Genomic DNA, 576,716 nt, shown 5'->3' with positions numbered 1-576,716 from the left:
AGTGTGTTGTGCCGCGTTTTCATTCATGAACTTCGTACAGAGGCGTACTTAGTAAAAGCATAAATAATAACTCAATTCATAGCTAGCTCCACTGAAAATTTTGCTCGACGATGTTTATCGGAAACATATCTTTCTTCTTTTTTTTTAATTCAGCGCAGCACCTTAAGCCTTGGTTGCCGTGCGCTGCCACTGCACTGCAGAACACGGCCGTGTCGCGCTTCACGATTCTGTGTTGGGTTTACACGACCATCGTGTGGAAGAGATCATCAAATGATTCGTGGGGTCCAACTTCGTGGTTTGCTTTCTACCGCCTCTCCTCCTTCAGCCGGAACCAATGAAATTCGCGTCATTCCCATAAAAAAATGTTGTCCCTCCCTCTCCCCCTTAATGCTTCGTGCAATCTTCTCCCTGCTTCGTGCCGCAATATGACCGAAATTGAAGCAAGGGTGGAATAGCAACTCATTGCTTTTGCGGTTCTCAAAGCGGGTGATGCCGGTTTCATTGATGATGGGAAGAAAGCTATGATGGTTGCACTTCGTTTAAATGAAGGGGAAATGAGGGTGCTCGTTATAATACATGAAGAAAAGAAGCCAACAGTCGGCGAGGCCAAGGAAAGCATTGGGAAAAAAAAAGTACAATACCCAATGCTTTCCTTGGCCTCGCCGACTGTTGGCTTCTTTTCTTCTTGCACTTCGTTTGTTAGTGAAAAATAATTTGTAGCTGAGTAAGCTGAAAATCTATCGAGAACAGGGGTGAGTAAATCTGTTTTGCAATGAAGCAACGCACGTGGGCCTTTCACAGGTATAGACATTGCAAACGTCTGATTAAGTTGGCCTTCTCTTTCTTCAACAGCGCCTTCGGAAAGCCAAAGCACCTCAGTACTCTCTGTGTTAGTTTTTGTCCATATGAACAGCTGGTGGGGTGTCATTATGTGGGCTTGATGAGGAATTTGAAGACTCGCCCTTGCTACATGGCTCTTTACGGTCCCTTCATTTCCGTCACAAACGCTGTTGCCATGGGAGGTGTCGAAAAAGTTCCACTCAGCTGCGAGATGAGAATCCTCTTTATGGTGGCAAAAGTTAATGAAGTTGTTTCGTAGTCAAAGCTTCACTACTGTAGATTTTCAAGCCGTTGGCGTGGCACCGTGGCACCGGGGCAGGAGCTGCCAATTTGGGTCTCTCGCTTCACGTGGGACGGTTATGTTAGAATCAGCCTACCAGGACCCTGGTATTCAAGTACCCCTATAGGCCATTAAAGCACGTTCATACGGCTTGGTTACAGCGGGGCCTTATATGTGGGCTGGTAGCCTACGCTATCGCGTCATACCCTTATAGGCGGAGCTTACGTGTCCCCCATATTTAGATGCAATAACAGCCTTTACCACCACCACCACCACCTAAAAGGCCAGTGAAATTTGATGCGTTCAACGGAACGTTGGTTGTGTTCGATGCAACGCTCGGTCGCCCGCAGCCAAAGCATTCGCTCAACACTCGGTTCAGCAGCGTTGAACCTGTGTAATTTTTTTATTGTTATATTGGACCTATGAGAGAAGCAGTGATTTTTTTTTTTTTCAGTGTTGAACGATACGTCTTTAATTCTCTTTCCCTCCGTAATGCGTGCTCAAGGCCAGTGCGATTGAGCCGTCGCGACAGTAGCCGTGGTGCTGTAGACCGAATTTGATTTTCCAGTCGGCCAGCGCACATGCTTCGTTGATGACACGGAGCCTCCTGGAACATTCCTGTTCCTCAATGTTTGCTTAATTCTTATTCCTTTAATGTTTGGTTACGAGGGCTATAGCTAGGTGCGGCAAAAAATTCCTTTTGCGAACAGGAGGAAACGGGCATGGTACAAAAGTTAACCACCGCCAGCTGGCGAAGTCACCATGGCCGGCGTCAATCCTCGGGATCACCAAGGCAATAAATATCCTGCTTCAAAGACCTCAGACGTCGACGTAGCTCTGGGAGGCAAGGCGTTGGATTCTTGACTATAGTAATTGTTTTGCGCACAGTAAAAATGACGAGCGTCGCACAACGTTCAAAGGCTCTGCCACCAAAAAAAAAAAAAAAAAAAAAAGCGTCGTTGCCGGCTTTGTGAGCCGTGAGGGTTGCGCGACATCACGAGAACGCAAGCCCCCCGGTACCCTTGAATTCCGATTCAGACATGACACATAGGCGGCGCAGACACTTTCGTACGGCTTTGCTCAAGTGGGACTGCATATCTATGTCGAGTAGCCTTTCACACAATGTGGTATCTTACGACTGTATGCTAATGGGGAATTGCGGGATAATGGAAGCACATATTAACGAATTACTGATTGAGTGAGCATCAAGGTGCTTGTGAGCGAATAAGGATTCGCAGGAAGAGCAGTAGACGTAGCCAATAACGTTGTATTTGCCCATCAATTCCTGTTTAGTTCTGTTGAGGTTGCTCTATCTTTGTCGTGATCCGTGTTATAAGGAGAGAGGGATGAGAGGGATAGTTGGCTGGGACGCACTCTGGTGGGAAAGCCAAACAATGAGTGCGCTGCGCCTCATGAAAGATTGCCGCAAGTACAGCTTTCTTGGACTTCGCGGCTAACTATGAAGTTTCTGTGGAATATTGTATACGATAGTGTTATGAACACACTGTTGGGAATGGCCTGTGCTTCTCAGACGTGTAGAAAAGAATATTTCTGTTAAGTATGTACCGCTTGTATCGAGTAGTTAGGATTGGTAGAGAAAACCAATCAGGTGCGTTGTTGAAATTGAATAGAAGGAAATTACATACTTCCAGAGAATGATCTGCGGGTATGCACTAATTGTGGTTGAATATTCCGATATGCGAGAACTTGAGTGTCCAAACAACTTCCTGTTGAAAGATGCGCTCGTCCATGTATTATGTTCTCTTACTAAGTTTTTACTTGGCTTTTACACACTAAATTTAAAAAAAAAGTAAATAGTAATTTCATTATCTCAATTACTTGCAATAATATGAAATCAACTTTTTTGTGTGGCAATGTAATTTAATTTTGAATTGTAATTTTGACGTGAATGCCGTATTTCTACGGTCTCCCGAGGTGGTGGTGGTGGTGAAAAACGTTTAATGAGTCAAAAGGTGTGGATGTTCATGAGCCGGATCTTGGAAGATCCGGCCCTTACAAATATTCGGTGGGGTCCCTAATACGACACTCCAGTGGCGTCGGCCGCTGCCCGGGCGCACTCGACCAAGGCGTTTTGGGTCTGCAGGTCATAGCAGCTGAACAGGGTCGCCTCCCAGTCCTTTCGAGTGGGGTTGGGGTGAGGAGGAATAGCTGGGTTTGATGGGCAAGCCCACACCATGTGGTAGATGTCCGAAGACTTCTCCGCACAGTGCGGACAACTGCCCGTGAAGAAAGGATTAAAATGTTTGAGTGCTGCCGGGCACAGCAGAGTGTTGGTATAGAGACGGAGTAGATCGAAGCCGCTTCTCCGTCATAGATATTCCTTTACTCGGGCGAGGGTAGAACCGTATGAACCGGTACCGATTTGTGTAGTAAGCAATATGCGGGGGAGCTGCTATCGCCGATGGGTATAAAAGCTTTCTCTGCGTCCCGTAGGAATAAATGCAAACAAAAAAATTTAAAGCTGCTCTCTGGTCTCAAACTGCACCTATGTGATCGCCTCTTGGTGAAAAAAAAAAAAAAAGCGCTGCGTACGTATTAGAACAGATTGTCGCGGTATAAAATGTAAATTCAAAATGTTATAATAATATAGACACCGTGGTATGTCCACATCCTAGTCACCCGGCTTTTGCTGGTGTTATTAGGCGGGAGCCCGATCCACAGAAGCTTACCAAGATACTTTGTTGGGCGAGTTGGTAAACATCCATTATTAATTTAAACAGCGCAATCAAGAAGACACAGGACAAGATAAAAGGAAGCCACAGTAGAAGCGCTGACTCACAACTCAGCCTAAGCCTTTACTCCAAGGCCCAGATAAAAACAAATATGACGAAAACGAAACAATTACGTGAAACAACACCTGGGTTCACCTGCGGCACAAAAAGTCACTCAAAAAATACATTTAAAGAAAATCAACTATACTTGAACCAGGTTTCACTAGCGTTAGACACTGGCGCCGCAGCCATTTTAATCTTGGCTCGATTCCGCGCGTGGCAAGCATCTCGGCAAGCGACTCTAGTCTGGCTTCTTGCTGTTCGATGTGTCTCGGCAGCCTCTCTGGAGCGGCTGTGGTCTCTGTGAGCGAGAGTGGCCTCTGCTATGCCACGCCGTCTCTTTTTATTGCGATAGCAATACTGCGCCAGGTTTCGAGCTGTCGCGTATCCCCGGCGGACGCCACGCTTGACCTTGAACAGCCCAGGAGGAGGAGGAGGAGGAGGAGGAGGAGGAGGAGGAGGAGGAGGAGGAGGAGGAGGAGGAGGAGGAGGAGGAGAAGAGTGGTAACTTACGCTCTCGCGTCATACTCTTGAAGGATGAGCTTAAGTATCCCCAGTAATGTAGCCCCATACACTGATAGGGCGTGATAGGTGAATAATGTAGCAGGCAAAAGAAGCTTCCGCCGTTGCTATCGCAATTCAGCTAGGGTTAAATAGAGTTAAACCACAACTAATTTTTGTCATTTCACCTGGTGGATTCGCCTGACACTACGCTCGTGGAGTTAGTCCCCGCTTTTCCAAATGGCGTATGTGAGATATTCTACGTTAAATGCAGCGCCGATGAAACCCCGTGAAAACGACGATACTCACTGCACAGCGCGACATTGTTTTGCAGTGGGAACTTGATGAAAACGACGATATTTGCTTCACGGCGCGAGTGTTCAATGCCAAATGTTCGGAACCAGATAACCTTGAGATTTGGCGTGGGAGCAGTGGAGCTTACTCTCTAAGAATTCCAAAAAACGTTTCTCGTGTCACCGTGTACTCATGAAGGCGGACTTTCGTTAACACTTGCCGAGTGTTTTGAAAATAGTGTAAAAGAGCTTGCAACGCCGTTTCAAAACTTTCATTACAAAAAGTCAAGATGAAAGCGTTGCGTAGCAGAACAGGCTACCTACCAAAAGTCGCTCAATTGATCAGCTCGCAGCTCCTCCGAATAGCCCAGTATCGTCGTAGAGTCCGACCCACTGACGTATGAGAGCCTCTGTTTGCTAATACTAGATAGCCCAGCAGTTCTCAAACGGCATTATAACTAAATGAAATTGAGCAGTGGGCCGTAGCTGAAAAAAAAAAAAAAAAAGAAAAAAAAGAACAGACGACATTTCAAGCCGCCTCCGGCGTCCGCGACCGGCTACTGTGTTGGTAAAGGCGGTATTCGTCTATACTCCTATAAAACCCAAGGTCTCAGCTGCAACTTTTCTTCACCGAGGTCATTAGTATGCGCATGCAACAGACGCAGAGCCAAATTAGCTCATGAGAGGCGGTTTACCGCGACGTCATAACAGTAGAGCAAGGCCATTAATTACTTTTTTTTTAACTTGTGTTTCATTTTTTACAGCATTATTGAGTAGTATAAAACTACCTTTAGTTTTATAATTTTATATGACCACCTTGGCCAGAAGCAAGGGGCTGATAGATCTTGTGCCCCCCGTGGGAAGTCAAGCCACTAATATCTTTGTTGGCGCATTCTCTTGCGCCGCTGCTACGTCACAAGCAACAATGGAAAGTGTAGTAGAAGGTTCCGGGTTTGCTTCGATAAGCTTGGGTGTTCCAGGACTTGCGGCCAAATTCGTTAGTCTGGTGCTAGTTTGCCCTGGCTCGTTAAGTTTAGATATGAAAAATTGTTTCGAGGCAGTTTGCCAGAAGGCCGGCAATAGATCGGAAATATTAAAGTTTTGGTTATCTCTTCCTGCTCCGTTCACCAGGAGGTACCAGGAGGAAACCTGAAACATGATTCGGTTGGCTGCCAAGATTTTTATTATCGTTTTATACTGCACATGAATGCACTTGGCCGTCACTGCAATATAATTACAGAGGTCATATTTTGCACTTGGCGTAACGCTGAGCAATAATGTAAACAGGCACTTTAATCCCGCACAGTGGAGTAGAGGTGTTTCAATTTTCAGGCGCAGAGCATGTGAGAAAACAAAAATTGGCTGAACACGGTTTCGTGGAATCGGGGTATAGTCAACGTTCACGATGTAGCCTTTGATAATGCATCGTACACAATCACATACAGTCTGTGATTGCATCTGCGAGCGTTTATAATTTCGCGGTACGCTCACTGCATCAATGATAACATGAAAATGTGACCGATGTGACGATTAATGACTGCAATTATTGTTGTGAACCAGTATAGTGAATTCATGTTTATACTGCTGTTTAGTGAGGACGCAAAGGAACCTGAAATGGATCTGGGAAACAGACACGAGTTCTTGATGTCTGCCGAGAATAATAATTCTGGACAGCACGGTGAACACGGCGTCGTGCCTCGACAAGTTATTTTTATTGTCATGCCACAGTACAACAAGGAAATTATAAAACATTACGTTCAACCTCTTAAGAATACAGGGATGTGAAACTTTATATGAGGCGAAGTTTCCTCATGCCTAAGGTCAAACCCACATTCACAAACATTTTTTGTTGAGGAAGTTTGTTTCATCGTACTTATATTTCCTTCAAGGTCTATAACGAAAACATTAAAACCACCGTGGTCCACTTGAGTTGCTTACATCCTTACAAGGGTAAAAACATTGCCTGTTCAAAATTCCAGCCAATGTAACATTCTTCCCGGCACACACATAAAAATTGTTGATGATATGTTCTTCATTTTTTGAATTCTGCGCGGGTACTGTGAAGGCCGTCCTCGGCTGTGAAGCTTGTATTGTGCCAGTTCCATGCATTCAGTACTAAGGTTGGCACGCAATCGGCATATCTCTTATGTAGGCTCGTGGTGAAACTCAAATTAACGGGCTCGAGACAAGGAGGGGGGGGGGGGGGAGGGAGAGAGGGGCTTCAGAGGTACTATGTATAAATATTTTTAAAAGCTACTGCATGGAACCCTCTTTCTAAAGTAATATGTTTTCTTTCCACTGTTGTCCAAAGTTCTGGCCTTGGTGTTCTGAACATTGTCTCTTAAAAAACTGGTCAACTGGTCTTATACTCTTTAGTACACTGAGTTCAAAAGTGCGCACATGCATGATTGCTTATTACTGCTTAAACTTTGCGATATACGAAAAAGAGGCAGAATGTCAGAGCTCGCTTGGAACAAACGTGGTAGGGCCGCGGCTGAAATTGCACCAATGCTAAATGTAACATAATGGTATGATGTTACCCGTTCAGAAAAACTGTTGAGAGATCATAGCAGTCAACTGCACCTTGAGGATAGTCAAGTACTTGATGAAAAAACGCGCGAAAAAGCGCAGCCATCCGTACTGATTTGGCACGAGCATGCCGATGCACTCTTGACGATCCCGCTCTTAATACTTGGGACGTTCATTAAATAGTAGTGCGCAAGACTATGCTACACTTTACTTATAAGAAGAGGAGTTGTGTTTTGCAAGATACAAAGGCATAGAACAAAACTGCGTCAGAAAGTTTCGATGGCATCGCATAGGGCGACGCATAGCAGCTCGCACCCGTACATTTCTAAAGCCATTCCGTGCTCCCTAGAACGGGAGTAGGCAAATCATATGACTTTCTAGTCTCTCCTCTTCGTCCTCGTCCCTGATTTGTACATTGTCTTCGTCTTCTCTTCGGATAATCGTGAATGTCCCGCTACACGAAATCAGCACATTGTCCATCAATAATGAGTCAGTGTATGAGAAGATTAGCGGCGCGCGTTCAATGCCCGCCGACATCCATTGTCCCATTCAGCATGGCCAGTAGCGTTTCGTTGCCGTCCATGTCTTCAGCCCAGGTGGGAAAGCTGTTGAGATCGAAGATGACTACGCCGATTGTGTTGATGCTGATCAACATTATGCAGATGCAGATGCACTTGACCACCAGGCCTGGAAGAATCTGTGACGAAGGTTTGCAGAGCGCGTGTAAGTGGCAGCAACTTGATAATTGAAACGCACCGAAATTTAGATCAAATGCTTCGCTCTTTGGTTCATTGCTAAAGTACAAAGAGGTTAGCTCATGTTTCAGTTTGGTTTCGCTCAAACCAGTTCTCTCTATTCTCCATCTTTACAAGGCTGAAATTCTAAGACGGTTACTTGTCGAGATAATTAGTAACGAAGGTTAGACAACAGGCTTCTGAAGCAGATGTGGAACTGTTCAAGGCAGGCCCGTATCCTTTGAGCAGAACGTCCCCACATCGCCACATCCTTGTCATTACTGTCACGGGAAGCAGTCAACGCGGTTTCAGTGCTCCTACTGACAGAAAGAGCGGTCGGTTTTCTACTACGAGACAAGATTGTAGAATGTTCCCTATAACATAACAATTTGTGCGCCTCACCATTTCAGCCGGAAAGATGTTGGCGTGGCTAGAGACAATGGCGTTGGCAGGTGTACCCACAGGCAGCATGAAGGCAAATGAGCATGACAGCGCCACAGGCACGATGATCATCAGCGGGTTCATGTGGAGGTCGGTTGCCTGCGTGGCGCGACGACCGAAGTTCAGAAGAATGCATGTGACGAATCCGTACACAATGTACAGACGCTGCTCTGTACCTATGGAACATGACAGCCACTATACACGGACGACGCGAGAAATGTTTCCTGTGCCTATTATAATTTACATGTCAAGTCCAGGTTCCTTGGACTTCAATTTTAATTCCGATGTAACTGCGGGATATTGAAAATGCAATTATGAAAATATTTAAAACAATGGTCTAGCCCTGAGATGCACAGAGAACATTTCTTTATTTGTATTTTGCTCGCATTGAGTAGTTAAGCTAGCCATAGAAAATTAACAGGAATGTTTTATACGACAGCAAGACCGTTAACAGGAAGAGGTTACATACACACAAAAAAAAAAGGTGTTTTAAACAACTCTTTGTTGAAAATGCGGTTTTACAGAATTTCTGGCTATGGGTGAAAGAGCTTCCTGTTAACAAAGGTTAACTAAATATGGGCAACATTATAACCTACAATTGCGCACGTCATAGTAAATTGTTGCACTGTCACCTTTCCGCATTCTTGACTATGATTTTCTTTCCTTCCCTTATTGCTACAACCAGGCCTCTCCTAAACTGATTGTTACGTTTAATGTTTGTTTTGTTTTCGATGAAAAGACTCAAGAAAACGTGCAAGATGTGCACATTCACAAAAATTAGCACTGTTTTTTCCTTCAAATCGAAGCCATTAGCGCTTACCGCGAACGTACAATTGGAAGAAAACAAATAACATAAAAATAGACCCAAAACATTCGATTGATAGCTACGTGTTTCTGCGCAGAGATGAAATGTTACTGGCATAGCTGAAGTCGTTCACCCCGGCCAAAAGTTACGAGAGCGGCCTGTGTAAGCAGTACCAGCTGTGCCATGATGGGTAGGAAGATGGTAGCTGTAGCTGAGTTGGAGACCACTTCGGTGATGAAAGCCACGATGACGGACACGACGAATATAATGCACTGTGGTGACATGAAGCCGAACGAAGAGAGCTGGTGGCCCATCCATCGTGAAAGACCAGATACCTGCGATAGACAGCGAGAAATTAGGCAATTCAGTCATGGCAACGCCAGAAAGAATATTGTTTGGTCTTATGTTCAACACAGGATAGCAAGTGCTGAAATTATAGTTGAGTTGAACGCTCCGAAGGCGTCACGAGAACACTTAAAAAAAAAAAAAAGTATCGCAGCATGCACCTCGGCACAATTATAAGCGGCCATTTATTCAACTCTCTTTATTATTCAAATTTATTCAAGATTTTAGGAAATCCTTACGTACAGTTTCCCTTTCTATGACTGCACGTGCTCATATAGGCGGCAATGAGTAATTACTTTAAAAAAATTGCTGCTTCACTCTTTATCAGCTCACATTATTCAATGCATCGCAGACATCATGACTTGCCCGCTGAGAGCATGACACGAAGGCCTGAATTAGTCATTTTTTAGAAAGCAAGCATCGTACTACAAGAACGAAAAGCTCCACCCCGAGGATAATAATAAAGCGCAGTGAAATTTAATTAAATCGCTAGAGTTCAGTGTGTTTCAGAGAATTCCTAAATGTTGAATACAAAATTTATCAAAGCTGAACCCACTCACATGGCTGCAGCGGAAATTTGCACAGCTTTTTCGAAAATTGTATGATGTTGTTTTAACTGTTTCACTGAATATTTCAGCCTTGTAAAGTTGTCGCTATAGTGCCAACTGCACAAGTCTGGAGACTAGAAAAGAATGAAGCGAAATTTCGCGATGAATTTCGCGATGCAGGATGAATTTTTCAACTGCCAAGTTTCTTGTAATAGAGTTAAGCTGAGTTAGGCTTTTTATCAGCTTTACGACTGTGATTAGGCGGATGCTAATCAGTATTCCCTCCTTAAGTTTGAATTAGCAATAGGCACCAAGAACGCAAAACCCAGTGCACAAATCTGCTTGAAAGTATATGGCAAGTTTTTAAATGTGAACGAATGATTTAATGAGCATGGCCTAATAATGAGCACTACAGAAAACCTAAAAAAGAAAAGAATCCTTGAGGTGGTCATGAAGGATCTTTCTATTGCATAGTTCCTCTCGACAAATAATTCACTCTTGCTAACTTTTCAGCTGTCAGTTTGAAGACCACATCACAGAAGCTGTGTATACAACGCATTACCTTGGCCGAACTGAAGATCACAGTTACAGAGGAATCACAGATCACCCCGAAGTAGTGCTCAAATGCAGCGCACATTCATCGAGCGGATCGTGTGCTCACGTTAGTGGCTTCGGCCATGGCGAATCCTCCACCGCGAAGCAGGATGACTCCCCACGGCAGCCTCTTCTGGACGACATCCCAGGTGAGTAGCGTCGGGCTAGAGCCGACATTGCGCAGGTCCGACGGGATCACGAACAGGAAGAACACCACGAACAGCGCCGCGGTGGCGTCCTTGGGCTTACTGGGAGCGCGAAACCACCGCGTTCAAAGGCGTAAAAAAATTACTGTATACAGGACAAACAACACTAGCAGTTTGTCATAATACAGGAATTAGAGTCATGCTGGCATAAGGTTTCATGAATTCGGCCAGTATTCCTCTTGCAGAATCCAATATTTTCGTGTTCATTCGTTCACGTTTCCAAACTAATGACAGTGCTTTTTGACGTTGATGGTACAACCCAGCAGAGCACTGGCTATTGAGTCGTTGGACATAGTCAGCTTATGGTCACTGGTCGATAACGATTCTTTACATGCGACCAACCTGAGATTTATCTGCTTATTAGCTCACTAGTAACAGTTCCTAAACGCTGATTGATTGAGCCGTATAATGAGAGAGCAAATTAAAAGTAAATGTGAGGAGATGGGTAGCTTGAAGTGTGCAAGAAGCGAGAGCGAAATAGGAAGGGTTAATGAGGCACAATATATTAAACATAAGGTGCGGGAGGGGGAAACTAAATAGAGTAAACTTACTTATGACGCAGAACGGTTTCTTTTATGAGGTAGGTGACAGCAGAGTTTATTAGCGTGACCGAAACGTATGAAATTACTTTTCACAAAAATTACAAACAACTCACAAAGTCATAGTTATTTGATTGGAGCATAATTACTTCAGCATATTATTAGGTTTCTGCTTTACACTATCATTTTCATCCCCAGGGCCAGATACCTTCATTGATGATTTAGGAAGTAAGTAAAAAGCTGTGCACTTAACACGAGGCTTCAACTCACACGTCTCCGAAGAAAGTGGCCCAACCCCTCGCGAAGTGTGGGTCCCGGAACATCCACATGAGGACCAGCGTCGCCAGCATCACCAGCACTGCAAACTCGTGGAAGCTGCGAGTGGAATCCAGAAAATAATGCATACGGAGAGACTTCGCTGCGAGGATGATACAGAAGAATGTGATTGCGGTCAGTGGCATACTTGAGAAACAAGTAGAAGATGCACAGATAAAAACTGTTTGGTATGAAGCCAGCATCATTTCACTTCAGGCACTTCCACAATGTAGCTGTAGTGCCAGTTCACTAATATGCGACCCTATATCCTGAAAACAGGTGTTAGGGTGGTCCCATGTATTGAATAGCAAATCCCAATCAGCGATCCGGAGCATCTCCGAATCCGCGAAAAAGCAAGCCGCACATGGAGTCTAGCGGCGATATTGTCGCGGTCCAATCAGAACCCAGGAGCTAAATCAATATCGCCCATTGAAACTTGTCGTTTTGTTTACCGAAGCTAGAAACTTTGTTCCGAAGCGCCGATTAGAATTCACTGTAAGGCAATTAAGTGCATAACTTGCTTAGTTTTGTCGATCGACAAAACCTCCTGGCCATTTTCCCACCAGCGGTTATGCGTTTACGTTTCAGCAGCCCAGGAACTTACCTCATAGGGCCCAGTTCGTCGTATTTCTTGTTTATGACTTTTTTTGCTGCATGTCCTTTCCTGTCGAGACCAATATCCCTGTAGGAGAGAGACATATTTTAAGCTTCCTCTTGGCACTCCTGAGCTTCAATATTTAAAACAAAATCCATCAATTATTGCGATACGTTCCGGGCCTGTTATGACATATATACGACCTTTCTCGGGAGCACATGTACATTTAGTAGACAGGAGTGAGTTAATAACAAACGCTTACCCCGTGTTTCGGTAGAGAAGCTGGAAGGCGGCCCAGACAACGAAGATGCTTATGACCACGCCGGGCGTTGAGAACACGAGCCAGCTCGCATAGTCGATGGGCGGAAGCCCTCCGTAAAACCTAACATTTTCAGCAAAAATAGAGTAACCAGAAAGCATTTATGTACACCACTGCGCAAGAGTGGAGAACGGTAACCGCTACAATTATTATTTTCCTGTTTAAAAAATGCACCTGAATAATTTGCTTGTGAAAGATGATAAGCATATCAGTGAGGGTACCCTATGTATAATTCAGAAGTAACGCTTCCCCGTCAGACAAAGCTGGCGTGCAGTTTTGTCAAAACGCGTGGTCTCTCCACTTTTGCACTAGGGTGTACAAGTAACATTTCCGGTAGCAAAGCTGCCTAGTCTCAGCTTGTATTTATTGTTTATAATTTATTTTTGTTTTCATGAGTGCTTAAATCTGCTGTAGAAGGGGCGCCAGGCATCCAGCAAGAATATACATACATTTAAATTAGCCTAATCACTTTCACTTTGAGCTTGCTATTTTATCGTTCTCATCAGCCACTGAAACGCCTCCGTGGACCACTGGACAGAGCAAGGCCTTCTTTCCACTGCTACAGTGATTACGGTACAAATGCATGCCAAGGTTGCACTCGAGAAACACGTCTTGTCGTCCATAAACAGAAATGGCCCTCATTACATTTGATTGCGGCACTATTCGCTGTTCCGCCATGCGTTCCAGTTCTTTTGTCAGTCCATGAACAAAGCACCTCAAAGCTCAAGGTAACCCTTTGTCACTTGCACTAACTATCCAGATATGTTACTCTTGTTGCAAGGAAAATACGGCTGAATATGTTAACGGCGTGCCTTGACTGCCGTCAACTTTGCTGGTCCAGCATTGGTCGTGTGTCCTCTCACCCGCGCAATCTGTCCATTACACTAAATAATGCTTAATAATGAATCATGACCAACTGTATCTCCGCTTTACGCTAGTATAGCTTGCTCGTTAATACGTCTATTTCTGACACGAGGCAGCAGCCGTGCCTTGAAGTTCTGATCAATTCAGTCACTCAAGCAAAGCCTGCAATCCTTGGCCCCAATCCATCTACAGATCCCTTATAATATGGCTAGTCCGCTGACTTGTAGATGCCAAGAAACAACCTTGTCGAACATTTCATTAAGTGTACTTTCACCTAAGACTATCTATTCCAACAGTCCCAGGTTTGGTTTTGCCTATATTAAAAGAGTCAGCGGTAGCCTTAATCTTCGTCATGCTGTTTTATAGGTAACATACTGCATTATTTATGTAAAAAAAATCTGGTAAAAAAATGAAATATTGGTAAGACTCAATAAACAATGAAGTTTGTAGTTTGTTATAGCACTTACTCTTCGACAACGAACTTGAGAATAAGGTTGGGCCCGGCACTGGTGAGCGTCGCGGTGCCGCCGATATTGGCCGCAAAGGCCACACTCAGGTAGAGGCTCTTGCTGAGCGTCCTCTGAGCCTTCTGCTTGGCGACGTCTTCGCTGCGAACACTGCACGAGCGGCTGGGTGGCGCCACTGACCTGCGTGTTTCCGCGACACGCTTGACAGCCTGCCTCTCGTGCGCCATCCTGTGACTAAATAAGTCCTTTAGGCCAAGACTATGGCGTAGAGAACGCCAAACTGTGCTATTGAACGTGGAATTGGAGTAAAAAAGCGAGGCTCGCGGAATATATTCCTCTGTAACTGACGGTAAGGAGAAGCGGCTTTCAAGACTGCCAAGGAGAGCATCGTGGCCTCTCTTGATAATGTCAAGCAAAGTCAAAGCCATATGGGCTTACAAATTCATTAGTGACGGCTGTGCCGATGATCTGAAGAGCAGTGTTAAAATAAATAATTACAGAACACAGACATAAAGGCAGAAAAATTTTAGACCACAAGTAATCAGAAAACAAAAATGGCCTCCAGTGTTAATTTCCTCCTGTGGCCGAAAATAATATTGTCGAAACGTATTGCACAGAAGTTTGGCCAGCGACACTGAAGCAGACTCTGTAGTGATGTGGGTGCGGACTCAGTGGCTGCTCGATAAAGTGATATATAATCGAGGAAACTAAATAAAAAATGAGCAAAAGCATTCCAGCTCTAACACTTAGTGGAAATAAATAGCAGCAGCTAATAAGAGCCAAGGGTGTTGCTCGTAATCACTGAAGACTTCATTGCGAGTGTAACCATACGACGGGCCTAAAAATTGAGTGGAATATTATGTATGTGGTATTTTTATCCTTTAATTCATTGGCGATCACTCTGAACATAAGCGCGATAAATAGGTGTTCTTACTTCTCTTTCTTTCCCGAACTTTCTGTGCTCGTAGTCCGACTGACTGGTTTGGGAGCGTCTGGAAAAGCAAACGCACGAACACAGAAGACATCACAACACTCTATAACGACGAGTAGCGGTGTTGAAGTAAAAAGACGTCCTCAGACATGCATTTTATTTACCCACGTCATTTAGGCACGCTGAAACGATCTGGTAATCGATAACTTTAGTTTTCTGAAGCACACGGGCAATCCGCGCGTGGGCAGCTTATAAGTTAAGAAATGTGCTTAGATTCAAATCAGACAGTTAGTACAAGCTCAACGGGGCCTCCCCGAGGCTACATGACTGTTCGATTTCTTAAAGAACAGTAACCAGATTCTAGAACAAATATTTTGTTTACCGAAGACCAGCTGAAAACCTGGTACTGTTTCAATCCTTTTTTTTTTTTTCCTAGCAAGTGTCAAGATGATATTGTCGCAATTCATTGGCTACCTTTACATGACCCACATGGTTTCCTTGCGTCAACGAGGATTGTTTTATCGTTTAACATTGAGTTAGCGTCATTAGTTGTCAGATCAGACTATCAGCTCCTGTGCAGATCGCTTTCGCTGCAGAATCAAATAGCTTAAAGAAGATATAGTGCACAGGACTCATATAAAGCAACAACAATTAGAGCATCTCAAATCAAAGCTTATTGAAGATAAAAAAAAAATGTAACCAATTACAGGTGGCTCTCCGGAGAAATGCAGTCAGAATGAGCCGCAATGGTCAAAAAATTGTTCGCTGAACAAAGCCAGTGACCAACGAAGCCCATTCAAAGTCTGGAGAAGCAACACCAGGTGGAAGAAAGTGCTTTTCGAACGCACCGTATGATGCAAGAGCGGCGCTTTGTTCGCAACGGCGGCAGTCTCCAGATTGCTCGGGCGTCTTTATCGACTGGTGAACAAAACGACGTGCCTCGTAGTTTTTGTTCATCGGTCGGCAAAGACGGCGTAGCATTCTGCACTGCTCCAGCCGCGCTGCTGCGATACTAGGGCCGCTGGCATCGCGTGCTTCGGCTCTGAAATTAGAGATGGAACAAAAGTAAGCTCACTCTCACCCAGACATCAGGGCGTCGCCCAGCACGGCGCTCTTGATTTTTCATAAAAGAATGCAGTTTATGGACTGTATATATAGACTGCAACTCATAGACACAAGCCCAGCTAAGCAAACTCTAAGTTGTCTAAATTTGATAGCCATCATTATAAGAGTAGGTTTAGGTTGGAACCATCCTCATTAAGGAACAGGCAGCTTTCTGTCCAGGCATGCCTACATTGTCGACACATCAAGAATGAAGAAAAGAACGCTAAAGCTCCACATGTTTCTTATAGTTACCAAAAATCTTTTGGACTACTTTCACCAGACGGCCAGTTACCTCATCCTCTGATATATAAAACGCATCGTGAATTCGGTACCACTGCCGTACATACACTTTAATCTTCCATGTCTCACACGCAGACACGAAGCGCGCAGATCACCTTTTTCTACGTCGTAGGCACCTCCGACTTCAGCGAGCATGAGTGGATCGTATTCAGTTTCGATGACTTCAGCGAGGACGGCATCCACAATCGGCATCATCATGGCGGTCGTGGCCGTGTTGCAAATCCACGTCGACATGAACATGGTGGTCAGCATGAAACCCAACATGATCCTGCAGCAATTGCACGCGTGACCCTGACTGCACCTTATGGGCGCAGCGATGCGAGTCAACCTGAAAAATCCCCTTGTACACCCTTCCATGGAATAGCAAGGGCACGCAAAACAAGCCAACGGCAAGATGAAAAAAGTTGTGTTGAGTACTTTTTTAGAGGTGTATCCGTACTGAACAGGCGTATCGTATCCGTACGTTATCAGTAGAGTGAACAGCTCACGCTGTTATGGAAGACAACTGCTGTGGATTGGGGGTCTGACAGAAGTCGATGGGAGCAAAATATTTAGATAGTTTACAGGTAGCTTTAGCTACACATCCATCGTCTTCAACTTCCAAACAAAAAGCAAAATCATGAGCTGACAAGGATAAACATGATTTTTCACGGCAACATGGTTTGGTACGTTACAATGCTACCACACTTTCTAAAACTGAAAAATTCTCATTAGTTTAAAGCCACTTCAAGGTGTCAGGAAAAAATGATAGATTTACTTCAGCTCATAATTAAAGCATATAGTAATGCTTCGAGATAATGTTCGAAGAAACCCTCAGGTGAACTTACCAGCGTGGATTGGTTCCTACGCATAGCATCACCCTCAGGGCTATCCTCTTGTGGACGTTGCAGTGTTCTATAGCCATAGCCATGATAAGGCTACCGATGAACAGCATATTTGTTTCCTGTAGGGAACGCGCAACGGAATTTATCAGTATTCGTATTTAATTATGGACGTAAGGTCTATATATATATATATATATATATATATATAGAAAACTGTACGTTCATCCAGCAGTGATGCGACTTTCCGTAGCACCTTGTAGGTAAGTAAATGCTTCTAAAGATAGACTTTAGGTCTTACAAATTATTGTAACTTGATATAGCAAATTATATGCATCTAAAACTATTGGCCAGGCTGTTTCATATAGCGGCCTATATAGAGGCTAATGTCTAAAAAGCTGTACAGAACTCAAACCATACAGATGGCTTCAGCTTGCTACAGCGCAGTAGGGTCTAGAAATAGAGCTTAGCATGCATACAGTTCCCTGCATAGAGGATTATAGAGAGGTGAATGCATCAGCATCTTTAGACTTCAAACTGTAAAAATGGTTTTAACCAAATATAAAAAAGAGCTTATGCATCTAAAAGAATATGCCAGCAACTACACAACTGTCTGCAGCAGCGTATACGAACGTGAATTTCTCTGACGATACAGCCTCCGAAACCATACATTTGAGTTCAGGCAGCTATAAGAAAGAGATACGCCTATAAACACACAAAGCAAATAAAGCGTCTTTGAGTCGCAATCGCTAAAACGTTGGTTCAAAGGCATTCGAAAAGGCAAGGTTCGAATCCCCGTCACAAGTTAGCCTGCAACTGGCATATAGAATAGATTTCTTAGCCGACTATATAAATGACGTAACACCGCCCTGAAGGATATAATTTAGTTGTCAATTTACTTGCCAAAATTTACTTGTCAGTCTTCGCAATTTAAAGTCGACTTCTTGACACAACGGTGTCGGTGGAAAATGGAAAACTTAAAACGTCCTTGTACAGAAAGCCAACGGATAAGCGAAAATACATAGATTTCATCAGTCATCATCCAAGACATTGTAAGCAAGGAATATTTGTAGAGCAGGCGGCACGACCTAGAAAAATATGTAGCGATGATAATTGTTAGTTAAACTAACTACATTAATTCAAATCAATACTAACTGAAAGAAACTATCCTGGTACCTACATTACTATGGCCCCTGAAAAAGCAACCACATTAAACCGCAACGATGTGCTCACGAAACAATCATTGTCATATCACTAGAAGTCTTCTACACCCGAGTGAGAATGGTTAACGACGAGAGCCAAGTGAAGTGATTCGGCTATGGAATAAATAAAGCTGGAAACATGTGGTAAACTACTACGTGCAAAAGCCATGTTTTTACTTTGAAGCCGAGCCTAAAGTCATGCAGATTGCTTTCGCGTAAATCCAGGTTCAACCACAAGCTAAACCACAGCTATTTTTTTTATTCCTTGACCTATTTATTTCTCCCCCAACCTCCCCTCTCCCGCCCTCCCTAGTTTTTTTTTTTTTTTTTCGGAAACAAAAGCGTATATAAACCCCCGCCAGTGATGATCGTGCTGCCTAGGCGAAGACAAGTTCACTTGTCGAAACTTTGGCTCAGCTGGCGAACTGAATCTCCCCCTCTAGCCTTGTTCAGTGCTATTTCATGTTGAGTAGCCATCTTCCTTCTTTCGTTCTACCCTCAACGCTGTACGACAAACGGTTGTGCCACAATTTTAATACGAATGTCGGGAAAAGTGTCGACACATACAAATCCGCCTTTAGTCAGTACCTCTGACCCACAGGCGTCGTCTTCGTCGCTTGACTGATACGATAGAAGTATGAGTCAACATGCATGCAATAGTAATAAAACCCATACAATACTTAACAATTCATACGAGCTGCTAAATCAGCGAAAATTCGAGCTTTAATAATCATGTGAAGTAGTGGGTTTGAAGTAGGAAACCATATGGTTAGCATGGTTAGTGCAAAAAAGTTCCAAAGTCACGTGACCAAATTAAGAGGGAGAAAGAAAAAGAGGGCCAACAGGGATAAAGAGGGACAAAGAGACAAATGAGGCACCTAGAGTTGCACAAAGAGGAAAGCAGCACATGCTTTCGCATTTGCCCAGTGCAGCAAACTGCAGTAATCAAAAAGTTCATTTTTTACATTGAGTGGTAAATTATAATGTGTCCCAAAACCGCTTGCCATCACATGAACGTACTTTCTTGGTTAATCCTGCACAACCTTCATCTCTCTTTCTTTTTTTTTTTTTTTGGGAGAGGAAGGGGGGAGGGTGCCCATTTACACCGTAGATTATTGTTTGTATATTAGTTTAGCAAGAGCTTCTTGCACCCTGGGATTGAAACTGCCAGCCTGTGCTCAAGGAACAGTGAATTGTGAGGACAGAGTTACGATTTTTGTATAGCTGACCACAGGACACTGTACTGCAATTCTTTTTATTGACAGCTAAGTTCACTTTCATGGTGACGGAAGCATAAGCGTCCCATCTTGGAAGCTGACGGGAAAACAGACATTTTGTGAAGACACCACGCACGCGCAGTCTCCTCCGGTGTTACTCTCATACTAAAACTGCACTACTCAAGTTGCAGTCCTATAGCTTGCTTCAACCAAGCTCAACAATAATAATAATAATAATAATAATAATAATAATAATAATAATAATAATAATAATAATAATAATAATAATAATAATAATAATAATAATAATAATAATAATAATAATAATAATAATAATAATTGGTTCACAGGAAGGGAAAGGCGCAGTATCTGTCACACTTGCTATGTGGACACCTGAACCGCGCCGTAAGGGAAGGGAGGAAGGTGGGAGTGAAAGCTGGAAGCAGAGAAAGGGGAGCCGTAGTGGAGGGCTACGGAGTTATTTCGACCACCTTGGGATCTTTAACGTGCGCTGACATCTCACAGCACACGGACACCACTTTATTTCGCCTCCATGAAATGCAGCTGCCGTGGTCGGGTTCGAACTCGGGAACTCCAGACAGTAGCTGCCCCGCCGGGGTTGTGGAGTGGTAAGACTAAGCTCAAGGCAGAAGTCATACTTCGAACATATAGCGTGCTGTTAATCGCAAATAGCGGCGATATATAATCGGGCGATGCATTGACGAAATAAATAATCACAGATTTAGGTAAACAATTCATGAAACGGGAAGAAGGGCTACGTACTACCAGTATAATAGGTCCGGAAAGAACAAATAAAGGTGCCATAAGCGAGATAGAACACAACAAAGTAAATTTGATAGATTCAAGTGTTTAAATAACAAAAGGAGAAAATAAACACGAATTCAAATTTGTCATGATTAGTTAAGAGAGCAGTGCAACTACCTGTTTATAAGCGCCATGATGCGCTCATCAAATCCCCCGTATGTCCCATCAGTTTCCAAAATTCGTCTCAACGTTTGGAAGACTTCCGTCATTGTGGGTTTGCGAGTGAAGGTTATTTGTTTGTACCAACAGGATGGCAGACTGCTTGCTATGGACAAAAGCAAAAAGAGAGTCTTTAAAATGGTCTTCAGCATAGCGTTCTCACCTGTAGATACGGGTAGCATGCTTCGTCCGTGGGCAGGACGCCAAGTAACGGGAACAGAACGACCGGAAGGAGCGCGGTGACTGGCAGCGGAACCGCGTTGGTCATCCAGAATGAAGACATGAGACACACGACGTAGGCACATCTTGATTCCTGCGTCAGAACAAAAAACGTGCAGATTTAGATACAGTGCTCCTGCGTCAGAACAAAAAACGTGCTGATTTAGATACAGTTCTCACCTATCAGCAAAGACGTGTTTATTTTTTTTTCCACCTTATGATTTTGTCGCATGTTTAATTTTGATTGAACTGCGTGCTCAGAAGAAGGCATAAAGATACGACAGCGCTCTTCAGAAATTTTCCGTTATGTTCGACAGGAATACGGACAGCCTTCTTTCAGCTCACGTTGAAAACATTCGTATCTTACTTTACCGCGGCAACGTTAAGGCTGCCGTTCAGCCGACAACCCGACACCGTCCAGGCGGCGTCGTTGTTGTTCCAGAAAAGCCCATGCCACGCATGACGTCACGCGTGGACCTCTGGAAGGAAAATGACAGGAATACGGACAGCCTTTCCTCTAAGCTTGTGTTGTCAACATTGTATTTCACTTTCACCGCAGCAGCGTTAAGGCTCGGGCCCGTTCAGCGAGATACCCGACATTGTTCCGGCGGCAGTGTTGTGTCAGAAAAACCCACGTCACTTATGACGTCACGCGTGGATCTGGGGAAGGAAAATGACAGGAATGTGAACAACCTCTCATTTAGACTCTTGTTGTCTACATTGCATTTCACTTTTACCGCGGCAGCGTTAAGGCTCCCATTCACCGGAAAACCTTGCGTCGGTGTGGCGGCGGCTGTCAGAATGCCCACGTAAAGCGTGGATCTCTGGAATGAAAATAATTGAAAAAAAGAGAGAGAGAGAGCGCGTAATGTGCTTTAAAGGTCGGCGCAATTAATCTTTGCACACAGAACAATTTCCATATTCTAGTCGGGATTCGAAAACACCGTCTTTGGATCGCGAGCCAGGCCACGTATAGCCACGTGCCGAGTATGCCACGTGGTGTACGTGTACGTACTTGGCTTGGTACAAGGAGGAGGGGGAGGAGGTACTTGTGTGCTGTCTTGGCTTGATTGAAGCTTAGTAAGGGGCAATGAGGACCATTCACAGTGACTATGTGTGAAGAGAAACTGCAGAAGGGAGCCATTAACGATATCGCTGAAATATCCCCTTTTGCCAGGGGGTATCTGTGTTATATGCAATCAACGTGGTTAAAAAAAAAAGTGCTTTAAAATTTGTCAATTAGTACCATGTATTCTAACTCAGAAGTATATATGCCAGTGTCCGGTGACTGTGCCCTTCTCGAGATTTCAATCGAACATAAACCGCGCCTTTAAGAATATAGCTAAATTGATGATATAGCTGAAAGAATATAGCTGAATATAGCCCTTTGATGTATGTTCATAAACCGACTTTAATAGTTTACGACCGCAACCAAACAGAAGCGCCGTATCGATGAGACGTAAATGGAAAAGGGAGGAAGAGGGGCGGGGGGGGGGGGGGGGGGGGGGGCAGCTCTGCGCCAGACATCAGGTTTTCACAAAAAAGCCTCTAAGATAAGACGTAAGGGGGGAAATTGACGCAGGAATGATCACTTTCTCTAATGTCGTAACAAACACTAACAAATTTCTCCTTCATCTTAGCGGAAGTTTGCCTCAGCGCGGGGTAAAGCGAACGGAGATAAGGCACGCGTTACAAAAGCATCGTTTACTGCAAAGCCACTGAACCGGAGAGAGAAAGCACCAGTGGGGGAGCATGCACACAATGACCTCGTTTATGACCTGGAAATGCTGCTTGCGCTGCCGAAAAATTTCCACCTCGAAAACAACCTCGCAGAGATAAAGCTATCTTCGCATAGTGGCTATCTTTCTTTTTTGGCAACCTGTCGCAAGCGGCAAGCAGCTGTTCGTATATTTTTCTCGCATCCTAGTCCAATTGTCATGACAACTCAAACGCCACTGCAAGAAGGTCAGAGATGAGGTCACTGACCAAAACGCCTTGCATGGCTGGAGACGCACATAATACTCTAGATTTCTTTCTTGAAAGCCTGAAAACATACTTTGAACATAACGTATCTATATAAAAGTTGTCCCTCTGCATAATCGCTTTCCTTTTTTTTTTTCTTGCTGTATTGTTTTGATTTTCTGCTTTACTTCCACTGTATTTGCTTGTATTTTTGTGTCGGACTTTTGTAGTTGTTGAAATGGGCTCTTTTTTTCGTGAATTTTGTTTATTCTTCACTTCTGTAATAGCCTGCATAGGCTGACAGTATTATTAAATGAAATATATAAATGAAACGTTTTTACAATGTCCGCTGTACCTGAAAGGAAGTGTCTAATGTGGTGTCGCGGTAATGTCTTTGTACCTGTTGATCAAAGTTAAATAAAAAAAGGGCTTTGACAATGTTAACCTACCTCAAATAGAGAGAGAGAGAGAAGATACTTTATTTGCAGCTGTTTTCAGCCGATGAATTAGAGTTTATTAGTATAATTGGGGTGTTTGTTGTGCTCTGCCGGAATGGAGGGTTTCGATGTTGCCCGCTACGAGCGGCACGTGATGGCGTTGCGTGAAAGAGTAGTCGCTATAGCAAGTATGAATGTTGAGTATGTTGGAAAATTGCTTGTGGTAGAGCATCCGCCTCGCATTCGGGAGGCTCCAGGTACGAAGTGGTTGGTTGGTTGGTTGGTTGGTTGGTTCATAGGAAGGGAAAGGCGCAGTATCTGTCACACTTGCTCTGTGGACACCTGAACCGCGCCGTAAGGGAAGGGATGAAGGTGGGAGTGAAAGTGGATAGAGAGAAAGGGGGGCCGTAGTGGAGGGCTACGGAGTAATTTCGACCACCTGGGGATCTTTAACGTGCGCTGACATCGCACAGCACACGGACGCCACTTCGTTTCGCCTCCATCGAAACGCAGCCGCCGAGGCCGGGATTCGATCCCGGGAACTCCGGCACAGTAGTCGGGCGTCTTACCACTGCACCACCCCGGCGGGGCCGAAGTGGATGCCGCAGTTGTAATTTTACATTATAGGCGCGCCCGCAGTGAGAGCGGCGCAAATGGAACGATCTTTCCCAAAAGAAGCGCAGCTTATTAAGCACCCCAAGCCGCAGCACCACGCCTCCTCGCCGATGGGGGAGGTGGTGAAGGGTGGCTGATCCTGGCCCTGATGGGGCTAGGACAGGTAGGTCACCGGCGCTTGCGGCGGGGGCTAGCCTGCCACATAATTTTATCTGTTGTAGGCCGTCATTGCACCCGCCACTGCTTCGGTGGTGGACGACGGCTGTTGCTGCGGCGCGCGTCTTTCTCTCCCTCTTTTTTTCTTTCTTCTCTACTTTCTCTCTTCTGCCCGCACGAGGCAGCGGAGGCGAAACGAAAAGGCGTCCGCGTGCTGTGCGATGTCAGCGCACGTTAAATATTCCCAGGTGGTCGAAATTTCTCCGTAGCCCTCCACTACGGCTCCTCTTTCTCTCTTTCTACTTTCACTCCCACCTTCCTCCCTTCCCTTACGGCGCGGTTTCGGTGTCCACAGAAAACAATTGAGACAGTTACCGCGCCTTTCCTTTCCTATAAATTAATCAATAAATCAGGCAGCGGAGGCCCCGCCGGGGTGGTGCAGTGGTAAGACGCCCGACTACTGTGCCGGAGCACCCGGGTTCGAACCTGACCTCGGCGGCTGCATTTCGATGGAGGCGAAACGAAGAGGCGTCCGTGTGATGTGCGATGTCAGCGCACGTTAAAGATCCCCAGGTTGTCGAAATTGCTCCTAAGCCCTCCACTACGGCTCCTCTTTCTCTCTTTCCACTTTCACTCCCACCTTCCTCCCTTCCCTTACGGCGCGGTTGCGGTGTCCACAGAAAACAAGTGAGACAGTTACCGCGCCTTTCTCTTTCTATAAATAAAATCAGAAAAAAATCAGGCAGCGGAGGTGGCTCAGCTAAAGAGCCAGTAGCAGGCCCATGCATTTTATTTTCCTTCTTCCTAAAGCCACAACAACAACGACACGCCTCCTCACCCTCATCGACACAGGCGCCAATACCTCTAGCAACAGACTACGGTGGACTACGGTGGAAATCGCGAGGACCTCTTAGAAGAAAGGGATGGTACAGCCGCCAGCGTCTGCACCTCACCGCAAGTCCTGTCCTGGAAGGTTAGAGTAGACACTGGCAGACCTAGAAGAAGGAGCATAACTTTGCGACTGCTGCGGCGTTCGCGTTCCTTCTATGCGCCATGTTTCCCTTTTATAAAATTCGGGCGTGGTTATTTAAGAGCGCGCCGCGCTTTAACCGCCGGTTCACGACGAGGCTCCGACAGCGATAGCAGGCAGGCTCCGTCTTTAGAACAAGCCGTGGTATAGAAGCAATGAGCTCAAGCGCAGTTTCGAATGCCAGCTCATCGAGCTGCGCTTAGCGTTAGCCAGTCTTTGCTGTAGAAAAGCAGTGGCCTCTCTGTTTGGAAATACGTCTTTGTATTATTTTGTTGTTCTGTTATATAAAGTAGTTTCGTCGGTTGATACCAGTTCGTCGTCCTTCCTCTCTCCGTGTCAGCTTCACGTCACCAAGCCGACGCCCACCTCGAAGAGTCGCGGTGCAGAAAAAAAGAAGAAAGAAATAACGCGGTAGCGTTAAGGAGCTCGTGTCGCAGAAAAGCCGGTGTCGTCGGCGGCGTTGGCCGTGAGCGATAAATCCCGGCATGTACTTCATAAATAAAAAGCAACTTCCAAGATGGGCTGGGTGGGAATCGAACCAGGGTCTTCGGAGTGTGAGACGGAGACGCTACCACTCAGCCACGAGTTTTCATTTTTTTTTATTGCACTCAGCCACGAGTTCGATGCTTGAAAGCAGTACAAAAGCGCTTCTAGTGAATGCCGTGTTGCCTTAGAAACGTGACGTAGAACGTTATACTGCGGTGTATATCGGTAATTAGGAGCATGTTACTTACAGAAGTCGCAGTCACACGAGTAGCGAAGTACGTTTCCGCTACATTTCTTCTGCGCTCTGCGCACATGCAGAGGCATCTTGCGGCAAACACAGAAGAACCCCTCCTCGCAATGTGCGGCGCTGCCCCGACACGTGGCGCGCCACTCGCCCCTGACGTAAACCCTGACGTTTCGCCGTGCACCCTCACAGGTTGTAGAATCAAGCGTCTTTCCTTTCTTTAGATCACCTTCTCCCCTTCGGGCCGCGCGGGTACCGGTGCGAGGATGCCGCAATACCCTTGCGTTTAATAAGTTTTCTCGATGAGGTGCAATAACGCTATCGCGTTTCACTCTTGAAGGCGAAGCTTAAGCGTCCTCCAAAATTTTATTGTCAGTTTCTTACTAACCACACTGTTTCTTTCTTCTTTTTTTTTTTGCGAGGGGGGGGGGGGATTTTACTGCACTACTAAATGTACGGTTTCGTCAAAAATGTAGAGGCCAGGGGGTCTGCTTATCAGCAGTGTCAATGGCGCTGATTTAGCATTAGTAGAGGTCCTTCCCATTGGAGAAAGTAGGAGCAAAATCTTACCATCAAGAGACTCGGAACACTGGAAATGCATTATGAGTCGCACGAAGTGGCTCAGAAGCAGACCACCTGGGCGCTACAGTTTTGACAAAAAACTGTAGATATGTCTAAGTAAAAGAGAGACCGCTACAACTTTCTAGTTTAAGGCGCTTGCGCCTATATGTGCGACTGTTTTGCGTTTTATGCGCATTTTTTTCAGTTATCTATAGATGCCTCGGTAAGAGAACGGTTTTGTCTGGCGGCGTAGTAGTTTACGCCGTGTGTGGAGAAGTAGCAGTGGTTGTACCCACATTTCAGTTCGAGCAAATATGCGTACACGTAATCATACGCAAGCTCACCTGACGAAGTTGTCAGACCTGCGGATACGACGTTTAGCGCGAGCGAAGTCGGAGCTTTGAACTTTACGTCACCGTCGTAGTCGCGTTACTGCGTAAGCTCATAGCGAGTGCCGTGAAACATGCATTGAGCTCAAGGAGGAAGATGGGGAAGCATTAAGGCAGCGTTGGTGCTTATCTTTAGGGGCACGGAGAAAAAAATCCTTGTTGTTCTCAATACCAATTTTCCTTCTTGCTCTTTGTCGCTACATACTTTGAGTCTCTTCTGGCAGAAAAAGAATAACTTATCACCGAGGGAATTAGATTTAAGAACATTCCAGCAATCGGCTCAAACTCGACGTTTTAAAACGAAAACTTCACTGCGCTAGGTAGAGCCGCGCTTTGCGACTCTGGCAATTTGACCTTCAAGTACCTTGACAGGTACGGCGCCTTTCCTTTCCCATAAACTAATTTACAATTGAAGCGAACGCTTCACTACGCTTGGTAGCGCCGGTCTTAGCATGGCACTAAATTTAACCTTCAAGTGGCATTGACCTAATTAAGTTGGGTGTCCAGGATTCGGTTGTGTCCACCCAAAAATTCAAGGGGCACTACTAAAGTGCTCCATGGCGGACGCCTTCCCCGCCGCGGTGCTTAGGCATCGACTGCGAGACCGTTTGTGATTGAATACTGCGCCTTTTCTTTGCTGTCAACCAATTTTAAACACTGCTGATGCCTGCTGTGCTGCTTCTATTTCCATATATATGCTCTATGGTGCAGCGCTCGATCAAGCGACAAATGAAAGGCGCCGCACGGACGCATGGACGCACAATCCTACGTGTCCTCAGTGAACGAAAGAAGAACGTTTCAGAAAGGTCCCCTTGGTAAGGGGTATTTAAGAATTTGTCGCAGAAAGGCAGCCAGCTCTCAAAGCATCCTCACTTAAGCAAGGGGCGCGCTAAAACATGGCGCTTAATGACATGGCAAGATCTGCTTCAGAGATTTTTTCTAGTTTGACCTGATAAAATTATAGCACTCTAAAATTCAACGGGAAGCGGGCCACCGGGAGAAGACCAATATGCTGACAGCGAACTATTCGGTTGGGAGCCTAGGGTAAGACAACTGACACATGTAGTGTTTGTTACCAGTGCGGCGGTGCCTATATGAACGCTGGAGAAAGTTGATTTCCTTCGGGCTCAAAATAACGAACCTTGAGACTATGATGGTATGATGGATTCTACTATTTTAAAATGTCTTTTATTTTTCTTCATACGTATTAGCGCCAACAATTATGTGTATGTGCGCGAGCATGAGGATGCAGATTGAATGATATAATCGGTTTCGTTGCTTCTGGGAATAAAATAAATTGCACAGGTTCAACTTTTATGAAAACAAATGCCGAATAAAGGATTTGGATTTAGATTTGAACCAAGTTTCACGATCGTTAGACATCGGCCGCAGCAGCAGAGTGCGGCCACTCCCTGCCAACATGTCACGAGAAGACTACAATGGGCGGCGTCTGGCGCGGGTGGAAGCCTTGGCCCGCCATTGTGGCAACAAATAAGGTGTGTTCTACGTGGATGCCACGGGCCCCCATCCGGGGGGCTGGTATACGGTCGCAGTCGTTCACAACGGGAACACAGTCGACGGTCTTACATTCAAGACCAAATCTATAACACACGCTGAAGAGGTAGCCATTGCACTCGCCGCCTCAGACCACACTTCTAGATATATCATCACCGACTCACGAGGGGCTTGTCGGAACGTCGCCCAAGGGTGGATCACCCCCTTAGCCTATAGAATATATCAAAATTGCAGTCGGGACACGGACCCCGCGTGTCGATATCTCATCTGGGCTCCTAGCCATTAGAGTCTAGCAGGGAACGAGGCAGCTAACGCAGCCGCCCGCGCGCTTTCTCTCCGGGCAGTTTCCTCGGGACTCGAATCGGCTGAGGACATCGATTCCAATCTGGCCTAAACATTGAAAGATATTGTAATTTTTTTATCAAAACTCGCATCGCAAATACTCTAACCCCTGCAAAGGGTTAGGAAAAGCGAACGAGAGGCTGCTCCTGCGCCTCTTAACTAACACGATGCGGTGGTGCCCGGCAGTATTTCAACATTTTGACTCCCAATTCACTGGCCAGTGCCAGTATACTGTGGGGAGGTGGCTGACACCTACCACCTGGTATGGGCCTGCCAACGAAACCCATCCCTTCCCCCCATCCCTAACCCTTCCCAGGAGGACTGGGAGGCGACACTGCTCGGCTACTGCGACTATACAGGCCCAAAGGACCTTAACGCGGTGTGCGCGGGAGGCGGCAACCGCCGATGGGGTCCATGACTAGGGTCTCCATCCAGTATTGTAAACCCGAGGCTCGTACGGCTCCGCGTCAAACAAACCTCCAAATATACAATAAACGTTTTCACCACCACCACCACCACAACCAGTCGCTGCTGTCACTTCGATCTTGGCTCGCTTCCGCGCTTGGTTAAATTTCTCGGCAACGGACTAGTATGGCTCATTGTTAATCGATGGTCTCGACAGCCTGTCGTGCGCGGCTCCGGTCTCTGTCTTTAGCGAGATGGCGTATGTGCGTGACGTGTATACCTAGGTAAAATGAAGGAGGGGTGCATATGGAACTTCGGGAAGATAACTCATTCAATGCACAGTGCGAGAGTGTTGAGCAGTTGAAACGATGAAGACAGCAATGGTTACTACACAACGCGAGAGTGTCTTACACAAGGCGTGGTTGGCTGCTTTGATAGCATAGTGCTCTCGTATCTGGGCACGACGATAAACACGACGATGTTCGCTGCACAGCGCGAGAAGAGACATCTTGCGGTTCACGAATACGTAGCTCCATCTGTGGAATACACGGGGTATTGGGTGCAGGAATGAGGCTTTATTCCTTCGACATGAAGATAGTATAGCTATCGTTGTAAAAAGCGGTGGGTCGTGAGAAGGAGCATTCCCTTCTGCCGTTTAACTTCGGCCTGGGAACACAGCCCTGGCTCCTTTTTTTTCTTTTTTTCTCGACGAGAAAACACAAATAACAGCAGCTCCTCCTCCCTTCTCAAACAGCTTCTCCAAGATCACGGTGGGAACGGTGCTAACACAGGACGGCGCTGACTAGAAACTGGAGTTCATTTCAGAAATATATATATATATATATATATATATATATATATATATATATATATATATATATATATATATATATATATATATATATATATATATGTATATATTTGTGTGTGTGTGTGTGTGTGTGTGTGTGTGTGTGTGTGTGTGTGTGTGTGTGTGTGTGTGTGTGTGTGTGTGTGTGTGTGTGTGTGTGTGTGTGTGTGTGTGTGTGTGTGTGTGTGTGTGTGTGTGTGTGTGTGTGTGTGTGTGTGTGTGTGTGTGTGTGTGTGTGTGTGTGTGTGTGTGTGTGTGTGTGTGTGTGTGTGTGTGTGTGTGTGTGTGTGTGTGTGTGTGTGTGTGTGTGTGTGTGTGTGTGTGTGTGTGTTCTCGCTCAGTCCTGTGTTAGCGCTGTTCCCACCATGATTGTAAACCAACGAGCCCAACTCTCCACTCTACTTCTGCAAGTTCCCCGTAATACTGGCCTCTAGCTGCCATGACCGATGTTCGCTTTATAGCACCCTCTCGCCACATCCCAGAAGGCCATAATCACAGAGGATTAAAAGCATTCGCTTCAGCATTTGATAGTGACCGTCGAGTTTCGCAACTCCTCGGTGATGCCCGCTGTTCCACGAATGTAGATGACGGCATCACATGCATCCACGCTAATTGCACGACAGAAAAACAGTCTCCCTCAGATAAAGGCAGCATAACGGTGCCCCCCCCCCAGCACTCGCACTCAGCCAGTTTCCGCGTTTATGCCAAGACCACGCTGCAAGCATCCTTATCTCTGACACCATCAACAGTGGTTGTGTCATATTCCGTGAACATCCAATCAGTCGCCGCTATGGCGCCTGATGTCACTATCTTGTCATCTGGCAGCATGGACAAATACTAATTTGTGTTTACTTAAGCGGAGGACATGGACAAGGTTGTTTGTATACGTATATTGCTGTGGCACGCGCCAGGTGTGAAGGTGTAGACAGTGTGGACGGTGTAGACGGAGACAATAAAATAACTAGGAGGCTCTAAACCACGGTTGCGTTTCATATGTACGTTATAATTGCTAAACTTCACCTACGAATGAACCCTAAGCAAATCATTGTGAACGTTGTATGTTTGTCTGGAAACATCGCCTTTTGTGGGCGTTGCGTTGCTTACAATTGTATTTCACAGTATACACGCTGCTTTAAGTTCAAAACAAGGATGCAAACTGTAGTGGACAAAGATATATGATGGTTTAATTGTCTCGTATAATTCCGACTAATTGTATAAAATAAATTATTAAATAGATACATTCGAATCTAAAATGCCAATCAGTTAATTTTGGCTATATTTTTGTGCCGAAATGCCCGTTTTTTCAGCCAGATGCTGGGGACGTAATTGTCTTGTTTCAATTCTTTCTTCATCTTTGCACTTTCATTGGAGCTTCCCATTGTGTTCTATTTCCGTTTGCTCTAATTTATTGTTAACTTGCTGTCCCTTGAAAGAGACGTGTTAGGCGGGTATATACATTACTGCTCGTTTTTGTATGCAATTACGGGCCCGGATAGGGGCTCATATGGCGATTATCGCGTGGCCATAGCTCCGCGATAAATACAATCGTCTTTCAGCGTATTTTCGAGTAACGCAGTAGGAGGCTTTAGTGGTTTTGAAAGCATATAGGTTCAGAGAAAGTCTATATTTTCGATCTTCGAAGGTACATACAATATCGACAAGACAAGTTGTTGGAAAAGACGTTGTTCGCGCGGGTCGAGAGAATTCCCGACACTGTCACTGATATTAACCGAGATTTCTTCGTGATATCTAGTTATAAAGTGGTCCCATGGACGGCGAAACGCCATGTGCCATGTTCTAAGCTAAACAACTGGTGCGCAGCTGAATGCCTGATCAGCCGTCTAAACAGTCTGTCTCCCAGTATAAGACAGGCAAATGAACATGGTTGTGGATAGATGAGGAATAAGAAGCAGTTATCTTGTTAGATGAATCGAAGTTCCTGCTAGGTGTAAATGATGAGACGCGTTGTGCAATTCACTGTAGCGCACTTTATATGAACCTCGTTAACAGCTTTGCGCGTTTAAACCTCTGATCAGGCAAGGATATGGCAGGGCTCTGACTCTCCTCTCGTGCCGTTGGCTACATTTGAGATATAATTATTAACCAGAGCCATCCTATGGCTGTTGGAAAAGTTATGCTTTCGTAGACACGCGAGACTCTCGGCTTTTGTCATAAGATGAAACAGAATGAGAGTGCGAAGAGTTTCTTTTACGCTTGCGCGTGAACTGCGAGAACGGATATTCTTGCTGTGGAAAACAACTGTGGCTTAAATCGTGATAAATGCTGTTTGTTATTGAGTAAACACTAAAACATAGTCCTTCAATCTAACTGGTACGCAACATTTAGTGCGGTAAAAAAAAAAAAAAAAAAAAAAAGTTGAAATTAGAGATCCTAAATATATATTTTTGTTTACTAGTATATATATCAGTCTTATATTAAATTGTCATTAAATATCTTTCTTTCTGCGTCGTACGTGATAGCTTTTCTTTTTTTCATTTGACAGAGGAAAATAAACCACTTATCTGATGACAATGCGTATCCATTGTGTATGTGACCGTCCTCTCCAAAAGTTAAATTTGTAGAAATCTTGCCCACGCATGTAATGTACTGAAGGCATATGCGACCCCCCCTCCTCCCCTCCCCTCCCCTCTTCCCATATTTTCATGTGAAATTTTTTAGAATTTCTTAATTTTGACTTTTAAGGCTGTTCTCACCTCTTCCTTAGATGATGCTTGTACAGTGTTCTCAGCGGTGAACTTGTTTTAAAGTGTAGCTGTTAGTTGAATTAATGGCTTTCCCCGCTACACTGAACTGCCAAAGCTGTCAAAATGTGGAAAAAGGACGGGCTTCCTGCGATGCGTTAGAACGAGCCAAACGTACTCAACGAGTGCTAGTATTTTCACTTGCCGTTTGTATTTTGTTGAGCCAATGCTATATAAAAGTGAAATGCCTTTGAATATATTCGACACCACTCTAGTTCATATTTTTCGTATTTCATAACAAATTTTGCGTTGAGCTACTTGTTTATTCCACTGATTAACAGTAGACTAGTAGAGCTGTGGAGTAAGCGATGAACGCATGAATTACGTCGTGCTAATTTACATTTCATAAGTGACATAATGAGTAGACCCACACTTTTTCATTGCTCCCCATGAAATTTAAATAAATAGGAAAAGAGTGAACAATTTTTACATGTGGCACAATACCGCAATATCGCAAGAGATCACTGTAATTGGCACCAAACTGCTAATATCTGCTCTACAGGAGCCTTTAAAAACACCGAGTGAGTGCAAATACCATAAAAATAAATGTGAATATGAGCAGTAATTGTTGCGCCAAATTTCTTCTTTTATGCATATATATATATATATATATATATATATATATATATATATATATATATATATATAGAGAGAGAGAGAGAGAGAGAGAGAGAGAGAGAGAGAGAAAGAGAGAGAGAGAGAGAGAACCGTTCTGTGTGGTCTACGCCAATCTGGAGTATTTTTGAATGCACCAAATTAATTAATTTGTAAAGACTAATTATATTTTAATTACTGCCTTGGTTGGTTTGTTGGGTTAACGTCTCAAAGCGACTCAGGCTATGAGAGACGCCGTAGTGGAGGACTCCGGAAACTTCGACCACCTGGGGTTCTTTAACGTGCACTGACATCGTACAGCACACGGACGCCACTCCGTTTCGCCTCCAACGAAACGCAGCCGCCGAGGCCGGCATTCGATCCCGCTTCCTTGGGCACTGTAGTCGAGCGCCGTAACCACTACGCCACCCCGGCGAGGACACAAGTGTCAATATAAAAGCTTTAGATCGCCTTGGAGGGCTAGCTACGTTGTTTCCATCGCGTTACGACTTACTCAGCTTTATTTATAGGCCTTCAAAAATGCCGTCACGTGACCAGCCATTATTTTAAATCACTCACCAAGTGCGTACACCATGCTTCATCGCACTGAGCATTGAGATAAAAGCAGATTTTGTTATCTGGAACGCGTCTCGCGACATTAAAATGGTGCAGCACCAGTCCAGCAGGTGTTTCAAGTCGCTGATTGCTGCGCCAGGCTGGGTGACGAATGCCTGGGAGAATAAACTTGAAGCGTCGAAGTGACGGAACAGATGTTTTGTCTGGGAGTCTCCAACTACTGCCTATGTTGGCGGATGGAGGGGATATTTCCAGTTAACGGTAGAAGCGTTGCTAGCAGCTATTGAAGAAGCTTAGCATAAGTAAATAGACGTACTTGGTTTAGAGGTTATAGACGAGTGAAAAATAGCTTCATACTGTTTCCAAGTTTATTTGGAGTCGACGTTTCGGCAGGCGCCATGCCTTTCTCAAGACTGGTTTGGAGTCGACGTTTGGACGTTTGGAGACGACGCGGCTCACTCCCTTCGAGCTTGTCTTCGGCCGTCGAGTGACCAATCCCCTGGATACAATGCTGCCCGTATACCCCGACGACGAACATGAGCTTGACCTGGACGTCTCTACTTTTACTCAGCGTGCGGAAGAAGCGTGGCAGCTGGCAAGGCAGCGCATATACCTACAACAGCAACTAGACGCTGACCGCTACAAGGGACGGCGCTTCGCTTCCTACGAGCCTGGAGACTATGGGCTTGGACGCCCGTTTGTCATCGCGGGCTGTCTGAAAAATTGCTGCGCTGGTACTTCGGCCCATACCGTGTCCTCCGCTGCATCAGTGACGTTATTTACGAAGTTGAATCCACGATCCAAGACCCCTCAAGCCGCAGACGGCGCAAGTTCACTGATGTTGTACACGTCATCCGGATGAAACCCTACGACGACCGCCCCGCTGACTGATCTTGAGACTAATGGCGCCCCGTTTTTGTCTTGTGGTCTTCGCATATCCACCTATCATACTATCTGGCAGCTCATCACATCGAGCAGCATCGCATCCGCAGCATCGAGGCGGTGCTGCCAAGAAGGGGGGGGGGGGGGGGGGCAATGACACATACCATTCATAGACGACGACAAAGAATTGAACGGGCGATTGGGAAAAGACGACGAAGTGAAACAGTGCTCCGTTTCGTGCTGACCTGACTGGTTGTCGGTGTTCCTCGGTGTCAGAGTGCCTTCTGTGTAACGGTACGTTACAATATATATATATATATATATATATATATATATATATATATATATATATATATATATATATATATATATATATATATATATATTGTCGGGCGATCATTGTTTTATATTGTCAGCACACGAGGGCGTGCCACAATCTGTGGCGACGAACAAGCTGAGCTCTCACTTTCTTGAAACTATGTCCTCCCTTTACGCGGTTCCTTTATATGCGAGATGAGGTGCATGCACCCTATTATACAAACGTGAGGTTGCGGCTGTTGAGCTGGAGAGCAACCCACTATACTTTCGGCGAGAAGATTGTCACGTGAGTCATCACGCCACAAAGTTATTCTGCGCGGACGGAAACCTTGAACCCAGTGCAGCATCAAATTGAGCTACAGATACACATCACTCAAATATGCAGATAATAGGCTGCCTTCTCATTACGCAGCCAGATTCCCATGGTGCTTTACGCGCTCTGAAGCGGTATGCATTGTGGTAGACAGCGTTTCTTACTGAAGCCTTGAAATCGAGCCGAGTTTGTTATGGCTTGGTTTGAAAATACAGTCACATTGACAGCCTCCTTGCATCTTGTAGAAACAAAGAGGAGCGTTTTGGAAAGCACAACTGCAACTTGCAGCTCATCTGACTAAGTGGATGCCAAGATCATTATATTCGGGACCACTAGCGCTGACCTTAATTTTTGTTACTGTCGTGAAGTAGCCATGAATGACCAGCCTTGCAAAAAAATAATTAATATATTTCTGGGTGGCATGACCTAGAAGAGTCTTAGTCGTGCATTTGGTGAGAATGTTGAGGATTACTTAAAAAGAGCTCTCGTTGAATGTTGGGTATGAAGTGGAGGATCGCGCCAGCAAAACTTGTGGATTCCCGAGCTGCAGCGCCCGCACTTCTGCGCCTCTATTAACATCAGATTAGCACGTGAATTTCACTGAAAACCACTCAGGAAAATACAGATCTGTTGTACGTTGCTCGGCAGACAGTATCCAGCACTGTTGTAAAGAAGGAATGTGCCTTGTTACCAACCGCTGCCGGAGCGTGTCGTATATTAATTGACCTCAGCTCACCATGATAAGCATGGAGGGGAGGTCACTCGGCGTCCCTACTCTGCGCGCCGGATCAGGCCTCGCAGAGAAAACGCGAATAATAAGCAAAGCGACTGGGACACGTGCAGAATGACACGCATGCACTCTCAGCAGCCATCAGTATACGGCCTGCATTCTCTTTGCCTTGCTCTGTCGTCCTTGTCAAGTTGCGCTCGCTCTACACTATAGCGAAGAAGGAGAGATGCTCTACTATAGCTCCCCTTATTCATCTGTCAACTCAACTTAGCGCTTGCCTCTGCGCCCCCTCAAAATTATTAGCTGATCAATCAATCAGCTAAGAACGACCAGCGCCGCTGCGTTGGCTATAGTACGTAAGCGATAGCTTACTCACACGAAAAAATATACGGACAAAGAAACAAAGCGAACTAGAAAAAAACCTTGGCGTAATGTCATAAGAAGAGTATTAGGAGACGAATTCACTTGGTGATTTTCAAAAATTACAGACCGTTCCACGATCCTTGGACCTGCTGTCTATTTCACTGTGGGGAGATCATGCGGTAAATTTGTACCGCAACTGCTTCCTCTGCAACGAGCAGACGCTAGCAGATGTCTCCCATAGTCCGGTGTTAATATCATGAAGAATAATTGTATACTATGTAAGAAAATTATAATTGTTGCAGCACCAGCGGTACCTGATAGTTAGAAACATCTTATCACGCGAAGTCATTGATAGAAGCCCCGTTCGATATTACAACCTTGATGCCACACTACCAGTAGAACGAACCATTCTGACTCTAATAGTATGTACAATTAATGGCTCACCAATGCCCATCAAGACCACGACAGCACTCTCAAGCTTCAAAAAGCTATGCAGGATGTTTATTTTGCAAAAACAAACATATTGATCCATGTTTATAAAACCCATACTCATTTGTTTTTGTTGTTTTTTTTTTGCCCTCATTTGTACTGTGACTTGTTATATTGTGTATACTGCTCATATGTCACTTCATTTGACGTGCTGATTCAGTACAGCATGCCGTTCAGTTGGTTTGACAGGTAGCTGCTATATCATGCATTTATACTCTTCAATAAAGCATTTCTACGTTATCATAGCCTGAGTCGCTTTGGGACGTTGAACCCCGAAACCAAACCAAGCCATTTCTACATTAGTTTTGGCGCATTTTTCGAATTACACTGTAGATAATTATTGCTACATTTATTGCTGAAATTTGGGCTATCTTTTCAGTGCAGTGCACTATGTTTTTTTATCTGGTGAATAGACTGGCGTTCAAAATGTTCGAACAATTGTCATAGAATTTAATAAAACGATTAGAATGCCGCCAAAATTGCGTTCATAGAAACATTGCTTTTGTACTGGTTCTGTCGCAGTGGAGAAATCTTTTTTCATGGGAGATACCGTTCTCTGTGGTTACAAGCAAGAAATATAGCATGAAATTCTCATATTGCATACTTTACCTACACGTTTCTGGAAAAAATAACACGGGGAAGACACAACTTGGTCTTCCCACACTTTTGCAGGTAAACTACACCGAAACATTCCAGCTGTACGGTTGACTGAATTGTGACATCTTGAACCTAACGTTAATACTTTTTACTTCTACGGTAGAAACATTAGGGCGCCGTTTTAACTGAGCCTATCCGAGTCCGGAATACCGATGACTGTGCAAGGGTTCACGGCGTTGTGCTCAAGCCAGCGCAACAGGCAAGCCAATGAAAGATGACGTCATACCGGCAGGAACACATGCTAACCTTTGAGTCGATGTAGAGCACCAGAGGCAAGAAGAACAAGGGGACGAGAATGAGCACCGCCAACTTCCAGAAGCTGGACACGGCTCTGACGATCCTGGACACTAGGATGTGTGACATGGCTCTAGAGTCACTCCGGGCTATCCTGAGGGTGCAATGTGCACAGCTGCTGCTGCTGCTGGTGCGGCCGGAATGTGGCGCCGTGCGAAGCCATCGAACGAAAGTAGGTGCGCTCCAAATCACCCTATATATTCCTGGCGGACCCTCCTCCACAACGCATGCGCTTTCCCACGCTCGCTTGTAAAACCCGGCCGGCCGTTGGTGGCGGCCTATCGCGCGCGCACTTTCGCTGCGCTGGCCGATAGGGAGGTTAGCCCCGACGCAGCAGGCAGTTATTAGAGGCGAGACCGGGTAGAGGAGAAACCTTAACAACCACCTTCCTCCACCCCCACCCTATACTACTCCCTCTCTTTGTTGTGCTGCGGCTGAGAAACAGCAGTGCCCACCGAGAAAGGTAGTTGCCCTGTGTTTGACGAAACAGCTGCAGGTGTTAGTCACCTCGGCGGGTATGGGCTTGACCACTCCTGCGTCAACGAATTCGTTCGTTGTGCCGTCCTTCCCTCCAGCCACACTCCTTTCACTGGTTTCTTATTGTCGCGTTAGATGTTCATAGCTGCTTTCTTATTTTGCAGCGCTGACATCGGTGTCAGCAAGCACACCACCGGACATATATGGATAAAAAAGTACTTTCCCACAAGAAGCTTGGTACCTCTCACCCACCCCGTTCCGCACCTCCTATCATCGTCCCTACTAGATGCGGATACCCTAACCTCTAGGGCGATGCCAGGGTGGCCAATTATTCGACGCATGCGCCTACCTAGGGTATAACGTTAACTTTTCTAAACTTTTACATTGTCAGAATGTTGCTGTCCTACAAGTTCTGCCAACTTCGCTGATTTTGACAGTGGCCTACAACACCCACTAATATTGGAACTCAAAATTGACAACAAGAAAGTCACCATAAGCGGAAACACGCACACCGAACCTGAAAACCGAGATCTATGACATATGTAAAGCAACGAGCTCCACTCGTCACAAAGTCGTTATATTTATAATTTAAGTGAGCATCATCTCTATAATGTTTCCCCTTTTTTTGTCAGTTAAATGTCTCTCTCCAGTAAAACGGCAAGTTGAGCGAGTTGGTACATAATTAAGCAAAAAACAGCGCAACAACGGAGACAAGATAGTAGAAAGAAGACGGGACCAGCGCTGTTTTATTTCTTATTTCTACTTTCTTGTCTCCGTTGTTACGCTGTTCTTTGCTTAATTAAATGTCTCCCTGCTTGCAGTGTTTTGTCTGCCTTATTTGATCACTCGGTAGCGCCGCTAGCTCACCGAGAGTGCACCACCATCAGCTCTGTATTGCGTCCCACCGGCAGCCCAAAGTTCGAAAGTCGTCACGGGTTGGGTACCCGCATACACGTTATGCGAGAAAAAAGACAGGAGCGATGAGCGCGACGCGGCGGCGGCCTCCCTGAGAAAAATAAAGGCACCTCTGTCTGTCCGCCGGACGTCCGTTCAGTCATCCCGTAAAGATGACAAGACGATAGAGGAGAAATTCTTCCCGCTGGCTTTTGGTGTCTAGAACAAAGAACAAAAAATATGCATGGTAATCACCCTTCGGGTTAATGCTGTTTTAGCCACCTTCCGGTTACACGTTCTCCTGCTCTCGCCGAGCACGAAAAAGCTGCTCCGCCCGGTAGTTGGGCAGAAAGTATTCAAAGAACAAATGACAGGGTGAGGATCTCTCGCTGGTCTTCGGGCGTCGAGCGCAACAGTAAGTGCGCTGTGAGTTTTTACAGCGACAGCTGTAGAAGGCTTTCCTGTCGATGGAGTGAGGATGGTAGCATTAGTATAGCAGTAGTACTAGAAGTAAAAGCTACTGCGTAATAGAACATTCATCATGAGTAGAACCATCCTGCATTTAATACTATAGTTCCGCATTTAAGTCGGGCATCACCCCTGTTGTGCCGGTGGGGTTATCACACAGTAGCCCACCGTCAACAGGGTTGTGCCAAGGAATTGGTAACGCAGCGCTCGTCACCCGTTTCGTGAACGAGGGCTGTCAGCTCCCTGGGCGGTAGCGATGAATCCGAGTCGGCGTTGGTGAGATGAAGAAAAGGCTTTATACACTATTTACATGTATTTACACAACAAGATCGGCTCTGGGGCCGAAAGCTAACATAGCCATACGCGACTGTTCTCGCGCAGCGACGGCCGGGGAGATTCCGCCGCGTCCGCACTGTCAGGGGGCGAACTGCTCCCGATGGACGCCCGTGACGAACTCACACTCGGAGTCTCGAACGGAAACACTTGAGGCTCCGTTGCCGAGAACCGTTGACGCTCAAAATAGTCCAATCCGACGGCAGCACTTTCGCAGGGCCAATGGGAGAGCTTGCTGCGCTCTCGCTTCAAATATGCCGCGGGGCGAGTTCACCGTCAGGGCCACGGCGCGCCGTGCTGTCTGGACGTTCAGCGCATGTTGAAACACGTCGCTTCTGTCCCTTTGATACGGCTCGCCTCCAGTGCACTGGTGCTTTGCAGAGAAGTATCCAAAGTTTGTGAAGGAGGCGTTCGCCGAAGAAGTTTGGCGTCCGGCTGAATTTCTAGGCGGCTTTGGCCAGGCACAACAGCACCCCCGCCATCAGACAATGCGCCGGGAAGACGAGCTGCTCGCATGTGGCTCGGATGCCGGGCGCGCTCGTTCGCCAGGTTCCTCCAAGCTCACGTACAGTGTCCGGGCGCCAGGTAGCCTCACGTGCCTCGGGTTCCACTCGCCAGGTCAGGATCTCTGCCGACAGCCTTGTTGCCGGGGCACGCCGATCAACTTCGCCCGGGTCGCTCCGATGCCCTTGCCACTCGCCACTGGTAACGGTAGACTGTTCTGCGGCTTGCGAAACCGACCGACAACAGGCAACACCCAACACAAGCAAGTACCCTCGGTCACCCGTCAAACACCAGACAGAGGCAAAATTTCAAATTCAATTAGCTAAATTGTTGTCCCGTTTTTGCTCCCACTACAACAAGAGACAAGTGTATAGGATGCAGTACACAAGGTTCAAACAACAATTTTGCATATTAAAGATGCATTAAGTAGCAAGTAAAATTATCAATCAGTAATGGAAAAGAGTCTCCTTGAAATCGCTTGGGCCGTAAAGCACAGCTGAGGAAGTAAGGAGGTCATTCAATTTTGCCCCGATCTGCCTAGAACATTACCGTTAGCGACGAAACGCTCGTCGAAGGTAGCTATGTTTTGAATGCATAACTCAAAGCATCCGAGTTCGCATTGTGCTGCTCTCTTCCGCAAGCGGCAGAACGCGAAGCAGTATTCGGGCGGTTTGGCTCTCCTCCCTCCGCTACAGCCTCGGCTGTCCATTTCTCTACGAGACCTTTCTTTCCACTTTGGGTGTGAAAGAACAGACGTGCACAATTTGCTCGCTTTGTTGAACGATCTGTCTCGTTCCTTACGCTTTGCGCACCAATCGCGCATTTTCAGAGCACGGGTGCATTTGTGCCACTGGGATCGCCGCTTCTTTTCCTTTCGCGATCGTTTGCGTTTTCTCACCTTTCGGTGACAGCGTTCTTTCATGCACCTGCCTTTCCGCTCTTTTCGGCGGCGGCACTTGAGTTTTTGCTTTCTTTTTGGGGCCAGCTCTTTCAAGCTACCGTTAACCGGAGCTAGTATGGCGCCGACATCGTCGGAGTGCGGCGCCGCGCCTGCATCGCGGCCAGCAGCGCATGACTCACTGCCAGTCGCGTCCGAACAAGGACAAGGCTCGCTCACGCCAGCCCCCGAGCTAGGCATATCCTCTGCGGGCTCGCCTCTCAAGTTACACTGATCTGCCGGTGTGCCGCATCGCTCAGCGCTAACCGGCGCGCGATCACGTTCGTCCGACAGCTGCGGCGCTTCGGATCGCGTGAGGTCCATGTTCGCACCAAGGTAGTTTTCGCCAATACAATTGAGCGCGTCAGGACAGGAAGACCCATGGCTCCAGTCTAGCCGCTCGCCGTCGACTTCACAGGTGTGGTTCTCGACAGCGTCCGCGTCATGGGCCTGCCTTAGCTGTTCAACACTTGTGAGCTGCGCAATTTCCATGAGCGCAACTTCGTTTTTCTGTGTGTCATGATCTACGTCGACTCTGACTTCGGAAATTGCCAATTTGTCGTCTCCTAGCCTGACTACATTTCCGCCACAGTTTACTGCCAGTTCCCCACTCTCGATTGGTGGAATGCTTACAGCTACGTGGGAATGCGTGCAGGACGGTGTCACTGCGGATTTCTCGCCGATGGAGTCGGCTCCAACCGTCTCAGCTGCCAATGGTTCGACCAAGGTAACCCTAGACACTTCTGTTTGAGACTCGATCAGCTCGCTGCTGCTATCGCGTTGCTTGGCCGCTTCCCCCAGCTGTGTCTCATTCTCTGGTGCAAGTACAATTTGCTCCGAGACTTCCTGACTGTCTAGCCATTCGGTTATATCGGCTTTCAACTGATACGCCAAATCAAAGTGCGTTTTGGTACAGTTTTTTTCTCGTTGATACCTGTCCCTAAGTTCCATTGGTGACAGCCGATGTCTTTTCAGTAAAGATTCTTTCAGGTAATCGTAGCTTTTCAAGTCAACATCTATCACGCGCTTGATTTCTTCCGACGCCTCAGCGGAGAGAATAGCTACCAATTTTTGTGCCCAAGTATCTCGCTCGAAGCGCTTACTTTTGCAGACACGCTCGAAATCTTCCAAATACTTTGCCATATCCTCGGCGATGAGGAACGGTGGTGGACAGTCTCGCGGTATTGAACCGTTACAATGAATGACATTAAAAAGCTTTCATCTTTTCCACGCTCATTCTATGGGCTGAAATCTCCAGCTGCATCAGTTGCTTTACGCGGGCGTCCTCTTTCTCGTGACGTTCCCTACGTTCACGATCCTCTTTCTTGCGACATTCTCTACGTTCATCGCGCTCTTGGCGTTCTAGCAGTTCTAGCCTTTTGGCTTCTTCCTTCCCTTTTCTCTCTTGAATATCATCCCAGGCCTCTGCGGCTTCCTCAACCGTCACTTCTTCTGCCTGCATGATCTCAAGAATTTCCTTTTTTCTTTTTGTTGGGCCCAAATCAATGCCCAACTCATCACAAATTTGGAGAAGTTCTCGGACCTTGTAACTCTCCATCTTTTACACCGGCCTCTTGTTGTTTGCCTTTTTAGAATAGTGTACTATACGTTCGCTATCTCGCTCCTAGCAAGAGATGCGCAAGCCTTTCTCACACTGATTCCCTTCTCAGCATCCCCTGGTTTTCAAAACACTTCCTGCAGGCTTGAAACACGCAAGGTTAACACAATGCTACGCTCAGCCTTTCTCTAAGCTACCCTGTGTGTTAGAGAAGTCTGGCGTTTGAGGGAAACTTCAGGTACTCACCGCGCCGAGGTGCCTGACGCCGGTCAATCCCGCAGCTGCCATCCAATGTTGTGCCAGTGGGGTTATCACACAGTAGCCCACCGTCAACAGGGTTGTGCCAGTGGATCCTGCAACTGCCACCAATATTGTGCCGGTGGGGTTATCACACAGTAGCCCACCGTCAACAGGGTTGTGCCAAGGAGCTGGTAACGCAGCGCTCGTCACCCGTTTCGTGAACGAGGGCTGTCAGCTCCCTGGGCGGTAGCGATGAATCCGAGTCGGCGTTGGTGAGATGAAGAAAAGGCTTTATACGCTATTTACATGTATTTACACAACAAGATCGGCTCTGGGGCCGAAAGCTAACATAGCCATACGCGACTGTTCTCGCGCAGCGACGGCCGGGGAGATTCCGCCGCGTCCGCATTGTCAGGGGGCGAACTGCTCCCGATGGACGCTCGTGACGAACTCACACTCGGAGTCTCGAACGGAAACACTTGAGACTCCGTTGCCGAGAACCGTTGACGCTCAAAATAGTCCAATCCGACGGCAGCACTTTCGCAGGGCCAATGGGAGAGCTTGCTGCGCTCTCGCTTCAAATATGCCGCGGGGCGAGAAGGGGTTCACCGTCAGGGCCACGGCGCGCCGTGCTGTCTGGACGTTCAGCGCATGTTAAAACACGTCGCTTCTGTCCCTTTGGTACGGCTCGCCTCCAGTGCATTGGTGCTTTGCAGAGAAGTATCCAAAGTTTGTGAAGGAGGCGTTCGCCGAAGAAGTTTGGCGTCCGGCTGAATTTCTAGGCGGCTTTGGCCAGGCACAACACCCCCAAGTGTCCCCGAACCCCAGAACACCGCACACAGATGCCAATGTGCTGCGGGGAAGGCATTTTTAACGAGATAGCGTTAAATGATCCGTTCACCGAAAAACTGCCCATCCACCGGCGTTGGCGCTGTGAGCGAAACATTCTAGGAGCACTTTGGACTACTAAAGTGCGACGAGGCGAAAGCCTCTAAGGCGAAGTGGTCCGAAGCCTTCCACATCGGCACCTTTTTCTCTGTATTTTCACTGCCACCTTCCTCCTTTTCTTTACAGCTCGGTTAAGGTGTCCGCGGAGAATTGTGACAGGTACTGCACCTTTTTTCTTTGACGCGTCCTCGAGAGGAGGACACAACAAAATTGCAGTGGCCACGGTGGTCGATTCGTCTCTACGCGAAGTGGCCAGCGCCTCTATGCGGCACTGCACAGTAGCAGAGGCCGAGGAAGTAGCCGTTGCTCTAGCAATGGCAGAGGGATATAGAACCGGGCGGTCGCTAACGATACTCACGGACTCTCAAACAGGCTGCCGAAATTGTTGTTGTTGTGGCTGTAAAAAGAAGGAAAAGAAAATGCACGGGCCTGCTACTGGCTCTGTAGCTGAGCCCCCTCCGCTGCCTCGTGCGGACAGAAGAGAAAATAGAGAAGAAAGAAAAAGAAGAGAGAGAGAAAGACACGCGCTGCAACAATAGCCATCGTCCATCACCGAAGCAGTGGCGGGTGCAATGACGGCCAACAACAGATAAAAATCGGTGGCAGGCTAGCTCCCGCCGCAAGCGGCGATGACCTACCTGTCCCAACCCTATCAGGGCCAGGATCAGCCACCCTTCTCACGCGCTCCGTATACTCCTCGAAGCGAGCGACAAAATTAAAAACGACGAAGAAAACAAGACCAGGCACAAAATTATGTGGGTACCGGGGCGCATGGGGGTGGCAGGGAACCAAGAGGTCGACAGGATAGCTCGAGCATACACTACTTTCCGAGCATCCGACGAGTCCGCGGAACTTTTTCCCAGCCCCCAAGGCATACTCGGCCATAGTAGAAAACTATAGAGGAAGAAGAATACTATATTCCCCACCGCACAATTCTCTCAACAGAGAGGAAGCTATCATTTGGAGACAATTACAGACGGGTTCATACCCAAACCTATACGTACTAAACAAAATGCACCCTACCATATACGCGGACAGATGTCCATGGTGCGATGAAAAACCCACAATATATCACATCACATGGACCTGTTAAAACATAGACGTGGTCCCCAAAATTCGAAACCCGAGTGCGGAGCAATGAGATACTCTACTTTCCAGCGACCGCTGCGAAGACCAGCAAAGTCTGGTACAGCGAGCATAACGGGCGGCAGTAGCCAGCGGAGCCCTGGACTGAGGGCAACCGACCACTGTGCAGAAGTGGACGAGGTCGACGGAGAAGACTCTTGTGGATGCAACAAGCAGACATCTCTGAAGACGTCCCAAAAACCGCCAAAATAATATAAGGCTAAATAAGGTTTTATTGCGAAAGCAATATTACGCCAGGTTTCGCCTTTTCGCCGTACCGGAGCCTACCCTTCACAGTCGGTGGTCGGTCATGTGACAACTGACATCATACCAGAGCGAGAGACAGGGTAGAAAGTCGGCTCTTCAGTGCGCCGTAGCTACGCTCCACGGTCGAGCGGCGGCGGTGGTCCGTCACGTGACTACTGACGTCATACCAGAGCGAGAGACGAGGGACCAAGTCGGCTCTTCAGCGCGCCGCAGCCACGCTCCACGGCCGGTCGACCACCTGCGAACGGCGGCAAGCGATTGACGTCATACAAGTTGCAAGAGCTTGCAGGCCTTGCTGCGGTTCATTGGGCTACAGAAAGAAGAATCTGTGAATAAATAAAGTTTGGAGACGTCTAAAAAATATGCCTTTCATTTAGTGGGTACACATAAGATTAGCAATGTACATACACCACCACAAGCTAAACACTTTGCGTAGCCAAGCGGACATTACTTTCGCAACTTCCAGGCTTAACTAAAGCTAAGCCCCAGCTCATTTTTTTTTTAATTCCTTCCTTCCTTTACTATCAACAAATTTGAAACCCCGCTGATGCCTGCTGTACTGCGCCTATTTCTATATGCTCTGTAGTGCGGCGTTCTAGGAAGCGCCAAATGAAAGGCGCGGCACGGACGCCTGGATCGAACGCCCGGCGGGGTCAGCTTCGTATATACGTGAATCACCTGGTGACGTCATCACAAGTCTTGACGTCACCATGTGATGGCGTCACTCGTTAGAACTACTCGGGGACAACTTTCTGTGGAAATGGAACCAAAGCTACGAGGGCGGGCCTTTCCTAACTGTGTTACTACGCCATGCAGTTCCGCGTACCTGACCTCGGCTGCGGTCTCGGCACTGCGCATGACATACGCTGTCAAAAACAGACGGTCGTTACGAACGCGCGCAGAAGTGACTTGAGTAAGGCGGCAGACGCATCCCGCTCGTCCCCGCGTACGCTGCTTGCGCTTTGCGAGATTGTCGACAGGCCGCGCAGCCATCGACATGAACACTGCCTAATAAACTTCCGCCGTAGTGGCTAGTACTGTAGTATAAGCCTGACGCGGTAATAAGGTTAATAGTTCCGTGATGGCATAACGTTCCAGAGCAGTGCACTTGCGAAATTTCTGCAGGCACTATATTCTTGTGCGGAGCCAGCTGGTTCGTTTCGGCTCCGTAGCTTCCACCACATTGCCACAGAAAGTTGTCCCTGACAATAGTTATCAGGCATGCGACAGCTGGCGAAGCAAGCGAAGGCGAGCGCAGCGATGAGGCAAGCGGTGGGACGTCATACCAAACTGCGGTGGCGGCTCCGCGGTGGTGGTGGTGACAAACATTTTTTACTCTTTGTACAGGGAAGTGTTTGGACCGAAGCCTTATTGGCCCAAGCCCTCACAAATCTAAATGGAGCTCCTATTCGGAGCCCCAATGGCGTCTAACGCCGCTCGCGTCCTGGCGACCAAGGTCCGCTGGGACTGTAGGTGATGGCAGCTGAGCAGCGCCACCTCCCAGGCGTCCTTAGAAGGGTGGGTAATGAAGGATTGGGAACGGTGGGGATTGGATGGACAGGCCCAGACCATGTGGAAAACGTCCAAGAAGGTCGCTCCACAGAGGCTGCAACCCTCATCAAAGTCTGTATTGAAGTGCTTCAAGACTGCCGGGGCACAGCATTGTGTTTGTAAAAATTTTGAGGAGCCTTTCGTCCGCTCTCCGGAGACTTTTACAAGGTTCCGGAAAGCGGCGGTGGCTGTCCTTATAATATGTAGTAATTTCTTTGAATGTAATAAGACATTGCGTGGACTCGGAGTAGACTTCCCGAGCAAGTTTGAGTGCCCGGGGAGAGAGCGCGCGGGTCGCCTGATTGGCTAACTCATTGCCCAGGAGTCCCTGATGGCCGGGAGTCCAGATGAGATTACAGTTTTGAGGGTCGCTGGACCGACACCAATTTTGTAGGATGCGCTTGCCTAGAGGAGGTATCCAAACGAGCTCATAATTCCGACAGGCCCCCTTTGAGTCGGTAATGATGTGTTTTACTTGTGGGAGGGAGAGGACGAGCGCAATCGTGATTTCCTCCGCGTAGGTTGTGTTGTAGGCCTGGAACGTGAGTCCTGGCACTGTGTTGGTGTTGTGGACCACTGCCGCGGTGAACCACCTCTCACGGTAGGGACCGGCAATTTCCACGTAGTATACATGTTGTCTGCCTTAATGCCGCTCCAGTGCTTCCGCACGCGCCTGGCGACGGCCATTATGATCAGAGTGTGACATGTTGCGGGGAATGAGTCTGACCCTGAGGGCGCGTCTCCAGGGTTCTGGCGCACGTACCCGTTCCTTAAAAGTTCTGGTGCATTGGATGTGTAGTCGGTCAAGAATGCGGCGACCGGATGGTGTTTGCGATAGGCGCAATTGGCTGAGAAGATGGGCCTCTCGGAGTTCCCGATAGGTGTTGACCATCCCAATCCAACAAACGCTGGTTGGATGTGGCAATGGGGAGGTCAAGAGCCCGTTTGATAACTTTGCGATGTATGACCTCGAGTTGGTCCTCGTCATTTTTGCGCATGTGAAGGTAGGGGGTTGAGTAGAGAATTGTAGTCGTAACGAATGCGTGTGCCAGCCGCAAGGCATCTTTACTTCGTAACCCCCTACGCTTATTGGAGACCCGACGGACCGTACGGCCCACCTGGTCGCCATACATGCGAAGTTTCGTTAGTGTTGTGTCCGGTCTGCGTTGTTGGTGAATAAAGAGACCAAGGATGCGGATCTCCTTGGCCTCTCTAATCGGACCCGAAGGGAATGTAAGGTGAATTGATGTGTCGTCCCGAGGGGAGGGACAGATGTGGACAAATTCTGATTTGGTGGGGGCACATTGCAAACCTCAGTACGCAGCGTAAGCGTCCACCACCTCTGCTGCCTGTTGTAGGCATGCTTCCATGTGTCCAAGATTACCTTTCGTTGCCCAGACAGAGATATCATCCGCATATATGGCATATCGGATGTCAGGCATAGAGCTTAATTTTGCGGGAAGGTTTTTCATTGCAAGGTTGAAGAGGAGAGGAGACAACACTGCGCCTTGTGGTGTACCCCGGAATCCGAGGGTATAGGGTCCATGTACCGTGTCTTGAATTCGAATGTAGGCCAGCCGACCCATTAGAAATTGCCATATGTATCGATACGTATTCTGACCACAGTTGGTATCTTGGAGATGATTTAGTATCACTTCATGTTTGGCGTTATCAAAGGCTCCTTTCAAATCTAAGGCCAGGACTACCTTGTCATTGTGAGGGAGTTCTTTAGGCTCTAATATGTCATGATGAATTTGTAGAAGGATATCCTGTGCTGAGTTACGTGGTCGGAAACCAAACATATTGTCCGCAAAAGTGTGATGTGTTTCGAGGTAAGTGGACAACCTGTCTCGCACCTTAGTCTCCATCAATTTGCCGACACAAGATGTGAGGGAGATATGCCGCGTCGTTTCTGCATGTGTTTGAGAGGGGTCTATAAGTGCACGAAACAAACACCGCGTATTACGACCAGACATCTGGCGCGCAGCAGTGTTACATCGATCAACCCAGTTAGCGTCGGCTAACTGAGCGGCATAGTCGGCAGACTTTTGGGTGAGTTCAACGATGCGGTGTCTGAGTTTCTTGTTGTGTTTCTGTTTTTTCCATCGTTTGGTAAGACTGCAGCGGGCCTCCCAAAGATGGAGAAGATGGTTGTCTACTTCTGGGGTGGAGTCGGTGAGTTGGATGCGTTGTTCGTTAGTGCTGAGAATTGCCATTAGAGAGGTAACCCACTCGTGATATCCCGAGCGGACAATGTCGACAAAGGGAAGTGTCGCGCTGAACTTCGTCCAATCGGGGATATGCGCTTGTTGCTTGGGGCGTTTAAGGGACCGTGTGCATATAGTGGTATTATTATTATTACAGTGGTCACTGCCTAGGGTGTCTTGCGTAATAAGCCAGTCGGCGCGCTGAATATTGCGGGTAAGGGTCAAATCAGGGCATGTATCTCTGGTCACTGAGTTGCCCATGCGAGTGACATTGACCGAATTGGTGTGGATGGTAAGAGCGAGGGTCGAAATTAGTTGCGCCAATTTTCTTTCTCGTGGTTGCTCCCTAAGGTAGCTCCATTGCCGACAGGGAGCATTGAAATCTCCTACAATGAGTAGGGGGTCGCGTCCAGCCACGCGCATTGCTTCTGTAAAGAGCTTGGAAAAAGTTACATCTTTACGTTTGGGGGGACATTATATATTTAGTACATGAATTGCGGGGTCTTTGCTTCGCAAAGGTAAGACTATTACCTTGACATAGGAGTATTCGGGGATCGATGGAAGGGTGACCTCTTGTGCTGTGTAGTCTTTGTGAACTAGGATGCAGGTTTGTGTGTCCCTCTGAAAAGTCTGATAGTGAGTTTGGTGTTGGCTCCTGGCTCCTGAAGGGCGACCAGAGCCACGAAGAACTCAAACGTTTCAAGGTAAAGGCGAAGGTGCGCTTGCTTCTGCCGGTCCTTGAAACCTCTGCAATGCCACTGAGTTAGTGTGAAGGGATGTGTTTGTGTGGATGCTCGCGATCTAGGATTGGGGGCCATGATCAGAGCTTGAGGGGGTGAAGGATGCCACTTTGTTAAAAAGGTTCGATCCGCTGGCGCCCGACGCCTTGCGGATGGCGCGTTCCTCTGGCGCCCGCCAGCTACGCTGGCTGCTGCTTTTGTTGTGGCGGCAGAAAGAAGGAAAAGATGTTGTTGTTGTTGTTGTGGATGTAGGAAGAAGGAAAAGAAAATGCACGGGCAGGCTACTGGCTCTCTAGCTGAGCCATCTCCGCTGCCTCGTGTGGACAGAAGAGAGAAAGTAGAGAAGAAAGAAAAGGAAGAGGAAGACAAAGACGCGCGCCGCAACAGCCGTCCTCTACCACCTAAGTGGTGGCGGGTGCAATGTTGTTGTGGTCGCAGGAAGAAGGAAAAGAAAATGCACAGGCCTGCTACTGGCTCTGTAGCTGAGCCACCTCCGCTGCCTCGTGCAGACAGAAGAGAAAATAGGGAAGAAAAAGAAGGAAGAGAGGGAGAAAGACGCGCGCCGCAACAACAGCCGTCGTCCACCACCGAAACGGTGGCGGGTGCAATGACGGCCTACAACAGATAAAAAAATTCTGTGGCAGGCTAGCCCCCGCCGCAAGCGGCGGTGACCTACCTGTCCCAGCCCCATCAGGCCGTCAGGGGAGTACCACACACACCACTCCCGGGTGCAATGACAACCTACCACAGATCAAAATTCGGTGGCTGGCTAGCCCCCGCCGCAAGCGGCGTTGACCTAATCCCAGCTCCGTAGGGCCAGGAACAGCCACCCTTCACATTTTCCCTTCACCACATCCCCAAAGGAAAAGGAAGGGTGGCTGTTCCTGGCCCTACGGGGCTGGGGCGGTAGGTCAACGCCGCTTGCGGCGGGGGCTAGCCAGCCACCGAATTTTTATCTGTTGTAGGCCGTCATTGCGCCCGCCACCGCTTCGGTGGTGGACGACGGCTGTTGTTGCGGCGCGCGTCTTTCTCAACCTCTTCTTTTTCTTTTATTGCGAAAGCAATACTACTTTCACTTTTCAGCCCTTCGCGTAGCGAGGCGGAATCTACCATTGACATTTAGCGTGACCTTTGGCCCGCCACCAAGCACAGCTGCGCAAAAACAGGGGCCCCAACTCGCGCCGTCAACTCGCGAGGCGGTAGCTACCAACCGAGGCCTAACTCCCGCTCCTACCGCAGCTACCGCCGGGGGTGCAACGTTGAATACTATAGGAGGTGGTCTAGAGGCAGGTGGAACCAACGCATTCTCCAGGAATGCTTTCACTTCTGCTGGCGTAAAGAATGCCGTTGCAGCCGGTGCCGGAGCGGCAGTTGTACATTCTGCCTTAACCTCACCCACAACCAAGTATATCATTGCATAACTGGCTCTGTAGCTGAGCCACCTCCAATGCCTCTTGGCGACAGAAGAGATAATAGACAAGAAAAAAAAGAACAGCCGTCATCCACCACCACCGAAGTGGTGGTAGGTGCAATGATGGCCTCAGTGGCTGGCTAGTGGCTGGCGAGTTTAACCGAACATTAGCAAACCAGGATCTACAAAAAAATGGTGCACAACCTCGCAGCAAACAACGGAATTTCTTTGGGGTTCCGCCCTTCCACATCTTCCATGAAAAAAGAACACAGACAAGCCAGCTGAAAATGTGCAGCTTCTGGGCGACGCGTGTCTTCCACCACAACATCGTAAGACACTGGTAAACGAATCGAAGTGCTCCCAGAAGCCAGTATTGTCCCCGCTGGAGAGGGTGACTATATCTAGAAGCATTTACGGAAAAGTCAAGGATGAGCTAAGACCAAGGTTAGAGGAGGAAGGCTTTTCGAAAAGAGGAATTGCAGCTACTTGTGAAAAGTTTTTGCTGGCATTGCGTGAAGAATTCAAAATTTCAAAATGAAAAAGTAAACATGATAAACAAATTGCTGTAATGCCGTACGTGCATCAAATGGCACATAATAAAAAAAGATTGCAGGAAGGTTTGACGTAGATGTGTTTCCTGCCCTACATAAGCTGGGGGAAGGTAAATGAGGGGGCTTTGCGGCATGATAAGAAACCGGCGCGAGAACTTAAAATAAAGTTTATTTCTTTGTCCAATATCGCATAAATTGGATGTGTAGAATATGCATGCTTTGTGGTGTACGAGATTCCTCTAACGTAAAAAGGTTTATATCGGACAAACCGGCAGAGGCATTAGCATTCGGCTTAGGGAACCACCTTAGATTGCTCTCAGAACCAGATTATTCGCATCTGAAGAAGCACAGCCAACAATGCACTAAAGAAAACAAAAAAGTGTGCAGACCACCAGTCACGCAGACGCGCATTATATTCCGCCACAAAAATAAAAGAACAGGAGAGTTAACTGAGGCATACCATATTAAAAAAAAAAAAAAAAAGCAAGAGGAATGTATCAGTCAACCGTCAATACTGATAGTACGCAAAAAAATCGCATTTCTTAAAAATAAATGATGCGCTTGTATTGGCTTTTTTAGTAGTTTTGGGGATTTCACAGCTGTCCTGCTATTAGTTGTGAGGAATTTTAGCATTTTATGTATAATTTGGCTTCCAGGATTGACACTTTTTGCTTGTGCGCGGGAGCTATGTGTCAAGTAAACAGATATACAGATGTTTTGGTTTCCGAAGTAAAAAGTAGTTGCGAGTCAGCGCTTCTCTGTGTGCATCTTGGTCCTCTGTCCGTCGTCCCTTTGCACGCTGTGTTCTAATACAATCAGCTACAGTGTCATAGTCTGGTGTCACTTTTAGTTTATAATTAGTTTTTCATGCATTTATTATTCATTTAATATTGACTTTCATTTTCCTCTTCGATGACCGTGGCAAAGGGACGGAAGAGAGATGGGATTTTTGCATAACACCAAGCAAAACGAACAAGAGTTGAAGAGAAGCCTCAATCCACTATAACCACACTTTCGACAAAAGGGGTCTGGTCCTGTTTCTACAGCAGGACCAGACAGAAAAGTAAAATAGAAGATAAAATGTTGGTAGAACTGAACTTCTCGGCTTAGCGCATCAATAAGAGTGGGCCAATTGGCATTTGCCGCCGAAATCTGTGGATTGGTATAGAAGGGTCCGGATCCGGGCCAGGAGCTCAGGTGGCAATATTTGCTCTCTGTCCCTGCTCTTTCCCACTACAAGGACGTAATGCAGTCGGAAAAGTTAGTGCCGGTGGCGCTGCACGGTTGTCTAAGCAGATCGGGTTGCGTGCTCGATCGATAGAAGCCCCCGTCGCGGCAGTGTGGAAACTTGTTGGCCGCTGTCAGTGACCAGTCGTATCACGGCATCTTTTCGAGTCATCTTCGCTATATCCTCCTATCGTTAGCACTTCTTTGTTTTTTTTTTTGTTTTTTTTTCATGGTACAGCAATACGACAGACGGTGTCATCTGATTTTTATGCGGCCAGAAACAGCATATGCTATTGTCAAAATGTATGAATGTATGAAGGGAGTCGCGGAAAACAGAGAAAAACCTAGCGAGGACCCGTTCAGGCGATTTAAACCCTTCATGTGTCAACTATTCTGATTATTTACACTTCTCGCGAGTGGCAGTGCACTTTGTGGAAGCCTACGACAGAGGCGCCAAATACGCAGCAGCATCTCATCCGACGTGAAGCCCTGCAAATAGCTTAATATAGGCTGAATGGTAGCACGATAAAGTCTCGCTACTGAAAGGAGAAATTTTCCGAGTATACCTTGGTTTTGCAACCTTGCAAAATCGGATTTTTAAAATTTCATGCGTCAGCAATATACTCAGACGCCTAGTATATAGGCCTTATACACACCACGTTTCATGGTTTCTGACGACGACTGCGTGTAAGCTTGCTCAAGGCTTGGCACAGTATAATTGTTGAGAAAGCTGAAATTATACGTCTGTGATGTGCGAGAAAGGCGGCTGTGAGTTGGAGAAGTGTTTACAGCTTTTGTTCGTATACCCTGCTATGCCTACCGCAGAGGGGACACAAACACGGCTGTATACGCCAGCCACAGCAATAACGTGTTTTTCCTACGTTGGACGCGCACTGTCTGAGAGTATAGTGCCCGGGGGAGGCAAGGAATACGCCCAGCCTAAAAGCAGCTGCCGTTGCTCAATGGGAAAGAATTTACGACCAGACACCGTTTCAGCGCAGCGCAAACACAATGCGCCCCTTCAATACTTTCATGCATCGGATACATACTTCCTCACTTATGCATGGTTCACAACAAAAAGGGCGCGTATTGGCGACGTGGTCAAGCTCGAATGTGAAATATCTCGTGGTTGTAAACTGCTTTTTACCGTTAACGTTCTAGACATGTCGCTTTGCCGCGTCGACAGTAAACAAAAATAGATTGTCGAGGTACGCATAAACAGCAGGCTCGTGAAATTGCTACAGAGTCCCTTCTGCTGGAAATGCGGCGTTGTCGACATTATAAGCAAAAAATCAAGGCCATGGCTCTGGCAATTGGTAGTTGGCACATATCACCGAGTGCTGATTGGTCGGCGGGTCGTGTGACGTCACGAGACTGCACGAGATGGCAGGCAGCTGGCGCTCCGAATATCGGGCTTCTCGTTAGAGACGGCAATACGAGATCGAATCTAAACCTTCCAGGACTCTTGAAAATGAAGTAAGACGCTACTTGAGGTTCACGCAGGCACTTTCGTACGGCTTGATTAAAATGGGCATTTATGGGTATCGATATCAGGCAGTCTTTCTGCACATTAATGAATATGTAGGAGATAATAGGGGCACAAATTACGGGGTGCGTTATTATGCCAGCAGCAAAGCGCACGTACGTGCACGAGGATCCGCGAATGACCGGCAGACGTCAGCCATTAATGTTATCGCATCACACCCTTGAAGCGGAGCTTTAGTGTCCCCCAAAATAAAAGCAAGTAAGGTAAGCAAAACTACGTATACTATTCGTGCGTCGGCTAATGCCTCGCTTTGAAGGTATAAACTCGCGATATATAGGTTAAATAATTTCGCTAATTTTTAAAGTCAATGCATGTTAGTACACATTGTTGGAATATTTCACTTCTGTAAGAGCACGAGAAAGGCTCACAGTTTCATGAAAAAAAAAAAACATATACAAGAAATAAATTATTTTTCGGCGTTTACATTTTTTTATGCATCATTACATTCACGAGAATCCAATGACAGTATAAAAGAGCACAAAATTTATTCAACATAGGGCACAGGAGCTCAGCTCGTTTTTTTTTTTTCTTCTTTTCTTCTTTTTTTTTTTTTTGTGGACGATATTTATTGCCTCAAGGCCTCAGAGGGTTATGTAGTCAAGGATGATGAAATTAATAAATTCGTAGAAAGAGGTTTGCCGATTTTATGAAGTCCAGGAGTGAGCGATGATGTGGTTCGTGCATCCAGGCAGGATTCCTATTTGAAAGACCCGCTACCTTCAGGTATATCTGATTCTAGTCGGTTTCAGGGCTGGGCACTCCCACAGCAAGTGATGAATGCCGACTTCAGTTTTCGCATTTGCATATCGGATACACTGGGTGCGTATATGAATGGCGAGAATGAAGCCACGTCCGAGTGACTGCGGGAGTTAGGGCAACCTCGATCCGGATCCTCCGAAGCGCAACTTCTTTCGCACGGGGCTAATAAGGCGAGAGCCTTACTAGCCCATGCATGCTTTACTAGCCCAATGGGGCTACTACTACTGGCCACATTACTACCTCCTAAAGCCTGACTAGCCCAATGGGAGCTAGTAAAGCGAAGGCCTTTATAGTCCCATTGCGTGAAATATGGCCTTGCGTTGCTACAGTTTCTGCGGTCATTGTCAGCAAACGCCGCTGCCTAAAAGATGTCGTCGGCGCATCACTGGCAGAAGTCCGCGTAACCCCAGTTTTCCCTTCTCTCGTATCAAACTGGCGACGCAAGCGTTCTTCGTTCCGGGTAGTGTCGTCCTATATCGCTTCCCGTTTAGCATGCATCTGCTTGTCAAGTTAAAGGCTAGTTATCGATAGAAATACAACAGACGACATGTATACCCCCAATCGTATGCCTTAATCCCGTCACTGCATCACGTAACGTAGCGCAGCGGAGGCCATCAGCAGATGAAGAATTGAAGAAGCGAAGTCAGAGATCCACCATAGCACTGGGAACACTTCGGGGAGTATCTCGCTACCGATTTCCTGGTATGTGCACGTCACAGGAGCAAGCATGGGGAGCGGATGTTGCGGCAGTGCATCGCGCGAGCCAGTTTTCACCTACATGCACGTAACAGGCTCCGAATTGTATCCGCTTATTTTATGTTGTGTTCTCTATGAAGCTTGCGCAGCGCAGCCAACGGATGAGTGCTTTGTAAATGGTCTGCATATATAGCGGTTAGTGAGCATCGGGAGTTGTCAAATTTCTTTTTTGCCGCAAGGAACCCGAGCAGCCATGATTCATATGTGCCACGTCCCCCCCTCGCTGTCACAATCGGGCGATGATGTTGCTCGTGCATTCGTTCATTGACCCATCTTAGAACAAGCTAGGATATACGGAAATGCAATGCTCAAAACAGAGTTTCAACTAACCAGCCACTATACCTGGACGAGTTGCAAGCAGTAGACAGGGGTTGGGGGCTGTCTCGCGGGAGCTTTCTAGGATCGACGAAAGCAGTCCGTGGAACTTAGCTTGAGAACTCCTGCTGTGCATACCCGCGTGTAATAAATGCCACATACAAAAAAAAACTTCCTACTGAATGGTTACACTATCTTGATGCGTATTCATGCATCTTAAAATTTCAACATTCATGTGGGTGGAGAAGTGCGAGGGCATGGTAGGATTTTATTACGCGGTCAGATGACTTGAGATATAAATAGAAGCATTTTTGTGAGTAGTTTTCCCACACCATAAAGAAAAACGTTGTGGCTGCGGCTGAGTCGACTTAATAATACTGCTCTGTAGGTGCCAACAGACTGGTTCGAACCCACGCTGGGCTATAAGAGTGGCAAGCTTCTCTTCTTTTTTTTGTTCTTTTTTTGCTGGTTATACTATTTTGATAAGTTTTCATGCTTACTCATACAGGTAGGTTTCTGTTCAGGACCGGCTTCATGTTTACTCGCGGGTTTCCTGCAGTATCCGGCCCGTTTGAGCTTGTATATGTTTTGAGCACTGGACCTATAGAAACATTTCATACTTAAAAAGGTGAGATTTGGGTAATACATGTAGCATGCATGTCAGACAACACATTAATTTCGGGTATATTCCCAGCCAGACACGCGGCGCCCTTCCTATTCTCGTTGCCTGATTTGCGCGCATACGAGATTTTAGGATGAGTGGCTCTTGTCGAGGTCTGGGGAAGAGGAGTAGAATAACTTCATTGTAGGCTAGGATTGAAACGACGTGAAAAACGTCGCTTGCTTCGCAAGTGCCCTTAGGTTATCGGCCGAGTCCTGATAATTCCCCTTCCAGGAGGAAGAGGGGAAGGTGTGAAGACTAGAAAGAGGTAATGATGAAAATGATTATTTTTTCTGATATTCGGGCTATTACAAGAGTGAGCCGTATTATATAATTTCCAGTTTCAGCTCAACGCAGGAAAGGGAAGGATCTGAGACCTGAAGGAGGTCGGCGCGGAAGGTGCATCCGATTGAAGAAAAGCTTGCGGTCGTCCACATTGTTCTTAAATGTTTGCTGTCTATATGTTAAATCGTTTCCCACTGACGTTATATTTATAGGAATGCTAACCTTGCTTGAATTGCAATAGGCTAACACTGGCCGAAGACACTGTATGCTTTAAACTGCTCATCGCATAGCCGGAAAGGCGGGAGGAGAGAGAGAAAGAGGAGGAGAGGAGAAAAAAAAAAGGGCGCCCACAATTTCGCGCTGATCCGTGGAGAGTTGCCGGATCCGAGATAAACAGACGCATGGCCTCCCGATGGGAGTACGACGACGTGCGCGCATTCCCGGAAGGTAATAGCTGCACTGCCGCATGAGGCCACAGCAGATAACGGCCGCCAAGGGGCGGGTGGCACCTGACCTATGTCAAGTTACTGCGGGTGCCAGCTAGGGAGCCGCCCCGCTGTCATTCAGCGCATGGCGTCATCCTGCATATGCTGCGCAAACAAGCAACTATTAAGTCCGCGAGCGATGCGTGTGCGCGCAAGCTGCGATTGCGTCTGTGTGTGCATAGCCGCGCTGTTTGCGGTTACACTTAGTAGGCTCCGGCAGTTTACTGGTTATTTTCCGGGGCCAGGCCGTCACAACAGTTCAGGCCTTTGAGTTCAACGACACCCGCCATCAAAGCACAGTCTGCTTTTATTTTTTATTTTTTTACTTTTATTTATTCCCGCCCAGTCGTCGCTTCAGAAACGATTCCATCTTCCGGCACACGGGCCCTCCTACCTGGACGAATGCAATAGCGGTATTCGTCCCCGACTGGGTCCATATATTTGGCGCTTCCCGATGTCAGCAGGAGTCGACCTTGCGTTCCGTCGGATGCATCAATGCGCGACCACGATGCCGCTACGGCGTACTTGGTACGCTTTGCTCTTCGCTTGTATGTTCAGAAAGCGAGCTATTCCACTTTTGCAAAAACGTGCGCTGTCATCATTCGGTCCTTGAAACCAAAGTATGTTACCGTCTTACTCGGCGCCATTTTCCAGCTGCCCTTGCAATGCATTCAAAGCGCCTGCCGATTTGCGGAGGGCAGTTAGAGAACAACCGTGTCATTTTCTCCAGGCAAGTCATGTACCCTAAAGTCGTCAGGTACGTCTCTATAGTAGGATACAATTGAAAATCCAGCGGTGAATGTCCCTCATTTATGAAAACCGCGGCCGACATCATTCCCTGGAGGGCCTTCTTTTATGGGCACTTGGCGCGGGGTTCTCGAGAATTATCCGAACATATATAGGTAACTCGCCTAGGCACATATCTTGGAACAATATTAAAACCAAGCCGCTATACACTGTATCACCCACCCGCGTTCACTTCACATCTACCGACCCACTTTACAACAGATAAAGTAAGCGTATTGGTCTCATCGTTGAAAAGAAGGAACCTGAGAAACTTTTAGAGTTCTTTGCGTGAACTTGATAATTGACTGCTCTGATTCTCCTGGCCACCAGCATTACAGGTGGTTAAGATATGCCTTTGCATCCGCAAGCAACCATATAAAGGTTTCACCACGCGACAGTGGGACCAGAAAGGGCAGATCCTGGCGTTTCGCCAATCTGCTTATCGTTAACCGGTTTCCGCGTACTCATTGAAGCTATCTTCAATAACCAAGGATGTCACGTGAAAGGAGTGTGCAAAACTCACATCTTCACGACTTGAAGATTGGGCGTATTCAGGCATGGCAACCAGCACACTGAAAAAACAAACTCATGACTTATATCGCCCAGGGAGGCAGCTACAGCAGATCATAACACTTTCTTGTTTGCTGGAGACCTGCCTTGGAAGGTTAACAGCCTCGTTATGCCGTTCGACTAATGAGCGCAAAAACGCGGTATCGAATTCTGGCCACGTCATACGCACTTCAGTGGAGTCGAAATAAAAAAGACGTCCGAGTGCTGAGCGATATCGGCGAACGTTAAGGAACCGCAGGCGGTCTAATTCATGCGGAGACCTTCGCTATGGCGCCCTTTATGGGCGCGTGTAACATTCCGACGCTAAACTCCAATTAACGCATGAATTTGCTAGTAAGCTTATGTTTAGAGGTTAATCCCCCCATTCTTACTGTGACCGCACCACTCATTGTGTCAAGTCGGCATTCATTCGAACCAGCCAGCTGAGGAACTTCGCCGCTTAATATGAAGCCCCTGGAGGATATACAAAACGCTCTCCTGAATCCTTTCAGACGGGAGGATGTTTTCCCAGCTATTTCTACCCTTGGCGAGGATGGAGTTGACGCATCGTTTGTCTCTATCATAGCTATCGTCATCTCTCTTGTATGCGATGTTTCCGCAAGGACATTGTTCATTGTGTCCTTCAAAACGAGGTTGAAGAGCGCCACCACATTAAACACCGGCTTAGAACAGAAAGAGTTGAGAATTAAGCTTCCACTTCACCAAAACATGGGAGATGGTTTATCTTGATAGAATAAACGCAAATCACATGCGCTAGCAATACGCTTTAAACCTTTGCATTGTCGCGTTTACGTTTTTGTGTTGTTTCGGGGATTAAACCGCCCACAAGAAAACAGCACTTTCAGCGGCCCGGACAAAGTGAAGTGAAAACTGTAATTCGAGAAATAAAGATGAGAGATGCAAAAGCGATATGACGATTTCGGTTAGCCGCGAGTGAGCCGGCGGAGCTGCAAAAAGAGCAACTTGCGAATAAACCGGGAGAACGCTTAAGCTTCACCTTAAAAGTAGACGCGACAGCACCGTAGTACTTGCGAGCGGGCTAGTTGGCTAGATGAATCTGAAGACCTCTGTGAACGTCTTGCTTTAATATTTTGTGTGTGCGTTGTGTTTGTGTATAACTATGCAGCGCCAGAGGTCTTCGGAGGCGACAGCGCCTCTAACGCCACCTTTTCATTAAGATTATTGTTACTGTAATATTATTATTACACATCTCAAACAAACCTAGTAATTCATACGCACCACAACGCGTCCACTAAGTGCTCCTCTAACCCGCATTTCAGCCATAGATAGGCAATAAATAAAAAAAATGCAAAGCAGGTGCGCTAGTACTGCTTAACCCCCTATACTTTGGATATATTTTCACAATTAGTCGAACATCAAAAAAGGCCACTTGAATACGATCGAACGCTTTAAGGCGTGAACATGAAAGGAACCTGCTTCAAGATGCGACGAGCTGCTCGGAGCCGATGATTATATGAAAACACAGCGCGTATACACGTCTTCTGCCCGGGAAGGCTGAGAGGTGACCGAGGCAACAGGATAAATTTCGAAGTTTGAGGGTGCGAACAACACGCTACTAGCCGGGCATCCTCGTCCCCTGCTCCAGGGCTCAATTCAAGCGAGCAGCGCACAGTCGCCGAGAGCGACGTCGGTATTTCCTGCCGAACACTGCACAACAGGAACGGTGAAGAACACACGAGAGGCGTTTCTAATCGCTCTCGGTTTTTTTTTCTCGTTTCTTTTTTTTTTTTTTACTACTCAGATAAATAATGTAAACAATGAAGACAATAAGTTCAGCGAAAAAGTGACCAAATAAAATAAACAAACTCCTTCAAAAGGGAGACATGCGCAAAAGAGACGAACACGAAAGACCGGGGTGGTGTGGTGCTATCTGCTCCGACCATTCCACGAGCGTTTTTTAATGCGAAAACATTTTCGCTATATTTGCAAATTTCTGTCCGCAGACCACGTCCGCAGAACGTGTCCTCAAAATCGTGTCCGCAACAGTTGTAATTGAGAAGTGGTATAGGTTAACGAGTGGTGTCAATCTATAGAGGGTGACGTAATGTTGTGTCAAAAAAATAATTAGGCCAATAAGTTAACTAGGTAATTAATTAGAGACAAGAAATGCAAAAGTAAACACTAAAATGGTCTCATTAGCAGATGGCTTTGCCAATGGCTTAGCGCCACATTTGAATGTATCAAATACTAAAATAGTTAAGTCAGTCAATTAGAGTGACGTCAAGATGTATTTAATACTAAATAGTTAATTAAACCAGTCAATTAAGGTGACGTCAAGGATGTGACGTCACGCAACCTGAAGTCGAGCTAAAAAAGGGCATCGGAAGGGATTGGTGAGCAATTTGAAAGTACCAGACTAAAATATCTAATCAGTCAATTAGAGCGACGTCAAGGATGTGACGTCACGCAACCGGAACTACAGCCGAAAAGGGCATAGGAATGGATTGTCGCGCAATTTGAAAGTCATCATCATCATCAGCCTTACTATACCCACTGCAGGGCAAAGGCCTCTCCCATATATCTCCAATTAACCCGGTTCTGTGCTAGCAGCCTCCACTTGACCCCTGCGAACTTCTTAACCTCATCCGCCCACCTAATTTTCTGCCGCCCCTGCTACGCTTTCCTTCCCTTGTTTTCCAGTTTGTTACCCTAGCGACCATCGGTTATCCTCTCTTCGCATTGCATGTCCTGTCCATGCCCATTTGAAAGTGCCAGACCACAATAGGTAAACAAGAAGTGAATTAATGTGACGTCACGCAACCGGAAGTAGAGACAAAAAGGGGATAGTAAGGGATTGGCGAGCAATTTGAATGAATCAAAGACTAAAATAGTTAATTAGGTCAGTCCATTAGGGTGACGTCAAGGATGTGACGTCACGCAGCCAGAAGTAGAGACAAAAAAGGGCATAGGAAGGTATTGGAGCGCAACGAAACAGTTTCAAAAATACAAAAACAACCAAAAATCAAAAACAGCAAAAGGGGAAAAAAAAGACATTGAAAAAAAGCATCCGTGATTTCGCATTACTCCAATGCAGATTCGGCAGTGCTCTTTCATTTCTCTTTTTTTTTTTTTTTGCTCCCTCGGGGAGTCGGGTACTGCTCGTGTCCGTCCACTATATGTATCGGCTCCGGTGTCGACCGGTCGAGGTGTCCCCTGTCCGGAGAGAGACGGCCGCAGGGGCGCAAAACCGGAAGCCCGGTGGCGTATTGACAAACCATATCCCGTAGGAGCATTCGAGCAGACGACGCTCTGACGCACAGGCACGTGACACGACGCCACTTCCTTTTAATCGTTTTTTGCTTGTTTCTATTTTTTTTTTACACCAAAGAAAGATGGCGGCGCACACGCGCGCGCTGTTCGCTTCGCCGACGCGAGCGTTGGGGCGTTGGTTAGCCAGACAAGCGCGTATCCTTCTACCATGGCTTAGTGGTAGTGCCTGTGGCTTAAAGGGTGCTGCGGCCGCAGTTTTGAGGCTTTATAAACGCAGTGGCCCAAGCCGTGCCATTTGGATGCTGGATACTTTGATGCTTGCAGTTCGAAACAAGTGTTTTGGCCGTCATCTCGAAGTCTGGTGTTTGACTCTGACAGCAAGCGATTTTGTAAAGCCACGATTGCTGAACTTTTGCTGCCTCAGCATGCTGGATGCCGACTGGATGTGCAAGTGCGTCGATTCCAAGAAAGCTGCGCAGCGCCGTTGGATGCTCGCCTTGGAGCCACTAGTCGCTGAAAGTACCGCCTTGGTTAGTAGCACTGCAATGTTTGGATAAGCACCGCTGGAATATGGGGAGTAAAAAGGGGGGAAAAAAGAGAGAAAAAAAAAAAAGTGGTTACGTGGTGTATTAGAGAAACATTTGCTGTGATGCTACATCGCTGCTCGAGGGGGTCTTCGCTAAGGATGCTAAAGCTACTGGCCTACCCAAGGGCGTATGTAGACTACTACCGATGCTAAATTACATCTCAAAACCCGTCTCTCATTTTATGCTACCTTGTGAGCAGCTGTTTGCACTCAGGATTTTTTTTTTTTCAGTTTTTTTCTGGCATTTAAATACGGAAATGTTTCTATATAGCAACATGCTGGGACAGCGAAGCCAGTTTTCTGAAATTAGCAGTAATAATCCTTGAAATGAATACATGCTCTCGTTTTGTGAACGCACGCATGATTACGGCGCTCTGTTCATAGCGGCAACCGCCCTTTTCTGAAGCTCATAATCTGGCGACGGCAAACTATTGATTCTGAAAGTAGTGGGATATTAGGTGAACTCGATAACCAAGTACTCATGCTTCTGTGGCTAAAAACAGCGCTGACACGAGACGAAGCAGAGGGACCACGATGCTATTTCGTCTGCTTCGTCTCGTGTTAGCGCTGTTTTTAGCCACAGATCATACACCAACCAGCCAGAATTTCCACCCTCTTAAAGTACTCACGCTTGTTTGAGAACACTGCGTTGAATAGGCATTTTTTGAGCACAGTATAGCTAACTTAACTGCACCTGTTAAGCAGAGGCAGTGGCATAGCATGCTGTGTAATTTGTTTTTTGGAACTCTTTATGTATGTGATTGCTAATCTGCTCAAGTGTCATGGCAAGAAGAAACAGGAGTGTTTATTTTTGAAGTCGTGGGCACCTCATAACATGCTTACGCAGGATGGTGCAGTTCAATATTGAGTCAAATAAATAAGTGCTGGCTTTCACAATCACTGTTTATTCTTTATATACATCTCAAAGTGACCTTGGCTAACTTGAATTCCAAACTATCTTACAGCCGCTTCAAAACCTTCAGAATTAGGTGACGTGTTGTACTTGCACCTTTATGCCTACCAATCTTTTTGAAGAAGGAAGCATTGCTACAAAATTAAAGAATTAAGCTCACAAATTATAGCAACACTTGAAGAGGGGAGAACCAGAGTATTTTGACATCACTCCCTTATGGTTTGCACACTGGTCAGCTAGCAATCCAACATTTCAAGAAACGCTTGTTAATGTCAACATCATATGCCACAAGTGTGTTTATAGTAAATTAGGTACTACAAGGACATGTGGCTATAGTAAAGTAGGTACTACAAGGCTACCCCGATGAAAGTCTTCTAGGAAATAGTATGAAACAACCAGTTTTAGGCATTTAAATTTGAGGAACCTGAGTTCGATCCCAGCCATAGCGACCATGTTTTGATAGAGAAAAATGTAAGGCACCCATTTACTGTGTGATGTCAGTGCATGTTAAAAAGAAAGATCATTGGTCAAAAATGAGCCGGACACCTAAACTACAGAATCCTGCAGAGCCTAAGTCAATTTGGGACACTATACTAAACAAAACTGAAATGCACTACTTCTAAATTTAGGCGAAACAATGCCTTTGCTGCTTAGTAAATGCACGGCAAGCAATACATTGTACCACTTACGCAAAAGCATTTTGTTTTACTGGCAAATGCCTTCAACTTTTTGGCAGGAAAAAGTGGCAGATGTGACTTCAGTTCTACAAATGACACTGGGCAGCCATGCAGCCATCAAAGAACCTACTTTGAATTGCAAATAGCCACATTTGTGTTTGCAAGGAGGCCCAAAGCACAGTGAATAAGCAAGATAGCGATGAAAATAATTCAATGAAAAGAAAGGTAGAGAGTTCGGCCGGCAGCAATATGACCCTAGCGTGCTGCTCCACACTAGAGAAGGGGGAAAAAGGAAATAAAAGGAGAATGAGGATACAAATGGTTGATGACAATGTTATAGTGCAGTGAGTTGGTTCAAGTTATAGAGGAGACCACGCACACAGTGGATTGCACTCATCTCGCATAGTCGACGTATAACACATGAAGTGCATGTTCTCCACATGAACCAGTTGTCATTGCACAAATACACCGTGCAGCTACACACTTTCACTCTCATAGTCTGGTCCAAATGCATACACAGGCTCGCCACATACTGATTCTGAAAAAGCTAGAACTACACTGAAACCTGATTGATCGCACTGTAAGCAGCTGTATAGGCATGCGAAGCACAGCACTAACAATTTGTGGTGTGTCACATATGGAATGGTGTGACTGTTAAATTGACAGGGTACCATGCCATAAACTAATGCCTAAAAGCTGAGATGATGGCTTTGGTTGAAAATAATGCAAGCCCTTGGCGATGCAAGTACAGAAACGTAATCCAAATGCATTGTTCTTGAATGGCTGCTTTCCAAATTGTTGATATTTAAATTAAAGTAGTGTGGTGTTGCTAGCATGTTTTTTCTGAAAAAATCTTTCTGTGCAGCTAACTTCATTGCAACATCTGATTGAAGCTGGAACACCTGCAGCAGTACCAGACAGCAAGAGAAAAGTGTCCACGCATATTGCAGAACTTTTGTAGACATGGAAAATAGTAAAGTATGATTCATACTTATGAAACCTTTGCCCTTGTCTTCGTTTTGATAGTGCGGCCCTAGGCAGCTGCTGCACCAAGATTTTCATAGATCAACAGGCCCACCAGAACCAATGCACCCAACCGACCTTCTACAGGAAGACCCAGCCGCTACCGATTCCAGAGGCTAGGGGGAATGTGTTAATAAACCAGTACTACTGGAACTAGTAGGATCCCAGCAAGAAACCAGTAGGAAATTTTTATCTTGGATAAACAGTTATCTTCTTTGGCATTTTTCAGCAATTGCTCTGATTGCTCTTATTATAAAGTGACATACTCTTACTACACAGCTCACAACCCCTAAAAAGATATTGGCTACATATCTACACAATATCATTTAATATCTCATCAAGAGATGTGTGGGCATATGTGGGTATTCGGTACATGTCCACTTTCTACTCTCTTCAACGACATTATAATGTATACTATAATGATATATTATTAACATTTGCGGCAGATATTCACTGGATGTTCACTGAGTATAAGTTCTTTGGCTAAGATTTTTTTTTTTTTTTTTTGTAAACTGATTTTACGAACGTTTACAATTGAAAGTTATCAGATTGACGGCATGTGACAGCACTTTGTGCCATCATTTCTGCAATTAGTCATTTAGCTTCGAGGTGATGACTTCCTTCAAAAGTCTCTTCTCTCGCGCTTCTCAGCTAACTGCATTGGTGTGCATGGAAACTATCGCCTAATATATTGCGCTCGTGTACTTTCGACTCCAGTATAAGCGAGAAGTGTAGCTCCGCTTTTTATTAAATTGACATAAATCCAACCCACATATAGCCCTAGACGAGTATAAATTATTTGACAATGATTGAAATATACTGCTAAGAGCAATACGAGCTGATCGGCAATGTACGTACCTTTCTCCATCCTTTTGAATCTTTTGCACGATCCAAGAAGTGTTGGTTTCGACGCTGTAGGTTTCCAGCCATTCGTTGATGGCTGCCTCGTTTGCCAGGTTCGCGCGATACACTGATTTGTGCCCTTTTGACGCGAGCTCATCTTTTACGAGCTCGAGCGGCAATGGGAGCTCGTCCATCATCTTTAGTTATCCGCAATTGACACACAAGTTCGCCAAGCACAAAATCACCCTGGTTAGCGCAGCGCGCCACGGATGAGCCAAGTGCACGTGCGTACAACCCAGAAGCACCGGACGAACTGTGCGGAGCTATGCGGATGGGGAGAAGTGCAAACTTCTGGGTGTAGCCGAGCCGAGCGACGATTCCAGAACATACCAGAACAAGAACAGCCGCGCAAGTGACCACATGGACTGAAATTTACGTGACACGTGACCGGTAACCGACCGACGTTTACAGAACACTAGAGCAAAAAGCCCGCGCAGTGGTCACTGGACCGAAATTAACGTGATCGCGTGACCGAACTTTTAGCCGACGGCAATTTGCGTGACTTTTACGTGAACTTCAGCTGACAGCCGTGCGGACGAGCCCTGCGCGAAAACGACATCGAAAATGCGTACCTTTGACAAACACCAGTGGGGAAAAAACGTAAATGCGAGCCCTGCGCGAAACGAAGCTGAAACCATGAGGAGTCTCGTCATAAGGCGCGCCCGAACTTTTAGCCGACGGCAATTCGCTTTATTTTTACGTGAACTTCAGAAAAATACGGGCGCTGCGCGAAAACGACACCGAAACATGAGTACCTTTGACAAACGCCAGCGGAAAAACAAAATGTAAATGCGAGCCCTGCGTGAAACGAAACTGAAACCATGAGTAGTCTCGTCACAAGGCGCTAGAGGAAAACAGTGTCGCTGCTACTCGCGGAAGTGACGTTGTGTCACGTGCTTCCGCGTCAGAGCGTCGTCTGCTCGAGTGCTCCTACGGGATATGGATTGTCAATACGCAGCCCGGTGACGGCTGCGACGACCGCACTCTCTCAATGGCTGCAGTTGTGTGACCGCACCGCCTCCTCTTTGACTGAGTCGCTTCATGCGGACGACGCCGCCAACGCCTGTCGTTGCCGCGGGTGCACACCGCACGGAGCGACGGGACTCGGCGACTGAGAGGCGCATTTTCAGCGTTGCTTTGTTATCGCTGCCTCGTTGTTCAGTCAAGGGGAGTACAGTTACGCTATATCCCATCGAGTACGATAAAACAGTGATGAAATTTCTTGTAACGCACCGCGTTAAAAAAAGAGCTACAGCGCATCGGTGCGCTGCTACACTGCGATGCAGACTTGTATTGCAAGCAGTGACTTTCTCCTGCTCCTTTCGAAAATTAGCAATATCTAGCAGCACTGGCTTTTTTTTTTTTTTTTACTACCCTACCAAGCTTTTGCTGAATTGTCTCGATGCACGGATCAGACGAAGTGAGCATCTGCAGGCTCTTCGTTCAAACCGGACTAGGAAAACAAACTTCGCTCGTAAAAACAAAAAGGCAGAACGAAAGTTGAGCACCCCAAAGCCTTCTGCGATTGGCTGCCTCGCGAGCGGCTTCTGGGCGAGAAGCGAATTTTTTTAAAAACCCAGAACCTGAGCTACAGCAACGAGAGGCAATGCTTTGGCAGCCCTCAGCCCACCGCGCGACGCCGTTGCCCGGCGTGTCACGGCAAATTAAGTTCACGAAGAGAGAGAGAGGGTGCAGTTTCAGACAGATATCGATGAAAATCTGGGACTGAAGCTAGTAGTGCTACGCACTGAAAAAAAAGGTGTCATTCGTGACCCATACATTTTATTCTTTATTGCCTATCTTCGGCACAATACACACATTAAGTTTTCGCCAGTCGTGCAAAGGGCCTGTGTTCGAATCCGAGTAGTGACAAATTTATTTTAGTGAATAACTTCTTTTTTTATATACCCCAGTGCAGCGGTGGCGTAGCGGTAGAACATCCGCCTCGCATGCAAGAGGACCGGGGTTCAAATCCCGGTGCCGCGCAATTCTCCACCGGATGACAAAAAAAAAAAAAAAAAAAAAAAAAAAGAAAAATCCGCGTGTCGATGGAATTGCATACACAGGTTGGGGTGCGACCTGATGCCGGTGAACACCTCCGGAAACGCACTCCCCCACCCTGGTGCAGTAATTGGCCACAACCTCCTATGATAAGCTCCATAAAACCCCGGCCCTCAGTCACCAGCGGCTGCGGAACAACTGACCACGGCGGCGGTCAGACCTGTGACGCAGCAGGGGGTGCTAAGAAAGCCTGGCTCCGCTGGACAGGCCGCCATTGGAAACTGACCCTGGCAACGTTTAATGCTAGAACCCTAGCTAGTGAAGCTAGCTTAGCAGTGCTGTTAGAGGAACTAGAGGGCATGAAATGGGATGTCATAGGGCTTAGTGAGGTTAGGAGGCCGAATGAGGCATATACTGTACTGAAAGATGGGCATGTACTGTGTTATCGAGGCTTACCAGAGAGGCGACAACTAGGAGTAGGTTTCCTTGTCAATAAGTATATAGCGGGTAATATAGATGAATTCTATAGTATTAATGAGTGGGTTGCAGGCATCGTAATTCGGCTTAATAAGCGGTATAAACTGAAGGTTGTACAGGCCTATGCACCTACATGTAGTTATGATGACCAGGCAGTGGAAAGCTTCTACGAAGATGTAGAATCGGCAATGCGAAAAGTAAAGACGCAGTATACTGTACTAATGCGCGATTTCAATGCCAAGGTAGGGAAAAAACAGGCAGGAGACAAGGTAGTAGGTGACTATGGCATTGGCTCTAGGAATAGCAGGGGGGAGTTACTAGTCGAGTTTGCAGAGCGCAATAACTTACGAATCATGAATACCTTCTTCAGCAAACGGAAGAACCGGAAATGGACATGGAAAAGCCCTAACGGAGAGACTAAAAATGAAATCGACTTCATAATGTGTTCAACCCCCGCCATTATGCAAGATGTAGAGGTAATCGGGAAAGTGCGATGCAGTGACCACAGGATGGTGAGCTCCCGAATTAGCCTAAATCTGAAGAAGGAACGGAACAGATTAGTAAGAAAGAAACCCATCAATGAATTAGCGGTGAGGGGGAGGGCAGAAGAGTTCAGGATCTCGCTACAGAATAGGTTTTCAGCTCTAAATGAGGATGACGACATTACCCTAGAGGCAAGAAACAATAATTTCAGAGATATCATTACTGAGTGCGCGGTAGAAGCAGGCAGTAGGATAGTTAGAGAGGATACCGGTAAGCTGTCTAAGGAGACGAAATATTTGATTAAGAAACGCCAGAGTATGAAAGCCTCCAATCCAACAGACCAGATCGAATTGGCCGAGATATCAAAGCTAATCAATAAGCGCAAGGTGGCTGATATTAGGAAGTATAACATGGAGAAAATTGAGCATGCTATAAAGAACGGGGGAAGCCTTAAAGCGGTAAAGAAGAAATTGGGCATAGGCAAAAACTAGATGTATGCGATAAGGGACAAGGCGGGCAACGTCATCACTAATATGGAAAAGATAGTCAAAGTAGCCGAGGAGTTCTATACAGATCTCTACAGTAGCCAAAGTAGTCAGGACCGTAATGAGATTGGCGGTAGGGAAAAACAGTCAGACGTTCCACCAGTGACGAAGGACGAGGTCAAGAAAGCACTAGAAACTATGAAAAGGGGGAAATTGAGATTGGCGGTAGGGAAAAACAGTCAGACGTTCCACCAGTGACGAAGGATCGACGAGGTCAAGAAAGCACTAGAAACTATGAAAAGGGGGAAATCAGCTGGAGAGGATCAGATAACTACAGATTTGCTGAAGGACGGGGGGGATATCGTGCTAGAAAACCTGGCCACCCTGTATACGCAGTGCCTGGTGTCATCGACGGTACCGGAACCATGGAAGAATGCAAACATTATCCTCATTCACAAGAAAGGGGACTCTAAGGACCTTAATAATTATAGACCAATCAGCTTACTGTCTGTTACGTATAAGGTATTTACTAAGGTAATCGCTAATAGAATCAGGACAACCTTAGACTGCAATCAAGCAAAGGATCAAGCAGGGTTTCGGAAACGGTACTCTACTATCGATCATATCCATACCATCAATCAGGTGATAGAAAAATGCTCGGAATATAACCAGCCCTTATACATAGCATTCATTGATTACGAAAAAGCATTTGACTCAGTTGAAACCTCGGCGGTGATGCAGGCATTGCGAAGCATTTGACTCAGTTGAAACCTCGGCGGTGATGCAGGCATTGCGAAATCAGGGGGTAGACGAGCCATACGTGAAAGTGCTGGAAGATATATATAGCGGCTGCACAGCAACCATAGTTCTGCATAAAGAAAGTAACAAAATTCCCATAAAGAGAGGTGTTAGGCAAGGAGACACAATCTCCCCAGTACTATTCACAGCTTGTTTAGAGGAAGTATTCAGAGACTTGGAATGGGAGCAGGTAGGGATAAGGGTAGATGGAGAATACCTCAGTAATCTGCGATTTGCTGATGGCATTGCCTTGCTAAGCAACTCGGGGGATGAACTGCAAATAATTATTGATGACCTAGACAGGAAAAGTAGAAAGGTAGGCTTGAAAATCAATATGCAGAAGACTAAGGTAATGTTCAACAGCCTCGGGAAGGAACAGCAGTTTACATTAGGTAGCGAAATACTGGAAGTAGTAGGCGAATATGTCTACTTAGGACAGGTAGTAACCGCAGACTCGGACCACGAAAAGGAAATAACAAGAAGAATACGATTGGGATGGAGCGCATTTGGCAAGCACTCGCAGATTATGACTAGCAGCTTACCGGTATCGCTCAAGAGGAAAGTATACAACAGTTGCATCTTGCCTGTACTCACCTATGGGGCTGAAACGTGGAGGCTAACCAAGAGAGTTCTACTTAAGTTGAGGACAACCCAGAGGGCTATGGAACGAAAAATGGTAGGGGTAACATTAAGAGATAGAAAGCGTGCAGAGTGGGTCAGAGAAATAACTCAAGTTACCGACATTCTAGTAGAAATTAAGAAGAAATGGACATGGGCAGGACATGTAGTGTGAAGAGAGGATAACCGATGGTCGCTGAGGGTAACAAACTGGATTCCAAGGGAAGGAAAGCGTAGCAGGGGGCGGCAGAAAGTTAGGTGGGCGGATGAGATTAAGAAGTTCGCAGGGATCAAGTGGATGCAGCTAGCACAGAACCGGGTTAAGTGGAGAAATATGGGAGAGGCCTTCGCCCCGCAGTGGGTATAATCAGGCTGATGATGATGATGATGAAGTAAAGGAGGTTACACGCATCTTTTTAAAACCGTTCACAGAGAGGGTGAAAAGGGGGAAGGAAATGGATGAGGCAGAGATGTTACCTGCCGCGGCGATAACAAACGGTATACACACGCACACCAGGAAAGGGGGGGGGGGGGAGGGGGAAGAGGGGTAAAGTATATATAGGGCAGCCTGGAAGATGTATCAGTGATAGAATAAGGAAACATGAGAAGTCCATAGAAAATGGGAAGGGGTCAAACTTACCTCTGCACTGTCAGAAGTGCAAGTGTGAGCCATTGTTTAGCAAGCTTAATATTTTAGGGAAGAGTCGGGATGAGATGGCGCGCGAAATTTTAGAGGCATTCTGGATACAGAAGAAAGAAGACATGTATTAGTGAAGCCTCGCTGAGTTTATGTAGAAAAGAATTTACTTTTATTGAGGAGCCTTCTTGAGTAATGGAAAGAATCGTGTTTATTATCGGGCCTAAAGCTGTTATTCTTAGACACATCTCATGTATTGTGGCCATGTTTGTTTATTGAACCTTCTTTCCCTCAAGTACATGTACTTCTCCTTCTCATGTACTTCGTTGCTTCGTAGACATGTTGGGCAGGTTACAGCTTTTCATCACATAGGGACTTTACAAGTGATGTGTTTTGGATGGACATGTCTGGATTGACATGTGGTGGTTGGATGGACAATCAACCACCACATGTGTGGTGATTGGTTGTCAGTGTGTAACTATGTGACTATATGGTGGACTTTGTGACTGTCCAGCTTGGATGATGGTTGTGGTATACTGGGAAGATTGTGGTATTAGCTGCTGGGCAAAGCAGAGGTGTGTGGAGATGTACGTGAGTGTAGAATTGGTGACTCTCATGCTTTGACGATGTTTATGTTCTGCGGGGAAGAAAGTACTATCTCCTTGACAAAGAAGGGGATGATGAGAAGATATACTTGGGTGTAGAAGAAGAGGAGTGGTGAAGAGGAAGTGTGTGTTCAGATCCATATTACAGTTGGTAGTGTGCGCGTGTGTTGTGTCTCTTCGCACGTGTTTGTGTTTGTTGCGCCACATTTATGGGTATTAAGCGAGAACTGCTCGCATGCGGTGTTTTTGAGTGCGACCATATATAACTATTCGAATAAAACACGCAGAAAATCGGTGAGATACAGAGCCTAATAAATTCAATGTTTCTCGCAGGCCAGCTTTTAAACGTTTCAGGGTTAACAAGAGCGCTTTACGCAAGTGTGTACAGGATTCCATAAACACCATCTTTCTCTTACATCTTCCTTAACTCATAGGTGGTGTGTGCCACTTTCTCACTGCTTAGCGCTGCTACCCGCGGCTAAACCTGAGCTAAGAACCCCCTTATGTCGTGTGAAAAAGAAAACGGTTCAGCCCTGAAAGGAAACCTGAACAGTTTTTTGAACCGGTTCAAAACGGTCACGAAGTTCCTGTTCTATTACACTCTATCTCAATCGCTCCGGTGCGGGTTCGGTTCCAGGATCGCGAAAAATATATGGGTTTGGGTCGGTGCGGGACAAAAATATGGGCTCAGCTCTGGTTTTAATTTCATGTTCGGTAGGGGTTCAGCATCAAGTGCAGTCGTTAACTGCATACATTTTTTTATTTTCTTCAGGGGCGAATAACGAACAAGCAGAGCGAATACAAGGAGCTGTGGCCGCCTTTCTTGTTCAATTAAAACAGCTTTACTCCAACCTTTCAAAAGACGAGCCGCCTAAAATTACCTGCAGAGCAGGCCAGAGCCAGGTAGGCCAGAGCATTGCGTTTCGTTTGCGCTAGAGATTAAGTAGAGATATGGTGAGTTTCTTTCTGTTCGCATACAACTTAAAAAATGAATATGTGTGTTGCTGGGACAAGTCTTTTCTGTTCACCATATGATTGATGTCCACGGCTGGTTTAATTTGAGGTTGGCTGCAATGGGAAATAGAACTCAGCATAACATATACTGCAGATACATACTGACGGCACTCTTTTTTTTTTTTTTTTTTTTTTCATTGACTGCTGCCGCAGCCCGTTTGATCAAAAATGGATGTCCAGGGGCCAATTTCTTTACCTACAACTCTGCAGCTTTTGTTATGACGGCGTTACCGATGGTGTTACCGACGTCACAGTGGTTGTCAGTTTGTTACAGCAGGCAGCACAGTAAAAGACCGCTGCGCGTGTCTAGTTGGCTTATCTTCACTTGTTTTTGCCTCCACTGCTGACGTGGCGCACTGTCACGCAAAATGGCGCCCGTGACGTACCGTTATTATCCCCTATTGTCCCCTCTCCACCCTCGCTGCCACTGTGCCTCTTGGGATGCGTCCAAGTTGAAGAAAGGGTAGAATAAAGTTGGCACTAGGACACGGACGTTGAAGAGGCACATGCGGCGATTGGCAAGCGCTACTATAACAACATACTACCGGAGTATCAAACTGGGAATATAAAGGAAAGCATGCGCAAAGACGTACGGTAGTGCAGAAACACACATCACGCAACCAAAATTTGATTGTGTCAAAAAGGGTGTAAAAAACTACATTCAGTACCATAATCTACAAAGAAGCGTCATTCGCGAAGCGAGCAGATAGTTCTCATGGCGGCTTCCAAGCTCATTCACTCAGCGTTTGACCTTGTTCCGAGAGACGCCCTCCAAAAATTTCGATCAGCTGCGGTTCCTTAACGTGCACTGACCATGCATGTGAATAGGCGTGAGTTATTTAACCGCTTCACCGGCGCTTGGTTGCTCAGTCTCACCATGAGTGAGGTGCGTGCCGGTCTGAGTGCGTTAACGCTTCGGCACCGGCTGATGTGTAGCCATGCTTAACAAAGCTTACACCCGTGTAAATTGGTTTAACCGAGATAAACCTCCGCAATTTTTCTTATATGGAAAGCCTCCAGGAAAGACCTTTCCTGACACTCCTGCCTAGAATCGTTTTGTTCTCAAATTGTGCCCCACACGTCCTGATACAGGAAGAAACATGCATCGCAAGGTTTGAGGTTTGTGCAAAACTTATTATAAACTCTTTGCATGTTCGCGTAGCCGGCCATTAATCCATCGCCGTAGTTGCCGACGATATAGCAACGACTCGGGGGTCTATTATGTTCTCCAGGCTTGGTGCAGTGGGAATTAATTCTCAGAACTGCCCTAATAGGCCAAGCATCCTTGCCACGTCGAGTTTTGTGAACTACCACCAGGTGACTCAAGTCCTTAATTGTGTTCTGGCCACGGGCGGCTTGGCTAGTATTAACGGTCTTCTCAAGCAACGTACAGCCGCTGTGGGGCAAGGGCAGTAGTAAAAATTCCAAAGCTCACACAGCGCACAGAAGTTGTTGTTGTTGTTGTTCAAATAACACATGGCACATACCCATAGAGGAGAATCGGCCAAGAATTGGGCAGCAAAAAAAAAAAAAAAAAAAAAAAAAAAAAAAAAAATTGAAGTATGCATCCATGTAAAAAAAAAAGAAAAGAAGTATATGATTGGTGGGGTAGAAAAAGAAAAGAAAATGGGAAATAAATGAAATAAAAATGAGAAGTCATAATACACACGGGAGATTGACGCTGGGATTTGTAGAACAAGTGATGTTGAAACATTTTGCAAGGCAAACGATTTGATTCCAGTAAAAAAATCTGCATGGTGGTAAAAACAGACCTGTGACTGTGTCCAAGGATGGTGGCTCCAAATAACAACAATAGCGTGCTACTTAAACTTGGGCCAAGCTGTTGCAATGGCCTTTTCCATCAACTGTCTTCTCAACGTAGTGAAGCGGCGGCAAAACAATAAAAAATGATCTAATATGATTCCTGTTCACTGCAAAATGTGCAGGCTGGAGAAAGTGCCAAACAAGACCCGTGAAGATAGAAATTTAGAGGTGGGATACGGCAGCGCAGCCTTGTTAGAGAAATCTCAAGTTGCCGTGAGTGGCATAATTTCCTACTCCAAGAATATTTGAGATGCAGCTTTTCGCCAGATCTTAAAAGATGTCCAGTTTGCAGGTTTAATCAAATATTTCTCCGAAACCTCTCTGCGGTGATATACTCTGTCGCCGGAAGGGTAGATAATACGGAGCCATTGAGGGACTCTTTTGCCAAGCTATCAGCATAGGTATTAATTTAAAACCACATTGCTGTGACCTGGTTAAATAAAAGTCTCAAATGTCGAGGGAGCAGAGGGAGGAAGGTTTTTACGGTTGGAAAATACACTGACGAAGAGAGGGACGATCACAAGGATAGAGTCGGTAATATAGCCACTGCAGAAAAAGAGGAGTCTAGTTTTCGTAGCGTGAATACAACCGCCAGAAACTCCGCTCGAAAAATTGAAATGAAATCCGGAAGACGCACAGAAAAAGACCAGTCTAGATGCGGACAATATATACCCAACCTTGCTTTTTCCTTACACTAAGATGCATCCGTTGCTGTTGCTAAGCTAGCAGAAAGGCTCCTTAAATGCTCTTCTAATGATTCTTTTAGATTAAAGGGTGATAGATATTTAGCACTATTCAGAGAAATGTCGTCAAAGATAATTTCAACAGAAGACCCGCCGGTTTGCATGGGAAGAATGCTAGGAAGGAAAACATTTAAAGGGTCTAGCAAATTTTGGACCATAACTACCCACGGGGTGTGAAATTTAGGCCAATGTACACCGAAAAAGGAGGTCGGTTGGGAGCGAAAGATAGACATAGATCGGTGAAACTCTGATTCATATATCCTTAGGTACGTATGAACAGTTATAAATTATAATCTGCATAGCAAATGAGGAATCCGAGCTTCAAGGTAGAGCCCATTGTTGGCGACAAATTTTGGAAGCCCAAGACACAAACGAAGCGCTTCCCGCTTCAGGAGAACAACGGGTGAATTTTATTAGCTGGTGAACCAGAAAACAAAACTGTCCCGAACTCTAAAATTGGACGGACATACAATACATAAACCATTAAACGCGCATTTCTCCGCATTCCAGACCGGGGACGACTTATGCGGCGCAACATGCCCACGGCCGAGCCCCTTTCGGGCGACATGGTTAATGTGGGGCTGCCATGAAAATTACCATCATAAATATTGCGCTACCTCCAATATGAATAAGATTCAACTCGCCTAGCTTTCAACCTTACTGCATCATAATTGACCCCTAGATACGTTAAAGATCTAACCTGATTATTTGTTGCTGATACATTAAAGGCAGACTTACAGGATCTTTTATATGGAAAGCAAGGACAGCGCTCCTGTTCACATTTAACGTGAGACGCAAGCCACACAACCAATTCTCAATAGAGCTTAGGTACGTTTGCAAGTGGAGATTCAATATCCTATGCAGCCGCAAAAAAAAAAACAAAAAAAACGCGATATTATCTGCATATGCGTAAGTGCGGATATCATGAATAACTGGAATTGAGCTGAGTAGTATGCTGAAAAGCACAGGTGAGAGGACTGCTCCTTGCGGAACTCCCCTGGCTTGCTTATATCTGCCTGAATGACCGGCCTTTAATGCACAGAAAAACTCTTTGTTTTGAAGGAATGCAGATACCCACGTTACTAAATAATGTAGAAACTAAAGAGCTTGCAATAGCATACTATGTTCAACACTATCATAGACTTTGGCTATATCTAACGTTATCAAGGCAGCGTGCATTTCGTGACGCCGCGCTAAAAAACTCAACTCTCGAGGTCAGCATGCTCATTCCAGATGGAACACTTTTGACGGAAACCAATTTGGCAAGGGCTGAGGATATTTTCTTGGTTCATTGAGTCCGAAAAACTTACAAGTATAACTCTTTCAATCAATTTTACAATTTACAGAAGCCGTGGGTGCACAAGGACACTTCGTCTTCCTCGTCCCCTATGAAACAGTTGGTAGAGCGCTTATCAACCGTAGCATATGTCTCTTCTACGCCCGTGTTAGTATGTCAATAGTATTTACGGGAACTTCCTATGTACTATGCAGACCCATGTATCCCGATAACACGCCCATTTCAATTATGGAAGAAAGGAAAATGTATGTTTGGTGCCTGAAAACCTGCCCCTTAGTTCGAACCTTCCTCCAGGGGCTTCCACCAGCGCGGTGGAAAGTGAGAGTGCATGAAGGCACGCAGTACAATAAAAGAAGACACGTACGAGCGGGAGCACAATAAAAACCAAGGCCAGAAGACGCGCTTCCTAGATAGACAATCTCTTCGTTAGCTGAGACAAAAGATAAGCTATCTGCCAAAACACTTGTCCGCATGTCCTGACTTCACGTCGCCAAGCTACCGAACAACAAACAATTATCTTAAAAAAAAAACAAAAAAAAAAAAAAACGAAGTTGTCGTACGAAACCTAACAAGAGGATTCTTCATTTTGAGCTGCGTCTGTCACATTGTATTGGTGCTTGAAATTTGTGTAATCAAGGAAGGACGCGGTGGCTTATTTGAGCTCCTCCATCTGCCTCAAGTCCTACCGTTGTAGTTTCAAGAGAGTAAGTACCGACCGTAACAAGTTTGTATACCTATCAGACCATCAATTTACGGCATTGAAAATATTGCCTGACGGTTCTTGCTTAGGCATACAGGGATGCTAGCAAGCTGCTCCGCGCCATTGTTGGGGCCTCAAGCTTCATTTGTTCACTTAGAGTATACTGTGCAGCTGAACACACCTTTAGCTAGACATTAATTATAAGGCATTAAAAATCATCTATCAAGAACAAAATAAAAACCTTCTTTTCCAACAAAGCTTGCTCAATTCCATAACGTCAAACGAGCTGAATATCCGAGCAAAAAATATGACTGAACGTACCTTTCCTCGTCCGACGTTGGGATTTAGTTCGCGCTTGTAGGAACTTTTGGCGGCATTTGGAGACAATGTACGTGAGACAATGACATAGAGCGTTTGTTTGTGAATAATTCAGGAACCTTACGTGACCAACTATTTCCATATCCACAAAACGCAGATGACTTTTCCCCGAATGCACTAAACTTGAATGTGTGATGAGAGCTTGGTACAGAGTTGTCAAACCTTGTTAGGCCATTATGCATGCATTCTTTACTTCTCATTTATCCTTCACTGCTCTTTTTTTATTTTTGCTTTCGCACGCCCTTTCAGGGTCAGGGATTTCCTACAGACGTCATACACGGCCAAACGCGCAAAAAGGCAGCAATCAGATGTTCGTGTTCAAAGAAATGTGTCGTAAAAGACACTCTCTTCGCACGTGCGCAGCGCATGAAGACAGCGAGGGCTTCGCTTGACATCTGCTTTCTGCGCGAGAGCTGACGCTATCAGCGCCGGGCCTTTTTTGTGCATCAAATAACGTCGTATTTCGTCACATATGTGCGGATAACTTAACGAAGACGTGCGTTTCTTTAAACAAAGAAGATTTCATCAACTGTCAGGCCGAATGGCAAATTTCGTGAGTGTGCACTTTTAAGCACAACGACCCTAGCTGCCTCTCGTGACCTTAAATGCACGAAGTACGCTGCGTAATTCGAGGTGATTTACACGCTTATGCAATACATACAGTACTGATGATTGATCGCGGATTGTTTTTTCCACGGAAATACTAAGTTTGTTTAACAATTAGAATGCAAACAATCGTGAAAACAAGTTCGTACTCGCCTCGCCCGCGGACATCTGCAGTTTTATCCTTTCGGCCAGTCAGTTACATTCCTTACAGAAATGAACGCTGTCCTTTCTCGCAGCAAAATTGGTATGTGAAAAAAAAAAAAAAGGAAAGGTACTGAACTATTTATTAAATATGGAAAACAATTGGTCATGGACGAGCAGGTGTCCACATAAAATTATTATCGAGCTTGGGCAGTCGCATTTTTGTTCGCTAATTTCTAACTGAGATATGGCTAGTGTATCCGCAGCACTTTATGCTTAGCAACAATGCAGAGCTTGATGGAACGCTCCTGAAACTCTCTTATTCTTATGAGAAAAATTCTCTGTGTCACAAATGAACTGTCAATCTGAGGAGGATCCTTGTGTAGGTAAGTATTCTGGTGTATCCGCAGCACTTTATGCTTAGCAACAGTGCAGAGTTTGAATTAACTGTGGAACGTCCCTGAAACTCTCTTTTTCTTATGAGAAAGATTCCCTGTGTCACAAATGAACTGGGGGGGGGGGGGGGGGATCCTTGTGTAAGTATTGTGCTTTACAAAACGGCTCGTGCCTCCGCACTTTTGGTGGGCGTAAACACAAACAACAGCTGAGAAAACTTTGCTCATAGGCAGTTCATTACCTGCGTCTATATGGACATCGAGATGATGAAGCGGCATTGAATTTGTAGTCAATACATATTGCAGTCTTGCATGCAATATGTATTGCATGCAAGCTCTGAACGTGACTGTTTTTATACAAATATTGAAAGGCCTACATCGGCTTCGCAATACCAGCGTTGGCTGACATAAAAAAAAAAAAAAAAAGAAGCAGGTGAATCACGCTATCCAAAATAAGCTGGTTAACTAAATTCTAATAGTTTGCATTCTAACTATTAGCTGCTTGAATGTAGCTGAATATTTGTACCAAGCTGTTATTCATTACCGTACCCACTTAATCTTTTGAAAATGCGACTTCCCTCGGCGCTGTACGTGGCTCAACCAAATTCGTCACCGCGCGCCCTTTTCGGCATCAGTCAGATCAGGACACGTCACTCTGGTGCCGGCCTACGCTGGAGTGCTCTCTGCCCTCGACCATATACTTTGGGAATGCCCTAAGTCTCCGGGCGCTAGGGACAACATTAAAAGTAGAGAAGCCTGGGTAACCCTGCTGCGAAGCGACGTCCCCGCTGACCAGCAGAAAGCCGTCCGCCTGGCGGCTGAGGCCGCGAATAACCAATGTATATTCGCCAGTCCTTAGTCGCGGAGGTTCCAGCCCCCGTTCCTCAGGCCTGCGTGCCAGGAGCGGGGAGTAGGGGACCTCCTAAATCGGTGGAAATTAAAGTTTTAATCAATCAATCAATCAATCAATGCTCCTCATCCGGACCGGACAGGTTAACCTTGGCTGATACACCCACTGATACATGCCGTTCCCTCTTCCCTCTCTCCACTTTTCGCTTGTCACCAGTGGCAGGTGGTTTATATAAAATTTCATTTCAGTTGAGCTTAATTAGCTTCAGTTTTGAAAGTATTTCATTGAAAAAACTGTTTAGGAATAGTAAGTCTTACTGCAGGCATTGTAGAATCCAGGGTAAAATGTGTAGCGGCTCTAGTCTAATCACGAAGTTCGTGTAAAATAGTGTTCATAATATTATTCAGGCTAGAATAGTGTGGGGAAATCGATTACTCAGAAATGGCTACAACATGCCTATGACACGCAAAAACATCGTGCGCAATAATAACAGTTATTATATTATTATTGCGCAAGGTGTTTTTGCGTGTCATAGGCATGTTGTGGCCATTTCTGAGCAACAGCGCGGCAACAGTGGAAAACCAATATGGCCGCGCCCTTGTAGTACAGTAGCTACAGTGGCTAGAATAGTCAAAGTCACCGTGGTTAAAGTTTAGTTATTCTAGTACACTCTAGTTTAGTTGAAAATTCCACAGAGCAAAGATTCTTCTTACCTGTATAGTTTGTGTGCAGGTATTAACTCTATGGCTAAATGTACACCCTGTGTTTAAAAGCAAAAGCACGGGTGATGCTAATTTTTCCTTACTCCACGGTTAAAAGCTTCACAAGTATTCTAGTTTTCTCCAACAGTTTGTAAGTGTTGACGGAGTTGATAGCTGTGCCACTTGACCGCCTTAAGATGAAGTCGTGAGCATAAAAAAAGCCTGCTATTTGCTTATGGCTATGGCGTTTCAAGATTCTTATGATCGACTGCTGTCTGGATGTGGTTGTGAAATAAAAAAAGACCTGATTTCTTGGACAAACCATCACCTTAGGGAATTGTTAGGTAACAAATGCGTATTTGTAGTTTTGCCAGTATATACTAATTGACGAGACTGTAATGACGCATTCTAACCGTTTTGCAGGCAACAGTTTGCGTCAGGAAGACTCGCTCCTTTGCTTGACGATCTTGCATGCAGTGTTCGAAGCGGCGCGCAGGTCAGTACAACGGAAGACGATATGTCCAGTCATCCAAGAAGTCGTAACCACTTTATCGCAAAAAGAAATCGCAATAAACTTGGTAAGGAAGTTTCCTTGAAGTGTCTACTTGCTGCATGTATACGGGGCCGCGCCAACTCCGTAAAAAGCATCAGTTGTGTCAAGCAACCATTTTCGTTGATATATTTTTTTCTGATCTGTTGCGGAATAGGAATGCGAACACAGCCCTTAAAGGGATGTATACCCTCTACTTGTTTATCAGAAAGTGCTGCCTTAATTCGTAGCGGATTACTTTGTTACAATAATGACTGCCAAGAATGGTGATCGTCACTTCTTTACACTAAATCACCCCCCCGCCCCTCCCACACACACACACACCTAAAATTTCAGACGCGCCTTCTAGTTTCAATTCACAGCGAAAACCTTGGCGTCCTCCATAATTTGAAGGAGGTTTCAATGTGATTATTTCCTATGTAGCATTGCTACACTGTAGTATTGGTGAAAAAAACTTGGTTTGGTTCATATCAATGTGAACATCATTACAGCATCTGTTTGCTTGCAGAGAGGTTGATTTGGTTTGGTTTATTGGGTTTAATGTCCCAAAGTGACTCAGGCTATGAGAGACAAAGTAGTGGAGGACTCCAGAAATTTCGACCACCTTTAATGTGCACTGACAGCACATGGGCAGCTTGCTTTTCACCTGCATTGAAAAGCAGCTGCTAAGGCCAGGCTTGCATCCTTGGGCACTGCAGTCGAGCACCCTAACCACTGCACCACCACAGTGGGGCACTTGCTGAGAGGTGTACATACATGCACACACACAAATCTACCTTGTTTGGTATATCATTACACCTCTGAATATAATGGAACCTGTAGCTATCTCTGTGGTTCAATGTGCGGAGAAAATATGAGCGGCTGAGGCACGATCATATGCCTCTTGGCAAAACAGCTACCCTGTTTACTCGTGGTATCTTGAAGGCAATAGAAAATCACTGCTATTTTTACTTGCAACACTAAGCAACAATTGTGGTAGTACTGCCTTGCACAGCTATGCTGATGGGTGTCTTGGACTGGGAACATATGTGATGCTAAGTCTTGCACTGAGTGCATATTCTCTGCTTGATTCGTTGTGATCTGTACCTTGCAGATGAATTTGCAGCTGGTGACTGCTGACAAGTTCATTGCTCACTGCTGCATGGCCACCTTAAGCTGTTTGGCAATATGCAGCTTGGATTTGCAGCAACAATTCTTGAGCACTCTTGGCAAGCATCTTGACAGACTTACCACAGCAAGGGATGAGGAGAAAACACGGTGTTGCCTATTGATCACGTTCCTGTTGACAGCAGATTCCAGGAGCTGCCACCCAGAAGAAACCATCAATAACAGCTGCCCCATACTGACAGTGTCTGCTTTACAACCAGCCAACCTGCATGGTACTGTGCATGTGCACCAGGGAGTAGTTTTCGAATGTCTTGAAGCTGCAGCATTGTAGTTACAAACAGTTGCTTGTTACTTAGGTACATAGCCACTGTCAGGTTTAATGCTATTTATTCTTCGCTGCTGTAGACTACTACTCTTAGTACTGCAAACATGCCATACCTTGTAGCTGTCACGTCATGCTGTATTAGCTGCACATCTTTTAAGTCTGCCTGCACACAATATGCCACATTTAAGAGTATAGCTGCAGTGTTGTCTTTGTGAAATGTTTAGGAATCATCCTTAACAACAAGACCAGGAAGAAAAAGCACTGAAATGACTCACTAAGCTCTGATTGTAGAATTGCCAGCTTATATATATTGCCAACAGAATCATGCATTAAATTACCTCTGCACACACAAAACTAAATAGTCAAATGAACATATATATTCATGAAATTGAAGTATTACATGCTCTCAAATTTAAGGGTTCTTTTTTTTTTGCAGACATGTTCATTTCCTAGTAATGCTGATATTGCACTTGTTTTTTTGCAGACCTTTCCACTGCCCTGATGCCAGCTGCTGTGAAGTGTCTGCACATTATGTCGCCACTTGTTCAGGAGGGTGAAGCACATGACGTCCTGTACCCTTCACTTTGCCTGTGGCTCAGACTAGTGCACAGATGTTCCAGCGTAGACATACTGGGTGGCCCACTGCTGCAACGACTGATACAGCTGTCCATGGGGGAAGACGCCTTAGTGGCAAACATAGCTTTGGAAATACTGGATCAGGTAGCCAAAGGGAAAGGTTGTGCCATGCTAGCATGCATATTCATGTTCGAAGCAATTTGTGATGGTCAAGCATTATTGTAGCTGTCTTCACTAAGCAGAGTGTGCCTGTTGATCACAGAGTTAAGCATGTAGCTGCTAATCAAAAGCAAACAGCTTCTTGCTCTCTCTCTCTAGGTCCAGCTGTGGTGGCCACATTTTGATGGAGATGAAATGCAAAAGGCATCTATGTGCTGTACAATGTCAGTATATATGTTAAATGCCTCAGCTAGTGAAAATTATTCGTGACACATGCTCTACAGCATTCCTTATAGTCTGAGTAGATTCGGGATGTTAAACCCAACAAATCATATTGCTTATTGTTTTCTATTTATTAATCAGTAAGCATTTTTAAGGCTCAAAGAAGAGGGGGCACACAACAATTCTTGAATTGTAGAGACAGCTAGTGCCTACCAATAAAAGTACAGCAAGATGGACAACAATAAAAAAGGTCAATATGCCAGTTAAGCAAACGTAAATATATTTGTCAGTCAAAATAAAGATAGAAGGGAATATTCTAGTTCACAATGTTATGATTGTTATCAGTAAAACTAGCCACGACAATATGCCATTTAAATGAAAATTGAAAATACATTTTCAAGTGTGACACTAACACCTTACCGGACTAGGCTTTAGCGGTTTTACTTGCAAACCATTCGACAATTCTAAAGAAAACAGGAAAAAAGCATATTTACGAGTGCCACAGCTTGATAGAAATTCTGAACACTTTTACTGTTATTCGTTTTGCTGGGATGATAATAATAATAATTATTTGTTCACAGGTACAGAAAGGCACAGTATCTGTCAGTACTCGTTTCTGTGAACACCTCAACTGGAAGGGAAGGAAGGAAGGTGGGAGTGAAAGTGGAAAGAGAAAGAGGAGCTGTAGTGGAGGGCTAGGGAGTAATTTCGACCACCTGGGGATCTTTAATATGTGCTGACATCACACAGCACACATATGCAGTTGAGCTATTTTAAGCAGCCATTTTTTTTACTAAGTTACTGATATGACCATGACAAAGTTGGAAGAAAAAATCAAGCCAAATTTTTCTGATTGATTGGTTTGTTTGTGAGGTTTAACGTCCAGACTCAGGCTATGAGAGACGCCGTTGTGGGGGGCTCCAGAAATTTCGACCACATGGGCGCCTTCCTTTTCACCTCCAGCGAAAAGCGGCCGCCGAGGCCGGGATTTGATCCCGTGTCCTTGGGAACAGTAGTCAAGCGCCATAACCACTGCGCTACCCCGGAGGGAAAAATTAGTCTCCCCGGGAATCGAACCTCCATCCCTTGGATCCCCAGCCGAGCGCTTTACCACTGTGCCAGTAGCCAAGATAGGGAAACACACTTAAATGCAGAGAATCATTACATTGTGATGTCTGGAATAGATGGAACAGACTATTCTGAATGCCATATTCCATACCTTTATTAATGCATCACTCAATTTTTTATTTTTGGTTCAGATCCCCAAATAGTTTTTTATACATGGTTCATTTCATGCCTGAATGTGCTCCTGCAAGCTTTCATCTGAGGAAGCCAAGCCGTTTCATTGATTGACTGAAAATATGAGTGTCCCATCTCAATGGTGTTTTGTTACGTATGGTACCAAAATATTTAACTTTGTCAAGTCGATTTAATGTACCATGTAAGCGATAGGTGAAATTAACTAGCACTTTTTAAATAATTATGGTGATATATGTGTTGTCTCATTAAGATTGATTTGCATGTCTCACATATTTCACCAAGTAACAGTATTCATCGCAAGTGATCTACTGAGCCCAGTCTAGTTGTCACTTATATGTGTAAAAGGGTGTAAAGCACACAGTCATTTGCAAAAAGTCATAGTCGCACCGCTGGCTCTGTACAATAAAAAATGTTGTTCATATACACAAGAAACAGTGTTGGGCCAAGTACAGGCCATTGCAGTGCTTCGAAAAAGACATCCCGGTTGTCTTTTTCAGCAGTACATAGCACATTAATAACCTGGGTGCACCCAGAGACATAACCTCAAATCCAAGAAGCAGTTTTTGAACTGATATCGACAGTTAATCTTTTCTATTAACAGAGGATCCAAGATGCAGGCATAAGTCTTTGCAGAATCTATAAACATTGCATCAGCTAAAATCTAGGATTATTGTTGCTGCATCATGTGCAATTTCTATTCATTGCATCGCAGTTGAGCACCTTCTTTTGAACCCATGGTACAGAAAGCTTCCTTCCAAATAATACATTAGAGATCAATTTGTATGTTCAATTACATTCCATTACTAGCATGTACATGTTTTGGATTTTAGCCTGTATGTCTTAACCAGTCTCTTGTTTCCACCTTAATGAATGGTTATCACACTCATGTAATTAAGAGTTCAACAAAACATGGTCTGGTCAGGTGGTGGCATAAAGAAAAATATAGGGTCACTGACAAAGTCAAAGTTTAATGAAAACATACTGACGTTTAGGAAGCCCTACTGCTTCCTTGTTCACAATGGGGAAACTAGACAAAAAGCATCACACCCATTCACAGTCGGTCTGTAGGAAGCACACCTGTTTCCATGTACTGACACAGTGAAGATTCGGTAATGATCCACTATAATATAGCAATATGCATGATATGATATTATACATGATGCAGAGAATCCACCATGGTTGCCATCACTCGACTGAAAGGTCACGCAGAGTTCGAAAGTATTAGGCCTGTGGTCCTGGCGCTACCGCCGACTTATTGTTTCTACCTGTCTCACTGATAGGGCTAATTGCAAAGGAATGCTGTGGAAGAAAAAGCTCTTTCTGGCTATCTTGATATTTATTTGGCAGCATTAGATGCATTTGTTACAGAAAATGTGTTTTCCACCACCTGATTCAAACTTGTGGTAACGCTAGGACTGAAAAGGACTATAATCACTGGTTGAAATTTAATTGGTGCTGGCAATACCTGCATTTAATCTTTTATATCTACTAGCTTGTCAGAACATACTACACTCTATTGATATAGGCTAAATTCAGTTTGTCCTTAGTGTTTCCAATATGCATAACAAAAGACTATAAGGAACAGTTTGTGCATTACTTGCAACTACATATAAACTCTTGGTTAGCAGACTCTTCCCAGTCAGTCTTAAATTCCAATTGTGTGAAATGATGTGTCAAAAATGTCTCCCAGGGACTTCAGTCGGTGACGACAGAAGCACAGTTTTCCAAAGTTCCATCGTGGGTGCCTTCGATTGGACAGCAAGTGATCAAAACTGTGCAGCAGGGCTGGTTTGACAAACTGTGCTGTAGAAATGGTTTTTGTGGATTTGGAGGGACACACAAAGAACCTAGCCTCAAGTATTCAGAGTGAGTTTGTTTGCACCTGAGTTCATGATAGAAGCTGGCTCACACATATATTTTTACAAGTTTTCTGAATCGAGATCTGACTTAAGGTTTCTCTTGATCCCTCAGACAGGACGTATTCTTGCCTCAGGGTGATAGCAGAATGATTCGGCGAGGGGTGCTTGTCCTGCTGAAATCCTCTGCAACTTGTTTACAACAAGGTTTGTGTACACTGTTTTTCTGTTCAGTAAATTTTTTCCAAGGGTTCACAGCACCTGAGTGAAACACAAAAATGCAAACAAATAGTACTCTCTTCTTTGTCTAAAGTAGTTTTTCTTTTCAGTTAAGGCATAATGCACGACAACAGCTATGCACAAGAACTGCATGCTGTATTGCAATAAACTTGTTCTACTCTTTTTTTTACACACATAGCAATATAAAAGACTTTCGCCCAAGATAGTTACTGCACAATTTCTCAGTTCTGCACCTGCAACAACAATGTGCCGTTTCACATCACATTTAGTTCCCTCCGCTTTTGGAATTTCTCTCTCTCTCTCTCCCACCCAAGCCCTTCTTCATAATTGGGGAGTGGGGTGGCACAATTTTTTAGACTGAAGAGCAAATAGGCATCAGCATTAAGAAGAACCTGCCACAATTTTTACGGTTCACTATTCAAGTTGGAAGGTGTGCTCTTCAAAATGCTAGTGGCTCTACATTTTGCGATAGAAATTAGGTTTTAAAGAAATAGAAATGAAATGATATGGAATAGAAGTGTTTCTTTTTTCATAAAAATGAAAAAAGAAACATTTTCAATTTTCAGGTTTACCATTTCAAATGAAGTCGAAAGGTGCACTTTGAATATATGCTTGTGGTTACATCTTGTGTGCAGGGCTGCAGGAAGGCCTGCTAGAGGCCCTGCAAACTGGTTTCGCGTGGCTGCAATCAAAAATACCCACAAGAGTTGGTATGCATGCTGTGGACCATCTTCTACATTTGTTCCTTGAGCAAGATGATCAGCTAATGGAGTGTCTGCTGAGCATGCTGCTCTTATATCTGCACAGGTGAGAGAGCTTGCAGGAGTTTGAGCTATTACAGGTGCGGAAAGTCGGTTTCTGAATTCAGATCCAACTAGGGTACTCAGTGTGCATAAAATGTTCCAGGCCTGCAAGCTGGACAGACTTCGTGCCTATTCTCAATCCACACAGGATGTTTGTGAAGTTCCTTGGCTCACTTGGTTACGATCACGTCACTCTGATAGACTTTGTGACTTCCCAGGAAACTTGTGCCTTGCTTTACATTGTGCGCTATCTCAAGTTGGTGCTGTCTGAGTGGGATGCCTTCGTGAGGTGCCACACTGATGGGAGCCTTGATGTGGAGGACGCAGAGACACATGCTCGGCTTGATGTCACCATGACAGTGCTTGTTAGGATGCGCATCAAGCTGGAGAAGATGTCACAGAGACGTGATCTGCTGCCCTTCAGTGTTGCTCCCCTGGTTAGGCTCATTGAGCAGTGTGAAATCATCTATGAAAATGGCTAGAATGATCTGATCTGTGTTCTTAGTCGGGAGGAAGTATGTATACCAAATAAATAAATAAAACATTCAAGGAGGAAAAGAGACAGGCTCATCCTTATGATTCTTTTATACACGCAAAACATTCTTTTATACAATTTTGTATGCAAAAATAGGTGATTACAGTGTGATAAGAACTCAACGTCGATAGCGGTACCGCTTAAAATGGAACCACAACTGAAATATGTTGTTGTGGAACTGGCAGCGAAATCCACGTTTGTAGGAGTATTCCCATTCACGGTTTACAATCTTGAAGGCAATGTCCTGGAAAAAGAGATAAAAAACGAAATGGTAGATCAGTAGCTGCCGCCAGATATGCAACTAATCAGAACATGAGGAAGTTGCAACAGAACCCGATTAAGGAAATGGGTGGCAAAGCTGTGACCAACATCAGTATGCCTATGTTATAAAGTTAACATCGACATGATTATCCTTATGATGAAAATAACTGGCACTGTAGCCATCAAACTGTATCCATAATCAGGGGTTCGACAGTATCCTGTCTGGTGAGGGGCAAGCAATTCTTGTTTTGTAGTCCCAAAAGCTAAATTTGGACCCCCATAAGTCCCATTATTGGTCATGAATATGCACATGTTCATGTGACAAGCATGACATTGCATCAACCAAGTTCGTAATATTCAGCAATTCTGAATAAATTATAGTCTAAGAAGTCGACCATGTGACTTAGATGAAATGTTCCTGTCTGCATTTCTACAAACCGTGTGTCCCAGCTAAATGTAACCAAATTTGTAAAGATTCAAGAATATGGTGGTAGCAAGTGAAATCAACGTAGCTAGTTAGTTACTTATTTACCGGCTAAGTTTATTAAATGCTGGCATCAAACATACTGGCATTTCACATGCAATTGATGGACAGAAGATTGTGCCAGGTATGAAGAGGACAGGAAAATGATGACAAATCAATGGGGGCAGGTTTGTGGCAAATGTTGTTTTGTTGTAGCTATTGCCATTCTCAATTTTCTTATTTTTCAGCCAGCTTACGTTCGAGGAGCTTTTTTCTTGCTTTATTGTTTTTCTGGCCTTCTATTTCCGCTTGCCCCTTCAGAATCGACGTTGGCCTAGATTCGAGTTAATATGGTATCGCCACTTTCAAGTAGCATATTTTGAATTCAGCTTGCTTTTCTTTAATTCAGGCCAGTAAAAACAGCTATGTAAACAGTATGCTCTGAGAAACATTTGAACCAACAGATTTTTAAGGTCATCTAAAACTTTCAAATTGAAAATTTTTCTTGAAGTAAGTATACGAAAAGTTGACTAGGCCACATGACACACAATGGCACTCAGTTGGCTTCCCTAGCTTAGGATACTCTGTATTTTTTTAAACTGCAATCTTGCCCACACTTAGCTAGGACACCTGGTACTCTATGTACTTGCATAGGACAAGATATAGGTGAGCGAATTATTGAAACTTTCGAATATGAATACGAGAAAAAAATAATCTGATCAGTGACAAAACTTTTTTTAAAAATCGAAATACACCAAATGCTGTTTGTCTTATTTATTTCAGAATTAACGTCATATTTGCAAATAAAATCAATCTAGAATTGCACAGAAGTGTATACCCTACTGAAAAATTCTGCACAAATTTTATATAGGATTCTATATCAGTTCAGTTCAGTCGTGTCCGACTTTTCGTGATTTTATGGACCATATCACGCCATGCTTTCCGGTCTCAGTATCTTCCTAACATCACATAACTTCATCTGCAGTGCCTCGAGAATGCCATCTGAACATCGCGTTCGCTGCCTACCCCTTCTCCGGTAACCCTCAACTTTTTCCAACATCAAAGCTTTCTCCAGTCACTTCTCTCTTCTCATCAGATGGCCAAAAGAGCTGAGCTTTAACTTTAGAATTTGACCCTCCAATGAGCAGTCAGGCTTTATGGTCGACAATATCAACTGACTTGATCTGCTGGTAGTCCAAGAAACAATTCAAACGCCTCAATTTTTCGGCGGTCAGCCTTCTTCACAGTCCAACTCTCGCATCCATACATCACAACTGGAAAGACCACAGCACGAGTTATACGGATCTTGGTTGGCAGTCTGATGTCTCTGTTCTTTACTAAGCGGTCAAGGCTAGCCATGGCTCTCTTTCCCAGAAGCAGGCGTCTCCTAATTTCATAGCTGCAGTCACCTTCCGGGGTAATCTTGGAGCCCAAGAAGAAGAAATACTGAGGATTCCATATACGTACTGGCTTTTGTATCGGAAGAACCTGCATGAAATCAGGTGGAGCTGTCCTACTGCTATTGAATACCATAAGCTCTCATTAACTTGGCCTTTAAAGGGGCCATGATACCAATTTTGGAATATAAACTGTTCATTGCACCTTGTTCCTGATGTGCCAAGCAACTAAACCTCAACGTTTCAGCTGCATCAAAGCTGCAGGTATGTTTAAAACTAGTATTTTCGCTCCTTTGTGAACAGTTTGCTGGTCTGGCAGCTAGCACAGCTGGTGACGGCGTAGGCCGACGCTGCGTCGCCTGCTGCATGTTCTGTGTACGAGCAGCGTCAACTGCGGTCATGCGAACCCGCATAATGTTGACCAGACAGCAGTCATACCGCTTACCGAGGTTACCGCGAACTGAGCTTTTCGTCGATTTCTGTTAACACTTTTAACCTAGGGAATAGCAGCATCTGTGTACGGGATTCAGGTGCACGATGGTGCCAGAGCATGAAAGGCCCGCTCGAACAACGTACACATTGTCCATTGAGACACATCTCAAAAGCAACGGCGCTTGTGTGCAATCTTCGGGTACCGCCTGACAGTGCAGCAGCATAGTGTATAGGGTGCGGCACACTATATCGACGCACCCAATACCCCAGCCGTCCCGTCTTAGTAGCATCATTTACGCTGCTCATTGTTAGGCCCAAGTGTGGCCCTAGCCGCATCATGAAAATAGAAGATAAGCTCATGAAGCTTACAGCACTGGATGCCGCAAGCTTACAGCAATGGCGCCAGTGAGCGTGAAGGACGACGGCGCTCAGGCTTCTCCCTAATTATCGCTAGGCCTAAATTACTTTACGAAGCCACAGTGGACGGCACTTTGTAATAGATCAGGGAGGCATTTTAGTAAATGAACCACTCGATCATGAAAATCATTTACTCTCAACCCCACTGTTTCATAGTAAAGGAAGTGATTATTTTCGGCAACTCCTTAGCAGCGGAGCTAGCATACAAGAACATGGGCACCGCATCGGCTCTGAGCAAAAGCTTTCACTGTATGGGTCAGCATTTCACAAGAAGCGTTCAGTTTTGGAATTCCTATTTCAAGGACCTATTACGAGAAAAATATTTTAGCAAGGTTTTCAGACACTGGCACAAGGGATCTGCCTTTTTGCTGGCACGGCCAGTGCAGTCGGTGCGGCGGTATTTATGGCAGTGGGCGCAGTGTTGCCATCAGACGATGGCGGCGGTCGCACTGAAGGTGAATGTTTGGGCAAGAACTACGTAACGTTTCATTTCTGTGTTCTGTTTGTGTTGTTTTAGAAACATGCTGAGTACACTTATTAGGAGGAATGTTGTAATGTATTGGCAGCTTACCGGCGCCGGCACAGCAGCAGACGATGCGGTGGCCGGTGTCACTCTGTGACGTCATCAAGCATTTCAACATGGCGATCGGTGTCAATGGCAGAAGCTTCGTGGTCTCAACTTCGGCCACTTATTTCAAAATAAGGAATACGTCTAGGGCGCTCAAATTTCGGAAATAGAATAATAACGCCCAGTATTTGCTGCCAGACTACAAATCTGTGATATATTAGATGACCGTGGCCTGACCCCTTTAAGGAACCAGAAAAGAACGTCCGAATTAACCGAAAGCTTGAATTATTCAACAAGCCAGAAAGGGCTGCCGAAAACTTTTGTATCACAGTAATTTTATCTGATGAACATCTGCATGATGGTTATCTAGGTCAGGCAGGTGCTTTGACTTGAAAAATTAATGTGAGCATCCGTCCTGTCTTTGCGAGACTCACAGGTCTACTGAAACAGCCTGCAATACTAAGGTGAAGTGGGCAGGGCATAGGTTATTACATTTGTTCCTGGCTAAACCCACTACTATATTCAGTGAATCAATTTACAGGTAGAAACTGTGTTGTGTTGTGTTGTGTTTTATGGCGCATAAGCAACTCAGGCTATCATGCGCCAAGCACAAGGTATATTATGTTTGAGAAGGAATAAAGTGTTAAGATATCATAGCTTGTTCAGGAAAGATGTTTCTTCTAAGAAACTAAAAACACATGAAATGTCTACAATTGCATTCTCTCCTAGGAGAAGTGATGGATGGAATGGTATCTGTTCGGTGTAAAATTGAGTGAAATGCTTTTTCCGTAGCTTTTCGAGTTTTTTACATGAAATTAAAATGTGGTTTATCGTCATTCCATGTCCACAGTCTTCACATATGGGTTCATCTTCTTTTTTGAGAATGAAACTATGAGTAAGATGCGTGTGTCCTATTCGAAGGCGACATAATGTTCCACACAACTTACTTCATAGGGGGGCCCAGCATGGAACCGCAAGATGGAGAAGTCTTTGTTGCCTTCGATGGGAGTCTGAAACCAGCAACAATATGTAACACAGTTGTACAAATTGCATGTCAAACAAATAGACCAAGGCAAAAGTTCTCTAACTGGATTCTGCGGAACCCAAGGTTTTTTCAGGCTGTGACGTCATGGGTTCTGCAACCAAGCAACGCAGTTTTACAAATTACATTTTAAACAGATGTCCTAAGGCCCACATTCTCAAACTGGGTTTCATGGAATGCCGTTGTGCGTTCCACAAATACACCCTGACCTCCTCCCTTTCTCTTACACTCTTTGAGAGTATGTAGAGACTAGACGCAGTACCAGGTTAGGCCTTAGCTCATTCCTGAGTTTCGCATTGTCAGTTTCAGTGCTGCTCACAGCACAGGCCTTGGCAGTGAGCCATCATGCTGTACACTAGAAATGGTGCAGCGTGTTGATGTTTTACTGAGAGCACTAGCAACGGTGGCTTGTCTGGTGGACTTGCCACCATGCCAAGACATTGCTCCGCCAGCACAAACATGTTTACAGTGGCGGTGAGACAACGCCGAAGAGACATGGTGTACAAAATGACGCGCGGCGAATTATGTGCAGTGGCGCATATGACAACTGCAAGTGTAGACCATCCGGTAATGCGGGGCAGCCAATTCTAAGTCGGCAAATAGGGAGGTTAGCACACCGTGTGTGCCTCATGGTATATTTTTCTGAGCAGTTGAATGGCAATGGCACTACCAAGCATCGTGCTGCCACCAGTGAGCTCATTTACTAGAAAAAGCCAGTTACCTGCTGGAACAGAAAAATGCCAAGGTAGTGCTGTCACCAAAGTGGAGAAAGGCAGGTACCCAATAAAAACTGAACAAGTGACCACATGATTTTGTAGGAAGCTCAGCTGGTTAAGGAGGCGAATTAGGTGGATCATTTGTTTTGGGACTACTAGTTGGCATTCTTGTCACAGAGTTAAACCCCAAGCATGAATGGGAGATGGAAATTGAACTAATAGAATTGACTGATGAAAGGAATAAAGCAAACAAATGCCTATAATTGTGAAAAAGGACATAAGAAAGAGCAAGGGGGGTTCATTCACAAGCAACAGCAAGTGACAGTGATGCCCTACGACAAATTGATTGAGGAGGGGGGGTCCGTTGTCACACATTGAGGGCAGTTGGGGTTCCTTGAGATGTTTCGGAACCTCTAGCCTAAGGCACAAAAGACCACAAGAACAGCGGCTAATATTTGTATCCCATGACTATGAGGAGCAATGGCATCCAACTTTATTTTGCTCTCAATGAATAACGATTTTTAGGCTCTTTGCGGCTATGTTGACATTAGTTTTGCCGTAAGAGGGGCATTTATTTCTAAGGGAATTGAAATTTAAAAATCCACTTGAATCTGAGAATAATGTGGCTATATATGGTACAAATTTCAGGACAGTATGCACTTCCCAAACTTTTTGGCTAAGATGCATTGTGTACAATGTACAGGATTTTGGACGCACTGAACTCACTCTCACACCACAGTGCATGATACAAAGACATTTTGCAACTGCACCCTCGAGCACCAATCACCCATCCACTCTTGCCACTCGCAGAGGTTGTATGACCGTTTTGGTTGAAAAGCAACAGTCGCAGGTAAGATACATGATGTTGGATTTTCTAGCTGCGAGTCAAAAGCCACTAACCAATCGGTGATGTTGCAGAAGTCAATGAAAACTTATCGAATATCTGGCTTCTTGTTACAGGGAGCAATAACGATTGACAACACTCATAGCGAATTAGACTAATTTCGGAAAGCAACCCACGGGCCATCTTTCAAGGTGCGAACATCAGTACTGCTTTGCTCCCTTGTTACAAGCAACAGACACTCTCACGTCCTTCACAGTTCATGTCACTAATACGCGATCGCCAATCATGCGGTGTGCACCGCAAGCAGGGAGCAGTGACACAGATATTAAATTCTATCACCCAAAAATAGACCTGAATGAATTACATTCCTATGCTTCTGCAAGCAGATTTTGCTTGCTTGGATGATACGATTACTTTTTGCCACATCGTGAGATCTGCATCACTGAAATTATCTATTGTGTCACAAGTTATCTCTGCCAACTGGCACGTGATTTGAAGGTGAAGCAGATCTACATATAAAAATGGGACCTAATACGAAGCAGCTTGCTTATAAAAATGTCCAGTGGTGTGTCAGCAACTGGAATTTCAGACCCACAATTTTCCTGAACTGCTCGATTATTCGAATACTCATTTTAGCATCACAGCATTAAAGGCTCCATATTTAAAAAAAACTGGCGTCAGTGTTGTCAGCATTGTAAGAGAAAAACCATGGCAATGGCTCTGGCAGGTGGTAGCTGACACTGCTGGGCACTGATTGGTTACAGGGTGGTGCCACGCCACGTCATGGCAGATTCGGCAGGACTTGCCAACTCAGATTTTTCATTTCAGATGCGTGGGTGAGTGGAGTCTAACCTTCCAGTGCCTTTGCATCCTGAAAATTAGACATGCTACCCCTAGGCTATGCAGAAACATTCATATGGCTTGGTTAAGCCCAGCTTCTATGTTGGGTTGCCTTTTGCAAAGTGTGGCTTATGACCATGCTAAAGAGTACTGTGAAATAATAGAGGCACTAATTAAGAAATTAGTGATTAGTTGCAATGATGTATGTGTGCAAGGGGAACCGTGGATGGGAGTCGTTAACACTACCTTGTACCATCAAAGATGAAGCATAAGAATCCCCCTTCCCCTTTTGTGACAGCGCAGCACATCTAACAAAGTCGATGTACTGGAGCACTTGAAATTTTGGATAGCGTCCCAAGTGATAGCTTGAGGTTTTGACCTCATCTGCACTTGCCCCGTCATCACCGCCAGTAGCCAAGCTTCAGTGTTATATATGCATAGTAGAATCTTGTTGATTCATACCTAAAAGTAGACTAAAGATTGGGTCCAATAAAAACCAGAACCCAAGTTATGGTGGGGCTGATATTTTCTACAGGTTGGCGCAACATACATGCATGGTTTTCAGATGTTGTCAGCTGAATAAACTTTGGAATAGTCACAGTTTGTGGAACTCATCTGTTCAGAGTCTTGTTTTCCAAATATGCAAAGATGTTGCAGTAAAATGCGCATGAAGCTTCGCACAGAGAACGAGTGGAAATACCAGTGCTGTATAAAATGAGAAGCTCATACCCATGGCAAAACACACTGCAGCCCAAACTGTTCTGTGCAACAAGTCACTGCAGAATGCATTCTGAGATTGTTTTTGGCTCTAGCTTCTGCTTAATAATGAAGCCAATGCTGACCTAGCGTTTGCTTGGTTTGTGTGGTTTAACGTCCCAAAGCAACTAAGGGGCTATGAGAGACAAGTGCTTGAAATAAATATCTAAAGTGCTTGCTTCAGATATTTGTCAGTTTTCTATCTAGTACATCACCACCTTCACAGTTCCCTACTGACCTTCTGTACGGCACATGCATCGCATTTCCACAACAGCAAGTTCGCTTTCACTTCTGACTTTGTACCAACTCGTGGATTCATTCACAACGTATTGATGGCACTATACCATTGAATGCAGAGTCAAGGAGGAAGTTGCTGCCTCTCATTAGTGCACAAGACATGCGGCAAAATTAGGCCACGTGAAGCTTCAGAATGCTCACAAAGCTACTGCCTCTTTACTCCACTATCCTTACAATAGTGATCTTTCTGTGTGTGAAATTTCAGACTGCATGATATTCCAGACATCTCACAGTCATTAGAGAGTCAGAAACATCAGTTGCTGACTACATGTAAATAATTTTTTGGCTTACAAAAGCTCCATTCCCAGAAACACGAACTTCCAAGCTTCTTTAGAACTATCAAAAGAACTGTAGAGTTTAGAATCCATAAATGTGGACCAAACTCAATTTGTCCTCAGCGACAACTTTAGGATCCTCTGATGGTGAGTTTGTCTGGCTGTTCAGTCTTGTTGCATTAAAGTGGGAATAAAAAGGTAGGAACTTGCCAAGAAGTATTCCGGTGTCTGGTTCTTGTCAATCAAATCAGGATAGAATATCTGAAAGGAAAAGTAGTGTGTATTCATGATGGGTAGCTCACAATGCCTCTTCACAGCAAACCATGCAAGGACATAGCCGGTAGTACGATTTAAAAATGGGCTAGACAGACTGACAAAAATTGTGAAAAACAAGAGAATAACAAGTTAAAATGAAAACAAAAAAAACAAAAACAAATTAGTTATAGCATATAGAAAGGGCAATTCCAGAGTCAATGCTAACCATTGAATGAAGCAACTGCGCCTGGTAGTCACACACAACATGATACAAGGTGTATTCAACTGCCCTAAACATGAGCACGGCCAAAAAATGGGGGAAAAAAAAAGAAAGAAGGATCGAGGAATGATAACAGCCTTTTCTTAGGTAAGCTGTAGAACTACAATAACTGTTGCTTGGCTTTCAACAAATTCAATATGTACATCACAAATTCGGCATAAGCCCAGGAGAATTGAGAGTGGGAAACAGAGCGCAGTCTTACATTGAACTTGTAGCCCTGGACGATCTTGGGTGGTGGGTTGTCCATGTCATAGTGGGTCTGGTTATACTTGTTCCACTCGAAACCCTGATTACGAAAGCACAGAGCGAAACTGACATCAGTTGTGGTTGAGAGTTCAATGAGATGCATTACCTGGGACTCTTATAAACCTCAAGATACCATTTTACGATTAAGATATCTCCACAGAATTCAGCATGTCATTGTGTGCACAAGCGAGTGATCCACACAAATCGTGAACTTTCATTTTAGTTTTATTCCCTTACCAATAATATTTTTGCAGACTTCACTCTTTCTTAAAAAGTACGAAGTGATTGCGATGCAACTTAGCAACCAAGAAAAATGCAGATAACAATTTAAATACAAGCAGCAAAATGAAGCTGTTAAGATTAGTATCAACGCCAGTAACCAGCAGTTGATAAATGATGCATGTTGATGACCAGAACATAGAAGAAAACCATGGGTAACACAGCTATGCTTCCTTCCTGCAAGACGCTTGAAAGCTCAACAAATTTTTCAACATCCAAAAGCTCAGCAATAGTGTATCACATCTGAAATAGCAAAGCAAATTTTTAAATTTTATCATATGGTATTAGGAACGTATAAGGCCCAACATGTCAAAAAAGAGGGGCTTTCATTTTTTTCTTTGGCCAAGGCTTCCTACTTAATGAAATACTCTGCATGAAAGGTATGTTCAGTACAATGCTCAAGAAAAACATTGGTCCCCATCACTTGTCATATCATAACACCAGAGCAGTGTACGAAACCTTCTTCCATCTGACAGAGGAGTGTCCTACTAAATGCAAAATCCGCTGCAATGGGGAGGAGTCCGCATAGCATGCTGGTCGCTTACCGTGTGCACGCGGTTGAAGTAACGGGGCTTCCGTGGCCGGTACTTGTCCGACCAGAGGTATGTCTTGTCCTGAAGTGGCGACTCAACGCTGAATGAGGCCTCATCGGCATTCATGCCTCTCCTGGCCTCATGCTCGAATGCTCGCTCAGCTTCGATGCAGTCCAGGTTCTGTGGTTAATTTTATTTTGATTAGCTCTATTTGCAAGACATCCCAATGAGTTCGTGGGGTGCAAGTTAAATGAACTGAATTAGCTAAATTAGTAGAGAGACTGTAATCGCTAAGCCATTCAATGTCAAAAAATGATGCCAAAAGTTAGTTCAAACCTGGAGCTGCTGATTCCTCAGAACTCCCAGCAAGAGAGCACGGGAATTACTACATGCTTTACGCAAAAAATTTAATGGGTTAATCTGTCAAAAGATAAGGACAAGAAAGTTGGTGGTAAGTACTATTTGTGCACAGAAAAAAAAGAGAAAGATTGCCGCTTTGCACTGTGAAACAGAAAATAGTGCATTATGTGGCAGAACGATTTGATTCAACAAAATAAGCATCGGCACTGATGCTGCAGCAGGAAATTAAGCGCATTCTACTGCAAGCATGTCAAGCGCAGTCATGAACAGGAACAGGGCGGTATGATGTAAGGAACAGTAACTGCACGGATGCTTAATGCTACATACGTTTATCACCATCAATCAGCAGCTGCAGCCGGACTATACCCACTGCAGGGCAAAAACCTCTCCCATATTCCTCAAATTAATCCGGTCCTGTGCAAGCTGCACCCACTTGACCCCTGTGAACTTCCTAACCTCATCCGCCCACCAAACTTTCACCGCCCCCTGCTGTGCTTTCCTTCCCTTGGGATACAGTTTGTTGCCTTAAGCGACCATCGGTTATCCTCTCTTCACACTACATGTCCTGCCCATGCCCATTTCTTTTTCCTGATTTCCACTAGAATGCTAGTAACTTGAGTTACTTCTCTGACCCACTCTGCATGCTTCCTACCTCTTAATGTTACCTCTGCCATTTTTCATTCCATAGCCCTCTGCGTTGTCCTTAACTTAAGTAGAACCCTTTTCGTTATCGTCCACGTTTCAGCCCCATAGGTGAGTTTAGGTAAGATGCAACTATTGTATACTTTCCTCTTGAGCGATACCGGCAAGCTGCTAGTCATATTCTGTGCGCTCCATCCCAATCTTATTCTCATTGTTATTTCCCTTTCGTGGTCAGGATTTGTGGTTACTACCTGTCCTAAGTAGATATATTCACCTACTACTTCCAGTGCTTCACTACCTAACATAAACTGCTGTTCCTTCCCGAGGCTGTTGAACATTACCCTAGTCTTCTGCATATTGATTTTCAAGCCTACCTTTCTACTTTTCTTGCCTAGCTCATCAATCATTCTTTGCAGTTCATCCCCAGAGTTACTTAGTAAGGCAATGTCATCAGCAAATCACAGATTAATTCTCCATCTACCCTTATCACTAACTGCTCCCATTCCAAGTGTCTGAATACTTTCTAAGCAAGCTGTGAATAGTACAGGGGAGATTGCATCTCCTTGCCTAACACCTTTCATTATAGGATTTTTTTTACTTTCATTATACAGAACTATACTTTCTTACTGAGATGTTTAACTACACTAACACGAGTATACCATTACAAGTAAAACGCAAGGATGTCCAGTAAAAGATAAACTGGGTGGACACTTAATATCCACCTTTAATGGTACGACATTGCAGGCTCCCGTATGCGGCTCCCTTTCTGAAATTTCTAGAACCTAGTTTACATACACGCATTCTGCTACTCACTGAATTAATCACTATCGTTTCATTTGTCCCCCTATTATTTGACACATAGTCATTTGCATGCAGTCTTAAGCTACCATGATATGTGAAAGACCACCCGATGTAGACATAAACCTGCCCTTTAACCAAACCATAAAATGTGCTTGCGTGGCCTAAGGGTAGCGTGTCTGACTAGAATTGGGTTCCCATCTCACCGGACCTGTTTGAGTTGGCAGCTCCTGTCAAGTAAGCCATGCAATGTTTCATGACATTACACAATCCTCTGACCAATCAGTGCCTAGTCATGTCCCTTGCCAACTACAACCTGCCAGAGGCATGCTTGTAATTCTCTGTGGACAATGCCGAACAGTGCCCTTAACGATGTCACATTAAAGCACCAATAAAGCACATAAGGTCATAGCACTTCCCATGCAGCTGCCACACACCACAGCAGCTTAATTATGAAGCAGCAAAGGGCTGCTCCCACCATGACACCAACACAAAATGTACGCACATATGGTTAGTGTGATGGTGACCAAGTTTACCCATATGCATTTGAAACCTCACTAGTAGCAACTTCAAGGTACATTGGAATTGCAGCAAATTTTTTCAGGCACAGTGGCTCTAGCAATGCTGGCAGGTTGAGAATTTACCAGCAAGTATAAAAAAGCAGTGGTAATCATGGAGTAAAAGTAAAAAAAAGAGGTAAATGCTCTAATTAATTCAAAGCTTGCACGATGAGCAATGAGGATTACTTCTGCTTTGTTACCAAAGCAGGTTACCGGATGTGCTTTGTTGGTGTGAGCTTAAAACAAAAGCATACATTAAAAACTTCACAGTGACTGTTACTACCAACAAAAGCAGCAGCTTCATAGGTATGGCTGTCCTGCCACCAAATGCTGCCAGTGCCCAAATGATTTCGACATGTTTGACGCGTCACCAAGATCAGTGTGACACATTATCTGGCACGTAATTGACATAGAGTTGTGTCAAAGGAACTTATTCTTGCCTGGATGCGCCCCGTGCCTAGCAGCTGCTGTCGAGCAAACTCAAGCCGCTGTTCATCATCATCACTATCAATGAGGAGCGTGCCTGGCTCAAGCTCTTCAGGTCGCAGTAGCCGTGGACTGTAGCTTCCCGCCCGATACTCCTCTTCACTCTTGGCAATGGGGTCCCTAAAGGGGAGGATGTGATAAGACACCAATCATCATCAGCATGATGCTGTGCTCCCTTCGTTACACGGTTCTTTACAAACTGATTTGTCAACATGAACTTCTTGCACTGTTTTCCATGTTCGATACATCAAGCATGCACTCTCCACCTAGTAGTAATAGACTTCAGTAAGGTACAAAACTTAACAATGCCTAATCTCTACAACTGTGAATGCATTCAGCTTCAGCAAGAGCCAAAAATAGTTGAGAGGCAAATGTTAGCACGACAGATTAAACAAATATTGTATTCACTCATGTAATGAACCATCCTTCACTTTCTTCATTGAAAAGTTACTGACAAAAAGAAAGTGGTGGCTTTTCGCAGCATATTCCTCAGTTTCCAGCCATTCTCATCGCTGTCTGCAACACAAGACGGTGACAGCGTGCCAATAACATCAAGGCATTTGTCTTTTCGTGCAAGCATTATACAAAGACGGCAAGCATTTGCAGAAGGGAGAGAATGCAGCAGCTAAAAACATCCTTTACACTGAAATGTAGAGAAATCAGGAAGCAGGACCTTCAGGCCCCAACATGATTTGGTGAGCTTGAGATCGGGAGCAAAAATTTCCAACTCTCACTACAACTAGCATGTACACCTGATGTTCAGAGCTAGCGTTAATCAGGTTCCCTTACCTTACTGCAGTTGGTGAACAGTGGTAAAAACTGGTGTGTGGCTGACCACATAATTTTGTTGATGATTAAACAAACAGACATGTTCTCACAGGTGGATATTGGTACATTAAATTTTGACTCTTGCGCAGAAAACCTGCCCAAACTTTCTTCCCCTGCCTAATAAACCCTCCCCTCAAACTGGTGTCTTTTCTTTAAGAAAACATGGGTTCATTATACAAGTTCCAAGACACTTCACTGCTAGACAAAACACAGCAAAATATGCAGCTGAAACTCAATGTATAATAAACAAATAATAGTACTAACAATTACTGGCTTTCAATCAAACATTATACAACGAATGCGGTTTGTCATGAATCCATTTTCCAGATGGCAGGCTTCACCGTACTACACATGTGACTAGCGGTGGTGTGGCAAGCACTTGAGAAAAGACTTCCACTTTTACTCGCACCACAGTTGAAACTGGACATATATCAAACTCAAACAGGACTGTGAAATAGTTTGATATACCAACATGTAATTTAATATATCAAACACAGCAATAGATAAGCTGATCTGTAACCTGAAAACTAGAATATATTATACTCAAGTTTATGACGTGCTTCTAGAAGCAATGTGTCACTTACCACACGCTGGCAATGCACCGTTTGGTAGGCATTGTTAGGCTTACCCTACTTCGCAGTGAAACCATATGGGCAGTGTTTTGGAATGAACCACTACCTATGAGAATATGTTTAATTCTGTTACCAGTGCACTATGGGTACAGTAAGTTTCCACACCTTCAGCAGCAAAGCCAGCATACCACATTAGGCAGTGCTTGCAGCTAGCCTTTAGTGACTACTATACTCTCTCTCACAAGCTGTTTGCAGCCCTGTGGAAGGTAGGCATGTCCTGAGACAATCAGAATGGAGTGCACTTTATAACTGCCTTCCTATGCTTCTGTCACCCGGATAAATTCACAAGGTGCTCCATTTATGGAAATAAAGGAGTTGAACAGGTTCTCTCTCTCTCTCTCTCCCTTTTGCATCCAGACTCCTCAGGCACGCTTTTGACCAGCTTAGGATTTATTTTACACTTTATACAAAACTTTGGCTGAACATCTTTACAGTGCGGCCTCTCAAAGCACCCCAGTCACATCTCTGGTTCCTTGTTTTCCTGTGCCGACTCTTTGTCTTCTTCCCTCCTCTCAGGGTCCTCCTTTATGCTCCTGTGTCTATTGTTTCCCACGCTCCACCCCTGGCAAAGGCAAAGAAGCCACGCTTGTTTCCTGGAAGACGCATGGCCGTTTCAGGGTCCGCTACCGCTCCCAGGCGCGGACCGCAGCCAGTTACAATGCCATCACCCAGGGGGCCGTGTGATCAGCAAGGGCCTGCATTCGCCTCAGCTTTTCGATGACCTCGAGGCGCTGGTCTGCTGATCTTATCTATGCTGCCCTATGTTCAAGTTTGCCTTCCCCCGTGGCCACAAAGTCGGGCGCACCGCGCATGCATGAAACACAGACACGAGCAGTCCCTGCGTCCATTCTATGCAGCTCGTTTTGGGGGAACATCTGTGACAAAAAGATGTACTAATAATTTAGCTTTTTCGTTACTGCAGCAGGTGTGCTTGGCATCTTTTGTTTTTATGTTCATTTTTGGACGAGCAAAATGCTGTTCAAGCGGCTGAGCCAACATTTTTTTTTTGTCAACATCAGTTTGTATCAGCTCTTCTGTTGTCACGTCAACGCTTCTGCCCCATGTTACAAATATCTAGGTCAGCGTGACCGCTGCCCAAGGAAACCTGTTGAATACCGACCAGGGCAGCCGCATGTAGATGGAGGCAGAATGCAAAACAAGGTGTCGCAGCTCCACCATCCGGTGGAAGTACTAGCAGCAATGCTGCCCAATGTGTATCGCTTCAAACAGCAGCACATTCCGAGTGCGTTTCTTGTACTGGAAGTCAAGCTTCTTCTGCATTTTTTACGCTGTCGCGGTCAATAACGCATTGTCCTGTCGGAGGCGCTGCACAACCTTGGTGATAATTGGTATTTTCTCTTTCCAGAACAAGTGGTGCACCACAGTCTAGCAACGTTTTCAGGTCAAAATCATCTAGCTTCTTCGTCTGTGCACGGCCTTTTCAATGAGAACGCTTCTTTGGTGATAATACTCTGCCCATCCTTCTCATATGCACTGTCCACTGGTAGAGTGTTATTCACTCACCTGAAGTCCTCCTTATAAAAGAGTTCAAACCTGAACTGTCCCCGCCCTGGACGCAAAGTGCTTGAATAACGTTTAAAGCTAACTGCTTCTCCGGCTGAAGGTAACCGTGCATATTTGATGCATGACACACAGGCTACATGCATGACGCTACCGACTCTGTCAACCCCATGTTCCCAAAAGATGGCGCATTATAACCTCGCCACAGGCCTACACATTGTCGTGTCAGTGCTAGTTTTGTCTATAAATTTCACGGCTGATTGAAACGCGCTTTCCACTTCAAGAATTTCGGTTGACACTATGTTTTAAGTTCCTGTTTGGCTAGATTAAAAAATAGTTCTAGAGAGCTGAAATATTTGAGGGACAAATTTCTGTGCTCCTGCAGCTCTAATTGGATGAGAGCGCTCTACCTACCAGTGTTGCAAACAGCTTGTGAGACAGAGTATAGTTTGGTTGGCTTCACTGCACGAAGGTGATGTGGCACGTAAAATAAGCACCAGAGACCATGGGTCACCTTGAAGTGTAGTTTACCTCATTGCAAGGTTTAATAACACTAGTGCTGCCAGTAGGTGGCCAAGACCACACAGCCGACCTGAACTCACACAAAGTGTAATCGAAGAATACCATTAGAAGAAGCCCCACTTGCAGGGGCACAGTGCACCTTTCAACGCAGTAGAATATTGAGAAACAGATATAGGTTAAATGGAATTGCTACTTAGATGGAGCAAAAGCCTCAGAGTTGGTTGATTTTGTACTAAGACAATGTAAAAAACACTCATTAATCGGAATTCAAGTTATCTGACCACTGCATAAACGGAACTGAGACCGGTCCCGAAAGCACAGGAATGTAAGCCTCATAGCTGTAATATTGCGACCACTACAGATTTGCGGGCTGACTTGTAGTATGAATTTTTGGATCAGCAGTTACAATTTAAATTAAATGGTATAACCACACCTTTTGATTCGCACCCAAAATATGGCAAAAAAAGGCCTGGGAGTAATTGAGAGTAATGAGTGTGTGCAAGGTCCTTACTCGGGCACAGGCTCAGCTGGCTGCTCCTCAGCTTCTGAATCATCCTCTCCTCTTCCCTCATCCTCCTGCTCATTCAAAGCGGGTCCACTGTTGCTCTCTGCAGCAGCAGCAGAGGTGCTGGGCTGTGCCTCAGGGGGCTCCATCTTGACTTCTTCACCAGGTTCAGTCTTCACGCACGGGAAGAGTGGCCCGCTTTCCACACCTTGCTGCAGCAGCCACAAAAGTGCAACACCCACTGGTCAGTCACTCTCTCGGAAGCTCCAAGTGAAAGCCAATTTACTGACTTCATTGTGTGACAATGCCGCACTGATCTAGGCCACACATTTTTCTCTCCACCTGACACAATGAACCTCTCCCAATCTACCTCAATCTACCTCTCCTTAACAACATCATGGAGTCATCCTCCATTAATCAAGATTGCTTGATCAACTGCCCCTCCCATTTATTTCTTCACCCATGAAATCATGGACCACTTCATTGACTGAACAAGTCAATCATTTCATTACAACAGATGGAAAACTATTTCAAGACACTCGGTAGCCTGTTGCAACAGTCGTTTTTTGAAAGCGGCAGATGCATGCACGCATTATGAACGACTCAAGTTATCAGCACTGGCCAGTAGATTTTAGACAGTTTCATAGAGTTTGTTGCAATAATAAAGGGCCCAGAAATGCTAGTTAAGGTAAAATTCCAATGCAAGAAGAAATACATAGAGGTGGTCTCTGCGAGTATTTGAATCAAATTTGAAACCTTTGTGTGGAGCTGATAATTTGCAAATAATTCTTAAAATATGCTTCTGGCGACCGCTCACAACCGATTGGGGTGAAATATCTCCACACGGAAACTTCTCTACTGACGTCAGTAAGGCTGCTGGGCGCGCCTGCTCACTGGACGTTCCCAAGTTATGCAGGCAAGAGGGGGCGGGGCACCATTGCGACTTTTCTTCTTTTGTAGCGAAAGCTACACTGCGGTAGGTTTTCAAGACCTCGGGTGGCCGCAGCTGTGAAGAGGCGTAGCTAAGAGGAGAAGGAGGAGGAGGAGAAGGCGGAGAAGAAGAAGAAAAAACCAGTGGTGATAACTCGGTAGTTGCCATCCTGGTAGAAACGAATGACAACAGCGAGTTGCCTGCATCAAAAGCTTTCGCTCCACATTCGGTTCAGCAGCGCTGAACCCCTCTAATTTTTTTCTAGCGAGCCAGCATGGATTGGGGGGGAGTTGAGAGAGGAGCTAGCTTAAGAATTTTTGCGCTGCAGAGAGGATTGATGAGATACCTATTGCTCGTGCGCATTTCATAATTTTAGTAAATAGCATTTTATGGGCTCTTTAGCTATAAATTTTACACCACAATGCCATTTTGAGAAATTGGATGCCATAGGATGAGGAGTGATTAAACAGCGTTACTTCCCGATTACTTCAGCCATGCGTCTCATTTATTTTATTCATAGGATTAGTGGTCCTGCACACTGAGTATAACTGTTTAATGTTCGGGCCTTACTGCATGCAGTAAGGACCTCATGTTACGATGACGCATTCTCTCTTACCGCTGCCTGTACACAGTCGACCACACTTGTCTAGAACGGTCCAACGGTGCTGTGTGGAGGAGGAGAATACGCACCTCTTGCTTGAGCTGGAAAAGCTTGCGCCTAAGGTTCTCCTGGTGTCGCTCCCGTAGCCGTGCCCGTGCCATATATGCCTTGAGCCGAGACAAGAGTGTTTCCCAGTAGGCTAAAAGTAAAATGGAACAAAAAAATTTGGTCGTCAACTGCACAGTCCACTTAAGAGGAGGCATGGCAAATAATACAGTTGATCCCAGACATATCCAACCCAGATATATTGAATTACTTCTTATATTGAATTGTCAATTATCCCTTTGAAAATCCTATGTAAAAGCACAGCAGTGTTGTTCGCGTTTGTCAAACCCCGTTAACGGAACACTCGATATACCGAACTGTACGCCGTGTCCGTATAAGCAGCGCATTTCCTAATGATGTTTTTACAGTTACTTTGGTCACAATCAGCCCTGCTCAGCTGAGCGTCTTTGGGTACTGCTGGCACCGATAACACTGTAAAATCACGTGAAGAGATCAATGTCAAGATCGCTTGAAAGTGACCTACGGTTTAGCGGATTGTTTTCAATGTGACCTTACTTTCTACGGGGAAGATTGTGTTCAGTGCACCGGCTGTCATGTGGTGAAAGCAACCTAGTTAACCAAAAACTTGTGGCAGCTCTTGTGTGGCCTGCTTCGCAGCTGAAGAAGACCCTGTTATCAAAAGTACTCAGTTTTAATTGCATTATTATTGCATTTGGAGTGTACCAGTAACACATCTAGACCTCATATGATTTCTTCGCGCTGTGTTTATTTCGTGATAGTTATGAACCAACTAGCCCAGACCAAGATCCTAATTCCCTAAGGAACTGTCTACTTCATTTTTTATGTGTCCCAACTTCAATAGAAATTCAACCAAGCAGTGCGAGATACGAGTAGTGCAATTTCCGCCACTCCAATCTGGATAATGGAGCTGCACACAAGGGTGCTCCCAGTGCGTCCCCCTTTTCGACACCTCGTGCGAGGTACACCGCTTGGTGCGCAAGTGCTTCATGGGTCAGTGCACCGATGGTGAGTCATGTGCTGCTAGCATGCCGGAGGGCAGAAAGCGCGCCACCAGTGCAGGTACATCTTTGTAAAAAGCAAAGCCCAGGGGATTCGCTCCTCAGCCACACTTGTGTGGCTCTTAATGCATTCCCAGAGTTGCAAGCCTCCTTAAGATAAGATTTTTCGTCCTACCCTGTCTGAAGGGAAGGACTTTCATGAATGCCAAAGGAACGCCACAACACAGCTAGAAGCAGACCCCCTGGGCTCTGAGCTTTCTGCAATGACTGTACATTGTATTCATGCTTGTACGTTTGAGACAAGATGATCAGTTGGCACATTTTACATATATCGATTGTCGATATATTGAACTATTTCATGATACCTTTCGAGTTCTAGTTACCTATATTTGACTGGGTGCCTAATATGGTCATTTTATTTTACAGTTTACATTTTTTCATCACCCTGTGAGGGTGATGGAAAAATTATGAAGAACTATGCAGATATTCTTAATGAGTGGTCACTGCAAATCAGGAGTGAAAGGCGATTCTGATGGTACCGGCACATCACAAAATGCTGCTGGCTTTCCCACGACGTAGTATCACTACAAAGAGTCACTTCGTATCACTATCTACTGGTTGCAGCACAAATTTGTCTGACCAAGAAGCCAAAGCATATGAGGCAATAAACACGACAAATGAAGGAATAAACTTTAGGTTTAAAATGACAGCTTTAGTGCAATTATACAAGATGTTAAAGGGCCGCTGTCCATCCTTTGGTTGAAAATATTTTTTTCCCCGGTGACTGTGAGGATTCACCCTTAGTAATTAATAACGCAGTTACAGCCACAGCAATCAACCGATTTTGCGTTTTCCTCTTTTTCCTTTTCCTCTCAGAGGTTTTTCACTCTCCTGCCCATTCGTCTAGCCTCCACAAGAAAAATTTCCCTTCCTCCTTCGCGTTTGGCGGGAGGTGGGGCATTTCCTAAAAGGGAGAGAAAACGAGAGGTCGCGTCGGAGTGAAAGCGAGGGAACGAAACAGGCAAGAGAAAAGCATGCAGTGAGCAGCAGACACATTTAGCGGTGTATCGCCCATCTTCACCCGTCAGTCAGCAAGACAGACCAATGGATGTCGTTGCGATCCTGACGTCAGCTTCGTGGCTCGATGGGCCATCATAGAGAACAGGGAAGGTGGTTTCCGAAGGAGAGTATGAGAGAGCTTTGATTTGTATTTTTGCCGTTTTGCGGTGTGCGTATCGCTGTAGTATTTTGTACAGGCTATCTCCGATACCTGATCGAAGCACTGGGCTCCTTTGCTTAAAAAGCCATACTCTGGACAGTGGCCCTTTAAGGTGAGCAATAAAGCTCTTCCTTTGCTATTTTTTTATTCTTTCTGTGTTCAAATGTATTGGCTTTTTTAAGTTATTACATATTGCAATAAACATTTGGTTGTTAATATACATGCCGGAGATTATCTTTTATTTTCATGAATACTGCAAATATAAACAAGCATCAATAGCTTTAATATGGAGAACATGGCTATGTAAGCATGCAGACTTAAAAACCGTGCACTTTCTTCATAGAGTCTAGGGATGACTTTGAGGTGTAGAAAATTTTAATGACTTAAATCGGCTATCTCGAGGTATCGAGATAAAATCCATTTATGAAATCAGGATAGGTTGCACATCCATGCCAACCAAACTTGGCTACATTTCTTAAAAATAAGCAAAATAGTCTTAATTGCCACATCCCCTTGATATCATTAGTCAATTTTGATGTTACAAAACTGATATGCAAAACGAGGTCACAAAATCGGTGGCTGAAAGGACCTCTTATGACAGCATATGCACTGCTTGTTCAAAGGAGACAAAAAAAGTTAACAAAACAGCCACACTTCAGTAGAGCCTCGTTGATATGCTCCCAGTTGATACAATTTCCCATTTCATATGCACAAAATAACCGGCAGCAAAACATCTCCCATAGCCTTACACTATTTTTCTCCTGGTTAATACATTCCCAGGTAGCACAACCAGACATGTGCTAACAAGCGCTTGTGACATGAAAAACTGATCGACGGCGCTCACCCACCACAGTTGCTTTCCTGCAGTGCCTAGGTGCAAAGAGGCGAAGCATCAGAGAAAGCCAACGAGCCAGCATACGCTGAGGCACCATTTCCAGCAGAAACACGATTTCATGAGAAGAAACGCAGTGGCTTCTTTGCGGTGCCTTGGGGGCATAGGAACGAACCATTTGATAATTACGACTATTCGTCTGCATACAAGTGTGCCAGGTTGGGGGAACATAGCATGAGCAAAAACGCAGCAACTGAAAGCCATTGCGATGGCTTTTCAACATGTCACTGGTGTAAGGGGGCGAAGTATCCTGAATTAATCAAGGAAGTGGTCACAGCTCGTTGCTTTTTACGAACCGGACTTGTTACAAAATCTCTTCCGCTCTTACGACATGCAAATATGGACTGAATTATAACAGAGCAACGCATAATGGATGTCTACAAGTGCTTCATTTTTATGCAGTGAAAGTCTCAATTCTAAATGCCTTTGCACCTCATTCAGCAGTTAAAATTTTCAAAATTAGACAGCTTGAATAATATGTTTTCCCTGATAGTATGTTTTTTTCCTGCATTTCTTTTTTTACGTACCAACGAGGTTTGACTATACAGTGACTCAAGAAAATTCTATGGCTTTCTAAATGACGAGTGAAACCTCTTATGTCATGGTTTCTGTCCTTTTCTTCCTAATACGTATAAAAGGAGCACAAATACATGACCTCTTGGAAGACGCACGCGTTCACCTGAACTGCACTTCTGCACATGTAACCTGCCCCTGTATATGGATAAACTGGCCCCTGATTTCAATCCTAATGATAGAGGAAAAAAGACTACTCTTATATCCCACTTATCTGAGCAAGTACAACTATGCATTTCGATAACTGCGTAAATAATGATAGGTTGTTTGTGTAAATCAGCCTATTTTCAGAAGTTTGATGTAGTGCTTCATGTAGTACATTCAATTATTGTTACGACTACTGCCTTCTGAGGCTTTGTCAGATATTGTCAAGTACATCCAGGTTTGATAATAATTGCATAAGTCCTAAAGCGTTAGTACACGACTTTGGCTAGGGTTGCTTTCCGTAGATTGAGTAGTATGCCTGCCTCTAGATAGATAAACAGTCAAATCTCATTACTACTAACACCACGTTTATGATCTTTCGAATTAACAGACTTTTTAAACAATCCCCAAGTGACTTCCAATGTTTTCAATGTAAAATATTTCAGAACTATTAATTTCAGTATAGCGCACATTTCAGAATAACATATATATAATTTATTTTTCTCCATTAATCTAGGAGATTGAGTATTACGAATTAGGCTAAAATTAACAGCGCCGAAACTCTCGCGTTGAACAGAAACCGCCATTTCTGCGCGTATGGCATGGGCTATGGCTATCATCATCGTCATGTCTAATGCCAACACCTAACGTCACCACAAAGCTCTGGTTTAATAGGCAGTAACCAGCAGGCCTAGCCACCTGTCTTTATTATTTTTTTCTTTCTGTGTTGTGTGTCGTTCGCTGATCAGTTGTTTGTGCCATTCACACGTGCAGTGTGGGGGAATTTTTGTTGCGGGTAAACTTATTGCGAAGTTCGTGTGAGATCCGATGATAAATGAAGCCAGCAATGACGCAAAGAAGAAGCTGAAGCAGTTTTTGTAGCAGGAAGAAGTAGCTACATTGCAAGAAATCAACGCACGGAAAAAGCGAATTGGCCTCGGCAGACAACTTCGCACTGCCCCATCAACAAGACCGTTAAACTTCACTGAACACTAAAGATGAGGCTGTATTGTACTGTTTTATTGCGCATGAACAAAGTCCGTTCTTTCTCTAGTGATGTAAATTATGAGGTCGCACAAGTGGATGATGTGGAGAATTTTTAATCAGTTGTGTGTGCTGAACACAGCAGAAAAAAAAACAACTGATTTCTTCACATAAAGCAGCTTTGAAGTTAGTGGAATATTTTCATTTGAGATTTTGCTTGCTTGCACATGTGTCTGTTGCCAAGGTACATCATTTTCACACCTTGGTTTGACCACTGACTTATAAGTGCAAGTTTTTGACTACAACGATATTTCAAAATAATGAACGATCTTAGGCGGTCGCCCGCGATTTGTAACGTCGATATCTGACTGTATGCATTTATTCAATGGAAAGGCAGAAAGGTTGGTCAGAAAGTTGACTACCTGGCCTGCTACTCTGCACTAAGGAAGGGGAAGAGGAGAAGGAAAAAGAATATGATGTGTGACAATGTGTGAAAAGAGGGATGAAACAAATAAACAAACACAGTAATTTCTTTCATAAGCACGTGTCCAGTACTGTGTCACTCAAGAAACTGCAAAGAGCCCGCATGGAGTGAAGAGTTTTCCATTTGTCCGGCCAAGTGCCGAGTAGCCCATCAGCCGGCTATTTAGTGAACACTGAAAAGACTTTTGTTGGCCGCTAGTCGGCTTCATATGCATGAGGCTAGAGGACACTGTATGTGATGACACATGCTGCCATGAAGCCAATCCCCCCTCACCCCCCCCCCCTATCCACACACACAGACACAAACCAAAAAATTCTAAATAAAACCAGCTTGAATTCCGACGATAGAAGTTGGCAGTTGTGTTAGAAATAATCCTTAAACAGGTAATGATGAACATTATAATATGTTTTAGGAAAAAACTAACTGCAAAGCAGGAACTATATTTAGCTACATAGATGATGGGTCTGTTTCAGTTCCATAATTTCCACTCCAATGCCAGAAAAAGTTGTTGCAGAGTACAGCAGAGCTGAATAAACTGTGCGAAGTCCGATCACTCACGGACGTCAAGTCCCTCCTCTTTGGCATGGATTCTCCGCTCAATTTGCTCATAGAGTGCCTGCAGCTGGCCCGGAGTCTTGCCCTTGAACACCTCCACCACATCCTGGCTGACAGCTGTGTTGATGCCTTCTCGCCGCTCCCCGACCAGGGCATCCACTGCGATGTGCATGACACGTCACAACATCGGAAATAGCAGTTCAACATGCACGCGCAAAAAAAAAAAAAAAAAATAAAAAAAAATAAAAATAAAAAAAAAAGGACAGCTGAACTTAGAATAATAGGAACAAGAAAAGAAACTAACCGCACTAGAGAAACAGCAGCTGGGATTCTAACAATAGCAGGAAAACCAAGCAAGTGCAAGAGTACAGCCAGAACTGTTCTACAGCGTGCGTTCTGCTCTGTGAGCAATTATGGCCAAGTTTAATGCGCTAAAGTGACCCAGGCTATGCTGTATTGGAGACTGCTGGAATTTCGACCACCTGGGTTCTTTAACGTGCACTGACAACGCACAGTGTATGGATGCTATGCTTTCTGCCTCCATCAAAAAGCAACTATAGCTGCTAGGATTCAACCTGCATCCTGGGTTCAGTTTATGAATAAGATTTAAAACACAGCACATTGACTCATCCTGCAACAAACATATTACAAAACTAAATCTGTGCAATAGCTAACCGCAAGAAGTACTGTCAGCACTGTCACAGGCTAATAACTGTGTATCACATTATTCAGTTTGTTTTAAAAGCAGTACATACTTTACATAGTTTACAAGCAGCAACTAGCTCCACTTATTACACCACGAGTGCATACTAGTACCACACATTTCTCTCATCAGCAGTGTGAAGCACAGCAATGAAATGAACCAGTGAAAAGATGAAAGCAGAGTAAGGCTCAAATTGAAGGCAATGGCATAGCAATACTGGCAGGTGGTGCTTGCAAGCTAGAGATGTCCTTTCACAATAAGTTGGCCATTTCATTTCCAGAACTGATATTCAAAAGTACTGTAGTGAAGTTGGCACTCATCTAAGCAATAGAGAGGCCTGAAGGGACCCTGAGAAGTACCAGAGGATGCATCCAAGCGTCGAAGCTTGCGCAGCTCTTCTTCAACTATTATCTGCACATCTCGCCAGTAACTGAGGTTGCGGCTGTTTTCCAACTCCATGTACACCTTGATGTCCTCCTGAAGGTCCTCCAGGTCTTCCATTGTCAGGCCCTAAGAAGTAAAGCATTAGCTAAACTTACTAAAGCTATGAGCGTCACTTTTCAATGCAGGCATACAGTAACACACACGACAGGTGTGAAAATCGGTGATCCTGTGTAGGCAAGCAACAATGCTTTGCAGCCAATGAAAATGCATGCATGCGCCAGCACATTTCACATGTGAGAGCAAAGCAGCACACATCACTGTGAACATATGCGTTGAATAAACAGCCTGAAATTCAACCGGTACACTGCTAAAGTATGTGAATGGTCACAATGTTGTTGTTCAACGGTACTTAAACAGCACACCTGCCTGTAAATTGGGCACAAAAACCCAGCATTTACTTCTAGCAGCTGCCCTAGGACCTTCTTGTCTCACTAGGTATTGCAAGCATGCTAAGGATATGCTTTAGAAACAAACCCCTTAAGAAACAAACCTGAAAGCTATCAATGGTCACCAGCATGTCCATTAAATATATACTGGTTTAGTGTACTGTGCTGCTGATAAGACACAACCAAAGAATGGCCACTTCACCTTGGGCATTATTACCAATGGCTATCACCCGGCACCAGAAACAATGAGAAGTGGCAAAATCCCAGTCATCTGTCTTGTTTTGCAAAGTTACTTCATTTATTAAAATTAAACTAATCAATACATAATACTAACTAACCAAAAATGATTTAAACTGAAACAAAAACCCCTGTGTATGACTGGGGTAGGAGGAGCAGTGATGAAATGGCTTTGTGTAATGCCAGTGCTGACGCCGCTCTGGGCTGTAGTTTCTTATATTTATAAAGAAAACTTGCATTATAACAGAGAAGCGCATGAAGAAGTATTACAGGGCGGTTGTCATAGATGGAAAAAGCTCAGTTTCCTTGCAGCAATCAGCCTCTTCGAACTGCATACCTGCACTTGCAAAAATACATAGACTACCAAAAATGCCCTAGAGTGAAAGGTACAAACACGCTGAAAGGCTTGATGGATAGTTCGATAGCATTTAGCATACAAGATGCGCCACTGTCCATTTGCCAGCACCTGAAGCAAGTGGAGCAAGTGTCCTGCCATCTTACAAAGAGATGGGAAATACACACGACCTACTCACGTTGAGATAGATGTAAGGCTCAAGCATTTCCACACCAAAATCCTCTTCCTCAGCACTGATATAGCGGGCCAGCAGATCGATGGGCTTGGCTGGTGGAGGGCAAAGCGATAGGACATTAGTTTAGTTGATGCTTCCTGCTCACCTTGTCTGAGAGACCACTTACCTCTGCCATCTTCAATGCGTATCTTGGAACGCAGGATGGCTTGCTGTAGATGAAACTGAAGGGAATGAGAGAAACACATGAGGAACAACAGCCTGTATAATCAGCAATATTAAAAAAGCTAAACGTTTATTTATGCAAGAAAACTAGTAAAGAACAAAATTTTTTAAACCCCCCCATCCCTTTTTTTTTTCACATATAAAAGGACCTCTCTGGACCAATAGTAAACTTATAATCCATAACTTTTCTGGCCACGCTGGTGCTTGCCTCAACCAAAAAACGCATTTTATGCTCCAAAAACTACATCGCAAAGTCTACCCACCCCTTGGGTAAGACTTGAAATCTAAAAAACTTACATAACTACAATCGTAGAGTCTGAGTGATTCACCATTTGTGAATGACAGTGCAGCCTATCCTCTGAAATCTGCACTAAAATAACTGCTGCCACTCCACTAAATTTTACTAGCAGAATAGGCCAGTGATGGCATCACCTGCAATTAACTTTTTCTCCCCTTCCAGCTTCTAAAAGCTCCCTTTTTAGTGAATCTGGTTTGGTCTGTTTTGGTTTGTAGGGTTTAAGATCCCAAAGTGACTTGAGCTATGAGGGAGGCAGTAGCAAAGGGCACCGGGAATTTCGACCACCTGAAGATGCTTAATATGCACCAACATCGCACAGCACATAGGCAGCTTGCTTTTAGCCTCCATCGGAAACTGGCTGCCAAGGCGGACGTTCAATCCCGCATTCTTGGGATCAGTAGTCCAGCACCCTAAAGCCTAAGTCACTGCAGCAGGTTTTTCAGTGAATCTAGCATCTCTGTTTTTACAAAGTAGTGATCCATTAACATAAGCCAAGTTCAATTCATCCTCAGCATGCCTTTAAAAATGTACAGTCAGAATTACAGCTTTTTCATCACTTCCAACTTGACAGTGCACAATTCATGGACTTTGATGAAAGCCCGTCATGAAAACGAATGAAAGCGCATTACCTCCAGCAACACTATGCCTTTAAGCACTCTTCAGCGCATTTGACACAGAATGAGAATGGACCGCATGTCTTGCATCCCGTAAGTTTTCAAAGACATTTCAATTTAAAAGCAATTACCTTGAATGAACCTATCAACTGCCAATGCAACATGGTTATTACACATACAACAGGATGACAAGCCATGGTTAACAAAATAACACTGGCCATGGCTAACAGTGCTCTTCGCTTTTCTTTCTTATTATCAAGAACCTTTATTAACAGAACCAAATAATATTGTTACGAGGCACACTCCGTCGTAGCCGCAACAGTTCGCCGTCAGGGACACGCTCGCAGGGCAACCAGAGCTTAGCTTCAGCATCGTCTTTTTTCACTAGCCCAGCACTTCGTCATCGTCTCCGTGACTGTGTACCGTAACAATATGTACAAACACTGTTTGGACCGATAGCTCAAAAGGCTAGTGGCCGGTCCAAATACAAATATTACTCTCCGGTTTAGCCACAGGGGATCAAGGGTTGAAAAGAACAATAATGATATACACACAATATTATTGCTATTAACTGCATAAACCTGCAAAAATACAAATCAAAGTGCAAGTAAAATAATATAACCACATAATTACGTGTACCAAACAAAATCGATAAGCATAATAGTACTACCATGAAGAAAACAAGATAGTATGAAAGAATATGGTTACAAAATACAATAAAGTGCAAGCGAAGTAGAGGATACTTACAAAAATTATTGCGCACATGTAATAGCCTGTGCACAATAATAAATAGCAGTGTAAAGTATGTTTCAAAAACTAGGTAACAAATGTGAATTTTACTAAGAAATTCAGGCAGAATTTGATTAGACTGGTAATACAGTTTACATGTCAATTTAAAATTTCTGGCGGCTTTGATATCAATCGGCAATTCATTCCATATTTTAACACCATTGAACTAACTCCATCAGTTGCTCGCCATATACATTTCTACATATGGGGAGATTAAAATTAGTTAGATGCTTGCCTAGTATGTATTACGCGAAGGCTGGACAAATAGGCTTAATAGAAGGGGAACGTTAGTGCTAATTATATTGTTGATCACAAGCGAAACTTTGTAGTTGCGCAAAGTTAGGTATGACAGTACATTGCTGGCATCAAAAATGCTGCTGCTGGATTGATCAAAATTACTAGTATAGTTATTGCAATTAATGCCCGCCGCTTTTGAAGACGATGTAGAGGTGCCAAATATGTTTTATATGTCTGACTTCAAGATTTACAGCAGTAACTGACATGTAAATGAAAAAACGAGAAGTAGAGGAAACGCAGTATATCGTAAGGAAAATAGTATCTCGCCTTATGAGCGTGTGGCACCCAAAGGCTAATTTTTTGCATACATTGTTAATTTGTTCTTTCCAGTGTAAATGGCAATCAAATGTAACTCCTAAATATTTAAAAGAAGTAACTGCTTCTATTAACGAGTTACCTAGAGTAAGTGTAAATGTATTGTTGTCTTTCTAGAGTGAAAAATGACGTAGTACTTAGTTTTGGCAGTGTTCAGCGTTAAGCAACTGTTGAGGAACCAGGAAGACAGCATTGTCCATTCATTCATTATAGTTGTTTGAATTGCCTGAAGAGATCCCCCAGTAACTAGAAGAGCGGTGTCGTCTGTGTACAATAGTACTTGAGAAAAGGGAAGCACTTGCAGGAGGTCATTCAGATAAAGTGAGAATAACACGGGAACCAAAACAGAACCCTGTGGCACACCACAAGTTACAACATTGACATCCGATATGAAATCATTATTAAGAACTCTTTGCTTACGGTTAGATAAATAGCTGTAAAAAAATTTGAGTTATCGACAAAATTGTAACTTTCCAATTTCTGCAACAATATAGGATGACATACCGTGTCAAATGTCTTTTGAATACGTAAAAAAAAATAACAGCTATTTTGTTCTGATGCAGGGTGAAATTAATAGCTTGCGATAACGTTAATACTGCTGTAGAAGTTGACCTATTTTCGACAAATTCATGTTGCTGAGATGTAATGATATTATTCTTGTCAAGAAATTTTTTTACTTGTTTTGCTATTAGTTTTTCTAGAAGTGTGTTAGTCACACTTAGTACAGATATTGGCCTGTAACTACCAGGCTGGTTATGATCTCCTGATGTTCTGATGTAAAGCAGAATTAATAGCTTGCCATAAAACTAATACTGCTGTAGAAGTTGACCTATTTTGGACAAATTCGTGCTGCTGAGGTGTAATGATATTATGCTTCTAAGAAATTGCTTTACTTGTTTCGCTATTAGTTTTTCAAAAAGTGCGTTAATTATACTTAGTAGAGATATTGGCCTGTAACTACCTGGCTGCTTTATATATTGGAACTATTTTGGCGACTTTCAGTGTATCAGGGTAGCGATTATTTTCTAGGCAACAACTGAACTAGTGGCAAAGGTAAGGGCAGGGGATATCAATGTTATCTTTGACCACCCTTGATTGAATGCCGTCAAGACCGGTTGCTTACTACCACCTTACTTAACACAGCTTTTATGTCTTCAGTGGTAATAGTGTGAGATAGTAATAGTGTGAAAGCTCTTGGTACAGATGAACAAGATAGCGATAGTGGGGATTGGCTAGTGTTTGTATGCACACTCCTTGAACCTGTATTGCAGCCAGAAATATTTTTTGGGGCACAGGGGGGGCACATAACTTTCTGCAGTGGTGTGCCTTAGTACTTTTTCCTTTCCTCAGCATTAAGGCTGCATTAAGTATGTCATGAATTCTTCATAAAGCAGTAGATATTTGCTTCTGGTAGTCTGAACCTTTTGCATATGCCCAGTGGAAGCGTGCCTCGAGAACTGAACTGAAGCATACACAACTATACCGGAGTAGATATAGTACTTCCAGTCTCATTCAATAGCAAGACCCCGTGTTCGATTGATGTAGGCTAGCAAGGAAAGGAAACCACACTGAAGGCCAGGTGTAGTCAACTTACAATGTCCTCCTGCTTTTCCCATTCCTGGAACTGGGCGGCCTCCTTGTCTCTCTGGATGCGTGTCTACAACAGGGCAATGAGTATGTTAACAGTCTTGCAAAGCAGGTTTACAACATCAAGGAAGTACAAGAGCTATTTTTTCTATGAACATACCATTTCCTCCTCTCGTTCTTCCTGTTCCCTCTCTCGTTCCAGTCGTCTTTGCTTCACCTTCTCTAGTTCTCTCTGAGTGGGTGGGAGAAAACAGTTGCACACTGAGACAAAACCACTTCCACATGCTTTTTTCCTCCTCCTTTCCATTCATCCCACTCCCTTCCTCATCTCCAGCTAACAAGTGTCACACACGCACACTCAGACCAATGTATTTGGGAAACAACTTGAAAAAAAGTCTTGATCATCTACTGCAGCCCTGTCAGCACCCAAATCTCAATGATACACCACATCCTGTGATCTGCATTGCATAAAAGCACAACACAGTTCTATTTGTTTCGCTGACAAGGAATACACTGATGTACTTCTTGACAAACAGGTTACGAAAATTCAACACAGTGCACTAAGTGATCTAGACATCTGAACGTACGCCTTCAGAGCCAAGCAAAAGTTTAAGTTTACTAGACAAATGGACTTTTGAACAAAAGCATGCCTATATGATTAACTGCTAGCATGTTTTATGCAAGCGAGGTTCATGTCTGGTCAGTGTCATTTTAGATTACTCTTAGTTCTGGTTAGAACAAGGTACTGCAACAGCTGTTCTCACCCTGTTCTCCTCCAGCTTGAGCCGATTCCTTCGCTCAAGCTCTTCCTCTGAGACATTCTTGAGCCCTTCCCGCTCATACTTCTTCTCCCATTTGAATGACTTAAGTAAGTTGGCATCGCCAAATGGGTTGTCAGTGTTAGTGTAACCCTGCAACACAACAGCCGGGAGTCAGGGCAAATGCTTCACAATGCAACACCTGTGAAGAGAGCAATGCTAAAGCACAGTGTCTGGATGGATTCGTGGCTCACATAAAGCTCATAAAGACCAAAGAAATGAGCAGCTGGTACCGTTCCAATAACCTTGGCTCTCTTTCTTTGCCATCCAGTTCCTTGCAGTATGTTGCATCACCCACGCTTAGGCAACTATTTCTCAACTGAAGATGATCAATGTATTTACTACTGATGCTTGCAACCCCAATGTGAATTTCAAAAGGCAAAAAATATTAGCAAAGTACATAGCTATGACAATGCTTTGTCTCGCATCAGTTGGTTTATTACGATGATTATGAATCGACTATAAGTCAGACCAAGCCTACTTTGCAACTTCGTGCTGTCACAAGAATACTTGATTACTTGTAATAAATTGCAATAAATTCAAGTATTTCAAATTTTCTAGTGCAATTAAGGTGTAACATTCTTGCCACCAGAATTATTTTTCAGCAATCAATTACTAGTAATCTGTTGCATTTCTTCTTTTCAAAGCAGATATAGTAACCATGAACCAGTGGTATAGCTGGAACCTGACCTTAGCAGCAAGAACTGATACACCCCGGAATTTCCTCGCATCAGAGAGACAGCTGCCAAGCAGAAAAGAAGCTGCGCATTAAAGCGTCATACATGCAAGACTGAGCAGCTTGAATTCGACTAGCTTAAGGTACCACATTTCACCACAGCTGCACAGTGGATGCCATGCTTAGTGAACTCGTACTTTGTCCCTTCAGAGTATAAACAGCAAAGCACTGCACTTTCTTTGCACCACTACAAAGTGGTGCACAAGATATTTCTATATTAAGGGTATGCACTTCGCTATGAAGAACATATAAAGATATGCGTCAGTTTCGCTGCTGATGTGTTCACAACGAAACATGAAAGAACACACACACAAAAAAGAAACGCGAAGAAAATAAAAAAAACTACTGGAAGTCAAATTACTGATTCATTTACTACAAACAACATAGACTAATTCACGAAAAAAGCAACAGTGCAACGACAATAACATTTGACATTTCTACTCTGCTAAGAAAGCCTGTTCACCCTGATATTTCTGAATAGGGACCAAGACAGCCATGAAGCCCGTTACGTTTATAAGTATACACCATTAAGATTTCAGCAAAAAAAAACATGCACTTTTTTAAGAATGGAAAGATACAGGACAGGTGCTAACTTCATCCAACTTTATTTGCTGAGCAGCCAGCAAATATATAGCAATCAAGGCATGTGCAGAAACTACGACTATGTAGTAGTGTCAACTAAAATGTGCAGATAAGACATCTCAGTCTTCGAAAGGGTCACCGATGTATCGAAGACCAAAATGTGTTATCTTGCATGCCTTGGTTGACACTAAATTGTCCCCGTTTCTGCGCATGCCTTGATTGCTATATATTTGCTAGCTGCTCAGCAAATAAAGTTAGATGAAGTTAGCGCCTGTCCTGGGTCGTTTCTGTCTGTGTCTGTCTTTATTCGAGCTATAACTTCCTGCCTTAAACATGTTGAACCACCTTGCCCAAATCAAAGTTCCTTTAAGCTATGACACCACAGAAAGACCGGACAAGCCTACGCCCGACTAACAACTTTAGTTGCACGTTTCGTGTAAAGCCATCTCTTAGGGTGTCATAATGTTTTTGTGGAAGCCTTCATGCAATTACAAAGAACAAACCAACCAGCCTGATAACAACTCTTAATACAGTACATTTGCAAGGTCTGTGGGATGTGTAGGTTTCAGGAAGTATACACTGCACATAGTTCAAGTCAATGACTGTCTCACAAGGCATTAATTAGTAGCATTTGGGAAGTTCTGTAGATCTGATTTCAACCTGTGGCATTTAAATAAACAATAAGTGATGGCAGTTGTAAGCCAGTTATTATAGACCAGGATGCTATACTTTCGAATTGAGACTGCCTCATGCATACTCTCAAATCTAGGCATCTGATGCCATCTTTCTGTAGGCTCGTTGTAACCTCTATCATAGCTTAGACACTTCACGTCATCCCCCTGAGAATTCAAGAGGTGTTCAGGGCACCACTACATCATCAAGGGATGCGGTAACAACTAAAGGAAAAGAAGCAGCTGAGTTCAGTGCTGTGAACAATATGCATAATATACGCCAAGAGCACTGCCGCTGCTAATTGTTCAGCCTGTATCATTTAAAAATTCTGGTCTGCACCAAAGATGTATTGCTGTGGTGTGCAGAAAAACTTATGAGCTAATTGGCAGCGCAGAAGTGAGTAGTGCTTTTGCATTGGCCAGCTTAACTATGCCCATCGCAATATGTTTAGCATTCAGTGACAGTATTATGGAAGCAGGTATATTAGTAACATTGCTCAGAGCATTTTCTCGATCAAACACCAACCAAGTGAAGCCCCGTACCTGTGCTGCTTCTCGACTACACAAGAAAGATAAGTGCAGCCTGCACACATCATGATGCTTGCTGCAAATAAATTTAGTACATATTAAATAGACGTTATAATGAAAGCTTCTGGCAAGTTTTAACTCTGCAGTTAACAATTCAGCACACAGCACTGGGCATCTGTGAATTTCCTTACCAGATATTCTTCATCCCAGCCCATCTCTGCTTTTCTTTTACGTTCCTTGGCCTCCTGGAAAGCAAAGTATGCAGGCCCAAAAGAAGCACAAAATTTAGACACTATATGCATTTTCGCCCTATACGTATGATTGCATAGAAGGTGAATCAAAGCATACATTAATGACACCTTCACAACAGAGCTGAACCTTTCTAGTGAATATCAAAACTGACATATTCCGTTACCAGTGAATTTCGGTCACTACATACTGCTTCTACCTAAGTGTGAAAGATGTACTCCTGCAACGTTTATCAATAATAACAGTTATAAAGCATTAAAGGGGAATCTGTAAACTGGTATTGGAACGTGAAACGAATGCCATATTTTAATGAGGTGGAACAAGGGTTCACAGTACCTTCAGAGAACAAAAGGAAAAAAAAAAATTAACTAGTTTAAAAAAAACGCGATTTGCAACTTGCTCGCAACAGATGCATGCTGCTGCTAAGAGCTTTAAAAAGCCTTTATTTTATCGAGATGGAAAATAATTAAACATGTGAAAGAAATGCGCAAGTCAACAGAAAGCTGGAAAACTCTTTTGCCCAGAGTCACTTCTATCATGACCATAACCAAGCTTCTTCTTAAAGCCAGTTGTGATGATACTAATCCACAGAATGCAGTTACGCTGAAAGCTTGACAATAACAAATATAAAATAAATGTCCCTCATACCGTAAGGTTTTGGTGAGAATGCACACACTGAAAATGAGACATGATTCTGAGCAAGTAATTATATTTAAAATGCAGTGGTGATGATGTGGTCAAAGGCAGCTCTATGCTGCCGATGCCATGCATGTAAACTTTGCAAAATCGACGAAGCAAACTCGTGAAAATGTGCCCATGGCATCTGCCGGGTTACTGTGCACTCTAAATGAAATTAGAATAACAGCAAAAGGATGCTTGCACCCTCTCCGCATTTGTAGCTTAAAGGCGCGCCGTGACGTTTGCCAGACCACTAATTCCAGCCGGCCTCTAGGTTCTTTACACCTTCCCGATGCCCCAAAGCCCAATCATAATGGCGAAATCATAGCGCCTAATATTTTAATCCGCTTCAATAATCAGTGTTTTGACACCGATGCGAGTGACACACGACGGCGCTCCTTAACGAACATGACGCTTTCATCTCGCTTGGACGCTGCTTCTGCTTCGCTGATTGGTTAAGCACGCACTTTAGATTTTAGAATCGAATGTTCTTCAAGTAACTATGCAGAGAACAAATAAAAGGTCTTTTAGTTCCGCGTGTGTTCTTGAAGTGCTTGTAAAGAATAGACTCTAAACTCGGGTAAATGTGGTGTTGTCAACAAGCGCGGTGGAGCATCTACTTGCTGTGATGATGGTGATGATGGCTTTGCCTTCTGTAGTGAGTCGCCGCTGCATTCTGGCCCAGCAGAGCCAAAAATAAAAAATAAGAACAGAGAAAAAAGAGAAGAGTCCACCAATTCGCTGTCCAGGCTCTACGGTCACAAGCACTAAAGTCACACAGCCATCGCCAAACGCCGCCGAGGTCGCAGGGCTCCCCGTTGCCACCGGAATTCGAGACGCTGCTTTGCGGGCTCCCCTCCCGCAGGCTCCTTAAATACCAAGGCAGCTGACAACATTCAGATCTCGGAGGTCGGCAAAATCGCTGGACACTCCAAAATCATGTGGCTGATGTTTCTGCCCGCACTCCACAGATGGCACAGGTTGTATCGAGATCGCTAATAAAACGCTCTCGCCACACCCGAGTCCGCAGCATTCCGCAGCGGGCTTTCGCCAGCAGGCCACTGCCCTGGGAGTTGTCATATAGTCGTTCACGGCAGATGACCTCATTGCTGGCCCTGTACAGGTCCAGAGTAGGCTTCGCCTTAGCTTCTGTACGTCATTCCTCTGTCTCCACCTTTCGCACTTCTCCTTGAACTTTCGTACAAATAGCGCTTGAGTGATCCGCGGCACCAGCAGTGATAGACGCCGGCGGAACACCAAAACAGCGAAGCAGATTTGCTGACCGTCGGATCCACCTCGTCAACACCCCCGCAAAGATGGAGCGTCTGGTGGGCTAAGGCTAGTTTTGGCAGACGGAGAAGCCGGTCCTCATAACACAGCTTCGCAGCGTCCTTACCATGGTAACGACGCTGCCAATAAATGCGGCTACAGGTTGAGTTGGACTGGCAACCATGATGGATAGCTTCCAATATGTCAGTAGAAAGCTGCGCTTCTCACAGGTTCCGCCCAAGTCGAGTGCTGGGCGAGCGAAATGGAAGATGGGCTTGCTCTCATACCAGCACAAACGCACTGTTCTTTTTTTCTTGTATTTAGAATTTTATAAACCGAATAACTCTAGTTTCCGCACGCCAATTTTTGTAATTCTTTTTGAACTGATGTCGGCATGGTGCAAAGAACCTGGAATTAGCGGCCTGACAAACTTCACTGCGCCCCTTTAAACTTGTGTGCATGCAAAAAAGGATAAAAGGTTAAGATACCACCGCAATTAAGAATACACACGCTAATCAAAAATAATTCCCAGCTCTCTGGAAACCAGCTGGAAAACCAGAATAAATAACTAGCACCCTGGTAATGACCCTGACAAAAGGAAAGTATTGATGACATCTGCAACAGGTTGGTGGAAGTACAGTGAATCCAGAAAAACATAAAGACTTTGTAACAAATTTAGAGTTCAAGACATCTTCAAAAACACCAGGAAGTACAATCTTTCCTGGCTGACAAATGCAGAAACCATGCAAAAGAAATGTTACCTTCTTAGCAAGTCGCCGAAGGCGTTTCTGCTCAGGCGTTTCAGCCGCTTTCATTGCTTCCTTTGCTTTTCTGGAAAAAGATAGTAGGTACAGAAAAGGTTTTATGGTCCTGTAATATATGAACAAGCTGCCAAATTCTGGATTAAATTAGAATTTCTTTTAAACATAAGTGTGCAAAATGTTACGAGTAACGAGAAACCAAGGCAAGGTAAATGTCCCAGCACACAGCAAATATTTCTTTTAGATTTCTACTCGTGAGTACCGTATTTAACACCTTTAGGATGAAGAATGGCCCTCACTTTTTTTCCAGCTTGAGGCGCTGCCGTTCTTTTTCCAATTCTTCAATGAGAGGAATGACAGTACTCTTTCTGGACTTGCGTTCCCTGCTGCTCGACGGACTGGACGTGCTGCTGCTGCTGCTGCTGCTGCTGCTGCTGCTGCTGCTGCTGCTGCTACTGCTGGAAGAACGTCGCCGCTCGCGGTGCTTTCGGCTTCTCCACTCATCGCTGTCTGTATGTCTGCTCCGAGAGCGCTTTTTATCCTTCGATCGCACGGATGAGACAGGTGACCGGCTTGTAAGCAGAAAAAAAAAAAAAAGTACATATGAAAAGAAGGGACAGATATTCAACAACACCACATAGCACTGACACAGCGGTTCGAAATATCGAGAAATCCGTACACAGCTTTATAGCTGTTCCATTCCTTTGAGACAGCCATGGCAAGCTACCCGACCATCCGCATGCAGCATTATGCAAAAAGATTACAGGCACGCGAAGCTTTCTGAGAGATTTAGTTACTGCTAGTTCGCCTTACCGCACAGTTTTGTGTCTCAGTTTCACTACAACCCCACAGCCCACGGATACATAATCTTGAGCAATGTAGTTTCCGTTTCCAGTCTTGCTACTTTAGTCCTATAAGAACATATGAGAGCAATAAAGAGACAGAGGCAATGCTCACGGCCCTCGCTTTTACTTTCCCTGTAAAAACAATTACGTGTTTTAAGGCCACAGTCGCTTAAATGATCAGAGAAACGAAAAAGACAGCAGCCCGAATCTGGCTGCGCACATTAGACAACCTGGGTAAACAGGCACGGCGCTCTTACCGTTTATGCTTTTTCCGTTCGCTCTGATGTCGCGACCGTCGTTCAGTTTGATGTCGCGACCGAGATCTGGATCGCGATCTGCGCTTGCTTCTTGAACTCTCCATTTTACTTCGCTTGTGGAGTACGTTCGCACATCGCACAGGAAGCGGCCATTTTTCAGCTCCTAGTGCTTTGATGATGATAGCTTATGCATTCGCTGTTTAATCTTTTAATGTCAAGTTTATCAAAAAATTAATCTATACTTTTGTTTTAATATAACACTAGTTGTTACACTGACTAGTATTATGTAATGCAGACTAATAAGCGTTTTAAGCTGGATCAGCAGTGCATGGTTGGATGTGGTTGGTTCGCAGTATATGCGCGCTAAGTTCAAATTTGAAGAATTTGTGCTAGGTCAGTTTGGTGCTTCTGACTTGAAGAGGATGATAACACTTCTTCAACGTGCTTTGCTGCACATTAATTCACGTTAAAATTCATGTTACGAGGCATGGATGCCTGCAGCTGACGATCCCGGAATGACGTGATACTTCGTCCTTCGGCACATGTCAAAGCATGTTCTGTAATGCCGAATAAAGATGACAAAAAAATTAACAAATATATGCCCATGCAAGCTATGACACAAATTGAAGACACTCGGTGAAAAGGCTTGAAAACTTTTGTGATAGTAAAGCTGCTGCTACAACACAAAAGCTAACTCAAATTTACGCGCTCGCATGCGCCGTCATGCACGTTAGCCAGTCGCATGGAGAATGACGGCGCATCAGTCCGAGATTACCGCCGAACATTTTTTGTTGACAGCTTGGCATACACAAAAAATAGCGACAACCACAGCCGTAGATTTGCTTAGAAAGTTTATGGTGAAGGTCGTTGCGGACCACCTGTACTATTCGCATTTTTTTGTGCTAGTATATTGATGGCAACATAGCATTCGCCTTCGTCATAATGTGTTATGTGCAAGGTCACTTGTGCGGTCGCCGCCCTTGACTAGCTGGTGTTTGAAAATCTCTCGCGAGGGCGACGTCTACTGCAGGACGCCGCGCAGGACACTGCTGAACTTGAAGCGCTATCATCTTCTCGAGGTGCTTATCAGCCCAATGACCACTATCAGCAACGCAGGAGAGTCGCACTCCTTGAAGACGCGCCGTCGTCTGAGCTTGAGCGCCTGTGTACCTTGCCGTAAATATGTCTCATGACTCCTGCACCTTTCTTCAAGGTTTGTCAATGTCTAAATTTCTTGTGCTGGTCGAGAATTAAGCGCACTCTGTGTGAGACGCGTGAAATTCAGCCTGTGGCTGCCAATGTGTGATTCTTATGCAGTATTAGCACGCACTTTGCCACTGTACTTGTGTTTTCAGTATGACATGCTTTACGCTGTAGGTCATTTGCAAGGACGACAGAAAAGAAATCACCATTTGCTAGTCATGCTGCGAATTCGCGCATTGTTGCTTTCCTTTCTCTTTTGTTTTCTCTGATGCTTATAGCTGCTCACACTATATTCCGTTCCGGCGATTTGAACCATGTAGTTTGTCTAGCGCGAATTTCAGTAGTTGTTCCTGCTGCAAGTGCCGGAGAATGCCCTTCTCTCCTTCTCCTTGTGTCTCTTTGTCTTCTCATAATTAATAAGTCGCCACGGTGCGTTAAACCCTGTAATCTTCTCCCCCCCCCCCCCCCCCCCCCTTTTACATGATGTCAAGTTCGCAGTCTCAAGTCCCGGCGGTCACCCATTCCATCTTACCAGTATAACTACGAAAATAATGAGAACAGATAAAATTAACCAATAATATACTGGCGTTGCTAGAGGGAACATCATTTGTTGAAGTGTGAGCCGCGGCGCCAAATCTTCGAAAGGTTCACGGGGCCAAATACAGAAGAGCTGCTGCACTTCGCACATGCATAAATCTGGCATGTAAGTTCTACCCGTTGTCGGAGCAATGTCTTAATTTCGGTGCGCATAAATAGGACCGCCCACACAGAGCGCCATATTTATTAAGCAAGTTCTTCATGCTCACTGGGGCTTTGCGAGACACCTGATCCGCCAGTGCGCTTATCTACTACTCATGAGGTGAGCTGAATATCTTCTTGAAGTCTGCTTGGAATTCGCCTGTGAATTTCAAGATTGTGCCTTGTAGATTTGCTTTGCATTACTGTGGGAAAAGATTTTAAAAGCTTACGTAGCAAATACTGGAATAATTAGAAAACAAGAACATTAGGGCTCTGGAAAATAGTTATCATCGCTGTTCTTACCTGTAATGGTGATGATCAGCGAACCTAGCAATGCAACAAGGAAAAGCTTCTTTAAAAAAAAATGTTTTTTTTTTTTTTGCATAAACCACAACGAATTCAGTTGCGTTTTAGCGCTAATGTCAATTAACAAATTACATGTTTAGTGAATGCAATACTGTGAACCAAAAAGCGCTGATCAGGCAAAAAAGAAAATATTGGTCATGGTAACCTACTTATTTATTCACTCCATTATTCTTAATTTCTTTAACGCTTTTAGTGTTCATTTACCTGGTACACGCACGACTGTCGTATCGTGATCCCCTGCTTCCGCTCTCCTCTGTAGGAAATGTGCTTAAGCTGTGGGCCTCTAATGCAGATAAATATGGCCTTCCTGTCACGTGCCCTGCCCGGTGCAGATCTAATTTTCCAAAATAAGAGATAAAAAGACTCAAGTAAGCTTACTATCGTTTCCAAACGCTCAAGTACTATAGCGGACGAATAAAACGACAACCGATTCAGCGTCGTTCGGCCAAATGTGAATTATGTACATTAGCACTCCCGCGTAACCCTTAGGTTTCGAATTGCACATATTCATTAGCCAACAGTTGTGATCTACCACCCGACATAGATAATAAGAAGCACCGCTTTAACCAAGCCGAACAAAAATGCCTGCATGATGGGAGTATAGCGTGTAAGAGTTGCGACACAAAGGTCACAGTCGGTTTCATTTTCATATCAAGAGTGTTGCCAATTGGCAGCTCCTGCCAATTGAGCCATGACCTTTGTATGTCACACGAACCTCGATCAGTCATTAACCGGCCATGCGACTAGAAAACTACTAGCTGTCAGTAGCGGTGAGGACGACGACCTTAGGTGACATAGTAGTGTTTAACCCCTCCAATTCCCCGCCTTAGTAGCGCGTTTGGCTCGGGGTTCATGACCGGGACCCGATGGGTTCGATTTCTGTCTCAAAAGTGCTGGCCAAGTTGGCAGCTCCTGTCAGATGCTTCAGAAGAACACACAACGGCGAAGTTGCAGAATGTCCATGCTAGCGCGCCAAAAACTCTTTATCATATTGAGAAGCTACTTTTATTGCGCTGCATTTATAGCGCGCCCAGAAGTTTCACATAGACGGAACACCGTAAGTAAATAGGCTGGACCTTATCGTTCACAGAAGAGTATTCTGTAACATGTCAGGACGTGTATAGGGGCGAGAGTTCCTACTGGTGACCGTGCTTTTTAACAAGGTTGTGTGCATCTTATCTACCCGTCTTCTTTTGAGGAAGAGATATAGAATGGAGTAAATTTTACGATCTCAGGCATAAATGGGAGTCATCTTATTGCAGAACTCCACAACGCTCGCTGTGATGTCCCTCATGTGGTAGATTAGCAGAAGCTGGGGGCAAGGCGAGTGGAGGAAAGCTCCAGCCTACGTTTTCTAACATGTATGCATGTTGCTATTGTTGATGACCTTATGACAAATGGCGCGTCTCTCATAGGCTGAGTTGCTTCGGGACGTTAAACCCCACAGACCAAACCATTATAGCAAATGGCAGATCATTTTTTGTTGCTGTTCGCTTCTATTGACACGGCACATATCCACAAAGAGGGATTGACCTGGGTTTGTTGAGGGATATACCGTAAAGGATGATTGAAATATAGGCAAGGTTGAGGGGGAATAAACGTTTATGAATGACAGGTAAATGAATGAACAAATTAATAAATTTAAAATATTATATACTTGATTCTGAAAAATAAATTTAACAATTGAGCATTGAAAATTTTGTAATATTGTTGAGTACAGTTAGCGCGAAAATCTGCCGTTTGCAATAAAAAAAAAAAGTCGTTAAGTATGTAAAAAATAAGACTCTACAAAGAAAACCTGGCGCTCGCATCGAAAGAGTAAAGAGGGGGAACTGGCAAGGTAACCCCTAATCTTGTGAGGGGAATTTCCAGATACAACCTCCACTGAAGTGCGAACCACCAGCAAGAGCGAATGTAACGCTCTGGTGATTCGATTTCCCTGCACGATTAGTAAAAGCTTCCCTCTTCTTATTCAAAGCTCGGGGAAATTGCATTAGATTCTAATTTCTACTGCTTCGGGGAAACCTGGTTTAAAATGTCAAATAAAACGTATGGGCATCAGAGTCGCCTCATCCGAACGCTCCCTAAGATCGGAGCTTGAGCTGGAGACAATGTTCAGAGAAATGCTGCGTACAGGCAGGCAACACTAGATGCGAAAAGTTGCCAGGCCGGTAAGCGCTACGAATAGACGGAACACCGTAAGGGTTCTCCGGGCCCTGTCAAGCTGCAAAAGCAGTTTTTTTTTTTCCAGGGGATGCCTCCAGTTGTACAGGTGAAATAAATAAATAAATAAATAAATAAATAAATAAATAAATAAATAAATAAATAAATAAATAAATAAATTAATTAAAAATAACACCTACGGAAGACTGCGCCATACTGACAGGGCAATAATGACCAGGCTTCGACGAACAGTCATACAACGATTGCCGCGCTGTCTGCGATCGATGTTTACAACGATCATTCTAAAGATTGCAACAAAATCAACGACACGCTTACTGTTGGAGTCCCGCAGGTAAGACACGGGGACGCTGAGTGTCTGGACCCGTTAAGTCTGCTTAAGAGCGAAAACGTCAAAAACCACTTTACAGAACTGTGTTCACTTACTCATTTTCATCTGTACTGTCATCATCATCACAAGCTCTACTATCATCATTGTAAACTAAATGCACCGTTGTCATCGCTATATACCATCATTAACTTTATTACCCCGCCGGGGTGGCGCAGTGGTTACGGCGCTCAACTACTGTTCCCAAGGACGCGGGATCGAATCCCGGCCTCGGTAGCAGCTTTTCGATGGAGGCGAAAAGCGAGACGCCCGTGTGCTGTGCGATGTCAGTGCACGTTAAAGAACCCCAGGTGGTCGAAATCTCCAGAGTCCTCCACTACGGCGTCTTTTATAGCCTGAGTTGCTTTGGGACGTTAAATCCCACAAACCAAACCAAACAATTATCTTTATTACTAAATGCAGTCATCATCATGCGTCACTACTACCATCATTATCACTATCACTAACTGCATCCTCATTTGACATGGGGACTGCACGAACGCTAGACAAGGATATGTTGGCTATAGCCACCCTAACAAGGAGAATTAAGATTCTCTCTTCCTTTCCCATCCATCTCCATCATTACAATTCCCCGCTTTGCCACCTACCTGGCGGCCGGCCGGTGGGGATTGGCTCTGCTTCCCGCGGACACTCACCAGACTGTCCGAGACGTTTGGGTTCCAGGTGATCACGGTGCGTTTTTGGAGGCCGAGCGGAATCTTGCGGTCAGTGCCAACTGTGATAGGCTGGTCGCATAGGCACAGAGTGAAGACGCCCTGATGGTCTAGTTGGTTCATTTGAAGCGAACGAGTAAAACTGCGCGAAAAGACAGACCTGAAGGAACAACAGGCACAATTATTGTTTTGCTGTGTGTTCCTTCAGACCCGTCTTTCGCGCAATTTTACTTCCCAGCTTTTACGCCTTGGCCAACGCTGCTCGAGCCAGGAACAAGGGCCGAAGAGCTAAGCTCTAAAACAGAATACAGAATTACTGTTACCCTTTTTCTCAAAATCAAGACACGAGAGTGAGGATGGGGGCATTGAGTCACAGTTAAAGGGTTCGTATCCTTTGTGGAGGTTGTTAAAGTTCGCATATTCCCTATAGCATTCATTTAATGAACAAGTATAGCTCGTCCGGGTCTTGATCCTTTTTTCTCCATGCGCGGGTATGCAGCTGGCAGTGGGCTGAGCAATCAGTCCTCTGGTCACGGCCATAGCCATGGAGGCCCTGGGGGCCACACGCACGAGCTGATGGACGGACCGGGCAGCTTCACGCACCGCGAGGCCCTCCGTACCCGGGATGACTGGGACCAGCGGGCCTTCACCGTGGGAGTGGGCGGGCCCGTGGGCTCGGGGAAGACGGCACTCATGCTGGCCCTGTGCCGCAAACTGCGCGACCAGCACAGCGTCTGCGCTGTCACCAACGATATATTCACCAAGTGAGCCCACACATTTTATTCCATCGAAACCGCAGCAGGCTCAGTAGATTCTCCCAGAGGGTCATGGGTATCTTGCTCCTTATGTCAAACCTTGTGGAAATGACAAGTGTGTTTGACCTGGATGGGGGGGGGGGGGGGGGGGGGGGTAATGGTCGTTAGCTCTCGCACAAGGAAGCAGCTTTTCCGCCCAGCATTGTTTAATTCAGTGTGAAATGCTTGCTTGTTGGCGCTCCAGGGAGGACTGGGAGTTCCTGTGCCGCAACGAAGCCTTGCCTGAGGAACGCATGCGCGCCATTGAGACCGGGGGATGCCCACACGCCGCTATCCGTGAGGTACATTCTTGATCAGCCTAACTCGAGCAAAGTTCGCTTCTTTAGGCTCTGGCTCCTTGTGGTGTGTGCGCATGCAGAGGGTGGCAGTGACGCCTGTATATACGATGCGTGGTATATTTTTGTCAAAGCAAGACGTAAGCACTGCCATTAATAGCAGAGCAGAGCAAGTTAGAATGCTCTTGTTTTTGAGAAATGAATAAATGACTAAGAGTTGTACTTCAAACCTTACGGAACAGGCAATAAACGGTCATTAAAAAGTCATGGGGTCGATAAAACAAACAACAAAACAAGCAAACAAGCACATGGATAAACCCCTAAATGAGGCATTTTTTCCTCTCTCTTTTCGCTCGCGTTGAAGAATCCGCACGACGCCCGAGAAGAAAAGAAATAACTGCGGCCCCTCGCAAGTGTTGGCACCAGCCTCAGCTACGTGAACTTGAGCGTTCGTTTTGTCATCGCGCGTAGAGCTGCCTGAAACTTGTATGTCTATAAGAGTACAAAAACTTGCGACAGGCTGCGCGAAATGTATGATTCTGGTCTCTTTTTACAATACAAAACTTTCTAATGGAAACTTCTGCTCATCACTATAATGATCAAAAATTATGTAAAACATACTTCTGTACCTGACTATTACGCCGACGCGAACAAAATTTAAGCGGTGCTCTTCGCTCTGTGTGACCACCAGCAGAAATTCACATTCGTAACCCGCAGCATTTCCATTTGAAAAATATTTAGCTTTTCATGTCCAAATTAACATCGGTTAAGATGGCTTTGTGGAGCATCTCGGCGCATAAAGCGCGCAATTCCATTGACATGATGAGTGACCGGTGCGAGGGTTTTGTTTATGGCAAGACAAAGTATACAGTTTCGGGGGTTTATGGCCCAAAATCACTCAGGATATATATGAGAAATGCCGTAATAGAGAGCTTCGGATAATCTTGACCGCCCCATTTTTTTTATGTGTACTAATGCCCCACGTTAAAGAACCCAAGGTAGCCGCAGGAAAATAAATACAGAAGTCTTTTATGTTTGCTGTAGTGACTCAACTTCATTTCAGACTTCGAAGGCCTTCTAGTTCTTTTGTATTTAAGAAACGCATGCAGAGCGCATATAAGTGGTGGCTTCTGCAGGTGGCGTGGTTGATGGAAGAGGTTTACTCTCACTTCAGACCCGAATAGCAAGATGAAAAGGCTACCGACAGTTCCATCAGCACTCATTCTGCGCAGATGTCAATGCTTTGCTTTGACCAGGCGCAGGTTGTAATACGCGTACAAGTGTCGTGTTTCGGGCACGAGAGAAGCTTAAAAAAAAATCAGATCCAAGTTTACCGGCCGAGATCAGAAATCATCGAATACTGATTGTCGTTGGCTGATTGGCATTGCATCTTCCACAGTGTTCGCCAACCGTCGAATTTCTCCCGTGGCAACCAATACTAGATTTTGCATTATTCCTCCGCTCCATCGGAATCTTCTCCGCCCATGGTATAGGTATACGTTCAAGCCTCTTCCTTTCCTCTTTTACAAGTGAAAAAGGGGCCATACCCTCTTAACACTGCGTCGGATACAGGTAACAGGTGGCACATATTCAATTCAATCACAATTTCAACTCAGTTGAACTGAAATACTTAACAAATAATATAATTAAGTAATTAATTAGGATCCTACGGTTGATGCTACAGATGCTACATATGCCACAGATGCTACAGATGCTAGGGTAGAATGCTGAGCTTATGTCTACGCCAATTCTATAAAAGTTTCCGCTATAAATATGACTGGTATGATCATGATCTTAATTCATAAGAAAGGGGACGCTAAGGACCTGCAAAATGACCATTCAGCTTACTGTCTGTTACGTATAAGGTATTTACTGAAGCAATCGCTAATAGAATCAGGGCAACTTTAGACTGCAATCAAGCAATGATCAAGCAGGTTTTCGGAAACGGTACTCTACTATCGACCATATCCATACCATCAACCATGGTTATAGAAAAGTGCTCAGAATATAACCAGCCTTTATACATAGAATTAATTGATTACTAAAAAGCATTTCACTCAGTACAAACCTCGGTGGTCGTGAAGGCGTTGCGAAATCAGAGTGTAGACGAGCCGTACGTGAAAGTGCTGGAAGATATATATATATATATATATATATATATATATATATATATATATATATATATATATATATATATATAGTGGCTGCACAACAACCATAGTTCTGCATAAAAAAAGTAACAAAATTCAGATAAAGAAAGGTGTTAGGCAAGGAGACATGATAGATGGAGAATATCTCAGTAATCTGCGATTTGCTGATGACATTGCCTTTTTAAGTAACTCAGGTGATGAACTGCAAATAATGATCGGTGATCTAGAACGGAAAAGTAGAAAGGTAGGCTTGAAAATCAATATGCAGAAGGCTAAGGTAATGTTCAACAGCCTCGGGAAGGAACAGCAGTTTACGTTAGGTATCAAAGCACTGGAAGTAGTAGGCGAATATGTCTGCTTAGGATAGGTAGTAACCGCAGATCCGGACCATGAAAAAGAAATAACAAGGAGAATAAGATTGGGATGGAATGCATTTGGCAAGCCCTTGGAGATTATGGCTAGCAGATTACCGGTATCGCTCAAGAGGAAAGTACACAACAGATGCATCTTACCTGTACTCACCTATGGGGCTGAAAAGTGGAGGGTACGTTGAGTACAACGCAGAGGGTTATGGAACGAAATATGGTAGGGGTAACATTAAGAGATAGGAAGCGTGCAGAGTGGGCCAGAGAAATAACTCAAATTACTGACATTCTAGTGGAAATAAAGAAGAAGAAATGGGCATGGGCAGTGAGAAGAGAGGACAACCTATGGTCGCTTAAGGTAACAAACTGGATCCCAAGGGAAGGAAAGTGTAGCAGGAGGCGGAAGAAAGTTAGGTGGGCGGATGAGGTTAAGAAGTTCACAGGGGTCAAGTGGATGCAGCTAGCACAGGACCGGGTTAATTGGAGGAAGATGGGAGAGGCATTCGCCCTGCAGCGGACATAGTCCGGCTGATGATGACGATGATGTTCATGACAGCCCATCCGTATTGGAGTGAAGGCAGAGCGATGAGCGCGCCATGGGCTTCGTTTGTGGGGTACTTCATGAAACGGAAGGGAATTCCATGGGGAGCGGAAGGGCGATCTTCTGACTTGCTGTTAAATGTTTGTGACTGGGACCCAGGAAATACATACGTCACACTCCAACAAAGAAGGAGAAAGCTAAACGCCGAAATACGACAAAATCAACGCACTGTGACTGCATTGCCGTGGTTGTCAGCAGAAATTGTTGTTATAGTTGTGTTGTGTTGTCCTTTCTTGTGCTAGCCTTGCATATTTCCGCCCTCTAAGCAATAAAATTTTAGTTACACGCCACCACTCGTCCGTCTTTCTAGAGTCCAAGAATGTTCGCTTGATTTTCATTCCGATGCCATGTCAACTCACAAAAGCATCCGCCCTGTAGATACATACATACCTCATACTCCAACGAACAAGGAGAAAGCTAAACGCAGAAATATGACACAATCAACGCATTGTGACTCCGCTGCTACGGCTGCTCGATGGAAGTTATCGAGCGGCCGTGCCATTGCTGTGATGTCAGCTGCTTTTGATCGTTGTTATAATTGTGTTGTCCTTTCTTGTTGTCGTGCATCTATTCCTCCTACCTCTGTCCATTTCTTCACTATTATAAGATGACTGCGGTGCAGCATTGACTGTACATACTCACCAGTATGCATTGTACGTATAAAGGGACACAACAGTGCCGCCACGCAGGACTACTCGGCCAACATGGACTCCGTGCGTGAGCTGACGCGCCGCTTCCGGCCAGAAATCGTACTGCTTGAGAGTGGAGGCGATAACTTGGCGGCCAACTTCAGCCGCGAGCTGGCTGACTACATCATTTATGTCATCGACGTGGCCGGAGGAGACAAGATTCCTCGCAAGGGTGGTCCGGGAATCACGCAGAGTGACCTGCTTGTCATCAACAAGACTGACCTATCCGAGGCGGTGGGCGCCGACCTTGCCGTCATGGAACGCGACGCTGCGTGCATGCGCCAAGGGGGACCTACCCTCTTTACGCAGGCGAAACATGGCGTCGGCGTCGACCAGGTGGTCAAGATGGTTCTTGACTCGGCCGCGCAGCTCGGGGCACCCCTGAGGCGTGTGTCTTAGTAAACATCAGTACTGCATCTGTCGCCATTTTTCTCACAATAGCAACGACAACGACAGTAACGAACTTATTATTTCTGTAAGCAGTAAAAGTCTATTTTCTGGTCGACGAGTAGATGATTTAGTACATATTTCGATTCACAAAAGCCGCCTTTCTATAAACGCTTCATAAGATGCATTAGCCGGCTTGTTATAGCTAGGTGTAGCGATGAGTTGTGCATACTGGGTACTGGACTCATTAATGATCACTCTTTTTTGTATTGCGCCTTGCGCCAGTTTTGATTGCGACTGTCTTCAGGGTATTGGGCGCAACATGCGCCACACATTCTATTTGAGTGGCTGGCTCTGTGGACATGGCATTTTGGTAAGCTTCCCTACATACACAGTTGAGGGTGTACACGTCATCTTGTTCCTTTAAAGCCATCCTCTTAAATCCTAACAAGTTTTTTGCACTAATGATCCCCGCAATTCTCCTCTACCCTCAACCTGCAGCAGCTTGTCTATGGAGCGAGCCAATTTAGCGGTCGTAGCTGTCGGAATATTTATTTAATTATATTTATTTATACAATATTGCAGGCCTCGTTGCGGCCCGGGCAGACTAATATATGGCGCTACGAGTTCCGCATATATCGTCTACAGCGTAAATTGAACTCCCCGTTCAGTCACACGGTTTGTGAAAGGGTTGCTATGTGTTTACTGGGCCCATTAGTGTTCAAGATTGCGTGTATCGTGTAATATACCTCTCTCGGTGCTAGTTTGGATGTTGACTGCCTCCCACGTATTGCACGTATTACTCTGCGCCACACATCATAACGATATGATTCAACACTCTTCGTCCTGCTTGCACGCCAAATCAACAACCAGAGGATGACAACTATTTGTGTTTTCCTATGCAAAAATTTTGTTCTTAACAGCTGATAGGCAACTTATCCAGGAGTAAAGTGCAGTGCCCTAGACGTCTCTACGATTTCTGCTCATCTGTCGGTCGTCTTGAATAACATGGCCCGTGGGCACGGAATCTCACAGCGATCAGCAATCTACACTTATTGTGATTGGTGACACTTTTGCTATAGTTCCCAGTGGCGCGAAGTTCGCTACACGAACTGGAAAGTTTTCGCTGAGAGCGTAGAGAAAATCGAATCTCTCGCACCTATGCTATATGAAACCTTCAGTGCTGCAGCAGCCAAAGCTTAAAGGCCGAGCACTAATATGATGACTCTTCCAAAGCGTATCCAGCTGTTGATGCCGTATATGAGACACTTCTAGCGATTTTTCGCAAAGCAGAAAAACGAACGCGCAATATGCTATCCAGAAATAGTATGCGCGTTGCTTGGTGAGCCTAAGAGCATGTTCAGCGAAATTTAGACATGCTGGGAAGACGGGAAAGGAGATAATTTTGCGCTAAGCTAGATCCTAGAAAGCCACACTCCAAGGCATTGCGCATTGTACGAAGCCTCAGAGGTCTGTCCTCGCAATTACATATCATTTCAAGTGCGTATATCTACAAATAACATTACCTCTTGTGTTAGCGTAGCGGATGCCTTCTCTTCAAATATCATTGCTCCATTGAAAGGACCATCGGTGCCAATAATGCTCTACAGCTGTTTATCATTGGTATAAGCACTTAGATTCTGGCAGTACCATTTATTTTTGGAAGAGTTTCATGCGGTGCTGACAATTATCATTAACATATGCTCTCCGGTACCTGACGGTGTTAGCTACGCTGCCCACTCTCATTTAGAGCAAGTAATCAAAGCTCAGCTACTCGCTGTTTATAACGCCTCCTTAGAGGTCGACCGTATTGCACAGTCCTGGAAGTGCGTACGTGTTATACCTTTCCTCAAGCATGTCAAGCCATCAACTGACCTGAACGCCTGTCATACCACTGGCCTCCTGTGTTGCGTGGGAAAAATGGCGAAAAAACAACAACAACGGGTGCCCCTCTTAAGCTCCGTCTTTAAGGGCATGACGCGAGAACGTTGACCGCACACCTGCGGTTCCTCTTATAAACCGTGGACCCTGCAACTGATCCCTCGATTTATGCCTTTTATATCCTAAGCTACCAAATTATTCAGCTACTGCGCGTACTGAGTCAGTTGCCCTGCGAGCAGCTAAGACCTAAAATCTGCAACAACCTCGAGCAGCATGGGTTGTCTCCACTGACTGTTGTGCCACACTGTAATAGTTAGTCATGTAATCACGAACAGCTCATCGTCGCATTAAACCGGTTATGCACTGAGGCCTGCCAGCTGCGTCATCGCGTTGTGCTGCAGTGTTTACCAGCTCACTTCGGCATCGCAGACAAAGAACACGCTGACAGCGCACGCGGTACATTCGTGCAGATTTTCATTCCAACGCCTAATCCCTTTTCTTAAAGGGATGAAGCCACACCTGTGGCTGCCGTGTTCTAGCGGTCGTAACGTTGGAGCCTCAGCACAGACCCATATATATCGAACTGACCTCACAAGTGACTTTAGAATGTCACGTAGTTTAGATAGGTGTGACCGTATATCTTGTCTGTATCGGATTCGATAGGACGTTTCATATAAGAAGTGTCTTCTCCTCAAAACAACTTTATGCTCAACATACGATGTTCGCGAAAATACTGAACACTCAAACTGCAGCTCCTAATTCGAAGGGTTTTACGAATTTCTTTAGGATTGCAACAGGGAGGAGCCTTGTGCCTTGAACATTCTTGTTCACTGATATGATGGGAATTAGGCTGCATGCACCACCAAAGCCTTATTAACTTGCCTTAAGTATACGATGTTGATACACAACCCTTGAAACTCGCCTGTGGCTGTTTGCAAGTATTGTGTGTGATTGTTTTCTGTTTCACGTTTTCTTTCTTTGTTTGTTCATCCTCATCCACAGCAGCATGCTAGGCTAACTTCCAGGTAAAGAGCTCTCACCTTCATTCAAATACAGCTCTTTCTTTCTTCACGGGCGAAGGCTGAGGACTAAAGTTGCGTATGCGTCAATGCAGCATACAGAAGGGTGCATGGGAAGCGTTGATAACGGTCTGTGTCCATTGTTTCAGATATTGTTATTGCGGATAAGGGCATCAATGCGCTTTATTTTAATACTGACATGCTCAAGTTCACGTAAAATAGTGATATGTTGTCGGACTTCGTAGACAAGCCATCATTATACGTTTCTTATCCTGTCCTTTCTCTCCGTACATTGTTTCGCGTTTTACAAAATCCCAAATTTAACTTCGCCTTGCCATAGGCATGCGATATCTGGCTATCGTCAACACTAAATCGTTGATCTGGTTAGTAGAAGCGTACACCGAGGCGAGGTTGCTGAACAGAGGGACTCGAAAATAAAGCCTGCTGACAAAAACCTCACTCACTGGATATCATTACTGAAAGAAAAGCTCAAATCCGCCTTCACTCGAACGAACTGACAGCTAGGTGTCCTTAAGAGCCTTTGCCTAGCTTCGATGCTCAGGTCGCCAGTGCTTCTCCCCATTTTCCCGGATCACAGATGTTTTCAGCTCCCACTTCTTTTGGGATTCTCTTTGTCTATTTCTTCTTGTAGGCAACTGTCAGGGCATGCAGGTACTACGTTTATTCCGCTCAAATTCATTTTAATGCGCAGAACGGCTCAAAGTGGCTGTTTGTAGCAAAAAAAAAGAGGAAAAAAAAAAGAGGAAAAACTTCCCGGCGAAGTGTATGTCGAGTGATATAGTTGGGGAAAACACGAGAAATTGTTAAACCGGCTCTGAACTCGAGAAGAATACGTCTAACCGCGAATGGGAGGGGCTCTGAAGCTGCAGCTCTGCGCATTGAAGGTATACTTTTATCAGCTCTAAGAGTGGGTTTAACTATTTTTCGCGTTTCCTCTAAGTATGATATATACTGAACATCGCCGCCTTTTCAAGGAGCCTTCTCCAGCGGAAAACATGCCAACGTTGTCGCGAAACAGACAGCTTTGCGATGTGCAAATCCGATTTCGTGCCGCTCCCTACACGGAACGTGTTGTCAAGGCGACGGCAGAACGGTTGATCCCTCCTAAGTAAGCGAAAAGTTTCTCGGAGAGGAAAGACGTAATCCGGATGAATGTTTTGCGCAAGGAAGAAGGCAAGCACGAACACCAGTTTTTTCTGAAAGCAAGTGAAGTGGCTGGTTTGGAAATGCTGCGAAGAATGATAACTTCTTCCCATTTATTAGATCGATCTATCAATCAAAGGTAAAGAACTTTCCGAGAGCACTGCAGAATCTGCACTGGATAAATGCGTAAGCATGAGAGTTGATGCTGCACACGATATATTTCGGGCCCCTTGCAGAGATTTCACACTGCGGAAATTATCAGCTGCGGCGTTGACAACATCGTGTAGCAAGCTGCGCATGTTATCTTATTTTTTAAGGGTGATATCCTTTCTAGGCTCATGATGAAAATCTCGTTTCGGCGAAATTTGTCCGCGATATCTGTTAGAGAGATTCCGCAAGTTACAGATACTGCACTTTTATTTTCCTGTAAACCAATTATAGAATGCCGGGGAACTTAGATGCGTTCAACGGAACGCTTGTTGTGTTCGACAAGGGGCGTGTGATGTACCGTGTGCAGCAGCAAAGCTCAGACTTTTCCATTTCTCCACTACAAATTTTGCAGTGCTCACGGAACTTGTCAATGAACTAATCAGGTTTGTAATTTTTATCTGTCGATTTCTGTGCGCGATCAGTCGGACAAAACTGAATGATGTTTAAATCTTAAATGCATGAACTAACCTACACCTATATTCCAACCATAAGATTAGCGAGCACAGTTCCTTCCGTTATTTTGATTCTGCAGAGTCGCAAGAACAAAAAGAACCGACAATTTCGAGCAGCTAACCTTTACTAACTGCCCAGAGGCGTGGCAGAAATACCACACTACGTCCAAATTATATACCTCAGAGCTTATTAAACCTAAGTGCTCCTTTTATAAACCCGTCCTGCCTAATTCCCTTCATCCTAGACAAAAAAATTCTGGAAAGCAATTACCTCCAAAGAAAAGGATAAATCAGTATCAATAGTGTCTCATGCAGGACAGCCTGTCCCCAGCGACGGGGTAGCGGAAACTCTTCCACTTTAAGCTGAAAACCAAGCGATAACGTCCCTCACGCTTCCTCGTATAACTATTATTATTCAAAACCAATGTAAAAGTACCAGTGATATAAACCGTTTTCTTTAGACAAGACAAAAGCGGTTAATCTTAGTCAATCCAGGTTGGGCCGGGAAACCTCGCTTGAACTCCCGCGCTTTCTGACGTCGATAAGCCTAACAGCTCGGCCTATCCGGAAGCAGCAATAAAAAAATGGCGCGTTTTATCGTTATTTGTGGCGCGGCATCTTTAACATAGCACGAACTTCATAGACCTTTCGTTTGTCGTGAACACACGACACCGTGCAGCGGTAGCGACTAATCGTTACTGAAGAAAGGCCCTGTCCCGCTTCGCTAGACGCCGCCATGTTACCATAATCCAAGCGACCCAAGGCGAACGCAATTTCGGAAAATTGGGTTCGCCCATAATGCGAGAGCAAGATTCAACACGTGACTTACGTTCTGCGTATACGCATTTCAATGCGCCAAACTCCTTCGGGTTCTCAATACTCGGGACCCCCATTGAAATTTTTCACTGCGGCACACAACGCTACCAACCGAAGGTTCGGTATTCATGCTGGCATCACTGCCTACTGGATGGCCTCCAACTGGTCCTCATCATGTTTGCGCAAGTGCAGGTACAGGGTTGAGTAGAAGATTCTCCTCGTTCTGAAACCATGGCCTTATTGCATTCTTTCTGACGTCTTGCCCTTGTCTGTTCTCCAGTCCTTCTGTCCTTCTGTCATTGTCTCTTCTCCGTGGATCGTCTACTGTTTGCGCTCACCAGTTATTTTAGGGAAATCCCCGCTTCGTAATCCATCCCGCTTGTTGGAGACCCGGCGGACTATCATAAACAATCGGAGGCCATCCACCGGAAAGTCATCAAGCGGGCTCTCGACTTCCCAGTCACCTCGTCCAACCAGAGACTTCTGGCCCTGTGCGTGGTGAACACCTTCCGGGAGCATCAAGAAGCCCACTTACTCAACTAATACATGCGTCTTGCGCAGACCACGTTCGGGAGCCTCCTCTTCGGCCGGCTACACATCAAACAAGAATATCACATTGAGGAAAGGGTGAGAGTGCCAGAACCCTGGAGACCTGCCCTCCGGGTCCGATCCCTTCCCCGCAACATGTCGAAAGGAGATCATAGCGGTCGTCGCGTACACAACACAAACACAGTAAACGGGCTTATTTCCAAAGCCTATAGCACTATCACACGCAGAGGAGATCACCATCGCCCTGGCTCTCGATATTGCAAAGTCGAAAGGCATCATGAAATCGCGAGGAGCCTGTCGGAGATATAGACTGGGACGGGCTCCCCCGCTTGCCCGGCGCATACTGCCAATCGCGTATTGCCGTTTTATTTTATATTATTTGTTTAAAAATACTGCAGTCTCGGAAGACCAAGCAGGTGGGAATAAACAGAAACAATGCAGGCCAGCTTAAAAAAAAAAAAAAAAAAAACATACTGCAGCAACGGAAGTGCCGGGTACATAACTATGAAATTAAACAGAACCTTACGCTTTGTTCGAGCATACAGCGAGTGTACGCAAACTGAAATGCACTAATAAGTAAATAGTTTTCTGGAATAAAATCCCTTACAGTAGAGATATTAATACATCGGTTGCGTCCGTCGCGCCATCTTTGCTACAAGATATCGGCGCGGCGTAATTCTTTCTCAACGGTTGGGTCCCGCAACTTCTTTCTCCACACTGGTTGTCTCTCAGCGAGCTAAACGGTGATTGTTACTGAAAAATGCTTATGAACGCAACCTAAAGGTAACATACACTCACTGAAGGCAGGAATTGATTACGGTGAAGGTAATTGCATAGTGTAAACCGTCACCACATGGGTGGGCTCACGGCTGGTTCTGCGGCTATTAAAAGAATCAAAAACATCGCATTAAGCAACCTAAAGGGGAAAACGCCCCAGGAAAGACGTCAGTAATTTATTTCAATGTTGTGATTTAATAAAGAAAATATTGCAGTCACTGGTTTCGAACATAGGTTTTAGTGCTAACATAAATGTATAGTGTTATTCCTGTGTGCCACAGAAGCGGCTGGAATTGCGGCCTTTAAATGCGCTCATATGCGTTTTTATTGAACGTACTAAAGAGGGCGTGATGAACACAACTGGCATGACCAGCGGATTACTGCAAACAGTTTCAATCTAGCAAATTATTTTATTGCGTATGCATTTTAGTTCATGTACGGCATTGTATACTCAACAGAACATATGGCTTTATTGACTTCCATTTTGTTGTGTTTTAAGTTTTTAGTGACGCACCTGGCACTTCCATTGCTGCAGTTTTCGGAGAATGGCAATGGCAATACGTAAATCTAACTCCGCATAACCTGGTTTGGGCCTCCGGTCACAAGGGGGTCCAGGAAAACAAAAAGGCCAATCAGGCCGCCCATACACTCTCTCCCCGGGCTACTCTCTGTCCTTCAAAGTCTTCTCCCAATCAGGCAATCTGGCTCTTATATTCAATGACAACACCGACTACTACAAGGAGGAGCACAGTCCATACCCGGCCTCTTGCAAAGGACTAGATCACGTTGACGAGCCCTTCCTCTTCAAAATTCTCACCCACATATTACTGAAAAGTTTTCAGAGCTGAAGTGGCTTGAGATTTCAACAAGCTTAAAGGGGTCAATTCTATGAAACGTGGCGGTGAAGAATGCGAAGTTTTTGTGCTAGCATTTGAATTGCCAATATAATTGCCAAATAAAGTGACGTAGGCATGCAGATTTCTCCGCAGGGCACCGCATCGGGCTGGAGCAGCAAAAATGACGCCATGAAAAGCGGCGCTACGCTTCAAGCGAATAAACGGTTGCTTGAAGGGAGGAAACTAACGCCACCGACAGTTATACGTCATGAGTTGCTGTTTGGCAGCATCAGACGACGGACGGCAGCACCTAGGCGAAGCGAGGGGAAACTAAAATATTGGCAACTGTGACGTCATTACGAGTTTCTCTGCACTACTTTGGTGCATTGAAGATAAGACAACTTTTAATCTGTGATTACGTCGTTTTAAAAGGTAGTGCGAAACCAGCTCACATGCCTTATCTACAGGCTTCGTACATTCGAATCGTTGTATATCGTCTAAATGTAAAAAAAAAAAATACATTCAACTTCCCTTTAAGCATTTCAACGTACTCTAAATGGCGCGTGCCAGTTTTTTGGGGAGGTGGCTGAAACGTTCCATATGGTCCGGCCTGCTAATCAAACCCATCTATTCCTCCTAACCCTAACCCAACCAGAGATGACCAGTGCGGCCTTGCTCGGCTGTCAAGACCTCACTGTCCAAAAGGCCTCTTGTGGCACGGGCAGAGGCTCTTTATTTTTTTTTCCTTTTGCATGCCTCAGCATAATATATGTCCAAAAGGCCTTGGTTCAATGGATGTGGGCACCTTTGTTTGACAATGAGGGCCAGAAATAGTGGCTCCACATACTATTGTGATGGCAAGGGCAGTAGATCCCTAACCCAGTCATCTTTCTGTAAATATTTAATGGTTAATAAATGCCTTAACCGCCACCGTCCCCATCTACTGGATTGGTCCTTTCACCAGGAGTTATCGACCAGCTTTAGCTCAGCTAGAGGACCAGCTAGCCTTGTTCTCTCTTGCAAGTCACTGGCACTTTCAACAATTAATCTGTACTCTTTAAAGTGAATTATGTTTCTTTCAATTGAGTGTAGCTCATCATTCATACATTCTCGTTATCTGGCTGCTTATTCGCTTCATTCGAAAGCTTGGGAAGGGAAGAGTGGAAAAGAAAAAAGAAGTGACGTTACCGGGGCGACTGTACGACGGCATGGAGGGCGGCAGTGGGGCTGGCAGCAGCGCAGTCAGCGTTGGCGGCGGCGCCGCAAGTTCCACTGCGCCGCCCAAGAGCGAGAACAACTTCCTCGAGGAGTCGGCCGTGCGTTTGGCTGAGCCCGAGGATTGCGCCACCCTGCTGCGCTTTGTGCACGCCCTGGCGCACTTCCACAGCATGCCCGACGCGGTGCATATCACCCTCGACCAGCTGGAGAACGCCATGTTCAAGGTAGTCCCAGTACTCCAGTCTCAAGGTTATGCACATTGTCTCTGGAAGTCAGTAAGGTCGCCAGTAAAAAGGTTGTGAAGGGCGCGCAATGTTGAACATGCATTGAAATCACTGCTTTAGACCATCAAATTTACCATATAGTTTTTAAGGTATTAGATCTATATCTATCAGAGCTTCGGCATCTCAGAATTATCTTCGCGGAGACATGAATCAGAAAAGAGAACGTAACCGATTGTTCAGTGGCAGTGAAGTTCAGTTAAGACCATAAATTCTGGCACCATGTGCAGAGCCACCCTCGCCAGCTGTGGGCTTTCTTGGCCACCATCCGGCGGCGGGACGACGCCAAGGCGTTAGTGGCGGCCGAGGAGGCACCCGCTGGCATGGTTACCTTCCATTACCGCTACTCGGCCGCGCTGGCGGGCCGCATCCTCTACATTGAGGACCTCTTCGTCTCAGACGAGTGCCGGGGCCGCGGGCTGGGCGTGGCATTACTGCGGGCTGCCTGCGAACAGGCTCTGAGGAACTGCTGCCGTGCTGTCCAATACAAGGTATACACTTTGCACGCGGCCCTGGTAGCGGGGGCCGCATTCTCAAGGTTCCAGGCTTAAAAATGCGTCAGCTGGGCAATTGCTTTGTCACTCTTTAGTATGTTTTTTTATTTGATCATAGGTGCAGACTTGGTCAAACGTCTTCATATCACATGATTTACTTTTAGACGTACACCACCATGGCATGTAAGGCGCCTCTTAACAGCATACAGTCTTTAAAAGTTAGGTTGCCCACTACTTATCTCAAAACAGCTTTCCCCGAATACTTTTAACCATGGCTATACGTACAACGCTTTGTCTAGAACGGGTATGACATACTTACAATCTTTTTCCGTTTACTTTCGCTGCTAAAGCTTTTCATCAAAAAGGCTATACTACTGATGGGCAAGACGGCTCACTTGAACGGCTCACTTACATCTGTAGAGGTGAGCGGGTCGCTCAGGAGGGGCGGGATCTTTTATATATATATATATATATATATATATATATATATATATATATATATATATATATATATATATATAGAGAGAGAGAGAGAGAGAGAGAGAGAGAGAGAGAGAAAATGCGAGCCAAAGTCAAAATGCTAAATGCCACCGCGTGACGGCCAAACTTGATTTCACCTATATATATATATATATATATATATCTATATATATATATATATATATATATATATATATATATATATATATTCTTAATTCTACTTTGAAGAAGGACGGTCCACCGTCTGAAACTGTTGGAATAAAATAGATAAAAGTTGTGTGACATCCTGTTTGAGTTTAACTCTGGCCCATTAGTAACAAGCAATCCATGTCTATATATATATATATATATATATATATATATATATATATATATATATATATATATATACATAGGTGAAATTCCTCTCCTTGTTCGAACGCCGTCAGTCAGGAGTCATTGGATGGCAGAACGGCAGCTGTCGTGTTTCTGCCGGTGCGATGCTCCTTTGTGTTTGGAGCGAACGGCAGTTGTGCGACGCGCGCGACGGGCATATGGTCATTACTTCCCTCTTCTTACCTCCCACTGACTTCTTTCACTTCTCTTCCGATCAGACGTATAATAGTTGTAGTCAGTGCTCTCTCTGTTTCCTTTTATCTTCGTCCTCGTCCTACGCGCTATTTCATCAAAAGAGTAAACTGCACGTTCGATTGTCTTTTGAGACACGGAAGACTTCGTTTTCAAATGGTGTTGTTGCACCAGCGAACAGGGCACGACCGATGAGTGTCGTGAGACATCGTGGCATCGGGTGTCATACTATATACGCATAAAGAGCCAAAGGGATTGCCGCGGACGAGTACGAGTACAGGTCCCCACTCGTCGGCATGGAACGAAACGACAAAAACTTCAAGACAAAAAAAAAAAAATAGTGAGGGCACCAGCAGCAGTGCGCCCGCGTTACCCGCAGGAAAATCCGAAGGCCATGGGTTGGTTATGACACTGACAAGGAAGGGCGGTATAGATGCTTTTTCGCTTTGCGTTTTGAAAAATCTCACCCGGCTCGGACAGACAAGGCTCACTGAACGAGAGAGAACCGGCTTTTCAAAAGAACCGCCGTTACAGCCTTCTAGCAGATCTCCATCCATAGTCATAATCATCCTCAGCCTGACTATACCAACTGCAGGGCGAAAACCTCTCACACATTCCTCCAATTAACCCGGTCCTGTCCATCTATAGTACAAAAGCAAAAGAACCACCTCACTCGCTCTCCAAAAGAACGGCGCACTCTGCTCAAAATATAGCCGAGGGCGAGGATATTATTGCGAATTTTGCGAAAAAGGGCAGGAGGTTGCTTTCTCGCATCGCTAATAGATGGCGCGGAAGTCGCACCCGCCTGTGACGGAAAGGTTCACTGAACGAGAGAACCAGCAACAAGCTCTCCGAAAGGTACGACGGCTCCGACCGCTCCGATGGCTCCGACCGCTCCGGCCGCTACGGCTCCGACCGCTCCGTATTCGACGGCTCCGGCGGATCCGGCTCCGACTTTGCGGAACCAAATGGCTTACCCGCTCTTTGAAAGGAGCGGCTCCGAAGATTTGGCTCACTCCGGAGCGACTCATCCCTAGGCTATACTGTCACCAGATGGCCTTGATCGCTTGGATCTCGTAGTGTCACTGGAAATGTATCTCTGCGAACTGGTCAACGCTTGTACTGTCCTCTTCCTCCTTTGTATGTTGTTAGGGTGGCGTTAGAGTAACGTAATGAACTATCTAGATCGACTAGCCCGATCTACTACCTTCCATTAGCCAGCTCTTTGGGCAACTTCTATTGCCATATTGGTGCGAGCTGTGCAACGCGGTTGCCGATTGCTCCTCTGTGGTTATTCGTCTGAGAGTGTTATTGCATACCCACAATATGCGGTTGAGGTTCGCATCTTGTCCGCATGTTTTTTATTCTGATGAGTATAGTTCCGGGTGAATTTCAGCTCACATTGCTGTACTTAAAAATGTGTGTGTTGAGAACTGCGGGAGAGTTTGTGCTTTGTCTTGTGTGAACGTCGGACTAGGAACAGGGCATTCCGTTCTGCCCCTTTGATAGCGAGCTGCGACTTCAATAACAACTGATCTTGCCCGGATAGCGAGTCCTTACTAGGTACCTTACCTACTTTACCTGTTTATTTCCTGGGAGGCTTGAGTGTGCGTGCTGGGGTCCATAATATTTTGTTTGCAGCCTCAGGGAGTATTTACTAGTGTTACTAGTGTTACTAGTTACTAGGCTAGGTACCTTACCTACTTTACCTGTTCATTTCCTGGGAGGCTTGAGTGTGCGTGCTGGGGTCCATAATATTTTGTTTGCAGCCTCAGGGAGTATTTACTAGTGTTACTAGTGTTACTAGTTACTAGGCTAGGTACCTTACCTACTTTACCTGTTCATTTCCTGGGAGGCTTGAGTGTGCGTGCTGGGGTCCATAATATTTTGTTTGCAGCCTCAGGGAGTATTTTCGTACTAGATTTAGAGCTGGGGGTTGTACTTTACCTTTTATGAAGTTATTAGGGCAACGCCAATGCTATGACTGCTCCTTCTCCTCCCTCCGCACCTTTCGCTGGTGTGGTCGCAGCTTCTATTATTTCTACATTGCGGTTAGTGACAGAGACAACATACGCCTCTTTGTGCTTGTATTTGGCAGCGTCAACATACAGCACTGACGTTGTATTTATAAGTCTATTGCATAGATTTGTCGCATGGACTTTTCTCCTAGCTGCTGGTGTTGCTCGAGGAGTGCATGTTTATGTCTCCATCGAGATCTATGAATCGAGATGAGTTCTACTTATATTTACATTGGCTCTTCCCAGAATTATCTGCCTGCTGCAGCTTTGGAGTCGTTCTACCAGCCCTGTCAACTTCGCCTCAATGAGGTCTTTAGTCATATCTATTATTTCTATCTCAGGGAGCCTGGCTGTTGGGGTGTTAAATGTTAGTTTGAGGGCAGTTTTGTATGCTCTGCTTATTAGAGAATCTACTTTTCTTAATTCTTTTTTGTAAGTCTACGATATGGGAGTGCGTAGCACAATCACGACTGAGCGCGAACGCTTATACTAAAGTGTCACAGGATCCTTTCATTCTAAGCTTATTTCTACCGCGCCTTTTCTTCTGCCGTAAGTTCCTAGCGTAGGGCAATGAGAGTAGCGATGAAGCACACCCGGTTCTAATGTACGCGCAGTTGCCAGAATTAGATCTACTATTTCAGTTTGCTTAGGTTTATGAGCCATTTGTCTTTTACTTCGACAAGTCGGTTTTCCTGCTTTGGCATCGTAGTGGGCAGCAGCAACTTGGTTCACACCCAAAGGCTCCTTAATATAGGATTCAGTTTCCGAGGTCAGGATAATTGTGGTCGCTAAATACACGAGAAGGTAGTAGAAGGAGAGTATCTGATAACTATGAAGCGGTTCTTTTTTTTGTGTCATGCATGGAAAATGTCCCAATGAGTTGTTGCACTTATACGGATGCGGACGTTGAAACCAAGTTCTGTGCATATATGCAGTCGTGCTAGACGCAGTGTGCAACCTCTATGTTCATCATCAGCATAATCATCATAATCATCATCATTTATTGATCCCCTAAAGGTCTCATTAGAGACATTACTTAAGGGGAAAGACGACGATGAAAACATATATTCACATATAAGCATAAACAAGTAAACGTAAAAACACTGATGTTGAATAACAGTAACACATTGAGGAGAAAACGTCATGTGATTAAAAAAACTCAAACGAAAATAAGAACGAACCAAACGACAATAAAGAAAACAAAAACAAAACGATAAATGTAAAAATAACAACAGCACCTTTTCTGGATTTTGTTTAGATCGGCTTGTAAAATTTACTGATCGTTATATTTGTGAATGCGCCGATAAAGGCGCAATCGCCCGCAAAGAGGCGGATGGTTGACGTAATCCCAGATGTCAGGTCACTGGTAAAAATTACGAACAGAAGAGTAGCAAGAACTACTCCAGAGATAACTTCAGTAGTTTCGGATGCGTGACTGGCGATGACGGTGAACTGTGAAGGGTTAGTCACAAAGCAGCGGATTCCGGATAGAATTAGAGGGTCGAGTGATAGTCATGCGAGTTTACGCTGGAGATGATGGTGAGGGACGAGGTCAAATGCTTTCGAGAAATCGAAGTACATGACGCCTGTTTGAGGCAATGAATCTAGATAAGATGAAGATCGGTTGTTAATTCAAAAAAGTTTTGTTTCGCACGAGTTCTGTCCTGAAATCATGCTATTTGGGAAAGAAGAAAGAGTTATGAACGAGGTGAGTTGCGATATGGGAGTAGAGTATATGCTCGAAGAGTTTACATGAAAGGAATGACTAGTGATAAAGGACGACAATTCGAAGGGTCAGTACGGTCTGGTAAAACTTTGCTTAATTTCCAGTCGTCCGGAATTTGATTGGTGCCAAGGCACTGAGAAGAGATGAGTGGTAGAATTTGGGTTGCAATCTGTTTTGTTGCTTTGAGTATTTTCGTAGGAATCAGGTGCGGATAATGTAGATGGCTTGAGACTGTCAATGAGCTTTGATGTTTGTAATGGTAACAGGGCATTGAAGTGAACTTTCGGTTCGGCAAACTAGAGCCGTTTTCCGCAGGTTTACGAGTGAAACAGAGGTTAAGTACAAATTCATTGAGTCGGAATGCTCGGAAAGCGGAACGTGCGTGCCTCCTCAGCGGCGTGTTGTTGGAGATGCTTTTATTTGGAATTAGCTTATTCCAAAACTTCTCGGGGTTAACGCGCAGTATATGTAGAAGATTATTGCTGTAAAATTTTCTTTAGGATGGCCGTAATAGCGTAGTGTATTGGAAAAGGCACAGAAAATATTTGTCCCATTTAGCAAGTGATCCGTAGTTTTTGGCGTCGTGAAAAAGGCGGTTCTTTTTACATGATAATTTTCGCAATGCATTAAAATGCCGTAGTTTTGTGGCATCTCCGCGGATGCCGATAAGTGAAATGTAAGCTCTCTCAGATGCGAATATGAGTTCAGAAACAAGCGCGCTTTGCGTTCTGTTGGCTTCTACTTGGCTCGACTTCCCAAGACGCGCATAACGAAGATAGCTGGTATTGTTTGTTGGTTGCAGGAATGAAGGGACAGTTTCCTGATGTTATATTGAAGAGTAAGAAAGGCTGAGGTTGCGACTAGGAAAATTTATCTTCTTGCGCGTCACGAACTGCAAGCTGGTGATTGATGCATCGCAGGTGCACAAGGACAACGCAAGGGCCCAGCGGCTCTACGTCAAACACGGCGCGGTGGACCTCAGTGAGGCGGGGTGTGTGAGCCTGTTCCACTTCGACAGAGACAGCCGCTACCCGCCGATAGAGGAGAAAGTCAAATCCCGCTGAAAAGTCCCCACTAATTGCAGAGCCCTCGGATGGACACGGCTGCGAGCCTGAAAAAAAAAAAAAAATTAAGCGCCTGAAAAACAAAAAAGGAAAAAAGAAAGAGCGTTCTATTTAGGCTAACTTCAGCTGCGCAACTGCCATTTTTTAAAAGGCCTGTAGAATAAAGTCCGCCACTACAGCTTCGCGGAAAAATAAATGGCTTAAGGGCATACATGATTTTGCAGCGAATTAATTATCGCGACTATGGAGTCGCGGGCACCGTCAACTACAAGAGGGAACACGTGATGCAGTATCTGCCGTCAATGGTAAAGTGATTGTACGTCATAGGTGGTACCATGGTTAAGCCATAATAAAACCTCTGGCTCGTTGAAGGTCAAGCGGCCTACCAGGTTGACCCTGGCTGATACATAACGTATTGAATTTTTCGGTTCAAATCGGATGGCACTGTTAGCGCCAGAGATAGTCCCGATTGCGTGCTTTCATTGACACACCTGTATGGTTTCAGCGGTCGCAGTCGCCGTTTCAGCAATTTAATACTGCTCAATAATGGATGCGCCTCACAAACCGCTGTTCTCTAAGCATTACAGCGTACCTCGTGGTTTTTAAAGCTTGAAATAATTGTTCGGTAATGCGATAGCGTTAGGGACCTCGTTCTCCATATAATCCGGCCTCGGTGTCGAAGTCGGCAGCAAAAAAGTAGGAGCATGCGTCTGGTGGCTGGTATTTCACTGGTTGGGCGGCCTTTCACATCTGTAAGTTAGTGGGTATGTATGCGATAATAAGGATCTCAATTAAGGGGTTGGCGTTTAAGCTATAACAAAGTGCACATGCGTGAATGAGGATCCGTAAAGGGATATATACATCATAGCCTTAACCCTTTGAGGGTCGAATTAAAAAAAAAAACTTATCCAGGGGTCAAATTACATTATTGCGGATTTTGAAAGTTCAATATGAGTAAAGTCAAGGAAAACTCGTAGAAAAATATTAGGAATCGTATTTTGGAGTTAATATTGCTTCACACTGCAAACTCAGGAACCTCAGGAAACCTAGTAAACAAGGAGAGCAAGAATACCTCGTGAGCGTCGATGATAAACAAGCTAACAGCAGCCCCAATAAAGATGGTAATCGGTTTCTGCGGCCCCTGTACCGGCACTGGTCATAAGGCTAAATATCAAGTTGCGCGCTTCCGTTGCGATCAAGGAGAGGTGGGGGGGGGGGGGGGGGGCGGTAACAGAAACAATGCAATGGCTTTGCCGCAGACCGGGCCACAAGCTGCATCTAGGAATCAGTTCTGTTCATTCCCTGCACGGAAGCGACCATAAAGATAGAAATCAAGTTTCGCGCCTCCGTGTCGATCACGTGGCGAAATCGAAACCACGATAGGGCGGCGGCGTTTCCGCAGTCCGGCGACAGCTAAGAATCACGTCTGTCTACGCAAGACAGCGCAATAATTTCAAGCGCTTCTTCTAAGTCCTAGGAGGTGCAGCACCTCTCAGTGAGCATGCATCGTCATTAGGGCGCGAAATTTCAAACAGAGGATTGAAACTGTACCGGTACGGCCCCTTGCGCGACGGAAAACCACCGCCGTACATTTACGGCAAAAACCCTCAAGGGGTTAAAGGCGGACCTTTATTGTCCCCTAAGTGAATCAGCATAAAGCTCTTTCGAGGAGCAGGCTTAGAATGTGGCGGCGTATTGACGGCAAATAATAACTTACGATAAAAGTACGATCCGAATACGATGCAGGGTACTTTGAGCTCTACCAGCCTGAACAACTGTGTTTGGTTACAGTGCAAGGGGTTTACCGCGAATTCGCGTGCCTGAACCATGCCCTCTATCGCTCCATATTTTGCCGTCTTTGGAAGCCGATAGGGTAGCATTAATCTATCTGGCTCTCTCTATTGCATTTCACTTTATGCAATCTAATACAATTGACTCTCAATAACTCGAACTAGAAGCGGGTCGCAAAATGCATTCTGATTACACGGAATTAATCACTACGCCGAAGGAAGTACGAATCGACGAGGTTCCACTGTAGCGCTACGCAGCAATAGATAGCTGTGGTGCCACCGCAAAGCCCGGCGTAAACAAATTTAAGGCTATGAGAAATCATACAGCATTTCTAAACACATGACACGTGGCGTATGCACTGTGCTCTTCTCTAATCACTATGGCCGTAAAACAAAGGGTCCTGTCGTGACGCTGGGGCTATGGCGACCCGGCCTTCACTTGGTAGCGTGCAGAGACTCCGGGTTGAAGAAGGACTGAATCTTCGAAGTTGGTAAAATATGTACAAGCAGGTTTAATGGCACTTTGAGAAACTTATTTACAGGATTATTTACACGAAAAAGAAGGGTACATCAGCAAAATGGCAAGCGTTAAGAGTTCATAGCGAGAAGCGACTGGATGAGCCGTTTACCCAGGGCCCAGAGCGACATTTCGTGCTCTGCAGCGTCCTTAAAAACCCCCTATGTCCAGCCCCTCTCTGAAGATGCTGACCAACCAAATCCAGGGCACGCCCCTCAGGTATCGGCATCCAATCGAACACATCACTGCACTGATGGTCTGAAGCACTGACTGGTCCGGCATTCATTCGTTGGGCGTGATCACTTGTTGGCGGGAAAAGCTTGGGAACGGCGAGGAGGTACATTTCTATTCTTCAGCAAAGAAACCACAGGCTGGTTCTGACAAGGGGTTTTACTTCTCAGAAACCCGAGTGCACGTGGCGCCGCATAGGGCTCCCAACATGGTCCCTTTTCGACAATTGCAAATCTTTCCTGCATTCCCGGGAAATCACTTAATGGCCGTATGAGTCATGCTCCTTTCTTGTCCTGCACGTCAGCGGACATGTCACTCTGTCGTCTCCTTTGGATAGGAGGCATTCATCACTGGAGGATAGCACTTCTCGACTGGTAGGGTGAACAAAAGAAAGAAAGCACTTCCTGCTATTTCCCGCAGGGGGACGTTTCTTTGTGTTTTTCCAGACGTTCTCTTGACAGGGTCAATTTGGCATTTGCAGGTTGTCCACAAAGCAAAACATGCTTACAAAACAGGATTCCTGGAAACAGGCTCACTTAGAGCCATTGGACCATCACCACATATTCACAAAACTTATCCATGCCCACAGGCGAACAATAGAGCGCGCAATTGCGGATGCTTGGTCGTAACAGCCTCCTCCCCCGCCAGAAGAGTCTCGGAGGGCAGCAGTCCCAGCTGCTGCATGAAGAGACGACTTAATGGCCTGCACGTGAACGCTTGAAGCTCGCTGTTGCTTGTCGCGTTGTCTTGATTGTTGTAGGCCAAATTGCTCGAGCTGTCTGAAACTCAACCACATGTCGAAGCAAGCACTCGGCTCCCGTCTGAAGAGACCAGGTCAAAAGAAAACTGCCATTGTTGTTCGAGAAAAGCCCACTCTCAAGACGTTCAGGACCCACGTATTCCTAGAAAACCAAACGTGCTGCTTTACATAGTCACACATATACAAGCGCACGAAAAAAAAAAAAACCTGATTATCAATTTGGATACATGGTGAGGAACATCTCGGACCGCTTAGAAAGAGCGGCTAAGCGCGTCCGCATTCCCATTTAACTTCCCCTTTTTGTATCTTATTTCAAAATTGTACTGCTGTAAAATCAAGCTCCACCTAAGAAGGCGACTGTTCTTCGATGTCGCAGTTTGCAGCCAAGCCAGGGGACAATGGTCCGTCTCTACGGTGAATTTGGCCCCTCCAAGATAGCACTGCAATTTTTGAATGGCCCATACAATGCAAGCGCACTCTTTCTCTGACGCGCAATAAGCCCTCTCTCTAGAACTCAGTTTTCTGCTCAAGTAGAGCACGGGGTGCTCATTACCGTCGTCATCTCTCTGGCAGAGAACAGCACCTAGCCCTCGATCACTGGCATCACACTGGACCGTGAATTCTCGGTCATAGTCTGGAGCTCGCAATACCGGACGGCTAATCAGCACAGCCTTCAGGTTTACGAAGGAGGCTTCCTTTTGTTCGTCCCAGACTACATTTGTCGGTTCTGTCTTGCGGAGAGCGTCGGTCAGAGGGCTAGCCAAAGCTGAATAGTTAGGGATGTAGTGATTGTAGTACCCAGTCAGACCCAGGAATGCTCGAATTTCCGTCTTCGTGCTCGGCCGCGGGTAGTCTGCTACCGCAGAAATCTTAATCTCGCTGGGTTTCCTGAAACCTTGACCTACATTGTGACCCAAGTAGTCCACGGTCGCCCTTGCCAGGCAACATTTCTCGGCCTTTACGGTTAGTCCAGCTTGACGCAAAAGGCTCAGTACAGCTCTTAGATGTACCATATGGTCCGCCCATGAGTCGGAAAAAACCGCAATGTCATCTAAATAAGGCACCGCGAATGTTTCACACCCATTTAAAACCCTATCCATGAGTCGGGAAAAACAAAATGGAGCATTTTTGAGCCCGAAACTCATCATTGTTGGCTGGTAGCTGCCCGTCGGAGTGACGAAAGCCGCGTATCTGCTGGCGCGTTCAGTGAGCGGTACTTGCCAGTATCCTCGAGTAAGGTCCAGCGTAGTCACATATGCCGCTCTACTGACCTGTTCTACTCTCTCCTCAATATTCGGAATAGGATACACTTGATCCCTGGTGAGAGAATTTAGCTTTCGGTAGTCTACCACAGGCCTAGGGTCTTTACCTGGAGCTTCTACTAAGATCATAGGCGAAGCATAATCGCTTTCCGAGGGTTTTATTACTCCCAATTCCAGCATGCGAGTTACTTCCCTATCCAGAATTTCTTTTTGCCTTGGAGAAAATCGGTAGCACCTTGATCGCACTGGCACGTCTGAAGTCAGCTCAATATCGTGCTCAGTCAAATCAGTTCTGCCTGGCCTGTCCACGAAGCAGGCCTCAAACTCTGTTATTATCTCGCCCAGATCGGACAGCTGGGATTTCTTTAGTTCTCCTCTCTGCTCCGTCTTTTTGAGAAGCTCCTGAGCGTTGCTTCCTTTTCCGCTGAGGCAAATCAAGTTGTCCCCCATCTCCTCGGGAAGGTTTAACGTTAGATTTACCACGGTTTGCTCCATAGCGAAGTCCTCTCGGTTTTCACTTAAAAGTCTCGTTAGATTACTAGACGCTGGCGGCAAGAGGTTACTCCCAAGGACGTCCTCATTCCGCGTCTCATCAAGCTCACTTTCAAGTTGACTTATTTGAGATGCCTTGCTCTCAAAGTTTTCTGACCCACTGTCTTCCGCATCGACCACTGTTTTAGCTGTCGTTTCCTCCGCGGTGGATTTTTCTGGAATTAGCAGTGTAGCTAGTTCTCGCGCCTTTGAACGTGTTAAGGCTGGCACAACTCTGTCTCCGAACAGGATGCCCCTCTTTCGCAGTAGCATGTCCGATTTGTTGGAAAACAAATACGGATAGCTTTTAGGAAGCTTTCCTGAAACGGCAGCCTCGGTTGTTAACTTGCCGAAAGGGCCCTCGATGACCACGTTCGCGATTGGCAAGCACACACTCTGTTCCTCCACTACCTGGCGGATCCACGCACACTGTCCTGTATAGTCGGAAGGCGACACATACGCCGGATGGACAACATCCATCGTTGCGGCCGAATCGCGCAGTACCTTGCAAGGCTTCCCGTTGACTACTAGGTCATGCAGGTAGGGTTCTAAAAGCTGCATATTTTCATCGCAGTCCCTGACATACGAGAAAGCAATCTTTTCTTTCCGGCAGTTGACGGCAATGTGACCCTGCTCATTACACCTAAAGCATGTGAGCGGCTTCCTAGCCTCAAGCTTTTTCTTTGTGTTCTGCGCGTTGGTCACTTCCCCACTTTTCTCACTGCCGTCCTTTCTAGGGCGTTTGCCTGAAGAAGCCTTCCTTTCTTCGTTTGCAAATCTAGCAAAGTGCCTTTTCTGACGGTTATTTACACTGAACTTGGGATTGCGGAGCCTATCTACTGCTGGGTTGCTGAATTGTCGGCGCGAAGCGTACTCCTCGATGAGTTCGGCAGCTTCAGTTGCCGACTTAATTTCGCCTCGGTCCTGTAACCAATTTCTTTCTTTTTCTGGGAGGCAGCTATAAAACTGCTCCAAAAGAATTCGCTCGACTACAGCGTCCCTATCACGGTAGGAATCAGTGCTCTTTAGCCACTCGCCCAAATTTACTCTTAAATTGTACAGGAATTCAGGGTAACTCTCGTCCCTGGACTTAGTAGCGTTCCGAAAACGTTGTCTGAACGCCTCGGCGCTAAGCCTATACTTTCTCAGAAGGCAAGCTTTGACCTTCTCGTAGTTGTCCGCGTCCTCCTTGCTTAGCCGCGCGACAACCTCCGCTGCCTCGCAGGGCAGAACCGTCAATAATCTCTGAGACCACGTGTCTCGCTGGAAGGACAGTTTTTCGCAAGTTCGCTCAAAGTTAGCCAGATACAGACCGATATCCCCTGATATCACATATGGCTGCATGTACTTTGACATCTTGAAATCTGCCTCCTTGTTGAGACGAGGTACCGCTAGCTGGGGACAATCGCCCGACCTCTTGCTCAACTCTAGTTCTAATTTCCGGAGCTCAATTTCTAGCTCCAGCCTTTTTGCTTCTCTTTCAATTTCACGCTCTTTCTGCTGTCTGAGCTGTTCCTTTTTTTGACCGATGAGGTTCCATGCTTCACTGAGCTCCTCATCATCGGTTCCCAGATCAATGATTGCCTTTATAATCAAGGGTTTTCGTGCCAAACCACTTGTATCAATTCCCAATTCCTCACACAATTGCAACAGTTCCGGTTTCTGCAGCTTTTGTAGGTCCATGATCGCTCCGAGTGTCGGCTACTTCCAAAACAACTGTGCAAACTACCAAACCTAAAGGCGTTTCAACACTTTTTACCAGTTCTAAAATCTAACCCTGTTCTAGAACCTGGTCCACATCAGAAGAAAAGCCAAGCACTCACCCACACATGCGATCGATGTTCCGAGCTGCTCTCTTGTTGGCCGATTGTTGCGCCTGCTTGTTGCTTGAGATGCCACCTCCGATCACCAGATGTTGTGGCTTGTAGCTTCAGATCCACCTCCAATCACCAGATGTTGTGGCTTGTAGATTCAGATCCACCTCCAATCACCAGATGTTGTGGCTTGTAGATTCAGATCCCAACGCTGGTCACCAGTGTTGGGGCTTGTAGATTCAGATCCTACCGCTGATCACCAGTTGTCGTGACGCTGGGGCTATGGCGACCCGGCCTTCACTTGGTAGCGTGCAGAGACTCCGGGTTGAAGAAGGACTGAATCTTCGAAGTTGGTAAAATATGTACAAGCAGGTTTAATGGCACTTTGAGAAACTTATTTACAGGATTATTTACACGAAAAAGAAGGGTACATCAGCAAAATGGCAAGCGTTAAGAGTTCATAGCGAGAAGCGACTGGATGAGCCGTTTACCCAGGGCCCAGAGCGACATTTCGTGCTCTGCAGCGTCCTTAAAAACCCCCTATGTCCAGCCCCTCTCTGAAGATGCTGACCAACCAAATCCAGGGCACGCCCCTCAGGTATCGGCATCCAATCGAACACATCACTGCACTGATGGTCTGAAGCACTGACTGGTCCGGCATTCATTCGTTGGGCGTGATCACTTGTTGGCGGGAAAAGCTTGGGAACGGCGAGGAGGTACATTTCTATTCTTCAGCAAAGAAACCACAGGCTGGTTCTGACAAGGGGTTTTACTTCTCAGAAACCCGAGTGCACGTGGCGCCGCATAGGGCTCCCAACATGGTCCCTTTTCGACAATTGCAAATCTTTCCTGCATTCCCGGGAAATCACTTAATGGCCGTATGAGTCATGCTCCTTTCTTGTCCTGCACGTCAGCGGACATGTCACTCTGTCGTCTCCTTTGGATAGGAGGCATTCATCACTGGAGGATAGCACTTCTCGACTGGTAGGGTGAACAAAAGAAAGAAAGCACTTCCTGCTATTTCCCGCAGGGGGACGTTTCTTTGTGTTTTTCCAGACGTTCTCTTGACAGGGTCAATTTGGCATTTGCAGGTTGTCCACAAAGCAAAACATGCTTACAAAACAGGATTCCTGGAAACAGGCTCACTTAGAGCCATTGGACCATCACCACATATTCACAAAACTTATCCATGCCCACAGGCGAACAATAGAGCGCGCAATTGCGGATGCTTGGTCGTAACAGTCCACAAGAGTTCGACGCACGTCTACTCCCCCCGATCGGCTTTAGCGAGGCACAGAAGAATTGGCGTATGGAGGAAGAAGTTGGCATCAAGTGGCCCCTTTCGGAGCAGTCCCTGCCTGAGGCCAGACTTGAGGGAAACGAAAAAAAAAAAAAAAACAACGAAAAACAAAAAACGCGGCATGGGCTACCAAAACTCGGCGGGGTTGATTAGCCGCGATCCCAGGTCGATTGCGCACAACAAAAAAGGCCAGGGTCGCTCGCGGCCGCCTCAGCGGCTTCGATTGGCACCGACTGTCCCCTTGGGTCCGCGTGCGGCAGCGAACTCTAGCGACGAGGCCCGCGGCAAAGCCGAACAATCCGGGAGACCACGGCAGAGTACTCGGCTGTTTGCGGACAACCAACGGTGTCTGTGGTCGCATGAGTTTGGAAGAATAAAGAGGGCACTGTCACTTGGTGGTTTTCCGCCACGTTTTTCCTTTCTCACGATGGCAAAAAGGCGCCCTGCGTGCCGTTGCTTCAGCTTCTTCCCACGAGGGAAATCCGGAAATATAAGCTTGTCCGGGAATGACCTCCACATCAGCGCAAACGAGGAGAAATGGAAACGAATTGCGACGCCAAGGACGCCTGGCGCGAGCAACCGGGAGCGGCCACTGTTCCAGCGTAGGCAAAGGGCACAGTGCAGATAATCGCACAGATAATCGCGGTCAGGTCTGTCGCCCTCCTGTTCATCCCTTTCCCCCTTCCCCACCCTTGCAGGCCCACCTAAGTTTAAAAAAAAAGTTTTGCCAATCACCCAACCACCACTATTTTATTGAAATTTGGCGCTAGTATAGTTGTTTCAAATTGCTCTTGAGAACAATGAGATTTTCCTTGCTTCCACTTAAACTGCAATTGGTATGAATGGGAGAGGGCTAAAATTTTATTTACAGGGACGTTCTTCACAGTCTTATTGTTTGCAGAAGTTTGAAATTTTATGATGGTACCCTGTGTCTGTATTTTAGTTTCGAAGGCCACGTGACAACAAAGGTACAGCCCAACAATATAAAGAACAGCATAAGATGTGACTACTGAATTGCATATATACGCAATTGTCTGCGGCCCGCGCAGTAATTGCCATAACGCTGCAAAGCATTGGTCTCTTTCATACATCAAAGCAGTTGAAGTAGATGATGAAATTTGTTGATGAAAATCTGTGGCAACAACTTGACGAAAACGTTCCGGAGAGCTCATTTCGACAAGTGACAGCCCAGTAGGAAGGCGACGGTCACACCACATTACACAGATTACAGAAGGAAAAATTATGGGTGTACAGTTCGAAATAAGAAACAGCCAATGGACCCCTTGCAAAAATCGTTAAGTAGGCTTTCTCACGCTGCTTCTTTCCCCAAACATGGCGTCACTGGCCGCCAGAAAAACGGCAATATAGACCTGAAATCGCATGTTGCTTCTACACAGATGCATGTAGTGGTAATAGGGCAATTATGCGAATATGTTCTGATGCATAAATCATATGAATTATGACCTTAATGTAATGTTTTAATACATTGCTGTTCCGCCATTAGTGAGGAAGGCAGCATAGAGGTGAAGCCGACTTAACATTTATGAAAGGGGTCTATTCCAATTTTCGTCGGTGACAAAACAGCGCATAAATGCAATAGTCACGTCTAAAAATGCGAATGAACAAAATATTCATAGGCCACTTATCTGCATCAGAGCATAAAAACAAAACATTGTGCAATAAAAGCAAGAAAATCACACATTGGCAACACGATAAAAGGGACGCAACAAACTACAAACAAAATGACAAAAAGTCCTCAAGAATAAAACTTGTCTAGACAGTAATCCTGAATTTCTCCGCCCGTGTAGTGCAGCCGTTAGGGCGCACGACTGCTGTGTCCGTAATCGCGAATTACGAGTTTTGATGCAAAGGTGTTGGTGTAAACCATTGTAAACCTGGTATAGTCGTCAAACGCTACGTTTTCCCACCGCACTTAATTAACAGTCGACTCATCAACGACTTCGCTTGTTGTTGTTGACAAATTCACCTCATCTGTGTCGCTGCATCATTACCCCCTTCTTTAGCGCACTAGGACTAAAATTACCATTCTCAGATCTCGCAAATGCCTTTCTGTCCGAAACGTTTCCTTTAAATTGGAAAAAAAAGTTTATGGCTGCGACTTGGTTTCTGTCCCGCAGCGGCGGTAACAGATAAGCCTCGCTAGTCACTGCCTTTGACTAGCACGCCATCACGCAGCTAACCTTTCTGTTTAACTACAAGTCCCTTGCGCTGTGCCTTGCATGCCGTCGCTTTCATTAAACTTGAATCCGTGCGCAACGAATCCAGACCACATCGGCATCGCTTTTGACACTAAACGTGCGTAAATCAGCTTGGAAAATTTGTACCACACTGCCACGAATCACCGATTTCACGTTTTCTGCCCGGAGCATGTTTGACCTTGAAAACAGATTCTTGAACAGAAACCAAAGCCAAAGTAGCACCCGACGTGCGACCGCAATGAATTCGAATTCTTCCTAGCCGGGATAAATATCGTCCATATTTTAGTTTCGTTAACTCCAAATCCTTTGATGTGCTTGTTTCGTGAGCCGAACGAATTACTGCTTAGGTCTTTCTGCGGACGCAAGGTATTACAAAAGGCAGTCTTGAGCGTCAGTTGCTGAAACTTTCGGGGAAATGCGTAGCATATCGTGTGAGCACGAATATATATCGAAGCTTGCTTATCGGGCACCTGTTCAAACTTTCTGGGACAGGATTTAAAAGCGCTGTCTAATTTCCGGTTCACCGGCGTTCTATGATTCTTTTACAGGAAAAGAAAGGCGCAGCATCTGTCACTCGCGGAAGGCAAAAAACGCCGCCCGGCGGCGTTGGAGCGCACTCGTTCCCGCTTGGTCCTCATAGCTGACTGCAGATGGGTAACGTTACATCCTTGACGTCACCCTAATTGAGTGACTTAACTATTTTAGTCTTTGGTGCTTTCAAATTGCGCGTCAATCGCAGTATCTGTCACTCGCGGAATTCCGCTATCATCCTCACGTTAGACAAGCGGAATTATGAAGAGCGCTTTACGACCTAGATGCGTGTGTGTGCCTCCCAGAATTTTGATGTTTTGATGATGGTGCATTGTTGGGCTAGGAATTTGTGCGCTCTCGTATTAAACAGCCCGGTAAATTCAGAGATGGACCAGTTTAAGTAAGTGGAGTTTTTCCTTTCTTTACGGAAGTTTTCCCCATGCAATAAAGAAGAATAAAAAGAAGGAAAAAGAAGAAAAAAGAACCCAGCAGCGTGGCACAGCAGTAACGCGCTCGGCTCGGGATTCAAGGGATGGAGGTATGATTCCCGGATGGAGACTAAATTTTTCTTTTTTTTTTCTTTTCTTTTTTTTTTTTAATGAAGATGGGTCGCACACCTGTTAAGCGCTGCTAGACAACGCCAGCAGAGCTCGGCGAGAGGGCTGCGCAGCTGGCCTTGGTTGTGACGTCACTCGGTCGCGGCCATGGAGGAAGGAAAGCTTAGGAAAGGGCCTGACGCCATATTTTTTTAAGCCGGCGCGGCCATGGAGGAACGAAAGCTTAGGAAAGGGCCTGACGCCATATTTTTTTAAGCCGGTGCGGCCGTGCCGCGACCGGACGCTGCAACGTCTCTCCTTTCTCCGCGACGCTCACGTACCTATAAAAAAAAAAATAGGTACGTTGCTAGTGGCCCGAGTTTTCATAGCAACAGCGTCGCCGTTGCTAATGGCCCGACTTGGCTAACCCTAAATTTTGACGTCACTTCCGCTACACTTTCTCCAATGCATTGGGAATGGCAAGGGCCTCTCCTAAGTTGTTTCCTTCCTCCATGGTTGCGGCATACGGCATACGCGAAGCTCGGCTCCGACCCTCGTAGTGAAGCTTTTCGCTTCAAAACAAATTTTGTCGTCAGCGCTCCGGTTAGGCTGAGCGGGCTCCGCGAGCGGAGCGGAGGCACCAATACGCTCCCCTGAAACTGTCTATTGCTAGCTGGCGTTGCTGTTATTGCAACAATAAATGCCTGTTTGTAATCAACACGTTTGTTCATTTTTTCCAAAGAGCATGGCCCGCTGTGGTCGGCGAGCGCTCGATAGCGCGCGCGATCACGGGGTGGGGGTCGGCCGTTGACACAGTCAGCCGCAGCTAAGCGGTGGGGACGTATTTATCCCCCTTTAATAACTCTACAAGCGTTAGAGCTGCGTTCTGCAGAAAATTGGGCGTCGTGGTCGGTATTGCGAGCGGAAACACACGAACATGCCTTTGTAGGCAGGCGACATGGCCGGGCATTTACAGGTAGGCGGATTGTGTGACGTCACGAGACTACATGACATTCACTTGGCAGGAGCTGTAATCTGGGTCAGTTGCAGTGAGATATGGGAAACGACCCTAACAAATAATAAACTCGAGGTTGTTGTTGGCTATATATGTAGGGTCAGTCTAGCGGGTTCTGCCGGCACTTGCTCCATCGTAACACCACTACAATATTAACTGATGTCCACATGTCAGAAAAATACACATAATCGCACGTAATAGATAATCACGACTGCTGTCACCATCTGGAGTCCAGGGTATAGTGCGGAAATTAGTGTGTTATTCGTTTCCTTTACGAAAACAGGAGGCCTACATAGTTCACTTCAAAACATTGTTTACCGGCGCAGAAACAAGTCTTTTAGAAAGAAGGTTTCACGTCTCTTAGTTTTCCAAGAGGACTCTGATGTGGACTATTTAAATCAGGAGTCAGACACGCTACCCCAAGGCCATTCATATGTCTTGGTTGTAACAGGGATTCTATCAATGTCTAGTGGTGTTTCACAGAATGTAATAGCTTGCGACTCCATGCTATGTGTGAGATATAAGAAGCAGCTTTTAAGAGATTGTCGATTAGCAAAGTGCGCGCCCATGAACGAGGCCGCAACGATATAACCATTACCGCTGTCTCGTCCCACCTTTAACGTTTTCTCTGCGGAATCGGCATGTCATTTGTAAATAACCTAATCCTAAACTGCTGCAAAGTTAATGCCACCTCTTTGTTTTGCATGTTTTCTTAAAGGTTCCCCCCCCCCCCCCCCCCCATTTTTTTCGAACTGATGAAGAAACACTTATTGTTACCTTTAATGAACACGTTCTTAAGTGGAACTCTAACTGTTTGTCTTCCATTTTATATGTGTCGTTATTGAACTATATTATATATTTGTAGCACGTTTGGCTTACTCTATTTATACCAAAATCTGAACACGTTTCGTCGATTTCCACCTGTACTATTAAACATGAGTACGCGTGTTAAATTTAGAACTTCCGCGTTCGATTGTCATCGTGTTTACTATTCCTTATTTTCTGTAAGAAGTTTTGTTTATTAATCTGTTTCGAATTACGAGAGCTTACATGAATTCTGTCGCACATTAGGCATTGCGTTCAGTGCGACCACGAGGACCTCTCAATATATTTTTCGTCCCTGGCTGTTTCCAATGGAGTGCAGATGATTGGCTTTACCCCATGGCATCCCCTCTCAGCGAATTGCTTTCAAGTTGCGCTCACATACGCGTAATGCGACTCTGACCGCACCCAAGAGAGAGAGAGAGAGAGAGAGAATGAAAGACCGAAGAAAATGTGGAAAAGGACGGACGCAAGTGCGGCTGTAGGTGCGGCATCCGCGCGCACACATTTGCTCCGGCAGCTTCAGCGCGATCTCTTTGCCTGGCAGGCGCTTAGAGATGCCGATTAGGATGCAAGCAGAAGACGAACTCTCCAAATCGGTAGTTTCCGCGAACGACCGCTTAGGTGCACTCTAGGGCAAACAATCGACGCCGCGCCGACTGCGGGCCCTGCTGGCTTGGCGGCAGCCCCGGACTTATTTGCATACAAATTAAGCTTGTGAATCTTCAGCATTGCTAGAGTCCCGACTCTGGCATTGCTCCTGAGAGGAAATGAAACTGGCCCTATATTAGAGAACGCCTCGAGTGCGTGGGCTGGGCAGTGCGTTTTCGGCTTCAGACCCTGGCTGTGTAGTTTCGCCCTCAGCTCGCATCCCTAACCGCCTTCTAAAAAAAAAAAATAAAAAGTCCGCGAACGCTCCCGATGCAAACCGCTCACCACTTGCGAAATCTAATAAACATTTAGATGGTCCCTATAGAAATGCCATCTGAGGAATAATGAAAAAGACTAGAAAACAAAAGTGTCCCGACAAGCAGTGCCGCTAAACATAATGGGCAATGACCTCAAGACAAAAAGAAGCTAATGCAGCGTAAACAAACGAATAGCGGGGTAGGTCACCAAACAAAAAAATTCCATTCGATTTAAAATTGAGGCTCCGATGACATTATTCATGGGAGCCAGAGTTTTCTGATTACCATCACAGATGTCCAACACTGCTTAGTTCCAAATCAGTGGCGTGTTGAGAACGTGTGGTAGAAACATTGTTACAGTGTCAGCATGAATGCTGAAAACAAAGATTTGGCTCCTCTTCAGTTCAGTTTAGTCGTTCAGTCGTGTCCGACTCTTCGTGACCCTATGGACCATGTCACGCCACGCTTTCCGGTCTCTCACTATCTTCCTAACATCACATAACTTCATCTGCAGTGCCTCGAGGATGCCATCTAACCAACGCGTTCGCTGCCTACCCCTTCTCCGTCGACCCTCAACCATTCCCAACATCAAATCTTTCTCCAGCGACTCCTCTCTTCTCATCAGATGACCAAAGTAGCTGAGCAAGTAGCTGAGCTTTAACTTTAAAATTTGACCCTCCAATGAGCAGTCAGGGTTTATGGTCGACAATATCGACTGATTTGATCTTCTGGCAGTCCAAGGAACTCTCAAGAGTCTTCGCCAGCCCCACAATTCAAACGCGTCAATTCTTCGGCGGTCAGCCTTTTTCACAGTCCAACTCTCGCATCCATACATCACAACTGGAAAGACCATAGCACGGGTTATACGGATCTTGGTTGGCAGACTAATGTCTCTGCACTTTACTAGGCGGTCAAGGCTCACCATTGCTCTCTTTCCCAGAAGCAGGCGTCTCCTAATTTCATGGCTGCAGTCTCCTTCCGAGGTAATCTTGGAGCCCAAGAACAGAAAATCTGTCACAGCTTCCACTTCTTGTCCATTGATGCTCCAGGACTTGATAGGGCAAGACGCCATGATCTTTGTCTTTTTAATGTTCAGTTTAAGCCCAAACTTCTCACTCTCTTCTTGTACGCGCATCAGAAGTCTCTTGAGTTCCACTTCACTTTCTGCCATTAAAGTGGTATCATCCGCATATCTAAGGTTGTTGATACGTTTTCCAGCAATCTTCACTCCAGCTGAAGACTCGTCCAGACCGGCCTTCCTCATGATGCACTCTGCATATAGGTTAAATAGGCAGGGCGAAAGTATGCAACCTTGCCTCACTCCTTTCTTAGGGGTAAATATCAAATAAAACGACGAAATGAGCAGTGAATCCCAGAGTATGCAAATCACAAACGCAAAAAATGTCTTACAAAAGAGAAGCCCAAGAACGAGGCGCAGGCCCATTAGTGTAAGAACAAGAGAAGAGGCTCAGAGAACACGTCCTTCAGAAAAAAAAAAAGAGTTGTCAATTTGAAGTTAGGCAAAGCAGGACAGTTGTGAGTAGCTGGAAAATGACGGATAGAGCATAGGATGGAAAAATAATGAACCAAGGGTATTCTCCCCACCTTCTCGCGTACCTTGATAGGTCTGCTCTCTTGCAACTGGTGCCCGACAAGCTTCCGGCTCTAACGCTATTTCTCCCCAAAGCTCCGTGAGCAATGTGGAGCTGGTGGTGGCAGCTGGTTGGAGCAGGAGCGAAAACTGCGAACGTCGGCCTCGAATTTCTGAGGCGCGTAGGGGAAACTGTCCAGCGGTGCGGAAAATCAGAAGAGGACGGCTGTTTTCCCACGTTGTCGGAATGAGCCCAGAAGTCCGGACGTCGGCAGTTTCAGACGTCCCCGCTCGGTGCGTGCTCGGGAGATCGCGACGCGTTGTCCCGTCACAAACGACGAGGCGCACTGAGTTCCAACCCTTTGGATTTCGCAACTCATTTAAGGTTTTCTCGCTGGCGCCTAGGTTGTGAAGCTGTATTCCGTGGTAGTCGGACGAAGTGCGCCAAGCAAAGAGCACAACCGTGAATGCGCTTGAGAAAGTCTTAGCCCCTCTTCCTCTGAGTGGGAGGTGTGAATTTACTCCTGTATAACGTCATTTTTTTTTTTTTTTTTTCAGAACAGCGTGCGTGCGGAGGGACCAAGAAATGAACCTTTCCTCGTCTTTACGCAAGCGCCCATGCACATAACATCCAATATTTTATTCTCCGTCGTGGTTGAAAACGCTCATCTTTATGTTTGTTTTTAATTGTCTGTTATGAGCTTATTATGAGCCCCGTCGCGGTGGCTCAGTGGTTAGGGCATCCGGCTGCTGACCTCGAGAAGGCAGTTTTGATCCCTTCCTCTGCAACCGCCATCCAACTTACTGGACAATTGTGAGATACTGGTATGCACATGTTGATGGCCATGGTCTAAGGTTTCGATGCGAGGCGCACATTTGCTTTTCGAGGTTTTTCTGCGCCCGCAACGAGTAGCCTAAACTGCCATAGAAAACCAATAGGCTGCATTTTTGAAAATAGTTGTGAGGCAACTGTGGAACATGGCAAGGTGCTTTTTAGAGCCGCATTGATAGAAATGCTCCCTCCGACGAGGGGCAAAAATTTGCTTGTGAAGTTTGTCCTCCGATTACAACGAGTATATGGGACTGATATAGAAAAGCGATGGGCTGCGTTTTTGCAAATAAATGGGAAAAACATTCACGCCTGCCGAGAGAGGATATGCATTAAATCAATTATGTTACAGTTAAGCAATATGTAAAAACATTACGTCACAATAACTCCTTCTTAGAACTTGTCCCAACATTTTGCAGTTGGTTTCGTAGAGGCAAAACACAATGGCGCTATTTGTGCTATGTCAAAGCACAACAAAGAAACGCAGGTCGGCCAAATTGATCCGCATCTCTCAAATGTGTACGGCGTCCCTCAATGACCGTGTTTCACTTAAGTCCAGTGTGCCATTATATCAACAATTATAACAGGCTTTATAACGCTGATGTTTATGCGCTACAAAATACTGGCGATGCTTCTGACTCAGGCAGAGGGTTGCGTTGTGATTACGGAAGTATGAGAAAGTGAGATGGATGCACAATGCATTGTCTCTGACTGGGCGAGTTGATGCGACGTAGCGAAAAGAAACAGTGCGTCTCTGTGTCTCACTCTGTCTTGTTTCTTCGGTGCTGTGGCACTTCGAGATTATTTCGCAATACAGGAAGATTATCAATATTTGTGAAGTTTCGCCTGTTTATGTTCCAATGCATTAAAAGCGTCTTCAAAAGCGTACATAAAACAAAGAAGTATATCAAATCTGTCTGTCGTAGATGAAAATGAGACACCTGGACTGTTTTGCCAACCAAATTCCGCGAGCTTAGATTTCAATGAATTTCGAGCACACGAGCGAAAAATCGCGGTGGTGTAAATATCACTGCCTATTGACAATGCATACGATAAATACATTTTAATCATGCTAATGCACAATGATGATATTGTGAGTTTTTGATCCAAAGCTCCCTCCATCTTGGGAGATTTTCTGCATATGCTTGCGAGGTGGCGCTTCCAAGCCACGTTTTCGCAAGCGTAGTGAGTGAGTGAATCAACTTTATTGTCCGACAGAAAAGGCTCTTTTCTACTAAAAGTCCTCCCCTCTAGAGGAGAGGCACCTCGGGGCAGGTGGGAATCCGCTTCAGATGCTGGTCAAAATCCCTTGGATCTCGGCGGCGCCTTCATCCAGTCGAACCGCTACCAGCTGGTGTTCCGGAATTGGGCTTTCCAGCAAAGCCTTTCAGGCTTCTCTATTATCAATACTGTTTGGCCCGCCAGGGGAATGCAAACACCCCCATATTATGTGGTCCGGAGTACACCTCTGCCCGCAAACCCTGCAGCTCTCATCTTCCAAATCTGAAAATATATCTGTTTAAGACCCGATTTGGATAAACATCTGCTTGCAGACGCCTCCTTCCGTCATCTGTTTTCCATCTAGAGTAGTTGCTCTCACAGAAGCCCTAGGGTTTGTGTAGCAAGTGGAATGCAAACTGACTAGCCATAAACATTATACAAACAGAGACAGCAATATTATTGGCTTAAAAGGAGGAAGGTGACACAAAAATGCAAGTTCAAATTAAAACAATGGTCGAACCATACTGTTCATAGAGTATATATTTAAAGACAGATTGTTTATTTAATTGTCCTGGTATTATTATCACATGTTTTTAAATAAACGAAAACAGCAACAACAACCATAGTGGCAGCTGCCACCCCATGTTACCGAGGCGGTCACTCCTCTCACTTATTTTCTCTACATTTCTTGCCATAAAAGTCAAAGCGACTGCGCGTTAAAATTTCAGCTTGTACTTGGAAGTTTCTGTGCGCTCTTGCTTTGGAACCAACTTGCGAACAGATGGGGATCGATGAACAACAACGGCATCCATAGCACCACGCGAGATATTTGCAGATAAAAACGTGGTATGTTCAGCTGCAACGATAGCAAAGTTGTCTAATGCAGTGTAACCGATCTGTACGCGCTGTCGTAGACTGGAGCCTCGCTCGTGGTCGTAAAATATTTACTTTGTTATGTGCTCGTCATGTGGTATGAAACGCCACTGTCCGCGCCAGGACAACACCGTCAGGTTTACGTGGCTTGTCTTGTCGCGTAAAACGCCACGTGAGGGGTTGCACAAATGTATCGTTATCTACATCGCCTACAATTGGTGAAAGGGTGCTAAGTATACGCCGAAGCTTTAAAAAGAGCAAGCGCCGTCTTGATGGGCCAGTGGCTGGGACCTTTGACTGATAACTCCGAGGATACGAGGTCGATGCCGGCCGCGAAGGCAGCGTTTTTTACGAAGGTATAACACAAGGTGCCCGTGTAATAGGAAATTGCCATGCACGTTAAAGAACCCTTGTTGGTTCAAATTATCCGTAATGAATTCATCCATTACGGTGCCCCTCATAGCCTGAGTTGCTTTGGGACGTCAAGCTAGCAAGTTCAAAAAGCAACAAGGGTGTTACCTCAGCCCACCCGACAATGAGCGACGGATTTTAAGCTCCATTGCTTTGGTTATTAGGTACTCCTTGTGGGAGCTCCCGCAGAAGCCCATGTTTTCTATCCAGACTGCCAACATCCTATCCAATTACTTCGTAGTCCATCTTGTTATGCGCATGTAATTCACAGCTGTATCTTCCCCCCCCCTCCCCCCGCGCCCCTCCTCCCCCGAGAATACAGCACTTGTGACGAGGAGGGGGGGGGGCGTGGCGGAGAGGGACAAAAGATTCAATGTGAATGCTCGGAAATCAGCTAAATTCAATATTTCTTTTTCCGAGTCATTACGACTTCGTTAATTTTTGCCCATACATACAATGCGTCCCCCCCTCGCGCGTGCGCACACACACACACACACACACACACACACACACACACACACACACACACACACACACACACACACACACACACACACACACACACACACACACACACACACACACACACACACACACACACACACACACACACACACACACACACACGCACGCACGCACGCACGCACGCACGCACGCACGCACACACACACACACACACACACACACACACACACACACACACACACACACACACACACACACACACACACACACACACACACACACACACACACACACACACACACACACACACACACACACACACACACACACACACACACACACACACACACACACACACACACACACACACACACACACACACACACACACACACACACACACACACACACACACACACACACACACACACACACACACACACACACACACACACACACACACACACACACACACACACACCGCGTTTTTTGTGGGTTTTCTAGGACCTCTGACTAAACCAGCCCCATTTTCGCACAAGGGAAAAAAGAAGAAAAATGAGAGTTCTTCTAATAAACTTTCGCTCAGCTTGACTGCTTCCGTGCTCGCTTTAATCAAATTCTCGGGCTGCTGGCCTAGTTTAAACCCCGCCATCCGGGCAACTGCGAACGCATTAACACGCCGCGCACTTGTACTGCACTTAATTTTCGATTTAAACTCAGTCACTGAGCCGCCACTCACCATTTTCACAGGCTTGCATTCTCCTTGCACGTGAACGTTTCTACGGCAGTCAATGAATAGACTGAAAGTGTAGAGTTGTGAGGCCGAAACAGTAATCTGAACAGGTTTGAAGACGGTTAATTTTGAGGGGCAGCTAGGCACTACTAACGCGTCCTCATCTTAAGGTCCGGCCCCTTGAAGCACTCACGTTGCTCTCGAGGCATGAGAAGCCATAAAATGTAGCGCAGTGTTAAACTGCTAAAACAGTGCTATAAAATCGTTTGAGGCACGCTTAAATAGAATTATACACTCGCTTGTTGTATTTATATTGCTTTATCTTTTCTACCTTTCGCACTCAGAACTTCGAGTAATCAAGGTGCTCTACAATATACCATCGAAAATGCAGAATATGGGTTAATCTAGCTCAAAACCAGGATGCTAGTGGGAAAAGCTCAAGGACGCGGCTCTTCGTTCTATTTGCCTAGGCTGCTACGTGATAAAGGGATGAGTCACGGCGTGTTGCTGAGCTGGGTGCACTAGCGGGCGCGTACTCCTGCTCCGCGCCTTCCGCATCGGAGGGCTCGAGTGGACGTTGTCGCCCCGACTGGTCGAGTCGATTACGCGCACAATGAGATCCCTGGGAGCGGCAGCTGCCAGACGCGTGCTGTTCCATCAGCGCAGATGACGCGCGACCAGGAAGCTGCCGTGTTTCATCAGTGCATGGCGAGACGGGCTGCCCCGGAGTGTCATTTGTGTGCGAGACGAGATCCTCCATTGCGCGGCCTTGAGAGACGAGTCGGATAAGCTGCGGCCGCTCGACTAGAAAGAAAGTCCCACAACCTTGATCGATCACACAAACTCTTTTGAAAGGGAAATGTTCTAGTTCTAGGGGCTTACTGCAGCCGTAAAGCTATCGAGACGCGACAGATTCCGCAGAACGTGCTAACGCCCTCTCATAGAATATGCCTAAAAAACATTGGAAACGGTTACTTTGTGCGAGTAACTCCGTCCTTCTCCTGTCCTTCCTTCGTTTTAGCAAGTTTAACCTCACATGTTAAGATTAATACACTAAAAAAAAAAAAGAAAAAAAAAAAACGTCGAAGAATAGTTGCAACCAAATGCGTTCAGGCAGCTTTTTAAGAATGCTATACACGCTCGTAGAGAAAGATGTCCCATCTAAGATATTAACAGGGAGGCACAAGCGAAACAAGCCGTTGTTCACCAAGGATATTAAGCGACTACTGGACAGCAGATCTCGGCTCTTACGGAACTAATTTAGTAACAAGAACGCCGCACTACTTAACAAAGCACATCAATTAAGGACAGAAATTAACTTAAAAATAAAGCGTGCTAATGGTACGTTTTACACTACCTTGAGTGATAAACTCAAGCGGAACCCAAAGGAGCTGTGAAAAGAGGAAACCTCTTTATCTGTTCGAAACAGTTATGCAAGTGATGAAGCAGAAAAAGCAAGCTGCTTCAACAGTTAATAATAATAGTAATTGGTCACAGGAAGGGAAAGGCGCAGTATCTGTCACACTTGCTTGGTGGACACCTGAACCGCGCCGCGCCGTAAGGGAAGGGTGGAATGTGGGAGTGAAAGTGGAAAGAGAGAAAGGGGACTTTAAATTCATTTTCTGTCCACCAGTCTATAATCCTGTTTCAGAACCAGATAGCTATTGTTTGCCTACTATGTCAATATCACTGTATGGAGTACTGAAACTACTGTCTGAATTCTACCACCGGCCCAGATAGAATTCCATGTTGTGTATTAAAACCTTGTGCACCAATCGTTGCAATATGTCTTGCTATCATATATTCCAACTGTCTCTGACATCCAAAGGGCTACCTTTGGATCGGAAAACTGCTAACATAGTTCCATTTTATAAAAATGGCCTTCCGAGTCCCATTTCCAATTACCGGCCCAATTTACTCATCAGTGTATGCTGCAAGACACAAGAGCATATAATATATTCTTGCATATACGAAAATTTAACTGCCAACAATTTCCTCTCTCCTTATCAGCACGGCTTCAGTGCCGGCCACTCCTGCGTGGCTTAACTGATTGAATTTTCTCATATTTTTTCTTCATTTGATTCCGGAAGACTGATAGATTGCATGATGTTGGATTTTATAAAAACTATTGATATAGTTCCGCATGCTCTACTCCTTTTCAAGCTCTCCTACCTAGGCTTACCACAATGTGTTCTGCAATGGGTCGAAGATTACCTTACAAACCCGAAGCAAAAAATACTAAATTACATCAGTCATATCAGGCGTCCCACAGGGGTCCGTACTTGGGCCACTGTTATTTTCAGTATATATAAAACCTTGATCAGATAAAACAATAACGTTCGCATAGCGCGTAAGCATCGTATGGCTTTCAAACCAGCGTCAACTTTGTCAAAATATTTAAACCTAGATTGGAAGGAAGCGTATTTCTTACCTCAGCTGCTTAGTGTATGCAGCTTTATGCTACAGTGTCTGAGATTGCGGATTCAATACCGGGCCAGAAAAGGCACAGTCTTTAAAAAGTAATCACAACCACGCTGCTCTCTTTTAAAAAAGGAATCTCTTACAAAAGTGGTGTACAAACTATCTTCAGACATTGCATAAACTCTAGTATTATCCTTTAGATTATTTGCTTTTTTCTGTAGGTAATCTATAAATTAATGTCTATTCTCCTCTTGATTTATTGCTGTCTATATATGATCCTTAGACTTTTCGTAGACTATATATAATACGCGGTCCTGAATATGTCTATAGACAGTTAATAAACAAAAGTCTTAGAAGAGTGTATTGCCATAAATATATGTCTACAAACCGTTGCAATGAAATTCTTTAGACGATATATGGAATGTCTAAAAATTTGGAAGGGGTTAGGCCTGTACAGAAGTCTCTACGGCACCCCTCGAATTATAAATCACTTGCTTTTAAAGGAAACTCCTCGCCCCCACTTTTTAAGACTTTTTTTTTTGCATTTCAGGGTGCATCAGGGGCTCTATTACACTATACTGAGAAGGAAACCTATTTTGGAAAATGTGTTGCGTATACCGTGTTTACTTACTCGCACAACTGTAAAAAATAAAACGGGCTTGCGCTCGAGCCGCGTGTTCTTCGCCTGTTCGCGCCTGGTTGGTCTCGCTGATCGGTGACTGCTGTTACGCCTTCTTCAGTTCTCAAGCGTTGTAGGAATAAACCCCCACTTTACACTTGGGGGAGGTGCAGGGTAAGATCCATCCTCTCGCCCTGGAACTCCGCAGCCGCACGTTACCTCCTCCTGCGATGCCTGCAGACGCCAACCACCAAGCCGTACAAGTTGGCTCGGCCGGCATTTGTTCCGGCTCCTTTCGCTAGTGAGACCCCGCCACCGTCAGCAGCCTTGAAGGTTGAGGATTGGTTGACATTCTATGGGCGGGTGAGCGCTTATAACAAATGGGACGCGGAAACCAAGCTAAACAAAGTGATTTTCTATCTCACCGGCGTAGCAAATATATGATTTTGGAGCCATGAAGCGGACATTCCATCATGGTCAGCGTTCAAAGCCAGCTTCTCTGAAGTTTTCGGCCGTCTGACTGTGAGAAAACTTCTTGCTGAACAGCGCTTGCGTGCGCGGTCTCAGCAGGTTGGCGAGAATGTTAGCCGTTATAGAGAGGGCGTCATCGACTTGTGCAAGCGCGGGAACGCGCAGATGTCAGAGGCCGACAAGATCAAGCAAATTGTGAAGGGAATCGATGACGACGCCTTCCAGATGTTGCTGGCGCGAGACCTGCGCACCGTCGCAGAAGTTATCCCACTGTGTCAAAGTTTTGCGAGAACACCACGCGCACTGATTCGCTTGCTGGCCTGACAGATGCAGGTGAGCAGTCTGCGCTCCTGCCGCAGATCAAGAGCTTCATTTGGGAAGAAGTTGCTCCACAGCTTTTACTTATTTCCCGCCTTGAGGAGCTTTCAATAAACCTTGCTCCCAGTCTACGCCAGGCTATTCAAGAACAGGTAGCTGAAGCTCTTCCTCCCGCCCCTCAACCCATGCCTGTCGCGGCCCCGTTGATATATGCTGCAGTTGTTGCCCGGCCATCACGTATACATATGCTCCGCCTCGACCACCTGTCTACGTTAAGCTTCGTGCTGCCGCTCGAGAACCCGCACAGTTTATTCGATCGCCTGCTCAACCGGCAAACTCCTGGCGCACCACTTACTATCGTGCGGTCTGCTGCTTTTGCGGCTTCCCAGGTTATGTATGTGCGGAACTGCTGTCGACGCATGAGCGTCCCTCGTCCGCCTAACGACGTTCCCGGTTACTGGAACCAGCGGCAGTACTCTCCTCCTGCTGAGGCGCGCCAAACTCATCCACTGTCTCCTGAGCACATCGCCGCTGGTCGCTGTTCCCCTTCGCCGCGTTGGCGTTCAATATTTCTCCGATCCAACACCGTCCCTCGCCAACCCAAGAGGAAAACTATATGCCCTAGTTCCCGAGGCGAAAACTGCGCTGTTGTCGAAATTTAAATGGCCTCGGTTATCTGCACCTTTTCAATGCCTTTTTTTCTGCCAAGTTTTTGTCGCCGACGGTACTGAAGTTCCTTCGTGCTCATCTGTGATTGTGTCTTTCTCCTGTGGCTGTATTTGAGATGCAAGTGTCATCTTTACACCGTCTGATATTTTTCTTCCCCGCCACTGTCTGCCTCTGTATTATGCCCTGCTCACCATATCCGCCAACCTCACCTCGTTATGGGTCTCGAACCTGTTTTCAAGCCCCTTCGTCTTGCGCCGTGGCGAATGAATCGGTATCGTGCAGATTTTCAGTTGTGCTTTCAACACCAACAGCACCAGAGGATCATCTCCGTTCGACATGAGCGCGCTCAGCCCATCTACTCCTGCGTCCGCTACGTTGTCGCCAGGTATCGTTTTTTGCTCAATTGATGCTTCACTTCCTCCACCACAGCGAAACCAGCTTCTTGCACTCATTGAAGAGTTCTGTGCCTCCTTTGATTGCCACCAATCTGTTTTGGGACGCACGTCAACTGTTGAGCACCACCATGACACCGGTGCCCAAGCTCCTATGCTTCAGCGTCCATATCGCGTTTCCGCCACCGAACGCCAAGTTATAGAATAACATGTGGACACAATGCTTCAAAGTGGAGTTATGCAACCCTCAAATAGCCCATGGGCCTCACCGCTAGCACTCGTGAAGAAGAAGAATGGCTCCGTCAGATTTTGCGTTGATTACTCCGTATTAACAAGATCACGAGAAAAGACAACTACCCTTTGTCCCACATTGGTGGCGCTGTGGACTGCCTCCAAGGTGGGGAGCTTTTTTCGTCACTTGACTTGGACCACATTCCACGTAACGAAAGCGTTACGAACAGAAGGACAAACGGTCGGACACGATCCACGAGCATGAGCCATTAAAGGCTATCGCCTTAAAAACGCGCACTTTTGCTGCCCGTGAACTCACAATTTTTGGTCACGTTGTTTAGAAAAATGGTGTGCACCCTGATCCCGCCAGACTTCGTGTCATGACTGCGTTTCACAAGCCATCCTCAAATAAGGAATTACGAAGGTTTCGAGGACTTTGCTCTTATTTTAGGCGGTTCATTCGCAATTTCACATCAATTGCTGCCCCTTTGACTGAGATACGCGGCAGTGATACCGCTTTCTCAATTCGGTCACCTGCGTGCGACGACGCCTACAACACCTTGCGTCTTCTTCTTCCGACCACTCCCATTTTGCGCGATTTTGACCCGGCGGCTCCGACGGAAGTCCACACGGATGCCAGTGGTACTAGTCTCTGGAGCCCAGCGCAAAGCTGGATTCAACGAATATTTCGTTGCGTATGCCAGCCGCACACTTACCAAAGCCGAGAACTACCCTGTAACAGAAAAAGAATGCCTCGCCATTGTGTGGCACGTCGGCAAGTTTCGCCTTTACGTGTATGGCCGTCCTTTCGAGGTCGTTACGGAACATCATGCCTCTTTTAGCTTTCTTAATTAAAGGATCCCTCTGGCCGCTTGGCACGATGGGCGCTGGCTCCAGGAATATGACTCTACGTCGTCTGCCGGTCGGGCCGCAAGCATCAGGATACCGATGCCTTGTCCCACTTCCCGCTACCAGCAGAAATAGCCAGCCTCTGCGAAATCGAGACTCCTGCACCGTCGCCCGCCATTAGAGGGATGCCTTTTGAGCAGCGCAAGGATCCTTGGATTAGGGCTCTTCTCGACTTGCTCCGACCCCTCGGCGGTTAAACCATTGCGCGCCCTGCGGCGTCAAGGCATCTTCACATCCGTGACAACCTGCTTTACCGTCGCAATTACCATTCTGTTTACGAAAGTGGCTCCTCGTCATTCGACGACACCTACGGATCTACATTTGCTCATGTTTTCACAGTGGCGTGCAATGCGGTCACAGGGGCCTTTTCAAGACGTGCACGCGCCTGCGCCTCCGAATTGCTGGAGGGGCATGTACAACTTTGTTTTGAAGTACGTGCGCTCGTGCCTCGACTGACAATGCTGCAAGACGCCCACTCACCGTACTTCTGGAGGTTTGCAGCCACTTCCTTATCCGCCTCGCCCTTTCGACCAGGTTGGCACTGGTTTATACGTGCCCATTCCAACAAACGGCATCTGACAAACAATGGGTTATTGTTGCCATAGATCATCTGACGCGGTATGCTTGAACAGCCGCCCTCCCTGTTGCGACAGCCCAGGATGTGGCATCCCTTCTTTTGCGGCGCTTCCTTCTTAGACACGGAGCCCCTCGTGAGCTGCTCAGCGACCGAGGCCACGTCCTCTTTTCCGACGTAATTCAAGCTCTGCTCCTAGAGTGCAACGGAATTCGTCGGATTGTACTGCGTACCACCCTCAAACAAACGGCCTTACGAAGCGTTTTAATCGCACTCTGGGTGATATGCTGGCTATATATGTACGTCGGCTCAAATGACACGAACTGGGACCTGGTACTTCCTTATATTACGATTGCGTACAATACTGCCATACAATGCAGTAATACGGAAAGTTGAGCTAGTTGGTACATGATTGCAAATTACGAGCGCTGCGACGGAGAACAACAACGAGAGAGTAATGACAAGGACAGGTGCTTCACAATCCAATACGATCTGCTACAGGATTTTCTCCTTTCTTCCTTCTTTATGGTCGCCATCCCTCTGCTCTCATCAATATTGTGTTACCCTGCCATCCTAGTACATTTGAGTGCATCACTGTTCCGAAGGTTGCCAAGTACGCCAAAGATTGTCGCCAGATCACGCGGTCCCTCACGACGGCTCCGCAATGCCTCCAACAAGGTCGCAACAAAGACGATTCGCCTGCCCCACCTTTCACGCCTGGCTCTTTAGTCTGGTTATATATACCTACCAGTACACCGGGCCTCTCCAGGGAACTTTCACAAAATAGCGCGGTCTCTATCGTGTCTTGAAGCTGACATCACCTGTGAAGTACGTTATTGAGCCCCTCACGCCTTATCCCGATATTCGTTGCCGCGACCGCGAGACAGTGCACACCCAACGCCTCAAGCCTTACTATGACCCCGTTGTCTTCTCTACCCCTTCAGTCACCAGGTTGGCTCCTTTTGTTCCCAGGGGCCATTGTAAAGAAGAAGACTGGCATGCGCTCGTGCTACGTGTTCTTCGCCTGTTCGCGCGCCTGGCTGGTCTCGCTGTTCGGAGGCTCCTGTTACGCCTTCATTAGTTCTCATGCCTTGCATAAAACGAAGAACTTTGTTCCCCTCAGAAATTAACTGTAAGTGTATCGGCTGCATCGAGTGCACGGTGTAAAATAGAAGGAAAACGTTTTGTCTCCAAAATACGGGTGGGCTCACCTTTCAAGTAAAAAGTAGCCATTCTTCAGAATGGTTTACCTGCTAAAGAGTGTTGCAAACAGAGCTCTTTTACTTGAAACCCACATGTGTAACTCACTCATAGCCCTTAATGCAGTACAAAGAGGTCGCGCTTGCCGTTTAAACATGGACAGCTCGTGCATTTCAGTGCATATTCAAAGTGCAAGCTGCCACAAATGTTTACTTGGCAAATATGACAGGGAAACCTTCTGTGTCAATGATTTGTTCATATTGGTCCTAGTGTTCCAAAACGAAGATTCTAACTGGCAATTAGTCCCGTAAAATGCCCTGACATTCAACAGTTGGAAAGAGGTGGCGTGGGGCCGTTCAAAGGATGGCATCACCCTGAACGGCGGCGCTGACATTGAGTCGAGGCACCCTAAGCTGGGTAGAAATTACTGGCTGCTTTCCTCAACACACTCTCATTTATTTTCTCGCTGACTCACTGACTAGCGGACACCAGATATTGGCTTTCTCACTAGGTCGTCCTCAACGTAGCCTCATAAGATCTTTGGTCTGCGAGATGAGGGACAGAGATAATTAGCGCGAAAGTGTTTGTAAGGATTAATGTTGTCAGAGTTAACGAAGTGATGGAGGTTGAAGGTGAAAGCCTGCTGTAGCCTTCATGCTATCCCTGACCTTTAAGTAGTTGCCCTTCGGGGGCGCAGCTAATTACAGATCACGCGCGTATGCTTGGGAATCTAAAAAAAAAAAGAGTATAGTATAAAGAGGACAATACAAACGCCTTTTTGAGCGACGATTACATTCGGCCCACTCATGGAAGGCCTACGTGTGCCACCAGTTGACGCATTCCCTGTACGGGCCCCTGGTCGCAGGTGTTTCTAAACACGGGGTCAATACGACATGGGCTACGCACACACATCTGCATTGTAGAGGTGGCTTCTAAGGACATCAGTCGACATCAGTCGCTGCGCATTAACAGGTCCCGGGCTCTCACAAGCGTTTCTTCGCCAAGACTGCAGTGGCTCCTATTGTGACTTTGGGCTTCCACTTTTTTCACCACTTCTGTTTGATTTATTCACGCAGTGGGCGACGGAGGCGTGCATCGAGCTTAAATTATATTTGCACAATCTGCAAGGCCATTTACTTAGTTGAGAATGTTTTTCACCGCTAAAAACCATAAGTTAGGCGGTCCGCTTCGCAATATTGTTTCAATAAATAAACTTAGCGGAATCAGTTGCCACACACAGTAGAAACAACCAGCGTGTCCACCAAGCGGATGATTCATTTTTTATGATAATCGCCTCAGGTGTGGCAGGTGACAAGTTTTTTCCTGGCAGTAAAAAACCAACGCCTGTGAGCCTTTTAGATCGACGTCAAGTACTTTTTTTACTCTGTTCACCAAGAATTAAGTCTGTGCGTTCAAAATGCCATTTAATTCACGGTGTTCTTCGCAAATATCATAACAACAGCTGTTTTTTGGGTCAGTGGATTTCTTAAAGTACTGCTGCTTCTACTTTCTTCACTTGAGAAGGGCATGTTCCTAAAGAAAAAAAAAAGCTGAATATGGTTTGTGTCTTGCGAGAGTCGTTGAATTACCGGTTTCTCGCGTTCAAGGGCCCCCTCTGCCTGCTCTTAGAAGCCTTCCCAACAGTGGTAGAGAATATCACGTACGTCGAGGATTAACTTGTCCTTCAAGACCATGTGCACCCTTTTAGAGCAACGAATCTGATGTTCAAGAGGTTTTCGTTGCCTTGTGTTTCGTACCGCTCGTGGTAGCTCTCGCAGAGACAATGGAACATTACTTACGCATTTCTCGGCTCTGGCAGGCCTAATTATGAAGTCATCACTGACCTTTGTTGTTGTTGTTTTGTTTTTTTTTTTGCTTGAGCTATGCCTGAGGTTTTCTGCTGAACAAAAGCCTGCAATTATCCCAACAATGGCAATGCGTCACCAACTTTCCCTCGTGACTGTCAGTCCACACTTGTCGCGGTCTCCCAACATCCCAATAGTTTATTTGCGCGTCTACCTGTCTAGCGCTTCTCGTGCTTTATTATTAAAATCTGAATTATGAACACTACACATTCATACTTAGCACTTGCGCACACTCCTGCATGTTTTTCGGGCACTGCAAACTGCACTGGTACAACGCGCGCGTGCGTGTGTGTGCGTGTGTGTGCGTGTGTGTGTGTGTGTGTGTGTGTGTGCGTGCGTGTGTGCGTGCGTGCATGCGTGCGTGCGTGAGCTTAATTACGAGGATGTTTAGATTCGTTTTGCTTGGTTTATCGGTTTTAACGTCCCAAAGCGACTAAGGCTATGAGAGACACCGTAGTGGGCGGCTTCGGGACCGGCCCTCAGCAGCCTCGGCCTTCACGGGCAGCAGACGCGCACACGTGGTGCACCGTATAGGCTTCGGGAGTTGCTCGCCGCGCAACGTCGGGAAAGAACTCCATTCTTCTGCATGTACACGCCGCTTTCCGCGTCGTAAAACAGTTTGTGCTCACTTCCGTGCCTTAACGGGATGGTTGTCTTCAACTGCCCTTGCTTGCTCTTGGATTAAGAGCTATATCTGAGGTAAGTAGTGTTCGCTCACTTACTTCGCGTTTCATTGCGCATGCTAGTCGCCGTCATTTCCTTTATTTCGGCAATTCTTGGCTGATGATAACTTCAGTGCGCCAAGTTTTAAATATTCAGGCCTGCTCAAACAGCCGAAAGGGGACGCAGAAATAATTCGGTCTAGTGAGACTCAATCGCACCAACATAGTGAAAATATTAAAAAAAGCTCGAATTACAAAACGGTTCATTTTAAGGGCAAGAAGGTCTAGCAAATTCTACGTTCTAAACGTGAGGGTGGGCGAAATATTTATCACGAATGTGATAACCTTGAGAAGACCCGAGAAGCTGGCTTTTCCGCAATAAGACACTTAGCAGTGTGGTGCACGATTTACAGGAGTATATTACATGGACCGAGGAAGATTGTCGAGCGCGAGCGTGGTGCCGGCAGTGAAAGATGAAACATAACAGCGGAGACGTAACATAAGGACCATCGCTGTCTCTCGCATTCCGGCAATCGACAGGCAAAACAACATCGAATTGAAAGGTCCTTGTCCCACTGTACGGGCTGCTGCTCGTTCACCAAAACAGTGCATCGTTCCGCCGTCCGTGTAAGCAACGCTCCGTTTCACGATCCGCAGAACTGCGAAAAGTAAGCGTGACTTGGACCAAATGGATAACGAAGCCTGCCGTATTCTTAAAAAACAGTGCATGGGACATATTCATGCCATCAGGATTGGTCTAGGCCACCATTACCTTTCGTAGTGCTGAAAACAGCTTGTGAAATAGAGTACAATATTTGACTTTCCTTAACAGCACAAGCTTCACTGAACAAGAGAGGCCGAGACCGCGCTATTCTTGCTTAAGGTAAGCTCCCTCGCTAGATGCGCCAAGACGATTAAGTCGTCATATGACTTCTGCTGCCTCGTAGAATAGCGTGCACACAGAAGGAAAGCTGCACAGCTTTCGCAGAAACGTCGTAGTTAAAAATTCGTACTGGTCCTGAGTCCCAATCAGGCTCCGGACTAGTTTTTCTTTAACTGCGAAGTTTGTCAGATAGCTTAGTAGCTTTTCTTGCAGCCGTATGGCTGCGCTCAGGTGGACGCTAATGATGAATTATTTCTTTTTTCGTAAGCGTTGTTCAAGGAAACAAGTGCCTTGGTACCTTTTTCGAGCATGGAATGAAAAATTGAGCAAGGCTTGTGGATGAGCGAGGACTAAGCTCAAGCTTATATTTCTTGCGTTGAATCATTCTCCAACACCACAGGATCGAGACCTCCGGCATATGGCTTTACAGATTTTTTTAGCATTGTATACCGAATACTGAACATCAGTTTATACCAGTTAATTGCCGTCTTGAAATAAGACTTACTAACTTACCATTTTCATTTGTGAGATAGAAAAAAAAAAGAAGAAATACGTGTAAAACCGGCTTCTCGAAAGCCGCATTGGGAAGTAATACCAGACGAAGGAAATTATAGTTGATTTCCTTCGGCACTTGAAAGTGTGGCATAAATGCTTGTAGCGCAGGTAATCACATGAGTTTTGGTTTATTAATTTGCATTATCTGACTGCGCGTTCTGCGCTAAACCAAAACTTTTATTCGATGGCCTGAAACCATAAAACCGAAAAATGCCCCGTTTCACTACTTTTCGTGAAGCCCTGACTCTTCTTCCAGTTATTTCGTCTTTCGAGCACTGATGGGACCCGATGGACGTTTCTGTTAGTTCCGAAAAAAAAAAAACGATATGGTTATCTTGTAAATACAAGTTATTGGGGCATTAAATTAAGCCTTTCTATATGCAGGGAACATTTATAAAATATTTAAAGGCAGAACTATTTTGCAGAGTGTACTTTAACAGCTCATAATTGCATTTCCTCAACCCTTCAAGTTGCGAATTAGATACATTCACTGCAATGAGTCCCTAATTTTCAATGAATATTTCAGGGAGGAGGACGATTAAAACGGGATAGTACTGTGAATACTAATGAAAAAGTAAGAGGCTTCGTTCTTGTAGCCACTTGACTACTTTCAAGTGTACGTCGGTGGCAGTTCTTCGCTTGCGCACAATGCACGTTGCAGTTGAGGTCTCCATGAACTTAAGAGACTGATAATGAAACGTAAGAGTAATAAAGTACAATGTTCACCTTTTTCTTACATTGTGTTTCGAGAGCGGTGTGTAGTACAGAAAAATGCAGCAAGAGTCAAATAAAAGAAAAACGACCAACTAGAAACGAAACATATTTTTATTTCCGCCCCTTTCCCCCATGCTTTCAACACACAGCAGGCGCGCTCAAAAGCGAATGTACATCACGCACGGAACAAAGAAAGAATTTCTATAAAGCATGCACACTCACACACAGACGTTCTTTGGCCTACAACTAGCACTGGGTGAGCACTGTGTGTACATAGTACATACAAAATAATAAAACACGTCTAAAGGGAATGCCTTCTTTCTCATCTGCCCTGGCGAATGTCCACGTGCGACTACGGCGACTATGTCTTATTTGCGTCCTTATAAGTTCTACTCCTCATGTACCAGTACGCACACATTCTTGTATTTATTTCATCCATACATTCATCGCAACTATCTTGAAATGATGGGCCTTAATGTAGCGAACGAATATAAAGTTCGTCACTGGATCTTTTACTTTCACCGCAATAGCATCTGCGAAGTAACGATCCCCTTGTCCCATTCCGTGATCAAAAGGAAGACATGATGCTAACTAGTACGGAATAACGTTTCACAAACCGAGAAAGGGGATTTTGAGAGAAATGATACGGGATTTGATATGCCCTTTTGCAGCTTTGATCTCCTGCTTTGAAACTAACCTTAACTAAGCTGCCTACTCTTCCTTGGACCCTGTGTAGACTAAGCAGATAGTTAGATGATGTAATAGAGTTGAGCCAGAATTTCGATCATGTTCATAGTCTTTCGAGAACTGACAGCAACGTAAGTAGTCGTTCACTCGGCATTTTTTCTACTCCTCGACTGTGCCGTTCACTGCCAGCAAGCTAACTGCGCTGCTGCCCAACTTTCGCAGACGCCAGAAAAATCATGCATTGCACTTGAACAAATCGACACCGCCACTCAGTTTAAAGACAGCGAGTGCGTTTCATTAGTTCAAGGAATTGGACTAAAACGTTTTAGAATTCTAAGACACGGGGAAGCTCATATAGGTAAGGCGCCGAGTTAGTTTTTAGCAGCTCTATTAATTGAGGAAGAAGTAAAAAATACTGTCTAGCTGGTTATATCATTTACGGTTAAACACGAGCTGGAAAACACCAGTTCCGGGGCAACAATGCACTAGAGCTGTTGTGTTACCAAGCACGATTCGTGCTATGGCATTTGACAGACTACCGAGATGCTGATGTGCCGTTTATGACGGACAGGATCGCAAAACCGTTACCACAGTACACGTCAATAGGGCGCGTTAAAATCAACTTCTACATTAAGCTTGGAGAACAAAAATCAAAATAGTGACGTTTAATTAATGGTTTGCTTATATTTTGGCATTAATCGCACGGCTTTGTCCTCTCATCTTTTATTGTATCAGATTCCCGCCAAGCACTCTAGAGAAATCAAACTGAAATCACTCGGCAGCCGCAGCCCTTTTGTCCCTGTAGCACCACTTCCAGCGATAGCGGGAACATTTAGTAGCCTTGTCCTCTTTACGTTTGCATGACGTCTTCAATGCGCACCATCCATCGGCATATAGCACTACAGCCCTTGGCGATGACGCCGTCCTCCGAGCGCGCAGCGCGTTAATTCCCCATCAAATGCGCTTACAAAGAGTGTTCTTTGCGGATCCCCTAGAAGAGAATCGCCGCTCAAATCGCAAACGTGTATGGACCGTCCTTTTTATATATATATATTTTCGACTCCTTGAGCGTGATATGGCACAGAATTGTACGAAATCGCTCTTTCGTCGCGACAGCCAATGTATGGCTCCACACCAACCACCAAAAAACGATCCACACAGTACACGGAAGAACAGCGTCTGCCGCAAATGCGCGAAAGCGGAGAATAAACGTGGAAACCATGGTAACCGAGCTTGAGAGCCACAATGGTCTAGGAAGAATGACATTGGCCGCTTTGTATATGAGGAATCATTAGGGAAACGAGGATGAGGAAGGGAGGCGTTCAAACAAGACTTTCCCTTATTTTTCCTACACCTTTTTTACTTTGTTAGCTACCGTGCGAATGTTAAAACGAGTCCGCAGCTGTCACTGAACGACGACAGTATTCGAATTTGTCCATCCGAGCTTTAAATTGAAAGGACGAGACGAGGAGAGAGAGAAAAAAAGAAGACAGGAACACAGACATGGGGTAGACAGATGGCGGACATTCGGACATGATTGTCCACAGCGGGAGCACTCGGCTATCGCTTTTCTTGGCAACAACAGGAAGGGAAACAGGCAACGGCAAAAAAAAAGAAAAAAAAGAAAAAAGAAAGAGAGAGGAAAACTTTTTTTGCGATATTATTTTCATTCCTCATCGCTCACGCGCATCATGTATGTTATAAAGTTAAATGACACAAACTACAGCCTCCATTTCTGTTTAATCCTAGCTGGTGACCCCCTCCTTCTCTTTTCCACCCTCTTTTACTCTCAGAAAAACAAACTTCGCTTCCTGCCAGCAATTCTCAAAGTTGCCCGAATCGCGTCTGGTTTTTCACTCGCGAGACTTCAGCTGTTTTCAGTTAACGCAGTCTGCACATTGGAATGCATCGGTGCATCCGAATCGGCAAAAAGAAAGAAAAAAAAGCACTTGCATCTGGATGAACTTTACTGAACGCTAGCACAGTTAATACATAGGCGGGATCGTGACTTATAAATAGAGAAAGCGTTATTAGGATTAAGAACACGCCTCAGACATCGGCGCACAAAAGCTGCTTTTAGTTGAGGCATGATTAGAAATGTAAACGGCTCTATAATGTAATATTCCAATTTGAAGCTTAACGTCCTGTGTCGCTAAACTCTGTAAGCCTGAATACTGGTTGGTTGGTTGGTTGGTTCATAGGAAGGGAAAGGCGCAGTATCTGTCACACTTGCTCTGTGGACACCTGAACCGCGCCGTAAGGGAAGGGATGAAGGTGGGAGTGAAAGTGGATAGAGAGAAAGGGGGGCCGTAGTGGAGGGCTACGGAGTAATTTCGACCACCTGGGGATCTTTAACGTGCGCTGACATCGCACAGCACACGGACGCATATTCAGCCTATTGGTCACACGGTAATACTGGGTTGCTGAGGCAGTATACTAGTCTAAAAAACAAAAAACAAAAAGAAAAACTGAGCTTCACGCTTTCGCTCCCTCCTATTAATATTTATACACTATTATTCTGCGCAAATGTGTCTGCACTGCAAGTTCTGTGTAATGAAACACCGACTTCACGAATAAAACTTAAAAGCGCTTGCGCTGCTGCTTTTTTTACTGCCATTATCGTAGCTCAAAGAAATTTGGTAACACTTATGAGCTAAATTTTTAAAATTTTGCACTTCTGCGTACACGAAACGCTGTTACGGGGTTTTCGTCTTCTTGAACTTAAAACAAAAGCACATAGTACTAGGCGGTTCATTTATGTATCGGCTACTTCTCTTTATTCCTCAGATTTTTTTTTCTTTTAGGGAAGGTTAATGCCAACGTGGTTTAGGAGCTAACTATACAATCCTTCGGTACTGTGGGGCAATTCACAGTGACAGAAAATAATCTTTTGTGGCTATGTCTGTCCTGTAAAACATTGTCTAGTGTTTTGAAATTTTACATGAGGCCTTATTGCATTGTTCATGAAGTGTTATCTAAAGCGTCACAAGCAAAACCAAGCGATAAAAACGAGTCTATGCGATTTAATCCGTCATTCATGTGACGGGAAGCATTTTTCCACTGCTCTCGAAGACAATCGACACAAACGAAACGCCAAAAATAAATGTCGATGAAAGAAAACGTGGACATTCACTGGAGCCCGCACTGAGGACAGCGCGAGAGTGAACCAAAATGTGAGCGGGTGGTAAAATATTTGGGTCATGTTACGAACCACATTAGAAATCCTGGTCACATCGCAAACCTGTCACACACCACTCGTAGTTGTAAATATTTTTGGGATGCACGAAAAGCGTGAAAGTGTGAGTGGGTGTGTAAAAGTGGGGGGCGGGATGGGGGGGGGGTGACATTAAATTATGAACAGACGACTGCACTCGTATGTTGGCTGTGTAATTGTCATCCTTTTCATCCGCTACGCAGTGCGCATTCGTTCCTGGGCGGCAGTTCATGGTCTATAGTTAGATCGTGTAGAGCCTTTAGCCACAGGCTCAATGCGTAGGCTAGTATTTTTCAATTTGTGACTGCAAACTGCACCACATATCATAGTAGATAGACGTGTTCGAGTTGGCAGGGGAAGAGTGGCTAAGAATGTTCCCCCTTACTATAGTTCGAGAGCCATGCAAATTGGCGCATCCTACACAGCTTATTTACAAACCGCCTGACGCTTCTTCATTTCCCATGCATTCATGCAGACAGGAAAAGTCGAGCGGAAAGAGTATGCACGCCCCAGCGACATCTGAAATGGCACCACGAAAACTAAGTTAAGGAACTTCCAGGAGTGCGTTATGCACCGTCTCATTAGGGAGCTGGACAGCTGATCGTCTATAGGCTAATTCGCTTCCAAAACATGGACAATAAAAAAACAAACAAACAAGCGCCTTCAAGGCAGGGTAGGGAGTGGGAACAACTACACATTAAAAATAAGACAATATTTTGACATTTAGTGTACTGTTCAAAACACGAAGATTGCTTACTCGCACGACATCCGCACCCTTTCTCTGAAAATCTGTTGCAGTGTTGTAGCTGTTAGAGCAGGCATCTTTTAATAGAGGCCTATTTTACCAAGCTAGCCTCACTTACGAACACTTCATCGCTACGTGGGGGTCCTCGATGCAGTGGCGACAAGAGGCAGTGACAGACAACTCATATATAAATATACTTCAAATTTTGGCTACTAATAGAGAAACGCCACTCTAGCTTTCGCTGCGCGGAGCAAGATTATTCAACAAGCAAAACAAAGTGCAGGCTTCACATCCGCATAATTTTGCTTCGCGCGCCGAAACAGTGGAACGATGGAACGATCGCAAATCAGAAAATATTTTGGTAGTGAATCTTATGTGTATGAGGGTAAACTTTTAATTGTCTTGAGTGCTGTCTTAGTACTGTAGCTATTGCTAAAATGCGTGTTGGCTGGGACTTCGTTTTTTTTTTTCAACTATTTAGTCATAAAGTACCCATCCATTTTGGCTCTACAATTCTAAACATCGTAATGCCGGAATGAAGGAACAACCGGCTTTTTATAACCGTTCAGAACGCAGCTCGGCTGTCCACGAAGAAATGGTGATTGACTGGTTGCGTGTTCGAACTCTCTGACCGACGACGTAGCATCAGCCGCTCGAGCTTATGTACCGCGTCCAAGCAACACAACACGTGATACAAGCTTCACGGTAGTGTTGTTCTCCTTAAACAATATGCAGCACTGCTGCCGTTGAAGAACCACAGTGGTGTCAATTCCGTCAGGGTTTTCACCTGTTATGAGCACCATACCACACGGGAGCGAACTGACGGTGTGCTTTTGTGTGCTTTGTCCTTTAGATTATAATTTACATCGCTTTGGCATCAGGCGGATTCAGCATCAATTTCGTAATTTCCTTAATTAAAAATCATTACAGTTAAGTAATAAAAGAATGCCGACATGCAAAGGATATCACCTCTAAGCTGAAAACATTGAGCAGACTTTTAGGTTAATTGAATAATTGTAGCCACGTTTTGCAACTGCTACAGATAGTACGTATGCATTCCTGAAGGAGGGATAAAAATATAACAATCACACTCCCAGTGAGCCCGCACCGCTCTGCACGTAGAACAGAAGAAAATGGAAGTATTGGTTCCCTCTTGAAAGTGATGAACAGATAATCAGAATTAGCTACTAAAACATCTTCCTTCACACTTCAGAACAGGAGGCAATAAAAATAAGATTATCGTACTGTCGCTTCGGTATACGTCGAAGGGGACACTCGGGACTTTCGTGAAAAAACGCACGACACCGAAACACTAAAACTGGGCTCGCTTTTTGCACAATGCGGGGAGCCCTCGCAAACTCCCGAGAGCTTTTTCTGTTTTCTGTTTTCAGCGCAGTACCGCTGCTCCAATGTGGTTGCGGTGCCCACAGCTCTCAGGTGCGTACGGTGGCTAGGAGTAAGGGGCGAAAAGGGAAGACTTGGTTGAGGAGGGGAGCGAAGTGGGAGAAGGGATCGCTGTGCACAACGACGCCCGGCGAACATAGAGAGCGGGGTTTGTACTCCAGGTGCCTAGGTGCACGCCTCTCGCGGTGGCCTCTTCCACTCGCACGGCGTAGCTGATCGCTCCACACTGTGAACGCGCGGTTCACGCTTCGGGAAATAGCGCGAAGAGAGGGTAGTGGCCGCGAAAGAGCGGTAATTACACTTCCCAGAACACCCTTTCGCCTTCGCTGGTTAAAGGAAGCCATCCGGCAGCCAGCACCCTGTCGCACGTACCCCAGGAGTGCCTGCTTACGAAGAACCCCAACCCCAGCCGGTCCTTGGAGCCTTGTTTACTGAAGTCCAGATATGGAGAGGGAAATTTACCTTGCAAACATAAACATTGATGAGCCATTACATCACCACGTCACCCTGTGCTTAGACACTTTTTTTCTCTTTCTGATTTTTCTAAGTATAGGTATGCGCTATGCGGATTCTTCGAAAAAGACAAAAAAGGTATAACGAGAAAGAAGGATGAATTGTACGATGGCGATATGTAAACTCTAAAACGCAAAATGAACTTTTATCTTCGAGGGCAGAATAGACGCTTCGGAGTGAGTGTCAAATCATGCTTTCTCTTTAGTACGCGTCAATAGTGTGGTTTTGCCACAATTTGAAACAAATGTTATAAAAAAAAAGAAAGTAAATAAAAAAAGAGAAAGTAACCCAATTTTTTTGGCGCATAGGTTCATTATAAAGCCGCGCTGAAGGTGTCCCCAAGGCGACGCTGTACTTTGTAAACAGTTTCACTTTCCCCATCGTCTTTTCAGCTGATTTACGAAGCTCTCCAGACTCGTAAGCCATCCTTTCTCCTGTTATCGTAAGACTTTACAAAGAGTGGGAGTTCGGCCACGTTCTGACTTCATAAACTCTATTCAATCCCATTACTGTGGCGACGTTTTATGATACTACAGTGGCCAACAACAACAGCAACGATCAACAATAACCAGGTTGTCGTGTAGTGCGCAAAACGTGTCGCGGCGCGGCGCAGGCGAAAGACGCAACCTGTCCCCGGTGTCGCGAGGTCCACAGTGAGGCGATAGCAGCCGCTGAGCTAAGGCCACTGCCTGCGCCGGTTCCAACAGCGCAGCGCGATTCCATTGAGCTTTGTGTTAGCTTTGCAGAAGACAGGGACACACTCGTTACTCGAGGGTAAAATACGACGGGAAACACGTGTGGGAGCGACGGTGTTGCTTCTGCTGCTCTTAGCAGCAGAGAGACGGAACAACAAACGCGGCCCGCAGCGCAGTAGGGCTTCAGGTATAGCTACGGGAGTCTGTCTGTCGAGTAAAGTAGAAACACCTCTGATTATTCCCTTCGAAAAAAATGCGCGGCGTCATAGAAGCTAAATCTGGCTTACAGGAACGGCCACTAATGGCTACAATCTAAGTCGGTCGTAATATTCTCCATCCGAATATCTTGCTCGTTTCCTGGGTGCATTACGCCTTCTGTCATCATATGTTAGCCTGCCAATTCCATTATTACCATTATTGAGCTTGAGGCTTTCTAGTAGGTCCAGGTATGTGTCTTTCTCTCGTTAGTCTACTCGCTCATGTGCAAGTTAGTAGGCAGGGGGAAATGTAATGTCTTTAAGAACAAGTACCGCGTTTCACTTCATTTAGCGCGCGGTGCTTAACCCTGGAGAGATTGACCCCACTAACGCCTACAGGAGGTAAACAGTGAGCCCGGACAGAAAGGAGAGAGTCGGGGGTGATGCTAACGAGAGTATCGCAGGAGGAAATTTTAGTCGCGGTAAGATCTAAGCTACGAGTAAACATTCTTTAAACAGACTCAACGTTCATAGTAACTGGCATACAGATCGACTCTAAGTATTTACAAAACACGACGTTCCACCCTTCGTAGTCTACACAGTCTTGGTCTCGGACTTGATGGTGAGGTGATGAAGAGTTTGGCAACACTGGCACGAAACAGGACAGACAGAAACGTCAAACGAAGCACAAGAAGCGAACCAACCATCCTCGTACATCAAAACGACGTCGTTATGTCTGGTACCAGGCAGTAGGGGCCAATAAAGCAAAACTGCCACAGCATGCGTGAAGGGGGGCAGACGAGCAAACTAGCCGCAGCAAACTATAGCTTTGAAGAGCTACGTATACAGCGAGCGAACTAAAGTGCGGAGTTGAGACAAAACGTGAGGGGACGTCTAGTTTAGGTCCACTCGTTCCTCCGTGAATAAATCAGGGCACTAGCGCTCGGAGAAAGTATGAAAAAGTTCACCAGAGGACAACCGACTGAATATATGACACATGGCATGGGTGAAATTATTTCCTAGAGAAATGTTCGAAAACGATGAAAAGACATATGAGGCGCACATTTGGAAGAACACAACGTCGTATCACAGAAGCATTGATGTCAGCCCAAAGAAGCACGATTATTTGTTTTCACCTAGGGTTTGCACAGGTGTCAGTTGTGTTGCACACTCTGAAGTGGACACGCTGTTTCTATGCGGATCACCCACCACGTGACCAGAACAAGGCATGAACGCCAGCGCTGGCTGCAATGGCTAACTCGGCACTCGCAGAAAGCGCACAAGCATATGCAAGTTGAACACGGAGCTACTGTGCGCTTTGAAGGTAGTCTGTGCACGATCTAGACGGCGGCAGCCGAAGTGATTGGTTCCGGATGTGCAGCTGCCAAGTAACACTACGTGAGAGAGATCGCCTCAGTTTCAGCAAGAATCGTCCCACAGTTGGAGCGCATTTCACTGTATGGCAGCCATTTGAGTATTATACCGCTAGAACGGATAGCTCCTCGCATGGAACCGTCAGACGTGCCCTCGTTATGCAATGCCAGGTCAAACGTTTGATAACGGCACTCGCTCATTCCTGCACAAAACACATTGCTCAAGCGTCGCGACAACAAGAGGCAGCTATTCTTTTGCTACAAACATCTGTAGCACAAAGGTTCATTAGCTCTTACTCGTGCCAACACGTGTGCCACGGCCACACTGCACACAATATCTAGATATCATCAGCTCCAGTCATTGAGATAGTTGAGAAAGCGTAAACTTGGTGACTGTGGCTTTATGTAGTTTCAGTTGTTTAGTTAATAATCACTCCCTATCCGGTATTGAAGGTACCAGCTGAACGGGAATTCAATAGCAACAAGCGGACGGCAAAACAAAGCAAACTCAACATCATGGTCCCTTTGGCGGCATAATAACAGTATCGGTTTAACAACAACAGGTGGGAAAGTCGAAAGAAAACTGATAAAAGAGGACGTGCGAGCTAGTGTTATAGTTTGCTAGCAACAACGCAAGCTCGTCTTAGCAGGGTTCCTCGTTATGACTATAATGTGGAAGCAGTAGGCTGAAAAAGAAAGCAGCCCATACGAAGGGTCATATCACGGGCGAATTATTCTGCCTCGCAGAGGGCAGCAGCGAACTTATTACAGGTCATAGAGGGTATCCGCGTATCAATTCAATGACGAACTAGGACTATACTTTCGGGCAAACAGCTAATTGTATCTATACATTCACAAACTTGCTTCTTCCTAGTGTGTCCCCCCCCCCATTTGTTTTGTCAAACACGACATTCAGCTATCTCGTTCTCCATTCTGAATACATTGTTTTCAAACATCAGTCCGTAAAGCCCCACGAGACTTGTATTTTTCTTTCTTTTTTTTTTTTTTTTTTTTTTTTTTTACGTCAAAGCTTTAAGCGCAGTCACTGCCGTTCATGAATTTGAAGCACAAAGCCCCTAACTTCGAAATTCGAGTCACCTGTTTCTGGTTGGTTGGTTGGTTGGTTGGTTGGTTGGTTGGTTGGTTGGTTGGTTGGTTTGTGGGGTTTAACGTCCCAAAGCAACTCAGGCTATGAGAGACGCCGTAGTGGAGGACTCCGGAAATTTCGACCACCTGGGGTTCTTTAATGTGCACTGACATCGCACAGCACACGGGCGCCTTGCTTTTCGCCTCCATCGAAAAGCGGCCGCCGAGGCCGGGATACGATCCCGCGTCCTTGGGAACAGTAGTCGAGCGCCGTAACCACTGCGCCACCCCGGCGGGGCGCCTGTTTCTGTAATCTGTATCTGTAGTCTGCTTCTCTACTTGTTTCTCCATATTAGTCTTCAATATCCATTCTAACAACCGTTTTTGTTGCTGAATAAATAGACCTGTGCTGCTGACGTACTCCACAGCAAGCTTGCAATGCCCATTGCACGAGATGAGGTAATGTGTTGCTGTAGTAGTTCACCCCATGTGTTACTAAAATTATGAATACACTTTTGCAGAAACACCGAAGCACTGAATATTTCTTTTCAAGCAGACAGCCGGCCAGATGAACAGCTAGATTTGGTGAAAGAAGAGACAATGTGAGAAAGATATGAAATTGTGATGTTGCGGTCTGTAGGTAGGGATGGTCAGGCTTAAGGCCCGAGTTGGTTTTATCTTTTGCCCCATGTGCAAGCTTTTTCATGCTCGTACACCCAAAATGTTTATTCCCGTCGTCCGAGCATGCTGAGCGTTACGCATCGATAAGCTATGGGCATTGAGATAATTCATAAAGGATTGTACCATCAAGACCCTTATTAACCTTACCTACCACCTAAAATACGGTAGTAAAATCCGGGACAGATTAAAATGTTTCGAAAAGCCGGACGAGACTTTTCTATAAAAATTGGTCATGCGCGCATTCACTCTTAGCCCCTTTTACGTGAACGAATAGCAACAGTAATTGTGGTCTCATTGCTTGTGTTACCAAGGAAGGAGGAGGAGAAAAGGAGGGCGGAAGGCAGGGATGTTAACCAGAAATAATTCCGGTTGGCTGCCCTGCACTGGGGAAGAAAATGGGGGGACCAACATAATGGCGCCAACATTAGGGGTCGGACGTAAAAACGGTAAGTTTCGCAACAACCAAATGTCAACTATTCTGCTTAACATTTATCCTAAACGCTGCCCGTTAACACAGCCGGGGCTTCTTCGGAGTGCCGCGCTTTTACACGCAGCCGTTCCCAGCATTCTCAACGTTTTAGGGCAATATCATATGAGCAGACTTCGTGGACTCTGGCAAGCGCTGAAGCAGTAACGAGTGGGTGCTGGTTATGAACACGCCAACAGCCGGTCGCCAATCACCGTATATCCTTTGCGGACGGAGACGCACCAGTCACTGTCGGTGAGACAAAAGCTCCCAAGCGAAGGAGCATCCCCATACGCAAAATAGCGCAACTGCACTGGGAATAACTTGCCTAGAATGACACAGTCGTGCACCTAGATGTACTAAGCGCGCGTTTCAAACAATACAATCCGTCACACGACGCCGCTGTAAAAATAGTACACACAGTCCTAAGATAGTCTCTTCGCGCGCGCACACAAATCGTCCTCCTTTGCTGCTCTACACACACAGCTTTCAATCTGAATTTTGCGCACCCTTCCGTGACCACCGGATGGGATGGGCAGCCGCTCGTGATCTGGAAGGCGCTGCACTTGGTTTCTCCTCGCTTAGGTAGGCCAATGATGAGGGTGGCCGTACGATGTCGCGGATACTACGGCACACTGGTCGCACGCCTTGCTGTAGGAAGATGAGGAGGTGCGCCAAGCGATCGTACGATATTCTCCCCATTTATCTCGATCTTGATTCTATTTTCAGCCGCTGGTAAGCGAGGGTTTCTGCGGAGACTGCAACGGCTTCGACAGCCAGCAACACCAAGCGCTTCTTTATATCCTAGGTTAGAAGCCGAGGCACCGATACCTCTGCTTCGGACGGTGTTTAATGAGTTCGGGGAGGCCTACGCTTTCTCGCCTGCGGGGCAGGGCTGGTATACAGTGCAAGCAGAGCTTAGCAGTGCATCTGTCGTCTCGACGGGCTGCCTCCTTGGAGGTGGTAGTTGGTGCTGCAAGAGAGGCGGCGACATTGAGCCTCGCGCCGCACGATAACATAGACGCCTCCAGTACCGAAATATTCAACATACTCTACCAGGCCTAAGCAAATATTTCAGGCCCCCCCCCCCCCCTCCCCACAAGATCTTGAGGAGGCAAACCGAGGCCCTCTGTGAAGGAAAACGGGTCCTGTGGCTTTCATGGGGGGCTCGTGTTCAAGAAGACGCGCGAGCAGACTAATCAAGGAGACACTCGCGGCTGGTGGAAGGGGCATGCGTCCTCCGAGAGGCAGCACTAACGTTCCTAGGCGCAGACAGCGCTAGGCTACCAGATGGGGTGCCGAAAAGAGGCAGGCGCATGTGGAGATGATGGTGAACGCAGAGAAGATGATGAGGCAGACGCGGTCGACGACCATGGCCGCGAACTTCCACTCGCCGACGACCTCCCGCTCTTGCTCGTCCTTGCGCATGCGGCTCGTGATAAAGCGCAGCTCGCGCAGGATCAAGTTCAGTTCACGCGACGAGTGGACGCAGGCGTGCACTGTGGACGCCCCTCCGCCGCCGCCGCCGCCGCCACTTAAGAAAGGAGTGCGAGATGCTGCGTGGCAGTCGCTGACAGCGCTGTTGGCCGTGCGAAAGTCGTCGTCGATGTCCAGAACATTGGCCAGCAGGCTCCGCGAGGAGCGCTCCTTCAACTCGAGCTCCTTCATCTTGCTGTTGAGGAACACGCTGCGCCGAGTCGCCTTCTGGCCTGGGGGCTCCATTCGCAGCAGCCAGGGGAGCCACACGAGGAACACCGTGCGGATCTGCGTCGAAAGATGGCGCCACGTAAATCCAATTGCTGGGCTAGTTGGTGCATTTTAAGTAAAGGAAAAGTCCTGTCAGTATCTGTTTGTGAATTCTTCTATGTTAGCGCTGTGGAAGCTTTCCTTTAATTAAGATGGTGCCACACACGTCAGTGTTGGAGGACGAGAGTGGTCAAAGAAAAGCACCGCGTCCCTGCGCGAACTTGTTGCTTCTACAGTCCGCTAAATTCACAAAATCATATTTGAAGAAGGCAGTCATTTCTGCTTTGTAAAAGACTAGTTTATGTTATTTGCCTCTGTCCTCAGTATTAGTATTAAAAAAGACAGCCTTTCCCGCGTCTACTCCACAAGCGAACTCGAACTCCAAGGAGACTCTTGGGCGCTGAATAGTTAAGCACAGTGAGCTATTAGAGGTGTGAAACAGCATTTGTGTGGCACAGGCCTGGTCATGTGCACCTATCTCTAGAGGGGCATAGGTGTCCAGTGTGCATGCGCACCTCGGCGGTTGCATCTCACTTGTATACCTCTATGGGGAAGAAAGAGGCTAGCGAAAAGGGTTCAACTAAAATTGACAATGCAGCAAGCTGTGGAAATGAGAATGATAGGTGTAGCGTCAATAGACGAAAATAGGCGGAATGGATAAAAAAAGGCTTGCTATTGTCATTCTAGCCATGGCAGGGCATGTAGAGATGGTAATGGTCGGTAAGCTGTAACCTAGTGCACTCAAAAAACAAAACAAAAAAAAAAAAAGGAAGCGTAGGTGCGGCGGAAATCAAGTGGGCTGATGAGATCAGGAATTTTGCGGGAATTATGTAGATGCAGATAGCACCGGACCGGGTTAATGTGAGAGAGGCATTTGCCTCTGCATTGGGTGTTTCCAGGCTGATGAACATGCTGATGCGTGTAAAAGCTGTGGGTTTCTTTCCTTCGGAATTGCGTGCGCAGCCAAATGCATTGTACTTACCACTGCTCATAAGCTTCACTTCATTTTTATTTCTTCCCTTCATATATCCATCTCCCTAAGAGTGGAGCAGCAGGCGAGAAACGTATTTCAGTATATGAGCAGCGCAGTTTAACGAGACACACGAGAAAGGAGACACACACACGAGCGCCCCATGCGTGTGTCTCCTTTCTCATGTATCTGGCTAAACTGCGCTGCTCGTATACTAATATGCAATACCAACTAGCCCGTCACATCGCTCTTGAGTAACGGATTACTCCGGGCAACCACTCCATTATTCAGCTTAGTACAGAGATATATCTTTTCTTTTCCTTGTGGACCGCAACGTTGCAAAGAAAAACTGCACGAATATAGGTGCTATTTAGTGAACAAGTTCGGCGCGGTAACAAAATTTCACACAAAGGACAGTTTGACATACACGGTCAAAACCTTCGGAACCCAGGATGAACTATTCTTCTGCACCAGAGGATATGCGTGTGGTTCGGGAAGAATGAGGGAATAGCGACGTATCCTAGACCAGTGTAGAGACTGCTTCGACGCACTGCAGTTTGTATGCGAGACCTGCCAGCGATGGTGCAGTATTCTTTTGATGCAGGGCAACTACAATTTGTCGTCAGCGTCTTTATAACGTGGATTCTGTGCAATCGAGCTATCACGGATTTATTTTCTGACAATGACTGTTATATAGTGCAGCACACCAACCAACTCCTGAAAATTACGGAAGTGCTTAGACACTATATAAAAACAAGAGAGCACCCTATTCGTAGCAACCAGCTACTACAGTCGAGGGCTCGTGGCACACAAACCGCATGGTACCAGGGTTGGAGAGGGAGTACTCACCACAGCAGGCATCTCGGTCGTCTCTTGGTTTCTGTGATGGTAGTTCAGGACCACCACTGTCATGACCACAGAAAAGGCGACCATGATCATGATGCAGGCGAAATACGTTCCTGGAAGAGAGACATAGGAAAGGCACAAACACGCACACGATGTTGGTCAGATGGCGAAGGCATGATATCTAAGCGGAGCGCGACCATGTCTACTTGGTATTCAAAAGTGCACTACGCGTGCATTCGAAAAAGCAGTATTCGCATGCCGGCATTCGCGAAGGCGAATTACGCACTCTCAAAAGCAGGCCATGTGCAGGACGGATTGCAGGGTGGCCTGGGAGAGTGCAGGAGTTCGTGCAATGGGTGTCTACGTTCGCCATAATCGATAAAAAAGCATAACATGTGGAAACGGTACAACCTTCCTTTTAACAAATGCCGCGTTATTTTGCTTGGGCTCATAGATCTCCATATCTTAGAATTGACAGCATGCAATGAACTACATATCATGGAAATTTTAATGGAAGCGCTCTGTTCAAGCAATATTGGCTTATGTTTGAGTGCAATATAGCATAGACTGATAGGCGAGTGTGCATGACATTCTAGGAAAAAATCAGCGCCCCAGCACAAAACACAAAGGACGAGACGCAGCGTTGGGTCTCGTATCTTCCTCCCTCATGTTTTGTGCTGGTGCGCTGCTTTTTTCCTAGAATTTTTGAGTGTTTTTTCTTGTCATGAACATGCAAACGAACATGCACATGCGCTGACAAACAAGGTACCAGACGTGCAGAAAAGCGTGCATGCAAGGTAGGCCAGAACAGTAACTACAGCGCGTCATTTTTCTTTAGGGCATGTTTAACCTGCATGGAGAAGCAAACTGCTCTCTGCAGCCGAAAACGGTAAAGCCGTGCAGTGTAGAAATATTCAGATTAATAGAATAAAACGAAGCAAAATTTTTGGCGGCAACGGAAGAATATCCTGTCCAAAAAAGGTGCATATTCTAACCTAAATCTTGGTGGTCTAAGTAATAAGATCACATGCGGTAAGAAACGAAAATTTATTATAACATTCTAACGTATTATAATTAGCGGAAGGTGAGAGATCGGCTTATTTATTTCTGTACTGAGCATGCCAACCTAAACCTACATCGCATATAAGGGCGAGAATTGAACTGCCACTGTCACAGAGTGGCAATTACATATATAAAACGCATGTCTTTTCATTAATATGTCGTCCGGGCTGGGTTGACGACCAGATTTCTTTGTTGAAGTTACCTTTTATTTCCCGAATTGAGATTGTGCTCATCATTGGCGGTATATTACCATTGTATTTTTATGTCGATAATTTCTTTATTGAACATACATATCCAATTAATGTTAGGCAGAGATTGTGGCATCTGTGGCCCAGATCAATCCCAAAGGTGATTTCTTTAGTGTTGTTAAAAAATGAAATAAAATCAGAGCAGCACGCCCCCACCACGCCTTAAACGTCATATTTCATCCTCCTTTGCGGAAATAAGTTTTCTGCCAGTTCCTTGTATTTTAGAATACAATATGCTCTGCAAATATTAAACTCTGCTAAGTTGTACTGCTTCTTCTTGTGAAAGCGCAGCGCTCAAGTCGTAGCCGCATGCAAACGCCCGTTTAAGTCGTTCGAGCATTGCGGCAGCCAAATTTACGAGGGCTGCATTACAGCCTTTTCTGGGCACCTCGAAATTTATGCCGATACGAGCGTTTCTGGCTTCCTAATTGCTTCTTCCGGTTGCCGCCGGTTTTGCTTTGTTTTTCTGCGGAAATTCCGCCCCTCGGCACAGCTTGCGTCGTCTGCTGGACCAGCTCAGAATTCTCTCAACGCCGGCTTTAAGATCCCTTGCATCTGCTTCAGAGAAAATGAGAAATAGGATAACATTGATAAGACAATTGTAAGTCACGCCATAACTCAGTTTTGAAGCTCGCCTCCATTTGAGCGCCTGCCGCAGTTGGAACGACGTTAATCTACGGCACACAATTATTGGCACCTCTTGCAGAAATGCCCAAATGCTGTATATTTTTTATCGTTGCATATTAAGGCGTCTCAGGGTGTCTTACGAAATGCGAATGCAAATTAAACATTATTCGCGAACTCGTCCCGGCACGAGACGTTTCATTATTATTTTTTTCTTTCGTCTAGGTTTCTTCGAACGCTAACTTCAGAATAATGAAAATTAGAGATTCTTGAGTCACGTCGCATTTTCTGCACCGTTTTCTGCGCTCGTTCAGCGTCTCTTTACTTCTTTGAAGCTATTCTGTGTTCTTTTTTAAAGAGCAGTCTTTTGTAAACATTTTCTTAATATTTGGGTCGAGCTAAAGTTCTTTGTAGCACGCCCGCTGCATAATTCTATGCGTCTGTCTTTTCACGCTTGTTCAGCAACAACTAGCTATTCGTTGAAAAGCTCTTGCTTTATGTGACATTATGACTATATTTCACTAGAATCTATCTTTCATGGATTTCTGCTAAAACCTCCTCGTTCCACTTATTTAATAATAATAAAAAAAATATCTGCTTGAGTCTTCGTTACGGTCATGTTATGGAAGAAAACATGGTCATATGAAACCTCTAATTACTTGAACGTAAGTGATTCCTAAGCATAAAAATCTATTTGGCATTAAAAATAAGACGTTTATTAATACATTACTAACCATATGTGCAGTATAGCATGCTCATGCCTAGGCCAAATTCATGATTGTGTTTGCATGTGGCATACCAATTATCTTGCAGCGGTAAAACAACTGCATTATTATTTTCCTGTAGATCAACAACGTGCACACGTAGACACGCATCAATCATCCTTCTATGTACTGTTTGACATCGGTGACAATGTGTTTTCCTCCTATATATGTAACCGCAATACGTTTGTTGTTAGTTCTTGAAGATATCCAGGTTCACAGACAGTGAAGAAACGTGTTTAAAAAGCTTCTGCATGCCGAAGTGAACAGCAAGAATATTTAATGAGTGAAAAATTGAAGAGCACTGCACAATCTGCATCGGAGTAATACGAAAGCAAGGATACTGCGGTTGGTTGCTTCTGGTTGATTCTAGTTGCTTAATTCACTTCTTGTTTACCCATTTTAGCCCTTGGTACTTTCAAATTGTGCGCCAATCCTTTACGTCTTTTTTTTTCTTTACTTTAGTTTGCGTCACGTCACATCCTTGACGTCATATCCACTACCAGCATCCCTTTCTCTCCGCTTTCACTCCCACCTTCCTCCTTTCCCTTAACCGCGGTTCAGGTGCCCACAGAACAAGTGTGGCAGATACTGCGCCTTTCTTTTCCTGCGACCCAGTTATTTTAATTAATTACCTAATTAACACATTGGCGTAATTATTTTTTCGGCAACAACATTACGTCTCCCTCTATCGATTGACATCACTCATTAACCTTTATCACTTCTCAATAACAACTACTACAGACACGAATTTGCGGACACGGTCTGCGGACAGAAATCTGTGAACATAGCGAAGTAATGCTGTCGCATTAATAATAGTTCTGGGTGGTGCATGGTCAACTTTCTTTGGTTTGGCTGCACTGCATGGAGCATTGTCATAACCATAATTTCCAAGGCAACACTGATGTAAATGTGTCTCCGCGTTTAGAGCTCCACTTGGATTTAGTGCGTTAGAGTGCAGTGTGTGGGGAAGGCAGGGTAGGTCACGCAGAGAAGGCGTAATCGAGGGGCCACGATGGAGGCCATGCTTTGAATCAGCGTGGATAGAGGGGTTTGTGGACTGAGAACGATAGAGCAAGATCGCAGGGCAGACCGCAACAGGGCAAAGACACGCTTTGACAGCAAGAAAAATAGCCTGAGTGTTCACTTTCGCGTCTGTGCGCTTTGCTCCTCTTCAGTCGTGGTCGAAGCTACAACGTGCGAAATACAACACATGTTGTACCACACTCCGCCGGGCATCAAGGAGACTTGTGTTGTCAGGAATGCTACTTCTTTTCAGGACCCACTTTATCGACATCTAAAATTTGTGCCTGCTGTATTAGCTCTACTGATCACCTTTAATTATCACGCAGGAGTTATTTGTCACGAGCCCATGAGACGTGCTTTAAGAACTCGCTAGGGCTCTACGGCTCCGGTAATGATTAATGACCTATACGTGAATGACCTAATCTCGAATGATAGACAGTGTCTTTGCCCTGTTATTTCACTGATTTCTCTTTTTCCGAGACAGCAAATAGGGAATGCATCGTCAGTGCTCGCACTTCACTGGTCCGCACCTATGAGAGGAAGAGCGTCTGACGTGGCGGGAATTTTGTCACAAATGAGCAGCATGAAGACGATCAACGAGAGCAGAATGGTGACGCCTGCGAGAAGAACAGAGAGGTATTCAGGCTTTGGGCTTGGAACATATCGATTTCTCACTCTGGCGGTTCACCGCTGCCTGGGTGTCTGGAACGAAGGCCTAATCGGAGGCCACTGGTCACTCACACACACGCAAGCAGACCTTGGAAGCTGCGGCAGAGGCCATTCTTCTCGGCCCGACCGACAGTGGAGGCGAGTTCGAACTTGCAAAATTTCGTAATAATTTCGAACAAAGCAGTGCTGGGTTCTGTGAAGGTGTAGCTGAAAAAAAAAAAAAAAAAAACCGTCCAAAGCAATTGCATTGCAGAATAATAATTGTCTTTTTTGTTTGTAACACAATAAAAGCGTTCGGGCTGAATTGCTCATTTTTTAGGTAATTAAATCCACGAGGAGGCCCCAACACATTTCTGTTACTTAAGTGCTCAAGAGACGCAGGAATACGTTCTGAAAAAAAAAAAAAATATATATATATATATATATATATATATATATATATATATATATATATATATATATATATATACTCCTCTGCCATGGCCTGTATCATTCCCTATACTTACCTTATATACTACCTACGACTACTCTACTGCTTATGGCTGCCCTGGGTCAGGCGCTTTCATGCACTGTTCCAAAGTCACGTGTCGAAACCAGAGGAGCATAAGCAAGTACTCCACAAACGAGTTTCTAATTTGTCGTCTCCACTCAAGAAGCAGTTTAGGCGAGTCTAAAAGTAACAAAGCTTGTTTTTTTTTTTTTTTTTTTTCTGTACAGCGAGCCATTCTTTTCATTGTACTTCTGAATGCCAAGTACGAAAACACACCAGTAAGCATAGCTGTTGCTGCTTCGCTCTCAGGGCAGAAACGTTTTCGCAATGCTTCTAGAGTGTATACTTGCCAAGAACGAATGCTTCCGGAGAGCTTGCCTTTTAGATACAACTTATGCGTAATAGCTGACCTTGGATACGCGCACGTGTACAATAGCAAAGTGTGCGGCTTAAACACACGTACATGCAAGCATGTAGGTCAGACGAGTATGCTCTCTGAATGAGCGTTCATGCCTATCACTGTAGTGCACGCAAAATCAAAAAGAAAAACAAAACGCCAAAGTACGTAAGCGCCCTAAAGAAAAATCACAAGCGCTGGAAAAAACGTCACCAACGCTAAGTTCAGGCAAAGATTATGATCTCTATTTCTACGTTGCTAGACAGGACAATGCAAAGAACCGGCCGCAACTGCTGCGCTCTCCACAAACAAGCACGTTCACAGACATGAAAGCAGCCGCCACCATGACCACCACCACCACCGCGTCTAGCACCGCAGACAGAAACGCCATCAGCATGCACGTGGGGTCCAGAGCCGAGAATTCGGCGCACCTATGATGGAGACGGCATCGGACGTCGGAGGCATGGTCTCGGCGAGCTGGAGCATGAATACCGTCAGGGACAACAGGATGGTTACACCTGCACGTGACGCCAGACGCGACGAGCGTTCAAGCGGTCAGAAGCAGTGCGTGCACTCGCGATCCGGACAGCACAGGAACGCAAGCGCCCAGATAAGGCTGCAGGCGAAACAGTTTGAGAAGTGGATGGCACAACGATTTCTTGCCTCGCAGTAGCTTTGCCTTCACAAGAAAAATTATGGCTAAACAAACTGAGCGATTTTATTTTCAATAAGCGAAAGCTATCAGCTACGTGCACGGGCGAATATTTACTGGCGATTGACTGAGGCGATTGCACTTGACCATTGGACACTTTTAGGAGTCTCGGCGATGCTTGGCATGCGCGCCGATAAGTTTTAACGGAATAGCGTTAAAGACCCCTTTCACCAAAAAATCCGGTGTCCGCGTTGTGAGCGAAAAAAAAAAAAACACGATCATGACGCTGGCAGGCGGTAGCTGGCAGCTGAACATGGCTGCGCACTGACTGGCCGTAAAGTTTGTGGGCGATTCCTCTGCCCGAGGGACGCGCACGACAAACACACAGTGGGCCGTATGATAAACATCTTTAATCTCTCAGGGATCGGGGATCGTCGAAGTCGGTGTCGTCGTCCGGGTGGCTGCGGGTCGTTGAGAGCGCCGGAACGAAGAGCCAGGTACCAAGGAGCCAGAGACCAAGAGAGCGACGGCGGCGCGAGGCTTCCTTTATAGCCCCCTCGCGCGGGACCGGTTATCCCCGAACGAGCGGGGAGAAGGAAACCGGTCCCGCGCAGGGGGCATTTGGATAGTGGCGCGGCCTTTGAATGCGCGGCGCGCCACGAGCCCTACAAGTTGCCTGACGTTACGTTTGGCAGGAGCTGCCAACTCGGACCTCCCTTTTATGCGGGAGAGTGATATTATAATCAGCCTGCCAGGACCCTTGCATTCACGTTAAACCTAGGCCACGCAGGGACGTTCATAGGCCTGGTTAAAACAGGGCTGGTAGCCCGCCATATCCTTAAAGGTAGAGCTTAAGTGTGTGCTCTATACTTTTTTGTGGGTGCACTGAAACCCCTATTACTGTGTTTATTACCGCCTTTACTTTTCACACAGCTTAGACTACACACGTCCCTGGAACTAGGAAGCGTATTTTAAGGCCCGCGGATCAACATGAAATTCATAACATGGTTTCTAAATTTCGTAGCAGTAAATGTACCGATTATGATGACATGCAGATCCGCTTCATTGACCACGTATATTAATTACTTGCGCGTTGGTGTTGTTGTTCTCCTCTAATTTGATGGCACATACCCACACAGGGAGACCGGCCAAGAATTGGGGTCCAGAGGTCTTCGTTCTTTTCAAAGGCGGAGTTATAATCTATTGTAAGGCGCATACAAATGGTTAATACCCTTGAATGTACTGAAAAGTAATAAACATGATTATGACGGCATGATTTGGAAAGAATAGCATTATAAGTAATTTCCAGTTTGGTTTTAAACGAGGTCCATCGATTGAATCAGCATCGCTAACCCAGACACAAAGCAGCCAATTCAGATAAGTTGGCGAATGTGAAGTACATGCCTAAGCATATCGTGTTTCAGCTCAATTCCGGTTCGAGGGCTATGGTTTCAACGTCGTTTCAGGCAAAAATCGGCGAATCTGATGACTGATGGACACCTTAGTATTAGTATATCGCACCACAAAATTTCGGAACTAATTCACGCATCTTAAGAGGGCTCTGGATACATTGCACACAGATGATAGTTAACGAAGACCACGACGTGCGTTCAGTGCACAGCACGAGAGAGGGGCAGTTAAGTACGAAGTGCAATCGGTTGCGGTCTTAGACCTTTAAAAAAACAATAACTGATAATACCGTAACCGATTACACCTTGTGATTAAAGTGTAAAAAACATTACGTTCCGAGTGGGATGAACATTTATTTTCGTCAAATCACACACAAATTGGAAGTATTATATATATATATATATATATATATATATATATATATATATATATATATATATATATATATATATATATATATTAGGCGGAAATACTTTCTTTTTTACCGTGGCGAACGCATTCTTTTGTCAGGTGCCCGAAAATATTGAGCATTGGGAAATCTTGTGGCACTAAAACAAACGATATCATTTTAAAGCCGAAAAACGAGATCATCAGTGAATATGGCATTTTTTTCTTATATAAACAGTACAGCCTGCTAAGAGCTTAGGCATGACTTTCGAAGAAAATTTATGAAGGACCAAAATCGTCAGCATGGTTGCCAGCAAATTTTGCATCACCCGTGCTATTTCCAAGTTCGAATCTTTCTTGGTCCCCTGAATTATATGACTTGTTGCTAGCTCACTCTTCACGCAATTTACACAACTTTCATTTCAGCCGGGACAATACTACAGTAACTAATATTTAATAAGCTTTCTCTATTGCACAAAAATGTAATTTTTGTTATCGCAAATAAACCTTAAAGCTCTCATGATGCGCAAATTTTTACGCGTCTTAACAATAGTTAAGCTTCTTCCTTGAGCAATGACAACAAAGCCGTAACTTCTTTTGAGAACTCTTGGTGTTGAGAAATGTCAATGTACGCATAATGCGACATCGCGAAAACTGGCCCATTGTTTGAATGCGGACAAAATATGCAAAGCAGCTTTCACATTACATGTATACTTGGTTTACTTGATATCAGTAGTTAATAAAGTTCGAATTAATTAAAGGACAAAGAGAAGAGATTATTCCTGCGTCAGCGCATCTCCTTATTACAAGGTTTATACGTATCTCTCTACCCTTCATATTGTACATACTTGTTATGACATAACTGAAATAGTTCTATATTGTATGTCTTCTATGCTTTGTTACATGAGTTATTGGTGCTTATGAATGTTACATTTGAAATATCGACGAGCTGTTGTTCGAAGCCAAGTGCGCTTAGTCTGTTGCCGAAATAGTTGCCGAAATAGCTGCCGAAATAGCTTTGCCTTTCTTAACGACATATTATTCCGGTGTGCATCTGAGATGTCGGAAGACGACGAGGATGTTTTGGGTTATGGAGCGATAAACGATGACACTGAAACTAAAGCTGTTGTTCTGATGTTCTCTGGCGTTCCGGAGGTGCTCCTGGCGCTGAACTGAAAGTCGTACGGCTCGGGAACGCCCCGCAACAATATTTGGTATCTGAAGGGGTGGAGGGCCTTGTCAAATCCATTTATAAGGTTGTTCGCCTGCGCCATTAGGTATTATTAGTATTTTATATGTGATTTCGAATAAAGTTTGACCGGTTTATTGATTGATCGGTTGATTAATTGAAGCCATATTAACCGCTTTGCTCATTTGGCTTCTCAAATCCTCCAGTTTAGAGGTTACATCAGCGTTATTTTTGTTGCTCTACTAGGCTTAGGGATGTTACCGTCAGCGTATCTTCGCAACTACATACGCAGTGCGTGGCCGACAGCTGTCCGCCGCTCTTTTGTGCAGTCAACGATTAGTCTACTGAAAATAGCATTGACATATCTGAAAACAAAAATACCTCCTAAATAAACTCAAGTGAAATTATTCGGTCAGTTTAATAGTAGCATCAGGCTGCTGTTCTTATATGGTAGAAGAATGCGGAGCTGTAGAGGATCGCTTTCTAATGACCATCTCACGTTAAATCTGTATCGTATTATTTTAAAGATCATACTGCAGAATGAATAGAACATGGTACGAAAACTGTGAAGTCAAAAACGAAGCAGCATGCATCCCAATAGCGAGCATCTCTAAAACTGACTTCTCCACAATAGAGCACCAAGCTCTTCTCTTACGCGTTCAAAATATCGCAAGTTTATTATTAAACACTTTTTTTTCTTTCTTTCAAATCTTTCCCTTATATCTTACCGTTAAAATATGTTTCCAATTTCACTAATGCACTTCCGCTCTCTGCATTTATCTTTTTTAATTTGTTCTTCTAACTGAGAAAAAAAATTGTCCGGTACCCTTATACAAGATTAAACATTGCATTATACGAATGCGTAGAAACATACCACATGCGAAGTGCACAAGCACTCTCTCTGCCGTGCTGTTTAGCACTGCACTTCCTGCCGACAGTTCATAATTAATGGACCCATTAAACCGGTTGTGACATTTCTGCGCAAGAAGCATTTCGTGACAGCGAGTGAACAAAATTTAAGGCTTGGAAGTAGATAAGCTGCGGTTTTTCGGGCGTGAAAACAATTCAAACTGTTTTCCTCCTGGCCGCACTCCGAATCTGGCAGCGTGGCAATCAACGGGAGTGCACCTTGCGCCATTAGGGGTATTATGAATTAATGCATACTGGCTCGCCGCTTGGATTTATCAGCCGTACTTGACCTCTGGTTGGCTTTCCACCTAATTATCTCGCTTTCTGGAATAAGCCTCGAAACAAATATGCGGACATTGAAGATCATTGCGGTGACATTTAAAATTTCATGCTTTTTACAGGCAAACCATCAGGCAAAATATGTGTTGCTGCACAAATGTGTTGGCATTATGTTATTTGTTCACAATAAGAGCTATTCTGGAGTCTATTGGGTAGCAGGCCAGACTTTATACATTCCAGCTAACCTCTTTGCCTTTCCTGTCAATAAATCCATCTATCTGTTGAATAAGCTAGACAGGAAACGTTATTGTTCGGCGATCGTCGGCTTGCGTAAATATAACAAACTCGGCAAGTCTGTCTGCTGATTAAAAAAAGAAACAAAAGTTGCAACACGTAATATCCCTGGCGCAAGTGTGAGCAAAAATGTGAAACCTAAACTTTGGCCGAAAATACCGATATGAGCGTAATGACAAACGAAGAGAGTGCATCTTTTCCCGATTGTTCACCACGCTAGTACCATGTACCGTATTCGAGAATTGATTCACGTGATCGACTAAAATGTGACAGCTACTCCTTTCAACCCCTTGCTATTACCCCAGTGCAGACAAAGAGCCTTGTGATCCTCACGATATTTACTCGATTCATGTCGGCTAACGTGAAAAAGTTTGTCTGACGGAACACATCCATCGCTGTAACGCTAGGCGTTGAACGCGTCACCCCCAGCCGCTAAGCTCATGTTACTTGGGTCTAAGCAAAAAAAGTGAACAGGGGCCTGGTTCCAGACACGGCCCCTCCATCAGCTGTTCCTGTCATTCCCAGCAAGTGACTACTCGAAACGTCGGATGCGATCAAAACAATTAATGGCAAGAGCGAGCATCACCCAACGTAACGATACGCCACGAGCGCCGAACAGGCCGTCGATGTGACGCGTGATGCCGGCAGCCCGCTATTTTTGCGGTCGATTCAGCAGGTTTAAGGAGGCGCAGTCTTTGGACTTCCTTGGTGACCTTCTTTCCTCATTTCTGTAGTTGCGTTCGCGTTCTTGTTGTGCTTTTTTGGTTGCGAGCGCCTCGACAAGCAAGCTCCTCACTGAGGCGAAACTTCCATGGATGAAGAGAGCGAAGAAGTGAACGGAGGCAGAGAAGGTAAGCTTTACGTCGCCGCTGCTGAGCGCGGAGCCGGCAATCTACGCGCCTCAACGGCGCTCTCCGGTCAGGTGACGTCGATCGATCTGCCTGCCCCTCTCTTGCCCCAACCTCACCCCTTGTTGCTTTCAGAGTAGAGTTTGTGGCCCTAGCTTCGTACTCTCTCACATTCCTTGACCTCCTCCTCGTTCTCTTCCCAGCATGGCCCCGTCTACGTTGACTCCGCGCTAACAGGGTCGCCGCCGCCGTCCGTCGCTTGCGAGGAGGGAGCAGCTGTTGCTCTCGGAGGTATCAGGTCCAGATTTGGCAGTTCGGACCACGGCGGTTCGAACAAGGGCAGTCACGAGGCCTGATAGCGTTTCGCTGTCGCACGTCGGAGGAAACAAAAAGCACGCGCCCTTCCCCTTCTATCGGTGGTTTTCACGGGGGACCCCCTCGAAACACACTGCTTATAGCGCTCATCTGTCTGCGAGCTTGCGGCTATCTAGCACTTGTAGCTGATCTTGTTGGCGACATCATCCCATCCGAGTACGTACTTCTCTCGATGGGGGCGCTACGTTATTTGTCCGTAGTCGTATCGACCGCGTGCCGGCGGGTGTACTTCTATAATCGCGTAGTAAGCCTGTCACGGATGAGCCAGCTGCCGGCGGCGGTGTGCCTATTTCGTGGAGCTCCAGAGTGCACCGCCTGTTATCCTTCATCATTTTTTTTTTGTTCATGCTCATTGCGCCCGAGACATACTCGTTTTGCGATGTGCAACAATTCTGCTCTTATGTACAGTTGTTTGTCTATTATACCTGTGGGCGGTTCATTCGAAGCCTGCGCCGTTCACTATGTCACGGACACAGTCTTGTCGTTATGCAGTTTACTGAGCACTGTGATTGTTGCAATGGATCTGGATAAAATGAAAAAATAATGACATTTGAATACATATCGTGACCGTTGCCGTAGAGGTGGATGAAATGTAGAGAGAGAGATGGAAAGAGAGAGAAATTTTGAATACGACTGATTAAAAAGTAGCCTGTTTTTTTTCTTTAACGATGAGGGCATCAACCTTGGAAAGCCGAATATTTCTGACACACTGTTCTTCAGAAAAATGTCCGACCAAATGAAAATATAAGATGGAAAAAACATAAAATAGAAAACCAGAAAAAAGAAAGCGGTGAAGGTAGCAAGCGGAAAGTGAAGTGGGTAGTAGATAGAACATGTATTCATCGAGTGGAATAACAATATATTAGGGAGATTCCAGCTTCATTTAAGTAATTAGGGGGGGGGGGGGGAGCGATACAAAATATAAAAGTGGGATGAAGCTCGTTACTGCAGGCATATGACGAATATATCTTTTCAGTATTGGTACCAGGTATTTAAAACATTCAATATAACTTCGTCATTATATTAAATGGGCTCATTAACCACTTGGATTCCTCTTTTTGTGACTGTCGCCTTTCTTTTTTGCCATTGATTTCCGTTTCACGACTCACTTGCTCTTTATTTTCGCTCTCTGGGCTGTAAACATGAGTCATTAGCGTAGTGCTCTTTCTGTGCTTCTTTCAGCACTCAACGTCTATTTGTTGCCGCGTAGTTTGCAAGGTATGTATATGACCCGCACCTTAAAATTTGTGTCACTGCGAACTTTCATGCTACTGCACGTGTGTGCGCGATGGAAGCATTTCAGTGTAGTCCTATCTGGTATCAATCAAAGGGAATGCCTAATTTTTACATCCGTATCCGTTAATGCAAGAAAAAGTTGTTAGCGAAGCTTCCTTTAATCACAACACTACGTATTCAGTCCGATGGCAGGCCTCGCTGTTTCACGTAACCCCACTTGAATACCTGATATGAAAAGCATGCCCTAACTCAATACTCTCAACTAGCGAGAAATGAAGCTGGCAATAAACTTATTACAATACTGAAATGATTTCTTTTAATACTTATTTTTCCTCTCATATCTTTATTACACCTTGGAGGGAAAGACGGCAAGCGCTTTTTGTACAATGTCATAGACTGATATCTGTATCAATTGTGAGTGAACGTAACAACACGCATGTGATTATACCCGCCGATAAATATATGAAGTCGCAGTCATTGCTGTTCAAAACCACTTAGGGAAATGAGTGGCTCATAATGAAACACGAATGAAAGAAGCCAGCAGTCGGCGAGGCCAAGGAAAGCGTAGGGGATTATTATTAATTTATGGTTTTTGCTTTCGACCTGAATTAGTACAGTAGACATTTTGAAAGGAAGGATAATTAAATACAAAGTAGAAAGAAAGTAACACATCAATAGTGAGAACAGAACACAGGACCTATATACATAACCAAAATAGCACTATCCATATTACTACATGTATCAAGCACCTGTACAGTCTGCAGCACAACTGGACCTCCTTATATTTTGTTTGGTCAATCTCTGAGCAATCGCGATATCCGAAATGATAAAGTCATCTGTGTCGAAAAGATAGTAAGTAACAAAAAGAAATAAAGTTAAGAAATGAAAATTTATAAAGAAGTAAAAAGAATGAAATAAACAAAGAAAGAAATAAAAACAAATGAAAGCGTGAAGTTTTGGTTTGGCTTGTCGAGTTTAGCGTCCCAAAGCGACTATGGCTATGAGAGACGCCGTAGTGGAGGGCTCCGGAAATTTCTACCACGTGGGATTCTTTAACATGCGCTGGCATCGCACAGCACAGTGGCGTCTTGTTTTTCACTTCCATCGAAAAGTGGCCACAGCAGCTGGGATTCGATCCCGCATCCTTGGGCACAGTAGATGAGGATCCTAACCACTGTGCCACTGCGACGGGGCGAAGGCGGGAAGGGAAATAGTTAAAGAAGAAGATAAAGAAAAAGATTTCGCACATTTTTGCCACGCTGCGAATACAAAAGCTAAGAGGTTTTAATTCCTATTTTTCTTCGTTATTTGCCTATGAATTGCTGGGGGGAAGAAAGCTGCTGTGCTTAACGACGAAAAAGAAATTAGTGTGCAAATAAGCTTCATTATTCAAGCGAGTTTGTGAACGGCTAAAGAGAGCTAAATTCTGCACACACAGGCGGACACAAAATAAGGCAGTGCTCAAATTTAATACTGTCATATCTTATTTGAAAGTGCGGCTGTGAATTCTTTTGAAATGTTAGGTTCTTTTGTCAGGAAGGTTAGGTGGAGTGAGTAAGCTAATAGTATGCAATCTGTCATTCTGGAAGCTGACTCTTTGTTGTGACAAGTAGGAATAAAATGGTTCTGTGACAAAGTGACGATTTGAACTTCTTTTTCTCAGCAGAAATAGACTGCTGACATTTTTAGGGCCAGTGTCTTGCCTGAAATGCAGGAAATTACAGGGTTAAGCGCCCCCTTGCAAAAAAAGCAACTTATGGTCTGCGTTTTTTGGTCGCAGTAATCTGTAGCCACTTGCACATCGTTATCTTCTTATCTCTTTTTTTTTTCACATTCACTCAGACTCTCGAGCAGCAAGAATGCAGTGAGTCCTTGTGGCCTTTTTTTTGAAATCTACTTCAATTTTAGGTTGTGAATAGTGAGCCCTTCGCCTATTCCATACATTGCACAGTTCAATTGCCATGTGCGTCTTACTGTTAGGTTGAGAATTCCGAAACCGTTCCTTAAGCTTATCTTTATTTGCATTCAATATCCGTTGCTCGATTTCTTTTTCATAGCCGCAAGCTGCTGCGCCTCTCTAGAACACATTTATGTCATTCTAGTGAGATCGCAATCCAAGCCTTCTTTAGGTCCGACGAACAGCGGCTCCCCCTTCCAGCACACTTCCCCTGTAGAATCGTGCGGCGATCAAAAGGCAACGACGGAAGGAGACGTAAAGACGTCGTCGGTAGGGCAACCATGCACGGTGGAAGCGCAGATAGAGAGAGATCAGCTCCCTCTATTTTTCTCGTCCATTTTTCCTTCTCCTTAGCCGCTAAAACAGTGGTAGTAGTGGCAGCTTCCTGCCCCCCCCCCCCCCACACACACACACATACACACACACACACCCCAACCAAAACAAACTATAACTGGAAAAGAAAAAGAAAAGGTGGACACTTTTGAAATATTACTCCAGACGGGCAGGTAAGCCATAAAGCCCTCTGGGAAAAAGCCTCCACGCAGGGGATGGGCTCAAATCTTCCGCGGTTGTCGTCGGCATCGACCCACGGGACCGGTGAAGAGCTTGCCGCGGTGGGGTTTCAACGGGAATAAACTTTTCGTGTCTCCGCCACCGTCGTTATGTTTTTTTTTTTTCCCCCTACTCGATTGCTGCCGTTGCTCCGCATCGCCATGTGCGCCTGCCTTTTTCGCCTCAAAAGGAGATTCCCTCTTCTTTGCCATTCGAAGCGAGATCACGCACCCTGCTAAGAAATAACCTTCCCTTATCGCTCGCCATTCGCTCTGCTATTTCGGCTCCCGCTTCGGCTACACACCTCTTTATGTCTCCTACGCGCCTAGCGGCAGCGGGCGTCGTGGCGCCAATCACCAAGGCACTGCACAGCAGAGCGGCAGTGAGTGAGGCTTTCTTTAGGACGGCTGTAACCCGTCTCGAGTGGTGGGTATTGTAAAGAAACATGGAAGACGTAAACCTTCCTCATCCGTGCGGCCCTTTTCCTCATCCTTTTCGGGGCTGCATTAAGGCCGAAGTTCGGAGTGTTCCGAAATCCTCAACTGAATCCTTATATTACAGTCTAAGTGAAGTTGTAAACACCACGCCTGCTCCAAAAGTAAAGTGTTTGTAAAAAAATAGAAGAGACACTCGTCAGGCCGGCTATCACATGGCGCTTTTGGTTAACTCCTTCAGTTTTCTTTTCTCTTTCTTCCTTCATTTTCTTTTCTGGAACACCATAAGGAGCGGAGGTGCGCAGTTTTTGTACTTTGCCACCGCAGGTAAGAGTGCAATGAATATAACATGCACAGAGACATAAAAAGGAAAGAGAGAGAAAGAAGGCATGTTCAGCGCTCCGGCCTTACGTTTACAGTTGCCGGCAACATATGTATAGGTATAGTTCTGATTTCAAAGAGAACAATCGGCTAGAAAGTAAGGATTAATTCTGCTGTTGTATCTGTATTGAGGTCGAAAATTTATTGCGGACATTATACGCCGCATAAAAAACCTGGCTATTAAACTAAAACATTTAATGGCGTACTTCCCCCTTATACAGAAAACATTGGTTGGATGCGCAAACGTTTTTGCCTTTCACTGGAGCTACCTATACCTCACACCACTGCTGTGACAGTTTACAATATGATAAGCCTTCGGTCATAAAACACTGACAAGTCAACTACTACTGGTATTTGAACTAGATATTCGGATGAAGGCCTAGTACATGAGTCACTACTTCTATAGCAAAAGCAGGAGCACAAGCTATATGCTCGAACAATTGATAATAAAGCTGGCAGAAAAAATCTCAGGGCTGCTGAGTACTTATGCCATATATAGGAATAGTTCTCGTTTTCCAAAATTATAAAAAAAATTATGAAAAGGCATAAACGGAATATTGCCAGCAAACATGAAATGGCTGTACCAGGATGAGCACAGGGGAAAAGAGGAGATGAGACGTACACGCGACTGGAGAAACACGGCGACTGAATCACGGTAAACGACTATAATGACAACTGAATAGATATGTAGAGAGGTATAGTGCCGCGGTTTGTACAACTGAATCCCTACTCTAGGCAGCAATTACATTTCTCGATTTCACAAATTTTAAGCTGTTAATAAACATTGTGACGTCATCACCAATACTTATGCTCTCTCGAATTACGACGTTGAAATCATCACCGAGCAGAATGGAGGAGGAACTGTCAGCATCCTCATATGTAGGCTATTAACTCACTACTTCTGAGGACCGATCGAAGGCCTCTGAGAGGCCACATTAACGATGACGACATGTTCATGAAAATAAATCAGAAGCGTCGAGGAGCCCACTGAGTGACGGGGATGTGATTCACTAAGCACTATTCAGACGCGCTGTATGAGGTACCCGATATTTAAGTGATCACGTGATGCGGTACACCAATGATGCCATTAACAACTGCGCTGTAAGAAAGCAAGCCTGTAAAAGGTGGCCCCCACTCACCCAGGGTGAGCCTCTCGCCGGTGTCGGGGGGCAACGTGAAACCGAGCAGTGTCATGGACGAGATAAGCACGCAGGGAATGATGAGGTTGAAGCCGTAGTAGAGCGTGCGCCGCCTGATGTGGATCGTGTACGTGATGTCGATGTACGGCTCCGGGCAGCACGCGTACTCTCGCACATTCCGCACTCCCGGCACTCCTGCAACAAGCATAACATCACCGCCCGAACTGCTGAGGGAGCGGTTCCCGCAGAGGAACTAATACAAGTATAATCCACCTTGTAAGCTTTTAGTGGAGAATTTGTTTTTTTCTCATATCTTTGCCTTCACCAATGAGTAATTACCTTCTAATATAAGTATAATCCACTTTGGAAGCTTTTGCCAAAACACATTACCTTAATGCTTACCGCGGCGTTTCAGACTACGCCACCGGTTCTGTATTTGCTTCGCTTTGGGTACTTCCTTGGAAAGAGTACAGTTTCAAATATTACTGAAATTCTCCTTTTGCAAGCCTCATTCTTTATATTTCTCCAATTTGTGTGCCATCTCAAAAACAGCAAAAATCATGTCCCAAAAATATGTCTTCCCACTCCCCCTTCTCCACAGACCAAGAAGGCGAAAACTCGGCGTTTAATGAAGCCCAATTCACCGTTCTGGCCGCTGCACCACCAAGCCCGGAGTGGGTGCACTAGTGGCGATTTAACTTTGTATGGCGCTCTCTCCCCAGTTGTGTCGGCGAAGGATCGGAGGGGAGATTCAGAGTTAAGGCAAGGTTCATTCACTTATAGGGAGCGGAACTGAGGCCTTTCGCCAGGGAAAGATTAACTGGATGCGAGAGAGAGTAGCTGCGAGTCCGGCCAGGCGGAACCACGCGGAACGCAAGTAATGCAATGTCCGAGTACATAACGGTAGCGCGAGAGAGAAGCGCCTCGTGATCTGAGTTAAGCTATACATCGGCAAACACTCGCCAGTGAAAACCACTTCGCGAAAAACTGGTGAACCGAGACGATCCCTGGGCCTCCGACGGAATGTGCCGAAAAAAAAAAAAAAGGAAACAAATTAGTAAAAAAAGTACAAGAGGTGGAGGCTGTTGGAGTTGGGAAAAAAAAAATAAAAACAGCCTTCGCTTCCCGCGCTACCGAACTATATTTTGTTCGCGAGAACATTTTTGACTTTCGAACGCATGAAGCGCTTGTGGCGGCCCAGCTAAGCTGCAAACGAAAATAAAAAGGTCGACGGGGGAGACGGCTCCTGGAATAATTCTCTTTTTCAAAGTGTGGCCGACGGTGCGGGAGTTGCCGATGCGGAGAGCGGGAATATGGGAGGAGGAGTGGGAAAGCGCAGAACGGCGCGGTGCAGCGACCAGGACTCGGGAAGCGCACAGATCTTGAGAAATTCCTCGTGTCGAGACCCCCGGCGCGGCTGCTGCTTCTGCTTGCGACGGTGCATCGACGGTTCTCCTGCGGCACAAATTGGATTTCCTGCGCCGCAGAACCCGTCGCCGAGTCCCCTACGCAGCTATGAATATATTGGCCGTCGCGCAGCAAGTGCACGATGGCTGAGAATTGCGACTGGTGTGACGCACCTTCGGTTTTGAGAACAAACGTCCGTTCTTTCATTTTTCTATGACAAAAGGAGAAAGCTTTCGCACAATAGCTTTCACTTGCACTCAAGCGGCCCGAAGGAGGGTTAGCCGAATGGGATAGGAAAGAGAATGACTGAATATAGTCAGCGGTGGCAGGCTGCTGCAGTCGGAGCTATAGAGCAACGCCGTCCAATTCTCCATACAGAGTTGATGCAGAGATGCTCGTTGCGTATATATACACTTAACCTTGCCCGTGAAGAAGGCGCGAAAAAGAATTGATCTTCTACCGTGCCATGGTGCTCGCTAAACTTTGCAGTAAGAGCACAACGAGAGGCACGTCCCTTTCTCGCTATTTTCTTGTTCTTGGTAGAAATCGTGCCACCGTTCTTTTGGCAAGCAGCAGAAGAAGGTTCGATATCAGCGTTTTTAGAGCACCGCGCCTTCTTCCTTCTTCTTTATCGAACAATCGCATTGTCAGACTGAACGATCCATCGAGCTTCGCCTCACAGAGAACGTTCAGCGTCGATAAACTTGGTGAATTCAGCTGGCACACTGCGCAACTCTGAGCACTGATGCGTTGTGCGCCGGTCACTGAAATTGAGAAATACTGAGGCAGAAGAGAACCACGCAAAATAGCGCTGGCTGTTTATCGTGCAGCAGAATTTGGAGAGAAGAGGAAAATCGGCGTAGCTTTCACGAAACAGAACTGAACTTTGAGCGTGGTGACCCGGCTTGATTTATGGTTTATATGGTTTAACGTCCCAGTCAGACTGAGCCGGTGAGGAACGCCGTAACGGAGGGCTCCGGGCAAGTTCGACCCTCTGGAGTTCCTTAACGTATTGTCATCGGCATCTATTGCGCAGGCAATATTTTATTTCTTTGCATTCATGCAAAAGAGGTGAATGGAAAGCATACAATCATGAAGGAATACTCGTACTCCACCCACAACTATTACCAAATGACTGGCTAGAGACGAAACGCAGGGATCAATAGTTTTCCGTGAATCCATGCCGAATACTTTTATACATGACTGGCGGTGCGCTGATATCGCGCAGTACTCGGGCGCCTGGCATTTCGCCTTCACGATCACAGCCAAGTCGCAGTCAGAATCACAGCCAAGTCGCTCGGCTCAGTAGTCGAGCGTCTTAACCCATGAGTGACCGCTGTGAGGCAAACAGGTTGACAGGTAAAGATTTCTGATCAGAGCAAGTCATGCAGGCGCACACAAGAAGGAGGCGACAGAAAAATAGCAGCTGATGAATGCGACTTGTGGGGCAAAGTATGAGTAAGTGTTCCCGAGGCGTCGTGTGCTGCCGCCAACGCCGGAAGCTTTTCTGTGATGAAGTGAGTTGTAATGATAACGCACTAAAGCACCCTGGCTGTGCGTGCGAAGCGCGCTGTGGCTATGACAGCGCATCGGCTACGTTATTGGGTAATATTGAGTCAAAGTATACACTTTCTCATTCCCGCTTAAACTATTTCCAGAAACTGCATTTGACGAATGCGAAAGTATCAGCGTTGGCGCGACGTTGGTGGCTCGTAGTCGACGTCTTTCTATCTCTACTTGTCCACTCAGTTAAGATCCGACCGCCACTCTTCCACCTTCGATTTTACCACTCGACCATGTGACTCAGCACTTTCTGTCTAATTTCCCGTGACTCACATGGCTCATGACTTGTCGATGATACAGCACTTCATTATATCATGACTTACAGCTCTCATCCAGTCATTGGCTGATGCCGTCATTTGGTGATGACGTTATGACGGGACCAACTTGCGGCGACACATTTTGCCGACACTTCCGGCGGCAAAATAGCCTACTAATGATTTCAAAATAATAACTTGAGCGCGTGTCTGTACTCACTCGAAAATGTCCGCTAAGAAAAAAAAAAAGTGAGGTTTAACTTGAAGCCTAGTTTTATAGAATGAAAGCCTGTGCTGGATGATCAGACGCGGCATGACGACGCCGCCGAAGAGTTGACGGTCCGGCGCTCGCCTCATTCATGGCGAAACAGGAAGGGAAGCCCATGCGAAACAACTGTTACTGTACGCTCTCCTAGTCACGTCGTATTACAGCGACGGAGCCATCGAACACGAAGCGAAGCAACTGGTTTGGTTTTGGGAGTTTAACGTCCCAAAGCAACTCAGGCTATGAGAGACGCCGTAGTGGAGGGCTCCGGAAATTTCGATCACCTGGGGTTCTTTAACGTGCACTGACATCTCAGGGCACACGGACGCCTTTCTTTTAGCCTCCATCTAAAAGCGGCCGCCGTGCGAAGCAACTGTTATGCCCTTTCTCAGACACGTGGTATCACAGCGGTGGAGCCCAGCAAGCGCGCCTAGCGGCGCCTCTTCTTAGCGAATCACGTGGTATGAAGTCACACATGCGCTCCGGCAGCTCAAGGTCAAACGCTCACTAGACGTGACCTAGGCCGATTAGAGTAGTAGAACTTTTCGCTCTAATAATGCTAACAAATTATTCCGCAAGTCGATATAGCACGCCGGCTTCTTCGCCCAAACATTGCCTTTTCCTGCAACCTTCAACCCTCCTCTGACAACACCCATTCAAGACGACGTGGAAGACGTCTTCGCCGAATACTCCGTAAGTACGGCTTTGACGTTAAGGAGCCAAAGCTCATCACGGCTCATATGTCTGCATTACTGCTCTAAGCAAGAAACGCAACGACGGCCGTCTGAGAGAACGACACGTCTTTTCAGCGTCTTCTTTCATCCTTTAATCAGGTAGAGGGGCACAAGCCCTGCTGCGGTGACCATGCACGGCCCTCCGGAGCAACCCTTTGCCACCAGTCAGGACTGGGACCGTTCTGCCAAAACGGTGGGCCAGCTGCTCTCGCGGGAGAGCTCCGCTAAGGGCCGCTGAACGAGAGGGCAACAAGGAGTGGCGTTTCTGGGAAAGAGAGCTGATGGGGTTGCAGGAAACGTGGGGGGGGGGGGGGGGGGGGGGGGAGGCGCTGTTGGTCGAGCGCCAGCATATACCGGCTCGCGTTTACCAATTCCTGGGGTCGCCTCGCGGGAGCTGCTCCCTCCCGGCCTCAGCGTTATTACCCTCGGTGGCTGTTTATCCTGTCGCTTACAGCGCAATCAATCACGCAGCATTACCGTGCTGCGCGAGAGAGATTTATGCGCAACCACTCGTGTGCACATCGCTGCCGTGCACCACGTTGCTCTCTCGCAGCAGCGTCCCGTGTCTTTATTTTTTCCGCTAGTGAAGTGGTTTTTCACAAAAAAATATTATCTTTTTTTTATAGCTTCCACGCATTCCCTAACGCTACTTCTTTGCTACTGCTGCTGCTTGGCGACTTCATCGCGCACCATCGAATGTTTTTAATCCCTTTGCCGTGCACTTTTTTGTTTCTTCTGTGTCGACGGCCAGATTGGCCCGCTCCCACAGTGGCCTTTGTTGCCTGTAATGCTCCTTTTAAACCTCGAGCGCGCATCGATCTTGCTCCGAACGCAATTGACTTTTTACATTTCTTCTTCGTTATTTATTTACTTCACGGGGTTTCTTTTTCGACACTTTATGACCTGAGTTCTGGAACACCGAACTTTGTATTATGATATCGTTTGTGAACTCCGACGCGATAAGAAGCAACAGATGTGCAAGAAAGCACGGTGTACAATCTAGGAGTCCTATTATTTTAATCTACAGTTCGTGTCGCGAGATGATGGGGCACGGGTTCTTGTTCAAGTAAGAAATCAATAACATGGGATCCAATTCATCTCGTGGTTATAGTCATGCGCTGCTGCCTTGCGTGTAAGTCAGCGTTAAAAGTTTCGGAACTCAACCTTGCGAACTTGCGTACTACAATGAATCAAAGCTGCGCGATTATCGACAGAAACTACAAAACAAAGAAAAGATGAAAAGGTTTGAAGTGAAAGGGTTAGGGCGTGCTTTTCCTCCATCTTTGGAAACTGCGAAAATGTTCTCCCCGAAGTAAGTCTGGCGCGGTATTCTTGGAATGCATTTTCAGTCAAACAAACGTTGGGTATTGCTTATGTTTTGCTTTTTACCCCTACACTAAGGAACCGATTCGACACTAGAATTCACCTAAGAGCAGCCATACGGAGATTAACAGTTCCTGAACCGCTTAAAGGCCGCAGCCATTTTGCCAAGTTAGCCAAGAAGATTTACGGGTAGCAGGATGGGGGGAAATAGTCTACACTCTTAAAAAAAAGGTAGTTGTGGTTACTAACTTTTAGGGTAGTAACTGCTTGTCACATATGTTACTAACTAGTTAGTAAGTGCAGGTTAGTATCTGCTAGGTAGTAGCATATACTACCTCTAGAAGGTAGTAATCAGAACTACCTCCAGCAAATTTTACTACTTCTAGATGTAGTACCAGCAACTACATTTAGTAAACTTTACTACCTATAGAAGGTAGTAATCAGAACTACCTCCAGCAAATTTTACTACTTCTAGATGTAGTACCAGCAACTACATTTAGTAAACTTTACTACCTATAAAAGGTAGTAAGAACAACTACCTTTACTAGTATTCACTACCACTGCAGGTAGTAAGAGTATCTACCTTCAGCAAAACCTACTACCTATAGGAGGTAGTAAGAGGAACTACCTTTAGCAAAATACACTACCTCAGAGGTAGTAATAGCAGCTACCTAAATCAACATATACTAACTCTGTAAATAGTAACAGCCACTACTTTTAGCAATATGCACCACCTACAGAAGGCTGTAACAGTAATAAACTGTAGTAAAAATACTACACATTTAACAAACTCCTCTGCTTTGTTGCTATAACCACTAACCTGAACACTGGATTACATAAGATGGAAGCACCCAAGCAGTGGTCATACATGGCTTCCGAAAAAACAAACAAATTGAACACAAGTGTGGCTAAGAAGATGCGACTTTATTTCTCATTATTCAGTTCAAGCATTCAACTTTCTAAACAAAAAAAAAACAGTTGCCCGCATCACAAGTGGTGAAAAGGAGATTGCCTGAAGATGAGAAAAATACTCAAAAAGAAAGCAGGTACTTTTGTTCTGTTTTGGTTATAACTTATCACACATTCATATGAGACATGTATTTACACCAGAGTTGAGTGTGTTGAACTTGAAACCTTTATAAGAGGTTAAGGTATTGAAGGCTTGTAGAGCCTGGTGTGTCTGAGCACCTTTAGCAATAATGATGACAACTGATAGAAGGAATAACATACTAGAACTATCAGGATATGTATATGGAAGTTGCTTTACAACAATAATTTAACAAGACATGTACAATAAAAATCACAACTAAAAGAGGGTTTTTTGGCTAGGAAGAATGGAAGTACCAGCTCATACACTGCCTAGCCTTCTGCCTTGGCTGCTTCTAGCAATACCTCAGGTATGAGGAAATTTTGTGCTCATTATTTGGCCATTAATATCCCGCATATGTATTGAATACTTGTCGGAGCCATAGTTAAAACTGGTCAACTGTCCGCTCTATGGCAACTAAATGAAACAGATGTTAGATCTTCCTGAAGCACTATAAAAGGATATTAGCAATAGCTATCATAAGAGACTGTCAGAGTCACAAAAGAATATGCCAAAATTGCTGCAAAGCAAAAGAATATGCCAAATTACTGACCTACTAATACACAATAAATTGAAACAGCACATCAGCAATTCCTACTCAGACTCAAAACTGGTTTAGTTTGGTCTGTGGGGCTTAATGTTCCAAAGCGACTCAGGCTATGAGACACCATAGTGAAGGACTGCAAAAATTTCGACCCCCTGGGGTTCTTTATTGTGCACTAAACATCGCACAGCCCACGGGCGCCTTGCTTTTCGCCTCCGAAGAAAAGCGACCGCCTAGACTCGAATTCGATCCTGCATTCTTGCGCATAGTCGAGGGTCGCAATCACTGCACCACCCCAGAGACTCAAAACTGCTTCCCAAAATTGCCCATTTGAAACATTCCTCACATCCTAAAATTATGCAACAGACAGCCAGCTTGTCACAATGCATATTACTGATTATTAAAAGGATGCCTGTTAGGTGTAAATTGCTGGATAGACCTGCTAAATAAGACCAAGCTCATTAAGAATAACTGAAGGCTTTTAGAGCAGTGTTACATAACCTGCAGTATTTTATTTGTTCTGCTGACTTTATTGATTACAATTTCCTCTTCCAATTTTGGTACAAAGAAAGAAGTGCCAATAATTGCTTTGAAATAGCAGACTGAAATATTTGCACCAAGCTACTGTTTATATAAACTAGTTTTCCCACTGGCCTTAAATGATAAGTCGCACAATAAAAAGTATGCCACATGCAGCTGTACCCCTTCAGCAGCCCAAGACGCATTCTGGAGAACAAAATCGCTTTTCGTTGGAGTGCTTTGTTCCTGAAACCACGCTCCGTTAATAGACTCTTTGTTGCTGAAACCAGAAATTAAAAAATTAGCTAATGAGTTTCATTAATTAATAAACTTCAGAAAACAAAGAAATACTCCAGACTAAGCTATACAACTCATGAGCTCTCATCTGATTTCAGTGGACTAGGCCACTCATTGTAAATCAAAGAGCATAGCGCGGGAACAAAAAGGGGGCGACGACAAGACAGGACAAGCACTAACTTTCAAATGAGCGTTTATTGCAGAAATGATCACATATATACACTTCACGATCAGCAGTGAATGACAAAACACACAATTACTGTCAGACAGCCACATGCTACGCCAAGAATTCAAGTTCCTTGCTTGGCAGTGCAGTGCAGTGTTGACACATTTATCCCATGTCCGAGCTAGTGCTTCCATTATCTCCCTTGTCAGCTCGTTACGATGTCGATACACGATGATTGTCTTTTAAAACAGGGGATGGCAAGATAGTTCCGCATCACATCTTCTGCAGTGCGCAGCGAGATGGCCGTCTGTAGCAATGCTGTCAACTTTTTTATAGTGCTCCAGAAGACGTACGTTTAACATCAGCCAGTCTTGCCGACGTAGTGCTTTCCAGATGAAAGTGGAATTTTATAAACAACCCCTCTCCTGCAGGGCACGTAAAGGTCTCTGTGTTTAATCGGATACTTAGGCTTCAGCGTTTGCATAGGACAGGTTTTTCTGCACAAACTCAAAAGCTTTTTTGGTGCAGTAAACAGGACGTTTATGCCAGAACATTTCCCCACCTTCCTTAAGTTATGAGAAACCTTATGCAGGTAGGGAATGACAACTACTCTTTCTTTATTCCTTCTTTCCTCTTTTTCTTCTCATCCGCTCGCTGTTCGTCACTCATGCGTGGCGCAAATTTCTTTCTGCGATGCAGTCTTTCAGCAACGGAAACAATGACGTGTTTAGGGTAGCTCGCCGCCTGCAAACGCGCCACCTGCATACTGACACTTTCATCCATGGCATGATCACATGACTTGCAGAGAGCTTTCTTTTTTGTCTAACGCTCTCTGCAAGTCATGTGATCAAGCCATGGGTGAAAGTGTCAGTATGCAGGTGGCGAGCTACCCTAAACATGTTATGGTTTCCGTTGCTGAAAGCCTGCTTCGCAGAAAGAAATTTGCGGCACGCATGAGTGACGAACAGCGAGCGGATGAGAAGAAAAGGAGGAAAGAAGGAATAAAGAAAAAGTAGTTGTCATTCCCTACCTGCCTAAGGTTTCTCATAACTTGAGGAATGTGGGGCAATGTTCTGGCGTAAATGTCCTGTTTACTGCACCAAAAAAAGCTTTTGAGTTTGTGCAGAAAAACCTGTCCTATGCAAACGCTGCAGGCTGGGTGTCCGATTAAACACAGATACCCTTACGTGTCCTGCAGGAGGGGGGTTGTTTATAAAATTCCACTTTCATGTGCAAGGCACTACGTTGGTAAGACTGGCTGATGTTTAAACGTGCGTCTTCTGGAGCCCAATAAAAAGTTGGCAGCATTGCTACAGACTGCCATCTCGCTGCGCACTGCAGAAGATGTGATGCGGAACCACCTTGTCATCCCGTTCGAAAAGACAATCATCATGTATCGAGATCGTAACGAGCCGACAAGGGAGATAACAGAAGCACGGGAGATAGCTCATAGAGGGGATAAATATGTCAGCAAGGCGTCTGTTGCACTGCCATAAGAAGAGCTTGAATTCTTGGCTTAGCATGTGGCTGATGATAGTAATGGTTTGTTTTCTCATTCATTGCCGATCCCGAAGTGTATATATATGTGATCATTTCTGCACTAAACCCTCAGTTGAAAGCTAGTGCTTGTTCTGTCTTGTCGTCGTCTCCGTTTCTGTTCCCGTGCTATGCTCTTTGATTTACAATGTCTAACCAACACGCCCAGTCTTATTCACTTCTAGGACACTGTCTTTTAAAAGCTTGATACCTTGCGACACCTTGGTGTATATTATATTGACTGGTGTGGACTGAACAGTGTTGATTAGAAAACAGTTTTGCCTATAACTCGAGTGGGATAAATAAAAGGCCTTTTATAAGAATTGTATGCCTTCTTCCAGATTGTTTTCATGTATGTAATGGTCAGTGTAGAGGAAAAAAGTGCAGGCATATAGTCGACTATACATTTGTCATTTGCTAATCCTACACAGGTGACCACAAGCATCAATCAACTGTTATTGCTGATGTTTTGCTCGATTGCAGTGTCAACAAATAGCTAACATCATATCTGTGCCCAGATATTGCCGAGTTGGGTGTCCTCCTAAAATTTAGGATGTGAAGCTTACTCCCAGAAATCTAACAGACCATCAAAATCTGGCTAGCATTAGTGCAGACCTGAAAGGCTGTTGTGGAGACCGGCTGAATAAAGCTAAATGTTACAAGGAAAAGCACAACACTGCTAGAAGAAAAATAAATTAAATGTTGTGGAAACCAAAATGTCAAATGCGCAGTCGGATCTATAATGATACAAACCACAACTCAGTGATAAAACCATTTGTTACATTTCACCTAATGACTCTTAGGGGATACCTTGCACATACTTCAGCACGTCACTGAAGCATTCATGTATGGAGCCAAGTAACTATCACATCTTCCCTACAAAACTCATGGGATAATTTCAAATACAAGAGGCATGGTCTGCAGTATTTTCCAGGTACCTGTACATTTCAAATTCACGCAGTTAATAGTTGGTGAGATAAACATGCTGTGACATTTACAACCAACACAAAAACATAATATTCAGATACATCACATATGAAATGAGATTTTGTTTTTGCTAACCACCACAATATAAATAGATTTGCTTCAGAACGATTTTTTTTTCACTGCCTACTCCATTATTAAAAGAAATAATGCAGACAGACCAAGGCAGCTGTCCATTCATACTAGCATCGTTAGCAGTGTTTAGGGTATGACCTTAATCGTGCATCCCTGAACGTGTGATGGCTTGCAGAAGGGCACTGCAGTGTGCTTGCTGGTAGATGATTTAGTGCGTCCCTCGTTTGTGCTGTGGTGTGCAGGTGAGCAGCAGGTAGGTTCCAGGCATTGGCCAGTCTGAAGTGCTCAGGTAACTGCATATATAAAGAGGGGAAAAAATCAAGTGAGACCAAGCACACAATTCCTTTCCCAGTAATGAAAACAGACAGTTATAATTTCAGTACCTACGATCAATCAAGAGGATTCTGGGCAAGCAACTTTAACAAGACTGCTCACATCATGATAAAAAAAATGCTAGACTTCAGCCTCAATACAATGTACGGTGTTTGCCAAAAGTAACCAGCCGGCATGGTTTACTTCTCGCTCGTATAGGAGAGACTTTACAGTTTTCCTAAAGATGAAAAGGTCATGAAAGGCAGTTAAGGCTTTACCTTGCCTTCGAAGGTTTAGAATGGGAGGTGGCATAAGCACTTCACAATATGGATGATAGGCAAACTTCGAAGCCTGGTTCCTAGAAAAAATTTCTAACATCCCACAAGTCTCAAATGAGGCTATTTTTAATATTTTTTTTACTCCATGAATGTGAGGCACACCTCCCTTAAGATTAGAAAATGGGTAAGACAATTGGTGCTCTAAATGTGTATGAATGTTTCTGTTATGCATAAAATTAAAGCACATGAAACATTTTCCCAAATATGGCATGTTTGAACAGAGAAGGTTGCTTCAAAACTCAAAAGAAAAATTACCCCATCGCTCCGTAAATTCCTCCATAAATTGTATTAAGTTTCAGGAACTAGTCTCCTGGAGGAGATGAATAAAGAGTCTAAGTAAACGCATTGCATTATTCTGCTTCGAACAATGTTATCAAAAATGAAACATACGGCTTATCAAGCATAGTCACAACTCTTTGAATAAAGGTGCAAAATTAGCAAACAATGCCCATCTCTAAAATTTTAGGTTTATGTTAAGGCTGAGACCTGCACTGTGAAGAGGCAGGATATGTGATTACATTATTATAAACAATTGCTGGTTTGTTACATAAGCAGGATGTAGCGGTATAGCCATTTGTGGGTGCAGGGCGTGAAGTGACGCCCATAGGAATGCACGTAAACTATTGGTTTGAAATTTCCAAGTCTCAGACTACAACTATGGCACATATATGGCAATTTTCTTCATTTATCATAACTAGGTGCATTCTAGAGCAAAAAAAAAGGTTGTGTAAGATGTCATTTCAAAGCCAGTATTTTTAAATAACTCCAACAGGAACTTGTTTGTCCCATTTATTTCACACATCTACATTTTGTTCAAATTTCTTAAACAAGGCAACCTGATTTCCTTATCTTGTAGTACTTCTAATGGGCAAAACTGAACAGGAAATTAAGAAATAGTGTGGAAATGCCTGCTCTACGAAGAAATAAATAAATTTAACTAATGGGAGCAAAAAGATCCCCAACATGTATTTCATGAGAAATGCCTGTTACAAAAGGAAAGTAAATCAAGTATGCCCACAGGGGAAAGACAAAGCAACAATCTGGGTATGCGAAAGTCATCATTGATGCACTGTGAAAAAAAAAAAAAAATGGTTGGTTTGGTTTGTGGGGTTTAACGTCCCAAAGCAACTCAGGCTATGAGGGACGCCGTAGTGGAGGACTCCGGAAATTTCGACCACCTGGGGTTCTTTAACGTGCACTGACATCGCACAGCACACGGGCGCCTTGCTTTCCGCCTCCATCGAAAAGCTGCCGCTGAGGCCGGGATTCGATCCCGCGTCTTTGGGAACAGTAGTCGAGCGCCGTAACTACTGCGCCACCCCGGCGGGGCAAAAAAAAAAAAAAATAAAAAAAATAATATATATATATATATATATATATATATATATATATATATATATATATATATATATATATATATACTGAAAACTGTCCTTTACAACTGGATATCTAAGGGTGGTGCCACGAGTGGCTATCCACACCCATGGATAGTGGCACCGCCACAGCCTGCGTTTGTCACAGATCAGCCTTGGCTTACAATAGCATAATCATGTATGCTTTTTCTTTATGTCAAAGGTAGCAGGGTTAGCGTGTAGGTAATATTCTGAAGAGCGGGGAGTCTTGTATGTTGATTTTGTGCCTTCACTTTACGCCCTTCTCCCAATGCTCGGAAAAAAGAAAAAAAAAGTTTCAGCTTTGATAACCTTACTGGAAACAATACAATGCAACATGTTTTCTCACATTCTTTCTCATCTTTTAGAAACTTGATCGTTAATTTTAAGAAAAATTAGGACTGAGGTTCTTTCCTTTAATTCCTGAATAAGACTACTATGTTGAAATGCATCGAATTTAGGACAGTGTTTAATGTGCTGCATTCTGAATATGCAAAAAAAAAAAGATATTCGAAAACATTTCGCTATCAAGTGGTTATGCATTCTGCACAGGTGCGCCTTACAGTCACAGTGAAAAAAAAAAATTAAAATGGCCTTGTTTCACACTTGTGGACATCTGAATTTTTTTTTCTAAGTGGTGACTTTCTCACAGTATCAGAAATATGCCTGACATTCTACACTCTCTCCCTTTTGCTCCAAGCACATAAAATATATTGATTTATCAGTGCCTACATACCTCAATCCAAATTGATTTTAAAGTTGCAAAAAAAGTGCATGCACCGAAAAGCTGCTTATCCCAAGATGTCAGTCACACTTCTCCTTCTGAAATACTAGCAATATCACAAAACTAATTTCACTGCTGGTGTATTCAGTTATGTGTGTACAATATTAAGGCAACCAAAAAACTGCGCAAATAAAGGCCTCTAAGATCAAACTAGCTGCAAGCGCAGCGAACATGAAAGACATTAAGGAAGCGAAATGACTTTCTCATTTCTGGTTTGAAATTGTTTACTACTGCAGCATTTTAAAGCTTCCATCAAAAGCCACGACACAAAGTATCAACGAATGCAACTGCCCATTACTGCTAACTGCCCACCTGTGATGTGAACAACACTGTGGTGTTTGTCTTTTCTGTCGTTCAATGTGTTAGCGCGGTGAAACCAATTATGAATAACCAACTAGGCCCAATTCTCGCCATTTTAACACTAAGATACGCACAATTCATAAAAAATACGAAAGTCTTATTTAGTAATGAAAGCAATCACTCTTGTAATGCACATTTGACTACGTGTGGTCACTCAAATAATTCTTTCGAATCGCCATCTACTGCTAAACACTAACGGCTGAGTAGTACACGAGTTTGTACCTTGGCGTCAGCCGACCATGTTTTACAGAGAGGAATATTTTTTTGTACTTTCACACAAGCACCAAAACTAAATGCAGCGACCAATGTGAAACATGCGCAACACCGCAATAACCTGCTTTTTGCGCGCTGTTTCTACTCATCGCATTAATGCACCCACCTGTTAGAAAAAAAAAAAAAAGGCGAGTTTAAAACAGACTAAGAAAATACTCATCTAAATGTTGAGAACCACAATGGTTATACTAAGAGATGAATAAATGACAAAATAAAAGCTTATTCGTTCACTCACTTACCTCGAAAAGGATCACACAGGTCACAGCTCGTTTGGGGTACTGATCAGATCTGTTAGAAAAACAAAGGGGAGGGATATGGAAAAGGAAACACTCAACGCACATTACAAGTTACAAAAAAAAAAGCGAATAAAGAATAAGACAATAACAAAGATAACTTGATTAAAGTTTCATACTTTCTCTCGCACTTTCGCACATTTTCTTCGTAGAGCGTCAGCTCCAGTTGACGCAGCACTGCGCACTACTTCGCCTTTCTTCTAGCGCCCGCTCCCATTGACGACGCACTGCTGCTCTGAGTACAGTGATCGCGCACTCTCACACCAAAACATGGACGCTTTATTCGCTGCGCACTAGGCCCATTCAAAAAGGAAAAAAAAAAATCAGCACACCCGAAATATGGCAAACACGGACGGCCCGGCGCCCACGCTGCAGGTGGGGGGTTGTCGGTTTACATGTTCCCAGGCGCACTCGCGGGACGGGACGCTCACGTGTGGTTCAAGGTTCACACCGCCGCAGCCAAGGCGGGAATTCCCGGCGCAATAATTCACCGCTAACACATCCAATACACACCCGCCAAGATTATATCACGAGATATACGCCATAACATAACTTTTTCGCGGTAGGGTCGAACTTGCACATGAAAAGCGACAGCTTCCGAAGAGTTGTATTACGAAGAGATTTTGAGACCACACGCAACAATATTAAGAGCGCGTACCTCATCCAATAGCAACATTAAACAAACAATAATTTCAAGCAGCGTACTCACATTTTCAAGCAATCACGCCAGTCCATTTCCTTCTTCCGTGTTGAAGCCGGCGTTGCCACGGTACGGTGGAAGCGGTGTATGACAGTGAATCTATTTACCACTACTTCACGTAATTCAGAACACCTATCGAAGTGCACATGTCACACATCAATTCTGCAGCCCATTCAAAGAACCACGGCACAAAAAACCAGCACAACGCAAGGAAACAGCGTCCACAATCGCACCGCACGACAACAAAGGCAGCATGATGACATCGCACCTCTCCGCCACTGATGACTTCGGATTGGTTCGGATTGACCTATCAATGGCTTTTGTGGCTTTTTTAACTGTCGCCTCCTATACGAAGTTTCGGTTTCGGAAGCCAGTTTAGGCGATCTTTCTTTCTTTCTTTCTTTCTTTCTTTCTTTCTTTCTTTCTTTCTTTCTTTCTTTCTTTCTTTCTTTCTTTCTTTCTTTCTCTCTTTCTTTCTTTCTTTCTTTCTTTCTTTCTTTCTTTCTTTCTTTCTTTCTTTCTTTCTTTCTTTCTTTCTTTTTATGAAACGGCAGCGCACAGTTTGAGCCCAGGGCTCATTTATGTAACCCCCTCCCCTCTATAATGCCTTGGCGATTGAAGGTATGGCAAACAAATAAACATAAAAACAAAATTGAGTAGCAATGTAGTCAGGAGTATTGAATACTTCAATATTCCTATCGTATATAGTATCAAATATCTTCTGATCATGGTAGAAAACAGGTAAGGTACATTTACTACCCCTGCTTCCAGAGAGGTAGTAAAAAGGTATTTCAGTCAAAAAACGTAGTAACAGCAGGAGTTACTACCATGTTAGTACCTAAGAAGGTCGTACAAATGTAGTAACGGTTAAAAAAGGTAGTAACGGCAGCCGTTACTACCTTTTTACTAACTTTTTTTCTAAGAGTGTAGTTATAGCAGTTAGGATGAATTAAGTGCAGCTCACGCAAAGCTTGGTTCATATTGGCACGAAGGTTAAAAATCTTTATTTGTTGTTTGCAACAGCCGTCGGCATGCGCTCTTATTCATTGCTATTGCAGCTGACGCAACGACCTTGTGCTCTTTGTTTATACTCAGTGTCGCGAAACGGGGCCTAATAATTTTCTCTGTGGGTCGAGATGCGCCTAGATTAGTGTGGACTGGTTGCAAGCAGGCACAACACTTTCTCTGTTGTTCCACACTCTTCCAGTATTGTTGTTGGTTGGTTCACAGGAAGGGAAAGGCGCAGTATCTGTCACACTTGTTTCTGTGGACACCTGAACCGCGCCCTAAGGGAAGGGAGGAAGGTGGGAGTGAAAGTGGAAGGAGAGAAAGGGGAGCCGTAATAGAGGGCTACGGAGTAATTTCGACCACCTGGGGATCTTTAACGTGCGCTGACATCGCACAGCATACGGACGCCTCTTCATTTCGCCTCCATCGAAACGCAGCCGCCGAGGTTGGGTTCGAACCCGGGCACTCCGGACAGTAGTCGGGCGTCTTGCCTACTGCACCACCCCGGCGGGGCCTTTTCCAGTATGCCTTGGCTGGTTTATGTAGACGTTTCTGCGAGCACTATCGCATGCAGCGGGTAGTCTTACTTTGACAACCAGCGAGCACGTTTGCTGCTATCGCCGCCGCTGGGTTGTTCAGTTGTTTTCCGGACGCAAGCCAGCCCAATAAGAAGGTTGATGTCAGTGCTACTACGTCTGTCTGCCCATTTGTTGCCATAGACTTTGTTACCATCACATGGAAATATTTTGAGGAAACTGTGAAACATTATTTTCGAGGCGTATGACAGCTCTTAAGTGAGCTCTTAAGAATAATTACTCTGTCAGCAGAAATCTGCCACGTTTGGGAGTGTGTCTAACACATCGGATAAGACTTGACCATTTTTTTCGCGGTGTGCAAGACTAGCAAAAAAAACAAAAACAAAACAAACGAATCGATACATCCCTTTTAATGTAGCGGTGAGTGCTTAGGCGTATGGGTTCAAAGCCGCGACATGCGAAAAAAAAAAAAATATAGGAAGAATGGTCGGACATCTCCAATGCACACACGTCTGTCGATTTTGCTAGCGGGTTTACGTTACGAACGGCAGCACGAATGCTTTGTGGTCTGAAAGCTTTTCTAAATATTGCAGCAGCTCTCAATATATACTAACTGAGTGGTGCGGTTCAATACGGCTCACGACATTTCGAAAGTGTAACAATGCGCCGCCCATAGCTTGTGGCACGCAGGCAGCTCCATCGCACGCGCGACCAAACAACGAGCGCATCGCGAACCGAATGAACCTCCGCTCGCGACGTCATGAATAAGTTATACGCATACCACAGCCCGGCTTACGCAATGCATGCACTAGGAGACTGAAGCGTGCTTCGTGTCCAGCATTCAATCCGTTCAACGTTTCCATAGAACGCATTTGAAAAAGACGGAGAAACTGAGTGCTGCATGAGAACTTGTTTAGGTTAAAACTCCGCGTTGAATACCTATGAGCACTACACGAACCGTGGCAAGCGACAGGACATTCGAACGTAAATATCTGGAAGAGGTACCCAATGCTTTCGTACGTAAAACGCGTTGGTTACGGATTAGTCAATGCCAAAGTATTTCAACACTGGCTGCTGCGAATGGTCACTGCATGGAGGCGGGCAAATTACAACGGAACCAAACACTAGCTATCTAAGCTTGACTTGTGCTCAAAAATACCTTCATCCCCTTTCATGCCCTCAACTCATTAGGCCCTTTGTCTTCATTTGGCATAAGAAGGCGCTCATTAGAACGACATCCACACAATGAACAGACTTCTCAACATGTACTGCTTAATCACAGGTATGCATTGAAAATGTGATAATGCTGATTGCACTTGAAATTCTCTCAATTGAAAGAACAAACTTTGTGATTAATACACTAAACCTATATATATATATATATATATATAAAGTTCCGCCAAACATTGACGAAGAATTTAAGACAGAGTGGCTTGCCTGGCACGAATAAAGGCAGCATTCTTGACGGCAACCGCAAGTGTCGACGATACACTCTATTTAGGAAACTTCTGACTAGGGCATACGAGAAACTCCTTCAGCAAGCTGCTGTATATGTACGTAGGACTGACTCATGGCAAACTTGAAACTCGCGCACATACTGCCTCTGATATACGCACGGCGAGTGGCGTTGCTGTCATCTCCTTATGAAGAATTTGTGCACCTAGGTCAAAGTCCCAGTTCTGTTTTACAACGTACACATTCATTTCGAATTTACAATATTCAAAATTATCACAAGCACCCTTACGTAACTAACCTCTACGGCAAATGTCTCTAGCGAGGTGTACTGTTTCAGGCCCTCGATTAAACAGAAGAGCAAACGTGCCTGAGATATGACATAACCAAAAGACTTCGTAGGTATTTTCAGCAGACGGCATTACCGCAGACGAACACAAAAGAAAATTGATAGAAACTGCAAAAGTATCTGATAGGTGCAGTGGAAAACTCATGAAATGCCTAACAAATGATAATTAGTCACGTGTTGCCATATGTCCGTGGCACAGACAACTTTCGCAATACGAAACCGAATATTTCAAAGTTGGCTAACAGACACACTCGATCGGGCCAGCCTGGTTCATTCGCCAGGCTTATGATACAGCCTAGCCATCTATGGCTGGTCGTGATAGGACAGCAAGCCATTAGTTATGTCGCCTCCCGGCTACACCTCAACTGCTGGGGCGGCGTGTCTAGTTTCGCAACGAAACAGGGAGAGATGAGCGCATTTAACGATGGATATTAACGATGTGTGAGCTATAGGCTGCTACATCTCGTAAGCTAGGCTATAGCTTTGGCAAACTTTTCGCCTCTACCCTTTAGTGCAGCCTTCGTCGCCTTTCTCAATATATGGCTCACTTCTCTGAAAACAAAATACATATCTCACCACATAAGCCATGAGACAGAGGCAACAGTTGCGCGATAGCAGCACCAGATGAACTCGCAAAGAATGCAGGCACGGACACTTTGTTCAGGCATCGGTGGCGGTTCTCAAGTTTCAGTTTTTGTTGGCCGTTGCGTGCTGCTCGAGCGCTTTATCTAAGAGGGGGTGGACTGTGCCTATTTTGTATGCATTCGACGTTGCAACATATAGACGTGAGATCATTTGTTTTTGCGTGGATCACATGCGGATCAAGCGTTAACGCGCACATACACATGTGTGTGTGTGTGTGTTCGCGTGCGTGCGTGCGTGTGCGTGCGTGCGTGTGCGTGCGTGCGTGCGTGTGTGTGTGTGTGTGTGTGTGTGTGTGTGTGTGTGTGTGTGTGTGTGTGTGTGTGTGTGTGTGTGTGTGTGTGTGTGTGTGTGTGTGTGTGTGTGTGTGTGTGTGTGTGTGTGTGTGTGTGTGTGTGTGTGTGTGTGTGTGTGTGACGATATATCAGATTACCTTCTCTTCCCTGCACAAGCCAGTTATTGTACGGACCTACAAACACATAGCGTTGCGTTAAAATCTTTTAATAAATGTTAATGACCACACTTCCGCTATTAATAATTTATTCTGTAATACTTAAAGACCCCAAAAACATAGAGAAGATTAAAGCAGCTAGAAGAAGTGGGGAGCTTTGGAACTTTGCAGGGACAGCTTCGTCCCTTAGGGCACAGTACACGAGTAATTCTATGCTTTTGGGAGAGGCGCTTGTCCTCAAGCGGGTTATACTCGATGGTCGGCGTCATTGACGATGAGGATGATGCTTGGTTTGCTCAGGAAGTTTAACGCCCTCCAGCAACTCAGGGACACCGGAGAGAAGGGCTCCAAAGATTTCGACCACCTAGCGTTTTTTGACGTGCACTGACATCGCACAAGCAGTACACGGGCGACTTGCTTTTCGCTGCCATCGAAAAGCCGCCGCCGAGGCCGGTCTCGTAAATACCTGGTTTAAATCACCAGTTAAGCGCCCTAACGGCTGAGCCACCACGGCTGGACAACGATGATAATTATGACTAAAAAAACATCGTCTAACAGTAATATTTTCTTAAGACGGAACTTGGGGTCTCTTTAATTTCATAGCGGCAACCTATGCTCCTTTTCAGCCCTATCTTTTCTTATAGTCAACAAAGCAGCTTAAACCTCGAATAAGCAGCACAATAAAACTGAAAATTATTTGCGTAGCCTGCCACCGGGCTTAGAACGACGCGATGGTGACGTCACGAAAAGTATTAGGAGAATTCTGGTGCGCATATACGTTGGTGTTTTTGATGCCAATAGCAGCTTTATATAACGAAACCTACGGAGCGGAGCTGTTAAGGTTTCATGACGTCACCGACTGAATATGCTTTTAGTTGCAAACGTTTAAGCCAGGCTTGAACGAATGCAGAAAGCACCAAAACACGCTTCAAGAACCTCCGCTTCCTATTTTAGGTGCTAAACGCGTTTTTGACACCAGCCGGTAGCCCACATAGGCACTTATGTGCCTGCCCTTGGCACTCTTTCTTTCCTTTTTTCCCTTTTGTTCCACTCCCCACGTGTAGGGTAGCCTACTAGGCATCGCCTGGTTAACATCCCTGCCTTTCTATTCCATTTTTTTCTCTCTCTCTCTATAAATAGGTTTTAGGCACATGTAGAATAATAATAAAAAAAAGCCAGCAGAAATACCGGAAAAACTGGGTCAGGCGGAGGATATTGAACGCCTTCGAGGCGAGGTGTAAAGGGCGTTAGCCACAGTGCGATCACTTCCTGACGCAAACATCCTGTAGCAAAGGGCACTCGCCGGCAGCAAGCTTGCGTCAGCGGTTATCAAACCCTTGCTAAACGTCCGCATGAATTTCCGCCATGCAGGGCAGAGAGTCAGCCGCACGAATAAGAGATTTCATATTCGTTTAACAGGTGTCCGTAGAAATCAAGGAAGGGGTTCCTTTTTTCTGCCGCAGTGGTTGTTGCCAGCTCTAGCAAACAAGTTTATTTTTAATACCCGCCTGGCTATAAAAAGTTGTTTTTGGAAAGTAGGGCATTATTTACGCCTTCCACAAAGGCGCAAAGAACCCAGTTTCATTTTGTTTGCTTTGCCACGAATATGTATACTACCATAAGCAACAACAGCCCCCCCCCCCCCCCCCCCTCCCTCTCCAGATTTCGTACAGTATCAGGTCTTAATAACAGCAATTGGTCGTTAGGTGTCGTCCGCATTCTGGAAGTTGAAGAAGAGATCTCTTTCTCTCGCTAACAATAGTGTCACGTGGTAGTGACAAAGCCGTATGCGATATTTGAAGAGACTTGTACTTCACTGAAATAAGCTCCTAATTGGGCTGACGTGCACCCGCAAAAAAGCTCAGCAATAGGCGATAAAAGCATTCGTGCTCGGCAGTTGTCGAAGTTCGAATGCCCGTTGCATTCCGCACTGTTCAATTTAAAGTAGGCGCCAAAACATCTAGATAAGCCAGCCAAGGAATACTGGATGTCCAGAAGAATACTGATGCAGTTGTTCTCGCCTGCGATCATTCCAGACTTATCTCTGAGCGTCCCGCGCTACAAATAAAGTGATCAAGGCGCTTCTCGTGATATCGGGCATGAACAAACAAAGAGCACAATACCTGTCCGTGCGCTACAATCACAGTGACAAGGTCGCATGCTGGCGGCTGCTGAAAACAACAGATAATAGTTTGAATCATTCGCGACAATAGTATACTAGACGTTTGAGCGAAGTTCGGCACTGATTTTTGGAAACAGGCTTTTAGAAATACGAAGATGGTTTCCGTAGCACGATTAAACCAGTGTTGACAGACATAAAAAAAAGGTAAATAACGCTAAATGCCAACACCAGTCTGTTTTTTTTTTCTTTTTTCAGGACGTAGCTTTACTCTTCGCACTGGAACTCCCAATGCCATTCACTTGCGCGTTTGACCTTGATCCACCAGAGTGGGCATAATGCGAGAGCTCCTGCCCATGTCACTGCTCGCATCTTCGTCCTCCTCGTGCGTAGAACTTCCTGGGGCAGCCGAGCGACCGTCCCGATTGTGGACACGGAGGCTGTCCACTGTGATACTGGTGATACCACGTGACTAGGAGAGGGTTTTAACAGCTGCTTCGTCGGCGCTTGTTTGCTCAGTCTCGTCATGGATGAGGTGTGTTCCCGTCAATTAACGCTTCGACGCAAGCGTCCGGCTGAATCTAACCCTACACACGATATAGCGAAGAAGCAGCAGCGAAGAGAAAGCGTCATCGGCTCGAGGCAGAGAGCAACGGAAAGCGAGAAATTCACAAAGAGAAGGAAGGCCATTATGACCATGTAGTCATGTAGCCATGCTTAACGGACCTTACGCTCGGATAACTAGGATTAACCGGGATAAGTAACCGTAGTTTTTTTTTTTCTTCAACTCCTGGATTTGGTAACCAAGCCATATTCATTCGAGCCCCCTCTTCTCGGCATAGAAAAAAACTTTTCAGAATACCAAGTACAAGTGTTTGAAAGAAGCAAGAACCATAAAATTTAAACAGAAACTGTTCCGATCAAAAGGTAACGTCAGGACGGACCGTCCACTGACGTACCAGATATACCTAAAGGCATATCCTGCGAGTTAATCGGCTAAACTGATAACTATCAGCGGCAGCTTGGATCATTATTTGCCTGAAAAGAACGAAAGCAGACTCGAGGTTCTGTTTACTATCAAAATGAAATTAAATGCTTACGATCTTGCATTCAACGACGTCACACATGCAAGGTTGCCCGCAGAAATTTTTCCAATTGAGGCAACAAAGCGGGAAAGTTAAAATCCATTTGCAGTGGAAGGAAACGTTTCCCCGCTGCAAAATTTTGCGCAGTAGACAAGAAAACGGCGGGTAACGTAGCATGAGAACTTCCGTAAAAACCTAGGAGTAGAAAAGGCGCCGGAGTTGGCCTTTAAGTAGTAAGCTATTTAACTAATTTTTGATAATTACTTCTAAGCGCCCGGAATCCCAGCCGCAGCGCCGAGATAAATCTCGTCCCCGAAATCCTGAACACTGATAAGGTCATTGCTAACGATTTGCTGCAAGTCTGTAATTGCAACCGGGAGTCTAACTGCGCCAATAAAAAGTTGTTTAACGGGAAATGCTTATCCAGCTAATATTTAAACGTTGTTGGATTTCCCTCGTTGTGGGCCACATATGCATTATGATACTGCATACGTAGTCTTCATACCTGAAAAACTCTATGTTTAAAAAGAGTAGCTGACTTCCCAGATACATCTGGTGTATCACAGATGGAGCCATTTATCAAACTTCAGATATGCAAAGCGGTCAGAAACAGTTTCACTTCTTCATGTTAGAACAAGGAAAATTCGGCTAGAACACTCTTCACGAACAAGGATCAAGAATCAAAGCACCACCACCACCACCAGCATGGCCATAAACATGAGCAAACCGACGAAAATTGAGTTAGAAAGATAAATGAAAAATGATACTCGCCTATCAGGTCCCATTCACCGTTGGGGATGTACGTGGTCAGGTCCCCGCCTTCCTCGCTGTTGACGCGCAGGTCTAGCTGATATCCATGGTAGGTCCAGGAGCCAAACTTAAGGTCGCACTTCTGATCATCGAAGGGAAACCACGTGATGTCGATCTTGCACGTGCTTTTGAATATGCCCGGAGGGATGTAGTTGCAACTGCCGTTGCTTCGTACCACCACGTTGGTCGGATACGTGCCGTCGAACTTTTCGTCCGCACTGCATCAGAGGCGACGCAGAGAGCACTCCACAAAAAATTCCAGTTAAATAAAATATAACTAATTTCAACCACTCGGGGTTTTCCACAGCGCTTCAATATCGCGCAGTTAACGATAGTCTTATAATTAGCCTCCACTGAAACGTAGCTACCGCAGACAGGTCCAAACCTGCGTTCTCGGGCTTAACAGCCGAACATATAACCGCTCAATCACAGCAGTGGGTATCGAATGCTTGTCAGCTCTTAGTGGACATGCATGTGCAAAGCATTAGCAAATGCTATTTTTGTGTAAAAATGTGGGAGACGTGAGTGCCGTTGAGATTATGATTTTTCCAATCAAAAGCCGAGGAACTGGAATCCTAACTTCACATTGTCCTGCACCGACTGCACCCGTCACATACTTGCAAATGGCCTTAAAACGTCACATTATTTTCTGCGGCTCTCGACGACACGTCTTTTACCTTTGTTACAGACTTTTTTTACCTTCGGTTGTCTGCCTTGTCAAGATGTGTTTGAGCGGGTGACACTTTTGTTATCAAACGTATTCTGATAAAGCGGTCGCTTATCATTAATGCACTTTCGGCAGCATGAAAGTCATAAAAGGAGACGGCAGCGTCATCTAGCGCCCCTCTGATCTGCTGCCGAGACTGAGTCCGGTGCATTCACTGTGTGGTATAGCAAGGGCAAGTTTCATTCCTTTCCGTTACGCTGAGAGATGTCGCCTTCATCGCTGAGTGTAACATTCTAGGAATATGTAAGGCGGGGACACACGAGAAAGTGCAGAATTTCGAACAGAAACAATGCCGTGGTTGCTGAGATGGGCCAAAATACACAAACCTCGAAACTGAAAGGAAACATCAATCCAGCCCTGGATACAAATCAGACCTCACATTGGGCAGGCAGAGGAACCTTTCCTCATCGGCGTCAAAGCGACACGCCATGTCAACCATCGTTCCCCCATGAAAAATTGCCTTAAAACTGAGGTCATCTTGCCTCCACACAAAATTGGCGTTCTGCTTAGGCGTGGAACATACCATATGGCTTCACATCCTCAGCTCGCGATTGGTCGGCCCAGAGTACGCTGGTGTATTATAGCCAGTGGAACGGCTGCTGTTAATTCTGATCAGTCTGTGCCCTGGCGAGCCGTTATGGCCAGTCAGATGGTAACTAAACCTTTTGTTGGTTATAGGTGATAAAGCTACAGCAGTACCCTAAGATGCCGCGCAGTCAAAAGTCAACCAGTATGGATAAATGTGGCTTAAGAAGTACGTTCCTAAAGATATAAACAAGCATTTAAACGTAAGTCGACGTTCCTTTTGGCTCAAGGTGGAGGGTTCAGTTTGTAATAAATATGATCTAATCTAATAAATAGCGAGCGAAGTTGAAAGTAAGAAGTTTTTAGTTGAGCAAGTATTAAAGACCCTGAAACCCTAACTAAACGCACGCGTTTGTCGGGCTTATAGAGACTGTGACACCCCATATCCCATCCACATTCCATTAAACGCACTACAATCCGCCGATGTAGTGCTCGCCACGCGGTGTATCAACAGGAAATACATGCTTGAACAAAGTGAGCAGAGAGAGAAAAGCGATTACGTGAACCACCCACCTGTTGTACATGAGCACGTCCGGCTTCCAGATTTTGTTTGGCGGGATACGCAGGTCTTGCACTCCACCGTAGTCTTTTGGGTTCCACCGGAGATTCACGTCTATCCAATCCTTTAGGATCCAGACAGGGTTGTTTCGTAGAGAAGCGGTACACGCATTGAGGTAGGCAAAGAGAAAGCAAGCACCAGCGCCACCAAACAGACATGTCCTGCACTTAGCTGATTCGCTGGTTCACAAGGTGCAGTCGCTTTTCCCACCATCCACGAGGCATATGCCTGGCGGCACGGTTAGAAAGCTCTGCAGCCGTATAGCAGAATCAACCATGCGAATCCGCAGCATACAATTAATTGCCCATGAGTGAATTTCTTAAGTGTGCGGGGTCGTTCATTCTTAAAAGAAACGCGGGAAACCGCATCAATATGGAGAACTTGGTTAAGTTCATTGGTTGGCGTAGTCTGTGCAGTCTGAGAGTTAGTTCGTCAGGCGGCCGCAGAATGAGCCTCCCGTGTTCTCTTTAACATTGAACGACCCTGCACTTACAGACCTACATCGGAGGACCCCTAAAAGCTGTTAAATTCTCACAAGCTCTGTTACCCGGTCCTAAACGCAAACGTTACCAAAAGATCGAAATGAAAACAGCTTTTTATTGTGGCGCATAAGAGCCGGGTCAACGTTATTTGTCAGTCTTGTTAGAAGAAGCCGAACTTCAGCAGGTTTGATTTGTGTTTTAAGCGTGCCGCTGGCTGATTTCTGCTAACGGCTGATCGTGAGGGCAGCCTAAAAACGAATAGCCGGATAATATGTAGTCAAATCACAGAACGACGGGGATTAAGGAAGGAAGGTAGTACGTTGACAGGGACTCCGGCGATATGACCCATTTAATTCAGCCAGTGAAATACCCATCCCTCATACACATATGGCATTTTTGAAATTTGGTTCTTTTCTAGGTCACAACCGGACATGGCTTTATCACCTGTCTTGACAATTTGCGCGACCGAAATCATTTGGTAAGTCTGTCGTTGAATTTGGTGCAAAACGCACGTTATAGCTGCGCATGCCAATGTAAAGCCTGCAAACAATGCCAGTGAGCAGCCAAAAACACTCCCTGCGTACCTGAGTGAATACCCCCTACCTCTAACGTCACTGAATTTGTGCGTTTTTCTTTACGAAAAATTAGGTGCGTCCTGTTCGCTCCGTCAAAGACATTGCATCCATTATTCAAGTCTAGTACTAGTTTTTACGATTAAAAATTCACGAAAATTTCACAGGAGCCAATTTAAACAAACAAAATTTGGACAAGCGCTTGACTGGTGAGGTTATGATGGATTCAAAACATTGCTCCCGCCTTCAATTTCTGACGTCTTCGTCTCACTTTGCTCACATCCTCTCTATTGTGTACGCTGTAATGAGAACCCGCTTGCATTCGTACACAGTTGCTAAATGTTCTTGCTTTAAGCGAAGTCATAAGAAACCTTCAGGGGGCCTTTGCGGCAGTTCTCAAGGCGATAAGATTAAATACAAACCACGCACAACATTGTATGTTATGGTGATGGCTGCGCAAGCACAAACGTCTGCGTGCTTTGACTAGCGTCGCTAATCGTCTACAATAAGAAATAAAGAATAAGTTTAATGAACTTCACAGAATGGCGAATCATGCCAAGATGACAGAAGTGGCAGAAAAAGTAGCGAATGAACTATTGATAATATTGCATTCGTCGGCAAAGAGGCGTACAGGGTGCCGTGCGCACCCTACCTGGTTGCGACACAGGCCAACACAGAGCAGAAAACAAATAAAAAAAACCAATGTTGTCTCCTGTTCTGATGCCTAGAACATGTTTTCTGGTGCATGAGGCTGTAGCAGCTACCATGATCTCAGCTCATGTGTTCCACATACGCTTGCAATAATATCTCAGAAAACTCAGCTTCGTTCAGTGCAGTCGATGCACGGTTGTATACCACCGCGGTTTCCCAAAAATGTCACGCCGGGCTCGCCGAGTGACCACTTAGACCACCCGAAAGGTTTTGCCAGTTTTTAGGCGTGAATAACGAAAATTTTCCCAGTCAATAAAGGTGCACTTCGCAGAGTACATGGTGCGTCAGAGATGAGCTAAGAGTCATTCTATGCTGGTTATCAGGTCCCTCTAATGCAAAATCACAATTAGTTTCAGGAATCAAGCCCCGCCTAAGAGATCAGAAGGTAATAAGCATAATGGAGTCCTGTGTCTGCCAGGGGGGAACATTTCCTATCACCTTGATGACGCAAAACAAGACGCGGACACATTCAAAATGAAAGGATAATTGCAAACAAAGGCAAAGACTCATTAGCCCTTTTCGTCAACTTTTCCAATGAAAGAACTGTATTCTAAAGAATCACGCCTATTTACAACTGCACATTAATTCATGAGTCTAGAAAGAAGACATATTCAACGTCCTCTGTGAAGTTCCATTTTTTGCACACACTGATAAGAGAGAAAAAAGAATGTGTGTTCCTCTGAGAAATCGAAGTCAGTATTGTTTGTTGAGGAAATCTTTTGAGTAAAAAAAATAAATACAGGAAGACATTTTTGTGTGGAAAAAAAGCATATAAATAAAGTTGACAACACGATCCCAGAGGAAAAAAAGAGACATACTCAGATATTCTCACAGCACTCAATCCAAAATTCATGAAGATGTTTCCAGTTCTATTTCTCATTGTCGCATTTGCGCACGATGGATGTTACGAAAGCATAGCAGTCAAGCACGCAGACGTCTGCAGCGCTAACCTTGCAAGCCAGTGCGCGCGAATAAGTAAACGCAGGTATTCGTAATCTGTACTACAATGCCCATTCAGTCGGGATTAGAAACGGCGTTTGGCTGCGGAGACAGAGTCCACAGACACACGCCAGCGCCCAGCATTGTGCAACTTAACAGAAATCAAACAGCAGAGGCGCAGCGCTGAGGAACGCGTAGCGAAACGGAATTAATAAGAAAAAGGGATCACTCGTGCACAGCCAATGCAAATCGTTCCACTGGGGAGGGGACAGAGGGAAAAAGGATGCGACAAGTACCCGGCTGACATCGCGGCTGTGACTGCTTGCGCGGTGCGGGGAGGCCGGGCGCGGATACATTAGCAGCGATAAGCAGATAACAGGCGGTGCTGTCGGAAGCGCTTTCTGGCCGTAATATTCCCGGTGGCGGAAACAAGAGCTTGTTGTTCGTCGGCTCTCAAGCGTGGATCTAGCCGACAGAGCAGTCCATTGACAGAGAGCGCTGTAAGTACTTGCCCGCCTATTGCGATAAGAGGGCTTCATTACTGTAGGAGATGTTCGGGGCGCTACTCTGCGGCACGGTTGAGCAAGCCTTTCGAAGTTATCTATTGCAGAGTTTAGAAAGCAGTGCTCAAATGTATTGGCTTTGACAATATAAATAGTCTTGATGGCGACCTTATGCTGGTTTCCTCAATGCACAGATTGTCATGGGCTTATCAGTCACGGTCTGCCTTTTCTCTGTCACTTAGTGGGGAGTGAAAATGTCTTCCCACGCACCAGATAAATGCAATTAAAACGATAGCACTTAGTGAATGATTGGTTGTAGGGCCGCCGCTCTGGCCAGATGTCGGAGCTTCTGATGGATACACCTGGGCGTGCATGAAGAAGATTTAACAGGTTGAAATGCGCAGATGCTTCCCCGTTAAGGCCTTGCCTCCGTTATTTTTACATCAGACCCTATTGCAAATAGATGAATGGCTTAAGGCTATAGCTTTCTGATAAGCAGAAAAAATACTCAGCTGACATGCAATAAAGAGAAACACGGAACCTTTTTAAACGAAACGCTGTTCGCGAGGAAGTCTGTTGCCTCAAGATTGAACGCGTGAGCTGTGTGACTTGCTACACATTTTCGTTTAGACACGAGCAAGGGTAGCCTGCTTGTGTAAAACCATGGTCCCCAGAACGCTTGAATCAGACACGCCCACGCACTTCCTATTGGCTATGCGCAATATACAGTTTTGCATTTTTTTCTTGTCCACTCCTTTTTAACTTCTCCGAGCCTAACCCAAAGAGCGCTACAAGTGTCCACACAAAGCGAGATGGCTAGTGCGCCTTTTAGTTCTTCAAAATTAAACTATGCTAATCATAACTAAATGAAGAAAAAATATAACCAAACCAATCGTGATCTGACCTAATTTGTGGCTACAGATAGCTGTATATGAACGAAACATTTGTTCAGTATAAACCCCTTATTCGGAGAAAATTTCAATTAGGTAATTACACATGGAAAGTGGGGAGTAATTACTCACAAACAAGCAAACAGCCTTTGAGGTTCACTTTTCTCATTTGTCTCGAAGATACAAGCGAGTAAAACTGTTCAGAGAAAGAATTCGTAAAAGGTACATATCTGGTGTTGCGTCCAAAATTTCACTGTGCACTATATGCAACTACGCAACATAGCCTAGGCAGAGGAGACACTGGTTGACCCGAGGAATCCATAGTGGGATGGTCATGGTTACAGTGCCAAACATGCCACGTTTGATGGCAGGGAGGCGCGATATGTTCTTAGTGGCGTAAGGATTGTGCCTGCACGTTTTTATCCCAAGTCCCCTGCGTTGTTTTGCGCGTTAAACAATCTGCCAAGTGCTTGGATCTCACACAATGGCCTAGCGCTGGCCCCATATCGTGTTGCTTACGAGAACTTGGAAGAGGTCCGGACGTTCAACTACACGTAAATACATATTACCAATAAAGAAAACTTGAGCCACATGCTGAGTCTTTTTCTGGACAGGGATTTGATTTATTTTTCTACCAAAACTCCTTCATCTATATGGCTCTTGCGCAAAGACCTTTTGCCTCAAGACAGGAGCAGCATCTGGCTATTCGCACACAACCTCGATAAGCTCTAGCAGCTTTAACTTTCTGCTCTTTAGTTGCACATACTCAGAAGCCTCGCTGCTCTACTTAAGGCCCTTCGTCGACGATTTACAATGACGTAGAGTAAGATGCGAGGCACGAGGAGTCGCCGTTGGTGGCCACCGTTGGCAGCGGTGGAGCCAGACAACCATGCAACGCAATCTTTCTTAAAGCTTTTTCTGTAAAATTTCGCGTGCTCTCGCATTTGTTCTGCTCTTATCTCTACGGGAAGAAAAATTAGGCAGCTGAGAATTTTGGCGGCACTCTTTTGTCATGCAGGATCATAAGGGATGAAGTCGGAGGCGGCTTTGTTGTTCCTCCTGGTGCCAAAATGTCTCTCCTTTGTTCAGCTGTATAAACACGCCGAGTCTGGAATATGTCTATTTTAAAATTGCATACTCGTTTATTCAGCTGGAAGTTGGCACAAACCAAACGCAGTGTAGCTCCGAATTTACGATCATTACAGAGGCCGCCTCAGATCGTCCTAAATTCAAGAGCGTCTAAAGGCTAGTTTCTCTTCGAGCTTGCTTTTAGCCTCTCCGTGAATCGGCAATTTTTTCAAGCAACAGATAACGCAGTAGTGCAAAATCGCTTATTCTTCGAATGCCAGTTTCTCAAACCTAGCTTGAAGCCGCTCTCTACCCGACTTTGAAGCTTGTATAACGTAGAGATGAACCCTTTTTGCTAGAGATCAAATTTAAACTTCCAACGAAAACGTTTCATATATGACATTGTGTAACATCAAATATAGGTATCGTTTTCAGTTTAGCGTAAAAAATTTCGTATTCTCAGGGTGCTATAAAATATGCATTATTAAACGTACTTCTCTGCTGCCGCAAAAGTATGAACTGCCATTGACACAGAAGGCATGCTGTGAATTTAATCATAACGAAAGTTCCAGGTGATGCATACAGAGATAGCGACGTGCTGGCTTCTGCGCCTTCGCGCCACAGAATAACGTGCCGGATTGTGTGTGCACAGTTTTATCCCCTAATGACATTTATACACCAGATATTTTCCTCCGTTTTTTTAATGAACAGGCATGTTCTTCTCGCAACATATTTTTCTCTTTTCATAAAATATGGCACTAATGGACCGTACACGAAGAAATACTGATCACTCATCTTCCCTCTCTCTGCATCACAGTAGAAAACTCCGCGGAAATATTTCCTTTGACTATACTCTGTAGGCTTTGACACCACCTTGTGTGGGTCAAAAGCATGCAGTGTGCTATAGCGTTGTTTGGCCAAGCTTCCATCTCGGCAATAAAAACGTTATCCATTTATACTACACAAACTTTGAAAACGTGTACAGTTTACGCCGAGAGCATTTTACTCTAACAACGGACGCATTTGCGCCATCAGTTGTGTCGAAGACGGCAGTTTGTGCTATGCAATTCGTGCCCTGGCAGCTGATTTTCACTAAATCGTGCAGGTTTCACCATACGCACCAGATCGCCGTACATTCTAGGCAAGGACATGCGAGAAGGATTGTGCACTGGTCTGTACATCAGGTGAAGAAAAAGCGCCGCTGCGCGTGCAGATACATCCTAGTTTCCAATCAGCAATCGGTAGACACAGACGCTTTTCAGTTGATATGCGGGCATGGACTGGATTGATGACACTACAGTTTACTCTCTCGACTTCGGGAGGTCGCCAGTATTCTACTATCAGGGTAAGACTCATGACGATCGGTGTATAGTACATGTCTAGCCTTTCGTACGTTCATTATTTCAATTTTGAGACATTTTTGCCAAGGAAAACACTGAAACGCACACCAGGGCACGCGTGGAAAGCTTTCAGCAGTACCCTCCGCCAATACCGCATAGTGTGCGTGGTTACGTTACAGCGCAGAATAGCTTTTGTGGGCCTGACTTCCCGTCCTCGCTCAAGCAGTCACGCCAGTAACAGTAACTGCGTGCGCACTATGGCTGCACTGACAAATTCGAGCAATCCACATAGGACCATGACAGGGATACAAAGAGCGTTCAGGCCGGATGCATGGCATGCAGGATTCGGTTGTAGAAATGTTGAGGTCCGTAACCTCACCCTACAACTTCCCTGACGGGACGCCTCAATTGCTCTCCCTTTCCTCTTCTTGGAAGCGAAGACCAAAGCGAGGCTTCCGGTTTGGGGGCAACGCAGGATTTCCAGCCTTGCAGCTTGTCCAGTGAGATAAAGGCGGCCGAAACGTACTCACCAATGTTTATCGCGTCGCGAAACATTTACCACCGACGGCGAAGCGTTTGGTTTCGAAGTTTTCTCCACGTTGCGTCACGAACTGCCAGCACTGTGTCGCAAGCGATAAAACGCAGCGCGACCATTTATGATCCGGATATTCAATGCAGAATTTGTTTGGAGTCATCTAGTGTGGATACGTAGAACCTATTTACTTTGCTGATTAGAACTGCAAGTGCGGCGCTTTCCGCGACGCGAGGTGGAAGAGAATTTGCCATGCCAGCTAACAACATGGTTTTAAGCATTTCTTCTTTTGGCGTAACATGCTTACTGGCGCCGTGATATGAACGACTACCACCATGTACATCAGCTCTGTTATGATCTTGGTTATTGATAAAGCTGAGACACACGGCCACACTTCTGCATTGCAAAGGAGGCAGGTTACCCGTAATGAGGCACATTGAGTATGCGACTTTGGTATGCCTTGGTGTATTTTGTGGGGAAAAAAGTGAAACCGACTTTCCTGGCCAGCACATATACTGCTGTTGTCTTGAAGCTTGTCATGATCCAGTCAGTTGCTGACCCATTATGCCTGATTGAGAAAAATGGCCCTACAACAACATATGAACATTAAAAAGTTAAAACTTCTAGCGCACTTCGGGCGTTTAGCACGTTTGCTTAACAACATGCGCATGAATCCCTTTCCGATGCCGTACGACGCTCTTCGGCGTTTAGAGACGCTGTGCAACCCTTGGAAATAATTTTGGACGCTGTCTGATAATTATAAACGCTCCGCAATGCTTCTCCACACTTTTTGACAGCTTGTGACGCCCTCCAATGCTTTCTGATGACCTGAGACGGTTTACGCCACTGTGAAATGCCTTTCGACGTTTTCCAAATGTTATCGACCGTTTTGACGCGTTCCGACACTGTTTCATAATGCGCGACACTTCGCGACGCTGTGTGACTTTTCGGGATGCTGTGCAACTGCTTGCTATGCCGTGCAATTCTACATGACGCTACTGAACTCCTACAGTGGGCGACAATTTTCGACGTTTTGTGATGCATTTTGACGCTGGGTAGCGCTCCGAGAGGCTTTGCGAAGCCATATACGCTTTTGTGACACTTTCCAACGCTTGGGTCACACTGCGAGCTTTTGCTATGCTTTGCGCTTTACGGCAAAACACTGCCTTTATAGCCGCTCTGAATGAGTCGGACACGCACACTTACGAAGTCACTATACCCGGAACGCGTGAAATGGCTCGATTACGCTGATTGCGTGCGGCGTCAGCTGCCGGACACACAATAACGGGCTCCGGACAGCTAATTTGCCCTCGAGCGGTGGTGAACGGCGGGTAAACAGTGCACGACCACAGCGCGTAGCACGCTGGGCATTGGGAGGACAGTGGGGAGGTGTTTGCCGTGTTCCACGAGGCATCCACTTACTGCGGGCGTTTGTCCTTAGGACCTATTGCGCGATCGCTCTTTTGCGGCTAGCATAACCCAGCACGTGCTCCGCATGAGTGCCCGGCGGCTCGGAGATTCTTGCTTCAGTTTGGGCGTCCTGGCCTCTTGTCGTGTCCGGGCTAACAACTGCCCCCAGTAAATAGGGAATTCCTATTCAGGCTACTACTCAATTTGCGCAGAAATTGGAAGGCGAATTGAGAGAGCTGTGGTTCCATGCTATTTCGCGAGTTTTTGATACCTCGACATAAAATAAGCCCCCGTGTCGTCATGCCTACAAAACAAAACTTAGAGATAAAACTATCGCAAAGCTGCAGTTCGCTTTAAGTGCAACACTGAGATAACATAGCGTTGTAGCAGGTTCGTTTATGAAGCCGAATGATTCACATTCTTCACATGCTATTTGCACAAGTTGACACCCCCAACTCTAAATCTTGTTTGTTTTGTCAAAGTTTATATAGTTGCTCAGAGAATGCTGTATCCTGCATGTAGCTTTTCTTAACCATATTCTATCTGAAACCTACGGTTTAATTGCTGCATAATTTAAATCATGCGGGAGCTCCTAAACTCCTAAGAACTGAGGTGCGATTTCTTTAAAGGAACGCTTTCGTAAAAAACTTATACCATCTAATGATAGAGGTCTGTACTCTGCAGCAGTTGAACGTAATGTGAAAAGTTTAAAACGTTTGAGGGGAAAAAAAGCGTGTTGGCAACATTTATCAAGATGAGAAAAACTCTAACGTAATGTTGTGCGACTGTCAGCAAAATTGAGCAGTGCACGAAATAGCAGTGTTAAGAGGGTGAGTATTGGGAGCTACACACGTAAATGCCATTAAAATGATCATGAGAGCTCTGCCTTTATAGTTGTACGAGAGGCGTCCCGTTAGGATAAAGCAGGCAGGATTCATGCAAGCGGAAACACAAGCTTTCCGGGAATATCAAGCTGGAACCTTGCAGGAATCTTGCACACGGGCCACAGCACAGCCAGCCACAGGTTTCAGTGTGTCTGTCTCTGTGTTCGTGTTTCCAGAAAGCGGTTTGCAGAACGCATCAATCACAGAGCTCGCGCAGGAAGATGTCTTCTTGTTTGTCAGTGTACGTGTGTGTGTGTGTGTACGTGGCAGCTCGTGCGCCTACGAGCATGTTAGCGCAAATTCGCGTGTTACGTCGACATGATGACACGAAACTCCTATGTCTCGAACGTCTTGCCGTCTGGCTAGCATCATTGTCTAACAATGCAACAGAAAGAAGTAAGCCAATCTTCAGTGTCGTACACGTCAAATTCCTTCAATGAAGTCATCGCCCGCGATTAATGAGGGGAGGTAAAAAAAAAAAAAAACATTTTTTTCCCCCAGTTGATTAGGTTCGGTTTAGTTTGGAGGCCCCTTGATCAAGAGACTGATACTTGAATAAAAAGAGCCCACGCCACTGTCAGCAGTTCTCAGATTGAAATGAAATTGAAGAGAATAGAATACATTTAGAATGGAAGAATTAATTTTTGCTTTAAATTTTGTCGTGCACGTACTTGGGACAAACATTAACTCAAAGGCAGGTAACGTCCACTTGATCAAAGGGCGCATTTTAATATTCCAGGGAGCGTGTTGCCTGCTCTGAGAGGATGAGCCTTTCGTGCGGTCTTTGCAGCACATTTTATCAAGGGAGTGCTGACGGATGAACGAGCATTATACATGAAGAGAGAAACTACCAACGTCATCACTACTTAGTCACCGTAGAGCCGCTCTCGCGAGAGGCTTCACTGCGTGCATTCAACACACCACTGCCGCGCGACACGAGCACACAAACACGCACAACGCAGGTAGTGGACACCCGCCCTTCGCTAGCACTAATCTTCGACACGCTAACTGGAGAACTCTCATAAGCCGACATTTTGGACAGAGGGAGTGTGCTGAGCACGTGCTCCTCAAGAAAATTATGAAACACCTCAAAGATATCAGACTCTCATTGCCAGCAAAACCTGGTACAAGCGCTCATCGAACTTTCATGCTCGCTTCTAGTTCCTATAGGTTCGAATTCTTCTTTGCCTAACGATACTGGTGTAATTTTGTTATTTAAAATAAAGTGAAACAAAGAATTGAGGAAGTTTGAGGTGTTCCGCCCGCGTATGCCTTGCTACTCATAATGGGCTAATGCACTCTCACTCAATACATTCGAATAACCTTCCTCTTTTCATCAGGCATGCTACGCCAGGACATCCTTTTAACGCCGCTTACCTTAGCTACGGGAGATGGACAATCGTTAGGTTGGCGTCCGCTATCCTAAGGTGACACGCAGTTATCGGACTTACAGAGAACGAAGCGAAAAGTGGACGTGATAAAGTATCTATACTTCTGGATGTGAGTGCGGCGCGCTACAAAATTTGACAGTTCTGCAGCAGCGCATTTCAGCATGCCAAGTGGGGAAGTGCAGAGTAATGGGCCCGAATTGTGCCTACGCGGTAAATTCAAGCCTCTGATCGGAAAGCGGCAGATGGCTTTGTACTGAACGTGGCCGTAGTAGGCTACTTAGTCAGTAATGCATTTAGTATACGCTGCGTCTGCACATGACGTCACGATGTTTAGGAGCGACATCACCGAGTTTCTACTGGGACGTCATAATCCAATCAGTTATTTACTGTTGCTTCAACGAAAAATTGTTTCAGTTAAAAGCGAGAACCCTTCACGCAGTAGGGAGGAAAGCATGCATGTGCCAACCGAAATAATTGTTCGTTTAAATTTTGGCTTCATAATGGCATAAATTTTGATTCCACGTTATCAATTCCGCACCCAAATCGGGACTTTCCAATGCGCCTCCCTTCTAGATGCTTGTCTACGGTCAGTGCTGCATGTGCTGGTGCTTTCAGAGAGCGAATACAAAGTGCTACACGCAGACAGCTGTTCAGCCATGCCACATCCGACCTTTTGTGAAGTGCTTTGTTGGCCAACAACAGACTCGCGGTTCAGTTATTCTGCTATCTATTGAAAGCCAAGCAATGGTTACAAATGCTTTTTTGTCCTTTCTTTTTTTCAGAAAGCTACTCTCTCCGCCGAGGCACACTCAAAGGCCAAAGTCGTGCACCAGGTGCCGAGCGAACTCTGATACAGAGTTTCACGTGAATGGGGCCGTGGATCGCCATGCACGATTAAAGGGGGCCCGTGCTCACAACAAAAGGGCGTGTAACTAGAACGGAAGCAAACAAGCAAAAGAGTCATGCACCCGCTTGCAGCTACAGAAGAGGACGCTTAGAGTGGAACTAAGAGCGCTTAGTCCGGCGTCAAATCTCACGGCGCGCGCAACCTAATGTTGTGTGCCAGTGAAATTCGACTCAACGCAAACTGGTCTGGCAAGCAAAGAAAAATTATGCCTGCCAGGTTTGTTTGTTATTTTCGGAAACCAGATGTTCTGCTTGTTTGTCCTGCTTTATCGGCCAAGTCCCCTGCGCCTCAATCGCGGCAGTTTGAGTTTGCAACTGCACACCAGTTTGCGTCGAACGCGGACGTTTAACGAGCGACACATGTGTTGTTGCAAAGCCACTACTTCTCAGATCTGTCAGACAAAAGGCAAAACCAACCAGTGACAGTCAGAGGATAAATTCCGTTGAAAGAAATCACCCTCTCAGAAGCTACTATTTAGCCATTTTGTTAGAAACTGCTCGTTTCAAAAATTGATGCTATTTTTGTTTCTATAGCCCGCAAGCGTCAAGCAGAATTTTGTTTCTCTACAATAGGGAACGATTTCAACACACGCCTTTTTATATCCGGCTTGAGAAAAAGCAAGCCTTCAGTCACGGGGAACGATTACTCCGGATCTTCATAGCCGCTAAACTTTCATGCACCATTTATCGCGTTGTCTTATAGTGTCTCGTGGAAAGCCGTCTTCAGAAAGGTGCTATGCGTGAAAAATGGGTATACAATATCTCAGGCCTTGCTAAAGCCGGTTGGTCCCTCTGGTGGCAAGAATATCATTTATCCTCCGACGTCTTTCGTTCTTCTAGTCTTTTAGGCATGTTAGCGCTCTGAATTTTCTCCCCCTTATAGCTGCTTATCCTACAGCAGAGCAAAATAAATCTGAATATATCAAACAAAGAAACTTACCAATGTTAACCAGATATTTGTAATTATTAGTTGATTCTTTTCGTCCTACAAGAGAAGAAGGAGAAACGAAAGCAAGAAGCACCACAGTCAGAACTGTTACCTGATTACATCGAATAAGTAATTAAGGGCGCCCAGAAACAAGGCAAATGGTAGGCGAAGTTACGCTTTGGCAATACTCTTGCATTGGGCGCATTTCTCTAGACAGTTCGGTTTCTCAGCTTGACTGCACTATCATTTAAAATGCAGGCCCATTAGCATGTCAACGTTGTCAGACGAAAGCGGTGCTTCTTCGCGGTTTCTCGCGTGTTAATGGTAAGCTTTTTCTTTTTTTATCAGAGGGGAAGCAGGGATGTCAGAACAAATACACGCCATACATATTGTCTGCATGTCTCACTCTCAGAAAAAAACGAGCAGTTTGTGAATGACGTAGTGGATTAGAAGCGGTTTATGGCATCTACCGAACTCACCATGCACGCACAGGGTATGCCTGCGAACTGACGCTGTAGCTCTAATGCGCGCGCGGATGCATGCGTCAAAGGAGGATATATTTATATATTTACTGCGTCAAAAAAATAAATAAATAAAGGGCGAACCGTAGAAGTCCCCTTTAAAAACTTCGAAATGGAGTCCGCTTCAGCAGCGTTCGAGCACGAGAGGGAAAAAAAATACCAGCCTCTTACCACGCCTGTTTAAGCGATAGCTGTTCGTGGCAGTGAATGTGTCAATCGCCACGTCATCCAGTAACGACAGCTTCGTGTAGAGACGCGAGCGGCGAAAATATTAGTTGGAGCCGTAGTGCACAGAGGCCGCTGCTATCACTTGTTCCTGGTTTCTTTGTTGCGCCCACGAAGACTAAAGCCGGAAAATCCGCCATCGCTGAAATAAAACTGCACATGGCTGTCCTTAGGGTATTTCCCGGTGTCGTTTAGAATATTCAACATTTACAGAGCTTCGGGAAGGGGAAGGTTATCGGGAAGTATGGCCGTCCACATTGGGTGGGCGCCTGAACTAATTTTAGCCCCTGGAGCAGAGGAGGGAGGACTTACGAAAAGTGGGGAGAATAAAGGCGCATCCGCAGGAAGGGTTGAATTTGTAAACGCGGAACGTTTACACTTAATGTTACGCACAAACTTAGCGGACAGGATATTACATTGGGCTCCGTGGCGTTCCGTTTGATTAAGACATCGTCCCTGAAGGTGAGACCAACCCCACTCACAGTATCTAAATTAACCAACACGTATTCCTAGGTTAGTTCGACGGACATGTTTGCTTTTTATGGCTTTTAGAAAGTGCCGCTGTGTTTTAAATGCCCATTGTTTCAGCTTCCTGGGCTGCTTCATAACCCGGCCGATCGCGCGCTTACTATCGATACTGACTACGGTATTTACTAGGCCGGTTAAAATCGTAATTAATAGCTTGGTTGCATATATTTTTAACCTCGGGTTTTGGCATTCTCTGTTCTGGTACAAGCGCAGCAAAACAATTTAAGGGACGGATCAAGTCAATTGAAGGCGGTGTTGTAGCCGAATTGGAACAGAATCGTATACGCAGCGCTGTCGTGTCGGACGGGTCCGCGCTAGCATTTCATCGGGCGAATACTGAATTGACACAAACGGCATCCGCCTCAATTCAGAATCCGACTTCGGTACGTATGTGCATGTGTGTATTTGTGAATGTCTTTGTGTAGCGCGCGTTCGATCCTGGCTTGAGCTGTGTGACGGCGTCTGCAAACAGGGAGACAGATGTGAGGAGCGCAAGGCAAAACGGACGTCACAAGACTCGAGTTCCACACCGCGCACACCAGCACGCACACGTACGGAGCGGTTGTGGTTTTTTTTTTTTTCTTTCTCGACTACTTACCAGGTTTAACCAAACGTTTGTCGTTATAATCTGATTCTTTTCGTCCTATGAGGCAGCAAGAACAGAGAGAAACAAGAGCAGAGCGCGCGCTGTCACCGCCATATTCGCGCTCCCACTTAGCATGTACTCGCACACAAAGCAATACGTGGACACACCGTTATGTACGATAGTCTCGTACGTTGCGTACGACATAATCATCTCTCGCAGGCCCTTACACAAAAGGCGCATGCGAAAATAAATCTTTATTTGCGTTGCTCGGCGCGCGTTTGTACGTGAAGTACAGGCAGTGGAAACAAACCAAATACAATGATGCACGCAATACGGAAAAATCACGTGTGATGTGTGTTTATGGCTCCTGCGCCATCAAGAAATGGTGCTCTCTTTTGCGCTGTGCCTATCATGAGCGGTGACAAAGTCCGCCGTTAGTAGATATTGGGTATAAACTGCGGCCGTATAGGGCGAGGAAGATCATAAATGGCAACATCCATTACCTCGCGTTGAGAAGAAGACGGTAGGGAAATGATGCACGTTTACGATATAAGCATGAAGGAAGCCAAGGTTTCCTGAAGCCACGTAAAGAGTATAGAAATCCTTTCTCTCGTGTTGATGATCGAGGAATCAGTAGCTTGTCAATTTCTGATGGCATGTAATTTATTACAAAGTAGAAGGAAAAGCAACCACTTAAAATTGGCTTCCTTCATGGGTATCACCAGTTTCTGGTCATTTAGGGTATCAATCGTAGCAGCGTCATTAGCGAAAAGAAACTATGTTAGTGAGGCAAACTGGAGTGCTAAAAGGAAGTTAGACTTATCTTCACTATTTACGCGTGCCTGTCGGTACCTATAGTTCACCATTCGGCAATTAACACAAAAACTTGCAATGCAGAAAAGCCCCAGCTTTCGTGCTCCGACAAAATAAGCACAATAATTCTTTCCATTTCTAAACATCTAGACTGGGGCTCCCCCAAGAAGCATCACCCCCAGACTCAGGTTAAGAAACTTAATGGCCTTTTGGGAAGTGCATATCTCTAATTTATGTTAATATTCTTGCTACATGATACCTTTCGATCGTCACTGAGTCAGCATACTCGTTGATCTCAATGCAGATTGTTTAGTTCGATCACAATTCCCCCAGACCCCACGTCCGGCGGCGGACGCTAAGGCTGCTTTCGCTGCGTGTGCTCGCATAACTGGCAAGCAAAGTTGGTTCAGGAATGGAGAATCAATGAGTCGCAACCTACATAGCGGTGCAAATTCTGGAGTGGGAAAGAATATTTGTTCTTTCTGACTCCTCGTATACGAGCGGCTCAGTGCGTAAACTGAATGCCGTGCTGTACAATGAAATCCGATATTTCATTTCGCATACTTGTTTGTTTAAGTTTGGTTAGGTTGTAGGGTTGGAGATTCGAAAGCGACTCAGGCTGTGAGAGATACCGTAGTGGAAGGTTTCGGTCATTTCAATCACCTGTAATTCTTTAACCTGCGCTTACATCGCACAGCACTCGGGCGCCTTGCTGTTCAGCTTCATCGAAAAGCGCTCGCGGCCGAGATGTGATTCGGGCCCTTGGGTTCAGCGTTCCAGCGCCCTAACTACGCAGCCATCGTGTCGGGTTGCACACTCAATCTCCGGTTGCACAGTGATACCAGACATTAACGTGTTACGGATATTTGCGAAAGAATTGGCGTCTCCCAAGGCACATAAGGGCGGATTGTCAATAAGCATTGAACGCGTCCGCGTAGCAAAGACTGGGTGGGTATGTGGACATAGTTCAATTATGATAGAAGGTGCCCGCGTAACAGTGGTATTAGTCGTTCTAGGGTCATGTCACAGGAAGAGACTCATATGTAATTTAAGTTGAGGCACTCTCTGCGCACTCCTCAGGAAGTCTCACTTCTAATTTTGGTTGAGGCATTCTAGAATAACCTCTCGGGAGGCGTTTTTTCGATAACCTAGGTTGAGGTACTCTCGATTCCCCTGTGGGGAAGGGTCCCAATTCTAAATTAGTTTTAGGCGCTCTCGGATACTCTCCTGGTAAGCGCCTCATCTTTACCTTCTCCTGAGGGAGCAATCTCGGATCTATCTCGGTAAGCATCTCATTTGAATCTCATGTCATCTCTCGGTAAAGTCTCAACTGTACTCTAGGTTGAGACACTTTTGGCTCATTTCTCGCGAAGTCACATTTGTAATTTCAGTTTAGTCACTCTCGGAGGCTCTCCCGACAAGTTTCTCCTGTGCGCCTTAGGTTGAGGCGCTCTTTGTTTACCTCACGGGCAGCCTCTTCTAATTCATCTCTTATCTTATCTCTAAGCAGTGAGCATAGTCTTATGCTTACCAAGTTCGTTCTGGATCAGTGTCTCGGTAAATCAAGCCTACTAGATACTTGAGAACCCAACCACAAGAAAAATAAAAGAAAGGTAACACGCTAAGCAATAAGAAACTTCATTTTTAGGGCAAAAGACATCATACGCCACAGGTGTCGTATGACTATAATAACTTTCATCAGTAAGCTTCTCGTTTTGATATTCTCCTTTGTGCTGTCGGCGACAAAACATATGGCGTTAGTGCGTATGGTACTGTCCCCTTCCACTATCTTTGACTGGTTGCACAACAAGCAGCCCACCAGTTTTTCCCAAACCATGATTGTAATCCTACTCCTCCTCCGATGTTATTAATGGCTGAACCCCCTGATGACATTACTACAGATTACACTATGGCAGAATTGCTGCCTCCATAGACCACCTCAAGACAAACACTGCATACGGACATGATGGCATACCTAATTCCTTGTTTCGCAATTTAGAAGGATCGGCTTTTGCAGTCTCTGCTTGATACATTAAATGAAGTGTGGCATTCTGGAGTAATTCCGGAAGAATGGAAATATTATATTGTTGTGCCAATACCAAAATCAGATCAATCGCCAGTTTTTCTAACGGCCCTCCGCCCTATTTCCCTTACACCTACTATCTGTAAGCTTTACGAACACATTCTGGGAGCTCTCTTGTCATGGTGGTTGGAATCAAATGCTTGTTATCCAGAATCTCAATTTGGATTCCGTTCTCAAATTGGAACAGAAGACGGCCTAGCAATTTTCGCTGCTGATGTACTTAACCATTCTCCTCAGAGTCATTTGGTTCGTACTGTGATCGCTACAGACATCGCAAAGGTATATGACGACGTCCCTCACTCTGCAATTCTTGGCACCCTTCAGGATTTCGGTCTCCCGAATCGCTTTCTTCTCTCAATTCACTCCTTTTTAACAAGCAGAACCTTTAGCATTCATGTCCTTGGAAAGCATTTTGGTCACTTTACCTCAAACCAAGGGATGCCCCAGGGCTCCGTCCTAGCCCCCATGTTATTTAAGGTGGCTTTTATTCCTCTTGTCCGAGCCCTAGAAAACATGCCTTCTGTACGCGTTCTTGCGTATACCGACGACGTGACCTTGTGGTCCTGTCATCCAGATGCGCCCGTATAACAGTCGGTGCTCAAGCACGCGCTGGATGTTTTGACATCTCAACTCTCCGCTTTGGGTCTGTCCATATCGTGTAATAAAGCATTTTTTTTTTGCATCGGAATCAAATCTGGCTTGCGGAAAGCAGCGCCTTTCACTTTTACGGCGGATAATTCTCAGTTCGTCAAGTAGAAAGTGTTCATGTGCTAGGTCTCCTTCTTCATGCATCTGGGACTGGAACATCTTGGCTAAACGCTACCCGCAAATCGGCTCACGCCACACTTGGTCTGATTCGTCGCATAGCTATGCGCTCAGGTGGAGCGCGTTCTGATACTGCTCGTCGGCTCGTGCGTTCCATCCTTCAGCAGCAGATAGTGTACCAGGCACAATTTCAGCGCCTCACCCGTCGTCAATGGGACTCCCTTGAAGGCAAGAGTATGTTCAACTTAATACATTAACTGAACTCATCGATCAGCGTGAGACAAGCAGAGCACGGAAAATGTCACTTCAGCTCCATCACTTACACACACTTCCTCCTTGGTCGTACTGTCAACTCACAGACAATCGCTCCACTGCTTCACCGTCGATATCAGCCGCGCATTTGCCTCCAGTGTGCATAATATACACCGATGCATCACTCACAGCTCTGCAGGGAGTTACCGCTGTGTACAGTTCCTCTCATCCTCATCTTTCTCGCGCAACGTATGGCGTGGATACATGCACCCCCCTTGCATTGGAGCTTCAGGCGATACACAACGCAATTAGTTCCCTCCAACTCGAACCCACATTTGATACTGTTCATATTTACACTGACTCCCTAGCCGCCCTTAAGCAGCTTAAGGCTGTTCGACGCACGTTCAAAATTACACAATCCCTTCACCAGCTCTGTAAAAATATCCCTTTCCTGTGAGTATACACTGGATTCGCGGCCATGCTCACGATCTACATAATATACATGTGGATAAAATGACCCACCTTGACACATCAGACATCCCGCCACCTTGCCCTCTTCGCCCAGATCCGCTCATGTCCAATGTTTCCGAGAAAGAATCTTTGCGCCAGCGAACACGTGCTCTAATTTCTCCATGTTCGTACCCTCTCCCCCTAATCTCACTCGGGCGGAGAAGGTATATGTGCGCCGGATTCGGGCAGTAGCGGCTCTGACCCCCTTCAGTGCGTCATCGGTGGCGTTACCAACGCTTACAAGTGACCGAAAAGTGTCCTCACTGTTGTGCTTCACCGGAACTGTGCGATGCGAAGCATCTATTGTGGACCTGCCCAACTACGGCATCCGTGAGACAATGTTACCTACGGAATGTAGGCCTTCGGCGGGACCGTGAATGTAATTACAAGAAGTGGACGCTGAACAATCAGTTTATCGGCAACCTGGGTGATTATTTAAGGGAGACCTGTTTACAATCTTTGTTCTAGTTTCCTCCTACTCTCCGCTCCCTTTTCACTATGCCTGATGGCAAACTCCCGGAATAAAAAAAAATCTTAACGGCAAAGAGGACAGACGACACTATCACAGACTTCACGATTACTTAACAATATCATGGACTGGTTTGGTGGTGAATTTACCTTCTAGAAGAGTAACTCAGCGGTACGCTACAGTAAAAAAAAAAAAAAAAAAAAAAAAAAAAAAAAAAAAAAAAAAAGAGAGAGAGAGAAAAAAAAAGGGGGGGGGGGGGAACATAAACGCTCGAAAACGCCGAGCATGCAGCAAGCAGGTTTTACCAGCCAAACCGCAGCGGTATCCAGATGCATTTGAAGCCCCAACTTGCGCTACATCTCGCGTTTAGCATGGTGTCTTTTTTAACTCCTGACATATGACACGCGAAACTAGAGTGACGCAGATGAGGTGAGGTTGACCCTGACTAACATGGTCAGCGTAAGGGCGCAGAAAAACAAAACAAAACAAAACAAAAACAGCAGCTGTGCTCAGGAAACATTCTGTCCCCTCGCGAAACTGACTGGGGTACCCAAAAAATTCTCAGACAGACGTAAACTATGCAGGGGCAGGGCAGATATGCACGTGGTATGGGCTTGTCCAGAAATCCAAGACATAGGTAAATTTGCAAAGACAAGAATTTTGAGAAACCCTCCTGTCAAGCTCAAACCGTGAGATTCAGCTGGGTTTATTCCGACTGACTGAACGCGCCGAGCCGGTTCAAAGATCATAGGCTGCCGTCTAGGCTGACACCTATTTTCTGTTGGAAAATAAACATTCACCACCACCAGTTGCGAAGCTGGGACATGGTATGCGACACGTGAGCTATGAAGGGCGGCGTGATAGAGGGCCACGGATCGATTTCGACCACTGTTGGGCCTCTTCAACAGGCACTGACATCACATGGTAAACGCGAACATTGCGTTTTGACTCGGTCGGAACGCGGCCTCCACGACAGATGATCGGGCCACATGCTTTCTTTCACTGTATTCTCTTTCATTTTCCTATCCTATCATACATCTCCCCCTGTGAAGGGTAGCCATTAACCCCCCTGCTTTTTTTTTTTTTTTCACCCTTTTAGCTCTTTATATTACTCGAAGAACAAAGAACACACGAGAAGAACAAACTATTTAATAACTCTTTTTCACGCATTAAGTGTCGTGTGGGAGAAGAGAAAGTTTTTTCTGCAGTCAGCATTGGCTACTTTGAATCCTATTTAGTTGCATATTTGCACTTATGAAGAACATCGCAAACAGTACAACGACAGCTTTGGGAAAGCTCCCAGGCAACGCCAATTGCACAAGCCTATATATAGTCGCCGAGCCAAGATGAATTTCGCACTCCTGTTTGAGAACGATAGGCACGCTGGATAAGTGAAAATTGGGAAATATAGTGTCAGGAAATACCATATAAATAAAGAAATACTTGACGAAACACAAAATATAATTGATAAGTCAACGTTTCTTGATCACATTAGAAGTGCAGCGCCAGCAGCAAAACCAACCTGTACCTCAAGGATCGGCAATTATTTTAGTAGCACGTCAATTGAACCTTAATCGGCTGTGCGTTCGCGCTCGCTATACTTGCGATATTTGTGTCTCCCTGGTAGGCCCCCACCATGCGGTATAGGTCAGCATACTGCCTGCAGAATTTACACCTAGTCGTGAATGTCGGGCTAACGAAATTATAAATCAGCCAACTAGGGAGGGTTAGGAGCAAGCACTGTCCAGCTCGGACCTGGAAGCCCGGTGGGTCCTTGTCTAGAGAGCTTGGGAAATGGCGACGGCCAGTGGTGTCCCGGTATAGGGACTTCCGTAGAGCGCCACAACCATCACCCCTTCTCTTTCCCAATTCATGTCAGTGCATATAAGTGTTTTCTCCGCCTCCCTATATACATCCGATGCTTTCTAAAACCGCTCCATGTGGCTGGCTAAATTCCGATACCTAGGGTAAGAAAAATGTTCGACCAACCTTTCACTTAGTTTCTATTTGTTTCTCATGGCTTCAGTCTCCTGGCTCTGAACTGTATACGAACAAAACTAAATGAACGAGCGGACTCACCGTGCATAGCTCGTTGCAAGCACAATGTATAAACCAACTATAGGACTCGTTCTCGAGCAGGGCTTCATTCCTCTCTATATTCTTTCGCGCGCATTAATGAGGGTTGCACACGTTTTAACGCGCCGCGCTGAATTGCCACTTCTCCGTTCGGTCGATTTGTTACTACCAGCATTTTGCGTCACCACTTCAGAATTCTTCTCCAACGCTACCGTGAATACAATTTTTTTCTTTCTCATTCGCTGCCCCCTCCCCCCCCCCCCCCCCCCCCCCCCCCCTCCCCTCAACTTTAACTCCTCCACCCTTGCTCGCGCACACACACAGTTTCGTGCTACAGCGCAGAGCAGCACAGCTGACGACGCGCGCAATACTTAGCTTTCAAAATTGCGTTTCGACATCGCCAGAGGCCAGGCTGGCCTAGCATGTTAGGCCTAGGCGCAAACCTTTATTTTATATAGCGCAATATTTTTTTGCCAAACCAGAGGCACTCTTTGATTGAAAGCCGACGAGTAATTAACGGACATCGAGTGCCAGCATCAGGTAACCACTCCAGTGCGCCGACGAAATTTATTCGTTTTTGACTCTTGGTCGAAGATTCATTATCCAGCTCATTTAGTAGTAACTGCTCAGGCAAGTTTCTCTTTTGATAAAGAAGCGGATGATTTATATATAGATGTTTAAATTTGGCCCTTATTTTTCTCTTTTTTTTTTTCCGGAAAGAGTGATTGCTATACTTGTTTTTAATTTGTGTGCGGGCACGCCAAGAATAACGATGTCTAAAAGCATTAAAACTCTCGCTTAGAAAGTTGCTGCAGCGATACGGTGATGAATGAAACAGAGGTAATTATTTTCCAAACCTCACTGCATCCTAGGGGAGAAGTGCAAAGAAAATAATAATATCCTTAAATACCAGCATAAAGAGTATGCATGGCGCGGAGGATTAACCGAGAGCGCCTTCCTATAAAAACGACCAAGCGTTCAGAGCTGTGTTTCGACTAATCAATCTCATCTCTCAGAAAAATGTGTCTGCGCGTCACCGCTGGTGCATTTCTTTTCCATTAAACATTTGCTTTTGTTGCGCATAGATGGTGGGTGCGATAGTTTTGCGAGTTCGATAATAATTTTTTTTTTGCGTGCACTGCACTTTGTCGGCGTTGAAGAGATTTGGTAACACTTTAGTTGCATCATTAGAAAGGAGGCAATTTCGCTGTGACGCGGATGCCTTGCTGTTGTTTTTTTTTCTTTACTGAAGCTTCGTTTATGAGAAATTCTGGCCTCTAAAACCGCTTCATGTGCTTCCTATCTGTTATTTTTGTTTGAATGTTTTCGATTTAACCTGGACATTGTTTCCACAAGGGATATTGAACAATTATATTAATCTCCACTAATGTAATAAAGGGGTACAGTCCGCATGGTAAAATTATTCAGCGCCACACTAAATTGCTGCACAGAACTTTGCTAGTTAGTTGAATCTTGAGGATTTGTCATCACAGCCCGCAGATATGCCTTTCACGGTTTATTTTATTTTTATTATTTATTTTTTCTTACAATTTTGTTTCTTCTATTTAGCTGCATACCCCCTCCTCCCTCCCCTCTCCAGGAAGAAACTTCGTTACGATGCCACAGAAGCCAACTTTTCCTAATGCTGCTCGTCATTACAAACGTAGCGTAGCTCTTTTTTGCCAAGTGTTCCAGCAATTATTGACTGCAGGCTTACGCACCCTTTTTCCACGTGCCCTGCTTTCGCTCCATGATTGATCAAGTTGCAATGTGACGAAATTACTAGTTTGGTCCTTGTGTACCTATATTTATTTTTGTTTAAAAAAAAGCATTATAGATATTTCAGCTGCGCCTGAGATATATGATGAGGTAATACGCAAGAGAGTTTCCTGAACTAAATTTAGGTAATATGTTTTAATAAATTTCCTAAATTTTGTATTTATACAAAATTAGGGAGATGCCTAAGCTTCACTCTAAGAGTAGACGCGATAGTGTGCGCGCGGATTTTCTCATTTGTTGCTATACTCTAACGCTACATTTATCACAACGGCTTGTTAATTTGACTTTTACTAAACGATGTTGACGTTGCATCCCGGCATCTTTGGCTTAAAGAACCGTTTACAATTGTCAGCAGCTTTCTGACGTTTCAACTCGGCTTTCTCCGCATATTCATGGTTATTCAATACCGTTTCTAATGTTCGTACCTTGGCATTCCGCCTTCGCTTCAATCGTCTAGGTGCCGAGCGTTCTCCGCTTTCTCGGCATCAGTCTAACCAGTCCTCTCAGGCAGTCGGGCAGCCCCATCACGACAAGACGCATTCTCAAATGAAACCCCCAAACTATAACAGGCATCGGGTATAATACCAGAAAATACTGTCATATTAGTCACAGCCACCGTTCATCGCGCGTGTTCAAATTTGGTGACACACGCATGAGATTGTCTACGCCACGCTCGTTTTGTTCACTTCACCAATCGCTACTCACTAATCGATCGGCCAACCAATCAAACTCCGGCCAACCAATCGACCAATCAACACAACGATATCTTATACCTTTTTACAAGGCATCTACCATTTCTCGACATTTCGTCCAACTCTACCTTGACGCGCAGTTTGACGGTGATGCAGGAGCCCTCGGCGAATCCGCGTCGGACCGGTGGCTGTTGTTCACATGACGTCGCCACGTAAATGTTTGCACCGGATGACATTTCACTCCTCCTTAAGAGCACCCTCTCAAATCGAGGTACGGCGATAGCTTTTCGGCGCAACGTGAAAAGTACGCTACGCGTAACATGAAGCGCGAGCTTTGGAGAACTTTTATTGAGAAAGTACCTCGGCGTAGCACAGTTAGCTTCCACGATTTCCGGATTCCGTTCATCAAATCGGCTGCGTTTTTGGCAAAAACCAAGCCAAAATTTGCTGTACAAAGTTATATCTTGACTTGCTATGAGTCGCCATAACTATACCCTGACCATGACCAAGTTGAAGGTAAACGCTAATTAGGTATAATTAAGATCAATTAAATATGCTTGAAAAGAATGTTGAGAAATGAGGTCCTAAAGTGTTTGAACACGTAGTGATGCAATTACGTCTGCTGAACTCAATCGAGGGAGTTGTTCTTAGTTAAGCTTCATAAGTCTAGCTAAGCCTAAAGCTCTGTAAGGTCACGTTATGTAGTACATTGCTCCCAGAACATAATTTGACCGTAATTGCACCTTCATAAACCTAATTAAGGTTGATTAGGCTTAACTAAGCCTAAACGGTCCACGTTAGTCTTTGTACTGCGAAATAAATTTCAGTTTTCGAATGTGAAGCTTGCATTCAGCGATTGCTAAGCCATTGACGTTTTCTACTCTACGCATGTGATTGAAAATTATAACAAATTTGGTCATTTTATGCTTATAACGGCAATTGGAACTGTTTAATAGATTGAAACAGAACCGAAAAGTCTACATTCATTTCCACTATTTCCCCAGAAGAGCCGACTCATATCCCACTATGCGCAGAGGGCGGCCATATTGCCGGTACTTTGTTTTACAAAGCTATGCACGAAGTTTTAAATTTGATGTTATGAATGAATCAAAGTTTGGAAGACACAAGGGGAAATGAATGGGCAGTAACGAATTGAGCTCGTGGCCTTTCGTGTTTGCTAGGGCACTGTGACGCACGCTAGTAATTGACACCATGCAGGCACCGCCCGCAACTCGCTCGATATTTGGCGAGGAAGGAGACGTGCCAGACTAAGACTAACGAAATGGATTGCAGAAAAAAAAGAAAGAAACAGAAAAAGGGAACGTGACTGGAGCCGTCATGGCAGCATGTGGAATATTTACTTCAAGAAAATGGAATAAAGCAGCGATATATATATATATATATATATATATATATATATATATATATATATATATATATATATATATATATATATATATATATATATATATATATCTTGTTTCTTCACCGTGTGTCACCTACTTCAAGTTTATGACCTACCGGACCCATTCGAGATTCAACCCCCTCCTTATATATATATATATATATATATATATATATATATATATATATATATATATATATATATATATATATATATATATATATATATATATATATATATATAACAAATGACTGGTGGGTCTGGTCCACAGTTTGAAACATGTCGCCTGATTAATGAGCGGGTATATTCTGCTTTTTTTTTGTGCTTTTATGGCAACGTTCTTCTTAATGAATGGAAAGTATATAGAGACCGGTGTTCCCTCCAGGCACTCAGAAAAAACTACTACACAGGGCGGAACAGAAACTGTCAGAAACACTTCGCTTCTCCAGGGGTACAAAACGATAAAAAGAATGTCAACATCAGAGATGTTTGAAAACTTTCTCTGCTAGTAACAGGCAAGCTCGATGTTATCAGATTACAATGTAACTAAATATTTCCGAATTGACGCTTGATAAGGCAATCTGCCAAAATAATTCAATGTGGTAACCTCGAAATTTGTTATGGTAGTGAGTTTGTATTATCTTGTCTGATAGCTTGCGATTCTATCACACAAGATGTTGGAATAAAAAGGCAGCGTGGAAATTTGCGCTGAGGCGAAAAAGTCGGCCACTTATCAGTTAAACATGCTTCCATAAGTTTATGGCAATAAGACATCAACGACAGTTGTACGGAATGTTTCAGGAGGAAGAGGCACTTAGTGTGGAATACAGTTTCCTGAACACAAAGACGAGATATCTGGGAGGGCCTTCTTTCAGCAACACCCTGGAAAATGTGTGGCGATCAATGTGCCATGCACTTTCGACTAAACATGCCGCATTTATATGCAGTCAACTCATATGACGTCGCTACTACTCCGGCGCTGTTCTTCAGCTCTTTCGGTACTGCTTCGTGCCACAAACAGTGAAACTGCAAGATGTCGGATTACGTCGTTTACGTAGATGTATTTTAGAGCGCAGCTCTTATGTACCCGTTCAGCGGTTGAGCCGCGTCTCCGTCGATGCCGTTTCCGGTGTAACTGAGTCACGAGAGCCGAGTCATGAGCCAAAGAAAATTTATCAGAAGAGGCCGTGGCTCTTTCTCTCGTTATGAGAAATTTTATTTGGCTCGTCAGTAAAATGAAGAGTGCTTCGTAACTGCTTAAACATACATACAAGCATCTCCCAAATTATTTGCCCCAATATATCGAAAAAACGCTTAAATAGCTGCGCTACAACATCGCATTAGGGCGTATCCTAGCCGTCCTTGCAATTTATTCAGCGATGTAGAACCATGATAAAAAGGGCCTTTGTGATTGTACCTTTGTTCTAGTAATTCATGCCAGATGTTTCTGCAGCGTTCCCCAGCCAACGCAACAAGCAAAGACGCTTCCTTTCTTGCCCTTGTCGTTTCGTACAGTGTGATGACCTTTTCAGCGACAGCGTTTTCTCGGTTTAGGCGAGTGGGCGTAGACAAAGGGGAAGGAACGAAACTGCGTTACACACAATCTAACGTAATTTGCGGCCTAAACCCGTTTGTGTTGTTCCAATACAAACGCTGATGCAGCGGGGATACTAGTTGCACCCGTTTGCAGTGCAGCTGTCTGCATAAAGATTCGAACCAACCATGCTTCTTCAGTACTGTTGTTAACAAACACGAAGCCCCCGCTGAGCGCGACTCGCGGAAACTGAATCAACAAAATCAAGCAACAGGGCCGCAAAGGTCTCGTTGCCGCGTGAACGTGAAGGGGAAAATGTGAAAGAAAAAGAAAGAAGAATCTGCTGTGCACTGACAAAATTTGCTTCGCTCGGCGGCTCTCTTCGCTGTAACAGGAAAAGAGCGAAAGAGGCGCCCGCGAACGGCTTGATCAAACTTGCTCGACGATGCCAGATGCCGGTGGCAGAGTACGCGCGGTTTTTTGGCGCCCCTTGTGGTCGGAAGGAAGAAGAAGACAATCGAATTACGGCATTCGCTTCTCGAAATCGGAAAGCCGGCTCTCGCAACGCTCATTTACCGCGGCGTCTGTGAAACTGGAGTTGGCGAGCACCAAGCGTGAGGCCAGGACAGTGGACATCACACGCGCGCGGGACGCTGGTGTTGCGCTGGACACGGCCGACAACGTCCTGAGGGAAATCACCGCCTTAAACGGTGATCGCGAGGCCACAGAGGCCAAGGGGAACGCGGTCATGTGGAGCGGCGCTTCCTAAAGTCGAAGGCGCGGCACTGTAGCACGCTCTCAAGAATGCGCTATCAGCGACAAATGAATTGCGAGCATCATAACTGCATAACAACAAAAGATCATGAATTATAGCAAGAGAGAAAACACGGAAAGGGTGCAACCAATCCCTCAGTTTCGCCGCATCTAGCATGTTGCATGCGACTTTTTCAACCTTTCTTCAAACCGTCCGAGCTGTTTTCACGAGGTCGGTGATCCCGACTACGTTTGAAGTCTCTGATAGACACAATGGTCAAATTGATGTGTGAAGAATGGTCGGCTATCAAATATAAGAAGTAAAGATGCCGCTGAGAAGTTTTATTGTGCGCCTTCAAAGTACCGGCTGGTACTGCAACCTATTTCTTCTCGCATGCGTTGGTTTGCTTTACTAAAAAAGAAAACAAACAAAAAAACACTGTATATACCTGAGCCTTAATATAGGAAAATTTTTGGATGAGAAAGAACTACCTCTTAATTTGGACTGGCACCGAAAAACCCCTCCTGGATTTCGTCAGAACGTCATCACCTTGTACCCTAACAGCACACACACACACACACACACACACACACACACACACACACACACACACACACACACACACACACACACACACACACACACACACACACACACACACACACACACACACACACACACACACACACACACACACACACACACACACACACACACACACACACACACACACACACACACACACACACACACACACACACACACACACACACACACACACACACACACACACACACACACACACACACACACACACACACACACACACACACACACACACACACACACACACACACACACACACACACACACACACACACACACACACACACACACACACACACTCACCCACGCACGCACGCACGCACGCACGCACACGCACACACACACACACACACACACACACACACACACACACACACACACACACACACACACACACACACACACACACACACACACACACACACACACACACACACACACACGCACGCACGCACGCACGCACACGCACGCACACACACACACGTATTTGAATTCAAAGAGGGCTCTTCGTGAATTCTAAGCAAAAAGGAACTGCGCTAATGCTCAGTTTCACTCAATTTAACTTACGATTTATTCCGTTATAAGGCAACAACTGTGCGAGAACGATGAAGGCGAAAACTCTTCCTGGGGTGTCTGAAGCCTGCAGGCTGAAACTGTTTGCAGATTGTTCTTGTGCGTATGTGTCTTACACAGCGTGACTAAAATAAAACGAAAGGTTAGGACATAACAAAAACATGGATGCACAGAAAATCTCGAATGTAATGGTATTCACTCAAGGAAATGACCAAGCAAAACTGAACATGACTAAGCGTGATTCCGCAATAAAATACCACTGAGATTCGGTCAGCAAAATTAAATACTGTGGAAGAAGGCCAGGTCGAGACGGCAAGGCAAGGGATGCCGTGTCTGGCGTTTATTCCGATGGACAAAACCCAAGCGCGCGCCGGAGCCGGCGCCGCGGGACGATGATGATGGTATGTACAAGAGGAAGAAGAAGATCCTGGTATGTACAAATGAAAGAAGATCCGTGGAGGGCTCACAATACAACTAAATATCACTCGGCGCAGTAAGGTTGACGAAGTTGCGTTTTATGTGTTCCCCATTCCTGTATATGCGCAGTTGAAAAGGCGTACACTCTCACCAGCTCGGCATCAATCCGAATGATGGCCTCTGATCTTTTTTTTTTTTCTGATCGCTTTTAAACTCTCTTGCTCGTCGTTGATTTGACGTACGTAGCAGATCGTTTTGCACGAACTCATATCTAGAGGACGGTATACGCGACGCAAGAATGACGTGAGAGTGATGTGTTCTCATTTTTGACAAGACGCTCTGTAAATACCGTAAACGGAATGATAAAAAGATTGTCCTCGGGTTTCTCGACGTGAATAACACGGCAAATTCGCGTGTTGCTTTCTAAGTAATCTGGTGCACATATATTTCAACAAGTTGCCTTTAAACGCAGAAGATGGGCTCCAAATAGTCCAACGTTGTAGATATTGGAAGGTACAAAGCAACCCCAATGAGAGAAAGCTGCGTTAACTCGATCCTATACAGTAAAGGACATTCAAGATAAAGGTACATTAGGGTACATTATGGGCCCTATGTAATATTTTTACGTCATAATTGATAAAGACCACTGCCTTAAATAAGCGGAAGCGGGCGCTGGTCGGGCCTGGGCAGATGCATCCTCGGCTAAGCAAGTATTGCGCGACTGGTGTTTCCTCGCGACATTTCTCTTCCCGGCCATTGTACTGGTATTTGTTCAATTGTCCTTTTTTGAAGCAGCGAAAATTTTACTTCATTGAGTGAGCTGTCATTCTCTTGTTAATGTGGTGCCGCTTCGAAGAGGCTTTGGCAGCCCTGCTTTGATTCCCCCGTGATATTCGACACGCTGCAGACTTAAAAGCCCTCGCGCCGCGTGAGAAAGCGCCGAATATCGTTTTACCGCTTGTAGCCCGCTCAGCAATGGCTGTCTCGTGAACAAAGCTCTTTGATGTTTGATCTATTTCTCTCCACGTGGAGTCGGTGGGAAGAAGGCGCTATATTTCGCTTCGCGCAGGCTAACTGGCGCAACAGAACGGGAAGATTTCTGGGACGTCCATGCGACGGAGAAGATAAGCATTTCGTTGCTTCTCCAGAACTAGCCGGCACAGCACGCGAAAGCCGTACTTTGCTCACAGCCGGCCAAGAGCCTGTCGTGACAAGCACGACTGGAAGACACATTGATTTATTCGCGGGGCCGCTCGTTTTTCTCCTTTCCCGCCACATGACAGCACACTCGCTGCTAACTAACAGCCGCCCCGCGAAAGAGAGCAACCGTTGCTCGCGCGGCTCTGAAAGAAACGCATGGGAGTTGCTGCTAGGCTGTCTGTGTCCTCCGCCGTTCCCGCTCGTCTCGCTCCTTTGTGCGAGAGCGACGGCGGGAGCAAGAGCGTTCCCGCGTCACCATGGAAACAGGCTCCAACGGCCACGCTGTCACCGCTGTGTTGCAAGCCTTCTCAGAGCCGCGCGCTCACCGCCGGCGAACCCCGGCACCGCAGCGGCCGCCATACCTGTGCGCCACCACAGACACGTGAAGCTGCTGACCTCCATCCTCTCCCTCCAGCTCCTCCCCTCTTTCTTCTCTCTTCGGCGCGCGCTACCCGTCATCGAGGAAACGGCCGTCGCGCAATCGGCTCCTTTATCGCCGATGAAAAATAACGTCATGTCCCACGGATATGCCGCGCGCACTTTGCCTCGTGGTGCGTTGCATTGCCGTTCCCGCCCCGCCTCATTCTCGCTAATCGAATGTCCTCGACACAAACGCTGACGGTGGGAGTTTGCAGCTGCATACGCCCCCGCAATTCGATCTCACTCGAAATTTTCCGCGACCTGCGCGCGGTCACGACGACGCTTTCTCAATGCCTCTCCCCTTCTGTTCGCCTTTAACTCTCTTCTCCTTCGAGAGAAGGAAGGCGATTAGAGCGTCAATGTCGGGTAGTAAAAAAAAAAAAATAATCCCATAAATAGATTTTTTCTTTTTTTATATAAATCGCGATCCACCTCGGTTTTCAGGGCGAAGGTTACGGTAAAGGTTATATCGGGTGTCGAAACAAACAGCTTCGCTAGTCAATATTTCTCCTCTCACGCGGTGCAACGGAAAGAGAGGAGCAACAATCACGGGTTGCCTAATTCATGCTTGGGTTGAATAAAAGAGTAAAATAAACACATGGTAAATGTGGAACAACGCTGTGCACCCGTCCACGTTTCTAGTGAATATAGTCACTGCGCTTATGTGTGACTGGTCTTTCTCCCGCTCTCCGTCCTACGGCTGGTGCACTTTTCAATGTGGCAGTTGCGAGTGCATTTTAAAGTAAGGCTTTACACTGGCGTAAATGTTTTTGCCCTTGATGCAGCATTGGGGTGTGAACGAGTCTTGCGCATTCACCTCGGCCGAAGGATATGGCAGAACCGTTACCGTACGCGTCAAGCTTGCCCAGCGGAGACTCCTCCATAAAGTGCTGAGATAGTATTGGCCTGCCGGAATCCAGACTCGAAAGTTGTAGCGTGAATGGCACAACTGCTCGGAAAACAATGAATCATTACATTATGCCAATCACGGGTCTGAGTAATACAGCGATACTTCATGTAGCTTTCTGTTCGGCTATATCTCTATCGTACATCGCGCCGACTCGCGGTGATTACCGATAAATTTGTAGCGCCTAGAGGAATGCAGCCTAAGCTGGCCATAAGCTATGGGGTAAACCACGATACAGGTGCGATCATACTGGAGAAGGTAGCCAATTGTTACTGAAAGCGTTGGCGTTAATGCGATGGCGAATAGTTTTCGTTTGGGGGCATTGGGGGCATATGTGGAGGTATACCCTTTGTATAGTGTAAGACTAAAGGAAAACTTGTCACTCATTCGGCTCGAATCGGTTTCATACTTTCAAAAAAACAAATTTTCTGTCAGCACTTCCCGCTCTACAATGCCCCCACTACTATAAACAGCATTGTCGAGGGATCTGAAGGAAGCCGGTCAGACAGCAAACGGTGTTAATGTCAATTCTGCGAGAGCTCTGAAAGTAGATTTCCTCCACAACCAAGCGTTCAGATGCAGTCGGAACTCTTGCGAACGAACAGAAGGGCGTAAGAAAGTTTGAATCTTGCCTAACGCTCCCATAGTTGCAGCGCTCTGCATTTTATCCCGGCTCGAAGATCAAACACCTACGCGAGGTCATCTTCCCCGGAGTGTCTTCAAATATACGTCTCACTCCCTTTGAAGTTCTAAAATCTCGTTCCGAGGCATGATTCCGAATATGTCTGCTTGAATCTGTGCGTTCCTGTTTCAACGCAGAGTCTTTCACAACTTGGAGAGAAGGAATTAATCCACAGGAAAGTGTTTCTGAATGCCTGCTCTCGTATAGATATATGCCTCGCCGCATGCAGCGCACTTTCAAACCTGTAACGATCTAGAGGCTTGTGCGCTACTCTGCTAAGCACGATCTTGACAGTTATCCCCCATGCAACTAGAAAAATAAATATAGATCACTTTTTTTTTTTTTTGAATGGCGGTTTCCTATTTTAGCCGAAAAACGTTTAATTATACACTTTGGAGCAAGACGCAGAGCTGAAACGACCTTGCGGAAAAAGCATCGTGCAAGGTTATTGTGATCTGCTTGTAGAGCTGAAGTTAGTCGCTACTTTTTTGTCGGTAGCGTCGATAAATGGTAAATTCAGGTTGGAGGGATAATAAGGGCTTCCCTTAGAAAATTGATTGTGGCGAGCGTCTCCAGGCTCAGACCGTTTGAAATCCTCGTATGGCGACTATCATTCGAAAAAGAAACGATCTTCGCAGCGTCACCTACTCTACCTTCATTACGTTTCACTTCGGAATAACGAAGGTATGAAAGTTATGATTGCAGTAAGCTTAGGAATGACAGAAAGCTCGGCGATGTCTTCATATCTGCGGCTGAGGAATGTCCTTTTGCATTAATACATTTGAACAGAAGTTTGTGAACGAAAACTTGTTCCAGCTGAAAGAGTCTGGAGGTGCCAGCGAGAAAGCCGTGATGGGCAGTATTATGGAGATGGCAACGACCTGCATACAGGTGCAATTTGATAGAAAATGTAGGCTGGCTGGCGAGATTCTCTTGGCCAAGTGTGGAGCTTCGGGAGCCAGATGTGGGATGCATTCTCGTCTGAAGGGCCCAGCGGAGGAGTAAAAGCCTTCACTTGTCAGTATAGTTGCTTCACTTTACGATCGCCTGTTGCGAGCACAACTTCAGTTACGAGACCCTTGCACTTCTAGAAAAAAAAAAAAAAAAAAAAAAGCAGATATTTCTAAAAACCTGCCGGAGTGGTAGCATTACGTATACATACCGAGAGCGTATTTATGACTGCCGCCATATCGTAGACGTGTTCCCCATAGTGTGCCCTTAAGCACTGCGCCGTACGCTTCTCCCAAGCGGGCACCCTGTGCGTTCCACAGGCGACCTTTGGCAAAATGCGTTCAGCCCAGCGTGAAATTTATACACCCAAAAACAGCGCCCAGCAGCCCTCACGCGCTGCGAACGAGGATAACTCGCTCTTTCGGCCAGCGTGTAAATTTTAAACGAGGCTCCATTTCAGGGCGAACTGCGTTCAAGCTAGCCTACGAGCGATACGCCCGCATCAGCTTCTATCTCGCAACGCTCTTACTCTGCCGTGCAATTGCACCAAGGTCTCGTGCGTCTTGCACGTTGGAATACAAAGGCCAGTATTTGACCTGAGCGTTGCTAACTGACGTTGTTCGCGTAGCCGCGCTTGAGCCACACGTAGGAAGCCCGGAGCGCTGTATTTGTGCGAATACCATGAAATGGATTGCGCAGGCCTTGCTTGCGCCGAGGCGGCGCCGATTGCAGCTGCAAGGCAACGAGGAGCGTGTTCGTTCAGGCGTAGACGGTAACAGTTTCTGCGCGAGGCTTCCCTCAGCTGTTCTCCCGTCGTGCCCGTAGCCACGGGCTTTCCCGTGCTCGTTTGCCTTTTCAGGGTTGTGCTAGGCACCATCAGTGAGTTTAATGCAGTAATGAAGTTTCATCGAAGAGTCTTCCGCTCAGGAATGCTACGGCAAGTATGATCCTGCGACCATACAAACAGCTCCTAAATATAGTGTACATACACGGCTGCAATCTAGTTAATGACATCCTAGGTGAAAGGAACAAGAGAAATGGGAGATATAACCAATGGTCGCTTCGAGTAAAACAGTGGCTTTGAACAGACGGCCAATGTGGTAAAATGCCACAGAGAGTCACCTTGGCGGGCAAGATAACGATACAGCGCGATACAGTGCGCCCGCAGACCAGGGTCAATTGCACATCAAAGGCAGACGCCTTTCTGCGTCATCATCATCATCGACTGATCATGACGATGATGACGGTAAACTTCTAAATTGGGAATCACAGCCGATCCGGTAAAATGCAAAGATGTCTTACCACTATTTAATTACTGACAAACACTCGCAGCTGTCTTCCATAACATCGAAGACTTTACGTCGCTGCTGTACTGAGGCAGCGTCTTAACTCCTAACACAAAAGGAATGGTTCCAAATATTTAAACATATCGCATCGCTTAGCCTGCCAAAATTTTCTTTTTCGTTTTCTTCTTCCATATATTGGTAAGATTTTTTTTTCGTGGAACATATATTACCGAGTGCAGCTCAAATAAACAAAAGCTGGGTAGCAATAGAGGTAAAACAATCAAAAACGTGTACCATGGCACCCAAGCTGAATTCCTGAATTGAGTTAATGTTAATGCTAAATAAATCAATTATATTCCAGCGTTACTGATACCCTAACTTGAAAATTCCTATGATGGTTAATCTCTCCCATCCCAAAGTATACATTTTCCATCAGGAGATGAAATGATAGAGTTTGTTTAGGCCAGCTAACGTATGAAAGCCCCGTATCACTATACTCATGTAGTACTGTGGGCTAACTCTTCGATCACGTCTAGAAGATAATTTTTTATTCTTTGTATTGGCCCAACCACAAATAAAAAAAAAATATAAATAATAATACTCGTGGCATCTGCCTCTGTGATTAACTATGAACTCGCATCTTCATTCTGCTACAATGAGCAACGATTGAAAATTAAAAGCGAATGAACCCATCAATTTCCTCAGCAAACTAACTACATTACTTCTCAAGGACAACTTTTTATGAATAAACGAATAATGGATTGGTGATATGAGCCAGCCAGGTGGTATGAACCCTTCTCTAATGACGGACGATGTGATTTACATCATTTCGAATTATATTGTGGGCTAAATAATAATTCTAATGGTACATGGCCTCGACATTTTACCTAGCCGTCTAATACCGACTGCTATGTTTCGGATATGTTCAGGCTGTCAAACCCTCTCTAAACTCCAATCCCTCAGAGAAGAGCTTCTAAACGCGCCCTCTACTAAATCAGTAAATTCGTGTTTAACTGCATACAGAAGACAAGTGCAAATGTCCGGCTTTCTGAAGTGTCCAAAAAAAAAAAAGGGGGCGAGGGGGGGGGGGGGGGGGGGGGTTGAAGGGCTGTAGAGCTTCAGGGACGTGCTTGGTCGCTGGCGAGCTTAGATTCGACAGCGAAGGCAATTTAAAGAGCAAGCCGGTCACGTTTAGGCTTGTCAGAACAGCAGATGCGTTTTAAGAAGGAAAACCAAATACGGTAAGGCAGTGAGCAAAACAAACAGAAGTTGACGCGCCGTTCAAGCGGCATACAAACTAAGCGACGCTTTGCAGACGCTCGGTTTGGTCTGTTTGTATAGAGTATAAGCAATTTTATCCAGCCGCACTTCCTTCCTGCAGACACTCGAGTGTCTGCGGGACACTGGGGTGTCTGTTCCGGTTGTCCCCAGTGAGAGACAACGGGAAATTATATACAAAAAAAAAAAAGAGAAAAATAAACGCCTGCATTTCGCAAACGGTGCAATCATTCCATTTTCTTTCGGCGTCAGCTTACGGAAGTGGGAAGTAAAGTTCCTTTGAAGCTTAGACACACCCACAATATTACAGGAACAGCTTCGCGAATGTTAAAACTACTTCAGTACGACTCGTTTTTATTTGTTACAGCTTGCAAAAATGGAAATAATGGCGGTGCGACTGCAAAAGAGTTAGCTTCTGAAATTGTTTTGCGACGCATGATACTTTAAACTGCTATGTGTTTTTAGGTATACGGCAATTGTTGGCGCAATTCATTAAATAAATTTGACACTTCGGGCAATATGTTTTTCTTGAATCTGAACTGATGACTAGCTAGCGTTTCCGAAAATGCAGGCTTTGTTAATACTCTCGTTCATTCTTTCTTTTTTTTTTTTTTTTTTGTTCCATGCCGTTGAGTGCGGCGCCTGAAATAATACTTGGAAATACGTTTACCGTCCTAAACTGTAAAATATTTTTTTCTTTCCTGCCAGCTTATGAAAGACAAATGCGGAAATGGGGGAATAGCGTTATACAATTGCAAGTTTTGGCAACAGCCCAACAAAGACACCGAAAAACGTGGCTTTTTTTATATATATCAAATTGTTACTCTGAAAACGTTCTCGTTTGCCGCTTTTTCTAAAAGCTGAGGGTAGCAAAAGATCACACACACATAAAGAAAAATAAATGACGGTTTAATTTTCCGAACGTTGAAAGGAAAAAAGCGACCGAATTTGTAGTCCGTCCGCTGTCCTGATCGGCCCGTCGTCGCCACAAAAACAAAAACAGAAAAAAAAAAGAAAAGAAAAAAAAGCCTTCTTTAGCACAAACACAAAGAGTTGTTTCTCGAGAACTAAACGGCATTTTGACACTAACATATTTTAGTGCTCTCAACTGCAGCGGAAGTAGCAAAAATGCGCAGCAAACTACAAGACCACATTCCGGGTCCGTACGAGTCCTTCGTTCACAGTGAGTGGTCGGTATTGATTGGCTATGGCTTCTATGCGCGCATGCAAAACACTAAGCACGCTTTCAAAAGAACTAGATGAGATCTGCAAAGATCTACCCTCAACCACTGCAAAACTACAATCGATACAATCAATGGTCATTATGGATAACAGACAAGGTACATGTGCAGGCCCCGGAACAAATAGTCTAGCGCTGTTCCTTCGATTGCTCATTGTCTTGGCAACTACATATTTTTTCATTTGCGCAACGTTCGTCACTCACCAAACCGCATTCCGTCGAATGCTGAATGATATTTATTACTTCCAAGTAGCCTTAGAATTTGCGTGTGCCGTCTATCCCTATAACTCACGTGAAAAGTTTTTTTTTTCTTTCTGCCCCAGTGAACAATGGTGTCGATGTAGAATGGATGCTGTAATAGACCGCGTGCAATCATAAATAACGGAAATATTCTACGTGATTTCTTCCCATACGCCTGCACAACGAGCATAGAGATTTAGGAACAATCATTAGCATTGGTCAGTCCCTGCACAGTCCGAATAAGGCGGAATTTTTAAGCGATAATATGACGTGCAGGTGAGAAGGAAACCATAAAGTGTAAATTAAATTTTATGCAACAGTTAATGCCAGCAGTTGAGAGGTTATTAGATTGAAGCCTTAATGGGACAAACCCCTTCACAAGAGACAGTTTGAAAGACTGCGAATAGATAGAGAGGAAACATAGGCACCGCCAAAAAATAGCATTGAGCGCTATACACTGGGCACAGGTATACTAGATCGCAGATCACAGTTTTTTTTTTTTTTTTAAGAGAATTTTCCATTAACAAAATGGGTGCACGCACTATTAAACGTTTTTTGTTCTTCAAAGCTTTATAAAGAAATATATTACATAACTATTATTTACGGTGACGCATCAAGAAGCGTGGGATTTTGCTGAGGCAACGCCATTTTTGAAGCAAATAGTGAATTGGCCCATCTCAGCAATGCAGGAAAAGAAAAAAAATATCGTGGTTTAGTCATCCTTTCGTATGTTAGCTTCTAAACAACAACAAAAACTTACGTGGAATTTTACCTTAGAGGCCGGTGGGTGATTTCAAACTTTATAATTTGCTAATACGTCTTCTAACAGAGTTATCGATGCAGTGAAGTGGGGACAATAAGGCATAAAGGCGATATTTTTAGTTGCGACAAATGTTGAACCGAGGCTCATGCTTTTCCTATTCAAGGGTCATCCACGTACTTGCCCAAATTAATACGCTTGTCATAAGACTTGCATTCTACTCCGCACCACAATTTGAACATTCAGGAAAGAAAAAAAAAAAAAGAATATGCGACGCAGTTATCATTCCGTATATCAGCGTTCCCGTCTGCACGGCAGTATCTATACACCACCCGTTATCTCTCGCCTGCGCAGTAATGGCTCCTCAACGGTGCGCACTTTTGCTCCTCCTTGCGCAAGTTCGCAGCGCAGACCACTCATTTGCATGCTCCAATTAATGAGAAACGCCACAGCCCTGATTATTCCAGCACGCACGCAGTGGAAGCGCGGAGTCCCATCATTTAACTTATTATTTTTCTTTCCTTTCCAAGAGGAACTCTGAGACTTTTTCACGCTCGGAAACTCGCACGTTTTCGCTATGCTAAGTATATGCGTGCTGTAAAGAGAGAGAGCCGTCTGCGAGCAACCGCTGATTAAAAACTGTAGCGCGCTGCTTCTGCTGACGCCGGTGTAGTCTGGCTGGGTCTTCGAGTGAGAACGAATAGCCCAGCAAGCATAGCCGCACACAACAAAATCTCCCCGTCGTGAAGAGATGTCTAACAGAAATCCAACACCATGTTTTCGCCCTTTCTTTGAGTCTAAAATTTAAAAAAATAGTAGTCCGTATGGAAGAGGACGTGAGAGTTCCTAGCGAATAAAAATACACGCGTACTACGGTTATGAAAGAGAGGCAAGTTCGGGCGGTCTAATTCGCCGCAGTACAAAAAAAGTGTTGTTGACAATGGCGCGGTATGGCGTTCTTTCGGCGCGTATTTGAATGTGTCGTACGCGTGAACGTAGGACTGAACGTCAAGTTGGACAGAAGTGCGAAAACGAAAAATAAGCGTGTTGCTGAGAGAGCTAAAGTTTAGCCAAGAAAAATTGTCAAGTGTAGAACACTTGCTTCCTTACTGCTCTCTATCCCTTGGCCGTTTCCTTTTCAACCATCTCAGCCATAAACATTAAAGAGTAAGTCCAACCTACATACCCCATGAGTCTTAACTTAGGTTCCTGCGTACAAAGAAGTTTTTGATTCCGGATATAAGTCGGTTGTCGCGAAAGATGGCGCTCGCGATTATTTCTATGAAAGAAAAAAACGACAAATTCTAATCCTTACCGATCTGAGAGGAAAAAAAAGTAGGAACTGCAGGGCGAAATATAATGGTTGTGAGGGAACTTGTAGCCCACGAATTCGTCGCTTGCTTTTTGTATGCATATCGAATGAGCGGGCACAATGTATTCACGGAGATACAATTTTTAAACGCATGCATAAGAGCGCTCTTACGCCCCTCAACGCATTCTCTGCGGCAGTTCTGTGTGCCGCTCCAAATCACTTCGTCCCTCGCAACTGTAAAAATTATGCGGTTCAATAAGCAACTCCATCCTTGAATACATATCTGCCCAGAACAAACTTTTCTAGGAGGAGGGCGGGTTGTCGCCGAGGCGAATGATCGAAATAGCTCTTGACGGGCAGTTATGGCGCTCTTTGTGGTATCCCTCCCTGATGTACCTTCTTTGAGGCACCGAAGCGAAAAACCGCATTCACGCAGGATCTTACCGAAAAAATCGACGTGGGCCAGCATAAGCACAAAATACAAACGTAAGGAATTTTGCTAAAGAGTTCAGGCGATAGCACTGCAGTGTAGGAGTTATGCATAAGTCGTTAAGTAATGGTTAATCAGAACTAGTGTTTTTTTCAGCGAATGTATCTTGTTATGCTATTCATCTAGAGTCGAGATTGCGTGGATGTATTCAAACTCTACAGAGCCCTGCCGTGTCCCCTGCCTGCTGCCGCCCGCCTGTCATCTATTAAATGAGCTACGAAATTCTCTGACTGGCCAATGTTTTGATATGGCATCACAAAGTGATTTATTTGGCCGAACACTGACTGGGTGTGCGCCACCGCGGTGCCACGTGACGGAGCAATGAGGGCATTGCATGAAACCCGATGGAAGCGGCTTCTTCTTGCAATGTCTTGTGCAGACTGCCTCAGCACATGAGAACTCGGCTGCCAAATCCCGCTATGGGTCTAGAGGCGACTCACGTTACAAAACCACGTCAGCTTCTAAGCAGTGATCGATCGGCAGTGTTTGTAACGTCAAAAGACCACATGAGCCCTCTCGACTAATCGGAAAACTTCGTCACACAAGTCTGCTTTTTTCTCGGAATGGGAACTGTAATGCTATTGAATTAAAAGAAATCGATTTTTATTGTCACACTCCGCCCAGTGTATGGACAGTGTAACCCGGGAAGGTGTTATACGCGCATGTGTGCAACATTTCTGTAGCCAGACGGCTGGACACGGCTCTGTGCCAGCTTCAACTAAAATTTCAGCTAATTTCCTGTTGGTATGGAGGCCATTCTAGCTGTACTTTTGGAGGAAAGCCTGCCAATACTCTTTCCGGTTCGCAATCATCCTCACATGTCTGCTCAAATCCATCTATCGTGGAACCTTCGAAGGGTGTGCACCTCGCCATGGGGAGAGCCTTCCAGGGCCATCTTCGATAGCCCTGGCAGTGGTATCTTTTGTCACGTAGAAGGTAGACTACTTCGAATAACCCGGAAGATGTGGCTCGCTGAGATGCTACGCTAGAAAAACACTGAGGTTTAACTCTTCAGAACCATGTAAAGTAGCGCGAAATCTCCGTTACACTTTGCTACGCTTGGCTAGGTTAGCAATGTGTAGCCGAGAGTAACGGAGGTTTCGCTCAGTCTTACTTGGTTTGGTAAAATCCAACCACAGTGCTTTTTTTTTTTTTATAGTAAACGGCCTGCCGCACATGCTTATCAAATCAAATAAATATACCATGCTTAGATTAAATAAGATAGCATCAAGACCTGCTGAGCGATGAGGGAAGGCATTACTCCGATAAAAATATTTGCTAAATATCATGGCCGCTTTTGTACAGCACCAAAGTGGTGTTGATAAAATGCATTTGGTTTAATCTAATATTTTATTTTTCTCAGAATAACTCCACAGTTCAATAAGACGCTTAGCAAGGTCCTTTATCAACCAGCTTTTTGTTGGTAATAATTTCTGCACAAAAAGTCGGTTGAAAAAGTAACTAATGTTATTGTGAAGGTCGTTTTATTAGAAGCTAGAAATAACTTTTCTCACCTCGTTCTTTCGCGATACATATAATACGCGGCGAGACAACTGCCAGCCCCTGAAAGATGAAAAGGGAAGAATCTTTCTCTTCCTTTCGCGTAGAAGAAAATTGGATAAAGCGTTCTGAAAATCTAATTCAATTCTTGGTTTTAGGATAAAAAGTTTAAGTGGAAGGAATGTGCAAGTCAGTGATTCTCATTTTTCCTTAGACTTAACCAGCACAGTAACTAACTTTCCTAATAAGCTTTGTAATAAGGCGCTTTGGAGCACTGAGCATATAATCATCGAACCGTTGTCTCTCATTTATAGTCAGAGATTATACAGAATAACATTATAGTGTAAATTTCTCAATCCAGCTGTGTGAGGCATTTATATTTCACCTAAGGCGCGTCCGAAACGCACGCTTGTTTTCTGGAAACCCCAAATCATTGTGAGCGCACCGCTTCTTATTGGCAACACATCACCACGGTGGAACACGTTGCTAATGCGGAATGTTCTCTGTTAGCCACTGAACTGAATCTTGCATAAAATTTCTTTCTTGCCGAGTTACATTGCCGCCAGGCCTTCATAAATACCCCCACGTGAGCGAGTGTTTGGAGCGTTAACGAAACTGCAATTGAATAATCACCAGTGCTGAATTTAAAGCCACGTAATGTAGTACTAAATCACTTGCACACGGTGATTTGACCAAAAGCAGTTTTGTTTCTATTGTGAAAAAGAGCAGAGGCATGGGGGGGGGGGGGGGGGCAGAGAAAATTCCACACCATTTTCAAACGTCACCGTTTTGTCTTGCAAAAACTTCTATGATCAATTCAAATCAACTTTGTGCAGAAAAATGTGAATAAAAATAAAGAGGTACTTCCTTATTTTCAGAAGCCTGAAAGCTGACTTTATTTTTGCACTTTCTTAGTGGATGTTTTAGAACTTGCAGAGTAACAAGCACGGAAAAACAAAGCATACACGGATTCGTTATGTCGAATAGTGCACGTAATGTCTGCAGCCTACCCGTCAAAAGCCTACTTCAACTGGTTCTGGTTGATATCGCCAGAACTGGCGCAAACAAAAATACGGATTTTGTAGTTAAACGAACGCGTGTTTACTGACTGTTGTTTACCGCGCAAATGGAATCAATATACTCTGCCAACCCCAGTGATGCTGAAGTAAGAACGTTATTCAGTTGAGCTTTCCATCTTCCATCATATTTCTTCAAAACTGTCTTTGTTGTTCCAAAATACACCTCGTGAGCTGATTTTTTTTACTCAACTCTGCATTTTTATGATACAATGTAGAGAAAAACAAACAAGAATGGCCACATTAGAAAAGCAGTGCACCAACTTGAATAAAAATTTTTGCATTTGGAGCAGAAGTTGCACCTATATTGTTTCCATGTACAAGTAAAAGAAACAAAAAAATTACTGAAATGAGAAACATTGTAACAGTACTTTTAAAATTGCTGATATGATGTCGTTGTTGCTTAAATAGCTTTTTGCGCATACATCACAAGCTGCTTGAAAAATGAGGCAACTTAAAAGATGCAACCAAAAATACACAAATTCTCCACGCTACGCAGGCTAAATCTGACCCGACAAATTTGACGTCCAAATAATTACTTGGTGCGTTATGTTAATCAAAAGGAAATTATGTCATGTGTCATGTCAGCTGTCAAGTTGGGAAACTTACGCAGCTTTAAAGACGAATTTCGTAGAATATTGAAGTTATCGTTGACGGCTCTCAGAATTGTACAGTAAAGATTGTACACCTTCAGAACAAGAAACATTTCGAAACTTGTCACAGAGAATCGCCGCGAACTTATCATAAGCCAGTGCACTCTTTTTTTTTTTAACGCTACAAATTTATTCAAAATACGCAAACCGGATTCCTGATAGTGCTTCTGGGCTCTCAGCTTACATGAATAAAAAAGAAAATCCGGAGTTGGATCTGAGTAAGGGCTTTTTGCCAATCGCCTTATAATCTTCACTCGTTAATATTTCAATACTTAAGTTCTGGAGAAAATAATTCAAGCGACGGAATTATTATAGACGACTTGTTTTTACGGTGGTATGAAATAAAATTTGATATACGAAAGGCAACTTGTCCGTGCGTTTTTTTTCTTGCCATCCTAAAAAAAAAACGGTACTTCCTAATGTGAAACTGGAGCGCAGCTCATCAGCTTTTCGATAAATTGAGGCAAATGATTCAAGCAAGACATGCATATACAATTATAGACAACTTTTTTATTTCTCACACATATTCTTTCCTAAAGAAACCCTCCAATAAAGGTTTTAGATCTAAACGCATATTTGGCCTCTACTACAACACTAAAGGTGGCGGTGGCTCTAGGAGTAGTAACTGTGCACGCAGCGGCAGACGAAGAATTTCCACCGGTTGCCTCGCTCATGGCTTAGAAAGAACTGGCAGAGAATAAACTATTTATATAGGCAGGTGGTTCACACTGGTTAACGGCGGCGGGTATGCATTTCGGCTCAGGCGATGCGGGCTACCGAGCATTGTATCGAACATAGCCAGCGTTCCGTTGAACGCATCAAAGTTCACCGGCGTTCTAGACAGAATTCACTCTTTTTGCCCGGAGTATGCGATGCTGGCAGAAGCTTTCCTGCTCCACTTGGTCAGCTTTTCGTGGCGGCGCGCACATGCGCTGTGCAGAACCTGGTTACGAGGGACAACGCCGACGGCGACGAGCGAAACGTGGGAACGGGCGCCAAAGAGCTTCGCTCTAAAAAAAAAAATTAGTTTTTTAATTCTGGTTAACCCTAGTCGAATTCAACGGCGGAGGCTTCTTTTGCCTGCTCCGTTATTCCCCTATCACGCCGTATCAGTGTGATAGGGCGTCACTTAAAAGTCAACCGTGGCGATCGGCCTTGAGCTACGCGAAAGCTCGAAACCTGGCGCAGTATTGCTATCGCAATAAGAGCACGCAGAGCTTCTTGGTAGTAATTGCGATAAACTGACATCAATTCGATCCTTTAAATCAGTACACTGCCCTTGGTGCAATTGCGATGAAGGACTTGATCATGTTTTTTCTATTGTGTATGTTCCTCAGATAAGCAGAAACTCCATTTGATAACATTAGTCTCGGCCACAGAGACTGCCGAAGCTGAAGCAGCCACTCTGATTTGCAGCAGCCGGCTGTTCCAGCAGCATATCAGAGGACACGAATGCTTTCACTCTGTCCCTATAATAACGTGAAGCGGGGCAAAAAGCATGACTTCGGATAATCAGCAGCGCAGTCAACTGACTGTCATCTTCACACGTAAGAATAATTTGCTATTGCCGGCCAGTCGGCTACAACTGGGACCAGCTTTCGTTAGCCAGCCAACTCATGTGAGCATGCCACCACAGAAACGTGCGTTACCTATTAGGCTTTTGTAACGCTGCGCTTCTTTAGCGAGACGAATGGCAGGTCTAACTGTGCCACCTGTCCAGCACCTTAAGAGATCAAACACTTTCTAAGAAAGCTAGGCCTCGTAGACAGTTTTAACTCGTGGTCTAGTTTCTCTGCAAGTAGTTTCTGTATGTGCGCTTACGCTGTGTGCTGTGCGATGTCAGTATACGTTAAAGATTCCCAGGTGGTCAAAATGTTTCCGAAGCCTTCTACTATATACGGCTCCTGTTTCTCTTAACTTTCAATCTCATCTTCTACCTTAATATTGCGCCTCTCCTTTCCTGTAACCCAATTATTTTAAGACGTAAGCCTTTAATGCCTCACTCTGTCGTCCGCGAATGTGTCCGCGTTTCGGGTGCATGCCTTATGTGGACATATACCAATCACCATTGAATAGATACTTAATCAATAGCAATCGGATGATATCGGGACATGATTTAAGGCATTTTCAAGATCATACCATGATAATTTACGACTAATAATAAAATATTTAGGCTGATGCCCATAGGAACCCATGCCTTTGGAGGTCGTCGTAAATATCACTAACCATCACGTACTAATTAAGAGGTGTTTAGCTAACACTAACCAGATATTAACTAGTACTCAGAAAGTGGTTGGTTGGTTTGTGGGGTTTAACGTCCCAAAGCAATTCAGGCTATGAGAAACGCCGTAGTGGAGGACTCCGGAAATTTCGATCACCTGGGGTTCTTTAAAGTGCACTGACATCGCACAGCACACGGGCACCTTGCATTTCGCCTCCATCCAAAAGCTGCCGCCGAGGCCGGGATTCGAAGTGCAAGTCATGGTTAACTATAACTAACCGATAGTAGTGTTTAGACGTTTCGAGACCATAACCGGCACGTGGCGACGTCACCATGACGTCACATCCGGTCATGACGTCATGACTGGGGATGACGTCACCAGGAGATTCGCGCAGCTGACCCCGCCGGGCGTTCGATCCAGGCGTCCGTGCGGCGCCTTTCATTTGGCGCTTCCTCGAACGCCGCACCGAAGAGCTTAAATATAAATAGACGCAGTACAGCAGGCATCAGCGGCGTTTCAAATTGGTTGAGAGCAAGCAAAAGGCGCAGTTGCAGTATCTGTCACAATAAAGTGTTTTATTTATAGGAAGGAAAAGGCGCGGTAACTGTCTCACTTGTTTTCTGTGGACGCCACAACCGCGCCGTAAGGGAAGCGAGGAAGGTGGAGTGAAAGTGGAAAGAGAGAAAGAGGAGCCGTAGTGAAGGGCTACGGAGTAATTTCGACCACCTGGGGACCTTTAACGTGCGGTGACATCGCACAGCACACGGACGCCTCTTCGTTTCGCCTCCATCGAAACGCAGCCGCCGAGGTCGGGATCTGTCACAATTCTAGTCAATCACAAACGGTCTGGGGGGAGGGCGAAGGGTGGCCGTTCCTGGCCTTAGGGGCTCGGACTGGTAGGTCAACGCCGTTTGCGGCGGGGGCTGTTGTTGTTGTGGCTGTAGGAAGAAGGAAAAGAAAACGCACGGTTCTGCTACTGGCTCTGTAGCTGAGCCACCTCCACTGGTTCGTGCAGACAGAAGAGAGAAAGTAGAAAAGAAATAAAAAGAAGAGGGAGAGAAAGACGCGCGCCGCAACAGCCGTCGTCCACCACCTAAACGGTGGCGGGTGCAATGACGGCCCACAACAGATACAAATTCGGTGGCTGGCCAGTCCCCGCCGCAAGCGGCGTCGACCTTTCGTCCCAGCCCCGTTGGGCCAGAAACTGTCACCCTTCACCACCTGCCCCTGTATCCGAATGTTTATATGTTGTAAGCCGTCATTGCACTCACCACGCTTAGGTGGTGGACAACGGCTGTGGCGGCGCGCGTCTTTCTCTCCCGCTTCTTTTGCTTTCTTCTCTACTTTCTCTCTTCTGTCCGCACGAGGCAGCAGAGGTGGCTCAGCTACAGAGCCAGAAGCAGGACCATGCATTTGCGTTTTCCTTCTTCCTACAGCCACAACAACAACAAGTCAATGCCGAAGCGAGCGAAAGTGCCTCCTGAATTTCTTTTTTTTTGCCGAGCTGGTCATGGTATCACCAGTGGTCTCCTCTTTAAATGTAGTTCTGCATTAGAGGGCGAGTTCTAAATATGCAACTTGCCGTCGCTCTACATAATTCGTACCGAAGGGAGCTGGCAACAAGCTAGACATGATCAATACCCTGATGCTGGCTAGAGGAAAATTGAACACCTTCAACGCAAAAAACAAGCAATAAAGAACGCACAAGCACGATGTGTTATCAGTAGGTGTTTTGAACATGAAATGATTTTAAACATCAGAGCTCGCAGCAAACCGTGGTAACTTAATTCGAGGGTTTCAAGTTTCTGTGCGTGGTCTGGGCCCATTTTTTGCACTTAAATTGCTGTATTACACATGTCATTTCTGTTCTACTCTCAGTTTAATCTCAGGCAACGGTGGGATGTTTTACATTCAAGGTAGTTAAGTGCGTTTCTTTGAGAGCAGCAATAGTGGCATAAAAAACGTAATCGGCTGCCTGCTCATTACACGAGAGCCAAAACTAAGAAGTAGGAGGGGGTAGGGGTTTGAAATGTTTTCAGCATCTTCTTCAGCGAAAAAACGCACTGTCGCTATTTGTCTCTTAACTAACAGCGGCATACTTTCGAGCGAATGCTCTGGCAGCGGGGCGCACTTATCGCGCTGAATCTAAGTGGATGAAGCACCTAATGCCCCAGTTGCTTTACCAGAATTTCTTACGTCCTTAGCCCTCAGCGGGTCACGTTCGTGATAAGCCTGCTGTCACTTCTGGCTTGTGACGCACCCGGCTTGTCATGTGTTTTCGGCACTCCGTGTTCGAGTTAGAGCGAGTGGAGGTGGTCTAGCGCCACCTTTGCTTTTTCTTTTTTTGCTGACAGATGACAAGAGTACTGAAAGTCTACGGTTCCATTTTTTTTTTTTTACCCTGAACTTCGAATCTTTTCGTTGTGAGCAAGAACATGAGGAGCATGAGAGCGGTGATGCTCCTGAGTGCTCTGAGAGTGACAAACATATCCTAATGCTTTTTGATCTTCAAATGAAGAATGCGAAGACAGTGATGACTGCCTTCACAGTAGACCAAAGATGACGAAGATGGATGCAGTCAACTGATAGTCACGTGAAGTGTGCAAACGCGCACTTGATGCAGGTGGCATGGAAAAACCCAGAGTGCTATTTCGTGTGCTGAGCACTGGAACAGTTGCGAAAAACTAGAGCAAGAGGGTTTTAATGTCCCTTGTTACACGAAGAAGCACTTCCATTTTGTTTCGTTATTTCTTTGCAATAAACGCGTTTTCAAAGAGCAGAAATGTAGCTACAAAATAAAGGTGCCTTTATTTTTAAAAATGTGTCGTGCTCTTTTTTTGCTTTGAATTATTTTTTGTTTTTATTAGAAGACAAATTGCAGAACCTCTAGTAAGTCGTTCTATCTTGTAATAAAATTTCACCAACAATATTTTTGTCAAAATCTACCGAATAAGATGGTTTCGCAATTCTTGAGAACCACAGATAATTTTAGAATTACAAGATAATGGAAACCAAAGTGTCGGCAATACAGGTACAGTTGTGGCCATCTGTTGTAGTAGTGACGACGTAAATGTATCGCTGATATATTTTAGCTTAAAGTGCCTTCCACTTGGCTATAGCTATTAGAGTTCAACAAGATTTTCATTTCATCAAGGAACCACAACGTCACGCCATTTCTAGACAGAAGCATTTAAAATGAACAGCAAAAGTTTCGATTAGACAGAGGCCGCAAAAGCAAAAATCTAAATTAAGCGCTGACGCTGGTGCGCACGCGAAATGCAGCGCCGATGTGTGTAATTAATTTGGAAATGTGGGCTTCAAACCTATAAACATCAACTTCAACGAATCTTGCACAAGCAAGCAGTTTCCTTCTTTTTTTTTATCACTTTGATGCTCCACATATTCTGTACGTTGGGCAGTGCACGCTAAAAGACCATACGTAAAAAGCCCTCATAGGAGACTGCTTAGGACCTCTCCTGAGTGCGCACAAACAAACTGGATATGGCGGAGTCAAGTTCTGCAACCGCATAACTATGGACTAAACGCAGGATCTACATGACTGCTCATCGGCGCCTGAAGGCTCACGTTAAGGGTACAGTCCTGTCGAACAATATACCAAAGAAATTCGCACTTAAATTCTACCAAACGTGTACACTGCCCTTTTGTTCTGACTGCGAAGTGTATTGTACAGCGGTCAGTGAAGACATCTTCTGGAGCGTATGACAGTCAGGCGCGAAACCTAGTGCTTTCAAGGCGGTTTTCCTTCTACACATTCGCATCTAAAGATGCTCAAATGACAAATTTTGCTTATATAATACGTCCACCTCTACACTTTCAGTCTAACCCAGTGAAATTGGACTAATTCCGTTCTTTGGCCTCGCAAAGAATGGTAGGTCCGTGAGGAGACCGGCAATTTCTTGTGGCGTAAGCAGGTAACGTTTTTTTTTTCTCTCTTTTACTGAACTAACGATAGTGGCAATGCAGTCAGTCCCAGGTAAGTTACCCCTGAGCTCCTTTTTCATAACCCTAAGTTGTACAGTGCTAAAGAAGGCATAGGCGATGGCGCTAGCGCAGAGCAGGCGGGCCCAGAGTAGGTGCCCACTTACGACGTCTATGATCTGCTGCAGTGTTAGCCCGAAGCTGAGGATGAGCGGCTCCGACTCGTTGAGCACGGGCCGCTCGAGGGTGTTGTAGTTGGCCAGCAAGTCTGCGAGTAGCCGCCGCTCGTGCGCGCCTTGCTCGGAATCTGCGGGATAAAGAGAAGAGAAAGTGTGGAATAGGGAAGATTAGTGTCTGCGAAAAAACAAAAAAGTGATAGAGAAAATAGTCCCGATAGTCTACGCAAATTAAGGTGCATTCATAATCAACCGTTCGGCGTCAGAATGCAGCATGATTCGACTCCCTCAATATCTGCGGAACTCGCACTTTATCGGACCCCACAGCTGGGCCGAACGTGGGGTCGTATCAAATGGTGACGGATAAGCACAACCACATTCATGCGTTCATCGTGGTTTGTAGTGAATACATAATTTTTATTCATCGGGCAGAAACCGGCCAATAAATGATATATGGTCGTGCGCACTACCCAGTTTTCCATCGAAGAGTGCCGCGCGAAAGCGGATATCGGCACTTTTGGCCATCAAATGCATCAGTGTGAATTAATAATTATACAACAAAAATAACAGAGTAACGTGCGAGCCCTCATGTTAGGTGCTATTTAACAACAATGGTAGCAACAGTATAAACCGTCAGTGATATTCATAATCATCATCATAATCAGCCCGACTATACCCATTGCAGGGCGAAGGCCTCTCTCATATTTCTCAAATTAACCCGGTTCTGTGCTAGCTGCATCCACTTGACCCCTGCGAACTTCTTAACCTCATCCGCCCACCTAACTTTCTGCCGCCCCCTGCTACGCTTTCCATCCCTTGGAATCCAGTTTGTTACCCTAAGCGACCATCGGTTATCCTCTCTTCGCACTACATGTCCTGCCCATGCCCATTTCATCTTAATTTCTACGAGAATGTCGGTAACTTGAGTTATTTCTCTGACCCACTCTGCACGCTTTCTATCTCTTAATGTTACCCCTACCATTTTTCGTTCCATAGCCCTCTGGGTTGTCCTCAACTTAAGTAGAACTCTCTTGGTTAGCCTCCACGTTTCAGCCCCATAGGTGAGTACGGGCAAGACGCAACTGTTGTATACTTTCCTCTTGAGCCATACCGGTAAGCTGCTAGTCATAATCTGCGAGTGCTTGCCAAATGCGCTCCATCCCAATCTTATTCTTCTTGTTATTTCCTTTTCATGGTCCGGATCTGCGGTTACTACCTGTACTAAGTAGACATATTCGCCTACTATTTCCAGTACTTCGCTACCTAACGTAAACTGCTGTTCCTTCCCGAGGCTGTTGAACACTACCTTAGCCTTCTGCATATTGATTTTTAAGCCTACCTCTCTACTTTTCCTGTGTAGGTCATCAATCATTATTTGCAGTTCATCCCCCGAGTTACTTAGCAAGGCAATGCCATCAGCAAATCGCAGATTACTGAGGTATTCTCCATCTACCCTTATCCCTAACTGCTCCCATTCCAAGTCTCTCAATACTTTCTTATTTATATTCGCAGCTCCTGCGAATATTTGCTGATTATATGCTCATTAAAAGTTTTCTCTCTCTCTCTCTCTCTCTCTCTCTCTCTCTCTCTCTCTCTCTCTCTCTCTAAGCAAGCTGTGAATAATACTGGGGAGATCGTGTCTTCTTGCCTCACTGATATTCGTGTTTAATTTATGTTTGATAACTAATGTATAACTTTGATCTTATGCAGCTATCCCTCATCTAATACCCCACTCCTGGGGCCGTTGAGGTGTATTCAAAATAAATAAATAAATAAATAAATAAATAAATAAATAAATAAATAAATAAATAAATAAATAAATAAATAAATAAATAAATAAATAAATAAATAAATAAATAAATAAATAAATAAATGGAGTTGCATATCAGCAAACACAACCAAGATATGCAGAGCCAACAAATATTGCCGAATCGGTAAAAGAAAGAAGAGGTTCGCTGAGCGCTCGTGATAAAAGCACGAGGCTCGACCACATGAACTACAGGTAGACAAATTGCAAGCAGTGCTACCAAAATATCTTCCAAATAAAACAAGCTAATAAAATAACAATTAAATAATTATACCGAAAAAAAAAAATATGCTGGCGCAAAGAAATTGGTCGCAAAAAAAAAAAATAAAGAGCAAGGAAGGAAGGAAAACGCATGCACGCGGAGACAAGCACTATTGTCTCAAAATGCAAAATATGCGCGTTTACATAGAATAATGTAAAATTTAATAAAGAGGGGTTTTCAACAAATCATTTACCAATAACCAGAAAAATGACGAATGCTTGATGCTGGTATTCAGAGTGGGCATCTCGGAAGCTGTCAAAAAGCTAGTAGTAACCCCCTCCTCTTTCCCCCACCCCCCCCTCCTTTCCTCGAAAAAAAAAAAAACTGATCTCCAAAGTAATTAATCAAAACGGCCTCGAACATAATTTTCCGCTCCGTGTCCTGTTCCTTTATGCAGGATGGCTGCAGAGTAACTCGTTCGTGCCGCCGACCCGCTGCCAAAAAGTACTACGAGACACCTGCTGTTGTCAGCACCCGGCTTGCTCAGTAAACCTTAGCTCCATGGCCTGCATTTGCTCTCCTAAAGCACTGTAGGGCTGTCAGCAGCGTCAATGAGGATGGAACATCAAAGATTTTGCTCCGACGCCTCCTCGGCCGATGCCATTTTCTGATGTCCCATGAGGGATGCAACGCGTACAACTTCCCGGCATAGATTTGCGCTGGAGAAAACGCTATTGTGTTTTCAGTACAACGTCTTAGAAGCGAGCGAGGCAGCGTCTTTTCCCGCAGCCTCTGGCTGACTCTGAAGCTGGCGTGAGCAGCTGAGCTCGGCCAAACGCCGGTATGGAAACACATGTTGCCTCTTTGAACCCGCCGCAGTGCCCTATTTCGCTGTTCCAGGAGAAGACCGGACCCCTGCAGTCTCTCGCTCCGTTAAAGCTCCCCCAAGAGACAGCCGTTCATGCGCGAACAAAGTGCCTGTCGTGCAAAAAGAAAACGGCTGTGGGTGGGAGGAAGTTTCTTTCCAAAAGAGCCTGCTTTCTGTCTCCGCACCGGAGAACGGTACACGCACGCCGCCTTAAGGCACGGCACAAAAAAGAAACGCATTTGCAGAGGACGCCGAAGGCAGCCGCTTGTTGTGAACTTTTCCCTAGAAAAATCCACCGGCTCAAGAAAACATACCGGCCAAGAGAGCGCATACAACCAGTCAGCAGCGAATGGAAACATAGCGACGTGGGGCTCCAGAGTATAATATATACAACGCAAAACACCGATTGCCGATGAAGCCAAGTGACGGTAAACAAGAAAGTGCCTTTAAACCAAAACGAAACCGGACGCCTTCCTTTCACCCCTCTCTCCTCGCTTTCCTTTTTCTCATGCAGGACGCAGGGAGGAGAAGGGTAAGCGGAGGGCCTTTGAGTGGGGACGCCTTTGCCGCCTTTGGCTTGCCTTTTCGCTTTGGCTGCGTCCGTGCCGAGTCAGCGCATCTCGAAGGTACAGTAGCGCCGGCGTTGCCGACGTGAAGTGATGCCGAGAGAGCGAGGCGCCATACCGGCGAAGCACCGCGAAAAGGCGCTGCTCGAAATTGGTTATTATAAGCCCATTCTCTTCGCTTTTCTCTTTGAAACCCCGACATCCATCATATTTTCGTGTCGGTTGCAGCGGACTCCATATTCGTGACGTCTCCCTACACTCTCTCTCCTTATTGAACGTTGGGACGCCACTTTTTTCTTTGCTTTCCACTCTTACCCTAAACGCACAAAACGCAATTCAAAGGCACGTGATGTAGAATTTGTAGCTGGCTGTATGGCTGATGCCTTAAGTTGCGATCAAAGCACACTTTGAATCTTTTACACCAGTAATGTTACACCGCCGCGTCTTAGATGAAGGGCGGCGGAGCTTATTTTGTTCGATCGCTTAGAGATCCACGGTAATACGTCGCCAGCAAAGTAACGAGCACGAATGGTAAAAGCCGCGCACAGTTTCCGTGACCAAGGAGGTTTCTAAGATCATTATAAAAAATTTAAGGTAGTGGCATGCGTTGAAGAGAGCCTGAAACAAGCGCTCACTTTAAAAAGACGAATAGGGTAAACACGGAACCCCATTTGAGCTTACCAGCTGCTAGTGGAAGCATGGTTGCGCGACTGCTCTAATTCTCACAACAGTATGCAATATGTCGCATGCAGATCACCACGTCGTGTGCTCGGCGCAAGGGTTTAATCCCCCTCGGAGAAAATTGCCAATGAAATTTCAGAGTGGTTGGAAACAGTGTTTCATGCACTGCTGTACTGGGTGGTTTTCAAATGGGCCTATTGGACGCGGGAGTTGGAGATTTGTCTACGGATCTAATGTAATGACTGAAAATTGATTGACGACTAATAAATAAGTTTGCTGAATTGATTGGTTAATAGATTTACGGGCTGATGATTGATTTACTCATTAATCAATTGCCTGATCAATGATTTGAAGCTAAAAGAGGGACCTCATGCGCACTCAATTTTTTGCCACCTTCATCTTTCAGTCGTTTCATTCCGGCAGTCAGCAGTGTGCAAGCGGATTATCTTCGAAGGTGCGATTAGATTTACGCTTTTATTTTTGTCATAGCTCGTGTTTTGAACTGCTCACTTATACGTGGGATGCTGGGACCACACATCGACCTGTTTGCTGCCAAGGGCGTGAGGCATCAGCTTAAGCATCCAATTATTGAGCGTAGTAGTTATCAAGAGTCCTCATGTAGAACTGCTTCCCCTTTGGTACTAATTTTATGAAGGAAGTCAAAATTATTCGCATTGCGCGTGGCAGAAACCCTTCCAAGCCGGTATAAATTCAAATACTGAATAAAAACAGGAAATACGCTACAGGATAAGTGTATTTCCACCTAGACACACCTTTGGCTAATATTAATGTTCCAGCAGATGCCAAACTCATTGAAATTAGTTTGTGATTTCTGGGTAAGTTAATTGACCTCATCTCCCACCAGAACGTCCAAATTTTTGAAAGCGAACGAGGGGTGTAGAGAATGCACCCACATGCTTGAGAAAGAGGTGAGAAGAGAGAGAAGTGTGCGCTGTCCTGTGATATATGGCCGCGAGGGACACTTGGGGGGACACTAAAGGGTATTTACGCTTCAGGGCTATCAGCACAGTGGCGCAGGCCCGTGCCTTCGGCGGATCACGTTGTGAACAGCGCGTTGCTAAGGAGTCGGGGCCGCAGTCGGGGCCCCAAACGGTCTTCGTCCAGGCACGTTCTCTCGTCAATCCACAGCAGTCTTCATCGTGTTTTCCCTGCAGGTTGTTTTTTCTGTCGCTGAGAAAACCTACTGAGGGGCTTGCAGTCGTAGACGAGACAAAGGACGGAGCGGAAACAGAAGAAAAAAGTGGGTAAGGGGGTGGTCTGGGGCACCAAGTTGGACAGGCTAATAAAACCTGGAGTGTGTTTTAGCCAGCTGGTCCGAGGCCGCGTGGTAGCTAATGCTGACCCAACTTTATAACACTGAGTTGGAAGCTCAGCCTGCAGCCTAGTTGCGCTAAGCAAACACTTTCCGCTTATGCTCTATGGGATGTAGATGGCGGTAGATGAGACCAATGCACGTCCTCTATTCATTTTTTATATGTGAGAACTAATACAAAGTAATAAGGCATCCTTGAGGGCCGGTGTCTGAAAAGTCAGTATTTCCTTTTATTTCGAACTATTTTAAGTTTTACGCGGTACTTGTGTTAACGAGTTAGGATAAAAATAATTTTGGCGTCGCCTTCTCTATTTCTCCCTCATCGCCTAGCACTTCCTTTATTTGGGTTGATTAACAATTTGATTCATGTTGGAAGAATAGAGCTGAAAACATGCGTTATTTCTGATCATAAGGCATAGGAAAATAATACATAGCCTCAGAACACAATGAAGGAATGACTGCAGCATTGCGTTTAACGAGTTGACGCGATACTCCCGACAGCCGTTCCCGGTGAGTTGGAGCAAGCTAGTAGCATGCACCAAACCCTGCGTCGCTCGCGGAGCTGCATTCGGCGGCGGCAGTGCAGGACAGGCCCGCGGCCGCTCCGGCAGGAAATGGGGATCCGGCCAAGTCCGCCGAGCAATCTGATTAGGATCCGGGGCCAGTCAGGCCGGACCCAAATCGCGTCAGCCGCCGGGGCTCTCTACTAAGGCTGGACGAAGCCAGAGTGGAACTAGTCGCTGAGAACGGGACAGGCTTAATGCACGTGGCACTGCCGGCGGCGGTGAGAAATGAAAGGTTGTTGAGGGAAAGAAGGCTTTGCTCGATGGGAGAGAGCGGGATATGCTCGTTTGCATTCTTCTTAGTCGCTTTTCGGTCCTTTTAACGATGCCGCGGGCGACACTGGCTAGGTCCAGTGCTGGTCGGAGGGGGGGGGGGGGGGGGCAATAACGAATGAGATCGGAGTATGTAGGAGTCATGGAGAAGTCAATGGGATACAACGAATGGTGCGATATGTAGAGGGCGCAGAAAAGAAGCGGCGGTGCAGCGATTACAGTGGCAGAGAGGACCGAAGTGATGATTCGGTTGCAGCCATGTGGGTAAAAGCACTGAAGTAATGACATGTCTAATTTATTAACCGGTTATTTGGATGAAGGGACGCCTTAACGCGGACGGCGCTAAAATAGATTTTATGCCACTCAGATCAACGAGCAGTGTAGAATTTCTCGCAGAGCCTGCTACATGAAGTTTACAGTGTTCCCTTCTAATTTAGTATATTTATAATAAGACTGTGCAGAATAAAATAAAGCTGCCAAAAGGAGATGTACAAATTCTATGCCTGTCTAAGGGTCAGCCGGTCCGACTACAGCGCTCACTTTCGGAAAACGAGTTTTCAGTGTATACGGTGCTGTGAGCAGGGGGATAAATGCGTTTTCTCCGCTTATTCCCAGTTGACTGTCCGAACCGCCAATCCCAACCTGTGATCGAGCACACGCAGGCCACGGTGGGTCGTGCTATTGGGAGCATAGAAATAACCAGTGCTTACAACAAACCGGCATTTATTGCTGCACAACAACGCCAGCTAGCTATGAAATGCGCCAGATTCGAGGTAGTCCGACTCACCACCAAGGTTACGAGAGAATGCTCGCCCACTGTGGGACAGGGGATATCTCCGAGACCGCACGGGGTGACCGGGTGGGAGTAAGTTCCCGCGAGGGTTCTCATCTAAAAAAAAAAAAAAAAAAAAACCTCTGCTATCCAAAAGAGTTTTCTTTCTCTACACCTACGAATCTGAAGATGCTATCGTGAGGCTTAGCAAAAACTTTTTGTTACAACTATAGCTGTAGAATTAAGCTGTCAGGGGCCGTTCATAAATATGAAATAGCAAAGCGAAACGACGGCGGAAGCCGGTGCGAACCTCGATGCCGCATGCACGCAAGGCCAGCAGTTTCTCTTCGTTTCACATGCTACGAGCCTTCTTGGGGCCAGGCATACAATTGTTTGCACTTGCTAATTAGGAGGAGCTTTCAAACAACAATTATTAGTGCGGAACCGATCATAGGCTTACTACTACCGACCAAGAATCTTGTCCAATCTTGTCTGTGCCGTCGCTCTGAATGTCTAAGCTGTTTCGTGAAGTAACAACCACGTGGTCTCGCGCGGGTAATTCAAAGTAAGATTGGTAGAGCGGCTTCAGCGTGAAGGCCTCCCCAACGGGCATTCCAAGTTTGCCAGCCAGCAGTGCGATGGAGCCTATGACTCACCAATGGCGTACCATTACTTTTTGGAGTTGTCCGGTCCACATAAAAAAAAAAAAAAACAACGAAACGAATTCCAACCGGTCAAGTTCCAGCCCAAGTACTCGAGCTGAGTTGTCGAACGTGTTAACCACTGAGCCACCGGCGGGTGCTTTTGCTCGTTATAACCACGTTTAGTACGTGTAAACATTCGTTTGAAGAGGTGGCTGCCAAGAGGTGCCACAATAGAATTAAACTCGTGGCTTCCGAGATGAAATGCGCTGTTGCACCTCAGCTGACCGCGGAGGACATGGTTAAGACTTCATCATCTGACGCGGCAGCTCCTGGATGGCGTCACATGTATAGCGGAAGCTTCAGCGCCTTAGACACATAGCCACATAAAGTTTTTATTAAGTAGGTATCGTCTAATAACAGCAATTACACCGAGTTTAAACTGAACAGAAAAAAGCCCGCGCTTTCGCTCTATAATTGGTTCAGCAGAGATAAGCCATGTCATTTTTTTTTCTTCTAAATTTTACACTGATGTGAATTGCTCTGGAATACTACTGCTGAACTCTCCTGAAAGTATGATCACTAAGGCAACTCCAGCAGTTAAGACAGGCTTTAGGAAATTCAATCGCTCTTTCCTATCATTGATCCAGAGTGAGAAACCTGGTGCGAAAAACTGCGCTTATAGAAGAAAGACAAGGAATTATGTGCGAGTAAGACATCCTCGTTAACAGCAAAACCCGCAAAAGTTCTAATATCTCGGATAAATTCATCATTTCAACGACCCTGACGTCTCAAAGGAAACACATTTAATTGCCATCTTCGCTTTGTATACTGCGAAGACGTTGACACCCCATTTCGGTTACAAATTTTACACGTTCTAGCGATCCTAAAGTCATGCTAAAGGTATACGTCAGTCAAAAGATAAAAACGATCTTAAAACCAGAAAAAGAAAAAATGTAATGCCCCAAACGCAAGAATGGCAGCGTCTACACATATTCCTGCAAGAATGACAACAGAGCGTACAGCTTGACCTCAATATCACAACTACCCATTGTGCATAAAGAAATGCCTTATCTGCTACGACGCTAAATATATTCGTAGCAAGAAGGTCCGGGGAACTAAAGAATTCAACGGGAAGATGGAGGAGGAGGAGGGGTTCGGTGCTCGTATAATTTTCGTAGCGCCGTCTTCAAAAACAAAAAAGAAATGGCAGCGGAAGATAGAAGAGGTGAATTTCTGTCCTGAGAAGTTTTATAAAACCCTGCTGCTTGGACGTGTATTGTCTCCTCTTAAGGCCTACACGGCGCTGTGCTTTAAAATAAAATAAAGCAAAACCAAAGCGTGGCAGAGCGTAACGGTTCGCCCGACACAAAGGGATGAATGACGCGGCCAGCTGGTGGTCAGGGATGTGTGTGTGCGCGTGTGAAGTGGAAAATGAATAATAGAAGAGGAGGAGGAAAGATACACACCACTGGAATGCAAAGAGGAGGAGGAAGTTGAAGCCGGCAGGTCGGTTCCGATCGCGGTGTGCGCGCCATCAAAAATTACAGCGTCGTTCTAACCAGCACCGAGAAGGAAGGGCAGTAAAGGAAACGTGCTGCACGACCAGCGGCAGCCGTGCCGCGTGAGACAAAAGCACAACTGAGAGGGAAGGACCGAGGGAGGGCGGCAGCGGTAAAACGGCAAACGACGACGACACGTGGAGGAGCAGGAAATGAGAAATCACCGCCCACTAGAGCCATCGTGGCGGACGTCCGCGGACAAAATATATAAAAACAAAGCAAAAAAGCAAAGGAGGTGAAAAAAACAAAGGTGTACAGCCTTGCTGCCGGTGCCCGGCAAAGACGCCTACACCTATACGGCACTGGCCAGACTCTCGGCTCGTTTCTCGAGGAATCTCACGAAGCAGCGCCCACCCACCCGGCGGTCTCCGCAGCCTGTCATCCAGACCGGGGGTCTCTTTTCCCCGCCGGAGACATAAACGAGTCACAAGCCATGGCTGGGGAAACAGAGAGCAACTGTATTGAGGAGGAGAGACAGTTAGAGGGAGGAGGTAGACGTCTTGGCCCTTTGCAGTGACACGAAACCGCCGTTGCAAACGCAGACCGAGAACAGGACAAAAATAAATCAGACAAGTTGAGGGGCGGCGCAGTAGGAGAAGCGCTGGCGGCAGGGCAGTCAAAGGGTGAGAGGGAAAAAGCAAATACAAAACAGAAAACGAAGAAAACAACTAGTGGAAGTTAATTTATATCTTTTGCGTCCAAGGTGTATGGTATACGATGAAACTGGCGGAAGAAACAGTGATTCCAGAGTCTGCTGCAAAGAGTTGGTAAAGAATGGCAGGAAGAAAGCGCTTTCCCTTTATTTTACTTCGGTCTTGTATATATATATATATATATATATATATATATATATATATATATATATATATATATATATATACACAAATCTTCCTTTCCTGAGAAGCCGTTGAGAAGATGTGCGTCTGTGCAACCCTCTGCTGCACCGGCCGGCGTCGTCGTCTTTTGTCTCGGCCACCAGTGGCCGATTCTTTTCTCTCTGCCTCTCTTTATACCAACGCAGACACAACGACGTCGGAGGCGGTAATGACTGCGTCCGCAGCTGTTGCCGCACCCTGCGCCGCTGCCACAGAGTCGGGACAGCTCGTCGTCGTTCGTCCCGCGCCGCACTGGGCGCAATTAAACGACGCGGCGACGTCATTACCACGGAATATCCCCTCCCCGTATTTTTTTCTCTTTTCTATTATCTGCATTTTCTCATCGCGCTTGTCTCCTTCTCTAACTTCTCGGAAAATAATTTTTTTCCTCGTACAGCACTTGTTCGGAAAGTTAAGAGAAAGCGTTCTTTCTTTCCTTAACGTCATTTCCTATCACGCTTTTCCCTCGCACCCCTTCATCGTTAGGTTTCCCCGAGCTTCTCTTCGTGTTCGCCTCGCAGCATAGCGTATGCGCCATGCAGTGAAGGTCTTGCCTGATGGAAAGGTGGCAGGAGTGGGGGAAATAGCGGAGATTTAGGCAGTGGTAGCGGGCAGGAGGTTGAGGAGGGAGTTCTGATGAGCGCCGTCTCGTCAGCGCCGATCATTGGATCGGGGAGCTAGATCAAGATAACAGCTCCCCGGCAATGATTCGCAGGAGGGGGTCCCTCCGGGAATCGGAGAATCAGGGTGATGTGGTTCCCGTTACGTGGTTCGCGGCCGAGATCGGAGAGCCGGTCGCTCTGACAGTGATTACGGTAGGCTGGCCCGCGGGCCGACCGACTGGCTGGCCGCAGCAGCAATTACCGAGCATGCGATGAAAACGAAGCGAGCAGGGGCCCGAGTGAGATAGAGGTAACCTGACTGCGTGTTCTCGGGCTATTTTACTCAGGCCTATGTGGGGGGTCGTCGTATGGGAACAGTGAAGACGCTTCTCTCTCAACCTCTTAGCCGACAACTGGGCGCGCGCATAGTGCCCACTTCCGAGGCTTTTAATTCATGTGGGGCGGTAATTTCCTTCTGGCTCTAAACTCCTGTCTTTCGCAATGAGGTCGAGATTCCAGGGCAATGCGAGCTGATCAGCGGTTTTACCGATACGAATTGCGCATGTTCTCCTTCTTATAGGCTTCAAACCGTACTTTGTAACAGTATTTAACCTTATTCGCTTTGTATATACACCTTCAACAATGCACCGGTATCAAGCCAGTAGAATTGCTTTTTTTTTTTTTTTTTTTTTGCGGATTCAGCCTACAAATGGGCCCTTACCGATTCTATTCGGCGAACTCATGCGCGCTGCACCGCTTGTCATGCATTGTGTTCTGGACGCTTTATATTCTTGCAACTCCGGCTCAAGCCTTGATAGCATTAGCACAATCCGGCATCGCGGACAGCTATAACTGATTTTACTACCTGGACCTTACTCATTGAATCAATGTACAAAAACTTAGCTCTCATTTTTCCCAATACCTCCCTGCAGTCATCCCTAAACGCATTGGGAATTAGGTCATCTTCATTCCATCTAGACTGCTCTAAATTTGTTTTCTTCTTCTAAATTTTCATTGGCACACAGTTTCGTCGTGACGCTGTGAGAAGCAAGAATATTTTAATGTCCATTTTATTTTTTAACTTTTTTTGCACCAATGCCAATCGATTAAATAATAATAATAATAATAATAATAATAATAATAATAATAATAATAATAATAATAATAATAATAATAATAATAATAATAATAATAATAATAATAATAATAATAATAATAATAATAATAATAATAATAATAATAATAATAATAATCAATCTTCCTATTAACTCGAAATCATACAACACATACCGTATCTTAAAACACTATACCCCAGAGCATGGGCGATTAGTTTTCTGATAGAAAAAGGCATCATGGTTTTCAAATTAAACAACAAGCACGCAACACTTCTAAGTTTCTTACAAATGTGGATCAACTGAGTATTCCATGTCAGATCGCTGTCTATGTGCACACCAAGATACTTAACCGACGGGGCGCTAGCTATAGGTTGACAGGAACACAAAGAACAATATGAGGGGTGTTAATATACGGAACATACACTTGGTACATTTTTGTGCGAGTTACGAAAATAGACAAGTCTGGATTTGGTGCTATTTATTTGTTTTAAGTTTGAGGCAAACCAATCATTAACTTTAATAGCATCCTCCTGAAGGTTAGCCAGGGCGCATGAAAACTCAGGGTTGCTTGATACTAGTAAAGTGTCATTAGAGTAAAGGAATACGGCGGATGCTTTCACGTGGTGACATATATCATTCACATATAAGTTGAACAACAAAGGAGATAAAATAGACCCTTGCGGGACACCGCACAACAGACTTACCGCGCCACTGCAGATAGGCCCAAACATGACTATACTTGTGAGCGATTTTGAAGATAGTTTTTAATTAGTGACAAAAAAGGACCCCTAAATTTATATGAATACAGTTTAGAGTTTAAAACTTGATGATTTACTGCATTGAAAACTTTTTTTACGTCCAAAAAAAGCCTAAATGCCACCTCATTGTTCTCCAGGCTCTGGTGCAGTAAATCAGAGAGATTTTCCAATAGCACCTATGTTCCTGACCCACTGACAAATCCGTACTGATTCACACTCAGTAGGTCATGTTTAGCAATAAATGCATTCATCACAGAAAGCACTTGTTTTTCTAATATCTGGGATACGCAGGAAAGAACAGATATAGGGCGGTAGTTGGCAATATCATTCTTTTTCCCAATTTGTACAGAGGAACAACGCGAGCACTCTTCAGTGATTCTGGCCATGTACCACTTGCAATTATGCCACATTAACACACATTAACTTCTGCGCACAAAAAAAAGTTGGATGCGGCGCAATTTGAAAATATGGACATCTTTAAATTTAACGATGGTTTTCACAAAATTAAACAACCTTGGACATAGATAATTGGCAGGTCACGCTCGATGCCATGCATCAGAGATGAAGATTTGTAGAAGCCGAACTATGTTCTAAAGATCTCTTCTTCAAAATCAACTCGTTGTTTCCCACAACACCAGCTTACAGTTTTATACAAGGACGAAAAATTTTAGTGAAACCTGAAAAAGTGCCGTCCGGCCATGTCAGGCTAGTCGTTTTAAACTGACCATGATAGCCTGTGGTAAAGAGGGCTTTACATGACGTGCTTTCTCTGGAGAGGTGGAAGATGAGGAGGGGTGGTTAGCCACAGGTAGTTCTAGCGATGATAGAGAGCTGAGTGTCAAATGTGCGAAATGAATAGCAGGGGCAGAATATAGCACTCATTTTGTTACACTTCAAGCATCATTATTATCTTTTGCCTTTTTCGCAAACTTTTCCTATACCACGCCATGTTGAGACCATACAGAAAACAATCGAAATCTAAAGAATTATTGTTTCATGATAGCCATTACTTCTATGGCCAGCGACTATAAAAAGCATCAATTGAGCAGAAGCTGGACCCAAAAGAAACACGTTGGCCATAACAAAAGAGATTCGGTGGTGAAGGTGGGTCACCGAGGAGAATGCGTTTAGGTAGGAACAAACGCATAGATAGATAGATAAGGATGAGGACGGAAGGCAGGGATGTTAACCAGAAAGGCCTCCGGTTGGCTACCCTACACTGGGAAAAAGGAATAAGAGGATTAAAGAGGGGAAGATAAAGGGGAGGTGGAGCACAGTCAGAGTTTGTCACTCAAGCCGGTGGCTCTCAGATAAGTAAACAGTGCCCTGTATGCATTCAAGGCAGTCGACTGCCGTGCCACGGACCAAGTATCTTATCCGCCGTTGAAGGGCGATAACCGAGGCGGTCCCGCGCACAATGCAACTCAGGTCTTTCACTAACAAATATAGGACATTCACAAGTCGCGAAGACACAAATTAGTTAATTAGTAATTCAGAAGAAGAAGATCTTTCTTGGTTTTCACGGCTTTCTATCTCAAAAAGAACAGATTGGTATAGGTATTCAGGTGGGCTATACAGTCATGCGGACATTATGTGTACTGTCACGCGCTGCGCAGCGACTGGTGTGAATGAAGTGAAAATGACTGTAGTTAGAAAAGGAGGCTGACGAAGTGCGAAGGACGTTCTAAATTTATTTTCGTTTGGCGCTACTCAGCTGGGCTTCAGCAGCGGGAGAGTGCGCACAGCGGTACAAAAATTTGTTAACGCCTCTGGTCGGATTCCTTGCTAGGTGTGCCGATTCCGCTGCTTCTCCTCTTCAGGTTCTTATTGAGTTGAAAATATTCCTTTTTGTTTTGTGATCAGTAGGGCCTTTTTCTGTCGTATTGCATATTTATGTAGATTAGTTTGTTTTTATTCTCATATCTAACAGCATAACTCCCTTACTGCTGGTTTCACGTGTGGCCAATCCGCCTCGTGGGTATGTGCCATTATCTGAGGGCACAACAACAACAATGTTGGCCTGACTGCCTGCTCTGCCTCGAGTTCATCCCTCCTCATCTGTGAATAAACCCATCCCATCCATAAAAGTACCGGACACATCGGCGCCTTTCGAAAAAAGTTGGCATTGACTTGCTCGCTCCATTTCCCAAGTCTGCAGAAGAACGCTGCTGGGTTATCAACTGTGTGGATTATTTATCAAGATATGTGGAGATTGCAGCACTTGTATCCGCCAAGGCAAGTGGTGTATCGTCGTTTGTGCTGCACTCAATTGTTCTCCGTCATGGTGCTCCCCGTGTCATCATCAGCCACTGCGGATGACAGTTCACTGCTGACATCTTAGAATTACTTCGGTTGTGCGGCTTCAACTATCGCCACTCTACACATTACCACCCACAAACCAATGTGGTCTGACTGAGCGTGCAGACCGCACCCTCACCAACATGCTGCCCATGTATGTCGCATCGGACCACTGGAACAGGGACACCGTGTTACCATTCGTGGCATATGCGTATAACACCGCGAAGCATGAAATCACCGGGTATTCCCCCGTTCTATCTGCTCTACGTCAGGATGCCCCGCACGTTTTTAGATACCATGTTCCCCTTCTCACCTCACGACAACCCTTCTATCAGTTGGTATGTCGTGTTAAGGAAGTTTGTCAGTCAGACGTGCCACCAGTGACGAAGGACGAGGTCAAGGAAGCATTAGAAACTATGAAACGGGGGAAATCAGCTGGATGGGGGGGGAGGGGGGGATATTATGCTAGGAAAACTGGCCACCCTGTATACGCAGTGCCTAGTGTCATCGCCGATACCGGAATCATGGAAGAATGCAAACATTATCCTCATTCATAAGAAAGGGGACTCTAAGGACCTTATAAATTACAGACCAATCAGCTTACTGTCTGTTACGTATAAGGTATTTACTAAGGTAATCGCTAATTTAATCAGGAGAACCTTAGACTGCAATCAAGCAAATGATCAACCAGGTTTTCTGAAACGGTACTCTACTATCGATCATATTCATACCATCAACCAGGTGATAGAAAAATGCTCGGAATATAATCAGCCCTTATACATAGCATTAATTGATTACGAAAAAACATTTCACTCAGTTGAAACATCAGCGGTGATGCTGGCATTGAAAAATCAGGTGGTAAACGAACCGTACGTGAAAGTGCTGGGAGATATATATAGTAGCTGCAGAGCAATCATAGTTCTGCATAAAGAAAGTAACAAAATTCCCATAAAGAAAGGAGTTAGGCAAGGAGACACAATCTCTCCAGTACTATTCACAACTTGCTTAGAGGAAGTATTCAGAGACTTGGAATGGGAGCAGTTAGGGATAAGGGTAGATGGAGAATACCTCAGTAATCGGCGATTTGCTGATGACATTGCCTTGATAATTAACTCGGGGGATGAACTGCAAATAATGATTGATGACATAGACAGGAAAAGTAGAAAGATACAGGCTTGAAAATCAATATGCAGAAGGCTAAGGTAATGTTCAACAGCCTCGGGAAGGAACAGCAGTTTACATTAGGTAGCGAAGTACTGGAAGTAGTAGGCGAATATGTCTACTTAGGACAGGTAGTAACCGCAGATACGGACCATGAAAAGGAAATAACAAGAAGAATAAGATTGGGATGGAGCGCATTTGGCAAGCACTCGTAGATTATGACTAGCAGCTTACAGGTATCGCTCGAGAGGAAAGTATACAACAGTTGCATCTTACCTGTACTCACTTATGGGGCTGAAACGTGGAGGCTAACCAAGAGGGTTCTACTTAAGGACAACCCAGAGGGCTATGGAACGAAAAATGGTAAGGGTAACATTAAGGGATAGGAAGCGTGCAGACTGGGCCAGAGAAATAACTCAAGTTACCGACATTCTAGCGGAAATTAAGAAGAAATGGACATGGGCAGGACATGTAGTCCGAAGAGAGGATAACCGATGGTCGCTTAGGGTAACAAACTGGATTCCAAGGGAAGGAAAGCGTAGCAGAGGGCGGCAGAAAATTAGGTGGGTGGATGAGATTAAGAAGTTCGCAGGGGTCAGGTGGATACAGCTAGCACAGAACCGGGTTAATTGGAGAAATATGGGAGAGGCCTTCGCCTTGCAGTGGGTATAGTCAGGCTGATGATGACAGAAGATAAGCTTGTACCAGAAGTTTTTGTTTAGGTACACTGGTTCCTTCGTCGGGGTCACTAGGTTAAGCGAAGTAAACTATGTGATCGCCAAAGTTACTGCCCACAATCGCCGCTCCCGTACAACACAAGTATCCATGTGGCTGGTCTTGAGCGCTCTGTCCGTCGTCCAACCTGACTTGCTCGAGGACGAGTTCGTCTGCAAGAGGGGGGTGGATTCGTCACGCATTTGCGCAGCGACTGATGTGAATGAAGTGAAAGTGACTGTAGTTAGAAAAGGAGGCTGACGAAGTGCAAAGAACGATGGCTTGGCTATCTGTTCTGCCTCGAGTTCCTCCTCCATCATCTGTGAATAACCCCATCTCATCCGTAACAATATGTTGTGAAACCGAACGACTAGGCCAGATATGAACTAAAATTAATTAAACCTTCTTATTTTAATGACCAATATTATAGGGCAAACCTAAAAGCCCTCAGCTGCAAATGTCAGTCCTTGCTTAAAATTTTCGCTGGCCATGTGGTTCGAAAACATGAACGTCAAAAATATGAATCTGAAAGCTCGTTGAATGGGCGCTCAGGCGTTGCACGTGTATATACTGGTCCACTGGGTGAGTTAACTCTTTTCACGTCATTTAGTACATCACACAATAGTCAGACGGCGTCTGTGTTCGATGTGCAAAAGAAACATGCAAACTACGCTTTTTAATTAAGGCGCAATGCGTAAAAGCCAACACAAGCAACTTCCGGATGTGTATTTTTGACATCAGTTTTTTCGAGCGACATTGCCGACTGGAAAAATTTAATAACAGTCCTGATCATAAATAGTGAAGACCTTGAATTTCAGGATATCATTTTCTGTCTTAAAATATAAGAAGTTGATCCGTTAATTTTCGTTTGTGAATGGCGTAACCATAAATCTGTCATTCGTACACAATATCCTCCTTGCTGAATGATCTACAGGCTCAGACCGCATCGAGGTATATCTCACAGGTTTTGAGTAAAATGTGTAAGCGGTGCAATAATCACCCGGCATAGCTAGGCTACTATGAAATAACGTTCGATTTTCAAGCAATGCCTTTCTTTGGTTTCATTAAAAGTCAGAACCCAGCGGACCGGTGAATCACACACCAGCGTCGATAACAAGATAAAAATCTAACTTTAGTTTGTCATTATATTGTAACTTATTCTTAAACCTTGTTTGTATTGAACAACATAGCATGAATGCGAGCTCGAACTCAGAGCGAACTTAAAACTGCACGACCTGGTCACGAGAATGACATTTGTAGCTCGCAACTTTCTGTAATCCACTGCATCGATTTTGTTTATTGTAGAATTTAAACTTTTTGCAGGGATTAATTTGAAGGTAGTTACTGTTTTGTATCCTGTGATAATTCGCTCTGATCGTGTGGACGCTAGAGTTGGCCCGATTTATTTCGAACTAGATTCGAGCTGGTAGGATTCGAAGCCAGGTACTCTGGTTCACTAAGCGAGCGTATTAGCCACTGAACCACCGCGGAGAGTGCTCTCGCTCGTTATAATAAGGTTTAAATAGAGTTAAACCTTCGCCATTTAACGCCCTGGCTCCCAGGTGGCGCCGCATGTACAGCTGAAATTGCAGCGCACCAGTCTAGTAGCCACATGAACGTTTGCGCCACTCCGCTCTCACGTGATATTAAAATTCAAGCGAAGATTCACCGCTTTTTTTTTTTTTTGTTTCGTATTGGACGCTAACACTGTCTGTCATTGTGCTTTTCCGTCAACGTCCCCCTTAATCTCTCTAAGTCATCTTCCTTCTTTCTCTGCAAGTGCTCATAACCACAGTTCTAGCTGAGTAGCATGAAGGGAAGTCGTAAACTTGAAAAACTTGCACATGGCTGCACACTGCACGTGTGCACAGTGCAAACGGTACAGGGCGGCTACAATGCATGCACTTTGAAAACTTGTAGCTTGGCCAACAGGGGAACACAGGTCAAGCCGACAATGGACACCGCGATGACAGAGAAATACTCCCCTGTGACGCCAAACTGCAACTGACAAGTTCTACTTGAGACAACAGCTCGGCGGGCAGGGATACGATGGTCTTCGCGCAAGAACTTACGGCGAGGCTCCCAATCGCCCGCGCTTCCTGCGCCACCGTCTTGCGACGGCTCGTCCGACACAGATAGAGCGGAGCAACCGGAGACAAATGCGTGCCTAAGACGGCGGGCGGGAGGTTCCAAATTGCGCTCACTCGTGTGGAAAATTACTCGCTAAGCGGCTGCGCCAGCTCGGACAGCGCTGCCGTGGTCGTCGAGCCGCGCTCTCGAGAGCCGAGAAAACTCGGGGGTGGCTCCATCAACACTGGTGCGAGCGGCCGTCGAGGCGGAACGCTCCTTTTCGTCCCGTCTCTCTTGTTGCTTGCTCCCCTTCTACCCTCTTTATCCCGACGAGATATTCATGAACGTGTCATGAGACGAAAGGGAAAGAAAAACGGGAAACAACGGTGCGCGTAATCCGGATAGAAAGTGTGCGGCACGTTCTCTTTCTTCGCTTCCTTGAATTCAAGCAATTTATACTTGCCCTTAGTAGCGCGCGACTCAAAATCCGAGACCTTTCGCTAGCGCTTGCGCGAACGATGGCTTGTTAATTTTTTTTTTTTATATTTGAAGGTTAGCCTGGGGCGCTTGCCTGCACAAATCTCAATTAGCGACCTATATGTTTAAGCGTTATTACAGCGCGTTATCTTTAGTTAAGTTTATTGAATAACCATGTGGGCAGTGTGCGACGTCAACCTGTGCGGTTATCACGTCCTTAAGGAACACGCAGCACACTTTTTGTTCGCACTTTAAATGAGATTGTTTAGTTTCACGCGTGCAGAATCGTAGCATCGTTATGTTCGCACTGACCATAATCCATTTATCACACATTTCCAAAAAAAAAATAGGCTATTCATTATTGCTGCAGTTTTGTGATGACTCATTGCATGCTTACCAGTCCGTTAACGAATACAAATACAGGCTTTCGAAAAAAGTCCTGCAATGTTAATGCTCGCAGCATTTTTCTTTTTCTTTCCGGCACGAATGAGCGCGGTAGCGCCTTACGCACCGCATTAAAGGAAAACGAAACGCGCAGTGTAACCGTGGAGCTCTAAATGAAAAACCAACATATTAAAGGCAATTAATGAGTACCAGCGGATTAGAAAAATGGTCCACACAGCGGAAAAAAGAAATAAAGGGAATACAATAAAATACTCGAGTACTCTTTGTTACTGAAATTTGTCACACAGGTCAGTTTGAAAGCAGCAGACGACTTTTGTTTGCCTTCAACGACCGCATGAGTGGTTTAAAAAATAAAAACTGGGTCTGGGGAAATGAAATGACGCAGTAACTCTGATTTTTCTAAGGGCACCTCAACCACGCCTTGATGTCAGAGACGAAAGAGGGAGAAAACGAGGAAACAAGTGCCGTAAGGGACGGATATGGAACAATTTCGTCCCTTTGAGTATGACCTAACACGCACTGACATCACTCAACACATGGACATCCTGTGTTTCGCCTGCGTCGAAACGCGGCGGCCGCGGTCGGGATGGATCTTGCTTTCATGAACACAGGATTTGAGAACCAACCACTGAGCCACCGCGGCGGGATGAATTGTCGATATACAGAACTAAAGTTAATCGCAAAATTATTCTTTCAGTAAAAAATGACCGCAGATAAGCTTATATCCAAGTTAGAAATATGACTAAATTTTATCTGAAGACTTGCGCCACTTCCGCGGCAAATATTTTCCGCCCCTCGGCGCGCTAGCAGCCCATACCCGCACTTCCCATACTTCCCATGCTTCCATACTTGTCACGCTTCACTCGCTAGACAAATTTAGGTCTAACCCGCCTCACACTAAAACCACTGCGGATCTTGCTTTGGACCACTCGTCTGCAATAAGATGTCTCATCCGTCAGCCACTGTCTTATAAGGATTATAATCCCTTAATGAAATTTAAGTGCTTTCTTCACCTCCTGGGAAGCTAGCCCAGGTCGCCTTGTGTGTGCCGACTTTCGTCACTCAGGTTGGCTTTACCGCATGACAGCGACGTGAAATGGAGACAGAGAAAGAGGGGCTGAAGGGACCCTTTTGTGCCTCTCACAATAGCCTTGTCACGCGGAGAGAAACTGTATAACGAGGGTTGAGCATGTGTATAAGGTGGCGTCGCACGCGCGAAGACTGCCAGTAGGAGAAGCGCCGCTCGTTGAACAGATGCACGTTTTCCAATGCATGGAATGACCAGCGAATTTGGAGTTAGATATATTGCACAACTTTCCTCTATACATTTACGGTGAATTTTGAAGCAGGTAACTTGTGTGCTGAATATCTCTAGTAAACCGAAATATCTGAGTTCGGCATGTCCGGGCTAGACTGTATGTCTCAGTCCGTTCCGAGTTTAATATATCCGGTGTCTACTGTACAAAGTACACGTGGTCTACATTATACCCAAGTCAAGACTCTAAGGTGTGTTCAAAAGACGCTTATTAGAACATTAAATTTAAATAAAATGAGTGCACGAAACAGTACATGTATAAACAACACAAGATGGTATGAACGTGAAAACAGGAACAGAGGGATAAGTACTTCATAAAAAGAAACTCTATGCACAGAAACAGAGAGAGAGATGTAAAAAAATTCATTAAGAGCAGGCGTGAAATATTCACCCTATGTGAGCTGCCTCCTCTGTCCAAGAAGTCGTGGACCGGAGCCATTTCCCTAGTCCGGTCGACCAAGTACCCTGTTTTATTATTTTTTTTTTTTTCAAATTTACACAAATCTGCAGTTCTGTGCAGCAGTGGGAAACTCAACTGCGCAAAATTACAGATGCGTGTAAATGCGAGAAAACCAGGATACTTGGACACGTGCCTATGAGATAATCGCACATTGGAGCAAGATGGCAGCTAGGAAAGAATTAGTACATCAGGAAAAAACCGACAACCCACTGTGTCCTTTGCATCTGCTGTACAGAATCGCTTGAAGCTCCTGAGGATGAAATGTGAAACGCGGCCAGGACGTATAATGACAGGCTGAAGCGGAATGTCTCAAAGCCTGTTTACTTAGATCAGGAAAGACAAAACTCGCTAGGACTCGCCGCGCAATAAAAATGCCACACGACGCAAATATAGAAAGAATATTAACACGCCCTGGGCGCCTTGAGTTCTCAGCGTTTATAAATAGGCTACAAAGGTATATTTCTGAATGTCATACGTAGGCACACAAGAAGCTACTTTATGCTGGGCCGGACATCAATTCTTGGAAAAAGTCATCGACACATTATAAAGAACCTTTACAATAACTCACGGCTTCCGTGAGCAACGCAATTACACTTGTGCATTGTGCCGTGAGCATTAGACAGGCCTGCATCTATACTGGACGCTGCTCCATCAAGCGGCAAGACTCACGCGCCAAAAATTGTTGGCATAGTTGAGAGCGGGAAATGTGCTGCATGTTTCACGGGCTGAGGAGCTTTGTGCGCACAGAAACTCCAATTGTAGAACTTCATATGTAGGTAACTTTAGTCTGCATTTTTCAGCTTTGTTTTCAGGTTACATTATTCCGCAGAGGATATGCTCCTTCGGAGTTTTCAGGGGCCATATCTTAACTAAGTACGCCATTATGTAACGGGCTTATAAAGGAAATTGCATCTGGTGGTGCACGTCTGAGGCTTCATTAAATTAAGGACAGGCGCTTATTTCCAGCACTTAGCATTGCGTTGTTTACTTAGAGGCTGCGGATGTGAAATAATAGGAATAAATATGATGAGAACAACAAACAAACGTCGATGGGAAGCTGCTACCACTTGTTTTACTGTGCGCTTGACGACGCGTACGATACACGCATATTAGTTATTGATGAGACAAGCTTATTTTGCAAATAATTGTTGCTTGCGAAAAAAGTGCTGCTTGTTTCTGAAAGGCAAATGGTAACAATGCACAGGCCTTGATAAAAGGAGTATTATCTGTTTATCGTAGTTTAAGTTCTTTTTAGGGGGAATGCTTAACGGAGCCACACTAAAAACTCACACCTGCATCCGCACGTATTTTATTTGTCTGCGGAGGCCTATTTTTAATGGTAAACGACGCACTGTGCGCTCAGGCGAGATGTTCATCAGGAACAGTTTATGGCTTCCACATGTTCATTAAATAGCCGTTTCGTTTCATCGCCTTATCGAGGACTTTTGCGAATATTTGGTGAGACTGATCGACACTCCTTCTTTTAATATTCTTCCATGTCTCCCTCTTTGTCTTACTAGGCCCAATGGCGAACATCTCAAATAAAAAAAAATGAACAGCTGTATATTTACAGCACTGATTATCTTCCTCATTCGCGAAAAAAAAAAAAAAAAAAAAAAACAGGTGGGCCTGGGCAGCAATTCACAGTATATATGGGCTGTTTCATGCGGTTCTCCCAATAAATAAGGAAGTACAGAAGAACGAAGCCCGCAAACAATCTCGCACTTTCTCTCCGAGCTAAACTACAAGTTTTGAGCCACCTGGAGAGGCTAGGCCGATATAGTTGGAGGCAGTTCTGCTCATCACTGGATCCCCGTAAGCCCCTGTCGCGTACCTGGCATGTTGCGATGAGCTTGCTCAAACCTCCGCAAGAAAGGCCCCATTTTCGTGCTCTGGCCCTTCATCAACGCCGCAATGAAGTTGACGAAGCTGAAGATTTTTCTAAAATGGTTGTAGGCACAAACCAGACAGTCACCAATTTCACAGGTTTTTGCGCCGCCTTCGCCGAATGATCAATACGACTTGCCCTTTTCAATATCTGAATTAGACGACACTCTTGCTTCTTGTCGGCATTCATCTGCACCTGATCCTGATGGGATCACTAATTCAACCTTATCAAACCTAGATAAAGATGGTAGAACTGCGCTACTTAATTACTTTAGTGATATATGGGCTTCTAGTACTGTTCCTGAACACTGAAAGATTAGCCGCCTGGTTGCTCCTTTTGAAGCCTGAAAAGCCTCCTCTCAAACTTATCTCATACTGGCTAGTTGCCCTCGCAAGCTGTATTGGAAAAGTTGTGAAACGAATGGTGTTGGCAAGTCATGAGTGGTTTGTAGAAAGTAATGAACTTTATCCTAATATGATGCCTGGATTTCGCCGGGGCCGCTTTTCCATCGATAACGTCGTCGACCTTGTGGTGAGTAGAACACGAAAAGGGTCACCGTCGACTTGTAGGTGCTGTTCTTTTTTATATATAAAGGGGGCTTACGACAACGACTTCCATGATGCTATTCTTGATGAACTTGACGACGTGGGAGTTGGTGGCAAGCTGTATTTGTGGATTGTGAGCTACCTCAACGGCCGCTCTGTTTACATGACTACGCCTAATGGAGATACTACCCGCTATCAGGTCGGTCGTGGAATTGCACAGGGAGGAGTCCTCAGTCCAACTTTACTTAACGTTGCGCTAATTGGCCTGGTGAGTGAACTGCCAACTAACCTCCACATCAGGGCATATGCTGACGACATCTGCATCTGGGCTTCTGGTTCGACGTACCCACAACTACGTGTGAGATTGCAACGAACAGTTTCATCGACATTGATGTACTTACGGCGTCAAGGTTTGCTTTTAGCGGCTTAAGAGTGTGCAGTGATCGCATTTACGGGAAAATGTGTCAGCCGCTACCCGATTATTCTTTATGCAGTTGTAATACCGTACGTCTCCAGGCGCAGATTCTTGGGAGTAATTATTGACCACAAACTATCTTGGTCGAAACATATTAATATGATGAAGAAAAGGCTAATAAAATTTTTACATGTACTCAGATTCATAGCTGGCATCAAATGGGGTCCAACTGAGCGCTCCTTACTACGGCTTTACGAGACTCTGATTGTTGGATACATTCGGTACCGTCTCCCAATTCTCTCTAATATAAGCATTTTCTGCCTGTGGACTTTAAAGAGCGTGCAAGCGCAGGCATTGAAAATATGTTTTGTACTGCACAGATGCACCTCTAACAAAGGCACAATTGAAGAGGCACTTGCTCGCCCATTATCAATATATTTAATTGGCACACGACCCACTTCGTGTATATTCACGAGCACTTACAAGACACCGTTTTCACCCACTGAATAAGATTCTGGACGAGCGGTCGGACTGCAGTTTTACAAGTGTACTCCGCTGCCATCGGTTGCAAGTACCAACAGGATCAGTTCAGTTTAGTCGTTCAGTCGTGTCCGACTCTTCGTGACCCTATGGACCATGTCACGCCACGCTTTCCGGTCTCTCACTTTCTTCCTAACATCACATAACTTCATCTGCAGTGCCTCGAGGATGCCATCTAACCAACGCGTTCGCTGCCTACCCCTTCTCCGGCGACCCTCTACCTTTCCCAACATCAAATCTTTCTCCAGCGACTCTCTTCTCATCAGATGACCAAAGTAGCTGAGCTTTAACTTTAAAATTTGACCCTCCAATGAGCAGTCAGGGTTTATGGTCGACAATATCGACTGATTTGATCTTCTGGCAGTCCAAGGAACTCTCAAGAGTCTTCGCCAGCACCACAATTCAAACGCGTCAATTCTTCGGCGGTCAGCCTTTTGCACAGTCCAACTCTCGCATCCATACATCACAACTGGAAAGACCATAGCACGAGTTATACGGATCTTGGTTGGCAGACTAATGTCTCTGCTCTTTACTAGGCGGTCAAGGCTAACCATTGCTCTCTTTCCCAGAAGCAGGCGTCTCCTAATTTCATGCCTGCAGTCTCCTTCCGGGGTAATCTTGGAGCCCAAGAAGAGAAAATATGTCACAGTTTCCACTTCTTGTCCCTTGATGCTCCAGGACTTGATAGGGGAAGACGCCATGATCTTTGTCTTTTTAATGTTCAGTTTAAGCCCAAACTTCTCACTCTCTTCTTGTACGCGCATCAGAAGTCTCTTGAGTTCCGCTTCACTTTCTGCCATTAAAGTGGTATCATCCGCATATCTAAAGTTGTTGATACGTTTTCCAGCAATCTTCACTCCAGCTGAAGACTCGTCCAGACTGGCTTTCCTCATGATGCACTCTGCATATAGGTTAAATAGGCAGGGCGACAGTATGCAGCCTTGCCTCACTCCTTTCTCAATAGGAAACCAATCAGTAAGACCATGCCCAGTTCTGACTGTGGCCTCTTGCCCTTCATACAGGTTTCTGAGGAGACAGATGAGGTGAATTGGAACTCCCATCTTTTGGAGAGCTTGCCACAATCTGCTGTGATCTACGCAGTCAAACGCTTTCGCATAATCAATAAAGCAGAAGTAGATGGGTTTCTGGAACTCTCTTGCTTTTTCCATGATCCAGCGAAGGTTGGCAACTTGGTCTCTAGTTCCTCTGCCCTTGCGAAACCCAGCTTGCACGTCCGGAAGCTCCCGATCCACATACTGCTGCAGCCTACCTTGGAGGATTTTCAACATCACTTTGCTAGCATGCGAAATAAGCGCGATCGTGCGGTAGTTGGAACAATCTTTGGCACTGCCTTTCTTTGGAATGGGGATGTAAACTGACCTCCTCCAATCCTGTGGCCACTGCAGGGTTGTCCAAATCTTCTGACGTAATGTATGCAGAATGTTAACAGCGTCATGGTTGAGGTTTTGAAGCAACTCAGCTGGAATGCCATCAATTCCGCTAGCTTTGTTCTTAGCAAGGCTGGCTAAGGCCCATTTAACTTCACTCTTCAGGATGCCCGGCTCGAGATCAGTGATCACAACCGTCTTATGTTGGGTTTGCACATTCCGGTCCTTCTTGTACAGTTCTTCTGTGTATTCCTGCCACCTCTTCTTTATCTCTGAGGCTTCAGTGAGGTCCTTGCCTTGTTTTTCCTTTATCACGACCAGCTTAGCACAGAAGCTTCCTTTGATATCTTTGATTGTCTTATACAGAGCTCCAGTGTTCCTTAATTGGCTGTTGTCCTCAACTGCTTGGCACTGTATGTTCAGGAAGGCATTCTTATCTCTCCTTGCTATTTTCTGAAAATCCGCATTGAGTACCTTGTATCTTTCTCTTTCCCCCATAACTTTTGCCATCCTCTTTTCCTCAGCTATTTGCAAAGCCTCTTCAGATAACCAGTTTGTTTCTTGCATTTCTTTTGTTTTGGAACTACATTAGTAGCAACTTCTTGTATTATATCACGAACATTAGTCCACATCTCTTCGGGCTCTCTGTCTTCCAGATCTAATTCTTGGAATCGATTCCTCGCTTCCACAGCATATTCTAATGGAATTTGATCCAGATCATACCTGAAAGTCCTTCTAGTTTTCTGCGTTTTCCTCAATCGAAGTTTAATTTTGGCAACAAGAAGCTGATGATCGGTGCCACAATCGGCCCCAGGCCTTGTTTTTACTGCTTGTATAGCGCTTCTCCATCTCTGCCGGCAAAGAATATAATCGATCTGATTCCTGTACAGACCTTCCGGTGAAGTCCATGTGTACAGGCGCCTCTTGGGCTGTTGAAAATGAGTATTCGCTTTGGTCAGGTTGTTTTCTTGACAAAACTCTACTAGCCTCTGCCCAGCTTCATTTGGCTCGCCAAGACCGAACTTGCCTATAATTCCGGATATTTCTTCACTCCCGACCTTAGCATTCCAGTCTCCTATGAGAAAAACGACGTCTGATGATGGGGTGCGGTCTAAAAGGCATTGTAGGTCCGCATAAAATCTCTCAACGTCAGCTTCTTCAGCAGCAGTGGTCGGTGCATAGACTTGGATAACTGTTATGTTGAAAGGGTGACCTTGGATCCGAAGTGAAATCATTCGGTCGTTTTTGGGGTTGTACCCCAGCACTGCTTTGCCCATTCTTCTGTTTACTATGAGAGCGACCCCATTCCTTCTCTTGGATTCGTGCCCACAAAAAAAGACATAATGGTCGCCGGAGTTAAATTCTCCCATTCCGGTCCACTTGAGCTCGCTGATACCCAATATATCAATGTTCAATCTGTCCATTTCTCGCTTGACGACATCCAGTTTACCTTGCGTCATAGATCTTACATTCCATGTTGCTATGTGATATATCTCCTTGCAACATCGGACTTTCCGGTCGCTTCCCGACACATCCACAACTGAGCGTCCTTTTGGCTTTAGCCCAGCCGCTTCATTCGTCCTGGAGCTACTAGGAATCGCCCTTTGTTCATCCCCAGTAACATGTGGGACGCCTTCCAACCTGGGGGGCTCATCTTCCGGCGCCATATCTTTAATGGTATTGTGACTGGCCATAGGGTTTTCTTGGCAGGAAATACTGGAGTGGGTTGCCATTACCTTCTCCAGTGAATCACATTTTGTCAGAACTCTCTGCCGTGACCTGTCTATCTTGGGTGGCCCTACACAGCAGAGCTCACGACTTCATCGAGTTTCGCAAGCCCCTCCGCCACGACAAGGCAGTGATCCATGAAGGGGACCAACAGGATATGCCCTCCCATATCGTCCCCCCGTTCACCATGGGTGATGGATAAGCCTTTGGTGCACTTTCGTGTTCCCGGGATGCTAAAGAAATCAATGTTGGCACTTAGTGATCTCAAACAACTTACTCTGGCCCACAGCTGGTCAGAATATCCTAATGATATTCACGTATACACAGACTTATCAGAGTCAGAACACGCATCCGCTGCAGCTGTAGTCATACAAGCTCAGAAAACGACTCTGGATTTCCTTTTGGGACATACTTCTTCATCAACCGCGTTGAATTTGTAGCCCTTCGGGAATCTATTCTCTACATATGTGGGGAACCCCCTCAAAAATGGCGTATATGCACGGACTCAAAGACTCCATTGCAAATTTTGGAAAATGTTTTAGGCCACACTGCCTACCAGTCTCTGGCACTAAACATTATGGAGCTCCTCACATCTGCAAGGCCACATGATAATGTTTCAATGGATCCCTGCCCGCTGCAGGCTCCATGAAAATGAAGAGGCCAATGTTGAACCGAAAAGTGCACTCAGCAATGGCCTCCAAACATCTGTGCCTTTTTCAAGCGTGGATACGAAATGCCTTCTTACGAACTGTATGAAGAACTCTACGGCAGCTTACTGGGCCCAGCCAGACGACCTAAACATCCGTCTAAAACGGCTCGATCGAACATTGAAATTTTATGTTCCGCGTGATATTCCTCGTCATCATGCATGCTTGCTACATAAACTATGTTTGAACGAGGCTTTCGCGCGCAGGTATATTTACTTGGACAGGTGGATTCCCCGGAATCTTCACCTTGTGGCATCCCTGAGACTGTGGACTATATATTATCGTTGTGCCCGGTGTGTGCGTGTGAAAGGAATGCGCTAGCCGCTTCCTTGAAGTGTTTGGACGAGAGGCCGCTGTCGGAGGAACTGCTGCTGGGCGCTTGGAGTGCGGGCTCTTTGCCGTTTCTTGTGCGCCACCGGACTTTATTCGCGCTTGTAAAGATATATATATCATATGCGTTCTCCCACATATTCAGCCATCCTGATCTCCTTTCTTCTCACCTTCCCTTTCCCCAGTGCAGAGTAGCAGGCCAGATCTTAATCCTTCCGGATAACCTCTCTGTCTTTCCTTTCAATAAATCCATCTATATATATATACGAGTGTTGTAGAAAATTCACTGCCGATTAATTTCCTACAATCGAAAGTGGTTCATTGCAACAAAAACAGGTTGTTGGACGGATCACTTTCCTGCAGTTGAGAAGGAAGCTCCTGAAGAGGAGGCTATTGCGAGGCTTTCGTGCACCACGTGACCGCCTCTGCCACAACTCAGAACAAAAATTCAAAAATATGTCGTTTAAAATTTGATAGTAATTGTTAGAATTTTTGACAAACCATTCACGGGTTGCTGAGGTGCAACTATAGTGACGTCATCGGAAAGCCGTTCTCAGATGCCGCTGTTATAGACGCCCTTAAAAATTCTGCGCTGATATTATTGCGTAGCCGGATAAAGAAAGTTACAGGAAGCGGCTCTGTGGAAAAAAAAAAAATAATAATCTGCGTCGGTGCTTTTTCACCCACCATTCATCAGAATCGGTTGCAAATGAAAGGCAGTGGGTATGATTTCATTTGATGTTGCCAACAGCATCGCAGCCGCGCCGTAATAATCTCGTTCCAGCGCAAATCTGTCCCGTAAACTTATGCTGCCAGCTGAAGCAATGCAGAATGTGTGCCTGTTTAATTTGTCGGTATCATTCTTATTAATTATTGTTCTCCGTTGTTCTCCATGTAGAAGAAAAGAAGTGTTCATTAAATACCATTTTAATTATTTCAGGAGATATATTAAACTTGACTCTGTCTTTACTTGCAACAAGAAAAACAAATCTAATAGGTATACTCAGCATCAAAAGCAAATAGACAAATAGTAAACAGGCGTTGGGCAAAGAAAGCGAAATCCTGCAGAACAACAATTTGCCCATCTCTTCGCAAAAGAAAGAAGAAAGTAAAAAAAGCCATCGAAGAGGTGTAGTCCACACTGTTTACTAAGAAAGGAGCGTATCTGGCATCGCACGTCAGACTGGAGCGATCGCCTCGGGTCATCGGGGAAAAGGATCGGAATATTGGTTCCGGTGCAAACGGTAGGAATGGTGATGCTTGCAAAAAAGAAAAAAAAAAAAAACGGAGCTGGCGAGACCGGCCGACGCCTGAGCGCACCATCGGACGCAACTCCTTAGAGCCAACTACACATGCGGTTCGTTGGCTGCTCGAAAGTACGCAAACACACGCACACAAAAAGAAATAGCGCTGCAAAGGACTGCAAACTCGAACGATGATAAAATACGAAGGGTTCTGGGCCGATCCGTTCAGATTGGTCTTCGTACGTCAATTTTTTTTTTTTTTTTTTGTGTGTGTTTGTGTGTGTGCGTCTTTCAGAGAGACCTTTCCAGAAAGTGAATATCTGAGACGAACTCGAATGCTGCGTTTATTAAATACGCCTCGTGCATACGTGAAAAGTTCACAACACCTCCCGATAAACAAGGCTTGTTAGAAGAGTTATGCGAGAGTTACTTCGCATAGTATAGAACCAAGGCAAATAAACACGTCAGTAGGTGGACGTTCACAAAAACATTCGTCGAAGAAACGGGTGACAAAATAGTTCTCGTATAACAAGGTGAGCGCCGGACCTAACGTGAGCTGAAAGTATGGAAACCCAGTTCCAAAGAGAAACTGAGATTTATGCCTTGCTTAGAACTTTGAAAATCGCAGAAACGCTTCTCGTCTAACCTTTCTTTTAGTGAAAACCATTTTCAATCCGTATATGATGTACTCACTGCCCGCCCCATATATTCACAGCTAGTAGACCATTGAGAGCTGTCGTAAAGTAAATAAGCAAGCGGAAGGAAATCATATTACCATGCAATTAAAACAATAAGGGATATACACAAAGAGATATGTTTCATTCCGCACGCATTCCTGCTTTATCCTTTTACTAATGCGCCTTTTTTTTTTTTTTTTGCTGCATAGCGCACCACTTGTGCCGTTCGTAAACTTTTGGCGAGCGTGCATGCATGCATGTCGTGCGATGTTTGCCACACAAACAAAGTAAACGGTAACAAAGTTTACGAACGTGCGAAATCGATAACCCGTGTGCTTGCTAATTCGCGGCCGGTACAGAGGTTGCAGGTGCCACGCGTTCCCTTCATCACCAAACACAGCTGCACCGAACGTAACAGTTACGGCGAGGTCTGTTCACCTTGATTACGGTGCATTTTGGTACTCCTGCCAGTACAGCGCTGCATTTCAAGGCGCGATGTTGCGATCAAAGCAAAATGTAGAAAAAGAGAAAACAAAAGCAAAAACTTAAGAAATGTAATAAATGAACAATAAGAAAAGAGTAGAGAGAGAGCACGAAGGAATGAAGGAAAGGAAAGGAAAGGAAAGGAAAGGAAAGGAAAGGAAAGGAAAGGAAAGGAAAGGAAAGGAAAGGAAAGGAAAGGAAAGGAAAGGAAAGGAAAGGAAAGGAAAGGAAAGGAAGGAAGGAAGGAAGGAAGGAAGGAAGGAAGGAAGGAAGGAAGGAAGGAAGGAAGGAAGGAAGGAAGGAAGGAAGGAAGGAAGGAAGGAAGGAAGGAAGGAAGGAAGGAAGGAAGGAAGGAAGGAAGGAAGGAAGGAAGGAAGGAAGGAAGGAAGGAAGGAAGGAAGGAAGGAAGGAAGGAAGGAAGGAAGGAAGGAAGGAAGGAAGGAAGGAAGGAAGGAAGGAAGGAAGGAAGGAAGGAAGGAAGGAAGGAAGGAAGGAAGGAAGGAAGGAAGGAAGGAAGGAAGGAAGGAAGGAAGGAAGGAAGGAAGGAAGGAAGGAAGGAAGGAAGGAAGGAAGGAAGGAAGGAAGGAAGGAAGGAAGGAAGGATAGGGCTGGCAGTAAAATAACTTGAATAGTCCGCACAACAAAGCTCCCTGTCCGCGTCTCCTTTCCGCCCTTCTTGCCTCCCACCATGCATTTATTGCCTGCAGTTTTCAAGAGACTGCATGCTCGAGCCGCATTCGGGCTCACGGAGCAAGTATAAAACACCTACAGACACGCGTAGGCATACATAAACATACGATCGCAAGGGCGCGCTGAACCGCAGCGAAACGGGAAGACTTCAGATGGAGGCGTCCACGGCTTTCTTCGTCGCCGTAGCCATTTTATTCCCAGGCTGCACCTTGATACACAGCACCGCATCGCACCGAAAAAGGGTCGCGCGCTGAAAGCGACCATCTCTCATTCCTTTCTATTGTGGCTTGCCGCCAGAGGAAATGGAGATCCTGGCCGCCTCGGGCGTGGCGGTGCGAAGCGCCCCATCGTGAGCGTGCGGAGCCAACGTGTACTTCGGCATCTCAGCCTGACCTCCTCATATCCGCTTTCATTATTTTTTTCTTCTCTGTCCTCCTACATGTCGGCTGCCCCTCTGATCGGACAAAGGAGGAAGAGTTAAGTTTTATTCATATCATTCTTTTCTTTCTGCAAAGCCCGAAACGAGCTCGAAAAACGGCTAGGCAGAGCTTATTTCGTCTTACGAAGAGACGCATATAGTGGGGCCCATCGTATCTGGGGATAAATAATTGAATAGGGGCTCCTTTTTTTCTTGCTGTTCGGCTGCACTTTCTCTTCGACCGCGACAAAAACAACACCCGAGATCCTGCTTTTCAAAGTCAGAGGAAAAAATAAATGTTCAAGTTCAGCAGCTTGCGGTGTTATGCACTAAGCGATAAGAGATACCACGAGCCGAACACGCAAATATTATTACCCTCTACGCAATAAACGCAGTAACGAGCACTTTATGGGCGCGGTTAACTCAGAATCTCATTGCTATTCAAGCCCGGATACGCGACAGAGATTTATACACATGGAATAAAGGTATGCACCAGGAAGCAGGTCATTAATTATTGAACTCATAAAAGAGCAAAACCAAAGTCATGTATGTGCATCGGATTTGCTGCTAATGGTGCTCTTCGAAGGGATCATGTGCGTTGGCCTCATACTAGTCGCATGCAGTTACAGCCAATTCTTCTTGCTTTCTAATAATGAAGTATTTATGATTTTATTGCAGCCGTCTTTGATACCGATATGCAGAATTACCAAAAACATAATACGCAAGCCCTAAGGCTACATTTCTGATTCCAACTAATGTATTCTAGAGGGGGATCAGGAATGATCTGCTCGTCACTGCGCTGAACGATCGCCCGATAGACGCCGAGAAAAATCTCAAAAGAAAACAGCCTCATCGCCGAACGCAAACCTCTCTGTTTTCTCTGGAAATTCCGCTAGCTAAAAACAGCTCCAGTGGATTGCTCATGCTGAGCTTTATGACAATTTTCGAAAGGATGCATTGCGAATAGACTGCTGCCTACTACAACCGTGTCCCTCGTGCTGATGCCAGCTGCAGGTCGATATTTATTACGAGAGCTTAAAAGTAAATTTCAGAATAAAGTAAAGGACCCTGAAAACCGTCAGTCTGTCTTCGCGTAACATAACGCAGAAGTGATCCAGAAGTATTGAGAACTGCGACAGTTAGTACAAGTTCACATTTTAAATGCAGTGATTTACCCGGAGACTAGCCCCTCCCGTTTGCAGGTCGGCCAAAATACGGCAAGCAGTTGATAAGCCAAGGGCTTGAAGCGAATCATGCATCGGCTGTATATGTATAGCACCATGCTTGGATTGACTGGAAGAAAGTAAAAAAAAAAAAAAAGGAAGAAGAATGGCAACTGTGATTACTGAACAATTTAATACATCCGAAGACACTCGATCAGATTTCTGAGTCCGACACCTGTTCAAATCCAACATTTAATAGAAATTTATCGATGAAAAACAGTCCATCACATTGTAGCGTGTACCCACCTTCCGAAAAGATTTGCAGACCATCAGTCCAGTTCATGCGTCATATATGGTCAAAAGTTCGCATCAAACATCGTAGGACCTGTGCAGAATTCTACATGATTGGGTTATTGTCTATGTAAGAATGGGTGTATGTTTGTGCGCCAAGCAGATGCGCTTCATCAGTGCATTAACACGGCCACAGCACACTGCACCTGTATTAGGCGGGAGACAGCAAAACAGAGAGACGTACAGCGGTATATAGACTCGTTTCCTTTCCCTCCGCCGCGTCGATAACGAGCAGTCCGCCGTGGCTATCCAACCCGAAGAAAGCTCAGTTTTCAGACGTCGAGTAACCAGCAGACAGCTCAGCACCGAACCAATTTATCGTCTATTTCACTCGCCCAACTAGTTTCCGCATTTTCTTCCGCTTTTTTTGTTCTGACCGAGTTACCATCCCTTTGTCTGTTCGTTCCTTTTTTCCTCCACTCATCTCACAACAGTGCTACAAAGAGGACGTGTAAAGTGCACCCTTTTATCACTGGTCGTTCCACACAGACGTCTAAAAGAAGCAGTCATAAGAATTCCTGATCACAGCGTCTTTTAAGGCTGACACACTTCCTGGGGCGAAAGGGAACTCCGAAGCGTTCATGGAGGTCGTTCCTGCGTCGTTCACCTGCCCCTCCACTCGCGCGGTGTCCGAAGGATTTGCGAGATAGCAGGCTAGCCCAAAAGAACTACGGCATCGTTTCTCAGCCCTCTTTTTCCTCTCCCACCCCTATTCCTCGGCTCTCCCCGTCACGAGCCAACGCGCCGCGACAATTGGGCTAAGGCCGCGATAAGACCGAGGTTGACGCTCGCAGCATGCTTGCTGGTCTGGAAAGAAGCGGCCAGACAATGGCTCGCTGAGGGTACGCACCATCGCGCCTGCGGCGAGACGCCCTTTGCGCACATTCCGGATTAGCTCCCATCGCCGCCAGTTTTCAACGCGTAAACGCAAGGAACAAAGGAGGCGCCGTTGGCGTATTCTGTTGCTGGCGACCACCAGCCACACACAGCTGCTGCGACAGGCACACTGAAAAACCTCATTCCGTCGCATGTCCTCCGTTATCTCGCGTTCTCTACCATCCATTGTCTTTCCTGAATTCAGTGTTCCATTTTTTTTTTTTGCTCGCAAGTTCAGCCTGGTGTAATAAACGCTTGCCCAACATGTTCCCCAAGGGAAATGTGGCCGACGTCCATCAAAAGATTTCCCTCGGTGCGCGTTTCGAGAAAAGTATTCTCGTTTTGCTGCGATGAACATGCTAGAACGGAACGTCGCCTCCCCATTTTTGTGAGCTAAAATTGATGCATCTTTGTATTTTATAAACCAAGCCATGGTCTTGTGTATTAGTTTTCATGCATCACAAGCTGCGCACGTTTGTCTTCTCACGACACACATTCGATCATTCGGGAAATAACGGAATCGATAGGTGATGATCGATTACTGGCTCAGTCCTTCTCGAGTAGCGTAGCGATTTTAGCCCTCTTGCTGCTTTAGTCTTACTCAAAACCTCTGACACGTGTTGTCATAGCCACAGGTGCAGATAGCTAGTGGCCATTGTCCTAAAGTATTTTAGTGCTTCTTTGAATAGATCTTTTAAGATTTGCCAGCTATAAATATTCCAAAATCTGCTCAACTTTGTCGTTATCGTCATTGTCAATGCTCTTAACTGGGCTAGTTGGTCAACAAATTCAGGCATGGTGCTAGCGCACAAGGAGTACACACACTGCGGGTAGGCGGACAGGACAAGCGCTAGTGTTTGTCCTGTCCGCATACCCGCAGTGTGTGTACTCCTTGCGTGCTTGCACCATGCCTGAGTTATCTTCATTGTCGGAATAACTGCGTACACTGTAATTGACTCTGTTATGTGCAGCTGCTCAAATCTCATCTCTGGAAGCTTCCTAATTTCATCCGCTCACCGAAAGCTGGATGAGGCCCACGCTACATATTTCTTTATGGAGCTTACTTTCTTTATCTCTTACTCTTACTGAACATATTTATTCTTCATTTCGGCTAGGATGTTACTTCATGTTTGCTTTGTGAAGTAATAAAAATTGCAATATATTTATTGCGTAAAACAAAGCGTGAGCTGTACCTTACTTATTTTACCCTACGTTGGCTTGCAACTCCTTCCTTATGCTGATGTAGTGCGCGAAAAATGTCCTGCTTAAACAGTCGATATTGCTGGACAGCTTTCCTATGAGAAGAATTGGCCAGGACGTCATGACCGACGAAGAGTTCTTACGTTCCTCCTAAACAGCATATTATACCCGTATATGCAGCTCTGTTCTCCCTCTGTCATTCCCCTGTGTGTAAGGTATGTATCATCACGCAAAGCCTGCCGACCAGGCTAGGTTACTGTTAAGGTATACCCGTCCCGCCTGGGGTCTGCTTCGAGCGACTCAGGCAACCTTGTGGAAAACCACGCGTAAGGGAGACTACCTGCTGTAGCAAGGCTAACGCAAGCAAAATCATGAACCTCTCATTTTCGGACGGGCTGACTGTCGCTGAGCTGCCACCCTTTTCTGGCGAGGTCACACGGCAGGGTTTATGCAAGGCGCTCGAACGTACACACTGCTGGCCTGCAGGGTTCTCGAGTCACCGGAACCTAGAAGCTTCCATCAGTCCGCCATGGTCGAAGGCGCCGTCTTTGCCTACCCCCCTCGAGTAGTGAAGACTGCTGTCTCCCAGCACTCTCTTGCGAGAGGGCAAACAGTGCGACTGACTGAGAGTGAACCGTGAGAGCAAACAGCGTACAGACAAAAAGCCGATCTCTCGGAAAAACCGCAACTCCACTCCGCTTCTCACCTCTTTCCTTTCCTGATACGCCGCCCAGTCCTTTCCTAGCGCTACTGGTTATTCGTGACGGGTCGAGTGATTATGGTCCCTTCTTCCCTTCCTCCGGGACACGGGAATGTGCCACGGCCTATGAAAGACCAGATCGATAAGTCGACCAATAGCCATGTTTTATTTACGTTAGATTCAACTCTGCTCAATAAGCTCGTCAGGCTCTTTGTCACTACTGTTTCTTTGTTTCTCGCCTCCATTTTGAAGGCATATTACTCTGTGATCAGATGCTTCTTGCTAATGCGGCCCGGAGTTTTTTGTCTCGACCAAGTGAAATGCACCAAGTGTTTCCCGCTATAACTGCTAACTTTACAAAGTGGACAGGTCCCAGTTCACGTAACATTTAGTGACCACATCTTATACCATTTATATAGTGACAGTATAACAGGTCAGCCTGGACGCCTCAACAAATGACCGGGGCGTCCAGGCTGACCTGTTATCTTATCCAAAAAGAATTGTAAATTATCTTCCTAGTGCCTCTAAATTTCCCATGTTAACTTTTATTCTAATGATGACAGCGCGATAAAAAGAAAGTAAGAGTAGTAATACACTCTACAATTTGCGACAATTTGAATCCCCTTATCTGTTTTCCTCACAAATCATTTGCAAGATAACAATAAGAACAACTGCTCTGACAGGCACAAGCTACAACCCCCAAAGCGCACCTTTTCCGATACACCAGCGCGTTTTAATCACTGTGATGTTTTCAATGAAAATAGAACTTTTACAAGCTAAAGAGTGAGAAAAATTAATAAACGGCATTGTCATTTGCGGCAGTTTTCTAAAGTTAATTGTAGTTTGCCAGGACACAATGTTTTTTTTTTTTTTTCGAGATTGAATGGAGGGAAAAAATTTATTACAATTTCTTAAGCAAAAAAAAAAAAAAATAAAGTACTAAGGAGTATTGAAGTACCTTAGGGGCTTTAGGCATTGAAGCCCCATCGTATGGCATTAAAGTTTCCTCGGATTGCCTACTTGTCTTTGCATTAATTCCGCCTTGATTTCAGAAACGCACCTGCTTACATTCGGAAGGCGCGGCTGACTGCTGGATGCAATTTTTTATGTTTACAGCGGTATCGCACACTTGGTCCAATTGCTTGTGACAGGTGGTTCTTGTCCGGTGGCTGTATGACGCCACCTCTTGAAGGATGAGAGCAATTATGGTGACAATACTTTTGCCAGGTTGGTTTATGATGTCAGGCATTGAAGCATGACGCCACTTATTACGGTGACGTCACTTTTGGCTGGCAGTTTTATATGAGGGCACATTTCAAAGTGATGTCATTTTTTGAGTTTATATCATTTGAGCAGCAGGTTTTACGACGTAAAATGTAGAGGGATGATGAAACTTGTGCAATAACACCACCTTTTTCAAGTGTTTTGAAAAGTGACGCCACATTTGGATGACATTCATTTTTTGACACACTCCCCGCTTCGCTCCAAATAGGGCTTTTAACGCTTTAGCCTTTATAAATGCGTAGAGTCAGCGGCAGAGCTAGAAAAGGCTATAAAATTGATTTTCACTGAAAGCGGAAGCCGGGCGGTTATAAGAGTGGTGAAGTTAAGGTGAGATGGGTTGAAAGGAAGGAGGGCCTTCCAGTAAACTTAGCGCACCAGGTCTGCTGCTATAATTATGCAGAAGCGTGTAATAGGAAGAGAACTTTAAGCAACAACAAATGTGTGAAATTGTTGTACTCACACACCTCACACACAGCCTCAACTTCATCTGGCGACAGATACCGCTTAGAAGCGCACAGTCACTAATTTGGCTCTCTTTGTGTTCACGCTCTTTGTTCTTCCTATATCGCTCGTTTCTTTTTTCTCTGAAATATCTTCACTAAAGTGTGCCTGGATCGAATTGGCTCTTTTTCAGCTGTGAGTGGAAATAGATACGTCGGCGCAGTTTTAAAAGCGCCGGTTTGAAGGGCAGTCTTTATTATCGAAAACAGATCATCGGCGGGCTGTTCAAGGACGAGGCGGATTGGAAATCGGTGCCGAAGTCAGCAGCGCGACCCCATCACCGGTGTACGCACTGCAGCGGTCGCTTCGAGCTGGCGAACTCTTCAGAATCGCGAAGCACGTGACCCAGTGGTAAAGAATACTGTAGTGCGTTCTAATGCGCCGACGTTCGAGGCGGTGTCGGTGATGCAAACGTGGCTTCCGTCGTAGTGGTGTATACACTTGCCCTCTTCCATCTGGCAGGTGAAATCAGCCACATATCGCGTTGGAGGAGGAACCATCCCTATCCATTTGCAGGGGAGAAGAGGGATAGGCCTGAAGGCGGTTGCCAAGTGGAATTCGCCGAAAATGATTTCGTAAAATTGGAGTAAAAATGATAAAAAATGACAAAGACTAAGAATTACACATGTAATACAGCTCGTTCTGTGGCACAGATGTAAACCAATCAACGTCCGGCGGTTTCACCTGTCAACTACTACCTGTCAGAGGCATGCCGGTTACTGTTCGCCCACAAAGCCGGAACGCCAACATCTGATATCTGAAAAATAGAACTTTAAAGCTGTCGCTTTAAAACTACAGCTTCATATTAGAACAATACCTGCATCGCTGTGAACAGCAAGTAATCAAGGCAGCCAAAACGAAACGGTATTGAAAGGAAAAGTAGGTCACAAAACAGGAGACAGCACTAGCAGCGCGAGCTCAGGCATGTTCAATCGTCTTGCTTTATTCTCACGATGATAACTCAAGGCTCACTCAACTCGGTAGCGGACAGGACACTCCCCAGGAAAGAGCATTGCTCTAATGCCAATCCTAATCGCGCACCTGCATAAGCGTGCAATACAGTCCTCCGTACAATCTTCATCACGTGCAAATATAAGTGCACAAGGGAACCACATCAGTGTTGCTGGAGTCGACAGTTAGATGTGTTTATAAAGATGGGAACAAGTAATAAGGGTTCATGTGCGCCCGCCGTGCGAATATTCGTTAGTGCTGAACTATCTGGAATCTGAAAATGAGATTTTTTTTGTGGGATAACTCTCTCTAATTCCGGCACTAATTAGACGACACGTGCTCTGAATCACAAAGACTAGGTTAGATTAGGTTAAATTAGGTTATAAAGAAGAAAAAATGAAATAGCTGCCGCTGTCGGAGCGCGCTGAATGGAGAGAGTAGGAAAGAGAGCTGATCAAAACAAGCACTCATATAATACACGCTGCAGGTTCTAAAGTAAAAAAAATTAATCTATCTGTAAATGTTCTACACATATTAGGCAGACACCAGCAGAAGTATAACAACTGCATGCAAAAAAACATAGTTAACGTTCCTAGGTCAATCAGCTTTACTCTGAAATAGAGCACAGCAAATAAATACGGACATGCAGGGAAATGTCACAAAGCTTTCTGATTTCTTGCAGCGCACTGCGTGCCTCGAGGCGGCCCATTAAATTTTCATGTTATTATGACGAGCCTGCAACGGCCAAGTTGGGAGACGTTTAAACGGCAGACTCAGGGGAACACAACATCATCACTGGGGTTGTCTCTGCCCAAAAAGATGAACATTGCCGGGGCTGCAAGCACTATAAAGAGCATGGGCCTTTCTTTTAGCTAATCGAAGACCATGATTTTTTCAGCTGGAGAAAGCTCAGGACCTAAAGAAAAATTTGTCAACACGACTCTACTGTTGTACAGCGATTATGAATCTTTTCCATTTCCTTTGACATTGTGATCCAGAAATGGCTGTTCCAAGGATGCTGGTTCAGGTGTTGGTGCAGTCTGCTGTGTCCCTTTGGCCTGTAGTTTTGGAGTGTTTTTTTAATTGCGCTGTGGTTTTATTGCGAGGTTCCAAGTCGCGCGATAAAGCGCTAACCACATGTGGAGACAATTTGCGGTGCCATGCCAAGCGATGCTATCGCGCGATAGACTAAGAGTCTCCAAACGGCTGTCGCTCAAGGTTTTGAGTTTGAAGAAAGCCTCGCTCAACGTCCCTAAGCAGCTCGCGAGACTAGCCAGTGTTAGAAAACTTTGAGGGCATGTAACTGCCGATCTAGCTATTTTCTAGAGGAGTTGTTTTTTTGTTTGTTTGTTTTTGCGCGATTCAGTGAAGAAGCTGCAGATTCTCGCTTCCTGTAGACCATGATCTGAGCTATAGCTCAGCGAAAAATTGGTAGGGATATTGGTTAGGGAAAGGTTGTTCTGAGATATACCGTATCTATTATGAAAAGATGCGGAAGAGAAAAGTCGCTTCTTGCAAAATTCTGCCACGGGAAACGTAGCGCACCACTGCGCTCTGCCCCTAAGAAAGGCAATATATTACATGAAGAATTTTCATCATGATTGTAATTTAACTTCTTGTTGTTTAGTGTTAAAACGAGAACTAGCGTAACTATACATCCCTGATTCCGAGAACTGACTGAGCGACGAAGCATGCCATGAGATGAACATTGAAATCGCTCCTCTCTATCATCGAGTCTTGTCGCTGCCAGCGAAGGCGGCTTCTTCGCGCCACGCATTGCCGAGGAACGCTTCCTCATGCGGTTGCCGCTTCAAAGAAGGACGCGGCATGTCGATTCGGTTTTACTCTTCTTGTCGGGAGTCTCGCTTACGCGCTCACTCGTGTCAAAAAAGGCGAAGAGAGAGGCATTAAAATAAATGAAGACAGTCTTTGTATACCGGTGGGTTTTCTACCCGTACGTGTTCACTTATTCTCCTCTTCGGTAAAGTGAAGAATGCGAAATCAGCTTGGCTCGTCTCGACCTCATCAGCTGTTGGTTGAGTATGTTACCTGTCAGTCAGATGACATATTGAAGAGACCTTCAAAGAAACCTCTGTAACTTGTCCGGGTCCTTCCTACTTTCTTGGTAAAGTTTCTACATTGCGCAAATAAATTACTGCTCCGAATAAATAAATGTATTTCCATCTTTTCAAGCTGTCGCTGGCGCGCATTGCACGTCGTAATGTCGTTCTGACGTTTCCGGAGATAACTTTGGCTAAGCGAGAAATGAAATATTTGTATAGAATAATATGTGCTATATTTTCTAGGTTCATCGCCAGATATAGGTAACATGTGAATAGAAAAAATTCAAGGCTATTTATTCGCTTTAAATTATTTAAATAAGCAACTTCTTGGACAAAGTTAGGATGCACGGGAACAGAAGCAAGGCGTTCTGAAGCGTATATTTCTTTTAATGTACTGTTACTGCTACAGATCAGGTTACGGAAATACAACTCATTTGTATTTTTATATCATACCTTCCTTAGATATTTAAAAACTGGCTGAGTGGCAGATAGATACCTTAGAAACGTTCATATATTTATTGCAATAAACATATAAGCATGCCTTATGGTTATGGTGCAATCATTCGGCGTTGGCGCAGGGGTGATGGCGCTCGACTACTGAGACGGGAGGCCTGGGTTCGATCCCATCCGTGGCGACCGGGTTTTGATGGAGGTGAAGCGCAAGGCGCCTGCGTGCTGCGCGATATCAGGACAAGTTAGAGAACCCCAGGTGGTCGAAATCGTTGTGAACCTCCGCTACGGTGTCGTTTGTAGACCGAGTCACTCCGGGACGTTAAACCTCTTAAACCAACGAACCTGGTAAGCTCCCATTTTGAACGCGTTAGCACTATCCACTTCACCATTTAGCACTCACTCCACCATCTAGCAGTTGTGTGACGCCTCCAGGCTCGTGCAGTAGCGACGCTCATGTGACACACTGTTTGTACCGGCAATTTGCGTGACATCACGAGGTCGCATTTCATTGCCGAAGTGGCAGGAGCTTTCAGCCTGTGCAGCACTTTATGATAGGAATAGAACCCAATGGTATCCCAAGTCAAACACATTAGCCCTAGGCCACGCAGGCGCGTTTTTACGGCTTGGTAAAGCAGGAGTTTACATATAAGTCATTTGGTTTTCACATAATGTGGTAGCTTACGACTGTATGCTAATGAGTGCGACCCGAGACGGAATAGAAAACCGAAGTGCTGGCCCACCTAATTGTCATTTGGATTCACCAGTTTAAATCAGCCTTTTTTTTTTCTCCTTAGCATTACCATATGGACTATGAAAACATGCAAAAGAAGAAGAGCAGAACACTTATGTCTGTTGCTGATATTTCGGTAACACAATACGTGAAATTTTTATTTCGAATACAATCTCGTTTTAATTTATAACACACAACTTTGCAGCAGAGCTCTGTCATATAATTTGTGTAGCCGTTTTTATATAATTATACCTAGCCTAGCTCGACGACATACCGAACAAATCCTAAGCAATCGTTTAACACAAAACTGTATTGGCCATGCCAGTAGGGGATAGGGCTAAGATAATATTGTGGGTGCGTAATTGGGAGAAAGCGGACAGTTTTACTTTGCCTTCGCCGTTTTGAGAGGCGTTAGCCCATGTGTTAAAGCAGTGTGTCAAGGAGTTAATCGTGAACTACGTGCATGTTGACAAACAATCCCGTGTTTTGACCGAGACAATCTATTATCTGCCGACCCCTTAAAATGGTACCTGTTGCATGTAGAGGGATTTTTTGGTATCTACCGCGATTTGCTAAGAACAATTAAGCCTAAGCACAGAAGCCTCAACAGTCCTGCAATTACAAAAAAATATTCAGTCATAGTAGAGTGAAAGCAAACAATATAAGAGTGCATGACGTTCTTTCATTCACAAAGAAATATTCAACCTTGGCAGAGTTAATGAAAACAAAATAAGCGCAGATTACGTCTTTTCGGGAAGGCAGAGCTAAAGAATAAAACAAGAAGATATTGCGACCATTTGGAGCCTCCAAAGTCATGAAAGAGCACGAATTTATGCCAACATAAAGCCCAGTTCATTACCTTAAGTGCTTGAGTTTTTTTTTTCTGCAATATTTGTTTTCTTTTATTCCTAGTAAAACCAAAACAAAAAAAAATAGTTGTGGTTTAACTCAGGTTAGCCCAAGTTGAATTGCGATAGTAACGACAGAAGCTTTTTTTGCTTGCTACATTATTCGCCTATCACACCCTATCAGTGTAAGGTGCTACATTATTGAGGACACGTAAGCTCATCCTTTAAGAGTATGACGTGAGTGCGTAAGCTACCAGCCAACATATAAATGAGAAGGGTTCAATGCTACTGAACTGAATGGGGAGCGAAAGCATTAGCTTCTTCTTCTTCTCCCTCGTTATAATGGCACATACCCACAGTGGGGGATTGGCCAAAATTCGTTGTAGGCGCCATGTTATAATTGATAATGTCAATTTGACTGTATGATAGATAACCTAATAATTAGGAGTTAGTGTTGCTGAAATAATTTTAAATTTTGAGGCAATAGTAATAGAAAACTATGAAAAAAGGATTATCAAAAGTTTAAGCGCAACAGAGACAACACACAGACAAGATAGGACAGGACTTGCGCTACTTGCAACCTGTCTTAAATTTTTGACAAATGTTTTGACAGCTATGCACCAACCTGCCCCGCTAAGTGTCTTACAAAAAAGCATTGAAATTGGAAAATAATAAAAATAATAATAAAAAGAAAAAGAAAGTACAATTCAGACAAATACTGCCGGTGACCGAGCGTTCTTCTTCTTCTTCGCGGCTGGTTAAGGTCAAGCGTGGCCCTTCCCGGGACGACGCGACGGGCCAAAACCTGGCGTAGCATTGCTATCGCACTGAAAATAAATCATGCAGATTGCCTCATGTTTCAAGGGGATTATTGTTAACAATTCAGCCATCTGAAACATACTCAGCTACAGGAGCGTAAAGATGTTTCCGAGGTGCTTCTTGGAGGCAACAGCACTTGACTTCTGCATAACCATTACTAGTGTGTTTCTTGCTCAGGCGACTAGTTACAGTTTCCTCCGATCTCTTTGCGACCCCATAAAACAGTAAAAATGCGGCTTTACAAGGCTATTTATACGGGGAACGAGAAAGGGCACGCGAAACGGGACAGGATTATGAAAATTGTATTTCGCCCCTCCATGTTTACGCAACGACCTCTCGAGTTCTCTCCTCAAGGAGCCGTGTCAGGTGTTACTCGCCCAGACGCCCACTCCTTCGTTGCCAAACAACCTGAACTCATTGCGAGACCTAATTTAAATAACGCGCCGCAAGTTTTCCGGCAGCTCGGAGCCGGGGAGCGCGCCGCGCGAAGGATTCTCTTCGCCGCGCGAGGGCTAGGCGCGTGGCAAAGTGAAACTTCCAGGGGGAAAGTGAGGAATAGCAAGGGAGGAGGCGTGTGGGAAAGTGGGGCGAGACAGCAAAATGGGAGCAGCGCGCCAGCTTCCGATGTTAACGAGGCCGCGGCGTGCATTTTTAATGGGAAGCGGCGCTTCGCCAGTTTTGCTGACTGGCCGTGCGTTTCCGCGAACATGGCCGTTGCTGCTGCCGCTTCCCCAGTTATTTTCGCACCTGCTTACTTCTCTTTAAACACGCTTCCCCACCCTTCCCGCTACCCTCCCTCTGGCCCCTCTTTCCTTAAACTGCGTTGCCAGGTCGCCTCCTCGCCCCACACACTTTTCGCAATACCTGGCGACGCACCAGGGTTTCGCGGGCGCGTTAGGTTTGCGTCTCGGGAAAGCATCAAGCCTCCGTTACGGCCAAATTTCACTGGCGTGATGACACGTACTTCAGAAACCACTAGCCATTTCAGTCGCAGAATGGCACTATTACTCGCGCGAGTATGGGGTGGTAAGCTATAAAGGAACAGCTGCTACATCGCTATTTTTCATGTTTCAAGACAGGTTTACATTACCTAGGCGTTTCAGTTATCACTTTCCATCCTGTTTTCTTTTTTTTTTTTAAGGCGGGTAATTGCCGTACAAGTAATGGCCCTCGACTACATTACACTCAATACACCTCAGAAATGCAAAAATAAATGCGATATCTAATTAGAAGGTATATGATATTATAACAGTGCCTGGAAGATCAGCGCACGATCGTCGACGTCTGAGGTCAATGCACGCATTTATCCAGAACTCGTAGAGAGAATACAAATTTCCTTTCGAATTTTGCTTGGCGTACCCGCCACTTGCCGAAAACATTAGAGAGATGCTAACATTATCAACTTAAAAAAAAAAAAAAAAGACGAATCTGTCGCGATTCGTGAGATGACGTTTGGTCCACTTACTCCTTCGTAAAAAGGAGGAACCGCGTACCTGAAGAAGGAAAAGTAAGCCGATATCAACGAAAGCTCATACGTGCAAGATTGTTGCTTGCAGGGCTTAACAACTCTTTAGCGGCGCTATCACGTCAACGCTGCTCCGCCTTTGCTCGCAGCGCGTGCTGACGCTGACTGCTGAAGAAATGCGTCGAAAAGCATAAAGAAGTTTACACATTGCACAAGGCCAATCCCCCTCATGGGCATGCGCCATAACCCAAGAGCACAATAAGAACAGCAACAACGTGGCCCGTTCGTCTCGTACACGTCGTGCCTCGTTTAGAATGTAGAGGGACACGTCATCCCCTCCCTGCATCATGGTGACCCGGACGGGACCTGTGTCGACGAAAATGCCATGACTCAGGCGTCTAGATTCTTGGTTCCGGCATCGAGGCGATCAGTAAGAGCGCGCCTTTGATCAGGGTCAAGTGGTGCCATGGGTCACCGGCTGTCAATCTCGCAGTTTTAGACGTGCAGCATAGAAGGTTGATCTGCTCAACAAGAGACGCTGAACGGCGTCATCATACAACATTTCCAGCCCGCTATCCTTCTTGACGCGCGGCCAGCGGAGCTGCGATATAGATGTTCTGATGGCGGCTCATTGGCCCCGCTCCTTACGTCGACCTGCGGACGTCCGTGCTCTTACTCCGAAGCCGAATACCACCCGCGCTCCGAGGATATACAACGAAGACATGCTTGCACCTACCCTGTCACCAGTCGACACCCCTGTTTCCCTTCCGTCGTAACCCCTGCACTTCATAGGCCACTATTTCTGAGCCGAGTTTCTAGCGTTTTCAGTGGTGGCGTTCCCAGCTCCTCCCATGCGTTCATCGAGACAACCGGCCAAGTTGCGAGACAACTCTGCGCGGATGCTTCCAGCAATGCATTCCTGATTCCTCAGATTTCTCGCTTCCCCATGATTTCCTTGCCAACTCTTGTCTCATAGCGTCCACTCTCGCAAAGGCCTCGTTCCCAGCACCTATCCTAGCTACCAATCAGCATTTTGACAATGCCAGCCACGGTGCACCCTCAGCTTGTCATCGATGAAGCCGATGAGGCTTGCTGTCCCCGGTTCACATCATTTAGCGCCCAAAGCGTCATCTGAGTTCTCCAGTGAACGGACTCCGCTAAGGTGCTTGAAACCGCATCTTAGCGCTGTGCGAAAATCTCCCGCCGCCAGCCGTCAACCTTGCATCATGTTGCTCGCTGCCTCACAGACAAGCCCTCCGGCTGCACACTATCCTTCAGGAGCCAGGTTTGAGATAGGGAGCTATAATCTGCGAGTTCTACACACACACACACACACACACACACACACACACACACACACACACACACACACACACACACACACACACACACACACACACACACACACACACACACACACACACACACACACACACACACACACACACACACACACACACACACACACACACACACACACACACACACACACACACACACACACACACACACACACACACACACACACACACACACACACACACACACACACACACACACACACACACACACACACACACACACACACACACACACACACACACACACACACACACACACACACACACACACACACACACACACACACACACACACACACACACACACACACACACACACACACACACACACACACACACACACACACACACACACACACACACACACACACACACACACACACACACACACACACACACACACACACACACACACACACACACACACACACACACACACACACACACACACACACACACACACACACACACACACACACACACACACACACACACACACACACACACACACACACACACACACACACACACACACACACACACACACACACACACACACACACACACACACACACACACACACACACACACACACACACACACACACACACACACACACACACACACACACACACACACACACACACACACACACACACACACACACACACACACACACACACACACACACACACACACACACACACACACACACACACACACACACACACACACACACACACACACACACACACACACACACACACACACACACACACACACACACACACACACACACACACACACACACACACACACACACACACACACACACACACACACACACACACACACACACACACACACACACACACACACACACACACACACACACACACACACAAGAAAAGATATCTAAGCGGAGCTGATTTCAACCAGTCATGTTTGTACCCGGGCACACGGGTTCAGTTTCAGAGCTTCTTCTGAGCCACCGCGGTTAGTGCTTTCGACCGTCATAACCAGGTTTAAGCAGTTTTAAAAATCTGCCTGTTTTTTTGCCACTGCTACACTTATTGGGCGTCCATACAAGCAAGGCCAAACGTTTGGACTTGCCACTACGCGTGACTCGCCGCAGTCACCGACAGCTCAGCCCCTATTGCAAATCCATGGCCGTCCATTGGAGCCTCCTTTTCAGAAGCCGGGTGCATTCAATCGACTCTGCTTAGACATCTCGTGCGTGCCTCCCTCTGAACACCAATTCCCTTCTTCTTTTCTTCGGGGTCGCCAGGGGCCCTTAGCAGCGCTATCGCCATCATTAGTACTACGGCAGCTTTAATTGCTACGCGCGCAGCCGCCTGCTGCTGCACACGACTGAAAGAGTAAACGAGTTGGCGCCTGAACTTATTTGCATCGTCCTTCTCGCATCGCCAGGCACAAGCCTATGCACTTCCCTCCTTCGTCTCTTCGTTCATCTTGTCAGACGCGCACACCCAGTTTAACATGTAAGGGGACAGGTTCACGTCTCCCTACCCCACCTTTGTAATCACACGCGCATCCTCCGCCTTTAACGGCTGCCCAGCAAGGCCTACCCCAAACAACACTCTGGACGCCAACGCTCTCGTGCAGATAACAGTACCCGCTCACATAATAGCAACAGTAATGTTACTGTAATGGAAGCTGTCAAGACGTTCTTAAAGGGTACCCAACATCACGACGGCATCTTCCCATCCGTGAACACCACGGCAGACCTAACGACTCATAACAGAGATGGCAGCCGTTGACCGCTGTGAGGACCCGGGATAAGCCGAGTAAGTTGGCCAATTCCTGGCGATCTTCCATGCCGCCGCCACCACCACCAACAATACCACTATCACAATTACAAGTACTTCCTTTAAAGTTCGATCCCCCCCCCCTCCCCCCCCAAAAAAAAAAAATTCTGGATATTGCCACGTGGATTGAGTAGGTTTGTAATGAGCAAGTGAGGGATAAGGAAAGTGAATTAGTGAGCAAGCGGGTTCACGAATAAGTGAAAGAGGGAGTGTGAGTGAACGAGCGAGCAAATGGGTTGGCAAGTGAGCCAGCCAGCTGTTCTGTTAGGGAGTACAGTGAGTCAGTGAGTGAGCGAGTAGTCTACGTTAGTTCTGTGAGCAGGCGAGCGAGATAGTGCGTGAATGACTGAGTTGAGTAAGTGAGTGAGTTAATTAACAAGTGATATAATGCGTTATCGAGTCAGTGAGCAAGTGAGTGAACGATTGGGGGGGGGGGGAATTAGTGAGTGAGTCACAGTTACTGAGCGAAAGGACTAAAGAATGAGCGGGTTAGTGGGACTGAGTAAATTAGTGAGCAGTGAGTAGTGAGTAGGTTAGCGAGGAATAATGAGTGCATGAGTAAGTGCTTTAGGAAGTAGGCGATCAAGTGGTGAATCTTCAATGAGGGAATGCGTTATATAACGAGTGAGAAGTTTGATGCTTAGTGAATAAACCGGTTAAAGAATGAAAGCGAACCAGTAGCTTAGAAAGCAAGCGAATTAGTGAATGACTGAAGATTGTTGGCGGCGAGTTGCTTATTAAGGGAGCGAGCGAGTTATTTACCGATCGAATGAGGCACCGAGTGGGTGATAAAGTGAATGGTGTCAATAATTCAGTGAGAGAAAAAAAACAGGTAAAGAGCACATGCGTTAAAGAGCCAGTGAAAGAGAGGGAGTAAGAGAGATACAGAGAGATTTAGCAAGCGAATCAGTCGCGAGTGACTGAGTAAGGGGCTGAGTAAGTAATTTCATTTAATTTTATTTGTTCACCCTAAGAGCCCATAGCAGGGCATTACATAGGAGGGAAGCATATCATCAAAATATAACAGGAAGTAAGCATTATTACAAAGTATGCGGGGGTGGGCGGGGGGGGGGGGGGGGGGGGCGGGGATACGAAGGGGGGTTAAGAAAGAAGGGGCGAATTTTAACTGTAGTCAGGAAGCGGTGGCTTTCCATCACACAGTCTGGATACTGGTGCGTGCAGTCTCGACAACCAGGCTCGAATGACAACCCTAGGCGTTACGCGTCGTCACGCGTCGTTAAATTGAATGAAAATGAGGCTGATATTTTTTAGGCGCCTCCAGTTTGGGTGTGCTGTCGGTACGAGCGTGTTTTCTTTTCGCATACGTCGACAGGCGAGATCATTGTACCGAGACCTCGTGCTGCAGACGTTAGTCGAATGCGGAGTCCTTTTCTCGCATATTCACCGAGCTATGGCTTGTTTGTTTGTGTGTTGTTGTGAATGAGGGGAAAGGAGGTGGCAGGACACTTTGCGCACCAGGTTTTTTTTTTTTTTTTTGTTTACACATCAGAGAACAAACAACCAGCCTGAACGAATTCGACTATGTGCCTGACCATATTGAATAATTTTCGCTGTTTCCCGAATGGGGTTCTTGAGTGTTCTTACCTTCCGTCGCGTCTCGACTCTCCGTCATTGCTTTACCCCTCATATATAGCGCGTTTCGTTCCTTTAAGATATTGCATTGTTTACCATCGCACTCATGTTGTTTTCCAACATTCTAACTGCCCATTATTTTTGTAATATTTCCATGCTCCTGTATAAAGAGGCGAATGGGGTTCTTTCGTTTTCTTTTCACTTTTTTTTTTTTTTTTTGTCATGCCTTCTGTCGTTCTTTGCACTCAGGAAATAACAACGGTCCACAAATAAACTTTGAGAAGTAACAGGACACGGAAGCTGCTCGTTGGAAAAACCTCCATTTAAAGAACAATTTTCTTCTTGAACCCTTCTTGTATTCGCAGGTGCCTGGATAATACCATCACCCCGAGTTCTAGGAGTTCTGCCTCTGTGTAGTATAGAAAGCTGCCAACCACAGTTGTTCCGTAGGAGGGTTGTAGTATACTGCTGCGATGTGTGGCACGCTGTAGAACTCGTTCCAAGAAATTGCAGGATGAAAATGCGTTAGCGCGCGAAATTCAATGTTTTTACAGCTGCGTATATGTAGGGGCACAAGGAAAAAAAGTAATAATACGGATCCTTGGATTTCTTCAGAAACAGTGGTTACCCCTGTGCGTCAAGATAAACATGTGCGTTTGTGGCCTGCACCGCGTTCAAGCAGGATAACGAGAAGGTAGGTGAAGGCCGCTGAGGCATGGCCAGAAATACTATCCGCGCGAGCATGGATTTATCTCCCACATTATTTGTACTCCTCAGCATGAGAGGTTTAGCTCGTTTGTTTGCGTTGCTCGTACAATGGACAGCAACTAGTGGTTACCAACAACGGCAATAGTGGAATGAGGCACATCACCCTGCTCACAAGATGATGTCTAATTCATAAGAAAAACATTATTACTTATCAATGCAACGTTTTCTTGGAATGAGGGGCCTTCATTTGCAAAGGCGAGGGAATGAAAAAAACAATGCAATGTTTGTTTCTACTCTCGAGTTAGATAATTGATTATTTGCATCGCAATAACACAGCAGATGCCCTGTCCAGCTCCACCTGCAAGCGACAGGACTCCTGCGGGTAGTGCATTGTGAATGTCTGGACAACCCCCGTACCGTTTTCAATGTATAGTACAGTTTGACCAGCGAATAGCAGAGTTGAGTACAGTTACGCCAAGCATCACCCGGCCGCCTAAGGCACACACGCTTGTAGAAGCACACACACATAGCTTTTTTTTTTTTTTCTGTCGCGTATCCCGCAGTGTATATCACAATTACCAACGTGTCTCCTAGCCGCAGTCCCTGAATGTACCGTCCTCATGAATCCTTTGTGCGTGCCAAGTGCTGGTTTCGTGGATCGCTCGTAGTCCATCTGGTCTCAGAATATTTCGAAATGACATTTTACTCGATCTTCCTCAACTCGTCATTCCACCTGTTTCTCGACAAAATGATCGCGCCTTTTTTTGCATTTCCTTTGACTGCCAGGGCTTCGGGCACGCTCTTAAAATAGCTGTTTTGTGTTTTAGGAGCCAACAAATTGCTGTATGGGAATCCCACGACTTTTTAAATGTCTCGTTTACTGACTGGCTGCTGTTAGGCTCCCAATTATAATAATAAAATGATCATCGAAGTCAGAGCCCTGGCAACGAAAGAAATTGATCGGTCGGTAAGCACTACAAAGATAATCACTGAACAAAACTAGAGAAATTCTTAGTGGACCATTAGTGTAGCAGTCTGGAAGGCGCCAAGGTCATTGCATTCGGTGATGTAATTCGGCACACGAATGTATGTTTTCTTGATTTGTAAATGTATAGCTAAATGTTGTGTTTGGGTCCATCAGCAAACTTTGCTTGGATTTCTGAATATACGATATTGCTGAAATGAGGACGCGGTAAGATATTTTTCTAAGTTATATGGATCGGCAAGCTAATTTTGTGGAATGAGGCAAAGCAACACATTTATTTTAAAGAAAAAGTTACAAAAAAAAAACACAAGGATGTAGAAGCTCTCAGTCTTCAGGCTACACACGAGAAAAACAGTAATATGAAAGAGTATAAATCTACGTGCCATTTCGTCGAGAAATCCCATTTGGCTAGTGAGTCGTCCCTTCAGCGAAATCTACATAGGATGTCCAAAGTTTCAGCGAAGCAGACGTTTTCTACGCGTCTCTTCAATGAAATTTGAGGACGAAACAAATTTAGGCATTCACTTCAGGATTGCAGCATTTTAATGCGTGGTTAGCACACTTTTCCCGTTTTCTAACTCTTCCAGGCGCCTAATATCAGACGTCAGTGCCACATTTCGGAAGGAATATTTTCAAAAAATCGTATTGTTGTGTGCAATCTTTGCTCCCTATGGCATTGAAGGACCTTTAAGAATGACTTAGTCAAAAGCTATAATCGAGCACCCGCTGAAGCTAGAACAGCGGACGCCCTCTAGCCCTCATCTAAGGCTGTGAAACGTATATTTGAGTGTCGTGGAACACCTCGTTTCAACTATGCTGGAGTTCTCTTTCAAGACCGTGCTAAGGAAGAAAGCGGACTAAAGAGAAAGTGAGATCGCGAAGGTTTGAACGCAAAACGCGAGCTCATCTTCCCTCCCAATGTCGTAGTTTTTTGCACTAAAACCATCCGCACCACTCATTTCTATGCGTGCTTAATTTTTTGCACTAATATTTGAAGCAAACTACCACGTTCGTGTGCTCGGCCTCACAACTGCCAGGAAATAGCGGCTTGTGACCGCGTTTCGCGAACATGTGACTACGATTGCTTCCCTTTCTTTCGCGCCGAAGATGAACTCTAACGGAGGAGCTCAACGAATCTCCGCAGTTATTCATTCGAGCAGGATGCATCCTCTCCCATTGTACGTTCGTTCCTGGGGCAAAGTAGTGATTTCTCCTCCTCTTCCAAGTTCTTTCCACTCGTCGCCGCAAGAGCGCGCAGCAAGCGTATCGCGTGCACTTCCCCCGCAGTTTACATAAGGGGAGCCGCCCAATCTCCTCTGGTTGGGCTAACAAGACGCAGCCGGAAATGAGTCTGCCTCGTGCAAGCCGAATCGCGCAATGGGCTCCGAACTTGGGGCCGGAAACCAGCGATGCCTGCGGGCGCTACGCAGCCGCTTTTACCCACAAAGGGACGCCCGAGCAGGAGCCAGCCAGCTGGCTAGCTAGCGAGCGCGCTCTCTAGCGCCCAGCGCACATTGCCTTGTTACGGGAAAATTTCTTTTTCCACGAGGGGTGGGCAAAATTAAACCGCGTTCGCCGCATGCTTTGCGTACAAGGCCAGCGCACAAACTTTCCACCGCTCAAATTTAAATTTTTCATTCTTCCAGTTGCTTTTTTTTTTTTTTGCTTTCTGATTCAGGTAGAGGGGGTGATAGCGATGAAATTGTAACATCCAGGCGTAGAGGATTCCGCGGCACATTGCGGCGGAATGTGAAAAGGAATGGGGCTTTGGCATATCAAAAGGAAGGCGCGGTGTGCCTTTAACAAGTCTAGGGCCTTTCCGGCCCCATTCAAAACTAAAAGCTAATTTGAACGCGTAGTGGGAGCACGAATGAGGAGCGGGTAGAAAGAAGACGGGGCTATGGAAATGAACATTTATTAGGTGTGCACCACAACATGAATTCTCGTAATTTTGAATATATGCGAGGAGGGCGAACCTATGTGGCTCAGTGACACGCCTGCCTTTTTATCGAAAAGTTTAAACTCGTTCAGTTTCTTGTCCATGATTTTTGTTTCGTCTAAAAAAAGAAGTCTTCACAATCATTCAAGAGAAGAGAACGAGAGCTATCACTTGGCTGTAAATAAATTTTTTATGCGAACAGAGCTTCTGCTATGTTGTCGATGTATGCTAGCATTCTGCGTTAGGAATGCGCAAAAGACCGGAATACTTTGTCACTAGGCTATCAGTGTGCATATCACTGCGGACCATTTCACAAAGCGTACGTAATAATGCGATGTCAATCAAAAAAGAAAAAAAAATGCGGACAGCTTGGGCTACATAAATTTATTTCGCATCGTCTCTATTTGCTGCCCCATGTGTGCCGCATATTTAAAGTTTCGAGCAGTGGAGGTCAAATAATGCTAATGAGCAGATGGGAGGGTAGTCAGAGAGGGGGAGTTGCCAGGTGGTAATCTGGGTCACTCTGGCACACTCTGCCGCAATCATCGACACCATCACATACTGATGTTTAACCCAGTCGAAATAACAGGTATCGAATTTCATTTCATTTATTGTGCCCTCAGGGCTTTCGTTTTACAGAGGGGGTGGGAGTAGTGAAATAAAACAAAATCAAGTACAAGAGGAAGCATCATACAAAAAGATATTATTGAAAACAAGTCAAAACAAAATTGAAAAAAACTATAGTATACATGAGTCAACTAAAAGTAACCAAACAAAAACATCCAAAATAAATTCGTGAAATAACTTGGGATTAATCAGATTCCAACAGTGCGATTAATGCCGGCTCTGAAACGCGCAGGGTCGATGACGCAAGTAACTACAGTGAATGAAGATCAGTCAACTCCCGACCTGCACCTACTAAAACTTTGGGCACGCGAAAACGGGCCGAGATACAGGCTGGGCGCCATCCTGAAGACGTGCAAAGAAAAATCGAGGTAAACAGAGTGACGGCACAGGCACGCAGATATGAAAAACAGCTGGCTCATAGGAGATGGGATGAATGGTGCAGTCGTTTGGGCTCAGGAACGACCAACAAAGCCCTCTGGAGGACTTTCCATGGCATGGAAAAGAGGCGGCAGGTTAAAGATCATGCAGAAAGCATTAGACTCGCATTACAGCTTACACCAGAGGAGTTTGCAGATCATACTGCTGCCCTTTTCTTCCCAAACCGCGCACATTATCCAGCGCCTTCACCGACAGTGGATGCGGTTGATAAAACAGGAATAACATCACCATTTACCAAATTGAAGTTATTGGCTGCTATAGAAGAAGCGAATGGAAAAACTGCGCCTGGACATGACGATATTCCTTAAGAAGTCCTCAAGAATTTAGAAGGAACCGCTATTTACAGCTCGTTGGATGTGGTAAATGAGGTATGGCAAGGAGGAGACATTCCACTCGGCTGGAAACACTCGGTGGTGGTAACAATACCAAAGGCTGGGAGACCTCCCACAAGCCTAGAATCTTTGCGGCCTATCTCGCTAGCACCCACAATTTGCAAGATCTATGAAAACATGATAGTCACCCGCCTGTCATGGTGGTTGGAAAGTAATAAAAAATACCATGCTCGACAAATTGGGTTCCGAACAAACCTTGGCACAGAAAATGGACTGGCTATGCTCGCTGAAGAGCTCATACACGTGTCGCCTTATAGCCACCTAGTGCGCCCTGTAGTGGCTACCGACGTGGCGAAGGCATACGACAACGTGTTACATGCCAAGATTCTTAGCAACATGTAATGTATGGGCATTCCCTTGCAGGTCATAAAATCAGTACATAATCTGCTTAAGTATAGGACGTTTTCTATCCGGATAAACGGAAAACAAATTGGCAATTACACCTCGAACAGAGGTGTGCCACAAGGGTCAGTGTTAGCACCTTTACTATTTAATATCGCACTGATTCCATTGGCGTGGAAATTAGCTGAAATACCAGAAGTGCGGTTCATGATATACGCAGATGATGTCACGATTTGGTCTGTTCATAAACAACTTGAGAGACAGAATCGATATCTGCAAGAGGCTTTAAATATCATAGATGAGTACGTCCAAGATGCAGGTCTGGAATTGTCACCTCAAAAGTCCAGTTACATTCATGTGGCAAACAAGAATGGAAGAAAACAATTGGAAACGCAGAGAGTCACCCTAAAGATTGGAAATCAGGCATTTGAGAGTTGAGAGTTCTTGGCCTAGAAATTCACAAATCCGGCAAAGGAACACAGTGGCTTCATAAGGTGAAAAAGTACCTGCGACTTCTTTAAACTTGATAAAACGCATTTCGTCTAGGGGAGGAGGATCTCGAGCGGACATGACAAGACGTACAATCGGTGTTACAGCCGAGGATACTATACCAGGCCCAATTCTAAAGACTCACGAGGCGGCAGTGGGCGAAATTAGAAACAATAAATAGAAACGCAATGCGCACTATCACGGCCTTACCGAAACTTACCCCTATTCCTATTCTCCAAGAGTTGGCATAGATAAATACGTTGGCCGAATTAATTGAACAACGAGAGGCAACAAGGGATATGAAGCGAAAGTACGTTACGCCCATAGCATCCTCGTACAACGAAGTGGCAGTTCAAACACCACCAATGACTGACCTCCCTCCGTGGGAATTCACGACTATTACGACAAACAAGACCACTCGGCTTCGTCGCAAAGAAAAGGTGGCATCTCGACCTCTGGTTGATGCACGTCCTATGCACTATCTATGAAACGGGCGCTTCGATTCTGCACAGCCTCTAGTTCATTTATTAATGTGATAATACCGGGTTCCCAGATGGGGGATGCATACTCGAGTTGCGGACGGATAAGTGTGGTGTACAGTAACATTTTCAATAAATGGGAGAGCATAGAGTTAGCGTTCCTTAATCGTGACTGAAGGACACTTCACCATCCAGTTTACTTTTTCGACCGATTTTTCAGTCACGCGGACACCGGGCTTTCCATCGAACGAAGCCTCTAACGCTATAGACGAACTATATGAAACAGCAGGAGAAAAGCAGTTTCTTCGACTGCAGGACGAGCTGCCGTCTGTTAAAAGAACATGTATACTTGTGTCATCGCCGATTGTGCTGGGGGAAACGCCGTTACGGACGAGCATATTATTGTAGTCCTCATCAGGTATTCTGACACATGCTGCGGTTTAAACAAGGGTTTTTGCTTTCCGTCTCTATTGCCAGTGTAGTCGTTGTGTGCTTAGGTTGTAACGTTCAACGTCTCAAAGCGATTCAGGCTATGAGAGACACCTTAGTGGACGACTATAGGAAATTTCGACCACCTGGGGTTCTTTAATGTGCATTAACATCGCACAGCACATAGACGCCACTCCTTATCGCCTCCATCGAAGCGCAGCCGCTGGCGATGGGGGTCGAATCCGGGTACTCCGGCACAGTAGCCGGGCATCTTAACCACTGCACCACCGCGGCGGAGCAAAAGCCGTGAATTAAGTGAGTTATCCCCCCCCCCCCCCCCCCCCCCCATTAAAAAAGTGCTGTTGCTACGGCTTCGAGAGGAATTAAAGACAGTAAATAAATAACACCTAACATGTCGAACTAATGCGGCCCTTATGTGATATGTGTTGTGTGTGTTGGCTTCTACGGCATATAGGCAGCTAAGGTTATCATGTGCTGAACCCAAGGCCTATTATAACAACGTGAAAGTTTAGTACACGCGTATACAACTTTTTTATCTGGCTTTGGGTGATTCAGAGCTGTTCACAGCGAATGTTACTGCTCAAAAAAGAACATAGGGTGAACCTGCCTTCTCTTCTTTTAGGATTAACCAAAGTAATAGTTTCCAGCGTTATTGCGATTTTCGTGTCTTTTCCGGTAGCTTCTTTACTTGTGTCATTGAAGTTTATTTGCACACGGCGAGAAAATGGTCTCTTGATCTGCTATGGGAACAGAAAAGGCTCCCTCCGAGCCCGGGCTCGAAGCCGCAGGCCTGGATTTAGCTCCATCTTTGAGTGCTGGCCGTACTCGAGTCTCAGAATAAGGGCTGTTGAGGGCTCACTCAGCATACGAAAGGTGCTAAGGCATGCTCAATAAATGCTTCGAAACAAAAATCATGGACGAGAAACTGAAACGAAAGAGAGAGTGCTGCGCAACGAGTTTTTCCGCTTGCTTCTATGGATGGGGAGGTGCCCGGAGGCAACCCAGGGTGTTATAGGAAAAGGATGAGGCCCGGGAGGCGAACGAATGAGCCATCTGCTCCGAATGAGGTGTGCCGTGAATCGAGGGGTGCCGGCAGCCGACGCTGCTGTCTATTGCCTGATGGGATATCATAATGCCAGTCCCGCACATACCCGGGGCCCGCTCGTTCGAACTCAGCGCTGCGCCGATCCCGATCTGAGGGGAACGTGCCCTCGCAACAAGAGTTGAGGCCGAGCCACTCCCATTCGCATCTCCCGCCGAGCTCTAGATCTGGCTCGTTCTCTCCACGAGAGCCCTGCAACCGGGTCGTAATGCCCGCTGGAGCCGATGGCCCGGATCTGCCTGCCTGCCTGCCTGTGTGGCCGTCCGGCCGGCCACAGCGACGGGGGAGCAATCCGACATCTCCTTAAAGCACTTTTTTACGCGAAAACGGACTTGATCGCACTTCTTTCTTGGGGAGGTGCAGTATTTCTTGGGAATTTTATGGGGAGTGTGGGCGCGTGACTCCGCGAGTGTGCGTGCTTCGCCATGGTGTGAAATCCAAGTACCTGCGAGCCTGAATCCGGACGATGCCGAACTGGAAAACTTAATGTATGAAATACGCTCATGCGGTACCCTCGGGTTCAGACCAAGGAGGCGAAACTTTAGTTTTGAGTTCCCGGTGAGGCTTCGACTCAACCAAGCTAGGCTTCAGCGAGCAATGAGAACACAAAAAAAAAAAAAGCAAGTTAAAGAATACTAAACAAAATTTACGTATCTTATTTGTTTGCCAAATGGGAACATAAAAGCGTAATATGTTCCACGGGAACAGCGCGTTGCTGCTTTTGTTACTGCCGCGGCTGCGGCTGCTGATGTCATCGTGTAAGACGACGACAGCAAGGCATACATGAATCACATTACCAGGTTTTAAAAATGGCTATGTAGGAGGCCGTCGAAAAGTAGAAACTGTGTTTTATATCAATAGCGTCCGCTCAACCACCACGGCCGCTGTGCTGGTTACTAAATTTCACTTAGACATTTCTCACTCTTTATCACAACAAGATTTGATTATATTGAAAGTCGTGTCTGATGCACTGAACACGGAATTAACGCGAAAAGTGGGAAGAGAGCTCCTTTCCTTCTTATAATTTCTGACTACAGGAAAAAAATAAAATGAACAGTATATTCTCCTCAAACTTCTTTTGGATACTCTTATATTTTGTTATTTTTGGCTGAGCATCTGGCTGAAAACAATTCCTGCTAGTTATCCAAATCTAACCTCTGTAATAGGAATTATTATAGCTCTATACGAAACGGTCACGGAAACTGGTACTACTCTCAATGTCACTACTAAAATGTCACTATACTACCATTACGCTGCGTAGACAAAGCCGTCGAGCCAGTGACCTTGCTTTTACTGGAACGCAGCTGATCGTCGTGTGGTGAATATTATGGAACAACATTACTTGCCACATGATTTAAGCGTTGTCATCAATAGGTGCCGTCCAAAAATAAAATAAAAAACAGTATCCTGAATAATACTGCGAGGTATTCTCGACGGTGGGCATGATCGCATGGTCTATAGTAAGGCACTGGGATCATGTGTCTCTTACACACGTTTATATTAATCCATTCAATCCATATATATATATATATATATATATATATATATATATATATTGGGAAAGCACTGGATGCGATATTCGGAGGTCGTGGCTTCGACTCCCACCATCAGCGCGTTATTTTTCCTCCCGCATTGCATTTAATGCTCTTAGATGCGGGTAGATTTCAAGGCGAAACGAGTGCGAATGTAAACTATGCGGGTAGATTTAAAGGCGAAAAGAGTGCGAATGTAAACGATGCGGGTAGATTTAAAGGCGAAGGGGGTGCGAATGTAAACTATGCGGGTAGATTTAAAGGCGAAGGAGGTGCGAATGTAAACGATACGGGTAGATTTAAAGGCGAAAAGAGTGCGAATGTAAACGATGCGGGTAGATTTCAAGGCGAAGGGGGTGCGAATGTAAACTATGCGGGTAGATTTAAAGGCGAAGGAGGTGCGAATGTAAACGATGCGGGTAGATTTAAAGGCGAAAAGAGTGCGAATGTAAACGATGCGGGTAGATTTAAAGGCGAATGAGGTGCGAATGTAAACGATACGGGTAGATTTAAAGGCGAAGGAGGTGCGAATGTAAACGATGCGGGTAGATTTAAAGGCGAAAAGAGTGCGAATGTAAACGATGCGGGTAGATTTAAAGGCGAAGGAGGTGCGAATGTAAACGATACGGGTAGATTTAAAGGCGAAGGAGGTGCGAATGTAAACGATGCGGGTAGATTTAAAGGCGAAAAGAGTGCGAATGTAAACGATGCGGGTAGATTTAAAGGCGAAGGAGGTGCGAATGTAAACGATACGGGTAGATTTCAAGGCGAAAAGAGTGCGAATGTAAACGATGCGGGTAGATTTAAAGGCGAAGGAGGTGCGAATGTAAACGATGCGGGTAGATTTAAAGGCGAAGGAGGTGCGAATGTAAACGATACGGGTAGATTTAAAGGCGAAGGAGGTGCGAATGTAAACGATGCGGGTAGATTTAAAGGCGAAAAGAGTGCGAATGTAAACGATGCGGGTAGATTTAAAGGCGAAGGAGGTGCGAATGTAAACGATGCGGGTAGATTTAAAGGCGAATGAGGTGCGAATGTAAACGATACGGGTAGATTTCAAGGCGAAAAGAGTGCGAATGTAAACGATGCGGGTAGATTTAAAGGCGAAGGAGGTGCGAATGTAAACGATACGGGTAGATTTCAAGGCGAAAAGAGTGCGAATGTAAACGATGCGGGTAGATTTAAAGGCGAAGGAGGTGCGAATGTAAACGATACGGGTAGATTTAAAGGCGAAGGAGGTGCGAATGTAAACGATGCGGGTAGATTTAAAGGCGAAAAGAGTGCGAATGTAAACGATGCGGGTAGATTTAAAGGCGAAGGAGGTGCGAATGTAAACGATACGGGTAGATTTAAAGGCGAAGGAGGTGCGAATGTAAACGATACGGGTAGATTTCAAGGCGAAAAGAGTGCGAATGTAAACGATGCGGGTAGGTTTAAAGGCGAAGGAGGTGCGAATGTAAACGATGCGGGTAGATTTAAAGGCGAAGGAGGTGCGAATGTAAACGATACGGGTAGATTTAAAGGCGAAGGAGGTGCGAATGTAAACGATGCGGGTAGATTTAAAGGCGAAAAGAGTGCGAATGTAAACGATGCGGGTAGATTTAAAGGCGAATGAGGTGCGAATGTAAACGATACGGGTAGATTTCAAGGCGAAAAGAGTGCGAATGTAAACGATGCGGGTAGATTTAAAGGCGAAGGAGGTGCGAATGTAAACGATGCGGGTAGATTTAAAGGCGAAGGAGGTGCGAATGTAAACGATACGGGTAGATCTAAAGGCGAAGGAGGTGCGAATGTAAACGATGCGGGTAGATTTAAAGGCGAAAAGAGTGCGAATGTAAACGATGCGGGTAGATTTAAAGGCGAAGGAGGTGCGAATGTAAACGATGCGGGTAGATTTAAAGGCGAATGAGGTGCGAATGTAAACGATACGGGTAGATTTCAAGGCGAAAAGAGTGCGAATGTAAACGATGCGGGTAGATTTAAAGGCGAAGGAGGTGCGAATGTAAACGATACGGGTAGATTTCAAGGCGAAAAGAGTGCGAATGTAAACGATGCGGGTAGATTTAAAGGCGAAGGAGGTGCGAATGTAAACGATACGGGTAGATTTAAAGGCGAAGGAGGTGCGAATGTAAACGATGCGGGTAGATTTAAAGGCGAAAAGAGTGCGAATGTAAACGATGCGGGTAGATTTAAAGGCGAAGGAGGTGCGAATGTAAACGATACGGGTAGATTTCAAGGCGAAAAGAGTGCGAATGTAAACGATGCGGGTAGGTTTAAAGGCGAAGGAGGTGCGAATGTAAACGATGCGGGTAGATTTAAAGGCGAAGGAGGTGCGAATGTAAACGATACGGGTAGATTTAAAGGCGAAGGAGGTGCGAATGTAAACGATACGGGTAGATTTAAAGGCGAAGGAGGTGCGAATGTAAACGATGCGGGTAGATTTAAAGGCGAAAAGAGTGCGAATGTAAACGATGCGGGTAGATTTAAAGGCGAAGGAGGTGCGAATGTAAACGATGCGGGTAGATTTAAAGGCGAAGGAGGTGCGAATGTAAACGATACGGGTAGATTTCAAGGCGAAAAGAGTGCGAATGTAAACGATGCGGGTAGGTTTAAAGGCGAAGGAGGTGCGAATGTAAACGATGCGGGTAGATTTAAAGGCGAAGGAGGTGCGAATGTAAACGATACGGGTAGATTTAAAGGCGAAGGAGGTGCGAATGTAAACGATGCGGGTAGATTTAAAGGCGAAAAGAGTGCGAATGTAAACGATGCGGGTAGATTTCAAGGCGAAAAGAGTGCGAATGTAAACGACGCGGGTAGATTTAAAGGCGAAGGAGGTGCGAATGTAAACGATGCGGGTAGATTTAAAGGCGAAGGAGGTGCGAATGTATACGATGCAGGTAGATTTAAAGGCGAAGGAGGTGCGAATGTAAACTATGCGGGTAGATTTAAAGGCGAAGGAGGTGCGAATGTAAACGATGCAGGTAGATTTAAAGGCGAAGGAGGTGCGAATGTAAACGATGCGGGTAGATTTAAAGGCGAAGGAGGTGCGAATGTAAACGATGCGGGTAGATTTAAAGGCGAAGGAGGTGCGAATGTAAACGATGCAGGTAGATTTAAAGGCGAAGGGAGTGCCAATGTACTCTAGGTTTATACCAGTAGATTTAACCAATTACTACTTCTTACGAACCATTCGGCTACGTTCATGTATATGATAATTTTTGTTGACTGTAATATAGTGCAATCTTAAAATGAATGCCGTCGCATGAATAACGGCGTTAGATGCACACGTTTCATCCAGCGCAGCAGAGAGCTTATTACCATGTCTTGAAAACACTACTGCGCAAAGACGGGAACAAAAGAAAGAATGCGACGCCATCAAGTCATGATCCGACTCACCCCACAGGACGTCATTCTAAAGCTTGTTACACTTTGTTTCTAGAATAACACTGGATAAATACAAATGCAGAAGTCGGCAAAATATTCAATAACGGGCTAACCTTGACACGAGTGTTTCAGCGTTTCTGTACGATTTCGCGCTACGATGATGCATGATAGTCGGAAATCGGATTTCAAAGCAAACATCCTCTCGATCTCCCGCATTTTCTCACAGAATAATTCGTGCTATGAGCGTGCTCTGCAGCTTACCCCACGCTTATGACCTCTGAACGCGCTCTGTTTGGAGAGATCATTCGAGTGTTCCCCAAAGCCGCTCGTGCACGCCGACGCCCCGACATCGACCGCGCATGTCAGCGAGCCCTTCACTGAGATGCAGCCGGATGAACGGAGCGTAACAGGCGTCTTTATCGGAATCCGCTGAACCGGCAACCGGGCATCGAGCTGCGAGCGGGGCCACAGGTGTGGTCTGGGGATGACGCGGCTTTGAACCCCCTGCAAGTGCGCCTGCCGAACTCCCGCCCATGGCGGTGAACTGTAAGCGTACTCTCGAGATCAGGGTTGTTCGGAGGTCGCTTGAGCCCGCTCGGACTGGGTAGCTTTTAATAACTGTTTCACGTGCGGAAAGCTGTCAACTGGGTCAAGACTCTAAAGTTTCATATGGAGATAAACATATGCGATATCATCACAAACAACTTCGCTAAGTCGAGATCACCTCGCATTCACCCTCTTTTTCTCGCCGCCTGATTTGTGATACATTTTGTTACTATTATTCCTTTTGCGGGAGGTCTGATATAGGAAGGCTCCATGCACGCATCCTACAGTATGCTCATGCGTAAGATGGGCGTCTGCACATTGCAGACACACCTAAAAGAAAAAACAGGAATGAAGAAGATATAAATAGGACAAAAATACATCACGCTTCTGACCCCAAGTGCTTAAATTTAAGAACTTGTAATCCGCCATCACATTTGATTTACTTTCAAGAGTAGTAATGACTTTGCACGCAAGTTTCGCACCTCGTACACACATTCCTGTGATTCGTTGCGCTAATGACCGCTGGTTCGTTTTTTGCTTTTCGTTGATTATCTTCGACTCCTTGCTCCTCGAGCATTAGTCATTTAGAAGGAGGTTTGAGGAGGTTGTACCGATAGAGAGTTCATTGCTCTAGACTTATGAAAAGCTATGTTACTAATTCCATTGTTTTAAAAGAGTGGTGCGTTGTGAATTATCTAATGGTGCTTGAAAACGAGTAGGGTTTCCAATTCGATCAAAGACTCGCAAGATCGTCATCGGCTACCGTGAATTGATTTGCTTTTTTTCTTTAGCATGTATGTAGCGACATAATGTTTCTTAATAAAGATTCTGGAAAAGGTAAATAATATCTTAAAATAATGAACGATTAAACAAAATGTTGCTCCCATACATTAACTATACGGCTTTTCTTTTATCCAGAGGACAGCACCCGTTTTTAATTCGTCGGTCAAAAACTGCTTTGTGGTACTTCAAAAAGTACTTGCTTTCTGTGGTCTTTATTTTTGCATCAGTTAATCTGCAAAAACAAAACAATAGACACCCCTCAGCTTATGCCGACGGATAAATTGCCGATGGCCGTAAGATTAGAAGGTTGGTCGGATATTTAGGGAAATCCGCCAAGGTGGAGAAGATTTGTAATAAGGGAGTAATTACTCATGGACATCCACCCAAGCGCAGCCATACGGCTTCAAAAAAATATATATATATATATATATATATATATATATATATATACAGCTTTCTCAGCAACTTTGTAGTTAAAGAAAAATTTGTCCTGATCCGGGGATCGAACCCTGGACCACTACCTTTTTTGGGGCAGTCGGTCTACCAACTGAGCTAACCAGGACGAACATTTCCCAAATGAATGAATTAATTAATTAATTAATTGGCAAGCGGATGACTGAACGCAAGATGATCGAAATCGTAGGAAATCGGGAATAAAACGAAATGGCGAATTAAAAACGTGAAAGAAAGCATATAGCACGAAAATTAATTTGCAACGCGAGGTAGAAAGCAAGGAGCATCAGAACAAAATAGAAAGTGGGTGATATTTTCTTTCCATCTCGTACAAGAACAGGGCCGCCTTTGAAGAGGCAATCCGCTCCTAAACGCTTCCTTCGGCCGCAGGAAGCTTGGTACAGCTTTGTGGGTCCCTAAAGAAAGTTTTCTGGGACGTGAGCAAAGCGGCCCAGAGCCTCTTGAATCAGGAGCGCGATGCACAGAACGCTGGTGCACACAGGTTCTGAATCGTGCACGTCGTATATGGAAACGTCTTGGGATACTGGAGTAATGGTGATATGCGGCCTTTTTGCGTGCCAGGCCACAACCCGAGATTGCAGATGGTCGCCCTAGACGTGGGCCGATTTGCTTGGCTCAGGAGAAGAAACAGCAAAATCGATGGCTGTCTACGCTGAATGCGAAAAACCTTCTTCGCTTCAAAACTCAACTTCACTCGCCACGTACTTCAGCACTCCTGAGCAGTTACATCTAACTAATCCCAACTTTTACGTCTACCGAAAAATACAGTAATAAATGTTGAGAATGGCATCGGCTGAAATTATATAGCGATGAAAAACATCTGCAATGACAAGTAACGCACTGCACAGAGTGCATAGCTGTTATGCGGGCTGAAAACCATCATCGGTCAATGACGCGGATATTCAAGCACTGCAGTGTCAGCGCTTTTCAGAAAAGAAACCGATAAAAGAACAACGCGTGAGCCACCTGTCTTTAGCTCTCCTGTTCTCCCAAGCGTCATATCCTGTGCTCTGGATCCTTACAAAGACTCTCGATATTCTATAATTTTCAACCAATCCTTCCCGGTAGGTGAGAGAGAGAAGTAGAGGTTAACTGGGCGATGCCCAGTAGGCTACCCTACGCGTGGGGGGGGGGGGGGGGGGGGGAACAAAGGGAGAAAAAGTAAAGAAGGAGCGCCAAGGAAAGGAGTTTGTCACATGTCCAGAGATCTATATTTAAAAGGGGGTAGAGAGCGCACCCTTAAAGCCTATAAGTCAACGCCGAGTCTTTGAAAATTTTAAGGAGTACCTTTACTGCTTTCCTTTCTGATGAAGGTACCGTCCAAGGGCCCAGAATCTTAGCTGCTCGATCGGCTCACAATACAACCAACATAGTCCAGATACCATTGACAAGAGTCGACGCAGCAAGGCACCTTCGACTGCTCGCCCGAAACGTGACTATATACAATCATCGTCTACGCCTGGAGCGTGAATTTCCCTCTCGCACCACTTTGACCAATTACTTCAACGGCAGATACCATTCGACCTCCCTCGCTGTGATGCTACAATGTTGTGTCGCTTTTGGCTAGGAGTGGCGTTTACAAACGTCTATACTTATCTCCCCGGAATGTCATTCCCTCCAACGTATAAGGAGTGCAGGTGTATTGAAACGATTGCGCACATACTTTGTCACTGCCCCCAGTTGGAGCGTGAGCGTGCCTTCCTGGCTGCTACACTCCGCCGCTTGGGCTCTCGCCCTTGCTAGCTGAAAAGCGTGAAGGGCGAAGCCAGTGAAGTCAAGGCCGTTGTAATCACCGAAAAACATGCAAACCATAAAGTAGTGTGCGACGTACTACGTATATTTAGTTGTTATTGCATGGCGCACTAAATAATCCACTCATTTTAATATACAACTGCAATAAACGTGGCGTTGCGTACTAAAGAAAAGGTGCAACGAAAACCTTTAACCATCCTTTAAAACATTAACCCTAGAATTTACCAACATTTCATGTAGGCCGCAAAGCCAGAAGACGGGATAATAAGAATGCAGTTGACAGCCTAAAATAAAAAAACGGGATGAAATCAAATGCTGTGGGTGGCGTAACTGTTCATTGCAGGACACCTCTCATTCATGTGGATAATATTTTCTTAGGAAAACATAATTGGACACAAAATCGTTAAACACCCGTCAAAATTATGGGCAACACTTATAAGCTCCGTTTTTAGTTTTATGACGCGACAGCGCAGGCTACCAGCCCACAAATAAAACCCCGCTCTAACCATGAAGCATGAAAATGCATGCGTGTCGTAGGGGTAACGTCAATGCAAAGGGTCCTGGCAGACAGATTCTGGTATTCCGTACGAAAGGAGCGCGTTGGCAGCTTCAGCCAAACGTAATGTCAGGCAACGTCTAGTTAGTGCTCGTTCATGGCACCTGCCGGCTGTCAGCGCATGTCTTTCGCTCCCAACGCAACGCCGGCCCCCAAGTCGGATATTCAATGAACGGAGCCTTTAACTCGACCGCGTTAAAATGCTTTGATTTGTGCCTCTCTAATGTCACACGTTCTATTTACCACAAACTCATTTGCTACATGACCTAAAATGGATATAAAGCTCCGCTTAACCAAGCCATGCAATCAAGCATGCGTGGCGAATGGATGGTTTTCCGGTTTATGATAACCTGCCCCCCCCCCCCCCCCTCATCATCATTTTAAAATCTTAAAGTAGAAGCGCGACTTGGCAGCTCCTGCCAACTCGACGTAGTCTCGTGACTCCACACAACCCGACGAACAATCAGTGATGGGGCATGTTGTCTGCCACCTGTCAAAGGCACACCCGCGATTTTTCACTGACGACGTCGACCCCAACGCCGACTAGCTCTGGCACCTGATTTTCTGAGGAACTGAGGCCTTTAACTCAATTGCGTTAACATCATTATATGACCTAGGATAAGTTAACTACCGTAAGAATAACTACTCTATTAACGCAACACGAGTGGAAGACTCAATTTACCATCGCAGAAGCCGTGAAAAAGGTTCTGTCGCATTGCAGGACTAACGTCCTCAGGGCATTCACGCTGCCTACGCACCGATCGTCTTCGTTAGCACCCTATACTTCGCAAAATCCCTTCCATACACTCACTTCCTATCGAACGCTTCGCACGCTGAAGGCAATTAACTTAGGAGTCGTTCTTCTCCGTCCTCGGTGGCACTAGGAGTATACCGGAAAAGGGGCATCCAAGCAAGCGAGGCTTGCATGCTTTCGAGGAACTACCAGCCCGGACATCACATCAATTTTAACGAATATATGAGTGGCTGTTTTGCCTTTTCATTGTTATGAACATGAATATGGATGCCGAAACGTCAGTATATACGTTGTTTCGCTTCCAAACGCGTTGAGTGCACATCTAAAATATTATGTTGACACAGTGCGAATATGCGTGTTAATTATGCATGACGAACCAGGTGAGAGCGAAGCCCGAAAATGGTGAGAGTTCAAGCACGGCTTGAACCTAGTGATAGGACCGAAAGTTCAGTTAAAGATACTTTTCTATTCCTTAGCGAGCTTGTAGACGGTTGGAAGGTTTCAATTAGCGGGACGCTCTAGCTTCGCCTAAAGGTAGGCGCGATACCGTCTGTAACGATGCCTTTTCCGCGAATGTTTGGCATTGACAGTAAAGTGTGGCACGTCTTTAGTTGTTTGGCTCCGTTTAGAGAGGGATGGGGGAAGGAATGCGGAGTATGTCTCGAAACTCGGTGGGTCCCTACAATTTGAACGGCATGCAATTTGAGGTACGTACGTCCTCGGTTTGCGAGCCCATCGGAAAGTATCCTGCAACTTGCTTAGCAGATGGAGGATAATAAATGGGAGGCGAAATGGTATGACACTATCTTGAACGTTGCAAAAAATATGGTTGTGTCACAATGTTTAGCAGACATCGCATGGATATTTTTTTCCTGCATATTTTTCTCAATTCTGGATTACGGCTACGTCTCTTCGGTCGAGCGAGATGTATATGCTATACCGTAAAACGATACGAAGCTTTTAGAAGCTCAAATCTGTTATACCCCGCCAGGGGTCCTGCTGGGCCAGGATACGGGAAACCTCACGAGCATCTGTTATACGGGGTCCTGCTGGGCCAGGATACGGGAAACCTCACGAGCATCTGTTATAGCCCGCCAGGGGTTCTGCTGGGCCAGAATACGGGAAACCTCAAGAGCATCTGTTATACCCCGCCAGGGGTCCTGCTGGGCCAGGATACGGGAAACCTCACGAGCATCTGTTATAGCCCGCCAGGGGTCCTGCTGGGCCAGGATACGGGAAACCTCACGAGCATCTGTTATACCCCGCCAGGGGTCCTGCTGGGCCAGGATACGGGAAACCTCACGAGCATCTGTTATAGCCCGCCAGGGGTCCTGCTGGGCCAGGATACGGGAAACCTCAAGAGCATCTGTTATACCCCGCCAGGGGTCCTGCTGGGCACCTGGCGACGACGAAGAGTGCGCGTGTGAAGAATGTTCTAGTGCGCTCGCTCGCCCAGGTCAGGCTACGGGCAGCAGCCCTGTTCTTGGAATCAATTCTGTATCGACCCTTTTGCAGCCGATACAACAGAATCACGTGAAGTTACTGTCATCGTGATCTGTAGCTTATGTTGGTCTAGGCTCGCCTAATCTTGGTTTCAAAAGATGCCTGAATAAATCGATAAATCAGGGCGAGGGAGGGAGGGGGGACTTAATCTCTGCCTTTAAGAGCACGAAACGAGAGCGTGCATGGCTCATATGTCTGCGGTTGCTTTTGCTGATGCTCGTTCGCGTACTTTGTACTTATACGGTTATTTTTACTTTGTTACTCACATTAATTTGTGCCCCTAATATTTCGCAGACATTCATCAGCATAGAGTCGCACGGCACTCTATCATGTGAAAAAAAAAAAAAACAGAAATAGATATGTACAAACCTGCTTTTTTTAAACCATAACGTACCTACGTGTTTGGTGGTGGTGGTGGTGAAAAAATTTATATTTGGGAGCCTTAAGTGATTACATCCTAATGACGGGTCGGCTCTTGGCTGCGTGTTGTGGCTGTGTCGAGTACGGTGTCTTACTTAATCGCTTAATGGTCCTGAAAGAATAGATTCACATCTCATCTTCCCGTCGCAGTTATGGCGCCTACGATTACCTTGCCGCTTGAAATTACTGCTAGAACAGACGTCTTCGATTTCAGCCCCTCAATCTGGCCGCTAGCTTGCCGCCTTATAGGCATCGAGACACCGTAACAGATGAATGTATTCATCTCGGATGTTTATCACGCCAGCAGGTCTGAACAACACACACTCTAAGGCGAGAACCAACTTGCACACGGCCCGTAAGTGGAACCGACCTTGAAACCAATGGTCCTGCTGCGTCTTTACTCCCACCCCCGAAAAGATACAAACAAACAAAGAAAACACGAACTGTCTGTACTCTGTCGATGAAGTGGTAGCCCGGCCTAAACGCACATTTTTCTAACCCGGTCTGCACGACTCGCCATTACTTGCTTGCTTTCTCTTTTTAGCGACCACCGCACTTCACCGCACGGTGCTCCGGGCGAAGAAATATTCCCCCATTTTCACAAAGAGAGTTGGTGCTTTTTAAAGAGGGCAATCTTGAACTAAATTACCGAGCTGCTTCGCGGGCGCTTTATTATTTGATTGCCCTGTGCACCCTCCTTCCCCCAACTTTTGGCCCCTGCACACTTCTTTCTTCGATTAAGAATATGGAGGTTCATAAACAAAATGGAAGGAGAGGCGTGAAAGGCGTCGGGCGAGTTTTTATTGTTTCCGTTCACCCCGCCGCCGGCCATTTATCAAACGATACTTTGGCTGCTGGCATAATCAATGCCGTGCGCCACAGCAGCCAACCATGCGCCCTCAGTTCAGCCTCGATTTATCAGAGTGGACTTCGGAGAAAGTTGAGAACAGAAAGCCGCTATAACCTACTTATATTTAGTACATTGATGGTGTAGGAGTAAGGCTAGCCGGCGCGAAAAAGGGTATCAAGTAGGACGCAGAAACGGAACGTCTGATGGCAACGTATGAGCGTACTAATATCAAGACCCATCTTACGTACCCTCCTCCCGATCCCTCATCCCGTCCTTGGGCCTTACCTCTTGACGTTAGACTACAGTGAATCAAGATTGCTCAGTAAGCAAGAATACCATTTAATGGAGATGTGTCCAACGCTGTTAAGATTTATAACTGCGGGACTCTTCTTAAAATTGAAAAAAAAACAAAAACACGATAGCAAACGCTGTCCGTGCCTGGAAAGAAATGCATCATTCAGAATTTAAGCGTGTGGCCGTGCATTACTGATGCATTGCTTGGAATGCTGCGCGCCCATTACTGCTAGCGGAATGTTTTCTTGTTCACAATTAACCATGTGGTGCCCATTAAAGCCGCGCATTCAACGCCCAGTCTTTTTATGGACAGATCTGAAGTGAGGGTTTAATTTCAGGCTGACTTGCTCGTTTAAAATTACCTAATCTATAAAAGCTTGGTGAACTAGAAAACACGATGAACCGGAAGGACAGAGCATTGCTCCAGTCTGACGGTTGCGTTTGTCCGTAAAGTTGTGTATATCTTCATCACAGCACCGGCATGAAGCCTGAGTTCTGGACTGCCAGCTGCGGCACTGGACGAGCCGGGACGACTTACTTCGATGTCGCAAAGCTCGTTTACTAAGGCATTAGAACTGTAATTTCGGTGCACTTACATCTTATTTGCATAAGAGGTTGACTGAAGGAAAGTATAAAAAGCCTATGCCTTGAGATGGCAAAGCAAGTTAGAACTCATCGTCGAAAATCCAGGTCAGGTTTGTGCTCGCCAATGATGCTGTGCTTAGAGCTTTTTTCTTCTCTCGTCTTCATGCTGATGTATTTAGTGCATGACACCCGTCTGATAGTCGAATATGTAAGATCAATATAACGCAATGTGCTCGAGTTAGAACGTCTGAGGAGATGGGCTGTCAGATTAGCTTTGCCGCTCAGTCCCTTAAATAGCGAATTGAGTTCGGATATGTTAGTTCAAGAGCCGTTGTCGCTTTGATCGAGGAAAGCACATTGAGTTCGCTTAGCACGATTTTCTTTCACAAGACGTGAGCGAAATAAATTGCATTCTTCTCACAGAATGCAAAAATGAAGAGGTGTACCCCCCGGTGGTTGTATATGTGATTCTTTATGCGGTTTCACGTGCGCGTCATGAGGAGTACAATATAATCCAAAGTGCTCACTTTGGCAGGAAGTTTTAGAGGAGCCCAGGATCTCACGTAGCTTCGACACGTCCTGTCTCTTTCAAATTCGTTTGTACACGACTGTCTGCAGTTTCGCTATTCAGCGTCTGTCTGAATTAACAAAGTTTGCTGTTCTTCGCTGAAACCAATAAAGAACATTAAGTTGTGGATGCCGCCGCACGTCGACAGAGGCCGCGCTGCTGCAGTCCTGTATACTTCTTCCAGCTGCATTGTATACAACGGCGCTTTAAGGTTGTCCTTATAGAAGAAGTAACATTTGCTTCTTGCCAGCCCAGTAAGCGAGAACGTAGCATGTGAACACTTAGTATATTCTTTTTAATGTCTTTATAAACAATCAACCCTTATGCGTATAAGTTGCACATACAGTAGAATTTAGTTAATTTGAACAGACCTGTTTTGTCTACAATAAATGGCCTCTTAACAAAACTGAGGTGTTTGAGTGATTTGAATCTATTGAGAAAATTTACAAAACGTGCAATAAGTATATACATATATAGTTGGAACCTAGAAGCACCCCAGCGTTCATTCCAAGTGTTTGCACAATCTGCACAATCTTTGGCCCCCCTTAGTTCAATGATAGGCGACTGTGCTCACAAGTAACAGGAGCAATCGAAGACAGCAACGAAAGAAATAAAGAGCGATGGGAGCCACCTTATAGCACCACCGAAAATTACCCTGAAATACGCCTGTCTACAGCATTTCAAAAAACCTGGGTGCTCGCGAAACAAGCTCTGATTTGCTTATCAGTGTGATAGATCACAGCAGATTGTGGCAAGCTCTCCAAGAGATGGGAGTTCCAATTCACCTCATCTGTCTCCTCAGGAACCTGTATGAAGGGCAAGAGGCCACAGTCAGAACTGGGCATGGTCTTACTGATTGGTTTCCGATTGAGAAAGGAGTGAGGCAAGGCTGCATACTGTCGCCCTGCCTATTTAACCTATATGCAGAGTGCATCATGAGGAAGGCCGGTCTGGACGAGTCTTCAGCTGGAGTGAAGATTGCTGGAAAACGTATCAACAACCTTAGATATGCGGATGATACCACTTTAATTGCAGAAAGTGAAGCGGAACTCAAGAGACTTCTGATGCGCGTACAAGAAGAGAGTGAGAAGTTTGGGCTTAAACTGAACATTAAAAAGACAAAGATCATGGCGTCTTGCCCTATCAAGTCCTGGAGCATCAAGGGACAAGAAGTGGAAGCAGTGACAGATTTTCTCTTCTTGGGCTCCAAGATTACCTCGGAAGGAGACTGCAGCCATGAAATTAGGAGACGCCTGCTTCTGGGAAAGAGAGCAATGGTTAGCCTTGACCGCCTAGTAAAGAGCAGAGACATTAGTCTGCCAACCAAGATCCGTATAACTCGTGCTATGGTCTTTCCAGTTGTGATGTATGGATGCGAGAGTTGGACTGTGAAAAAGGCTGACCGCCGAAGAATTGACGCGTTTGAATTGTGGTGCTGGCGAAGACTCTTGAGAGTTCCTTGGACTGCCAGAAGATCAAATCAGTCAATATTGTCGACCATAAACCCTGACTGCTCATTGGAGGGTCAAATTCTAAAGTTAAAGCTCAGCTACTTTGGTCATCTGATGAGAAGAGAGGAGTCGCTGGAGAAAGATTTGATGTTGGGAAAGGTTGAGGGATGCCGGAGAAGGGGTAGGCAGCGAACGCGATGGTTAGATGGCATCCTCGAGGCACTGCAGATGAAGTTATGTGATGTTAGGAAGATAGTGAGAGACCGGAAAGCGTGGCGTGACATGGTCAATAGGGTCACGAAGAGTCGGACACGACTGAACGACTGAACTGAACTGAACTGAACTGTGATAGATTGAATCCTCCCTTCCTGCCACCTCCGTGTGAGGTGTCTTACGCCGGACGCATTCCCGCATAGCGGCGCAGCAGTTTGTCTTGCGCGCATCGCTGAATGAACACTGCTCGTCGCCCGCAACCACGGTGAAGCAGCAGCTTCCCTTGTCTAAGCAATTGGCGGCAGCAGACACGCAGGAAATAGAGAGCAGTGAAAATAGGCCGAATGTGAGTAGGTGGCTCCACGCTCCAACCCTGTATACCGGCGCTCTCCCGCTACTTGCAAGGCACGGCGCGGCACACTTGTCCATTATTGATCAGCGGCTCTCTCCTCCGGCAGCCGCCGCTCGTGGCCGGCAGCACGGCGAAAGGTGCAGGCAGCACGTGTGGCCCGAGAGTGATGGGATGCGCCTTGCTCTCCTCAACCGGCGGCAGCTGCAGCTCAGGGGAAGCACCGCGCTCCTCCACGGCATACACACTCGACTGAACGCGGACCGAGGAAGGAAGGAACCCCGCCAGGAGCCGTTTTCCCTCGAGTACTGGAAGAAAATCACGATTCATGGCCGCTGCAGATTGCCGCGCAAGTCCAACTCACTTCTCATGTCTGCGCGCGTCCGTTTTTGTGTGCGATTGAGAGAAGAGGTGGGCCAGACTTCTACTCCGCTTGTCATGCGACCTGTGAACAGCCGCGTTCGAGAAGTCGGACAGTGGAGGTTCTGAGCTGCATTGATTGAATAGATTCAAGAATAAGGGCGTGGCATGAATATTACAATACTCACGGAGGAACGAGAGATGGGCAGAAGCAGAGAAGACAACCAGTGTTCTGTGGTATTTTTGTACAGAGTACTGACAGATTCGCACCCCCTGCTACCGGTTAATGAGTGATGCTCTCTACTAATCTACAGGAGATCTTTAATATTCTTTTGACGTCTGACTTATTTAAATCTGGGTTTGCTCTCCGCTTGTCTTCTCTTTTCGCGTGACCACTAATATTAAGGAATAATGGGTTTTCACAAAATACTGCCGCCACTCAATCAGCAAATACCAGTGCGTCGCTTGGGTTGTCAGTGAAATACTAAACAGGTGAGCCTACTGCATCCACCCGCTTACAAAATCGGGGAACAAAGGGGAAAGGCTAAACGGAGAAGCGACACACGCTCAACGACTACGCAGTAAGTAGAGAGAAAGAGAGGTGCCCCCGGCGAGTTATTTCATGACGGCAAACGCTTTTTGCAGACTGACGCACCCTACAGTCACAAGGATTTCCTAACGAGCTAAACGAATGGCAACAGTAGGTCACTGCACAAACAATAATAGCGTATAAGTAAGCAGAAACGATTTCTTTCTGTCGAACCCTTAGAGGACATGCTGTTGGCGCGTTGGTGTGCCATGTTTCGCGGGAAGAGAGAAGCCGGCAAGCTGACCTGCAAACAAGACGGCGAGTTCTCCATATCACGGCACGTGCTGAGAATACGGCACAAGCATCGGAAGCAACCGGGAAATTCATATCGCTTTCCAAACAAAAACTTCAAACTGATAAAGTAGCTGGAGTTATGAAGCACGCATGTTTGCGGAGTGAACGCCCTTCGCTTCGACCTGAAGTCCGCACTCATAGCGCGGAAAACGCGAGCGCAAACGCTACACAAAATTCATGGCGGCTCATTTCCGTCTTGCGTACTACGGTGCATTGTATGGTCCAGAGCGTCTCATATAAACTGAAGTGCTATATATAATAAAGAAAACGAGAATGGATGGCGCGAAGCTTCTTCCCTCAGTTTGGTTTGCTAATTTTCCACTTTCGGCATGTAAGCCGCAAGCAAATAACTTGAAGACATTTTCGAAAAATTTTAAAATGTAAGCTCTTTCGCGACGGCGACGACGGCGGCCATTCAGTCGGCTCGTTCCGAAAGTGGCCGTCGAGGCGGCGCGCATTTGCATATAATCTCTGCCGCGCGCCACGCAACGACGTCGCAAAGATGCCAAGTCGTTTCACAGCAGGCGCCGCGACAGCTTTTTTCCAAAACCAGAGAAAAAAAGGGCGGCCCTGCAAACGCCCCTGTGTTCCGCCGCGGCCAGCTCTCGGTGGTGCCAGTCATATCGAGCACTGTTGAATGTCCATCTGGATAAGCAGCGCCTACGGCGGATTGAAGTCTATCCGTGTCCTTGTAAGTCCCAAGTTTTTCCCCACAAGCAACGACGATCCTCTTTCCAGGAGAAATCACCGCGCAGGACACTATAAGTTCTCCAAGGATTCACCGTCTTTCTACTTATATATATATAAAAAAAAAGAATAACAAGAAAGAAAAGCAACGGGAATCGGTAAGGTTCTTTCACCGGAGCGACTCCGGGTCAGAGGGACGCGCCGATAAGGGCAGTGAAAGCCACTCGAGTGAAAGGCGTTTGCTGCGGCGTCGGCTTCCTCAGGCCGCTGCATTGCTCGAATTCCCTGCGCTTCCGCTTGCCGACGGTCACCGCCAATACAGGAAAATGGAACAAGAAAATGAGAAAGAAAAAAAACTTTTAAATAAAAGGCTCTGGCGTTTTAAGGCGGTACATACGAAGATGAGAAGCTAGGAAAACAACTACACAAACGAGAACTTCAGTTTTAAGGGAAAAAAGAAAGCTAGCCGTCGTATTACGCGTCGACGAAACACAGGGGCAGTGAATTTCATTTCAGCGTCACCAAAGGCTCCTCGACTCCTTTCTATCTTTCTCCTCGACAGACTTCTCTCAGCTCGATGCGCGCGCGCGCGTTCGGAAAATAGTCTCGAATGGGCGGACCCCGCCGCCTCTTTGAGCCGGCGCAGAACATGCAGCCGGAAAAGAAAGTGGAAGTCTCCGTGTGTGCGTCTGTGTTTGCGAAAAAGCTGGCGTGGTTAGAGTACGTAGCATCATTCCAAACCTCTCTTCTCCCTTCCGAACCTCCTCCTTCTCACTTTCGTCCTCCTCCTTTCCTGTGCGGAATCCCTTCGTGAGCGCAGCGTACCGAAAGGCTCAGGCGACTCGCCGCGCCGTGGTGCTACGTTATTCCAGAGTGGCCCGGCGTGGGGGCTCCGGAGAAATCCGCGACCTCGGAAAATGAAACCAGCGGCGCGACGTCCTCTCCCGTCCCCCTGCAGCTCGCCGCCACACAGTGCAGGCTTGCGCACATTCCTTCTACGACCATCTATCGATCCATCGGTCCCGCACGTGGCACTTGTACGGCCCCTCAATCCCTCGGCTTTTCTTCTTTTTCTTTTCTTCTATCCTTATTCATACCTCTCAACTTTTCGTAAGGGCCGCCTTAATTTCGCCGATGTTGCTTCTATTATGACATGAGTAGATGAATACGCATACACGTTCCAAGGAAGAAGGCAGCAGCGGTCGCTTCATATAATTTGAGAGAAAAAAAAGGAAAACGATCATAAAAAGGACACCTTCTCTATAATGCAGTTGTACTAAGCTAAATGTGGTGTACATTTTGCCTTGTTTAGTGCGTAGCGTTGGAGTAGAGATTATTTGGACCTAAGACATCGCTGTCTCCGCGCCTGTACGCCTATTTCTCGGGAAGCGCTAGCAAAGGCAGCCCCTCCATGACTTCCCGTCAGTGTAGAGGGAATCCTTCTTCTAGCATGCATAATTTAATCATGATGGAAAAGATAGACTTTCGAGAGGGGCTGTCCGCTCCGGTAAACCATAGGAAAAAGCCGCACAGCGGTGCTTAATCTCACGCTGCGTGGACACAGAGGACGACCGCAGCGCTGACACGCGTCCGGACGTGCTCGTCGAGCGTTTGTCGACCCAATGGGCGCGCTCAAAGAAAAGCCGGCACGTTCCGGGATTAATTATTACGACCGCGAATAGCCGCTGCGCTCACCGCGCTGGTTAACGCGCGCTGACGTCGAGAAAAATGTTCGCTTCGATTAAACGACACTTTACAGATTTTATGATCAATATTACTCATTCTATTTGGGTTTTTTTCAAGCACCCAGCTGCCGGTGACGTGACACACACGCAGAAACGTCACACATATGGTCACATGACCATTGCCGCACGTCATGTGACTGGAAATGTGACGTCACATCCGGACGCCCCCGTCACTCTTCCTGGCTATTGCGACGTGTGTTTGACTTTTTTTGTCAGTACGTAATTGCCTAGTCACTCAGTTTTTCCCATACAATTTCCCAGACGATATTTTTTGGTCCTCTATCAAGTACATCATTCGTTTTTTAGTGTTCGGTTACGACAAAATCGAGCACAGAACTTTTGGGGACGAGAAACCTCAAACGTAGACAATGATCCCAACGCATTATAATGCAAGTACACCTGGCTTGTTTATCGTTTCTTTTTTTTCCTGCCGTTTGAAAGATATAGTATGCTACAGGTGGTAGAGGTCTGCTGGTTGTTGTTGGATACAACGTAAGAACTAGTTTACCTCAAAGCATGCTCTCATGAACTTTCACGAAGTCGTGGTCAATATCCTTGCACCTTACAGAACAGCATCGCTGGGAGCTAGCTTGTTCAAGTAGATGAATCACGAAATAATCGGCTTTGCAGCACCACCATATCAATCGGTCGACGTCATTGGCTCGAGTGCGTGCTTTGACAGCCATTTGGAACTTCGCTGTTCGGCTGTATCCGACTATTGTCAACATGTGTACCGGGGTAAGCGTTTGGTGGGATGACTATGTTAGGTCACAGCAGCTATGAGGAAACCTGATAACACAGACTAATATGCAAGCGGCATCAGCTTAATGTCATTAATAGACCGAAACCTTAACGCAGAACATCCAAACTACATCAGTAGGTCCTTCAGATAAAGTGTAATTTAAACTGATATGGTCGACAAAACCATAGTGCTCCCCCATTTCTCTACGTAGTGATGTGGGAACAGCCTGTTGCTCGTACGAAAATGAAATAGGCAATTTTGCCAATGATGAGCCAAGCATGATCAGTTGGTCAAGACCAGAACGTCCAGTCCGTCTAAGGACGCCAATCTAGCCTGCGCAAGGAATGCTGGGAAAACTCACTTAACAACCGGAACAGCAGCTGACATGCACGAGAGGGCTTCCGATAGACAGGCTTTCTCTCACAGCAGTATAAAACGATTTCTGGCTCTCTCGACTCTTCTCGACCCCCCCCCCCCCTCCCCCCGGTAGTCGAGCAATAGGCTAATCGGTAGTCAGGTGTTTGCGAAGTTTTAGACAAAAAGAAGGCTGAAAAACGAGTAATAATAGAAAGAAAAAAAAAAGCCGATATCGAAGGAGCCCTGTTCTGATTTATGAGCGGTCAGCCTACTTTCTAAAATGTAACTGTCATTTCATTTTTAATTCTTTCGGGAGGGAGCAATGTATCTGTAGGTCACGTCCAATAGGTTGTCTCTCGTGAGTACGACAGAGAAATCCTATTTTTCCAGCAAGCGAGAATAAATAATGCACGGCAAAGGAGAAAATTTATAGCGTATATAGGCCCGCGCATACGAAGAAGCCGCTTGTTTGCGCCTTTACCAACGCACAACTTTTATACCTGTTAATGCGATACTTATTCGCTATCCTGAAGTGCCTTTACTTGACATATTACACCAAACACGTTGAAGATGTGGGAGCCGGAGAGTTTCACTACTTTCACTATTTCCGTGCTGTCACGCAAAGTTCTCAACAGCAAGCGCACCAGAGATGTACGTTTGCTAAGAAAAATAGCTTATCAAATTCTGTGACATGACCCTTAGATAGGCAGTAAAAAGAGGGGATGGGCATGTTTATTTTCTGATGTAAGTGCAGGAACTCCGTAGTTGGAAGATAAATATTAACGTGCAGTGACGACAGAACTCCTACACATTCATACTCTGAGCTTTTGAATGGGCATTATATAGGTGAGCTAAACACAATCAAATCAAGGGAAGGCGACTTAAACAAAGTTGTCGCTACGGGGTTTCACGCTAAGAAGCGAGAACCAAGCACGAAGGGCTGTCGAAACTAGAGCAACAAATGAGACGGGTAGAAAAGGCGCTTTGGACACGGGTACAAGCATACAGCTACGCGAGGCAAATATTGCCGATAAAATATACAGGCCGCACTTTGGAAAGAGCGCAGCCTCCCTTAGGTCTAATCCCGGCGCCATGTATGGCGGCTTGCTTTGGCCTCTGCGAGGGCCTTTAAGTCTTATCGAAGAAGACATTTAAGGTCCGATCGAGCGAGCGCGGAGACCTTAATTTAATAGTTCTCGAAGTTGTATGAGACTGTGCAGTGATGTGTACTAGCTCAATTACGTTTTATGCTTAATAGGGGACTCGACAAAGGTTTATGCTTTCCTCTTCATCTCCCCAGATACCCGTGAATAAACAGCACGTACAAAGTTTCTTCCTCCCACCAACATCAAGAAAAAAGAAAGCCAGAAATTCGATTGTTTTACCATATTATTCAACAGAACAAAGTACATTTTTGCACCGCTGATCGAGTCGGGAATTGAACTTGATATCCCCAGAGCGAGATGTTTTCGTCAAAAGAAGGAAAGGGGAATAAGTGCATTAAGGTGAAGCGACCCCCTCAATGGCGCTGTATCACGTGCCGCTTTTAATCGATGATCAGGTAGAGCGAAATAAAAGAACTGCGAGAAGAATTTAAAGATGTCCACCTCATTTTCTTGATTGCTGCAAATGTACTTTGTTTATTTCTTTTCGGCACACTTTCTGTCCACCATTTCTTTCCTCCTTGTTTTAATCATTAACGCTTGACGGAGAGTTTATAAGTCCCAACATTATTCCATCCATCCTTCCTTCCCCTCCACTCTTCTCTTTTTCCCACCCTCTTTTGTCGTCGGTTCCTCTCTTTCCATCGTTCCTCTTTTTGTGTCCGCCTTTTTTTTTTCCTGTCTTTGTTCCTTTCTGTCCCTCCTACTTTCTACCCTTCTTCTCTTTCTATACTTCCATCCTCAAGCGAAGTTTATGGATCCTGAAGATATGCCCAAGCGAGGAGGAGAGAAGAAGAGAAAACGTGAGATGCAGAAGATGTCTCGAGCTGCGGGAAGAGGAGGAGGAGAAAGATGAGGAGGAAAGACAGGGAGGTTAACCCGTAAAAGCAACCGGTTTGCTACCCTGCACTGGGGGAAGGGAGTGAGTGGATATAAAAGTTGTGAGAGAGAGATGGTTGAAGTTAGTACAGTCACATCACAGACATGCCACATCACATCACATCACGTCACAGTCATATCACTTAACATAACAGCAAACTCATAGTCTTTCGATTAGGCCTGTGCTTTTCATAAAGCGGAGCAGTGCCTGGGAGGCCTTCACCGCAGACGATCGCCGTGGCCAGGGACCTAAAATCTTATTTTCAGTCAATGGGCGTCCATCTAGATGCTCCAGCGTACGGCACAGATACTGTCTTTCCTCATTGTATATAGGGCACTCACAAAGAATGTGGCTTATAGACTCGTCGCATCCACACTTTGTACATGCAGGGCTGTTTGCAATGCCTATCATAAAATAATACGAGTTTGTGAATGCTACACCAACCCACAGGCGGCACATCAAAGTTTCTTCACGTCGGGTTAGGCCAGGTGGAAGCCGGAGCTTCAGGTCAGGGTCCAAGGACGTTAAGCGGCAGTTCGCAAACTGGCCAGAATTCCACAAGGAAAGTGTGTGTTCCCGCGCAAGTGCGCGAAGCCTGCCCGCTGCGTCTGCCCTGGAAAATGGAATCAACACACAATCGTCATGTTGGTGGGTTGTTCGTGCGACCTCATCCGCCGGAAGATTGCCCGCTATGTCGCTGTGTCCTGGAAGCCATTGGAAGATGATGTCATGTCCTCCATTAATTGCACAGTGATGAATTTGTCATATTTCCGCAACGAGCTGTTCATGAGCTCCACGGCGCAGAGCCGCTTTTAAGGCTTGCAGTGCTGCTTTTGAATCTGTGAAAATAGACCACCACTGGGGGCTCTGCTGACTGATATGCCGAATTGCGACACGAAGAGCGGTTAGCTCTGCAGCTGTTGAAGAAGTCTGGTGAATTGTCCTAACTTTTATTTCAGTATTAATTCTAGGTATTACCATGGAGCCTGAAGAACTCACGGCATTCCCTGAACCATCGGTGTACAGACGTGCAAACGATTTGCATGATGATCATGGAAGTATTCAAGAGTGATTTGTTTTAGTTCTGTCGACGATAGCTCGACCTTCTTCCTGATGTCGGGTATTGAAAGAAGCACGTGTGGTTTATGCAGGCTCCATAGTGGAGCGGACGATCTAGATGCGGGTGTAATAGGAAGACTGGCCAAATATGACAGGGAAACCGGGAGATGTGTCGGAAATGTGCCCTCAGGGAGTCAACTGTTAGGTAAGTAGATATGAGATGCTCCTGTGCAATTAAAATTTCAGCAGCCGTAAAGGCACATTTCGGCAATCCCAGGTAGGTTCACAGAACTTTAGCTTGAATGCTCTGTAGAACTACTAAGTTGGTTTTCCTGATATTTCCAAGCTGCAGGAACTCCAGAAGAAGGGGCTGCGAGGCCAGAGGCTGATCATTATCGAAAGCAGGTTAATCGTGCTGTACAACCAAAACTTGATGCCACTTTCGCACGATCATCGGTTTAATCGTGCCTAAAGTTCCGTAACATTTTCCCTTCACTCCTTCGCTTCCATCCGTCCTCACATTCTCCCACTCCTTTTTGCGCTCTTCCTCTCTTTCGATTTAGCATTGCTGCCTTTCAATCTTTCCTTGCTCTTCTTCCTTACTTATTTAATCTCTCATATTTCTCCCTTCTTTTTTGCTTCTTTTTTGTGTGGTGTTGAACAATGTTCTGCACTGCGACTTGCAACATCCTTGCATGGAGGTCACACATTCAAGCGGGTGTTGCCAGCAATAAAAAGTATTTAAGGGATAATCACCGATGTTAAAACGTGCACAGCATTAGTGGTTTTTTCATTGCTCAGGGCTAGTCACAAAAACAATGAACAAAAATGAACAAAAAGAAATCCACAAAGACCATAGCGAAAAACTAAGCTGCTTAGGCATAATAACCGCGAAAATATCCTTCCCCCTCTTCGATTTCATCCTTCTTTCCTCGAGGTCTGGCCTGCACTGCATAGAAATAGCGCTGTTAAAATCTCTTCTTTGTCCGTACATTTGTCGGCCTCTGCACAGATTATGTCTTAATAGGCCCCTAGGCTCCGTTTTTCTCAGGTCTAAGGGTGGTGGAACTGAAAACACGGACTAATTCGAAGTGAATAAAGAACCGATGACGCCACTTTTCGCGGAAAATATTTCGGTCAGAAAAATGCTCCAATGATACAATTTTTAAGTATTTTGTTTATTATACAATAACCGTTTGGTTCCTACACACAATCAACTGCACTGGTGTGTGCATGCATGAGTGCGTACGCGCGTGCGTTCACGAGACTCGACATCTTGAGTGTCGTCGAACAGAGAGTTGTTAGTGACAGTGAATTGGAATCGTCGCTTTGGGTTGAACTGGTGTTCTCCCTTCACTGAACATTCCCTGCTTTGAGTGTCAAGACTTTCGATAGGATCAATGTGATTTGGCCGTTTCTTTCGAGTAGGTTATGCTCACAAGTTTTAACTGCGCTTTCAAGGACTTTGTGTGACGGCGTTTTTGGAAATATAAACCGGGCAAAAGAAATCACGCAGAAATAGCTGCTTTTAGAAAGAACCATGTATTCTTTTTTTTTTTCTTTTACAAGAGTGAGCGCCTATACTTTTTGTTTATTGAGGCTAATAGAAAAGCTAAAAACGATGGGATCCTATTTAAATCGAAGCATTATTGGACTGCTCATTCCCTTCCTATACATACTCCCTTTGTTTATTCCAGTATAATAGTTTAGAACTGTCATTGGACAAGTGTTTCATCCTTTGGAACCTTGGGCAGAATTCAAATTGAATATTCGATAATTACGGGCACTGCACTCATTACGCAGAAATTATGATACGCACTTCTATCAATTTGCCTTTTCTGCTACGTCATCCATTTGCAAAGTTCAAACGCGTGGCCTTATCGTCTTTCTAATGAAAAAAAAAGAGAAAGATAATATCCCGACTCAAGAAGCGCTCCGCAACCAAGAATGCTAGAGCGCATACTCTGGAAAGCCAAAATCCGTTCACAGTATTCTCTACTCGCTCCAGATGGCTCCGAAAGCGTTCTTGAGCGTTATTAATGAACCTCTTCGTTTCCAATCATCCTGATATTTCGCGGAGCTCGTTTCTTGTCGTGGCGTGCAAAGTGCGCTAAGGTAAAGAAGCCGCAACAAATTGAACGGCTGTCGAAATGCCAAAGATCGAAGTTTTTTGTTCCGAGATACAGAAATAATAAGTGACAATAGCTCTTCCAGAGAAGAATGCGTCGCGCACCGGTTCCAAACGTTCTACAGCAAAGAAAGACACCAGGCCTCTAATGCAGCCGGCGAGAAATGTGCGACCCCGTAAGCTGTCTTAGGCCACCCAGCAGTTTTCTCAGCGCCATTTGTGTGGAGTCTCAAAGCCGATAAGCGGCGCTGCAGGAAGGGGGAGAACTTAGCGGGACGAAAGAGAAGCAGCATTCGCTATACTGTATCGTTCTTGCCATTGCTCCCACTCTGGAAACGTCAAGTCTGCTCCCTATCGACAGCCGCTACACTCGCCCGCAACTATCAGCTACTCTCTGTTGGGAGCGCTTATCGTTTGACGTGCTGCTCAGTTGTACGGGGCGTTATAAATCGCGATCATCAGGCGAGCTGGGCTAAAGCCAATGTGGGCTTTCTCCGCTACTTCAGTAATTTAGAATCTTTCCATTTGTACCTTTTTTATTTCCCTCGGAAAGGAAAAAATAAATAATTCTCGGGTAATAAACGTGCGCTTAATAAGACCAAAGTATCGTCCAAGAGATAAAAGGAACGAAGCCGATGAAGAGCCAAGAAAATTATAATCTGCCGCGAACAAAGGAGACGGATAAAACGTGAATATCGTACAAGCGACGCATTCAGGGTTTTCACAGAGCATCAGAGAGTACCAATGACATAGTTTGTCATGATGAATTTATTTTATCCTTTGAAGACTCCGCAGCGCATTCTTTCGTCGGTCACTTGGCAGGAACTTCGCTCGTGTCGCCATAATTACCCCGATAGATTTTTCTGCTTCCGCTGAATATTCTGGTAAACTCATTCTCCATTTTCTTTGTCTCCAGCCTCTCAATAACCATCATCATAAGCTGGTCTATACCCACTGCAGGGCGAAGGTCTCTCTCATTTTACTTGAATTAACCTCGCCCTCTGCTAGCTGCATTCACTTGATTCCTGAGAACTTCTTAACCTTATCCACCCACCCATTTTTCTGCCGCCCTCTGCTATGCTTTCTTTCTCTTGGAATCCAATTGCTATTTCTTAGAGGCCATGGGTTGTCCTCCCGTCGCACTACATGTCCTGCCCAGGCCCATTTATTCTTCTAGATTTGCACTAGAATGCCATTAACTCGAGTTATTTCTGTGACCCAGTGTGCACGCTTCCTATCTCTTAACGTTACACCTACCATTTTCTGTTCCATAGCCCTCTCCCTTACCCTCAACTTAAGTAGTACCTCTTCAGTTATCATCCTAAATACTGTGAATTAAATTGCATTGACGCATTCTTTTCACGTCAATAGTGTGGTGGCTGCGCATGTCGTCTACTCCTTATCGTCGTCCCTTACGACGTTAAGCACAGCACACATCCTCGTTTGCGGTTGCTATCATAAGAACACTTGTTGCACATTTATTCACATCTATTAGCGAAGTCCAATTTCGTGATATTTGCCATTCTATTGTTAATGACACATGTGCAACGTTCGCTACAGAAAGTCTGAATTTCGAGTACTTGCAGGTGCCTCTTGTACAGGTAGTTTTAATCGACTGTGCGCAAAATGAAGAAACCGCACTGCAGAGCACTCGGCCCAAGTCTCGGAGCTTTCAGGCTTACAGGAAAGTCTGCATTACGTTGTGGTGCCTGAAATTAAGTCGACCACAAAAACGTATCACTAGTCAAAGGTTGAAGGCTCATGTCGACACTAATCCAAAAGGTATACTAAAAAGGTATAAGAAAGGAAATTTGTTGAGGAATGCTCCTTAGTTGTTGGCGGGATTTGTGTTCATTAGAGGTGCTTTTTGGATGGACTTATTGTCTTACTGAGGACGTTTCGGAAGATTGGCCTATATGAAAAGAAGGAGTGAACGGGACGTTATACGTGGCAGCTGCAGATGTGTGGTGGTTTTTCTAGTGTGTGTCTTTGTGGTGGAAGTTGTGGCTGTCATGCTTGAAAGATGCAAGTGATGGACTGGGATTATTGTGCTGATAACATTTATTGTTGGCTATACATCTGCTTGGCAAAGAAGAGGTGTGCTAGTGAGATGTACTTAGGAGTAGAAGAGGAGGTTGTTGCTAAGTATTGAAGAGGAAGTGCGTGTTCAGTTTCATATTACAGTTGGTAGTATGCTCCTGTGTTGTGTTTCTATTCATGTGTTTGTGTGCGTTGCGCCGTCGTTCTTGGTGCTACCCTAACTATGTCAGCTATATTTCTCTAACTTTTTCTATTCTTAGTTGCCTCTTTTTTTTTAAGTAGAAATAATTCCTTAATTGTGGTTACTCTGCCCGCTAATGTATTGTTTCACTCTTAGTTCCCGGGACCTTGACCTGAACCTTCTTCTGATTTAGGTTAGGGTGCCAAAGTTTATGACACAAGCTTAAGCATCATATAGTGTCGACAATTTTGTGGGCGTTTGGTGTTCTCACGGGACAAAGGACACCAGTGACACAATTCATACTGGGATCTGGACGATTTTTCCCCTTCTCTTGTACACCGTTGATCACGCTCTCTATTTGGCGAACAGAGGGCATTTTACTGATAACTTCCAAGCATTTTCTTTCTTCGTCTGTCCTTGTCAGCCCCTGCTGCTTTATAGGCGTTGGGGAACTCTAGGGAGTCGGGTAGTGGTCCAGGGCACCGGTTCGCACCAGGCATTGCAAAGCCAGCTCAAACAATGATCAGAGAGCCGGGCTTTCTAAGAGCGAAGCTGTTGATTAAAACTGGCCTCCTCCGCGTGGGCACGGAACAACGACTTAGTAAACCACGCATCCGTGCACGCTCGCCGGACTCTCCATCACTACTACACCCGCGCGGCTAGAGCTTTCAGGAAAGCATCTCAGGCAGACCTGTCACGGCGGAAACAGCCAGGTCTGCCTATGCGCCGGTCCGTGCCTGCACCGCGTGAAAACGGTGCGCGCTTTGTGCGCTTTCGGGCACCCGAGTGGTGCAAAATGATTTCGCGTCAGTTCATTACGACCACGAGGGGGCGTAACGCCGGCCGGCACCCGTTGGGCGGCGTGAATAATTGCGCCGCTGTAGGGCGCCCGTGTTCGCGTCACGTTTCAATTACACGAGACGAGAGCGGCAGCGTGTTCGCGCTCGTCTGGCGGTTGTCAGCACTTGCCAGAGCCCGCGGTGCGACCGACATTGGCGGAACCAAGCTGCCCTTCCATCCGGTTATTCTCCCTTTCTGTATATATATATATATATATATATATATATATATATATATATATATATTCAAACAGGATGTCACACAACTTTTCCGGTTATCTATTTTATTCCAACCGTTTCGGACGGTGGACCATCCTTCTTCAAGGTAGAATTGATTCTACCTTGAAGAAGGCCGGTCTACCGTCCGAAACTCATGTTTGAATAAATGTTTGACATCATGTTTGAATTTAACTCTGGCCCATTAGTAACAAGCAAACCATGTCTACATATATATAGGTTGCGAGAACATAACGTACTAGACTGCTAAAAGAGTATATAGCGAAGTATACGCTTCATTAAAGGAAACATTTTTTATTTTTCATTTCACTCGACGTTTCGATCGGAGATCAATCTTCCTCACATATATATATATATATATATATATATATATATATATATATATATATATAGTGTGTGTGTGTGTGTGTGTGTGTGTGTGTGTGTGTGTGTGTGTGTGTGTGTGTGTGTGTGTGTGTGTGTGTGTGTGTGTGTGTGTGTGTGTGTGTGTGTGTGTGTGTGTGTGTGTGTGTGTGTGTGTGTGTGTGTGTGTGTGTGTGTGTGTGTGTGTGTGTGTGTGTGTGTGTGTGTGTGTGTGTGTGTGTGTGTGTGTGTGTGTGTGTGTGTGTGTGTGTGTGTGTGTGTGTGTGTGTGTGTGTGTGTGTGTGTGTGTGTGTGTGTGTGTGTGTGTGTGTGTGTGTGTGTGTGTGTGTGTGTGTGTGTGTGTGTGTGTGTGTGTGTGTGTGTGTGTGTGTGTGTGTGTGTGTGTGTGTGTGTGTGTGTGTGTGTGTGTGTGTGTGTGTGTGTGTGTGTGTGTGTGTGTGTGTGTGTGTGTGTGTGTGTGTGTGTGTGTGTGTGTGTGTGTGTGTGTGTGTGTGTGTGTGTGTGTGTGTGTGTGTGTGTGTGTGTGTGTGTGTGTGTGTGTGTGTGTGTGTGTGTGTGTGTGTGTGTGTGTGTGTGTGTGTGTGTGTGTGTGTGTGTGTGTGTGTGTGTGTGTGTGTGTGTGTGTGTGTGTGTGTGTGTGTGTGTGTGTGTGTGTGTGTGTGTGTGTGTGTGTGTGTGTGTGTGTGTGTGTGTGTGTGTGTGTGTGTGTGTGTGTGTGTGTGTGTGTGTGTGTGTGTGTGTGTGTGTGTGTGTGTGTGTGTGTGTGTGTGTGTGTGTGTGTGTGTGTGTGTGTGTGTGTGTGTGTGTGTGTGTGTGTGTGTGTGTGTGTGTGTGTGTGTGTGTGTGTGTGTGTGTGTGTGTGTGTGTGTGTGTGTGTGTGTGTGTGTGTGTGTGTGTGTGTGTGTGTGTGTGTGTGTGTGTGTGTGTGTGTGTGTGTGTGTGTGTGTGTGTGTGTGTAACTAAGCTCTTTGCTATGAAGTGAATGCTGGACGCTCCGCGCTTATAAGAACAATGTTTCAAGAAAATGAAAAATGCGACAGTCTGTTCAGATGGGTGGTTTCGACCAGAAGTTCGAACTTTAGGTACAATTACTGAGCAAAGCACTTTGAGTTAAATCCGTTCAGTTACGAGTGAAGGTGAACCACAATATCTGGCACGCCTTATTCGTAATAAAAAAAATAAAATATCAGTATCGCTAAGCGAAATATATCTTATTTAAACTCGGCATATTGGTGTGAGCGTGGCTTCTTCCGCTAAGTATTGGACAGTGCGCAGCAAGGAGCACAGCTTGTTCGGTTGAAGTGGGGAGCAGAGTGCGATACAAGAGGGGATCACATGAGGGGTTTCCGGCTGAGTTTGCTTTTATTCGCCACTATCCCCATGAGAGCAGGCGTCCGGGTGGTCCCCCTTCGCTCAAACACCTGATTTATAAAAGGACAGAAATGTGGCCAGGTACGGTCAATTTTGTATACATGAAAAGAAAACAAGACAGCAGCGACGGGTTCTTCTCCGAGTCCACCTTTCTTGGACGTCAGTATTTATTGACAGGCAACAGTAGAATATTGTAAAATTACTAATAACTGAAACAGGGAATGGAATGACACAACAAAAGCAATGGGGAGCGTTTTGAGCGATGACAACAATGTTAGCAGCAAAAACAAAAAAACCAGGAGCTTCCTCAGGAGATGATTGCGGATATTGATTATTCTAGTGGATATTTCACGACATGCGAAAACGCTGCTCTAGTAAATAATTGTTGTTGAAAAATATTCCTGCCCAGGATGTTTTTGCAATGTTTCTGCCCTCTCCGCCTCGATTAAACAATGTCAATTGCTTTTTTCTTGTTCTTGTTTGCAGATTTAATGCGTACTTCTCCACAGCCTCTGCAATATAGCAGCGGCCTGTTTTGTACGGTCTTGTACTGCACCATTGGTACTGTACTACCCTTCTGTAGATATGGAAAAAAAAAATCATACGCTCCGTTTGCGCTCCATCACACGCTCCGTATTTCCTGGGGAAGCGTTAGAGCCTTTTAGAAATTTTCTCACATCTCAAAATGTAAGATAATTATTTTGAATCTATCATACGGCTAATATCACACAGATGGACTAATTAGATGTTGCATTTATTCTCGTAAAACTCGTCACACTGTGTAAATCACTATGGAAATCTCGAATAACACGTATACTTTCTTGCTAAAATAGGTTCTATGTTCTTCTAAAATCCATCTCAGAGAATTGCACACAAAAACAAAGGGTCTACCTCAGTCTACTAAGAAAATAAATCTGTTTTAGTGAAACTTAGGTGAAAGTATGTTTCCACGGGTGTACGGAATTGTGTGTAATTTTCTTTCAGTGTTCATATACTGCGGCATTGTACGGTCATCAGGCCTCCCCAAGCTTCTAATGTTAGGTTTTTATCCTGATATCCTCCAAATCTTCATTGGAAATAAATCAAGTTCCGAAGGCAAACAACGGAATCTATCTACAGTACGTGACGAGGCTTAATGCCCGTGAGCGGACACATCCCGGATCCCGATGAAAAACGTGGGCGGTCATTTCGTGGAGATCGCTGATAGGGCGACGAGGTGCTGAACGGCGAAACAAAGGTGAGAAAGTAAGCGACTAACGCGGCGCGTCCGTAATCTATAGGCTTCTCTTATGAGCCGAACGACGAACGCAGTGGAAGCGATGCCCTCTCGGCAAGTCTACCGCGGCTATGCACTGCTTAAGCGGATCAGACTGGCCGCGCAGTTTCTTCGGCAGTAGAGATCACACGAGCATGCTGTCGGTATAGTAGATGGCTGCTATCGAAAAGTTTAGCCGCCTTTCTCTAGAGATGCGACAAGTGGCCGAGAAATGTATAGTGCACTTCACGATGGGACTCCAACTTATTCGTTTATGCTGCCCGCCGAGCAATTTGCCAGCAAGCTTCTGTCTGCTAGTTCTCCGCACATGCTTCCAAGTTATTTTGACCGCCATATTTTTCTTCATGATTCAGGTTCGCTATATTCACGAATTATCGCTAGCGAGAGTCCAATAGGTGAATTTTAGGTGATATTCTTGTATGCATACTCGCAGTACAAATCTGTCCTCCTACATTTTTTTTCTGATGACATTTTTTATATGTTCTGAATGTTTGTAGCTTGATGCAGCGATAATTAACTGATTACAAACAGTAATTAACAAGATTATGTTATATTTTTTTGCACTGTGATGACCAGAGCCACGCCGCGTTATGAAGACCCGTGTCCGCAACAACGGCACCGAACTCCGATACGCACCCACAAGCCGCCACCACATTCACTGTCGCGTGAAAGATGTCCCGTCACAATAGCTGCCATTTGGGAAGAAAGTCATCGGAATAAATCAGCGTTGCAAGGAAGCTGAGATAAATGATGGTGGGCTGACAAACGACTCCAGAACAAGCCGATCGATGAAACGGGTATTGCAGAGAACGAGCGCAGATATAGCGACTTGTGGGATCGGGCGTGATGTTGAACGTTGCACAATTTAGGCAATTTCCCATTTTAACCGTTACCTCTTTGTTTTTATCTAAGGTGCAAGTACCCTTTCTTCCTGCGACGTCGCTCCGTGAGTGAAAATGAAAAAACTGTGAAATATATGCGCTGCTCAGCCGACTGTCTTGTTGCGCTAGCTCGTTTCACAAGTGATCGTTTTTCGATCAATTTTGGGACACATTGATTTTGGGCTGCGATATTCCCGCTGAAATCCGGAAACTAAAAAAAAAATAAATAAAGTTGTATTTCACGCACGTGCAGGCTTAGATTTGACCTTATTTTCATTCTTTGAGGCGTTTCACATGAAATATGCAACAGGGCACCACTGTTTCAAGTTTCTCGTCTTTCTCAATACCGAGAATATTTAGAGAGCTTATTCTCCAGAAATTCCTTCATTGTCGTCGTAGTGAGCGAAACATTACTAGCATCTCTCAGGCAGGTGGCAGTTGGCAGGTAACGTGGCCAAGCACTTGATTGGTCTGCTGGTTGTGTGATGTCGTGAGACCACGTGAGATGGCCGAATTACCGGAGCTGCCAACTCAAGCAGCTTCTTCGTAGGTAGCACGTACTATGGACCCAATATTGATACTGTATTGAAAAAATTCAGCCCTATACACATGGGACCAGTGCATTGCAGACACAGCAACAATATTGGGCGCATGGTTTGTGCTAGCTGGGAAGGAGTTGGAAGGTTAAATGAGATTAGAACACTCCTTGACTTTTCTTTGCTGAGCAGTGTACAAAGTGTACATTGCAGCGAGGCAGAACGTGCATAATGATATCCTAAACATGCACATTTGAGAAAAGGAAAGAGGACGGCGTGGGAAAGAACGAAAAGAAAACATATTTTATTTTCGGAGCCGCAACCAAAAAGTGCTCGGCCCATTTGCAGCTTGCCGTCATACTATGATGAAGCTTCACAAACGCGTGGGTTGCTCAATTTTTATCCCCCGTGGCAAACACTATACAACATTGTGGACATCAAAAGCTTAGTGTGCAAATAACGATAACTGTCGCGATGAAAAATTATCTAACAATACCTAGATAATAAATATGCAGAAAATGTTTGACTGATACTCCGGCACTCACTCCTAGCCACTTCTGCCAACAGACAATATGGTACACGTTTTTCCATGCAACATATTTAGCAGGTAATATATAACATACACCATAAAGTATACCGTTCAAATAGTGCATTTTTGCAGCACTTTAAATCGGTACCCACTTCGCTATATAATGTATTATATTGCAAACACAAATCAATAGGAAACGAATATCTGCTCTGAATTAGCATTATAGGTTACTAAATGACAATGTGCATTGCATTGCTTTAGCAAAAGCTACTTTGAAACTGAGTTATAGATGGTGCACGCAGTAACGAGAAATAACGACGCATAACAAGGCATAGTCCAGTTCCATAAGCGAACAAAGAGCAAGTAATCATTACCAGAAGTTAACACAACGCAACAGCGCCTATAAAGAAACGTGTGCATTATTGACGAACCTATTTAGTATTTCTGTAGAGGGCCTGCAAGACGCTATCAAAGGCGCCATATTATGGGTTACTTTCTTTCTGACCTGAACCCCTTCATTGCCATCACTTGTAAACAAAGCGGGACGTTTGCATGGACACGCCGTCAAAAAGGACCCTCTAAGCTCTTAGGCTGCGATGGCGTGTCAAAACGTTTAAAAAGCATTGCATATGCTAGCTCCGAGTCATGCAAGTCTTGCGCCCAGTATACTCGTGTGTACCTCTTGAAATTAATTTTTGCTTAACTATAGGATACTGTTCAACACAATTTTAGTTTCAGAAAAGGTGCAACAAACGACATATACGGAAATCGAAATGGCAACTCGCAAAGGTAAAAGGTTACTTTTTCTCATGTGCTGCTCTGATTGAACTCGCGCTGCAAGAATATAGCTATATAATAATTCTAATGAAGTTTTTCGATAAAGTCCATTCTGCGATTAAACTCCTTTTAAATTCATCATATTTATTTAACGTTAAATGGCATGACTAGAAAGGAAGGGTTCACTAAGCTCGGAGCTGGGCTCTAAAATCGCACAAAAATAATCTTCGTAAAGCTTCCTTAATTATCGGGCTACATACCCTCAGAGGAGAAAGCATTGCAACCGCTCGCTAAGTCATTATTCTGAGAAAACGGTAATCTTTAAAGCGTATAATGGGCAAACAGCTTCATTAGGGAGAAACTCTAGACTGTAACATACATTTTTCTGCAAAAACAAAGAGGGTTTATAAAAGCTAATATTCTCATTCGTAAAGCCCACATAGTTTTATTTTTTTTTATTTTTTTTTGGTTCCGCTCATGGTCTGCCAGTACACATTTCTCATTTCACCACTTACTCATGTTCTCCCTCTATTTGCCAGTTGAGGAAATTTCTTTGGCAGAAAGAGAAAATACAAAAAAACTTCACTTTTTGCAACAGTCAAAACGATGCCGTACCTGCTTGGGATGCCAGAAGGGTTCAGGAAAGGAACTAAATGCAAAACGCTATAAAAGGTGAAGAAAAATGCTTTTATGCCCACCCGAAGGCTGAAATCGCTATGTTGACTCTTAATATGCGGATCCGGCCTTTTAGTTTGCGTTATCTACCCAACCGTCGCATAATCACATCATATAGTACAGGGCTGCGACTAAACTTTCGCAATTACGTGCGGCTGTTCAACACAACCGGTCATCAAGGGAGCAGATTTCTCTGAATCTTAGACAGCCTTTCCAAGTGCCCTGACCAAGGTGCACCCATATCTTGGAAACGTAAACAATTCAAGGAATGATAAGCAATGGAGGAGGTTTATGTCTGTATTCAGGTGGACAATTTTTCTCACAAGTACGGAACACCCAAAATGCGTCGGATTAACACATTTTTAGGTCACTCCCTGCACGATATGACACCACATTCGAGTTTCTAAATACTCGCTTCCGGACGTGACCTGCGAAAATCGGTTTTCAAGGTATTTTTGTTTTATTTCTTCCCCTTCATTCATTACTAGGTGACTCCAGTGGCTTCAAGGCTTGTAGTGAACCAATGTCGTCTTCAAATGCGAATGCTAGCATATCCATTATTGCAAAGAGGCGTAAATAATACAACGAGAAAAGAGTCCTTACAAAACATGACCCTTGATATTGTATCTATGGCTTCCGGTGCCGAAAGTACGAACATCTCATTAGGTAGGTCAACTAACAAATTACTCTATTCGCAAAAAATCGCGACACACTTATTTGCTGTGTCCCGCAAATGAATTGCGCAGCGATCGTACCGGCCAGTAGGGCATCTACAGTTTATTAGAAACGTCTGGATCTTTTGAATGTTTCAGTACCAAAGACGAAATGGCAATGCGTTCGGTGCGCAGTACCGGGGATTCAAGTGCATATTTGCAAAGAGCACACATGTGCTAATGATGGGCAACTCGTGGCGTCTTATTTGAGCTTTTGGAGGAGCTTCGTACGCTACAGCAAAGGATTCCCTCTGAAACGTGACGTCAGGCCTTTCACCATTCTGCACTTCTCACTTCCCTTAGAAAAAGCCGAAGAGAGAAGACAACTCTTCTTTGAGCTATTTGGAACACTTTAAGAAAGCGACGTCATTTTAGGCATACAAAGTAAGAAGTGAGTTATTGGGCCTTTTGGCTGTGTGCTTCTATTCGTGGCCATGTATTGCCATGTATGCGTATTGCCATGTATTCATAGGCATGCAATGCATTCATTTGCAGTCCTGGGTTTCAAAAGCACTCCGTATTGGCCGAGTTTGTTTTTGTTCGTCACAGTTTCTCACGCGTCGAAGATATGGGACCAAAAGAAAGACGAGAAAGACGCTAAGACTCAAATGGGAGCTTTTCGAGAAATATACAAGAATTTATAGATGCGAATGAGGCCCCCACAAACTGTCGACAAAAAAAAAAAAAAAACAATGATTGCTATTAATTCGTTAATCCTTTATACACGCAAGCTACCTTTTTTTTTTTTTCCTGTAATTTAAGCGAATATTTTGTAACACACGAGTTTGTGATTCGGCCGTGGTGCGTATTTGTCTGCAAATCTGATCTCCGTGTTTGAACTTGATGAAGGAATTTGGACACGCTGCCCCAAGTCCGGGTAGGAACGTTTGTGCAGCTTGATCGAAGCCGGGCTTTAAATCTGGCAGCTTACTACTATATCGTTATGCGTGGGATAACAAAGACGCAGAATAAAATGATACTGACATACGAGTAGCGAAGTTCATGTACGTGAAAGAGTATCCGCCAGAGGCGCCGCTGTCGGGACACCCAGAGCATTAATTGCCCTTCCAGAATTTTTTTTTTTTTTTACTTTTGTCGCCAGTTTATGCATATGGCTGTTAGACTATAATATTAAGCTCATCGGCAATATAAGGAAAAGTTATAAGCAATACCGTTCTTGCAAGAAGAAAACCTGATGGCCGATGCTGAACCGTGCAGCGCTTTTTCCTGCGTATAAAGGGCGCGTATAAAGCGACCGCGTACAGGGTCCCACCCTTCCGAAAATCCGCTGTTACCCCTGCAGTCATGACCGTTGTGAGGAAAGGTCACGAGCGTGCTTCCGGCATGTGATAAATTTTGTTGGTGACACTGCCGGTTACTGATTTTTCGGCGAATTGTCTGCCATATAATACCCATTATTTATGCCTTATGAATTACTAAGAATGAATGAATGAACGAATGAATGAATGACTTAAATGTCTTTTTTATCCTAATAAACACACGCTACCAGCTTATAGCCACGCAAACGTATTCACGGTGCTTCGTTAAATTAGGGCTGTATATATCTATGTGGGCTCGTCGTGATAGTAATGTGATGGCTTAGAGGTGAATGCTAATATGCTAATGTCAAAGAGCAAGTGCGATACAGCAGAAGCACATATTGTTGGATCACTGATTAAGCGAACGGTAGAGTGCATGCAAGCGAATGAGGATCCATCTTATCCTTAGAGGCGGAGCTTGAGTGCCCCCAAATTTGGCTTTACGGCCGCATATACATTACTCGACCTTGTGCTCGGCAGAGAACATCCCCTGCACATTTTAATTCGCTGCTATCTTCTTGGGCCGTTGTGGGACATTATAAAAGACTTCGTGAAACATCTCTGGCATGCCGTTGAGCAGATGGTGCGGCACCTCGCTTGTGTTTCCCAATTTATCTCTTCTCTAAACGTGCAAAATTGGTTTCCAGAAACGCACCTTTCCAAAATGTGGTGCCTTCTAAATATGGTCTTCCTTAAGTAGTTTTCGCAAGACTCTGCTTGGGGTATGAAGAAAGGCATGGCGTCGCTATACCACACTTCACTAGTATTGAATGCTCAGATTTTCCATTGCACGCATCCAACACAAAATTTTCCCCACTGGCCTGAATTGGAATTCTATAAAACTGGCTGCAGCCATCTTTAGGACATGCAATAAATATAACTCCTGCTTTCAATATCTTTGGAATGTCAGGCGTTGGTCTCACACAACCAGATCCTACCTACCTACCTAGTTTGGTAGTCTTTTATACATCTGTACACTCCCATTGTTGTGTCCTTCACGCCAGCGTCCACAGTGCAATCCATATTTGGCACAAGTATTTCGCTGAGGACAGAAGCGACACGAGATCTGATGTACACTCACCACACATGAAGGTACACCTTGCTCTCAAAAATCACGAACGCTAACGCAACACAGAACGAGGGAAGCTTCAGAAAAATATCCACGGTTGCACCCCATGCATCGCTGAAAGCGAGTTCTGTTCAAAATCCCAAACGTCGACTCTGAGAAAGCCCCGTTCAACTGCGTTGCATTGCGTTCCGACAAAAAATACACCCCTGAAGACAAGAAATTAGCCATCGATCAATCTTGGAAAAACCTTCTTTTACATTGCAGCGATAAAAAAATAAGTGCTTGAAAAAATGATTGGCTGTCTAGACTAGCCATTTTTATTTCCTTTCTTGTTGAGTTCTATTAGAGTGCTTTTTTTTTTGTGCTTATATATACATGGTTCTTCTTTTTCTTTCACTAACATTCATTTCTAAACCACTTGTGTCGTCCAACTTTCTGTGTCTGTGGTCTTATCTCTGTGTGCCCTCTCCATTCTGCTTTGGGCTAAACGCAACATTGATTTCGTGCACCGAGGAAGCACCCAAGGAAGCCATCGCAGACCTGAAACGTTTGCAGAGTGATAAACGCTGGCGATTGAGAACCAAATGCACTACGTTTCAAAGTGCTCGAAAAAACAACAACATTCTCTTAAGTTATGACTATTCCGGTTCTATTAGAAAAATAATCACATAATTAACTACGCACTCATTCCTTAATTAGGTTCCTTAATAAGCAATGAGTGCGCAGTTATTACGACGCCATCGCAAATAATCCAGCAACAAATGCCTTGGAAGAAGCTGCGAAATTCTGACTACAGTCCGCTCCGTAAGATTCGGTCACAACTTTTTTAAATGGGAGAAATATGAGAGAATTTGCACGGAGTCGGAGTGGCGTTTATGTTATTCTGATGCGCTTAATTGGATTCAAGGATATGATGAAAAAATGGAGACCATCAAGAGCTGGCGGTCAGCATGCAGCTGACTCGTAGTGTGCGCACGCGCACCGCTCTGATATCTTCGGCTAACTTCTGCGAAGCGAAACATCAGACAAATACGCGCCCACTACATCAACGAGGAACTGCACTCCCGTACCGGGCCCGTAGCGCGGACCTTTTTCCGCCCGGGCCAATATAAGATGATTACTTGTTCTCGATGAGCCGCCCGACCAAAGCATGTAGGATGGCAGGGAAGCAGGCGAACAGCCAGTCTCGCTGAAAGACGCGTTAGACGCAATAGACGAAAGAACTGCCATCATCTCGCTCCCCCTATGAGAGACCATTCAGGCAAAATGAGCAAGAAGAGCAGAGAAACTGGGCCGAGAAGCGGAAAGAGATTATTTTTTTTTTTCGATGGCTTTCACTCAATTAGGACGGTTGGTCTATCTCCGGAACGCGCGCGCAGATATCGGCGGCCGATGCAGCTCGCGATGGCGTGCCGCCGCTCTTGCTCTGACGGGAGCCGAGGGCTAGGAATTCGGCCGCCTGTTCCTCACGCGGCCGCCGAAGAGAGGCGCGGCCGCGAGGCCTTCTAATTAGAACGCGCTTCGACGGCGGCGCCCACGAGGCACGCGACGCTTAATTAGGAAAGAGTGCGCCGCCCCTCTCCCTCTTTTCCCACTCAGCCTACCGGTGCCTCTCGCCCGTGCTCTTTCAGCGGAGGCCACCGGCCGCCGCTATCCACTTGGCTCGGAGCAGGATTAGTGTTATTGCAGAGCGGCGCCGCCAACTCATCGACAGTCCGACTGCTGTTCTGGCTTCACCTGCTTACTTGACGGTCTTACAGGTCGGCACGCTTTAGGTGGGCGAGACGATTCGCTTTGGATCTTCAAAACTCTTGAAATTAATCGCGGCTTGAGTATGCATGGTAACAACGCATATGGGACAGATATAGTCAAGACGAGGAGTCTAATATTGCAGTGCTAACACTCTTGACTGCTGAATAGTACGGTCAGTGCACTAGTAAGTGGTACCAAGAATGCCAATTTATTTTGACATCTTAAGCTGAATACAAGCAAAGTATTGATGACTGCCGGAAAGTCATTAGTTAGGTGGAAAGCGATGTCGACAACGAAGCTGTTCTTAATAAAACGCTTTAAAGCAACTTTTAGTTAATGCTGCGCACTGGTTTCCTTATCTAAATGTCAATGCGTGTAAAACGCAACATTACCTCTAACAGGAAACGGTTGAACCTTGATCAAAATGAAAGCGCTCTGCGTTAAAAAAAACATGAAGCAAGCCGCATATTGGTGCCACTGGCAGCGCCTATTTGATTTATATTGTCACGATGATTTTAATAGAATGTCCTAAAAAAACACAAAATTTGGGAAACAAAGTTATAGTCAAACCTCTGCTAAAAAATAGACATCAGAATTCAGGCAAGCCCAAACTGCATTCAAAGAGGCTAAATCTATCTCTGGTCACACTGCACGGGAAATTACGTCAATATCCTATGCTCTCAATAGTCTTATTTAATTAAAGTGCAAAATAGAAAATAAAATTTACATTTTAAATATATTCACTTCAATCGTCCAAAGAATAATGCTTGGCTATTATTTCTTTTAATCTGATTTCATGACACTAATGTGAAGATGAAGGTTCAACATCTGTAGCTTAACCAATTTTTTCTGCGGATTACTGTTAACATCCTTGAAAAGCTTGCCTTCCAAAGGTCTTCTGACTACCTTGCTTAGCTCTAATATGTTCCATTTTATTCAACTATGCGTTGCCGGGAGAAAAATTCCTTTTTTCCATTACAACTGGATAGGAGCCTACGGGTTTGTTTTTAATGGAATCCAGCCAGCAGCGACTACGCCTGAGCCCAGTCAAGAGTAGCAGGACTGTTCTTAAGACGTAGACAGTCGGCGTTCCTATGATTCTTTATTTTTTTCACTCAAAGTTCTAAGCTCTAAATAGTGCATCCAGCTAAGAGAAACGGTCAACGTGAGCAAGAAACAACGATTTGGTACAAAGTAATGGGACTGGGGTATAGTTAAGTTAACGTAGCAAGCTATAATTTCGTCTTGCTAAGCGACGACAACTGGCCTTTAAGAAGCAGTGAGTGAAATCAACAATAAGAAAAAGCTAGCATTGTAATGAACATATGAAATCCTAATAGCACGGAAATGGACAACTGTATTTTGTTTTTGTCTCCTTCCTTTCCGCGAAAAGTGTGGATTGTGATCGAAAGTGAGGAACGGGCACCCGTTGGCGAGGACGCTAAATTGCACATCCCTGTACGGTTACTGAGCTAGTTGTGACGTCGTTTGCGGAAGTCTGCACTGACGATACAAGGAGTTACGTTCATTGGTTTTTCTTTTTTTATTTTTTGCGTTTTTTCTCCTCTCAAACGGCTTGTACGCTGAGCCTTCGCTTCCGAGACGGACGCTTCAGCCTAGAAGGCAGAGTTGTGCAACCAGGGACCAATATGTGCAGCCCGCGAAAGCCCCTTTCTTGCCGCTTCCGCATTCCAGACAGCGTCGCATCACACCGCTCCCACTGGACCGTCCGCTAGCCTTTTGTAGGAGCCACAACGGCGGAGTCCTACGTCCGCTAACATCGACGGTTATGCGCTCTTGCTGGCATCCTACAACAGTGCTCTAATGCATTATGGCGCGCGCAGTGACGCTCATCATCCAGTCGCGGCAAAAAATGGTCCGAAGAAACATGCCTCTGACTTCGGCTCCTGAAAGGAAGCCGATAAATGCCACTCAAGCTAAAGCCTGCAAAAGGTACAGTGAAAAGCAGGCTAATCCGTAGGCGCAGTCAAGTATATGTGCAGATAATGTATGTAATGGGCCTATTTAGGGATAGTATGACATCTCAGCGAGGTTGACTCGTCAGTGGGGAAATGCAACGTTCGTTTCTTGCCAGTCTGCGAAAGGGTTTTCACGCAGTACAGTAACCACAAGGCGGCAGAGCGTAGTAGTTGCAAGATCTAACATATTAACAATTCAGAAAGTCCACCACCAGAAGGACTGTGCGCATTCCCTTCTAGTTTTTTATCTAGGGCATGCCACAAAGAAATACATCGAGTGCCAAAAAAAAAATGACAGCCGAGTGACCGTGGTTAGGCCAAATGTGAATTAGGTGTCTAACACTGTTTTCGGGTCACGCGTACTCGTTAGCACACAGTCGTAAGACACCCTATAATGTGCGAGATCACCTGACTTAGGGTAGATCATCGTCTTTAACAAAGTAGTAAGAACGTGCCTGCGTGGCCCAGGATTATAGCGTGTCTGACTCGGGATCCAAGAATTCCGTAGGATTTGATTCCAATCTCTAAAAATGGCAGATCATGCGATTTCGCCAATAACGCCATCGTCACAGTTTGTACATCCCAATGCCACCTGTCAGAAATGATTGCTTTAAATTTAGTTTTTTCCCGAGAGCCATTAAGGAATGAAATATGTTACCAAACTCCGTTGTCACGTCACAATCACTTAGCGAATTTTTAGATAAACTGCACAATGTTTTATGTTCTGCTTGATTTCTATGACAATGATTTTGTTTTTTTCAAGTGGCAAACACAATTATGTATGAAATTTAGTGTTGATCTCAGTGTTTGTTTGATGTGTTCTTTTTCTGTTTCAAGTTTGATATCCACTCCTGTAATAGCCCGCCAGGGCTGACAGTAAGAATAAATGAAATGAAAATGAAACATGTGGGCTCGTAAATGGCAAACTACTGATACAGACACTAGCGTATATCTAACAAGCGCCGCTTCCGCACAAGCCTGGAGGCGTCTGAAATCAATCACTTAATCAAATGAAAGAGTGAAGCATCTGCTACGCTCTAAAAACACGTTCCAGTGTCCCCACTGCAGACACAGTGTCGTACTTTGCGTATTGCTTATAGAAAAGCAAGAATTAAAAAAAATCTCTCGTCAGATTGATCGTTCTCTTTCTTTTTCTCTCTCTCTCTCTCTCTGTTCTTGCGCTCGCTTTAGGCGTCACTAGAAAAACATTTCAAGGCTCGTCTTTGTCAACGAAGTCTTTAACTGATGCCCTTCGCAGTGTAAACCCTTAGTTTCATGTCTTTCACCTAATTTTCCTTGTCCAATCCCAATCCTCGGCGCAGGGCAGCCAGTCGGGATTTTTCCTATATCTACCTGTCTTCATTTCATTCTTTTCTTCGCAGCACACTGTTTACGTACCCTCGAAATAAGGGGAATAAAATTCAGTTGACGAAAAGAACACAGACACATGTATTTCTCAGTTGCACATAATAAAAAAAAAAAAAAACCGCCCCGCCTACTTGTAGCAACTTCGGAGCAAATCGAGTTACTCGGAACTAAACCATAAGCCAAGTCATAAGCCCCGGGAGTCTTACAGGGCTTAAATGAGCCCACCAAGCCCACCCTGCAGGAGGTTCGCGTGGCCGGCAACTTGGCGCTGCGTCGAGATTAGGAGAACGTGCGAACGATCGCTGCGTAGTCCAGCCGTTTACAGTACGCTACAATTTGTGCCGGCGGCGCCGTTCAATTGGGTGTAATTTTCCGAGCCAGTTTCCAGGTGCGAACGCAGCGCATGTCACTTAATAAAGCCATTTCATAAACTTACATTACCCGTGCGTGGTGCTAATTTAACCGGAGTTCATGAGCACACAAGAAAGCAGTGAACTGTCGTAATTTGCATGGTAGTTAGTTTTCTTGCGCTCTCGAAATCTGCGCCGCGAGAACAAACTGAACGAAGCCAGTCGCACCAAAACTCGTCGGTAGTCTCTACATGGCCTAATATTTTTATCCTTACTTGATTAATTCCTTATCTCAAAGTGTAGTATATTGCTCAAATGAGAGTGATAAGGTCATGACGCCTTGCATTACATCGTAGCCGCCAACATTCTTTTCTTCTATTAATACAACAGCCACCTAATTGAATTTACAAAAACTTAATTTGCGAATAACTGGTAGTCTATAGCCCCATTAGTGGCTAAGTGTATTCGCTATTTGAGCGAACAGAATGGAAGATTCGGAAGACCATGTGCTAACATGGTCTCCCGAATTCCGACTGAATAGAAAGTGATCGATTTGGCGCTGCTGCAGACTCAGCGACTGTCTAGTTTAATTAACTTGAGCATCTGACTTCATGATTCAATACGTATCTTTGACACTGTGTCTGTCTCGATCTTTTATTTTAAAACGCGGACCTTCCCGCCAGACTTCGTGCAATCTGCTTCTGTTACCCTCACGACTGAGTCCACTTCACGCAGCTGTGGAGGGCTCATGTTGGAATTCATGTTGGAAAGGGTGATCCGGTTGCATCCGTCGAGAACAGAGCTTGATGGTAGTGCCTGCGTGGTCTAAACGGCTGCCCAGAAGCCTTCGCACACGTATAATGTCTCTGAAACCAGCACTGACAGCGACGCTTCGGTCTTTTTGATAAGACGCTGCTAACACCCACAGTCCTGCTCGCGCGCTGTAGACGAGCCAGATGTATTGCACACCAGTAAGGTGTTTGTTTCCCCTAAATGCACAGAACTGAGCGAAGCAGTGGCGTTCTCACCTAGTAAGATTATAAATACCGTATGAGGCCGCTACGTGCAAGCTGTCTCCGCAGGAAAGGTGCGGAGAGAAATTGCTGCTGCAAGCGTGACAGCGTCCGTGGCGCGCGTTAGAGGAGCAGACGTCAGCAGCAGCGCGAGCTTCGTCGCTCTGTTGTCGCCCCGAGAGCACTTGAGCGCTGGCATGAATGGTGGCTGACTTTCTTCGCCTAGGAACATGGATGCTGAGACGTCGAGACCAGTGTGGAGCAGGGCTTTTCCGTAAATGCCTTTGGGCAGAGGCTTTCCGACGCTGCTTCTTGGGGCGCTTATGAGGCGTACAGATAGGTCTTGCAGAGGAGCGCGCAAAAAGACAATATTTACACTAAGCCGCCGTTATGGGACTAAGAATTAGCGACGAGAGGGTTAAGGTGCGCGTATGGTCGACGGTGGTAAAACAAGATCAAACAAAAGCGACTTTGTATCGCAATTGCCTCCTCTTTGCTGGCCCCTTATGCAGGGTCTTTAACACCAAAGCAACTTGCGGACTCCGCATAATTTTTTTTAAAACGACGGATTTCTGAAGTCCCGCGCAAAAAGGGCCTTTATGTGGGTGTGGATACTTCCATTCCACTATAGCCTGGATTATCAGGCAAATACGTCGCCTGTCGTTTGCAGGAACTAGGACGAAAAAGTTATGTATGTGTATCCTGGGTACAGCTGGCATCAGCATAGATAGTAGATATCTCTTGTTACAATATCTATTCTTCGTTGTGCTTTAACCGGCCCCGTATGGCCTTCTGCAAAGGTTTCGGGACCACGAACTGGACAAAGAATCCGACTTCTTATAAAGATATAAGCACGAAAATAATGATTGCGTCTGGCCACACGACATGGACAGCGCACCATTCCTAAGTAGGCTCAATGCAAAGTTTAAAGACTGCAATAAAACGTAATCCCACTTCACGGGCTCAACGCTCGGCAAACTTTTGCAACCGGCTGTACGCGACAGCAGGTGACCACAGAAATATTTCGGAAGGGACCGACGCATGAAGGATGAGTCATTCGCGAAAGGCACGCGACAAGATAAGAAGCGCGCCAACGACAACGACTTCGCGAGAAATCGCCGTGTAAAGCGCGTCAATGGTAGTTGTAATAAACAGCTGCGTACATCACGCGTTTCGCGAGGGATAAAAAAAAAGAACGGTGCAAACAATTACAAGGGGAGGAGCGGCGTCTAACGAGCCGTCAGCAAACAACGTGAAGCGCACGAGGCAGTGACACATTGCTTCTCGGCGCATAGAGGTAATCAGCGTGTCGTTTCTCTTCAGGCTGTGTGACGTAACTCGTTTCGCGGGTGTGTTTTTTTTAATCCACATTGGTCGTTTTTGTTCGCCCTCGCTCCAGTTCGCTCGCTACTGCTAGACAGGACCTGCCATCCGTCGCTGTTACGGCGAGCAATTTATTTATTCGTCTGTTGTGAATATTTGAGCGCAGCTGTCGTTCACTCTGACAGTTTGCTCTCTAGTGAGCGGTTCGGCAGGTGAGAAAAAACGACCGAAAAAGTTATTGAGGCTCCAAAACGAGATGAAGCTTTGAGGCACGAAAAACCTGCCTAGAATATAAAACATGTAGAACATGCGCGATAACCCAAAGGCAAGCACACGGGTACGAAATGCACACATTCGGTGAAAGGATTCAAAAGCAGAACAACCAACTACTACAAGGCGATAGAATAAACTGTACGGCGGTAGGTACAGCACGCTACAGGAAGGTAAAGAAAGGTAAGGAAAGTGAATGGGGCCTATTCATAAAGAAAAGCGCACTTCAAAATATTTTGCTGTACTATACGTCAAGCTGTCACGCGTAAACCCGTAACTGCGAAATGGATTTCGCGTTCGACAGCGCTGTGCCATAAGCACGCTGTCTGTTAGGAATAAACTTTCAAACAGAAGCGTGCAGCGTTCATTAGGTGCCTTTTCCTCTTTCAGTTTCCACCCCGCCGGGGTGGCGCAGTGGTTACGGCGCTCGACTACTGTTCCCAAGAACGCGGGATCGAATCCCGGCCTTGGCGGCCGCTTTTCGATGGAGGCGAAAAGCAAGGCGCCCGTGTGCTGTGCGATGTCAGTGCACGTTAAAGAACCCCAGGTAGTCGAAATTTCCGGAGTCCTCCACTACGGCGTCTCTCATAGCCTGAGTTGCTTTGGGACGTTGAACCTCACAAACCAACCAACCTCTTTCAGTTTCCTCTTGGACCTTCATTTTCTTAGCCATCAATTCCCCTTACTTGACCTCCTTATTCAAGTGACGTCACGGGCGACGTTTTGTGGTGCAGGGCATAGCTTCACAGTGCAAGCCAGATCAGGCGATTATAACGCGATTAGATACGCCTGCAGCCTTTCGCCGTGCTACATGCACCACAATATGGACGTCATTGTGATGTACAAAAAGTCCAAGATTCCTCACCACGGTTCCTTTGGCTTCATACCCGTTCGTTCTATGCGTCTTTCAAGCTGATATTCGAGTCATCTTTATTTCAACATCGCAGAGATGGTAGGGGCGCAGCCAGAAAGCCTAACAAAGGCTTCCGTTCGTAGTATGAAAAAGTTACAGCTGCTACTCAACTGATAAGACTCAGCCAGCCAATGTTAGAATTGCAGCTATTTTTGGTACGGAGAAGATTGTCTTCAGTCCTCATAAAACACTCTTGTCGAAGCTGTCTATATTGCTTTAAGTCTTTATATAGATCACAATCGAATTTAAGTTTAAGTTCGTTTTCTTTCATTCAAATAAACGCTTTCGTCATCATAAGCTATCTTATAGGCTTCAAAACGCCTGAGTGTGAATTCTATAAAATATGCTGAATGACGTTTCGTAGCCAGAATGACAATATGCTATAGCTGGAAAAGATATGATTTCATATGTGTTTCGGTTAAAGGGAACATTCTTGAATACTGCCTTCGCTCGTGCATCTTAAGCTTTTTTGGTGCTAAAACAATAATCGTATTTGCAGATGACTTATTTATTTTCATAGAAGGAAATCAACCTGAATTTAAATTCGTGGCCTGTAAGCATTAATTTTTGTGAAGCTGAAATGAATTCTAGACTGCTGATAATAAATGCCTTTAACTTTGAAAGGAACCGTCTAGGCGCAAAAAAAATAAATAATAATAACTGATAATTCAACAAACGATTGTGCCTACAAGGCGTTTTCAATTCCCCTTATAAATCATGAGATACTTTTGAAAGACCAGTTTCCACATCAGTATCCAATTGACTAGAGTTATTTTTCTCCCGACCAATTTCCAACCTTTCTCTACGTTGTGTGCCCTTGGTACGCAGAAGAAGGCAATTTTTCTATATGGCCCAAATTTTTCACTAAGAAAATCTGCGTAGTGAACTGGGCTTCGGAATCCGCCCCCTCAGAGCCCTGGACAGAGAAAGCGAGACACGAGAAAACCAAACAAACAAAAGTGTAAACGTCCTCGCCCAGTATCTTCCCGTGATAGCGCGTCGGACACTCGCTGGCTCTCTTCCAGCGTTTTATAGGCAGGCAGGTGGGAGGGTTATGACTGGAGCAATTTGCAACTCATCTGCATAATCGTGTTTAGCGAGCCCCGGCGAGGCACGTAAACCTACTCTCAGCGCGGACTGCAATGTGCACGTGTTAGTTTTTCGACTACATTCGGCCTATCTGTCCGTCCTTTCTCCTTTTGCCTCCCACTGCCGCCTCCCGGTTATTTCGCACCCCTTTACGCGGTGCAAGAGCGGATATTTTCGGCTTGCGGCGGCGGCCGTCTGCTCTGATTTCAAGCTGCCGGACTGCGGCCGTCGGAAAGCCCGAGTATTACAGGCTCTCGCCCACGTCATTCACGGTTGCATATTTCGTTTCGAATATTCGTGGGTCATTCATTCACGTCACGTCCTCCGGAGCACTGTCTGCTCCGGTGCACCGCCATAAAGGCAATGTTCAGGGGATCCCGTTTTTCATTAGCCCAACGTGCCTGTCAATGCCTCTTTTTGGGCAGCTTAAAATTTGAACATATCTGAATCCCACATGTATGAATGTCATTGTGTTAATAAAAAATAATTTCTAAAGTAAACACGAATAAAAATTGTCATATTTAACTCTAACATAAACTTTTAACCCATCAGAATGTTAAACGCTGGTGTTGCCGGTGGTGGGGGTGAGGGCCGATATTCAAAACACGTAGTTCAATCTATGTCTAAGCAAATCGATTACGATAGGGTGCAGTATATTGAAGGGCAAACAGTCCAATGGACAAAAAACAAAGGAGCAGGACAATCACAGGACGAGGCACACACTGCTTAATAATGCAAAATCATAAAAAAAAATAAACAACTAGCCCCCAAATACTCAAAGTACACTACAACGATCCTGCTTGCCCAAAAGTTGCTGCTCACACAACGATGTTCAAAAACTGCGGCTGCAGAAGATATCATGATTTTGTGAAAAAACATCAATAAAGGCAGCAGAACCGCTGTTCTTGTAACTTTTCTTTTAGTTACTTTTCATTAGTAAACTATTTTCAGTTTCGAATCACTCTTTCCTCACATCGCAAGACGTTTCACAAAACTTGTCATTAATTGCAGACAGGCGTACACAAAAGCAACAGTGAAGCAAAAGATTTAGGTATATTTAGTTTCTTCTTCACACGTTAGATCGACCACTATACTTTCATTTTCTGCTTTGAAGACAGACTCATGTAACCTGGCACCTGGTACAGGAGGGGGCTAGAAAGCCTTGTGTAATGACAGCTAGTACCACAAAATGCCTGCTTCTTTCTTCCTGCTACCCTTCACTCAATGCTAAGGTTTTTGAACTGTTTCAGCTTTGCTTCCTTTCGACATAAGCACCCTAACTCCTCCCTCCTGGGTCGCATGCACTATGATCGAGCTTCAACAGTGCTGCACAGTTTTACTCCAACAACGAGCCACCGATGCGAGGAGGCTGGAGGGCCACGTTGACCGCTCTGACGCGCCTGGCAGTCCTCAAGTGGTCACCTCAAAGTGCGACTCACTCCCTGACAAACACACCGGATGCCGAACACTGTTTGCGCAGGGACACGAGCGAGCCGCCTGTCGGCAAGAGCGCCAGGAATGTGGTTCGGACCCAGGGTTGCTACTCGACGACCGGGTCTCGCAGTGTGGCCGGCTAATCAGCGGGGCCGCCGACGTCGCTCAAGTTGAGGAGCGAGCTGTGAGGAATAAGAAGGCGGTTGCACGGAGCAGCGCTGTAACCTGACGGCGAGGTGTCACCGTAGGGCACCCTAGTACACGTAGGAGCATCGCAACAATAATAAACACGGCCAGCGATTACAGTAACATCGGCAGAGTGGAAGGAGAAAATATGCGGAGCTGGCAATTGTGAACGCCGGCTACCAGAAGGAGAAGTGTATATGTTCAGGGACAGGTAGTGCATACACTTAAGGACACATATAGTATCCGCTGGCCCAGGCGACGGCAGTGAAACAGCTAAAAGAGTGAGAATACTTTGTAGGGCATATGGTAGCTACTCTCAGATCAGAAATGGTAGCTTACCATTAATCTCTCGAGAATTAAGCATACAGCGTGTTTATCTGGGCATCATAGTCGCACATGGTTCTGAACATTGAAGGCTAGCGAAAGGCCATGTCATTACGTTTAGGAAAAAAGCAGTATTTTAGATCTGTTAGTTAATATGCATGGTATGAAATAGCACGTAAAGGCGGCAAGCAAACAGGGCACCGCAAGTAGCTATTTTGTTTGTGGTTCCTAGTCTGTCAGATTTACGCGCCATTTTCTACCATACATAACTTCACGACAGCGACATCAGCTATGTCGAAGAAAATATAGATGCAGTTTTGACACTGTAGAAGACGCAGAACCGAGGACAGGCAAAAAAACGCGATTAATGATATCTCAGTTGAAATGAAGAAGCAGTGGGCGACGGTGCAAAGGCAAGATAACTGGCAGAAATTTTTATTTATTACATACTGCAGACCCTTATGTCCAAGCTTTCACTACAAAAGTGATCGTAGTTTATACAATTTAACTCACACTGAATAGCGATCTGAAGACATTGTTAAAGTGTGATATTCTCAGAGGGAAAAAAGAAAGCTTACGCCTATAGTTGTAGCATTATAGGATGTCAGTGAGTTAGGATGATGATGCCTAGCGTGGCGCGTTACTGCAGGTGATATATAAGCGGTCTGGTTAATTTCTTGTTGCTAATGAGGAAAGAAAGGAACTCAAGCCTTAGTTGTTTTCGACGGGACTCAAGTGTGGGAATAGAATTTTCTATTATGGTTTGAGAGAAGGAGCCGAGCCTAGAAAATTTATTAAATAGAAACTTGACTTCTTTTATTTTATTGTTTTTAATACGGCTGCATCTGTCTTTTTCAAAAAACTGTGTAAAATAAATAGATCTTCGCATATTTCCTCATGCTTATGTAAAATATTTCCAACCATCAGTATTATCTTTCTATACTGCTGGCACTGAGTTGCTTATGGGGTCCCTCAGTCGCACATCAATCCTTTGTGTCAGAAGAATCGCTAGGTGTGTCCATTCTGTCAGATGTTCTTTGGGAAATTTGTATGCGCCTGTTTAAACTTTTATTTCAATAAAATGTATATTTACCAATTTTTTAATTTTAAGCTCGTCACGAACCAGTATAGGTTTTAATTTAATATCTCTTTGTTCTTTACAACTATCCCAGGAAAGTCTTTGTTCTTGCAGTGTGGACTTAGATATCAGACTCTTTCAGTTTCTTACAGACTACAATTATTGCCTGCCTTTTCTTGTAATCTGGAAGGTAAATGATTATCGGTCGATATTATTTTATTTTTCCAGTCTGTGTATTCAATGAACAGACACGCACTTCCCCCCCAGATTCTCTTCAAATGTCTCATTGACTATCGTTTCCTTCATAGTAGCCCCGTTTCGTTAGTTGACTCATTAATTCCATAACTCATCAGATTGGAACGCCGGCTCTGGTCCTCCAAGCTGGTTAGTTTTGTTGTCTAAAAAGTTAGTTATCACTTGTTTTAAAGATTTCAGCTCTGCTTCTACTTGCCCAACTTGACATTCGGTTGCAGAAGACTCAGGTAGTTTGGGGTTCATCTCTTAGATTGTACTTTGCGGGGTGGCAAGCCCAGTGTTTATTCTGCATGGCTGTGTTTTCATTTCATTTGCATTAAGAGCAACTGCGTTTATTTCATGAGGAGCGAAAAATAACAGCCTACGACAGATAGGCGGATGGACGAAATCAGAAAGTAGGTGGGAAGGGGGGGACAAGGAGCCTGATCACAACAGGGTCGGTTGGAGGAAAATGGGAAAGGCTCTTATCTTGTAGCATACGACGTCTGGCTGCTACTGATAATAGCGAGCTGTAAATGAAGCACTTTCTTTTCTTTTTTAGTTTCTGTTTCACTCTCTTTCGGCCATAAATGACGCTGGCTTTGCCTGATAATGACGACTCATCAAGAAATTTGAACGAAGAGAGTTACCGCCGACCAGCGTTCCTTTTATTAGGTTTCTCTGACGAGTCCTTGTTGTTTTTGCTTTTAGTAACACCACAAGTCCTATCTTCGCCAACTTATGCTCGGCGGTTCCATGTGTGGCTAATCCGCCGCGGGCTCTTACCCACTGGACCATGTTTCAGTTGTTATTTTTCATTAAAATATTTCCGCGAACCACTGAAATCTTCATTTGTAACAGCCGCCGGCGTAAGGCTTTGTTACAGTGATTGTAATGCACGGAACAATATTGTGCTTTTTTTGTTGTTGACACTCAGTGTGGAGAGACTCGGCTCTATGATTTTTTTTGTCACGCAAGATGCGTCGATACGTGCCTCGAATGATTCCAGCCACTCGCATCTACTTACACTTTGTTGCAGGTTGTTGTAGTCTCCTTTGGCGGTTTTATCTAATTGTTCGCTGAGTTTAAATTGACCGCTGACGAGCGCATCGGGCATTCGTAGTTCGATGACCGACCAACACTCTTGCTGTGACGCCATTGCCATTTGCTGAATTCTTTTGACGGCACAAGGCATCCTAATAGCGAGTTCGTTTCAGCACGTTCCCCATCTCTTTGAGGCTTTGGGCATTGTTACTACAACGTGACAATGCACAATAAATGCAAAGAAACAGTTTACGCATTCGTGTGTTATAGGTGGGAACGTAAAATTGCAGCACAATATTTTGTTTATTGAAGCCATGGATCACTGATCAGAATAGCTTGTACAGGCAAACACTCACCAGATATAATATGCCACAGAAAGAATTCTCGATCGATGACTTTATCCACCTTCGAGGACAGCGACCGACAAATACCCGTTTCGCCTGCAGCCCCATTTCTCATCAGCGACGTTAAAGAAGTATTGCGCGAAGAGTAGTACACTGTAGAGCACAGAATTTGGTGCAAGTGAATATGGTTTCGCCCCTTCTCCCTCTGTCAATCCTATAGGGTGTATTGTTTTTTATTCTCATTTGTTCTATGTGCATATCTGCACTTTATTCTGTCCACTCTGAAATACCGAAGAATCCGGCTTCCTTCGTGATGGCCCCTATGTTGTTCCTGAGCCCATGGAAGGTGACGTGTGCGTATACCTGCAAGGGCAGCGGGCAGCGCTCGAGATGTTGAGCAAATAGTCGCCTCGAGCTCCAGGCTCCTTCAGGCTGGCGGCCCTATCGGAAGGCGAGAAACAGGGACCGCCTGCTCGTGGGATAAGGGTGCTTGTGGAACGCTCTTTGCACCTACTTCTCGCCGCACTGTCGTCGAACGAATGACAGCGTCGACTCGAGGCTCATCGTCACAGCGTCCAGGAAGATGGCGCGCACATGCTCTTGTTCTCGTGAAACAAAAAGAAAAGCAAAGTGACGAAAGAACCATGGTGACAGCTCACAGAACCATGTGCAGAAGAGGTAGGCAGAATGGGTGTAGTGCGGACAAGGTGCCGACCTGCCACACCGGCAGCTCGTCTAGGTCGACGTCTGAGCGCAGACCTGCAGAAGTAAACTCGAGGCAGAGACAGCGCCTTAACAAGAATTAAGCGCTGAAAGTCTTGCAGCCAGCTCTCGCGCGTGCAAAAAAAAAAAAAAGAAAAAAAAAAGGTAGAGCATCAATGACAGGGTAGAAAATTGGAACTAATATGGGAGAGGAAGACGAAATTCTCCTCAAATAGTTCTGATTCTGTACACACATACTAGATGAAAGAGGAACCCAAGTAAATGACACCGACATCGAGATAAGTGGATCCGAACAGCTACGTGCAGTGCCGGGATGCTTGGAAAAAAAGAACTATGGAACCGCGCATCACTACTACGCGCAGCGTAAAGAAAAGGCTTCGCCACTGCCCGTGCCGCAGTATCCCCAGCCTCTCCTCCGTGGAGCGGCGGCTGCTGGCGCGCTAGTCGACGCGGCATGCGCCAGAGTGCCCATCCGGCCGCTAGGCATTGTGTGCGCTGCCTCGCGTAATGGGCGCGCCTTTGTGCACCCATCAGGCAGCAAAATAAAAGGCAGCCGCCAGAGGGCCTCGGCAGGCGCGTGCTACGCTTGCATTCTTTCCACCAGGCGCCTCAGTTTGCTCAATGGCAGCCGTAAAGAGATGCAAATGAGCGAACGCGCGAGCGAGAGCACGGCGCGAAAGGCAGCGACGTCAGGGCCTGTCTGGTGTCTTTGCCTCCGCCTTTGTCGGAAAGTAATAAGAACGCCCTGAGGAGGTTGATCTTAAGTGAGAGGAAGGCAGCGAGTGGGAGTGGAGACGGGAAGACTTCATTTTGATACAGTCAGGATCCCTTCCACCTTGGTTGTAAGGGGGAGCATTTAAAGCGTTCCGGGGTCCTCTGGCTCGATGAGGCGTGATCATCGCTTTTGTCGCGCGAGGCAGATCGAATTTCTCCTCGCGCGGAATCTCGGTTCAGCGAAAAGCGCTTTCATTTTACTTTCTGGTGAGCTAAGCAAGACTTACAGGTTTTGTTTGCGCAAGAAACACCCCGACGTTTTGTTCTTTGATACGACGCTGTGTTTCTTCAGGTAAATGCCATCGTAAATCACGAGCGATTAAGGCAGCAGTAGCCGATAAAAGAAATTGCAAGAAGACGATGACTGGGATTCTTTTCGAAGCCCGTATTTGAGAGTCCCCCATTCACTGTCATTTTTTTCCCCTTGGGGAAGAGTAAGATCCCAAGCATTTTGATCGAAACGGGTTATCTACACGCGCAAAGCGATAAAGAAGCAAGCGCTGTTGACGACTTTGTCCGTGTTTCGAGAAAAAAAAAGCTTCCACCAAGGAGTTCTAAGTTCACAGTAAAAAGAGGGTTGCTGCCTATCCTTATCTTTTCAAGGGGTAAATAAGTTTGAGGGGGAGGGGGACAGATAGATATGGCCTTTTGGTATTATGGCTTTCATTGATTATGAAAGAGCATTTGACTCAGTCGAAACCTCGGCAATCATCCATGTATTGCGAGATCAAGGTGCTTATGAGCCGTATGTGAAAGTACTGGAAGATATTGTCACGTGTAGGTGGCAAGGCCGATGACAGCAAATGAAGATTCAGGGTGTGCACTAAAGAAACTCTTTATTGGGCCGGCTTGCGCCCGAAAAAGAACTAAGCGATTGGGCGCCGGCTATAGCAGCAGACGTGTTCGCTGGTCGTCGAACAGAGAATGCCCGCTTCACTCGCCCGCGCTCAGTTTAAAGGCAACGAAGAAACATCTAGATAAAACTGCGAACGGTGTCTAGTGTAGCCTGGAACATAGTAAAAACACACGCGCGTGCTGGCGTCATTCGAGATACATCTCGACGCATCTTCCGCGACAAAGGAAATGATAAAGCGGAGTTTCGCGAGACGAGCGTGAACAAACAAAGAGCACATAATCGATCCGCGCGCTACAATTGCACTGATAATACCGCATGCTGGTGGCTGTTAAAAGAAAACAACAAATAGAGATTCCAATGGTTCGCGGCAATATTTACAGTGGCTGCGCAGCTGCCATAGTTCTGCACAAAGAAAATAATAAAAATCCCATAAGGAAAGTCATTAGGCAATGAGACACGATCTCCCCAGTAATATTCACATCTTCCTTAGAATAAGTATTAAAGACTTGAAATGGGAACAGTTGGGGATAACGGTTGATTGAGAATACCTCAGTAATCTGCTATTCACTGATGACATTGCCTTGCTAAGTAACTCACGGGATGAATTGCAAAGAATGATTGATGATCTAGACAGAAAAAGCAAGAAAGCCAGACCTAAAATTAAAATGCAGAAGACTAAGGTAATGCTCACCACCCTCGGGCACGAGCAGTAGTTTACAATCGGTAGCGAAGCACTGGAAGTTTTATACAAATATGCCTAATAAGGACAGGTATAAAGAGCAGATCCGGACCATGAAAGGGAAAAAACTAGGAGAATAAGATTAGGATGGAACCCATTTGGCAAGTACTCGCAGGTTATGACTAGCAGCTTACCGGTATCGCTCTAGGGGAACGTATATAACAGTTGCATCTTACCGGTACTTTCCTATGGGGCTGAAACATGGAGGCTAACGAAAAAGAGTTCTACCTAAGTTGAGGACAACACAGAGAGTTATGGAACGGAAAACGGTATGTGTAACATTAGCAGATTGGAAGCACGTAGAGTGGGTCAGAGAAAGAACTCGAATTAATGATATTCTAGTAAGAATCAAGAAGAAGGAATGGGCATGGACGGGGCGTGTAGTGCGGCGACAGGATAACAGATGGTCAAAAAATGATAACAAATTGGATTTCAGGAGAATGAAAGCGTAGCAGCAGACAGCGGAAAGTCAGGTGGGCTGATGAGGTTAAGAAAATCGCAGGGGTAGAGTAGATGCATCCTGCACAGGACCAGGTTAACTGGAGTAATATAGGAGAGGTTTTCGCTCTGCAGTGGGCTGATGATGATCATCATCATCATGGCTTCAGCTCAGAACTGTTTTCCCAATAAGCTTCATTTTCTTACTGCCTTAAACTGTGGAGATCCTCTGAACACTAAACCGGCAAAGAGTCTCAAGGGATCGCTGAAAGCATGGCGTAGTTTGGTGCAGTTCAGAGTGATATTCCTTCATGCATGCATATGGCGCATTTCCTATAATTTTGATGGTTTCAAAGCGACGCATTTACTAACAAGGACAGCCTAAGGCACGAAACTAGATTACTTTCGGCAACCTGCTACTGTAAACGTGCACTTACATCGCGCCGCACACAGCCGCTTTTGTTTTCAACCCCCTCATCGAATTAGGACCTTTGACGACAGGATTCATGTCCTTGGGCTCGGAAGCTTGAAGCGGTAGCCTCAAAGCCACCGCGGTGAGTCCTCCGTGAATGAAATTTTCAATACTGCGCAGGCGTTTCGATTGCATCTCGCTTTAGGTTTGTATTTTCTGCAGCGTTTTATACCGTGGCACTTTGTTCGACGAGAGAAAGCAATACTTGTTTGAGATGCAGCGAAATATAATACCTGATTCTGTGAGACATGTACGGGAGCGCCAAATTTTAAAATCTATTCGCTGCAGTGACTCAGTGATTACAGCCTTACGGTACTGAGCTTGAGGTCACGAATTTATTCTCGGCCGCAACGGATGTGTTTACATGCAGGTAAAATACAAAAACATTAGCATCCATCAAAACGCGAACTGAATCACTCATTACGCGAACATAAGATTTTAAAAAAAAAGGCAGCCGTTGGAAAACAAATAGAGACCGGGTTCATTAGCATTCTCATGCTCTCAATCTATAGAAGTGGAAATGCCCTCAACCACACTAGTATATAGTTTCCGCCAAGGAAAGTTATCTCGTTTTGTTTTTCCCGTTTCGCTCATCTTCCTTTTCAGGAGATACAGGACACGAGTGACACGGAAGAGCGCTCTTCCGTGGTGTCGTGTCTCTTCTCAGCTATATCTTTTTGTTGTGTCAGGCCAACTATAGCAAAGGGGCACCATTGTCTGCTGGACGGTCCGACGGTTCCTCTAAACGTGTTTCACGATCCAACCCGCGCTCCCCATCACTCTGGAGAGGTTCCGGATGTTTGCTAACTCGCCGCAAGTAAAGAGAGGGGCCAGCGCAAAAACTTTACAAAGCAGTCTCCTAACACTGAGCTACGGCTAGGCCGGTGAGCTCGACCACACACATCATCTCTCGGCAGGGATCCCGGCAAACAAACGCTGATCAAAGGCGACGTGCGCGAGAGCTGCCATCGTGCGGAGCTTAGACCACAGGATTCCGGCCCCGGGAGTACTCTGAGCAATTACGGCTTTAATCCCGCTCTAGGCAGAGAAGAGGCTGAATCAGAACAAAGCGCTAAGTGCGTGTACGCCTGCTGCTCGCTGTCTATGATGAAGCAAACCGAGTTTTCACAGTACCGCGTTTACTTGATGTCGGTTCACGAAGGCAGCGTCAGTCGTTAGAGCAATACAGTGCCCTTCTTTCTTTCCATCGCCCTTTTTCTCCTACCCCATAATGTATAACCATGCAGACGCGAGCTAGGCTCCGCCTTGCGTTTCTTCCTTCTCCTCCTCCATCTCTCTCTTTCCTTCTCTCTGCCGAAGGAAGGAGCTTCAAGGAACCGCGAGTGGCTGTCCCCTGCGAAAGGCGCGATGGCGCGAAATATGGTCCGCGATTAGGCTGGCCTGCTCATAAACATTGATTGGCCTCGGCTTGCCCCAGGCGTCGATACATTGTTTGCTCGGCGACGGCAGCGGTGTAGCGCGACGCGCTCCAGCCTAATGGCGCGAATGCCCCGCTGCCGTTATAGAGCGCCCCTCGAAGGACTAAAAGCCATATCCGACGACGACGAAGAGAGTGTCGCAAGTACCGAGCTCCGCCGCCGTGTTGTTGCCTTTATTAATCACCTCTCCTTCCCCTCTGCTGACGACGGTAGGGAGGATTAGGGGACTTCGTTCTGCTGCGACAAGGATGAAAGAGTAGTAGTGCTGGTGTGGAGAGGCAGAAAGAGGAACTCATTTTGGGGCCCGCAGCGCCTTTGCTGCCGCTATGTCATCGGTAGCGACTTCACGCTGCTCCATAACGTGCCTTCGAGGCGCGAAGCATGCAGTCTGTTATAGCTGCTGCTGCTGCTGCTGCCTTCTTCTATTTATACTGCCACCAGAAGGGACGTCCAGGACATGCTGTTCCTTCACGAATATCACCAGTTGACCTCAGCAGTGCAGTGAGGTAGATTCTCATTCGAGGTGCTCACCGAGCTAACGGACATTACGCACACTTCAGCGCATGTTGATTGCGCCGCTGGAAAGCCCAACCACTCATAGCAGCTAATGAGCCCTAACTTGTCCGGGTCTAGAAAATAATTGTGAAAATTGCATACGTCAGACCTTTAAGAGGAAGCGGCTACATACCGTCCTCACATATTTTCTGTGGTCTCTATACGAATTAGAACAGAACCACATTGAATGTGACAACAGCTGGCAAGCAAAGGAAAGCTTGTATTTTGTTTCCTTTACCAACGTTCTTCTGGAAATTATAAGCGAGCAAAATATATCATATATATATACTGCGCTCATAAAATTCGTACATGCATGTTTTTACATTAAATGAGCATGTAGCGCCGTAATCGCTGCTTAGGAGCGCGTTAAATCACACATTCCGTGCTGGCACCAAAGCGGTGTTTGCGTCCGCGCCTCGACTGATAGTTAACGCATTACCGCGGTTTGAAACCATCCGCAGTATTTTTTATCACTAAAGGTGCATTCATTACTCAGGACGACAAAAAAATATTTGCGAATAACAAGGCTACATGGGAATTTTCACTGCAGTATTTTCGTTATTCATGCAAGTTTTGTTCTTACTTTTTAAGGTTTTCCTGATGTAGCTCTTGATTCCTTTGTTTGTTTGTTTTTTTGCATGCATCGAGGTGGACAAGGTCTGTTACATTAGAAAACTCGCAGACCAAATATTATAGCGGAACCTCGTCGTAACAGAATTGAAAATATGTGAAAGAAAAATAAAAAAAATAAAGCAAATGTTTTTGACTGCTTGGTGTACTGCTTTTTCAATATGCAGAAGAAAGAAAGAAAGACAAACAAGGATTGAGTGAAGGAACATCCATGTCCTACGTTGATCATCTCCAAAAGTAAGCGGTGCTATAATATGAGCGGGAACCGACGATCCAGGCTTCCTTTTTACAACTCCGTATAGAGAAGGCAAACCCGCATGTCTCGACTGCGTGACGTACTACATATCCCTCTGGACGACCCTGAAAATCTTCACCTTTCCCCCATTGCGCCTGGTGCTTTCGCCGAAAGAGAGCGTGGGCCTCCCAACGCATCCTTTTCCTTCTCTTGGCGATAGGCGATGAAGCCAGGCCAACTGCTTCGCCCCTCGCTCTCGTGCGACGACGACGGACCCACTGATTGGACTAAACTTGTTAGCATTGATCGCCATCGCGGCACACTTCATCGTCTTCTGCCCCGCAGTGTGTCGACCTTTAACTCGCTTCTGTGCCGCCCGCCGATGACGTTCGGCTCTTCTTATTCTAGACGGCCTTCTTAGCATTATTATTGGTTCCCAGAACTCCACTGAGTTTACCCGAGAAAAGGGTTTTAGGCATGCGCAGACCGTTGTGCTTGAAACTGAAAATAAATGTGTACATCTCCGCCAAATGTCCCTAGCTTCTAAATCACTCAAAAACAAATTTTCTCCTATTCTGTAAAGTTGATCTATGGCACCTGTTGAAATTGCACTTCAGCTCACCAGAACGCAGCGCTGAAGCTTTTCACAAGAAGCCTTGATTACCCACGAGGCCTATGCTCGATAGAAAATTCGCCATCGCAGGTTTGGATGGAGAATAAATGAACGGAAGAGCTGTATTCTCGCCAGTTTGAACGCTATAGATTAGAACTGCTAAGGCGAAGAAGTTGCTCTTATAGATTTGAGAAAATGCGCGCTTAGCCCAATGCTTATGAAGAAGCTCCTTGCAAAACATGGCATGCAATGCCTATAGGGTGACGACCGTGATACTATTCCACATTTTAACGCGACAGCGTTAAGGGCCCCGTGTCGCAGAAAAGTCGGTGTCGTCGTCGGCGGCCGCCGTCCCGCGTCGCCCGGCGTTGGCCGTGAGCGAAAAATCCCAGAAGCAATAATAAATAAAAACGAGTAGGAAAAATCGCCGACCTGAGGAATAGAACGTGAACCTCAGGGGTGCGAGACGAACACGCTAACCACTCCACCACGCCAGCTTTTTTTTTCTTTATTGCCTGTTTTGAGTTCACATCAATTCAAAAAGGATCCACAATAATGGTAAAACTCGCAACAACCAGACTTCGGCTGTCACGAAAGGTTTAAAATTTTTTGAGGACAGCCAGTTCATCGAGCACACTGATCCAGTCAGGTGGATTAGAAAGCACCCGATACGTTTCTCTAAGGAGCAGCACACTCTCGATAAAGTTCTCGCGTACAGAACGCGTGTGGACATCTGCATGTTGCACTTGCATCCTTGTTTTCCACAGGCTGTGGAGGCCCAAGACCATGACTAAATCCAAAGGAATACCCTCACTCTCGACTGGAAGGAACCGTATGCCATACGGATCTAACGGAAGGTCTTTCCTTAGTGTTCTCTGGAGAACATCCCAGTGAAAGACTGGGTCCCAGCAATTCAGAAAGGCGTGCTCGATTGTCTCTGGTTTTTTTTTGGAAAGGAGACAGTCTGTTGTCCAGGGAACGAATAAGCCTCTTTCATGTAACCAGGTTTTAACAGGTAATGTGTTGGAATGTAGCTTAAAGAAGAACGTTTTAACTGAAGGCTTAACTGGCATCTTTTTCACACGCTTTAAGACATCCTGTCCGGGGCCTCCACGGTGTGGTGCACGGTAAATCGGCAACGGTATCGTCACATCCAGGAGATCTTTGTACAGCTTCTTCTTACACACTTTGCTCAAGTATTCCATTGAAAAACGCGCATGCAACATTCTGAAAGACAAGACAACTTCGCGCATGTACCCTTTTAAAGCGCCACTCATATTCTCACCAGAACAGACAACGTATTCTGGAAGCATTTTACACAGTCGTACTTGCATGACCGTCCTCAAGAATTTGTCGTTTTGATCACGAAGGAAAGAAAAAAAAAAACGCGAGACAACCTGTCGCAAAAAGAGATGCACAAGGCCCAAGCCCCCCGCCTTAACAGGAAGAAAGAGGTTGGTTCTGCTGCACTTATCCCATGTTGACGCCCACATGAAAACGGCAAAGACACGATGAATTTTTTGAATGCTAACACGCGTCGCCGAAAGCACATTCATTACGTACCATATCTTTGCCACAAGGAAAACATTGCACACATAAGCGCGTGAGAACATTGACAACGGCTTGCCCTGCCATGAATCAGCTTTCTCTATCACTCTCTCTGCTTGGCCAGCCCAGAAAGGGGTGGGATCTTGGTACGATTCAAGCGGCACGCCTAAATACTGGGTCGGCAATTTTGACCATTGCAAACGAGAAAAGCATTCAGGCGTAACATCCCAGTCTCCATGCCAGACCCCCACCACGCCAGCTAGACGGTTTCAAATGGACAAAGGCGCGTCTATTGATTGCGGTGTTGTCTCAGAAATGTCCCTTAGAGAAGTGTATTGTGGCGTATAATAATAATTATGAGCATTTAAATTACAGAATTAAAGAACACGCAGTTAAGCGAGTGGCAAATTACTTTTCCGCTGTACTTCCTCTTCGCTTGGCGTGCACGTAGCGCCATCATGCGTGTGGCGCACGGAATAAGATAGACAGGGCATGGCCTCCGAGATCTTCATCGCGCCGGTTCGGATCGGCAACAATGTTGGCGACGAACTACGACTGCAACTTGAGGCCCGCGCGTTTCGGCAAGGTGGCTGGCAGCAGCGCTTCTACGTCCCGGAAGGATTAATAAATAAAAATGAGTATAGCAAGCTTCTCGATAACGCTATCGCGTTCCATTCTTAAAAGCGGAGCTTAAGCGTCCTTCAAATTTTTCGATAACCTTTAATATATATAGCCAGGTAGCTAGCCCAAATCACTTACATGGCCCGTGCTACTGGCCTGCTCGAGCCTGGAGGAGAATGTTCAGAGAGGAGGAGAGAGGAAGGCGAAAGTGACTTCCTCACTATTCCAAAGTGACTTCTTCACTTTGGAATAGTCTTCCTAAGAGCATAGCACAATGTAAAACAGGTAAACATTTTCAGTCTTTCCTGGCGTCCAATTTGTCGTAGTAGCTTTCCACCCTTTTAAACCTGTTTCTCGCACTCACATTTTCAGTGTTGTTCTTTTTATTGTTAAACAAATGTGCTTTACTGTATACTTTCAGTATTGTAACATGCTCATTTTAGGTATTTTTTTCCGTTATTTCCCCCCCCCCCCTGCTATAATGCCCCTGGGCGCTGCAGGTACTTGTATAAATAAATAAATAAAAGTCATATGGCACGAGACAAGCCCGCTTTTATACAAAGCATCTAACGAGGTGAACCTAGTTACTGACTGCAGGTCGATGTTCGCCTGGTTTAGTGAAGGACAGGCCTTTCCCACCGGCTTGGCAGGCTGCCCTAATTGATCGCCGCGGTCGGCGCACACGTGTAGTGCGGGCCTTTCGTCGTATTCAATACTTGCGGCAGGCAGTACTCTGATCCTGTCGAACGTTATGGGTGTACACGTTTGTGCGTCGGTGCCGTAGAAGCGAGAAGCTTGCACTGGACGGGGGCGCTGGTTCTGAATCACTGCTGCACACCAGTGTTGCGGAGCGGAGGCTTGGAGACGGAATGCAAGAACCTGGACATCGCTAACATGTAATATAATTCATGTAAAAGATAGATCCCTGCAATACCTTCAGAAAGGCTTTCTTTGTTATCGCCTTCTTAAAATATTTGTATGCTTGTATGCAAGCAGTCGTTGTTTCGGCTAAAGATAAAAAAGCATCCTGAACTGATCGGTCACGAGATTCCGAGAAGCGATGCAATAGTTTGCCAACCTCACAATACAAGTCGAGAGCAACAGACCGCACGCCTCACATTATGTAACGAGGTAGAGGCAGCATAACATAAGGGAGGTGTCGTGACGCTGGGACTAAGTCGACCCGGCCTTCACTTGGTAGCGTGCAGAGACTCGGGGTTGAAGAAGGACTGAATCTTCGAAGTTGGTGAAATATGTACAAGCAGGTTTAATGGCACTTTGAGAAACTTATTTACAAGATTATTTACACGAAAAAGAAGGGTACATCAGCAAAATGGCAAGCGTTAAGAGTTCATAGCGAGAAGCGTCTTGGATGAGCCGTTTACCCAGGGCTCAGAGCCATTTTCGTGCTCTGCAGCGTCCTTAAAACCCCCTATGTCCAGCCCCTCTCTGAAGATGCTGACCAACCAAATCCAGGGCACGCCCCTCAGATATCGGCATCCAATCGAACACATCACTGCACTGATGGTCTGAAGCACTGACTGGCCCGGCATTGTTTCGTTGAGCCTGGTCACTTGTTGGCGGGAAAAGCTTGGGAACGGCGAGGAGGTACGTTTCTATTCTTCAGCCAAGAATCGATAGGCAGCTGGTTCCGGCAAGTGGATTTACTTCTCAGAAACCCAAGTGCACGTGGGCGCCGCATACGCTCCCAGCATTGTCCGTTTTCGACAATTGCAAATCTTTCCTGCATTCCCGGGAAATCATTTAATGGCCGTATGCGTCATGCTCCTTTCTTGTCCTGCACGTCAGCGGACATGTCACTCTGTCGTCTCCTTTGGAAAGTAGGCATTCCTCACTGGACGATAGGGCTTCTCGACTGGAAGGGTGAACAAAAGAAAGAAAGCACTTCCTGCATTTCCCGCAGGGGGACGTTTCTTTGTGTTTTTCCAGACGTTCTCTTGACAGGGTCAATTTGGCATTTGCAGGGTGTCCACAAAGCAAAACAGGCTTACAAAACAGGATTCCTGGAAACAGGCTCACTTAGAGCCATTGGACCATCACCACATATCCACAACACTTATCCATGCCCACAGGCGAACAATAGAGCGCGCAAATGCGGATGCACGGTCGTAACAGCCTCCTCCCCCGCCAGAAGAGTCTCGGAGGGCAGCAGTCGCAGCTGCTGCATGAAGAGACGACTTAATGGCCTGCACGTGAACGCTTGAAGCTCGCTGTTGCTTGTCGCGTTGTCTTGATTGTCGTAGGCCAAATTGCTCGAGCTGTCTGAAACTCAACCACATGTCGAAGCAAGCACTCGGCTCCCGTCTGAAGAGATCAGGTCAAAAGAAAACTGCCATTGTTGTTCGAGAAAAGCCCACTCTCTAGACGTTCAGGACCCACGTATTCCTAGAAAACCAAACGTGCTGCTTTACATAGTCACACATATACAAGCGCACGAGAAAAAAAATAAAAACCTGTTTATCAATTTGGATACATGGTGAGGAACACCTCGGACCGCTTTGAAACAGCGGCTAAGCGCGTCCGCATTCCCATTTAACTTCCCCTTTTTGTATCTTATTTCAAAATTGTACTGCTGTAAAATCAAGCTCCACCTAAGAAGGCGACTGTTCTTCGATGTCGCAGTTTGCAGCCAAGCCAGGGGACAATGGTCCGTCTCTACGGTGAATTTGGCCCCTCCAAGATAGCACTGCAATTTTTGAATGGCCCATACAATGCAAGCGCACTCTTTCTCAGACGCGCAATAAGCTCTCTCTCTAGAACTCAGTTTTCTGCTCAGGTAGAGCACGGGGTGCTCATTACCGTCGTCATCTCTCTGGCAGAGAACAGCACCTAGCCCTCGATCACTGGCATCACACTGGACCGTGAATTCTCGGCCATAGTCTGGAGCTCGCAATACCGGACGGCTAATCAGCACAGCCTTCAGGTTTACGAAGGAGGCTTCCTTTTGTTCGTCCCAGACTACATTTGTCGGTTCTGTCTTGCGGAGAGCGTCGGTCAGAGGGCTAGCCAAAGCTGAATAGTTAGGGATGTAATGATTGTAGTATCCCGTCAGACCCAAGAATGCCCGAATTTCCGTCTTCGTGCTCGGCCGCGGGTAGTCTGCTACCGCAGAAATCTTAATCTCGCTGGGTTTCCTGAAACCTTGACCTACATTGTGACCCAAGTAGTCCACGGTCGCCCTTGCCAGGCAACATTTCTCGGCCTTTACGGTTAGTCCAGCTTGACGCAAAAGGCTCAGTACAGCTCTTAGATGTACCATATGGTCCGCCCATGAGTCGGAAAAAACCGCAATGTCGTCTAAATAAGGCACCGCGAATGTTTCACACCCCTTTAAAACCCTATCCATGAGTCGGGAAAAACAAAATGGAGCATTTTTGAGCCCGAAACTCATCATTGTTGGCTGGTAGCTGCCCGTCGGAGTGACGAAAGCCGCGTATCTGCTGGCGCGTTCAGTGAGCGGTACTTGCCAGTATCCTCGAGTAAGGTCCAGCGTAGTCACATATGCCGCTCTACTGACCTGTTCTACTCTCTCCTCAATATTCGGAATAGGATACACTTGATCCCTGGTGAGAGAATTTAGCTTTCGGTAGTCTACCACAGGCCTAGGGTCTTTACCTGGAGCTTCTACTAAGATCATAGGCGAAGCATAATCGCTTTCCGAGGGTTTTATTACTCCTAATTCCAGCATGCGAGTTACTTCCCTATCCAGAATTTCTCTTTGCCTTGGAGAAAATCGGTAGCACCTTGATCGCACTGGCACGTCTGAAGTCAGCTCAATATCGTGCTCATTCAAATCAGTCCCGCCTGGCCTGTCCACGAAGCAGGCCTCAAACTCTGTTATTATCTCGCCCAGATCGGACAGCTGGGATTTCTTTAGTTCTCCTATCTGCTCCGTCCTTTTGAGAAGCTCCTGTATCTTAGGATCATTGGCTTGCTCCATAGCTAAGTCCTCTCGGGTTCCACTTAAATGTCTCGTGAGATTACTAGACACTGGCGGCAAGAGGTTATTCTCAAGAACGTCCTCATTCCGCTTCTCATCAAGCTCACTTTCAAGTTGACTTATTTGAGATGCCTCACTCTCAAAGTTTTCTGACCCGCTATCTTCCGCATCGACCACTGTTTTAACTGCCGTTTCCTCCGCTGTGGCTTTTTCGGGAATGAGCAGTGTAGCTAGTTCTCGCGCCTTTGAACGTGTTAAGGCTTGCACAACTCTGTCTCCGAAAAGGATGCCCCTCTTTCGCAGTAGCATGTCCGATTTGTTGGAAAACAAATACGGATAGCACTTAGGAAGCTTTCCTGAAACGGCAGCCTCGGTTGTTAACTCGCCGAAAGGGCCCTCGATGACCACGTTCGCGATTGGCAAGCACACACTCTGTTCCTCCACTACCTGGCGGATCCATGCACACTGTCCTGTATAGTCGGAAGGCGACACATACGCCGGATGGACAACATCCATCGTTGCGGCCGAATCGCGCAGTACCTTGCAAGGCTTCCCGTTGACTACTAGGTCATGCAGGTAGGGTTCCAAAAGCTGCATATTTTCATCGCAGTCACTGACATACGAGAAAGCAATCTTTTCTTTCCGGCAGTTGACGGCAATGTGACCCTGCTCATTACACCTAAAGCATGTGAGCGGCTTCCTAGCCTCAAGCTTATTCTTAGTGTTCTGCGCGTTGGTCACTTCCCCACTTTTCTCACTGCCGTCCTTCCTAGGAAGTTTGCCTGAAGAAACCTTCATTTCTTCGTTTCCAACTCTAGCAAAGTGCCTTTCCTGACGGTTATTCACACTCAACTTGGGATTGCGGGGCCTATCCACTGCTGGGATGTCGAATTGTCGGCGCGAAGCATACTCCTCAATACGTTCGGCAGCTTCAGTTGCCGACTTAATGTCGCCTCGGTCCTGTAACCAATTTCTTTCTTTTTCTGGGAGGCAGTTATAAAACTGCTCCAAAAGAATTCGCTCGACTACAGCGTCCCTATCACTGTAGGAATCAGTGCTCTTTAGCCACTCGCCCAAATTAACTCTTAAATTGTACAGGAATTCAGGGCAACTCTCGTCCCTGGACTTAGTAGCGTTCCGAAAACGTTGTCTGAACGCCTCGGCGCTAAGCCTATACTTTCTCAGAAGGCAAGCTTTGACCTTCTCGTAGTTGTCCGCGTCCTCCTTGCTTAGCCGCGCGACAACCTCCGCTGCCTCGCTGGGCAGAACCGTCAATAATCTCTGAGACCAAGTGTCTCGCTGGAAGGACAGTTTTTCGCAGGTTCGCTCAAAGTTAGCCAGATACAGACCGATATCCCCTGATATCACATATGGCTGCATGTACTTTGACATCTTGAAATCTGCCTCCTTGTTGAGACGAGGTACCGCTAGCTGGGGACAATCGCCCGACCTCTTGCTCAACTCTAGTTCTAATTTCCGGAGCTCAATTTCTCTGTCCAGCTTTTTTGCTTCTCTTTCAAGCTTCTCACGTTCGTGCTCCCTTTCCTCTTTTTCCCTCTCAAGTTCACGCTCCCTTTCCTCTTTTTCCCTCTGACGTTCGCGCTCCCTTTCCTCTTTTTCCCTCTCAAGTTCACGCTCACGCCTCTTTTCCTCTTTTTCCCGCTCTTTCTGCTGTCTGAGCTGCTCCTCCTTTTTTTGGGCGATGAGGTTCCATGCTTCACTGAGCTCCTCATCATCGGCTCCCAAATCTGTGATTGCCTTTATAATCAAAGGTTTTCGTGCCAAACCACTTGTATCAATTCCCAATTCCTCACACAATTGCAACAGTTCCGGTTTCTGCAGCTTTTGTAGGTCCATGATCGCTCCGAGTGTCGGCTACTTCCAAAACAACAGCGCAAACTACCAAACCTAAAGGCGTTTCAACACTTTTTACCAGTTCTAAAATCTAACCCTGTTCTAGAACCTGGTCCACATCAGAAGAAAAGCCAAGCACTCACCCACACATGCGATCGATGTTCCGAGCTGCCCTCTTGTTGGCCGATTGTTGCTCCTGCTTGTTGCTTGAGATGCCACCTCCGATCACCAGATGTTGTGGCTTGTAGATCCAGATCCCACCTCCAGTCATCAGATGTTGTGGCTTGTAGATTCAGATCCACCTCCAATCACCAGATGTTGTAGCTTGTAGATCCAGATCCCACCGCTGTCACCAGTTGTCGTGACGCTGGGACTAAGTCGACCCGGCCTTCACTTGGTAGCGTGCAGAGACTCGGGGTTGAAGAAGGACTGAATCTTCGAAGTTGGTGAAATATGTACAAGCAGGTTTAATGGCACTTTGAGAAACTTATTTACAAGATTACTTACACGAAAAAGAAGGGTACATCAGCAAAATGGCAAGCGTTAAGAGTTCATAGCGAGAAGCGTCTTGGATGAGCCGTTTACCCAGGGCTCAGAGCCATTTTCGTGCTCTGCAGCGTCCTTAAAACCCCCTATGTCCAGCCCCTCTCTGAAGATGCTGACCAACCAAATCCAGGGCACGCCCCTCAGATATCGGCATCCAATCGAACACATCACTGCACTGATGGTCTGAAGCACTGACTGGCCCAGCATTGTTTCGTTGAGCCTGGTCACTTGTTGGCGGGAAAAGCTTGGGAACGGCGAGGAGGTACGTTTCTATTCTTCAGCCAAGAATCGATAGGCAGCTGGTTCCGGCAAGTGGATTTACTTCTCAGAAACCCAAGTGCACGTGGGCGCCGCATACGCTCCCAGCATTGTCCGTTTTCGACAATTGCAAATCTTTCCTGCATTCCCGGGAAATCATTTAATGGCCGTATGCGTCATGCTCCTTTCTTGTCCTGCACGTCAGCGGACATGTCACTCTGCCGTCTCCTTTGGAAAGTAGGCATTCCTCACTAGACGATAGGGCTTCTCGACTGGAAGGGTGAACAAAAGAAAGAAAGCACTTCCTGCATTTCCCGCAGGGGGACGTTTCTTTGTGTTTTTCCAGACGTTCTCTTGACAGGGTCAATTTGGCATTTGCAGGGTGTCCACAAAGCAAAACAGGCTTACAAAACAGGATTCCTGGAAACAGGCTCACTTAGAGCCATTGGACCATCACCACATATCCACAACACTTATCCATGCCCACAGGCGAACAATAGAGCGCGCAAATGCGGATGCACGGTCGTAACAGGAGGTTGAAGCATTGTTCCGTAAAAAAAAATATCGATTGTTATATTTAGCTACGTTATAACAAAACATTTCTGTAGCCTTGAGAAAAAAATAAATATTGCTTTTATGCAGTCGAGGATTCCACGGAAGCCCGCCCAGCGAGAGAACTTCAGCATATTGATTTGCCACGTGGCAATTTTATTTCACAACAGAAGAAGAAAAAAAAAACGTAATAAATCTATAAAGCAGATTACTACTGTCGCTGTTGTTTAACATAAGGCTTTGTACTCTCGTACCGAATTTCAGAGTAGTAAATGTACATTTAGTACACTTAAAATGCAAAGCGTGCGCAAGTAAAAAAAAAAAAAACAGCATCCACACAAAAATTTATTCTAGCTTTGAGCGCTAATGTGAGCCGAATCTATTTACAGCCATAGCTTTTCTTAACGCTCTACAGAACACCTACAAGTCATTCTCAAAGCCTCTTCCATCTTAAGTAAAGCTCATATGCGATTTTTCGGCTTCCTTGCCGACAGTCAGCATCAAGTCTGCACCTTGCAACTTACTGAAAAGGTATGCAGCTTTTATTATGGGGTCTTCGCAGAAATCGCATTTATTTCTCTCGTTTTTTTTATTCAAATGATATCTCACTGGCAGATTTTGACTTCAATTACCCTTTCTGAGCTTACCGAAAAATTTCATTGATTAAGCGCTATGTTTACCTGCTGCGGCGACCTGTTTCGGAATAGTGTTCTACTCAAACTACACCTGCCTCTAGAGGTAGCTTCATTCTTGCCCTCTTGAGAATAAATTCTTTGAAGCTCTGAATCTTGACCTGCATTCGATATTTTCCGAGGAGACGCGCGATCCTCGAGCACGTTCGGGCAAACAGTCCACCGCGGCGGTGCTCGTATCGCTGCTAGAACGGCGGCGCAAAGTGTAAACGTCGCACTAGAGCTGAATTTGCTCGCTGAACCCCCGACATGTACGTTCTTCAAATAAAAACTCGCAGCCTTGTAAAAACAGACGCCGACGTTAAACGATTGCATGCCTGCATTCGCAAAGCTGCTCCCATACCTGGATACGGCTCGGTATCGTGTACTGCTCCGTTATAACAGTATCTTATTGTCACTAATCTTGCGTAGAAGCCGATCTGTTCAATGGGTTTTGAGAAAGAGGCTACTTTCGTGCAGGAATGTGCACAAGAAAATAAATACTTCAAAATTGGCACTAAGTTGAACGCCTTTAACAAGACTGAGGGTTGCAACATTAATAAGAGGAGCCAAATGTAGCAGAAATCTGGCGCAACAAGCTTCGGATGAGAATTCTTCATGGTTCTTTGCCGAAGGCACTCTAGGACAATGTTACTCGCTCGTCCATACCATCTTTGAATGAACACTACGCTGCTTTTGTCACTATGCGCTTCGGCCGCGCATATATATATATATATATATATATATATATATATATATATATATATATATATATATATATATATATATATATATATATATATATATATATATATATGCACGGCCCCGGCCCCTGAAGTACGGAAAGCTCAGAGTAAATTATTATATGAGGAACGCCTGAGGAAAGTGGACAGTAACAGATGGGCAGCTAAAGTATTTAAATATCTATACCTAAAAAGCGTTGACTCACAATGGAGGAAAAGAACTAAGAAAATAACCAGTAAGTATGCTGGTCACAAGGACGAAGAAATAAGGAGTGTTAGGCAACAGGTGAAAAACACAGAAGGTAAAAATTGGATAAATTCGATGAAAAAAAAAAAAAAAACAGAGTGTGGAACCATACCGAAAGTGGAAAAGGCAGATCAGGAAGGAAGCTTTCTTTGATAACTCAAGAGGCAGTGCCCTACTTTTTGAAGCTAGATCAGGGTGCCTTACACGCAGCTACAAAAAGAAATTTAACAATGAAGATGACGCATGAGCAGTATGTGGTAACTCCACTGAAACAATTGACCATATTATACTCGTATGTAATGGTATCCATCCGGAAGTCGATGCAGGCGCAGTCACTCTTCCTGAAGCTCTGGGGTTTAGAGATACCAGTGGCCGGGCGAATAAATCTGCGGTGGAAGCTAGCAAAAAACGACTGGAAGATTGGTGGCTTAAAAGCTGAAAAGTGACATAATGTTAGTAATGTAGAAACAAAAATTCGATAAACAGAATGATGGCATAGTTAACCAATCCAAAACAATAATTAAGATATAGGGGGGAAAATTAGCATGATAGCAACTGCTACCGCCTCGTTTTAAAGGGGACGCTCCTATATTCCATCCATTCATCCATCCATCCAAGGACAGGGTACACGCAATATAAACGCCCAAGAAAGCATAAGACTGCAGAGCCGTCACCGTAGGTCAGTGGTAGAGCACCGGACGTGGAATTCGGAGGTGGGGGTTTGGATGCCACAAGCGGCACGTGGTCGTTTTTTTTTTTTGTTTGTTTGTTTGTTCTTTTAAGCACTTACTTTCATTATTAGTCATTACTTCATATCTTACAATACACACAAAAAAATATCCCTATGTTTTCCTCTGTGTAATTGAGTGTTGGTTCCTTCCTTGTGGATCTTATAACGAAGCCCGTCATCTTCGTTGCAATTTGTTTGCTCATTCGCTATACGCATCTGTCGCTACGGTGGTAGTGGCGCTGGCGTGCACAAAAATTGAGTGACTTCTCATGGCCCTAAAGGCGCTCCACAAAGACGCTGCGGTGAGGGGCAGCGCACAGCTCTTGCATAATAGATGTGTTGAAGGGCGCTGACAACCAACCCTTCTTTCTCGCCCTGGGGTGGAGGTCAATATCAGATTTGCCGGAAAACAAGAATAATTCATTCGTGTTTACGCTCGAAGCCCGCGATAGTGAGCAACATCGTTGGCTTAGGTGGCACGACGCGCAATCGGCGTGACGTGGATAAAGTTTTTACCGATCCCAGTGGCTCCTGGTTTTCATGGTGGATACTCAAAGCTCGTTGAATATCTGTCACTACATTTATGAGTCGTTCATTTGCTCCTTCAAGGCGTCTCCCTCTGAAATTAAAATAATGTGTAGCTGACGCTGAGGGCGTCCGGCAGATATTGTAGGAACGCTCTGAAAGAGGCTGTCGCACACTTTTTCCTGGTTTCTTCTTCGTATTTTCTGTCATCTTTGGCTCCCTTCATAACGTCAGCCGAAGTTGGCAGCTTCTGAGTACAAAATTCACGTGTTGGCACCTTCTTCTGCTGTCCGCCGTAAGTGGCAAGAAATTGCAGACATCACGGGTACGCAGTTGTCCCTATTGGCAAAATCCTCGATTTCGATGCATGCAGCGCAGCAGTGCCCTTACCCCACCCTCAAGAACCAAAACGTCTCGAAAGTTACAAATAAGGGTTCCACTTATATTACGCAGATTTACGCAGATTGTTTCCTTGTTTACTTTTAGCCTTGTCGACACTTTTTTATTTTGTACACATTAGAAGCGCTTAAACCACGGGAAAAGCAGAATAAATCTGAGCGTACTTCTTTTCCTACTTTACAAGTGCTGCAAGTACTGAGCGTAAAGTTCAGATGACATATCTAAACTTTACGCTCAGTACTTGCAGTACTTGTAAAGTAGGAAAAGAAGTACGCTCAGATAGTTGCAAGTGGGCTTGAAGCAAACCTCGATGGTTACCCTTTAGTATAATTTAGAGTCCGACAGACTTCTAGATGTGACGTGCCTGGGACAGCTAGAGCCTGAACAGATCTTGTTGCCTGGTCGTGGACACCTTCGGGGACATTGCGAAAAGGCAGGGCAACATAATGAAGATGGAAAGTTGTCCTTCTACTATGTTACATATATGCCAACCACCACGCTGCTGAAGGTTGCGTCTGTCTCTGAACTGAGGTGGTGCTCTTCAACCCTCGACAAGAACACGAACGCTCATACAGTAGGTGACACAGACTGTCGTTTGCCTCACCCAGCACCAGCTGTAAACCTCTAGGCCTGTGCGCATCAGCGTGATGTCCCACAAATGGGTGGACCAGCGCGCGCCTGCCTTCAAAAGCAGGGGCCGCGCAAGCTAGAGTCTGCTGTGTCCTCCCCCTTCGACACTACTATGACTGCTGGGTCGTAAGTGTCTGAGAAAAGGAAGTATGGTACGATGTGTGTGTGTGTGTGTGTGTGTGTGTGTGTGTGTGTGTGTGTGTGTGTGTGTGTGTGTGTGTGTGTGTGTGTGTGTGTGTGTGTGTGTGTGTGTGTGTGTGTGTGTGTGTGTGTGTGTGTGTGTGTGTGTGTGTGTGTGTGTGTGTGTGTGTGTGTGTGTGTGTGTGTGTGTGTGTGTGTGTGTGTGTGTGTGTGTGTGTGTGTGTGTGTGTGTGTGTGTGTGTGTGTGTGTGTGTGTGTGTGTGTGTGTGTGTGTGTGTGTGTGTGTGTGTGTGTGTGTGTGTGTGTGTGTGTGTGTGTGTGTGTGTGTGTGTGTGTGTGTGTGTGTGTGTGTGTGTGTGTGTGTGTGTGTGTGTGTGTGTGTGTGTGTGTGTGTGTGTGTGTGTGTGTGTGTGTGTGTGTGTGTGTGTGTGTGTGTGTGTGTGTGTGTGTGTGTGTGTGTGTGTGTGTGTGTGTGTGTGTGTGTGTGTGTGTGTGTGTGTGTGTGTGTGTGTGTGTGTGTGTGTGTGTGTGTGTGTGTGTGTGTGTGTGTGTGTGTGTGTGTGTGTGTGTGTGTGTGTGTGTGTGTGTGTGTGTGTGTGTGTGTGTGTGTGTGTGTGTGTGTGTGTGTGTGTGTGTGTGTGTGTGTGTGTGTGTGTGTGTGTGTGTGTGTGTGTGTGTGTGTGTGTGTGTGTGTGTGTGTGTGTGTGTGTGTGTGTGTGTGTGTGTGTGTGTGTGTGTGTGTGTGTGTGTGTGTGTGTGTGTGTGTGTGTGTGTGTGTGTGTGTGTGTGTGTGTGTGTGTGTGTGTGTGTGTGTGTGTGTGTGTGTGTGTGTGTGTGTGTGTGTGTGTGTGTGTGTGTGTGTGTGTGTGTGTGTGTGTGTGTGTGTGTGTGTGTGTGTGTGTGTGTGTGTGTGTGTGTGTGTGTGTGTGTGTGTGTGTGTGTGTGTGTGTGTGTGTTATATATAACATATTGTCACGTACAAGGTGATTGAGGATATCAAGAATAGGGTTAGCTCCGATACAACAGCGGTGAGCAGCACAGACGCAAAACCCGCAAGCGACACTTCGTCGTCCTTCACTCAGTCATGCGCCACCTGGCAACGCTAGATGGCATTACCCCCCCTTCCGAAAAAAAAATGGAAAAAAAAAAAGTGGAGATGGCCGGTGAGAACGGTGTGCCAAGTAAGAGAGTGGTCACAGGAGGTGGCCGTGCGTTATCGTTGGTAGTACGGCTTCAGCCGCACAATGTGCACAATGTCCGAGCTGGGCTTTCGACGTTTTGAAAGTGCGGCGCCGTCTGGAATAACTTCATAACTGAGGTCACTCACACGACGCAACACTTTGTACGGCCCGAAGTAGCGGGAAAGGAGTTTCTCAGACAAGCCTGAACGGCGAACTGGTGTCCACACCCAGACTTGGTCCCCAGGTTTGTAGTGAACCTGGCGGTGCCAGAGGTTGTAGCGGTGTGGGTCAGAGGTCTGCTGCCGCCCGATGTGCACACGGGCAAGCTGGCGGGCTTCCTCGGCGCGGATGGCATACTGCTGGGCATCTGGGGGAAGCTAGTCATCATCTGGGCACGGGAGCATGGAATTGAGCATGCTCTGAACTTCACGCCCGTACACAAGTCGAAATGGTGTGAAGCGCGTTGTTTCTTGTTGGGCTGTATTGTTGTTTCTTGTTGGGCTGTATTATACTCAAATGTGACGTCCGGCAGCACCTCGTCCCAGGTCTTGTGCTGCACATCGACGTACATTGACAACATGTCCGCAATCGTCTTATTTAACCTTTCGGTAAGACCATTGCTCTGCGGATGGTACGCTGTGGTCTTGCGATGGGTCATGTAACTCAACTCAAATATGTGGTCGATGAGCTGCGAAGTGAAAGCTGTCCCTCTGTCGGTAATGACATACGAAGGGGCGCCATGCCGCAAGACTATGCTATGCATGAAAAACTCGGCTACTTCTGAAGCCGTGGCATGAGGGATTGCCTTTGTCTCAGCGTATCGGGTCAGGTAGTCAGTAGCGACAACTATCCATTTGTTTCCGGCCTGCGACAAAGGGAAAGGGCCAAGGAGATCCATGCCGATTTGGTCGAACGGAATACGTGGTGCCCTAATGGGCTTGAGAAATCCGGCAGGCTTCAGGGGCGGTGTTTTACGGCGCTGGCATTCGCGACAGCTTCTTACATAGCGTTTCACAGTTGCAGAGAGTCCTGGCCAGTAATACATGTTGCGGATTCGAGCAAGCGTCCGTGAGTAACCCAAATGACCAGACGTCGGTTCGTCGTGGCAAGCAAGTAGAATATCCGTACGGAGTTCGCATGGTACTACCAGAAGGTAAGCTCTTTCTTGGCCTTGGGAGTTTCTTTTATACAAGACGCCTTGCTGCATACAGAATGAACCAATGTGCCGAGATAGGCGTCGAGGGAGCGTCGTATCGTGTCCTTCCAGATAATCGATAAATGGAAGGATGTCTGGACCAGCTCTATGTCGATCCCTGAGCTCAGATGCACTGAGAGCTCCTAAAAAGCCGTTGTCGCCGTCGGCTGCAGAATCGTCTGTGTCAACGGGGGCTCGTGACAGCGCGTAAGCGTCTTCGTGTTTGCGGCCTGACTTATAACTAATAGTTATATCAAATTCCTGAAGCCGTAAACTCCAGCGTGCAAGTCGTCCCGATGGGTCTCGCAGATTTGCCAACCAGCACAAACAATGATGGTCCGTGACGACTTTAAATGGTCGGCCGTAAAGATAGGGGCGAAACTTCGTAGTGGCCGACACGACCGCCAGGCATTCCTTTTCCGAGGTGGAGTAGTTCGTTTCGGCGCGAGAGAGTGTGCGGCTAGCATAGGCTATTACTCGCTCGATCCCGTCTTGATGCTGAACAAGGACCGCGCCAAGACCGATACTACTGGCGTCAGTGTGTACCTCTGTGTCAGCAGCTTCATCGAAGTGCGCCAGAACAGGGGATGTTTGAAGGCGCTCGCGAAGCGAAGAGAAGGCCGTCTGCTGCTCAGAGTTCCACACAAAAGAGGTGTCCTTCCTTGTGAGGCGCGTCAGAGGTTCCGCAATTTGAGAGAAGTCCCCAATGAACCGCCGATAATATGCGCACAGGCCGAGAAAGCGCTGAACAGCCCTCTTGTTAGCTGGAACGGGAAACCGTGCGACGGCAGCAGTCTTATCGGGATCCGGGCGTACCCCATCAGCGCTCACAACATGGCCAAGGAACTTGAGTTCTGTATACCCGAAGTGGCATTTCTCGGGCTTCAGCGTGAGATCAGCAGAACGGAGCGCTTCCAGTACAGCTCGAAGGCGTTCGAGGTGTTGGTCAAATGTTTCGGAAAAAACAACTACGTCGTCCAAGTACACAAGACAGATCTGCCACTTGAGGCCAGTGAGGACGGTGTCCATCATCCTTTGGAATGTAGCTGGGGCAGAGCACAATCCAAATGGGAGTACTCTGAATTCATATAGGCCATCTGGAGTGACAAAAGCGGTTTTTTCTCGGTCTCTTTCGTCTACTTCGATTTGCCAATAGCCGCTTTTCAAATCAATAGACGAAAAATACTTCGCACGTCGCAATCTGTCCAGTGAGTCATCGATGCGCGGTAACGGGTATACATCTTTCTTTGTCACATTATTCAATTTCCGATAGTCGATGCAAAATCGAATAGTGCCGTCTTTCTTCTTGACCAGGACTACTGGTGAAAACCACGGACTTTGTGATGGCTGCACAACACCATCATCCAGCATCTCTTGAACCTGCGTCTGGATCACTTCTCGTTCTTTGGCAGACACACGATAAGGCTGCTGTCGTATAGGGCGAGCGTCTTCATAAGTAATGATGCGATGTTGCGTGATGGGCGTTTGACGAACCTTCGAGGAAGAAGCAAAACAGTGCTTGAAATCCAGCAACAGTAGCTCTAAGGCCCACCGTTTCTCCTTCGACAAGTAGCAGTTAATGTCGATGTTGTCAAGAGATGGCTCATTAGTTTCGACTGCCGTGGATGCAAAACAGACCGGATCGTGCGTAACAGGGTCAGCGAAAGCGATAGCAGTTCCCGGAAACAAGTGCCGGTGCTCATTTGAAAAATTTGTGACAAGGAGTACAGCCCGGCCATTGTGAAGCGACAATAAACTTCGAGCAGCGCAGATGCCTTTAGCAAGCAGGAGTGAATGGTTCGCTTCCGCTACAGCATCGCCGGCACGGAAATCGTCACAGGTAACTTTCACAAGAACACTGCTTCGCGGCGGCAGCGAGACGCTCTCGGCGAAAACGCGAAGTGCGGCATTGCAAGGACTGCTACTATCTCGTTCGGCAGATTGTCCCATCGAAAATGTAACGCTCCTATTTCGCAGGTCGATAGCTGCTCCGTACTATCGCAGAAAGTCAATGCCGAAGATAAGGTCACGGGAACAGTCACTCAAAATGACGCAACTAACGACGAACGCATATCTGTTAATCTGAATACGAGCCGTGCACATCCCCTTTGGGGTAACTATATGACCGCCGGCGGTTCGAAGGTACACACCTGGCCAAGCAGTGAGCACCTTCCTCAAAACAGTCGCCATGCGACCACTCAAAATCGAACAATCCGCACCGGTGTCCACTAATGCATTCACTGTAGTACGACCGTCTAAAATAACAGGAATGTCCAGAGAAACGCTTTTGGCTTCCCTAGGGGACGGTACCAGCAGCTCGCGGTCGGATCGAAACGGCGACGACGGGAGGTCTTCAACGCAGCGACTACCAGCGGCCTCGCCCCCGAAGGTCGCTGTTTTCAGTTTTCCCGAGCAGGGCTAGACGAGTGGCCTTGCCCCTCTCGCGAGGAACCTTAGGTGGACGTCGATGAGCGCCTTGGTAAAGGGGAGCGGGACTGACGCTGCGAACGAGATGAACGCTGTTCCGCCAGGTACTCTTCAATAACGCGGGGTCGTTGACCAAACCGGGGAGGAGGCGAGTCGATGCGGAAGCCGTGAAGACCGAGGCGTTGATAAGGACAATCCCGGTAGAGATGGCCTGGTTCACCGCAGTGGAAGCGGAGCGGACGGCGGTCAGGCGCGCGCCAAATGTCGGCTTTTTGCGTCGGGGCAGGGGTCGTTCGTTGAAGTACTGCACTGGTTGCACCGAGGGCAGCGGAACTGTAGGCGGCACGGGAATGGGTGGCGGTGAAGGGGGAGCCTGACTCTGCACAGCAAAGGCGGGCTCGTAACTATAGGCGAAAGAGGGCTCTTGAGCGCCTGTCGTACCTCCTCCTGCACTATAGCAGAAATGGAAGCTGGCGATTGCTGCAGGGGATTCCAGAACTTTCTCAGTTCTTCGCGCACGACACTGCGAATTAGTTCACGCAAAGCATCAGGATGCCGCTCGAAAGATGCAAATGACTCTGCAGTTGTGCCAGTATGGAGAGGTCGGTTATAAGCCGCAGCACGTTGTTGTAGCACCCTTTTCATTGTGGCGGCCTCCGCAAGGAATCCGTTTACGGTTGAGGGTGGGTTGCGCACAAGGCCTGCGAACAGTTGCTCTTTCAAACCCTGCATCAAGTGCCTGACCTTTTTGTCCTTGGACATGGCGGGATCGGCTCGCCTGAAGAGGCGCGTCATGTCCTCGACGTACGCTTGGACACTCTCATTCGGCATCTGGATGCGAGAGTGAATGGCACGTTCTGCATGTTCGTGACGATCCGCGCTAGTGTATACGCCTCGAGCAGTTGACGACGGAATTCCCGCCACGATGTTAATATTTGCTCTCGGTTCTCGAAACAGATCCGGGCGCCATCCTCAAGGCTGAAGTGGACGTTCCTTAGTTTGGCAGAATCGTCCCACTGGTTAAAAGCAGCGACACGTTGGAACTGAAGGAACCAGTCCTCCACATCCTCAAAGAGGTCACCATGGAAAGACTTCGGTACCCGAGGGGCCTGCAAGGTGCAGTTACAGGCCGGTGCGACGCCCGTTACCTGCTGAGCAGAAGCGCCAGATGTCATGGCGGCGGGTGATGGCTAAAACTCCGGAGACAGTCCATGGAGCCGTCGACTGGAGCGATGCACGGGGGTGTCCAGTGGCACAGGGCTGGCGCGACGTCTTTCAGGTGGAGACTCTTGCATAGGTGATCTACCCAGCACCTCCACCAGAATGTCACGTACAAGGTGATTGAGGATATCAAGAATAGATTAGCTCCGATACAACAGCGGTGAGCAGCACAGACGCAAAACCCGCAAGCGGCACTTCGTCGTCCTTCACTCAGTCATGCGCCACCTGGCAACGCTAGGTGGCAATATATATGAAGGAAAGAAGACAACAGTCGGCGAGGCCAAGGAAAGCATTGGGGATTGTACTTTATGACTGCTTTTAATTTTTACTTCAGTAATCGCCTAAATTAGTAATATAATCCGTTTAGGGGAAAGATATAAATAAACACAAAGTAGGAGGAAGGAAAAACAACGTGCCGATGGTGGGAACCGAACCCACGACCTCCGAATATCGCGTCCGGTGCTCTTCCAAATGAGCTACATCGGCCGCTGCCCCCCCTGCTACTTTCTTTGGTATAATTGTTGTCTGTATACGACCCTTTAGAGTGTTCACCAGAGCCACCCTCAACCATAGCGGAGGCTGTGGAACGTCCCGTGTTACCGCTGGCGTCACGTATAACGTGTATATATATAAATAATGAAGAATCAAAGGAGCAGCGAATGCCTCATGTCTCTTCATATTGCTGCCCAGGTGAATGCGCGCTGATTCGAAACTGCGACGGCGCATCATCGAAGCTCAGATGCATTTTTCTAGAGGAATTTGACGCTCTCAGCCCGGGCCTTTCGGAGTGTTTTTTTTTTTTTTTTTTTTTTTTTTAACGCAAGCTTGCCATAAGGCATATTATAGAAACTCATGTAAATGGTTTTCGGTGAGGAACCGGAGCCGGCTCCCGCTCTTAGCGTTGTCGGTGAGCCATTTAGAAAGTCCCCTTCCCTGGTTGTGGTTAGTCCCACTTCGCGCAGAATCTGTGTCCTTGATGCCCTTGTCCCTGCAGAAGACCATAGCGGGTGGCGAACATCCACTTCTGCAGCCGGTGTGAAATACTTCGGGCATGTGGTTGGTCCGACGTCTGCTTGAGATTCCCATCGGCATGTTACCGACGGAGTAAGGGCCGCCCCAGCTCTTATCCTTCTAAGGGAAACCTCCTCCAATCTCGTTAAGGTAGAAGGGGGGGAATGTACACGGGGGAATGAGGGCAGGTGTACTTTTCCTTAAAGAGGATGCTAAGATGGCAACAGCGGAGCAGGCATCACAAGGAAGCCTGGGGGGGGGGGGGGGGGGGGGGGCGTATAGGCATTCGGAACTTCGCGTGTGAAGTGGTCAACTTTTCTCTGCTCAGCGTTCTCAGCATCGTCTTGTGTCCAATGTATCTGTATGCGTATCTTTGTTTTGTTTTTTATTGAGTGCGCGGATTTCCTAGGTAACACATGGCGTCTTCGTCACTTTCTTCGGTTGTTTTAAAGAGTCTGTATAGATGTGGGCTTCTGTTATGGAATCTATTTTATTTATGGCCTCCATAGCATCGCAGTTTGCATAGTGTTCCATCACAAGCGGGTCCGGGTATTGTGAAACATATTCTTTATGTACCTTTAGTTCGCTATGTGTCGGACCAGTAGCTCCTGTTCTACCGCCATTTTCTATAATTGATGCGTCCGTATATGCAATGCAGGTACTTGGAAGTGCATCAACCAGATTTCGAGATGCGAGCTTTTCTTTGCGACGAAGCCGAGTCGTCTTGTTTGTCGTAATAGTCGTGAATTCCCACGGAGGGGGGTCAGCCGTTAGTGGTGTCTGAACTGCCAATTCGTTGTACAAGGATGCTATGGGCATAACGTACTTTCGCTTCATGTCCCTTGTTGCCTCTCGTTGTTCAATTAATTCTGTCAACGTATTTATCTGTGCCAACTCTTGGAGAATAGGGATAGGGGTAAGTTTTGGTATGGCCGTGATGGTGCGCATTGCGTTTCTATTTATTGTTTCCAATTTCGCCCACTGCCGCCTCGTGAGTTTTTGGAATTGGGCCTGGTATAGTACCCTCGGCTGTAAAACCGATTGTACAAGACGTCTTGCCATGTCCGCTCGAGCTCCTCCTCCCCTAGACTAAATGCGTTTTATCAAGGAAGTCGAAGCTACATTTTTCACCTTATGAAGGCATTGTGTTCCTTTGCCGGATTTGTGAATTTCTAGGCCAAGAACTCTCAACTCGTCCACCTCTTCCAATGCCTGATTTCCAATCTTTAGGGTGGCTCTTTGCTTTGGCAATTGTTTTCTTCCATTCTTGTTGGCAACATTAATGTAACTGGACTTTTGAGGTGACAATTCCAGACCTGCATCTTGAGCGTACTCATTTATGGTATTTAAAGCCTCTTGCAGATACCAATTCTCTCTCTCAAGTTGTTTATGAACAGACCAAATCGTGGCATCAACTGCGTATAGCATGAACGCACTTCTAGTATTTCAGCTAATTTAAACACCAATGGGATCAGTGCGATATTAAATAGTAAAGGTGCTAACACCTGTGGCACGCCTCTGTTCGAGGTGTAATTGCCAATTTGTTTTCCGTTTATCCGAATAGAAAACGTCCTGTCCTTAAGCAGATTATGTACTGCTTTTATGACCTGCAAGGGAATGCCCATACATTCCATGTTGCTAAGAATCTTGGCATGTAACACGTTGTCGTATGCCTTCGCCACGTCGGTAGCCACTACAGTGCGCACTAGGTGGCTATAAGGCGACACGTGTATGACCTCTTCAGCGAGCATAGCCAGTCCATTTTCTGTGCCAAGGTTTGTTCGGAGCCCAATTTATCAAGCATGGTATTTTTTATTACTTTCCAACCACCATGACAGGCGAGTGGCTATCATCTTTTATAGATCTTGCAAACTATGGGTGTTAGCGAGATAGGCCGCAAAGATTCTAGGCTTGTGGGAGGTTTCCCAGCCTTTGGTATTGTTACCACCACCGAGTGTTTCCAGCCGAGTGGAATGTCTCCTCCTTGCCATACCTCATTTACCACATCCAACAAGCTCTCAACTGCGGCTCCTTCAAAATTCTTGAAGACTTCATAAGGAATACCATCATGTCCAGGCGCAGTTTTGCCATTCGCTTCTTCTATAGAATCCAATAACTCCAATTTGGTAAATGGTGGTGTTATTCCTTTTTTATCAACCGCATCTACTGTCGGTAAAAGCGCCGGATAATGTGCGGGGTTAGAGAAGAAAAGGGCAGCAGCCTCATCTGCAAACTCCTCTGATGTATTGTAAAGCAAAAATCTCGCGAAGATAGCATCTTTGTCCTAAGAGTAGCGTCGTCATTGGAATGCATACCCGTGGAGTACAAGTGCATGGACGTGGACGTGGAAGCGGCGACAAGGATATGCGCGAGGCGTTAAGAACTGCTGACTTGGCGCTTGAGCAGATGATTTTCCTTTTGTTGTCTTCGCACGAGCGTTTCTGCTACTTCGGTTGCCTTGGCGCGCGGTCAGAAAAATTTGGGGGACACTTGAGCGCCACCTTTACGGGTATGACGCGACAGCATTAAAGGTTCCCCTCTGCGTATCCGGTTAGGGATCCTGTTCGCTCGTGTACATTTACTTAATACCTAACTTATTTCTGCCTTTATATCTGTCTCCCTCTATGTCGTGTGATCCTTCACATAATGTGGTAGATTAACTTTATGGGCTAATGAATATTTGAGATCTAAAACCGAAACAGAAGTTCTAGGGAGCCTAATTCTCATAGGGCTAAATCACATTAAATAGGCCTTAATTGTTTTGTTTTGTTTTGTTTTGTTTTTCAAAGGCAGGCCAAATACATACATAAGAGAAAAAGTAGCTCCAAAATGAATCTAAAAAAACAAAACAAAAAAAAACGTTTAATGTTTTGGCACGCACAACATCGACATCGCCGGTTAGTCCTTCACTGCTCTGCAAGCACGCGATCATAATTTCTAACATTTTGCGCTTATGCGGTTTCATGAAGGCAAAGCCTGTATGCCTGCTGCTCGGTGTCATTGCACATCGGCCGGGCTCAGTTTGGGCCTCCTAGGTGCGATCAAACACCGTAAATTACGCATGTAAAACCTCTTAATGGGCATACATAGGAATCTTGCGAAACTATTCGCATGAACTTCGAGCTATTGCAGGGGGCCCCGGTTTTGTATCAATTCAATGTCTCCCCAGAGCATCATATACACGTAAAATATTAATGAAAAAAGCCATTTCAATGCAGTGTTCAAATTGAAAACGGCGTGTCAGTTGTGCATCAGTAAGGCACCGGAAGTTTTTGCAATGTTGCTATACCGGTGGTGTACCAGTAATGTACATGTAATGTGCCGGTGTGCTTGTCAGTAGATGTGCAAATTTTCTACTTGTCGCTAACATAAAGCCGCCATATCAGTTGTAAACACCATTTCGCCAAGGTTGCCCCATTCAGAAGAACCACGGCGAGCAAAAGCGCCTCGATACGGACAGCCTTCAAAGGGTGGTATATTACTAAGAGACGGAAAGCGCATGCTCGCTGCGCTTGGATACGCTTGGCTGCGCTTTTCCCGCGTGTGCATTACTAGCGTGCGCGCGCCTCTCTTGCGGCCAGCACAACCAAACGTCACTCCTCCCCACTGCGGCAGAGGCCAGCTCCCCGTCCCGATCTTCGTCCTCTTCTTCATCCGTCACGGTTCGCTCGCTTTCCCCTCGGCAACGGAAGTTTCTCCGCGCAGCGCATAGCCGATTCGGGGAAACAGCAAGCCTGCATATCGCGGCGTTTCCGAAATTTCGAGTGAGAATGGTGTCTCGTTCCATCTACCGTTTCATTCCCTTTTTACCCATTCGCTCTCTCCTTCCTCTTTCTGAAATGAGGCGGATGGGCAGCGCTGTGAAGCGAGCGCGTCACGAGAACGCCAGGTGTGGTTTACAACCACTCGCTCGACTGCCATTGTTTTCTTTTCTTTTTTAGTTTTGAGCTGTTGAAGACGCCGATCACGCTTCTCCTCGATCCGAACCTCTCTTTGCTGGTTTGTGTCCTGAGGCAGCGACGCTGTGTGTGTGTCTGTACGCTCGCGCAAGCTAGAGCGAGGTGTCCCTCGAAGGTGAGGCCTTGGACACGGGAGGGTCGCCCACGCACCAACAGCGCGCGGGAAATTCTGCAGCAAGTTATGTTTGCACCAAAGATCGATGGAGCTGGCAACAGCTTGCCGACCAGGCTGGTTGGTCGATGATGGCAGCGACTCTACGCCGGCCTTCAGAGTTGCGCCAGAGACGTCAAACAAAAGGAAAAAAAGTGCTTGCGAAGCGAAATCGCCTTCGGAAGCATCGTTTGATATGATCGGTTTCTTCTCGTCGAAGGACGCGTGGGAAAAACGAAACAATATCGCCATCGAAATTGTGTTTAGACAAGCGGATCGCAGCCGAGACAACTTGTGAAGCGCTGGTACCAGGTCACCGCTACACACCAAGAGCGCGAGTGGTTTCGAATTATTTTCTATCTTCGTAGCCGTTTTCAAAAGCAAGTTGTAGGGTTTTTCGTTTCTACATAGATGCGCCCCGTATACGTGGACTATGAGGCATGCCGTAATCGATCACTCCAATTTTGACTACCAGGTGTTCTTAGAGTGCTCCTACATTGCAAAGAACACGAGCGCTTTCTGAGTTTCACCTCCGCTGAAACGATGACTACTGCAACCGGAACTGAAACCAGCTTCTCCGGCCCAACAACCGAAAGCGCTCACCACAGAGCTGCCAAGGCAGGTGCACATCGACTGCCAAAATTTTGCACTTCGATTTGAGGTTTGTGAGGCATCAGGTTAGCGGAGAAGGTCTACACTGGCCGTGCTATTTCGCTTCACGGCATGCCCCCACCCCCAAACCATCGTAAAAATAAAACAATAATAAATACCTACCCCAGACTACTTTCTTCAACTGGACTGAATTAGTAGTAACAGTGATACCTTCATTGGTATCCTTCCTTAAACCATTTCCACCACTGACTTTGAAGCTTTGGCGTACTGTTGTTCATCCCATGGCTACAGGTTCGACACCGGCCGCGGCAACCACATTTCAAGGGAGGCAAAATACGAGAGATCCCGCGTGCTCTACTATGTGTGCGCACATATAAGTGGCCGTGGTTCATCCCAGTCGATCTGGAACCCTTCAATATGGGGATTCTCTCACTGCCTACGTATTCCTTCGCGACGCTGAACACCACAGTAAACGATCCACAATGATGTAGATGCATGCACACTGCTACACGGAATTGGAGATGGATAGAGTGATAAATGCGACGAAATAGCGCCGCCTCCCGGCACCACATGAAGGCAAAAATATCCCAGTAGAGACGCTTCAGTCGTTTTCAAAAATGTACGCTCGCTCTTGTTAAACACGACCTATACCTCGTCTTTTTGGGCCCGATTCAGGTGCTGCCAGTTATTTCCCACTTTTCATTTAACGAATCTGCGACCTCATTTTTGCCGTACGCTACCTGCTCCATGGCGTTGAACCCTATACTGCCACACATCTCGCTCAACTCAGTGTGCACACACAAAAAATTGTCGCGACTTCTCTTCTGTTGTCGTTTTTTTTTACTCTTAAATAAAAAGTTGCCCCCCCCCCCCCCCCCCCCCAAAAAAAAAAAGAAAAAGAAAACAAAAAAAAAAAAAACGGCGTCAGCATTGGCGTTGAGAGCGATAAATGATGGGCACGGCGCTGGCAGGTGGGAGCTGACATGGCCGATTCTTCGATGGTTTGTGCGACTTAACGAGACCACATGCCGTGAGAAATTTGAAAGGAGCTGCCAATTTGGGCTGCTCTGCTTAAGGTGGCAGTGTGGAATAAGAATCAGGTATACGTTCATACGGTTTGATCGAAGCGGGGCTTTATATATCGGACGGTAGCCTACGCTATCGCGCTAATCCTTAAAGGCGAAACTTAATTATGCCTAATAATATTGTCTCTTCCTGTATGGGTGAAAGAAAATTTCTCCGCCCATTATGGGCGCGAGACACTTCCAAACAAATTTCTACCAGAATAAATTTAAGAAATCAAACCACTGAATGAGCCTATAAAGTGCGTTGGTATAGTACGCCCAAAGTCGGAAAGTCTCGTACACAAATTCTAAAATGCTCGTCCTTAAATCCAGCTTTGTTACGCAAATAATAAGTCGCTCAAAAATAAAACTGTACACTGCAAGGAGGCACACCGTCAAAAAGCGCTGTATAAGAAATACAATGTCTACGCAAGAGCATGAAATAAATTCAGTTGCTCCCTTCGGTACGGCTGATTCGAAAGAACAAGGGAACACGTCCTCGCTGTTGTGCGACAGCTGGCGAGAGTACGGTAAGAAAATTGCCTGAAGGCGAAAGCGAACAAATAAATAGTGCAAAAAATTGCGTCCGCTTTTGCTTGGATTAAACTGCAGAAACCAGAAAACAAAAAAAAAAATAGACGGAGCAGACGATTAAACGGTACGCTTCCTTGGCAGAAAGCAAGGGGTGTTTTCGTGTTCTCACTAAAACCCCTGTAATCAAGAAAATAGCAATACACACGCTAGTTATCTTGTGTAAGGATGTGTCAGGGTTCCAGTTTGTATTTAGTTTGAGTTTCTTCTTTTCGAGTGTTTGAATGACATCAGTGTGGTTAAAACACGCATGGTTGCTCTCCTATGAACTGCATTGTATTAACGTGCACATTCTCCCAGCGGCGAGACGCGTGTCGTTGCAATTGTCTAGAAAGCTGGATGTGTTCCCTCGGGAAAGAACAGAGCTTTCCGGGTATATGAAAACGAAATAGAGGGCATGGTTTTCTTCCCCGCAGCTTTTTTGCACGGGTTCGCCCTCAAGCATGTAAATAAGTTGTCAGGCGCTCTCAGTGAGAGGTTTGATGCGCTATTGATCAGTTGTCCACTTCGGAACGCGAACACGCGGAAAGCGGAAATTATCGGATCCGCCAGTGGATCAAAACAGGGAGCCATTTTCGGTGTTTGCATTTGTGTTTTCGGTTGTTGTTGTTTTTTTCTTCTTTTTTTTTTTTTTTTGCACCAGGGGTAAAGAAAAGCAGAGTGTGCGTACGATCAGCTCGAGATGAAACAGTGGCGCCTAAGGCGTAATTTATGGGTTTCAAAATTAGAGAAGCTCCAAATGCTCACAACTTGTAGCGCTTCAGGGATGGGACTGAACAATGCGCACGAAATAAAAGCATTCCACTTGATGGTTCCACTTTTGGCTGGTGCGCAGAGTAGTGAAGTTACGGTGCTCTACCTTTGAGTTGCTTTAATGATAAGTTTTAATAAAAGCGGGACAATTCTGCGCATATTGCTCGAGCACCGAAGCCTCCTAACACCATGCAGTTCACCGTGCTTGTGCAATCGCCTATATATCGTTCAATGACGGGCGAAGTCTTGTTACCTGTGCTCTCGCGCCCATCGATTTCATTTTGTGCATAGTTATAGCACACGTAACATCGTGGTAGTGCTAAAGCACTGCCCTCACTGTGCTTAAATTGAGCTTCCTGTATATGCGAGGAAAACGTGTGGACCAGCATTGGCAACTCCGTTCATATATTTTCTCAAAGGTAAAAGCGCTTTATGTGACGTACACCAATGGGGCTGCTGCTCACAGACTCGTGTCTCCGTATGTTACATCTAGAAAATGTACGAGTCGAAAGAAGACAGCTGCACCTCTAGAAGTAAATATTTACATGTGAATGGCAGACTTCAGCCCAATAGTGTTGCCTCCACAACCATCACTTACATTGTGAAGCCGATTATATGTTATAGGAGCTCACTTACAAAAGCACTAAGTCAATTTTTGTTTGAAACAAGAAAAAAAGACACCATTGGCTCCTGGCGGTAGTTCTATAACCGCTGTTATATCAGCGTCAATTATTGTCTGTCATTAGCAGTTGAATATTTATATCTCGAATGATAATGACATCATGGTACTAATAGTAGCTTTCTTGTCTATTCTACACTGCTATTTGTCACGGGAGATTAAACACTGAACAAAAAACGCGATTGTGATTTCTTTGCGTTTTCACATCGCTACTTTTCGGCCCCATGCAGTACGTGGGGAGGTAGTACCGTGATGCCTATGAAGAGACCTCACGCTAGCATCTACCTACGCGCTAGGTGAAGTAACGGAAGTATTCGGAATGTGCAGGTAATTGACACCATGCAAGAGTTTAGATATCCACTGAGAGTGGCCAACTTCCCAAATTCCGCCGAACGCTTGCAGCTGGAAAAGCCACAAACAGTGTGAGCACCATTGAAACGAGCAAGCATATTCTCACCGTAATACATGGTAACGTAACAAAACTGAAACAATAACTCCCTTAAAGAAACAGCGGTATAATATGCGCAATGCTTAGACTACTGCTCTGCAGGAAAACTTCCCTTCTCGTCACCGTAACAATTCATGCGTGCTGTTGCCCGTTTTCATCTCCTACATACGCAAGAAAAAACACTAGAAAATTTCTCATAAAGAAACCTTTATGCACTTTTTTGTTACAATTGTAAGTATTTCGCGATGGTTTGGCGTGTAGACATGTCTTATTCGAATCGTGTCCCGTTATTGGCGTATCGGCTCATGCATTTGTTGTTAATTTCATTTGTCTTTTAGTCTCGCACCAATCCATGAGCGAGGTCAGTCTCACAGATGCAAAGAACGAGGATTCCAGCGCTCGTACTTATAGAAATATTGCGCACTCAACGAGCCAGACAGACACACAAAAACAATCACATTATAACAAACGAGACAAACGGGGAGAAGAGCACCGGAGAGGCAGTCTAGCTCCTACGCTCGTATTTGTAACAGAACATGTGACCAAAATGTACTCCGGGCATTTGTCTTGAAAGAATGTCTTAAAAGAGTCTCTTTGCGGCAATCTCTGGAGGGCATTTCGCATGCATGAACGGGTAAAATTTCTCTCCCGCTGTTGTTGCAGCGATCGCTTCGTGGTCATTGCAACGTGTCCTTTTTTGCAATTCGCTCTTATCTTTTCCAACTTTATTCGTTCTGCGCGCGGCAGTATCAGCGGCCCTATCGGGACAGTTAGCGTGGCAGGGCGGCCTGAACTACAAAATATCTAAATGAGATGTGTAAACTGGGCCGGTAAATGCACCCACGCATTCAAATAGGCATGCCACAAACTTGGCTGCTGCCGCTTATACTTCGCCAAGAAGGAATTCAGGGCGTCGTCTCAGAAAGGCATGCGTTGCTTCCGTACCCGCGTTCACTCATGAGCATTCTCGCACACTTAAAATGCGAGGTCGCCCCATTCACAGCGATATTTACTATATTAGCGAAGTCCCTATTTCCCAATGCTGTAAACTAACCACAACCACTTGCTCATAAACGCTGCAGTGCATGCGACTCAAAAGCGCGCATGGTCGCACTGTTCCTCGGATTAGGCGTTAGTAATAAGCTGCGATGAACTCGCGAGAACGAGTACTTTATGTTCTTCTCCTGTTTTATTACGCAAATTATTATTTCTGTGCCGCAAGAGAAGCTTTCGTCAAAGAGTGCGGTGCATAAAGGCAGTTCCTACTATATCAGAGGCCCATTTCCCTAGGTATAGGTATAGGTGACAGAATGGGCACACCCTCTGCCCATTCTGTCACCAATAGGCACCCGGCAGAGGCTGAAAAAACTTTATTCACAATAAGTGGGAGCAATAGGGGAAGTCAGCTAGCGAGCCGCAGGCCGTGGAGACGTTTGGCAACGCCGGCCCATTCGACGGCCTTGAACTGAATGCCAGGGTCATCGCTGGACCTTAGCTTGTCCCAAGCTTCTTTAGAGGGATCAGGCAAGAGTTCTGAGGGAGGCTTATGGGATTTGCACGCCCAGATCATATGCTGGGAGTTGTCTTTCTCCCCGCAAACTAGATATCAAACTAATCCAAACTACATATCAAAATTCATAAGTAGGCACCCAGAGATACTAGGAATCGAACCTTACACCTGCCGTATCGATCCTAAAGCTACTAGGCACTGTTGCGGGTGCAGCATGTCATGTTCCAGATGAGGAACGCATGATGGGTGCTTTTTCTTGGTTATAGAAATATTTCGTCGATATTGTACAAGCAGTAGCCCACCAAAAACAAAATTTTGGGTTGATTCTCGAGATCAAACTCTCATGAACGAGTTTCAGAAATTTCGCGCTCTCGTTTGCATTGAAACCGCTAATGGGAGGATGGCTAACGTGCTCGAAATTTTTAACATTGCGCTCTACTCTTTTTGCTTTCTTGACGACATCGCACGCTTTGCAGAGATCGATGAAGAAGCTTCTGACTTAATGCTCTCTCTCTCTCAAACTTCACTATAGGAGCTCGGCGGCGGTTGCGTGCGGGACCGGCTCACTCCTACACGGGAATGAAGGTGTATGGGCTGGGGCACTTTTCCGTCCCGTCGGTCGTCTCGATACCCTGCAATAGCAGACCCGACTGCACGGATTCCGCAGCGAGCTCCCAAAGAGCACGCCGCACATAACGGCGTCGCCAAAGTAAGTCGCTCCGCCACTGCTTCTGGCGAGGTACACCGAATTGACTCGCGAAGCGGAAGAGGTGCCGTCGCTCTGAGGCGGCATTTCGTCTCTCGCGAAAGCGACTGCACCGACGCTATATAGAGCTTCCTTGATTCCTAGCCGCGTCCCTTTTCTTTCCCCTCTATTAAAAATTACAGCGCTCGAGCGACTCGTAACAGAGAAGAAGTCACTCTCCTTTTCGTCTAACTTTTTCCCCCAGAGCTTTCTCCCCGTACTCCAGACGCCGCTACGTGTGTTTCTCTTGGCGCCCGTATCGCGTCAAAAGACATTCCGAGCTTGGCTTTTGCTCCAGACCTTCCTACAAGAAGCCCGTAGCGCAGAGTGCGTTCGATTTCCTCGTTCGACCTTCGCAGTGATGCCGCGTTGTTGCCTAGGTGTGTATTTTTATTGTAATAAAGCCGACAGGAGGCAGACGCCGTCCCGCGCCTCTTCTGCCGCTGCGTCTACCGTTTGCGAGGCACTTAATGATTCTCTCGTTGCCATACGAAGTGAGCGTTCCGCGCTTCATCCTTCTCCCCCTCCACAGCTCTTTCACTAGATCTCAACTTTTGAAAGAGAAACACCGACCGTACCGTACCAAACCCTGCTCTCCACCACTTCCTTTTGCGGATTTCCTGTACACCGCTTCATACCCTCGTATCTGCTCGCACCAGCCTTATCTGCTCTCGTTCTCTGTCATTTTATGAGCTCTTCTCTTCATTACGGGACTTCCCTTTAACTTCTTTTCCTCCTCTGCTCGGAGCTCGGATAACTCTGATGCACGTGCATTCCAGGATAAGTCGTGAATAACCTGTACGTGACGTGCTATGGATTCGTTTCGGGCTCTCCTTCGCCACTTTCCATATCTATGGCGTGGGGTTTAATCAACGTGCAGCGGAAGCTAATTGCCTCCGCTCAACTTTTCTTCTTCCCGTCAGTTTATCTAGCGCTCGCCACAATGTAATAACGTCTGCTCAGCCTCTTCCTCCTCCTGCTTGGCAATTCTTCTTTTTTTTTTCATTCTTGCTTTCTGCTAATCTAGGTGACTGAACATTAATGGCCACCACCGCTCAATTCAGCGCGTTAGCGGTCGAGATGAATGCAAATGCCGAAGGCTGTTTCTGCATAGCCAGTGCGTCGTTCCGGACGTCTGCGTTAATGGACAGCATTCCTGACTGACACGAGAAGGCTGTTGATCAAGTCAGCATGCCACAACGTGTCTGTTAAAGGGTCTGCTTTTTGCGTTGTAACGGCTTTCTAAAACACGCGTGAAAGGTGCAAGACGACACGTGTTTTTTTTTTTTTTCTTTTTTTTTTTTTTACGCCGTGGGCCATTATATGGAGATCACCCTGTTCTTTCGGGTAACTAATGCGCATAATTCACCATTGGGTGCACTCGGTTTTTCAATGGTGGTGGCCCGTATGTATGCCTACTAGTGGATGCTACAGAGTCCGGTGGGTGCCCAGAAGGTATCTTAATCCGTTGGGGCTGCTTTGTTTGAATGCCTACAATGTTCCTGCATACTGTAGAAGAAGATGCTTACACGCACTCAGTTTGTGCCGGGAGACACGTTATCAGTCAATCGATCAACGGTGCTGATGCAATATGTAAAGAGTGGTAATGGCAGTGAGGATGAGGGTTAGGGCAGACCGTGGGCTGCCTTATTGATGCGTTGGAGGTCAGGTAACGTGCCCGTTGTTTGGCAGTCCCCAGGTCGTCCCCCAGTGTCCACCGGAGTTTCATTTGGGTTTGCGGAGCTCAGATGACAATGAAGAAATGCGGAGTATGCGGGTGTTGTCGCGACCCGTTTGAAGCGGCCAAAGTTCGTTCGAGATTCCGTGATGATAGCGACATGCACAGCCTATGAAGGATGGAGGGGAGAGGGATGAAGAAGGTCATGCCATCTCCTCAGCTTCAGTGATGTCTAAACTAAGGAAGCATGCGGCATCTCTTTAGTTAATAATGGCCACTGAAGTTGCAGCGCGATTCTGACAGGGGGCAGTAGCGTACCGAATCGCTGGTTGTAAAATGTTCCAAATGTAGCGACCCACGTTCACTACGAACAGTGGATACGTTGCACGCAAAAGATATAATTAGAATTTGCATGGGGTATATAATGGGTGCGGCAAAGGCTGCGCAGTAACCAGAGCGGACTAAGTGAAGGTGTGTGTGTGTGTGTGTGTGTGTGTGTGTGTGTGTGTGTGTGTGCGTGTGTGTGTGTGTGTGTGTGTGTGTGTGTGTGTGTGTGTGTGTGTGTGTGTGTGTGTGTGTGTGTGTGTGTGTGTGTGTGTGTGTGTGTGTGTGTGTGTGTGTGTGTGTGTGTGTGTGTGTGTGTGTGTGTGTGTGTGTGTGTGTGTGTGTGTGTGTGTGTGTGTGTGTGTGTGTGTGTGTGTGTGTGTGTGTGTGTGTGTGTGTGTGTGTGTGTGTGTGTGTGTGTGTGTGTGTGTGTGTGTGTGTGTGTGTGTGTGTGTGTGTGTGTGTGTGTGTGTGTGTGTGTGTGTGTGTGTGTGTGTGTGCGTGTGTGTGTGTGCGTGTGTGCGCGTGTGTGCGCGCGCGCGCGTTTTTTTGGGGGGGATGTCTGGAGACCAGTGACTACTGGTGTTTGCGAAACACATATGCTGCACGTTTCTTGAAATGTGTGGCACCATGTGTGTGCACTTAACTCGGCCCAACAAAAAATTTCATTTCACTATAACATCATCAACCTCCATTCGTACCTTAACTCCTTAACTCCATACTTGTTTGCCCTTCCCCTATCTGGAATAACAGGCCAGGGTCTCCTTACCGTCGGGAGACCTCTTAACCTTACCTTTCATTTAATTATTTTGTTCTTTCATTCTAGATACATGGTTCCGAGTTAATCATTCTTACTTGATGTCGTTGCAAATGTCACTGATGCACACCCTCTTGCGTCACCCTTTCTTGACACAGAGAAAATGGCTAAAACACTTGTTTACTCTGCGCGTCGCCCGAAGCGCACTGCTGTGCTTTTATAGTAAATATTGATAGTCAAGAGTTTGTGTCATCCTGTCATGTCTTTGTGTCCTCAATTGTTGGTGCCTTCGCCATAAACTAACTTTAATTTAGTCCCTCCCTCCCGCCTCCCCCCCCCCCCCCCCCAGAAGGCATAGCGACCATCATGTACTCCAGCTTTGTAAAAGCGAAATGTCTGGCCTGGCTGTAGTGCCATGTGTTCCCAAGTCACAAACCACGCTCGGCCAACTGCACGGGATACACCAAGAAAATGCGTAGAACATCACTGCTCCACGGCAGCGTCGTTTAGCGGGTCAGGGGAGCGAGGCTGCGGTAATTGGCCATGGCTTCTCGTCGAGTACTGCCGCCGACGACGGTACTTATACCCCTGAGCCCCATCGCTGCAAAGGTGAGGAAGCCGCGAGTAAATTGCTCCAGCCAGTCGAACACTTTCACGGCTGGAGCGCACGACAGAGCGGAGAGGCTGTCTTCTGGGCAGTTATGCCCCCACTCGCGCCCGTCCCTGTCCCTAATCGGCCGCTTCTCATATGCTGTGAGCCTCCCCAAATGCCCCGACACGGCCGTCTGTCCAGCGCACGCACGCCCGCCGGCTGGTAAATAGCACTCGTAAGGCCACTCCTACCCTTATCCACGACCTACTCCTTGGAAATTCAACTTCCATGCACTGAAAGGGACGCCCTTTTCCGGTGGAAATGAAAGTTGTCCAACCAACAAACCAGTGGCTGTTAGCCCCCCCCCCCCCCCCCCTCTTCCTACTCCTCTCCTTTTCTGCAGTCCTGGGACAAATAAAATAAGGCCACTTTTTGCTCTTCCACTTTGGTTGACGCCGCCGAACCAGTGGATCAAAGTCGCTTAGGGCGGCCGCCGTAGATGCGTCGGATTAGAGTGAGTGAGTGAGTGAGTGAGTGAGTGAGTGAGTGAGTGAGTGAGTGAGTGAGTGAGTGAGTGAGTGAGTGAGTGAGTGAGTGAGTGAGTGAGTGAGTGAGTGAGTGAGTGAGTGAGTGAGTGAGTGAGTGAGTGAGTGAGTGAGTGAGTGAGTGAGTGAGTGAGTGAGTGAGTGAGTGAGTGAGTGAGTGAGTGAGTGAGTGAGTGAGTGAGTGAGTGAGTGAGTGAGTGAGTGAGTGAGTGAATATGGTTGGAAGTAGCAATAGAAAACTTATTGACAAGGAAAATAAGACTCGAGGAGAAATACACAAGTGGTGATGTCTTCATTTCAAGACTCCAGTGTGACCTTGGCCACCGCTCTAGCCTGCGCAACGAGCGTGAGCTGCTGGTCAAACTCCGAGATAAGCAGAGAAGTCTCCCATTGCTCCTTCGTCCTATGTGTTTTGTGGCCGGGGTGTTTTGGGCCCTTGTTCTTATGTACGGGCGTTTCGGGCCAATTTCCTTATAATGTGGTATATATTATGCTGTATTTGTGAAGACTGAGGAGTGTAGTGGTCTGGAGTGCCTCCAGTTTCAGATATTAAGCTGGAGAGTGCTGTCATTGTGATCTTAAGAAGTGGCGTCGTGTGCTTTAGGTTACGGAAACTTCGGAAAGAGAACTTGGGTTCGGGTTGCAGCCCGTTCGATTGGTATATTCTCGAACTAGTGCGTCCACGATCTCGTTACGCTCTACTCCCGCATGACCAGGCACCCACGTTATCGGGAGGAATTGGCGCTCCGATTGAGCACTGAGGAGTGCCATGTTTTGGGTGTCCGAGCGTGTGTCACCGATGCCGATCAAAGCTCTTTTGTTGGATAACAAAGTTTGGACTTAGTTGAAGATGCGTTCCTCACAGTTCAGGTTGTTCAATTCTATGATGTTGACATCGTGAGACGTTTTTTTTTATTTCGTTAGCTTGCCATAAGGCATACTATAGAAAGTCAGGCAATTCGTTTCTTGCCAGAAACTGGAGAATGCTTTTGATTTTAGTGTTGTCCGATAGCCACTTTGAGAAATCCTCCTCCCTCGTCGCTGACAGTCCTGTTTCCTAGAGAATTCATGTCTTTGATGCCCACGTCCCTGCATAGGTCCACAGCAGGTGGCGAACATCCACCTTTAGAGCCGGTGTAGAACATTTCGAGAAGCTAAGTGGTCGGTCCTATGTCTTGAGAGTCCCATCGGCACGTGGCCGACGTGTTAAAGGCCGCCCCAGTTCTTATCATTTTAAAGGATACCTCCTCCAGTATAGTTAAGTTAGGAGGGAGGGGGTAAGCGCCCGGCGGGATGAGGGCACGTGTAGTTTTCCGCAAAGTGGATGCTAGGATAGGGAGAACGGAGCAGGCATCAAAAGGTAGCTTGGTGGGAGTGTTTGAAATTTGGTGTGTGAGATTATCAACTTTTCTCTGCTCAGTGTTCTCAGCAACATCTTGTGTCCAGTGTATCTGGAAGTGTATCTTTGTTTCCTTATTAAGTGCATGGATCTCCTGGGTTACATGCAGTGTCTTTGTCACTCTTTTTAGTTGTTTTAGGGTGAGACATGTTGTCGAAGGCACCTTTGAGATCCAGGTACATCAAAAATTCCTCCTTTCCACTGGGAACATGCGCTACTATATTCTCCATGAGTAGAAGGAAGTCGTATTGGGTTCATAGCCCGAACCAGAAACCGGTCATGAAAGCAGTTAAGAGGTTGCTGTCTTCGTTATAGTTCTGCTGACGGATTTGGACCGCCCGCTCGCATAGCTTGTCCGGACCTAGTGGGGTAGGCTCTGCCAATATCTCGAAGGTGGTAAACAAAAGTACTGGAATGTATTCGTCCTATCCTGCTCCAAAAGACTTATCATTTGAAGAAAAGAGCCATGTTGAACTGTTCAGTCGCTGCAACACCAAATGCGTGAGAGGAGCCACAAAGTTTGAAATGGAGGCAGTGTAGGTGAAATGAAGATACGGCAAATTCTGCGTGCTCGGTATGGCTTGCGTGGCTTTAGCGTTGTGACGCCCATTTTTCTTTATTCTATATTCGAATACACCTTAAGAACGCAGCGCAAGTGTCCTTCAAACGAGGCGATACAGCCAGTCACTTCGACGGATTGGCATGGCGTCGCAGTGAGTTCTATTTCACGGAGCCGCCTTCCAGCCACCTCCGATGTCATGCTAGGATCATGATAAAATGTCGACGCCATTGAGTGAAGTGCGTCGTTTGAGAGGCATTTATCGCTACATCACTGAAATGTGTCCGTTTATAGACATGCTAACATCTGCGACTGCTGTCGCCGATTGCGTTATTTAGCGAATGTACGCTGACAAAAATTAACGTTTTTTTATTTTCGCTGAACAATTTTATTTTTATTTTTTGCGCATCGCACATCATTTGCGAAATTTGTTAGCTACTAGGTTCAGACTGAAACAAGCGTTTACGATGGATATCCCCAACAGAAATGGTCGAGTATGACGGAGAGCTGAACGAACAAGCCGATTGTTTCGCCTTTAGGGGTGCGCGCCACTGTATAGAGGCGTCCAATAAACGTTCGCCCACTGAAAAGAGGTGATTCGAAATTAAATTATTGCAATGGACGTTATATCGAAGGAAATGTGTGAGCGCAGTAAATTTCCGTGACAGCGACAGAGACCATCTGGTGACAGAGAAGACGCAGTGGCAACAAGTAAATGCAAAACATGTACTGGACCTCTTTATGCCTTGAAAAGCTCTTATAGCCAAGTGCCTTGGAATAGCATAAATAAAGGTAAAAGAACGCTTGAAAATGTGTAAAAATGATTGGAAGACGTTGTTGAGAAGTTTGAAGCTTTCGTAATGAGGTATTTGGTGCGAAAACGGACACGCTTCAAGCATTTCGCCTACCATTTGAAAAATACAAGATGAACGAAGCAACCCGTATCGTCAATAGATAGCCCGATATGCCGTCTACAAGTCTTGCGTACGAGACTTTGCGGAGATATCTGAGATAGTGCATAAGCACTTTTACAAAGCGGGGAATCTGGAATGTGCTAATAACAGCCGTCGTCTGGCACTTTGATAAAGCGCTGGCCAGATAATAAACCGTTAGCAGAATAACGTAAATACAGTGCACGGGCTTAGATCTTTTTTTTTTTTTTTGAAGTATCCATACCACCTTTTATTATTTTTCTGCGTGATCCTTTGAGGCGGTCAATTTTATTCGGAAGTGTTTTGTTCTTCCGGGCTATTTTCAGTGTGGCTGGACCGGCCATCTGCACGATATCGTGTCACAAATTTTGCATTTTACAATCTTTACTCTTGCACAATCAACAGCGCAACAGCAAAGGAGGCTGACTAAATTCTTACATTCCATAGGCAGGTTTAGTTTACATCTATATCATATACACAACATTTATGGCCATGAAATTTCAACCCTGCACTATGCAACGAGTCACTGTATTTTCCACCTCATTAGTCCAAGGCTAATCAAGCCCATCAAAAGGTTAACGGATACGTTTGGTAACTATTCCTTAATAGCATGTTCCGGCGTTTACATGAACAACAAGAAGACAACGTGAGTGTGCTATCTTGTACATGAGAAGTATTGTTCGCATTTTCGCAACGATTTCAAGAGCTTCCGCCCAAGTACCTCGATGTTTCGCTTCTTGCTAGAATGAACCATGCGAGACGGATACCCAACACCCATCTAGCTGCGGAGTATCATTTTATCGAGCTATTCGTTTGAAAAAAGCGTTACTTAGGTATGGTTTATATTGCTACATACCACGCCTGAATTCGGCTCGGAAAAAAAAAAAAGCTTGTGTTGAAGCGATCAGCACTTTTTATAAAAGACTTCAGGGGTAACAAGAATAGTCAAGGAAAAAAGAAGCTTTCGATAAAAGCCAGACCACTTGAAGGCAAGGTCAAATGATTAAAAGAAAGCATAACAAGAATGGTCTTTCTTTAACTTGAATACATCAGCTGGTACCTATAAAAGCAGACTGTTTTATAATGCTCTCTCGGACGTTTTTTACCCTCGTGCCGTCAAGTTACGAACCACACTCCCAGCAGCGGCAGCGAAGAGTATACCTTAAAAGCACTTCTTAAAGGCCCTCTTTTTCTCCAACGACTGCGCGCCATTTGGCGAAGCTAACTGGACGAGGACTCAGGCGCCAAATGTGCGCCGCATCCAATGAACGAAGGGGGCGCTACGCCATTGAGTGCGGAATCAAAGCGAGGGTAAAAGGTGCCCGGAACACCGGGCCCACTTAGAACGCGCGAGAAACGAATAGAAGCGCGTCAAACTCGCGGCGAAATGGGCCGGGAAACGCTCGAGGAACGCCCGCGAGCCAAGTTGCCCGGAAAACTGGCCGCTCGCCTGATAGACCCTATAGAACCAGATCATATAATGGGTCTTTTCACGAGCGACGTGCCTTAATAAGGGGTCCGGCCTAAGTTTCACGGCAGGGGAGCTTCGCAACGACAGTTCAATTAAAAGCACCGGACGAAACGCTGTCGATGAGATATCACGCCACCGGAAAATTGTAAGAAAATTGTAACGCTAAGGAAGAAAGAAGTTAAAGACACAAAAAGCATGCCGAAAATGCTCACAAGGGTCTCCGAACCAGGATAGTCTGGAATTCACAGTCTTAGTGTTGCTGGTGTAGCGTGAGCGGCACCGACTTCGTCGTCAAAAGAAGGTAGCAGTGCAGCCTTTGAGCTTTGTTGGCATTGTTTCTTAGCTTAGGCAACACTGAAAGCAAGTTTCGGTTGTTCGGCAAAGTAAGGCTCATCTTTCAATTGAAACATCACCGATGGTATTGCATCACAAAAAAAGTCCTATTCGCCGCCGCTTGGGCAACGCTGTAGCGCATTGTCCTCCAATAGGTAGGACACTGCATTATCCGCTTTACGGCTTGCGTGTACTAGCCTTGTGTTGCAATCTGCGCTGTTTGGCCAATATATATGCCATCTCCAACTACTCAAAGCTTGCACTCGCGTTTCTGCCCGCACTGGCCACAATACGAGGGAAGCCCAGGGATCGAAAGCTCGCTTCACCAGCACTGCCGAATAAGGAGATTTCTTTCCGTCGCTACAGTTCCATTCTTATGATTCTCCGAGCCGAGTGGCTTATTCCGACTTCCCTGCAGCTTATATCTGTATTGCGTCGCTAGAGCCCGTGAAGACCAACAAAAGGAAAAAGAACAAGCCAGCACTACAAGTCAGCACTACATCGAAATCGCCGGATCCTTCTTGTTCCGGTAACAGCGTGTAGTAAGGGCGCAGGCAGGTTGCGCATGCCGTGTTTCGACACGCTAACCAGTTAGTTAAAGCCCGAATTTAAACACTTGTGTCTGCAGTCACCTTGGTTCACAGGCGCCAATGCTGCTGCCCATAGGTGGAACTCGCTATGTCATTACCTGCGTGGACTGCTGAGTGCAGTCCGAATGCCACAAAGGCCTCGGCGCCTACACTGGACTTATCCGTCGGATACAACCTACTGTACGTTTGCAGCTAAATTTGTGCGTTTGCAGCTTACGCGACACTGGCAAATATCGGTGTCGGAAGGACAACGCCATCGGAAGTACGAGCTTGTCTCGATCATCTGCAGGAGGCGATTCGTAGCATCATATAGTTCCGACGTTGCATATCGTATAAGGGAGCCACTAGGCCATCTTCTAATCCTTCACAACGATTCTTTTCCTGTCGTTGCATCGTTTGGAAATCAGCCTAGTGGGGACAAGACCCTTTCAAATCACCCAAAAAATGAGACGTGGAGGAGCGATGGCCCAAGTTCATGGCCCGCCGTGCTCCTGCGTGACAGTCACCGCACCGACCACCGGCTGCAGATCAAAACGCGTGGCCGAGATGGCCCAAGGTGGATATATCGATACCACTTGAACAGCAGCGCCACGGACTGACGCTTCCCTATTTCAGTGATGAGAACCATTCAACTCCCCGCATTCATAACCTTCTTCCACCTCGAGAACCATACCATAGCAGCCATGGGCTGCAAGCGACAAACGGAAGCCGAGCGGCTCGTGAAGAGCCCGGATGAATATTGAAATAATATGTGGCGTCCACTTTCGCAGCTCTAGAACTGGCACGGGTTCTACGCCAACCTTGAACCATCCTCACCTTTCCTGTCTCCACAACAGTATCAATTATATGGGCGGGAAGCGGCCTCAGCTAAGTGGTGGGACAGCCACTTCGACAGCCACTGCCTGCTAAATGTCGTGTTATAGGCGAGGCGTGAATTATGTGGCAGTGTAGAAAGTCTTTGAATAGCAGCGACAGTACCCTCCACCCAGCGTTAGAAACAACACATCTCGCGAGAAAAGAGTGGTTCTTATGACAGGCCCATGATTCAACTTGGCGCGCATAAACATCAAAGCCTATTTGTAAAGTTTTCCATCACAGGTTAATCCTTTGTTCGCTAAATTTTGCGCAAACAAGGCGCATATACACTGGTCGTCCATGTTTGTTATGCTTCTTGCGATATATTTTGAGATCTCATCGACGAAAACGAAACCTATTAAGCGGAGTCCAATTAACAGCGCAGTGCCGTGACGTGTAAGCTCAACGTTCCCTCCTACATATACCACGCTTAAATAGCGCCTGCCCGTCATCGACATCAGCATTTTAGCTGAAGTGAGACGCAAAAGCACTCCAGTACTCAGATTTTGCTGCATATATATGAACTCTAAGTGACCGAAATTAATCCGGAAGCCTACACTATACGGCACCCACAACGTAGATGTTAAGGTTCGCTAATCGCCTTTAAAAGGTCATCATCAACATCCACTAGCCGTGCCGCTTGGCTAAAAAGATTTCGCCGACACTTTTTGTCTCTTTAGTGCGTTTCTGCGTGAAATCATTTGCCCAGGCAAACTGTATGCACCGCACTACTTATAAGCCTGTTGTTAAATGTATACACTCCGCCAGAAAACGTCCAAAGTGGGCTTAGCGTGCTTGCCGCGGAGAGGTCGACGACTACACAAACGGACACAAAGACGTCACGTTGTCGAGGAGCGCCGCTCAGCTTGGTGGCGGAGAGCAGCGTGCGCACGCAGCCGTAATCAATGGATTGCGCTCTCGTTTTAATGAGGTCCTGGCCATGCGGCCGCACACGCACCTCCCTGCGGCGAGAAGTGGTATGAAATAACTACCGCGAAAAGGGCGCCGGGCAATATGCGCGCTTTTGTGTTGCCTCATTACCTGTGCAAGCCTCCCGGACTCTTCAGGGCCAATGCGTTTACCATACACAAACATCTCTCTTGGCACTCTCCTTAGAGTTAGAAATTCAGCATAGCCGCATCGATTGCCTTCTTAGCACAATTAGGTTATACTAGCTACACCGTTCTCATACAGTAATAAGAAATATTGTGAACATTTCTGCCGTATTATGCCAATGAGGCAAAGCCAGCTAACCGGTTCCCTGCTTTTGATGCTTCTCCTCCCAGGAAAGCAGCTAGTCGTGACAGTGCGCGGTATAATACAGGTAACCATAGTCACAGTCGATCCGAATAGAGCGGACGTCTAGGTACAATGGTCATTATCACTCAGTATCACTCATTTCCTTTTTTTTTTTTCGCATCCACCTTAAGTTTAGCATATTTTCTTTTTAACGTTACAGTTAACAAATACTATCCGCGACGGTGGAATTATTTTCAGGTAAGATTGGGCTAAAGCAACTTTCAGAGCGGACATTTGGGACGGGCTACAATTCCTCGGCAAGAATTTCCTTCACAGCGGACCCCTCTTTCCCATCAAGAGTCAAGTCCTAAAAGGAGTGTAAAGTCTGCAATTACCGATCACAAAGATGAAGACAGCACGGCAGAGATTCTCCCAGAGCTTAAACAGCGCTCACGACGTCATTCAGCACATCGAGGCTATGAAGGAATAATTCCCACAGCAGCAGGACGGCTAGTATGAATTAAGACGAATTTGATTCATGTTTTTAAACAACACCATTAAACACACCGAGGCAAATCACTGGACTCACAGAGGACAATTGCTCTGGCAAAAATCAGGAGATGCATATTAGGAATCAGTGAAAAGTTCCTGCGGGTTAGTTTAAGCGACGGATGCAGCTTTGATCACTAAGTTTTCTTCGAAATAACAGACGCAGTTCAGCGAGGTCGGGAAGACGCATTGCAAGAGCCTCGATTAGTATTTCATTGCCCCTATCCTTATTTGCACAGAGCGTATACTTCGGATGCTACATATATGTTTCAACGTTATCGCGTTAAAGACCCCGTTCTGCAGAACCTCCGTCGTCGGCGTTGTCAGAATTGTGAGCGAATGATCACGAGCATGCTTCTAGCACAAGACATGACAGAACATTGACTGACAGGCGGAATATGTTATGTCACGAGGTCAGAGAGCCAAATTGGCCTACCTCTGTGAGATAAGAACCGGAGCCCTTTGGAACCCTTGGATCTCGAGTAAGACAAAATATTACTAGCTTGTGCAAGCAGGCTCGTATGGTTCGGTTAAAGCATAGCTTGTAATTTAATCGATGCTGGACGGTCTTACACGTAACTTGGTAACGTACGAATGTATGTAATAAATATGTATAGAAGAATAAGGGTCCGAAGATTAGAGAATAAGTGAGTACCAAAATGCATGTATACACAAACGAGGATCCGCAGAGGGAGCCGCAGACGGGAGTCATTAACGCTGTCATTTCATAGAATTAAAATTAGAATTTAAGTGACTCCTAGCATTTCATATGATGGCAGTCTCTTATAAGAAGGTTTGATCGCATTAGTTCATGCACATAACTGATCTTGCCGCAGATCTTACTCTCAGAGTAAGCTGTGAAAATAGCAGCAACTTGCCGAACGTATCCATCAGAATCCTGCTTATTATACATGAACGGACCGAAGCATACAGTGGGTAATGCCGGTGGTTTTCCCGGCCATAGAGTAACTGTGCACGGATGCAGTGTCTGGACAATAATTTAGCAGCCGCGAGTTCAGTGACCTTATAGTCTGCGTTATGCCACGTTCCAGCCAGCATATCGCCAAGCTACATGCGCTAATCCCAGGAAGGGTCCCTTAAAGAAATTGCGCCAAGTACGCACTCCATGTTTTCTATTTTCTTTTTGCCCGACTAGCACGATGATTCTTCAACGAAAATTTACTATGGTCATCAGGTTTGCATAACTGCCTCGCATTCTATCTAGAGACAGGACGTAACAGTGCGGCGCTTAGAGATGATGAAATTATCTCCACGAGTAGTTCTGCGGTACGCGTGCTACTCAGTTTCATCTGTTCGGCCGTTTGACTTAGCACTGCTTCTAATTTACAATTAATACTTCAATAAAAAAACTTGGGACTGTAAACATGTCGCGAAGCGGGGTACTAATGTTGAAAGCTCTGCTTCTCAGGACTCGTACAGTACTGCTTTAACCATTACAAAGACAAACATCGCATTGAGGTCAAACAGAATGATCTCACTCGTACCAATCTTTTTTCCCGGAGACTTAATCAGTTACAGGGGCAATAGCTGTCACTCTAGTGTTGGGTTGCAAAGGAGCGTCGGATATGCTCAGGGTTTGCATTGTAGCTTCCCATCGTTCGCCGTCCTCGTCAATTTAATAACATCGAAACACCAAAAGTTAAATATGTAAATAAATTGCAGAAGGCTGGAAGAAATCAAACTATGCGGAAAACATTGTAAAATGGGGCGATGAGGCAACGCAGTGGATGAAGATCCTGCTGTGCATTTCACCCCAGCTGAGGCCACTTTGATACGGAGAAGTCAGTAGTAAAAACGGCACGTGCAAACACTCACGGCCTCTGGCCGACAACTGTTCTCAACACACCTGCAGAACAGTACGTTGTGGCCAATAAAAACCTTTGCTTGCACTGCATCGAACTGGGCGTGTTCTTGGCCAATAAAATTAATGGTAACAAGCAACGGTGGGAGGCTTCGTTTCGTTTTTAGTTTTGCAATAGACAGCTCAGAGGGCGTAAAAGCGTCTTCTCAAGAATGCTCACACTATGCGACAACGCTCACAACGCAAACGCTTCTCATCCGAACCGCACCGAAAGCAAAATAAAAACTCGAGCCTCGCTTGAACGTCTGCCGATACCCAAGTCGAAGTTATTGTTCTTAGAGGCAAAAGCCTCTAAGAACAAAGGGAACGGCGTTTAAGTGCGGCCACTGCCCCGCACCGGGCGCTCACATTCGACGCTCCCGGTCATTTCGATGAGCGTGGCCAGAGCCGAAGGGAAATCTCCACTGACGGTGGCGAGCTCTTAGAAAGAAAAGTACAAGTTGCGCCACAGTGGGAACAGCGTTTTCTATATCTGCTCTTGACGCAGATCTACGTGGTGTGCATGCCTCGCTTCGGCTGCGGCGTGAGTTCAGCATTGTTTACTTTTTCGCCGACAAGCGAAAGCCCCGAGACACGAAAGAAGCCCAGCTGGAAGCCGTTTGTCCGGCGCAAACGACTTTGTCCTCGCATTCCGTACGTTGAATGGCGTTCCGGTTTACGACTTCTTACAAAGGCTTTCGCGTTGTTTGACACCGGTATGTCACGTTGCACTACGTCTAACTGGCTAAAACGAGCTGAACAGATGCGTGCAGTCTGAACTCCGCATCGCATGTACGTTCGAACCAATTGTCATAAAACTTACGAATCAAATCAAATTATTAATAGAAAATCTATTCGCAAAGTTCAAGATGTAATGCCGTAATTCAGTACACGATCATTTTCGGGGCGAAACGGGCAGCGGGGCCTTGTGTACAGGCCTACAATCAGAAACGTGAAATGGGTGTTTATCCTAAGTACAGTCGCCTTCGTGTTACAACAAGTGCATTACTAATAAATCTATAGCAGAAAAAAAAGGAAACATTTTACAAGTATGAAGTTTCTGACTTAGTCCTTTCCGCTTTATTGTGAACCACAGAAGGTGCACGTGGTATGCCAAAACATCATGCTGCCTACTTCGTCACACCTTGTGACTTCTCTAGGAGACATTAAACCGTACCTACGACAGCGGCGGCTTGTCTTCGAAGTCTTTCGGCATGCCTTAGATGTGCACTGATTGTCTTCAGAGACGGCACAATATCCTCCTCAATACAAGAAGACCGACGCTTGGTGTGGTCCTTGGGAGCTTTCCTGTGCTTTGCCACTGCCGCGCTTGCGTCGCATGCGAGACCACTATTGGTCTCTCTCTCTCTCTCTCTCTCTCTCTCTCTCTCTCTCTCTCTCTCTCTCTCTCTCTCTCTCTCTCTCTCTCTCTCTCTCTCTCTCTCTCTCTCTCTCTCTCTCTCTCTCTCTCTCTCTCTCTCTCTATCTATCTATCTATCTATCTATCTATCTATCTATCTATCTATCTATCTATCTATCTATCTATCTATCTATCTATCTATCTATCTATCTATCTATCTATCTATCTATCTATCTATCTATCTATCTATCTATCTATCTATCTATCTATCTATCTATCTATCTATCTATCTATCTATCTATCTATCTATCTATCTATCTATCTATCTATCTATCTATCTATCTATCTATCTATCTATCTATCTATCTATCTATCTATCTATCTATCTATCTATCTATCTATCTATCTATCTATCTATCTATCTATCTATCTATCTATCTATCTATCTATCTATCTATCTATCTATCTATCTATCTATCTATCTATCTATCTATCTATCTCTCAATTGTCTCTGTAATCCCCCGTGTCAAGCGAAAACTCGAAATCGCTAAATGATTCGCGATCTTCGTGCCGCGGCCCTGAAGAAAATCGAGCAACTTACAAATTGGTGCCTAATCTCAACGAAGACGTAAGCATTGCCGCGTCAGATATGTCGTGCACATAAACCTCAGAGGTGACTGATAGCCGCATGTGGTAACCTCACTCAAGCTTACACAAAGATAGCTTAAAAACAAACAGAATTGCAACCTGAATCTACGCATCTCCGTCATCATACGAGATATGGAGACGCATGCGGCACACTCAGTCACCAGCAGTGGGACCCAGTATGCGACCGCCTTGCTGGAAACCTAGGACTTAAGAACACGCGGCGATTTCTACGATGCCTCCTAGCACCCGATTATACCAAGGATGTACATAACTGCACCATGACTCGTCTTATCCGCGGCTTAGACATGAACAACAAGAAAATGATCCAATCCCTAAAAGATACGTATATTACAACCAGACCGAAGCCACCCTCACCCCAGAACATCTAAATCCAAAATCCTGGACTAGACGAAGACATCACACAGCGGGAAGTCACAGAAGGTATACTAAACTTCGCTCTACGTTAGCCCCAAGAGCTGATCATATCACACACAAAACAAAACACTAAGATACTTTCATGACAATTCTATCCAGGCAAAAGCGTACCTATTTAGCAAACACTGGCAAGAGGGCATGATTCCCTCATAATTGACCCCCGCTCAGGTCACCTTAATTCCTAAACCCGGTATAAGCGGCAAACCGCTGACCCTACAGAGTCTTTGATTGATCTCGCTCACTTTATGACTTGGTAAACATTTTGAACACATTTTCCTGAATCGGCTATGTATACTCATAAGCAAACCTGCAACCTTTTTCCTCACATAATTCCGCGGTTCAACAGCCAACTATGTGCAAGATATTATGCTTCAAATATCCGAGAACACCCTCCACCCCCAACACTGCAAACGGGCTAGAGTACGCATTGCTTGCTCTATAGACTTAACAAAGGCTTTTGATAATATATATCGCACCGCTATATTGGATGCATTATCCAATATTAGTATGGAGAACCGAACACACGCTTACATTTCAGCGTTTCTCTGTGATCGCACAGCAGAAATTTGGTTCGGCCCTTTAAATCCCCCCCCCCCCCTTTCCCCTTGGCAGTATAGGGCACCCCGCAGGAATCAGTCCTATTCCGTTTCTTTTAAGCAGCACTCATCATCATGACTCCAGAACTATCACAGACCCTAAACCTCTCCGAATCTCTCTATGTCCACCTGAAAAGGCGGTACTTTCTCTGTATCTTGATTTCAGGCTGTCTGATTCGTGTTCAACATGCCGCACCCGATGGATAGAGCGCTTAGGAGTGCATACAGAAAGAACTTGCGAAAATTACTGAGATAATGTCAGTGCTGAGAACGATACGAGGTACGGTTATCAGGGGTTTGAGTCCGAAAATTCTCGTCGCCACGAACAATTTGGCTTCTTGTAAGAGGACGAATAAAGAGTGGGTCTCCTCCATACACTTGCCTTCGCAGAGAGGAAGCAAGTTTTCCGCGCGAGTTGCTGCTCCTCGCCCGAGCGATGCCGCAACAACGCGAGCGCCCTAATTGAAATTTGAAAGGGGAAGCGAGCGGGCGCGGGTTCTCGACCCCGACTCGGGCTGCCTGGCTTTCAGGTTTCATTACAAAAATGGCCTTTCGGGCGACGACTACGAGAAAAGAGTAGGAAGAAAGCGAAGGAGATCAGGGGATATAAAGAGAGAGGAGATGGAGAAAACCAGAGAGGGAGAGAAATCAGGACCGACAGACCGACCGACTGGCTTGCGCCTGTGCGCACGCTCGCCGGCCTTCGACAGCAAGAAGGCAATGCGCCGCAGCGGGAGAGGTTTTGTGTTTGGTAATGAGCAAGCGTCTGCCTTGGCCGCCGCCATGTAACCCAAGCGCCCCCGCGCTGCACGCCGAAACACTAGCCGAGACCATTTTCTGGGAAATATCGGTAGACTACCTTTTTTTTTTTCTTCGTATTTGCCCCCACCGACGTCTCCGTGAAGAAAACGTGGACCGCATCGTTCTCGCGTGTTCTTTTTTTTTTTTTTTTTTTCATTTCTGAAAGAGTAAAGGGGCATCAGGCTCAATCAAAATGTCGGTTTCCTTAATCTTCTTAAGAAACGGCGCGGAAAAAAGAAGAAGAAAGGCTGCAGGCAAGAGTGCACTCTTGCGACAAATGTCTAAAAATCTTAAAAAAATGAGTTCTTGCTGCTCCCGTCGAGTTGCCCTGGAAAGCCGGCAGTGTTCATGACCTTATATAACATGAAAGGGAACCTCCCTTTGTTTGCTCATTGCAGGTTTGCACAAAAAATGACACGAAGAGAAAACAACGCCTTGTTTCAATGTTCTTGCCTGGGCACTTCTTTTCGAAAAGTGCTCGCTACAACATGTGACCTTCTTGTTCAGCAGTAGCTTTTAAAGACGCTGGCCGAAAATATATTAACCTTACTGATTGGCACGTGAAAAGTCTTCTCGAAGTAAATTTCATTGGAAAGCTGAGTTGCTTTTTGCAGCGTCCGGACTTTCAATTTATTATTATCATTATTTATTTGCGAGAATAACTCAGCAAATAAAGCCTTTCATCGGGAATCAAAGCGTAAAAGCAAAACAAGCGGCCAGTATAGCAGGCCTTTTAGAACTGGGCTGCTCGTGTCGTTCTTGAGCACACAGCACGCACGGCTAAATTTTATTTTCAGCCAGCATCAAGCCTAGCTGAGAGCCGGCCTGAGAGGGTCGAACTCAAACCCTCCGAGTACAGCGTATGAGGGTGTTGTATCTTTGTTCTCAGGAAAGGGATGGCTCTCAGCCGCTATTAGGGAATTAGGGGGTGTAGGTGAAGCAGCAACCTCTTGTCGCTTATTTACACTCTTCAGAATTGCGCGCCGTAGGTAGCAGACCTCTCTCACACCCCTTGGAGCCGGTCGCCCTCGCTACCATAGGCTCCAATTACATATTGTTCTACGGTGCTAGACGATATCTGAAGTACACGGCTGGACATGTTGTCATGAGGCATACGATGAACTGTGCCTCTTTCTCGCTAAAATAAGGCATTATAGGTCTATTCTACATTGTTGCAGGCAGTGGGTGCATCGTTGTGGATGCGTAAGTAGTGTCTGGCGAGGAATTTTAAGTGAAGTGCATGCGGTGAGTAAGCTGCGGGTGCTAACAATTATTTCTTTAGAAAAATCTCTTCAGGCTCTGGATAACCTACGCCTCATGTCCTTCTTCATTTTGGTCGGCACGTAATTCACCAAACCTCTGCCAGGGAGCCTCCAGGGATGTTTTCGACAGGAATTTAGCAATACAGTATATTGGTCTAGTTGCTTTCGGATTTCCATGACTACAACCCACTTGTCGACACAGACAAGAAGACACAGCAGCCTAGTTGTGTCTTCTTTTTTTTTTTTTTGTATGTGCTATAATGTGCAGTGCTTTAGATATGGAGGTATTTTGGTCTACCGGATTCGCCGGGAAGTCTACGCTGTTGTTGTAGGGCGTTCTACGTGTAAACAGTCTCACTCGCTTGCGCGGCTGCATTTCCCACTTGTATTTCCAGTATGTCCCGGTGTCCATATAATTATGATGTTTATTCGAACGTCTTGCATTTGCCTCAACGGCTTTCTTCAAATGTCGTTGGCCACAGGGTTCGGTGTCTTTGGTGCCGTCATCTTTCCTATATATGCGTTGAGCCTGTTCAAATTCTACAATTATTTCCAATTGTCTATTCCGCAATATCTCCCGTGGCTTTCGTAAAAACGTCGAGGTCTTTCCATGTGACAATCAATGCGGCCTATAGGAGTTTATGCGCTGTAGGTTGCGTTTGGCGCTGGCCCGCAGAACCACGCTACACTAACTACATTTCGTTTCTTTAGTTCCAGCGTTCGTATAAATGTTTATTGTATTCATCTGGTCATCTGAATACCATTGACTTCTCAAGGAGCCTGTCTGACCAGCGGGTCTCGCCTACTGATAGGATACATTACTGTGGACTTCATATTGTTGCCGGCACTTCCCACGAGTGTGTATGCTTGTCTTCTTGGACCCCGGTGCCCCTTTGATTCGGTTGTCAATTGTCAAATGTGATAATTTTCTTTCCTTGTGGCATGTTTTCCGACCGGGATCCTCTCATAGCATGAGTCGCTTTGGTTCGTTAACCTCATAACCCAGATCAAACCAAAAATAAGTAATGAAACAAAGAGGGACCCAATGTACATTTTCGACGTCATTGAGGTTGTGATCAGAGACCGGAAACGCCAGTAGCAGGACAGAATGTGTGGTAGATAGCGGTGGTTGGCGGCTGTAGCTTTTTATTCTTGCGATGTTTTTGAAAAAAAAAAGTAAAAGCACAACCGAGAACTGCAGATTCACACAACATATTCGCCCCTGCTTCCTTCAATCATTCTTTCTAATTCATTCGCTCATCATTGCGCCTCTTTATTGATTAGCTATTTGTTCAATTACTTCATCTCTGCGTTCATTTACATCGATAGAAAGACAGGTGGCAGTGAAAGCAGCTTCACCATATTCCAGCCTATGTAAGAGGAGGAACACACGACAAAAATTCTCGGAAACGAAGAGGCACTCATGGAGGCCCGTCAAAGATAGAATGAAAAATTCTATCACAAGTAAATGTTGCCATGTTTTCAATGAGGCGTACGAGCTTGCTGGGGTTGCGCACTCATGAGGGAGCAGGAGCGAACGACTGACGGGAAGTTCGAGAAAAATCGATAAGTTCTGCGCATCCCATCGCAGCATAGCGTACAATGTACTACCTTGCGCCTCACGTTTCGCAGCGGTTTAGCAATAGAGTAAAGCAAAAAATAAGCCATCTGAGAAGCTTTTTCCTCTATTCGCGCGACAAATGTGTAGCCTTCATGGATCTGGGCGAAAGGTAAGAGCAATAAAAATTATTACCCCGGCTAGCATCCCTCTCAGCGGCGCTCCAAACTCGCGAAGAAGACAATAGCAGGGGTTCTGCCATTGGCAGTTCAATGAATTCAGCTGAGTTGGTGGAGCTATAGCCCGCTTCGAATGTGGCCGCAAGTTGTAACATATTGTGTGGGAGATCCAAAGCAGGGGTATATAAGGTACTGCATTCGTTAGGGCGACGGAGCGAAATAAACTTCAGAAAAAATGAAGATAAGTCTACCTTTAAATTCTTGTCTGGCAGCATCACTGCTCTATTTCCGCATTTTATTGCAGTGAGTAAAATCAACTGCCCGAAGGAAATGATGCTTGAAAGCATTTCCGCTATCACCGTGGCCTCGAGCCGATTATCTGCATCCACAGATGTGCTAAGACCCTGACATTTAGCAAGTATGTAGTTGCAACGAACGCTCGCCCAAGCAAAGACAAAATATTTATAAGAGCCACGCAACTATTTCAAGTCATCGGAACAGACGTAACATTTGACTCAGCCGGGATTCGGACCTGATATCGCCGTAGCCGTTCCTCTCCCGGATACGATAAATATGCTGGTCACGCTAATTGGTTTGAAAAATCTAAGGGAAAGAGGGGGGGGGGGGGGGGGTATTTCCGCAACCATGAGTGTCCGTAAGTCATGCATGTGCAAACTAGCAAAGGCGGTGCGCTGCAGTGCATGCTGTTAAACTTACCTTTAAGAGGGCCAGCTAAAGCGTTATTTATTCTCAACAACAAAATCAGTCATCAGAAGCACACAACGCAAAAGCGTCCCACTCACCAAAATATTCTAATACAAGTAAAACATGATGGTAATAACGAACCGATATACTACCGAGTGGGTAATGATAAACAAAACTTTCAGCTCTCAAATTAAGGCTGATTGTTTCCTCGGTTTCCGTTAGCTTCAGTGGTGAGCGCCCACAGTCGGCGCGCTAGAGCATGCGACCCTGTAATCAACGCACGTAGTACCGGTGGTGCGTAAACCGAGAGGGGCGATTAAGGTTTCGTCCTCATCGAGCGAGCTTGCAGCCTCCACCACCGCCACTATAGTTTAGGCAGGCGATTACCATCCAGGCGCCGAGAATCACTCCCCACACATCTCTTTCCGCACCCCTCTGCTTCGGGTTCACTGTTCCTGACTCTGCTGCTCATTACTCCTTAAAAACAGCAGAAGCCGCTCGGCTGCGACGCGCGATGCGCTCATCAATCAGTGAGGCCCTACTCTGCTGAACAATGAATCTCCCTCCTTGCCACTCGCGCATGCGCTATCGAAACTACGCACCGTTGACACTGAGGAGGGGCGAAGAACAGTTTCCCTAAAGGGAGCCTTCCTCTTACCCAAGAAAGGCGACCGCCGACGCCCTCTCAGTGGACGTAGAGCAGGCGTGCATATGACAGTGACGGAAGGCCGCTCAGCGGACAATCCCGACCTCCGACGATGCATAGCCAACACTTCGTCCTGGGTATTTAGCCCTACTACATAGTCTCCCTAGATGGCTTAGGATGAACAGGCAACACCATGAGTGGCCGGCGCACGCTTAGTGGTGACCTATATGGAGATTCCATCGAACAGCGCAAAACATATGCACATAGGAAACGAGATATAGTGAAAGTGAAGCGTCCATAAATTCGTAGTTCAGAAGAAAACCTGCAAGCAGGTTTGACTAAAACGCTTTTAGAGTACATATGTTTACTATGGCGCATGGTCCAAGTTCTTATCTGAAGCATTCGGGACACCAAAGTCTTCAATTCTTTCAAAACATGTAGTGTTCATAACAAATTCGAATATGGTAAATACTCAAAGCAGAAACGATTATAGGCAACAGCACCATCCTCAGGCCTGAAGAGGAGTTTTCTACTTTGTGGGTTTGATCGCGTTAGCGCAGCACAAACTTTGTGAAAGATACACGCATGGAAGGAGACCGCAAACTCGCCATGGTAAAGTGTGTGAGGATCCGACATATGAAGGAAAACAAAGAGCCTTAACACCCTCTAAACAGAACAGGCACTCTTCGCCCTAATGTTAAAGTGGCATCGCTCAGTCATAAGGACCAACATTTACTATATGATATACAACGGCGCTCAAGCGTTTCTCATGGACCTAGGCAACATAGCATTAGCGGTAGCATCTATTTAAATAAAGATGTCTGCGGCACACTTTGTGGAGCTGAGACACCGTCTTCTTCTTTCTTTTTTTCAGATGTGCACGAAATTCAATGATTACAATATATGAAGCTTGTGGTTTAAGTAGACCAAGTTGTTGGTGAATTAGCCATCGTTTAACATCGCAATAATCTTCATGCCCTTCCTCACAGCGTCAAAGTAGGGACGGAGAAACTAGGTGATGATGTAAGGTTTGAGTCGTTTAAGACTTCCGCTGCGTTCGCCCACATCCTGTCATAAGTCGTCCGGCGTCGCCAAACAAGGCTTCACTGTCTTTACCTTCGGTAAAGCTGATTTTGCTTCCTCCAAGAAAAGGATTATCTCTCGGTAATGTAACATCACTAATCGATGACGTAAAATTCAAGCTACCGGTCCGCGCTGGGCGCTTCGAGTAAGCCTGAACACAACTACCACCTCCGCTGCATAATTCAGCAAATGAGCCATCCTTTTAAGTCCTGTAGAGCAAAACAGACTTCACGTGCTTTACCTGTATCTTATACATGTTGGGCTCCTTTTAAGCTCGACGAATGCCAAAACCTCTTCTGGTGACTTTTAAATCCAGAAGGATTACTCTGAGCTGGCAATGAGTCCTGCCAACACTTCTTTCCCTAGAATACTAAGGTTGAGCGTGAGGCTTTGCTACAAACACTATAAGTAAAACGCAACGCTTACAAAAGAAAGACAATCTGTTGCAGGTGTTTCCAAACCGTGTAGCCCTAACTACTGCGCGCCAAATACCCAAAAGTGCTGCCCTGGCGCGTAAAACACATATTACCTATCTAAATAACTTAATAGCTAGATAACGAACTAGACAACCTCTGCATCATTGAGGCTGCTAAATGGCGACTCCGGCGACCACGCGACAATTGCAGCACAAAACGGGCCATTGTGAGCGTCACCACTGAATCAGAGGCAAAAACGCGCCCGAGAGTTCGTCCGGGCCCCGCGCGATGGAATGGCACGGACGGTTACTCTGGAGGGCACCGAGAGCCGTTTTGTTCGCCCGCTGGTGCGAAGAGCGGCGCACTTCTCCCCGCCCAAGGTCCCATCCACTTCGTCCGCGGAATAATGCATGAACCCTCTAATTGATTCTTCGCGCAGTCCAGCCGTTGCCTTGCACGCACCCGGGCAAGAACAACAGAGGCAGGTAATTAGATATCGTCCTTCTTAATTGAAAGCGATCGAACTGCTTCGGCGCTTCCCTTCACAGCACTCGCTGCCTCCAGTGGACGGTGGCTTCGAGCGTGCGACGGCCGCCAATGAAGTCGAGCAGCGATTTCTTTTCATTTGTCTTCTTTGCAGGCGACCACCTCGTGGGTCTCGCTACTTGGAGTCCGTCGACGTACCCAGAGGCGGACAAAGATGTAAAAAAAAAACTAAGAAACGGCGAAGTAAGACAATCGATGTTTTCTTGCTCGGTTACCTGCAAGCTCCTCCACACTGAATTTACTTTAACCTATATTAAAGTCTTATAGACATCCTGCCTACCTTGGCAGGGTAACTTGATCAACCTCAAGGTTTTTGTTAAAATCTCAAGGCGCCAGAAATATTCAAGCGTGACCCCAATGCTCGCGTTGATAAACCTGTGCCAAACACAATGCAAATTTTGGGTCACTGGGAAGAACAGCCGGACACAGATGACCATGACGATATGCACAAAAGATTTGTTTCAAAAGCTGCAAATTCTAGCAGACAGCGAGTGGAGCGCTTTGTGTTGTGCTGAAGCAGTTTCTGTGGAGTGCACTGAATGAGACAGAAATTGGAAAAAGACAGTCCCCTCAAATACAGATCACCATTATCACAAGCAGCATAACCTTTCATCACTACTGTCCTTATTCTCCTGAACATAACAACACGCTGTGCGGGCTGAAATAATTCTCAAAACGATTGGTATGGTGCGGTATCGCACCTTTTCCGCAAATTCCCCTCGCACCACTTTGTATAGGGGTATGCGTGGTAAAACCCCTTTCTAACTTCCGACAAGCTGCAGGTTGCGCCTATTTTAAAGTTATTAGGAATAGGCGAATGATTATCTCTTCCTCGTCTATATTTTCGTGCATGTAATAATTTGGTACACTTCGGGCTCTCCCTAAAATAGTTTGTAACCACGATCCTACCCTTTGTCCTTAACAAAATCCTTGTTCGCATGACGCGCGACGACCCGCTAACGGGCTTTCCGGAACGAAGGCTTCGATGCTACACCGCACACAGAGGCGGCCTTGTTGTGACCACGCAGCCGCCGGCAGGGCTAAGCTGCTTTGGCGGGCGCCAATAGCCCTGATCTGACAGCAGGCTTCCGAGCCTGTACGCCCTTGTTACGCTTCCGCCGAGCCAGTTACTCCAGCGGCCGCGGCAAGAGACAAGACGTCCACTCCATTCTTGGCACTCACCACGCCGTCACTTAGGCCTTCAGGCTTATCTCCCGGCAAACACTGGATCTTCGGCACGTCCAGTTGAACCACTAGCCAGCATTAAATAACGGGAGCAATGTCTATACTTTGTTTCACCAGCTGTTTGCAGCACAACGAACGGTAAGGTCGACCTGTGCCAATCAAGATGATGCGCACAACACATTCTTACACTGTAGTCGACAGGTGCGCAGGAGCACAATCATGTAGTGCGTGATCATATTTGGCTCACGCTACCTTTAGATTTCGTAGTGTTGCAAACAGCTATAGTGAAGCGGAGCATACGGGCCGTATCTGTGACCTTCCATTTGCCATTTTGGGTCCATTTGGTAATCTGGAACTGGTTGGTTGTACATGAGGTCAGTGTCAGACGAAACCAACGAGCGGCCAGTCATAGAACTCACATGAGAGCGGGTACAGCTGTCGGCGATGGCTATCGCCACCATCCGCACGTTCCCACTAACTGCTGGCTGCGACATGCATCGAGGGCTGAGGTACGGCCGCTAATCAGACAATGATACGGTAGTTTTCCACGAACGCTTGAAAGCCGCCGCTTCGACCGTGACAACCACAGCCGGAAGACCAAATTGGTTCGAAATGGAAAATGGAAAGTTGCAAAATACGGAATCGGGTGCGCATGAAACGTTGCCTTGCGTACGTTTTCTTTAAACAACCGGGCTATGCGCGGCGAATCTCATCGAACAACGAGACCAAACCACTTCGATCACAGTTCCCCGGTTCGCTTTCGCCATCTCCCTCTTTGGTACGTTGGCTTACGAGCGCCCATTGCTCCAGCAACTGGCCCATGTTTTGTTTTTTATTCCTTTTTTTTAGGCGAAAGCCTTTTTGGGTACATGGTGAATATCTCGCGTCTGCGAGATATGTCCGCGAAATTCCGAGAAATGTGTTCGCGAGATGTGTCAGCGAGATTCTGTGAGATTCCATGAGATGTGTCATCGAGACGCCGCAATAGCTAGATCCTGACGTCAACATAATTTCCCGGGTAAGGACGTCGCAATACGTTTTGGCGAGGAAGCCAAAGAAAAGAAAGGAATGAAATTATAACGCCTACACCAACACGCAAGATAGAGGAAGAAGAGGAGAAGTATAGACAGGAGAGGAAGAAGAGACTTTCGCCACTGAGCTGTTAAGCGAAGCTAAGTGCAATATCCTGTAAGTTTTTAGTGTCGTCGCTCCCGTTAGCACGAGATAAATAGTACCATTCTGGCTGAGAAGTGCTGTATGTCCAGTTGGTACAAACACTATAGGAGGCGTATTTTATAGCCGTATTGTGGGGCACTTATGGCGCCTCGTAAGTTCTGCCAAAGCTGTGAATAATAAAAAGAACCTTTGTCCTCACATTTTGAAACCTTGTGGTCTTAAAGGATGACTTAAGGGCTCGACTGTTAGGTTGAGGAGCAAACCCTGTTGCGTGGTCTTTTTGGCAAAACTGGCACTTTCAGTGGGCGTTGAGCGTGGTTTAGGAGCATTTTAGAAGACTTAGACGAGAGACCCTGAAGAGACTGACGTACCGCACTCTACGCCCGCATAATTATGAATCGAACTTTCTCACTCCTGTTTAAAGGTCTTCGGCAGGTGTTTCTGAAATTATTTTAAACTGCAAGTTCATCTCTTCTCTGAGCACACAACACACGACTGGTTGGTAAGCAACCTTACAAGCGCACCATGTTCGTACTTGACCCTTTGTCCTTGAATAGAACACAATTTAATTATGAATAATTGGCAGCAAGTCCTTGAAGCATTGCATTCATGTTCGATCCTTCTCTCCCCCGTCTCCAAAAAGAAAGTAAAAAAGTCAATCGTGCCCCGAACAGTGCTGTATTTTGCAGCCGAAATGTACGTCAGCTCTCCTTTACCATTCGCTTTCCCTTTCATTTACCTGGCTGCACGTGCCATTTCCATATTGGCCAAGCACCGAAAGTCATCGAAAGAGCACGAATAAACGCAAGCTCGTGGCAATAACCTTGAAACGAGAACGCGCGTTCGGTCTCTTTGGTGAAACACGCACAAAGGCCTTGCGCAAACATCGATAGCGGACTGTACCAGGAGTGTATACGTGCCATCAGAGGAGCTTTTTCTGCGCGCTGAAAGTGACGTAATGTTTTTGTTGCCTCGCGGCGGCGAAGATAAATCAATATTTATTGTGCCCTCTGCCCACCCTTAGTATGAGCATATTTCATCTCTATGAGTCTGTCGGGCAGTGGTCGTGGACTTGGAAGCATTCCTTAACAGTGGTTCTTCGAGGCTCAATGCTCTTGTGTCGAAGTCCTATACAGGCCCTACACATACCAACAAAAAAAAAAGAAAAGAAATGCACTGTTTTCGTTTCCAGATCCCGCGATATTTCAGTCAGCCCGGATTCACCAATGAATTCAAGCCAAGCTGCTAAGCGAGATCCAAGGACACTGAGAGTGTGACGATCGATGGTAAAAACGTCAACGTTATTCATATGTACTGAGCGCCTAATATGCCCCGGCAGAAATTCAGTCTAGCGAAGGCTTCAGAGCCACTCCGGGATATCAGTCCAATGCTCCTGAGCCTGGTATGCATTTCACTGTTTGACTTGGCTTGTGTTCTTTTATTACATTTTTCATTCTTGCACTTTGTTTAATTCTGTTTTTGATTATAATTCCCACCCCCCGTGTAATGCCCACAGGCCCTGGGGGTAATGTAATAAATAATTAATACATAAATAAATAAATCCAATACTGCGAAAAGTAATGCTTCTGCATTACACCAAAAATTACAGGTCGGCCTCACAACCCGTCCGCGAATGCGTCGCCAAGCCGGAATGGGTTGGTGACGCATTCGTCTTTTTTTAAGACACAAATACGACTGGCCGGGGATATTTTCGATGATTTTTGACCCATTCAGGCCAGGGCTCCATCAGGATGCAGCGTGGTAGAGGTCGCTATGAGACGTGCAATGCTCTTTCTTTGCCATACCTCAGAAACTCATGCGGCTGAGCGTTCACGTGTGGGCGTTCGTGGGCGTTCATGCCCACGAAGGTTTCAGGGCACTTCGGTACGGCAGTCAAAAATCTAATCTCCCAGATGCTCAAGGCGATAGCGCAGTTCGACGTTCATGTCGCATTTTAACCACCATCCTTTCAATCCACGCCATCCGTAATCTTAGTCTGCCTGAAAAATTAAGAGGACGCTGGAGCTTCGCCGTCAGAGTAGATGCTATAGTACATTTAAGACCGATTTTTCATTCCGCGGCTCTTTTTCAGTTGATTCGGTTTTAGGGAAACGAAGGACTTTCTCGCTGCTCGATGAACAACTTCGCTTACAAGTAACCGCATACAAGTGGAGGCACAGCCGCCGAAATCATTAACTGGCGTGCGTGACGGCCACATTTTCTGTGATCCTGCGTATTAGGGCGGATAAAACACCGCAAGGTCAAGCGTAAGCTAGGGCTTCGTAAGCCTTTACTTATACATGAACTTTTAACAGGTAAACTCCTCTGTCGCGCTCAGAATCGCATAAAATGCGGCCGTCATGTACGCAAGTTGAAGATTCGGGCAGCTGTACATATGCAGCCGGTTCGAATTCCTACCGCTGACTGAAATTGGACGCTAAATGTGAAGTGAAACGGTATGACAGCACAGTGAGCGCTGCACAAGGCACCGTTGCGTCACAGTTTGGCCCGAAATCCCACGCGTATTTCGTCCGACATATTTTTCTCAATTCTGCGGCACGTTTTTCTTTCTTTTCTTTTCGTTCAATTCTGTATGCCGTTATTTGTAAGCGTAGGTGGACACTTCCGCTATAAAGGCAACCAAGTACAACTGGAGGCACGTATGCCGCCAGTGCAGATCCCTACCGAGTCCTACGTACTATGGCGTAAAAGGTGGCCCGTACCTGTGTCATGTCCGGCAAGCTGGCTATACTGCGCGGTACACCATAAGGTGCATGTTTCATCCGCTGCAGCGCTTTTTAATTGGGTATTCATAAAATGTGTAGAATACTGTTACAGTTGTATTATGAGAAAGGGAGCATATAAAGTGAAGCGCGCTAAAATTAATTGCATTTAACCCAGATGCCCTCTCTAATATCCCCTTTAGCCAGGCGAACTTCAAATCCCGTTATTACGTTGGTCATATTGTCAAAAAAAAAAAAACAGTTTTAAAGATAAAAGCCTTACTTCGCTCAAAAGTGACGTTATTATATCCAGAATATTACGTGATTTCTTGTCAAAATTGTGACGCAACCGTTCTTTGTGCAGCCTTCGGGATGATTCATTCACTTCCAATTTAGCATCCATCTTTTTTTTTTTAAATACACAGCGCAACAAACATAGGACAAGCGAGTAGACGGGAACAGCGCTGTTCCCGTCTACTCGCTTGTCCTATGTTTGTTGCGCTGTGTATTTTAAAAAAATGATGCACCAACTAGCTCAACTCACAGTACTTTAGCATCCATCTGCTGGCCGAGTTGTAAGCTAGTTTGCAATAGGCACTCGAGCTGACGACTTATGCACCTGTAATTATACGCCGCTTATTGTGTGCCCACCGAAAATGAGACAGACAATGCGCTTTTCCTTTCCTCGAAATAAACCAACGTTTCCCTTTTTTTCCATTTCGTGGAGGGTACGTTTTACCAAACACTGTGCCAGACGATCAATGCTGAACCGCCAAACAAAACCATGTCAAACCTTGTTAAACAGTGCTTTTGCACATCTTAATCTTAATCGGTTTAGGCGGGGGTTAAACGCGGGTAATCTTTTATTTCGCTTTTGCATTATAAGCCGACGCTGTCTCTTCACCAGGAAGTCTGATTGCAGGTGGCGTGAAAGGACGAACTCTGGCGATCAACTTTTAATCATCTCAGCATCTTCTTAAAACGGGTAGCCGCCAGCACAGTAGGTTTAATTCATTCTAACGCAAGCCGGTGAGGATGCGCCGAGTATTTGCATACTGCGGCAATGCTGACGGCTTTAATGACAGCACACAAAGAATAACGAAAACAAGAGCGCTCGCTCTTTCTCGTACCCTGTCACTGTTAGCATAGCGAAGCCATGTACACACGCCTCAATCCTCTTATTTACATACGTCAACATTGCTGTCTACCCTTTTAGTAAACACACTCGTATGGGCAAGATGGGCATTGTAATGGAGATAAGTGCGTTCCGGGCATGGCAGAATGTGCTGGCCATTTGTGCGGTCTCTCGCTCGCCCTAGGCTTCCGTGCGCTGTCCAACGAAGGAGACGCTTATATTAACCTATTCAAATATGCACCGTATCATTAGCGCGATATCTGGCACCGTTGACAACGAGACCAGGCAAGGATTATACCGACCAAACGTTCTGTATTTAACTTTTTATTTCATTCCCTTGCGATCATTGGTGCGTACTGCAGAGAACTCCAATGCATTTACCAAAATGCAGCGGCAAACGAGGGACGAATACGCAGGCATCTGAACATATTTTATCTTTCGCATCCGAGAGCGATCGTTTAGTCGTAACAATTGCAGTGGTGTTCTACAATGAGCATCCGCCTAGTATGCACGAGGTCCAAGGTTCGATACCCAGTGCGACTTTGTACCCACCTGTTTTCGATGCGGGTATTTTCTCTGGCCTGATTCTCCGGTCTATGGGGTGAAATGCTCGAAATTGGGTCTCTGACCCCACGTTGTGGCGACGAAGATACCTTGTGTCATGGTGCGCTTAAAAGTCATCCTTAGGCAGAACGTTAGACGTAAGATATGTAGGGTTGTTCGCTTTCTGGTGCAGGCTGTGTACTGCCAGTAATTATTAATAACCAACGAAACGCAGAATTTCTAATATTTTCTTGAGAACTTCGATTTCCCCCGCTTACCAGCCTGGTATATTTACCTAATTGTTACCCTCCGATTAGCAAAAATCGAATAAATTAGTAGATCTTGTAAATTAATCCAACTCCCCCCACACACAAAAAAAGATATAAATAAAAGAAGAACCGGGTACAACAATATTTCCACGAGAAAGTGGATTTCTCCCCTGTTACAAATCTGAAAAATAGCGCCAGATTTTCATCCTCTCAATTAAAAAAAAAAAATAAAAACGAAAACTAGCCCTAAAGTTATAAGTTCGTAATATAGGTCTTGCGTTTCTTCGTCTTACTAAGCGTAATTAATTAAGCCTGTAACAGTCAAGCAATGAAAGCGTGGTGCAAGTTTCTTAACTTTTCGGGCACCTTTTCGTTTCTTTGTCGTGCACTGCGGAAACGCAAAACGTTTATCGACTTTCTGAGAATAATAACAGTGCTAATCAAAACTTTTCAAAGTCACAGTAATTTCCTGGCACGAATAAACAATAAAGCTTCGGGGAAATTTGCTCGGACATTTCCATCAGACCAAATGGCAAAGCCTAAACCGTTCTGCAACCTCCCAATGTAGCGGCGCGGCCGCTGAAACTGTTTCCTTGGGGATATTACGTTTTGTAGAGGGATCGCAGCATCTCCTGCAATAAAAGTACTAACTCTGTTTTGTAAAATATGGTGGGGAATGTGGCTTGTGCAGTGCAGTCAACATGCTGCACTATTTTAAGCTCAAAAGTTGAAATTGCCGAAATCATTACAGTCCGCATCAGGTGTGACACGCATGCTCTTGAAGATCACAACGAAAAATAAAGGCAGCACTGTAGCGTGAAAAAATTACGAACTCGCACAAGTGAAGCGTAAGAGAACAGGAGAGTGAGGTGCATCTGAATTTCGTCAAAGTTTGCTTCTTCACTGTTTAATCAGCTGCTTCATCGTGCTCAAAATCACGTAGATCATCATCATCATCATCATCATCATCATCATCATCATCATCATCATCAGCCTTACTATACCCACTGCAGGGCGATGGACTCTCCCATATTTTTCCACTTAACCCGGTTCTGTGCTAGCTGCATCCACTTGACCCCTGCGAACTTCTTAATCTCATCCGCCCACCTAACTTTCTGCCGCCCCCTGCTACGCTTTCCTTCCCTTGGAATCCAGTTTTTTACCCTCAGATCGGTTTATCCCAAAAGCGCTGTACGACCTCCTTGCAGTGACCTGCTGCTTGATAAGAGATCAGTGTGTCCAAGAACGCGAAGCTCCTAAAATAAATGTACCTATGGTGACTACACGCGTTCAGAGTGTGGTAAGCGTTCAGAAGAAGTTGAGCACAAGTTGAAAGAAATTGGCAGCGTCCATCCTTGCGTCGATGCAGGCACAGTCGCTATTCCCTGGGCACTAATGTTTAGAGATGGCGAATGTAACGAGAATGCGTCTGCTGTAGGAGTTAGGAAAATCAATTGAACGATTGGTGGCTTATAAGCAAAGCGATTACCTAAAGAGTCGAGCTCGCGAATTAAAACTAGTAAAGAGTACAAGTCACTTATTTCAAGTTGAGTTTCCTTTGAAAATAAATGAGGTAACTGTGGAGCATTCTAAGATATAATTATGAACACACTGAACGGATCTAAATAAGCTTCTCACGCGTAAAACCAAATTTTATTTCTGACGGTTGTCCGGCGTTCCCAATGAGTAATTAAGGTTGCTGTATAAAAACCCCCATGATGTGTTTGTAAATAATTGTGAGGCAACTGTGGAATGATGTGAGACAGTTTTATGAGCATCTTCACATGTATAAATTAAACGTGGAATAATTCTAAAAATGTTTACATCTGAAGATTTTCTACGCTCACAACGAACAGTTAAAATCAGTACACACAAAAAAAAAGAAACAGCAGGTGCGTTTTTTTTTTTATTGTAAATTGCAAGAAATTACAAGCCTGCCGAGGAAGGATCTCCGCATCTATTGACTGTGATGGTGTTGTGATACACAATATAAAAAGACTGTATTCAAAAACTCTCCCAAAACTTGTCCTAAATTTCTTGACACATTGTGTTTAAGAGAGGCGGAGTTTCTAAACACCATTTTTAAGTAGGAAATATTTGTTACAGAAATATAAAGGAGCAAAAATGTGTAAGAGGTGCATGCGGCGCCGCGGAGCAAATTTTCGTTCACAGCCCTCGTTGCATTCCGCTTCTACAATGATCGCCTTCCGTCTTTGCATTCAATTTCTACCTCCTTTTCTCTTTCCTCTGCAAGGAGGTTACAATGAATGTGGTTGGGGGGAGGCTCGCTTACCGGCGGTTCTCGCAAGTGCGCCCACCGGAAAGTGCTTTCTCCGGAGCATGCTTCCGGGCGTGAAAGCTTCAATCTCACACTCTCGCATAAGCACCCACGCACGCACGCACGCACGCACGCACGCACGCACGCACGCACGTACACACATACAGAGACCATGATTTGCGCAAGAGGGCTGAACTGCTATTGTGGTTTTTGAAAAATATCACCCGGCATAATGGCAGCCATCACCGGCATGTCTCAAGGGGAGACTCCTAACATCCATCCATCCATTTGTAGTTGCATGGATGTCAGAGTCAGCGAAGTCCGACAGCGATTCAACAGACACGGCGACATTTGCTGCCGCAAAGCGTTTCCCTTGCTTCTGGCGCGGCTAGATCACGCGCGCTCCCATAATGCCGGTCAGGCCACCAGCTGCCGACCCAGACAGATACTCCAGCTGCTGCTGCTGCTGCGTTTCGCTGAGTACGCAGCCAGGCGCGACAAAAGCCAGCGGAGACGATGTAGAAGCATCGGCGTCGTAGCAGCAGAGTTGCATACGCACTGCTGCGCCCCACTTGCGTACGGGGATGAGTTATGTAAACCCGAACTCCTTAACCTGTCGGAGTCTATCGTTCCACATGCCGGCACAAAAAAGGACCAGACAGGATATGGGGGGACGGATAAGTTGGAACGCTGATACCGAAGCTGGCGCGTGGTCGGATACGTTTTGCCCAGTTTATGGAGCCACCTCGATTATAGATCGTGACAGTGGTGCACGCTCGCGTTCCATGGCCGAATGGTGTGAGTGGATCGGCTGGCCGCCTGTCCTCATATCCTCGCGTGATTACGTAACAGTTTTTTTGCTTCACTGTTACTCCACTATCTGCATTACAGATTACAGAAGCATCTTCCCAGTTTTCATGACTTAAATGTCGTTATGGTATCGTGCATGCCGCGACAGAAAGCTCACCAGCGTCGCTTTCGACGAATGAAAGTAATATCAGCAAGGCCTGCACATCAAGAATAATTTATTTTGGTTGCATATTATATATTTTTCTTGTTCGTCACGTGTGCGAACGACTAAAAGGAATGGAATAAAGATCTAAAAAAGAAAACCGGATGAGTGTAGCTGTCGTCAAAGTAAAGAATCGTACTTGACGCCTCAGTTAGCAAATTTACACGGCCTGCGTAAACAGCGGCACTCAGCCCAGCCAATTCGGCATCGGAGCTTTTAATTAAGAGTGAGACGCAAGGAACAGGCTTAAACGCGCAAATGCAGAGAGTGGCAGCATCGAACACTTGAACACTGAGCCTCACAAAATAAACGAAAAAAAAAAAAGGTAGTGCTAAGCTTAATGGCTCAAGGCATTAATCAGCGTGAGCTTATTGGCACTGGCCGCAGAAATGTGTGGAGTGGTATTGAAGGCTCCGGACTTAGGTCGGATTCGCTCCCTGTCCCTGCTCATTCAGGAGCAGTCCGAAAATCTGAGAGTAATTCGAAAATTCTTAGCGTTTGCAGCGCGGCACGATTGCCCGGCGGAATGAGGTGCATGTCCAATTTTGTTCTTGCACGTGCAGGTGCCTGCGTGGTCTTGCTTTGAGACACTTGCGGCACTTAAATGGAAAACGGCGACGCACAAAGCGAGAACTATATACAGTGGCTGTTTAACACATGCTTTACGCAGCGTCCAGGGAAGCTGACCTGTGTGCTTCGCCATGAGTACGAGTCATCTTTGCGGCTGTGTATTACTTTAAGCACGAAATCCTTTTAACTCCCGTTGTTAGCGACCCTGAAGCAACGTCGAAACAGAACCGAGAGCCAACATCCGGACAGCGATCTCCAGTCCTACCAGTTTCCACTTATCCGGGCACCGAACGAGATTTAACGAGACGGTCTCTCAGGCCTCGTATAACAGCAGCATACAAACGCTATAGGTGCTACCCAAACGAATGTTCTAGTTTCGAGACGCACTGGAGAAAGCCCCAAAACTATCTCATTTTTCAGTGGACTCCTCAAGCGCCGTGAGAGGAGACACGTACATGCCATAGCAGAAATGAAAAGCTTGATTGCAGTAGGCCATTAATTAAATTAGCGCTGCTGTCTCTGCCGCACTCACCACATCGGCACTGTGCATCCACGAATGTTTGGCGCCTTGCGTCGAAACGAATGCGCAATCAGACCAACAGGGCTCTACTTATGGAACAGACGCCGTCTCCAACAGCGTTTACGAGTTGTGCGCGTTCATAGCTGTCCAGCATCTGCAGATGTGTCGTTGCGGCAGAGCTGGTTCGACTGAGCCGGAAACAATTGAACGTAGCAAATGACGGCGCCGTCACAATTCCTTAGAGGCCTAAAAACTATCACCTCGAGCTAGCCTTTCCAATAACGTAAAAAACAGGCTTCTAGACTGTCTGAGAAGGCAGTGAGGGGACGTACTTTCTCAAATAATCATTTTCCTCAAAATTAACGAGACAGCTTCAAAGAATAGCCTACAAGTTGATTGTCGTTACACAATTAGCAGAAATGCCGTGGACTGCAATTCCTGTCATATTTGCTTGTCCTAAAATCGTACTGCAGAGACAGGGCTGCTCTTCGTTACTTGAAGTTGAACGACTCCTTGCCCTTACTGTCCGGTGCCCGAGACTAAAGGCCATTGACGAGCGTGTCTTCCACCTTTCGGCAGACGCCCTTTAAAGTGGGCCGAAGTGAGCATTCTGAGCCAGTGACCGCTATTTCCCATCTTGCAGGGAAGACATTGTGCAGACGCTGTCATCCACTCATACAAAGGCCCCGTGTCTCGTTATGACGTCGCGTCTGGCGAGAGACGTTGCCCGCAGGCGTTACGCCCTTGCAGTGCATAGGCGATTCATCAATTCGTCGCCGCGGCACTTCTCCCGCATTCTCTTTACGTTTTATCCTCCGGTGCTCAGCCACAGCCGGTCTCGATCGGGTAGAGCATGCCCTCGATACTGGCCGTGGTTCAGCTCAACTACTTTCGCTACCGACTGCCTCTCCCGCTCTAATGCTGGCATCAGTGGAGCCAGCGGAGGATACGAGAGAGGAAAGAAAATTACAGCCAGTATAGTGTTCGCTGGAAAAATGCGGTGCACGGGCGCTAGCGCTTGTTTAGCAACGTTTGTTTCTGGGCTAACTAGTTGGTTCACGTTTTCAAGGCGAAATCCTTTGTAGCACAACACATAAAGGACAGTACAGGCGCTAGAGCCGCTGAAGCTTGTGATTTCAAGCTCTTGGTTTCAGGTTCAAGTGTTTCGTCTGCCAGAATAATCCTCGTGTCATAGGAGTCTTCGAGCAATTCACATAGCCAGAGCGTCGGCTTGAAGGACAGAGTTTCTTACTATTACCTAGAGTTTCCGGAAAGCTGGCGACACCATCAGTGCAAGTTTCTTAGAGACCACTTCAGCCACCATGGCCGCTCTATTAAGCATCATGGACATACCGACTGCAGAACCACTGCTTTTGTCTAAATAATAACGCAAAATAAGCCTTGTTTTACAGTAAAAAGGTCCTAATATTCAATGTACTGGCCGCGAATTGCAACGAAGGAGTAGAAACCTACGTAAGCGTAAAGTTTGCAGAGAATGGGATCTAGAATTCGCTCCTATTGACCAAACACAGCCCTCCGTCGAAACCATTTTCGTTTGTGCGTATTAGGCACTCTTCAGATGAAATGTTTAACAAAAACTAACGCTCAAATACTTCTTAGATCTTTCATAGACGTTCAGAAAACCGAACCTTTCCATTGGCATATTGTCTGTTGCTGTGTTTTGACCACTGCGGTTTTTGCGCACTATGCCCGCGCCCCCAAAAAGTTGTCTGCGTAGGCCACACGTCCCTTAATTTCTACAAAGTCCTAACGTTGCACGCACAACCATTGTAAAGAAACGCGTAAAATAAGAAACAGAAACCTGCCATACAGCAAGTGAATGACTGTTACCTTTGTAGTGGTGCACCAGCTACACTGGTATAGCCGATGTAGGTTTTTGAAAATCGTCTTAGTGTTTGATACACCTACGCAAGCAGAGAGCGTTTTCGGAATGACTCATCTCATTAATGTCGTTCTGTACGCCTGAAACAGCACGACTGCCCCACATCAGGTTACGTACTCATGATGCTTTAGAACGTTCATGGCGACTAAGTGAAGCGCCTCCAGCTTTCCATTTAAGTTATAGTAAGAAACTCTATGGCTCCCAGACGGCATTTCCTCTGTTCTAACGTCCATTAGGAATCGCAACTATCGGGGGCTCAGCATTAGCTTGAAGGCGTTGCTGAATCGTTGCGACGGTAGAGAGGAGGAAAATATAATGTACGGGTCCGTCAACAGGCTCCAGCTGAATCACCACCACGGCCTCGGGCGGACAGAGGAGCATCAATAGAAGAAAGAAAGAAAGAAAGAAAGAAAGAAAGAAAGAAAGAAAGAAAGAAAGAAAGAAAGAAAGAAAGAAAGAAAGAAAGAAAGAAAGGAAGAAAGAAAGAAAGAAAGAAAGAAAGAAAGAAAGAAAGATAGAAAGAAAGAAAGAAAGAAAGAAAGAAAGAAAGAAAGAAAGAAAGAAAGAAAGAAAGAAAGAAAGAAAGAAAGAAAGAAAGAAAGAAAGAAAGAAAGAAAGAAAGAAAGAAAGAAAGAAAGAAAGAAAGAAAGATGGCGCGCTATCCGGTTTCACTCAAGGCCCTTTGGACCCAGCTCAAAGTCAGCCGGACCTGCCGAGGTGAAATATGACGTTGCACCCCGAGTAGTAAAGCATGCGCACTAAAAGCGCCTCCCTCTTACGCCAAGAGGCACTCGGTTTCTCGACGTCATGCGGGCACAGTGGATAGGATGTTTTTCTCCTTAGCCTGCATGAGAACCGCGCATGCACATGGCGGTAAACTGCGGTACTGACGCCGGTCCCGTGTGCTTTTTGTTGTTCTTTTGGTGAATATTGATGCAGGCTAGGTGACGTATTCAAGAACCAATGTGGCTCTGACGAACTGACAGAAACAAAATTTCAGAGGTTCAACTATCCTTGAACGAAGTCAGAGCTAGCCACCTGTCGGTACCGCACTCGCTACTGGCAATTCGATCTTAATTGAGTTGATTCCGCGCTGCTTCTCGGCAACGGGCTAGTCTCGCTTCTCCTTCTCCGTTGATCTCGACAGCCTGTCTAGCACGGGTGCAGTCTCTGTCTTGAGCGAGAGTGACTTCCTCTGCATCACGCCGCCTCTTTTTGTCACGCCGCCTCGTGGATTCTCCCGACACTACTCTCGCGGAGACCTCGCCCGCATTCGCCCACATGGCGTATGAGATGGAGCAGTTACCTATGGTAGATGAAGGAGCTGCTCTGATGAAACGTTACGAAGACGATGTTCACTACACAGCGCGAGGCCCCGCCGGGGTGGTGCAGTGGTAAGACGCCCGACTACTGTGCCGGAGTTCCCGGGATCGAATCCCGGCCTCGGCGGCTGCGTTTCGATGGAGGCGAAACGAAGTGGCGTCCGTGTGCTGTGCGATGTCAGCGCACGTTAAAGATCCCCAGGTGGTCGAAATTACTCCGTAGCCCTCCACTACGGCTCCCCTTTCTCTCTATCCACTTTCACTCCCACCTTCATCCCTTCCCTTACGGCGCGGTTCAGGTGTCCACAGAGCAAGTGTGACAGATACTGCGCCTTTCCCTTCCTATGAACCAACCAACACACCTACACAGCGCGAGAGTGTGTGGCAGTTTCGCATGGGGCGTGATCGACTCTGGCGATAGCATTGTGTTCGGAACTGTTGGGCGCTATTTGAAAGAAGCTGTACAAGCTTGTCGTTTTCTTCATACATTATTTTCAGCGGATTATTTTAGTGATGCGGCATGTAAAACATTTTCAGCGATATATGTGACTCACTGTTCCCTCGACCACTGCCCATGAGTTTCCGCTCACAACGCCGGCTCCGACACTGACACCGACCACCCCTTAAGCGGGTAACCACCCTTTAAAGATAACGCATTGAATATATGGACAGTAGCGTAACTCTCAACCTAATAAGAGCTCATTCAATTTCTCCTAAGACCTTCTCCTACCGATGTTCTTAGCTCGTCTTTGAAGAATTCGCCTCTGCTCCGATGAGGACACCGCATCAAGCGAGCTGAGTGTTTGCGACGCCGCCACCTCAGAAACGGATAGGCCCGGCAAACCTTCACTCAGAGCGGCTAACACAAAAGGCCCTCGGCAAAACATTGCGAAGGCCTAACTTTTAGTACACCTCAAAAGAGCGGAGCTCCTCAACTGAAATCCTGAACAAAAAATAAGTAAGAGCAGAAATTGGGGAGCGGGGTACGCGATGTCTTTCCGCGGTCGCTCGTTCCCTCCCTTTCTTTCGTCGCTCTCTTTCTTGCCTATCACTACTCCACTCTTGCAAGTCAGTCCCTCCTACGCCGAGTCGCTGATTGTCGGCCTCTCAGCACCATTCTTGTATAGTTCTTTTTTCGCTTTTATTTATTTTTTCTTCCAGCGGGAAGCGTCTTTGTTGTTGCGGCGGCGGGAAGATCATTTCTGAGCCGTGTCTGGCGGTCGCAGCGGATTCCGGTGCGCCCCGGTTGACAAAAGCTTGAGAGGATTCAATAATTGGTTTTTCAGTGCCGATCCTCTTTCGTGGCAGTCGGCTCCCTGCCTCTTTTACTCGCATCAGACCGCCTTATGAGGATTAACCGCCACATTTTTTTTTTTTTTACCCCTACATCCTTCATTCAATAATTTAGTTTATCGTTGTATTCTTGCTTCGTTACTCTGCATGTTTTTTTTTTTGTTTTTTTTTTAGCGACCGTAAGATTTTGTTAATATTGGTTTCAGATCGTCTTAAAAGACCTGAAAAATACTTGCCGGCGTGTTACGCGACCGCCAAGCTTTTCGAAGAGAATAAAAGGCGCAGCTTATAGGTTCGCTGTTCCTCGCGTGCGGGAAGGTTAAAAGGGATTTTCAATCATGCTCGTGCGATGGCGTAAGTGCTCGAACCCCTCCGGCACACCGATTGAAAACTGAATGAGTATCTTTGACACCGTGGTCAGTGGTTTCCCGACGTAAAGGATAGAGGAAATCTATACGGCTTCTCTGAATAAGTTCGGAAAGCCATTCGATAAGTGATCAACCTAGCGTTCTTATACCGGTAAGGAGCGGGCTTTAGGGGACTCGGGAAAAAAATACAACCTAATCTGTGGGAAGCCTTTTGAGTGGTTCAAAAAGTACTGAAACTGGAATGAAATTAATTTTTTTTTGTTTTTTTTTTGAGCAAAAGAATACAATAATCATCCGTCCTTTGAAATTTGAAAATTGCAGCTTGCTTCCGTCCTTCTTTGTGAAAGTCCGTTTCTCCTGATGCCGAAATTATTGTAAGTTAGAAGCAATATAATCTCTTTGTATCGTAAACAGCTATTGGTGCAATAATTATGCCCTAACGCGAAAGACGAATAAAGTGTACATTCCAGTATATACCTCTGATCTTCTTTACTATTTAATTCCCCGGTATTTTTTTAGTGCGCAGACTCTACTCTTCGTTCACCGATGTCTATTTGTCCGGTCCTTGCAGGGGGTAGCCAGCATCCATTTCCCGAATTCACCACTGTTTGTCCTCTCCGTGACAGGTGGTGGATGGAAGGCAGCAGTCGAGGCTAAACTAAAGCAAAACCTTCTTTCCTGTGGGTGGGTTTCGAACCCGCGATGGAGCGAACAAAAGAGCTCCTCTGGCCACTGCATTAGACCACTATGTCATCGCCGCATGCAGCCCATCATTCCACGTGTTTAACTTTCAGTGCGGCGAACTGTACTTTGAATGTTGCGCAGTGCTAGAGCAGGATTTCAGTCGGTTCTGCCTCGCAGGTTTCAGCCCGTTCGGTGATACCAGCACATTAGGACGTCAGAATGAGACCCGAACATACAGTAGAAAGTCGAGCTAGTTGGTCAGACGACATGATGCACCACGCAGCAGAGTAGGCGACGACACACAGGAGAGGCACACAATTCACACACGCATAAATAAGGACAATGCTGCACAGACAACTGATTAAATGAACACCAACATCCTCTTCCTTCTCCACTTCTAAACACACACACACCACTTATTCTTTAACGGTCCTCCCAATGATTTAAAAAGTATTTCTCTTTCTTCGGTAGGAGAAGAGAAGGCATGCTAATGCAGTCATCACCAGCTAAAGATATCTCCCAGGCTTCCAAAATCTATCTCGTTATTCTGTCCGTGTTCTTCCTCAAAACTGCTACTGGAGACATTCACCCACAACATGATGAAGATTGGGAGGACATACGGCGTTCATATAATTCCTACGACTCCCTACGACTATGGGAATGGCCATCTGTCAAGATGCAAAACAGCACATCGAACAAGATATTCTGAGTGCATTCAAGGTATCGCATTCCCTTGTCCTGTGGAAAGAATTACATCGGCCAGATCGGAAGATGCATAAATGATAGGATTAGAGAACATGTACCTGCGATTTTGGAGAAGTTCGGGACTGACCTTGCGTTACACTGCAAAAACTGCACTTGATGTGAAAAAGGAATGTTTCCAGCAGAACTTAATAAAGTAGCAGTTTTGAGGAAGAACAAGGACAGATTAACTAGAGAGATTTTGGAAGCCTGGGAGATATCTTTAGCTGGTGATGATTGCGTTAGCATGCCTTCTGTTCTCCTATCGAAGAAAGAGAAATACTTCTTAGGTCACTGGGAGGACCGTCAAAGAAGAAGTGGTGTGTGTGCTTAGAAGTGGAGAAGGAAGAGGATGTTGGTGTTCAATTAATAAGTTGTCAGTGCAGCATTGTGCTTGTTTGTTTGTGTGTGTGTGTGTGTGTGTGTGTGTGTGTGTGTGTGTGTGTGTGTGTGTGTGTGTGTGTGTGTGTGTGTGTGTGTGTGTGTGTGTGTGTGTGTGTGTGTGTGTGTGTGTGTGTGTGTGTGTGTGTGTGTGTGTGTGTGTGTGTGTGTGTGTGTGTGTGTGTGTGTGTGTGTGTGTGTGTGTGTGTGTGTGTGTGTGTGTGTGTGTGTGTGTGTGTGTGTGTGTGTGTGTGTGTGTGTGTGTGTGTGTGTGTGTGTGTGTGTGTGTGTGTGTGTGTGTGTGTGTGTGTGTGTGTGTGTGTGTGTGTGTGTGTGTGTGTGTGTGTGTGTGTGTGTGTGTGTGTGTGTGTGTGTGTGTGTGTGTGTGTGTGTGTGTGTGTGTGTGTGTGTGTGTGTGTGTGTGTGTGTGTGTGTGTGTGTGTGTGTGTGTGTGTGTGTGTGTGTGTGTGTGTGTGTGTGTGTGTGTGTGTGTGTGTGTGTGTGTGTGTGTGTGTGTGTGTGTGTGCGTGTGTGTGTGTGTGTGTGTGTGTGTGTGTGTGTCGTCGCCCACTCTACTGCGTGGTGCATCATGAGACTCGCAAGAGCGATCAAAGAGGACTTTTCAAGCTACGAGGCAGTTCCTGAAGACCTTGTTAGCATTGCATTCATTACCTTGACAAAGTATAACAAAGACCTGTTCGGTCACAAGTCACATGTTCTTGGTCATGATACAAAAAAACACAGCATGCGCAAGAGCTGTGTAAAGATCCCATTTTACACGTCTCAAAAAATGCAGTCGTAACTTCGCTCTGCATTCGTACTTGTCCGTTTCCTCGTCACTTTCGTTGTATGTGTATTGTCTAGTAGGGCGCTGAAACCTGCTCTGCGCTTCCTCATCTTCGTCAAATTCCATTCGCGTGCACTGGATCCAAAAGCCGCCGCTATCGTACTGTCCTTATATAATGGGTTAAGCCGCTCTAAATTTCAGGGTGCGCTGAAACTAAGGCACTATACTTGCCGATTCGCAGATCTTTGTGCGCAGTCTGTCTTAATTTAAAAACTGAGCCCCGATACAAAACCGAAGCGAAAATATAATTCGGAATTAGTCTAACTACGCTAAATTGTCCGAAATCCCACCCCCCCCCCCTTTTTTTTTAACTCTGATGCACGTTTTGGAGAGAATACTACGATACTGTTGGTTACGGCGACTTAGCGTCCACGCACACATAAACAATAAAAAGAAAGTAATCATTATGACTTCATCCGCGGTGAAAACCACAAAATATACTCGGGTTTAAGTTGACTCATTTATGGTTGAATAAAGTCGAGCTCTTTTTTCCGTTGTTGTTGCTGTTGTTATTGCTAATAAAGGAATAGGGAATGAATGGTCGTGTGCATGTTTTCTGTTTAGTTAGGTCATTTGTTTTTGTCGTGTGCAAAGGCTTCAACGTTCTTGCTGCTGTTCTTTTCTAATCCTACTGTACCTCTGCGTGATCAATTTTTTGTTTATTTGTACCGAACTCTCTGCAATTATGGATGGTAGCAGTACTTGCTCATTAACTAAGCAGACAAGACATTGAAAGGCATTACCTAGACAGTATTATCTGAAACTTGTCAGTCTTTGCTTTTTGAGGGGACGCTTAGTGACTGGCTTTCGATAATTAAATTGTTCGCACGTTAAAAAAATAAAACCATGCAATACAAATCCTATGTCTAACTACTGTAAGCAACAGTAGCGTTTACGAAGCTGCTGCAACAGCTCACGCATGGTTTTGGGAGGCAGGGGCCGAGCAGCAGGAGGAGCTTCGAGACATGAAATCCTATAGTGACTGATTGAAAGCAGTAAGCATTAACCAAACAAAACGCTCGAGACGCGCGCAGCACTATTCGCGACGATAAATCGATCAACGTCATTACAGAAGCGTTCGCACAAACTGCAAAATGACCAGAGATAGGGTCCATAACAGTTAAAAAGCTGGTAATAATAGTTAACGAACATCATATACTGTGCCCCATATTTTCTCTATTGCACATCCACAACACTACGCTGTGCATAGCATAATTAAAGCCCGTTTACAAATTTAGCGCGCACATGAACAGAAAGCAGATCAGACAAGCTAAGAGAGTTAAAAAGAATTAACCGTCGATAAAAATCAGAAGTCCTTCGTCTGGTATAGAAATTAAAGAAAATATGGAATTAATTATGAGCCAGCACAATAGATAAGCAAATATGAACTTCGTGATTACATGCACTTTTGCTTAAGTGGAAAGAAATTACTCAAATCGCTTTTTTTTTTGTACGTTTCATTGATTCCATGTGACACAACAGCAGAATTGTGTTTCTCGGCAAGAGCAATCATCACCAACTATGATTAAAATTTAAAAGAAAATAATTCGCAGAGTCGGTTATATTGCAGTTGCGCCTCCTTTCATACTCAGGCCGTATAATTTGAATAGCACATGCACTGGCACAAACGCCTGATTCATTGTCAAGCAGTATGCCTCTCAGCGCACCATCACCTTGCTCTCTTGTGTTCTGCCTGCATAAGCATACATCACAATAAAAACGACTCATCATCCTCTCTAAGGCTCGTGAGCGCGGATCACACAATATGCATGCGATGTACAACGCCGAGGCGTTGAATAGATTCTGCGCGCGCACACTTGGTATATTCCGAGTGAGAGAGGGCGCAGCTTCCCTAGCAACCTTCTCCTTACCACGAAAGTAAGGTCCCCGATACTACAAAGCTGAACCGGAATCGACAGTTTTCAATTCAGCTGACAAAAGCATCCGGGTATATACGACAGTTAATCAAGCAAAGGATGCATGGGCTGCCGCTTCGTGCGTATTAAGCCTCGAACACGCTTAGCATAGTTCTGTCCGGTTGTGCCGAAAAGAGCGAAGGCTGTTTGAGTAAAGCGGAAAATATACCGACAAATGGTCCTGGCATTATTGCGAACGGCGCCGACATGGCTCGGCGAGGTCATTAGTCAGACACCTATAGCGAATAAAGGACGGACCCCGTCGCGCGTCGATAAAAACTAGCGCAGCTGCCGACCGGTGTCCTCGCGCGGAATCCGCCTCAGCTGTTTTCACGCGAGTCGACGAACAATGACTGATGGTGAGCAAGACACATATTCCGCATGCCCTAACATACTCCCCCTGGTTTCTCAAACCGCTCCTTATATGCAGTTTTTATTAATTCTTATTGTGAAAAAAAAAAAAAAAGAGAGAGAGAATGGCCCTCGCAATTCAATTTCACTTTACTTTTATTTCTCTTCAAAAAGAATATATATATCTGGTACATGTGTACCATTTAGCCTCCTACTGTCGGTGGATGTCAAAGTGTTGGTTTCGCATGGCAGTTTCAACGGCTCATTGCGAGCGCCGGAAAAACTTTCAAGCAAACTTTTGTCCCGTATTGGAAGCTTGGACAATATCCAACAAATACGTGCTTTATAATGTCCCACATTTGTACCACAAAAAAGACGTCCCAGGGTTCTGGACCTGATATATCGGCGATGAAGGACAACCACTGAGCGTATGACTGAACAGCCATCATGGTTATTCAGGAAATAACGTTTCAATGGCAGTTTCTGAAGATTTTAATCAAGGTTGTAATAGCTTGGTAGAGCTTGAGCTTATTCATTGTGCGATCCTGCTTCAAATTTTTTAATGGTTGACAGTAGAAAGCATACTCTTAATCTGCGAATTGAAACATCACAATCAGCAGCGATAAACGACGACGAAGGAAGCTTTTGGAATCTCTAGGGTGCAGTCCATCGCCGACGTCATCATTTTATAAAGTCTAACTTTTGATCAGAGCAAAAGTAACACTACAAGAAGCACTGCCCTTCCTTGGAGTTCATATCATCCCTTTGTTAATCTTTTTTTTTTCATCTGCCCAGCCTTCTGCTCTCCACCATTTGCTGCAATTTCTCAGGGGCTTTTGACTCTTACCTTCCTCTCCCCCTTTTTTCTTTTGTTTCCACTTCTGGAATTCCCTTACATGATACAAGCTCTCCTATGCCTCTCTTTCATTTCTTACCAATTCTTCTCGTCTTTTTTTTTTTTTTCAATTCCCTATGTTAGGTCCTGCCATGCTGTTCAACTTCTATCTCAATTTGTTTCAGGGCCACTCAATCTCCTATTTACAGTGTCACCTCTCGCACGGCCAAGCCTGGAGAGATAGCTTTTTCAAATTCACTTTCGCCATCTCAGCACCCTTCCGACTTCCCCAGGTTTTATTCTGTTGACAGGGCCTATATACTTGCCGAAAAGCAGGGGGCGGCAGAAGGTTAGGTGGGCGGATGCGGTTAAGAAGTTAGCAGGGGTCAAGCGGATGCCGCTAGCACAGAGTCGGGTTAATTGGAAAAATATGGGAGAGGCCTTCGCCCTGGTGTAATCAGGCTGATGGTGATGATTTTTTAGTCAATTGGTCTAACCCTTTTTACCCCGCTACTTATCACAGCCGTCCATATCGCGAAAAGCTCCGCCTTGGTGGCGCAGTAGTTAGGGCGTTTGACGACTGTACCCAAGGATGCGGGCTCGAATCCTAGCCGCGGCATCCCCTTTTCAATGGAGACGAAAAGCAAGGCGCCCGTGTGCTGTGCGATGTCAGTGCACGTTAAAGAACAAGGTGGTCGAAATTTCCGGAGCCCTCCACTACGCGTCCCTCATAACCTGAGTCGCTTTGGGACGTTAAACCCCATAAATATAAACCATATCACGAAGACAGCGCACGTCAAAGTCTCCGAAGCGTCTCCGAAGCCTAAGCTCTTCCCCATGGGTGGGAATTCGGGGGTGGTTTTGTGTAGCATGTCGAGATTCATAATAAAGAAAGATGCCTAGCATCCAGTCGCTCCAGAATGTCAGTTGACGTCACACGTGGAATACTATCAAACAGCTGTTCTCTGCATTTTAGAGCGCAGCTCTTTGGCGTCCGTTTCTGGGTTTCGCGTCGGCGTCGTCGTCGGCCTCGTAACCAGCTCCGCCCCCCTTTCATCCCCCCAGCGCTAGCAGCGACCGACTGATACCGCTGGATGCCACTGACGCCGCTAGAAAGTCAAGATAACGTGACTGCATAGAACACCGTCGCCGCCATGCAGAAAAAGGAGGGGAGGGTCCCCCCCCTGTTCCTGTGTGGCGGATAGGGTGCTCTTCAGTTGCCGACGCGCCGGTTATTTCACGTAGGCCCCGGCACGTCGCGAATACGTGACCACCTTCCCACGGCTAGACCTGGTTCTTGGCGCTGCGGAAGCGAGGGTATCATATTGTTTGCGTCGGCATCGGCGGCGTTGTCCCTGAAACCAACTCCGCAGCTGGGGTTGGCTCACTATCGGCGTCAGCAGCATCAGTCAGTCGCTGCTATCTCTTCCCTTCTCCCTTTATCGCGTTGTCCGCTTGCTGCGCGCGCTTCTGCCCCCATCGTTTGCCGCTGGGTGTACACGCCGCCCCCCTCCCCCCTCTTCCTGCGAGTCTCCGGTTGTCAAAGCGCCGGCTCGAACTTAATTCCTTTCTTCGCGCGCACTAAAAAATTATGTGATAGCGCATCCATGTGTTGCTCGATTTCTTTGCCTCAATCTATCGAAAAGGTGAAACAGCTTATTTGCTGCGCTCAAATTTCGTATTAGGAAGTAACGTAATCGTCGGTAATTTTTTTGATCTGCATTTTTTAACCGGACAGCAAGTTGACGTCTCATAATAATTTGTCACACGCGCCGCTTACCCTTCTAGAAAGCTAAAAGTACATTGAGGTAAGAACAAAGAGAGGTCGTACGATTGAAATCACTGCAAGCATGCATCACTTGCATCACTTCCATGCGAGACAAAATGAAGTCATCGCAGAATAGCTTTCACAGCTGCTGCACATGCAGCTGCAAGGCCTATAATAGGAATCTTAATGCGTGTACTACCCCATCGCATGTGACTAGTCGCGTCATTTAGGCTACTGCGAAGCGACTCATGTTCTTTCGCTATAAACCCCCAACAGCAGAGTCTTTCAAAAAAAAAAAAAAGCAAGAGATCTGTCTGGCCTGCTCGATACTGAAAACGTGATTAGGCGAATGAACTTCTCCTACTGAGCGAGCGCTGAAATACTTTTGCGTCAAGAGACTTTGCCAAAGTGTTCTCGAAATATCCGCTGCTTAGCGTCGAGTGAGGGCAGTCGCTTCTGATCTCCACTCAACGTCAAAGGCGAGCGTGCGCACTTCAAGACTGTAAGAACATGATAAAAAAGGGGGCAAAGGGAACGAGAAGCTCCCCATAAGCCGGACGCTGGTAGGCGTTTCTTACTTGCAAAATAGAGACAAACATGATAATCGAGTAGCCTCGAGTGAAAAGCTGTGAAGTTCCCCATTCGGGTTAAGCATGGCTTGAACCTAGTGACAGAGCCATAGCTGTGAGTGTTGTGGCGAATTTTTCTGCGGACACCTGGATTTAATGTGCCGCCGTCACAACGTTCGAACCAACCTTGACTTCTTCTTCTTCTTCTTCTTCTTCTTCTTCTTCTTCTTCTTCTTCTTCTTCTTCTTCTTCTTCTTCTTCTTCTTCTTCTTCTTCTTCTTCTTCTTCTTCTTCTTCTTCTTCTTCTTCTTCTTCTTCTTCTTCTTCTTCTTCTTCTTCTTCTTCTTCTTCTTTTTCGGTGCCACGCGTGCCAAGCTGACGGCTTGCAAACCTAGCGCAGTGTAGCTTTCGCAACCAAAACATCCAAACTATGTCAAAAGTATACCGTGAAGCATCGAGTGGTAAAACTGAATGCGCACTCATTCCAAATTTGTGCGGCCGGAAAAAATAGTGATTATGTGAGGTCTCGCATGAAGAAAAAATGAAAAAATAAGCTTTCACACGCTTGTACAACGCAGCCCTGCCGCGCTCGCAGCTCTGAACACGGCCTGCCTTTACGAGCAGTGAGGTGAGGAAAGTGCGTGTGTTCAATTCTCCTGACACGCTTCAGACGAACCATCCGTCGCTGAGGAATCGTTTTCAAGTACTTCTCGAGACACCATCAACCTGTATTAGGTGATTACGCAAGAAATGCCTCCGCTTGCGAAGCACCCTTATAAATCACGCAAAAAACGGTGGAGCCCGATGTCGTCCTCCCTTCAATGTGGCATAGCTCGACGTACTGATCCACTCATTTATGGGCCTGCCCTGTCTGTGAGTATCGCAGTAAATGGACGGACGGGATGCGACGACCATAGGCACTCGCGGCGAGAGACTATACAAACAAACTATACGAGCGGTGGCACTGCCAACACTGATAGCGCGGTGTCGAAAGCGAGCCATCGGCAAGTGATGATTCTGGTAAACGAAATTGAGACTGCAGCCTTTCGATTTCTTTTTCAGTGCAACCCGAGAACAGCGGATGATTGCCACTCGATCTGGTGTTACTGTGAGGAGAGGACTGAAGGCCATTCACGTAGATACACAGTCGAGATGATGGTTAGATTTTCAGGCGGTAGGTGGAAGTGGGTCTCCCACGCGTCTTTAAATGTCGATTTACCGGAACATTCTCTCAGGAAGGCGTCCATATATGTACTGGGTGTCGGAAAAATAATTTGCCTTCAGAGACCGTAAGAGGCCGGTTCAGTCCACTTTAGGCGAATAAATGGCGGATGTCTTAATAAATATATAAGCATCTGTTTTGCAAAGCTAAAGTTTTGCTTAAGATAACCCAAAAATAAATGCAATGCTCATTTAATCATAATGCTTATCTAGTGTATTCCATTAATCTAGCAGCGATAGAAACAGTCGCTATATTTTATCAGTTTCTGGTATAACTAATTTCATTAAGATCAATGGCGCAGCTTCCTTATCCCACGCTTTCCACTACCAAGGTCACGGCAGATGTTAGCATAACTTTTGATTGCGGCTGGCCTTCCGATATTCGAGAGATACGTGGTGTCACCTAGCCCAAAGCATCATCACAATGATTCGCCTAATCTTCATAAGGTTTCACGTTATTCTCAACAGTACCCTTCCTTGGGAGGACATCTTTGCAAGTATTCTGAATAAATTAATTGGGTTAACCTCTCTCAACGTTTCGCCAACTTCCTATCCTAAGCGCAGCACTACGAGAGAGTCTCTATTCGCTTAAACCCCGCTACGTTTACTTCATCCTTAAGGAGCATGCACAATGCGAGAACGGTTAAAGATTTATAGGAGCTGTCTTCGTGCTTGAAGAAATCTTTTTTTGTTTTTGTCCGTATCCGTCTAGTGAAAAAATTCTTCAGTGAGTTTCTAGGGAGGTCAGGTGGCAACATTTTTGTGATAACGTTTTTTACCTGTCGCACATTCCTTCAACTGATTGCGCGTCTTTTCATTCACAGTCGATTAAATATGGCGCCATTAACATCGTTTTGAGGTGGTCCTTGGGCATTCCATGAGTATAAAAAGGACAAGTTATTTTTTTTTTTTTTTTCAAAATGCGACTGTGGGCACCCTGTATTTAATGATCCAGTTTCAGTGCGGTCATCATATATACCGTAATTACACTGCCACACAAGTACTCGCCTGTTCCTGTTTGCCTGCTCCAAGAGCATAGTTACATGCAGTACATTAAAACACACCTGCATGGTAATATTTGGAATGGTAATATTTGGAAGTCGGGCCGGGCACTTAGTCATTTTCATTTTGTGCCACCGGTGACCGCCGAATCCTGGGCCACTCCTGAGCACCTCGAGCAGGGCGCGCCATGTAAATTTACTGGGTTCAAGCATGAAGAAAATTGCTAGCCTGACGTGCACCGTTAAAATATTCTAGAGTGTAATGTTTTTCCCACTTACATAAATTTCTGACCGTTTATTTATTAATCATGGGGCTGGTACCTAACCGCCTGGTTAGATTAAGAGGTGTACATTTATTAGCTGGCTATTTGATTCGTTAGATTCTTTGCTCGCTATTTCGTTTCCTAGTTACCTAGCTATAGCTAGTTTATAGCTAATCCGTGAGGTAGTGAGTTAGCTGGACAAGAACATTTTTTATTCATTGAGTTTGTTATTAAAAGTGTTGAATACTTTGTAAGCTATACTTGTTTAGTTGTCGCTATAGTTGTTTACACACTAACTCACAACACACTAGTACCCACACCACTGCTCACATGTGAGGCTTTTATTTTAATTTTTAATTTTGCTATTGACCTGAATCAATTCTGTGTAAAATTTAAGAAAAAGATATATAAAAATAAAAGCAGAAAGAAAAATTACGTGTCAATGATAAAAACCGAACCCACGACCTCTCTCTCTCTCCCTCCCTTCCTCCTCTCTCTCTCTCTCTCTCTCTACATATATATATACATATATATATATATATATACAGTCGGCGATGCCGAATAAAGCGTAGAGGATTTTTAAAATTTATCTCCTACTTATTGCGGTCCGCTTACAACTTTTCTTCCCTGTTTGAAGGCTTGTCAAGACCGAGCGAACATCACTAACGAATACAAATATTATAATTTTTCGCTCGATTTGATAAGCATATCGGGTGATTGTAAAAACGACATCCAGCCAGCCTTCCGCGCTTAGTTGATTACAAAACGGGTTGCTCGGCATATAACTACGTGGAAATGCCAGTCAAGCTTCGTATTTTACATCAAGACGCACAGACTACAGACATATAATTTTTTCTAGCTCGCAAGGTGCATTTATAGAAGTTAAGATCCTTTAAATCATGGAACACCAACTATGCTACTTTTATAGCGCATGCAGAGTTTACTAAGTATGCAAAAATGCAAAACTTGTCATTGTGATTTCGACGCTCATGTTCAAATGCTGTTCAAGCGTTACCTACCCAGGCAGTCATGACACTGGACAATGCACGAATGCGCCGCACGAAATACTGCTTCCTGGCAAGCAAATTCCTCAGCCAAGCCTAAACCAAGCCAATACTGCTGAAGAAGCGGGCGTACGCTTGCTAGGAGGACGAATACCAAAGCAAAAATGGAAGAATGACGAACTTTGAACCCAGCCCGCAGCCCTCGAAATCCATTCCGATGACGCGGAGCCCCGTTTTGACAGTTGAAGTGGAAGGATCGTGTGGGCGTCCCACTTCAAACCTGCTTAACGGGGGTCAATAAGCCAATATTTTCGGAAAACAAGCGTCGTCTGAAGGAAAATTTTAATTGTGATTGATGAGCAGAATGTCTCCGCGCGCACATGACGCGCGCGAATGACGGTACACAGTGCAAGTATAACTCAGTCACAGCCCACAAAGGCAAGATGGGACATTATCGAGGCATGATATTGAATGAGCGCCTCACGCAATCAATTGCGCAGCCTGGGGAAAAAAAAAAAAACATATTTTTGACTTGAACTCTGCAATCTTCACACAAAACCCATCCAGCCATCGGCAGCATAAATTTGATTGCTGTATATGCATATTTGTCAAAATGTATAATATTCTGTGATAATTTTCTGCAAATCCCAGACTCGTTCGTTTTCTACCTGTTTCTCTGGCTTCGCAGTGTGCAGTTGTCGTGGTTCATGCTCTACCTTTCCCTGAAAGCGTTGTGCTAATCATTACTTATTAATGCTTCGCACTAACATGCAACAATACTGCCCTGTCTATCCGCGCTCACGAACACTCATCCTTACTCGGGCTCGCTATTATCACGTAACTTTTTTCGATAATAAAACATTATTTTGATGAATTTCGGAAATGTTTACTCGAAATTTGAGACCATACGTAAAGTGACCTTAACAGCACGTCACCAAGGCTCGGGCCGACTATCAACAAGAAGTGACGCGTCATACGCAAGCCACATTTTGATGGCAACGAGATGCAACAAAGGTCAGCGCTTTGCACAATGACAGGCATAAAAATATCAAATCCGTAGAATTTTAATATCTAGCGGGCTCCGTGCACATTCAGAGGCCAAATCAACATTTTATTAGCCCGCAAAAAAAAATTGAAAAATTTCGGCACGTCACCAGTCAGAAACAGTTAACATTTATTCACACCGTATTATGTCACGGCTGCTCCCCCACCCCACCCCCCGCCCCTCCCTCCTTATGTAATGCGGTAAACTAAGAGATTTTGGGGTTAATAAATGATCATGATTCCACATTGTGCACTAGCCCGCTCTGCATGAAAGGCAAAAACGAACTTCTCGAAGGACTACATATATTAAGATTTTATCAGTGACGCCAAGAATCTTGACTGGGAAGCACTGGCTGCTGAGAGCACGCTGATACAATATTAAGATTCCTATGCAATCTATGTGCAGTCTCAGCACACGGCGTGCACACGGGTGCCGCGCATTCATGACACGGTGCAGTAAAGGATATACTGACTACTGATTGTGGAAATTAATCCGGAGGTTCTCTCTAATGTTATAGATGTCCATATAGTTGTCGACTCTGGAGTATGCGCCTATTCGAAAGGGTCTTCCCGTATTTAAACACGAAAAATCAATAAATTTCACCAAAACTTTCGCGTTTATCGCAAGTCATTTTTCTTGAACAACTTGAAACTGTCGTTCCAGATATAATCAATTACCAAATTTATCTTTGAAACGGCAGCGCGTACAGGCAGAAATAATTTTTCCTTACAAATTCTCTTACGGTCGCATCCTGTGCACCTAGCTTCTAGCGGATATTAAATTCCCTGCTTCGTGAAAAAGCGAGTTCAGACTGATTCACGTTTCTCCTCCTCTAGTTCCCAGTCTCATCTGTACTGAGCACAAAATTTATTTAATTATTATTGTCGCCATCTCGATATTTTCCAGAACTCGCTGTCATCGTTCATGCATGACGTTCACAAAGTTTTATTCTGAGCAGCATTTTTTTTTGTTCCTATCTTTTCTCTTATTTCCTTTTATTATAATATACTTTTTCTTTTCTTTTGACTTATTTTTCCTTATCTCTTATGCCATTTCTACCTGCCATTCTTACTTTATTTATAGCCAAGTTTTAATGCATGAATTTTTAAAATGGCATTTGTTGATTTTTGTTTGCTATATTTATGAACTGATCTGTTTACTGAAATGTAAGCTCTCAATCTATTATCAATGTTCGAGACATCATGTCCACCTTTAAATCACGCTTTTTAAGGTTTTCATTCTGTGCAAAACTCCCTTCTTGTCGAAATCCCGAGTGCCATTTCGTTCCTCTACTGGCTGTTATTTAGTGTAAACCACATGCCTTTTTTTCTCATTGTGGCCGCAAAAGCATGACAACATGGTTGGTTCTGCACATTCTGAAAATTTATTTATTTATTTATTTATTTATTTATTTATTTATTTATTTATTTATTTATTTATTTATTTATTTATTTATTTATTTATTTATTTATTTATTTATTTATTTACAATGTTATTCTTATTATTATCATTCAGACGGCGGAATAGCTGGGGAAGCAAACACTCACGTCCATGATGATGATGAAAGCATTTATTGACATTGGCTTAAATTAAGGAAAGCCTGGTCGGGTCCCTAGTCCGGGACACCGTTGGTAAAAGCCGCTGAAAGAATCTCTCACGTGGAATGAACGTTTGAGAAACCTGTTATATATCATTCTCGAGGGACTCAGTGAACAGTAGACTTTTTTCCTTCCACAAAAGTGAACCCTAGGTCGTAATTTTTTCTGCGATATTTATCAAACCACCTGGTAACTATATCCATTTTTTTTTTTTTCATTCCTTTTAGCCTGCAATTTCTCCAGCTCTTCGGGTAATAAGAGTAACTTCTCTATGGCAACGATATTTGTTCAGAAAATTATCCAGCAAAACATGCGCCTCTGTGAAATAAGTTGCGCCTATGTATTTCGTATTTCTTCGCGAAGAAGTGCGCATCGACAACCGCTCAGGCGATAGCTCACATATGGCAATAGTCGCGCTTATAAACCGGCATCTGGAGATACGCAGCGTGCAAGCCTTTCGCCGTTCTTCGGCATAAGACCGAAGCGTCGGCTTCTTGACGCTTTCTCTGACGTGAACCGGTAAAAACGACCACACTTGACGTCTCTCTTAGCAGGTGAGACCATATTGCCCCCAACGGCCTTTCCCCATCATGCAGAATAAAAAAAAAAGGGGGGGGGGGGGGGGGATAATTAAGAAAGCAAAATAACTGCTGCTGCTGAAGAGTACAGTTCGGCTTAGGAGCGAAAAAGCATTTTCCAGACAAGTGCGAGACGAATCGATATATATACTATACGGAATAATGGGACCACGTAAAATGGATTATGGACGCGGTTGGCGCGCGACACGAATTCTTCGCAAGTGCATGACAGACCTTCAGGTGTTTTTGAACATAGTTTCAGAGTGAAGTGAGGGTATACTTTGCACAGACACCAAACGGGCCTCGAGAGAAACACATGATGCCGGCGTAACACGCTAGCAACCTTGTCACGCGCTGCTCTAAAGCCGAAGAGAACGAACTCTTCACATTTGCGCGTAAATCTTTCTTCCTCTCTCGTGCGCCAGCCGTTCTGCGACAAGCGGTGGTCATAAAGGAGCTCGCGTGAGGAACGACTCTGGAAGTGATTAATGAACCACCGTTCTTGTCGCAGGCGGTGTGGCTGCGTTGGTCTGCCACTGAGCTTCAATTCAATGCGCTCGGATCCCGGGGTGAGTGAAAGAGGAAAGTATATGATGCTGCAGTGAAATGCGATTTTTGTTTTTGCGCGTTATTAATACCGCGGTGCCGAATAAGTCTAGACTCCTTAAGTGGGACGCCCTTCCTATCATAGCCCTCCCTTGGCAAGTGAAACTGAAGCGCACGGGTGTGCTCACTAAAAGTAGTCATACGTGCACTGATTGCTTGTCGAGGCCCATACGAACAATGCGTTTCAATATGCCAGTTTATAGCAGTCGGAAATTATCGTTCGCTGAGGCACATTCCAGCAACCGTATTCCAGTGTAAAGGCGGAACGTCGCACGTGTTACCTCCACGTTTTCTTAGTAAATGGGCTGCCCTGAAACACTGACCACAAACTTATAACGTTGCTTGCGTTCCAAGGTATGCTGAAGTAGGTGCATGGCGCTCGCGTCATCTGATTGTTTCACAAGCCCCACATTACGTTATTGCAGTATGCGTTTCCAAACACCTCAAAGGGTTACGATTTTACTTCAAGTATGTTATACGGTGATGAGTCATAACGCTGCAGCTATGTGTTCAGGTCGAGGCAGCTCTGGCGTTCAACTCTCGATGTCCGCAATCCGCCCAGAGTGGCCAGGTCGGGTCGTAACGAGTCGCTTCTTCCGACGGACACTACCGAGTGTTGGTGCAACCAACAGGTGTCGCCCACATGGTATGGACTTACCCTGCGGCGCGGTGAGCAGCACGGCGACCCAGAGCAGGTTGGCGCAGAAGCCGAGCTGCAACGGCGTCGTGGGCAGGCGGCGCATGGTCTGCGTCTCCGCCGCCGCGATCAGAAGCCGGCCGGGCGAGCGCCCCCAGCTGCCGAGAAGCAACAGGCGGCGGGCGGCGCGTAAGCGCGGCGTCAGCACAGCCGGGCGCCGGCGACGACGACAACAGGTGCCGTCGCCGCCTCCGGGGGTCCTCTCGCCTCGGGTGACGAGCGCAGCGGGGGCCCGGCTCCCGAGCAGGGCCCCGGGCTCGAGCCGCCGCCGCTCATGGGCCCCGCGTCGGGCTTCGCTTCGGCGGAGGGCCGCGCGTGCTGCTGCTGCTGCTCCTGCTGCTGCTGGCTCGCCGACGGCGCCGAGAGCGCTGCTGCCCCACCGTCGGACGCGTATCGCGCACGGCGCTCCGCCGGGCTCCGCGCCGCGGCGCTCCTCCTCCCTCGAAGGAGGCGCATGCGCGCGGTCCCGCTGCCAGCGCATCCGCAGTGCTCAGCGAATGAAACGCGATAATCCAGGCGCGAGGAAGATGTATTTGGTGTTGCATGATGGCGGGGCAGGGAAACTTTCTTCCCCCGGCAGCAATCCAAAATTAAAGGTGTGCACATGCGAATGGTCTTTGAGCGCCAACCTCAGTACGCAGTGTATGTACAAGGTCACGTTTACTATTTTTCTTCGTTTCTTTCACTGAAAACTCCGTACCGGAAAGAGCACACAAGGCACGGTGCTAAAGCTGCTCTATCTCTTCGTTTAGATGAATTACCCGTCAACGTCGGCTGCGTTCCGGAGAAGCGGCAAGAAGTCTCGGCCAGGTGGCCCCGTTGCCATGGTTCTTCCGTGTTGGAGCAGCGCTTGTCGTTACGACACGATGCATGAGGTTAGATAACTCCACGGCTAGAACAAAGTGCACCACGTCCCATGGAGAAGGTCCTGTTTCTATCGCAACGTTAAAAGAGCTGAAGGGTGCATCAAGAAATTGATCTAACGTCACTATACCATAATATGGAACTAGGCTGGAGGGGAGGGGGAGAAAACAAATTTATAATGTCATTATTTAAAAGGGACGCCAAAAATAAAATCCCATTCATCTATGCTTCCAATGTAGGAGACAGTTCGGGTAGGATCGTACAGTGTACAATACGAAGCGTTGCGGAGCGCGTGGGTACATTTGCACGGGGATTTAGATTTGTAGAGCCTAATGTTTATTTCAGCCTGATCTATACGCTTCGCGCAGCTATTCGGAGGAGCCACCATTCATAAACATCATAACTCAATGGTAACCTGTTCTAGAAAGAACAAAGAGCTGCAATTGAATTTCCTTTTTCCGTAATACACGCGCCAAATGGTGATTCAAGCACGTCAGTTCAGGACAGAAGCACGCTTATCGCACATTAAGTTCAACAAAATAATCACTCACAAACACTTGAACCCCACAGGACAAAGCCTTACATTATTTATAAGCCATCTTACTGTATTATTCTATAACTGTTCTAAAACTGGATATTTATTTCATATGTCCAAAATCATACATAAGTCGTAAATAATTACGAAAATAGCGAATTTCGTTAACATAAAAGATTGCCTCATTTTCAATATGCTAGACGCACGGCAATATGACAGCCCAGGTTCTTGGGGAAAGGGTTGTCTGTATAAGGCTATGTCGTCATTATCACATTTCGTGACAATCTTCTCTCTGTCTCCTTTTCCCACATGAGGCCCCTCCCAAAGCAACAAGCACCGTTTAGACGTTAAAATGTGAAAAGCCGTGAGCGAATTGGAAGGTTTTTCCCTCGAATTTTTCAGTGTCTAAATACACGGCGAAACATTGATTCCTCCCAAACTATTCTCAGCCTCCGCAGCTCCGGAACAAAGTGCTTCCGTGGCCTGCTCAAAAATGCGTGGAATTCTCGCGTCTCCCGACAGCTGCTGATAAAATGCAAGCTGAGGAGTGAGTGAGAAGGGAGGGGGTTCGACACGCTCCGTCCAACTCAATCGTCACGCACACTCTTGCGACGCATTGCCTACGTAGAGCTGGAGCCCGTCGCACCCCGGTCTTCGCCGGGCTGTCTGCCACACCGCTCGAAATTTGTTTCATTGCTGGAAGCGCCGCAGGCTGCGCTTACACTCGCGCGCGGCAATGGTTGTCGTGCGCTGTTCATCGAAAACTGCAGCTTATTGACAGCTCTCCACTACGCATTTCGCGTCGGTGCATTTGATACTGCCAGTACATTTTCGAGGTTTTTCTTTAAAGGAGAACAACCGCATCTGCCTACCTAGACAGTTGTAGGTTGCGTTCCTGTGACAGAACGTAGTAGCACGCAGAATACAAGTGAAAGCCTAAGAAATGCCTAAAAGAATTTGAAAAGGTGAAATCGTCGTAAATGTAGGAATGCTTCGTAGTTGCTCCGCAGACCTCGATAGTCTTGTTTTTTCCTTTAGTGAACAATTTGACGAGTAGTGAGGAAAAAAGACGGCATAAACGTAAAAGCCAGTGCCAAGAAAATTAGAAACAGAAGTGAAAAAAAAAAAAAAAAAAACGAAGCGCAGTAAACAGACGCGCCCAGATCGATATGATCATAGCCGCAAACCCGAATTCTCCAACCTATATACAGGAGGTGAACCATGGACTTGAAGAGTGCGCTTCTTCGAAAGCAACTTTCTCCCTTTATACCATGCGCCATCTAGTACTGAATGGCAGCCGTTCAGGCGTATTAATTGATTAAGTATGGTGATTCTTTACTGTCTGCTTGTCCTGGACAGCTGAAGAGACAGTTAGTCTGAATAAGAAGAAATGACATATCTTTATGAACACACCCCCTATACATGACTGCATATGTAGCCAGAAGAGAACGGAAGCTGACAAGAAACGAGCACGCAGCGATAGGGGATCTCTCGCCGAACACACCTTCGGCGTGTACTGCTTGGACGCAGGGACCACATTAGCCCTCACTGCTTGACTTAGATCGGTCAACCTTTATTTTGACTTAATTTGTTTGTTTCTTTAGCATCATTTTCTTTCATCTACTGTTACATACCACCTTTGTGGCCTGATTCAATAAGCATTGCTTCAAAGCTAAAAGAGGTTTCATCGACACCAGAAAAAAGAATTAGATTAAATCAGTGACTGCTAGCATGTGTAGTGCGGCAGAAATGTATGCACTTTGAGACCTGGTGTGGTGTATTGTAAGTTGGGCTACAGAGAGTCAGGTGTTGACTTGAAAGAAGGAACTCATTCTTTGCTGAAACAGCGTTTTTATAGATACCGATTAACTTGAATGTGACTAACTCTCAAGTTTTCAATTGTATTGAGCCATGTCAAGTAGGTACTCGTACGAAGACATCATAGTGCATACACTATTAATTTAGTTGCTCGTATTTGTAAGCCATTAGAATTCTCATTTTATTTTTATTGGTCGTCCCCAAGACAACAAGACAATAAGTTATATGCAGCAATATAAATTCATTGTAAATTTTTATTTTCACTCTCGACGGAAATGTATGTCTTCGGCGACATAAGATGTCATTAATCTTGTTGATCTTTGATCAGATATTCATAATATTTGTTTCCTTAGATACGCGACACAGTCAAAACATCAAGACACTTATGGCACGACCTCGTTTCCTTTCTTTATTTGCTAACTAGAGGTCGAGGTTTGCACGCATCGTTCTCTATTTCACTAGAAATAATATTTCATTCGTCTTAGTGATGTTTATTCTTAGGTAATTCTTAACGGTCTATTGATGCAGGACTTCTAAATGCAATTGCCATGTCCCAGTAGGTCAGTTTCTGCATTACCCGAAACAAGCATTGTGAAATCACCTGCATGCATACGCTATTATGTGTACAGGAAGAGGAGCAGAAAATATATCATTAATGTTAGTAACAAATAACAGAGGCACCCGGAATGCTGCCTTGTGATACTTCAGAGAGGAGAGCTTGTCATCTTGATATAGTGAGTTTAAAAGAAATCATTTGTTTAATATGACGTTATTAAATATATGGTGGTTTTTCTAATGCTACAGTAATATAGTTTGTTTCATCGCAGATCATGATTAAGCGGCTAAAATGCTTTTGAAGAGTCAACAAATATTCCAAGTACAAAAAGCTTTTCCTCAAATGCATTTATTATTCTTTCTTCTTGCTTAATAAGCGTCATTTCCTACCTTCTTCTTTCTGAGACCGAATTGACGGCCTGATAAAACGGAATGTTAAGTAGAAAACTGTTTATTCTCACGTAAAAAAAAAAATATTTCCGGACGTCTGGTTAACATAGGAAAAATTGAGATAGGCCTATATTTTGCCATATCCGACGTAGGGCCCCTTTTATGAATGACAGCCACTTTTGCTATGAGGCCACTGCACACGTGTCTGCGCATTACTAGGAATTAGCGGGCCTCAGTGCATTGACCGAGCCCGACTGGAGGGTTGAAGGCAGCGGGTTGAGCGTCCAATATACTTTCTTCTCGGCCGCTCATCCTTCACTGCTCTGATCGTAAAATTTCTGAGTTAAAACTGACCAAGTGGGTGAGCACTCCAATCACCGCATTTGCATTCTCTTAACGCATGAAGTGCCCTTTTTGCATTTTTACTTCACCCGTGTTCGCCTATCACAAAACGAGCTGGCTCGTTGAGAGCAGCTCGGGAAGTTAAAGCAAAATGGCATCGTCGTCTTATTGCCAGATCACACGACCTATCAGGTCTCTTGCAAAACATGACCCCTTATCGGCTTGCGCTTACACCAATGTCACATAAATAGCCGCGAATAGCTCGGTCACCTAAGAGAACTTTGAGGAATAACGAGCATAAAGGACAGGAAGGAGGAAGATTTGAAAAAAAGATACCTTACAAGCAGTGTGAGGAAAAGAATAAGAAAGAATTCACGCGACAACGCAAGCAATTCTAACAAAGCAATAACCTAATCCTGGTATTACGAAGATTGTGCTGCAGATTTTTTATTTTTTTTTAAGCGGTGTGTTTTCTCACCTCGTATTGTTTTATGGAATGCGGCAACGGTATCTTTTGTCCATCGCTTCTCGTCTGAGCTTCAGCTTCTTACACTCATCTGCGAAGACAAGAACCCTTCTCTTAAATAGTAGTACTGCTTAACACCGCAGCGCTCTCTTTTGACTGCGACTAAAGCGCGGTCGCGCACTAAGAAATGGAGAATAAAGAACGCACCGCATTGGATTCACGTGATTCCATGGCACGAGAGTTTGGTTCTGGCCTTATAGGGTCGGTGCTCTTTTAGAGCTCAGCTCTTATGAGTCCGTTCGGTTCGGCGGTTCAGCCGCGTCTCTATTGGCGCCGTTGCCGGTGTACGTAACCGAGTCACGACAGAGTCGCGAGCCCAATAGAAAGAGAAAGAAGAGCCAGGAGCTCAGCGCCGCTCGCTCGTGGCTCTTCTTTTTCTTCTTCTGGGAAATTCTCTTAGGCTAGCGAGAAAAACAAATAGTTCTTTGTCTCTGCATGCGCGTGCATGCATACAAGCATTTCTCAAACGCTTTGCCTCAATACATCCCAAAAGCGCTTAAACAGCTACGCTCAAGTTTCGCATTAGGGAGTATCGTAATTGTCCTCATAATTTTTTTCTTCGCGCCCAATACTTGCAGTACTAACTATTTCTGGTCGCCTGAGATCAGATTCGTAGTACAAAGAGCGTCCACTGCCACTGACACAAAGGAAAGCGTAGCGGGTGACTCAGGCTTTACTTCGTCTGAGCGGTAGCTGGCTCCCTTCTTGTGTCTTAAGAAAGTCCCTCATTTCACTCTTAATCTGTTTGCTTATTAGATATTACAGTATAAAACCTAACTCTCACCAATTTTTTTTTATATCCTACATGGGTTCCATTCATAAACATGCTCATCATATACCCTCAACATCTTTCTTGTCCACTATATTTAACTCATAGTTGTTTTTTTAATCAGCATTGAACTTTCTTTTCTTGTAATAGCGTTATTTGGTTACTTATACTACCATTTAGCTCCACCGACAGAATAATTCAGTCCCCTCCCTTTCTCTTTTTTTTTTTTTTTTTTCACTCGATTAAATGATGCTGTCACTTCCTGATACAGAATAAGGCGTTGGCGTTGAATTTATATTCAAGTTTTTTCTACAGAATTATGGGAGATTCTGGAAGACGGGTGCCAAGCAAGCGATATGCCTCAAGTCGGTTCTGACACGTCATTGTTTGCTATGCATCTCAGAAACAGTCGCCAATGTTGTCTGTTTCTTTGAGCCACAACTTCCGCATTTTAATTCATGCCGCTTAAGCGTCTTATGAAAATACTGCAATTGTCTCGCGATGTTGACCTCATTTAAGAAACTTCATTGAAGCAGCTAGACGCATCTGGGCTTTGTCGCAGAAGAGTCTGTTTCAAGTGAGAGCTGGCGAACTGCTGGCTTATTGGACCGATGTATAATACCGCAAATGAAGTTTCGGTTTGTAATTCCTTTCGTGCCATCAGTCAGTCGGCACCACTATACCCGAAGTAGTTGCGTCGGGATTGGATAACCCGGCCCTCATCACTGACCACCATCACTGACGTTCAAGAACATCATAGCTAATACTGTATAACCGTGAGACATTCTTTATATTGCTCTATTTTTCTTGTCTGCGAAAGCTAGCAATGTATACTAAGGAGCCTTTTTTATGTGTTGTTCTGTTTCAGTAACTCCAGTTCGTAAAAAGGTTTTCTGTATGTTTTGTAACCACTCCCCTTTATAATGCCGTAACAACTCTGAGGTTATAATGAATTAATTAATTATATGTTAATTAAATAATTATATAATTAATTATTAGTTAGTTATTAAAAGAAGCAGCGACCGCAGATCGGCCAACCGCGACCCAATCGCGAACACTGATATAGCGGCCGAGTGCTGGGCAAGAAAATCAGCTTAGACAGGACGTCGAAAAAAACTAAGATGATGCAGATGAACATTTACTCGATGTTTGGCCCACCAAACATAAAAAAAGCTTTAGGTCGTATAGCAGCCCAGTCGCTTTGCCTCCTGCCTGTGATCGCGCACACTTGGAGCACATTCATGATTAAACTTGACTGGCAAGTCTGGCGCCACGTGCCGTAGGGTTCAAAGAGATATTGAGATCCATATTCAATAAGGTGAAGGTATTAAGTGCACTTGGTTAGCTTTCACTATGAGTTACCCCCCCCCCTATGATCGGTGGGAAAGTATGTTTGACTGACGATCAAGAATGGTAACTGCAGCAGCAAGTAGTTCAGCCTCAGCAAGACGACTGCATGAGGGCAAGGAACGATGCATTCGACTTGACGCATTCAGAATCCAGCGTATATCCGGCGGTCGCAACCATGTGCGCCACAACATTGGGTGCAACATCCAGCCGCCTACGTAGCGGAATTGGCCCCACTTGCGATATGGTGCATGATTTCATACTGTCGCTGTCTTTGTTGCAACATTTTGTAGTAGCTTAAAACTACAAGGCATGTGACCCCGGATATGCACCCATAAAGGAAGCTGAGTCATTAAACTGATTGCAGCTTAGAGCAGTGGCAAAAAATTTCACGGTTTCATTGGTTAAGCGTGCAAAACCCATTGCTACGAATTATGAATGCCAGTTGGTGAGTGTGAATGAAACTGCAGATGGCACAACAAAGTGACACCACAGTTATAAGAGGGCTGTGTGGAAAGCGTGTAGCTAATAAATGTTGTACAAGAGCGGACGAGCCTCTCTTGGCCACAGATATGGCCAACTGGGTTTTCACAGCCATGCACATACAACAAACTTTACCCACCGTTAGCCTAAAGGGCACTGAGGTGGAAATTCGAAGTGCATGTGATGAACACTCAGCAGACATGGGTGACGTGACCTGCGATGTGAACAGAGTGCGTTATTGGATAGGATGGCAGGGTGACTTCTTCGGCTGACTGAGTCGTTACTATTAGTGCCACAGGAACTTGCCAGCCTCGAAAAAAAAAAAAAAGGAATATTTGAAATTACGGAGTAATTGCTCATTATCATCTACTTAAACGCAGCAAGAGGAAAGCCTTGCGAGTGCAGGGCTGCTTTGCGGGTGATATGCAAGAATTTTTCTCATACAGTGGGGGCTTCTTATATTATATTCTATTGTTTTATTTTTTATTTTTTTTTTTTGGCATGACAAGAAGATGCACGGTAAAGACGCCGCAACAAAAATTACACTTGTTTTTTAAATCGTGTCGCTTTCTACAAACAACGGCTCCACGTATGTTCATCGGTTGGGAACTCCATTTATGAGGTTAATCATAATCAGTTCAGAATGGAACGAGGTATAGAAAGCGGGGATGCGCAAAGTCAAAAGAAACCGTACAATGGTTGAGGCAGAGCCTAAGTACGCTAGCCAACCTTCTGACGAATGAACATGTCTTCGCATGGGCGAAGACAAGTCCACTTGTCGGAACGTTGGCTATCGAACAAGCTTCCCTACAACCCTTGTTCGGTTTCCTTTGACTTCCCAATCAGGCCTATATTATGCATAAAACGGGTCAGGTTTTTTTTTTCTTTTTTTTTTCGGTGGAGAGAGAGAGTTGGGGGAGCAGCAGTGGCGGCCACTGAAGTATACAGAGTACTCTATAAATCGAGATATCTCAGTGGCTGCTAGCCTGAGCCATTCAGCCATTTATTTTTGCCATTAGTCTTTGGCTCGAGCAATTAAGGTAATAAGTATATTGAAAGATTTTATTGTAGTTTGTACATGCAATGGGTATAGTCACAAAAAACAGCTGCTGAAAGTTGCTTATGTCAACAGCTTTGGAACTATAGGACGAATACCTTTGCATGAATAGAGTAAGCCAAGTCGCGATCGCGAAAAGTGCCTGCTGCATCGAACTCAGGTTGTTTAGTGAACCACTCGTGCAACTGCTCTTTACGAACACAGCATTTAATCAGGAAAAATAATTTGAAGCCGAAACACCCAGCACTCTGTGCTGTCAGACGTCTTTGATGATGTTATCTTGATTTTAAAATAAGCCGGAGTGTTCTTTCTGGAACACAACATATCGCTCAGAAACATTCTAAGCCTGATTGCGACTTGCGGATGCAGATGTTTATTTTTCGAACGATATCTAGGGTAGCCGCAGTAAACCCCAGCAGTTGTGAGTAAAAAAATTGTCTCGCTAGAACGACGATTTCAATACGGCTGTGCACCGGCGTGAGCCGTTTCTGCAGCCAGGCTTTTACGCAGCCTCAAAATAAACAAAGCTCAGAGGCGGGGTTGTCAGGAAAACGCGGAGCGGCGAGTGGCTCTGGCGTACGAAGAGAGCTGCGGCATTGAGAGCCGCCCCTCGTTCAGAAAGCCGGCTGCCTTTGTTTGGGGGCACTTCGAGTCGTCGCCGCTGGACGCTGCGGGGAGGTGACTAGGGTTCAACCACCACTTGCGCTTCCGCAGGTCCGCGCTATGCCGTTCTGCGAGCAATAATAAACTGTACCTACTGGAACCAAAACTGAGTTGAGACAGCAAAACCGTAATACTTGGAGTAAAAACGCAGCACATTTCATCATTCGCAAGAAGTTGCACTGTGCACTTTCCTCGAGCAAAGAAAGAGAAAATACATGGCAAAAGAAGTGAAAGAAGTAACTCAAAATAGAGAAATTTGTCCTCTTAGTTCCCAAAGAAAGGAGGCGATAGGAATGACCACCAGAGTAGAAGACAAGAGGAACATTGCTTGTACTAATATAATCATGGCAAATGAAAAATATTCATTGATTCATGGGACATGGAAAAAAATTCTGGAAAGTAATATTAGTTTTCCGAATTCAGTGGTTACCAGCCTGTCATAAGCATGGGAATGTGGCATAACGCCGACCTATATACAGCTATGTATCACTCAAGTTATTACAACGTTTACCCTGGAGCCTGCAAGTGATCCTTTTGGGGCTAATAAAGGTAAACCTACGCATGAGTGAAGAGACACTTCTTTTTTGTTGCCTCCTTTATTTGTGTATCACCTCTTCTATTATTGCACCCGTTCTTGGTTGTAGCCTTTGGCATTCTGCGGCAAAAAATATTAAATTCTGTGAATGAAAAACAAGAATCCCCAGAATTTCTTCAGCAAGCATCAAATAACCTATGATCATTAACTTGTTTTTCATTACACGAATCACCCAATTCATTTAAAAGGAGACCGTTGCAATTCAGTAGTAGGTAGAGTGATCTGTATTCCGATGACTTACAAAATGTCGCCCATCTGACGCAATGCCCCGACAGCGACTTAATGATCTCTCTGATGATGCGGCAGTGCACAAACCTGCGCCTTTTGTGGCTAATGCATCCTGAAGCAGGACACATTCCTACAAAAGCATGAAACTTTCTTGAGGCTGACTTCCTTTCCTGTACAGCGCAGTATTGAAACGAGAGAAAAGCCTGCAAAAATGATGTGCATTACTCTGAACTAAATGCGTATTTGGTGCTAAAAATTTTACTGCTTTTTAAATGCGCCCGAAACGCTCAAAAGGATGGGAGCACTTTGTTTTCAACGCTTCGATGGCTGACCGCGCAGTGCAGCTCGAGCGGAAAGGAAAGCGAGCAGCCCAACCAGATTCTTGGTTTCAAGAGGATCGTTGCACTAGCGCCTCGTGTTGTATTCGGAGCGAAGGTGTTTCTCATTTCGTTTTTTAGGTCTTCACAGAAAGTAGAGAGACCTTTGCCATCACGATTTATAGCCTGCACAAGTCAGCTTTTCAATTACCTTTGGCCAAAGGTCGCGGTGGCCTAGAACAAGAAAATAAAACAAAAAGAAACGATGAACATTAGGTTTTGAAGGAAAGAAATACGCAGTATATCCGTCTCACATTTCGGTAAACACCTTAACCGCGTCGTGAGGAGAGGGTTGAAAGAGCGTGTAGAAGTAAAAGAGAAAGGTGGCGTAGTGGGGCACTCAGCAATTATCACTACCTCCTGTGGCCCTATAACGTGCACTGATATAGCACAGCACACGGGCGCGTTAGAGGGAAAGTAAAGCTCCATGCGCTCTGATGAAAGTGGAGGAAGTGAAAGCGTCGAGTGAATTTGGAAGAGGAGAGAAGGGCGCATGATAAGACCAACACGGCGCTCTCGATCTGCTAATGTTTTTGGGCATTGTACTGAAAGCAGGGCGGCAACTACTGCATGATAGGCTGCGTACGTAAGCGCATCAGGGCTTTGCTTCGCGTGATTGTGTCGCACGCATCTGAAGCTGTGTCTCTAAAATAGCATCGGATCATCTGTTGCTTCCGAACGTCGGTGTGCCGTCTGTATTTCTTACGTTTAGCCTTCGGATGCTGTTGTCGTGTCCTATATAAGATTAATTTACTCATTAATACGGACAGGCGTAACGTCGCCACATTTCAAGGCGGAGGAATGAGAATCGACTAGTATAACCTCGATAAAAATGCCAGAGAATAAACACAAGTTAAAGAAAAAAAAGATCTTGTCAGGCTGTCCTTGAGAACCAGTATTCACAACGATAAGTTTAATTTTTAGGCCACTTAATACTAGAACAGAAGAGGGGAATAATAAAATATTAAAAACGAAAAAATATATATATTCAGATATATAATGGGCAAGCCCTTTTCGAATTGGAGTAGATTGCCTGCTTGGAAAAAGGTTAGAAGCAAGGAATTTCTTTTAGTCACCATTCGTCAAAATATTCCTTCTATAAAAAAAGAAAATATGAGATAGATAATATGACCTATAACACAAATTCTAGAAAAATACACATATTTGTGATTTTTAGATAAAAGATCTTCGCAAAACATTTTCTTGAAAAATCCCTATCATGTGAAAGTTCCCCTTCGCATTGTATTTGTTCAAATCAGGTAAACGATTCATGTTCTTACCGTATCCATTATTACTGATTTGTGTAAAATCAATGCTATAAAAAGTGAGTTTCTCACAAATCCGCAAAAAACGTGCAAATCTGTAATTTCTTTCAGGATCACTGACACCATAGCGGTATTCATGACATAATCACAATATGGTCTGCACTCTCTGCCAATTAAATAAATATAACGAAATATAACGGCAGCAGACAGTCTGATGCAGTATACGGCACCTTTCGTATATTAGAGCAGGTATTGTTTTAATATATTTCTATTATCTGGGCGGGAACAATGCACCTACTTGAGTGCATTTACTTTCACTGCGTCATATTTGTTTTGTCAGCGCTTCCACGCCAAGAGCTCCGTAACCGTTTCTTGTTTTGCGCTATACTTTTAAAGCGACCTCATTTTCATCGCTTTGTTTCAAGGCCTATACCTTCGCACTCATGACCGTCGAGACCGATTACTTTCGCCAATACTGTACGGTGTACAGCTGCTTGCAACTAAAAGTCGCTTTAGTCACATTCAATGCAGTCGCCGTATGTTCGTCCTACAGCACAAATATCACAGCCACAACCCTTTACGTATACTTCCCATTATACTGGAACACAGCGCGCAGTTGACAACGATGATGGGCACCCAATTTCCAGCGGATCTGTGAACAGGTCCGCATAAGGGTCAGTTATTTCTATCGTTATTAGGTGTACGTATTAACTTATTTCTTCATTTCCAATCTTTTTCTTTTCGCTATTTCTGTCAATATCCTTACAATCGATTTTTTGTTCTTTTGTTTCTTGCACAACGAGGTGAACCCTGGCGAGTCCTGTTTAAAATAAATTAGAAATAAACTTCAATGGTCGAAATCATAATGGTCTCGCCAGTAATAGCAATAATTTTAATGACTCCACTTCTGCACAACAAAATAGTTGCCCGTCAAGCGTGAACCACTCGTTTTTAGTTTCTGTCGTTTCTCCTTGCGAATGAGGCTTGTCCATTACTCATTTTAAATCAGCCAAAAGACACAACACAGAGAATAGAAGCAACCCAGTCGTCAACCTTGTTGAATTACTAACGTTGAAAACACTGGTTGCGGACTTTATCCTCCTACATTTAGAAACTTCTAGCTGACATTGTTCAAGACCAACTTTTTCATAATATTGTTACGGAGGAGCAAAGACGAAGTAGTGGAAGAACAGAGGTGTAAGTGGGGAAAAAAGTGGAAGTGGCTTGGCTGAACGCGACCAAGATCTAACTCCCCACGTCTGGAGTGACCCCGTCCTGAGCGAAGGCTTCACGTTGTAATATTTTGGTGGAAGTTTGATGGGTACGCCTTAATTAAGAACAGATCAAACCGAGCCTCGTCGAAGTCGACGTGTTGCCGGTCTACCACCTCTGTCCTTGCACTGCTTCTTCTTCGCTCCTCCGTAACAATATTGTTGCTGTTAATATTATGCTCAAAACAGGGATATATTCCCTTTTTTACATAAAACAGCACAAGTTATTCTAGTCGACAATGCTGGAGACATATACCTAGTTTCTTGTTATTGACTCATATCAATTTTATAGTTAATCATCACATTTTGTTATAACTTTATAATTAATCTCTTAGACCAATAAATCAGTAAACTGAATATAATTAATCCTCCTAAGTTTGGGTTTTGGTCTGGCATTTCTACTAACTTGATAGCTGTTTTCACTATAAGCATCGTATTGATAATAACAGCTTTGTTGTTTCTGCGTTTTTGTATGGCAACAGCATTTTAAACCAGTCATACAATTTTACTTAAAACTCGAAATTCACAGCACAACAGGCTTATTTCCATACCTTCTCGAATACCAAATCTATAATCGTAAACAAATTATTTATATCGGTAGAACTGCCTCACCAGTAAAAATAATCTAAAACGTTCGTCTCAGGGTTCCATATTGAGACTTACTGCATTTATTATATTAACGATCTTTCTTATTCTATTAGCCCAACCTATTTGGTTTTATAATCATGTCTGTTCGGTTTAATAGTCAAAACTCCACATTGAGTAAGGTAACAAAATGGTATGTATATATATATATATATATATATATATATATATATATATATATATATATATATATATATATATATATATATCGATAAAGATGTTAATATATATATATATATATATATATATATATATATATATATATATATATATATATATATATATATATATATGCCGATAAAGATGTTAATGAAATTCGCCCACATAGCTTGCATAGCTATGCTTGCATGCTTGCGTCACATAGCTTGCATGAGTAAATACCACTGCCTCTTGTCGACTGCACAACACTCAGCAAACCCGGCTATACTCATTATTGCATGCAGCTCTTTTTCTGGTAATGCTCATTCCTTAGTAAATGGTAGCAACATCGCGTCAGTACGCAATTTCTTTCAGTATCATGATATGATGATGTTCTTTAAGCTAATAAATCATATCATGCGTTTTCCACTTACCGATCCCACTTTTTTGACTAAATGCAGCTTCAATGGGTTTTCATACACAGAATTTTCAGCTTCCAAAAGTTTGCATTAATTACGAAAAAAAATATCTTACATTTACAGCCATTTCATTTTCAACGCAATATCATTGACGTTGAAAACGTAGCAATCTTCATACGTTTTCTAAAGTAAGCTGAAGACCTTATTGTAGAACAGACGTTCTTTATTTTATTTTTACGCAAGTTTAGTGTCAATATTATTATGAAGTTGAACTGGGTTTGTGCGGGTTATGTCCTTATAGTTCTTTCTTGTGTTCTGTAACCAATTCGCTGATATAGGTGCTGTCATTCCTAATGTTGTGACGAACTGCTGAGGGTGTCGGTACAATGATTTACTTTAGAACTCACATCTGTGTATCAATTATGGAACCAAACATCTTTCAAAAATAATTCGACTGACAATAAGCGCCGCCTTAATGATATTGCCGCAAAACCTTCAAAACTGTATTTATTGTTGTTTTATTTTTTTTTTTTTACAGCCGCCGGCACAGCCGCCACGTGGTGGTGACAATATGACTCAGTGGCCTTAATGTGTCCCTTCAGAGGCCTAGCCTCCGTTAAGAGTCCTATGATCAGTTCTATTCATTTTTACTTACCACTGAAGCACACACATGATAGTAAGTCTGACTCAAGATCGAGACGTCCTGGGTTATATTCCAATCTCACCCCAATTTGCTTCTCGATGTAATCAATTTTGCTTTACATTCTTGCTTGACGTGACGTTTGATTCATAATCAAATTTATCTGATTATTACTGCAATCAATTTCGTTTACATTCTTACATGACATAATGATGTTTGATTTATGTAGTGACCTTATAATCAAATTTATCTGATGCTTTGATCAGTTTCAATTCCGTGTGACGTCGTGGCAGTGTAGACCAATGAGGATCAAGTAGTGGCATCATCAGACGCCGCGACCTAGTCGAACAATCCTGCTTTTTGTTTCAGGGTACCGTGGCTTACACCGAAAGTCTGCTTTAACGCTAACTCCTTGAAGAGAGAGAGATCACAAACGTGAGGGTTAAACAAAGTCAGTCTATCTGCAAGAAGTACTCCTGGAGTACGTACCTCCATATTACCTCAGCCGACTGCAGGCAATGAGTCCAGTTTTGAGAGAAGCTGTCTCTCTGTTTCTCTCCTATGTCTGTAAGCACACAGCCTCAAAAGCTGATGTGTTGTCCAGAAAAGCGTGCTTTCAGTGACATTCAGATGGCGGATCGCATTTCTCTTTGCGGCGTCGTATATCCCTTGATTGCATGTGTAACTGATTTCAATGCTCAATTGCAGCAAATGCAAAATACCTAAGCAATTACAAAAAGTAATCTATTAATATTGCCGCTACATTGTCCTTGCTACTTTGTTGAAGAAAACGGGTCGGTAATTTAGCCTTGAGTTGTTTTTCGAACTATCCATCGACATCTTTGTGATGGTCCTTATGAAATCACGAGTAGCGATATTGAAAGGAACACAAATGTACGCGCTGTATAGAATTGCACTGATTTGCTACACGGAGACCTTGCGCATCACCCTGAAGTTACAAAAGGCACCACACATCACTGATGTTCGCGCTTTGATAGGACAACGCCTCAGCTCACTAAACGTGATATGCCTTTGTGCCGCCGAGGTGAAATTGGAAGTGCAAAGCGCAGACAATGGGGCTACGCAAATACAGTCCGCTTGGGCTCGCGTTCGAGAATCCCCGCGCACGGAATCTTCTCGCAGCTCGATAGTTGTTGCTGTAACATGAAAGGATTCCATCCCCATCGCTTGCAATTGAGTTGAGGCTCTCGAAGTTGTAGTACTGGTTACCACTTTTTTCTCAAACTAAACCTAAAAGATTAGTAGCAATTGATTGCTAAAATATTGAATTACTGAGAACATTACGCCTTGTGTGTCAATACATTACAAGATTACAATACATTACAATATACGGCCTGTGAAGTATGTGTTAGATATTCTAGCTTCAATTTTAGCACATATATTTAATTTATGTTTGGAACACGCAATGTTCCCACGGCGCATGTAAAATTCCTAAAGTGACAGCTTGTACAAGAAAGGTGATAAGCTTTGTGTTTAAAATTACAGGTCGGTTTCTGTGCTGCCAATTTTTTTTCTAAATGACTGGAAAAAAATTATTCATATCCCCATATCTTGCTTTTCTGACACATATCAAATAATAATAGACTCGCAGTTTGGTTTTATCAAACATAACTCTATTGAGAAAGCATTGCCAAGTCAAGAGTAATACATCATACATTGTTTAGAAGAAAAGAAACTTGCCCTTGGTGTTTTTATAGATTTTTCGCAGGCCTTCGATTACATTAGTCATAATATACTTTTGGCAAAACTTGAAGGAAAGAAGCCAACAGTCGGCGAGGCTAAGGAAAGCGTTGGGGATGGTACTTTATGTCTTTTGTTTACGTTTACTTGGATAATCACAGAAGTTAATAATGTAATCTGTTTAGGGGAAGTAGAAGAAAAAACAACGTGCCGATGGTGGGATCCGAACCCACGACCTCCGAATAACGCGTCCGGTGCTCTTCCAACTGAGCTACATCGGCCGCTGTCCCCCCTGCTACTTTCTTGGGTATTTATGTTGTATGTATACGAACCTTGAGAGTGTTCACCAGCGCCACCCTCAGCCATAGCGGTGGACGTGAGACGTCATTTGTTACCGCCAGAGTCACGTAGAACGTGATCAAGAGCGAGGGCGAAAGCTGTGCTAGAACCCTCTTACGCTACCTATGGCTTCAAGACTGTTCGACTACGACTTCAAGGGACGTGTTCATACGCTCCTTTCGTCATATCTTGCACACCTCTTTCAGTTTGTTAGCATTGATAGCTGTCGATCTTCAGTTAAAAAAAAAAAAAGAAAGAAAAGTAACTTCTGGCGTACCTCAGGAAAGTTTGCTTGGACCCCTCCCTACTTTTTAACTTATATATAAATGATATCGTTCATCAATGCCCGCATGCGAAGTGTGTTATGTATGCAGATGACGTCTCACTGTTCTTCTCATCAAGCGCATGTGAAAGTGTGATAAACGAGGCAAATAGGACACTAAGTACAGTCCAGCAATGGTCCCTTGATAATCAGTTGAAAATTAATGTAACTAGAACTAAGGCTATTATTTTCAAACAAAAAAAAAAGTAAATACGTTATTATAGCATGCGATCTTAAGCTAGGTTTCAAAACAATAGAAGTTGCAGACAATATTGAGATATTAGGGGTACATTTAAACAGCTAGATAAGCTAGGACAATCATGTAACGCTGTCATCAGCAAGCTTTCTTGTGTCAAAGCTATCATTAACCGGCATCGTCACTTACTTCCATGCAAAGTGAAACTTCTCCTGTATAATTCGCTCTTTATGTCCCAAGTAAACTATGCGCACTTTGTTTGGGTAACAACTACAGGTACCAATAAAAATAAGATTTATGTTCTACAGAAGAAAGCTTTGCGTGCAGTACTAAATGCCGATTCTGATATGAACACATGCAATTTATTTCACCAATTCAAAACCATAAAAGTACCTGAAATGTATAATGTTAAGCTGGCTGAAAGATATAAGAAGGATATAAAACTAAGTGTCAGTTACTTGCGCGACACGCTATACCTTTCGCTAAATGTGCAATTTTACCCTCAGACACGGCGAAATGTGGCCTATTCCAACATGCCGCACAATATACGGCACATATAGCTTGGCAAACACGTTGCCCAGTCTTTTGAACAAGTTTTATGCTGCAAAAGTAGATATATCTCTAGCATGCCAGAAAGTTATACAGAATGTATGTGCTGATTTTTAGATTTCACCATGCTTTCTTTGCTTCTTTATCTTTTTCGTTCCATGAAGTGCTGACCTGATTTGAATAACCAATGACCTGCTTTTCTATAAATTGTATTTTTCTTATCATTTTTTGTGTGCGCTGCATTACCTTGCTTTTTTTCTCTCTCTTTTTAATCCTATACCAGTTGTATTTTTTTTTACAACGTTGTTTGCATTTCGCGATGTTACTTGTGTAAGTAATTCGAATGTTGCCTACTTCCCTGCAATGTTGGGGCCGAGTGGCATGTCAGGTCACAATTTCTTGCTTTTTGCTTTCGACCGTCACCATGTATACATGAGAACAATAAATTGAAATTGAAATTGAAAATTGAAAAGCGATGTGACTTATTACAAATAATCACTTACTAATGGCGCTTTACCTCCAAGTCCGTTTCTGACAGACACCTGCTTTGCGACTACACAGTACACTAACGTGTCTCCTTCGCGAAGCGTCCAAACAAACGTCGCCTATCGTGCATTACATTAAAAATTTTCGGTTCCATAAAATTTTCTAATATTTGTGTATATCAATCCTTCCTCCGATTCCTCTTATTTTCCAGCCTCTCGGCTTTTAGCTCTGACATGCAGTATTATTCTTGCGGGCGGCCATGAATAGTTCTTTTACTTTTTTTTTTGGCCTCGTCCTTAATGTAGGTAAAATTTACCACGTTTGACAGCAGCATAGGTAACACTGCCAGAAACAAAGTCCTGTAATGCTGTCCTCCTAGCCGCTTTGCAACGCAGCACTCTCCCCGGGGGACAAGGTATCACTACGGAGATGCTTGTCGTGCGCGCAGTGCGCCCTATTTCGGAGTGCCCGCGGGTGCGGCCGGTCTTCGAAAAAGGATCCCTGAGAATAACGTGTAACGAGGCATGCCACTCCCCTCCTCCGCAACCTTCCTCTTCACCGCACACCACCGCCGCAGGCTCCGGAGAATGCCCAATGAAGGGGGCCTGGGCCGGCAAGACGCATTGCGGTCGCTGTGTCCTACCCGCTACACAGAACGTGTGTTCCCAGTCGTCGCTTCGGTCGGGAACGTATACGCTCAGTGTGTATAGAGAGGCCTCTATACGAGGCTGTCTCTTTTTTCTACACGGGCTGCAGCCGTGAGAGGCCCCGAACGAAGCGCACGACACGAGGATGGAATTCGCGTCACGTCGTGGCAGCTTATTCGGGTGAATAGATGCGCCGAAAGGGGATTTGCTGGACTCGCGGAGTCCGGAGAGTCTGAATAGAAACTGCACCGTTCGATGCTTTTATTCGTTAGGCCAGAACGACAACGTCATAAATAGATATCCACCTACCTCCCTTCCAAGCACCGCCACCACCATCTCACATTTCTCTTGTAAACAGCGAAGGTTGAAAATGTGCAGTATTCGTTCCGCTGTACGTGCAGTAGTGAGCAAAAAAAAAATAAAAAATAAAATTTGCATGCGTGACGGATTGATAACCGGATCGCCGGATGGCAACCTGTGGCGTTGCGGTTGACGAATAGGCTGATAGCGAGAGTGGCTGGCAGTTGTTTTTCTTCAGTATTGTGGGGTCCGGCGAACTGTCGGCCCAGCAAAATTTTTCCTCACCCTGTCTTTCGTTTTGTAGTAGGAACACAAAAGCAACAAAAAAAAAAAAAGAAGACATCATTGCTTATGACGACTGGGTGAAAAAGAAATGCCACAATAACAGAAGGCCGGCACTTCGATGGTCCCATGGTGCTTTTTTTTTTTTTTTGCTTAGTGAAGGTACTTCTTTCCACCCCTATGCTGTAAAAATGGGAACAGCCCAATAAGCATGTCTGCGAACCGCAGAGCCACGGGGTGAGATATTACAGTTCTGACTGCTTTCTTCTTTTTTTTTTTTTTTTTTACCCGCGACTGTATCATAGTACGGTCGACCGAGGTCACAAATCGATATATGCTGTCATTAGCTGAAGGTAATCGCGCTCCCCTGCAACGATACTAAGGAACGAACCCGGTTGTCAAGAAGCTTAACTTTTTGTACGCTCCTGATAGTCCTGGCAGCAACGTTGGATATGATTGCGTTCTTTATAAGAGTTAAAGCCTTATAAGTGTTAATAAAAGTCAGTGGATGTCGACTCTTCACCTAACTCTGCAGTGAATATCGGCACGACGCAGATATATGACGCATAACAATAAATACGCACACTTTCAAAACTGCGAATTTTCAGTCAAGTAGGCACACGAAATGAGAAATGACATATACTGCCGGAAACTTCACGAAAAAAAGAAAAGAAAAGAAAAGATTGTTCGATCGCGGTCAAGTCGAAGCAGAGGAGCGGGGACACGATCGAGCGACAAATACTTAAGTTTTAGACGAGCCCTTCATTAAATCAATGATGTCATCCATTACCGGGGCGCCTAAACAAAGCACGCCACTTTAGCGGTACCGCACTGTCGGAACATTCACGCCACTTCCTGTCCTCCGTCAGAGACGGAAAAAGTGGAGACGTGGTGAGCATCGCGAACCGAGGGCATATTGCAGCTGCCGAGGGACAGAGCAAAAAGTGCCGAGGCATCACTGCTCCCTCCTCGTGGGTGAACGAAGTGCCGCGTTCCAGAGGGAGGAGCAGGCGAACTCTGGCGCCTCTTCTTCGGTGGCCGATATGCTAATGGCGCTCAAGCGCTCTCCCTCTATATTCCTGGCACCGTTTGTGTGCCAGACCGGAGGGCGGCGTTATCGCAGCCCTCGTCGTGCGGGTCGCGCCGCTGATGGATGCTGAGCGGCGACTAACGACGCGCATGCATCATCGAAGGCCCTCCATCAGCATGCCACCGCTCTCGGGAAGAGCCGAATGGCCGAGGCCGCACCGCCGGAGGAACGCCGCTATTTTTCTATCTTTCTTGGGGGCTGCTGCGTGCACTAAACGCGGCGGCCGCGTGTCCACGCTACGTCGCATATGTCCCGAGCCTCGGGTATGTGGGCGTCAGTCGCAGCCGTAGTGCAGTACGTTTACCTCTGACGAGGGAAGCGTCGTTGGCAGCCAAGAACTGGTGACGCCAAAGGGCGGAGACTGCACGCAGGAAAGTTGGCACATATACAGTGTAAGTGACGGCGCGAGTCTTACTAACGCTACGCGTGGTAATTCATATATACGCACACATTTGGAAAGTAACCCAAAGGTAGGCACTGATATTTCTGCTGGCGCCGGTGCTTGTTATTAGTTCTGGTTTCTTGTATGCCTAGCAAGAGCAGTGACTGCTTTTTCGTGAGATCCAGGTTCGAAACGAATCCGGAATCACGAAATCGCACTGACGCAGAAGGTTGCAAAGCGATTGCTTATATGAACGCCACATATAGCAATGACAACGTGAGCGGTCGCCTGCAGAAGGTTATGCAGATTCCAATATTCATGCATTCTCGCATCGAGACAAGAAAGCTAAGCACGAACAACTGCTATAGGATGTGCCATTTAGATAAGTTGGAGAACCGTCTTTGGTGGAGATCTAATCTAGCCTGATCCTAACTTGCGCCACATGTATCCCGCTGTTAATTATTCACCCCACGACTTGTACCTCGCCGTCATGTTGCACAACCGCTAATAGCGTTTTCGAGAACTGGTGCCTTCTTTCAAGGCTTACATGATGAAAGCTGTGGCGCTCAGAAACACGGGCAACACGAAGAAAAAGACAATACATTCGCTAACTTTCAACTCTTCATATACGCCTTGTTTCCGAGCGCTGCAGTCCTCATCATGAACAACCAACTCGCGCAATCTGCCACCCTCACCAAGTTTTAGTTCGGACGCGCTGGTGTACACTGTCAAGGTTCGTATACTGACAACATTAATACCCAAGAAAGTAGAAGGGGGAACCGCGGCCGATGTAGCTCAGTTGGAAGAGCACCGGACGCGATATTCGGAGGTCGTGGGTTCGGTTCCCACCATCGGCACGCTGCTTTTCCTTCTACTTTGTGTTTATTTATCTTTTCCCTAAACACATTACATTGCTAATTTATGTGATTATCAAGTAAAAATTAAAAAAAAAAGACAAAGTACACTCCCCAATGCCTTCCTTGGCCTCGTCGACTGTTGGCTTCTTTCCTTCATGTATTATAACGAGCACCCTCATTTCCCCTTCATTTATCTGCTTGTAGCTTACGGGGGTCTCGGTTCTGGCAGTCTTGAAGCTATAGGTAGCGTAAGAGGGTTCTAGCACAGCTTTTGCCCTCGCTCTTGATCACGTTCTACGTGATGCTGGCGGTAACACAGGACGTTCCACGTCCACCGCTATAGTTGAGGGTGGAGCTGGTGAACACTGTCAAGGTTCGTATAATGACAACATTAATACCCTAGAAAGTAGAAGGGGGAACCGCGGCCGATGTAGCTCAGTTGGAAGAGCACCGGAGAATAAGCCTTTCATAGACCACTGTCGTACAGGGCCAGCTTACAAATGTCACTTAGCACTGACTGTCTCGTAGCGGCCACACAGAAAACTCTTGGTGTTGCTCATTCTCTAACCGCAGGCGAAAATGGGGGACGGGAATTCTAGCCAAATTTGGGAATAGTTCAAGCATGTCTGTTAAACCTGAAAACACACTGCCACGTAATCGCGGAAGGTTATGCCTGCGTGAACAAGAAGTGATCCGGGCACCCACCTCTTTATCTTATGCTGAACTTAGTGTGCAGGGCGGCTCAGGGAAAGTTTGCTCGAGCAAGGATGTCCTGCTGATTGAACTCCGCTCGCACACTTTTATAAAAGGCGCTGGTGAATGGCTGTTGTATCATACCGACATAGCAAGTTCGTATGTTGCTGCGCATAACAGGCCATTCATGGCTCACTATGATTTCATTTCGCTGGCTACCGAGCTCAGGCCTTTAGGAAACCATATTTACCTATGTAAGTGAAACCACACCGCTTTGAGAACTATTTTGGGCATTTCACATTTCGTTCCGCTTACCAGTTCAGCATCTCTCACTGCAGTAGAAAAAATTATGTTATAGCTCATACGCCAACCAGTTCGCTCAATACCGGCGCTATGTTGTGTTGTGTGTATCTTCGCCTGTTCTTTGTATCGTCTGTGCTACGAATTACGGTTATGGATTACTGACGCGGCCGAACATCTACCCTCGTAAACAGAGCAATGCTAAAGAGCGACATGTGTAAGTGGGCGCCAACCGCAGATGTCTCTGCGACCGGATCGCAACGCGTCCACTTTATCCCCTTGCATTCCCACATCACCAACCCGGCAAATTGCCAGCGGGAGATCCTCTTTACCCGTCGCGCCGCAAAAACAATATCTGGCTTTCTGCTGCTGTACGATCGTAGAAATGCTGTTAACGTCGCGGAAGACTCAAGGCAGCTTGAAAGGTTTCTGCAGGGTATGAGGGAAACGCATGAAAAAAACAAAAAATAAAGCGTCTTTGATGCAGTGAATCTCCAAAGAGAATAAAAAGCAGAGGTTGTATAGCGCAAACATCTTTTCTTTAGCCCGCGCGACCCTCCATCGCAAATGTGTAGCGCTCGTAGAAGCCGCGTGTACTTTACGATGGCTCCTGGGCTCAATGCTAGGATCGCAAACCGGCCTAAGTGCTCGTATCGGGCGCCCTCTGACAGCACGCGTCAGTAAAATTACAAGCCGCGGTGACGGACCAGCTATGCGAATCGATTACGTCGCATTTCCTTGGAGTTGTGCTATGCTTTCGCCCGCCCGCACATTCACATCTAGCCGTCGTTCTGAGTGAAGAAGAGGCACTACCGTTGCACCATCTTTTGACGGTCTGTCATTTCGCCTACGTCGGTAATCAATCACACCCCGCTCTCCAGGCCGGGCGCCGCAGTCCCGATTGGAAGAGAAGCCCACGTTTTCTTCTCTCCCACTTTTCTTCTTGGAACTTTCCGAAGGTCCTTTGCCCTCAACTCAACGAACGTGATGCTTACGCATTGGGTAAGCTTGATGGAAGCAGACGAGTGGCTGTCGCATTTCTTGCAACATTATATATAGAACGCTGTTTGCATTCTGTACAGCAGGTGGAGTTAACATCACCATCCGCGGCCTCGGTTCGCAAAATCGGAGGCCAGACTGAACCACTGCTCCGCACTGTTCGGTCTGGCCCCCACGCATGGTATATGTTCCATGTAAGATTTGATTTTCTCTGCTGCATTTTTATATTTAAATCAGTACGTAGTGAAGTGGAATTCTGATGGCGCTGTAAATCATGTGGAGCGCTTCATGTCCCAACGTGCTGTTTTTCTAAGGGCTGCCCTGCATGTGCAAAACTCTCAGTAGTGAAGACTTGTGCGAGTTGCAATACCAGATGCGAATGACAGAAATTACATAAACGCCACACACCGTCCTAGTTCACAGCCTCCATAAAGTGAAAAGGCGAGCTGGTAATCTTGAGGCGAGAGTCCGATGCTACTGGCACCACAACGTCGTCGCGTTGTTATATCTCGTTGCAAATACTGCGAACAAACGTATACTGCATGAGAAAAGTTGGTCACTCTAAATAAGCACCCAGGGGGTTTCAAACTGCTGCCTCTCATATTCGCATGAAGTCTATCACAAACCATTTTGCGCTTTGGTTGGAAATTGCGACAAAATGTGCTGATTATAGATTCTAAGCTCTTCGTTTAAGTTGAATTATGTTTGACCACCTACGCGATGACGATCAGGTATATATAGCTATTTGGCTTCGCCCGTCTCCGACACCTCGCCAAGAGGAACGGGGGGGGGGGGGGGGGGGGGGGGTGCTCTGTCCTGGGTGCTCAGTGGCAGGCCACTGAGCCCCTATTCCATACCTCCTTCATATCTTTCGCGGTTTATAGGAATTGAGTTAAATATTGCACTCAAGAGGCGAAAACGTCATGGAATGAATTTATCTTATGTAGAAGCTTTTATATGCTACTTTCTAGATATTATTCCTTTTAAGATTACGCATGATTTATAATCACTGTTTCAGAACTAGACGCACTGCGCCACGTCCAACCGTCTTCCGTCGTCCGTCCGAGCGTCCGACCGACCGTTCTTCCGTCCATCCGTTTTATCTTTCTTTCTTCCTCTCTTTCATTTCTCCCTCTTCCTTTCTGTTATTTCATCCCTTTTTCACAATTTTAAAACCTGACTTCATTTTAATCCGGCCGGCACTGCACAGTGAATATTATAATAGTTCCGCTGAAAACAAAACTGCTTCCTATGCAAATTGCTACGATTGTAAAGCCTTGTTCCAGTGGTAGGAGATGATTCGGAAAAGTCATTGCTTGACGCGCACACACGCACGCACACACAAAATCTCTCAAACTTTTCTAAGTTTCAGTAAATGTTGGCCTCCTTCACATTCAGTCTTAGGAGTCATTGTATACAGTGTCACGCTATCAAATCCTCTGGTATTGGCCTCAAAAAGCACCCGACCCAGTGCACTATAGTGAATTTGGCGAACTCACTCCACTTGGCGCTCTACGGGGAAGCTGTGAGGTTTCCTGTAAGCTGAGAATTCCTGTACAGTGTCGGCGTGGCCTCATTTCGGGGGAACACTTGGAAGCAACTAGTGCCGGCGTCATTTAGCCAAAGGCAGTCTGTGCCAAACCCGCAGGGCAGTCAGCACCAAATCTCAGCAGCTTAATCCTAGGGTCACGGACGATATAGAGAACCAGGCCGTGGCTCATTTTTTCAGCTGAACAGAAAACCTGCGTGGACTTGGAAGTTGCTAGCGCAGCAACTGATATAACGTCACGCAGTTCGTCGCGCCTATAGTGGAAGAACGGCGCATCGGTTTCGTCGTGCAAAATACAGGGGGACTATAGTAAAATGGCATTCTTAGGACAATTACTCGCAAAAGTGCATACCTTTCTAGGCAATTCTCTTCCCATTGTAGCACCACGTCACCACAGTTAGACTACACGAGGTGAAATCCACTCGCTAGAACTTACACTCAATTTGCTGTTAAGACAGACACACAGTGGTGAAAGGCCCAACAGAAAACCTAAACTGTCATCGAGCACGTGCGACGCAACAAAAATATCAGACACGCTAGCGCAGCACAACAATTCGCTCTAACTATATACGGCACCGAGAAACTCGCATACAGAATTTCTAATTTTTTAAATGATCATCATCCTGCTTTAAACATTATTTATGAAAGTAAGTCTTTGAAAGCTTGCAAAAAGAGTATCGTTTTGTACCTGTTGTCACTCCAGGCGTAACCATTCCATTCACTTATCTAGTTTTTGTGTGTGTGTGTGTGTGTGTGTGTGTGTGTGTGTGTGTGTGTGTGTGTGTGTGTGTGTGTGTGTGTGTGTGTGTGTGTGTGTGTGTGTGTGTGTGTGTGTGTGTGTGTGTGTGTGTGTGTGTGTGTGTGTGTGTGTGTGTGTGTGTGTGTGTGTGTGTGTGTGTGTGTGTGTGTGTGTGTGTGTGTGTGTGTGTGTGTGTGTGTGTGTGTGTGTGTGTGTGTGTGTGTGTGTGTGTGTGTGTGTGTGTGTGTGTGTGTGTGTGTGTGTGTGTGTGTGTGTGTGTGTGTGTGTGTGTGTGTGTGTGTGTGTGTGTGTGTGTGTGTGTGTGTGTGTGTGTGAGACTTGGATCAATAAGGGGGCAGACTCTTCGTCAGGCACTTATTTGCCTTTTGTTCTGTCCCCTAGACAACTGTAACTGTTGTTGTCTGAAATAAAACACTTTGATTTGATTTGTTTCCCAACAATCTGAGCTTCCTTTCCGCAGCATTGGTCGATTCAGTTGTTTTTTGTTTCACCAAAATGAGAATGCTCTACGCACTCAATCACTCATCCACTTCAGAGGGCGCGTTTTCTAAAACTGCCTGAATCTAGTTTACAGAGCGGGATCTCGATTAAGCATGGTCGGGCACGGTTTCCTGTGGTTTAACTTCTCCATGGCTGTCTGTGGACGTCAAGGAAATGTATTCAAAGCACTGGTTCCAGTGCGCGTTTCCTCCATGGTTTCTGCGAACCTTAAGGACACCACAGCCAGGTCTAGACGACGCGAAGGTGTCGAGGACATTTTGATGGCGAGATCACAGGAGGCGAGCCACATGGACAGCGGTGACGGTGTAGCTGTGTATCATTGTAGTGTTGCGTGTTTGTGGAGATATCCTGGTGTGTGAAGAAGCAGCAGCAGCAGCAGCAGCAGCAGCAGCAGCAGCAGCAGCAGCAGCAGCAGCAGCAGCAGCAGCAGCAGCAGGTGTTTGTAGTAGAAGTGAAACAGCCAAGTAAAATTAGCGCACCACGCCGAGTCCACGCGCAGCACCTGATATCAAATTATCATTCCAGGTAACCGTGGCGAAACATGATGTATAGTGGAGGCTCCAAAACTGCCGGCCTGTACTATCGGAGCGACGGTGAGCTACCTCTGAGTCAATCTAGCGGTGAATACTTTTGAAAACAAATGACCGGCCTCACAGGCCGAGTATGCTCTTCAGGCCGTGTCAGTCATTATTACCGTTACTTCTTTAGAAACCATGCACAAGTCAGAATAACACATGTACGTTAGTAAAATATTTGTAAATAAAGTTAACGCCAAAGCTTGGACGAAGTCTTCGTCAAATTTTTCGCGCTAACTTCATCTACAGTATGCAGAACCAGCTAGCCGGACAACACGCACTTCTAAACTAGTAAAAAGTGCCAATAGACATATAACAAAAACTACCTGTCACTTACAATTTTCTTCAGTCCGTTGCAGCTTAAAATTAGAGCGAACAAATCAGAAGCTGGCGCGCTGCGGTGCGTATGCGTCCAACGTTCTTAAGGAGCGTAACAACGTCGCTTTCGAAACAATGATTGCAAGTTGACAGCACCTGGGCACACTCATCCCGTGCTTAGCGCGGTAAGCTGTCTTCCGAAAAAAAAAAAAAAAAGAGGAAAATAAAGAAAACAAAATCAAAATTCTACCTGAAGGGACGGTTTTATAACGAAACTGCAGAAGGTGAAGCACAAATGACACATTCTCCAATCACACTTTGATGTTTCTGCCTTAGCTTCCAACATTCTTTTCATTGCTACCATGGACATAAAAAACATAGACAGCATGCGTCCTAGATAAATAATCTCCTTCGGTATTAAAACGTGGCCCTTCCGACTTGTCGAGGCGAGTATTAAGGCAGACGTCACAGCCAATACTGAAGCGTTTTCACTCCTCTTGTGCACTCGCACATCTTTCAAAATAGCTTTGTATTTTAGTATGTTATCTTCACATAGAACGCCATTTTTCATTTGTGTTTTATGTGACGACAACATATTAAAATGCAAAGCTAATTTGAAAGATGTGCGAGCGCGCAAGGTTTTAATTTGCACCTGTCATCAATAATTTCGATTTTCCAGTCTGAAAAAAGCCAGTCTGAAAAAAGGCGTCTAATTTTTTCATGTTTTTGCAAGTACCTGAAAGGACACTAAAGACAGTTCTACGAATTTTTATATGAACAAAATTTGATAGTGCGGCATTTCGTGATTGAGTTGCTTTTTTTTTCAGGCATCAAGAGACCCATTTATGGCTGAGATATTTCGATCCGGATTTGAACGGCTTTTTTTGTTGTTGTTGTTGTTTTCGGCACTATGATTGAAATTCAGTTTTCGCCTATGAGACCTCAAGGTGAAAATGACGCAAGCCATGACGTAAACATGGACTCTATGATTCCTGGCAAGCAGAGAGCGCTGCACGCTACCAGCAGCCGATAAAAAAATGGCTGTGGTTTAGCTTCGATTAAACCTAGTGTGAAGCGATAGCTGAAGCATGGCGACGCAGAAGCCGCGGCGGCGGCGGTGGCGCCCATCTGTGCTGCTCGTCGCTCACGCCTTGCAGCATCGTCGCGGCAGCATTTCGCAAGACGCTACTCAAGTTGTTTCAGAGTTTCCGCAGCTCTTATGACTTTAGGCCATTTTATTCTCACTCGAAAACTTTCACCTCGCAACGCAATGCCCTCCGGATCGTCGCATGCAACCAACCGAAGATCGCAACGAGCACGACTGCTCAGTTGCTCTACCTACCAGTCCATGGAGCGGTTCCGGCCGAGGCGCGCGGTGCGTCTCTATTATTCGAGAGAATTACGTCAGCGATCACGCGTCTCATCGTACTGCTGCTCACGCGTTAAGCTCCTTCCTACGTCAGTTGACCTTTGGCCTTGAACTTGACGTTTAATGGGAACATAGCCACCCAAAGTGGCGATGGCTTAAGTTAAAACTTCACCTTGGAGCTGTCTGAAGGTCATCGGAAGCACACGGTGACCTTCGCTTTACGCGTTCGCGCTATCGCTTCAAAAGAAGCTTCCGCTGGCCGGAGCAGTCCCTTCGTTTGCGCCAGCCGTAGATCCTGTTCCTAAAGGCCTGTTTTGCGCATTTTTTTTTGTTTCCATCGCTGTTATTATAGTCGCATTTTGTTTAACATGAGGGAACCGAGCTACCCATTGTTCAACGCTTCCCTAGATGTTTACATTTTTAAATGGTTTACTGGAAAATTATCAGCGTCGCTACTCCACAGGGCACATGTGCAAATGAATTTTACGTTATGTCGCGAATTTGCATGTAACATAGCTATGTGTGTAGCAAAAACTACGTGCGTACTAAGACTATAAGCCAGAAAAGCGCTAGTGTGCTGCGCGATGTTAGTGAACAATAAATAACCACGGGTGGTCGAAGTTTACGTAGCCTTCCACTACGGCGTCCCGCATGGCCTGAGTTGCTTATGGAGGTTAAATTCCAAAAACATAAAATAGCGCATAATGAGAAATTAGAATATTCTGATACCTTTTTCAAAATTTAAGGCCTGTTAGCATACATCTCCTAGTCAATTTGGACACTGTTGGAGGCTAGTTCGCGATATGAAACCGAACCGACGAAATATATCGTCCTCATCATCATCATAATCCTCATCTGCCGAACTGTACCTACTGCAGGGCGAAAGCCCCTTCCATGTTCCTCCAATTAATGCTCCTCCTATAAACACTCCAACAGTCGAAACACGTACCTCCTGATGCATGCCCTAATCAGCTCACTGCACCACGTGACTCTAGTGTATTTTATGCATTATAACATGACCTGGTGCAGCAGGAGTTATCACAGGAGGAGGAGGAGCGGAGAGGGGGATGGGCATGAAGCCCCTGGGGCTTTAGATAGGCAGAGTGGGCGCCGTCACGAGAAGGAGGAGGAGGAGGAAAAAACTTTATTTGCAGAAGAATTCGAGGCACTCAGGCCTCCTGGGTCTCCGCACGGCCCCACTCACGATTTAAACGTTCATATTATGTTTATCCATGACGTAAGCGGCCCGGCTGACGACGATCTTCTGCCTGGCCGGGTCCGCTGATCGCAGTGAGGTCTCCCAGTCCTCCCAGGTTCGGAGAGGCACCGGCCCGGCGGGGGGAGGGGACGCAGGGCAGGATAAAAGAATGTGGGTAAGAGTGGCCTTGGGGTGGGAGCACAAAGTGCATATGGGGGATACCGGCTTAAATTTAGAAATTAGAGCTGGTGTCGGTAGAGTTCGTGTCTGCAGACGACGACAGATTGACTGCTCTCTGATAGTGAGGGATGGGTGGGGTGACGGATAGATGAGGCGCTCAGCGCGGAAGTTTGCGGTGAACTCAGCAAACGAATGCATACGATCCTTCGAGAAATCCCCCATGAGGTCCGCCTGTGCCCGGTTTCTAGACCCTCGGGCTAAGGAGTCGGCAGCCTCGTTGCCGGGATTTCCCGAGTGCGCAGGCACCCAGATGAGCTCAATCCGTCGGGGGAGGTGGGAGGTGGGCATGTGCAGCAAGCGGTGCGCCGGAGGATGAACCCGGCCCCTGGCATAATTTAGAATGGCAGTTTTTGAATCACTGAGTATATAACTGGCATCGGTGTATGCCAGAGCAATAGCTATAGCGGTCTCCTCGGCTTCTTCAGGGGTCGTGCCTGAAGGAAGCTCAATAGTTAAGGGGGAAATGTGGGGGTTGTGGACAACTGCAGTGGCTCCGCTCTCATCGCAGGCGGCATCTACCCAAACGGCATCGGGCTCATTCCCGTACCATTTGTGGAGCGCTGCCGCGCGCGCCTTCCTGCGACCTTGGTCATAGTGGGGGTGCATGTTCCGCGGTAATGGTTTGACATAGATTGAAGTGTAAATGTGGCTAGGGAGTGTTAATAGGGATGAATTGTTTGCAGGAATAGTGATGCCTAGCTTAGTGAGTAGCTTAGTGAGTCGTCCGGTAGTTGTAGCAGCTAATCTGAGGTATTGTGCTTGTAAATGGGCCTCTCGAAGTTCATGTATTGTATTATGGACTCCAAGTTCGAGTAGTCTCTCGTTACTAGTGCTTGTTACGACCAAGCATCCGCAATTGCGCGCTCTATTGTTCGCCTGTGGGCATGGATAAGTTTTGTGAATATGTGGTGATGGTCCAATGGCTCTAAGTGAGCCTGTTTCCAGGAATCCTGTTTTGTAAGCATGTTTTGCTTTGTGGACAACCTGCAAATGCCAAATTGACCCTGTCAAGAGAACGTCTGGAAAAACACAAAGAAACGTCCCCCTGCGGGAAATAGCAGGAAGTGCTTTCTTTCTTTTGTTCACCCTTCCAGTCGAGAAGTGCTATCCTCCAGTGATGAATGCCTCCTATCCAAAGGAGACGACAGAGTGACATGTCCGCTGACGTGCAGGACAAGAAAGGAGCATGACTCATACGGCCATTAAGTGATTTCCCGGGAATGCAGGAAAGATTTGCAATTGTCGAAAAGGGACCATGTTGGGAGCCCTATGCGGCGCCACGTGCACTCGGGTTTCTGAGAAGTAAAACCCCTTGTCAGAACCAGCCTGTGGTTTCTTTGCTGAAGAATAGAAATGTACCTCCTCTCCTCGCCGTTCCCAAGCTTTTCCCGCCAACAAGTGATCACGCCCAACGAATGAATGCCGGACCAGTCAGTGCTTCAGACCATCAGTGCAGTGATGTGTTCGATTGGATGCCGATACCTGAGGGGCGTGCCCTGGATTTGGTTGGTCAGCATCTTCAGAGAGGGGCTGGACATAGGGGGTTTTTAGGGACGCTGCAGAGCACGAAATGTCGCTCTGGGCCCTGGGTAAACGGCTCATCCAGTCGCTTCTCGCTATGAACTCTTAACGCTTGCCATTTTGCTGATGTACCCTTCTTTTTCGTGTAAATAATCTTGTAAATAAGTTTCTCAAAGTGCCATTAAACCTGCTTGTACATATTTCACCAACTTCAAAGATTCAATCCTACTTCAACCCCGAGTCTCTGCACGCTACCAAGTGAAGGCCGGGTCGACGTAGCCCCAGCGTCACGACAACTGGTGATCAGCGGTGGGATCTGAATCTACAAGCACAACGACTGGTGCCCAGCGGTGGGATCTGAATCTACAAGCCACAACATCTGGTGATTGGAGGTGGATCTGAAGCTACAAGCCACAACATCTAGTGATCGGAGGTGGCATCTCAAGCAACAAGCAGGAGCAACAATCGGCCAACAAGAAAGCAGCTCGGAACATCGATCGCATGTGTGGGTGAGTGCTTGGCTTTTCTTCTGATGTGGACCAGGTTCTAGAACAGGGTTAGATTTTAGAACTGGTAAAAAGTGTTGAAACGCCTTTAGGTTTGGTAGTTTGCACTGTTGTTTTGGAAGTAGCCGACACTCGGAGCGATCATGGACCTACAAAAGCTGCAGAAACCGGACCTGTTGCTATTGTGTGAGGAATTGGGAATTGATACAAGTGGTTTGGCACGAAAACCCTTGATTATAAAGGCAATCACTGATCTGGGAACCGATGATGAGGAGCTCAGTGAAGCATGAAACCTCATCGGTCAAAAAAAGGAGCAGCTCAGACAGCAGAAAGAGCGGGAAAAAGAGGAAAAGAGGCGTGAGCGTGAACTTGAGAGGGAAAAAGAGGAAAGGGAGCGCGAACGTGAGTGGGAAAAAGAGGAAAAGAAGCGTGAAAGAGAAGCAAAAAAGCTGGACCAAGAAATTGAGCTCCGGAAATTAGAACTAGAGTTGAGCAAGAGGTCGGGCAATTGTCCCCAGCTAGCGGTACCTCTTCTCAACAAGGAGGCAGATTTCAAGATGTCAAAGTACATGCAGCCATATGTGATATCAGGGGATATCGGTCTGTATCTGGCTAACTTTGAGCGAACCTGCGAAAAACTGTCCTTCCAGCGAGACACTTGGTCTCAGAGATTATTGACGGTTCTGCCCTGCGAGGCAGCGGAGGTTGTCGCGCGGCTAAGCAAGGAGGACGCGGACAACTACGAGAAGGTCAAAGCTTGCCTTCTGAGAAAGTATAGGCTTAGCGCCGAGGCGTTCAGACAACGTTTTCGGAAAGCTACTAAGTCCAGGGACGAGAGTTACCCTGAATTCCTGTACAATTTAAGAGTAAATTTGGGCGAGTGGCTAAAGAGCACAGATTCCTACAGTGATAGGGACGCTGTAGTCGAGCGAATTCTTTTGGAGCAGTTTTATAGCTGCCTCCCAGAAAAAGAAAGAAATTGGTTACAGGACCGAGGCGAATTTAAGTCGGCAACTGAAGCTGCCGAACTCATTGAGGAATACGCTTCGCGCCGACAATTCAGCAACCCAGCAGTAGATAGGCTCCGCAATCCCAAGTTCAGTGTAAATAACCGTCAGAAAAGGCACTTTGCTAGATTTGCAGACGAAGAAAGGAAGGCTTCTTCAGGCAAACGCCCTAGAAAGGACGGCAGTGAGAAAAGTGGGGAAGTGACCAACGCGCAGAACACAAAGAAAAAGTTTGAGGCTAGGAAGCCGCTCACATGCTTTAGGTGTAATGAGCAGGGTCACATTGCCGTCAACTGCCGGAAAGAAAAGATTGTTTTCTCGTATGTCAGTGACTGCGATGAAAATGTGCAGCTTTTTGAACCCTACCTGCATGACCTAGTAGTCAACGGGAAGCCTTGCAAGGTACTGCGCGATTCGGCCGCAACGATGGATGTTGTCCATCCGGCGTATGTGTCGCCTTCCGACTATACAGGACAGTGTGCATGGATCCGACAGGTAGTTGAGGAACAGAGTGTGTGCTTGCCGATCGCGAACGTGGTCATCGAGGGCCCTTTCGGCGAATTAACAACCGAGGCTGCCGTTTCAGGAAAGCTTCCTAAGTGCTATCCGTATTTGTTCTCCAACAAATCGGACATGCTGCTGCGAAAGAGGGGCATCCTTTTCGGAGACAGTGCTGTGCAAGCATTAACACGTTCAAAGGCGCGAGAACTAGCTACACTGCTCATACCAGAAAATTCCACAGCGGAGGAAACGGCAGTTAAAACAGTGGTCTATGTGGAAGATAGCGGGTCAGAAAACTTTGAGAGCGAGGCATCTCAGATAAATCAACTTGAAAGTGAGCTTGATGAGACGCGGAATGAGGACGTTCTTGAGAATAACCTCTTGCCGCCAGTGTCTAGTAATCTCACGAGACTTTTAAGTGGAACCCGAGAGGACTTGGCTATGGAGCAAGCCAATGATCCTAAGATACAGGAGCTTCTCAAAAGGACGGAGCAGATAGAAGAACTAAAGAAATCTCAGCTGCCCGATCTGGGCGAGATAATAACAGAGTTTGAGGCCTGCTTCGTGGACAGGCCAGGCAGAACTGATTTGACTGAGCACGATATTGAGCTGACTTCAGACGTGCCAGTGCGATCAAGGTGCTACCGATTTTCTCCAAGGCAAAGAGAAATTCTGGATAGGGAAGTAACTCGCATGCTGGAATTGGGAGTAATAAAACCCTCGGAAAGCGATTATGCTTCGCCTATGATCTTAGTAGAAGCTCCAGGTAAAGACCCTAGGCCTGTGGTAGACTACCGAAAGCTAAATTCTCTCACCAGGGATCAAGTGTATCCTATTCCGAATATTGAGGAGAGAGTAGAACAGGTCAGTAGAGCGGCATATGTGACTACGCTGGACCTTACTCGAGGATACTGGCAAGTACCGCTCACTGAACGCGCCAGCAGATACGCGGCTTTCGTCACTCCGACGGGCAGCTACCAGCCAACAATGATGAGTTTCGGGCTCAAAAATGCTCCATTTTGTTTTTCCCGACTCATGGATAGGGTTTTAAAGGGGTGTGAAACATTCGCGGTGCCTTATTTAGACGACATTGCGGTTTTTTCCGACTCATGGGCGGACCATATGGTACATCTAAGAGCTGTACTGAGCCTTTTGCGTCAAGCTGGACTAACTGTAAAGGCCGAGAAATGTTGCCTGGCAAGGGCGACCGTGGACTACTTGGGTCACAATGTAGGTCAAGGTTTCAGGAAACCCAGCGAGATTAAGATTTCTGCGGTAGCAGACTACCCGCGGCCGAGCACGAAGACGGAAATTCGAGCATTCCTGGGTCTGACTGGGTACTACAATCACTACATCCCTAACTATTCAGCTTTGGCTAGCCCTCTGACCGACGCTCTCCGCAAGACAGAACCGACAAATGTAGTCTGGGACGAACAAAAGGAAGCCTCCTTCGTAAACCTGAAGGCTGTGCTGATTAGCCGTCCGGTATTGCGAGCTCCAGACTATGACCGAGAATTCACGGTCCAGTGTGATGCCAGTGATCGAGGGTTAGGTGCTGTTCTCTGCCAGAGAGATGACGACGGTAATGAGCACCCCGTGCTCTACTTGAGCAGAAAACTGAGTTCTAGAGAGAGGGCTTATTGCGCGTCAGAGAAAGAGTGCGCTTGCATTGTATGGGCCATTCAAAAATTGCAGTGTTATCTTGGAGGGGCCAAATTCACCGTAGAGACGGACCATTGTCCCCTGGCTTGGCTGCAAACTGCGACATCAAAGAACAGTCGCCTTCTTAGGTGGAGCTTGATTTTACAGCAGTACAATTTTGAAATAAGATACAAAAAGGGGAAGTTAAATGGGAATGCGGACGCGCTTAGCCGCTCTTTCTAAGCGGTCCGAGATGTTCCTCACCATGTATCCAAATTGATAATCAGGTTTTTTTTTTTTTTTCCGTGCGCTTGTATATGTGTGACTATGTAAAGCAGCACGTTTGGTTTTCTAGGAATACGTAGGTCCTAACGTCTTGAGTGTGGGCTTTTCTCGAACAACAATGGCAGTTTTCTTTTGACCTGGTCTCTTCAGACGGGAGCCGAGTGCTTGCTTCGACATGTGGTTGAGTTTCAGACAGCTCGAGCAATTTGGCCTACAACAATCAAGACAACGCGACAAGCAACAGCGAGCTTCAAGCGTTCACGTGCAGGCCATTAAGTCGTCTCTTCATGCAGCAGCTGGGACTGCTGCCCTCCGAGACTCTTCTGGCGGGGGAGGAGGCTGTTACGACCAAGCATCCGCAATTGCGCGCTCTATTGTTCGCCTGTGGGCATGGATAAGTTTTGTGAATATGTGGTGATGGTCCAATGGCTCTAAGTGAGCCTGTTTCCAGGAATCCTGTTTTGTAAGCATGTTTTGCTTTGTGGACAACCTGCAAATGCCAAATTGACCCTGTCAAGAGAACGTCTGGAAAAACACAAAGAAACGTCCCCCTGCGGGAAATAGCAGGAAGTGCTTTCTTTCTTTTGTTCACCCTTCCAGTCGAGAAGTGCTATCCTCCAGTGATGAATGCCTCCTATCCAAAGGAGACGACAGAGTGACATGTCCGCTGACGTGCAGGACAAGAAAGGAGCATGACTCATACGGCCATTAAGTGATTTCCCGGGAATGCAGGAAAGATTTGCAATTGTCGAAAAGGGACCATGTTGGGAGCCCTATGCGGCGCCACGTGCACTCGGGTTTCTGAGAAGTAAAACCCCTTGTCAGAACCAGCCTGTGGTTTCTTTGCTGAAGAATAGAAATGTACCTCCTCTCCTCGCCGTTCCCAAGCTTTTCCCGCCAACAAGTGATCACGCCCAACGAATGAATGCCGGACCAGTCAGTGCTTCAGACCATCAGTGCAGTGATGTGTTCGATTGGATGCCGATACCTGAGGGGCGTGCCCTGGATTTGGTTGGTCAGCATCTTCAGAGAGGGGCTGGACATAGGGGGTTTTTAGGGACGCTGCAGAGCACGAAATGTCGCTCTGGGCCCTGGGTAAACGGCTCATCCAGTCGCTTCTCGCTATGAACTCTTAACGCTTGCCATTTTGCTGATGTACCCTTCTTTTTCGTGTAAATAATCTTGTAAATAAGTTTCTCAAAGTGCCATTAAACCTGCTTGTACATATTTCACCAACTTCAAAGATTCAATCCTACTTCAACCCCGAGTCTCTGCACGCTACCAAGTGAAGGCCGGGTCGACGTAGCCCCAGCGTCACGACAGTGCTTTTCGGTAATTTAAGTGCTGCCTTTGTTGCTGGCCGAATTAATGAGTCTATTTGCTGGACCTCACTGCATGATAGTTTGAGGTATGGTATAGCATAAAGAATTCTGCTGAGGGTATAGGCGTGCACTACTCGAAGTGTGTCCGCCTCTCGAAGCCCATGTGAGCGTCCTGTCACCCTTTTTATGATTTGTCTGGTGTTTGCAACGGCCTTTTTGAGCCGCCTAATTGTGTCGACGTTCTTTCCATCCTGTTGAAGGTATAGTCCCAGAATGCGGATGGTATGAACCTGTGGTACTTGTCTTCCCTGAATTCGGATTTCTATGGGGCTTTGGTAGGTCCGTCCTTTAGGGGGTATGATTAGTAATTTTGATTTTTCTGGGGAGCACTCTAATCTTATTGTTGCGGTAAGCTTGGCTATCGTGTCTGCTGCTGTTTGTAGCGTGTCTTCGATTTCACCGTCTGATCCGTGTGTTGTCCAGAGTATGATGTCATCGGCGTATATGGTGTGGCCGAGGTGAGGGATTTTCTGTAGTTCTGCGGTTAAGGGGATAAGGGTAATGTTGAACAGAAACGGGGAAAGAACGGAGCCTTGCGGCGTCCCCACGTTGGCAAGCGTGTACGGTGAGGTGTGGAGATTGTCGATGTGAAGTGTGGCTGTCCTGTGCTGAAGGAAGGCTCTTATGTAGTTGTAAACCCTAGGATGTTCGTGAGTGCCTGTAGGATTGATGTGTGTTGTACATTATCAAACGCTTTTTTGAGATCTATTGCTAGTATCGCCTTAGTATGCGTTGGTATATGTGGGTCAAGCACTGCTGACGTTAGCTGCAGCATAGCGTCCTGCGTAGATAGACGGGGCCTGAAACTGACCATTGAGTGCGGGTATTGGTCCGTGTCATCCATGTATGCAGTTAGCCGAGCTAGTATAACCTGTTCAAAGAGTTTTCCTAAGTTTGAGGTGAGCTATATTGGGCGCATATTCGCTGGGGAAATTGGCTTATTAGGTTTTGGTATGAGAATTACTTTCCCGTGTGTCCATTCTGCTGGGAGTGTCCCTTCTTCCCTGTGTTTGTTATAGAGGTCCGTTAGTTGCTCCAATGATTTATCATCTAGATTTCTTAGCGCCGCATTTGAAACCTGATCTTCGTCTGGCGTTGTGTTCTTGAGCTTGTGAAGTGCTGCCCGTATTTCTGATGTCGTTATTGCAGCATCTAATATATATATATATATAGAAGTGGAAGCTGTGACAGATTTTCTGTTCTTGGGCGCCAAGATTACCTCGGAAGGAGACTGCAGCCATGAAATTAGGAGACGCCTGCTTCTGGGAAAGAGAGCAATGGTTAGCCTTGACCGCCTAGTAAAGAGCAGAGACATTAGTCTACCAACCAAGATCCGTATAACCCGTGCTATGGTCTTTCCAGTTGTGATGTATGGATGCGAGAGTTGGACTGTGAAAAAGGCTGACCGCCGAAGAATTGATGCGTTTGAATTGTGGTGCTGGCGAAGACTCTTAAGAGTTCCTTGGACTGCCAGAAGATCAAATCAGTCGATATTGTCGACCATAAACCCTGACTGCTCATTGGAGGGTCAAATTCTAAAGTTAAAGCTCAGCTACTTTAGTCATCTGATGAGAAGAGAGGAGTCGCTGGAGAAATATTTGATGTTGGGAAAGGTTGAGGGTCGCCGGAGAAGGGGTAGGCAGCGAACGCGATGGTTAGATGGCATTCTCGAGGCATTGCAGATAAAGCTATGTGATGTTAAGAAGATAGTGAGAGACCGGAAAGCGTGGCGTGACATGGTCCATAGGGTCACGAAGAGTCGGACACGACTGAACGCCTGAACTGACTGAATGACTGAATATATCATTTGGTCCTCCTGCATAGGAGGGAAGGGATTGTGGTTGACCCGGAGTGGTGTGCATATGCTTTAGAGTAGCTAGTAGGGCATCTGTGTCATCTCTGTGTTGATGGGTTAATCTAGCTATTATGTTTCGTGTATATGTCTTGGTCTGGGTTGGGTCCAGAAGGTGCCGAAGTAGGTGCCATGCACGCTTTGTGGTGAGATTTCCTTTTAACCCTTCACATATTTGTGTCCAATTCTGCTGAAACAATTGCGCTCCATAGTCTTCAATTTGGGTGGCCAGATCATTAATCTTCTGCTTAAGTTTGCGGTTGTGCTTCTGTGTGGCATACCGTTTATTTAAACTACGGTGGGCCTCAAGTAAATGTGCCATTCTGGCATCTAACGTTGGCACATCTTCGTAATTGTATCAATGATCTGCGTATTATTTTCCTGGTCCTGAAGTAGTTGTCGCACCCATTGCCTTAATTCTATGTTGTCTTCAGCAGGGGTGTTTTGTCATTGTTTTCGAAAATTTTCCCAGTTCACCAAACGATGCTTATATGTCTTTGGCGTCCACTGTGGTCCCTCAAGGATTAGGGCGATGATATAATGATCGCTGCCTAATGTGTATCCGGTTCGTTCCCATTTCAGGTGCGGGATGTGTCTGCCGAGCGTGAGATCTGGGCTGGTATCCATAATACCAACTGTACCCCGTCTGGTGGGCATTTCAAAATCATTATGTACGGATAGCTGTGACTGCTGTATCTGATTGGACAGAACCTCTCCTCTGCTTTTTGTACGGCTGTATCTCCAATCAGCGTGTGCGCAGTTTAGGTCCCCCGCTATTAATAAAGGCGTTTTCTTGGCTTCCTTTGCTATTGTCCTAATTAGATTCGCGCAACGAGATGCGGGGCTACTAGGAGGGTTGTATATATTGGAGAATATTAATGATTCTTTAGTAACATCATTCGGTATAATTTCTACGGTAATGTGTGTTACCTCGTGTGTGTAGTCGTGTATTGTGTGTCTGAGTGTGCGTCTGATGTAGGTTGTAACCACGGGCTTGTCCACACTAGGTGCATGGTATGCTGTATATCCTGGTATGTTGAGTGCTATACGAGTTTCTTGTAGAAGTATAAGGTCTGGGGGTGACGAGTTGCTAGTAATGAATTGCACTAGAGGATCCCGCTTTCGCTTAATGCTTCGGCAGTTCCAATGCCAAATTATTAGTGGGTTGTTGTTGCCCTAAAGAATTGGAGGATGAGCTGCCATCATGCTGCACTTGGGGTGCTACGGAGGGGGGTATTGGTGGTTGGATAGAGGGATAGCTTGGTGGGTGGATAGAGGGATGGCTTGCGAAGAGAGAAGTGGGGGATGGTTGGATGGGGAGTGTAGCCAATTTGGCGTCAACTACGTTCATTATGCGGGTGATGAGAAGTAGCAGGAAGCGCGGGAAACGGGCTTCGCAGCAGCGCATTGCGTGAGCGAGCGGTCGCCTTCATACACTGTGAGCAGTCCTAAGTGTCTCTGCGTAATATGTTTTCGTTTCCATTTTAGTTTTATTATGCTCACTGAACGTTTTTAATATACCACAACGTGGTAGACTCTTTTTAAATTTCATATCCCCTGATTATTCCTTTCGTCGGCAGTCACAGCTTTTGAAACAGCTCGTGTCCAGCGTTGCCAACTCAAATATAAAAACCCGCCACAGCAAGCGCCAAAATTCGCTAAAGACCACTTAATTCATCATTTGCATCTTAACCCTAATATTTGCATATTTTACTTTCTTATTTGGCATCTAAACATTGTTATCGATATTTTAAATATATTAGAAGGTCTTTTGACTGGAAACCTCAGATTACGAGCATTTCATTCTCAGGAATATTCCACTCGCCTTCTGTAGCATTAAATTAAAGGTGCAAAAGTAGGTCTTTCTTCCTTCTCTGACTACAAACAGCTGCGGGCAGGCACTTTCATTGGCAAAAAAGGCGTCGTCTGTATGATCGTGGTTTGCCCAGCACTGCGAAGGCGATTGTCTTTCCGTACGACCGGGTCTAGGCGGAATTACAGCACTGCTCCCAACGCACAGAGCCATATTGTGCCCATTGTTTGGATAATAATTGCCAGAGGTTCGTAGATCCAGCAGTGTCTACTCTGCCTTCGGAGTCTGGCTCGGAGAATTAAGATTGGATTCGTCATCCTCTGCTCACATTAGATTCCCTGTTTACAATTCATAACGCCCAGGTAACTGCACATGCGTCCAGCCTCTCTGTTCTACCAGAGCAGCATCAGCATGGAAATGAATCTTTTTCTGGAACATCCCTGTACTAACTCATTTCATCTCATTATGCAGCTGCGCTACCATGGCTGTTCCGACCAACGTGCTCAGGGCGACGTTTTCTCCCAGAAATAATATGTAATTTCAAACAACTTTTACTGCCCTAAAATAAACTGTAGGACAGCAAACATTGCTTCAAGAGTGACCTTCTGCAAAAAAAAAAAAAAAAAAAAAGAATTATTTTTTAGCTCTATATTCTGGCAAAATACAACAAAGTGTTGCCATGCAAATATATTTATTTATTTATTTATTTTTTGATACTGCCAACTGCCTCTTGGCAGTCCAAGCAGGAGTGAGTAAGTACAGAAAAGACAAGTCAAAGTCGGCACTGCAAATCAAGGTAAACAAGAATGTGAGTGACAAGAAAACATAAGGAAATGGCTTGCAATACAGATTATTACGTGGGCAAAAGTAGCTTATACAAAATTACAAAAAAGAACATTAAAAAGAACACACACACACACACACACACACACACACACACACACACACACACACACACACACACACACACACACACACACACACACACACACACACACACATCTGCGAACTGAAAAAAAAAACAGGAGACTGGGCACTCTAAAATTAACGTACTTCATTGCAAAGAGTGCACGGCAGACGCAAAGGATTCGACCGAGGTCATACTGGCGACTTCTTGCGGTAGGGCATTTCACTCTGCTATAGTTCGAGGGAAGAACGAAAAGCGATAAGCGCTAGTCTTAAAGTATGGCATCACAATTGTTTTGCTCTGTTTTCCTCTTGTTTCTCTTCTCTTATTAAAATTGATGTCGGAATCCATTTTTGTTTGTTTATTAACTATATTAAACAAAGGTTGTAGGCGATGGAGTCTGCACATAAATTATAATGTTGGGAGGCCGGACCGTGTTCTGAGTTCAGTGACCGAGGCTCTTCTACTGTAAGTATTATAAATAAATCTAAGGGCTTTCTTTTGCATGTTTTCCATGTTATTGATGGCAGTTTTTGTGTGGGGATCTCACACAACATACAGGTTACATACATACAAATACGCAGGTTATATTCTTCCTTTCGTGCAAAATTCTTATCCCTAAACTAGTAGGGTATCTCTCCACACCGCTTCAGAATCGGCCAAATTTGAAAAACAAAACTTGGATATTTTTTGTTTCAGTTAAAAAAAAAAGAAAAAGAAGAGAGACGTCGTCTTAGAGTTTTATTAAAACCCACCTCAACAATCCTCAATATATCATAATTATTAGAAACTAAAATACATTGCATAAAATTAAATAACTAAATATAAAACTGAGCGCACAGCCTAAAAAAAAAAAACAAATTTTATCCCCACATTCTTGCACTATGCCATACGGTGGTTCCACTGAAACTTATTCGCTGTATTACGTAGGTCCTGTTCGTTGTTTCAAATAAAATTTGTAGCTCTAGAAAAGTCAGTTATTTTTTTTCATGCCGTTCCTAAGTTTCCTAAAATTCAAATATATATATATATATATATATATATATATATATATATATATATATATATATATATAAAAACGGATGAATTTGATTCGAATTTGAAAATAAACAACATTTTCGATTTTTATCACAACTGCTTAAAAACCAATACTCAGTACGTCATAAATATCACGCATTAAAATGCATTGCATTTTATTGTTTGAAAGTAAAACAAATGTACAATTGAGTACATGTTTTTATACTGTCGAATTGCTTAGGTCTGCCTGTTCGGATAAACAGGAAAGTTTATTCAGTACTGACACCACATGGATACATTTTACATGGCACAGTAATAGAGCTCCTGCGTGCCATTTTTAAGGTTATTTTCCGCTGTAATGCGTCACGATGAGCTCGTTTAACGGCTGCCACGAACAAACAATGGAAGGACAGGGGCTGTTTACGCTTCCATTTGACCTAAAGGTCAGCGTTGAAAAATGTAATTATTAAAGCCGGCCAGTCTGTGAAAGAATCACGTGTATCGCTGCATTGATCATCTGGCAGGAACTATCAGAGAAAGGATAACACACAAACTAACAGAATGCATAGGTTATATGCAACAACGGTTCAAAACGGGAAACGCGACAAAGAGGAATAAGACAAAATGTAATTTCAACCACTGAAAGAAATAAACAATAAAAACACGCCTTACGTTACAAGCAATAATACAAGAAAATATTGTGACATATATGCCCTGCATCGCTGAACGTTAAAGAAGATAACGATCAGAAACAGTGACACAGAAGACGACAAAGTGGTAGCAACGTTTAGTGCTAGAAGAAGGTTGACGCTGCTGTAATTCTGTGCTTTGTGTGCTGCGTCATCCTGGACTAACCTTCGTGCACTAACCTTGCCACGTATCATCTTGGTGGAGGTGCTGGGTGATCTACGCAGAATCTCCAGGTATTGTCCTTCTTTTTAACAAGCACGACAGGCGACGTCCAGGGACTGCTCGAAGGCTCTATAATGTTTTTTCCTAACATCTTGTCCACTTCATCTTGTATGACGCGTCGTTCAGAAATGGCGACTCGATAAGGTCTTCTGTGAATTGGGCGGGCGTGTCCGGTGTCGATACGATGTGTAACGAGGGACGTTTGTCCTAAGGGGCGGTCACCAAAATCGAAAATATCGCTGTACGAATTCAGAAGACTCGTAAGTGCTGTAGCACGCTCAGGGCGCAAATTAGGTGCAACCATTCCTGATATGCGGGCCTCCGGAGATGTGGACGGTGCAGGTCGTGTCGACACTTTAGCAGTAAGGTCAGGCAAAAGAGCGGCAACTGTGACGTCAGACAGTGGGGTCAGTTCGGCGAGAGTAATGCCCTCAGGAAGAACGTGCACAAAAAGGCCGAAGTTCAAGACTGGAATATAAGCGTTGTTATTTTCTACGTGCACGATGTTATGAGGGAGAGCGATTCTACGCTGCAGTGTCACGTCGGTTATGGGGCAAACAACGTAGTCGCCATCAGGAACGGAGGGGAAAGGCGACATGAGCACATACACTGCAGCTTCTGGTGGCAGACGAGTAAATGTAGAGGAGCGGAGACGGAGCATTGAAGTATCACAGGCCTGTTTGTCAGGACAGAGTGGCAGGTCCAGATGAAGCAGTCCAGAAGAACAGTTAATGAGCGCGGAATGTGCAGTTAAAAAGTCGAGTCCTAATATAACGTCGTGAGGGCAACTGGTGAGGACTGTAAATAGGACAGGGATACGGCGGTCGGCAATGGTAATTCTCGCAGTACATATACCAATCACAGTAGCTGTATTGTCATCAGAAACACGAACGGTAGATGAGGAAGCGGGTGTGAGGATTTTGTTGAGGCGTTGACGGAGCGAGGAACTGAGGACGGAAATGTGGGCGCCAGTGTCAATAAGGGCAAAAACTGAGACTCCGTCCACAAAAATGTCAATGAGGTTACGTCTGGGTGCGAGGGTCAGTTCCGAGTTGACAGTCCGGGTCGGTAATGCAGCGGCACTCCCGGGCGCTGCACTCGCTAGTTTCCCGAGTGGGCGCCGGCGTATGATGGGGAGGAGTTGCGACGAGGCAGCGGTGAACGAGATCGGCGAGACCGTGGAGATGGTGATCGGCTGGAGTGACGGATACTTGAGACGGCTTCGGTGTGATGTTCATCTGGGTGAGCAGGGAAGTGTACAGGTCCATCATATGCGGGGCGGAGCTGTTCAGGTTAGGCATGGGAAGCGTCGAGGTCCGTAGTAGTACCGACGGTCAGCGTTGTAATGGGAACGAGGTGTGGGGAAGGTGCGACTGCGGCAATAACGGGAAGTGTGGCCGGCTCTACAGCAAATAAAACAAATTGGCCTGTCATCTGAGGTGCGCCACTCTGCAGGATTGCGATTAACGTAGCGACGTGGCGGAGCTTGGCTAGTGGTTGCAGCAGCCACTACAGGGACAGGATGCGATGGTGACGAGGGCGGTACGGGGTTGGAGGAAAGACCGACGTTGGCAAGTTCCTGCCGGACAACAGCCTGTATCATGGCCACGGTGTCAAGCACTGGAGATGGGAATGGTGCAGGAGCTAATGCCTCGAGTTCTCGCCTGACGATCCAAGTTATTGTAGCGGACTGAGAAGGCTGTTGCAGAGGAGCCAGATCATCGCAGGATGATGTGGCTGCCATGTTCGGAAGGCGCTCAAAGCGATGTACCAGGCGTCGTTGCTTAGCCTGCTCGAATCTTCGGCAAACTTGAAGCACCGACTCGACGGTAGAGCAATCCATGCAGAAGAGGATGTCTATATATGTCTCGGATGAACACCGCGACTGGGATATGAATTTGCCGTTTGTAACGTTCGCGTACAATTCCTCTCGTCACGACACAATGGGCTACTCACCGTTTTATCTTCCATACGGCCGCGACCCTCCCCTTCCTTTTGACAGCGTATTTCCTCCCACCGCTAACGCCAGTTGCTACGTTCTTGACGCCATCTCCCGAGCTGACGCCGCCCGTGTTATGGCTCGCCGACGACTGGCCTCCTCCCAAAATTCTCAAAAACGGCGCCATGATTCTCGCCACTGGGAATATAAACTAGACGCGAAACGGAAAAGTTTGGTGAACATCATGTAGAGATCACGGTGAAAGGTCAGGTGATCGCCGACGCGGCGCTGGCTCGATTGCGACCAGCACGATGCGATGAAACGCGAGCTCGGTGTCGGTAATTTGGCCTCGACGTGGCATCACATACTTATTCTGTCCCCTGTTTCCCACCGACTGGGCTGGCAAATTCCACGGGGAATTTGCCGGTCAGCACTCATACTTCATTAAGGCTTCTTTTTGGGCGAGTTGGTTCATTTTGACTATAGAAAAAAAAATTTAAAACAGTGCTAACACACACCACCCCAAAACGATAGACGACCGGCGAGACACAAGCGAGACACTCATACGTGAAGGACTGAAGAGCGAGAGAATGATCGCTGCAACAGCCTCCTTCGCTTCCATCACGTTCTAGTTCGAGTATAGAGCACTGAGATAGCACATGCTTCACCAGCACACGTCTCCGCAACTAAGTTATTGGAGCTGCTCTGCGACAATACGAGATTTAAAGTTCGTACTCTTCGCGTACAAGTCTAACAATGTCACCTATATCACTCGCAATCGCTTTCATCCTCTGTTTTTAGCTATGTCGTGTGTTTTGTGGGCGATTGGACGAGAAACTCTCCTTAATTAGCGGCGATCTATAGTCAGCGTATGCATAGGAGAACGCCAATGTTTTCTGTTCGCGCGTTTCTCTTGATGCTTTCCAGGTTAGTTTAGTGAAGGGTTCGCTTTGTGTTGCCTTGCGTTTTCTCTGCGCTAGAAACCATCATCGAAAAAAATACTCGGCAACTCGGCTCATTCGGACCGCTACCGTAAAGAAATCTTTAGTTCAACCAACCCTTCGATGCTGCAAAGCGTTTTGCTTACGATAGCGCATAATGGCGCATTAGGAAAATCGACTTCAAACACATATGGTTAATTTCTCTAAAAAAAAGAAGTGAAACAATATTGTTACTTAGCGGTATTCGCATGTCGTACTTCAGACGATGATGAAGTGCGACAGACTGCCAAGAGAAGGGTGGTGAGGTCTGAGCTGCCATCAACGCTAGTTCTTCGGACTGCTACGGACAGCGAATCTTCCTCGTAACATCTCTTGGTGGAGGTAGGTTGCGCCAACTTCGACGGCAGTCAATATTCAGAACATCAGTCCTGCAACCTTGGATTGTTTTTACTCGAGTCTAGAGCTGTGCAAGCCTTCTCCCTCCGGCTCGGGCCGGCCCCGGGCTAAGGTATATTTGTCTCGGGCGGGCCGGGCCGGACCAGACATGACGATTACGAACACATAAAAGTTTTGCGAAAGTGCAAATACGGACATAGTGCGATAAGCATCTAGAATGCACAGCATTTTCCCGCGTGTTCCCTATACGCAAGAGCTTCCCACGTGTTCCCTAAACCCACCTTTCCTCTCCACCTCCCCGACGCGAACGGATATTTGGTAGCAGCCAGTGACCGCGCAGAGGGGCTGCTTTCGGACTACTTAGTTTCGAGTTTCGCATCTCCTCTTTGGTAACATCGGCGCTGATGTTTAGCTATCCGTTTCAAGATTCGCGCCATGCTGTCGCCTATCAAGCGTCTCTGCCATGGCTTGCTGCTACCTCGACATGACCTCGTTTAAAGTGGGACACGGCTAAAAGCATCTGTGGTGAAAGAGTTTTCTCTTGTTTATCTTGTTACTAAAAGTTCACGTAAAAGGCGACGGTGAGCCAGGCAAGCTCAGATAGTAATTGATCACAAAATCAACCCTTTGTTTAAGTTCAGAGCTAGCAAACGTTTCTAGAAACAAACAAGCTGCTTACCGAAAACTTGCTTTCCTATCAAAGAATATGTTAGTCATTCTAGCTATAAGTTGTAGCACGGAAAGAAACTTCAGCGCTACCGTCGGGTTCATTACCCAAGAACGCCGCAAATGCCTCAATTCAATGCATAACGTGTTGGTTTTGCACAATAAGTTAATTCTACCAACGTGCAGTGTCTCTATATATTCAGCAAATTGGCCATTTCAAACGTGAGAACTCAGCATTCCAAGTTCTTGGATAAAACTTATCTTATCATTCTGAAATTATTATTTTTTAATTTTTATAGCTTCAACTGCAACTATAGCATGACGGCCCGGGCCGGGCCCGGATCTTAAATCTGAGCGCCGGACTGGGCTGGGCCGGGCTAAGCCCCTTTCAGAGTTGGGCCGGTCCAGGCTCGGGTCTGTAGCGTCGGGCCTGGGTAGAGCTCGAGCTCAAATTTTCGGCCCGTGCACACCTCTACTCGAGTCTTCTGCATAAGAACTGGAATGATGTATTTCAATGTGATACAGCAGACGAGGCATATGAAGCATTCATATCCGTTTTTAAGCGCATCTAAGCACATCTACTGTGAACAGTTCAAGCAATAAGTCTAAGACCGCATCAGAACAACCGGAAGCCCTAGATTAGCCGCGAAAGTTTAAAACAAATCGAAAAACAAAAAGACTAGATTATATAAAAAGTTTGTCAAAACACGGTCGCCTTTAGATTTAAAAATATATAAGCAATATAGAAATAAGTTGAATTCTTTCCTGAAAAGGGAAAAGTGGTATTTTCTACAACATTATTTCCGCCCGGAATCCTGTAAAGGCAATACAGATGCATGGAAAATAACTTAACAAGTTGTTTAATCGACACCAATTGTCCCCAACTGTCAAAGACCTCGTTTTACAGGGCCACCACATAAATGGAAGAGAACTTGCTGAGGAATTTAACAAGTGTTTTAGAGATTACAACAGTTCAAAAAATCCTCATTCTGCAAGCTGTACAATACCTAGAAATAACCACAGCATCTATTTTAAGCCAACAGATACTATATGGCTCGTTGAACAATAGCGAATCACGCGATATTGACGGCATCCAGATTGTTCCAGTGAAATGCGTGCTCAATTTTATACCCCCTATACTAACTTATATCTATAATTTGACATTACCTGAAGACTGCTTTTCAAATTGATGCAAATTCAAAAGTAACTGTCCTTTTTAAAAGTGTCGATAAAAAGGGCATGTCGAATTATAGACCCACTTCTATTCTGCCGATCTTTTCTAAAGGCTTAGAAAAGGTAATTCATAAGAAACTCGTTTAATTCTGAACTAAGTTTAACATCATTCATCCGTCTCGACATGATTTCCGCCCAAACAGGTTCACTCAAACAGCTCTACTAATTCAAAAAGAGATAATCCTCGAAGCACTCGAAATAAGAGAGATATGCATGGGTGTGTTTGTAGATTTCTCAAAGGCTTTTGATTGCATCAACCATAAGACACTGCTCAATAAGTTAGAAAGATATGGAATCCGCGCCACTGCAGCTTGTATACTAAAGTCTTACCTACAGCATCGACATTAATGTGTAGCAATTGAATGTTTCAGTCCTTTACCAATAACTACTGGAGTTCCGCAGGGAAGTAATTTAGGACTGCTATTGTTCATTCTGTATGTCAACGACATAACAGATATAAGCAAATTTTCAAAGTACCTTCTATATGCAGACGACACAAGTATCTTGTTTCAAGGCAGTAATATCACATTTCTCATTGCAAATATTAACAGTGTACTAGAAAAATTGAAATCATGAAGCACAACAAATTCATTAGTTATAAATGCTCAAAAAACATAAGCGGTACTTTTTCATACACGGCAGAGCATTGTTACATTAAATATTAGATTAAATATAGACAACTCTATTATAGAAGTTGCGGACACTATAAAAGCTTTAGGAGTTTTCTTTAACAAGAGCATGAAGTGGGAACATATTAACTCCACTTTAAAAGATTTATCAAAATGTGTAGGAATCATTCAAAAATTTCGCACTTACCTACCTGCATCGATTAATTTTTATTATACAACTCGTTATTCATGTCACATCTAAGCAACTGTTTTCTTGTATAGGGCGCCACCACTCAAAATAACCTACACAAGATATACATTCTCCAAAAGAAGGCCGTACGTTACGTAGCTAATGTGGACTACCTTGCACGCATGGAAGAACTGTTCAAGCGATTCCATATTATGCCAACTCATAATTTATACAAATGTTTCTTAGCCACCAGATGTAAAAGATTTGTTTCTTACCCTGACCACATCTTTCTACAAATCTAATCGCTCAAACGAAACTTAGCGCCATACCTTTTTCGAAAACAGGAACATTAGTACATCCCTTTTTGCCGCACAAAACACGGTCAATAGATGATGCGTCATGCTGTTCCAAGATTGTTAAATAAACTTTCAAGAAATGTTTCCGTTGAGGCATCTAGTTCACGGGCTCTAAGAGGTCATTTATCCTAAGCTTCTCTATTCCTTGTATTAAATTTTGCACTTCTGTAATGTACCTCTGTTTTTGCATCTTTAGAGTATCAATGGACATCTAAGAGCAATTTTTATCGATTGCTTTGTGTTTCTTGTATTCCACTTCGTTATGCAATCTGTAAGCTTGCCCTTTCTGTTTTCCTTGTAGGGGGGCTCGGGCTCCTTCAAGCGAAAATTGTTTGCTTTTTGCTTGAGCCTACCCACATCATCATGATGCAAATAAATGTGACTTGACTTGATTTGACTTGAGGTGAATCCATTCGATCCCATGTGACAAGCTAAGTCTCCGCAGCGGCCGCCACGTCAGTACCACCAAAATGTCTACAGACGTCGCTGCCTCTACGGCCGCCGCTCTTGCAGTCGTCATGGACCACCCCCGTGATCCCAGAACCTTCTGTGGGACCGACGACGTTGATGGAGACGACTGGTTGGCCCTATATGAACGCGTCATCAAGCACAACACCCATATCTCTTGAACACACAGCTGCCGCTCGATCAGCTGGACCAGCTAGAGCCTACTTTTGCCCCCAATTGAGAAGGCAATGTACAGCCTGCGCGGCGACACACTCCTCGACCGCCTGCTAACTTCACTACTTTGACCGGCATTGTCCGCCAAGAGCTTGAGGCGATGCCTCCAGCAGTCTCACTATCACATACGTCCGACAACACCCTGGCTACTATATCACTCATTCAGGCTGTTGTTCTCCAAGAGGTTGCGAATACAGGCCTCCCTTCTGCCAGCGAGCGTCGCCGACACCGTAGATTCCGGATCTGCCCCTCCAGTGATTGCTGCTGCCTCATCCAATGCCGGTTTCTCGCCCAGATATTGGTACCTCAATCCTAATGAATGGCGTACCCCTGGCAATTGCCTCATCTGCTTTACTTGTTCACACGTTGACCACATTTCTCGTTACTGCCGTAGCCGTTGGTACACGCCATCTCGTGCGTTCACCTATTTCGACCGCCGCGGAGACTGTGCCCCTCGTTATTACTCACCTTGCTCCGACCAGACCCGTGTTGACCCCGGTGCCACTCCTCGTGTTGCCAACCGTTCGCCATCCCCGCAAGCCCGATGCTCGCGTTCTCCTCCTCCTCGTCACAGCTCTTGACCGTACTATTCAGCACACTTGCCGGAAAACTAGCTAATACAGCTCCCGGAGGTAATGCTGCAATTGTGACCCGGACAAAGACCACTGCTGGCCTTGCACTACAAAATAACCGCATCGACGTCCTTTGGATGGAGTTCCTGCTCTAATCGATACCGGCTCCCATCTGTCCGTTCTCAGCTCCTCATTTCGCCTTCGCCTCAAGAAAGTCCTTACGCCGGCCGTCTCGTCCACAGTTCGCATCGCCAATGGGAGCCCTGCTGCCGTGGTTGACATGTGTACGGCGCGAGTTACCATTGCTGACCGTCATACCCCAGTGTTGTTCACTGTCCTCCACGAATGCCCCCATGATGTAATCTTTCAGATTGATTTTTTAACAGCCAACTCTACCCTCATTGAGTGCTCTACTAGCCTACTTCGCTTGGATCTGCCACTTTGCTCTGAAGACCCCTCCTGCTCACCCCACCTACGCTCAGCACAGTTCTGCCGCCTTCCTCCTCAAGATACAGTTTACATCCCTATGTCGCCATTTCCACCCGTCCCAGCCTGTGACTACCACGCGTGTCCAATTACTGATCTCATCCTGCAGCGGCACATTACCATTTCGCATCTAATTGCGCATATTTCCCAGTACCGCACCACTCTCCCGGTCCTTAACTTCAGCTTGTCAACTCAAGTTCTGCCCGAAGGAATTTCACTAGTTGCGCTGTCCCCGCTGACCGATCGTGTCATTTCAGCTCTGACTACTGATCATACAACTGCCGTCCCTGCAGCCCCTCCCTTATCCTCCACATCACGCACTGATCCTATTTACAGCATGATTGCATCTGATCTTCAATTCGCCGTGGTGTAGGCAAGCTTTTGCTCACCTACAGTGCCCTTTTTGACTTTGGTACCCGCCCATTGGGTCAAACTACAGTTGTCACCCACCGCAATGACACCGGTGACGCCAGTCCTATTCACAGGTAGCCATATCGTGTTTCTCTTGCCGAGCGACGCGTCAGTCAAACGGAGGTCGAGTAGATGTTGGCGAACGACATAATCGAGCCTTCCAGTAGCCCCTGAGCATCACATGTCGTATTGATCAAGAAGAAAGGTAACAGTTGGAGGTTCTGCGCTGGCTACTGCCATTTGAATTAGATAACCAAGAAAGATGTCTATCGTCTTCCGCGTACCGACTACGCATTTGATAGTTTAAGCGGAGCCAGTTACTTTTCGTTCATCGACCTTCATTCCGGTTACTGACAGATCTCTGTCTACGAAAGAGACCATGAAAAAACAGCGGTCATCACCTCTGACAGCCCCTATCAATTTAAAGTCATGCCTCTTGGCCTTTGCAATACGCCAGCAACCTTCGAAGGCATGATGGACTCTTTGCTCCGAGGCTTCGAAGGGACCGCTTGTTTGTGTTATCTTGACGACGTAATTGTTTTCTCATCTACATTTGATAGTTATCTCATTTGCCTTTCTACAATTCTCGTGCTTTTTCGCCGCGCCAGACTTCAACTAAACTCCGAGAAGGGCAGCTTCGGCCATCGAGAAATCAAAAGTCCTTAGTCATTTGGTTAATGCTGTCAGCGTTCAACCAGACCCTGACAAGATTCGCGCCGTCCGAGATTTTCCCACTCCGCGTTCATCAAGCAATGTTTGAAACTTTATTGTCCTATGTTCCTATTTCCAACGATTCGTCCCGTATTTCGCAGCCCTTGCTCGTCTTCACCCACCTCGTCAAGAAAGACGTTTCATTCTGTTTGGGGCCTGAACAAGTTGCAGCTTTTTTTGCAGCATTCTCGGAGCTTATTGCTGCTCTCACTACTCCACCCGTCTTGGCCCATTTTAACCAAACCGCTAATACTGAACTCCGCACCGATGCAAGTGGCCATGGCATTGGAGCTATACTCGTTCAGCGACAACACGGCCGCACAAGGGTGATTGCGTATATACCAGTCGCCTCCTGTCTACGCCCGGACAAAATTATTCCATCTATCACAAAATTCCGTCCTTACTTGTTTGGCCGCCCTGTTACAGTTAAAAAAGACCATCATGCCTTTTGTTGGCTTTCCTCCCTCAAAAATCCTACTTGTCGTTTGGGACGCTGGGCGCCACGATTGCAAGAATGATACCTTTTCCGTCGTCTACAAGTCCGGCCGGCTTCACCAAGATGCAGACTTCTTGTCCACTTATCTCGTCGACTCCCCTAGTCCTACCGACTCTGACGATGACGCGCGTGTCTTGTCTGTCTCGCCCTTTTCTAACATTGCCGACGAACAGCACTTGGATCCTTCGCTACACTCCCTTATCCTCCGTCTTAACTCCGATCACCCTGATCCAACCCTCGCCTTATTTGTACTCCAGGACGACACCCTATACCGACGTAATATTCGACCAGATGGCGCTGACCTTTAGTTCGTCGTTCCCCAACATCTGCGTTCCACCATCCTTGAACAGTTCCATGATGCTCCCATGACTAGCCACATGGGTGTATCTTGCACATACGACAGCCTGAGCCGAAGTTTCTACTGGCCGGGGCTCTACCGGTCCGTCCAGCACTACGTTCCCGAATGTGTACTGCATCAGCGTTGGAAGAAATTCACAATTTTGCCTTCAGGTCACCTGGAACCGATCCGCATACCTACTAACCCGTCTTCCCGTTTAGGTGTTGACCTTCTTGAGCCCAGTTTTCGCCTCGGGGAACAAATAGATCGCCGTCGCCACCGAATACACTACGCGGTACGCTATTACCCGAGCCATCCCGACCAGCTGCGCCACAGAAGTCGCTGACTTCCTTTTTAGAAAACATGATTCTTCACCATGGCGCCCCTCGTGAGCTACTAACTTACCGTGGCCGCTGCTTCCTCTCAAGAATGGTTGACGAAATTCTCCGTTCGTACTTCGTTCGTACTCCGTCCGCCACAAATTCACCACCGCCTATTACCCCCAGACCAACAGCCTCACGGAACGTCTAAACCATACACTCACAGACATGCTGTACATGTATGTGTCTGACGACCACCGGGATTGAGGCGTTCATCTACCCTTTGTGACAGTCGCCTACAACTCGTCTGTCTATTCTACCGCTGGATACTCTTCATTTTACCTACTATCTGGCCGACACCAGTTACTGTTCTTCGACACCTCACTACCCACGGCAGACGGCACCAATACTTACGCCAGTGATGCCGTCGCCCACGCTCATGATGCCCGCCGGATAGCTCGTGCCAGGCTCTCCTGCCTCCCAAGACTCCCAAAAATTCCGGTACAACAGTCGCCACCGTGATGTCCACTACACTCCTGAATCTCGTCTTGCTGTGGCTCCCGTGCAGTCCAGTGGGGTTATGCGAAAAACATTTGCCCCGTTGCACAGACCCTTACCGTGTTTTGCGCCCCGTGACCGACGTCACATACGAAGCTGAACCTGTGCATCCGAAGTCCTCGTCAACAGCGTCACCCTCTGAAATTGTGCATGTGTCCCGTCTCAAGTCCTATTATTCACGTTCTATTTCACTAACGTTGAACGCACCGGGACTGTGCTTTACCCGAGGGGGATAGTGAATTACTTAGCAGTATTTGCTGGTCGCGTGACAGGCTGCCAAAAGAAGACGACGCTGAGGGCGGTGAGGTCTGAGCTGCCATAAACGCTAGTTGTTCGGACTGCTCGGACTGCGGATCTTCCCCTGCAACAATATATCTAAAAATGGAATTAACTATCTTTGCACAAAAAATGACAGGGTAGAGAAAAAGTTATACTGTAACTTGCCTTTTGTCGTGAAAATACATGAAGCAGCGAATTTATTCCATTTTAAACTATCATCAATCCTGTTAAAAGCTAAAAACAACTTTATAAGCACTCAAAAGGCCTTGATAATTCAATGAGATAAAGTGTAACTACAATCAGGAAATAATCGAATTTCTGACACCCACTCCTTAAAGGGAAGCCCTTAGAAATGCCATAAAATAAAAATATGCACTCAGTCTTTATATTTATGTTAAATTATATAATGCAATACGTTTTCAGTCCCTAATATTTATGAAGTTCTGAGGATTGTTGCTCGGCAGTTTTAATAAAAATCTTAGATACTATTTACTCTTAAATTCGAATGTTTGTCAATACTTTGTCGTTTTTTAATTTCGGTTGAATATAAATTTGTGAAGAACAAATTTTTACCTGAATTAAAGAATAGAACCTGCATAATTTAAGTGGCGGCACCTTATGCATCGTGCAAAAATGCAGGACTGAAATAGACTCCTTAGGGCATGTGCACAGTTTTATATTTATTTTTGTAATCTGAAACGATATAATGCGACATTTCTTAGTTCCTTATAGTTACAACGTAACCAGCATTGTTGATATATATATATATATATATTATGGCAACAAGAAATGTCTGCCTGATGGGGAGCCTAGCATGCTACTCCTGATGAGGGTTGAGGGTGACAAAGTATGAGAGGAGAGAGGAAAATGAGTTTTAAAAAAGAATCCCTGTCGCACACTTTCACACGCACATAATCCCTCACAGATGCGTGTTAAAGGGTCTGGATCAACCCTGTGTCCTTGAGAAAAGTCGAGGGAGATGTTAATAAATATAGAAGAGGTTTTTTTTTTTTTTTAACTGGTGACAAAATTGTTTATTTTTTTGTTTTTTTTTTTTTTTAATTTTGGTCGATTTGAAGCGATGGCGAGCAAAATCCGTATTAGTCTAGAGATACAAATTTCGCTTGAAGTAAATATAACCTACATACAAAGTTTCAATCACAACACCTTATTGCATCCTGTCAGAAGGTAGGGCTGGAACATTTATTGCAGCGCATCGCTCGCGGAGCATTGCTTGTGACTTTTCCCCTAAAAAAATGTGGCAGCAAAAAACATGTTTTCATCATCATCATCATCAGCCTGACTATACCCACTGCAGGGCGAAGGCCTCTCCCATATTTTTCCACTTAACCCGGTTCTCTGCTAGCTGCATCCATTTGACCCCTGCGAACTTCTTAACCTCATCCGCCCACTTGACTTTCTGCCGCCCCCTGCTACGCTTTCCTTCCCTTGGAATCCAGTTTGTTACCCTAAGCGACAATCGGTTATCCTCTCTTCGCACTACATGTCCTGCCCATGCCCATTTCCTCTTGTTAATTTCCACTAGAATGTCGGTAACCTGAGTTATTTCTCTGACCCACTCTGCACGCTTCCTATCTCTTAATGTTACCCCTACCATTTTTCGTTCCATAGCCCTCTGGGTTGTCCTCAACTTAAGTAGAACTCTCTTGGTTAGCCTCCACGTTTCAGCCCCATAGGTGAGTACAGGTAAGATGCAACTGTTATATGCTTTCCTCTTTAGCGATACCGGTAAGCTGCTAGTCATAATTTGTGAGTGCTTGCCAAATGCGCTCCATCCCAGTCTTATTCTTCTTGTTATTTCCTTTTCATGGTCCGGATCTGCGGTTACTACCTGTCCTCCAGTACTTCGCTACCTAATGTAAACTGCTGTTTCTTTCCGAGGCTGTTGAACATTACCTTTATAGTCTACTGCATATTGATTTTCAAGCCTACCTTTCTACTTTTCCTGTCTAGATCACCAATCATTATTTGCAGTTCATCCCCCGAGTTGCTTAGCAAGGCAATGTCATCAGCAAATCGCAGATTACTGAGGTATTCTCCATCTACCCTTATCCCTAACTGCTCCCATTCCAAGTCTCTGAATACTTCCTCTAAGCAAGCTCTGAATAGTGCTGGGGAGATTGTGTCTCCTTGCCTATCTTTCTTTATGGGAATTTTGTTACTTCCTTTATGCAGAACTATGGTTGCTGTTTTATAAACATTCTAAAAGCGAAAAAAATCACGTAGACAAAAAAAAATAACGTGACTAGAGCATTAGCGCTCCACGCGTGGGCTGTTCTAAATTGTGGTTTGAAAACGAAATGTAATTCGGCCGTGGCTCCACGGCCTCGTTGCAGCGGCAGGCATATAGACTTCACCCGCGCCAACCAGCCGGCGTGCAAGTTGCAGCGAGCTCTGCAAAGAGGCCATTAAGCCCCGGCCACAACTGATTTCGTTAGCTCATATCACAATTGAGAGCAGCACAATCGAGGCGCGCGAATGCGCTAGCCACGTGCATTTGTATTTAACGCGATTTCTTTCGATTTTTCAAAAATATACACGTGTGGCATTCTTTATGGCAAATAATGGAATGAGGGACTCTGAAGGTGCTCTAGAACTTTGCAAATCACATTTATCGACAAAAGTAAACAATGAGTAATGTAAAGAATGAACCTGATTATCTAACTGCAAAACAAGAAATTGTCTGTGGTGCACAAGACGGCTGGCAGCTGTATGCAATTGTTTTCCCTGGCCTGCCTCAGATATTTTCTTTTTGGACCCTTGGCTCAAGATAACTGGAACATACGGTTTATATTATGCGCAGAGTTATCGGCGGCGACGAACAAGCTCACTGTGTCGGCGTCGATTGCTGCCTGTTTCTACGCACTGTTTCATGTATGACCTTAGTGGAGAGATAAAGGGCGAGAGTGACAGGCATCAGTGAAAAAGGCTGACAAGATCTCGTTCTTATATCTCAATGCGTCCTGACATTCTCGTGCCGTCATGACACACACGTAGTGGCGCACAATGACACAAATGAAAGAAGTCAGTAGTCAGAGAAGCCAAGGAAAATAATGAGGATTGTTATTTTTGTATTTCTGCTGTTGACATAAGTTAGCACAGCACTCATTTTATGGCTAGAAGGTATTTTTAAAAAAAGATGTAGGCAGCATAAGGAAGTTCTCGCACAACTCCCACTCACCCCCCCCCCCCCCCCCCCCCCCCTGATCTTATTATAGGTGGCACTAGTGCTAATACAGTATGTAGTACGCCTGCCGCTATTCATGCGATAGCGCTGGTGAACGGTCAAAGGTCGGTTACAAGCAGTATGAATACCCAATAAATTATAAGAGTGAACGACCGCTGTAGCTCAGTTGGTAAGAGCGCCGGTTGCGAAATTGGGAGGTCGAGACCCACCAGTGGGCTGCTGTTTTGCGAGTTTATCGTTATTCCCACGTGCGGCGCCGCCGCTTCTTAGCTCGTGCAGAGCCCGATAGCCGGCGGCTTCTTCTTCACACACCTGAGTTCACACAACTTTATTCGCACCGGTAGATATTTCCACAAGTCACTGCCACAGCACAATAATGTCCCCTGCCTTCCCTTTCCCTCCGTCGATACCGCTGCCCGTGTGAGTCGCCTCCTGATATTTCCCTCATCAAAATGCCCTCGATACATTCGTGCCGTCTAGACCCGGCTACGGTGTCCTATAGGTTCGCAGATAGCCATGGAAGGAAGAGTCGTGCGCTGAAACCAGTGTTAAAACTGTCTTTCCTTGGCATTTGCATAATGGCATGAAGGAGATGTCTGACCACGCTCAATCGAGCGCCGCTTTGTAAGCTAGGTTCAGGCGGGTTGAACTTCAGCCAGGTGTTTTCTTCTTTGTATTTAATTATCTTTTACCTAGAAAAGGCAGCATTATTAATTAATGTCAGTAGCAGGAATAAACTAAAACTAAGCTTTCCTTAGCTTCGCTGACTGTTAGCTTCTTTCATTTGTGTTTTATAACGAGTCCCTGATTTTTCCTGCATACGAATGCTTATGAAGTTCGAACGATGTTAGGCCAGCAAGCCCAGGTCAGCTCACATAGAGCAGCTTACTCTCAGGCCTCAAGCTACCGCCAGTATAGCAACAAGGCAGGACAAAATTGGACTATCCTTCATCTTGCATTGGGTTCTCCTTTTCTATATGTGTCTTCTCTTATGCACCAAGTGTTTCTCGTGTTGGTGCAGCCTGTACGCGTCCTCGTTCATCGAAAGCTGAGTGTTGAATACGCTCCAAAGACCTCGGGCAGTACCAGCATAGAAAAAAGTGAACGTCTGTTACAGGTGCATATATATATATATATATATATATATATATATATATATATATATATATATATATATATATATATATATATATATATATATATATATATATATACAGCGCGAACTCAAGCTGCGCCACCTCCCGGCTGCTCATTTCACGGTCCGGAGCCCACTATACGCCAGAAGAGTATTCAAACGGCCGCTGCAGTAAACCCGGGCTCGGCCCATAAACGACCGCCAACCTAAAAACCCCGCACGCGAATCGGGCTGCTGGTTGGTGTCTTCACGCGCTTTCCACGACGTTGGATTCGCGCCTTTTCTTGGTGTTTCTTCGCCTTGGCACCAACACGGTTGTTTCTATCGGGCGCTGCCGCGTTTATGGCAGTAGCTACGCACAGCCTCTCGTACCACCTTAGCAGCTCCCGGCTGCAGCGTGTAAGTCGCGTTTTGCGCGGCAATCGGCTGATGTCCTTTCAAGCCCGACGGTGTACGCGCCGTCGACGGAATCGAGGGAAACCGGAAAAGCGGCGGATACCGGACGGCTTTTCGCGCGCCGTTTAGCACAGAGCTGTAGGAACTTCGCACGCGTCGCGTTTGAGCGGGAAAATGCCGCCTCCCTCTGGTTTCATCTGTTCAGTTCACATTTGATGCTCTACACGGCGATACAAGTGCATTCTTCTACTGATATTTTGGCGGCAACGGTATCGCCGTTAACGCAGGGTCTTCGCTTTCACACGCGGCTATCCTTTTGACCACGGGGCCTGAAAAGGCGTCATTTGATGGTGAATCTTATACCGCGTTCTGACATTCGTCAGGACGGCGGCGCTAGAGCTCGTGAAGTCAGTTGCGTCACAGCTTTCAATAAGCGCTGCGCCGCGTATTGTTCGCAGTAGCCCCGAACAGTAGAAATGTGTTATAGAAGCGTTGTATAATTTGCAGCATAGTTAAATGAGACATTGAAATATTGCGTTGCTTTAAACATTAACCATGAACGTAGTATTGGGAGTGTGTAGTAGGCATTATTTTATCATTTCAAGTAATGGTTGGGATAACGCTGCGTTCTAAATACTATTATATGTTGAACATTAACAATTCTGTAGCCAATGTATGTTACATCGTAAACTGCATTTAAAAATTCTGGTTAAACGTTTTATGCTTTGCTCTAAACGTTATTATGATGTTCAATTCATGACTGTAAATCAAAGCTGCAAATATATTCCGAGTAATGTGCAGTAATGTGCAGCCTACCTTTCTACTTTTCCTTTCTAGGTCATCAATCATCTAGGTCATCATTCTTTGTAATTCATTCTCTGATTTACTTAGCAAGACAATGTCATCAGCAAATCGCAGATTACTGAGGTATTTTCCATCTACCCTTTTCTCTAACTTCTCCCATTCCAAGTATCTGAATATTTATTCTAACCAAGCTGTGAATAGTACTAGGGAGATCGTGTCTCCTTGCCTAACACCTTTCTTTATGCATAACTATAGTAGCTATGCACCCTCTATATATATCTACCAGCACTTTCATATACGGCTCGTCTACACCCTGATTTCGCAATGCCTGCATGACCGCCGAGGTTTCTATTGAGTGAAATGCTTTTTCGTAATCAATGAATGCGATGTTAAGGGCTGGTTATATTCCGAGCATTTTTCTATCCCCTGGTTGATGGTATGGATATGATCAATAGTAGAGTATCCTTTCCGAAAATCTGCTTGATATTTTCCTTGGTTTCATTCTAAAGTTGTCCTGAATCTATTAGCGATTATTTTGCTAAATACCTTATGCGTAACAGACAGTAAGCTGATTGGTCTGTAATTTTCCAAGTCCTAAGCGTCCCCTTTCTTGTGAATTAAGATAATGATTGCGTTCTTCCATGGTTCCGGTACCGTCGATGACACCAGGCACTGCGTATACAGGGTAGCCAGCTTCTCTAGCACGATATCCCCACCGTTCGTTAACAAATCTACACTTACCTGATCCTCTCCAGCTGCTTTCCCCCTTTTCGTAGTTTCTAATGCTTGCTTAACTTCGTCCAATTCGTCACTGGCGGAATGTATGAGTGCATTTCCCTACCGCCAATCTCATTATTGTCCTGACTTCTTTGGCTACTGTAGAGATCAGTATAGAACTCCTTGGCTATTTTGACTACCATGTAGATATTCGTGATGACATTGCCCGCCTTGTCCCTTAGATTCAATGCACAGCCCTATCTATTATTTTGTAAGAGATCTTTGTTTACCATTCGTTCACCACTATCACTCATAGGTCACGGGGAACTGTTCAGTAATAATGACTTTTTTGGAACAAAACACATCATCATCATCGCTCCCTTTTCACGATATCCTGTTTGTTGGCACCCAGTCGTTCGATGTCTAATCTAAAGATGTATCATGGAGCCCGCCTCTAACCTCCGACGTCTATGCCAAGGCAAGAGGCCCCGCAGGTCGTTCAGCAGTCCAGAAAAGTTGCTCAGGAGGGGCTCCAGGGGAACAGAGCGCTGAGGGGGGAAGGGGGGGGGGATGTAATCCGCAAGTATTCGAACACTTTTGGGAGCATTTTAATTATTCCTAAAGACCGATCACTTAGAGGAAGGCCCCAAGGCATTGTTTACAAATTATCTGCGCGGACTGCAACACCGACAAAGCAAATCCCTAATAGAAAGAATTCGGCAACATATTAATAATGTAAGGAACTTCTTAAGATAACGCAACACCGTTGCCGAACACCCCGAAGACTCCGAGCAAAAAAAAATAAACTTCCAAGAAAGATCCGTCCTGGAGACCGAGACCAATTATCGAAAAAAAACGCCTTCTGTGTGTGTGTGTGTGTGCGTGTGTGTGTGTGTGTGTGTGTGTGTGTGTGTGTGTGTGTGTGTGTGTGTGTGTGTGTGTGTGTGTGTGTGTGTGTGTGTGTGTGTGTGTGTGTGTGTGTGTGTGTGTGGGGGGGGGGGGGGGGGGGGGGGGGGGCTGCAACAATTAATCTGCTGTAGCAAGGGGACCGACCACAAACAAGAAGAAAAAACAAAAAAACGAAGGCACAACGTCGTATGCAGGGGATGAATGCGATGGGAGAAGGATAATTTGGCGGTGCATGACAATGCGAAAACATTACAGAAAGGACCCCAAAACCCCTCCACCCCCGTCACCCCCCATTCCGCTCCTGTCGCAAGTCACACAGTACATATACCCTATCAATTTGCGTTAATCTCTCCTCGATCCAGGAAATTTTCTTTCAAGCGCTGATAAGTTTAATTACGTAAAATGTCTAGGTACATTCCAAAAATTTTTTAATATTCTTAAGTGCCGCTTTCCCGCGTGACCATATACTAATTTCGTTTCTCATTTAATATAGGACTAAGACGCTTGGAAACTTCACCAACACCTGTTTTCTGCAAATAAGTATCCTTTGCTCCTACTTGCAAAAAAGAAAATGTATCCGTCGCGCACCTCGTGATGTTTTGTTGCTACCGAGTATAATTTCCAGCACCAGTTTTAATTATTTTTTGCTGACATAGGTCTTACCCTGAATCAGGTGTTCTCGAAAGCAGCTTTTAATGAAATTAGGACGAAGATCAAAACGCAAAAATGCAGTTAAGATTTGAAATACCTCATAAAGTAGTTAGCCAACCCCGAAGTCTCCAAGTCTGCATGTTAGAGCGTTAGCTAAACTCCTTCCATGAACAAACCTCAAGATGAATGAAATGCGTATTTTTTACCTTGAACTTTCACGCTTTGTAGCAAACATCGCCATTTTCATCTTGCCCAGACAAGAGAGCACTGTGCTATCGCCGCAACCGATCACGTCTCGTGTAAAACTGCAACACCCTCTCGCTCTGTGCTGCAAACCTTGTCATCTTCATCAAGTTCCAACTGCAAAAATACTCTCGCGCAGTGCATTGAACATCGTCGTGTTTGTGAAGTTCGATCTGCGCGCCTCCTTCATTTAACCTAGGTAAATATACGTCATACACAACGCCATCTCGCTGGAGACACAGACCGCAGCCGTGCCAGACAAGCTTGCAACACTATCGAACAACGAGAAGCCAGACTATACTCCGTTGCCGAGAAGCTTACCAAGCGCGGAAGCGAGCCATGACCGAAGAGGCAGCAGCGACCTATGGCTAACGCTTGTGAAACTTGGCACAAAGAGAGTTGGACCTCTATATTTTTTTCCCTTTTGAGTATAAATTTAATTGAATTGCGACTCCCAATGTAAGTCCGAATACATTTTGTCGCTGAGAGCAAACTGCCCTGGATTGAGTACAACTACCTTGCACACATGAAACTATCAGATTCTATACATTTCAGTTAGCGTATACCGACATCAAACAAGATCAAAACAATACATCAACAGCATTGCTTAGAAAACTCATCTGCGTTCTAAATTTGTTTTAGTCTGAAACACGTGTAAACCGATTCGAACCAGAACCGAATATCGAAGAACCGATTTCCTTAACTCCGGAGCCGAGCCTTAATTATAAGGTTATTTATTTGGCCCTTAACCCCAGAAACTTGAGGGTTCGACACCGTGGTTCAAGGCACACTACATTTTCAAGCCATGATGATGATTGCTCTGTGTCTCAAATATGCGGCCTGCCGAGCTGCTTAATACGGCCCAGTGGCTCCAGAAACTTCATCCTTTCTTCCGAAAGCCCGTGCCATAGCTTTAAGAGCCAGCTTTGCCACCAAACTCGTCCTTCAGCCACATCATCTGAAAGGCCCCAGACAATGTTTTCTTTGCAGGAATGAAAAGAGGCCCCGGCTCCTTAATCTGTGTGAACTTAGGACCAACGTCAGCTGCATTCAAGAACAGAGCGCTGGGCAACCCACCCTCACCATGTCCAAATCTGCACTTTTTTTCTTTTAAGAATAAGTGACATGCTGTATTACCGCTGCACCCTTTCTGTAGCTCTGTGCGAGCTATCCTAAGTGACAACCGACCGTAGCTAAAGTGGAAGACAGCGCGCGCCGCTTTTCTTTTCCACGAAGAATGGGATAGTGCAGTCTAGGAATCAGATGGGTTTGGTTCATTTTTGTTTATTTCATTGTTATTCACGGCTTTTGTTTTCCTACTTTATTTATCATTGTCATTGTCTAGATTTTTTGTTTTTTTACCGGCTCCTGGCCCGCCAAGGGCGCAATTTTCTTAATGCGGCTTGCATAGCAAAACGAGACCCCTGCTCTAAGAGCTTCGGTCGAACCGCAATAAATTTCGAAGGCTTTGACTCCCTTATGGAATCTTGAAAGTTTCGGATTGAATAGTTAGGACACTCAACTGTTGTATCTCGATCCAATTTCAACAAAATGTGGGAGAAAGTTCTGGAAAACAGATGAGTGCATGAAAGAAGCATTGAGCTTCACATAGGGGGATCAGCTTGCGAGCACTCGGCGCTGTAACATACTCGCGCGTACAGGAAGCTAATGGCCCAGGCAGTTTTGTTGCTCGATAAGGTGCCTAATATGATAGCTGCGCAGCTAATTAAGGTCAGCGTTGATAACAGCAAAAATGAATACGGTTACATGCACAAGGACTGGGATCTTGACTTTCCCGACGTCATGCTTGGGTCATTCTCCAAGATTCCTTTCTGATTGATTAGGAGTGACTCGAGCATTGGGAGGCCTTTGTAGAGATGTGATTTTTAGAGATTTATAATCCCTCCTAATACTCCCGTTGGCATTTCTTTCCTGGCAAAGAGAGCGCCAGCTGATTCGCTAACTAGCTGCTAATACACCGAGATCGATTGCAGACCAGACGTGTTGGCCGCATTTGAATTTACTGCGAGACATATAACGGAATTCAAGAAGAGTAGCTTCATACAAGCTTATACCCTAAGTACCCTTATATATATATATATATATATATATATATATATATATATATATATATATATATATATATATATATATATATATATATATATATATATATATATATATATAGCCTGAATGTGAAATATCGACCCAATCCTAATATTGATAATGAAAGAGCCAACTGCCTTTGCTTTTTTCTAATGCTAACATTGTAGACTTCGCTACGTTAACAACTTGACAACCTGAACAACAGGATAAAGTGGACTAAACCACCTTTAGCGGAAAAAGTTCAGAGTGCGGAGCATCAGTTCGAAACGAAGAGAGCCTTCATATCGAAGAGGAGGCAGAATGAGTGTAGAAGAAACAACCTTCGGTAAGTTCAATGAGTCAGCTGAGGATTCGCTTTGACGACGACGGGTTGCTACCGATCCTGGGTAAATGGTTTCCAGCCAGGGTCTGGTCGAAGCCCCTTGGCCCTCGAAGCTAACCCTCGGAGATCTCGGAATCCTCGGAGTTCTTGAGTCGTCGGAGCCCTGGGAGCCTTCAGAACCGGGACCCGGCCTGCCACTCTCGGCAGGAGGCGTACTCTAGGCACAGCACGGGCCATTTACCTTAGTAACGCAAGAAATAAATAACTTGCAAGTAGGCTCATATGCCACGATCGAGTAATGGAACTGCCTGCAAAGGTGCTAAAATTGAAATAATGCTTCAAGAAATTGGCTTTGTAAGCACATAGAGCTTGCAATAAACGAACAGCGGCGCAACTAAGTGCGAAATACAGAACCTGGGAAGAGCACGAGCCCTATCTGGCAAAATAAGATTCAACTTCTTCAAATAAAATTTATTTGAAAATTAGTGCTCGTGCTGTCCATCCCTGTTTCTGTTTCCTTCGTCTTCTACTCTGTGCTACATTCTGTTTATCGATCGCGAATCAAGAAGTTTAACAACATTTACGGATGGGACAAAGAGAAGATGAGGCGTGTATACGCCCGCCTGGCTTTACGAATAATGATCACGTCTGTGAGTATCTCTGAACCTTCTAGAGACAATAAGTGAAAATAGTAGCATACACGCGTACGAACTACATTTCGTTTCCGATGTTTAATCCCAGTAATGTTTGCGGCCCGCAATGTATAAATATCTTAGGATGTAATTTATTCTTGTTACTTTAGGAATAGCACTTGCTTTACTCCTCGTTGCGATAGTAATGGTATTTGTTTTGTTTTATAATGATAATTTGGCGTGTTGAATCCAACGCCGCAAAATGACCGTGTTCCAATAAACTGATAACGTGAAAATTGTGAAAAGATTTTCAAGACGAAATGGCGATAAAATGCCGTAATAATGAGGCATATAGTATCATCATGGAACTACAAGAGGTGTGAAGTACGGAGAAGAATTCAGATAGTAATAATGATGGTTGGTTGGTTGGTTCATAGGAAGGGAAAGGCGCAGTATCTGTCACACTTGCTCTGTGGACACCTGAACCGCGCCGTAAGGGAAGGGATGAAGGTGGGAGTGAAAGTGGATAGAGAGAAAGGGGGGCCGTAGTGGAGGGCTACGGAGTAATTTCGACCACCTGGGGATCTTTAACGTGCGCTGACATCGCACATTAAAGATCCCCAGGTGGTCGAAATTACTCCGTAGCCCAGTGTTTGATTTTAGAAATGCAGTTTTATGCTTAAAAAGAAGCTCAGTTGTGGACCAAGTGGACGCCGTTCTAGCATTGCCTTCATTGTGGACGGCGAACGTAGAGTTGCGTCTTTTAGCGCTTGCAAAAAGGTTCCTGCAGAATTTGTACTAATATGAAATCAAAAACGTTATGGTAAGCGAACAAGAAGCACTTGCATTGTGTGGTCAGTGCAGTGATCACTTTCTGACAATTGAAGGCGTTTCAAACTTTTTACTTCCTTGTGATGCCTAGTGTCGTGTCTCAGAAAACAGGCTGTCCATGCCCTGAAACCGTTAATGGTTTCGAGTTTATTAAGGTGAAAGCCTTCAATTGCTCATGACTCGCCAGCGTGTCCGTCCGCGCGTGCGTCGGCGAGATGTGTCCCACTTCTTCGCTATAGATTCCGCGGGATGCCACGGAATTCCACTTGGAAATCATCCTGATGACGTCGTCAAAAGATAAAACTTTTCTCGAACCTCGAACCTCCATCCCTCGGATTTCCAGCCGAGCGCTTTAACCAACTGCGCGACGCCCGCGATTTTTTTTTTCTTTACTGCATGGAAGTACTTTAAGCCCGATTTAACCAGGTCGCATCCTGCAGCCTGCCATACGCAGTCACACCAGCATCCAGCTCTCAATTTAATTTATTTATTTATTTATTTATTTATTTATTTATTTATTTATTTATTTATTTATTTATTTATTTATTTATTTATTTATTTATTTATTTATTTATTCGTTCGTTCATGTCAGTACCCTCAGGGCCCGAGAGCATTACAGAGGGGAGTAGGGTACAATAAAAGCAAAAACAAAAAAATAAAAGGAAAGGAAGAACAGCAATCAGTATTAATACAAATGTAAACAGTAGTATGGCTGGCGCAAATAAGCAAGTTACAACAATATAAGAATACAAATTAATAGCTACTCCACACATAAGTTAAATTGGTTCACAGGAAGGGAAAGGCGCAGTAACTGTCACACTTGCTCTGTGGACACCCGAACCGCGCCGTAAGGGAAGGGAGGAAGGTGGGAATGAAAGTGGAAAGAGAGAAAGAGGAGCCGTAGTGGAGGGCTACGGAGTAATTTCGACCACCTGGGGATCTTTAACGTGCGCTGACATCGCACAGCACACGACGCCTCTTCGTTTCGCCTCCATCGAAACGCAGCCGCCGAGGTCGGGTTCGAACCCGGGAACTCCGGCACAGTAGTCGGGCGTCTTACCACTGCACCACCCCGGCGGGGCAACTCCACACATCCCACATCAAAATTTCGGAAGACATATACATGCAGCGAGTAAAGGTAACCAGGCGGGAAGTCAATCCTGCGCAGCATATAACACACCCCCCCCCCCCTCTCTTCCCCCTCGCGCGCACCATGTAGCACACAATCGTGGAATGCACATTATAATTCACCTTGTCTACCGTGAGGATGATAGTAGCGGGATTCCTCGAGTGACAGATAGCGCGCCTTTCCTTTCCTGTAAACCAATTATAGAACGCCGATGAGCTTTGATGCTTCCAGCGAAACGCTGGTTGTGTTCGATAAGGGGCGCGCGATGTACCGTGAGCAGCAGCCACGCTCAGGCTTTCACATTTCTCGACTGCAGATTCTGCAGTACTCTCAAACGTTTTCAATCAGACGCCACCGTAACCACCAGGTGACATCGCTTTATCATGGGCGCTGTTCGTGCTTACCCAATGCATCGAAATATCTAGAGTGGAAAATAGACCTTTGTATTTGGCCTTCCTGGACGTAAACGGGGCGTACGACAACGCAAACAGGGAACTCCTGTGGAGCATATTAAAAGAAGGTGCTGCGGTGCGTAGAGATGTGCGTAGAGTCAGTCAATGGACAACAAAAGGTTCATCGCCGGTGTGTAGCGGCGGCACTCGCTGTGGCTCGCCAGCTTCAAACAGCATAAAAATAAATAATTTAAACAAAGGTGACATCTGAGGTGCTACTGGGAGCGCCGCGTGCAGGTCAGAGCGTTCAGAATAACGGCCTGGGGGGCGAGTTGGTGCATGATAGAATTGAACGGCGGCGCAACACGGAAACGGACACAGACAAGAAGGGGACACCACATGCGCACAAGCGCACAAGGGGACACCTGTGCGCATGTGGTGTCCCCTTCTTGTCTGTATCCGTTTCCGTGTTGCGCCGCCGTTCAATTGCGTCAGCGCGTTGTTTACGGCAAGCATTAAATAAGTGACATTTGCTTTAAAATCCTCGTGTTGCAATCGCGCAGACAGCATCGAGCGAGTGTAAAGGCAATGGAAGTCGCTCCGGGATAAGCTTCAAGTAGCAGTCGAACTGTTTCGGCCACTTTCAGCCTACGAAGTCTTGCAACAACACAAGAGCACGCGCACCAGGACGCTTCATGGAGATGCGTACTTTTTCCAGCGTTGTCAGGGCGAGGCACCGGGCGCGTAGGCTCCTCTGTCGTGCGCCCCATGGAGCGAATCTTACTGTCGCAAATTCAATTCTTTTTCTTTATTGTATTTTCCTGTATTTCTAGCCTCTGTTTTAAGTACCACGCTCTTGTTACGCCTGGAATGGTTGTTTATTTTATGTGTATTTCTATATTACTATAATCAATGTCAGTTATTTGTTGTTTTTTTCTCGCTATCTACCGTTCTTATTTTTTTTTTCGTGATGTGCTCAACAATTGTCTCACTGTGTATATAAGACATACTACTCATTGATTTCTTACCTTCCGTGACCTTTTTCGTCTCAGTTTCATTTCATATCTTATTTCTTCTTTTGGGTTCCATATGTGTGTGTAAAACTTGTGTACATTTTCATTTTTTTTTTCATTTCTTTTATTTGTGCTGCAGTACGAAGACCACATGGTTGTTCCTGCGCACATTAAATAAAGATTGATTGATTGATTGATTGATTGATTGATTGATTGATTGATTGATTGATTGATTGATTGATTGATTGATTGATTGATTGATTGATTGATTGATTGATTGATTGCTAAAAGTATCTCAGTGCTCTGAGATCCTCTGAGTGACGTTCGAGCAATATTAGTACTAAACACCTATAGTTTTCTTCGCAGTGCCAAAGTTGTTGGACATCTCTGTCTCCTCTCTCTTTCTCTCCCATGATCTACTAGCAAGAGACTCTAATTTATTCGCGATAAAAACTTCAAAAATGCATCGTACAAAATGTAAATCCTAACGCCCCCCATTCCTGCTCCTCCTTCTCCCTATTTTAAAAGTTGCCCATAAATGCGTTTCTAGAGGCGTCCGTCTCCGTTGGCGGCCCCGAACATTAAGAACAATGCACGAGTGTCGTATCTTTCAATCTACTAAGACGGCGTTTCGGAACGCAAATAACGAAGCAATTCTCAAGAAAAGTGCGAGGAAAGGTCCCTGGTGGAAAAAGAGAGCATCCGCCATTACGAGGTGCCCTCGTCAAAAAGTAAGGTCTCGAAGCGAATGATATCGATAATGGCGTACTTCGGAATGGCCTAACAGATAAAGACTAGCGGCAATTACCGCTTTTAACACATGAGTTCTCTTCGCCGCGTGCGTGGGTGTGCGTGCGTTCCCCTAAATTGCGCCGTAGATTTCAACTGGGATTCTAGAACAGCTGGATCTCTTCTAGATAAAAGATTACCACTTCGTATTCCGTAATAAAAGGAAACGAACAATTGGCCTGAGGTCAACTCGGAAATGGTTGTGAACCGAGAAAAGGGGTTCTCTGCAGAAACAAACACGAGCACCAAAGCACGACATCTCTTTGGTTCTTTCTCTTCCTGCACAAAAATATTTTCTGCAAGAGAATAACTTTTTCGGTGTTCCAGCGAGCTTTTTCTTACTGCAGTAATTGCTAACGAGTAAAACTTTTGAGCATATGTAAAGTAATTTTGGAGCATATGTTTAGAATGACTTTAGAAAAAAAAAGAAATATTTTTAGAATGCCTATTTTCCTGACTTTCGTTACAGTTTTACGGCAACCTCAGTCTCTGGTTATCTCAAGAAAGAGGGTGCTGTGACATTATTTGTTCATTTATAAGATTATCATTACATTACAATGCAATATGTAACGTTACTGCCTCTTAGCAATTCTACAAGGTTGTCATAATGTTTGGTGCTGGAACGATCCTCTATTACATAAACTTCAGCGTATTCAACCAAAGCCTTGCCCCGCCGAAGTGGTGCAGTGGTTACGGCTCTCGACTACTGTTCCCAAGGATGCGGGATCGAATCCCGGCCTCGGCGGCCGCTTTTCGATAGAGGCGAAAAGCAAGGTGCCCGTGTGATGTGCGATGTCAGTGCACGTTAAAGAAGCCCAGGTGGTCGAAATTTCCGGAGCCTTCCACTACGGTGTCTCTCATAGCCTGAGTCGCTTTGGGACGTTAAACCCCACAAACCAAACCAATCAATCAAAGCCTTGTTCAGAGCGCCCGAGCTTGCCTCAAACTGCCACCCTTAAATTCTGACTCACCATCATTGGGGACCCGTTTCCCCTTCCCTGACTTCTTTCACCGCCAAGTCGCGGAATGTCGTCTCTCAGGCGCTCACGTGGCTTATATATAATGCACGCAGACATTTTTTTCTGCAAGCTACGCATGCCTTTTGTGTCCTAAGTTTTCGCGCTATATATCATTTCTCTTTGCAGTCAAAGAAAACCACGTGATTCTAGGTGTGCTATGTAGTCTCCTTTTTGATGCGCTTCGCCGCTGCGCATAAATGTATATGCTATAAATTAGTCCACAAAAGTTGTCTTTTTTTTTCTTTCTTTCTTTTTTTCAAGCGAGAATTTTGCATTATATAGTCCCGTGTCAGCCAGCAGCCTGCCACCGAGGACGAAGAAGTCACTGACTCTCGCTCGAGCTCCGTGTCATAGAGTTATAAGACAGATCTTTGCGGCAAGCGCCTTAGGGATTGGATTACAGATAATCTTTCGTACATGAATTCTGATTCACCCACTTTCATGCGCGCCCACACTCAATATGCGACATATTTAATTACCTCCAGCCCTGGTGGTGCCTCTAGTGACCACATGTACTGCTTTTGATATTACTTGCCGCTTAACTCCAGTGACTTCTCAGTTGAGGTCATGTGTTAATTATAACCAGGTTCAGTCATTCTTGAGATTTGCTCTTGCGTCAGTTGCTAACACTAATGAAGAACTAAAAATCAAAACACAAATGCCTGACCGTTGAAGCCTGTCTTAAAAAGTCTGAATTCATGGTGCTTGAATCAAACCGGAATACCTCTACTAGACGGGATGCAGATTGTTCACATGTTTACAGAAGAAGAAAGGCTGCATGGAAGAGCTCCTTCACAACCAGTACCTCGAAATTGGCATGCTTATAATTTTTTGTAGCGACTTTTAAACGCACAGTCGCACACGCGAAAGATGATTATGATTCTGAACATTTCGACGAATCGATACCGGTCTCAGAAAATTTACCTTCATGTGTTTTGACTACACAAGAAGCTATCGAAACAATAGAAACAATTGTTAAATGAGTGGAGAAGCGCTTTTTGTCTGCACTTCCTTTAGCTGCTCTGTTTGCAGGTCCAGTAGATTCGGTTAAATATGACCCGTAAGCGACACTTTAGAAGCTTTCGCCAATAGTGATGAGAGTGCCAGCTGCTGCTTCTGGCCCTGACGGAGTAACATCGATATATCGGTGACAAATATAATTTTTGAGGTGTCGCCTAATTCTTTATTAAAAGCTGGTAAATTACTTAATTAGGCTTTCTTGAATACCTCCTGAATGCACTCTAGACGAAGTGATCCCTTTACTGAAACGTAATAGGGGCGGCTATATTTTGGAGAATTTTAGACCAATATCACTAACATCCAACGGGGTAAAGTTATTTTAAGAGTAATACTCCTATGTGTTTCAAAGTCAGTCCCTGTCAAATCAGTTTCGGCCCAAATTGTTCGATATGAAATGCGCATACCGATCTTGAGAGTCGAATTCTTCCGCAGCGCCAATACATGCTGCTTTGGTGACACTAGATACAGGCAGGGCTTATGATAGTGTACAGCCCATCTTATTGAAAATATGATAGACTCTGTGGTTTCCACATCATTTAGTTGCATGAATATCTGCATTGCTCCAAAACAGACAGTTTTATTAGGCATTAAACGGTGCCCATTCCGGCATGCATCAACAAACCAGAGGTGTTTCTTAAGGAGCAGTTCTATCGCCCGTGCTCTAACATTCTACTGAGCTCGATTTCCAGTTATCAAGTTCGCAAGTATGTCTATGCGGGTGACATTACGTTTTTGATGGCTGCACCTGACATTCAATCCCTTCCCTTCTCAAGATCTCTTGAGAATTGGTTGTGTGACTAGCGATTCGCTTTAAATGTAGAAAAGTGTGATGTGCTTGTTTTCTAAATTAAGAATCATGTAAATCTTTCCCTAACATTTCAGCAAGAAATGATTGCTCAAGTTAAATTTTAAAGTGTCTGGGTGTCATTTATGATGATAATCTCACATGCCGGGCTTACAATGACCATGTTGCAGCGAAATGAGCTCATGCCGTGGGCATATGTTGCGCAGGTTAGGTAGTCCCCGCTCTGGAATGCTTAGAGATGTGCTTTTAATGATTTATGTTATGCATGCCCAACCAATTTTAGAATTTCCATCTATGATGTTTTCTGGTTCGCCTGCTAACAAAATTTATCCACTCATTCTTTAGGAGCAGGAGGCGCTTATGTTGTGCTTTGGGCTCTGCAAATTTATGGCTATCAAAGTACTTTACCTTGAAGCCCGAATTTTATCTTTGTTGTCCAGATTACAATTTTAAACTCAGACGTATCGAAAGATAAAAGAATCACACTTCCACCCCTCTCTGTCAGTTTTTTGTTGCCGGCCGACCTCCTTTTTTGGAGTCCACTGGCCTAGATTTCATATCCCGGGTAATAATATTGCAAAATTTGTTTGAACCTTTTAATGTACTCCTTTCTAAAATCACTCCCTCAAAAATCAGTGGGTCTTGGGTTGAAATTATCTACGATGAGATTTTTCCTAATAACTCAAAACATGTATCACCCCGCATTTTAAATGAATTATTAAAAGATCATTTACAAAACCTTCCAATTAGCATAACGATAGCAAATGAAAGCTCTTATAATGTCATGAAAAGGCAAGCGTGGGGGTATACTGCCCAATTCTAAACTCAATCTCGAACTCATTGCCATACGACTTGCCATTACTCGAATAGCAGCAAGACAGGATCGGGCTCCGTGCACCTACCATGTTTACACAGATTCACAAGCAGCGTACACTGCATGCCGAGCAGGGGGAGCAGACTATGCCATTCTGAACACTATTCGAACACAAGCCCGTCGCCTGAGAGAGGAGGGCTACACCTTAATTATCAAATGGATTCCTACACACGAAGGAATCACTGGAAACGAAAAGGCACACCAGGCAGCGCGCGCAGCAGCTCTTTCCGCACCTTTGCCTGGATCCACATTCGTTTCCGCTTCGTGGCCCCCTGAGGACGTTACGCATCCGTCGTCGCCTCATATGGATAGGGCGGAGACATGGCATCGAGCACAACGCTATCGTCGAAGCATACTCCAGCACTTGGCCAACCCTGAGCAACTATATCGCCGCCCAGCAACTCCTTCACCGAGCCCAGACTGGTCAGCTTCTGTCACCCGCGAAGCTGCACCTCATAAACCCGCAGGTATACCCATCTCCTCAGTGCCCGACATGCCCAGCCAGAGGCACGGCCGAACATCTCCTGTGGAGCTGCCCTACTTTTGATACAGTACGGGAGAGAGCACCCAAGTCCCTGGGCGGGCTTCGACCTGCAACCCTGCAGGCATGGGTCGATCCCCCATCGCACATCGGGCTATCAGACGCAACCCGGCTCTGGCGAACTTTTCTTTCTTACTTCAAGGAAGAAGAAGGACCAGGCCATTACTTCGCGGAGCCGACCTCGGGACGACCCTACCGCGAGGAAGAAATGGACACCGGTCCCTCATATCTATCCCAACCTTCACCCCCACCCCCACCCATACCCTCACCCCCACCCTTAACCGCTCCCCCACCCCTACATCCATGAAGCAACTTAGTTTTGCCGCAAGGTAAACGCCTACTGTAAGCAGAAATAAAGACGTAATAGAAAAAAAAAACAACTTTTTTCTGTTCAACTTTCAGATTTCACCCCAATTTTCCAGGCGGCGTTTCTGGCGGGGGTACTTGCTCAGCACAAACTAGACCCATCTTTCTCAGCAATGGCTGTCATTACAGACTGTTATCCTTGCGCTCGTCTTTTGCTTTTAATATGGATTCGCCAATCTTAAACACCTTCCTATCATTGCTCCGTTCATACTTGAGCCTTAATTGTACATATAAGGCTGCGATGCCGTATTCCGCCCCTAAATTTTTATATGCACAGATTTGGTTTGCCACTTCCCGTCTGTGCACTACTACTACTACTACTACTACTACTACTACTACTACTACTACTAATAATAATAATAATAATAATAATAATAATAATAATAATAATAATAATAATAATAATAACAACAATAACAGGAAGGGAAAGGCCCAGTATCTGTCACACGCTCTGTGGGCGCCTGAACCGCACCGTAAGGGAAGGGATGAAGGTAGCAGTGAAAGTGGAAAGAGAGAAAGGGGAGCCGTAGTGGAGGGCTACGGAGTAATTTCGACCAACCTGGGGATCTTTCACGTGCGCTGACATCGCACAGCACACGGACGCCACTTCGTTTCGCCTCCATCGAAACGCAGCCGTCGTGATCGAAAAGACAGGGAGAAGCTGTACCAGCAGCCAGCGTTCCGCACAGAGCGCGCGAGCAGACTTCAGCGTCTTTGTCTCCCAGGCGCCACCTAAGAATCTCGGGATTTTGGATTTGAAAACATTTATTCACCGGCAGAACGTGATTCAAGGTGAGTTCTTGGTCGCGCTAGATGGCCGTCAGCCCGTGGCTAACCGCGACCTCGTTGGCCCGCTCCACTGCCCGGAGTTGGATCTCCGCGTCAGAGCTGAGCAGCACGGCCTCCCACTGCTCGGAAGTTAGGAGCTGAATTAGGTCCGAGGGAGGTGGATTCTCCGGACAGTTCCACAGGATGTGGTCTGTGTGGCTCTGTCGCCGCACTTGTTACACTGGGGGGAGTACTGCCCGGAGAATCTCGGGAACACTAGGTGGCATTACTCCCCCTCCTAAAAAACAAACAAAAGCAGATAAAAGTGAGCCTTGATCGGGTGGCTGTAATGGCGTCGTAGTAGGCGCAGCGCGTCGCAACATATGTGCATACGTTGGACGATGGTACTCCGCGGGAAAAGGTGACGGATCAGCAGATAGTACTAAAGGCCTCAATGCTTGAAGCTCTTCGCGGACAATGCCAGCTATAGAGCCGACCATCGACTGGGAAGCACCGAAAAGCGCCTGGAGCTCTTCGCGTAAAACAGAGCGGATGATGTCCTGAAGATTCTGGGTGGCCCCGAAGGCCTAAAGCGGCTCCGCGACCGAAGCGGTGAGTACCGGTCTGTCGCAGGTGGCAGACCGCTGCTGGAGCATCCGCTCGATTGTGACAGCTT

At 45.6% G+C, this 576,716-nt stretch overlaps 6 protein-coding genes and 1 long non-coding RNA gene across 12 annotated transcripts; 3 read left to right on the top strand and 4 right to left on the bottom strand.

Moving 5' to 3' along the window:
- Positions 1 to 5,870: 5,870 nt before the first annotated feature.
- LOC146197652 (Na(+)/citrate cotransporter-like) lies at positions 5,871 to 37,939 on the bottom strand. Its single transcript, XM_084599558.1, has 13 exons — positions 37,708 to 37,939; positions 20,730 to 20,879; positions 17,170 to 17,285; positions 16,438 to 16,610; positions 14,942 to 14,999; positions 14,008 to 14,187; positions 12,620 to 12,739; positions 12,367 to 12,444; positions 11,718 to 11,822; positions 10,770 to 10,950; positions 9,389 to 9,550; positions 8,372 to 8,509; positions 5,871 to 7,932 (listed from the first exon to the last, which is right to left on the bottom strand). Exons 1-13 carry the CDS (start codon positions 37,822 to 37,824, stop codon positions 7,756 to 7,758), a joined length of 1,755 nt encoding a protein of 584 aa, XP_084455684.1. The 5' UTR covers positions 37,825 to 37,939; the 3' UTR covers positions 5,871 to 7,755.
- Positions 37,940 to 79,284: 41,345 nt separating this feature from the next.
- On the top strand, positions 79,285 to 89,097 carry lin (protein lines homolog). The gene is made up of 8 exons (XM_084599557.1): positions 79,285 to 79,302; positions 81,866 to 82,020; positions 83,086 to 83,371; positions 83,909 to 84,144; positions 87,332 to 87,507; positions 87,613 to 87,704; positions 88,373 to 88,544; positions 88,644 to 89,097. Exons 3-8 carry the CDS (start codon positions 83,086 to 83,088, stop codon positions 89,020 to 89,022), a joined length of 1,341 nt encoding a protein of 446 aa, XP_084455683.1. The 5' UTR covers positions 79,285 to 79,302; positions 81,866 to 82,020; the 3' UTR covers positions 89,023 to 89,097.
- Positions 89,098 to 89,107: 10 nt separating this feature from the next.
- Positions 89,108 to 127,281, bottom strand: cactin (cactin, spliceosome C complex subunit). Of its 2 annotated transcripts, XM_084599555.1 has the most exons (19): positions 127,115 to 127,281; positions 126,312 to 126,584; positions 126,013 to 126,082; positions 123,247 to 123,300; positions 120,485 to 120,631; positions 119,881 to 119,952; positions 119,728 to 119,790; positions 115,765 to 115,819; positions 115,602 to 115,690; positions 114,361 to 114,511; positions 113,302 to 113,457; positions 107,452 to 107,561; positions 105,837 to 106,042; positions 101,777 to 101,942; positions 98,989 to 99,156; positions 98,121 to 98,204; positions 97,594 to 97,644; positions 93,561 to 93,623; positions 89,108 to 89,319 (listed from the first exon to the last, which is right to left on the bottom strand). In XM_084599555.1, the coding sequence occupies exons 1-19, from the start codon at positions 127,216 to 127,218 to the stop codon at positions 89,194 to 89,196; spliced, it is 2,208 nt and encodes a 735-aa protein (XP_084455681.1). In that variant the 5' UTR covers positions 127,219 to 127,281; the 3' UTR covers positions 89,108 to 89,193. The 2 variants fall into 2 exon arrangements, with proteins under 2 accessions (XP_084455681.1, XP_084455682.1); XM_084599556.1 differs by lacking the exon at positions 127,115 to 127,281 and having other exon boundaries at positions 126,313 to 126,425.
- Positions 127,282 to 128,168: 887 nt separating this feature from the next.
- On the top strand, positions 128,169 to 137,954 carry LOC146197649 (uncharacterized). Its single transcript, XM_084599554.1, has 4 exons — positions 128,169 to 128,327; positions 133,143 to 133,407; positions 133,643 to 133,739; positions 137,539 to 137,954. The coding sequence occupies exons 1-4, from the start codon at positions 128,297 to 128,299 to the stop codon at positions 137,935 to 137,937; spliced, it is 792 nt and encodes a 263-aa protein (XP_084455680.1). The 5' UTR covers positions 128,169 to 128,296; the 3' UTR covers positions 137,938 to 137,954.
- Positions 137,955 to 146,837: 8,883 nt separating this feature from the next.
- Positions 146,838 to 153,511, top strand: LOC146197648 (diamine acetyltransferase 1-like). Its single transcript, XM_084597219.1, has 3 exons — positions 146,838 to 147,071; positions 147,359 to 147,619; positions 153,334 to 153,511. The coding sequence occupies exons 1-3, from the start codon at positions 146,838 to 146,840 to the stop codon at positions 153,475 to 153,477; spliced, it is 639 nt and encodes a 212-aa protein (XP_084453345.1). The 3' UTR covers positions 153,478 to 153,511.
- A 32,900-nt stretch (positions 153,512 to 186,411) lies between these two features.
- Positions 186,412 to 500,613, bottom strand: nAChRalpha6 (nicotinic acetylcholine receptor alpha6). 5 transcript variants are annotated; one of them, XR_014706210.1, is made up of 10 exons: positions 500,228 to 500,613; positions 293,256 to 293,395; positions 256,357 to 256,401; positions 243,743 to 243,852; positions 241,879 to 242,135; positions 218,261 to 218,455; positions 206,650 to 206,736; positions 200,945 to 201,054; positions 196,534 to 199,143; positions 186,412 to 196,244 (listed from the first exon to the last, which is right to left on the bottom strand). XR_014706210.1 is itself a non-coding variant. In XM_084599553.1 (10 exons), the coding sequence occupies exons 1-10, from the start codon at positions 500,310 to 500,312 to the stop codon at positions 198,658 to 198,660; spliced, it is 1,560 nt and encodes a 519-aa protein (XP_084455679.1). In that variant the 5' UTR covers positions 500,313 to 500,613; the 3' UTR covers positions 186,412 to 198,657. The 5 variants fall into 5 exon arrangements, 4 of the variants coding, with proteins under 4 accessions (XP_084455679.1, XP_084455678.1, XP_084455676.1 ...); XM_084599553.1 differs by adding an exon at positions 258,217 to 258,261 and having other exon boundaries at positions 186,412 to 199,143; XM_084599552.1 differs by lacking the exon at positions 256,357 to 256,401 and adding an exon at positions 258,217 to 258,261 and having other exon boundaries at positions 186,412 to 199,143.
- On the bottom strand, positions 227,486 to 234,280 carry LOC146197647 (uncharacterized). Its single transcript, XR_014706209.1, has 3 exons — positions 233,475 to 234,280; positions 232,712 to 232,760; positions 227,486 to 229,307 (listed from the first exon to the last, which is right to left on the bottom strand). It is a non-coding gene; the product is annotated as an uncharacterized LOC146197647 (long non-coding RNA).
- Positions 500,614 to 576,716: the final 76,103 nt, after the last annotated feature.

This window comes from Amblyomma maculatum, chromosome 3 (assembly GCF_055883805.1).
Source record: "Amblyomma maculatum isolate TAMU_Amacu chromosome 3, ASM5588380v1, whole genome shotgun sequence".
In the NCBI taxonomy this organism is placed as follows: Eukaryota; Metazoa; Arthropoda; class Arachnida; order Ixodida; family Ixodidae; genus Amblyomma; species Amblyomma maculatum.
This window is presented reverse-complemented; position numbering and strand designations above follow the sequence as displayed.

Coding starts and splice junctions, on each gene's coding strand:
- LOC146197648 (XM_084597219.1), top strand. CDS start 146,838: ATGGAGGGCGGCAGTGGGGCTGGCAGCAGCGCAGTCAGCGTTGGCGGC. Junction 147,072..147,358: donor TGGAGAACGCCATGTTCAAG/GTAGTCCCAGTA, acceptor CACCATGTGCAG/AGCCACCCTCGCCAGCTGTG. Junction 147,620..153,333: donor GCCGTGCTGTCCAATACAAG/GTATACACTTTG, acceptor GATGCATCGCAG/GTGCACAAGGACAACGCAAG.
- LOC146197649 (XM_084599554.1), top strand. CDS start 128,297: ATGTCTCATGACTCCTGCACCTTTCTTCAAG. Junction 133,408..133,642: donor ACCAACGATATATTCACCAA/GTGAGCCCACAC, acceptor TTGGCGCTCCAG/GGAGGACTGGGAGTTCCTGT. Junction 133,740..137,538: donor CACACGCCGCTATCCGTGAG/GTACATTCTTGA, acceptor GCCGCCACGCAG/GACTACTCGGCCAACATGGA.
- cactin (XM_084599555.1), bottom strand. CDS start 127,218: ATGGAGAGTTCAAGAAGCAAGCGCAGATCGCGATCCAGATCTCGGTCG. Junction 99,157..101,776: donor TAGGCACGGGGCGCATCCAG/GCAAGAATAAGT, acceptor AATTAACCACAG/AACCTGGACTGCATCGAAGC. Junction 98,205..98,988: donor ACTTCAACCGCGTGCACACG/GTAAGCGACCAG, acceptor TTTCGTAATCAG/GGTTTCGAGTGGAACAAGTA.
- LOC146197652 (XM_084599558.1), bottom strand. CDS start 37,824: ATGTCACACATCCTAGTGTCCAGGATCGTCAGAGCCGTGTCCAGCTTC. Junction 11,823..12,366: donor GACGAACTGGGCCCTATGAG/GTAAGTTCCTGG, acceptor TTCCACTCGCAG/CTTCCACGAGTTTGCAGTGC. Junction 9,551..10,769: donor CCATGGCCGAAGCCACTAAC/GTGAGCACACGA, acceptor TGTCTATCGCAG/GTATCTGGTCTTTCACGATG.
- lin (XM_084599557.1), top strand. CDS start 83,086: ATGAATTTGCAGCTGGTGACTGCTGACAAGTTCATTGCTCACTGCTGC. Junction 84,145..87,331: donor CTTTGGAAATACTGGATCAG/GTAGCCAAAGGG, acceptor AATGTCTCCCAG/GGACTTCAGTCGGTGACGAC. Junction 87,508..87,612: donor CCTAGCCTCAAGTATTCAGA/GTGAGTTTGTTT, acceptor TTGATCCCTCAG/ACAGGACGTATTCTTGCCTC.
- nAChRalpha6 (XM_084599553.1), bottom strand. CDS start 500,312: ATGCGCCGCCTGCCCACGACGCCGTTGCAGCTCGGCTTCTGCGCCAAC. Junction 258,262..293,255: donor TGCAGCAGATCATAGACGTC/GTAAGTGGGCAC, acceptor GCTGCCTCATAG/GACGAAAAGAATCAGATTAT. Junction 218,456..241,878: donor CGGTGAATGGGACCTGATAG/GCGAGTATCATT, acceptor TGCTTGTTGCAG/GAGTGCCGGGAGTGCGGAAT.